The sequence below is a fragment of the Haliotis asinina genome, chromosome 7 (genome assembly GCF_037392515.1).
Source record: "Haliotis asinina isolate JCU_RB_2024 chromosome 7, JCU_Hal_asi_v2, whole genome shotgun sequence".
Classification (NCBI taxonomy): domain Eukaryota; kingdom Metazoa; phylum Mollusca; class Gastropoda; order Lepetellida; family Haliotidae; genus Haliotis; species Haliotis asinina.
The window spans coordinates 33027980-33604695 of NC_090286.1; the positions used below are offsets into that span (position 1 = coordinate 33027980).

General features: G+C 39.4%; 23 protein-coding genes and 1 pseudogene across 27 annotated transcripts in view; 11 read left to right on the top strand and 13 right to left on the bottom strand.

Moving 5' to 3' along the window:
* Window positions 1–3228: 3228 nt before the first annotated feature.
* LOC137292155 (putative ferric-chelate reductase 1) lies at window positions 3229–33298 on the bottom strand. 2 transcript variants are annotated; one of them, XM_067823702.1, is made up of 16 exons: window positions 33255–33298; window positions 18191–18419; window positions 17502–17662; window positions 16047–16138; window positions 15334–15439; window positions 14524–14724; window positions 13464–13571; window positions 12544–12709; window positions 12091–12213; window positions 11105–11220; window positions 10698–10784; window positions 10366–10434; window positions 9608–9707; window positions 9191–9337; window positions 8853–8923; window positions 3229–8257 (listed from the first exon to the last, which is right to left on the bottom strand). In XM_067823702.1, exons 2-16 carry the CDS (start codon window positions 18387–18389, stop codon window positions 8165–8167), a joined length of 1839 nt encoding a protein of 612 aa, XP_067679803.1. In that variant the 5' UTR covers window positions 18390–18419; window positions 33255–33298; the 3' UTR covers window positions 3229–8164. The 2 variants fall into 2 exon arrangements, with proteins under 2 accessions (XP_067679803.1, XP_067679804.1); XM_067823703.1 differs by lacking the exon at window positions 33255–33298 and adding an exon at window positions 29150–29388.
* Window positions 33299–47252: 13954 nt separating this feature from the next.
* Window positions 47253–52238, bottom strand: LOC137290704 (programmed cell death protein 2-like). Its single transcript, XM_067821789.1, has 4 exons — window positions 51687–52238; window positions 49178–49428; window positions 48518–48631; window positions 47253–48042 (listed from the first exon to the last, which is right to left on the bottom strand). The coding sequence occupies exons 1-4, from the start codon at window positions 52222–52224 to the stop codon at window positions 47875–47877; spliced, it is 1071 nt and encodes a 356-aa protein (XP_067677890.1). The 5' UTR covers window positions 52225–52238; the 3' UTR covers window positions 47253–47874.
* A 2073-nt stretch (window positions 52239–54311) lies between these two features.
* On the bottom strand, window positions 54312–60626 carry LOC137291001 (large ribosomal subunit protein mL55-like). Its single transcript, XM_067822237.1, has 3 exons — window positions 60595–60626; window positions 55804–55993; window positions 54312–54653 (listed from the first exon to the last, which is right to left on the bottom strand). The coding sequence occupies exons 1-3, from the start codon at window positions 60609–60611 to the stop codon at window positions 54507–54509; spliced, it is 354 nt and encodes a 117-aa protein (XP_067678338.1). The 5' UTR covers window positions 60612–60626; the 3' UTR covers window positions 54312–54506.
* A 15-nt stretch (window positions 60627–60641) lies between these two features.
* LOC137291002 (cystinosin-like) lies at window positions 60642–84151 on the top strand. Its single transcript, XM_067822238.1, has 9 exons — window positions 60642–60862; window positions 68735–68822; window positions 72416–72622; window positions 74870–75010; window positions 75830–75929; window positions 79234–79353; window positions 79855–80025; window positions 80432–80549; window positions 81573–84151. The coding sequence occupies exons 1-9, from the start codon at window positions 60814–60816 to the stop codon at window positions 81740–81742; spliced, it is 1164 nt and encodes a 387-aa protein (XP_067678339.1). The 5' UTR covers window positions 60642–60813; the 3' UTR covers window positions 81743–84151.
* Window positions 84152–87772: 3621 nt separating this feature from the next.
* LOC137290707 (cystinosin-like) lies at window positions 87773–97870 on the top strand. Of its 2 annotated transcripts, none has more exons than XM_067821793.1 (9): window positions 87773–87957; window positions 89028–89109; window positions 90900–91106; window positions 91844–91984; window positions 92649–92748; window positions 93250–93369; window positions 94086–94256; window positions 94853–94970; window positions 96161–97870. In XM_067821793.1, the coding sequence occupies exons 1-9, from the start codon at window positions 87882–87884 to the stop codon at window positions 96325–96327; spliced, it is 1182 nt and encodes a 393-aa protein (XP_067677894.1). In that variant the 5' UTR covers window positions 87773–87881; the 3' UTR covers window positions 96328–97870. The 2 variants fall into 2 exon arrangements, with proteins under 2 accessions (XP_067677894.1, XP_067677895.1); XM_067821794.1 differs by having other exon boundaries at window positions 87851–87957; window positions 88731–89109.
* Window positions 97871–98640: 770 nt separating this feature from the next.
* LOC137292156 (dnaJ homolog subfamily C member 21-like) lies at window positions 98641–121272 on the bottom strand. The gene is made up of 15 exons (XM_067823704.1): window positions 121050–121272; window positions 119942–120070; window positions 119674–119768; window positions 118309–118434; window positions 117757–117930; window positions 117087–117137; window positions 116349–116428; window positions 114169–114296; window positions 112856–112964; window positions 112153–112314; window positions 102779–102830; window positions 102277–102353; window positions 101039–101090; window positions 99824–100006; window positions 98641–99202 (listed from the first exon to the last, which is right to left on the bottom strand). The coding sequence occupies exons 1-15, from the start codon at window positions 121156–121158 to the stop codon at window positions 99044–99046; spliced, it is 1686 nt and encodes a 561-aa protein (XP_067679805.1). The 5' UTR covers window positions 121159–121272; the 3' UTR covers window positions 98641–99043.
* Window positions 121273–123102: 1830 nt separating this feature from the next.
* On the top strand, window positions 123103–166124 carry LOC137290441 (tyrosine-protein kinase Src42A-like). Its single transcript, XM_067821373.1, has 8 exons — window positions 123103–123699; window positions 135185–135306; window positions 142746–142909; window positions 155719–155887; window positions 157580–157738; window positions 158034–158212; window positions 159834–159990; window positions 161592–166124. Exons 1-8 carry the CDS (start codon window positions 123281–123283, stop codon window positions 161807–161809), a joined length of 1587 nt encoding a protein of 528 aa, XP_067677474.1. The 5' UTR covers window positions 123103–123280; the 3' UTR covers window positions 161810–166124.
* A 551-nt stretch (window positions 166125–166675) lies between these two features.
* LOC137290223 (something about silencing protein 10-like) lies at window positions 166676–185917 on the bottom strand. The gene is made up of 16 exons (XM_067820964.1): window positions 185831–185917; window positions 184757–184880; window positions 183149–183202; window positions 181332–181488; window positions 179646–179720; window positions 178678–178805; window positions 177788–177868; window positions 177509–177565; window positions 177228–177337; window positions 176843–176939; window positions 174314–174438; window positions 171540–171612; window positions 170701–170825; window positions 170232–170310; window positions 169230–169337; window positions 166676–167228 (listed from the first exon to the last, which is right to left on the bottom strand). Exons 1-16 carry the CDS (start codon window positions 185839–185841, stop codon window positions 167139–167141), a joined length of 1494 nt encoding a protein of 497 aa, XP_067677065.1. The 5' UTR covers window positions 185842–185917; the 3' UTR covers window positions 166676–167138.
* Window positions 185918–187230: 1313 nt separating this feature from the next.
* On the top strand, window positions 187231–203490 carry LOC137290540 (5'-AMP-activated protein kinase catalytic subunit alpha-2-like). The gene is made up of 16 exons (XM_067821566.1): window positions 187231–187342; window positions 190956–191097; window positions 191487–191580; window positions 192055–192199; window positions 192430–192517; window positions 193372–193441; window positions 194761–194809; window positions 195100–195205; window positions 195642–195747; window positions 196160–196274; window positions 196678–196739; window positions 197256–197295; window positions 197418–197516; window positions 197957–198027; window positions 198642–198707; window positions 199057–203490. The coding sequence occupies exons 1-16, from the start codon at window positions 187258–187260 to the stop codon at window positions 199270–199272; spliced, it is 1554 nt and encodes a 517-aa protein (XP_067677667.1). The 5' UTR covers window positions 187231–187257; the 3' UTR covers window positions 199273–203490.
* Window positions 203491–205017: 1527 nt separating this feature from the next.
* Window positions 205018–220341, bottom strand: LOC137291378 (sialin-like). Its single transcript, XM_067822698.1, has 9 exons — window positions 220214–220341; window positions 218651–218898; window positions 216696–216855; window positions 215912–216024; window positions 215238–215372; window positions 213515–213719; window positions 211344–211488; window positions 210698–210812; window positions 205018–209934 (listed from the first exon to the last, which is right to left on the bottom strand). Exons 2-9 carry the CDS (start codon window positions 218825–218827, stop codon window positions 209779–209781), a joined length of 1206 nt encoding a protein of 401 aa, XP_067678799.1. The 5' UTR covers window positions 218828–218898; window positions 220214–220341; the 3' UTR covers window positions 205018–209778.
* A 6462-nt stretch (window positions 220342–226803) lies between these two features.
* Window positions 226804–277817, bottom strand: LOC137290624 (glycine dehydrogenase (decarboxylating), mitochondrial-like). The gene is made up of 25 exons (XM_067821688.1): window positions 277497–277817; window positions 257565–257643; window positions 256058–256193; window positions 253127–253291; window positions 251672–251749; window positions 250648–250795; window positions 247191–247387; window positions 245847–245943; window positions 245284–245389; window positions 244674–244813; window positions 244288–244368; window positions 243063–243163; window positions 242475–242601; window positions 240852–240994; window positions 239918–239993; window positions 238457–238582; window positions 237875–237954; window positions 236519–236588; window positions 235410–235522; window positions 234011–234270; window positions 233034–233129; window positions 232734–232841; window positions 232089–232153; window positions 231438–231518; window positions 226804–231049 (listed from the first exon to the last, which is right to left on the bottom strand). Exons 1-25 carry the CDS (start codon window positions 277713–277715, stop codon window positions 230897–230899), a joined length of 3045 nt encoding a protein of 1014 aa, XP_067677789.1. The 5' UTR covers window positions 277716–277817; the 3' UTR covers window positions 226804–230896.
* On the top strand, window positions 258361–263202 carry LOC137291095 (uncharacterized). Its single transcript, XM_067822377.1, has one exon. The coding sequence runs from the start codon at window positions 258361–258363 to the stop codon at window positions 263200–263202; it is 4842 nt and encodes a 1613-aa protein (XP_067678478.1).
* Window positions 277818–287328: 9511 nt separating the features above from the next.
* LOC137290782 (E3 SUMO-protein ligase ZNF451-like) lies at window positions 287329–317782 on the bottom strand. 2 transcript variants are annotated; one of them, XM_067821904.1, is made up of 10 exons: window positions 317708–317782; window positions 314686–314748; window positions 313524–313649; window positions 295266–295392; window positions 294208–294521; window positions 293749–293923; window positions 292777–292994; window positions 290802–292135; window positions 290029–290128; window positions 287329–288518 (listed from the first exon to the last, which is right to left on the bottom strand). In XM_067821904.1, the coding sequence occupies exons 2-10, from the start codon at window positions 314737–314739 to the stop codon at window positions 288327–288329; spliced, it is 2640 nt and encodes an 879-aa protein (XP_067678005.1). In that variant the 5' UTR covers window positions 314740–314748; window positions 317708–317782; the 3' UTR covers window positions 287329–288326. The 2 variants fall into 2 exon arrangements, with proteins under 2 accessions (XP_067678005.1, XP_067678007.1); XM_067821906.1 differs by having other exon boundaries at window positions 317640–317781.
* Window positions 317783–319133: 1351 nt separating this feature from the next.
* Window positions 319134–330835, top strand: LOC137290666 (guanine nucleotide exchange factor C9orf72-like). Its single transcript, XM_067821745.1, has 9 exons — window positions 319134–319280; window positions 320610–321801; window positions 324115–324216; window positions 324768–324896; window positions 326665–326781; window positions 326941–327140; window positions 327317–327371; window positions 328962–329071; window positions 330032–330835. The coding sequence occupies exons 2-9, from the start codon at window positions 321250–321252 to the stop codon at window positions 330216–330218; spliced, it is 1452 nt and encodes a 483-aa protein (XP_067677846.1). The 5' UTR covers window positions 319134–319280; window positions 320610–321249; the 3' UTR covers window positions 330219–330835.
* Window positions 330836–347312: 16477 nt separating this feature from the next.
* On the top strand, window positions 347313–349498 carry LOC137291957 (uncharacterized). The gene is made up of 3 exons (XM_067823512.1): window positions 347313–347577; window positions 348527–348706; window positions 349383–349498. The coding sequence occupies exons 1-3, from the start codon at window positions 347313–347315 to the stop codon at window positions 349496–349498; spliced, it is 561 nt and encodes a 186-aa protein (XP_067679613.1).
* A 6112-nt stretch (window positions 349499–355610) lies between these two features.
* LOC137292200 (uncharacterized) lies at window positions 355611–373675 on the bottom strand (annotated as a pseudogene).
* A 6723-nt stretch (window positions 373676–380398) lies between these two features.
* LOC137292202 (uncharacterized) lies at window positions 380399–398593 on the bottom strand. The gene is made up of 28 exons (XM_067823765.1): window positions 398427–398593; window positions 397406–397462; window positions 397127–397287; window positions 396759–397007; window positions 396264–396615; window positions 395884–396139; window positions 395563–395728; window positions 395121–395450; window positions 394489–395013; window positions 394027–394370; window positions 393728–393910; window positions 393314–393575; window positions 393013–393160; window positions 392638–392895; window positions 392246–392518; window positions 391730–391970; window positions 391389–391602; window positions 384245–391267; window positions 383761–384099; window positions 383383–383542; window positions 383086–383270; window positions 382684–382955; window positions 382392–382539; window positions 382082–382202; window positions 381747–381973; window positions 381321–381620; window positions 381066–381128; window positions 380399–380774 (listed from the first exon to the last, which is right to left on the bottom strand). Exons 1-28 carry the CDS (start codon window positions 398479–398481, stop codon window positions 380715–380717), a joined length of 12972 nt encoding a protein of 4323 aa, XP_067679866.1. The 5' UTR covers window positions 398482–398593; the 3' UTR covers window positions 380399–380714.
* A 10725-nt stretch (window positions 398594–409318) lies between these two features.
* Window positions 409319–425746, top strand: LOC137290406 (deubiquitinase MYSM1-like). The gene is made up of 16 exons (XM_067821315.1): window positions 409319–409385; window positions 411061–411154; window positions 413205–413275; window positions 414917–415055; window positions 416094–416192; window positions 416591–417689; window positions 418388–418571; window positions 419120–419250; window positions 420211–420320; window positions 420835–420912; window positions 421039–421149; window positions 421619–421805; window positions 422201–422328; window positions 422591–422723; window positions 424624–424787; window positions 425394–425746. The coding sequence occupies exons 1-16, from the start codon at window positions 409333–409335 to the stop codon at window positions 425646–425648; spliced, it is 3036 nt and encodes a 1011-aa protein (XP_067677416.1). The 5' UTR covers window positions 409319–409332; the 3' UTR covers window positions 425649–425746.
* Window positions 425747–441547: 15801 nt separating this feature from the next.
* LOC137291084 (GDP-fucose protein O-fucosyltransferase 1-like) lies at window positions 441548–450861 on the bottom strand. The gene is made up of 8 exons (XM_067822369.1): window positions 450709–450861; window positions 450404–450498; window positions 449720–449897; window positions 449034–449133; window positions 444975–445170; window positions 444515–444639; window positions 443652–443757; window positions 441548–441814 (listed from the first exon to the last, which is right to left on the bottom strand). Exons 1-8 carry the CDS (start codon window positions 450833–450835, stop codon window positions 441653–441655), a joined length of 1089 nt encoding a protein of 362 aa, XP_067678470.1. The 5' UTR covers window positions 450836–450861; the 3' UTR covers window positions 441548–441652.
* A 1650-nt stretch (window positions 450862–452511) lies between these two features.
* LOC137290404 (uncharacterized) lies at window positions 452512–475811 on the top strand. The gene is made up of 28 exons (XM_067821313.1): window positions 452512–452630; window positions 458442–458498; window positions 459924–460084; window positions 460184–460432; window positions 461197–461545; window positions 461767–462022; window positions 462245–462410; window positions 462524–462853; window positions 463119–463640; window positions 463818–464161; window positions 464252–464434; window positions 464889–465150; window positions 465335–465482; window positions 465704–465961; window positions 466193–466468; window positions 467042–467282; window positions 467569–467785; window positions 468445–471342; window positions 471470–471808; window positions 472034–472172; window positions 472293–472477; window positions 472575–472846; window positions 473110–473257; window positions 473707–473827; window positions 474206–474432; window positions 474651–474923; window positions 475155–475193; window positions 475595–475811. Exons 1-27 carry the CDS (start codon window positions 452576–452578, stop codon window positions 475182–475184), a joined length of 8706 nt encoding a protein of 2901 aa, XP_067677414.1. The 5' UTR covers window positions 452512–452575; the 3' UTR covers window positions 475185–475193; window positions 475595–475811.
* A 2481-nt stretch (window positions 475812–478292) lies between these two features.
* Window positions 478293–498451, top strand: LOC137290405 (uncharacterized). The gene is made up of 28 exons (XM_067821314.1): window positions 478293–478440; window positions 480954–481010; window positions 481366–481526; window positions 481627–481875; window positions 482111–482459; window positions 482704–482959; window positions 483243–483408; window positions 483514–483843; window positions 483946–484467; window positions 484620–484963; window positions 485058–485240; window positions 485583–485844; window positions 486035–486182; window positions 486373–486630; window positions 486987–487259; window positions 487559–487799; window positions 488180–488396; window positions 488889–491759; window positions 493125–493463; window positions 493670–493808; window positions 493967–494151; window positions 494896–495164; window positions 495429–495576; window positions 495937–496057; window positions 496622–496854; window positions 497247–497519; window positions 497625–497664; window positions 498052–498451. The coding sequence occupies exons 1-27, from the start codon at window positions 478386–478388 to the stop codon at window positions 497652–497654; spliced, it is 8679 nt and encodes a 2892-aa protein (XP_067677415.1). The 5' UTR covers window positions 478293–478385; the 3' UTR covers window positions 497655–497664; window positions 498052–498451.
* A 3656-nt stretch (window positions 498452–502107) lies between these two features.
* On the top strand, window positions 502108–525779 carry LOC137290403 (uncharacterized). Its single transcript, XM_067821312.1, has 28 exons — window positions 502108–502224; window positions 504635–504691; window positions 505933–506093; window positions 506852–507100; window positions 507615–507963; window positions 508205–508460; window positions 508608–508773; window positions 508878–509207; window positions 509323–509844; window positions 509999–510342; window positions 510428–510610; window positions 510800–511061; window positions 511248–511395; window positions 512386–512640; window positions 513312–513584; window positions 513746–513986; window positions 514358–514574; window positions 514926–517823; window positions 517975–518313; window positions 520268–520406; window positions 520570–520754; window positions 521673–521944; window positions 522245–522392; window positions 522880–523000; window positions 523384–523616; window positions 523798–524070; window positions 524498–524545; window positions 524909–525779. Exons 1-27 carry the CDS (start codon window positions 502170–502172, stop codon window positions 524534–524536), a joined length of 8715 nt encoding a protein of 2904 aa, XP_067677413.1. The 5' UTR covers window positions 502108–502169; the 3' UTR covers window positions 524537–524545; window positions 524909–525779.
* Window positions 525780–549806: 24027 nt separating this feature from the next.
* LOC137291820 (uncharacterized) lies at window positions 549807–560532 on the bottom strand. 2 transcript variants are annotated; one of them, XM_067823354.1, is made up of 2 exons: window positions 560446–560532; window positions 549807–555571 (listed from the first exon to the last, which is right to left on the bottom strand). In XM_067823354.1, exon 2 carries the CDS (start codon window positions 555412–555414, stop codon window positions 551629–551631), a length of 3786 nt encoding a protein of 1261 aa, XP_067679455.1. In that variant the 5' UTR covers window positions 555415–555571; window positions 560446–560532; the 3' UTR covers window positions 549807–551628. The 2 variants fall into 2 exon arrangements, with proteins under 2 accessions (XP_067679455.1, XP_067679457.1); XM_067823356.1 differs by lacking the exon at window positions 560446–560532 and adding an exon at window positions 559471–559553.
* A 12041-nt stretch (window positions 560533–572573) lies between these two features.
* The window catches only part of LOC137290983 (protein draper-like), a 14122-nt gene continuing 9979 nt past the window's right edge, over window positions 572574–576716 (bottom strand). The window contains exons 6-7 of the mRNA XM_067822216.1: window positions 574680–574823; window positions 572574–573553 (exon numbers count right to left, since the gene is read on the bottom strand). Of these exons, the coding sequence (XP_067678317.1) occupies window positions 573024–573553; window positions 574680–574823 (674 nt within the window). The 3' untranslated portion in view covers window positions 572574–573023. The remainder of the gene's footprint in view (window positions 573554–574679; window positions 574824–576716) is intronic.

A 576716-nucleotide genomic window follows, 5' to 3' on the forward strand; every position in this document is an offset into this window, starting at 1 on the left:
CCGGTGCTGATGCTGTTGATCACTGGATTGTTTGGCCCAGACTTAATTATTCTCAAACCGCCGACATTTAGCTGGAATATTCCTTAGTGCGGCATGAAATAACAAACAAACAATGAAACTAGTCACCTGATCACTCCATCTGTTCGATTGCCTACCATGTCAAAGCATTTGCGAGCCCAGATTTCTCAATATTATTTGCATTTATAAATGAAGCTGATGTAAATCAATTTTCGAAGCAAATACTTTCTCATTGAATGTATTTAACATTTTCTCAGTAGTACCCTGTTCACAGAGGGCTTTAGCTATAAAAACCGTTTGAAAGATATAGATTGTCACTGACGGGGTCTAAGTACTAAATTGTATATACTTTGATGCCGGTGTTTTGCGTTACAAGCCCCTGCGCGCTTTCTGGATAAATTAATAATGTTGTCATTCTAAAGAAGCGCACATAAAATAATTACGACTCACGTTGTTTCACAGCATCACTGCAAATGAAATGTATTTTCTATAATTATGCTTTTTCAAATGCCCAACCTTTACCAAGTTTGGTTGTTTAGGCAGCTGCAGGTTTGTTGTTGTGTAACACCTCACTCTCCAATAATCTAGATTATAATCCAAGGTTTCTAAATGTTCGAGTTGGGACCAGACAGTTAAATGACTGATATCATGAATAACAGTTACCACCTGGGGACAAACTCTTGGCAGGATTTACTTCTGGTGTACAGGATTAAATGTTAGAGAGAGCGTTGTTCATATTGTTGGGTCATGTGGCTCATTAGATAAACGGCGTCTCGTCAACCAGTCCGAGGTGGCTTTCAAGCAAATAATTGAATTTACAAATCATGTGTTTCGTGCTAAGGGGGCTGTCGGTAGCCTCGTGATTGAAGCGTCCGCTCGTCACGTTGAAACCTGGGGTCGATTTCCCTCATGGGTACAATGTGTGAAGTCCATTCCTAATTTCCCCGGCAGTGACATTGCTGGGCTAATGCCCAAAACGGCGTAAAACAATTCTCACTCTGGCCCAGGCACACATGACATCGTTATTTGCCGAGATCAGCATAAAAGTCACTTAGGTCGGAGTTTTCGGTAGGCATTTCAGCTCCCGACATTTTGAGTGTAGTAAATATTGGCGCAAATCCATTACCACAGGAGAAGAGTAACATTCATTATTCATTCTGTCGAAATTTTACAGCCGCACGGAAGTCTCAGTGGTGTAATGTAGCGTAATTTGATGAGTAATGTTGGGTCTCATATGAATCGTGCAGGTACCTGGGACAATTCCACAAAGCGAGCCCAGTGCTAGGACTGTCGCGACTGTCATTAAACACACATTACACACAGGGAGTCCAGAATCTTTGCAGTAACACGGTTTGGCCATGAGTTCACCTAACTTCAGCCCCATGAATGAGTGAGTGAATATGGTTTTACTCCGCTTTTAGCAGTTTTCCAGCAATATCATGTCAGGGAACGCCAGAAATGGGCTTCACACATTGTGCCCATGTGGTGGGTACCAGCAAACCCTTTAACCACTAGGCTACCCCACAGCCCCATCATCCCTGTGAAATCAGTGATAGATTTGTCTTCATCAGTTGGTAACCCACCTGGGATGGTCAGACTCAGGATGTGTTTGCTGGTTTTATCTTACTCCAACTAAATAGCTATGTGTGCACTGACACTTAGTCCCTGAAATGAAGTAAAAGTGTAAAAGGTATATATCTTCTGTTTGTTTGTTGCACAGCACCAAATGCAATATTCGAGCTATATATCTATGCATAATAAGAGTTTGTTTGTTTGTTTGTTGCTTAAGGCTGCACTCAGCAATATCCCAGCTATATGGCGGATGTCTGTAAATAATCAAGTCTTGACCAGACAACTGATCAACATGAGCGTTGATGTACCAATTGAGATACAATGACATGTGTCAGTGAAGTCATTTAGTCTGACCATCGATCCTGATCTCATTGTAGTTCCTTCTTTATGACAAGCCAGGGTTACTGAAGACCAGTTCTACCCTGGATCTTCACGGGTGAGTGAGGGAGTGGGCATGTGTGCATGCATGTGCCAAGACAAATTCCGCTTTAAGAAAACCAAAGCTTCCTCTATCATTCTGGACTTGACTTCAATCCTCTGGGATGAGGGAGACGGATTGAGGTCCAAACTCATGACTTTAAGAGGTTGCCCTGACATAGCTGGAACAGTGTAAAAAAGCCAAGAAATGTTCAACACCTGGCTCCAGCAATTATCTGAGCTTGTGGTAAATGTTTCAAGCAGTGAAGGTCTCTATCTTAATAACGATTAAGAAAAAAGATAAGACCAGTGCTTTTATCACTTGATGATGTTTCTAAGCACTATAGAGTTGGCAATTGTTTTGAGTTTGGTTTTGCACTGCTTTTAGCAGTATTCCAGCAATATCACAGCAGGTGATAGGCTTCATCTATTATACCCATGTGGGGAATTAAACTGTAATATTTTACCGCCCCTTTAAGCCAGTGAGATGTTGTATCCTAATTCATGTAATTATAAAGCTTTCCTCAGCGTCTAAAATCCCATAACACTGGATATATGGGATATGACCAGTTGTCTACATCACATTCACAGTTCAGATCTGTTCAAATCTAACCTTCACTGACATCATGACCTTTGAACCCAGCTGAGCTCTACTACAGTCCCAGAATGGCCTGATACACAGGACAATAGAGCTAAGTAGGCTAAAGCATTACATAGCATTGGGGCTGCAGGGGTGCACAACCCCCTTTTGCAATGGAAGTTTATTAAATGACCATTGTAAACCAAAAGTCACTGTGTTCTCTAATCTGATTGGTTGAAAAACCTGATCAAATGGTCTTAGATTCCCGGAAAGTGCAAGACTATTTACTGACACCGACGCTGTCTGTTTCAAATGTATTCCCGTGCTTCAAATACTCAATAACACCCGGAAATTAGTCAACACATGATGTTTATGTCCTAACTAAAAATGAGTAAAAATGCAGAGCACGCTCCCTCTTCCTCAAGATGTTTGCATCCCCGCTTTTCTCAAAGGTATATCTGTCTCCTCATGGATGACATTCAACACAATTATCTGTGCAGGGAGCAGAGTATACAAAACAACCTAAGCTTTAAGATGGTCATGAGTCTATGTTAAGGTATTTGAGTTACAGTTACCTCGGCCCTGAGGTTGTTCTGTACATCAACACTGTTCTGGGAGAGAAATGAGCTACATGTACCAAGTACAATAAAAGTATATTTATTCACTCAAATAATAAAGTAGTAAGGATATTCTACAAGCCAAGGCCGAGTAACATGGTGTCCACAATGACACAGTGTACAATGCAGTACAAAGTCAGATAATCTAAATATGTAGTCTCAATATTGCATGGATAAATATTTGGTATAAGTCTCACATAATGCAGGATTGCCATCTGGACAGCAATACCATAATGTACAGATCTAACTTCCACTTTTGTCTTTAACATTTATAGTTTAAACTGTCATAAGAAGCAAGTTTATGCAAGAGACGGACAGATGGATGGAAAACTGACAGTCCAAGGCACCTAATCTAATCACCAGCATCTCAGAGTGAACATTTAAATGGATATCCTCTTTGTTACTGCATATTTGTATTGGACGTAAATGTATTAAAGAGCACCATTGTGAAAGAGATATAAAAGGCAACATAAGCATAAACACAAAAAATCATAATTACCTCACAGCATGTCAATAGAGAAAACATTATTATTTTATATTGTTCAGCAAAAGTTCACTCCACTTATACAATTACACACTACTGCTGATGAATCTAAAAAGAAGTTTAATAAATTTTACTGTAATTCTTATTCTTCCTGCTTGAAATCAGTAACAAAACAATTTAACTACAGCTAGAAAAGTGTCAAGATCATCACAACAGCGAAAAAATGCTACCTTACTTGAGACTTTATGCACTTAAGGATAGGGCATGCTAGGAAACATGATGTGTGATGTGGTCATCACTTTCTGGTAAAATCATGACGATAAAACAACAAAACTGAATGAACATGTGTTCCAGCAAAATAAACAAAACTACAGGTATCGGAAAGACATATGATACTGCAGCCAAACCTTCTAAATTTCAGTTCGAACTTGTTGTACTGACACTACACATACCTGTAGCATTGGAATCATTGTTGCATACTCATGATCATGTTCTGGGGTTTTTTTAAAATAAAAAATGTGCACCATACAGTACTGATACTAGGATGTTTCACTGAAATAGCACTCTGCGGCCAATACTGCGATCATATTAATGCATGTAATACCAACACTTCATCTACAGTGTGTTGCTTTTGTCCATCATTGGGAATAAAGATGGCTGCCAAAGAATAAAACATGTTAAGAGAATACTATTTTTGAATATCATTACCACAAGCATAACAATGACTAGGAACTGCTCGCTGAATGTCAGATGTTATCAGCAGTACAAATACATACTAATTCTGATATATAACTCATATATTCATTCTGTTTTGTTGCTTTACACCAGATTTTGTAGAAGAGCCTGAACATACAAGCCTCGGCACTGGCAATCTGCTGTGCGGGGAATTAAATAAATAACACTCAACATAACAATAATATACAACAGTATCGTACACAGACACTAACAATTTCCAGAAAAGGAGATTAAAAAGTTATGGACTAAATTTTCTACTTAAGTCACGGGTAAGTATCATAGGAAGTCATCATTGACTATACAAGGATGCCCTCTTCATTGAAAATATTTTCTATGGAAACTGGATCCTTTTTTGTCTAGTGGCTGTGAAAAATGGCGGCAGTTATAATCAATAAGAATAGTTACAAACATCACCCACTACCTTGTGATATTTCTCATTCCAAAATGAAAGTTTTCAGATTGATATATCCTTGTTTATTCACCAGTAATTATCAAACATATTTCAACACAGATATTTTACCAATTTTGCAAGTAACCCTCAAAGCTTTTAGATAACTTTGATGGTTAAGATTTAAAAATTAACAACAAAACGTTTGTAAAAATAGCCACATACTTGTAAAACCAATATATATTCGCATTCATATTTGTGAAAAGTTACATGCTAGCCTTACGTCAATATATACAATGTACAATGGCATGAACATGATACAAGGGAGATAATTACAACATAATCATCTATCTATATTACATGATTAACCCATTGACCGAGCAGGTAATGCCAGCTACATTGTCAGACCCAGATTCCATTCAGAGAGGCCTGGCTATCTCCATTTAAATTAAATAATGGCCAGAATCTACAACAATTATTTCCATATTATAAGCATGTGCCTATTAATTCTCAATATTCGAGCATCACACATTTTGTCTTGATCACATCACTTCAGCAGTGTCCTTGTGAGCATCCATCACTCAACATCTACCTTGGTATCATGGACACACCTTAGATCATGAATACCATATTTAAGTATTTCAATCTGAGAAAAATGCTAAATATTGAACACTCTCCCTAATGTTTCACAATACAAGCTGTGTAATATGAAACATTCATTTCAAACCTTGAAATGTAAAAAGCACCTAAATGCTATCAGGCCTAAAATGTACAATTCAAAAGGACAGGGCCCATGATAATGTTAAAAGTCACGAGCACGACATCTGCCACATGCCGCTGTTTGAACAAATATAACATCATACCACAGAGAGATGAACAGATGTCGAGTGGCTGGAGTGAGTGAGTGAGTTGGGATTTACATCGCTTTAAGCAATATTCAAGCAATATCACAGCGGTGAACACCAGAAATGGGCTTCACACAATGTACCCATTAGGGAATCAAACCCGATTCTTTGGCGTGATGTGCACATGCTTCCACCACTTGGCTGCCCCACTGCCTGTAGAGTAGCCTGAACTTCCCACGAATTTATTATAGGCTACAATCGCCAACATGATTTCCACCTTCTATCTAATTCTACTGCTGAAGCTGATATTTCCTGAGAATACAGAGGTGTCAGATTTTCACATCTCCAATATTCCTGTTCACTCGTCTACAGACCACACAAGACACTAAATTAGATTGATAAAATAAATATATAACAATTACATGAGTAAACACAAGACTATGTGACACATCATGACGTATTCCTCAGATCATTAAGACATGATAATTACTTTCTCAGTAATTGTTTCTTGTGGCTATGCTATGGTCCTTGGATCTCGGTTTTGTCTAAACAGGATCATCTGAATCTTGTACACAGGAATTTGTTTGTATCAACCAATCATATTCTTGCACTGGAATGTGAAGAAATTCATACCCTTCACTAATTCTCTCCCTTTGATAAACGTTCATAACATACCTTGAGCTGAACCAATAGCCCTTTTGCAATGAGGCACACTAAGTCATAGCTAAGTCATCAAAATCACACACAGAAAAAAAATTACATTTATAAATGTTTTTTGATGGTAAACTTTCATAATCATTACAGTAAAAAAAAGTAATTTTTCCAAACACTGCTGATCTGCCATTGTATGATGAATCCATGAATCCTGAGGGACTTTCTGTAGAATCATGGAGTCAAACTCATACACAGGATGACAAGTGAGTGCACTGACCACTAGGCTACTACACAGCCCCATTGGCACAACAAAAACACTTGTCTTCAGTTTTATAAAACAGTAAGTCTCAATGTGCCTCATTCACCTCCACAGCAATCCTATCAGTAAAATTGCAGCGGAACCTACCATAATAAAAATAATATCATTATGCTGATAACTACAATCCAGCTGAAGTGAATCTGGCATACATAGCACCATTACATGAGACATGTTAGCAGTACAACTAAGTTACTGGCACTCTGAAGATCACACAGTCGGATGCTCCTTTAAGAAATGTAACATCATGCTAAAGATGTCCCGAGATTCATGCATCCTGAATCTATTTCAACATGTCTCTAACACAATTCAAACACCTAGCCGTGCAGAAACAGAAAACATAAAAGTAAATGCATATAGAACAAACTAAAATGTTCCAAATTATAAAAGTTTAAGAACACTATGTAAAAACATATTCCACTGAACTCAAACAAGTTCCATGCAGAGTCTTCAAATATTACTCAACAACTTATGCAACGAAACCTACAGACTTCTTCAAACATGATCGTAATCATTCATTATGCAACAAAACTATTCTGCTACAGATAACAAATTTCCACGGATTTACAAGATCAGAATCTTCAAAAATGAGTAACAAAAGAAGTTACACAACCAAATCAAAGCTAATAATCTCCCTAGAAACAGAACAGCAATTTCATGCATCAGGCCTGTGCATGATGCCACACTGTGTTGAAAGCACAAAGCTTGATAGTTCTTGTGGAGGAGATTATCTTGAAACCTGTGCTCCTCATCACCGTGACAACAAGCCTACCAATGAAAACAAGCATGGAGCAACCCAACTGTGGAATATGACCACATCTAATCTATACAAGACACCCACTGTGTGTATCATTATGTTAAAAAAACTGCTCTGAGTGGAACTGAACACAGTTAATCATGCAGAAGTCAACAGACTGACTGTGCATACACTTTGTCACAATTTCAATGAAAATGGTTGTACTAATTAAGGAGACTGTCTTGTTTTGATTTTGCATTGCTGTAACCAGCTCTATGCTGGATTTCTTTGGTAGGCCTGACCAAATCTGAGATCAGTGAAGAGTGCTCCTTCCACATGGCACTGCAGTGCATATAATGTACATTGCTGGTGAGAGAAGCAGGTTTATCATGTGTTGCTCATATAACATAAGTCTTCTTACACACAGCATCACATTAATAAAAGACATTGTTCATTGCATTTGGATGCTTCAGATCTAGTGTTCCTGTTGTAAGGGAGACAACTCTTGCCTCTTTTCCGTTCTCAATATGTGGCAAACACTGTAAAATGTTCAGATCATATTCGATTGCCCATCTATCTAATGGAGACAATATTTGTGACATGAGGAGCAATTTGCTCAATATAAAATCCATAAGTAAGAAAATCATTGGTAGTGATTCCCTAACAACACTCTCGGAGATTTCAATTGTAATTCAAATCATTTTTCAAACGTCAAAGATAAAAAGGTCCTGTATGACATGAACTTATTCCCAGTGCCACATCTCAGTTTGTTCCGTCTCCACTTTTAACTGCAGTATTAAATCTAGCAGACTGCGATGATGATGATCATGATGATTGTGATGATACTTGTCACCGTCAGGTGGAGCCACAACAACGACCTCTTGAAGCGGCGGCCCTGTAATTGAAAAATGGCTACAACATCAGTACCCACAGTGGTTACATCATCATCCTCTACAGTGTCTACAACATCACCCTCTACAGTGTCTACATCACCCTCTACAGTGTCTACAACATCACCCTTTACAGTGTCTACATCACCCTCTACACTGTCTACAACATCACCCTCTACACTGTCTACAACATCACCCTCTACAGTGTCTAGTTCTAACAGCGGCTGCAACACACCTCCATTATCTATAAGACAGACAACACCACCATCTACAGTGCCTATAACATCATCTAGTGTCGACATCATCCTCAGTGCCGACATAATCATCTGCAGTGTTGACAACATATCTTCATTATCTAGAAGGTAAACAACGTCACCATCTACAGTGTCTACACCATCATTTACAGTGTCTAGAACATCATCTAGTGTCGACAATAATAACAGTGTTGACATAATCATCTGCAGTGTCGACAGCATATCTTGATTATCAAGAAGGTAAACAACATCACCTTCGGTGCCAACAACATCATCTACAGTGTCTACAACATCAGTACCTAGGTCCTACATACAGGTAAAGGGGCGACACATATATGGTACTTACAGCTGGTTCAGGCTCTTGGATGTAGTTTTTAGGGTTGTCTCTCTTCATTGCCTCGTATTTCTTCCTTCTCTCTGCAAATAATGGAGTGTGGGTCATTAAAATTAATCATGTTACAGTATACCACATGACTGGTTAAACTTTCATAATTTCAGACAATGCACTTATTTTGACAAAAAAGAACCCCAATACATAATCTTATGAAACAAGAATTCTGTACAAAAGCCCGTCTTCTAGAGAATAGTCTCAGTATATTGTCTGTTAATGAATTCACATCTTTCAAGACACTAACCCCCTCTAGCATGACCTCAATTTTCATACTGTCCAGTTTCTTTACTCACCCTTGTTCTTCTTGTGGGTGCAGCACTGGTGGACCTCAAGGGTGACCTCAATGATGAGATGGAAGATGACCCAGAACACCATGATCCAGGTAGCCCACCAGGGAATCATGGCCTTGCCGAAGTCCATCCCGATGAAGATGTTGGGAACTGCAACACAAGAACCAGGGGTTACAGCTTTGGAGAAACTATACAGCCAGGGACAGATAGTCGGTGAGTAGGTGAACATGGTTTGTCACTGATCTGAACAGTGTTTCAGCATCATGGCAAGAAGAAACCTCAAAGGATACCATTTCAGTGAAATACCTGAGCAAGGTGTTTGCAATCACAGCACAATACAATTTATTCAGTGATAACAGACCATTCTTCATAATCATAGTCTACCACAACAATATTCATCAACACAACACACAGACTTACTGGCAAGGATGTTGGCAATGGTTCCGAACGCCCAGTGGAACCAGTTGAAGACAGGTCGACAACTATTATCCTCCGACGGGCGGAACAGAGCAATGATTGGCTGCAAATAAACATACACATAAATAATATAACATAGACATGCTCTAAGTCAAACTACTTTGGTGCCCTTGTTAAGGGATTACTATGTTCTCAACTCTCTAGGGAAAATACAACACAAACTGCTTTTAAAGAAATAGTTAGGCAGTAAAGGTTCATCATTACTATCAAATTCTGCAGGGTACTCAGAGACGACTTTGGATGAAAGGCATTTGTGTATGGAGAAGGAGTGAATTTAATTTTATGTGACACTCAGAAATATTCCAGCTATATGCCAGAGTTCTGTACATAATAAAGTCTGGACTAAACAATCCAGTGATTAGCAGCATGAGCACTGATCTACGCATTTGGGAAACAATGACATGTGTCAACAAAGTCTGAGACACTGACCACTCATCTCATTAGTCATCTCTTAAGAAAAGTACGAAGTCGAATTCTAACCAGGATCTTTATGGACCTTGTACTTGTGTGTTGGAGAAATCATGAATGTGTGAGAAAAGCAGACTTCCCACTTGCATTCTTCATGTCCCCATATACGTTACCTGAGTCATGTCAAGGAGCACATACCACCACACAGTTTGTGTGTCAACTATGGCATAGTACTGCATCATTAATCTCTAAAACATACACCAATGAGATGTTATATGAGCATATATACTCACATTTATCAAAATACAGATGAATATAATTATTCCCAGAATAGGATGGGCCCTCTGAGGTAGGTCCGGTGTCTGAAGAACAAAAAGAACATTTATCATCATAATTATGAAAACAGTGTTTACAATACATCTGTGCTATATCATGCACATATGAAAAACCTTGAAGAGACACAAGTCTAGGGTAACTGGAACTATTCTTCCAAAGTGCTCCCAATGGAGACAAATAATGGGAACCTGGAAAGTATCCTGTTAGAGAGCTCCAAAAGGGAGACCATGAAAGTATATGGTAACCCATTGTTCCCTGGAACGTATGAATGATCTCAGCTTGTACTTACCAGACTCCAGCCACCTGCTTCCACAAAGATGAGGATGATAGCAATGATCACCACAAGGAAGGCCAAAGCCATCAGGTTGAAATGGACCTAAACAGACCAATGTAAACAAAGAGTTAATTTACACATTAAGTGAAAAACTTTTTTCTCTCTTTCCCTTGTGTTGACATCTTGGTTCCAAAAATGAAATATTTGTGGACATGTTACATCCTATGACCAGTAGAACATTGAAACAGGAAACTGTTAATGTATCTGGCATTAAATGATTTTTCTTTATATCAGCAGGTCTTCATTTGAGAGTAACAAAAATAGTTTATGAAATAGTACACATCCTCTCTCATTATTAGAATGATGATGAATATAGTATCAGGTCACCATGTTTAATCTAACTCAGTATTTTTTATACTGACCACAAACCAGTAGCGCTGTTCAAAGAACCTCTTGTTGGGCCACATCGGCTTGTAGTACTTGGTCATCAACAGAGCAATGGAGGAACAGAACACGAAGGCAAACAGCATCAGGCAGCCTGGAAAGGATGAGGGATGATATTGAAATGATATAACTCCACAAATCCTCATCAGCACTGCTAGACTATCTACATACTAGTGTCACATTACGGACAGTTACTGAAACATGTTAACCTATATATACAAAGTACATTGAAAGAACTGCAGTATCTAATAAGGAAATAATGTTATAAAAACATTTATAAATCCTGTAAGATTAGCGACACCAGAAATTCTTTCTAGTTCTGTAATTCTTATCATCAATGAAATGGTGGTTTTCTTCATCAATCACCATCTTCCAGAACAACTGTCTACAGGCATCATGGTGATATAAAAAAGACATCTGAAAATATTATAATGAATCATTATGGCTGGTTAAGCACAACTTTGAATATTATCACAGTTAAATCACAGCCTGAAGTGAGAAGGAAAGCCTGGAGTGATACAGATGAATTAAATGTATGCTTTTGTGTGCATAACATTTCTTAGACATTGACCACTTTTGAAAACCCACGATCACATTTTAAGTACTGTGAATACTTAAATATGAGAACAATCATGGTTTCAAACCCATAATCACAGGGTGCTTGCATGGCTAAAGGAAGTAACTCTGCTTAGCCATGAGCAGCAGATGTCTGCGTGGGCACAGGGTGCTTGCATGGCTAAGGGAAGTAACTCTGCTTAGCCATGAGCAGCAGATGTCTGCGTGGGCACAGGGTGCTTGCATGGCTAAAGGAAGTAACTCTGCTTAGCCATGAGCAGCAGATGTCTGCGTGGGCACAGGGTGCTTGCATGGCTAAGGGAAGTAACTCTGCTCAGCCAGGCACAGCAGATTTCTGAATGGGTGAACCCTGTCCCACTAATATCCAATGAAACATCTTGGCACTCACCATGGGCCTTGACCAGGGGATATCTGGCCCTGTCATGGACATCTGGCATAGTCTGGAGGGACACCCTGTAAGGGGAGACAACTGGCAGCTGATGTTCCAACAAGCCATGGCGAATTTTGTTTCCTGAAATCATTATTAGTTGCTGAGTTATAAAATTATCCTCATACCTCTTACCACAGGGTACACAAAACATGGCTATCTCTTCAGATGCAAACATCAAAATTTACAAATGTGACTTGCAAAGCACTAATAATAAGAAATTTATAAGTAGATTTTTTATTACCAAGGATACTAGGTATTTACAGTTCTTGAAAGATAGGTGCCATGTATTGTAGAACATCTAGACATATTATATGTTATCAGGCCTGAAACAATTCAGATATCATAACTATAACAACTTTTAAAAGAGGCAGTACAACCCATCCACCTGAACCACCTATGTAGATTATTTACCTTGTACAGCATTTCCTTTAGCCAGAATGATGTGCCATTTGTTGCCCGTGAGAGCAACAATTCGACGAGTACTGTCCTTGGTGTATTTCTTAATCTGGAAGCGACAGCGTATACGTCCGTTGAAATGAGAACCCTCCTGGAACACCACTGCCTTGTCGGTCAGATACTGCAACAAGTCAACATGGATGCACTTAACTCTAAACTGGCAATGAAGTCCTTGACATACAGACGTATAGTTCCACTGAAACTTGATTCACTTCCTGAACTTGAATGAATGTACTTCACATACAGATATCTTGAATTTGCAGCTTCATCTTTTATAGGCAGAGCCATGGACTCCAGCCAGCTGAAATAATTCTTGAAACTGCATGATTCTTTCAACAAACTTCAATGATTGTAATTCATAGAGAGACAATTTGTGGATTCCAACTGACAACCATCAGAAAACGGTTAAAACCCATCAGTTACCCAACTCCCTTTGTCTAAAAGAGAGTATGATTTACTTATTTTGCTCTTTGCTGCTCAACACTGCACATGGAAATAGTTGTGGTGTGTGACAGTGGTGTGTATAAACTCAAGTCTGCATGCCACAATCCACTGATTGACATCATGAGCATCGGTCAGTGAAACTGGAACGTGACATGCATGAACACCATCGAGACCTGATGAACCATCGCCTTCAGATGACTGTTTCTTCAAGTACAGATCTGAGCGGGGCTGAGAGGGTTAGGTGGCTGGCAATTAGGTGCTTGATTCTGGGGGTGTGGGTTCGAATCCTGGATGGGACTCAACCCAACAAAAGTACTACAATCTGTACTTTACTGAGAAAGTGCAATCCCAAATAAAAGGCGTTTTAAAGCAAAGATCAATTCTAGCCTGGATGGACTGATGACCAGCACCATGAGGGACTTGCAATTTACCTGTGGCAGCTTCCTGTTCTGCTTCTTGCCAGGTTCATTGTAGGACAGGGACACCTTCGTTTGGTGAGTCTCTGAGTTGTGTATACAGTCCATCACCATGTCATCACCCTGACAACAGAAACATCATCAGTGTCATACAATGGACTTGAAGTCCCTACTATAGAATCCAACTGACAACACTTTCTGGCAGTATCAAAAGCAGAAACATTGAGCATTGGACAGTGCACTCTTTTTCTTTAAAGTCATTTCCAAGACACATAAATGTTCAGTTTCGTTTACAGTATTCTAATCAAACATTTAATTAAAACTAAGGGTCTGGAAGCTGTTCAATGCAAGACCTAACTTAGATGCAGTTCAACGTATTATTCGAAAGAGCTAAAATATGTTTAAATCTTGTTCCAAGTGCTCCAGTGACAAAAAGACATTAGCTATCTACTGGGTATGGACACTGATGACTACCAGAGTCAAAGACAACCTAATGTTCATGCCACTTGGATATTACAAGTTCACCACTGAGTTTGCCAGTGCTCAATATGAACACTTCCTTAAAACCATGTAAATACCATGTATGTGTCATTGGAGATGGCTAAAGGCATACCATGTATGTGTTGTTAGGGAGACCCAAGGGCATACCATGTATATGTCATTAGAGAGAGCCAAGGGCATACCATGTATATGTCAAAGAGAGAGCCGAGAACATACCATTATGTGTTGTTAGGGAGACCCAAGGGCATACCATGTATATGTCATTAGAGAGAGCCAAGGGCATACCATTATGTGTTGTTAGGGAGACCCAAGGACATACCATTATGTGTTGTTAGAGACAGACAAGGACATACCATGTATGTGTCATTAGAGAAAGCCAAGGACATACCATGTATGTGTCATTAGAGACAAGGACATACCATGTATGTGTCATTAGAGACAAGGACATACCATGTATGTGTCATTAGAGACAAGGACATATCATGTATGTGTCATTAGAGACAAGGACATATCATGTATGTGTCATTAGAGACAAGGACATACCATGTATGTGTCATTAGAGACAAGGACATACCATGTATGTGTCATTAGAGAGAGCCAAGGAGACCCATCTGTCATCCAGACCATCTGTGCGGGCACCAATCTCGAACGTGATGTGGGTGCCATGATCCTCCCAGGTGGCGATGTATTCACAGTACAACTCCCAGCAGCCATGGGGGTAGCGATAGCAACCCTTCTGCTTGCCACAGTGAGCAGAGTTGATGGGATCAATGATCTGAAAAGGGCACAATAATGTGGGCTTGACGAACATTTTCATCAAGCGAGTGAGAGTGAGTTAGTGAGTACTCACTTTCACCAACACTGCAGAGTTCTGTTTGTTTTCATCTTGTTTATACTGAACAAATGACCATTTAAGCTATGTGACTTGTATCCATTGACATTACAGTGTAAATATGATACCCGAGTTCAATTTTGTGCTACAGAAATATGCTTAGCATTTATAAGTTAAATAACATTTCTTACTTATATTGCACTCTGCAATATTTCAGATATGTGAATATATTTTAAAATGAAGCCTTGACTCTACAATCCATTGACAGGAAGGGAGGTAACTGTGAATATGTACACAGTCCAGTCAGATGCTGTCTCTGACTCCATATGAAACCCCATAGTATCAAGACATAGAGGGAGGTAACTCTAGAATGTATATAAGACATTTTGTCTCATGTGGCACTTAAAAGCTCTAGTATCAGCAATGACAGAGTTCAAGAAGCACTCCAACTTCACTGTCATAATGTGACGGGGTGGTAAGATTTTTTATGAGGCACCTTGGTTCAACAGTCTTCACAAAGTTACAAGAAATCTGAACACTGAGCACACCTACCTGAGGCAGAGGTGGTTTGGTTGTAGGTGGATCAGCTTTAGGGTCGACAATCATCTCAGACTTTTCTGTGGCCCAGTATGTATCATCGTCAACAACAAATGTAGCTCTGTAACAATATCATATGGTAAAGAAGAATCAGCCTGGGCATAAGTTATTCAAAGTCATCATGATACACAACACCATTATCAACATCATCTTCTTCATCAACTTAAGACTCTCAAATTCAAATTTAATTCACATCATCATCATCATCATCATCATCATCAAATCTAATTTGCACCCCATTTCCTTTAGAAGCTGGCATGATGAACTAGAACCCTTTCATATGGACACACAACTTAATTATTGCAGTGGATGCATTTGTTGTGTTTCAATATATAATAGTTCCTGTTAATTCGAGCCGTGAAGGTCCAGGGTAGAACAGGCCCATGCTTGCCATAAAAGGCAACTATACTTGTAGTAAGAGGCAACTACTGGGATCAGGTGGTCAGGCTTGCTGACTTGGTCGACACATGTTATTGGTTCCCAACTGCATAGGTCAAGTTCATGCTGTTGATCACTGGAACATCTTGACCAGTCTCAATCAATATTTACAGACCGCCGTCATATAGCTGGAATATTGCTGAGGGCAGCATGAAACTAAACTCACTCCCTCACTCCTGTTAATTCACACAGACCAAGACATTTGGCAAGCTGAAGGTCAAAGTGTGTACCGGAATTCAAGATGTCCATATCTATCTGGGGAAGTCCATGCCAGTTTTACATTCCTCTTGGCATCAAGACTGGTGCTTCTCAGAGCTTCACCCTGAAATGAACCACATCCAACACTTCAGATTCATGTACACACAATGTTAACTTAAAAACTGTTCAAATGTGACTGTGGGTTAGGTGCTTGACTCACGTGAGGTGATTTGAATCCCTGATGGGTCTCTACCTAACTAAAGTACTAAAATGTACTAGAATCTGTACTTTACTGAGAAAGTGTTATCCCAAACATAACATGTTACACAAAATTCATTTTGAAAACACTTTGATCAGATGATTTATCAACATGATTTATTTTCAAAATCAGCCTGTCTGTAAATGTTTAACATTGTATGATGAATCATTATAATTTCTACAGATAAGAAAAGCAATAATTGGATAAATTATCTCAAAATGTATGTGTGTGTCTCCAGCCTGATTGATAAGCAACTGATACCTCCAGCATTACTGATAAACTTAGCAAGTCTGGACTCTGACTTAAAAGAATCAGGTAGTGAATCTATGTTAGGGCAGAGAAGCATGTTCTAGAACCCTTTCATGGACACAGCAATCCACAATTATTCAACGAAGATCTGGTAGGTTACTTGTGTTCAACTATAATTATGTTCAATATAAACTTAAGTTCACCCTCTAAATCCATGTAAATATATCCTACTGAGAACAATTCATAGAAAACTTGCATTTTGGAGTCTCTGCATTACCTCCAGTCATGACATGAACAACGGTGGTAGTCAAGAACAATAAGTTCTATTAATCTTTGAGCATTAAATATGAGTTATGAGAAGCTTAGATTTTCTATAGAGAGAGATCTCCAGATAAGTGACTGACATCACTGTGATAATTATTAAAGAATCAATTTTGTCAATCCATCAATTGATAAGTTTTCATCTCTGTTGAATTCTTCAAATGAAAGTGTAACTAAAAATGTTGTGGTTTTTATTCATCAAGCCATGTTGATAAGAAAATTGTATATAATAATAATTTAATAATAAAAATAATTTACTAATATAGCGCCTAGTATCCATCTGACTTGTTGCTCACTGGATGCTGTAATCAAAATCTGATTATTATTACCCCAGATAACCAATGCTGCCTCAAAGGTGCTCAAAGGTTATAGTCACATGACTTTACCTCACCAGGTACCTATTTTCTGCTGGGCTTCAAAGAGTGGCAACTTTTAACAAATTCACTTGCCCAAGGTGAGACCACATGTGTCAAGTCCTGAAAACACTCAGGAGTCTCAAGCTGCCAAACAAGGTCATCCATCCAAGGAGTGCCTGAGCTCGACGGTGCTTAACTTCAACAAATTTGTGACCTGAGCTCTACCCACAGGACCACTATGAAAGATACAACAGGCCTGTGGCCTCCTCAGTACTGAAGTAAAGACTGACTGATTGACTCACATCATCCTGGTTATTGAGGCAGTCTTTACCCACAGAGGTTCCATCTACTGCTGCCCACTTGCCCACTGCCTTCCGAGGCTGGTTCACGGACTTGTAATCTGTGGCCCAAGCCACAATCATGAAGGAGCGGAAATAGGTGTCTCCTTCACTAGTCAGATTAACTGGAAACAAATCATATTAATTCTGTGTTAATCTTGCAGTAATACACATGTATGTTGAATGTTCCAAACTGAGCACCAAAAGCAGGGGAACTGGAAAAAATAATTCCAACTTGCATGTTGTTAGAGGTTCTCAGGTATTTTAACATTGCAACTGTTACATATTAGTATTAATGCCTCATTTAGTTACTGAATCTGATATAATTCACCTCTAGAGAGAGTGACTGAAAACAAATTTTATACAATATATTTTTTTCTTTTTTTAAGGGGTGGCTGGGGTGGCCTAGTGATTAAAACTCTGGCTCTACCTGCTGATGACTGGGTTCGACTCCCTACAACGGTACAATGTGTGAAGCCCATTAATTGCAGGAACATTGCTAGAAGCAGCAAAAAACTCATTTACTTTCTTCACTTACAATTAGCTAGATTGACCATTTTATTTGATCATTGGTTTGGACTTTGCATAATACACATTTCCTGTATGTATTTCCTTTATTTTAAAAGCTGAGATAACCTAACAAATTAACCTACCTTTGATTTCTTCCAAGGGAGCGTAATAGGTCCTTGACACGATGATCTTGAAAGGTGAGGGCATCCTCTGTGGATCCACATTGTCTGGGACGTTGTTTGGAAGGAGTGTCTGACAGTTACAGCATGTTGTAGTGTCAAGGATAGGGTTATAGGCCAGCGCCATGGCGCACATTGCCACCAGCACTGCCGCACGCAACATCACGACAATCTACCTCTGCCTTGTTACAATCTGGAAATAAACATGAAAGTGTGAGCATGCTGTTTACAGTCAGTGGTGTTGGTAAAAAGGACAGGGAAACAAAACATGGTTTCTATACATCCATGAAGAGAAACAAATCAGGATCTTCCGAATGGCACATGATTGTCCAGAGAGACTATGAGGGCAAGTCTAATTTTGAACACACTCTTTATTTACCTGGCTGTTAGTTGGTTGTTTGTTTGGTGTTTAATGCCACCCTCAGCAATATTCCAGCTATATGTCACCAGACTTTAAATAATCAAATCTGGACCACACAATCCAGTGTTCAACATTTTGAAATCTGCTTAGCAAACAATTTTATGCACATGTGTATATCTGATCCATTTCCTAAGAAATGTCAAAGTTGCAAAAAAACACTTCTCAATGTGGTTGACAAGCATGATATTTCATAACTATTTTGTCTATAATTTTACTGAAACATGCATATTAGTCTAAAGAGATGATATTTAGTTTTCAAAACTAGTAAAACTAGAACTTATATACTTCTGAGTTCTTCATCTTGGACATGATAAGTTACAACTGTTACAGGGTGAGGAGGCAACTAGTTCAAAATGGCACAACCATGGACGTGAGCTTCCCCATTGAAAAGAACAGCCCATAACATAAATTCCATGAGGTAGTGGAGAGAAATTTTACGGATGTCACTTTCTGTAATATGAAACATGTCTCACAGTAATTAATGGAGCATTTGATCAGCCTGTTTATTTGTTTGCCTTACACCAGTGAAAGACTTTGACTTCTTCCTGCCTGCACCCTTTTCTAAAAATTCTTCTACTTGGATGTTCCCAAACAGTTTCTATGTCATATTATTATCATCATCATTTTTATAATGCTAAAACATAACTTAGGGTAACTGGAGTGTACTCTAGTAGCCCAGTCCCCTCATATGGGTACAATATGTGAAGTCCTTTCATGGTATCCGCTACTGTTAGTGTTATACACTGCTGGAACATTGCTACAAAGAAGATATCATTTCAGACTGATAACATTTTATGAAATGCACAACCCCATGGCACCAGACTATCTAAATGAAGACGTACCAGATAGAGTTGTCCAGCTAAGTAATCATTATAACAGAAACCGATCATACCTACAAATGTACAATGAAATCCCATCTGCATATCTGTTTCACACTGGTGCCACTAACTCACAATAAGTCATACACTACTTGACATCTACCAAGGACAAAACAGCCATCTTTAGTTAAAGGAGTGTACAAATGTAGAATATTAGATCACTACACACTGAAATTGAGTCACAAAAATACACAAGAACAAGCTCTTGAACAAAGATACTTGAAACACTGGGTGGAAATAGGCTCATGTTGATATCACAATAAAGCCAGACCAATTTTATTTCTTGTTTTACAGATCCGCCTGTCATATTTTTCCAAGAATAAGACAAAAATAGCAGTAGCTTTTCAGTTGCCAAATGAAATCTCAAAATGGGATTTTAGTGTAATCAACATGTCTACAGATGTAAATTAGGTCAGGATACAAGACAGTTAGTAGTAACAGTGAGCTTAATACTGTATACCCACAACCAATATGTGACTTTGTAAAGTGTTTGCTTGTTTGTTTCAGAGCAGTTACCTTGTATTATTTCATTCATCAGTCCACTAATGATTCATTCTAGGGTCTAAAGAAATGATCAAGATGTACAGTTCTCTACATTGTTACTTCATGGGACCCTTATTTTATCCGAATGGACCCTTAGAACTAAAAATACTTGGTGCTCCTCGGGGGTGCCATGTTTGTGAGTAAAACCCTGTCAAATCTGCCACAAATTGGGAGTCTGACAACAAGGGGATACCTTATGATCAAGATAACTTCTTTTATATTAATTTTACATCACCATCTTCAACATTTTTAATTGTCCTTTTAATGATTCTCATTGAAACTACGTTTCACTCAACACCGATCATGTTGACTACAACATACTTGTATGTTACAGAGGGTGGAGTTGAAGGGATACACAGAAATACTCCAGTTGTTCTAGAATGAGACATAGCTGCAAAATGTAGGAATACACAATGACCAAAATATCAGCTCAAGAAAATTCAACACTGTGGAATTTGAATATAGTCTTCAATACACAACAAGACTTATCTTGGTAGTCAAATGAATTCAATATTACCACACCTGCTGTAATCTCTCCATACTGAGTCATACCCTATAATTGCTGCTGAGACCCCCCTCCCCCTTGATGATTTGCAGCCATGGTGCACTGCCATCTCACCCACTCCATCAACTGGGGATGCTGGGGCATGTTGAAGCTATTATTAGCAGCAGCAGATTTCACACACATGTGGCTTTAGTGGTCATAAGGACAAACTTCCTCTAAATATTCCTGCTACAGCCTCATACCACACAACCACATCTTTTTTGCATTTAAACATGTTAAATACATCGTTTGACACATTTATGATGGTTTCCAGAGTGTAGTATTCCTGCAGATCAATGTGGGTAAGGTTATGGTGCTAGTCTGTTTCACAGTCCCTGAACCACATCATTTTGCCTCATGCCAAGCCTTCTCAGCAGTGCTAAAACCTTAAATGAAGAAGTCTAGATTTCCTCAGGTTCTGAATCTCTGGTCTTCCTGGAGCACCTTTTCAATTAAAATAGGTTTGTTCGTTAGGATCAAAATTATGTATATTCAGAGACTACGCCTTAGTCTAGTTATGGCATTTGTGTTGTGGGAGCCTAGAACAGCTGTGCACAGATAATGATGGTCAGTGGCTTTAACCATGATAGCCCATCAGTGTTAATGATGCATGTAGCCATGGTGATGTCTATCACCTGCTACACTTCATTTCACTGCTTTTTATCACAATCACACAATTCATCAAAGCACAAGACAAATTTCTGTCCAGTTGGTGAAATCAACAGGAGACCTTTCCTTCATAAAATGGTAGTTTGTAATATATAATTAACACATAATATTAATATATGATTAAGACATGACAATGTAGGTGCACCATTTCAGTTTCAGGTGTGCCATGAATTCATGGTCTTTTAAACTGAACTTCAAATCATTATACGACTTGAGTGAGGGAGCAAGCGAGTGAGCCAGTTCGTTTAGTTTTACGCCGCACTCAGCAATATTCCACCTATATGGTGGCAGTCTAAATAATTTCAGTCTGGACCAGACAATCCAGTGACCAACAACATGAGCATCGATCTGTGCAATTGGGGACCAATAACATGTGCCAACCCAATCAGTGAGTCTGACCACCTGATTCCTTTAGTCGCTTCTTACGACAAGCATGGATTGCTGAAGGTCTATTCTACCCCGTGACCTTCATGTATCATCATGATCATCACACACTCTACCAAGTTTACCTGATAATTACATTTTTTTTTATCCTAATATTTCAGAATACATGTAATATGTATTTCTAGACATTACTTTTCAGTTTGTATGCAAACGGATCAAGCACTGTGTGTACATCTACTATCTACTGGTGAAGGACTACATCAATATGGTGTACTCATATGTTATAAACTACTGAAAGATTGAATAAACATAGATATTTTTTGTTTGTACTTACTGGAGCACAATAAATTATTAAATATATGAGGCCAGTTGTTTGGCAGTCAGACAAGCAGGGATGAAAATATGTTTATGAATTTATTACAGCCTAGGGCAAATTGTCAAACTATTAAACACACAGTCTCATCCATCTACCTAGTCTGTCACTGCATTATTCTCCCTTCTTCCCAGCCCTTCTGCAATGCTAAAGCCCCAAATACAACATGTCTAAACTTCCTCAGTTTTAGAATGACACATCTCACTGAAGCTCCTTAATTTAAAATGAATTGGGTTTTTTTATCAAAATTAAATATACAATCTACCAGTGTCACAAATGAGATTATACTGTTCTTTGTCAAAAGGGTTTTAAATTCTAATGTTATTGATCTATAATGTAATTACTAATTGTTCTTGTTACAATATGGTTAAAATATTGCTGATGGTACAATAAATGTTAACTCACCCAAATTAGTTTTCAAATTTTGATAGGTAGTTGGGCTAGCTAAGTCTGAAAGTTCCTAAGCCACAAAATAATCAAACAGTATCTCAGGGAGTACATCCGCTACACAAGGTATATGTTAGTCAGCACTGATTCATTGCAGGTACTGGCTGCTTCACTGAACAGGAGTCTGGCATGTTTACACACTGAGACAGGATAGGCTAAAGTTTCACACTTGGTAAGACGTAGACTTGTTTCAAGTCCCTGCTGAATTTAACTCTGTGGTTGGACAGTAATCACAACAGCAAGTCAAGATAACAGCACAGGATTCTCGAAGGTCTCTTAGCGCTAACATAGTCCTAAGTGTCCTACATTAACTTAAAACTATGTTAGCATGAAGAGATCTTCAAAACTCTAGACCCAGGACAACAGTTGTCTATGGGACAGACATGTTCTTATTATGTCCGTAATCTGGACATTAGACTTAAACTATTAAATAATGCTTTGGGGACCCGTGGAAGTGTAGCTAAGACTGCACTGACTTTTTATATATTGCCAGTCAGGGCCCTTATTCTCAAAGCATTCGTAGCCCTAAGAATTCTTAACTTTGATCGTAGCCAATGTGTTAAGAATGGGCTTAAGAAGTTTGTAGCGCTATGAATGTTTCGAGAATAGCTAGCCAGACATCTAAGAACTCTGTATAGTATACTGGGTTTTTTAAAAACATATTTTAAGTCAACAAGATGGATGTCACTGAATTCTTGTAAGTTGTTATACATAGGGAACTAATGTTACAAGAACAAAGGCATTTACGAAACACCTTTGTGATACTTATTAACCACACATGGTACTCTGTGTTACTAATTTTAAGAAAGTACATCTGCAAAGATATTAACAATACTTCACAATTACAGGTTTTGGTCAAAGATGACTATATTTTAGATTATCACTGAAGCATAACTGTGCTTATATTTCATTTAATTATGTTTTGATAAATTGTCATCCAGCTTTATAGAAGCACAATAACCTTCACTACAGTCAGTCACACTATGTACATTGAGCACTAACTTTGTTGAAATAACCAAACCTAACAGTTACACATTCTACATCATCCTTCTATTCCATTCTTTAATCATGATTACGGCCATGTTATGCTAATCATGTTATGGCTGCACTATTCATCTTCTGGCCTGAAAACTATTTTTCTTCTAAAGTATGTATGACAAACATAACATCACTTAATCCCTGATTACTTGCATGAAACCTTCTTATTGTATATACATGTACATCCTCAAACTTAAAAGTAATAACAAAACCTCACTCAGTATATATATCCTCCGGAATGTCTCCACACAACAGAACACAAATGTGCCAATATTTCTGTAAGTAGAGTATTATACACAAACTCAGAACACTTTAATTACACTGAATTGCACTTCAATGTAACTTTGCATCAACAGCAAATTCCAAGAATTCTTCTCCATGGGGCATTCTGGCATATGGTAGGATTCTTGCAACTGTTCACCAACCTGTTTGTAGACCGATACACATTAAGGGAAGACAGGTTCACTGGCTGATAACCTAGCTGATACAGAGGCTCTAGACTAAGGCTTACGTGTCACTACATTAACATGGAACACAGCCCCCGTAAAATGAAGAAACTTGCCCATTTAGGGCCATTCCGAAGAGTTACGGTAAAGTCTGGTCACAGTGAAAACAACATGATTCGAGGATTGTGAGACTGACTACACAGCCCTAGTCTGTCCCACAGTCCATGAACCACCCCTCGCCCTCCCTGCAACCACCCCTCACCCTCCCTGCAACCACCCCTCACCCTCCCTGCAACCACCCCTCACCTTCACCTTCCCTGCAACCACACCTTGCCCTAACTGCAACCACTCCTCACCCTCACCCTCCCTGCAACCACCCCTCACCCTCGCCCTCCCTGCCACCACCCCTCACCCTCATCCTCCCTGTAACCACTCCTCGCCCTCCCTGCAACCACACCTCACCCTCCCTGCAACGCTATAGCCCTAAATGAAGAAAGTCTAGATTTCCTCTGGTTGAGGTTCTGAATCTGCCATCACTTGGGATCCTTTTCAGTTCAAAAGGAACTACTAGTTTCTATCACAATTATATATTCCAAGGCTAAGCTTTAAAGTAACAAGACTTTCTCAGTCCAACAAATTTGAAAGAGTTAGTTAACTATTCTTACACAACTGTACAATGATGCATTCTTGAATATTTTCTCATGATATATTCATCGGTGACTCTAGTATGTCTCACAGTCCCTAAACCACATTATTTCCCTAATGGCTGGCCCTCCCTTCTACGTTAAAGCCCTTCTTGTAAACAGTTCTAGATTTCCTCTAGTTCAAGTTCTGAATCTCCCATCACTCGGAATAATTCCAAACTAAATGGAATTACTAGTTTCTGTCAAAATGATAAACATTCAGAGACTAAGCATTAGTGTAACAGAGCCAAACCAAAGTCTTCTATTTGTGTCCAACTCATTTGAAACCCTTAAGTGGACTAAGTTTCACTAATGTACATAAAACATACTTGGACAATATTTCAAGTTACAATAACTGGTGAAGAAATATGTATCCCCTGAATCGAGTGATATATGTGTAGGATACCAAGCATATCTCTATTAGAAAACATATACCGTGCTGTAGCCTCACTTTTCACATTGAAGTTTGTCATTAAATTCACAAAACTGGCATGATTGAGTGAGTGAGTGGCATGAGTGAGTGAGTGAATGAGTGAGTGTACTGTAATGTCACTCCAGGCAATATTATATTTAAGCAACATCATGACGGGGGATACAAGAAATGGGCTTCGCAGTTTGTACCCATGAGGCAAAATGAATGCACACTTTAACCACTTGGCTAAAACTACTGCCCCTCGCATGAAGGTAACTGAGGTATTAGGACAACATGGGACTACTTTCAACAGTCTGGATTTACTGCCTTAAAGAGACATAAGCTGCACCAATTTGTCTGAAACTTGAGCTTGTAAGTTGTTTAGTGATTTATACCCAAAACCTCATTCAGTATTATTTACACTAACCAGGTTACTGATTTTCATACACATCTATGTGACAGTCTAGAATCAAGTTTTGTTTGTTCATGATTACCAAGGTTAACACAACATTAATTACAATATCTTCACACAAACTGGGATCAAGGCCCTGAGAATCCTTCTCACTGTTACTCATCAAGATGTCAATACCTAACTGTGAACATATTCTTGTGTCATACAGTGTTTACCCCGTGTTGCCTTCCATGTACCTTGTGTTACAATATGGCTGAAATATCCACCTTACCACTGATATAAGTTTTATTCAACAAGCAATTTCCTCCTGCTAATACTCCCAGTTATCTGACTGTACAATGATTGAGAGGAAATACCAGCTGTTTGTTGTGTTTCAAGGTAGGGTTGCCAGGCATGATGTCAGAATAGCTTGGATCGCCCAGCTGCTGAGACAAACCCGACAGACATGTTGAACCTGTCCCTGGGTCACTTCAAACAGGGATGGAGAATGCTCAAAGTCAGAGATGATGAGGTACATAGAAACAGGTCGGGGTCACTGCAGCGACTTACACGAGATAAAAGTATACAGGTGAATATTAAGGGATGATCTCAGAGGAGTGACATGCTTGCAGATGGCGCAGTGGAGGAAATGGGTGGTGGTATAATCATGTTAATGCTGTCAGTTGTATGATATATGTGTATTTGTGGAAAGGAGAGAGAGAGAGAGAAAGAGAGAGATTTGTATATTTCTGGAAAGAGAGAGAGACAGACTTGTATATTTCTGGAAAGAGAGGGCGAGAGAGAGAGAGAGAGAGAAAGAAAGAGAGAGAGAGAGAGAAAGACTTGTATATTTCTGGAAAGGGATACATTTTTTTCCACAAATTTCATTATTTTTACTTCTTCTTCTTAACTAAAGTTATTCAGTTTAACTTTGAATACAGATAGCATGACCAAAGTCTTAAAGAATAAATGCCAGATAATTCATGGCAAGTTTCATCAAAGGTCATGCAAATAGGTCAGGTTGGTATGACTTAACAGCTGACCCTATTAAACATGTTTGAATTACATTATTATATAATCCTTGATACCAAACTGCCATGCACTGTCCAACATATCCATAACATATCTCAAGTTATATACATCAGATAACATAACGCCCCTCCTCAGACTAGAAGCAGACATACCGTCTTGATCTAGACAAGTGCAACCTGTTTATACAAGTGACGTGATTGTGGGATGGGGCGCTAGGAGAGGAGGTGCACCCAATGCACACTGATCATGTCACCGAGCATGAAAAATGCATTTTTATGTAACGTATGTCAAACATTTAAGAAGAAACTTGTTACTGATCTTGTGTTTTATTTTCAGAGAATCAGGTTTCAAATCGTTTAGTGGGTTTGGTATATTTTTGAGCTTACTACTGTAGGCATCAAAATGTGTTTGGATCAATATGATATTTTCTCTTTGATTTGAACAAACTTTATCTACATCTCCATGTCTCTACAATGACTTCAACTGTCGTTATAATATAAGCTCTATATTTAATCATAATGAAATAAAATTAATCAGCAATATATTCTGTGAGTTGCCATGTCCATTGCACAACAATAAAAATGTGATTATGTTTTCCACTGACAAAAATCAATTAACATAACATCATAAAAAAATACGTACTTTTAAGACTTGTTAATTTTGTAGGTAATGACAGTCAGTCTGTCACTTAAATAATCTGTCTTAATTATCATAAACAAATCAACAAATCGCTGAAAGTGTTGCAAGTAGACACAGACACTCAAAACAGTGCAATACAAATATCAAAGAAAAGTACACACTTCTACACTTGTAGACAGCAGAGTAGGGTGGGAATCAAAACATGCTTCACATTTTCACACCTCAAAAAATATTTTTGTTTCATCAAATTTCAACATTTCCTTTTATTTATAGGATGAAAGGAAAACAAAACTTTGGAAGATGACAATATACTCTGCTTGGACTAGCACCATGAGCACAGGCTAATGTAATATGACTCCATCTCGTCCAGACTAAGGGCATATCTGCAGTGGCTAGTCACACTAGGCTTCCTGTGTGTTTCTTCTCACATATCTGTTTCACTTATCTATCCTTATCTTTCTATTTCATTTCTCACAAACCCCTACAACCTTAGCTGGTACATAGAGAGAGGGAGGGAGTGAGAGAGAGAAAAAAATAGAAAAAGAGAGGAGACAGAGTGACATAAAGACACAACTCTGTGTGTACATAGACTAACAGCTAGTCTCTGAAATGAATAGTCTGAAAATGAAGTCTCAGGGCTCCATTTCATTATATTATTTTTTTCACTATGAATATTTTTTCAGGAAAATATGTTCATTTCAGAGACTAGCTGTTAGTCTAAGAACGCAGGAAGTCACATCCTTTAAATCTCTTCATGATATAATGTTCTTTTGGAATCAAAAGAGTCATGTGAACATGAAAATTCTTGATTAATATAATTAAGTATCAGTTGACTCAGGGGTGCTTGTTTAAGATAAAATTCTGAACCACAAGTAAGTTCCTGGTTCATAATCAACAACTATCATGATGCCCACTATGATGGTTTGAGGTCAAGAATAAACCTATAGGAAATATGAAAGAAGAGAGTTCTATGGATATACACCTTCTTCAATATAATATGAGCAATGTTTCAGGGTTTGATAATAGTATTAGTAGCTACACTGAAACATCGGTCATATTAATATCAAAGAGGACCACACTCCTTGCTCATCACACTAACTCCTAAATGCCACTCAAAGAAGTTATATAGCAAATATTGCAAAAACCTTATTCTTAAATAACAAATACATAATGATCAGGTGAAAACTATCAGAATGTTAATTAATACAATTCCTCAAAACGAAATATTACTTTGACTGACCAATATTTGACTAAGTAAACATCAGAATCTATCTTATGGACACATGATGTGTATATGACTAATTAGAATGTGCCATTTTGTCATTCGTTACTCAGGATTCTTCATCAAAGGAGTGTAAATTCATACATGCTACTCAAAACACTGGCAAAGAACACCAGATTTTACATGGCCAATCTTCCAATACAGTCATTTGAAAAAGACCGAGTGCTATTTCAGTCCTATGCTACTACAAATCTCAACTCAGTCATAAAAAGAAACAATACAACCACTTGTTACAGTGATCACATTCCAATGATAATTCACCACACACATCAGAAAGACAAGTTTAATCTGTGTTAAATTAAACAGAAATCACAGGATAGCTGTGGGATACTGCCTCGAGTTATTCTGGCCCCTTAATAAAAGTGTAAAGTTCACACTGCAGTTGGGCTGACATTAGGCCATAGTTGGCATCAAGTATCCACATCTCACTTCCTGGCTTCACAGAACAAGTGTCAGACCTTTACAAAATGGAGAAGAGACAAGCTTATACTTACATTATACGCATCTCATCTACGTGTGTAATAGCCTGTGATCATGAAGCATACATGCACATCTAACATCTACTGATCCAATTCTGTTATGACTGGTTATATTTGGTTCAGTATCCCTATTTCCCTATTGAAGTAAATACCAAATTGACAGTACCACATCGGAAAGATCACATCATTAGGAGAGAATAACACTCCCAACTTTTCAAACAAACTCCAAGTGACCCAGTATTCCAGAATCAACATGACATACCTGGCTCAAATACTGGTATAATCCACACAATTATAATCAAACAGAGCAGTTCCTTCTGTTTCCAACTCAGCAGAAAGTTGCCTCCATTCTACTGCTCCAAGCAGATAGGATTTCACTGCCAAATATGGACCACGTGACCTACCAGGCTGTTTTTGACCTGCCTGATTCAGAGGGAAGCAGCGTGGGCTCGAAATAAACCGTCTCTGCAGCCCACAACATACACAGTAACAGCCAAGTGTAGCACTCCTGTCAGTGGGGTGTGTTTGTTTGGGAGCTCCGACCATCTGGAGATGCATGCAGTAGTGAGCAATCTTCAAAGGGTCTTGTGGATATGATAACCATGGACTTAGGAATGTGTTCTGGTGCACATGAACTAATAGATGGCACTTGTACCTACTGGGTTGTACATTCTGGTTTGCTGTGTTATCCTAATTACTATCAGGGGGATTTACTATTGTTACATTGTGTTGAACCCATCCCCCAGCCACACTTCACATAATCTTCAAATATATAACTTGTCAATCATAAAAACTTGCTCTTCATAATCCCTCTCCCCCCAACCCCTATACCCATCCATTCCCCCCCCCCCCCCGACCCCCCGACCCCCAATCCCCATCCCTACCTTTTCCTGATTTTGCCATGATGCATGTAACACGTAACTGACTCCCCAAAATGTTACCCTGACCCCCTCTCATGACATAAAGATTCATGATGACTCTTGCTTAACTTTTTATGCCCTCATGCAGAAAAACCTGCCAATCTAACTCCCCAAAACATGTTCATTACTCTCTCTCCTGAGACCCCTGAAGGTCCTGGGGTAGAACAGGTCTTCAGCAACCCATGCATGCCACAAAAGGCGACTATGCTTGTCGTGAAAGGCGACTAACAGGATCGAGTGGTCAGGCTCGCTGACTTGGTTGACACATGTCATCAGTTCCCAATTGCGCAGATCGATGGTCGTGTTGTTGATTACTGGATTGTCTGGTCCAGACTTGATTATTTACAGACTGCCACCACATAGCTGTAATATTGCTGAGTGTGGCGTAAAACTTAACTTACTCACACTCACTCACTCACTCTCTTGACACCTGATAACTCCTACGTTTTTTTTGCTTGGAGAAATCACTGCTTTCATAATCATTTACTCACTCATCTCATTTTCCTTGACAGTAGCATAACACAGTACTGGTTCCATAAAAGATTTTTTTTTAAAAAAATGTCAAAACCTGTTAAGTAATATTCTAAGAGACATACAAGAATGATCATAAACAAATCCAACCACACGCTCTTAAGACTGACATCAAGGAACTCATAAGCTCAGAAACAAATACACCCCAACTGGCATGCTTTGTTGGCAAACTTCATGGCTGGTTGAACCAGGTGAGACTGGGTCACTCTACTGCCCTTACCAGTCTCTGTCACCAAGAGCTGAGGCTCTCCCCTCAGGAATGACATTTCTAGAAAGCCGAGCACTGTCACTGTATGTGTAGCTGGGGGAGTCTGTGACAGTCTGATGCATGGCAAATAACATGGAATACAGTCAACAATAATGGATACCTGGCATTTGTGATAATGTCTGGGACATTATCTGAGATTATTTGATCTTGAAAAATGAACTGAATGACTACAAATAAGATGTAATGTTGCAAATACAGGTATAAGAATGTGGAATATCAGGCTGCTTCCTCATCCATATTATCTGTAGTAATATGAGTTATCTTAACTATATAGTTTACGAACATTTCATGGGTCAGTCCACTGTTGCACTAGTTTGCTATTTAGCCAAAAATAATCAGGAACAGACTCTGCCTCTTAGTTACTCCATGACTTGTGAAAATATAGAATGATTTTGAATTTTTTCTTTTTTTCACAATCTTATAATATTACATAAATTACTTGTCAAAACTAAGCTGCAATCTAGATGGATAAGACCAATAATGGATAAAACCAATATCAACCCCAAGGGAAATTCTCAAAATATGTAAAATAACAACATGTTCAAGTGCCTCACAAGACTGTCAAAATTGTCTTATGATCAGTGTACTATCCAAGATTTAACTTCCATATTCTGCTGTTGTGTAAACATACCCATGGAGTAAGTGAGGTGAGCTGGATGTAAATAATTGTAATGCCAGTTATTTTGTAATAACAGCATTTGAGGTATATTACCGTATAAAAATTGGAATGGCAGGAAGAAAGTCACAACTATTGAGGATGCAGGTGATATGCCAGTCTGGGATTCCCACCAGGGAAAGTGGACTTTCACACAGGGGATGTAACTTTGACTAATAATATCTAAGTCTAAAACCACAGATACCAAAGACTCACAGAGCCTGAACCATATCCTCCCATTTGGCCAACCATTACCGTAATGCTATGGCCTGTAACGCAGAAAAGCTTTCCACTGTTCTGTCAAACCATGTATGTTTAAAACATAAGTGTCAGTATGCTTGTTCTTTTTATCCCTGTTTCCTGACTGTGTTGGAAAATTTGTCTTCAAGATGAATGACAGCCATATTTTCAACTTTTCTCATAAAAATATTTCCATAATGATAATATTACTAAAAACACTTTGTTTCTATATTCATGAAAGAATACATGGCATCCTTCAACCACTTGGACACTCACCAGGCACTGACCAGTTTCTAGTAATTTGTATTCATATATGCACAATAAATACAAGATGTATCATACTAGACACTGTTACCTGAAAGGTATTCACACCAGTGCAAAAGGGGATAGTCCCTGTTGACATACACACACAGTGCCATATCTTATACTAAGACGCCTACATAGTTTTGAACATAACAGCACAATACATGTGTGACATAGGCTGTGCTAAGCAGCGTAATACTCTCACAACAGAATAGAGACGACCAACCTACATATATGCATGAATGAGCCATTGAAAGACAGGACAAGCCTCTTGCTAGACCTTTTCCTCTGGGGAAATACATACTTCCACACTTTGTTGTGGTATAGTTACATGATTTGGGGAAATGACTGAAATATTTGGAAATTAGTGTGTCCACATATATCCCAATGATTTCAAACCATGTTAACAGAAAACACTGCTATATAAAATGTATATGTATATATGAGCAAGCCTGCTCGTACTCACAAAACGTGTTGCATGGTCCTGGAATTTGACCTACTTTTTTTTTATCCAAGGATAGTGTTAAATTGAATGAAAATTTGTTTGTTCTTCACAGTTAATACTGTACATTGTATATGAGGTGAATGAGTCATGTTTAAATATATGGCTTTTAGTTTTTTTCATGTTTATATTCTCATGATGTAGTATTTAAACATGGCTTAAAAATAAGATCTGTACCACATATACACATGGCACTGTATGTTTCTTGGTTTCAGTATTGAATACAAGACACCTGTTCTTTAAAATCTAGTAACTATTATTCATCATTACTTTATCAGGCTATCAATGCATATTGTGTACATTGTGTTACTACATTCTGGGACTACAGAGCATAACCAATTTATACAATACCTCATCATCTCCCATCAGAAACAATGTTTCACAATATGTTGATGTTTAGGTATCTAAACTACACAGGAACTGTAAACATTGTAACACCAGGACACACTTTGAAACTAAGAACTTCTTACAATGTTATGACTGACAAAACAGCCGTGAGCTGTCTTACTGTGACACATCTGTAGTATGAAGTTGAACATAGCCTCATAGGGCAGGCAGTGTCTGTGCTGCAGGCACTTTGAATTTCTTTGTAAGGACGAAAGTGTTTTCCTCATGAAAAATCATTTGCTGGTTGTTGAACATAGTAATGCACCTAATAGGAAGAATCAACATAATAGGCACATATATTGATATATTCAAGTTGGGTTTTTTTCAGTTGCTGTCAATCTGATGGCTAGATTTTATTAGCGCCTCCACGCCAACGAACAGTAAAAATGTTAACAGTAGACGTCCGGACAACTGTCGACTAAAACACAAGTATTTCTGTTGAATGTCTGTCTTTTCAAGCTGTACCTCATGCAACACACAAAAGACTTATGTAATTATCATTATCGATATGTCACACCAAAATTACATGCATAATTCCATCGAGATCAGCCGATTATTTACCTGTTGTCCACTGCGTACAACTCCACAGAAACAAGGCACTAAGAAATACAGGGGCAGATAATTCATAACAAGATATGCGTACCACTAATATATTTTTATCAGTGTTCCGAACGAGATAGCCATCGTTTAGCATATTGTGTCGTCTGGGTGTCTTCAGTATATTGACAGTCTGGGCAGAGTATAGCTTGACAAGGTTCTTATAATATATTATATTTGTCAGTTTCCTCAGATGCAAAATATCTCAAAACATATGAATCAGAATATTCATCCGGTAAGGGCGTGTATCCCAACATTGGTTAGGCGTGTATCCTAACATTGGTTAGGCGTGTATCCCAACATTGGTTAGGCGTGTATCCAACATTGGTTAGGTGTATCTCCCAGCATTAGTTAGGCGTGTATCCAACATTGGTTAGGTGTGTATCCCAACATTGCTTAGGCGTGTATACGAACATTGGTTAGGTGTGTATCCCAACATTGCTTAGGCGTGTATACCAACATTGGTTAGGCTTGTATCCTAACACGTTGCTCTAACCAGGAGCAACAGTTAATGTTTCATTATCATGAAGGGGTTATCTGACAGATTCGTAGATCAAGTATTTGAGAATGTTCACCTTTTCAAGACTGGGATTTGCAAGAACCTCGATGAGAACTTCTTTAAGTAGCGCATGGAAGCTGATCTGATGCCTGCAGTTGTGCGATGTATTTATGATAAAGCGTGTCTTCCACTCCATTTCAAACGTACATTTCTATGTTTACAGATCTTTATAATTCAGTATACCTTCAGACTCGTGCAGAACCGGGTTAGAATTGATCTTCCGATAAGCCATGTTCGTCGTAAAAGGTAACTAGCGGGATCGGGTGATCAGGCTCGCTGACTTGGAAGGCACGTCATCGCATCCCAACGTCCTGTGTAGATCGATGCTCATGTCGTTGATCACTGGGTTTTCTGGTCCAGACTAGATTTTTTACAGGCCGCCGCCATATAGCTGGAATTTTGCTGCGTGTGGCAAAAGTGAGTGTGTTGTCTAAATATCGTGATTTTGAATTTCGCCATGTTTATTCTCATTACAATCATATATTATAAACTTGGATGATATGTTTTGGGTCGTCAGTTAACGAAATGTTGAGAGGTATTTGGCGACATGGTTTGGTAGTATACCATGTATCGAATTTGTTTGTATTTTCATATATATTTTTATCAGATCTACGCACTTGGAGTACGATGTGTCAGAAATCATGCCCAAAAGGTCCCTCAAGTCGACTCTGACGACAAGCATAGGCTATTGACCAATTCTAAATCTGATCTTCACGGGACCCACTGTTTGGTCTGGTCCAGAATCTTTGTTTTACGTCGCTCTACTATTACTTTTTGTTGGCTGTGCGAATACGCACGTCTTATGTATATCGTGAACTGTAATACCTATTTCACACTAATGTCTGTCTCCCTATCCCGCTGTCTTGGATAAATGTCAAATCTCTTCACCAGAGAAAGGAGTGTATGGAACATTATTGAGATTCACTTGAAGACAACAAATAAACGAATGAATAAGGTGAGTTTGCATTTTAGTTCTTTTCGGACATTTTGAAAAAAGTAATGAAAACATCTATGAGATCTGTGCAGCATGCACATAAATCCTCAGTCACCAGAGTCGATGAGTTAAACACACACGCCCTCCCTTTCTTGTTCTAGTGGGTTGTATTGCATGCTGCCTTCAAATGTATACTCCATTAACATCAATGTTTAATGTGAACCTACAAGAATACGTATGGCGCTGACGAACCAGAAACAAAACTGGGAAGAACTCAAATTCAAACCCACAGACATGGGTTCCTGGCATGACCAGTACGAAAGCCCAATGCTGCTACTTTTGTAGCATAAAATATTTTTTTCAAAGGCAGTTCTCGTTACTTCGATTATTTACTCGCTGCTTCGAGTATTTTCCCGTTATTTCACATATTTTACGTTCCTTCGATTATTTCTCGTTACTTCGAGAATTTTCTCGTTACTTCAAGTTTTTTTCAGAAACTTGAAATTTCGAGTATTTTCTCGTTATTCCAATTATTTTTTCGTTCCTTCGATTAATTTCTCGTTACTTCGAGTATTTTCTCGTCGCTTCGAGTTTCGGTCAAAAACTTGAAATTTCGAGTATTTACTCGTTGCTTCAAGTTTCGGTCAAAAACGTGAAATTTCGAGTGTTTTCTCGTTACTTCAAAACTTCTTTCAAAAACGTGAAATTTCGAGTATTTACTCGTTGCTTCGATTTTTTCCTTAATTTCTAAGTTTGATGAATTTAGCATGTATAGTTTAGGAGATCTGCTCCGAGCAAGATGACGTCCTCAAAGTCACAGCCCAACTCACGTGTCCATGGATACAACACACACAAAATAGATAAATAAAAATAAAAAATAAATAAAAAAATAAAATTCATATCTGGGTGTAACCATTAAATGGTACATCTATGGATCATGCTTGGTATATGTGCCAACTTTGATGAAGCTAGCATGTATAGTTTAAGAAAATCTGACATCTGACATCCTCATACCCACAGCCTAAGCCACATTTGGGTGGAAACCACAAAAGATTCATATGTGAGTTTAAACCCCAAATGGCAAACCTATCTATCATGCTTGATATGTGTACCAAGTCTGATGAAGGTATCACGAATAGTTTGGGAAATATGCTAACACATTTTATGGTTGTAGTCTAGGAGGAGGCAGCTGAAAACCTGATCTCGCAGTCTCCCCAGTACTGATTCGGTTTGACACTATTTTCATTTAGTGTGATGTCTTGGGCTCATGAAAAGGCATTTAATACTGTCCTATAGTGGTACCAGCTTTTTTTCACACACCATTTTACGTGGTGTGTGTCTGAACATTTTGGTTTGCCACCCAACAACATCTCAAAGTTAATCATGGACAGTTTTGCTACTATCTATCTGATCACTTTCACTTTGACTTTTGTGTATTGCTAAAGGATGTATATTTTTTTACACATTTTTGCTTTTGAAAATAATCAAAATGACCATCTTGAATTGTCTTGTGTTGTCCTGTGTTCTCGGCAGTTAGAATTACATACAAATTAAAACAGAATGTGTCCATTTACATCCAATGTCGATACTTTTGTTGTTTTGGACACTTGCCTCTTCTAGAGTGGTGGCTTGGGCACAAAACCAAAAATTTTGTATGGTCATGTCGTGGTAATATGTTTTACAGCTTATTCTTTGAGACAGGAGATTTTAGCGATTCTCCATCTTGTAATGGAAATGTGTGGTGGTGATTTATTTATGGAAAGTTTACATTATTCTTGTGACTAGAATCAGTTGTTTTTGTTTCCTGTTTTCTTCTAGAGTGACAGCATGTTATATGGAATTATTTCATATTATTCAGAATTCAATATGGCTACCAAGATGGCCGCCATTGTAGTTTTACTACTTGTACATAGCAGAGGACTAAGTTTTTGATATATAAAACAAACAATTCATTTGGTGTCACATGTTAACACAGTATAGAAAAAAACCCACTAAATTTCAATGTTATGGTTAATAAAAGCTTGACATTCCTAAAATATTTGATGAAATAAAATTATCCAAAGTAATAGCTGAGTGCGGCGTAAAACTAAACTAAACTCCAAAGTATTAGAAAACTATGCTTCACGGTCGATAACTGCGTCTAAGCTCTAGTTGTAGCTATTCAAATGGTGAAGGAATTTGATTGGCTGCAGATACTGTTTTAAAACATGCACTGCTCAATGTGATATTCTAGACTGTTGGATGTTGGTAGGAGCTTTTCATTTAATGTCTTGTCTAAAGACATGACTGGATTGTTTGGTACATACATTGAACTAAAAGTCTGTGCGATGTGATGTGGTAACGTTGATAGGCTTTTGCATTGTAAGTTCTGGTTTGTAGATATTATAATGCTCCCGTGTACTGATGTATTTGTGTTTTAATGTTGGGCTTGTTTCTTGGTATGTTTCTGTGTTTCCAGTGTTTAGTAGTGGGTGGCACTGTATGGCAAAAATCAAACACTCCCACACGGCGATAAAGTCGGGCACATCCCATTTCCATGGACAAAAACAGTTCTTCTCGAGTTCACAACTTTCAAAAACAAAACAACAAATCAAACAAGTACAATTGGACGAGCTGTGCGGAATATGTTTTTTAATGTCATCATTCCCAACATGGAACAGTAACACATCCTCCAACATTGCTGCAGCAGAATGTGTGTCTACGTTGTCCTTGTTCAAATTTGAGATTTGAACAAGGTCAAAGGTAAGAGAAGCCCGACACCTAAAACCAGAGATAAAAAAAACTTTTTTTTGAGAAAAGAAACCCCCCTGGAACCGTGTTCCCTCAACGTATGCAACGCTACCTATTCTACTGGAGGGTTTACAGTGGTAGACACGCAGAGTCACAAACATCCACATCCACATCCTGCTCCAGAAGAATCCTTGATCCACTTCTGTCCATGGAATGTCTTCTTGGCAGTCGTCCTGCCTCTGGGGGACTTCAGGGTCCATTTGCACCCCATGAAGATGGCAACCACGCTCCTGATAACAAAGGTAAACATATTTTACATTATGTGACTTGGCATTAGACGTCATTGTAAATAAGGAGGCATTTTATGTTTTCTTCAAAAGATCCTTGAAAAAACACACTTGCTTCCATGGGCGACGGTTCTACGAATAAAGGTAATAGTATTCTACATCATTTATACTTCCCACACAGATTATGGCTGCATGAGTGTTGGTTTTACACCGCTTTCAGCAATATTCCAGCTATATCACGGTGAGAAACAATAAATATAGGTTCCACACATCATTCCCATAAGGGAAATCGAATTAGGGTTGTTTGGAGCGTCATGAGCGAACGCTTTAACCATTCGGTTATTTGACGATTACCATAGATTTAAATGCAAAACAAATATGTCTTGACGTGAAAACAAAATTTAATCTAAATATAAAACTGAAATATTGAAATGCTTTACCAGCAGGTGGCCGCGCACTCGGCCAGTACACTGACTCTCAAAGTGACCATCCGGGACTTGCTTTGTCTCGAGCTACCTACTGAAGGACGGAATGGTGGGTTAACACTAAGTTATGCCATCTATAGATAGCATCGTACAGGGCATGCACGAAAGGGGTCCCTATCTACACTATCACCTGAATCTACCAGTCAAGTGCAGCCAGCATTGGGCCTACTGGGGATGCTGAAAAGATTGGGGCCACAGAGTGTGCCAACCCTGAACTAGCTGGGCTGCTGACTGTACAGTCAGGCCCTAGCACCGAACCTACTCCATGTACAGTCGGCGGGGGGCTACGCGGAGAGCGGACGTACTATGGAGCCACCAAGAGACAAAAGCTCATCCCATCGGTCCCTTGGAAAGCCAGTGTACTAAAGTCCAGGTGGAAGGGTTTAGAGACACAACACCAAATCCAAAATGTGCCAGGGTCCCTGCGTCTGAAAGAAATGAGTCATGCATAAGCATCAGGAATCACATTTCTCGCGTATGTAGATTGGTTGAACAACAGCGAGTAAGTGTGGTTGTATGCCGCTTTGGCAATATTCCCATGACGGGACTGAGAAGTGGGCGTGAGGCATAGTATTTAAGTGGGGATTAGAACACTGGCACTGAATATGCGCCATATGGCATGCCAACACTTGAGCAACTAGGCTACACTACCACTCAGATTACATGCAGAAACCAGTATCAACCTTTCCCATCTATATCTAAATAGCTGTATACTATGAGAGAATGAGTGTGCACAGTATATTAAACACATATTCATGAAGACGCATATTTTCTTCCAAATAGAAAGAAACACCTGCCTGTCTGGTCCACTGTCGCCCTTCAGAAGAATCCTTGAAGTCGTCCTACCTCTACAGGATTTCATGACTTTCTGTTACCTCGACGAATATTAAAACATCATTGTATGTCGGTGCTCAGACTCCAAGCGGGCTTCTGTCGTTCGCTTGGGTCGCTCGCTTAAAGTGTGCAGCTGGTAACGAAAGGGTAAACCAGCCACCTTGCGCAACCTAATCCCAGTCGCCAAACCCGAAACATAGGGTTAAAACTATTGAAAACACCTCAATCACAAGTGTTTGCATAGAGACATTTTTGGTGAGTTAGCTTGAGCCAAGTGAGGCCTGGTAATATTCTTTATTGAAACAAAACAAAACAAAAATTTCTTTCACCATTTACAGATTTATCAATGTAAGACATTATAATCAAAACATAATCAGCGGTTAATACAATACAGGTATGACGCATTGTAAATTTAAAATGACAAGTTAAACTTAAAGTGACATAGGTGTATAGATCATTAAAAAATGAATTAAAACAAACTGTCGTCCGTGGGTGGGAATGTTGTAAATTGTGATGTGCCTATCACTGCTCATCGCATTCGTGACTCACTCGTGTTATTCTGCAATTACAGTCTGTTTTCCGTGAAAACGTACCGATGAATGTCTCTTAAAGCAACAAAAAGTAAATCGAATAAAGTGAAACTAAGATTGCAAATTCTTATAATTTGACCTTGCCATTTGAACATGTCATTCTCAGAATTTTATTCAACTTAGGATGAAAGTTGTTTAACAAACGATCATAATTTCAGATTACTTTCTTCTGTTTCTTAATTTGTATTACAAGGGGGTACGCATATTAAATAAAACGCCGAGAAGACGTTGGGTTGGTCCACGTTAACGCTCATCACATACAGCACGTGCTCTTGTCTCACTGCTCTAGCTTACCCCCTTGCAATACAAACCAGTAATAACGATTTGAATCTACAATCGTTTGTTAAACAGCGTTTATCCTAATTTGAATAAAATTCTATGACTCAAATTTTCAATTGGCAAGGTAAAATTACGTGGATTCGAAATATTAACTTCACTATGTCTGGTTTACCTTTGGTTTAAAGTGAGAAATCATCTCCACATCGGACACCACCATACATGTACATGAGACACCACCATCACATTCACCAATACAATGTCATGGCGCACCACCACCGGCATTACATGGGACACCACCGCCATATGCACCACTACATATAGACACCACAGCCACCGACACAACATAGGATGCAACACAGCCACCACGAATTACGACACAGCTGCATCCACCACTACACCACTGGAACACCCAAGCCACATCTGTCACTGTATGCATGTCATCATCAAGATATGGTGCTATGGTGGACACTGAAGTGTTTTAGCCCATCATGGTCAGTGGTGGGTTTGTTCATCCTTTCCTTGTGCAAACTAGTTCTCAAGATCATAGAAAGACAAAGTAGGATCATACCTACTGAATGAATTAAATCTCTCGATATGGATGAATTTGATGTTAAAGGAATATGCATTTGATACCACAATATTGACACTTAAGTGATTTTACAAAATACATATGACATACTCCCAGTTTTGCGATATTCTAAGAAAACCAACAATATAACTTTACACACATGACGCGTTTTATTGACAACAGTGCATCTTTTTTATTCTTTATACCAAGCTTCAGAACCACTTCTTTTTTATTCTTCATAAGACGTTTCAGAGCTAATTCTTGCTCCTAGTCAGCTACTTTTCAGATATTAAGATGTTATATTTACTAGCCAGTGTTTAGAATACCTCTTGGATGCATTTTCAGCTACAAGTACTTTTGCTGAATCAGCTGTCACGTAGATACAAGTCATGGTGTGGATGCGTCTTCCAGTCATCGTACATTGGAGGTTAAATATTTGCGGATTTAGATCTGGTTTTACATAATCGTAGATTGTACATCTGTTTATTCAGATTTGTATGTAAATGATCGTAGATTGTACATTTATGGATAGAATCTTGTTTTGAATAATCGTACATTGCCTCCGCATGTATTAACATCTGGTTGTAGACAATAGAACATATGAATTAATACATGTATCAAATTCCTTAAAATTTAAAGATATTCTTGTGAACTTCCGATATTTTAATGACCTTTCATACGTCCTGTTTCAGGGAAGGACATATTCGGTAGACTGGGTCAACTGCACAAATTGAGGACATAATAATATAGGACTTCAGAAAACGTGAGAATCCTTGAGAATGTCTTTAAAACTAATATTTTGGGGGATCGAACCTACACTAATTGTCAAAACGCTTCACTCACTCAGCTATTCTGGACGTTGGGATTTGATGGCCGCGTTGAATGCGTAGACAATCAGTCTCTGACATTACACTGAAGTGTTTGGACCTGTTCCCAAAGTGTGTTAATAAGACGATGTCAGGTGTAATGAAGATCTGATTTGGGACGGTTTCATATTCAAACTCATCCTCGATATCTCCAGGGTCTACGGAACGTATACCCATTGTCCAATGTTCTACATGTTCTAAAATGGAACGAAGTGATAGCACGCCTTAAACAAGATTGCCACATGACGAACGGAATCGCCGTACTTCAAACTTAATGGGGATGTGTACAGACATAATATAGTTGGACATCAGTTGCAATACGTTTGTACACAGTTCCACCAGATCAACTCCGTTCCCAGACAGTCGAAACTCGACCGCATTATGTTCCTAGTTACTTTGGTATTCCGTGCAAATATACTCAAAAGCAAAAGAATTGTTCTTCAGAAGTTTGCAGTACATTTCTACTCGGTTCTGAAAGAGCGCAATAGATTTCACATCAAGTTCCACTCGTTCTGCGTTTATATAGGTCTCACACAGGTCTTACTATGTCAACACTGTGTGCATTACGATATGACACGGCATGGTATACAGACATGCGTTTTTAACATGTTCTCCATTTGGGATACAAATTTCTGTCTGTGAAACACGAACAAATTTGCAGCTTTCAAAACATGCTGAATGCTTATTTCCGGCATTTTTTGGAAGCAGAACAAGAGTACAATGGGCTGGTAGAGCAAGAAAGGAGAAAACGAACAAGAGCTTGTTGGGTGAGAAACTGGCTTTAACCTGAGAGGCCAACAGCTGTGGAACATTTCCTCAACCGACACAGGATCTCCGCCTTGATGATCATGAGTCTTACAATTTCTTGAGAATCACCCCACCCATGTTTGATAACATTACTGAATGCATCTTCCCTTCATTAAATAAGACGTCTTTCTTGGTTCACCCTCATTTGTCTGTGATGTCGATGTTGTCTTCTTGAAACTGATAACGGAAATACAAAATGGGCTGTGTACATACAGAAATCAAACCAGGACATGTCTGCTATTACCACTGCATACGCTAGAATGAAAGTGAGAATGTAGTGCAAAGGGGAAGAGGTGCCTGAATACGAACTTGTTGAGTTAAGAAAGTGTTAGAGCTGGGTAGTGCATGTTAAGAACGTAGTCTAATATTCAGAACCGATATAAACTGACTAAAGACGGGTTTGAACTGCTTGGAGACGTTGTTCACATGGTGTGAAGACGCATTTCTTCCCACTCTATACGTAATGCTAACAGTCTGGGGATTGGGTACAGATGAGGTAGACATACTGACAACTGTTTATGATCAAACGTGCATCAGAATTTATATAATCATTACACGTTCTATCCCGTTCAGTCTCTTTTTACAGTTATTGTTAAGACGGGTCAGGACGTCCTAAGAACTACAAATGTACCTTGGTGTACCTCGGGCCCACGAACTGGTGGTATGGCCAGATCAACAGAACTCCCATCGTTCGTTCGTATGTGCGACAAGAGTAGACTTGTTGAGAGGATCGATGATTTGTCCCAATGTCTTGGTAGTGGTGTGTTTTCGCCAACAATCTTGACTTCTTGTGCCGTTGACGATCATGTTTGATTCGCTCCCCTACATCGACCGACTCTTGCTTGGCATACCCGTCCCAAACAGCATCAACTATAATACAGCCAGTTCGATTCCGAATTTATCTCAATGCATATCAGCTAAGTCTCCAAATTTTGAAGCTGTTCCCCTCCTGCACATTTGCATGTTTGCCATTCCATTAACTATGTGAAGAGCCAGCATTCTCTCCTCTGCTAGAAGGCAATGAAGGACCAAACACTCCCTTATAAAGTACCTCTTACAAACCGCATTTGATGTTTTTTTCTTGATGTTCCATCTGAATGAGCCATTGTATAAGGAACACCAGAAATGTCAACGTGCTAATCAGGATTGATGGGAAAATCCACTCAGTCTTCCAAATTAATGGAATGTCTGTATCTTATGAACAATGCAAGTGGAGTTGTTGTCCCAAAGGATATTATTCACAGCTTCGTGCATGTTGAAGGGAACAAAAGGGTTACTATCATATGTAGTAAGCTGAACTCTTCCAAGACAAACTTTTGGTCACCTTTACATCGATTGAACCCTAAACTGAAAATCTCCTCTTCTACATTGATTCCAAAAACGTCTGTAAAGCCCAGGGATGAGAAGCTCCAAACAATAAATGGGTCACAATTTTGATGTTCAAAGAATATGTCTCAAAGAATAAGCTGTAAAACATTATATTACCACGACATGACCACACAGAATTACTTGTCAAGCCACCATGCTAGAAGAGGCAAGTGTCAAAAAACATCAAAAGTATCAACATTGAATGTAAATGGACACATTCGGTGTTAATTCTTATGTAAATTTAACTGCCGAGAACACAAGACAACATTCGACAATTCAAGATGATCATTCTGATTATTTTAAAAAGCATAAATATGTAAAAAAATGTACATTCTTTAGCAATACACAAAAGTCAAAATGAAAGTGATCAGACTGACAGTAGCATAACTGTCCATGATTAACTTTGAGATGTTGTCAGGCAGCACACCAAATGTCATGAAAATGCTCACTGACAACCATCACATAAAATGGCCTCTGAAAAAAAGCTGATACCACAATCTGAGAGTAGTACAGGCCTTTTCATACTAACTGAAAATAGTGTCATACCAAATCAGTACTGGGGAGGCTACGAAATCCTTTTTCCAGGCCTCTTTTGAGATTCTCCTCCTGGACTATTGGTTCCATAAGGCTTAATTAAGCTGTACCCTTGAAAACTGTGGTACGTGCCCAAATGAAAAAGACAACATTAGGTTTAGAAATGGTTATACGACCTCTGGCCATATGAAACTTTAAGTCTTACTGAAAATTTTCATGTAATATTTTCAAGAAAACTGCTTCTCGTAAAGGAAAGTGCTTACCATTACATGTTGTATGCGGAGACTGGTAGGAAACCAATTCATACTGATATTCAAACCAAAATTATATGCTTTTTGACCACATTGACTTCAGTCAAATCCTTATCTGTCATATGGTATCATTTCTTAGTTAATTCTCAGTTGCGGTTCACTCCCACAAGACAGACCTGCCGTGAGATAGACACAATGAATACACTAATTAGCTCAGCCATGCTCTCCACCCCTATTCAATTAATGAGCTCACTCAGAGTCAATACAGAATATACCGAGTACAGTGAGTTAGACCAGTTTGTACAATCTTGGAATTCAAGTAATACTCAGTATTGATCTAATACTCAATCAACAAAAGGATTTCATTTCACAATGTATGAAACTGCACTTATTCCAGTACCTCATCTTAAATTAGCCTTTCAAAGTAGATTTTCACTGACAAAATTTAGGACAACAAATCATAGGTTACCAATGGAAACAGGGCGCTGTCTGAATGTTTTGAAAGAAAACAGACTTTGTGAGTGAGTGAGTGAGATTGGTTTTACGCCGCTTTTAGCAATATTCCAGCAATATCACGGCGGGGGACACCAGAAAATGGGCCTCACACATTGTACCCATGAAACAGACTTTGTAATCTTTGTAGTCTAGCCATATGTATTAATTCAATGCCCACCACTTGTCGAACAATGAATGTAATTTTTAACAAAATATTTCTGTGTAAATCACTCTATCTGTACATGTATTTTTCTCATGAAATGTGATTTATCAACCATTCACTCTAAAATTATCCGAATATATGAAACACTCTGCCTTTTCAAATGATATCATGTAAATATTTTAATTATATTTATATATACTTGTATGTTCTTCGTTTCACCTTTTGTGTTTTTGAGAAAAGAATAAAAATCTTGTTCTGTTACCAGTCACTGCAGATTATAGTAACAACACATTCCCATCTCTGATAGTTTACTAGTAATTAGAGTGAAAAGTAGTTGAGAACTGAGTTGTTTGAAAAGTTGAGAATGTTCTCAATCACTTTATTTTGTACCTTTGATGCAAAAGATCTTAATACAAAATTCATAATTAATTACATGCATTAAAAAAGTATAGTTTATAATTACATATCTGGGCACACGCCATTATTATCAGCTTAATGAAGCCTTATGCAAACAACCATAAAGTGCGTTGTTTCAAGGAGTCTTTCGTGAGGTCTGCCTTATGGGAAGATACCATGGTTGCAAGGGTGCGCAACCTCCCTATTGTACTGAAATTTTGTTTTATGACCACTGAAACTCGGGTGGTGTAGGGTGTGTGTGTGACTATGAGGGTGTCATCTTGCTCAAAGCAGATCTCCTAAAATATACACGCTAAATTCATCAAACTTAGAAATTAAGAAAAAAATCGAAGGTACGAGTAAATACTCGAAATTTCAAGCTTTTGAAAGAAACTTTGAAGTAACGAGAGAACACTCGAAATTTCACGTTTTTGACTGAAACTTGAAGTGACGAGGAAATATTCGAACTGGCACGTTTTTGACTGAAACTTGAAGCAACGAGTAAATACTCGAAATGTCAAGTGCTTGAAAGAAACTTGAAGTAACGAGAAAATATTTGAAATTTCAGTTTTCGACTGAAACTCGAATCGATGAGAAAATACTCAAAGTAACGAGAAATTAATCTAAGGAACCAAAAAATAATTAAAATAACGAAAAAAATAGTCGAAATTTCAAGTTCTAGAAAGAAACTTGAAGTACCAAGAAAATATTCGAAGTAACGAGAAATTATTCGAAGCAATGAAAAAATATTTGAAATAACAGGAAAATGCTCCAAGCTACGAGAAAATTATTGAAATAACAAGAAAATACTCGAAGCAAGGAGTAAATAATCGAAAGTAACAAGAATTGCTTTGAAAAGTTATTTTATGCTACAAAAGTGGCAGCATTAACCTTTCGTAGTCCAAGGGACACAATTCTGCACTGACATTTTCTATGTCTTGGACAGCTGCATTGCTGTATTTAACTTTTCTTCATACAAATACTTGCATAAAAAGTAATCTGTAAAAGCAGGGAGCTGCCTGCCTGCCTGCCTAGCTCCATGAGTAATGCCACCTTTGCTCCAAGGCAGATCCTTGCCTGTCGGTAATGCAGGAGGTAAAATATCATTCAAACGTACCTTTGCATTCCAAAGAACAAAAACACAGTGAGTCCTAACTGAACAAGAATCAACAACAGCATGTTATCTGTGAGTGAGTGAGTGAGTATGGTTTTATACTGCTTTTAGCAACATTCCAACAATATCACGACAGGGGCTACCAGAAATGGGCTTCACACATTGTAACCATGTGGGGAATTGAACCTTCAGCATGTTGAGCCAATCCTTTAACCACTAAGCTACCCCACCGTCCCTATATCTGTTTAGACCAGCTCCTTAATATGAAGAGCTGTATATCCCGAGATTCTGTTCCTGGAGTTTGGCAGTGCACCTCTTGACATTCCAGCAATATGACTGAGGATGTAAAAACTGCGCTTCAAACATTTTATCATTCCAACTGGCTTCCACTGGAAGTATCACTATAGTGAGATTTGTTCAGAGACTGCTAAAATGAAACTGTATCAAGAAGCATTGCAAGCCTGACATGCTAGTCACTTTCAATGACAAACATGGGTACAGGGGTTCAAAATTGTTTTTCAAAGGCCACTTGCCATTGGGCAAGTCACGTGAAGAAAGTAACTTGTCCTCACTAATTCCCAACTTGCCCTGATTAGTATGACATAATCATGATGATGACATTATTATGAAAGAATAAATCATCATGGTGTTTGGTGTTAATGTTTACTGGGCTAGTTCTCGAAAAAGTGATAAATAACCAGGAAGGATAACCCCACTTTATTATCATTGCAATAACAGCTACATTTTGAAATGAAATCCAAGGTTATTTGCAGTTTGAAACTGTAAGCGGAAATTATCTAGTAGCTCCCCCTACCAAAAGTAAGATACCATTATCTGATTGCCCGAAATGAAAACTGACTTGTCCTAGGCATTGGGTGATGGGATATTTGAGCCCCTGTGGGAAGATCAACTAAACCTGGATCACCACATGTTCCACTGTATCAAATATAACCAAAGCTTCATTTAGGTAGTGACATACCTATGCAATCTGTTATTAGTAACTGTGCACAGAATTCATCTGGACACCTTATTTCAACATTTTCCATTGAATTGATGTTTGTGGGGCAGTCAAGTACATAACATAATTCATACATACCCTCTGAAACTGATGGCAGGTGATCTTTCTTGAAAGCCTGCCTCTGACAATATTGACAGTCATGCCATAGAGATGGTTCAGATTTTTGGAGTAGTTTGTCTCTATGGTAGGAGAAAGCAGATAACAACGAGATAACAATCTAATTAACAGGACCCATTTCAAATGGTATATTTATTAGTCTTTGTGTCAACTTCAGACAAGTCCAGGTGTGCAGTCTTGTCTGGTACATCAGCTCCCAGGACTACCCCTTGTAATGTCCTGTTTCCATAGAAACTCTGGCTGGTACTTGTTACCAATATCACAGCTTTCAGAACAGGTGTAGATGCACAATGTACCCCAGTCTATACTGTCCCCAACACTGTCTACCTTCAGGTACCCCAACAACTGTGGTAAGATCTGTAAAGGAAGTCAACAATGTCATTGTGATAGAGAAAGAAGAGATGGTGTTATGAATATTTACAGTTTGTGTGGGGGTTAGATATAATGCAGCTTTGAACAGTGTTCTAGTTTCATTACAAAGACAGCCCAGCTGACCTAGGTTACAAACTCAGAGTAATACACTAATCTGGAGCTAAATGTATCAAGGTTAAAGATCAGTGTCCTGATGGCAACACTGGGATGTGTGCACTGTCAAAATAAAATACATACAAAACAGAATTCCAGTGCTCAGTAGGTGAAAATTACTGAATCAAGTGAGTCATCAAGTAAGTTCCCAATTGCAAAAACAAACTGTGTTGCAAACATTTCTTGAGAACTCTTTGAAAACCAGTGATTCTTCATTTTTATAGATAGGTGAAAAGGTTCATCACTGGAATTCCATCCAGTATTTTGGTTAAATTAGGTGAACTGGGAAAAGGTTTAGCTGACTCACCTGGAACTCAAACTGTCTTGGTGCTCCACATGAGCAGGGCGGGATGTCACCCGGCTGGGGCTTGTGGCTGGAAGAGATCCACAGAGGTGTCCCACCCCGATCATACCGCAACACCTATACAAATATATGAATAAAAAGTCATTAGTCTTTGAGAAATATGAAATCATGATCACCTGGCTCTTTCACTGGTTGGGGAAGTGATGCCTGCAGTGAGGCCCAAAGAGATGCAGGTCACAGACATGTAGCACTTTAGCCATATCCACAAGCCTGGATATGGTGCTAACAAACATGTATTTGGTTGGTTAGTTGGTTGGTTAATGTCGCACTCATGCGTATTCCAATTATAGGGTGGCAGTCTGTCAATAACTGAGTCTGGACCAGATAATCCAGTGATCAACAGCATGAGCATCGATCAACACAACTGGGACACAATGACATGTGTCAGCCAAGTTTGACCAACCTATCCAAATTAGTTGCCTATTATGACAAGCGTTACTGAAGATCAGTCCTAACCCATGTCTTCATTGGTTCATGAGAATGATGGCTCTCTTCATAGCAAAAAAGCTTGTTCTCGTGTATGTTAGCAAACATCTTCTCCATAAAAACAGAAGCATAAATGCAGTGGAATACAAATTTTACGCTGTAGACAAAACCTTCTACCTGATCTGGATTTGCAGCAATTCTGGCCTTGAATTTGGCAAACTGCTTATCATCCTCCGTCTCTGACACGGCTGACTTCTCTAGCTCATCTTTATCCAGGCCAGATGCTCCAATGTCCTTGTTTCTGTTCAGCAGGTCTTGATATTCTCGCAACTTTTCTGTCTCTGACTTTTCTCTTGCTTGGGCATCCTGCTGAATCTCCTCCTCCATTACCAACTCAGCTTGTGGAAACAACAGGTTGGGGATTTCCACTGAAGACAAGAATTCATTCAGAACAAAACTCGCTCTCTTTGTCAATGTTGATGGACGCTGATATAAACTGACGGGAATATGGAGATGTCACCACGTGGTTGAACTAACCAAAGTTGACTTTTTGAGTAGTTGTTTGCAAATTTGGTAATGCTGGTTTTCTCTGGGTAAAATGTAAAGATAAAGGTGAAAACTGACAGTTATATTTTATGTTTTTGAGATGGAATTGTAGGTCAGTTCAGAGGTTAGTGATTGAGTGTTGGAAATATGGGTACTTTTAGACAAATTAAAGTCAGCGATTTTTATGGACTGAACTGTAATGTCATAGATTCATGACATAGGCAAGATGATTTTCATTAACTTCTGATCATTCATGAAATTTCATATCAAGACGCTAAGGGTCACATGACATCCCCAACATATATGGGTCTAGTGTTCCAAGAAGATTCATATTTGTAACATCTACAATGTAAAATACTTAGATTTTAACTCTCATAGCCTATCGCTTTTGTGATGTGTCAATGTGCCAGCAACTACGGAAGTACAAGTCAAGCTGTCTGCTACAGCCAGGGCCTAGACTTTCGAAGCTCTCTTACTAGTCTTAGCGCTAAGATTGTCATAAGTGCCATATATTAAAATTAACTTTTTAATTGACTCTCTTAGCACTAAGACTAGTAAGAGGGCTTCGAAACTCTAGCCCCTTGTGTTAGCAATAACTGGTATGTAGCGATAACTGGGTGCTGGCTAGTAGTAGGAGCAATTTTACACTATGTTCATCGATCGATTCGATGATATTATCACTAGGCAAACCTCAGTCAAAGTACCCTAAACCGTACCCTAAACCAAACCCTAACCCAAAGCCTAACCAAAAGTGAACATGCTTGCTTTCAAAGATGGCAGAATGTATCCACTATTCTGTAATCTTGCTGGATAGCCCAATCATGTAGGTGATGAACATACTGTAAAGTTGCACTGGCTAGTGACTAGTTATTGCCATTTTTAAGCGGTTTTTTTAACAGTTTGCTCCATTATTTCTCAACAGAGTGAAATAAAATTTGTCTTGATGATAGATCAGCTATTCACCGATGTTATCTGCTTGTTTACAGTTGCCGATCGTGTTTCTCCGAAACGCGGTCAACAGGAAGCCCGGTAGGGAATATCGTGCTTTCACAACAACTAACAAGACCAATTATCGCCATTTCTTAATTTTTTATGTTATTCACCTAATTTGACATAAACTTGATAATCAAACTATTGTGTTTCAAACCTTAACATACTGAAGAAATTTCATAATTGGAATTTGTTTTAAAAGGGATTTAAAAGAACAAAACTTGCTCTGACTGTGTAGGTCAATGGATGCTGATATAAGCTGATGGGAATATGGAGATGTCACCTCAGGGTTGAACTTATGAAAGTTGCCATTTTGAGTAGTAGTTTGCAATTTTGCAATGTTTGTTTAATCGGGGACAAAAGAAAAAATATAGGTGTTATATTTTGCCTGCATCATCTGCATGGTATCTGTCAAGTCCATAAAATGGAAACCAGTGATTGGTGAAGGTCCCAGGGTACAATAGGCCTTCAGCAACCCAAGCTTGCCACAAAAAGCGACTATGCTTGTCGTAGAGGCGACTAACGGGATTGGGTGGTCAGGCTTGCTGACTTGGTTGGCACATGTCATCAGTTCCCAATTGCACAGTTCGATGCTCATGTTGTTGATCTCTGGATTGTCTGGTCCAGACTCAATTATTTACAGACCGTTGCCATATAGCTGGAATATTGCTGCGTAAAAAATACATTTGAGGCGGCAGCGTAAAACTAAACTCACTCACTCAACTCACTCCATAAAACGGAGATGGAAATTTGGGTCAATTCAAAGTTAAGTGATTGAATGTTTGCATTATGGGTATGTTCAGAGAAATTAGAATCTGCACTTTTTATGATCTGAATTGTCAAGTCATAGCCTGGATGATTTTCATTTAATTCTCATCATTCATAAAATTCCATGTCAACACACTAATGGTCACGTGACATCCCCCGACATGTTTGGGTCTCGTCTTCCGAGGGATTCATATTTGTAATGTCTACAACGTAAAATACAGTAATTTTAACTCTTGTAACCTATCGTTTTTTTTGATGTTTCAATGTGTGAAATGCTACGGAAGTACATTTGTGTTGGCTATAATTGGTATGTGGCGATAACTGGTCGCTAGCCAGTACCAAGTAGTCTTACTCATGATGGATTGACTAATTATTATGTTACCTTCATCATCTTGTTCCTGACAACACCTTTTCTTGTGAGTGGCTTTCCAGTGCAGAGCTTGATGCTGCTTGCTACAGTAGGACACCTTATGACATTTCCCACACCTCTTGGGTGCACCTGATCCACACACGACACACAGTGCCAAGCCCACATTCCCCCATCCCTCGGGAACTACATCTGGGTTGTCTTCGTCTGGTGGTATCGGGCTAAAGAAATCATTTTCCCTGGCAAGCTGGGACCGCAATACAATAAAATTACCATTATGGTTCTCTTTACAGCAGCTTGGATTTCTACACAGAAAAATGAATATTGTTCGGTGAAATGCGTTAGATTGTTCTTCTCGGGGTGAATAAACTTGAAGTAAAAACACACATGGTGCGCCGCATGTCGGGCAAGACAATACCGGCGGTAGGTCCGACAGTGACAGCCACGCAGGTTTACCGCCAACTTTACTTGGAAAGAAACGACTTGTCAAAAGTCGTGGATCAAACTCCTCTGCGACAAAACCAAGATCCACATTTTTCATGGGCGCGGCCATGTTTGTAAGGGAAGTTACTCTTCCCAAAAGATGCCAATGGTGGTCAATGCACGGCCTTTCGCAAGTATTTTAGGTGCGCTTCCCTTATTATTGTTTTTCAGCATGCGTATCGTGGGACCTTCAAGTACTCATAATCTTGCAAATAAGTCGACTTAATGAAGTTATTCTGTAGCTATCTGAAGTGCTCTTCATCACTTCTAATTACCATTACCAAAGACTAGATTATGTGAATAGGGCATACTCTGTAAAACTGGAGGTAATCCAAAGCTGCTGGATAGAAATGAATAATACAAACATGACTTTGAAAATTCATAAACTTTGGAAAGTGGCTTATTATTTTGCCCTTTGAGAAGATTAGTCTCATTGGAATTTGTACTGGCCATGTTTCAGAAAGAAGTGAACCAGCTGTTGACTGGCAGATTCATAGCTCTAAAGGTTTGTTTGTAGCGCACGCGTCAGCAACTTCTGGAGAGTGTTGTGTTAAAATACAACTATTGTCGTATTCTGTTCTTTCAGTGACCTGTAACCAACTGACACTTTTCTGGTTTACTTTCTTCAGAGAAGGGTCAGTGTCACTTTTGGTAGCCGAGTTCACTTGTCACACCGAAAGCCTGGGTGCAATTGTCCTATTTGTTTGTTCATCCGTGTACAGTTGTCTTTTCTGGAGCAGAATTTAAAAACTGTTTAATATTTGGCACATAGATAGATCTGGTGGTGAACTGGTGCCTTTTTGTTAGTTTGGGATTTTTGGAAAAAAATATGCTTTGTGTTTCAATGGCAACAAGTTTGACTGAAACTGGTAACAATGTTCTTTTCATGAGCAGAAGGTTCAAGTATTCAGTTAGATGGGGGACAGATGTAGGGATATAGCGGGCCGAGACCTAGATTTTCGAGGCTCTCTTAGCGCTATGATAGTCATATGTGCCATACATTAACATTAACTTACAACCATCTCAGCGCAAAGAGAGCTTAAAAATCTAGGCCCTGGGGAGGATGTTAACATTGTGCTGTAACACTGTGGCAACATGAGCACTTGCATTGTGCTGCGGGAAGATCATTGCCATACGGTACAACGACTGGATTAACAATGTGGTCTCTGTACCTGAGACCCCTTAAAGTTCCTTGACAACCAGCGAGGGTGTTCGTGCAGCACACCTGACCCCGAATCGAACATCATGATGTATTGTACTGTGAAGCATTTTAGACAGCAGAAGGCCTCTATGATCCACCAAGGTATCATGAAAAGCATTTGTGTGGAGATCGTGTTATCTGACCTGCGCCTAATCTGGAAGTTTGAACATGTGAGAATGTTATTATCACTCACTTTATTGCTATTACTACTGGTCAAGGTAGTAGCCTATTGGTTAAAGCGTTAGCTCGTCATGTTGAAGACACAGGTTCGATTCCTCACATGGGTATAATGTGTAAAGTTTTTTAGTGTCCACCGCATAATTTTGCCGAAATATTGCTAAATGCAACACAAAACTAAACTCACTCACCATTACTACTGCTCATATCTTGCACCCAGTGAATATATCTGTCCCCCCTCCCTCGACACGTGTGTTGTTCCTATTACAGAATCTGAACACCATATTTGCCCGAATGTCCATTCTATCAAGATCGAAGAGCATGTCTGATACCATGTTTCAAATGTGCTTATCCCTCTAAAAACAAGTTAGTCCTACAGATTACATCCCCAAATAATAATGTTATAAACAATCTTGCTAAATATGTATTCTCAACTTAAAAAAAAATATATTTTGCATCCCACTGATATTCTGTTCACATCTCTGTATACATTCAGGCACAGATCCACAACAAGGTATCAGTGGTGACAGAGTCCAGATTCAACAGCAGATACGTACAGGTGCTGTTAATGATGATTCAACAGTTTTGATGATCAGTCTCAGTTAGACACCATTCATAATTAATGGTTAGTGGGGATTACGAGGATTTTAAGGGCAGGTCACTCATTTACTTTGTAGACGCTTCATCAAAATCACCATCAAGCTACATCCCTCACCCAACCCTAGACATACATCATGAACTGTCCTTTACTCAAAAAGCAGCTGACATAGAAGTGAAAGTCAAATGTTCATAAAGTTTTATTCCACAAATTGACTCTACATGAAGTATACCCATTACACAATTATTAGCAGTACAAATGTGGTCTTCATTTTCCCTTGCATAGATCTACACTGATTTCACACTTGTTTTCTTCGCCTGTACACTGTCACACACACACACAGACAGACAGACAGACAATCCATGGGGCACCTGTTTCACTTCTTCTTCCACAAGTGACTGTATCTGTCAGCATCAAAATCATCCTCTATCTCATCTTCTATCACCATTTTTTTCTTTGGCTTCCTCCTTTGCAGTCGCTTCCGTCGATCAGCTTCAGACAAAGTGTCTAGATCCAAAGGAAGCTTAAAACAAAGTGCATGTCACTGGTGAGAGAAAGATGATCAGCAATATTTCAGATGTTGCAAATCCATGTTAATGCAGAGACCATATAATAGATTTGATGGTCTCTGGTTAAAGTCAACGAACTAGAGATTAAAAACTGCCACTAAAATTTGCCATTATCTTTCCAGTGAATATGTGATGCCACATTCCAAAAGGTAATTTAGATGTGCCTTATGACTGATCATATTCTCTCTGGAAATCCTGACAAGGAATCAACACATTCCGACATACAAGGCATCACAACATAATCTTTTAATTTCTTTGTCTTTGGCATTTGTTTGTAAAATATTCTGGTTGGAAAAAACAAGCAATATAATTTCAGCAATTTCTATATCTTTAAAAGAACACTGTAACAACTTTAAATGATACTGAACAGAAGGCAACACATAAAGGTGATAAGTAGATGAAAAATTGACCTCACTCAACAAAACCATCTGAAAACTGGTGAAATAATATATCGAAATATCTGGCTAATATATGCTTTTATTACCCAGATGGGGAAACACAGCCAGTGTCATATATATTGCATGTGCACATGTCCACCTATCACTTTTGCCAAGCAACTATTGTTCTGTTAAACAACTGAATGTGATGTCAATGAAGTGGGCCTAACGTGTTTTACTTCGCAAATGTACATGAATAAAATGGATAATAAAGAAATTAACACACTTGAGCAAGTGGGTCATGAAACATGAAACCAGCGCAAATTTATGCATTGCCAAGACTCTCACTTGGATAACACAGAATTTCATACTTATTTCGTGGGAAATTGTATGACACACTTGTTCATGTAATAGTCTTGTTTATCTTACGGTAACCAAATTCATACAGGTAACATAAGACATATATAAGTACATCAAACTTAAACAGGTAATTCAAATTCTTTGAAGAATTACATCAAACCTGATGGGATCCCATCTTTCTCAATATGGAATTCATAAACATTTCTGATACAGAGAATCCCCCTTGAGTCACTGAAGCCTGGTGACTAATATGGAAAATGTGGCACCATTTATAAAAATTAAATCTACCAACATAAAGCAAAAAGTATTTGCAGTGATGTACACGTTATAAATCACTGTTCTGTGAAAAATGACACTATCTCAGTACCTTTATGATTCGCCTGGGTTCCGTGTATCTTATGGTTATTGTTGATCCGTCAGGCTGCACAACCATTGTTGGATATGTCCTGGCATAGTTAAACCTGTTGATCCGACATATCGCTGCCTTGTTAGAATTGGGTCTACTTGTATATACAAGCAGCTGCTTACAGCCCTTGCATAATACATCTCTTGATGACCTAAAAATACATGCAGTATAATTATAAAAATACACAAACATAACTATTAAATGTAACATGAACGCACACCACACACACAATTATCAAATGTAATATACTGACTTAACATAACTATCTAATGTACTCTAAATGGGGTGGGTGGGTTGAAAATGACTAAAGACCTCCTTAAAGTTACTGTTTTGCAGTGAGGGTTCAAACTACAATTTGAAAATTCCTACATATCCACAAAAATATACTGTACAATGTTTAATCTACTAGTCCATGACTTGTATAAATGGTTTCTTTCAAAAGGAATCTTAAAGCATCCATGGTCATGAATAATATAAAAGTCCTAGTCACATTAATCCACTTGATATTGACAAATATGATGTGCAATTTGAGAAAGGAAATGGCATAAGAGTGCTGAGTATTCATGATTTGTGTCAGTGTATGAAACTCCCAAACAAACAGGAACCCACCAGGCTGATAACTGAAAAGAGTTGCTGGCCGTGTGAACATTAGTCTGTCTCTCAGTCCCCAAACTACACTATTTTACCTACTTACTCCTAGGGCAAATGTGGAGATATCATGAAAATCAGGTAATATGATACATCCAGCCTTATCGGCCCATACTGCATATCTTACCATGATGAACACCAGCGCTTGTCACCACACATTAGACAATGTGATCAATTCTCAAGCAGTTTGTTTATGAACGTGGACACAGTTTCTACAGTGGACTGAACCCAGTTAGTTTTTAGTAACCTGATACCTCCTGTAGCTAGTTCCACTTCAACAAGAATTTTTGGAGGGGGGAGGTGTCATACTAATTACTGAATAACGGTTTACTGCTTAATGGGTTTATTTGTTACTATCAAAATTATACATATATTCGAAGACTAAGCCTTAGTCTATGTGAACATGTAACCAGCCCTGTATTACAAATAGGAAACTGAGGTGAGGTGTTAAAATACTGTTATCAAAGAATTACTTATAGTTCAGTAAACTTAAACACATGCAAAAGCAAATTTTACAAAGCATAACTTGGTGGTCCCGGCTGATTCATTTAGTGTCAATGCCATCTGAATGAAACAAACAGGCAAAGTTAGAATTGTCAGTATCTTTGGCAAGAATGGTCTCTACATGTCCTTCATGCAATTAGAACAGGGGATTTGTAACTCTCCTTGTGAAAAGTAAATATGTGTGACAGCAAATTTATCAAAAACAACTTGGTCACTGAGAGCATTCTTAGACCAATCACATTTAGAGTTTGATAAAAGGGTAGGCTGATCTGTTGAAGTTATGGTCTGATTGATCATAAACTAAACATACACACGTCGTCTAGCTACCACAGTTGTAAACTATTTTCAAAATATCACCTGTAGTCAATGACATGGTAAAATATATACCCAAAGAAAATGAATTGGGACACACAGCTGGCTACAAAATAAAGTTGCAACCATGCCATGTCACTAGCAAGCAGTGGGCCGCCAGACAGACGCTCTCATACACAGTTTGTGTGCATCATATCACTGCACATATAGATCTATGCACTGGAGTTTCACAAATATGTGTTTTCAGCAGCATGCAATAACCCTTTTTTGTTGTGCACTGCAATACCAGTTGTTATCTTGTAATTTTTAACCATGTTCAATGACACATTAAGCTTTGAAAACAAATGACTGAACACTTTCAGCAGCTGTACATATCATTGCATCAAAATATCTGTCAGTAGCACAAGTTGAGTGAGAATGGTTTTATGCCACTCTTAGCAATATTCCAGCAATATAACAACAGGGACCACCAGAAATGGGCACAAAGACTTGTATTCACAACTTGTAACCATGTGCAGAATCAAACACAGAATTTCTGAACCATAAGCAAATGATAACCTTTGTGAGCAAGTGCCTGCTTGCATGCCATTGTACCCACACAACAGGGAGCATAGCTCACACTATCAATCACACGTTTGACAGGTCAAAACTAGATTATTTACAGGCAATGTGAATTGCTGTACCTGTGTACTAGAAAGTATCACAAGGTATGATATCCCGAAATAATACAAATATTTTACAACAGTCATGCAGTGTTTGCCATTGATTACACAATGCTGTGTTTGCCCTTGGCATAAAACTTTAGGAGTTATTGTGACTTCCTGGTGTCTTGAGATGGAGACATGGACTTGAGTCAACTTCAGTTTAGAACTTTCATCAAGATATCAACTGCAATTGATTAATAACGACAAATCAAAAAACCAAGGCAAGGCAGGTCTGGTATTTAATCAGCCCTGAGCAATCAACTGGCAAACCTTTACTTTTAGAAGTTTAGATCATCTAAACTAAGGACCCAGTAACACTTGTCAACAATGACGAAAGCTTCTAAATTCACTGTGCACCTGTGATAATTTGTGTGTCTAATATGCAGGTTTTCTTGTCATAGAAAACACTTGACACATGACATGGAAAACTTTTTTCTGTCAACTGCAGATGGATGGAGTATTTTAAGGGGATATTGATGATACATAAATGAACCAAGATATGGAACTTATGTCAGTTGCAATTTATGATTTATGATAGTTGCATTTTGTTGTAGTATAAAACAGAATCATTTTAATCCATTTATATTATCATTGGGAATTCTTCAATGCAGGACAGACTAAACAAATCAAGTAAAAGTCTTTTTGTTGTATGCATGTATGTCGAAGATACATTACCATGATTTAACATGATCATTTTTGTAGGGACAGCGTACGCCTGGAACCGCGTACCACTGTGCCAAATTCTGTCGCGATGAGCACATCCCTAGGGAGCATTAAAGTTGCTCTGAGAACTACAAATATTAACTATGCCCCTCCTTCCTTCTGTAGCTACTTGGGGCGGTGGGGTAGCCTAGTGGTTAAAGTGTTCGCTCATCACGCCGAAGACCCGGATTCGAATCTCCACATGGGTACAATGTGTGAAGCCCATTTTCTGGTGTCGCCCGCCGTAATATTGCTGGAATATTGCTAAAAACTAAACTCAGTCACTCACTGTGTATCTACTCCTCCACTTAGGACCTATAGAGTAATAAATAAAATACATAAACTAATATTCTAAACCATAATCACACCTAGTATTGCTTCATTCAACTACAGTCTCCAGCCAGGGAGACTATATACAGGGGGAGAGGAAACTCCTTGAAACGCCCCTGAACATATGCCACAGCTCGACACGTTACCAGTGTAGCCACTGGCAGCAGCTTAGTATGTAAGATTGAGCCCGGTATATTTTCGACTGCTGATTAAATTCACTGAGTGTTGTGACAACTGAAATCCTACATGTAGAAGATAAGTTAACTATTGTGTCACTTCAGTTTAAGCCAAATAATTGTTATCAGTGTCAGTATTTGGACAGTAGATATGTAGTAAAGTTTTAAATCGGTATGATATAGCTCACTTGCTTCCATTCACGATTCACCATGAAGATAGACTAAATTGTGTTGATAAATACTTCTTTCACACATTTGTTTAATTTTTAGAAATGGAAACATACCTTTAGTTGAAAGGTATTTGCAAGTAATAGTGATAGTTTTATGACTTAAAAAAATGGTTAGGGTGTATTTGAGGTGTATGAAAAATATGACATATTGCCAATCTGTTCTGATCTGCCATTGAAATACTACACAAATTTGTTTGAGTGTTTCTAGCTATTGCTTCAAAACATCTTCCACATACACCTTTAATTCTTTTGAGGGGAATATACTATCGGGTGAAATGTGTTTCCAAGTAATAGTGATAGTTTCAGAATCTAAAAAAAATGTTTTGTGTATTTGAGATGTGTGAAAAATATGACATAACAATGATATGATGTGATCTGCCATTGAAAATACTACACTGCAATATTTGAGTGTTTCTAGTTGTTATTCTAAAACTAATTCTCATACACTTTTCATTCTTATGAGGGGAATAAACCATCAGGTAAAAGGTGTTTGCAAGTCATAGTGACAGTTTTATGATTATAGCATAATTGCTAGGGTTTATGTGATGTGTGTGAAAAATATGATACTAGTATATCACCGATCTGATCTGATCCGCCATTGATGCTTGTGATGCTTGAGTTCTATAACTTCCTTCTTTGTTGTTGATCTTATTATGTGACAAAACTGGAAAGGTGTTTACAACACATTGTGATAGTTTTAAACTTTTTGTTCTTGCGGGGTGTGTGACAGTGTCAGTTAACATATTGTAAATGTCAATGCCATTCCCCACATGCAGTAAGATATATGAATTGATAATTAATGTAAACAAAAATGTCTCAAAGCACAGATGATGTGAACACGTGTGTTGTAGCGATTCTTTTGCGTTCTTTAACATGTTATGGGAGGGATGGTCGTGGTGTATTATTTATTCTTCCATTCATTCACATTAGTTCCGCCAGCTAAACGTCGTGTTCCCCCATCCCAAATAATATCTGCAAATTATACTAAATTCTAACAAAACCTAACACAACAATTGCTGGACTATTACTTTCACAGTTTCAAACATTCCTATAGGCTATAAAGTATTTAGATGTTGCAGAATGATTTTAAAGCAAACATAACATGACATTAGATTATCTAATAAATCAAACTTCGAACCTCATTACCTCAGTAACGCAGACATTTTCAGTTTATTCAGAGTTACCCACCCTTTGATAATTCAGAGCGCCACCTACAAACATCAAGCTACACAAATCATGTGACTTCTTTTTTCACATGACAGCAAGGGATGAGCACGGCTGCTGCACATGACAGATATATTCAGCCAGATAACCAAAACACATACAGTATCACATCGTCGACAACCTGAATGAGGCGGAGTCAAAATGTCGGGCAGTAGGCTTTTAGTGTGGACAGTTTTTCTGGGTATTTTGAGTAAGTATTCAACTTCTCACCAGGCAACATTATTATGAAGATTTTGTCTTTCTGTAGATAATCACAGCATATTCAGTTCAGAAGACCAACAGTAGTCATGTCGGCGAATGGTAGGGAGAATCATTATTTGTAAAACGTACAAATATGATGTTTAATCTAAAATTTAAAACATTCACAAAATGTAGTTTTACGCAAATCCATATGCCAACTTTTGTTTTCATATTGTGCTATTGAAGACACAACACGTTAAATTCTTACTAACTTCATACTTCTAAATATTCTTAAAGACAAGTTCATGCGAGAAGTCAATGTGTCTGAATATTCGGATATTCTAATAAGTAGAAAATTATGTAATTTTTATTCAGACAGTGAGTAACAATATATTTCAGGGCTGAATACCTATATGGTGTTTGTCACTGAGTTAAAGAAAAAACCCAGATCTTTGTATATTGATTTCAGTCAGTGGTTGCTGTTACAAAGACAAAATATTTACTTTCCAATAAGGTCATTTTTCACTAACCTGGTAGTTTCAGTTCTTCACGAAAAGTAAATATGGCAAATGTTCGACAACAGAACTGTATGACAAAGTTTTTGTTCCTTGTGGAAGTAATTGAGCAGGTGTTGTATCTGTGTGTAAAACAAATATGTTTTGTGGTGGAGGTATTAAATCATCATACAAAGTTCTTCACTGGACAGTGAAGTAGTCGGCATTTCAAACTTACTGGGTTCCATATGTGTCCAAATGTTTTATTCATGAAGCTTTTTCCTTGTGTCTTCCAGTGATATGGCTTGAATATTGGTGATAAATCTGTGTAATCAGTACTCAAGGAACGGTTAAGTTTCGGATCAGTTAAGTTTCTAGGACAATGGCTGACCTGTCAAAAGTTGATAAAACCACAAAAATATCCAAGTGTGTCAATCAGACTCACTACAGTAATAATTAGGATACACACTGCAAAGTCTGAAAGTCTGTGGTGGCTGAGTGCTGACGTTTTGTGCTGGTGATTAGGTGCCTGAGTATGAGACTGTGTGGTTTCAAACCCCAAGTGGAACTCAGCCCAGTAAAGTATTAGAATCTGTACTTTACTGAGAAAGTGTGAACCCATATTGAATAAAAATCAGGCAAATTCAGAAATATTTCTATTCATTTCACTACAGTCTAGAGAAGTGTAAAGCAAATGCAAAAGTATCCTGTGCACAAATATCCTGTGCGAGAAAATCCTATAACCACTGGTACATCAATTTGTCTGAGTAATAGCTCAGCACAGTGAGTGAGTGATTTTATTTTATGCTGCACTCAGCAATATTCCAGGTATATGGCTGCGGTCTGTAAATAATCAAGTCTGGACCAGACAATCCAGTGATCAACAACATAAGCATTGATCTGCGCAATTGGAAACCTATGACATGTGTCAACCAAGTCAGTGAGCCTGACCAGCCAATCCGGTTAGTTGCATCTTACGACAAACATAGTCGCCTTTTATGGCAGACATGGGTTGCTGAAGGCCTGTTCTACCCCAGGACCTTCACGGGTCAGCTCAGCACAGAACATACTCAGTTAAGAATAGTGTACTAGCACTGTTTATATACTTCCTGTTCTTGGTGAAATGTTCCTCATGGAAAGTCCCTGTGAATTCTACAGCATTAGATTTCATTTCATGATTTATTGTGGTTTTCCTGATTTCAGTAAATTACACTGTTAGTGGAACAACAGTGTATAATAAGTCAAGGACACACAAAAATTGTATGTCCTGTGAAAACAAATCTTAAGAATGGAATCACGAAAAGGACATATTTCATCCCAAGGAAAGTGAGGAAGTACTGTTTTATGCAGCTTTTTGTGATAATGGAATATTGTGGAGAATGAAAAAAAACGCTTCACACATTAATAAAATAATCGATGTGGGAATCAATCCTGGATATTCCCCTGGCCAAGCGAACATTTACTCTGCTAAACTATGACAACACAAGGGATGAACAAACATATTATAATGTGTGTGGTCATTGTATCTGATTCGTTACCAAAATATTAGATCATATAATTTAAATAAATTATTAAACCTTGCTGTACACTCCACTCCACTACACCACACCACACAGTTTCTTTACTTTACACTTACAGGACTCGCCTTATAGGACTTTAATTTCAATTTTAGGAGTTCACTTGTCTCTAAATTTATTAAAACTCTTGAATAATTTAGAATGAGGTTTGGTTGCAGTCAGTAAGATGTTGTTATGGTCTCTGCTGTGTTGTACATGTATTTTGACTTGATGTGAACTGGTTTCATTTTTCGTTCATGAATGTAAGGATCATTTCGTGCTGAACTGATGTCATGTCACTGAAGCCTTAAACCAATTATCAGTCAATGATGTAACAGGTATGCAAGACAGGTGCGTTCCACTGTACTATGAAACCCTTGAGTGGTTTGACCTTGGTTAATTCAATCTCTGTGGAGCCAACTCAGTTGGGTGTGAACACAGTGAGGGGTGATTAAAGAGTCTCAGTTACGTAAAGCGACTATGCTTGTTGTAAAAGGCGACTAACGGAATCGGGTGGTCAGGCTTGCTGACTTACATGTCATCGGTTCCCAATTGCGCAGTTCAATGCTCATGTTGTTGATCACTGGATTGTCTGGTCCAGGCTCGATTATTTACAGACCGCCGCCATATAGCTGTAATATTCCTGAGTGCGGCATAAAACTAAACTCACTCACTCAGTTACATCGGTCGATGATCATGACAACAAACATTGGATTGTCTGGCTTGATGACTTGGTTGAAGAGTTCTCATCACACAACATGGATTGTTGCTCATGGTATCGATCACTGGATTGTCTGGGCCAGACCTAAATATTGACAGTCAACTATCGTATCTTGGTAGTATTGTTGAGCATCTGTACAACAAACAAACTTGTACAGTGTATAATACCTGGTGTATATACTGCCGATCCCAATCTGTCCTGGCAGAACATTTGACATTTGTCTCAGGATGATTATCTGTTACAGGTGAATCAGGGTAGATTAGATAACTGACTACGATAACAGTGCTGTACCTTCGGCAACGTGACTTGCACTAATGTGTAGTAATGGTGGTGGAGCAGACCTCTTTGTGACATTGACAAATTTTGTCACTGATTTCTGAAATATTTTGAGTGAGTGAGTGGTCAGTGACGTTATGTGTCATTTAGTGGAGAGGCCTGAGCAAGATGAATTGTCAAGTGGTGGAAGATGTCAGCTTGTTGAGAAGTAGTATGTGCAGCATAGGTCCGCTGGATGTGGGATTGAATCCCAACTTGATCTGTTTGTCATTTCTCAGTTGGTAGGGGACGAGGAGTAGCCCAGTGGTTAAAACTTCTGCTTGTCAGACTGAACATTCGGGTTTGATGACTCCCATGGGTACAAAGTGTAAGGCCCATTTCTGGTGTTTCCATCCATGTTATTGCTGAAGTATTGCTAATATCAGCGTAAGATTATACTTACGCTTTCACTCACTATCACATACATTCAGTGATGTGGATTAATGACACCTGTTACTGGTTATATGCCTGTTTTAGCAATATTGCAGCAATTTCATGGCAATGTACACCAGAAATTGGCTTCACACATTGTACCCATGTGACAATCAAGCTCATGTCTTGAGCATGATGATCGAACACTTTAAGTAACTACTAGGCTACCCCATGTCAGTGTTTTTGTCACTGAGTGTACGTGATAACTGAGATGTGCTGTGTCAGTGGGATGTTCTAGAACAGTGATATGGACTTCATATAAATGATAATCATCACATGGTGTTTGCAATAACTTGCAACTCATTTCAGAGTCAGTTATCTGGAAGTATTTTATCTGGATCAGATGTTTTTTCTCATGTGTAACATATGGAAAAAGGCTGAATAAGTGAGGAAGCCAGTCCAGAGCAATATATCGTGTTTGGGTTGCCATGGTTACTCTTTGTGTACAGCCTGGATTCTTTCTACAGTGCATGATAGTCAGCCTCTCAAAATATTCAGTCAGTCTATTCTGTTGGTGTTAAAGGCACATTATCACACCACACTTGTCAAACAATCAATATTGCTTTTCTCTCAATAATACCAACTAACAGCCCCCATCAAAGCTAGCGTATAATTCATTCTGAAAAAATTTCGTATTATGATTACAATATGACATTAAAAAGTTTGAATGAATTTATGCAACATTGCTTTAAATCAACTCTCATGCCTTCTACATAGGGGACTTTATTACAAGAGAACCCCATAGAGATATGTTCCCTGGAACACTCTTTAAGAGTAAATGAGGCCAGTTCGGCAAACACCAATTACATCGGGAGTAATCGTTTACATTTCATATACGTCAGGTGTTATCTCTTTAGAAGCTGTTTGCCTTGAAGTTTCAATTATCAATGTCAGGCAAGTTGTAAGGCATAAGAAGTCTTTTATTGTATCAATAGGAGGCTAAAGTGAGTTCACATGCTCCAATATATATACTAGTATTGTATACCAAAATATTGTCAAAAAACTGTGACATTGTACCTTTAATGAAGACAAATACTAGTAAATGACAAATGAAAACACTTGTTTACGATTATTACTGATCTGAAGTAAACTTAAAAGTGTCCATGAAATACAGCAAGCTTACGACATCTTCCTCTCATTTTACATGTTCAAAGTTGTAATGATAATGTAGCCTTTATTGCCATGGTTACAAAATTGTGAAGTTGTGAAAATGAGGAGAAGACATTTAGAAAATGGAAGCGATATTATTATTTTTTTATTGATTTTTTCACAATTGGGTTCTAGATGTATTTTGCCAGTACGTTTGTCCACTGATAACTGGCCAAAGTTCCATAGGAGTTTAACTTTGGTTAGAATTGGTCGTCAGCAACATATGTTTGTAGTTGAAGGATACTAATGAGAGTGAGTGGTCAGACACATCCCAGTTGTGTAGATCAATGCTCATGATGTTGATCACTGGAATGTCTGGTCCAGAATCGATTATTTACAAACCACCGTCATATAGCTGGAATATCGCGTTATGAATCAAATCAAAACAAAAACCAGAGTTTCACATACTGTAAATCACGAATTTTTTCGCGTCATGATATTTTTGCGAGTGGCACCCAAAAGACGTTTTTGCGTCACAATATTTTTGTGACTTGCCTAATTTTCAAAACATGGTTTAGTTTGACAGTTCCAAAGCTTACTTGCATCTGAAAGTTTTATCTGAAGTAAATCCAATCACATATTAAAGTTTGCCGCTAATCTTGAACACCATTTAGTGGAGTACTTCTGCATCTATGCAATTAGTGATGTTTTCCTAAAAACAACACTTGCTGCATAGGCCAGATAAGCATAAAACAGTTCGAAGGGATTAAATGGAATGACTCTAATGGCACTGATGAAGGACCAGTTTAGTCAGTGTCAGCGAAGCTGTTGATCTCCAGATAAGTGTCATGAAAGCTATCCACGCCCGCTGGATGGTCTCGGCCTTTCAGTCTCCAAGAAATGTGTGTTCTGTGGTTGGCGCCTGTCTAGAGTAATGGACGTACTGATTTAGTGACTTTTGTTCAGGTATCCATTGTTTGACATGTGACACGTGAGAACAAGTAATGCTAGTAATTAGCCATTCTTCATGTTTGTTGTCATTGCTTAATATGTGTATTGTCTAGATCTATTGTTAATTATATGAAGTGGTGAATAATAAAGTGAAGATAGGACAGGTTGTTTGCTGATTATTCATTGCATTCTACCAGCAAATTTCGTCATGATATTTTTGTGAGCTTAAGTCATTCGCAATTTTTACAAAAATATCATGCTCGCAAAAATTTAATGATTTACAGTAATTCTTGTGAATATGAGACATTGTTTTCCGTTGTGTGCGTATTCAGTTGTCATGGAAACAACTTTCTTTTTGAATCATAAACAGAATAACCACTGAAGTGATCAAATTAGTTTAGATATTTGAGAAAATAATAATAAAAAAAATCTGAAGCATTCATTATATTTACCGATTAATCCTGTATTTTAGCTGAAATTATGTATTCATGAATTTCTAGCACAGCTGTTTCACAATGTTTTCATTATACAGTATTATGACTGTTATGTTAATGTTTGCATATTTAGCAGATAAATTGTGATAAACTAAGAAACAACATTGTCTGAGCAGGCCATTGAACTATATGAAAGTATTATAATTTATTTAATGGTTTCATGTGTATTGTCATTTACTCGTCCACATTTGTTTATGGGGATATTTGATTTCACCTAATTGTAGTAACAGCATAGGTATTACTTGAGTAATCAGAATTAACAAGAATACTTCAAGTTTATGTCTGTTTTGGCCCTTGTGGAAAACCTGGCCTTTCATGTAAATTAGAAAGTTGCATGTGTAAAGGTTGTGTGTATCTTAACCATTTAACTTATCAAAACCATAGTTTTTTATGATAAAAAATAATGACATTAACTGCCCGAATATGTGTTTACACAGTAATCAATGCTGTCTAATCACAGGCAAACTGTAGCACAAATGGGGTTGCATATCAAAGTGGAAATGACCAGTTTTCATATGTGCGAGCGAAGCAAGCCAAGGTTGGCAACATACTTTCCTTGCTTCGGATCGAAAAATATTTTTCATCTGAAAATAAAATATCACCACCGTCAAAAGTACACTCCTCACTTGGTTGTGCTCTCAGATTTCCTACCCTATATTTGATAATTATGTGAAATATGTTTAATACAACATTTTAAGCGCCACTCGTGGTATTCAGATCATTCTTCGCCTCCATTACCGATGCCAGGTTCTGGTTGTACGGAGTGATGGAACAAAAAATGCAGAAATTAAAAAGTAATACCACATTTGCACTACAGTTTGCCTGTGATCTAATCCAGAGCTGGCAAGGAGTAGGCCAAACGTGTATCGTCACCAAATATCATGCGTTCAAACTACATGGTTGCCGACAAGGACAATTTAGTCTTCGTTCAGTATGGGTATACTTGTAGATGTAATTAGTGAGTTGACATGTTTCATTGTGTTTAACAATGTATATGAATGTGACAAAACTGGTTCACTGCTGGTTGGAGTGAACTAATAATGTCAGCTCTTTAATCTGGCATACTGTCTATGCCGGAGTATTTCATCAGTCCCAGTGAGTGCAGGTTTAGACAGCTTACACTGCATTATATTACAGTGTCATTATATTACAGTGGAAGCTGTCATAACCAGCAGCTGTCCAATACGGCAAGTTGCCAACACTGGCATAAAATCTCAGTCCTGTCCGTGGCTTGTATATTTGATGTATTATCATTTAGAAGCTGTTGTCCGATAGTTGTCATTTCGGCATGAAACAAGCTGCTCGAAAATGTGTTTTTAAAGTAATTAGCGCTGTCTAATCCAGCATGTGACAAGTTGTTGCCAGATGTGTATTGTCACCAATTAATCCTGCATTGAAACTGTATGGTTGCAGACAAAGACAATTTAGTCTTAGTTCAGTGTGGGTGTACTTTTACACGTAATTAGTGAGTAGTATCATCATGATCATAGTGTGCAGTAACTGAACGAACCATGTGATGCAACAACTTATAATAAGAGTGACAAAACTGGTTCAGTTCTAGTAGTAGGTAATACTGTCACCTCTACAATCCGGCACATTGTCTAAACTGGATTATTTTGTCAGTGCTGGTTCAGACAGCGTTCACTGTACTTCACATTTACATTTTCAACCCACAGGCTTGATACATGGTGAGTAAGTAAATGTTCTTCACATCATCAATATTTCAGCAACAGGTTTTAAACATGGTACACTGAATGGCTCTAAAGTCAGTATATGAAACCATTTTTTTCTGAGTCTGATGAGATTTTTTTGTTTCTTTCTGTTTTTCAGCTTTTGGAGGTGCAACAAAGTTGACATTCTCATCCTCATCCTTGTCTGTTGAAACACAAGCTTCCACCCAGATTGATCTCAAACTCGAGTGAGTAATCTCTTTATCATGCTCTATTTTGTACCAATGACTTAGTAAGCCTGCAGCCCATGAAGGTCCAGGCTAGCAGTGATCTTCAGTAACCCATGCTTGTGGGTATGAGGCGACGAAGAGGGAAGGTGGTCAAGCTCAGCGACTTAGTTGACAAATGTCATTGTATCCAAATTGTCTGATCCAGACTCGATTGTTTACAGACTGCTGCCAGTCAGTGCAAAATTAAACTCACTTACTAACCACTAAGGTTTATTTCACTGTTGTGACCTGCAGTTTCGTCGGATTTGTAATAATAGTAATGCTATCACCAGCCACAATTGATAGTATTACCAATAGGGGCAGTATTCCCAGTAATAAAACCAATATCTTTTTTGCTTTGTGTTGATTGGTTATTTCACACCAGTCATAATCAGATAATATTGCGAATAGGGCGGTATTCCCAGTAATAATACAAATATCATTTTTGCTTCATGTTGATTGGTTATTTCACACCAGTCATAATCAGATAATATTACGAACAGGGCAGTAATAATACTACTGGGTAATATGATTTTTCTTTATGATGATTCAATATTTTATATCAATGTTTCCATTGCAGAATTATTTGTGAAGTGCATGAACATCATGCTGTTGCAAATAATTAAGAATGACGTCATTGTCACCCGTTGTTCATTATGTCACAGATGGTGTATGTGACATCTTTACTTCAGTGGACTTCAGATGTCTTCACTGATAATCATGAAAAACTACTTGTTATGAAATAGATTCAGGGAATCCTCGCTTTTATGTATATAGTTCCTTCATTGTCCCAGATAATTGATTATCAGGAAATTATCCAGGGAAAATGGTTTTACTGGCTATTTAGTAGTTTTAGATTGAGTGAGTTGGCCATGTCGAACAGTATTCAGGAGATGTAGGTCAAAGTTTGTTTTTGGTTCGGTTCTTGTGGAACGCTTCACTCAGCAATATTCCAGCTCTGTGATGTCAGTCTTTAAATAATCAAGTCTAGACCAGACAATCCAGTGATCAACAGCATGAGCATCAATGCTGTTATTTGGGACACTATAACCAGTGTACGAAACTCCTTAAAAAAGCCCACAGGGATGTTGCCGGCCCTGTTAACATGTCACCAGCCCTGTATTAAAAATAGGAAACTGAGATATGGTGTTAAAATAATGTAATTAATGAATTTCTTGTAGTGAGGTAAACATAAACATGTGGAAAAGCAAATTTAATAAAATTATAACTTGGTGGTCACTGTTGATTCGTTTAGTGTCACTGCCATCTGAACCAGAAAAGCAGAAAAGAACGACATTATTCATTGGCTGAAAGCATTCTCTAGACCAGTCACATTTAGTGTTAGATAAATGGGTAGGTTGATCTTAGGAAGTTTCAGTTTGATTGATCATGAACTGTATCGACATCATCTAGCTACCACAATTGTAAACTATTTTCGAGATATATGTGCCGTAGTCAATGACATGGTCAAATATATAGCCTTGGAAAATGTATTGGCCGACAGGGTCGGTTGTAAAATAAAGTTGTAAGCCCACCTGAAACTAGTAAGCAGTGGGCCACCGGGCAGACGCTATTTCATACACTGCTATAACACATATCAACCAAGTCATAGAGTTTCAACACCTGTTCCTGTTAGTCGTCTGTTATGCATACACTGCTATAACACATATCAACCAAGTCATAGAGTTTCAACACCTGTTCCCATTAGTCGTCTGTTACGATAAGCACAGGTTACTGAAGATGAATTTTAACCCAGTTCTTCACAAAGACTCTAGAAACATTGTCAGGCTAAAGCAGTATTTGGTCATGAGATTCTGGAATGCTCAAAGGCATCAATTCTGTGCAGCAAACTGTAGAACCCTAGACATCAGGACTACCCACGTGTGAATAACCTTTAGAACCTTCAGTCTACAGACCCGTTCTATTCGGACACTTTACACAATTTCCATAGACGTGCATGTAAATTTAGTGTAGCATGAATAATTTTCATGAGTGTGCTTTTCGTAAGATCCAAGTCAAATTTTGCACATTTGTGAGGAATCATCTTACCTACAATCACATCATTTTTGTTTAATTTTCCGTTGCTTATTTATCAAATGGCAACAAGTTAATCAACATATGCACAGTGACGAGAACTTGTTTAACTTGGTGACCTGTGGGATTGTGCATTGTGGAACCACACATAAATTGATAAATGTGATCTCTTTTGTTCAATAGTGGTCGGAAACCTGAACTGAAATTATGTTTGCAGAGCAGAGATGATTTCACATCTGCCTGTCAAATTTTACAAAGATCCATCCTAAACTCGCTTCATGAAAATCATTTACTGTAAAATCATTTATTTTCGCGCGGCTTAATTTTCGCGGAAACAGAAAAATTGACTAATTCGCGCGGTTTAATTTTCGCGCATCGTCAAAGTACAGAAATCACGAGAGTATAACACAGGTAACAGTAAACTGTAAAGAAAACACTGACCCTAGCTGTCGTCCTGTCACCTGCCTAATTAGCTGGGGAAACATGGGCCTTCCGCTACGTTGAGACACGCAATGGAGCACTGAAGAATCCATGTTGAGATTTGCGTAAGAAATCATTGACCTATGTGACCTCGACCCGTGACGCGCTCGGCCAATCAGCTACTCAGAAAGCTCTGTGCACGTGTACCAGTATATTGTCAAACTACTACATGCGCAATGGATTATCCAGACCTACGACAACATATCCAAGAGGAAGGATTTAATCCATAGCAGATTTCGCCAAGCTGGACTTTCGGACTAATTCACTAGTAGCAGGTGACCTGACATTTTTTAATTTAGTAAAGTCGTGTGCATCGTGTCAGTCAGAGACACTGAAAATGACATGTGCTGAATCAACTATTTAATTATAATTTGTTTTTATGTATCTTTTTGTTTCACTGAGTCATGAATGAATGACGTGTACTTGTAGTCAAATTACTAGCAATACAAAACTAAAACTCAAAGCTCTTTGTTTGTTTTTATTTCCACAATTTATCATAATTATTCGCGGAGGTTTTATTTTCGCGGATAATTTTTTTGCACGAAAAGCGCGAAAATTAAACCCCCGCGAATAATAATGATTTTACAGTATGCTATGCTGAAATGATGTGCAAGTCTATGGGAATTACATCAAGTGTCTGAATATAAAAGGTACAGGTCTGTATATATTATGTATCATATCTAGTGCTGTTAATGTGGATGATATGATTATAGTGTGATCAGTGTTTCATTGAGGATATGTTTATTAGTTTTTGTGTTAGACTGCAATTCATTGGTGTGCTTGTGAGTCAAACAGACTGTAAGTGAATTATACCATTCAAAAAAAGTAGGGGATATTGGATTTACAATATTGATAAAAATGCAAAAGGTGAAGCCAAAAAGGAAACAGATGGTGAAGAGAAATTAAGGGAAACTGTTATAATTTATTTCATTCCTTTGGAAATGTTTCATCTGTATGGACATATATTACTTTTCCTCATATGCTTTGACGTTTGCTAGTGGTATGCCCTCCAAATGGAAAATCTTTTTTTAATAGTATATATACTTTGACTGTTTCAGCCACAAACTGAATGAGAGTGCCGTGGTTTATTTCACCTACCAGATTGGTGATGGTGACATAGAAACCACTGAGAAAACACAGCTGATTCAGCCTATTCCCAATGTGACCGTGACCACTGAAGTCACGAAGGTGACTGTCAATGTTACAGGTGTTAGTCCTGGTCACCTGAACCTGGGGGTCAACTCATCAGCTGAGGAACTGGAGGAGTATGTTACCATGGTTACATAACTAGTTAACAATATTATTGGCTTTTTCATCCCCCATCTGGCTCCCATGGTTACAGACTGTTTTTAATTTCCTTGTTTTATTGATTTATGGACCAGTCTTATATTACCGAAATGTTTCTAAGCTTAACCTTTATTTGATCAAATGATGAAATTACAGTGCACATACTTCTGGGTGTTAATATGAAAGACAATCATTGACATTTGATAAGACTGCCTTGAGTCTTTTGATAAATAGGTTGTTTAAAAATAATATTAAAACTTGTGCCTTTCAATTTGTAAATATTTAGAGGATGACCTGGATATACATTTATTGTGGTCAGATACAGAGGATACTTAATGACCTTCCATGTAGTACTGTTGTATGAAATTAGCTAATGATTTGGTATTAAAGGAACAAATTTGATACTAAATCTTTCACAAGTTTACTAAAAATGATATTTCACAGAAGCAAGTTTAGTATTCTGTTTATTTCTAGAAACTTAATTTATTGAAACTGCCTTCAATGTAATGACTCTCGTATAAATTTTCCACAGACAGAGCAAGGTCTTATACCATTGCAATAGAGGCATAAGCATTGCTTATCATATGTCGTGCAGTATTAAACTAGTGTAATATTGCCATAAATATATTACACTGTAGTATCTTCCAAGGGCATTATGACTTGACATGTCCTATGTGACATATCTATACATGACCAAGATTCTTAGAAAATTTTGGTACAGGCTTACTAATTTTAATCATAAACAGCAAGATCAGTTACCGAAAACCAACCCACACAGACTGGTAGCTTCACTATCCTTCCAACCATCCACCCCAAGTCAAAAAATGAATCATCTCCATCCTAGTACATCGAGCCTACAACATCTGCTCCATCAGGCAACACCTCACCACCGAAATCCAACACCTAAAACAAGTCTTCAAACAGTACAGCAACTACCCCAAACAGCTTGTGCAACAAGTCATACAGAACTTCATCAACAAAACACCAAAATCCACCCATCAACACCCGTTGTCATCAGCCTCCCATAAAATATGGCATTGTCAGCCACAAAGTCCAGAGAATCAAAAGAAAAGGCCAATATAGATGTGGTTTTCAAAAGAGATGACAACAGCATCATTAAAACCATCAAAGCCACAGGCTAACCACCAACCACCCAGAAACAACCACCACTGGGAAGAAGTTGCCATGTTCCATGTGATTGTGGACAGACCTATATAGATGAGACATCAAGACCTCTCAAAACCAAAACCAGACTCAAAAAGCATCAGACCTCGGTATCCTATCAGATCACAGCAAAGACAACCCCAACCACTGTATCCAGTCAACAGAACCCAAACCCTAACAACCAACATAAAAGACTTTAAGCTCAGGAAATTCCAACAAGACATATACATTTAGAGACCCAAGCCATCAATCAACCATGACCAAGGCTAAAACATATCCCCAGCATACTGTCAACTCATCAAAGATCCTCAGTAATGATAATCCACCCCTTTGTATACATCCTCATCATTGATACCCCTGCTTATGTATACCACAGTCTTTACTCTCCACTTGTGTATGTTTCAGGCTTCATTTGTTGTGCTTTTGTAAGCCCATGTGTTGTTACAGTGTCTGGCTTTGTATTCCTATTGTACTGTACAAACATCTCCTCCTACTTCTATATATGCTCCTCTATGCTGGTCATCACTTGCTTGATAACAGTGTTAGAACCTACACCAAAATGTCAATCTCATAGCAGTAAAGAAATTGTCCAGCCATATATTGTCATCCTTCCTTACTGCCCCAACTTCTAAAAGAAGATTAGTAGTTTTATTACTCTGGAGATAAGCAATCTCAAATGTTTTCATGATAGTTGCTATGCAAATTTAAACCCCTCCTCCACTGCCATGTTTTCTGTTAAAACTCAAACATGGATTGCCATGTAAATTGTGCAGCTTAATACTGTGTGCTTTGGGCATTCATGCGGATTACTTATCCCTAAGTGCTTAAGTTAGTCATGAGGCAGGTATTGCAGTGATTGGATCAAGGGTATTTAATATGGTATCAAATAATATTCAATAGAACAGGATGGTTTACATGAACTGCTTGGAAGAAAAATCAATATAATATTTCAAATGAGCCTCCTTAGATATATAGAATATTTTCTTAGATTTAGAAACTTCCTTATTTCCATTTTATTTTCATCTAAATTTTTACAGATTGACTCAATGTTCTTTTCACAGCCTTGATGATCAGTTTGTGCGAGTTGACATCATCCATAGTTCAGCCCTGTCTGTTATCAATGCTGTGATTGGCTGGATGTATTTTGTAGCTTGGTCAGTGTCTTTTTACCCACAAGTCTACTCTAATTTTAAAAGGAAGAGGTGAGTTATCCCCCTTTGGAAGATGTTTTGCATATCAGATGCCGGATTATGTATGTAACATGACATTCAAAACTTTTCAGTTAATTTTGTCACATCTGTAACAAATTAGACAAAATTCATAGCATTGCACATGAAAAATCTGAAAAAACTGTAATTTTGAATTCGTCTATATTAACAAATGGAATGAACACAAGTTCAAGAAATAAGTGGTTAATATTTTTTCACATTGTAATGTTGTATATTTTGATCAAATAATTGATTGTGGGTGACCCCTAAACCTTTGAACTCTAAAACTTTTGAACATGAAATATACTTGTGTCAGATGTTTTAACCTATATGACCATTGTAAACAGTACCAATATCTTGAGCAAGATCATAGTATTTATTTTGCTCTCTGTAAATACACTGTCACAATTCCACATTCCATTTTATTAGTACCAGATGGTTTATTTGATTTACTTCTGCATGAACAATTGACAAATTATCCACAGACTGTTGAGTGGGTGAACTCTGAGCAGCCATTGGCCACCCCATTTATCTCAAAGAGGGAGTAGTGGTTAATGTGTTGCTTTGTCATGCTGAAGACCCAGGTTTGATTCCCCACATGGGCACAATGTGTATTCCCTCATTTGTTTCCCTTTGCATATTGTATCATATCATATGGTGTCGCATATCATATCATATCATATCATATCATATCATATCATATCATATCATATCATATCATATCATATCATATCATATCATATCACATATAGCATAGCGTAGCATAGCATATTCAAGTAATGATTTTGATAAGCTGTTTGTCTTTTGTTGCAGTGTGGTTGGCCTAAACTTTGATTTCCTGTCCTACAATATCACTGGTTTCTTGGCATATGGTTTCTTCAATGTGGGCATGTTCTGGATTCCACTTGTGCAGGTGAGTCAACATTGACTTAAACAGTATTATATTTCCTGAAAGGCATGTAATATACATCAGACACTGATAAAATGCAGAAGGAAAACTGAGCAGCAGACAGGCTGCATCAGCGTATGTGAATGCTTCTCCTAAACATAACCTCATGAAGAATTTATAAATACATTTGTGGAAATAGAGAATTTCTAAGTACCACTTGTGTACCACACTTAATAGAAAACAGTTGGTATCATTTAAGAAAGTATAAACCAATTTGATTATCAAGTTGAGGCAACGTTAAAGATGTGAAGAACACCTGCCTCTTATGTGAAGCTTGTTTCTGTTTCTAAAGTCAAGTAGACTCAACAGTATTGCAGGGACAACACATAAAGTCATGCTATAATGCATGTCATTATAATTATGTTATAATATGATGCATGTCACAATGGTGAGCAGACATTATAGTGATTATCTGGTGTTGAGGTCACTGTATGATGGATATAACATGGCAAGGTCACTGTATGATGGATATAACATGGCAAGGTCACTGTATGATGGATATAACATGGCAAGGTCACTGTATGATGGATATAACATGGCAAGGTCACTGTATGATGGATATAACATGGCAAGGTCACTGTATGATGGATATAACATGGCAAGGTCACTGTATGATGGATATGATGTGATGTCACATTATGATGGATATAACATGGCAAGGTCACTGTATGATGGATATGATGTGATGTCACATTATGATGGATATAACATGGCAAGGTCACTGTATGATGGATATGATGTGATGTCACATTATGATGGATATAACATGGCAAGGTCACTGTATGATGGATATGATGTGATGTCACATTATGATGGATATAACATGGCAAGGTCATTGTATGATGGATATGATGTGATGTCACATTATGATGCTTATAACAATGATGAGATCACAAGGTGATAAAACATTGGTGATGTCACATTATGATGCATAAAACATTGATGAGGTCACATAATGATGGATGTAACATTGACAAGGTCACAAGATGGATATGACATTGGTGAGGTCACTGTATGATGGATATGATGTGATGTCACATTATGATGCTTATAACAATGATGAGGTCACAAGGTGATATAACATTGGTGATGTCACATTATGATGCATAAAACATTGATGAGGTCACATAATTATGGATATAACATTGGTGAGGTCACATTATGGTGGATAAAACATAGGTGAGGTCTAATTATGATACATATAACAATCGTGAGGCCATTACACATTGCATATCATGATACCCAGATCACAATGCTACACATATCACCATGGTGACACATTGATAGTGTGGTCACATTACAGGGCTGGAGAGTCTGTTTACCATATCTACTGTATATAAGTGTATGAATGTATGTGGTATCTGTATGTGCTGGAATCATAAAGTGGCATTAGTACAGGTATTTGTACTAACAGACACACAGACAAAATAATCTTTAAACCAGTTTGAAAACCCACCCACCCCTCTTCACAATAAAGCAATAACTTAAAGCTCACATGTAATGCAAAACACAACTTTGTAGATTCTAATACCTTTCAGTACAGAAACAAATTATCTAAAATGCAAATTCAACTTGAAAAATAATGCAGTGAAAGAAAGTCCATAAAATTGCAGTTCAAACGATTCACTAATATTCCCCGAGTGCTGTGGGAAAAAGTGGTTTCACCACCTGTGCTGTGCTGTGCTGTGCTGTGCTGTGCTGTGCTGTGCTGTGCTGTGCTGTGCTGTGCTGTGCTGTGCTGTGCTGTGCTGTGCTGTGCTGCGCTGCACCCATAGCGCATGTGCAGCGATTAGGTTCAATGGGAAGACGATTCGTACAATCATACAAACACAGCAAGTGATGCATGCAAGGATTATGCTAGGATATGGTGGAAGTAGGAGGACAAGAGTTGTTTCTTGTGATTGCAAGCATCTTGGGTCTGCAGTATTAAATATACACTGGTCTCATACATGCAGATTTGCAAACCAAGTTATCAAGAAAGTGTAGCATTAGAAATACTAATTTCATGGCCAAATATTGCTGAGCTTGAAAATTGAAATGTTTTAATACGTGATTATGGAAACATAGAAAAATAGGTTGAATGTGACAAGCTGTCTCTGTCACTGACAAAACTCAATTTCTGTTTTTTCATTCCTATGTGTCTACCACCTTGTCTGCTAATGACAATATACAATACACAACTTCAGTCACTGACCAAACATGCAGTTTGGACTTAACACCTATCAGGCTGTACACCATGAACAGAAAACATTGATTTATGGCAAACCTATCATGCTATACTTCTTAAACAGAAAACATTGATTTATGGCTGGTGCACCAGGGTTCTGTCTCTGTCACATTATGTAATTACACAGACAGGCAGGTGTGAAGCTTGTACACATGACATGTTATTTACATCTGTGGGTTGCAAACAACCTGCATCAGTTTTTCCTGGATGACTGGAAGGGGCAGAAAGTGGTGCAAACATCAGATTGTCAGCTTCACGTTCTGCCTTGAACTTGGACGAATGACAGTTTCCAGCCATGCAGTAGTTCACCATCTCAGTATTTGTTCATTGGATCAAACACAAATGCATGCATGTATTTACAAAATCCAACATCTCTATATACATTATTTATGGATAACAACCTCTTCTATTGTGTATGATGCAACAGTTCGGTATGGATTCATCTACAGTTGTCAAGCACAAGTGAAAACGGTATATGAATCCATACTGAAACGTTGCATCATATACAATAGAAGTTGTTATCCATCAAAAAATCTTACTTTCTTATTGCTCACCATACTTCTGAAATATCAATCACACAGATCATTTCTGTATACACACAATGAGCCTTCTGCTTGTCGGCAAATGAATGAGCCAATGAAAAGTCTTCGTTACACTTGAGTGCACCCCAACCCGCTCCGACCCGATTTGGTCTGCCAGGTTCTTCGTTTCAGGGGAAGTAAACCCAAGTACAAAATATTGCACTTTTTATTTGTAACTGTATGGTTATAATTTTGTTTATTTGTTTTTTCACAATCAGCAATGTGTATTGTTTGTCATGAATAAGTGATAATTGTGTTTTAATTATGCTTGTTTTTTCAGTTGTGTGTGACCTTTTACATGCTTAACAAATAATATTTTTGTTGATAAGAAATCTCAAGTTCTGCTGCAACTTAGAGAAGACATCTTAAGATTCTCTGTAAGGTTTTACATAGCACACCCAGGTACTGGTTTACTTCTCGTGGTTCTATGCTGAAAGAATTTGTGTTGTTTTGTTTTCAGAACCAGTATTTCCAAGAACATCCTCGCGGTGTCAATCCTGTACAGCTGAATGATGTCATATTTACATTACATGCAGTATTTGTCACATTGGTGACAATAGGACAGTGTTTTATATATGAGGTAAGGAGAGTCTAGCAGTTCCTGTTATGACAAGGGGACATAACTAGTACATTTACTGATCAGAATCATTTTCACAGAGCGATCGTAGCACAAAACCCATAGTTACTCAGTTAATTAACATAGACTTATGACAGTCACAGCAATGTAATCACTTTGTGGAATGATTACAGACCCATTCCAAGAAATGCAGATCTGTTTTCTTTATTTTTATAGGATATTTATGTAGCATGCATATACATGCAAGTAGTGCTTGATCAAGGTGCTTGTCAAGTTTTTAAATGGAAGGTTTAAACATGAACACTTACTTTTTAATGCGATTTAATTTTTTTCAAAAATTGCATTTCTTTTGCTGTTTAGTATATTTTGGAAGCTATTACACTCTATCTGGGTGTTGTTGTACCTAGCATAATTGGAAATGTTTGCTAAAACAACCGAGAATAAGCCCATGTTGTCGTCTATCATTTGTGAATGGAAACATTGAACTGTGTGCTGATATTTCAGAGAGGAGGTCAGAAGGTCTCTAAAGTGTGCATTGTGCTGTTGGCTTGCACCTGGTTGTTTGCATTCATAGCTCTGTTCGTGGCGGTTGGCAAAAAGATCACCTGGCTGGAATACCTGTACTACTTCTCTTACATCAAACTGGGAGTCACACTCATTAAATATATACCTCAGGTAATCATAAATACAGCCTGAAACTCTCCTATTAAGGCAGATTATAGGCAATTCTTGATGTGAGTGAATGTGCAGTGTTTATTCATGGGCCGATTGTGTGCCATTGTATTGTTGTTTATGCGTATCTGAGTGGTTATTTCACATGCTTCTTATATCTGTAACTTCTAAAATTTTGATTAAGTTTAAATTCTATGTGTGAGTGAATATTGTTTAATGCTGCATAAGCAATTTTGAAGTGAAAATTCTCTGAAGGCGTACAAGTGTAAATGTTGAGAACAAATATAATGTAGCATTGGTAATATTGTCATGGTTATCAAGCACAAACAGGAGCTTAATTTGTATAGGAGATAATGTTTTTAAATTGCTATTTTTTAAAATATCTAATGCCAACATTCTGTTGGTGTAGGCTTGGATGAACTTCAGAAGGAAGTCGACTTTAGGATGGAGCATTGGAAATGTCCTCCTGGATTTTACTGGGGGCTCCCTCAGTCTGCTACAGATGTTTCTGATTGCCTATAACAATGGTAAGTTCAGTTCACAGGTGGACACAGTATTAGATTGTAACAATGGTAAGTCCAGGGCACAGGTGGAGACAGTAGTGGAGATAGTATTAGCCTGTAACAAGGGTAAGTCCAGGGCACAGGTGGAGACAGTAGTAGCCTGTAACAATGGTGAGTCCAGGGCACAGGTGGAGACAGTAGTGGAGATAGTATTAGCCTGTAACAAGGGTAAGTCCAGGGCACAGGTGGAGACAGTAGTAGCCTGTAAGAATGGTGAGTCCAGGGCACAGGTGGAGACAGTAGTGGAGATAGTATTAGCCTGTAACAAGGGTAAGTCCAGGGCACAGGTGGAGACAGTAGTAGCCTGTAACAATGGTGAGTCCAGGGCACAGGTGGAGACAGTAGTGGAGATAGTATTAGCCTGTAACAAGGGTATGTCCAGGGCACAGGTGGAGACAGCAGTAGCCTGTAAGAATGGTAAGTCCAGGGCACAGGTGGAGACAGTAGTAGCCTGTAACAAGGGTAAGTCCAGGGCACAGGTGGAGATAGTATGAGCCTGTAACAAGGGTAAGTCCAGGGCACAGGTGGAAATAGTATTAGCCTGTAACAATGGTAAGTCCAGGGCACAGGTGGAGACAGTATTAGCCTGTAACAAGGGTAAGTCCAGGGCACAAGTGGAGACAGTATTATAGTGCACTAAGACATAATAGACATTCATATCACCAATCATTTGAAACTGTGGTGATGCTTTCAGGGAATTCTAGAAATGGTGATTAGAGGACTTCTCCAGTTATATTCACAGTACATCTAAATTGCATTCAAGATTTAGTGCATGTGCTATTAAAACATCTTTCTTTGGCTGGATAGTCATTCAACCATTTTAAATACTGTAAATATGTTGACAGCTAGTACCGATCCGTAGCTATTGAAATTGTTTGAATATTGCTAATAGTGACATAAAACAAAACTCACTTATATAATGTCACTGTAATGAATAACTCGTTTAAGTAAACGTTATGGTCTGGACGGATGATGTTATTCTTTCAGATGACTGGAGTTCAATTTTTGGTGACCCTACCAAATTTGGTCTTGGATTCTTCTCCATCCTGTTTGATGTCCTGTTCATGGTCCAGCACTACTGTCTGTACCGGGGACAGAACCCATACGAAGTTATTAATGAGAAGGACAGCAATGTCAATGACCCTAAAAATAGTTAATATGGTGAGGCGGCTATGGTAATTTTGTATGGTAATCCTTCAAGTTGCAGTCATCGCCACTGTGTAAGGCAACCATTGCCCCTGTATTAAGCAGTCACTGCAGTGTGTAAGGCAACCATTGCCCCTGTATAAAGCAGTCACTGCAGTGTGTAAGGCAACCATTACCCCTGTATTAAGCAGTCACTGCAGAGTGAAAGGCAACCATTGCCCAAGTATTAAGCAGGCAGTTCTTGCTATTTCATCAAACATTCATTGCTAATGTGTGAGGCATCCATGCCGGTCATTGCCAGTTTCGAAGACAGTCATTCACACTACAAGATTCAGTTATTGTCTACAGCATGTATGGCAGTCATTGCCAGTGTGGAACGCTGTCATGCCACTGGGTGAAAACAGTTATGGCAGTTGAGATTCTTGAGAGGCATTTAGATGTTGGTATTCTAATATACGACAAAATGTTATGGATGTCAACATATTCTTTATATTATACACGTTTCTGGGCTATTCCTTGACCCATCATCAAATGGACGAAGGGGCTAGGAATAGCCCAGAAACGTGAAAATAATAAAGAAGTTGACATCCGTACCATTTTGTCTTATATTACTTACAGCCATCATATGAGCAGTTCTTCAGTGTTGCCAGTGCAGTCGTTGCAAGTGCTTGGGGATGTCAGGACAGATGGCTGACTAGGGGATTAATTGCATAAGTGAGTGATTTATCAAAGATAATAGTATTAGATAATAACATAATGTCAGGTACATGTCATTTATCATGAAAGTGATGATGAGGATGGATGAGACAAGTGTCATTCTGAAAACAAAAGCAATATATCAGTATATTATGTTCTCTTACGCTTTAGTTGTTCTTTTCAGTGTGTTACCAAAGTAACTGCAATTCTTCAATAGACCACTTATTACCAGTGGATACAATTATTTGTTTCCTATTTTGCATTGAGAAACACATTATAATCCCTTAGCAAATGTTTCCTAACTTCATATGAAAAAGATATGATATCTCAACAGACCAACAATTGTCAGACATGTAACTGGTGTAAAAAGGAGAATGGTTAGACAAATATTCTAGTGATGAAAGGTAATCCTCAAAGTTCAAGGCTGTGCAACTGTGAATTACACACAGCAATTGTGTATTACAGTTCACCCTTTGGCTGTTCCATGTTGTCTGTAGATTGACTATTGGCTGTGGAGAGTTATGGCCCTTGGTTTAGAATCTGCTGACTGGTTTGAATCCCACATGTCTTTCATCATGTCGTTGCAGCTGTTAGGGCACTTGCTATAAAGCCACCTTTTGACATGTCCTCAGTGCCATATTGTCATTGTCATGTTAGTCATAACTGTTTTTTTTTTTATCAGTTACTGTAAATGGAAATTTGGTTTTATTTACAAGTCATGGTTATGTTGGAACTATTCGCATAGAACAGTGTCAGATGTTTTTTTGTCGATTCCCAATGACCAGCCATCCCAAACATGCTGTATGCATCCATTTTGCGTTCTGCTTCAAAAGTTCATACTTGAATGACAGTACCAGATAAGCAAGCAAAAATATTTCTTCATATGTAATTATCACTTTTTATACCTTTTAATAACAAACAAAGGTATAGCCTTTGTTTCATGTATTATCAATCATTTGTCAACAAATATTCTATTCACCTAGTGTTTGAATTCCATTCTTTTATTCACCCTGTAAAGTGCCAATTTTTACTTTAAGTAAAATTTTAAATACTCGTCATAATGTGCTTCTGTGTGCTTTTGTTTTAATGAATGTATAATTATGACTCTTACAGATCACGTTGTGAATATTTATTGATTTCATTTCATAGCCAGTGTTTCATGATTTGACAAGAGCTTCATGTTTTAAAGATTCAAAAATGATTTCTTTCTTAAATGCATTAATAGGGATGGTTATCATAATGTCATTTATAATGTTAATAAATCAGTTGATCAAGTATCTATATCCTGCTGCTCAACATTATTTATTCAATGTCCTTGTTATCTGCCTCTGTGATAACAGGCCTTTGCTTGTTCAAATACTACACAATGCTTTGATTTAAAATATGGAATCAACATAATGAGCATGCTGGGATTCCATAGGCCTTTAAAAAGAACTATCTCTGATTGAACATTGATAAAATTGTAAAGGTGTGTCAGATACATGGGTTTTTATTGATGATTCATATAGAATATATAAAAATGGACTTGTTTCCACTCATTCAGGGAGTGATCATATTGTACATAAAAGGTATCACAAGCTTGAATTGCTCACTTGAAACGTGTGAGGGTAATGTCAGTTGATCGTTGATATATGACACTCTGGGCGGAATATTAATACACATAGTCTCATTGTAATGAGATATTTGTGTGTTCAACAAGAAATAAATATTATCAGAACTTGTAATATTTCCTCTTTGTTAAATGTTGCGCATTGGAGTGTTGCCAATATACAGTACACCTGGTGCAAGTCACATGACTCCAGTACAGTGCAGCTGGTGCCAGTCATATGACACCACTAGACATTAGATTGTTTGATTTTCATTCACATGACAATAGTCATCACTTAAATACATGTATATAACTTTATAGAGAACTTCTACATCATTTATCTATACTAATTTATTCATATTTATTTATTTTCATAAAGTGACTTTTCAGTGTGAATTATCAAACTGTTTTCAAGTTAACAGTGTAAGATTCCACAATGAAATGTATGCTTTTGTATACAATTATAGACTGGGGATGAGGTTAATACCTGTTTTTGTTTCAAGGGTAAAAAAATAAAGAGATATTGACCGAATTCATCAGTGTATAATTGTTTTAATTATGTAATTGCCACAAAAAAGCTTCTAAAAACCAAAATGTCCATTTAGTTAAGAAAAGTATGATCAGCTGATCTGGTCACATAATACGAATACACAGTACAGTTGATGTGGTCACATGGTCACATGGCACCAACGCACAGTACAACTTATCTGGTAAAATGACACCAATACACAATACAGCTGATATAGTCACATGATACCAATACACAGTGCAGCTGATCTAGTTACATGACACCAATGCACAGAACAGCTGATATAGTCACATGACACCAATGCACAGTGCAGCTGATCTAGTTACATGACACCAATGCACAGAACAGCTGATATAGTCACATGACACCAATGCACACTACAGCTGATATGGTCACATGACACCTATGCACAGAACAGCTGATCTGGTCACATGATACTAAGTCACAGTACAGCTGATCTCGCTACATGGGATGAATACACAGTACAGCTAATCTGGCTACATGACACCAATACACAATACAGCTGATATGGTCACATGGCAACAATACACAGTACAGCTGATCGGGTAACATAATACTAATACACAGTACAGCTGATCTGGTGACATGATACCGATGCACAGTGCAGCTGATCTAGTTACATGACACCAATGCACAGTGCAGTTGACATGGTCACATGATGCCAATGCACAATGCAGCTGATCTGGTCACATGATATTAAGTCACAGTACAGCTGATCTCGTTACATGACATGAATACACAGTACAGCTGATCTGGCTACATGACAACAAAGCACAGTACAGCTGATCTGGTCACATGACAACAAAGCACAGTACAGCTGATCTGGTCACATGACAACAAAGCACAGTACAGCTGATCTGGTTACATGACACCAACGCACAGTACAGCTGATCTGGTCACATGACACCAATGCACAGTACAACTTATCTGGTAAAATGACACCAATACACAATACAGCTGATATGGTCACATGGCAACAATACACAGTACAGCTGATCTGGTCACATGATACCAATACACAGTGCAGCTGATCTAGTTACATGACACCAATGCACAGAACAGCTGATATAGTCACATGATACCAATGCACAGTGCAGCTGATCTGGTCACATGATATTAAGTCACAGTACAGCTGATCTCGCTACATGACATGAATACACAGCACAGCTGATCTGGTTACATGACACCAACACACAGTACAGCTGATCTGGTAACATGGCACCAACGCACAGTACAACTTATCTGGTAAAATGACACCAATACACAATACAGCTGATATGGTCACATGGCAACAATACACAGTACAGCTGATCGGGTAACATAATACTAATACACAGTACAGCTGATCTGGTCACATGATACCAATACACAGTGCAGCTGATCTAGTTACATGACACCAATGCACACTACAGCTGACATGGTCACATGACACCAATGCACAGTGCAGCTGATCTGGTCACATGACACCAATGCACAGTGCAGCTGATCTGGTCACATGATACTAAGTCACAGTACAGCTGATCTCATTACGTGGCATCAATACACAGTGCAGCTGATCTGGTCACATAATACGAATACACAGTACAGTTGATGTGGTCACATGGTCACATGGCACCAACGCACAGTACAACTTATCTGGTAAAATGACACCAATACACAATACAGCTGATATGGTCACATGGCACCAATACACAGTACAGCTGATCGGGTAACATAATACTAATACACAGTACAGCTGATCTGGTCACATGATACCAATACACAGTGCAGCTGATCTAGTTACATGACACCAATGCACACTACAGCTGATCTGGTCACATGACACCAATGCACAGTGCAGCTGATCTGGTCACATGATACTAAGTCACAGTACAGCTGATCTCGTTACATGGCATCAATACACAGTACAGCTGATCTGGCTACATGACAACAAAGCACAGTACAGCTGATCTGGTTACATGACACCAACGCACAGTACAGCTGATCTGGTCACATGGCACCAATGCACAGTACAGCTGATCTGGTCACATGGCACCAATGCACAGTACAACTTATCTGGTAAAATGACACCAATACACAATACAGTTGATATGGTCACATGACACCAATACACAGTACAGCTGATCTGGTCACATAATACTAATACACAGTACAACTGATCTGGTCACATGATACCAATACACAGTGCAGCTGATCTGGTCACATGATACCAATACACAGTGCAGCTGATCTGGTCACATAATACGAATACACAGTACAGTTGATGTGGTCACGTGGCACCAATACAAAGTGCAGCTGATCTGGTCATATATGTCAGCAGCATGTTAAAGGCACAACTGGTGCAGGTAACATGACAGTGCACATCCTCCATTCGTGGCATAATATACCCAGTCTATGACCAGAAAGGAGATTAAATACACTTGATAACTGCGGTTGTAAGCAATAAGAGAATGATAATTGTGATCATCTTGAATACTCCGAGTGCAAATTCTAACACACTCATCACAACACTAAATGGTAATGGCTTTGCTGGATCATCAGCTTCATACGCCAGTCAATATCAACTTGCTAACCAAGTCAGTAAATTAAACATGAGTTTATCAGTGTTTGGTATGGCTCCATATCATTGCACCCAGGCATAACAGGAATTTCTCAAGTTACTTCCGTGTGGAAACATGTCGTTAACGCTGCTTACTAGTTTCGCCAAACTCTTAAGACCTGCGTCACTAGGGCGTGGCTTTCCTCCCATCTAAACCTGTTACATCTTTCTAGAACTTCTATAGTACTGGAAGGGTCTCTACCTTGAAAAGAATCTTTTGATCCACTTTGCGACAATGTTATTCTATGGATTGCAGAGCCAATGTATGTGAAGATATTTGGGCTAGAATATGTATTTGTACACCTCGTCCAATATTGACAGGTCATTAACATCGGGGGACACCAGAAACAGGCTTTACATATTGTACCCATGTACAATCGAACCCAGCCCGTCGGCGAGATGACCAGACGCTTTAACCACAAGGCTACCCGACCATATCGCTTATGATTTCAGTCAGTGTACTGGCTGGCTTGATCATACTACGCGATTCTTTACTTCCCGACGCCTGACACATAAACGAACGACACATGAAATGAATACCAAAGACATTTCACGACTTGGTGCTTAAACGCCAGTGTGTCCCAACCTATCTCACTTCTGCGGTAGATAGTTTCAGTGACTGTATTGTCACGTTCCAATCGATTATGTATACGGTCATGTGCTTCGGTTTTGACTGACATTTTCACATCATCATATTATGTTGAATGAGCGTCGTCGATGTTCATGAAAAGCATGTTCATTTACAAGTTATTTATAAATTTGTTACTTATTGGGTTGATCACAGCGGTTTACGGTAAGTAGTACTGAACTTTACTAAAGTATATGTGTGCCGTATATCGCCTGTGACCTAGATATCATAAATAGCGTTATCGTAATACTTTTATTTGCTTAATCAAGGACAGAGTGTGATTGTGATGGCTATTATATTTCACATTTGTTTCGATTTATGCTTAAGGAAACTGTATATGTTCAGTATAAATCTTAACAAATGGTAAACAAATTGGGAACCCTCTGGCAACAACCCCCCTCCCCTCCCACCCCCACCGGAGCAACAATTTCAAAACCACTTTGTTCTCATTCGAGTTGAAAGAGCATTACGTCATGTGTACTCTGATCCTGTGACATGTCATTGCTGGAACAAATCGTTCGTTTTCAGTCTCCCTGCCATCATGATATTTCTGGAATATTGCTAAAAGCGGTATGCAACATCACTCACACACTCACTCACTCACTCCCTCACTCACTCACTCACACATAAATGTTGATGTTTACTCACTAACTGGTTCTTTCGTTATATCTTTCATTCATTCATTTGATAACGAGACATTTAATGGCTAACGCTTAAACGTTTTTGAAATGTGGGTAATTCTTCTCTCGCTAAATGGACTCCTTTGACGTTCTGGTTGTTCGGTTATCTCCAGTTATCATAGCTCGTTATCATATTCTGTCCTTTATCTGATTTGTATTTTTCACTCTGTGTTATCTGCTTATGGTTAAAATGGTATCTTTCAATCCTATATAAAGATGAGTAATTTTAGTTTTACGCCGCTTTTGGCAATATTCCAGCAATATCACGGCGGGAGACACCAGAAAGAAGGGGATTCAGGCATTGACGCCCATGTGGTGAATCGAAACCGGGTCTTCGGCCTGATGGGCGAATGTTTAAACCACTAGGCTATCTACAGCCCCGACGCACGACGACGCGAGGTGTCAAATCGGGTGAACTGACTTTTGTGAGACTGGACGCCGTCAACCCATTTTCAAAATAGTACCTGGAGATTTACCGTAAAGTCTGTAACAATTAACAGTATGCCAAATATGAAATGGAATCTCCAGAATTATGATGAATGTTAATCATTTCAGGACGTAATGTGACGGTGACCTTGACCCCTACAACCATTATGCTTCAAGGAGGCCACAGTAGTAATGCAAGTCTGTGTTTATCGTAAGTGCCAAGAGGGGGTGAATCGATATATTTTGTTCAGAAGACGTTAAGGAGCGTTCGACTGTTCTTTGACGTCTTTTGAATGGTAGGAAATAGTCCATGAGTTTAAAACAGCACGAAACAGTATTTCTAAAATCACGGCAAGAGTGGTGTTTACTTCCTCGGGTCAAAGTTGTAACAGTAGAATAAATCTCGGTTTGGAAACGATTAGAACTAACTTGATCTATGCATAACTAATAGGGCTTCATTTCAATAACAATGCAAATTTAAGTGAAATAACAGTGCAGCTAATCTTATGTACATCATATTCACCAAACGAAATACATGTACATTATTGACGTGTGTCATATATTAAATATTTGGATTATATTTAAAACTTACGAGTCGGTTAAAATACAACATGCAATACTGGCCGTCCTCATTTGTCCATATTGAAAATGCATAACAGCCATATCATCCCTTGGGTCGAAAATTCACATCAGCCTGTATAGTCCGGCTACTGAACCGTGAATGAATTCACGCAAACGTTCGAAATTTCAATAGGCGGAGCGTAGTATATTATATAGTTACGTCCCTTGGTGTGGTATTTGATAAAGATGACATTAAATGATATGGTAGTCTCGAGCTGATATAACTAGTGGCAGGGAAACAGCCATGTAATAACCTCTTATTATTACCGCGTATAACCCAAGCGGTCAGTGAGGCGCCAGAAGGTCAGTAGTCCAATGACTCATCCCATCGGGTACCCATTTTCTGCTGGGTGAACATGTACAATTTTGAACAAAGTCACTTGCCACGTGTCACATTTCACCAGGTCCTAAGTATTGATAAGTGTTATTGACTCCCAGTGTATATGTTATTAATCTTACTGTGAATTGAGGACGTTTGCATGTTTATTTGTGATGTTTGCCCTCATTACTTTTGCGAAATATTTATCTGTCCTTTGTTATACATTTTCGGCCGGACGCATGACCACAAGGACACTGATATTAACGTGGTCTTATGTAAACCGTACCGCTGATGCAAGAGCTTGGGGAATTCCAAACATTTGCATTTAAACGGGACAACTTGAATTAAAATAGTACCGACAGGATACTGACTCTCTGAAGTGAATCTTTCGTCGAATCTGAGTTTGTTTGTGGGCCCGACATTTTGTATCCTGGTGCCATGGTGTACTTCGTTATTTGTCGTGCTATATAACGTTGACCGTCGTGTGAACGTTTTATATCCAGACATGACCAGAAGTGCATTTACAAAATTTATAAAAGATAGTAAAAATCCTACTTTATGACTTGATTGTCAGTCCTAATTATAGCGAACAGAAAGCGAACGAAAATTATAATAAGAACAGAAACTTAATGTTAACCAAATATCAGATGTGAAAAACGAAAAAAAAATACCTTCCGAAATAATCGTCGTTGCAACAACAACAAAATATAAGGAAAACTAGTCTCACAGTCCGCCAACCGCATTACTTTCGCCATCAAACCAACCCTTCCTACAATGCTAAAGCTTAAACTGAGGCAAGTCTATATTTCCCCAGGTTCTGAATCTTCCATAACAATGGGCTCCTTTTCAAGGAATTATTTGTTTCTGTCAAAATTATGTTTATTCAGGGACTACGGCTTGTCTGGGAGAGGAACCAAATGGCAGGTATTTATTACAGAATCTGCATGATGACATGCATCCCTGACGGTAGGATGTTGTCAAAGCTATATGGTCAATTCCCAACTCTTAAACAAATGGATAACGGTTTGTGTGTAACTGATTGCCTTCTATTGTTGTCGCAGACAGTCCTTGTCAAAGACGGCCATTTTGCTGTTCACCTATGACACTGGAAAAGGAGTGTTCTTCTCAGATGACAGGGAGGTTATCGCCCCCCTTCATAACCTAACGCTAAGGAGGGGCACCCCGCTGTGCAGACATGTCAAGATCTCCGGGGTCAACCCTGGCCACGTCTTTGTCGGCGTCAACTCAACGTCACCGGAGTTTGACGAGTAAGAATTCTTGTGTTAAAAACGAGAATAAAGGGCAATGTTTCAAATGCAAATATCCCCTCAAAGAATTCTTTTAATATTTAACTTACATGAAGATTGTTAACTTATATCGTTTAAAGCCATGCCGGTTAGTTTCTCAAAGTGAAGTTCTTGTCAATATCGAAATGGTGACACGTTGTAATTATATACATGTATAATGGACAAAATAGTTTAGGGATGTTGGTATTTTTTTTATTGATATTTCATGAGATTGTCAATTAATAAGTAGATCATTATTCAGTATATTAACCTCAGCCATCCAGTGCATTTTATTTGTGTTGCAATTCAAATATCATCCTGGGGTTCCTTTCAAGAAGCAACTTTTACCAGGGTTAACCTTAACTCCCATTCTTTAACATTACTCTAAAGTTAGCGTAGTGACTTACGATCACCTTAGTGAAAGGAGGCCTTGGTAATCTTAACCGCCAAGATTAATTTGTCTTTAGCGCCAAATGGGGTTTTCTGAAGTTTGAAGTTCGCTACAATAATAGATTAAATTTTGAATGAGTGAAAAGAGGTACAAATACATATATATACGATAACTTATTGCAATATCTTTGCACAAGAACACCTCTAAAATAAAAAAGACCCCTTACAACATAAACGGTTGAAAGGACGTTCCATCCAGAAGCTTATGCTACGTGCAAATGGCCAAGTAACAAACGAAACTGTATTGAATGATGCATGTACTTCCGTAGCCTGTCATCACTTTACATCCGGGTGGATGCCATCAAGAGCTCCGTGCTGAATGTTGCCTCGGTTGTAATTGGCTGGATTTACTTCGTTGCCTGGACACTGGCGGGTTATCCGCAAGTCTTCACCAACTGGAGGAGGAAGAGGTAACCACCACGACAGAGTTAAAACTAAAAAATATGATTTATCAAAAAGATTCACATCTTATGGTTAACTTTGTTGTTGTATACATGTCGTTTCTTTGAGAATATGTCCTTTATTCTCATACCTTCTCATACTCGCTCATCAGCCACATAATCTACTCACTCCACTCTTAGATACTTCCACCATCCAAACTTCGTCCCCGATCGCTCACCTACTTACCAACCCACCTACCCGTTACATCTCTCCCTCACCCACTTACCAACCCACCTACCCGTTACATCTCTCCCTCACCCACTTACCAACCCACCTACCCATTACATCTCTCCCTCACCCACATACCAACCCACCTACCCGTTACATCCCTCCCTCACCCACATACCAAGAAATCCACCTATGCACTCATCAGCCCGTCCACCTGCACATATACTCACTCGAAACACACTCATCATTCTGCCTTCTACTCACCCACTCATCCAACCACACACTCATCAACCTTTTTCAGCTCACTCACCCAAAACCACAGAAAGCCGAACGTGAGTACTTCCGTGCCTTGCGCAGAAGACTCGTACCATCCACAGTTTCATTACTACAGGTAAATATGTTACAGAGCGCTCACAGCTATCACATTCTCAATGCAGAGTGGTAAATTCCTGCTATAATCTCCAGTGTCGTGGGCCTCAACTTTGACTTCATCAGCTACAACATGACCAGCTTCATCGCCTACACCCTCTACAACTGTGGGCTGTTCTGGATACCAACCATACAGGTACTCGTACACTTAGCTGATTTCAAGCCACAACAGACCCGTGAAGGTCCCGGGGTAGAACAGGCCTTCAGCATCCCATGCTTGCCATAAAAGAAGACTATGCTTGTCGTAAGAGGCAACTAACGGGATCGGGTGGTCAGGCTCGCTGACTTGGTTGACAATTGTCATCGGTTCGCAATTGCGCAGATCAATGCTCATGTTGCTGATCACTGGATTGTCTGGTCCAGACTCGATTATGTCCAGACCGCCGCCATATAATATTGCTGAGTGCGGCGTCAAACTAAACTCACTAACTCACTGCAAGCTACAACAGTGAACACCTATATCTACATTACACTCTGTATATAAGATGTACACTACATATACATAGATGCAATATTAGCGGTAAATGAAAGCCAAATGTATTATATATATTTACAGTATGTGTTCTTGTGCTTTTGATTATATTGCTGACTATGGTGGAAAACAACATTCACACTCTGCACTTTCTGTTCTCACCAGGCTGAATACTTCATGATCCACCCCCGTGGCATCAACCCAGTGCAGCTGAATGACGTATTCTTCGCCCTGCACGCCTTTGTCTTATCCTTGTTCATCGTCATCCAGTGCCTCATATATGACGTAAGTCCTGATGACTTCATGATCATCTAGTGCTTCATGTATGACGTACGTCCTGATGACTTCATGATCATCTAGTGCTTCATGTATGACGTACGTCCTGATGACTTCATGATCATCTAGTGCTTCATGTATGACGTACGTCCTGATGACTTCATGATCATCTAGTGCTTCATGTATGACGTACGTCCTGATGACTTCATGATCATCTAGTGCTTCATGTATGACGTACGTCCTGATGACTTCATGATCATCTAGTGCTTCATGTATGACGTACGTCCTGATGACTTCATGATCATCTAGTGCTTCATGTATGACGTACGTCCTGATGACTTCATGATCATCTAGTGCCTCATATATGACGTAAGTCCTGATGACTTCATGATCATCTAGTGCTTCATGTATGACGTACGTCCTGATGACGTGATGATCATCTCTTGCTTCATGTATGACGTACGTCCTGATGACGTGATGATCATCTCTTGCTTCATGCATGACGTAAATACTGTTAACCCTGTATTATCATCTTGTGCTTCTTTGACTTCTTATTGCGCATGGGCGATGGCGGGCGTAAAGGTCGAGATCTTGTCACTTCAGCACACACGCCACGATGAGCATGTGGGTACTGTTTAAAAAGGACTTGAGCCCAACTCACTCATGTTTCATTATCATGAAGTAATTACCCTGATAAATAGTATGATCATCTTCCTTTATTTCAGCGAGGAAGTCAAAAGGTATCGAAGGTGTGTTACGTCATACAAGGCCTCATCTACTTGTTCCTGGTCATCACACTGTTTGTAGCTGTGGCCGGCAAGATCACCTGGCTGACTTACCTGTACTACTTCTCCTACATCAAGCTGGGGATCACGCTCATCAAATACTCGCCACAGGTACACGACAGACAGATTCGTTTGTCTTGTAAGCCAACTACAAACAGAATGTCTTCTTGTATATGATCACAAAGTCAAATTTTACATCGATGGTTGTTCCTGTAGTATTGCAAGGTTAGCGGCCCGTTGTTCTGTGCGTACGTTTGATAATACAAGCAATCATTGTTTCTGATGATTTTATTATGAACTGAAAAGCATAGAGCCGAGCGTACCTGATAAGTCGCCACGGGTAGTTCTGTGACCATTGATGCCAAAGGTGATCCTATAGCTCCTGGTGCCATTCAGTAACAACAGTTCTATCAGTGATTTGTTGTATTTTCTTTCTTTTGCCTGCCTTTCCTTCCTCTAAGCTAACAAGTTATATCACCATTCTGTTACACATGTTCCTATAGGGTGGCTTGTTCTGCATCGAATTACATAGCACTAAAAATAACCGCCCACTTAAATTACAACCATATGCGAAAGAAAACTTATGGGCAGTTACTTATTGGAGAAAAGTTCTGGAACGATGTCATGGTAACCGGTGGGTCAAGGGTTATCAGTATAATTAATATATGGTACACAGAATAAGTCAAATACTGCTTTACCTTGTGCAGGCGTACATGATCTACAAGACCAAATCTATAGAAGGGTTCAGCATCATGGCTGTGACGTGCGACTTCACCGGGGGACTGTTCAGTGTTCTACAAATGTTTCTCCTCTCCATAAACAGCGGTACGTATCATCTTCGGTTCACATGGGTGTATTTATCAGTGAGTGAGTGATTGTGGCTAGAATTGGGATTCAGTAACCCATGCTTGTCGTAAGACTGCAGTGTGCACAATAGCCTCAGGTCGTCAAGCTCGAAGCTAGTAAACATCCAGTAGGGCTAGCAATTCTCCATAGTCCCGACTGGCTAGTGAATTTTCATGGGTCATATATTGTCAACATATTACTCTCCGACTTGTTAAGTAATAATATATATTAACATCTTGCAAGATTATGGCCTGATAAAATCATAATCACATTAGCAGCCAAAAGATGAAACCCGTGTCATGCTGACAACATCGTATTCTCATCTATTTTTGTAATCTTTTCACATTCAAAGATCGGGCTAGTGAATTATTTTTGGGGCTAGTAACTTTCAGGCATAGCTAGCCCGACTGATTAGCGGAATGTGGAAACTATTTCGCACACTTTGTTAGAAGCGACTGACGGGATCGGGTGACCAGCCTCGACGATCTGGGTCTCCTTTAACGAATCAACCTCTACTAAGGTTAACCTGAACTATTCTTTAAGACTGCACTAAGGTGTTCTTAGCGACTTACGATCACGTTAATGCTATGTGAAAGGAGACCCTGGCTGACAAATGTCATCGTACCCCAATTGCGTAGATTGCTGCCGTATCTGCTGATAACTTGATTGTCTGGTCCACACACGATTATGTACAAAGCGCTCCATAACGTTGGAATACTGCAGAGCGCGGCTTTAAAAAACAAACCCACCCACCAACGTAAACATTGGAAACGTTTTTCTGTATAATATGTGAAAGAATACACACAAAAATCAACCTGAAGGACTTCAGGTAGATGTTCTCCCAGTCACCTCTTTTACATGCAAATAGGTGTTCACTGCTAAAACATTTCCGTTCGAAGCTGATTAACCTTTTCTTTACATGTAGGTACACTAGTCTGTCAAGCCAAAATTTCTCTGTTTCTTGGCATACTGTTTGCAAAGGCGAACTACGAGTTGAAAATTCGTTCCTTAACATCCTTAGAGTTGATATTCCCAGCGTTAGAGACTGGGGCCATTTCAGGTGGGCTTGCGTTGTGGGGACCAAATTATGTATTTTAGCCTTCTCGCTTGATTGTAAGTAGCTGATTTTGTCTGTTCCAATCTGATGTTGAATTTCTACGTGTTGACAGATGACTGGGGTTCCATCATTGGCGACCCTACCAAGTTTGGCCTCGGTCTGTTCTCCATGATGTTCGACGTGGTGTTCCTCGTACAGAACTGCATGTACAAAAAGGTCGTCGTCGCCGACGACGATGAGGAGCGCACCCCCATTCTCATAAATGAGAAAAGTAGTTAAACTCTACGTATACTCTTCGCATGGGGAGGTGCGTTTTACACCATCGAGGTTCGAAGCAAATCTGTGATAAACTGAATGTAAAAATATGATGGTGCTTGTTGGGTGCAATATTACAACCATGTGATGTCAAGGGCCGTAGGTAGCCCGGGGGGCAGGGGACAGCTGTACCCCTAGAATTGTTTGACGTAATGTCTTAACACTCTTTTAACGTGATATGCCCCCCTCCCCTCCATTAAGAAAGGTTATCTACGTCCCTGATGACGCCTTGGAAATAACTGAGTTGTGACCAGCTAGAGAATCTACATCCTCGATAATCTGAAGGGTAGGCGTTCTCCAGTAATCGGAACGTATACCCTCGAGAAATCGAGGATGGACAATCTGGTGCTGGGAATTGGGAGCAACTATCCCTATATTTGGTTTACAATGACAAGTAGGCAATCACGTCAGCGATGCCGACCACCCACTGTTCTCCTCTTATGTCCAACACAGGTTTTCCATATCTTAGTAACTAGTGATCCTGTGAAAATCCAGGTTAGAATTCCAGTTAAACCCGTAAATCCATGCTTGTCGTAAGTGTTGACTGATCGGTGCTCAGATTCGCTGACCTGGTTGACACAAGCCATGGTATCCGAATTGGGTAGATCGATGCTCATGCTGTTTATCACTGACTGGTCTAGACTCAATTACTTACAGATTTTCTCAATAATTCTGGGAAAACTGTAACAGTAGTGAGCCCTTATATATGATGAGACAGAGATTCTCTGGTCATTGACAACCTTCCGTGGCTGATTACAGTGTGTTCTATTTCAATTCTAAATATTAAGCCCAACCCACATGACTGATGGATAGGTTCTTTCATTGCTGCTTTGCAATAAGTCTAATTCAGCTGAATGGCGGTGGTCATATATTCGGCACTAGATCACACAGTCCAGTGACTGACATCATGAGCATCATCTATACAATGTCAGAGATCCAGACCACCTACCCATTCAGTTGCCTTTACTTGTACAAGAATGGGTCATCTGATGACCAAATCTAGCCTGCATTATAATGGGTCATCTGATGACCAAATCTAGCCTGCATTATAATGGGTCAGAAAAGTATGTCAGTTAACACCTGCAAACATTGAATGTTCCATGTAGATGAAATTTCAAAATTAATGGAATAAATTCTAACATTTTCCCTTAATTTCTCTTCATCATCTGTTTCCTCCTTGGCTTCATCATTTGTATTTTATCAGTGCTGTACATCCAATATCCTCTACTTTTTTTGAATTGTATACTTCTTAAAGCTGCCTGTATGACCACACCTTCTTTCTTGATGAATTAGTTGGGACATTTTTAGAACTATGCACTAATGGTTCATTTTCATCATCTTAAAAGTTGATAGATATGCCTTTGTATTTAACATCCTTGAGAGGCATTTAGAAGTTTTATCTCATTATAATAAAGAAATCATTCATCCACATATTGTTATACACTTAAAGTACTTTGATTTGTAATGACATATTGTTGAAATAAATTTTGTTATAGCAAAATCAAAATTTGTTGAATTATGTATATTGCAAAAGCAAACTTTACTAGAGGATTCTTACATGCGGCCAATATAGTCAACATAACCATGTTCATAACACTGGCTTCATACAGCTGAATACAGCCCCACCCAGGCACCCACCTACAGATAGTTGCCCCCAACTGGAACCAGGTCTGTTCGCATGTTGTTTAATGCCACAGCAGGGATCTGTAAATAACTTAAATCTGGAAAAGGCAATCCGATGATCAACAGCATGAGCATCAATCTATGTAAGTGGGATAGGATGACGTGTAAATCGGTCTGACCAGAAAAAAGACATACTTTTGTTTGATAATTAAAACATATGCTTACTTACTTTCACTTCATAAGTAAATGCTTTCTCAGAAATTCCTGTTTCAAGAACTCAACAATCTCGTCTCTGAATAAACACTGAACAACACTGGTGGAATTTGACGTAATACTTTAGGATTCATTTTGTTTTGATCTTAAGGTGTTTTATAGTTCTTGCTAGAATTAAAGATTTTAGTATCATGATGTATACTACATCATACTGCAGCTTAAGTAGTGGACAATACTTTGTCAATATATCCTTGTGACAAAAACTTTAGTATCATGCACTCGTACGGACACAATACTGCATTAAAAACCATGACATATTATGATGATATTTAATGACTACAGGAACTGTGGCAATCTACAGTATACAAAGTGAGGGACTGTCTACAGCCTGACCTGAGTAAGGTGAACTGATTGTATTGGCAGATACGCCTGTATTCTTAATGAGTGAGTGAATAAGTTTATTTTTACACAGTTTGTAGCAATATTCCAGCAAGGTCAGCATGAGGACACCAGAAACAGACTTCATAAAGTGTACCCATGTGGGGAATTAACCCCGGTCTTCAGTGTGACAAGCAAACACTTGAACCACTAGGCTACCCCATCACTCCTATCTTCTTAATAAAAATATACAAACAATATTTTATCATAAAGTACCGTGAACTGTACGTAGTATGGTACTTAGTATAAAAATAAAGAGATTTTAAAGATACTCAAACAACAGTAAATAAAGGATTCCGTACCCTTCATAACTTAGTTACTATTTTCAGTTTCATATTCTTTATTCAGCAATGAATCATATACAGGCATCATACAATAAAATGACCTAAAATAAAACTGACTTTCGTCACCTTTTCCCCTTCTTCTTATTCTTCTTGCCACTAGGACGTTCTGTAGTTTCTTCCACCGAATCTGTAACTCGGAGTGCATGACCTTGTTCTTTGATGTGAATAAATAGTTTATTCCGCGTCGGAAACTGATTTCGGCACACATTGCACTTGAATACCTGAAACATACAGCAGCATGTTATACACCTAGAATGAGTGAGTGGGTGAGTGGGTGAGTGGGTGAGTGGGTGAGTTTGGGTTTATCCGGCTTTCAACAGTATGGAGTATGCAGTATGGCATGAAAGGCCAGAAACTGGCTTCACACATTTTACTCAAATGATGAGCAACTGCTAGAAACCACTAAGCTACCAAATCGTCCAGGTGATAATGAGTGAGTTAGTGAGTGAGTTTTACTCGTATTAGCATTATTCCAGTGAAATCATGCTGGTAATGCAATTTTGACAACTCTTGAAATTTCAACAACATGTGGTGTCAAACTTTAGTATGCCGTGTGAAGGCCGCTTAAGGTTTAATATTCACCTGAATTTATAAAGCATTCACATAATTAAGTCGCGAGTTAACCCAAAAAGGTTAAGTTCAAGGTAATATTCACCTATCTATATCTAGTATTCACTCTGTTGAGTTTAGTATTCACTTTTGGTTTTGTATTGCACTTTTCAGGAAAAGTATTTACCTGCTTAGATTTTACACTAGTATTCACCTGGTTAGGTCTAGTATCTAACTGGTCAGGTTCAAGATTGACTAAACTGAGTATTCACTCTGTTCAGATTACTATTCACCTCTTTAGGCTTAGTATTGCTGGATTTTTTGCTATCTGGCTTTGACTTTTCTGGAGGTGTGTTTTCTGTGACATCTCCATGGCAACTGTCCATGTGACTAGTTCCACCTGATGTGACATCACCAAGATCCTTCTCTCCAGCAGCTCCACCCCCATCTCCCTCCACTCTGCTACCTGTACACACCTACACAACAGAAAGCATGATGGGAATATTTTCAGAAACATGATGGCAACTCAAGTGCTATTTGTTTGTAGTTTAACATATAACCCAGTAATAATTCTGCTGTCTACATGGTTTTGTTGTACGCATTCATACATATTTTGATAAAGTTTTCAGTTGTAAGTCCCAAATCAAATAACATGTGTCTCCACACACAATATGTTAACTGATACACAAATCGCTTTCAAATAAAAAAGATGAGGTGAAATGGGGTTTCAGTACTTAAAAATATTCTGTTCATATGACAACATCCATGCATGTGTATGTGTGGCTACTTGTACTAGCCCAGGCTCAAGCTGGTTTTATAGAGCTGACTCACTGAGATCACTAGGCTATCTCGCTACCTTTTATGGAGATGGAAACAGTGAGTGAGTTTAGTTTTGCACCACACTCAAACAATATTCCAGCTGTATGGTGGCAGTCTGTAAATATTTCTGGAGTATGAACACGGATCTATGCCACTGGGAACTGATGACATTTGTCAACCAGGTCAGTAAGCCTGACCACCAGATCCCATCAGTCGCCTGTTATGACAAGCATTGGTTACTGAAGATCAAGTCCAACCTGTATCTTCACGGGTCTCGCCTCTTACAATAAAAATGGGTTAATGAAGATCAGTTGTAACCTGGATCTTCACGGGTGGAGATGGAAATAAGGGGGAAGGAATGGGGAAGGAGTGGTTCCATAAACCCACTCAAAAATAAAAGACACTGTTACAGCCAGACTTAACTCCAATATTTAAAAAGTTACTAAAATAATGACCTGCTTGCTTTAAATATAAACATGAAATCTGTCATGCTATCAGTAATGTCTCCCTCCAACATACCCCAAGCATGAGGCAGGCGACACTCCTCCCTAGCTCCAGGGGTCCTATTCTCACACAGATAGGGTTACCTCTACTGTGTAGGACACCCATCACCTGTCACCTGGCTGGGGAGACAATAGGGGCTTACTGTCAGTCTGCACACCTGGGACTATTCCCCTACAACAGCCTACCTGCGGTGTGTCATCACTAGGGTTCTCCTTGGCCGTGTGTTTCTGCGATGCGCTGCAGTCAAACAGAGAAATATGTCAACAATGTTGTATACAATGTGGATTTCAAACAGGGTTTGGTCGCTTTATAAAGGCAAGCAAACTGGGCTGAATATTTTGAATTACTAAACATGGGTTAGGAAATACCTGGATCATAAGAAGAAGAACAAGAAGACACAGTCATCAATATCCCCCGCATTACCTCCAATTTCAGTCGAAGTCAAGCATGTTGCCATGGAAATGCCAAAAATGTTTTATTCAGAATTCCAAATTAAAAGGCACCAGTACACCACTAGACCAATCTATGTGTCAAGTTTGGTGACAACATATTGATCGGTTTTAGAGTTCTGCCCTGGCAAAGATAAAAGTGCATGGACAGACGGGGTTCATTTTAATACCCCCCGCAAAACGTGTTGCAGGGGATAAAAAGTCATCCATATACCCAACAATGGCAAAATACTCTTCATGAACATGTCTACTAGTTATGATGATGTCACATGTTTTGATGTGTACATGTGTACAGCAAAGTGGAAAGAGAGTATTGAAAGGTTTGAAGTTCTGCTCCAGAAAGTAGCACTCCCACAAAATTCAGTCGAAGTCAAACTTGTTGCCATGGAAATGTACAAAAATATTTTATTGAGAAATCCAAAACTACCAAAAGGTACCAGTATACCACCAGACCTATTTATGTGCCAAGTTTGGTAAAGAAATATTGAGCACTTTCTAAGTACTGCTCCAGAAAATACATATGTGCACAGAGAAGCAGTGGCCATTTTAATACCAACCTAAAAAAACCTGCATTGCAGGGGATAAATATAGCATGTACACCAGTGCAAATAGAACTGCACATACATCTGTGAATGATTTACCTCACCTGAATGGCAATGTACTCAATTGACCTCATAGCTGAACATTGATGACATCAACAATACATTTTTTTTTAACTGGGGATGAGATCAATTTATGGATTTTTTTCTACAGGGACCACCAAATGACTATCAAGAATGAAAGAGTAATAAAGTAATTATTTCCCATGCTTCTGTGTCATAGATACTTTTCAAAATTGAGTAAGAATCTTATACATGTATTACCCTTCACTAGTCTGGAAAATATAATAATCCTGATATCCTTTTCATGAAATCAGTATGAAATATATACGTTGTGTATGCTTGCATAATGATCTCTATGTGGTTGCCTTTTACCTGTCTGGAGTATCTTCAGTGTCGATATCCACATCACCAAGTTTCTCTTCTAACTTTCCCACTTCATCTTCTTCTTCCTAAATTTCAATGTAAAGAAATACAATTATATATAACCATGTATTCATCCAAACCAAATCAGTTCACAGTTACTAATGTCAGCTGGTTTGCATTTTGTATAATTTGGAACTCAAACTGTCAAGTTTTAGTCAATGAAGCAACATCACAGGATCACGAGATCAAAAAAGTGAAAATTGGAGGGACATATGTCAAAACATATAAAGTGACCATCATTTCTGACACAGTTCATATTGGTTACAGCAAAAATGTAAGGTACGACTTCGCAAATACTTTTCAAGGTAATTTCATGAACGCAGACTGAATACCAGAAGCATTCAGTTCAGCACCAGAATGCAAAATTGTTACATCTGTGCTGCTCCTTGCTGATGACAGAAATATATTCCCAACACTCAATTTTAATTCCACATTAATGTTTTAGTCTCACCTCCTGCTGCTGTTTTTGTTGCTTCCTTTTCTTTTTCTGTTTCTTGGAGAGTCTGAAAAGAGACACATTTTGACTGTTGCGTGTACATGTGATTCCCCATTGCATTACTGAAAGAGTGAAGTGGACTTAATGTTGATTTCAATAGCATTCCCCTCATGACATGTCAGCTTGATTTGGAAGGAGAGGGTGAAGTGATTCTGGTCTAAGACATTTCCAACTTTCATACGCACTACGCTGACTTACTGAAACAGGACTTAAACTTGTATCCAGAGGCTTGCCAAGGGAAGCAACTCTGTACAAGGTATTGTGACACCTTAGATGACTGGGCCAGTGAAAATTGGGGGCTATCACCATTTACAATGAGTGGGTTAGTAAGTGCATTGTGTTTTAGTCAAGCAATATTTGGGCAGCCTATGAAAAGGTGGGTTTCATTTTCTTTTCATTGCAAGAGGTTTGAACAAATATGTCAATGCATGACGCAGAACTCACACACACATATATACACATTACACATGCACGCACGCATGTATCCACATTCTTCATCTCTTTTGACTTATGAAGAAGCAATGTTTCTTAGACTGTTTTTATGGTTATGTGTCTTCTCGAAAGAAAATAATGTCTCAGAAATCTAAAGGTATGCAAGTATTCAAACTTGCCATGAATGATGTAAACTTTTGGAAAACCATATTTCTCAAAGAAAGGTCTTAATCAGCAAAAGTAGCTTAACAAGTGATTGACAGGTCTGTTTTTAACACCAGGAAACATATCTGCCTACACTTCTGCTTACACATCTGTTCTACACTTCTACAGAGACTGGTCTTCCATCCAGACCTTGATGACAGACAACCAGTTTCAACATTTTCTATAGATCTTGCCTGTTCTTTAATACAATCACTTTCAATGATACATGTGAATCGTATGTCAGTGGATTGAATGTGTTAACACTCATGGCTGAAACATTATTCATATTTTCATTTTCAAGTAAATTACATTCTCAATTTATATGTAGTTGAGTCTACATTATGACATAACTATTAAAACATATGTAATAAAACTGCATAAATTCATCCAGATATCATCCAAATAAAAAGATTGTCAACACAATAAAAAATTGTTAAACCTTGCTTTAAAAAAATTCATTTCATTTCTGACTATTAAAGAGGACTAAAACACAACACTTAATTATCTTATGCACTCAATTCATATTTCCATAATAAAAAACAAAATATAAAAAAAATCTTTCTGAAACAGGAAAAATGTACTATTTTCAAAACAGGTGAATCTGAACATTTTGGACACTGACAGACAATAGCATATCAGGTTCCCTTTACAAGAGGCCACTCCTTCCAATGGCTGACAAATCAGTGTTGTCATGCCCGTCTGTCTATTTAGCAGACGACCTTTATACTTCAGCAGCATAACACCGTCAGCAGACGGTCAGACAGCATGATGGCTGGTATTCAGAGAAGGGAATTACTGTGTGCATGTGTCCTCATAGTGTTAGACATCTTTACTTGTGCACCTATAGCTGTGACTGATGAATTTAATGCGACTTCTTCATCTGTGATAGAAACTGCTGAAAAGACAAATATTTCGGTGAATGTGACTGATGGCACCTTGACGATGTTATCACCTGTAGAGACTAAACTTAATGATGCATTGGGTCAGATCCAAGTATCCAACCATCAGATTGACAGTATTCAAGAAAAGCTTTCTGCAATCTCTGATAGTGTGTTTCGTCACTGGGCAATATTTCAACGTGTGTATACTGAAATTGGTGAAATGTTGAACCTAGGAACATCAGAACCACGAATGATAGAAACAGTGACCTCTGGTACCAATTCTCAAACACAGAGCAGTGACCTTGGACCGAAGGACTGGATTCTGCACATTACCTCCAAGGACAAATCAGAAGACAATTCCACTGAGAATGGGAGTCAGGAAGTGTTCAATAAGCCACTGTCAGATCAAGGATTCAACAGAAATCATGCCAGAGATTCAGGAATGGTGATTCCAGGAGGTTCAAGACAGTTTGGTGAGATGTCTAGTCAGTCTGGAAATTCAAACAGCCGAAGGATGGGAGAGTGGCACATGTTGCCTGAAGACCCTGGTGAGTTACCCCATAGAATGTTTGAACCTCTTATTGTGGAAGAATTTGAAGTTGACTCGGCAGAAAATAACAGCACAGAAGTTTTGAGCAATGGCCAAGTTGTAGTTAATGCCGGTATTGCAGAATCAGGGGAAAATGATGATAACATCACATCGGTGGAAAGTGTTGACATGTCACATGAACAGTACTATTATGATGTTTATAACATTGGTTACAATGGTGGGCCAGGTTTTGGAGGAAGTCTTAGTAATGTTGGCTGGAATGGTCAGAACTCTGGAACTGGGCCTAACTGGAATGGTGGAACTGCAGGGATCAGAAATAATGGCCAAACTGGAAATAACGGAAGAAATTTGCATGCAAACTCTGGGTATGGTGGGCGTGAAGGAGTTGGATATCATGGCCAAGGTGGGATTAATGGAGGTAATATCATGTATACTGGACAAGGCTATGGAGGAATTGCCGGACACACTGGTGGTAATATGGGTCATAACAACCAAGGATATAGCAGCTGGGGACATTATGGACCAAATACTGGATATGGTGCCAATATTGGAAATACTGGTTTCAGAAACGGCGGTTTGGCAAGTAGTGGAACCACAGGTGGTAGTTTTGGAAACAATGGTGAAAATGGAGGCATTCAAGGAAATAGTGGTGTCAATCTTGGGAATAGTGGCAGTGATGCAGGAAATGGAGGGGGCAGTGGTGGCTATAATGGTGGCAAAGCTAGTGGCAATCTTGGAAATACTGGCAGCAATGCAGGAAATAAAGGTGGCAATGATGGAAACAGTGGTAGCAATGCTGGAAGAAACAGTGGCAATTTTGGAAATACCAGTGGTAATACAAGAAACAGTGGTGGTAATACACAACATACTAGCAACAGATACCTTGGTACAAACAGTGGAAATCCTGGCAACCCAGGCATGGAATCAGGTCAAGGTGGTAATGTGGGGACAGGGGTTGGTGGAAACACTCATAGCATCGGAGAGAATGGATCACAAGCTGGGGGCACTGGAGAAGGAAACAGTGGCATGCATAATGACAATGGTCAATGGATGCCCAACAACCCCGAAGGAATGTTTAATCCAGGTCAAGGTGGAAGAGGTCAAGGGTATTTTGGTCCAAGGGGCTACTATGGCAACGGTGAAAACAACCAATTCGAAAGTGAGAATGAATATGAAGCTGAATTTGAACCTGAACATGAAGAAGAAAGAGCATTCCCTGGAGGCTATCCTAACCCTCAGTTGTTTAATATGGGTAGAAGACCTGTGGCCAATGCTGGCAATTTGGGATCATGGAATCCAAATTTTGCTGGTTATGGTTATGCTTGGGGTCCAGGAAGAATGGGATGGCTGGGCTGGATGAGGCCTAGAGGACCATATGGTTGGGGATTACCAGGCAGAGGTGGTCAGTTCCCAGGCATGAACAGGGGACTTCCCGGTACACACTGGAATATGGGCAGTAGGTTGCCTGGACAAGGACCTGGACCAGGATATCATGGAGGCCAAGGAACAGAGATGGGAGGTGGACCACTGGTGAATGGTGGAAACGGGAATGATACTGGCACTACAGGTGAAGCTACAAATGAGACTATTGCTGAAGCAGAGAATACTGGCAATGGAACTACTGATGGTTTACTCGGAGAAACCAATCATACTGTTGCGAATGGGTTTGAAAAGGGAAATGAGACTAATGGTGATGGACAGAATGGCAGAAATGAGACAATTGATGAAATGTTTGGTATTGTGAATGAAACAGCTGAGGACATTTTGGCTGAGAGGAATGAAACAATTGAAGAATTTTTACAAAACCGAAATGAAACAATTGACGAAATGATAAGGGACCTGAATGAAACTCTGGAAGAAAGATTACAAGAGATCAATGAGACACTGCAACTGGAAGAGCTATTCCCCTACAATGGAACTTTCTTCAAAGAACCAGGAATCAACATGGGAGATGGCAATGAAACATATGAGGCAGGTGAGAATGAGTTTGAGAATGTTGACAATGATCTAAGTGGTACCAATGAAACTGACATTGAACCATATCGAGATAATGTGGTGACTGGTGAAAGTCAGTTTGAAAGGTACGTTGATGGCACAGGACTTTCTGCCAACTCTTCTACATCACACATGAGCAGCCCTATCATTCAGGCAGAATACATCCAACCAAACACCTCAAGCCCAATTAGCTCAACTGATCCAATCATACACTCTAACAAATCTAATACAAGTTTACAGGCAGCAGACACTGCAAATAATCCTTTACTGCAGCCTTCAAACAAGGGAGGTAATCCAGCTGTGCAAGGCAAAGCTGGAACTGATGCTGGGTCACTTTCAGCTGGAGGTGATACAGGTGACATTTTAATGTCGAGGAAGGGACATATTGCTGCACAGCAAGGTGGAGTTGGGAGTGATACTGTGAGAGTCCCAGACATCAAGACTCAAATGATTGGTAGCTACTACAGCATCCCTGTTGACAGATCGGCTGCTGGACTCCAAGAAAAGAAGGAGAGAATCTACAAAAAACACAAGGAGAAGGACAACCTGCGTCAGAGGAAGAGTGTGTCTAGCAGCCCGCACATAGCACTGGCAGACGGCCAGGACAAAGTTGACAACTTGATGCTGACTTCTCACTATGCTGATATCAGTCCAAAAGATCTGGAAACATACCGCAAAGTTGAAAACCATTATGATGAACTTGATCTAGATGTGCCAGAAGTTGATGCAACTTCCAAAAACACTGATCTTGACATGGATGGTGATATTTTTAATGAAAATAATGATGCTGATGAAATTATTAGAGAAAAGACAAGGTATAAGAGGCATGTAAACTTTCCTGGTCATGCACTGACCCATAGGCAGTTTCAATTTCACAAGGATAAACTGTACCATGTTCCAGGATCCCAAGCACCCCGAGGTGGACAGAAAGACAATCGCTATACTCATCCTGCTCCATTCAAGACTGACAGCGTGTCTACAAGACCAGAGCTTGCTCGTCTGGAGGTTGGAGACAGTTATGACTCAATGACCAGTGATGAAAGCAAAGGATTTGATTCAAGTCAAGGAATGACATCTGCTCTTTCAAAGGATTCTCTTCAGTTCGTCAGCAGGGATTCACGCTACTTAAGTAATGAGGTGGATTTGGACAGAAAAGATGCAAGGTCATCTCAAAGTTTCAGTGATTCCTTTGACCTTGATGCTTCCTCTGAGTTTGACCTTTCTGATGACTCTAGTTGGTGGTACCGAAATGGACATAACAAGCTCAAGGAAATTGATGATCAGATGAAATCGATCCGAAGCAAACTTAAAAATGTGATGAAGAAGTATGTGACCACTAACAAAGTTGGCACCATAAAAGCATTGATAGCTCCTAAAATCGATTTGTATCCCCAAATCAATGAAGTTTTAAAAGCTGTAGTTGAAAGTATCAACCCAAACAAAAATAGAAAATCCAAGAGTCATGAATGGAGAATACCAAAGTAATACCAGCTCCAAAAGTATGTTCTGAAAACCAAATATATACATAGAACAATTCTTCTGCACTTGTTCTATTTTTCATAGATAAAAAAATGAAAGGAAATAACTTGTAAATGCTGATATTGTCATATTTCACATGTTTGAATATGTGACATTACAATACTGTTTTTCTTAAATATACTATTCCGGGTAATAAGATAATAATGATTCTTTTCACCATGGGTAATCGGAACTTCGACAGCGTTTAAAAGGCTTAATTGTTTCCATCAACTTGTCATACGAGAAAAATGAAGTAAGTCAAACTGATCTCAAATTACCACCCTTGTGCATTCACAACACTCACACCAAATATACACCTGTAAAGTCTAAATGTCAATAGTCTAACTGTTTATATTGGTGTTTGAGATACTGACAGAAATTTTCAAACCAATCATAACAATAATATTAATGCACTATAAAATACATTTAATTGAAGATTTTCAAATATCATAATTTGGAACATTTATTTATATTGTTCATACATTTATTTGTTGACTAAAAATCACAGTAATCAATAACAGATCACAATCGATGTATAAGAGGTTACATGTACCATGTGCTATTTAACCCATTGTAACATGCTGTAGATATGCTATTTTCTAAGGAAATGATGATCAGTTTGAATTGAATGCTTTGTTTCATGTTACCATGTCATTTGCCTTCAGTAAATAGATTTATGTTTTAACAGGGATTTATCTTTGTTACCAAAAAGGGTCATTGGCAGCTAAACCTCCAAAGTATCACAACTATTTTCTTGAGTTTAAGGAATTGTACACTGCATTCTCTGCAACAGTAAAACAGCCCTCAAGTATTCTCCATCCTCATTACTGGTCCTTTTATAACTGAAATACATGTCACCTACACAAAACCATATAATTGCTAAACACTGGTTGTGACTGATACATGTACTACAAATATTGGAGAATCTGTAAATCAAGTAAAGGATTATTAATGTTACCGGTTTAAGATTCAGATCGGAATATCTCTGTCTTAGCAAGTTTAGGCCAGACCAATTTCATTTCTTGTTTTACAGATTTTTGTCCTCTGCAAACCTTCCAACCAAAGTAATATTCCAAATTATGAAGTGAAAATGGGAAAAAATACAACCTAAACAGTATTTTCTTGTTAGTTTACATTTTTAGCCTCTAAAAACATTAGGATTTTATAGCGGGAAAAATTAATTTCTATTTTTTTCTTATTCTTGAGAAAAAATTGCAGGTGGATCTGTAAACAAGAAATAAAATTGGTCTGGATTTAGATAAATCCCTATATATCAATATCTTAATCATAGAACAAACAAGTGTGATTAGAACCTGTATTTTAAGTATAGTATACTAGATAGAGCCAGTACCTTGAACATGATGTACTAGATAGAGTTAATATTAGCATGAGATAGTTACCTAACAAAGCAATAAGGGAAAATCAAGCAGAAACTACAATGTCTTCAGTAATACTAATATTCAACCAACGGGTGAGATTTTATGCTGCTTTTAGCAATATTCCAACAATAACACCATGGGGGATACGAGAAATGGGTTTCATACATTGTACCCAGTTGAGCAAATAAACATGGATATATGGCAAGATGAATGAATGCTTTAATTATCTGGCTACCACACCATCGTTAACATAAAGACAGACTCACATGGTCTTAAGAAAAAAATATTTTTTAACAAACATCAACAGTCATAATCTTGTTAACATCTTAACAGATCAGCATTTTCCAGCATGAATTAGGTACTTAGGATAGGTATTTAAGGCCTGCAATTATAATAACCCATGTTTCTCTTACTACTCAATGTTTGTCAAAGACCTCACATGACTATGTTAGGTTCATGCAACATATTATACCTAGGAATAACTACATATAAATAGAGCAGGTTTTCATCTACAAATTCCAAAAAGACTTGATGTTTTCTTTTTTCATTTTGGGGGCAGTGGGGTAGCCTAGTGGTTAAAGCATTCGCTTGTCACGCCAAAGACACGGGTTTGATCCCCACATGGGTACAATGTGTGAAGCCCATTTCTTGTGTCCCCAACCATGATAATACTGGTTTATTTCTAAAAACTGCGTAATACTAAACTCACACACTCACTATTTATTCAAACACTTTACCAACCAAAGTAGATAATAACACACACCCAACCAAATAACTTCATGCCAAATACCAGTGAGAACAGTAAGGAAATAGAGAAAAGGAAATGAAAAATTTTAGTAACAATGACTAAGAAACAATTTTTAAAGGGCTGCCTTCACTAAAAACTGTGTCAGTTTTTCATGTTGAAATGGGAAGCAAACTGATTTATTGATTACCTCACTGAGATTTTCTACCTGAATTAACACATTACATCTGTACCTCCATAACAAGTCAACAACATAAACTCAACATGGCATCATCCATGCTGTATATACCACCTTTATCCTACTTAATTATCTACTCCTTGCTGAGATGTATATAGAATAGTATTTTCTATGTGTAGATGGGATTTACCCTCTAATTCCTGCCTTTTTAGTATATAACAGAATATATATACTGTTAAAATTAAGTTGAGGACCACCTGATTCATTCATTCATTCTATCGTGCCATGACAGAAAAAATACAGAAATATGAAATATGAAACATGATGATTGATTAAATATACTTACGTGAATGATTTTGATGCCTTGCCAGAAGGACAGTAATAAGAGAGATTTTGCTGCCATGACAGAATAACTAAAGTAAGATGAAAGAGTCATGTGGTTCTTCACTATATTTGAGTAGGACACAGGCATGAGCCATTATGTCATTATTCCATTGCCTAGAGTCAACCTGAGAATCATCAACATACAACTTGTGAGAAAATACCAATCATGTTATATCTCCATAAATTCTACATCACTTCTTGTCACGTATGTCTTTCTATAAACAACTGTTTGTAATAAAAATATAGCTGAACTTCCTTTTGTTTTAATAATTTTATCACACTGTAGGGATTCAGTGATGGATGTTGATCATCCATTTGCAAATACATGTACATCAAAATACAGTACTTCAGAAACAAAGTAAGTTGATCATCCAGTGTCTTGGAATAAGTAACACTGAAAGGGCTGCTGTACCCTGCTAGCCTTCTGTTCACAGATACGAACCTTAGCAGACACTGTGATGCAGAAATAGCTTGTGGCTGCATGGTGAGGTGAGGTGAGGTGAGGTGAGGTGAGGTGAGGTGAGAATACTGCACCTTCATACTAATGTCCAAGTATACTTGTGTTTGCATGCTTGTTTCACAGTGCTAGTCCTCTGACATACCACGCCACATTTATATCATGACTTCCCCACACAGACATATTTCCTTGACTAAACCTACCAATCCTTGGTATTAATGACATCAATGCTGAGCAGCCACCAGGGAGACAAAAAGTAACATTTTTAATTCAACAGCCTCGGATTGAACCACTGACCACTCAGTTGACCTTGCTTGTTCTTGTGGATAACCCAGGAAAGATCCACTGCACTACTTTACTAGAGTTAAGCATGGATATAGGAACTACACAGGCCTCAGCACAAACCTGACTGGTTTCCAAATATTAGAAATTTCAACACATTTACCCACAGGAATGACAAGTCTTTATGGATGATTTGCTTGCAAATCAAAGTATCCATATCAAAATGTCGCAATCACACAATAAAGAAGTTGATCATCCAAAAAGACTTGGCATTCATCTTCCTTGCAACTTCTAGAATGCCTCTCAAACAGTTCCTTTACTCACTTCTGTTTACTGTCCTGAGTGTAACTGTCATTCAGATCAATGTCGTCTGCTACTGGTATCCCATCAGCCATCCCTCCCAGCTCTTCCTCTTCCTGTTCCATGTGTGCCTTCAGTATTGCTACAAGTTCCTTGTGCTTCTTGGACTTTTCATGATTTGCATATCTAGGACAGCAAGTAAGTCAAGTCTTGTAGCTTTATCATTTTTCAAAATGTTTTTAAGTGAAATGTCTGCAGTTCTTTTCAAAGGTGCAAAAGTTAACAGATCAACAGAATGACTACAACATGGCCTGACCTTCATACCAGCTAGAGTACAGGTGACACCAGAAATGGGCACACACATGGTACCTAGTGGGGAACTGAACCTCATCTATGGCGAAATAATAAAATGTAACATGCCAGCCAAGTCTGCCATTCAAATGTTTGCCAGACAGTTCCTGTCATCAGTGAGCAAGTGTATTATGGTAACATTTAAACATATGATACCTGTTCACCACAACAATGCCATGTCATTTACATAGCTCAAAGAGGTTTTCTCTTGCGTGTACTTCAGTGTAATTAGTTGGATATCAATTTTTAGCATTGTGTCCCTCAAACTCAGTTCACAATAAAGACATGGTTACAAATGGGCATGAGGTGTTTACAGAACTGATACATAATACACTAGGTGAGTAAAGATGAAAAGTTAAACAGGGAATAAACTTACGCCTTGTCACTTTTAAAAGCTTTATTGCAGGCTATACAGAACAGGTCGTCATAGTAATCCTCTTCTTCCTCTTCCTCCATGGGGAGATCATCACCTTCAGCAGGGACACCTTCAACATCAACATCAAAATCATCACCAGCATTAACAGGGACATCTTGCACAATATTATCCATTCTTCAAAATACAGACATGGACAAAGGGGGATAACTCTTGCAAAAATGTGTAATTTCACAGGGTATATATACTCTGTTATTTTAAACAAAGAATTTACATGTCAAATCTGTTTAAGGATATATAGATGTATTGTGGGGCATGGTGAGTGAGCTGACTGAGGCGCCAGGCTTGTCATACAATGCCGTGATCAAGACTACCTTTGACTGGGTCTCAGAATTTTGGAGTCAACTTTGTGTGCCGACTCTTTCAGTGTTGTCACAACCCCTTCAGTCTGCTTGGATCAAAATGATATCGAAGGATCAGATTTTAATTTCAAATCAGTTTATGATCCTCCCCCTTTAGGCTGTTTCTGCCATAGGACGGTGGGGTAGCCTAGTGGTTACAGTGTTCACTTGTCACGCAGAAGACCCAGGTTCAATTCCCCACATGGTAACAGTGTGTGAAGCAGCTTTTCTGGTGTCCGCTGCCGTGATATTGCTAGAATATTGATAAAAGTGGCATAAAACTAAACTCACTCACTGTTTCTGCCACAGTACTACTGTTACTTCACCCAGGTAAAAGTTTACATGGAGAATCATAACAAAATGATGATAGTTTAAATAACTTTTATATTTTTTAGACAAATGTGATAAAACTTATATCCACAGTTGGTCTGATGTTTGCTTTACATTCTGCATTGAAATGAATGTTTGATCATGAACCGATTTGGAGTTAGATTGTGATTCATTGGTATCATTTTGATCCAAATAGATTATCGTGTACAGAACACAACCGTGTGCACTTAAAAGAACTCAAAAATCCATTGGTAAATGACCAGATGGTAGCCACATGAATACCTGTGGAGGTACAAAGTAGCATTACCCTGTGTCATAGTACACCCAGCTGTGAATAGATACCTCATTAAGATGGGAAAGTCACATTAACTCAGTGCACCTAGTGGCTCCAACAGTTGTATGATCCCCAGGGAGTTGAGATTGATAATAAGAAGTGCTGTTTGAGAATGACATCCAATGATCGAAGGGAAAAACATCTTGTGAAGCACTTTTGAATTAGAATTAGTTCAAATACGGCACGATAGACATGTGGCATATATGTATACATTAAGCAATGACCTGTGTAAGAAGATGACCAGCACTAACCTTCCCCTCCCCCATCCTCATCTCGCTCCACTCCGAAGTGCTCGTCTACACTGGCCTCAAGTTGACGGAGGTCATCCTCCAGGGCCGACATGGCAGACCACCCTGTTTCCTTGTAGTTCTCCATCCGCCTTACAACAAATGTACAACAATTTATGTTGACTGGTTTCAGCTTAATGCCATTTTGAAAATTCAGTTATATCACATTGCTAGCTCAATGTGGGGTCAGGGTGGGAGGTAGGGTGGTGGAAGGGTGTTTTGTTTATTGTTTAATGTCACACTCAGCATTATTCCAGTTACATGATGGTGGTCAGTAAATGATGGAGTCTGGACCACACAATCCAGTGACTGACATGAGCAATATTACATCTACATGAAGGCAGTCTGTAAATCATTCAATCCAGTGATTAATATCATAAGCTTTGATCAAAACAATTGGGAGACAATGATAACCAAATTAGCCAAGCTGACCACCCATTACCCTTAGTTACATCTTACAACAAGCATGGATTGCTGAAGACCAATTCTGACATAACAGAGATCCCTGATGTCTGGGTCAACTGATTCACCAATCTGACCACCTGATTTCATTGAATTACTTCCACACACTGCTGTGGACAACTCTAACCCAGCATACCAATAGGAATGGGAACTATATTATTTATCATTAAAACCTACTTCTACCTCTCCTCGACTACGAATGGACTATATGAATCATGATTATAACCTACTTCTACCTCTCCTGCAATACGAATGGACTATATGATTCATCATTAAAACCTACTTCTTCCTCTCCTGCACTAGGGATGGGAACTATATAATTCTTTAATAAAACCTACTTCTTCCTCTCCTGCACTAGGAATAGGAACTATATAATTCTTTAGTAAAACCTACTTCTTCCTCTCCTCCACTGCAAATGGACTATATGATTCATCATTAAAACCTACTTCTTCCTCTCCTCCACTAGGAATGGACTATATGATTCATCATTAAAACCTACTTCTTCCTCTCCTGCACTAGGAATAGGAACTATATAATTCTTTAGTAAAACCTACTTCTTCCTCTCCTCCACTGCGAATGGACTATATGATTCATCATTAACACCTATTTCTTCCTCTCCTCCACTAGGAATGGACTATATGATTCATCATTAAAACCTACTTCTTCCTCTTCTCCACTGCAAATGGACTATATGATTCATCATTAAAACCTACTTCTTCCTCTCCTCCACTAGGAATGGACTATATGATTTCATCATTAAAACCTACTTCTTCCTCTCCTGCAATAGGAATAGGAAGTATATAATTCTTTATTAAAACCTACTTCTTCCTCTCCTCCACTAGGAATGGACTATATGATTCATCATTAAAACCTACTTCTTCCTCTCCTGCAATAGGAATAGGAAGTATATAATTCATCATTAAAACCTACTTCTTCCTCTCCTCCACTGCGAATGGACTATATGATTCATCATTAAACCTACTTCTACCTCTCCTGCAATAGGAATAGGAAGTATATAATTCTTTAGTAAAACCTCCTTCTTCCTCTCCTGCAATAGGAATAGGAAGTATATAATTCTTTATTAAAACCTACTTCTTCCTCTCCTCCACTAGGAATGGACTATATGATTCATCATTAAAACCTACTTCTTCCTCTCCTCCACTAGGAATGGACTATATGATTCATCATTAAAACCTACTTCTTCCTCTCCTACAATAGGAATAGGAAGTATATAATTCATCATTAAAACCTACTTCTTCCTCTCCTCCACTGCGAATGGACTATATGATTCATCATTAAACCTACTTCTACCTCTCCTGCAATAGGAATAGGAAGTATATAATTCTTTAGTAAAACCTACTTCTTCCTCTCCTGCAATAGGAATAGGAAGTATATAATTCTTTATTAAAACCTACTTCTTCCTCTCCTCCACTAGGAATGGACTATATGATTCATCATTAAAACCTACTTCTTCCTCTCCTCCACTAGGAATGGACTATATGATTCATCATTAAAACCTACTTCTTCCTCTCCTGCAATAGGAATAGGAAGTATATAATTCTTTATTAAAACCTATTTCTTCCTCTCCTCCACTAGGAATGGACTATATGATTCATCATTAAAACCTACTTCTTCCTCTCCTCCACTGCGAATGGACTATATGATTCATCATTAATACCTACTTCTTCCTCTCCTGCAGCTCTTTCTCCTGCTGTTCCTTAGTTTTGCGAGCTATTTCCTCCGCCCGCTCCTCCAGCCGTTTCTGTAGCAAGTGTCACACAAATGTCACAGTCATTTCAGTACAACATCATAGTTAGGACCATGTCTGTAACTTCTATTTGTCTATTTGAGCAGGTTCAGTGAAGAAATCTACAACAGACTTATTCCTTCCTTAAGAGGCATGAAGAAGTTGGAGTAGTAAGGAAGGATGACAATATACGGATGAACAACTTCTTTATTGCTATGAGAGCGACTTTTGGTAATAGTGTTAGAACCTACACCGAAACGTTGCTCTCATAGCAATAAAGAAGTTGGCCATCCAAATATTGTCTTCCTTCCAAACTTATTCCTACATCTTCAATATGAGTGAAAACTGCTACATTCAAGGTATACATTTTGGTGAAATGTTTCAACAAGGATGCCCTGTTTTTTTAATAATTGCTCATTTCCTGCTTGTGCCACTTATCATCATGCAGGCATTCCTGAGTCGAATGAACCGGTCTCCAAGGCAACACAACCAACTAATAATAAAGGTAAGAAACTTCTTATTCCCTACTGATGAAAGTTTGCACACAAAATCACTTAAAAACTCAGCTGTTTCAAGTTGTCAAACACAGTTTGAAATTTCAGTACAAACTTCTTTCAAGAAATTGGATCTTGGAGTAAGTTTCCTTGAGGTGTATTAAACTCAAGCTCATTACCCTGTGGGCTTGAACACGCTTGTCTCTCTTCCGTACATATGCCACCAGAGCCTGCAACAAAACTCATACTCTTAAACCCAGGGACGCAAATGTTGTTTAACATCCAAGAAAGCTCTTTTCAAACTTTGTTGAACAAATATACTGTCATGTGTCATGAAAATTAGGGTCCCTTTTTAAGAAAATGAGGTCCATTTTTAAGAAAATGAGAGTCTTTCCTATAAAAGATATTTCCCGAAATTTTCCTAATCCCCAACTTCAATACATTATGGTAAATCATCAAGAGAGTGAGTGAGTGAGTGAGTGAGTGAGTGAGTGAGTGAGTGAGTGAGTGAGTGAGTGAGTGAGTGAGTGAGTGAGTGAGTGAGTGAGTGAGTGAGTATTATTTTACGTAGCCTTTAGCAATGTACCAGCTCGAGTAGGGGAATCAGAAATGGGCTTCACACACTTTACCCATGTGGGGAATCAAACCTGGATCTTCAGTGTGATGAGCAACGCTTTCACTACCAGGCTACAGCACTGCCCCTACTTTTGAGTGAGTTTAATTTTGCATCACACTCAGTAATATTTCAACTATATGGCGGTATTACTCTTGAAGACTCTTTAGTTACTCTGCCCTAGTTTTCTCCATCCTAAATATCATGATGGTTTCAAATACATCTTCATTTCTCACTCTGATTTCTTCATTTCTTTCCTTCTTGGCTGCATCCCTCTGTTTTTTATTCTCTGCCTCCATCTTGCGTCGAGTCCACCTGTCTGGAGCCTCACGAGTATCATACTTCTCGACCCACACATAGGACTTGGCTGTACAGTACGAGGCCCAGAAACCATAGAAAGGCTGAACAATCTGGGAACATCCATTAAACAGGGATGGTTCACATAACAACACTACATGATGGCCGAAAAATGTTGAAACTTTAATGACCTGGCACATCAGATGACTACAAAAAACAAAAAAATATACATAATAAAGTATCTACTATACAACACCTAAGAAATGTACATGGCCATTTGGAAAAAGACATGCTTTTGACGATAAAACCAGTGGCCAAAGGGAGGTTACTCTATGAACATTTGCTTCAGAGAGTGTTTTGCCTGAGTTCCTGGTTCAAATACCCTTCTGTTTAGGATTGTTTCAGAAATATAGGAAAGATATTACAACATTTTACTGCAATTATCGAAATAATAGAGTAATCAAAAGTCAAGCAGTTGTCCCCACAAATACCTCATCATAGGAACTTTCCGAGTTGCCGAATTCTGGAATCTCGTAGTCGCTGTCCTTGTCTTCCATGAAGGGATAATCCTCCTCTGCCACAGTGTGGAACACCTTTCTGTACACTTCATAGAAGCCCTGCACAGGAGCACAGCAACAGGTATATTGAACTGTATAGTGGCAGGAGTGGAGATAAGCACAGTGAAAAGTACACAGAAGAACATAGTGACAGGTGTACAGAGGAGTGTATTGACTGGTTACAGAGTATAATGACAGGTGTATGGAGGAGTATAGTGACAGGTATATGGAGGAGTATAGTGACAGGTATATGGAGGAGTATAGTGGCAGGTGTATGGAGGAGTATAGTGACAGGTGTACAGAGGAGTATAGTGACAGGTATATGGAGGAGTATAGTGACAGGTGTATGGAGGAGTATAGTGACAGGTATATGGAGGAGTATAGTGACAGGTGTATGGAGGAGTATAGTGACAGGTGTATGGAGGAGTATAGTGACAGGTATATGGAGGAGTATAGTGACAGGTGTATGGAGGAGTATAGTGACAGGTGTATGGAGGAGTATAGTGACAGGTGTACAGAGGAGTATAGTGACAGGTGTACAGAGGAGTATAGTGACAGGTGTATGGAGGAGTATAGTGACAGGTGTACAGAGGAGTATAGTGACAGGTATATGGAGGAGTATAGTGACAGGTGTATGGAGGAGTATAGTGACAGGTGTACAGAGGAGTATAGTGACAGGTGTATGGAGGAGTATAGTGACAGGTATATGGAGGAGTAAAGTGACAGGTGTATGGAGGAGTATAGTGACAGGTGTACAGAGGAGTATAGTGATAGGCATACAGCGGAGTATAGTGGCAGTTATACAGAGGAGTACAGTGACAGAGATAGTGACAGGTACATGAAGGAATATAGTGACAAGTATACAGAGGAGTATAGTGAAAGGTAAAGGCAGGAGTACTGAGACAGAAGTAGAGATAAGTACATTGACAAATATAGGGACCTGTTGTGACAAGCACAGTAACAAGTGCAGACAGGTAATTTTCAAATATTGGTGATATGTACAGTGACTGGTGTAAGTACTGGGATATTGTGTACACATCATGAAAGTTGTATATGGTGAAAAGGCAGTTCTTAACTCAAATTTGATACGTCTCAGTATACTGGCCCTTGTCCTGCTCCACGCATTTGTTCTTAGCTATACCTTTCTGGCAAAGTACTTACCAAAGCATTTTATTTGACTGGACAATATTCCATGTACTGAATCATACACAAATATGATGAATAAAGCCTGTGACAGAATGCCTGCTGTCAGTGTATATCTAGAATGGCCTGGCATCTTCATCAAGTTACCATACTTACCTCAGGATCATCTCCAAATCCTTTGTAGCAGGCCGAGTTGAAGTACTGGAACACATCCAGGGAGTTGTCCTCATACTTGTCGCCTCGTCCTAAACCTGCAGCCAGACAATACACTTGTTCACACAGTGTGACTTCATTCTAATATAAACTAAGGCTGAAATCATTCAGTTTGCTTCACTGAAAAGGTGTACCTGACACCTTAATTTCAATGCTCGATAACCACTATCATCTGACATGAATATTTGTGTATATTATGTGTGTCCCTCACCTCCCCTGAGGATGGCCTCCCTGTGCTTATCGTACCACGCCCTCTCCTGGGAGTCACTGAGGACTTCATAGGCCTGCTGCACCAGTCGGAACTCCCTTGTAGCCTCCTCCACATTGTCAGGATTCTTGTCTGAAACACAAACAGGTCATACACAACACAGGCTATTAACATCACCAATACAGTATTTGATAACAATAAAGGACGGAAAAAGAAACTTCTTCAAGGTAAGTAACAAAAGATAAAATTTAAAGATGAAGTTATGAATCCTAAAAATCCTTTTAATTTATCTGGGGGAGAATTAGGTCATATGGTCTATACACAAAGTAACAGCAAGTTCAAATTCACATAAGTCATTATGTGTGTCATCCCCTAGCAATCTTCTGCATGAAACTCTCAACTAGTCACACAATCAATCAATGTTACGTCATGAAATATATATATATATATATATATATTCAGAATTGCAATGACTATGGATACTAGTGAGAAAATGATCGGCGAGAGTAAATGGGCTGGACACATCAGTGAATAGCTAATATAATGAAAGGTACAGTAATTTGTAAAGAGTGAGTGAGTGAGTTTAGTTTTACGCTGCACATTGCAATATTCCAGCCATATGGCGGCGGTCTGTAAAATAATCGAGTCTGGACCAGACAATCCAGTGATCAACAACATGAGCAGCGATCTACGCAACTGAAAACCGATGACATGTGTCAACCATGTCAGCGAGCCTGACCACCCAATCCCATTAATCGCCTCTTACGACAAGCATAGTTGCCGAATTTGTGAAGAAGTTAAAATATTTTGATAACTGTTGGGCAGCTAGGACCATATGTTTGCCTGATGGGTCTGAAGTTCAATATGTGAACAAATATTACACAGTGTTTTTATCTTATTTTCTGAAACAAAACGCTTATATTTTCAGTCATTATTTTTACAGTGAATTAAAAATCTGTTGAAATCGTAATTCGCTTAGCAATACAAAGGGATCGGACTATGGAAATTCATCTCGAACGTAATACCGTGTTCTGACGTTCAAAGAAACACTAAATTGACGAATGTTTACTGTAGTACTCAAAATATAAACAAATTTTCAAAATCTACGTACCTGGGTGATATTTCAGGGCCAATTTCCTGTACGCCTTCTTGAGATCCTCGTTATTTGCATCTCTAGGGACATTGAGAACCTCGTAATGACACCTTATAGACGATGACATTTTCCCCCATATGTTAGACGACCGTTACCTTCGGTTGTCAATCAATTATTTCGCACATTGCACAAGCACATGTTGTTTTGGTGGCACTCTTCTGTGAAGAAGTCGAGTTTGTATAATTAAAGGGAAGTAACTTTTACGTGACGTTTACGGTATTATGTCCCTTTGACCATTAGCTGTTTTGTGTTGTTGCTTACGGCATTACTAAACATCATGCAATGCTTGTTACTTCTAAAGTTATTGGATAATGGTTTCTGAACAATACATAGTCTGTGTCGATAAAAAGCTTTGTACTTAAGAGTGTTTCTCTTCAAAAAGCAATGTTGTATACCTTTTACATTTTACTGACGCGATGGCATAATGTAGGATACACATTATGGAAACAGCTGTTCCAACATACCACAACGACTTTTAGGTACGGATTCTTACAAATAAATACCTACAACGAATCGTCGTAATATTAGGGAAATCACTGTTAATAAACTGACTCTATGTCGTTATTTCTCGAACATGCAATTGCTGTCAGTGTCTAATTGAAATACACGCGTTTCAAAAGATGAGTAATGGTAATATTACAGCACAGTCACCGCTAGGGACACGTGTAACAAAGACTTACAGTTAATACAGGTGCAACAGTTTAACAGATCATTTATTATGAGACAGGTCATTGTATCTTTTTTAGATCTCATACATATCAACCACCCTTACCTACAAAAACCTTTCAAATAAAAAAGAAATGAAAACCGAAGCATTTTTTAATCTGTAGATAATGTTACCAGTGTATTGACAATGCGAGCGCACATTCACACCTGGTAAAAGTTACTATGAGTTTGTTAATTGTTGGTCTGGGACGCGTTATCGAGCGCATGCCATTTTGCAGCCGATTGATTGCAATATGCATGTGTTGATATCCGGTGGTTCCTTCACTTAACTGTGACATTTACAATAGGCCACCTGGCCATTACAAAGGATTTTGAGTGGAATTTACCGGTTACGCAAGAAGTGGTCGATATTCAACGCATGCCCAATTATTTTGTCAATTAACGTGAAACAAGTAGAGAAAATGTGCAGTGGAGGAAAGTCAGAAATCATTTCAGTCCATATAGGTACTGTCAGTGAAAGTATCTTCAAGAGAAACTAGATGTTGGGTTAAATGTATTAATTTTGACGAGAATGTTAAAAATATCCGTTAGCGTTATTTGGTCCATGAAAACTTAAGAAAAAATGTAATTATTATATCTTTCGCTCAACATACCGATATTTGTCATTTCCTTCATTAATAACAACTGAACATTGTAAGTTAGTTCTGTAATCATTGGATAATATCCATATTATGAAGTTGTAAATGGCTACATGCATAAACTATTCGCAAAATCATAATGAATTTCCATTGAAATATGAATACATAATTTCACTAAGGAAATTTAACCAAAATATTGTTTGTGCACATTTTGTAACTAAGGATATCGATCTCGACACTGCAGTATCATTTGCATTAACTCAATAACAAGCAACCAGTCTCAAGTTATCGGGTACATTAACAATTGAGATTACAGCTTGCGATGGCATGTCAATCAATAAAAATGAATCGAATGATTTTCAGGAAGAGCTCGATCTAATTTTGACCTGATTCGCATGTGACAGATGCGTTGATTGGATGATAGTGGTAATGATTTCAAGAGAAAGTTCCAAAGCTGACGACCAATCAAATTGCTCGACTCAAATTACATGGAGGGGACTGACTAACCCAGGGCGTATGAATCTCGCACTTTGCACCACTGTTTTGATTTGATTTATGTTCCTTTAATCTTCTCATTAGTAGTGCTAGTAAATAACTTTTACCAATATCAATAGTTCCACAGATCAAATGTTAAATATTCTCCTTTTCTAACACGATATGCACCTTCTTTGCGCCGAACCCTTCCCGGCGGAAGTACGTGTAAAGGTAGTTGTTCGGCGCCGGCTGAGATCATCACGAATATTTCTGAATAATGTCAATGAGATCGTCTCCCCTTGCGGATAAATTACGAGGATGGCATAGGACCACAACCGAGTGTAAGGGCTGAGAACGTCCATCATTTCACTAGGATTACTGTTTTCGTTTGGCTACACAATTTTATAAAAGATGGGAAATTGTTTCGGTGGTTCCGATCACTCCCCTGCACCCAGAACCAACAATGGAGGAGTGGAAACCCCTCAACGCACGAAACCAGCGTCGGAAAATGGTGCTGTGAGCGTGTCGAGCACTGGGGGATCAATTGTGACAAACGTAAACCAGTCAGCAGCATCTCCGATTGCACAGTCTCCAAAACATCAGTCAGAACAATCGTTAGGGGAGCCTCTCACCTCCAGTAAAATATTTGTTGCATTGTACGACTACGACGCAAGGACTGACGAGGATTTGAGTTTTAGGAAAGGAGAACACTTAGAAATTCTAGATGATACCCAAGGGGACTGGTGGAATGCTAGATCCAAGATTACTAAAAACAAGGGATATATACCGTCCAATTATGTGGCCAAGTTAAAGAGTTTAGAGTCAGAACCGTAAGTATATCATTTATTATCAGCGCCCCTGCAAAACTGAATGAGGTCAGATGAGATGTGTATATTAAAAGGGTGTGTTCAACAACAGCTATAGTCAGTCACGATGATAACCGTGCTGACTATTAGTATACCCTCGTAAATATCACAGAGTAAAGGTCAGTTAAGTATAAATGCCAATGGATAATAATTAATTTCTGTGTCATCTTGTTGGAAAATCCATCATGTTTATCACAGCCAAGTGACTGATGCTGTGGTGGTTGGTTGTTCACACCTTGGACAGATGGCATCTGACAGTATGACTGTCGTTAGCTAATGTATGTTTGTTATACAATGCTTATGCAGGTGCTATGACTCACTGTAATGTCATCTACTGCCCAGTAACTGAGAGTGTTACTGTTCATGAGGGTAAAACACAGATGTCTGTATTAATGTTGTGTCTAAAATTGCAGTCTAAAGCAGGGTGACAAAATAAATAATGGGCCCATAAAATTTCTTTCACATGACAATATTTCAGCTTACAGCCAGTCCCACAGGAGAGCAAGGGATGACAAATCATTATTGCTGACACCCATCACACTCACAGCTTATCTTTGTTGCATAATTATGTTAACAGTATTACTTATTGGTGGGATAAACTTTTATCCTTCACGTGTGTAAGTGAAGTCTGTGCTCATGGTAGATCATGTAAAGGCAACTTATTAACATGATAAGAAACAGTCTTTTGATGTTATCATGGTTGTTAGTGACAAATTTGAGCTGACTCTTTTTGTGACTGGTCCATGCAACGATGTATTGCCTGCATAAATAGTAAATGACATGGCAAAATTGGTCTGTTATCATTCTTTGGTGTTAGCAGGAACCCCATGAAACCTGGGTATTATATTTCAAAAGACACTTGCCTGCATCTCCCCTTAAATGTCCTTCTATTCAAATCATGTCACCAGAATATATATTCCTCAGCTGATAGGGATGAGTTTTAACATGTTTTTTCCAATTGAATCTGATGTTGTGATCCGAAAACTGTCATACATTCAGACCATAACTGACATGAGCCGTTCCTTAGCCATTATCAACATTCTGTATTTTCACTCCTGACAAGGATGTTTCTAGAGAATAAAAATGAAAAATAAGCCAGGTCTAACTTTTACATGAGGAGTGTTTGAAGAATAGGTTGACACTGAGTCTGATATTCCGAATTATGAATATTTTGTCAAGTTATACCAAGACACACTATGCACATCATTGTAATATTTTAGTTGCTTTAAGAAACATGTGACCTGAGGTCTATTTTTTAAGGAGAATGCAGCCTGAAAAGGAAGATAGTCGGAGACAGCTAGGTTGAACACTAAGGCAATCCTTTTCCTGCTTGACCGTTAGAAACAAGTCTGATTTGCTAAATTTCTGTTAATATTGTTTTTACTTAATTCAGAAATATTAACAGGGGAAGCATTTCATAATCAAACAAAACAACTGAACGCATCTCATGTGTGCCATTCATTTTGTTGATTATTGTAGTAAGTGATGCATGATATGTATAACCATAATACAGTAGTATTACTATGAATCAGTTTATTGTGTGTAAATATAATATAATATAATATAATATAAAGGTGACATAATAATTGTCTTGTTCATGACAAATACAACTTACAAGAAAAGGGTTCATGATGATTTTGCAAAAGTTTTCAACTGGCAGTCTGGGCTCATCTTATTCTGAATCTCCCATCTCCCAGGGGCTCATCTTCAGTTTAATTGGGTTTATTTCTTTCCATCAAAATTATATACATTCAAAGACAAAGCGTTAGTCTAGGTGTAGTAGGTTCCCAGCTGCGTACAGCTGCATGTCAGTTTATAAGGCTAACAAATTGAGTGGTCAGACTTCCAGTGGTGGCCAGATGCAATTTTGATTGTAACAGACATGATTATGTGCAGGCTGCCATCAAATAGCTGAAAATAGTGAAATATTGCCGAATCCAGCATTTAACTACAAACTGAAGACAAACAGGACACAGTAGGGCTCATACCATCTAAAACATTATAGTGAACTTAAATCTCTGAGTGCGTTTCTACAAAGAAGTGACAACAAGTACAGAGAGAAGTGTGACTAGTCCATGTAACAGTAGTAACCGTGGTGACATAAGTTCATAGTACTACACACTAGTACTGATGTAATCAACCCACACTTAGTAGATAACTCCCACTCCTTATTATAGAATTAGACATGCATAGTTGTGGGGGACAATGACAAACCCAGTCATGCTTACAGATTTCCTTCTGTTATGATGAAAATAGAACAGTTGACCCAAATCTCTCATATTTGGGTTGGTCACATTTACGATGTTTCGAATGACAGAAAAGGTGTGTCACCACTTTAAATAGAAGAAAGTGTGATGAGATTGAGGCATTTCTCAATATGATCAGGTATATATCAGAGGTGTTTAGATGTGTTTTTTAAGTGTTAAATCATATATTTTTAGAGAAGCATCGTCCAGGTAACATGAAATTAGTTATCTAGAAATGATTCACCTTATACACTCTTTTACCAAAATGTGTTAATTATTGAAATATAGGAGTTGATCGTCCATAAAGTTGTGTCGTCTCTATTCCAGCAACTTCTAGGATGCCACTCAAACAAATAATTACAGTGGAAACTGACAAAACTAGCATCTGTCCAATCCGGCCTGTTGTCAACACCTGCACAAAATCTCAGTCCCATCCGTGATGTGTACATTTCTCAGCTCTTCAATCTGCCACCATGTCTAAACCGGATTATTTCTTTAGTCCAAGTTCAGACAGCTTCCACTGTAGTTACCAAGTCTGTCTCGAAAGCCATATTTTTCCCCCACCGCGCCAAACTGTCTGCAGTGCAACAGCCCTAAGTGAAGCAAGTCTAGATTTCCCCACGTTCTGAGTCTCCCATCTCATTGGGGCTCTTTTTAAATTTAATTGGGTTTATTTATTATTACCAAAATTGTATATATTCTGATAATTCAGAGACTAAGTATTAGTCTATTAGTTACTCTTTAAATCAGAATACTTTAATTTGAATATCCTGACTAAGTCCTTATTTTGGAACTTCTGGTTAATTTTTTAGTGTGTGTTCATCCTTTGTCTTGCTGTTGAAAGTTGATCATGTTTATTGACTGAAAATATCTAGAAGTATAACAATGCAGCAAGGTTCCTATATGATATCTGGATGTCTACATGACAATATGGATCTGATACAAATTGTATCAAACACGTATGTTTTACAACTTGATACAAATAATTTCCTGATGTAGTACTTCTGTTTCAGAAGTTTGTATTTTCTCCCTTTTTACAGGTAAATCGCAACTGTGAATTTTTGTTTTCCAAATTTCAGAGAGCAAAGGTGGGATATAAGAAGGGAGAAAATACACTGGACAAAAATAGTTAGGGATATATGTAAATTTTCAAATCATTAGTAGTACTATATTGTTTTATTATCATACTGATAAGATATCAATCCTAACAATACCAATATCCCTAACTTATTTGTCCAGTATATGTTCAGGGGCATGGCAGTTCCTTGTAGTGATTTCCAACCTATAAATGCCAAAGAATCTGCATAAAGTGATTCTTGAGCAATTTGCCATTATTCAAGTTTCCACATCTATAATACTCGTCATGTAATCAGGAATCTGACACTCATGGTCAGTGAGGGAAATCTCTTCCATAATCTGAATAATGGCATTTTCAGAAGAGACTATTGGATATGTCTTATTATTACATGGTATGGGTATGGAGAAGTAATGGGAATTTCTCCCATATTAAAATTTTAATGGGATATTTTATATATCAAAGGGTAAAAATCCCCAAATCCATACATAAAGCAGTCCCTTTGTAATGAATGGTATGTTTTGGGATACAGGGGTTGTACACATATGTATTGCTGTATCTATAGACTACACATGAAATCTTTCTGAGGATTGTCAGGGAACATGATCAGTTCATTAGATTTTGAACTCAATGTATTTGAATGAATATGTTTGACTGTATTAGGATATGAGTATTGTTTTAAAAATCAGTCAGTTCTGCTTGAATGCTTCATCAGCATACTGCTTCCAGGCAGATTGTATTCAAGCAGAACTGTATTGGGATATGAGTATTGTTTTAAAAATCAATCAGTTCTGCTTGAATGCTTCATCAGCATACTGCTTCCAGGCAGATTGTCTTCAAGCAGAACTGTATTGGGATATGAGTATTGTTTTATAAATCAATCAGTTCTGCTTGAATGCTTCATCAGCATACTGCTTCCAGGCAGATTGTCTTCAAGCAGAACTGTATTGGGATATGAGTATTGTTTTAAAAATCAATCAGGTCTGCTTGAATGCTTCATCAGCATACTGCTTCCAGGCAGATTGTCTTCAAGCAGAACTGTATTGGGATATGAGTATTGTTTTATAAATCAATCAGGTCTGCTTGAATGCTTCATCAGCATACTGCTTCCAGGCAGATTGTCTTCAAGCAGAACTGTATTGGGATATGAGTATTGTTTTATAAATCAATCAGGTCTGCTTGAATGCTTCATCAGCATACTGCTTCCAGGCAGATTGTCTTCAAGCAGAACTGTATTGGGATATGAGTATTGTTTTAAAAATCAATCAGGTCTGCTTGAATGCTTCATCAGCATACTGCGTCTAGGCACATGCCCGTGTGAAATTGACGTGTTTGTGCATACCAAAATGATAAGAGATGTAGTAAGTGCAAAATTCTGTTCCATTCAAGAATAAAGGAATAAAACATCTTAATTAAGTATTGTGCTTAGAATATACTATAAACAAAGGAAAAAGGATTTGTTACTATCCTCTGAAGTAAAACCAAGTTTTTGTTGTATAGAAATAATTTTAACCGATATAGAAGTAAATTACAAGGTTGAAGACCAAGTTCCAGTTATTATGAGAGGACTGCATACAGAATTCTAAGAAATTACTGCAGTTTAAAAGATATTTGCTGCAGAAACATCGATGCTTAATATCAGCCTTTGAACATTGTTAAGTATCTGCTGCAAAGACAGGTCATCATTATGGAAGTGTCTATCAGTTCACTTTGATTGTGATCTATTGCTGTAGTTCAGTGTGCCTACAGTGTTCTGTCACACTTATCATCAATTATACATGAATACAGCAGATGGCGTTGAAGCTCTAGGGCCGTTTCTATTCTTAACTGGTATATGGTGTCAGACTTCATAGAAGTTTATTGCTGTTCTCATTAAATATGCTTAGTTACCATTATTTGCTTGAAGGATTTCCTTCATTGGATATTGTTCATCAAAGTTAAATCAGAAGCTGATTGAGAGTGAGTTTGCATTTGAAGGGAGATTGGATGAATTAAAACATGTGAAACTCAAGGGGTCTTGAACATGCTTGTATGGTTTATGATTCTTTATATAGTATATGGGCTGTCAGGACTCGATTTAGTACTTTGTTACTTTCACAAGTAAATTGCAAAATTAAAACGTGCTACCTGTTGTTATTAGTTTGTTTAGCTTGTACCAAGTGTAAGTAAAATTTTGAGTGGGTAAACTTCAGAATAATACATCTCAATAGTTCAGTAGCATATTTTTTTTACATATTGCAATAAAAGCAGTGCAACTGTAATTTTCCATCTTTGGGTGCACATGGTGCAAGTAGGTTAACACCCCTTAATTCAAGCCCTGGCTGCTATAACCTGATGTTATGACCCTAACTTACAAAACGGACAAGATTTGACGATGCTCAAGCATCATACTAGTGCCCCTAGTCCCATTTTACTGAAAACACTTTGTGAGTATGCACCAAAGTTAGCTGCATTTCACCTGATGGACCTCCAGTTCCAGCACGATGCATGTCAAATATTGATGTTTTAATGGTGTCTGTAGCAACAATTATCAGATGTGCATTTTTTCTGGAGATGTGCAGGATTTTCTATTCTGTTCATAATTATATTGAACAAACTTGTTTTACCTTGACAGTGTCAGTCAAGATCTTAAAATAGTGTTTGATTATGTTGACCACTATTTTGTCCCTGGTCTAAAGGAGAAGCACATTTAATCTGCATGTCTTCTTGTATCTCTGTTAGACACAAAGCTGGTGACAAAGCTGAACTTTATTGTAATTAATAATGCTGATTTTTTTTCTAATGGGAATAACAAAAGATATGTGAATACTGTGAGGTATCTTTGTTTCAACAGATCAGCTGTTAACCTTACCGTGTGTGTAACATCAGTAAGTAAGGGCCTAGATTTTCAAAGCTCTCTTAGCGCTAAGGTAGTCCTAAATTAATGATAATGCAAGGTACTTACAAATATCTTAGCGCTATGAGAGCTTCGAAAATCTAGACCCAGGAAAAAAACCTTAAAGCACCAAGCTCCAGGCCAACATATATTCAGATCTTGTGGTCTTTAAGAACATGAACTGGACTAAAGCAAGTTGAGTAGTTTTAGAGTTGGTCACTGTGGACAAAACAACTCTGCACATCCTGCAAAGGAGGAGCTGTCTGATCTTATTTCAGAGGGAACTGAAGAACCAAGCCATAGATGTTGAGATAATCTTCATCTTGAGATGACTCATCTTAAATTGTTAACACAAGCTCCATGTTCAGCCGGCTTTCAGTGGGAAATTGTGTGAAATCTGCTAAGCAGCTTGATCTAGGGTCGCATTATTTAAATGAATTAATTTTGGATTGACAGATTTCAAGCATGACAAAATAATTAGGTACTTATTGTGAAGACAAGTGTGGTTGTGAGATCTTAACCCTTGTCTATGGTTGAAATACTGCCGATGTGGCTTAAATTATCCTCACTCAACCCTTGCTATTAATGCAGTATGTTTATATGTTTATGTATGACAAACCTATCTATTCACATTGATGTTTCATAATTCTGAACACTTTGTTTACGCTAATTCTTTTAAAAGTCAAGTATATTCTTCATGTACATTCTGCATAAACATAATTAAGCAGGTGAAGGCATTGTGACATGTATTGCAGTCAAAGATCTGCTGTTTTCCTGGTTTCTGCTGACAAAAACGTATGGTAATGTAAATGCATTGGGTATTCTTCAAAAGCCTTGACATGTTAAATAATATGAAATTCAGTAGTATGCATTATTAAAATCCCCGTTGTGCTCAGTTTTAAGTATCCATTTAATGGCTAACACCACCTGTCCAAAGCCCCAGATCCAGTAGCAGTGGTTGTGATGATCAAAGGAGACAAGAGTCCATACATCAATATTTATATATACTTTGAAAGATGTCAAGAGACAAGTTTAGACTTATGCCAGCTCTAGGAAGTTCCAGTCCTAGTTGTGTCAACTGCTTGGCTTATTCTTGGTTTATAATACCATGAAAGAGAATGTTTGATCATGTTGATGAATATGTGAATAAATTACAAGTACAAAGCCAAACATCTAAACAGCATATCTAATATCCAGTATTAGCTGTATCACATTGCATGTACCGAGCACATAACGCAGGTATCTAATAATCCTCTTAGTTGATGTATATGGCAATATATAGCATGCCTTGTTGCCATAGTGTCTCATGCTGTTAAATGTATATTGTTGGAATGCGTGTGTTTAACTGATGATTAGCTACAGTTACTTTTGACAAGGATAATAATGTTCCATTTACAATGTGCATCACTATGTGTGATTTGCATCAGTTTTACAGCAATTGTTTTATCTCACAGGGCATTAGGACATTGAATTCTTGCAACTTTTCTGTCTGTATCCACTCATATTTGAAAGTAACTGGAGTCTTCAATACTGACTGCAGCTTTTAACATAATCACGAAACTTTGTACCCAATATGGTTTTTCTTATATAAGATTGAAATACTTATGTTTGGAAAGTGTATTGTGTACCAAATAAATAGTGCATAATGCTGATATGTTGATATGTATGTAGGTAGGATCCATTTTGTCTACAAAGTCATTCTACTGCTGGTGTAATTTTTTCTATGTAAATGATACAGGATGAAAATATGAATAAGTACAGGTGTGACTATATAGCATAACATATCTTTAGCTATTTTCAGTTATAATTAGGTGAATTGTGTTATGTTTAATATGGTTCCATCTTGACTTACTGTCTGGAACTGTCATATGTTTTGGATCACCAGCTTTATTCCTTGTAATGGTCAAGATCACAAATAATGTGGGTATACAATGCTTGATTTGCCTGCCATCTTATACTGAGCACAGGTGTGATGGGGTAGCAAAGTGGTTAAAGTGTTGACTCATCATGGAAATGCCCACATTTGAATCCTTACATGGGTATAGAGATTAAAGCCCAATCATGATGTTGGTGGAATATTGCAGAAATCACTACAATCACTCACTCACTCACTCACTGAGTATGATCACTTGTTGAAATCGGTCTCCATAGGGAAGAATGCAAAATTTGCTGCTACATTTCTACATGTGAACATCATTGTTAAAGCCTGGACTACTTTACTCTCAATTTCAAACACTGAGTTTGCAAATTTGTTGACTGAGGAAATGATAGTTTCCCTATAAAACCTGGTCCACAAGGACAGTACTGTTGCCTTGTGTAGGTTCAGTGGACAGAGTACACTGACAGTTGTAATGGGTCAACACACTCACTGTGGACAGGCGGTGACCAGGGACCCTGCTGTGTACATGCTTCCGTGTGGCTTTTCATCATGTGGCCACTACCTCAGTATCATATGTTATATTTGGGATTACACTAGACAGTTGTTGGATAGAGACAGTTATCTGGAGATCATTTTGGGTGTAATGGCCAGATGAGTAGTTAGGGTTTTGAAGTGTGATTTTGTGTTGGTATTGGTGTTCTGTTAGATTCTTGTATGAATTTTGGCCTTGGGTTTCAATGACTTTGTCTGAAATAGTTGCACTTGCCGCCTGAAGATTGGGATATTGTGTTTGGAATGAAAACCTGTTTTGATTTTGAAGATTTATTCTTAGGGTTAGTTGCTTTTCAGATGTAAGTCGTGGATTAGGAACAAAACGTGACTTGTGAGTTCCATGGACCCCAGATATTCTACAGTGAAATGATTTATTATTTTTGCCATGTAACAATGGTTACTTACAGTATTCTTGATCAGAGGAATATTTGTCTTCAGTGTTCAACATGTATGGGAAACTACCAACTGTCAGATGACAGTGACATGAAGTTTCTCAATTAAGCAGATATTTGTTGTAGCTCTTTCACAAAAGATTTGTTCGCTGTGTGATGTCTGTTCTTCCAAGTGGTTATTTTCAGAGATTTTGTGTTTTATATGTTGGTTTTAAATTGTGATGGTTGGGTCTCAATTATGCAGGGACTGGATTTATTGATTAGCTAGCTGTGGTGTTCTGTGTATCTTCAGTTGAAACTTGATATAATCGTATGGTTTTAGATTCAAGGAACAAACTGTGATATCCAATCGATATTTCAGGACTTGTTTTATCCATCCTAACAACCAGTATGGATTTGTTCTCAACCGTCAATATAGTTCTTCATTTGAGCCGATTTGATCTGTGCTTGCATTGAGCAATTTTGAGCTAAACACTACCTCCACAGTTCTTTTATTGAGTTTTAAACACCAGTTGCATGTCTGGCATCGGAGTATTGACCCTGTCCATAATCACCCATGTTAACTTCAGGCATATGTTTTATGTGAACATTAGACTTGACAAGATAATTCTCAGTCAGTGTAGAAATTAACTGTTGATAATAAACAGATTCAGTAGCAATGGTTATCGGTGGACTTGCTCATCAGTAGTCGAAGCAGCAAGTGCTTCTTCATTGAACCTCGACCAGGCTGTCTTGCATGGCGGTGATACTGGATACTGTTAGATGCTGTGGCAGTTGTTTTCATTTACTTGAGGCCATGTTCCATCTGGATGTGGTGCTTGCTGTGACATTTCCTTTGCTTGCCTGTGTCACTGATAAGAAATAACTGAACTGTTGACAGGGATTTGTCGTTAGGGATTCAGAAATATCAAATTTGTGGTAACATGTTTAGAATCTTCTGTAGAATTTTATTGAGGAACAGGTTCTTTCTTTGGTTTCGGGTCTCTACCATCTTTTCTAGCTGAACACATCACAGTATGTGCTCCAGTTAGTGCATCTGTTACCTTGTTTAAAGACTCCACCTATTACTTTGTTCATCCCGCCTTTCCTGTTCAGTGTTTGTATGAAAGGCAAACATGCATGTTGAGAGGCTCCATTGAGATCCGGTTTCAGTGTTGTGTTATACAGAGGACTGTTGTGAATTAAACTGGCCTCCATGAGATGGTAGCTGTATATATGAAGGTGATGTGATGCTTTCAGTGGATGATAATTCATTACAATTCACATAATGTGTTGGGGTTATGTTTCAGTTCCAGTATGAATGAAAGATTGGTTGTAAGGTTCTAATTTGCTGATAAAAGAGTATTTCAGGTGTATAGTGCTTGAGGTTTAACGGCTTGCGTTTGGTGTATGGTTGTGAGGTTTGTATCGAAGGCATATCTTGCAAAGTCAGTGGTAATGTACTTGAGTTCATTTTTCAAAAGTACTATGGAAAGGTTATGGAAAATTATTTATGGTTAATGAATTGACTTTTCAAGGTTATGTAGTATTTTCCAGACATGTTATACAGGGAAAATGACCAGATTTTCAGCTGTAGTTTACATTGATGAAATTCGGTGTGCCCTTGTTTGAGGCAGAAATGTTCTCTGAAGTATATCAAATGTATGAATTAGGTTGTGTTGAATAAGGCATGGCCTCAACAGTGGACTTTTATCGGGATTTTCATCTTTAATTTTTTGTCAGTGAAACACTTTGTGCACTTAGTAAGACAGAGGTATTCTCTGACGTGTATGTATATTGAATATATATGAGGCTGCATTGAATAAGCCATGCCTTGGACACTGGGTCGCATCAGGCCGAACCTGAAGCTGTGCTGTGGTGTCCAGACAGACAGGTAGAGGTATTCCCCTGTTTGTCCTTGCCATTCAAACGGAGACGTTGCAAATATTTGTGGCAATCGACTCCACTTGTCGCTGTTTACTAGTTGCTAGAAAGAATAATCGAAGCCTGTGCATCGTGTAGGTTTGTATGTAGTGCAAGGCAAACCTTTCGATGAACTTCAAATACCATACATACACGTGAATAGCTGTAGTTTTGTTTTACCAATGTCTTTGAAGTTTGTGTATGCATATCTCTATTTTCACGCAACTATGATTCATGAGGAGTATATGCCTTGTTTAATTAATGCTTTTTTGTCCCAAATGTTTGTGATGCGTTTAGGACGTTTGCTTGTTGACACGTTTCCAAAGAAAGGTGTTTTCGTCAACTATTGTCAAACATCATACGGTTTCAGTTTTTTAGTGGAAGGAAGTATGAAGAACTAACTGTCTCCTGTGAGATTAGTTGTGAATTTTGAAAGTAAAGATTGATTGAAAGGTTAGCATATTTAGGTCCTTGTCATAGTAACATATTTATATATCTATTTATTAATTGTTTTGTGTTTTTTTCCAGATGGTATTTCGGTAAAATCAAGCGAGTAGAAGCGGAAAAGAAGTTATTATCCCCAGAAAATGAACACGGGGCATATCTAATTCGTGACAGTGAAAGTAGAAGAAATGACTATTCATTATCAGGTAAGAATGTTTGATATTCTATTTGATAAAATATAATCATTCCTGCTACAGTACCATGAATGTCTGGGTTAAAATCATAGCTGGAATATTGCTGAGTGTGGCATAGAACTAAGTAAAACTACTTGGCTGTAGTCAGTGAGTCCCAAGCCAGGTGAATTACAAAGGAAAAAACATGTGGGTGCCATTCTTTTGTATTTTAACTTCAATGTATATCACATCTCTTAGACTTTCAACCCAGATCAGGCAGATGCCTAGAAATTCTTGGAATACATTCCAAATTGGATTGACATTACGTATTTGTGACAAACTCAAAGTTACATCATTGTCAAATTCACAGTTTATGCATGGTGCCTCATCAAAGTGAGATTTATAGCAGACTGTGATTCCAAATGGAATCTTAGACTCTGTCCAGTCCTTGGATGTTGGTTATGGCATGATATCCTATTTAACTTACATCCTCAGGGATAATGGAACATAAAAGAGTGCAGTTGCTGGATTAATTGTTAAAAGTAACCAAATACACAGTCTGGATAAGTAGAGAATTTCGGAAAAGCATACTTTTTATGGAGTTTGATAGTCTGTCTTCTGGACAGAGACTAAACTGGAAGATGCCTCTCCCTATGTGAAGAATGATGTTGTGACTTTATATTGCTGCATCAGTGCTTAACTCTATGCTGAAATTAAGACATGTTCAGGAGGAATATAGCAAATGCAATAAGTTTATTTCTGGTTTAAATGCCAGCCATTTTAATTGTCGGATTTATCTCATTGTGGTGACACTGGGCCAGGTTTTGATTATGCTGTGTTTGTGAACACAAATGTGCTCCATCTATTTAGCACAGATGAATATTTCATAACCATGCTAACAGCATACTAAATGTATTCATTGTACAGAATGATGCAAATACTTGGTTAGTTTATAGGATAGTAGTCCCACCATTTATACATCATGCACATACACTAGGTGGTGTGCTGTAGATGATGCTCACATGAAGAACATAGACCTGTAGAGTGTTATGGTCTTGCTCTATGGTGCCAATGTTTACCCTTCATGCAGACAGTGGAGTAGAAGTCAGTACTTGGCTGTAAACATGTCTTCATACAACACTGCTAGCTGTGTAGGAAGCTGCTGGGATAGAAATAAACAGGGCTTCATTATAGCAACAAATAGGCTTACATTTGACAGCTGTCTGGCACAGTGGTAGTAATATGTTTGTGGAGTATCCTACAGTTCAGTTTAAGACTCTATTTAGCAAGATTGTTTTAGAAACAGGGCTGTTTACTTCATTGAAGTTGCACAGATTTACTGTCAGTCAAGAAAGGGATAAAATGAAAAGTATGAAAGTAACAACCATACTGATTGCATTTTAGATATAGAGGTGGTGATAGCTTTTTAAATTCCAATTGTGTTATTGTAATCATTGTTGGCTCTGTTGTCATGGTTATTTGACAGTCATGTTTCGTCAAAACTCTTGTTTGTGAGGACTGGGTAAGTTAGAGAGTGGCTATTTTTAACAGCATGTGTCTAATTCAAGTCAAGATTGGATGCTGTAGGGGCAGTAGGATAGCCTAGCGGCTATAGAATTTGCTCTTCAGGTTTGAAGACCTGGGTTTGATTCCACACATGGGTACAATGTGTGAAACCATTTCTGGTGTTTCCTGCCTGTATATAAATTGCTGGAATATTGCTGAAAGTGGTGTAAAACCACACTCCACTCAGACTGGAATGTTTATTATGAATGTAAATATGACATAAAACAAGAGAAAGTAGGAGAGAAGATGTGTATAACACATGTTTTCCTGATCTTGATGATGAATGAAGGCGGTTTACTTGAATGATGAATTGTACACATCCACTGTTGGCAGGGAGATCAGCCAGAGTAGCCATCATGACCACTTGTTGGAACATTCACAGTATTCTGTAAAAGGATCATTGTGATGTGAGGACTTATGATCTCTCCTGTGTTCAGTCTTGTTAAACCTGAGCCTGTACTGAATTCCTCACTACATGTAGATTTCATGATTCGTCTGTGGAATGTTACCTCCATATTGTGTAGGTTCTGTGGCCCCCCCCCACCCCCCCCCGGGACAAGAAGTTGTCAAATATATCCACAGTAAACACCCATATTTAATCATTTACAATGAGAAGTGTCTGTTTTATTTCCTTTTACTGAAATCAGATGTCTTGCTGACATGATATTATCTCATGGTCACAGGTTCAATTCCTAGATGGTCCTTATTTTGTTAAAGAAAGCCAGTCTTTCTCCTGTCTCTAGTCTCTGAAAAATGTACATAATTTTCAGGCAAAATTATGTTCATAATTCATAATAAAATGGAACTCCGAGGTTTTCTTCATTTTCAGCAAATGTAATTTTGACTTGCCACATATTTTATACTTGCATGAGCAGGATTGGGTTATTTTTTCTGAGGTTAAGCTGACACACTCACTTACTCTGCAGCGTGCCTGCTCCTTGTGATGTCGTAGGAGGAAGTATGATCAACATCAATGCCATATCAGTGAGGACATGTTGTTTGAAGCCCAGACTGATCTTACGTTGGTGATAAGGTTCAGGAAAGACAAATTAACCGACTCAGTTCCAGTGGTGAAGGGTCATGTGTGTATGTGTGGTGTCGAAGAGCACCATATGACAAGCGTCAGTAGGTCTGTGGATGTTGATAAAGTTACAGAACTTTGTTTTATGCCTATGTATCACGGATTTGATGTTTTAGAGGCACTGAGAAATGGTGGACAAGAGACTCACAAAACAAACAGTAATGCGAGAGGGTGATGGAAAAAGCTGACAAACCTACAACTGATCATGATTAATGGCTTAGCCCATTTTGTGCAATACATATCAAGTAAAATTCAGTGTTTATGAAAAATGGTTCAGTCGAGATAAAATGGAATATGATTTTTTTCTGTATACTTTTATCCCCTTCGCTCAATATTGATGCTGAGAATATTTGCAGAGGGGAATGCTTTGAATAAAACCTTTTTGATTTAAGGTTTTGGTATTATGCAAATCAGAGCATTTTCTAATGAAAGAATTGTGATTCCGTAGCATTTGATGGGATGAATTACCAATATGTATGTTTCCATAAGTCCCAGAAGGAATACACCATGACTCTGTGCCAACTACTGTATTCTGAGAGGCTGCTCAAAGAAAAGGCAAGGTTTGCTTTGCATTGTTCTGATCAATATCTCTAATTTTTTTTATCCAGGTTGTAGGTAGTCTTTTCCTTTTCTGTTAAGTTATTTTTTAATCATGCAATTTAATTTACAAGAATTGACCTCAATATCATTATATATTTTGGTGCTCTGAGTTTTTGGTGCTCTGAGTCTCAGCAACATTTTGTTAATCATACCTCTATTTATAAATACAAGAAGAACTTGCATATTTTGAACATATTGTTGAAGCCTAACAGATTTGGTATTGTTTAATTCCCAGGCAGCTAAACCAGCAATCAGATTTTGGCCACACTGGAATTCATTGTTCCTATGTTCAATAATCAGAAAACCTTTTCAAAGAAACAATAACATTGTCAACAGAACATCATTGTTCTGAACCTGAAAAGTCCTTCAGTTTCCCTTTTTCCCACAGTTAAGTTGATTGAAGAAATGGAAATTTGGTTCTCTGGTTGAGCTTTTTATGGCACTAAGTTTAAAACTGTTTCTCATAGGGTTTGGGGCTTTATGTAATCTGCATTTTTGACCCTTTGAGCTTGAATGAAAATGTTGAAATCACGATAGGCTTCGGTTTGAAATAATTGTAAGGAGAGAAATGTTTAGGGCTTAGATTTGGAGGTATAGATTTACTTGTTGGTGTTCCCTGTCATGTGAACTTTGACAGTGGCTTACAATCCTGCTTGATACCTTATTCATTCTAGCCTTAAATATAGAAGCAATGACAGCCAAAATATAAATTGGCTTCCTTCAATGTGCCTGTATCTGCCAATATTGGGTTTGAATCCTGTATTTTTTAGTGTATAGCCTCTTCCTGTTTTTTGTCAAGAGTCATAACTTTTGTTGTCTGAAGCTAGTAACTGAATCTATTCTCTATCTCATCTGTGGTAGATTCTATTGTATAGCTGTCTAGCAGTTACTGAATCTATAGTATAGATTGATTTTAACTATAGTATAGAATCTGTTACGAACTAGATGATTACAGAATAGATTCAGTGACAGACTAGAAAACTATAGAATCGATGCAGTTACAGACTAAAAAACTATTGAGTAGAATCTGTTACTGAAGACAGGAGCTATAGAATAGATTCATTTACAGACTAGGTAACTATTGAATAGAGCCTGTTACTGAAGAATTGAACTAAAGAATAAATTCAGTTCCAAGGTAGATAACTGTAGAATATATTAAGTTACAAGCAAGATAACTATAGAATAGATTCAGTTACAGGCCAGGTAAGAATAGAATAGAATCTGTTACCAAATAAAAAGCTATGGAATAAAATTTGTTACAGATGAGAGACAAAGGCAGGATGTTTAAAAAAAACCCAACATTTTAGGTGCTTTTTGGCAAGGGCTTTTTCACACAAGAAAAGATACAGACAGACATTTGACAGCATCAAGGGAGGGAAAAACTGTCTGCATGACCCAACTCAGGAACTACATACCTCCACATCCTCAGGGTTTAGATACATCTGTCTTTCTGCCATTTTAGCTCCACATGACGAGAGATTTATGGGATTTTTGTTCTGTCTGCAGTTTCACTTGGTTGAGGACATTGAACTTCTTCAGCCCTGACCTAATAGTGGGAGAATCCTTGGTGGGACTAATGACATAGGAACGTTTTAATTCTTTGGTCTCAATGGGCATTTTACTAGCTCCATATCATGCTTAATGTGTTTTTCAATCAGTGGCCATCACTGACCCCTAGCTTAGTTATTTAGTGTGTTGTAATGGATGATACTTTACATCTAGATAGTTATGTCAAAGAATGATATGTCCACTGTTTCCTGTTTTGAGAAGATATTTATTGCATAGAATTCCATGAAGGAACAGTGTCAATATTCTATAAACTGCAAACATGATAAACTACATACAGATACCTTTCACATGTAAATGATGTACATTATAACAATTTCACAAATCATATGTTTGTAGGTCATATGTTTTCATGCAGTATATTGGGTGTACATATTACAAGGGTAGGTGTGAACTCCCAACATCTCACACTCTCTATACCTCCCCCCATCTACCTCTCCCGTCTAAGCATCTAGCATATCACGTATCCCACCTTGATATGCACCAAACGAGTGGGGCATCCTCTAGTGTGACGTACCAGCCTTGTTTTGCATTTTAGACTGTAGAATTTAGCATTTGAGTAAGAGCAATTTGCAATTACCAAGGCAACAAGTTCAGATCCTGACTATTTGAACAATGAACCTCCCGACCACGGATTGTGACAGTTCTGTTTTGCAAGGGACAGTCCCAGATTGTTTGATTTCTGCACTCTACTACTGCCATGAATTGCTCAGCCATATTTACTGGTGTTTCAAACAAAGTGAAGGCAAAGCTGCAACTTCTCAACTCAGTTATGTTTATTGGATTTTCTGTGCAGAATAGTTTTCAAGTGATTGATGTTTGTGATAAGAGCTGAGTAAACCAGACGTCTGATGGTCACTGTGTCTGTTGAATAGGAACAATGTATGATGAAAGTCCACTATGATAGACACTGAGAGCTGGGGCATTTGCTTGTGTTACTGACCACTTGTTTGTCTTGTCTGGACTTGATTACAGGCCAACTTTAGACTTCTGCCGACCCATTCACTGGATGATCTCAACAAAAGGCAAACAAGATAGATAGTGAGGTCTGGCTTAGACGAGAGTAGTTTGTTGTGTTACTGACCACTAGTTTGTCTGGTCTGGACTTGATTACAGGTCATCTTTAGTCAGACACTGTATTGCTGACTCACTGGATGATCTCAACAATAGGCAAACAAGATAGATAGTGGGGTCTGGCTCAGACGAGAGTAGTTTGTTGTGTTACTGACCACTAGTTTTTCTGGTCTGGACTTGATTACAGGTCATCTTTAGTCAGACACTGTATTGCTGACTCACTGGATGATCTCAACAAAAGACCATGGGGATAGACATTGTGGTCTGGCCGTGACTGGAGCTGTTTTTTATGTTACTGATCATCAGTTTGTCTGGTCTGGATGTCATTTTGCAGTTTGGCCTGAGTCAGACTTCTGTAATGCTGACTGACTCACTGTGTGATATCAAGCTATTCTTGTTTGCATCGATTGTCGCTGCCTTCCCATACAGTACATGTACAATGGTAGATATTGATTGTCTGCATCTATGCGTGTTCAGAGTATAGCAATGGATAAATAAAAAATGCCTATTGTATTTACGTAGACAGTGTCCGCACAACAAGAAAAGAATTTTGAAAAGGAAATCCTGTCTGATGTCTTTTAGTGGCATTTAGAAGTTATTATAATAACCAAGATATTTTATGGATTAATCTCCCTGAATCTTTTCCACACGTTTTAGGATCATTCCAGATCCCTTCATCAGGTGAACGTTGTGTGGAAAAGATTAAAGAAGATTAATCCATAAAATCCTGTCTGTTGTGTTGAAAAATGGCAAGAGAATGTCCATGTCAAATAAATATTCTGATCCTTTGAAATCTATTCTTTCCTTTTTGCTTGGTTTGTGTTACAGCCCCTATGTCGATAAATGTTCAGCATTTCAACCTTGCCAAAAATAGTAGGGCATATTGCCAATTCCACTCTGTTAAAAAGTCTCCCAGCGTCTGATAATTCTGAAAGCAATATCTAAATCAGTAAAATGTCATCATCAAGGCGCTTTAGCATCTACCATGAGAAAATACTGTTTTTAAGTTTAAATAATGGTTCAGAAGAATGTGTGATTGGTTTATGGTCAACAGTTCAAGTCTGTGGTAGCTGGAGAAATCAGACTTGTGGGCCTATACTTTAAGTTTGAAGTTATGGTTGTGGTTGGGTAGCTTAGTTGTGAAAGCGTGTCCGGAAGGTGGAAGGCCTGGGTCTGAGCCCCCACTACGTACAATGTGTGAAGCCCACTTCTGTTGTCCCCTTGCCATGATATTGCTGGGATATTTCTAAGAGCAGTGTAAGACCATACTCAGTCACCCATTCACTCTGTGTACTTCTGACATAGGTGTTACCGAAGTGTCCAAAAGGTTAAATTTCTACATATGAGTTGTGTGTGGCAATGACCTTTGTTTTACTCACTTTCAAACACAGTATTTACATTCGAAAAGGTGTATGCTGTATTCTGGCATACCTACTGCCTGAATAAAAATCATTGTTTCATGTTACACATGCTTCACTTTTGGGTGTGTATTTAATTTACTAACTTCAAGTTAGTCTGTGCTATTAAATAATTTCATGGAAAATGATCACCTGAACAGTGATTGCATCATCTGAATTCTTTTCAGTTCGGGATGGCGATACAGTAAAGCATTACAGAATTCGACAGCTGGATGAAGGTGGCTTCTTCATTGCTCGCCGTGTAACATTCAGATCTCTCTCTGAACTGGTCGACCATTACAGTTCGGATGCTGATGGCCTTTGTGTCAACCTTAGGAAACCATGCTCACAGGTTAGTCACAAGTTAGAAATTACTACAAAAGTTTCACTGTTCTGCAAAGATCATGAATGGTTACCATCTGCCATTTCACCATCAGCAGACGACAACTCTGCCATTTCATCATTGGCAGATGACAATGTGATCTGCAGAATATTGAAATTTGATGTGAAAGTGGATGACCACATGGAAATGTGGCCTGTTTTACTTATCTCAGATAAGCAAACTTTGGCTAATTTGGAACCCATTACAGCAACACTAGTGTGCTTCTTTGATTTCCAGATTTGGTTGGATGAGGTAACTGCATATATTCTTTGATGATATGACTCTTCCATTCCAACTTATGAGAAAAAAACATTCTCTGTTCCTGTTATGAAGATTAACATTGTCTGATCTCGCACCTGGATATATAGTTTAAAGGGATGGAAGTGTTTCTCTTTCTGCCTCAACAAATATCTGATGGTGTGCTTGCCTGTTTTCACTGCTCTTGTAGAACTTATGGCATATCCTAATGCCATTCAGATTGATTTTAAGAGTACATATATCATCATTCACAAGGAAATTGCATTTTAATCAATCACATTTATTCCCCATTTCTGTTGGAGTTTCTGCTTATACATGCGTCATGATTCACATAAAGAAGAATTACCAGAAGACAACATTACAGACATTTTGTTGGTGCTTATTTATTCAGTGATTGGTTCCTATTTTAGTTTAAAAATGCTTCCAACTGCATCAGTATTTTCCAATTTAAGCCAGGTTGTGGTATGATAATATTGATCAATGCATAAACATATTCCTTAAGTCACATTTATGACATGATTAAAAATAGAAAAATGCCTCTGTGGTATATGTGACTGTGCTTCTCGTAAGAAACGACAAACGGGATCAGGTGGTCATGCTTGCTGAGTTGGTTGACAAATGTCATCGGTTCCCAATTGTGCAGATTGATCTTATGTTGTTGGTCACTGGATTGTCTGGTCCAGACTCGATTATTTGCAGACGGCTGCCATATACCTGGAATATTGCTAAGTGCAGCGTAAAACTAAACTCACTCACTTGTATTAGAATGGATAAAAATCTACACATACTGCTGAAAAAATTCAGGGATTTCATTTTAGAAATGATGTAGGTATGGACTGCTTTGTTCATTCTTTTGTTCTTAGTGACTAGTTATGCAAATTAAGCACTGAAATTTTCTAAACAGCAGAGAAGTCCTGACTGGTTGCCAAGAAACTGAGATGAGTGGACTGTCCATTGTCTTGCTAGAAACAGTTTCCTCAACCCTTCAGCTATTTCTAATGATCATTATGCAGTGTTTGCTGTTAGTGTTATGAAGTAATAAATTTCAATGGGTATTTCTGTCTTCGACGGAAGTGACACAAGTCTTTGATTGTGCATACTGAACTTGAGATAAGTGTTTTTACCTCAAATCTGATTCTGTGAAAAGTAGACAGCATATTGTAAACAACTGCAAACAAATGCCTTGTCACCATATTGAGTTATTCCTTAGGTTACTTGGTGTGCATATATTTGTTTAGATGATGACAAAAAATGATCATGATAATATTTACCTTAATTCACTCCACAAGATTCAAATTCGACTCTTCCTTCAGACTTTGTGGCCTAAGTTCAAGATTGAACATTCAGCAGTGTGCCTTACAGACACTGAAACACATTTTTTCCCCAACTACTTAGCTCTATCTGCAATACTAAAGCCCTGAACGAAGCAAGTTTAGATTCCCTTAGGTTGAATTTCTCATCTCCCTGGGGCTCCTTTTCAATTGAAATGTGTGTAGTTGTTGCTATCAAAACTATGTATTCAGACCCGATGCATTAGTTTAAACATTCAGTTGCTTTTAGAAATACAAGTAAATCTAAAGTTGAGTTCAAGCTAGTAGTTGTTGTAGTTGTTTAATGTGAGGTCTGTATACCATCTACGGAATTGGATGTCCCTGAAGTGGACTTCAAATGCAATGTAATAATAGTACATGTATTGAACATGCCCTAATTTGCTGATAGTGTATTTCCATCAGGAAGTGCTCTAATGTCCATTGTTTGATAAGCTTCCAACCACAGTGGATAATGGGGAGCTGTCAGTAATTGGTGACTCAGTGTCTAATGATTCAACTACATTTTGGCATAAGCCACAGACATCATTATACTGACATTCAATAGAATCTTAGTTCTTCAAACTGAAACTTGAACGCAAAACATAGATACAGTGATATAAAACTGAAACAAAACACATTGTGTAGATACCCGTGAAGGTCCGGGGTAGAATAGGCCTTCTAGCAACCCATGCTTGCCATAAAAGGCCACTGGGCTTGTTGTAAGAAGCGACTATTGGGATTGGATGGTCATGCTCGCTGACTTGCTTAACACGTCATCGGTTCCCATTTGCGCAGAGCAATGCTCATGTTGTTGGTCACTGGATTGTCTGGTCCACACTTGATTATTTAGACGGCTGCCATATAGCTGGAATATTGCTGAGAGAGGAGTAAAACTAAGCTCACTCACATAGTGTAGATTAAAAGATTAAGCTGTTATTCTGTTGTACATTGCTTTTTGTCCGGTTTGTTGGACTTCTGGGGTTTATTAGATGAAATATGGTATTTGATAATTCTCTGTCCGATAACAACCACCTGACGCTTCAGCACTGTACAAGATAGGCAGTAGATAGTTGTCTTGTTGTGATTCACCCACAAGTACATGTAATATTATTTATTAAAAGGCATTCCTGAATAAATGTTCATATTCGTTAGTGCATATTCATAAAACATGTATTCGCCTTATAGTGTATGTGGGTGGTAGAGTATCACAATGGTGACAGCATCTGCTTGTGACGTTGAAGATCCAGGTTCGATTACCCACGTGGGTACAATGTGTGAAGCCTATTTCTGGGGTCCCCTGCTGTGATGTTGCTGGAATATTGCTGCTAGTGCTGTAAAACTCACTCACCCATGTTTCAGCTCTAGTAGACAGATGTCAGATATGCTCATCACATGTACAGCCCTCGCCCAATGTTACATACAATATAGACATGAAGAAGTGTTGTCTGCTGTGTGTACAACATGTAGGATGTAATTAGATCAGATCTTCGATAGCAAGACAATGTGATTAATCCGTCTTACAGTTGGCTGTAAGTACTACATTTGTAATACAACATTCATGTATCTGTACTGACCCCAGATATGCATGTTGAACAGCATCAGTGAACTTTACAGCTGGTGCCTTGTACCAGTTAATACTAGGGAGGTGCTCAAACACTGTCATGCACCAGGATTTAACTAGAATTCTAATCCAAGTCACCTTGGCAGACATATTTCAAAAGTAGCTGTTATTTTTCTTATAGGGATTCCTAAAATATGTTTCCATAGATTCGGAGGTATTTTTGTTTATACACAGTTTTCTCGGTGAAATATTAACATGAACAGGCTTTATGTGGCACACAAATATCTAACTCTAAAGAAATTATCCAAATATACATATCTCTAAACTGGTCCTTCAAGGGACCGTCATATTGCTTCCAAAGGCTCCTAAAACTAATAATTGCGAGTCGAGGAAAAGCCCTGTATGAATATTTTTAATTCCAATTTGGAAGATTTCACTCATATTTGTTCAAGGCTTAGTACCAATATTGGCCTGTGCAGATTTAAATAAACTCTAAGCACCAGTCAAAATTTGTAAAAAGTAAAGATTGAATTTTGGAAGAGAATACAGCGCTGGTGACCTAATTTACGGCCATCAGCTCAAATCTATGCTTATTTCTCACTTAAAAACCTCATGTACATACTGTGAAGATGCACACGTTTCACCAGGAAGGTTATTTGTACTCTCTGATTAGTCCTAGGAACTACAGGTCCTAAATCCTGTTTAAAAACTCCTTTCATCTGGCATAGTGGAGACTTGCATTAAGAGGAAGGGCATTGTGTTAAACCAATCAAATACAAGCCGATAGGTGTTGTGAAGAGTGAGTGAGTTGAGTTTTACGCCGCACTCAGCAATATTACAGCTATATGGCGGCGGTCTGTAAATAATCGAGTCTGGACCAGACAATCCAGTGATCAACAACATGAGCATCGATCTGCGCAATTGGGAACCGATGACATGCGTCAACCAAGTCAGCGAGCCTGGCCACCCGATCCCGTTAGTCGCCTCTTACGACAAGCTGAGTCGCCTTTTATGGCAAGCATGGGTTGCTGAAGGCCTATTCTACCCCGGGACCTTCACGGGTTTGTTGTGAAGAAAATGGTTCAGAGCTCATCTTCTGTTACTGCACTTAAAATTGTCACTGACTTCATTATGAATACAAAGGAATCCATGAGACAGGATTCTCCCAGTATCTCTATAAATAGACATGAGCAAATTTCATTCTCTATGCTGTCCCAGTGTGTACTGTAGACCCCCTCAATGTACCATAACCCACTTGACAAGCAAACAGTTTCTGAAGAGGAGACTGTTACTGACCAAGTTAAAAATTGATGTCTTTTCTTGATCTTTTGCAACATTTGGCCCAAGGGTATTTTGATATATTCTTAGTTCTTTAGTACTTACATTTTGTTAGGACAGTGGTGGTAAAATAGTTAGCTTTCTCGTTGACAATATGGAGACGTTTTTTAGTGGTGCAGATTAGTACTTCTTTTGATTTAAGTTTTAACTGCAGTATTACATAAACAAAACTCTCAAGCCACTTACGTGTTAGACAAGGGTACCTCTCTAATACATTCAGTAACTCAATTATATATGTAGGCTGCTAATATGCTGTATAACGAAATTTACAATTTTTCATTTATGCAAGTCTTGACTTAGACATCACTTACACAACTGCACTTATTTCTTTATTCTTTCCATGCCGCATTAATGATTTGGGACCTTCGTCACACAGTAAAATACTAATCTGATTGGCTTAGATACACAGAATAACTCTAAACTGGATTTTGCCTTCGCTTCATAAAAAGTCTCCCCATGATATGATATTTTCCATGCAAACGGCATGCACTGTGCAACATGGCACGAGTGGTTGCTGAGTATGTGCGCAAGACAACGAGTTAGTAATCTTCACAACTTAAAAGGCAAGGGTCGTCGTGACCCACAAAACTACATCATGTACATAGGTTATGTGTTTGAATGGGCATTAGTGTCAGACAGTGACAGTGTGCAAGTGATGTCACATTAATAAGCAATTGTGCACACGCCATCATGAAAGATTAGTCCTCTTGGGAATTTGCCAGGCTGCCATAATTCAGTTTGCAGAAAAATCAATAATATGACACTTGCTATTGGCATTGAAGATGTGATATTGGTAACTTTGGAGTTTTAGAAGGGATTGGAGCTTTGGGGGATCGGATCTACTGTTAGGTTTTATTGATTATGTTGTGTCTCGTCCTGAAATAAATCATTTATTGGTAGTTGAATTCAGAAAAGAGAAACAAGAAAAAACATTTGTAAATAGTTATTGTACATTCTCTGCATTTAGCTTTTACACTTAGTTTCAGTATCAATAATTACCAGTTAATCCATGACTTTGTTGGTTGTTTGAAGTAAACTTAGAAATATATTTACAATACTGTCTTGTCATTTTTAAACACAATTTCCATCCATTTTAGTAGGGGAGTTAATTTAAAACCTAGGGCTTATGCAAATGATAGTGCTTAAGAGACAGCATTACCCCTATGGTGTAGGGATACATTCAAAAGGTTTGGTGAATCGGTTCTTTAACTGCATCTGTATATGCTGATTACTGTATATATTGTATTTCAGTATAGTCATGTAACCTTATACTTTTCTGAAAGGACAAGGTGATTGCAGTGATAATTTAAGTTAAATATATAAAAATGTGAAGGTAATATACTAAATAGATAAAAGAAATATGAAATGATCCCGCTCGTGCCTCCCGCTTCCGTTTCTGCCACTGACAGATGTTTTGTTTTACCGGCAGACATTTTCGTGTTTTTGGTTTCATTTTGACCATTTCTTAGATCGATGTAGATTCCCAATTCCCATCAGTTGTCATGATAATCTTTGTTTAGCTTTCCTTGGTTAAGAATAAATATAATCATTGTGCAAATTACTGTAGAGCTATATGACTACCTTGCTGACAATGGTATTTCAACAGTTGATGTCACTGGATTTAACTGAGGAAGGACTAACAAGAAACACGGTTATCCACCAGAGCAAAGATTTTCTTGCCTTAGGTCATGTTATATATACATACATACCATTACTCTTTATTATAGACCCATACCCTCAGACCAGCAATAATACATGTTATTCACGGCTTCATGATTTCCATGTGTGATTCATCTTCCTTGAAGCAAATACTTTGGCAGGATTCATTCAGTGTATTTTCTCATGGCTAGGCTATTATGTTCCCTCCAAGTCTTCAGTCTTCAAGTGGAAATTAGACAGGGGTGAAATCGATTACCCTGTGTGTATTTCAGCTCTTTTGGGTGAGTCACGATTGTAAATAATGCAACACATAATAATTGTGGCTGGTAGCATGGGGTGTTGCGGACATTAAGTGGTGGATAGTGCCCATCTCTTGTTGCGCCACCAGCTGGATATTGTATGAATTATTCCCAATAATATTTGATATATTATCTGAATATTGGTTATGTTTTGTGATTTCCTTTTGATTTTTGATTTATGTATTTTATGAGTTGTTATGTGATAGCTTTGAGAATTTAATATTTTTGATAATGTTGGACAAACAATATTTGAGTTCTTGTTATGGACTCGGTGGTTGTTCCGAATCATTTCTGAACGTTACGAGAACTGTCAGGATTCTCATGTTTTGCAGTGACTCTTTGCCCACTCATGCATGCATTCACACACACATACACACACACACACTGGCACACACTCATGCACACACTCTGGCATGAACAAACGAACGAGCGTAGTGAAAATTATATCCCAGAGTTCCCTCCTGATAGCCTTTTAGAAACCAGAGAAATGCCATATGTGTTCAGTTTTTTATACCTGAGCACCTAGAATAATTATGTAGCTTGGGTGAGTCAGGGAGATCATGTTTCAGTTGTATCAGTGAATATAGAAGTAAAACATGCAACCCTTCAAACTGATGCGTTAATTATCACATTTTTGCTCATAAGGCCCACTGTTGAACATGATGAATACAATTTTATCAAATACAAATAAAGGACATTTTGTTTAGAATGTTTACTTTCATGTTCTGGCATAGAGCTGCAGTGGCCTTGACATACCAAAGATGGAAATTAATGAGCAGATTACAGGCGGGCTTTTTATGCTCTCACTTTGATTCAGCAGTAAAAATCTAGGGGAATGCATTCAAGTGCATCTTAATGGGAGGCCTGCAGTAAGCTACAATAGTTCTCGCAATCCTCATCAAATTTCTTTCCACTTGTCGTCCCGTCATCCGCTGACACTCGACCTGGCAAGTGCTTGTTTAGGGCATTTGCTACTGGTGTCACAAAAACCAGGAAGTCACTTAATGATTTCTTCCGAAATCAGTGCTTTCGGCTCTCTTGTCAGTGCTTTGAAAAAACAAAATCATAAATGCATTAATGAGATGCCTCTTTTGATTTTGTCTGTAATAGTGCTTGTTTCAAAATGAAAGATATTTTAAAAATAATTTCATATTCAACACATGGTCATGCAAGCTGCGACTTGGAAACAAGAGTGGTTGCAACAATGGATGAAAAAAGTGGAATGCAGATGCATTTCAGGACTCGTATTGATTTTCAGATTGTGAAAAAAGATTGAGCTGTGCACATGTCAGTAATGTTTCAGTTTTCATCATAAGAGTTAATGTTGTTGAAACAGGGAACACAGATGGCTGGGTTACAATTCACTGTGTTTCCCTAGGATAATCCAGAAACCTGTGTGCCAGGTTTGAATATCTGTGAGCCTAAGTTTGCCAATACTTGCAGGTTTCTCTCAAGTGGTGAATACTTGAGACCTGTCGATTTAAGAACATGAAACCTGCTTGCTCCCAGTGTTACCTGAGTCAACCTTGTTGCACCAAACAAAAAACAGGTTTAATATTAAATCTTATATAATGTTTGAGTTTTGATAATAACGGATTAGAACAGTTTCATAATTATAACCAAAGAAATCTAAAGCTATCTTATTTCCTTAACTTTCATGAACAGTCAGTCCTTCAGTCACTGTTCCTACAGTAGTCAGGCACTGTTCTAAGTCAGTTACTCATCATTCTGTTTTCAGCTGAAGAGTGTGGTCTTTGAATACAAAATGTTAACATGCACTGGGTGCAAGTTGATACACATATAGGGTTGCATTTAGCAGTTTTAGGTTGATCATAGTGCTATGATAGTTGTAAGTCTATGTTAATGTATGGGAGTTAGGATCATCTTAACGCTACAGTCGTTTTGAGGAATGGGGTCCAGATTCTGAATTGGCTGTTGGTGTTTTATTAAATGAGAAAATAGTGTTTAAATGAACAGAAAAAATGAACTCATAAGTTACATCAGTAGATGTGTAATGCGCCTCTTGTAATGAACTTGGTTTTGATATTCATCAGATTCTTAACGCCATATCAGGGCACCATTAAGACCCCAGTTAGAATTGGTCATCAGCAGCTCATGTGTGTCATGTCAGGTAATAGGAACAGGTGTTCAGTTTGGTGGATGAATGTTGTGATGTCATAATTACACAGATCAGTGCTCATGATGTCCATCACTGGATTGTCTGGTCCAATTCCAGTTATTTACATGGTCATATACTGTGTTGCCATGTGTGGCATACAACAAAACTGAACCATTCTCAAGTTTTGTTTGCAGTCATGCTAACATCACACTGACATACAAGCGTTTCCTTGTGTTCTGGATGCATAAATCAATAATGATATAAAAATCCTAGTCTGCATATTGCAGACCTGTTTCAACACAACTGACTGTTGTGCTTGAGAAAGTAAGTAACACCGGTTGTCATAGCTGCAAGCTGCCATTGAAAGTAAGAAGAGGGAAAACAATTCAAGGAAACTTCCTTTATGCAACTCGGGCTCCTGGGGTTGTAAGATTTAAAAATGGAAACATGTTTTTGTGTGTTTGTTAGAAGATGAGATTCAGGATAAGCTATGAGGCAGCCATCTGCTGCTGTATTTTTGTCAGGGAACAACTCAAGATTTTCAAATACTGTGACCTTTGCAGCAAAACAAATGGAAAAGAGGGAACAAAATGTAAAGTTCATTTCAACCTTCAAACATGTAAATGATTTACAGATTTTCTGCAGTTTTAGAGATGAAGGCAAAAGGACAATTTAGGCTGTGTTTAATTTTTAACAGCCTTTGCATTAATGAATATGATATGAAATCAGGATGTAGTAGAAATTTGTGAATAATTGAATAGGAACCTCATTGTCAATAAAACATCCTTGTATGCCAGCACTGTATTTCCTGTTATTGAACTAATGGCCACACTGACCATGAGGTTGGACTTTCAATACATTCAACATGCCCATGTTAATGTATATAACAAGGTTACCTGAGAACCTATAGCTTGCGTAAGAGGCGACTAATGGGATCGGGTGGTCAGACTCGCTGACTTGGTTGACACATGTCATCGGTTCCCAATTGCGCAGGTCGATGCTCATGTTGTTGATCACTGGATTGTCTGGTCCAGACTTGATTATTTACAGACCACCGCCATATAGCTGGAATATTGCTGAGTGCGGCATAAAACTAAACTCACTCACTCACTCACTCACCTATAGCTTGTATGAGCTCAGACATGATGGTTCATTATGGATTCATAATAAATTCACATGTGAGATTGAGATGGCCCCTTGGAGGTTTGACAAAGATGGCTGCACACTTGAAGAGTTCCAGGAGCCCAGCTGGTATATCCAGAGTTTAGCATGGGCAGTGTTCAGAGTGATGCAGTGCAGTCTACACCATCACATTAAAACATATTGGTGTCATCACTGCATATTATATTACACTCACAATTCCAGGTGTCAGCATCTGCAGCTCCGTAGCATTAACTTTGCTTTGGTTATACCTTAATTAAGGAGGAAAACAGTTTTCTTCTATTACTTGGGTTATTTTTGGTCTATTTTCTTGTCATTCTTCATGTATCTACTTTGCTACAGTTGGCCTTGACTTGTAAGCTGTTTCAGTTGTGATTGTGTTATTCCTTACAAGGCATGCATATCTGTGATCATAGGATCAGTTCACGATTTGCCTGTCAGACTAATGGGTTTCATCAAAACGGGAAATGTATAAATTGCATACAGTTCATGCCTCTTCCACAGCATGCTTACATTCAGAGAAGTTGCTGAAATACTGTTGAGAGAGTTAGGAAAGCATTAAACAAAACACACTCATATACAATAATGGTGTTGAAATGTTTTGTTTGTTTTCTGTCTTCAGTTCCAAGGCTGTTCAATCTTTGGGATGTTTTTTCTCTGATTGTGATCTTTGTTTGATTATGTTAAATTTTGTTTTTAAACTTCCTGCAGAGTTATGCATTAATGAGCTTAGTCAATAAATTCAACATTGTTTACAGTATTCTTAAATATACCCAGAATGGTATGCTCTGCCATTGCAATCAACAAGGACATGAATTGTCCTGTTTTCAACATGAGGGCTATTGGAACTGTATATCAAAGGGACATAACTCTTAGCATCACTGCAAGCTTTGGGTAAACACCTGCTATGTCTTTCAGATTTCAGCAGAACCATAAACCAATAACATTTTGAATGATTGATTTATGTTCTTAACAACAAAAGTATTTTTGGGGAGATTGTAAAGAAAAATAAGACATTGACTTAAACAGCCCTTGTCTTGACATTGCATGTAATTATGTAGCTGAAGCTGTGTAAAAGAGTTTGACCTTTATCTGAAGCAAGCTTGTTTGGCAGTAATGTTCGTTGATGATGAAGAGGTGAATCACTGTGAATAATAATGCATATTGTATTTACTAGATGGGTAATCATGGTATTATTGCTGTGAACATAGTCGGTGGATGTTGCATGTTGTTCCAGTGAACATGGTCAGTAATGGAGAACAATGTGCCTGGAAGGAATGAGAAAAAAATATATATTGATGGGTACTTCATGAGTACATGTCACATGTGGATGGTGAAATCTGGAATGTCTAAAAATACAAAACTGTATATCAAATTAATTGTTAATGAATAAAACAGTTGGTATGTCTATTGCCTATCTAGACTGTTTCCTGTATGAAATTAAAGCGTAATTCCCAAGCTAGCTGTAACAGCCGGTGCTATGGAAAATAAATCTTGATTAGAGAAAGTTGGCCTGCACCCATAACAACATGGCTGGGCATGAGTCCAGCTATTTAGTTTTTCGTGTGGTCTAGTGGTTAACACCTGGAGCTTTTCCCCTGTGAGTATCCAGGGTTTGAACTGGCCCCCAGCACCGTTTCCTGGCCATAAGAAGTGACCACATAGGTTGGCTGGTAAGTCAGAAATTTGGTAGATTGTGGTTCTCATATCCTGATGTATCGTCATGGATCTCTATCAATGACTGGATTGTTTGGATTTATTATTGGTGGTGAGGAGACCATGTGGTTAAGACATTTGCTTGTCAAGGCGAGACACGGGTTCATTTCCCCACAAGGGCAAGTGTGTTAAGCCCATTTCTGGTGTCCCCAGTTGTGATATCGCTGTAATATTGCTAAAAGCGACATAAAACTAGACTCGCCCAAGATAAGTATCTCTGTGTGGATATTGTTGGTTGTAGACCTTAACAATTTGTTCAGTCACCGTTTGTTCACGCACCTCGTTGAGCTCGAAGAATGGATCGGTTGGTTCAGAACCATGCGTATATACACACTATCTTGAAGGTGGAATAATGCTGATTGCAGCGTTAGACAACAACCAACAAAAACATGACAGAAATGTGCATCCTTCATACTCAGAACAAATACAAATAACTGAATTTTCCCTGAGGGAAACACAAACATTTCTTTTGCATCAAAATCTTTATAATGTATATAAGGGAAATGAAATTAAAATAATTATCAAAATGCAAGGCACAGTATTCACGCCTTTCATTACTTCACTTCACAGCCCAATTGTAATCGCATTCCTTTAGAATACTCACTCATATTCCCTGTGATGATCATGGATATTAATGTTTGGTGGTCCGTGAAGCATGAGTTTTGAAAATCAAAGTGAAAAACTGTTCAAGACTTTAGTGTCTGTACTTCCAGACGTTGTATTCAAGTCAAATTTTGTCATTTGAAAATAAATCCAGCTCATTAACATAATGCTGAAACACTTGACTGATGGATTAGCATGATTGGTCGTCTTGAACATAAAACCAGTGATGTGGTCATGATACGTGTGTTTGACATTCTGGATCAGTACATTTTATTTACAAATTGTTTGCTTCTTTTGCACCATGGATGGGTTGTTCAGAAACTGAAGATATGGGTTAGAATCGATCTTCAGTAATCCATGCTTGTCATAAGAGATGACTAATGTGAATGGGTGGTCAAGTTTGCTGACTTCGTTGACACGTCATCGCTTCCCAGTTGCATAGATCAATGCTCATGTTGTTGATCACTGGATTATCTGGTCCGAACTCAATTATTTGCAGACTGCCGCCATATGGTTTCAGTATTGCTGAGTGTGGCATAAAACTGAACACACTCACTCACTCACTCACTTGAAACTGTTTCAGTTATTCAGTTTGACTTTGATTTCTCTAAACAAACATATGCAATATTGAGAAATGATTTTGAGCAACAGGAGACATTAGCTTTTGTGAGAAATGAGCTTACTTCATGAATACACGACATGCTGGGACCTTGTGAATTGATGTAGTATTTCACCTCTAATGACTTTTGTTGCAGGTGGAGAAGCCCCAAACTGTTGGTCTGTCCTACAACACCAAGGACCAGTGGGAGATCCCCAAGAATTCCCTGAAACTAATCCGCAAGATCGGCCATGGCCAGTTCGGTGAGGTGTGGGAAGGCTTGTGGAACAACACCACTCCTGTTGCCATCAAGACACTCAAACCAGGTGGGTAGCAAGCACAGATGCACTTTCATTGAAAAATGTGAAGAATATATTTAAATTATTTGGGAATGTGTTTGTTTGTACCACTCTAGCTAAGTGTTTAATGAAAACCATTCACCAGTTGGTGAAATTGTATTGCTTGTCTTCATTATGATCTGTTTGCTTCAAGTAGGGCCTTCTCTGCCTCCTTGTATGGACAGATATCATTGTGCCTCTGGTGTATTAAATCACTGAAAGACGGAGACTTGTTGACTTCTGTTGTTAAATACCGTTACTCAGTTCTCAGTGGTCATTTTATGATTAACAATCAGATTTAATTTTTGATTTGTTTCTTGACCCACCATATCAAATAACGGCTTGTTTTATATTCTTGCTGACAAAATAGTAATGTGGCAGCCTAATAGAACATCTGAATTCCATGATCAGAAATATTAGTATTTGTTCTATTCATACTGTCATTATAAAAGGGGCAGTTGGGTAGCTTCGTGGTGGAAGCGTTTGCTCATCATGCCAAAACCCAGGTTTGATTCCCCTCATGTTTACAATACGTGAAATTCATTTCTAGTGTCTCCCACTGTGGCATTGCAGGACTATTGCCAAAAGTGGTGTAAGACCTTACTCATTACTCATGAAAATAAAGGGATAATAGTGCATAAGTCTAGGGCAGTGTAGTTGCTAAAAAACTGTATTGCAATGTGTAAAAAGTTTAAAAAGTATATGACAGAATATCAGTAAATTGTAATATTGTGCACTGTTAAGTGTTTTGACAGTGGTTTGTGAGAGTGGGGCCCAAACTAAAACTGATGGATCAGTTCATCTGTGTGTATTATTTTAAACACAAAGTCACATCTTAACATGTTCTCTTTGCTCCTTTGTGGGACCTTCACACCAGGAAGCACTTGTCTCTGTGATGTGACACCTCCGCCCATGCAGTGTTAGGTGTGCTACGTTTTACCTGGGTCAACCATGTCACCTAGTACTGAGTGGATTCATACCACACATAGGTGTCAAGACCATGTGTGTTGAACTCTTGTCATATGTCTGTGGTACAGTCTACCACCTACTGGACTGGCCCAGGATTTGGCCTTGACTTTATGAAGGTGCGGATCCTTATACAGTGTGAGGCTTCTGTAAATTATACTGTAAGGTTGATGATTACAAGAGGTGACTATCGAGGGAGAAACAACTATTCTGATAGTGATAGTATATTACAACATACTGTTGCGATAGTGATAGTCTATTTTGACTGTTTTGCAATGTATTTTTCTCTCCTTGAATTGTCTCATTTAAAGCCATTCCCAAATGAATGTATAGTTTAAGTGAAATAAAAACAAGCTGAAGTGGTCTCAGTCTCTTAATTAACAAGAAAATGTTAAATGCAGATCAAATGTATTTAAGAGGTTATGGAGGTGGATAACTCAAAATCAAAGTGAACAAATTTATCAATGGCTCTGCCCTGATTTGATGCTAAGCCACATCATGCTAAAAGTGGCGCTCGACATTATTGAGTACAAGGACTGGTCAGTTCAGAGTCAGTGTCTGAGGGGGGTATTCATGCTTAACTGCATCATGGTATCTCAGTGAGCTGGCACTTTGAAACTAGGTTAAGTCCTGGCTAGATGTCTTTGTGACACTGATTGTTATGTGAGGCACTGAATAACAGTAAAAACACTCATTGTTCATCCTGTGTTCCAGGCACCATGGACCCTAAGGACTTCTTGGCCGAGGCTCAGATCATGAAGAAACTTAGACACTCCAAACTGATCCAGCTGTATGCTGTGTGCACTCAGGATGAGCCCATCTACATCGTCACTGAGCTCATGAAGAATGGCAGCCTGCTAGAATACCTGCAGGGTAGGTGGAACCTGCTTCGTCTACTTGGAGCAGTGGGGTGTCCTAGTGGTTAAAGTGTTCACTTGTCACACTGAAGGCCTGGGTTTGATTCCCCACATTGGTAAATGTGCAAAGCCCATTTCTGGTGTCCACCACCGTGATATTGCTGTAACATTTCTAAAAGTGGTACAAAAGTCAACTCACTCAGTGATTGATTAAAGCAAGGTTTCTAATTGTTCTGTACTGTATGCAGCAATTAAATATTATGCAAACAAATATTGCATTTATATTAACACTGATCTGATTATGTTTCCAGGCAAGGGACGAGTGCTGAAGCTGCCCCAGCTCATTGATATTGCAGCCCAGATTGCCTGCGGCATGGCCTACCTGGAATCACAGAACTACATCCACAGAGATCTGGCAGCCAGGAACATCCTTGTTGGAGACTGCAACAACGTCAAAATTGCCGACTTTGGTCTGGCCAGAGTTATCAAGGTAAGTCCAGTAATTCATGACTTTCTGTAGGGTTTACTGTATTTTATAAATCATTAAGACGAGTTAATTTCCCTTACTAAGATTGAGGTTTCTCTGTTTTGTATGCGTGTGTAAAGATATGACAGACAGGATAACATGTGAACAATTCAGATAAGATGCAAGGATTTAAAGTGGGTAACAGGGTCCCAGTTGTCTCATGCACGTTTAAATACTTTCTCAAATATGTTCTTAGCTGCATCAGTTCCAAAATTTGCTTTTTGGTTTGTGATTTTTGTGAGCACCATTCCTTAGCTTCTTCTATGACTGGCATTTGGGGACATTGCTGCTCTTCAAGACCTAAATCTAATGAAGTTGTTGAAGTACAGCTGAATTTGCACTCACACATATTTTCTTCACTTTAACCGACAAACCTTTAACTGACACATCTTTTGAACCTTGACATCATGTATGTCTGAGATTGTAATATTCTAAAAAGTGTGGGTTTTTCATGTGAGTGAAGTGTTATGATATGGGTCTTGGGTACAAGTGAGGGTTCCAGTGAAATCACTTATGTGACTGGCGTGTTGGTGTGCTTAAGGGAATTAAGTCAGCAAAGAGTCTGAAGTCATGGGAAGCTAATCACAATTTCATTTACGAGGATGGAATAACATGGGTGGCCACAGAGAGTCGGTACTACCCTCATGGCTGAGGGCTAGAGCTGACCTGTGTTGGGAGTCTAGACCCTACTGATGGACAAATGGAGGTGGAGACTATTTAACTAAAATTGAAAAAATGCAAAGATTATGATTTGCTGACAAATACAAGCATGAGAGTAACCAACAAAATGGGGTGTGTCCTACCAGAACAACTTTAATGACCAGACAGAAGGAGTACTTAATCTTTTAATCCTATTCTATGTGGCATTAATCTTGTTGGCACATTTACTGGATGCTGGATTGCTTACTCTTTAACGACCCTTAACTGGTGTTTGCAGAATGTTGTTTTGCTGTAGGTGATGGCATGTTTACCTCATCAAAGCAGCTTATTAACCTGTCTAGACATAACCCTTGTCTTAGTGAATGGTTTGTCTCACAGTGGAGCTCTGATTACCTCAGGCTACTCTGTGAAATTGTGTGGTAATAACTTACACCTTTTTCAATAGAATGTCTATGAGATAAGTTTTACTACTTTTGGCAGGAGTCTTTGTCTAAGCTATTACTGAGACATGATGAAACTAATATTCTATATTTATATTTTCTTAATATTTGAATGCTAATGTATTGCTTGTACTGGTTACAAATAATAATGAATTTTGATATGAATTATCATTTCATGATAGAAGGAAACAGATGACCACTTTATGACTGATACATGATGAAACTAATATTCTATATTTATATTTTCTTAATATTTGAATGCTAAAGTATTGCTTGTACTGGTTACAGTTAATAATGAATTATGATATGAATTATTTCATGATAGAAAATAAACAGATGACCAATTTATGAAATCTTCCATCATCTACACACTAAAATTCTAGGAGAAAAAACATCCTGGAACAAATATATAGAGTTGCCATGAGATGAGTGTAGAGATTGAAGTGATGATGGTTATGATATAATATCATTGTGCCCTTCATCAGGAGGATGAGTATGAGGCTAGAGTCGGAGCTCGCTTCCCCATCAAGTGGACAGCACCTGAGGCCGCCAACTACAACAGGTTCACCATCAAGTCAGACGTCTGGTCCTTTGGCATCCTGCTTACTGAGATCGTCACGTATGGACGGGTGCCTTATCCAGGTATGACATTGTGCATTATTTCATCGATCACTCAGGTTCATAATTATTTATTGGACTTGCTTTGATATTGCATACTTTATTACTACAAATTTGAGTAAAAAATGTCTACAGACTTAGTTCAATTTTGAGACTTAGTTCAATTTGGACAAAGATGTTCAATAAATACAAGTTGAGTGTCTCAACTGGACGGACCCAAAACTAAAAACAGACTTCATAATGGTCAAAACATTAATGTAATGCAAAATATAGACACTGAACATTTAGTCTTTGTGATTTTCTTTCAAGGACTGGCATACTTTTGTAAGAATTACACATTAACAAATACCATTACTTCATATCCGCATAGCTGTTTCAGAGCATACACAGATAACAAGAGAAAGTAAAAAATGTCTACAGACATTTTTCAGATGTGTTTCTATCAAACTAGGAGGTGCCTGAGAAAACACTTTGACTTACCTGATGTCTGACACAATCAAAAAATTATGAATTAAGAAGAAATAGGGAAGGATCAGATTTTCACTTTGAAACAAATGTTTGACTGACTTGGTACATGCTTCCAGAGACATAACCAGGCTCTTGTTATCTGTGTATGCTCTGAAACAGCTATGCTGATATGAAGTAATGGTATTTGTTAATGTGTAATTCTTACAAAAGTATGCCAGTCCTTGAAAGAAAATCACAAAGACTAAATGTTCAGTGTCTATATTTTGCATTACATTAATGTTTTGACCATTATGAAGTCTGTTTTTAGTTTTGGGTCTGTCCAGTTGAGACACTCAACTTGTATTTATTGAACATCTTTGTCCAAATTGAACTAAGTCTCAAAATTAACAACTGAAATCACTTTGCATTGATGTCATGATTGTAACAAGTTGCGGTGGGGTAGCCTTATGATTAAAGCTTCCACTCATTGTGCTGAAAATCAGGTTTGATTCCCCACATGGATGCAAGCTGATGTCTTATGTCCCTGACTTGATATTGCTGGAATATTGCTAAAAGCACCAGACAACCATACTCACTCACTTAAACAGCTTTGTAATTGGGTCAGTGAAAGAGTGACTTTGTGAGAGAATGATTGTTGCATGTCCTTTAATGGGAACAGTATGTGAAGCCAAAGCTCATGGTCCCTGGCCAGGATATTTTGCATTATTAACATATAAGTATGGTCAGTATAGTTAGGCAAGACCTGTGGAGGTCCCAGGTAGAATAGGCCTTCAGCAACCCATGCTTGCCATGAAAGGCGACTATGCTTGTTGGAAGAGGTGGGGAGGCTCTCTGACTTGGCTCTGACATATGTCATCAGTTCCCAATTGTGCAGATCGATGCTCATGTTGTTGGTCACTGGATTGTTTGGTCCAGACTTGATTATTTACAGACTGCTGCCATATACCTGGAATATTGCTGATTGTGGCATAAAACTAAAATCACTCACTCACTCATAATTAGGCAAACAGGCAGGCCTAACAAATTTTATTTGAGCCATCTCCACCTTGAACATTTATGATGTTTTGCAGTTTAAGATGTTGTAAAACAAGTATCTAAGAGAAAGAAGTCTTTGCCCAAGCATTTTTATTACTGATGGAGTTGTTTGCTTTTTTCAGGGATGACAAATGCCGAGGTTCTGCATCAGGTGGAACATGGCTACCGTATGCCCTGCCCGCCTGGCTGCCCCAAGACATTGTACGATATCATGCTGGAGTGCTGGAGAAAGGACGAGCTCGAACGACCCACTTTCGAAACACTGCAGTGGAAACTGGAGGAGTTCTTCCCCCTGTCAGTCGACCCCTCTGAGTACAAGGAGGCATCGTATGTGCGATAAGATCACAAACTTCTATGGACCAAACTTAATCTCAAACCCGCTCAAATTTGTATGAGGCTTGACAGGACAATGCATTGTGGGATATATTCATCGTGTTGAAGCTTGTGATGTTGAACTACAGCAAGCAGTGCTCTAGGAAGTGGAAATGTTGGATGTTCTAGGTGTGGAACTGGACACAAAGATGGTGTAGTGATATTGTCTGTGAGTTAGTGCAGTGACAAGACATTGTTGACTTTCAATGGTGCTGAGAGAGACGATTGTACAATCAGTACTGTGTGCCGCTGCAGACACCCACACTAGCATCGCAGCGGTTTCCCATTGCGAAACCACAGTGGTTTCATGTGATGATTCACACTGCAATTCACATTGCACTGGTTTCCTACTGAACAATTGCAGAGAGAACTGTTTTAACTTGTTGTGACTTTGTGTCGTTTTGTCTTTTTAATTGAAATTTCTAGAACAAATCAGTAGTAATCACTTGTCAGAGACATACTGAGTGTGCTTTTAGTACTTAAGTGCTTTTACATGACTAGCAAACAGTTGTCGCCCCTTCTGATATAGGTCAATCACCTCTATGTCTCTATTATCATGTGACCCATCATGTGACTTTGTCCGGTCTTTCATGTTGTCCTGAGTGATAGTGATAATGGGAAATGCTGGAAAATGAGGGGGCATCTCCAAACTACAGACATGATGTTTCAGTAAACATTATAGTAATTCAAAGTTTCTTAAAGATTCATATTTTGTTTGCTTTAGTATTAAAAACCTAATGCAAATTTGTTATATAAAAGGTAGTTTTGATGACTAGTTGAATTGTTAAGAATGAAGATTTTATGGATTATCTTCATTCTTATGTATTTTCACTTCTAAATGACATTCAAAGAATTAGTTGAATTGTTAAGGATATTTTACCAATACGGGAATCTGATTTTGACATGCCCCCTCTACTGCTTGTACATAGAGTTGTAAGTTATAACCCTTTCACGTTGTTGTACTGCACACAATGCATGCAAACTACTGCTCCATTTTACCACTGTCTAGAATTTTCTCTTCAGAATTTGTGCTTCCTGGATATAAACCGTGAACATTAATCCAGATATTGGCAAATATTGCTGAGAGAATTGTAGTCATAATTATGATAAATGCAAACATAATATTCCTATTTTCACCTCTGTCTGCACTATTTTTCTACTGTGAAAACTCTAAGCCTACTTATGCATATATATGCCAACTCGGTATTATTCTCAACTCTTCTCTACAAAACAGTCAATTCAATTTTGATCCAAGCTAAAACATTTCAACAAATCTTCTTTTGTCTCCTTGGTTGTCTAAAATATTTTTCAGAATGAAATTCTAATCTTGATAAAAACAGAAATTCGCACAAGGAAAATCTCAAGAACATTCCACTTGAACCTATGCCATGCAATGTCTGAGTAGAAGGGTGCTCTGCCTTCATTCTTGTTCCAAAAGTTGTATTCCTAAATGTATGGAAGCACTATCAGGTAATACAGCAATGAAGCTCCCATATGCAACAGGGGCAGATAACTGCTACAGGGTAAGATTATAACTGTGGAATAACATTTCATGCTGATTCTGTACTTTTGATGATGTGTCTACGTTCCACTGTCCTTGTGTTTCCATGATGTCCAAACAGCTGCGTGTGGTGATGTTCCTGGCAAATTGTGATGTACTTCCTAGTCAAATTGCCTGGCTAGCTATTCTCGAAACGTTCGTAGCCCTACGAACTTCTTAAGCCCATTCTAAACACACTGGCTACAATCAAAGTTAAGAATTCTTAGGGCTACGAACGTTTCGAGAATAAGGGCCCTGCTCACTAATGAAACAACAATTCTTTTATACCATCTACTTGTACCACTAAGACAGTTTATTTCAGCTGACCTAGAAACTCAGCTATCTTTGGAGTTGAGGCATGCCTCTTCCTGAAATGGACTTCCATGAAGAAGATATATCTCAAACTTGAACTCTCCACTTCCCTTGAATAAGATGTGTTTTCTCTGAATGAGGATTTCCTTGACTAATACGTTGTCTCACTCTGAATGATGCTTTCCTTCAATAATAAGTCATGTCTCAATCTGAACGAGTCTGTCCTTGAGTAAGGTGTGTCTCCCACTGAATGAAGCTTTCTTTGAGTAAGGTATGTCTCCCACTGAATGAGGCTTTCTTTGAGTAAGGTGAGTTTTACATTGAACAAGACTTTCCTTGAGCAAGGTGTGTCTCATACTGAATGAGGCTTTCCTTGAATAAAGCATGTTTCATACTAAATGAGGCTTTACCTTGATAAGACTTATCTCATACTGAACACTTTCCTGGAAGGAATGACACTTTCCTTGAAGGTAAATCTCCAGCTCCATTATTTGGGCTCTCCTGAAATAGGTTGTCTCATTCTAAAAGGGAACTTTCCTTGATAGGGCATGTCTCGTACTGAATGGGGCTTTCCTTGATTAAGGTGTGCCTTATACCGAAATGGACTTTTCTGCTCTTGTCTTGTATTGAAAAGAGAGGTACTGTATGAAGTTTTCACTGAGTAAGATGTGTCTCATATTGATTGTGTCTCTCATTAGTGAATGACACTTCCCTTATCTGATGTGTCCTAGACTGAAAGGTGTTCTTGGGAAAGTCTTCTATTAAAAAAAGGACTTCCTTGAATGGAGTCATTTGATTCAATACTGAAAAGGAACTTTCTGATATATCCTTTCTTTTTCTGCACAAAACAAATTTAATGTTCCAGTGGAAAGATTACTTAAGGTAAATGAAAAACGATGCATCAACCCTAATCATTATTATACACAACTAGTTTGTAGGATTGGTTTCACAGGAAATGGAACATAGTCTTCAGTTTAAGTGGTATCACAACATAGTCTGTACAAGACACTCATGAGAGATGCTGTGATAGTGTGATGATGTGAACATGTACCATCCCAGTGATGCTAGTAATGTAGATACATACAGAGCAGATGCAGAAAAACTGAGAAGAGTCAGCAGCGACGTCAACAACACTCTGAAAAGATTTATGCACATCATTACATTGCCCAACATAATGTTTATGCAGCAAGAATTACCTGTTTCCTCAATCAAAAAAGACAAGTTTCTCATCCTGTTTACAAAGAATCAGAGATAATCAACTTGTATTGATAAGTGTTAACGTACAATCCGTTTCTGTTTAAGTTCCTGGTTTATTCTGCACATGACATTTAAGTTGAATCTTCAGTTTCCTGAAGTCCCTGTAACAGTGTTTGTATAGGGATCAGTGCTATCAGTGTTGGTAAACTTGCATGGATATAATGAAACAAAATCGTATGACCACCTTGAATTATCTGCACTGATTCAGAGGTCAACGAGGTCAGTTTTCATGGGGCTCCACAAGTGTTTCATGTTTATTTTAGATTTTGTTGACATTGTTTTATTGTTATTTTAACTTTGGGATGAGACAACAGATTGTGACTTCATTATATTGCTGCATTATTCCCTTTCATACTTTTATACTGATTTCCAAATTAGCAATGTTCAGTAATATGAAAGATTATCATGAACTATAGAATCAACTGTCTATATGCAAACAGTCTTCTTTCAATCGACTTCTGTACTCAAACACTTTGTGATCTTTTGCACACTTCCTCCTTGTTTCTTAATAAGCAAAAACTTTTAATAATTTGTTAAAAATGGCACTACTGTCTCTTCCGATGGCATTCTTTTATTGAAAAGTATTTTAAATGTGCACTGATGTTTCAATAATTTACAATTCTGAACACGATCCTGTCCAGTGCTGAAAGTAAATGGTATTTTCACATTCTCGAAGAACGTTTACAGTGTCATCATCTCGTCCAAGTTCGTATGTGAGGAAAACAAGAGGGATAAAAGAGGTTGTAAGTTTCTATGATGTAAATAACTGCAGTATATTATTGTCATATACAAATCCATTTAAGCTTCAACAACCTACTAACAACATAGAGTGGATGTGATTTGTTCAACCTGTATTATAACCAACTACATTAAACTGATGTCCCAGCAAAGAGGGACCTGAATGCATGGGAAATATCTGCAGGAACAAATCATAACTGGCTCTGAGACACACCAATGTGATGGGTGCTGTGCCCACCATGTATAGTTGTCTGTTTGTTACTGTGTTGATGTAGACGTCCTACTGCGGAACCAAGTGCAATCTCTGATCAGGTACACTGCTGCTGTTGCTGCCGTAGCCACCGATGCTTACTGTGTGGTGCGTCAGCCAGCTCTTGTACAGCTTGCTCTTATAGCAAGGTCAGTCTCTTTTTATGTAATAAAATGGCATTATGAACTTCTTGAGTTTTGTCTTCTGTCAGATCTGCTGTGTCAGTAGTATGAACGAAGTTTAACAACACACTTGGTGATACGATGGTAACTCTTTGTATCCTTCATTCACATGTAAAAGTGTCAGTCTGTGTATATTTGGGAAATGATCAAGTGTGGGTCGGGGCAGTGAGATAGCCTCCTGGTGAAAGCATTTGCTCGTTGCACTGAAGAACTGGGTTTGATTCCCCACTTGGGTACAATGTGTACAACACCATTTCTGGTGTCCCCTAATGATATATTGCTGGATTATTGTGAACAGCAGTATGATATTTTATTCACTCAGGTGGGTCAGGCAACCAAGTGATTAATGTACCATTAACAAGGACACTAATCCTCAGTAACCACCTATTAGAAACTTGTGGGTGTAGTAATAAGATTTTTTTTCCAGGTTTCTTCACAGGCCCTGTGATGCAAAAAATAGAGGAACACTTGCACTTTCATGCTGTCCCCCTATTTTTTTCCCCCAGTATATGTAAGTACACACAAATGCACATACATACAAACAAAACTCGCATATGCAACAAACTGATGACTCAAACTTACAATTTATTCTGACATTTTCCAAGGGCATGCCAAAGTTAACAAGAACACACAATCCTACTGAGGTCACTCGACATTTCAAGTTCCCTTCCATCCATGTGTAGCACTACCGTAATGCAGTAGTGATGTCTCCAACCTGAGTGTATGGAAAATGTAGAATATTTCCTAAGTGTGGTAAACTCTGTGCTGCTTTTAAGATCTAATGACTTCCATCTTCCAGCTGTGGGATCTGATCAGAAAAGGTCACATGAGCCTTTGTCAAAAGGCCTTCATTAAGCATGTCAGTCTCATGCGATCTCGTTTCCCAACTGAGAGTCACTACTTCGGTGAGACAAATGTTGATTCAGCAATCTTCTACACAATCTTCATAATCAAAATTGGTGTTTACGAGACATGCCATTTGACAGACTAAACCAAATGGAATTTAGGATGAGTCCGATCACTTGAGCTTGATGCCTCGTTTTATGCCAGCACGAATACCTGTCATCTCTCCCGCGTACCTAGTCATTTCCGTCCTAGGCTCACGTACCTGAAAATACATAGACAATAGACAGTTACTACTAGTTCATTGTTCCTGGATTTTTGTACAAGAAAACATGAAAAGTGGTGGACCACATACATAGTACACTCCAACAGACAACTGAAAGTTCATCTAGTATTTGAAGATCACAGTGCTTCAGACTTTCAAACAAGAGGACTTCAGTGTCATCAAGTGTTTGATAATAATAATAACAACAATGATTTTTGTGCCTAGAATCCAATGTGATTTGCTCTCAGGCGATACATTATTACCCTGATGGAGTGTAATTTCTAAGCTGCTGCTAAGCGCGACTGTATAGGTCTGTACATCCACTTTTCAGGTACCTATTTTAAACATCTCAGTGGATGAACCTTTAGGTGAGAGGCCAGCTTGCTAACCCTAACACAGTGCTCCACACATTGTTCACTATGCAACTTCTATTTTAAGTGTTCTTAGTAATATATTGCTGCACACAAGGTATTCTGTATTGGCTATGCTTCCATATGTATAGTTGTAAATGAAGCATTAATGAAGTGGTGAACAGGGCCAAGCCTGACTAGTATTAATAAACGCACAAACTACTGTGCTCATTTTTCATTTAATGGTATAGTTTGAGTATAAGGCGCTCTGATTCAGGCACATCACCTTTTCACAGCGCTATGTATAATGCTATCCCCAGTCATTGTACATGAAATGCTCACATTGCCAGCACAACCCCTCAGGTACCCATTTTACAGCTGGGTGATTTGTTCAACTTATTGCTGGTGATCAGATTTCTACCTTGGTTATTTTAGACTTGTTCTGACTGTCCTAAAATTCAGTACAGTATGTTTCCATTGCATGTTACATAGAGGCTTCCAAAATTACTTTTGAGTGTATACTTGGGAATATGTTCTCATCGAAAGCTGCATGAACTTGCAGTGTTTGAAGCATCAGCTGAGACCATTGAACTGATATCGCTGTTGAGGGGTTGCAACAGATGTATAACGTAGGCCACAAATTGCTTCTTTACATGCAATAATGTAAGGCCATAACCTGAGTTTGCTCCCTTTAGTCTGAATCGTATCATTTCAACGGAATACAACTTGCTAAAACAATGAACATACAGGACCCTAATGGGATATTATAAGTTGTTAACTGGTCCCGAGGGTGTTATGGTTTGATGTACCTCAATGTTTGTTTATGTTCCCTGAGCCCTTCAAGCAAACAACTATCAAGGATACAACAACACCTCAGTGTTAATTCTGAACTGTTTGAAGCATGGGTATCAGATCATACACTTCAGCCAACTTGTGTCAATCAAACAATTCGAATCTTGGATCTTGTTCGTTTTCAAGAAGGTATTGTCTGAGTAAAGTCAACGTGATGTAATTCCCCTTCTTAATATTCACAGGGACTACATTTGAACCTTTTATCAAAATATATTTAATGAAATGCGAGGCAAATCTTTTCATAGATATTGCTAGATTTTGCAGACGACAAATTTAGGATTATCTCTCTTCCACTGATTTGTATTTGCAAAACATTAGTAATTTCCATGCATAATGCATGATTCAATGTTATTCGAAATAATGAAGCTCTACCACAAAGTTCCGAATGAGTTGTCACTGGCAGCGGACAATGGAATGTACCTCACTGTAAGTTGTAACAGAAGAGCGCTTAGCCAATCAGAAAGCAACATTTATGTGTGAGGTAAAATAAATAGGTTTATTATGGTGAAAAATAACCAGTATCATATATCACTTATGCCAAGCAACCATTGTTTCTGTATTACATTGTCTGCAACATCATTAAACAAGCGAATGTGGCATCAATGAACAGGCCAGTCACAACAGGTCTGAAGCCTGTCAGGACGTGTTTGCTTAATAAAATATGAATGGATAAATGGGTAGGCTATAACACATCAGTAATGACTCCCTAATTAGGGGCTGGTTACATCTGGGTGGAAGTTCCATGTTTGCTCTATTAGACTTGAGCTCATACAGTGTTTGTATTTTCCCCATCACTCACCTGTCCCTTCCTGCGGACCTTGGCCTTCTCAAACTTCTTCCTGTGTTTGACCCTGGGGTTCCTCTGTTCTCTTTTCCTCTTTGGGGTCATGCCTTTGTTCTTGGCAATCTGGCAAACACGCAATCCAAGTTTAGAATGAGTACAGGAAACCTGTCAACTGACCTACCATCTTCTGCAAACAATTTACTTCTGTCGTCATTTCCATATACATTTTACAATAGCTGACCCTTTAAAATGAAAATTGGGAAATACGTTTCCAACCATTTTATCAAGGCTAATTACAATCACTTGGATCACTGCATTATTCAAATGTATTTAGGAGTTTATTCTAGAATAGAGTTAGAATAGGCTTCCAGCAAAAGTGAAAGAATTAATGGATCTAGCCATGAGATATTTCTTTATTGAGTATCATCAAACCATGATAGCAAAGGGGGTTGTATAAATTATCAATCACACTGCTTTTAGCAATATTCCAGCAATATCATGGCAGGGGACTCTAAATATCTTCACACGTTGTACCCATGTGGGGAATTGAGCCTTGTCTAGAAGTGCCACAGGCAAATGCCACCACTGCCCTTTATCAGAATCTGACTTGGTAGCTTGATTATCACATGCAAATATTACTATGAGTAACATTTAGGAAACAAAAATTGAAAACATTTTATCCTGTATCGGTATATTTTTTTATCACCTGAAACATCAGAGGTAGCTCTTCCTCCTTCAGATGAGTGAGTGAGTTTAGTTTTATGCTGCACTCAGCAATATTCCAGCTATATGGCAGCGGTCTGTAAATAATCGAGTCTGGACCAGACAATCCAGTGATCAACAACATGAGCATCGATGTGAGCAATTGTCAACCAAGTCAGCGACCCTGACCACCTGATCCCATTAGTCGCCTCTTACAACAAGCATAGTTGGCTTTTATGGCAAGCATGGGTTGCTCCGGGACTTTCATGGGTCTCCTTCAGATGAATGAAGAAACATGTTACACTGTACATATACCTGGTATGTTATTGCTCGCTTCCCCTCTTCCTCCTCCTCATCATTTGGCTCTGCTTGCTCCTTGACACCTTCCTCCAACCTGAATAGCCATTCATAGCCATACATCAGCATTCATAGAAATATCATATAGAAATATACAAAGCTTTTAGGGCTAATGTGTTGCAATATTTTCTACCATGATCAGCTGATCTGAGTTCCAATCCTGGATTCAGTCTGATTATGATCTTTGTATGCACTTGATGTTTCACTACAGTCATGAAACTGTTTTCTGTGAGTTATTTGCTAACAGAGTGAGGTCACACTAACCTTGCTTTAGATTTTCAAAGCTCTCTTAGCACTAAGATAGTCGTAAGTTAATATTAATGTATGGCACTTACAGTTATCTTGGAGCTAAGAGAGCTTCGAAAATCTAGACCCTTATCCTTAACGTTGTAAAATGGACAAAAAAAGGGCAATATACATGACTTACTCATCATCATCATCTTCATCATCGTCATCATCATCATACATGTTGCGACCTTTCTTCATCATATTGTAGTACTCCAGAGCATCCTTCTCGGCCTGGGTCTCAAACCTATCAGTCTGTTTCTTCACCTACAACACCATACAAACAGGTGTTTGTTGATGTAGTACTTACTACATAATGGGTCTCAAACCTATCAGTCTGTTTCTTCACCTACAACACCATACAAACAGGTGCTTGTTGATGTAGTACTTACTACATAATGAAAAAAAACAACATGCATGTATTACATAGTGTGCAGAAACTGTTCATTGCTCTCATCATGAACTTCATTTAAAGGAAACTTTGCATCTGAAGTTAGTCAACAAAGACAATAAATTTAATTAGAACTTCATCCAATTGTTTTAAAAACAGTGTGGGAATTTGATGTTCTAAATTTGATGTTATTAAACAAACTGATCAAGGTATCTGTGCGTACTGTGATAAATCTGGTTCATATGTAGTATGAACATTTGATAGGCAATGTATATAGTATACTTAAAATAAAGAAGGTAACAATTTTCATTGAATGCTGTTACCAAAACAATGTGAAGTGTTATTAGGAATCATGGAAGGGGGTTGAAAATCTTAAATACTGTAATTCAGACTAATCTGAGATGCACAGATAATCCAATTACTGAATGTAAGACAATAGGTGTTGAAATGCAGGTACAAGTTTGAGCTGGGAAGAATCCAAATTTACTCCTAAGGTAATCCACTCCCAATTACTCGACCCTACCAAGGTACCCGTTGCATGTCAGGTGCTGGGGAAACACATGTGTCCTTGAGATTAAGGTCAGGTTTACCTTTGCTGGTGGTTCAGTGTCTTTGCCTCTTGTCCTGTCCTTCAGTTTCCTTTTGAGTTTCTCAGCCTTCTTACTGAAATATCAGGAACATTCAGACCACAATAAGTCTCAGGTAGGATGTAAAGCACAGTTAAAGTTCTGTTTAGCTTTAGTTTGCAATTGTCCAGCTATACCTGATAAAGGTATACACAGAAATTTACCTGCGTCCTATAAGCATAAAAATTGACAATGAATGCAAGAAAATAGATTAGGGATGCAGAAAAAGTCCTAATACTTTTTTTCTAAAATGTTGATCATGTAAAAATAAGTTCACTGAAAACACTGAAAATCACAGTCTGCTACTAGCTGTGTTATGTTATCATTTGCAGTTTAATTACTGTGATGATCATGTGACAGGATGAAATATTTGTAAATATTCTGTGTTTTTATTCTTTAGTTTTAACTGAATTAAATATTCAGTTTAGCATATTTTTAAACACTATATACTTCACTCTCCAGTTTCTCTAAGCTTTCTCTCAGCTTACAATCACCCTGAGTACTGCCACACAATAGCCAGCCCAAGCACGCCACTCAGCGTCCCTTTGTCATAAACCTTGTCAGCTTACTAGCTGTCCCCTGTTTAAAGTTTGCTGTCTATTAGCAGTTGAGTTTTAACATTTCTACTGGTCACAAAGCACATTTGGATGATTTGATTCGGACATTTAGTTTGTTGGAGCTGTCGGCATCATTTCCAGAGGTTAGTCTCTTTCAATACTTTTTATGGTTGTACATATTAATGTCATGCGTACAGTCTATATATGCTTTGATAATTTGGCTGCTTTGTCATATTGTAGGTATGTAGTTTGTGATAATTAGTTGTTTTGCAGATTGCAATAAACCATGAGTTAAATTATTTAAAAATAGTAAATAATTCGGTAAGTGATATATATGTACATTGTGTAAATGCGTGATGCGTGAATGTGTATGTTATGTGTAAATGTATGAATGTATAATGTGTAAATGAAAGAATGCATGTAAGAATGAAGCAGGGTTTTACCAATAAATATATTTTAAGTGTTTCCCATTGATCAACAATTCCTAAACGTATTTGTTTGCATTGTTGTTGCTGCCATTCGATTAGTCTGCACAGTGTGTATATATGTTTCATTTATTTGTGCAGATGCAGCTGTATTGCTCGTGCAGCTGTTGTGTCTTTAAGTCAGCAGACCCAGGTCCACATACTTGGTGGGTTCAGTGTATTTAACGCATTATGTAATGATTACTTGATATATTCAATGTATGATATTAGTTTGTTTCTCCATGTGATATGATGTGTACATAGACATTTGTGTTCTATGTATGAATTAAAGTATACAAGTATGTGGAATCTGCTATCAATTAAGTGTGGAGGCAATGTGTATGAAATGGCTCAGCAACGATAATATTCTGTAAATGGTTATATATAGACACAGATTGTATTAATGACTGATATTATCTATCAGCATATACTTACGTTGTACCTAAAGGATGTTTTATTTGTTTCAGGGTTTTTTCTACATGAGTATAAATAAAGACCATATTGCGAACACCACCGTGTCTGTTCATATATTGAGACAGTTCCGGTTTCAATCATGATACACAATACAATAACAGTACTGCAACAATATCATAAATTAGTATTAATAGTAATATTTAAATATCTGGGATCCCCATTATGTAGTCCAGGACCCCTGAAATTTAAGAGTATGAGTCCCAAGGACCCTCAAATACAGAACTCAAGATAAATCCCTGTTTATTACTCACCCATTGAAGATATCACTGTTTAATAATTTTACGAAGTTATTACACATTGTGTAACAACATTGTGTAATGCTGTACATATGACGTCAAAGTGTTTTACAGTTATGACGTCACAATGCTAATACCTCTGTCACAATAGTATTAGACCTTGTTTGACTTGCCGAAAGCCAAGTGTCACCACACTCGTTGAATTCTTAGAAAAGAAGTACTTCGCTCGATATTATTTTGCTAATGTTGGGTGAGTAATAAAATACTAAGCTAATTCCTGTGTAACACCATATTTATGGAACTCGTGAATGGTATCGTTTAGTCTTCTCTTTATACATAATATACACTGGACCATAAAAATATATGATGGATATCATAAGCCACACTCTACAACATTGTAATCGTCAAAGTATGACCAAGCAAGTCAGTATAGTGAATGAGTGAGTGAGTGAGTGAATTAGTGAGTGAGGTGAGTTTAAGTCCATGCTCAGCAATATTCCAGCACCAGATATCAACAGCATGAGCATCAGTCTAAGTTGGGATGTCATGACATGTGTTAACCAATGCCTGTGATTCTGACCACCTGATCTCATTAGTCCCTGCCTATAACAAGTCTAGGTTACTGAAAATCAATTCGAACCCATATCTTCACGTGTGAGTGAGTTTAGTTTTACGCCGCACTCAGCAATATTCCATCTATATGACAGAGGTCTGTAAATAATCGAGTCTGGACCAGACAATCCAGTGATCAACAACATTAGCATCGATCTGCGCAGTTGGGAACCGATGACATGTGTCAACTAAGTCAGTGAGCCCGACCATCCGATCCTGTTAGTCACCTCTTACAACAAACATAGTTGCCTTTTATAGCAAGCAAGGGTTGCTGAAGGCCTAGTCTACCCTGGACCTTCACTGGGTCTCTTTACATGTAGTATAGCCAGTAATAGCTCCAAGGTGATAGCATTGTTTTATAATGACCAGCATCTCAAGTAGCAGTTTCAACTCACATGATCCCTGCTGTTTGTTCGCGGGGGTGTGTGAGGTCCACGTCCTCCCCATTCTTCAGTCGCTCCAGAATATCATCAATCTCAGGCTTCAGCTTGGAATCTAGAGGCTCCAACTGTTTCATCAGCTGTGAACAGGAAAATGATAAAGTGGAATTTGTTGAGTGCAGTGTCAGGCCACTAACCAAACCCTACAGGCATGGTACTGATAAACTTGCAATCCCAATCAGAGGGGAACTAGGGTTGGATTTGATTTCAGAAATAAGGGTGCAGCTCCCTCAAACAAATGGGCTACCCTACTCTTCATTGGGAAGAATAGACCTTGGCTTATGAGACTGAGATTGTGTAAGTGCTGCAGGTAGGTAGGTCCTACATGCTGCACCAGACTCCTTGTCTCAGGGTGCAACTGTGCTTGTACATGGGAGATTGTGTAGGTGTTACATGCTGCACCAGACTCCTTGTCTCAGGGTGCAACTGTGCTTGTACAAGGGAGATTGTGTAGGTCCTACATGCTGCACCAGACTCCTTGTCTCAGGGTGCAACTGTGCTTGTACAAGGGAGATTGTGTAGGTCCTATATGCTGCACCAGACTCCTTGTCTCAGGGTGCAACTGTGCTTGTACAAGGGAGCTTGTGTAGGTCCTATATGCTGCACCAGACTCCTTGTCTCAGGGTGCAACTGTGCCTGTACAAGGGAGATTGTGTAGGTCCTACATGCTGCACCAGACTCCTTGTCTCAGGGTGCAACTGTGCTTGTACAAGGGAGATTGTGTAGGTCCTACATGCTGCACCAGACTCCTTGTCTCAGGGTTCAACTGTGCTTGTACAAGGAAGATTGCGTAGGTCCTACATGCTGCACCAGACTCCTTGTCTCAGGGTGCAACTGTGCTTGTACAAGGGAGATTGTGTAGGAGTTACATGCTGCACCAGACTCCTTGTCTCAGGGTGCAACTGTGCTTGTACAAGGGAGATTGTGTAGGTCCTACATGCTGCACCAGACTCCTTGTCTCAGGGTGCAACTGGGCTTGTACAAGGGAGATTGTGTAGGTCCTACATGCTGCACCAGACTCCTTGTCTCAGGGTGCAACTGTGCTTGTACAAGGGAGATTGTGTAGGTCCTACATGCTGCACCAGACTCCTTGTCTCAGGGTTCAACTGTGCTTGTACAAGGGAGATTGTGTAGGTCCTACATGCTGCACCAGACTCCTTGTCTCAGGGTGCAACTGTGCTTGTACAAGGGAGATTGTGTAGGTCCTACATGCTGCACCAGACTCCTTGTCTCAGGGTGCAACTGTGCTTGTACAAGGGAGATTGTGTAGGTCCTACATGCTGCACCAGACTCCTTGTCTCAGGGTGCAACTGTGCTTGTACATGGGAGATTGTGTAGGTCCTACATGCTGCACCAGACTCCTTGTCTCAGGGTTCAACTGTGCCTGTACAAGGGAGATTGTGTAGGTCCTACATGCTTCACCAGACTCCTTGTCTCAGGGTGCAACTGTGCTTGTACAAGGGAGATTGTGTAGGTCCTACATGCTGCACCAGACTCCTTGTCTCAGGGTGCAACTGTGCTTGTACAAGGGAGATTGTGTAGGTGTTACATGCTGCACCAGACTCCTTGTCTCAGGGTGCAACTGTGCTTGTACAAGGGAGATTGTGTAGGTCCTACATGCTGCACCAGCCTATTTGTCTCAGGGTTCAACTGTGCTTGTACAAGGGAGATTGTGTAGGTCCTACATGCTGCACCAGACTCCTTGTCTCAGGGTGCAACTGTGCTTGTACAAGGGAGATTGTGTAGGTCCTACATGCTGCACCAGACTCCTTGTCTCAGGGTTCAACTGTGCTTGTACAAGGGAGATTGTGTAGGTCCTACATGCTGCACCAGACTCCTTGTCTCAGGGTGCAACTGTGCTTGTACAAGGGAGATTGTGTAGGTCCTACATGCTGCACCAGACTCCTTGTCTCAGGGTGCAACTGTGCCTGTACAAGGGAGATTGTGTAGGTCCTACATGCTGCACCAGACTCCTTGTCTCTGGGTGCAACTGTGCTTGTACAAGGGAGATTGTGTAGGTCCTACATGCTGCACCAGACTCCTTGTCTCAGGGTGCAACTGTGCTTGTACAAGGGAGATTGTGTAGGTCCTACATGCTGCACCAGACTCCTTGTCTCAGGGTGCAACTGTGCTTGTACAAGGGAGATTGTGTAGGTGTTACATGCTGCACCAGACTCCTTGTCTCAGGGTGCAACTGTGCTTGTACAAGGGAGATTGTGTAGGTCCTACATGCTGCACCAGACTCCTTGTCTCAGGGTTCAACTGTGCTTGTACAAGGGAGATTGTGTAGGTCCTACATGCTGCACCAGACTCCTTGTCTCAGGGTGCAACTGTGCTTGTACAAGGGAGATTGTGTAGGTCCTACATGCTGCACCATCATGATACACCTGGGCATATATACGAGTGAAGATTAGTCTCCTTTAATTCACTAGACTCGTGATGACAACATGGAAAGGGGCTTATTGAAGAGAATGTGTAACTCACGTTTCTGTACTGCACCAGTCTCTTGACAACTGGGTGGTTCTCGGCTGCAATGTGCTTTGCCTTCAGCATGAGGTAGAAGCTTACATTGATACAGTAACTGCAACATACACGATGAGCAAAAATCAATTACTATGGACTCATAATCAAATATTGAGTCCAAAGGTTAATTGTCTTTTGTTTAAATTTAGACTCAGCAGTGATCCTTTGTCAGTAAGGTCGAAGGTGATTCCTAAGCAAGAGTATGTCACCTCATTGCCAGGAAGTTACCACAACCAAAAATCCTCTTTGTCAGTAAGCCTATGAAAATATGTTGGCTGTTGCCATTTTTCATTCTGTCTGAGATTTGCATTTCAAACACATTAGCTCTTTACTGAGGGACACTTACTTCATATTGAGGTGAAATCTTGTCCTGACGTAATTAGCAGCACTGCCATGAAGTTTGCCTTCATTGACAAGGTTCAGCAATGGTTGGAAAATGTCTTTGACTTCTGTCATCTGAAGTCAGTAAAAGGAACAATATTAATCCAATTAAAAAAGCCTCATTCTTCTGTAGATTCATGAGAAGAAACTCTCTTCAATAAGTTCAAACTTCAGCCCTTATTTTCTTTAGTCTCAGCTGTGGACAACACTGCACATCATGTTTAAGTTCTTTACAATATTGCCCACCTTGCAGATATAGTCCTCGATGAGGGTCAAAAGTTCTGGAGATTCTTTCTTCAGGAGCTGTAGGAGGACATAGCACAAAGAAAATGATTGCAACTGTACACCTCATATCTTCAATACAGCATCATGGTTCATTGCAACAACACAACTTTGTTTAATCATCTGAGACGTCATAACACCCTGATGTGGCTCAAATAGCTTTAAATATTTGAGAACAAATCGGCAGTTCGTAAGGTGATGACATGAGTCACATCGTTTGTTATTATGGCTCATTTAACCTACCTCCAACTTTTCCCTTTTGGAGAGTTTGGTCAAATCTTTCATAACCTTGCCCTCCTCTTTCACTTCCTTCTTCTTTGTGGGCTAAATGGACAGAAATATTGATCCTTTAAACAACTAAAAGAAACACATGGATGATGTTGGGGGCGTGGTGGGTGAGCTGTCTAAAGCAACAGGCTACTAGTCCAGCGAGCTTGGAGGTGCCAGGATCGAGCCCACCTGTAACGGGGTGTAAAGAACCTTGGAGCCAACTTTGTGTGCAGACTCTTTCAGTGTTGTCACAACACCTTGTGAGCAGTATACAACCCTGTGCACTTAAAAGAACCCACGAATCTGTTGGTAGATGACCAGATGGTGGCCACACGAATACATGCAAAACACCTAGTAGTAGGTACAGCAACGTGCAGTAAACATGGACAAAGTACTGTGACCATCTGTCCCAGTCCACCTAGCTGTGAATGGGTACCTTGTAAGGATGGGAAAGCCACATTAACTCGATGGGCCTGGTAGGCTGCAAGAGTTGTATGCTCCCAAGGGAGCTGAGACTGAAAATACTATGTGCCGTTGTGATGGACATCCAATGATTGAGGGAAAAACAAAGCACCCTTGAGCAGTTGAACTAACTGGATATCGGCGCTTTACAAATATCTAGTTGTATTGTATGTTTAGAAATGATTTTGTCTGTTTGGCAATGCAGTGATCAACAGCATCGATCATAGATGTATGCAATAGGGATATGTCTTGTGTCCCCTAAGTCAGCAGTGAAACCACATGATCCTGTCAGTCAACTTTTATGACAAGCATGGTTTGCTGGAAAACACGGATCTTCATGTGTATGGATGTGATGGTACAGCTGTGTCATGTCACACTATCAATAAACCGCAACACCTTACCTTGACCTTAAAGGCGTCAAGTCCAAAGTCCTGGTCACTCATCTCCTCTGCCATTTTCCTCTGAAGAGCCAGGGCCTCCTTCTCCTCCATAGCAGCGTTTCCTGTCTCCTCATCTGACCCTGACAAATCTGGCAACCATCAGGAGACATTACTCATCAGAACATTCATGTTACATGGAGTCTTGTGTTCTTGTGTGAATTGGTAGACCATAAGCAGTTGCTCCACCAAAACACAATAACAAGACTGATAAACCAGTTGAACCAGAGAATCATAAGCATTTGCACAAACAGATGACATAATAACTACTTGCATAACCAAATCACAAACCTCAACACCTGACCAACGAATAATACAGCTAAAAATCCTGAACACTTGATTACACCCCAACACCTGGCAACTGGAGCACACCCAAACACCTGGCAACTGGAGTACACCCAAACACCTTAAAGCAGGAGTACACCCCAACACCTGGCAACTGGAGTACACCCAAACACCTTACAGTTGGAGTACACCCGAACACATGACAACTGGAGTACACCCAAACATCTGGCAACAGGAGTACACCCCAACACCTTACAGCTGGAGTACACCCTTCCACATGACAACTTGAGCATACCCAAACACCTGACAACTGGATTACCCCGTAACGCCTGACAACTGGATTACACCCACACAATCTAACAACTGGATTACCCTTTTACACCTGACAACTGGACCTATATTGAAACACCTGACAACCTTATTACACCCCAACATCACAGGCGCTCATGTCATTGGGAGGATTAAAGATTTTTTTAATGTGAAAATTATGAGGTGACTCCCGAGTGTACCCCACCCGCCTGCTTTGCCACCAGCTACTCTACCATCGCATGCAGTCGATTAAAACTTCATCTAAACATAATCATGGGTGACTGGCCTATCAATCAATCTCATGACACCTACCAGTTCTTAACATCCAAACAACTTACCAAACTTGTTATCAATGATGTCAGCATGGTAGAACCTGTTCCGCTTTGCTCCCCATGCCTTGCTGTCTGGAAGGCCTGTAAACAATACACACACATTAAGATGCACTGCTAATAATTCAATTATACCTTCATAATAGATAGGGCAAAAAAACAAAACAAAACATTTTAACTATTTTAATCACATGTGTTCATTGTATGTGAAACTAAGTTTGCTCTTGGAACTGAGCACATTATCATTTGCTTTGTCTGTAACAAATTCTTCACATGATGTGACGACTATCATGGTCCTTACTGTAAACATACTTTTTTGGTGCTTGGTGCAAATTTTGTGGTATCAGCAGTTTAGACTACATTGCGTGGCTAATTATTTGCACAATCAATATCTGTCAAAACAGAACATGTGACCAATTTCAGTGGAAGCCAAAACACGCCTTATTGTTTTCTCTAATTTGGCAATAGGATTTGGCTCATTAATTATTTTCAGGACATGATTTGGGAAATCCATTTCAGCAAACAGTTAAGTATGATTCTTTACGCTACTATCAGTTATCATTTTAAGATTCCTGTAGATTTCTGTCACCAAACTTGATGTGTTATGGTAACAACTTAGAGGCATGGGTAGAGTGAATGAAAGAAAGGTTTATTCACTGTGTATAAATTTTCTCGGTAAAATGTTTTGAGCGAAAAGCATGAAATAAAACTTGCAGTGTGTTAACACATTTACAATATTTTTAATTTTGCTTGTTTGGTTGTCGTCGTTCAACACAGCAGTGGGCAATATCCCAGTTATATGGTGGTGGTCCTACATACTCATGTCTGGACCAGACAATCTAGTGATTAACAGCATCAATTTATGCAACTGGGATATGATGACAAGGGTCTACCAATTGCACAACAGCGATCGTGACAACCCAGTCCCATTAGTTGCCTCTTTCAGCAAGGATGGATTGCTGAATATCAATTCAAGTCCAGATCTTCAAGGGTCAGTTTTCTATAACCTGGAACTTGTGCAACAAATTCTGGACATGTAGAACTGACAATTATGGTCCTTGATGGTTGGTTCTAGCAAATAATTATTGATTTATTCTGTCAATCAGGTGACACATGAGCATATTTTTACGAATTTTTGGAGCCTGTTTCGGAACACAAGACTACTTCTGATAACCAAATGAGTGTGTGGGTTGGGTTTCATGTTTTTAGTAATATGCCAGCAATATCTACAGAAATGGGCTTCCAAAACTGTGCTCATGTCAACTGTGACCAACTGATGCTATTCCGAGTTGAACGAAAAATTGTTTCATGCCCCTCTGAGAGGATCTGATATCAATGTATGAACACCAAAAATATTTAAAACAGGACTGATAGCTATTCCTGCTTAATTCCAATGGCATGGCTGTTTACTGAAGCACATGTGTATTACAGCTCTCAAAAGACTTAATCTGTTTTAGAGTCAGGATTATTTTTTTTAAACAAATGAATCCATCTGCAGTCTGATACAGATTCAATCATGACATCCATCAATAGGGGATGAGTCTTTTTTGAGTTTATGAAAAGGGGTGAGTGGTGATGATGCCTCCATGTGAGGACTTGAATCTTGAGCCTCTGGCATGTAATGCAAAGCCCTTAATCACTAGATTACAACAACACCCCTGAATCACTTGAAACAAGTCATTTAAGTGACCTCACCGTCATCTTCTCCCTCTTCCTCAAGGTCACTGTCCATCTTCTTCTGGATGTGATGCTGACGATAGCGACGGAGCTGGGTCTTGTACATTCGGATCTCATCATCGTCATCCTCAGAGCTCAGGAGCTCATCATCAGCAACAACATTCATGACCTCCTCCTACACATCAAATACAGAGCAGCTTCTCACTGAACATGCAAGAGCTGCACTAACAATATAATACTAAGTACTTTCATCTTCCTATCAGTATCAATACCTTGGATATTCTGTATCAGAGATACTACTCAACTCCAGAAAAGGAAACTGGTATACTTCTGAGTTCATAACATTACTGGCAAACATTATTCTATACTGTGAATAGTGACGTGGTAAGTGGGGTAAGTCAAGAAACAATATTGCTATCAACATTTGAGTAGCACATTTTGCATACAAGCAGACATGATGTACCAATATCCAAACAATGGCATATACCAGCCAAAAAGTCCAATCTTGATGGCACATTAAAACAAAAAATAAATAAATGAAAACTGAACTTGAAAGTAACACCTTCCTAACAATATTTTTCCATATTTACACAACTTTTTAAGATCCAACAAAACTTGATTCTGGTGTCATCACTGCAATAAACCATCCTATAAACTTGAGATACAGTCAAGGTATGATAAACATGCAAATCAACTTCTCCTCATTCGCTTTGAACATCCATGTAAAGTTAACATCTTTAAAAACTCTTGTCACACTTCACCAACCACAATAGTACACAAACACAGCTGCCAATTGTTTGACACTGTATCATGTGACACTGTATTGTGAGTGAGACAGGTTCAATATACAGTAAAACCCAGATAAGTGAAACTCCAAGGGACCATGACAAAAGTTGCTACTTATCCATATTATGGTGAGGTGGCTTCACTATATAGTAAAAGTCCAAGTGATGCCACTTAACCTCAGTTATATACATCACAAATATTTTACATATATACAACAAAACCTGTAATCAAAATGTCACATTGTTAGAATTTATTTCTATTAGTAAATTAATGGTTTTGGAGAGCATATTTCTCCAACCACTGCATCAGAATTCATGCTGTTGTATTATGGGGTATGTTATAACTAAATCACCGATAGATCAATGTGGAGGTGTGCACAGCTGATTACCATTTCCATCTTTGTGTACAAAAGGAATATGCATGGCATTCTTAATCCCTGCATTCAATACACAAAACCTAGTATAAACAAATTAGGACTGAAATGGTACATAATCTTGTCTTATGATGTTTAATTACAAATTTGATGTGTTCACTAGTATGGTAAGGTTGTTTTGAGATAACTCTATATAGTAGTGAGAGATCTTAATTACTGTTGAGTGAATCCACAATGACTGGTCAAAGTATTGCCACTTATTGGACGAAATTTCTGTTTCAAAATGTCTGAAGGGACCGATGGAAGGGTCCAACATGAAATAATAATGAATAATCAACACTATTGCTTGGATCGGAGAAAAGGTTAGTTTATCTAGGGTTGCCACTTATCAGGAGTTTACTTACTGGGGATTCACTGTATTTAAACGAAGTTTTTAAACTGACAACATACAAAACAAGTATAAGTAGTATAATAGACAATGGTGTTATGTCATAAGAGAATTATTACCATCATTTGTTTTCCTATCATATATTTAATATATTTGGAATAAGATATATGTATTTCAGCCAGATAACATAATGTTATTGCTAGTTTGTCATATTTATGACATAAAAATACACAATGCTTATAATCTCGATTTCTCGATAGTATAAAGGATATGGTGAACTTGACATACCTCTTCATCAGAGTCCTCCAAGTGACTTTCCTTATATCCCTCATCAAGGAGCACCTGTGATGGAAAAGAATGTACTGGAGGTGAGTGGACAGATCATGCCATGGCAAATGCACAACAGTCAGAGACTATGTTTGTGAGACCTCAAGGCTCTGACAAGGCCCTCAAAACATTGCAGTCAGCGGAAAAGATCTTTATGGACAAAACATTCTCTTCCTGTCCTCGACTATGGAACAAGGTATATGTCATTCATGTGATGTCAGATTCCACCATGTACCCACTGGTCTTCCAGATCGTCAGAGAGCAACCTATACCAGACTCTTCAACCTCCTCAATCAGCAAGTCTCTCCAGCATAACCATACAAACACTTTCTGGTTCACTGAACTGATTCAGAATACTGAATTTTTGGAGAGAGCAAAATTTGTGCAGATCCAGTTTGGAGCAGCTCCACCACCCAAGAAGGCTGTCTACAAAGCAAAAGAGTATCGCCTTGTCCAACTCAAGGAACAGCTTCAACACTGTGAGAAGACATCTCTTCAGTTCCTGGATGCAGTTGGTCCATTGATGACCAAGTGATGGATATGAAGTGACTGATGCACTATGAGTGATTGACAGCAAGATTGATGAAGACTATGACTGACTTTGAGAGTGATAAAGTGTGAGAGTGATAAAGTGTGACATTGAGTGTGATAAAGTGTATGAATGAAATTTCACTTGTAACAACTTGTAAATATCCTTGAAATATAAGATCACTTGATACACTGTCAAAATTCTTTACATGGGTGATATGATTTTCTTATTCAAGGGTACAGCCTCATAATCATGGATGCAACCAACCATAAAAATTGTTGTTTTAGCGGGTCTGCAATTTGGGTGGATGCAGATACTGATCAACAGCATCATTTTTGACACAACGAGGATATGATGACGTGTCAACCACGTCAGTGAGTCTGACCACTTGACCCTGTTAGTCGCCTCTTACAACATGGAAGGGATGCTCAAGACCAATTCTAACCCATGTCATACAAAATATGGGCTCCAAAACAGGTACCAAACATGTCTATGAAAAACTTAGGGATACAAAACTACTGCATCACTAAATGGCTTCTTACCATACAAACATATTATACAGACAAACCATTTGTCTGGTCATATTTTGAAACACTGTAGTGATTACAAATGCTCCCATTTGTCCTCTACTTGCCATTTGTTCATCTATAATCAAGTGAACATCTAGAGGGAGAAATCATTTTAACATTACAACTGTGTGTCAACTTATGCAACAAACATTACTTCTGCGATGGTACTTTCTAAATGTTCTGCATGTCTTGATGCAGTACTTGCCCTAGACATACAAATTTAGGAATCATCACTACTCCCTTGTGTCATGAGAGGGAGTGTTGTACATGTCCTTGGGAGTCAACTTCAGTTTGGAACTTTCATCAAGATATCAACTGTGATTGTTTAATGATGACCCACACAATCAACAATGAAGCAAGCTTCCATATTCACTGCATATTTGAGATGATTTGTACATCAAATATGCAGGTTTTCTGCATCAGTGCAAACATTCATTCCACTTTGAAGGTTACCTCATGTGATCAACTTACCTTATTTCTCCCTTCATGGAAGTCATCAATGTCGTCATGGTAGTAGTCTTGTGATTCAGGGTCTGGGTCATCATCTGAGGTGTACACATTCAGAGGCCTGCCCCCCTTACGTCCACTCTGGCCTCTGCATACGATTCAAAGATAATCAGTATTACAAATATTTAAAACTAGCTTGACGTTAGGTGTATAATATATCACAAAAAGGAAGAGATACCTACCCCTAATAATCCAATGTACTGTTGCTTCCAACTCCTAGCCATCAGGCCCCCCTAAGTAATTGAAGGAATTACAGCAAATTTGAAGGAATTGCATCTCAAATATAAACAAACGCAGCCCACTTGCTGGAGACTGGTGCTTCTTCCAACGACGCCATGTTTTGCTGCGTGAGTTTCCGCTCGCGACCGAAAAATCTCCGAAGATGGCCGATCGTGTTTCCAGTATTACCGACATTGCTTCCGATAGGGCCGATGTGTTTCTGTTATTACCGCTAAACTACCGATATCGCTGCAATTGTTTCGCGAGTGGGCTGTGTTTGTTTACATTTGAGATGCAATTCCTTCAAATTTGCTGTAATTCCTTCAATTACTTAGTGGGGCCTGGCCATGCACATGCTATAAATGAAGTCAATATCAATGTCCTGAGTCATTACAGCTGCTGGGGAGATTGTTAGCATGGGCACTTTCAGTACTTCTTGGGTCCTACTAAATATAACACTCTGGAGGTTTATACTAAATGACGCAGGTTTAAAGATCTATAAGCATAAATATATTAAATTCATAACGTATAAAAGTCATTAACACCGCACTTATTTAACAAAACTTTAACTCAAGGTCAACGTTTCACCAGAGATCTATTATATGGTCTCTGGTTTCACCGAACAAGGTTGCCAACCGTCGACTACTATCGTCAATCTTCATCACGAAAACAGGTGATTCTTCCGATCAAAAACCCAACGATATTGTTCACATGTGGCCCATGTATTCTAAGCAATTACTTGGAACAGGATTAATTTGGCTATCTAACGTAAAGTTATCGGAATCACTTGTTAACGTAAATATAGATATCTAGTTTTACCGTTTTCCCATATCTGTATCAATGCGATCCGATACCACACGTGCTTAAAATCAAATAGAGTCGTCTCCCTTGAACCTTAAACTGGTTCTCCTTGTTCGCAGTTTATAGTACATTTAGGACCCGATAGACAGGGCACGGTCGTTTCTTAAATCCCGTCTCCAGACATTGGATTTTGTACCCGAATTCTGTTTCAGATTTGACAGACAATGTATTATACGTGAAGAAAACTGGTTTTCTCTAAAGCGACATTTCTCCATTTGCAGACAGAAATTACCTCAGAATATGTCAAAAGCATGTCTTACAATTTTTGTTTTGTGTATATTCAGAGACGTACCATGCATACCGATGTACATCATTATTCAGGCAAAAACGGACACATTTTCGCATATCAGTGTTAATGACCGCATGAACAACCATATGTGCAATTTAAATGAATGGATGAGAGGACGTATTTGATTATAAGAATTGTACATGTGTAAAGGTTTTCCGCCAGTTAACTCATGTAGTAGTACTTACAGTATTTTAATAGGCAAACCAATGAAGATCCTGGTTAGAAACTTTCGGGGGCATCTTTCTCCATACGTGCAGAGGTATTTTTGCAAGATGTCACTTTCTCTTCATTTTCTCCTCTACCAAACGACCCATGAATATTTGAAGTTAATTATAGGTCTTCAGCAATCCATGCCTGCTTCAAAAGGAGACTATATATACCCATTGTCATAAGATGCGACTAACAGGATCGAGTGGTCAAGCTCGCTGATTTGGTTGACACATGTCAATCAACGATCTATTCCGTTGATCGTTGGATTGTCTGGTCCACACTCAACTATTTATAGATCGTCGCCAAATAGGCGATATAAAACTGCACTCACTCACTTCTCCATAAAACAAAAACACGTATTGTCCAAGAGAATATAAAGCCATATGTATTTGTACACTGCAACACAGTACTACTTGAAAACAATATGATATGAATGTAAGTTACACTTGTCTTCGTTTTCAGTTAATTCATGCGATTGGGGGAGAAATTAAGAATTTTTTTCTCTCGACACAATCAAACATTTACGTACAACACACTCGTAACAGTTCACGCAATGCACACATTTTATGAAAACATACCGCCTCACACTATACATCATAGTTTGGGAGGAAATTTGGGCAGAAATTTTATCGTCAAAAAATAATAGTTGTTAATCCCAACAAAATGACAATTAGATTAGTTTAAAAAAAACATTAAAGAACTAAGTAAACTCCGAATATGTATTAAGTTTGAGTGTTATATTTTGCTCTTTAGAATGTACCGTTAGAACTCCATAAAAAGCACGTGTTGTTGATGTTGACGTTTGAATATCCGGGTTCTGGTCGAGATGGACCAATGATAAGCTTCAGTCACTACATGACGTCATGTTTATGACAAGCTCTCCAACATGGCGGAGAAGGGTCCACAAGTGAAAATTGGGCATTACATTTTAGGTGAAACACTTGGTGTTGGCACCTTTGGCAAAGTAAAAAGTAAGTATTTGTTGCAAACTTTTCAATTCTTACCAATATGTTATCTGACAATTCCGTGCATCCATAGCCTTACTGGGACAAGTCGCGTGCGCCTAGATTTTGTAAACAGCCTTGACTCGCGAGATCTGTCGATCAATAACCTTGCGACTGCAATGACGAGAACATGTATACGGTTTCACGTGTGATGCATTTTTACGTTGGGATCCAAACCCCGACATTTGAATAATTTACAGCAATAATGTTAAAATACTGTTGACTGTCAAAATATTGCAGCCGAAGGAAACTTGTGACGTGTTAATTTATTTTGTGCTGATATGGGTAGCATGGCTTGTTTTGAGAAAAACAGGTTTATGTCGGGGTGTTGACATTGGGAAAAAACGTCCCCATGAAAAAACGTAATTACTGTGAACATGTTGTTGCGAAATAATGTCCACATACTGTATTGTAATAATGTTGTTTACCAATGCATTATAGTGTCATCAGTGCATAAATAGGCCACTGGTGTTAGTATTCCTCATGCAGATATGTTCTGTTTCGTGTAGATGTCCTGCAATATCATGGCCATATAACACATGTACATTTATCTGTAGTTATTGCACCATAGTTGCAACTGTTATGAAGTCCTGAATTTTGGAAGTTGTTTGCTTAAATGGCAAAGTGTTAATGTGGAAGCTATTTGTTGTGCACTGTAAGTTGCCAGTGTGATCCTGCTAGTGGCAGTATGTGTGATAATAGTGCCACATATTTGATTGGATTTAAGCTTGCAGTTTGGCAGTTCTATGAATGTGTAAAATAACAGCTAACAAAATTGATGAAAGTATGGTTTTGACAAGCTTTTTTTCGGTGGCAACAGTTTCTGTGTGCCAAACATAAAAATGTAGAAAGTCAGTTGACCCTCTGAATACAGGGCAAAGAATACAGAATATATCAGCAAATGAAATATATTGTAGCATCACACAGATTATGATCACTTAGTGTGAGTCATTTGAATAGTAACTGACCCGTGAAGGTCCCGGGGTAGAATAGGCCTTCAGCAGCCCATGCTTGCCATAAAAGGCGGTAGTCAGGCTTGCTGACTTGGTTGACACATGTCATCAGTTCCCAATTGGGCAGATCAATGCTCATGTTGTTGATCACTGGATTGTCTGGTCCAGACTTGATTATTTACAGACTGCTGCCATATAGCTGAAATATTGCTGAGTGCGGTGGAAACTTCACTCGCTCGCTCACTCACTCACTCACTCACTTGAATAGTATCTCTAACCCACCAGTTCAGCGTTTGAATTTTCATAATTTAGTATGCTGACTGCCCCTGCAATCGGTTCACATGTGAAATATGTCTGCACTTTGATAATTAAAAAAAATACCTGGTTTAGTTGGTTACAGGAGTTAAGCACCCTGACTTCTGGGTCAGGACAGTACCACATGATTACCTTAAGAATGATAACCTATCAGCCTTATGTTTAACATAAACAATAACTCAAATTTTCAGGGGGCGGTGGTGTAGCCTAGTGGTTTAAGTGCTTGTTCATCACACTTAGAGCCTGGGTGCAATCCCTCTCTCACCCTATGTGTGAAGCACATATTTGGCATCCCCTGTCATGATATTGGTGGAATATTGCTAAAACTAGGTTCACTCACTCAAATAAACAGAAAGGCTGAGTATATCTTCAGGTGATATGAGAATGCAAAACATCGTGCAGTGCATGATCATGAAGTGAATATTTAAAATATAGAAATCTGCGTGTTTTAGGCCTCTGCAATGTGTCCTGATGCATCCCATCTGTACTTTGTGGAATAACAGATAAATGTATGTTCAGAGAATATAAAGCCAACTCTGGTACAAATACCAAGTCACTGGCTGCTTTGTTCCCAACAAGTATGAAGATAGTATGTGTAACATATTTGGGATTACAGCTTGTTAGCAAAGTACAAATTTACACTGTTTTTAAGGATTATGACCACTAGGAATTGGGAGACACATGGTTTGATCATCAAGACGATAGCCTGTGTTTAGCCATATCCAGTTTTGTTACTGTAGATTAGAGTAACAGCCTGTTTGGCCATTTAATATTAACTATGTTTTCATTCACTTTAGGCATTGTGAGTTTTCTTTCAGTAAGACTTTCTTGTTCTTTATGAGAACAGTCGATATAAGGTTTTGCAAGCCAGTGAATCAATGCTTACAATAGTATATTACATACTAATTCATTTCAAACATCTATTCAACATAGAACTCATCTATTATGAATGTAAATGTCAGTTGTGTCAAAATACTTGTACATATTATGAAATACTGTCCTGCGGACGTGTTGCAATATTAGCATGATGTGTCACAACAAGGCCTTGTGCTATGTGTTATTGTATATAAATATTGCTTTTATATTAGTGGACACGAAAAAGAGTCTTCCATTTGTTTTGTTAGCCCCATAACTTTGGTTTTGTGCCTTGAAATGTATACCGTATATCAACATACTGGAGATGTTCAATAGAAATGTGTGAGAAAGCATGGATTAAAAAAATAATATCCCATAATCATAACAACTATCAACTAGACATTCATGTATAAGCCACACAGAATTCATGCTACAGCTGAGGAGAGTTGATATGAGGTTCACCATTGCAGTGAAAGAAATTAGCTAGTGACATCTTGATTACACAATGCCATTTAGAAAGTGGTCAGATGTGACATATATTACACAACGGATAACATTTTCATAGTAAAGTACAGATTCCAGTAGTTTTGTCAGTTTCAATCCCATCTGGGATTCAGTCTAAATAAACTTAGCCCCAGTGTTATTTGTTACACTACTACACTGGGTCTAACAAAGGCTGGCACTAGGAGTAGTAGGTCATGTCTGGTAACCTTTGAGCGATCTATGACTGTGCAGTCAAATGTGAGAGGGCTAAATGGATTTAACCAATCAGACAACGGCTACTGTTCAGGGTTTGGTGGGTCTTACAAAATACACTGTTCACTGACAATGAATGATCTCTCAACAAATGAAAATCTGCAGGTAACACTGATATGTGACATGCAGTATATGCTTTTTGGTTTCTGTTGACTTGGTTACCATTAGCTAATATTTTCAGTGTTTGTTTATTGACTTTTGTGGTGTTGTCAATGTGCATCACCTGGAAGCGATTGTTGGGAAAATAGCATTCATAATTGTTCAGGTACAAACCTTTGCATGGGTTAAAGTTGGGCAAGCTGTGCTCTGATTGGTCAATCTGAAAGGTTACCTGATGTGACCTCCTACTAGGTTTTCTTAGACCCAGCATAGGAGTGTAATGAATAACACTTTAGGACCCACACCCCGAGTCAGGTGCCTAACTGCTAGCACTCAAAGTACTTGAAGTTCCGGTGGCTGAGCAGGTTAGCGTCTGACTTCATGTGTTGGCAAATAGGTGCCTGACTCTGATTCTGATGGTGTGGGTTTGAATCCTGGAAGGGGAGTACCCAACAAAAGAACAAGCTTTGTTAATGTGAAAAGAAATAAATAAAAATAAATAACAACCGTGGTTCAATGTGGAATAGAGATAACATTTGAACATGAAGCACATCAACATAATCAAGAGATGTTTATCATGATGCTGTTTTTGTGTTTTCCAGTTGCCACTCATCATCTCACTGGTCACAAGGTAGCTGTGAAGATTTTAAACAGGCAGAAAATTAAAAGTCTTGATGTTGTTGGGAAAATCAGGAGAGAGATTCAGAATCTCAAACTCTTCAGACATCCTCATATAATCAAACTGTAAGTCCACAGAAAGTGATGTGCGGCATGGATTCAGATAGCTTCTTCCTGTAAGAGACCTGTGAAGATAGGGGTAGAAAAGGCCATCAGCAACCCATGTTTGTCATAAAAGGCGATTATGCTTGTCGTAAGAGGTGACCAAAGGGATCGGGTGATCAGGGTTGCTGACATGATTCACACGTCATCGGTTCTCAGTTGTGCAGATGGATGCTCATGCTGTTGATCACTTGATTGTCTACTCCAGACTCAATCATTTACTGTCCACCACTATATAGCTGGAATATTGCTAAGTGTGCCATCTCTATTGAATGCAAGAAATATTGATTTGATTTGAAATATGAATACAAATATCAGTGTAAGTCCATGATAGATTGTTTATGATTGCCCAGCTACCAGGTGATGAGCACCCCTACCGACATCTTCATGGTCATGGAATATGTGTCTGGCGGTGAACTGTTCGATTACATTGTCAAGCATGGCAGGGTAAGTTACACACTGTCATTGTTTGGATCAAGCAGTAAAAGTACTGTTGTTATAATCATGAATGGAGAGGACATAGCACTAATCATGTCTCTGTATTGAGCTTCAGTGGGCTTATTGAGGATTTCATAATATACAGGCAATCTTTGTATCAGTTTCCTTATGAATCTGACTCAGTACTAGCATTAATTAATTAAGTAATTAGCATTGCTAATTGTTCATCTTCGTTTGCTGCTTCCACTTTCCACTAAGCTGAGTTATGTCCCCTTGGCAGGAGCAGCCAGTTCTAGTCCCAAATCCAATATATTCACTGATCTGATTAAGCTAATTATCTTTCAGTTGATGTGAAATCACTAAATGTCTTGGACCTGAGTAAGTTTCAGTTTACATAACTGTTAGTCAAGTGACTGTGTAACTCATCTTAAGCTCTAAACAAAAGTTGAATGTACATGTATATGTATATGTGTTTTGCTTCAGCTGAAGGATGTAGAGGCAAGGAGGTTCTTCCAGCAGATTATATCTGGGGTGGACTACTGTCATCGCCACATGGTGGTGCACAGGGATCTCAAACCTGAAAACCTGCTGTTAGACCAGAACACTAATGTTAAGATAGCTGACTTCGGTAGGTAAAGTCATAGCAGAGAGGCTGGTTTCCTTAACATTTCTGGTCTTGCTAATTTTGCATGAAATTTGGTAGATATAGTTCATGTCAAATGTTCACTCAAATTCTTGTGAGGTTTTAAACATGTTCATATCGTAGAAGTATTCCTCTATTGTAATGAGTGTCCCTTACAAAGACTGACCTAGTTAAATATATTTCATCACATGAGGCAGTTATCTGTTTAATTGCAGGTTTGTCAAACATGATGCATGATGGAGAGTTTTTGCGGACAAGCTGTGGCTCTCCGAATTATGCTGCTCCTGAAGTTATCTCAGGAAAGTAAGTTGCATGAACCTTTTTAATTGTTTGCACTAAACTATTTGGCACGGCCTGTCTTCCACTTCACTGTGGCACTTTGTCTGGATGTTGTAGGCCCCCACATTGATTTTTCAGAAACATTGCTAAAAGAAACATAATACTATTCTCACTCCACAGGTCATTCTCATGTAGGCTCTGACGGATACAAAAAATCAGACTTGGGTACCTGGGGGATAAAACCTGACCCATACTCAAGTACCCAAAATTATAGCACAAATTATAGTGAGAGCTACGTGTGTCTGTTTTATGTAGTTTTCAATAGAATTTCACACAAGAATGCTGCACTTATAAGTTATGTCTGCATAGATTTGAGAACTGACATGAAATGTTTCCATAAAATATTTGGCGAAACACAAACCTAATATCATTGACATACTTAACTGGACCCGTGAAGGTTTGGGGTAGAATGGGCCTTCAGCAACCCTTGCTTGCCATAAAAGGCGACTATGCTTGCTGTAAGTGGCGGCTAATGGGATCGGGTGGTCAGGGTCGTGTGCTTGAGTCCTGGAATTTGGACACAGGTTCTACCTGACCTTTTGCCAGGTACTTGAATACCCGTCAGAGCCCTATTCTCATGTCTCTTTTTTTTTTCTGACACAAGTGTGTGCTCACCTGTTTTGGTCTGTCTGTATCATACTGATACTCAAGAGTTTAAATGGGTAAATGTCTTAAGACCTGCATAACTAAGGTCTGTACTATTCAAAGGAGCATTAAACCAAACTCATTCACTCGCATGCACGCATGCATGCACTCAATGCTGCATGTAAATGTATCAAACCTGTGGACATACCCCTGTATTATATCATTGATTCCAGGCTATATGCTGGTCCAGAGGTAGATATCTGGAGCTGTGGTGTTATCCTGTATGCCTTGCTGTGTGGAACAGTAAGTGCACTTATATGTATGAGTGAATATATACGTGTTGGAGTACCGTGTTTCAATTCATAATTCAGCCAGTACTATGATCATGGTAATATTGAATCAGTGTTTGACTGTTACAAGTGTACAATCATTGTATGTATATACACTCAGCATAGAAAATAACTATAACTTACACTGCCAATGATGCAGTTGTTTGTAATCAAGTTGGAAAAAATAATGTGATGACTCTGCAGTTTGATTAATTAATCTTGTTTACTTGGTGGAGGGGTCGCATGGTCGGTCTTCGGGGTGGGCTGTATGCATTTCAGGGGCCGCCACGCTGTCCGGGTGCGTGGTATGCGGTGTGAGTGTGTTTGGGCGGGAGGTTTGGGTGTTGGGGAGCTTTGGTTGTGTTCCATCTCTGCTGGCCTGTCAGGCATGATGGAGAGGGTGGGGTAAGATGCCAAAGGTACGGTTAGGAAATATACAAATTATAGTTTTCAAGTTTTCTTGCAAGGGATTAATCGGCAGAAAATATATTTTGTCCCGCCGCAACATGGAACAGGGGACTATGTATTCAGCATCATCTGTATGTCTGTCCATCAGTCCAATTTCTTGTTAGCGTGATATCTCATCAACTGTTGTACCCAATGTCTTCAATGTGACAACCTATTTTGGGGGATTATGCATGACCATTTGATTTGGGTGACCCTGACCTTATTTTCAAGGTCACCATGACTCTTTGACCACTCTTCAAATTCTTGTTAATGCGATATCTGATGAACTGTTGTACCCAATGTACAATCTTCAAATTTGGTGACAGTCTACATTTGGGAATTAGGCAGACACCAGTTGATTTGGGTGACTTTGACATTATGTTGCAATATGACCATGACACTGTCCCCTTTTTGAAATTGTATTAATGCAGTGTTCCATAATACATTGCAACCAATGTCCTCAGTTTTTTCGATGGCCTACATTGGGTGATTATCCAGACACCAGTCATTTCACACATCTTGTGTGTGAGCAAAAAGTGAAAAGTAGTGAATATCTTTCATTCTTTTTTAGCGGCAGGGGATATTTCCATGTTAGTGGCAAACACTTGTTTTATTAATTTATCTATTTTTTAAATAATAGACTGTTGATAACTTCAAGCAGTATTCAGTAATGTATTAGCGAGTGTTTGTGTGTGTCTGTTTGTAATTTGTAATGCCTCAAACAATCCAGATTAATGATGTAATAAATATACTATAAAGAGGTCAGTCAATTGGTAACCAGGGTTCGGACGTCTAAATGTAACAGGTTGTTATTTGGATTGAAAAGAATAGTCTTGTCTATTTCAGTTACCCTTTGATGATGAACACGTCCCTACATTATTCCGGAAGATCAAATGTAAGCAGAGAACGTTTTATATATAAGAGAGATCATAGCTAAAAACATGCATACATATACCTCTATTTACACTTACATTTATTGATTGAATGATAGAAATAGAGTTATTTTTTGTAACAATTTTTGTTAATCAAAGTGCCCACAAAAAAAGTGGTATGCATCTTAGACATGCATCATTTGGGCTTGCTTTCCATGTGAAACCTACAAAAAAAATATACCAAAAATAGTAAAATACTGACAAAAGCATTAAACACACCATCAAAAAATTCACTCATTTCTATAACTTTCAGCTGGTCTGTTTGCCATCCCTGAGTATCTCAGCAAGGATGTTGTGTCCCTATTGTGCCATATGCTTCAAGTTGACCCGCTCAAGAGAGCAACAATACAAGACATCAGGTTAGCTAATTTGTACATGGTTTACAGATAATTTATTAAGTGGAATGCTGATATAAGGGACATAACTCTTGCTAGCTGGCAAGTAGATCCTTCAATATTACACTCTGTGAATGCTAAGACATTTTGTACTTTGAGCATATTGGTATCAGCATTGGAGTAGCTACCCTTATGAAAAAAAACATACACATTATTGTTGCTAAAGAGGTTAGGCAAGTCATCAGCACGATGTTAAATGTAAAGCTTTGTAACCTATCAGGCTTACATGAAAGAGATTGGCTTGATAAGCATTTGGAGGGAGACGCAGGAATGAATCTTGAACTTGATACATTTTGAATGTTTAAAAACACAAGCATTTTCTCCTATCCTGTAGTGTTCGTGAATTACAGGCTTCTGTCAACAATAATTTCTTTATATGTAATATGTGAAATGAATTTAGGGATCATGAGTGGTTCAAGAAAGATCTGCCTGGGTACCTGTTTCCATCTCCTAATGACCAAGATGCCTCTATAGTGGACCTGGACGTCATCAGAGAAGTTTGTGATGTAAGTATGGGAGTACTAGTGTTAGCCTAGTTTGGTAGGCAACTGTAATCCATGTCATGCCAATAATTATCGCATGTTGTACCCTTGAAGAAGAGGATTGAATAAGTCTTCACAAACCCATGTTTGTTGTAAGAGGCAACTTATGGGATTACACTCGCTGTCCTGGTTGACACATATACCACTGTATCCTAATTCTGTAGATTGATGCTCATGATGTTGATCACTGGATTGTTTTGTTCAGATTTGATTACTTACAGAGCCAGATAGCAGAGGTGTTATTGAGTGTGACATTAAGCATCAAGCCAACAAAATTATCTGTTGTAGGTTTCTTTGTTTTTTCCCCCACATATCACATTATCGATGGCTCTGTGTTTGTAAAGACGCCTTTGAAACGCAACCTTTCATTCCACAGAAATTCAACGTCGATGAACTGGATGTTCAGAGGGCTATCTTGAGTGGAGATCCACATGACCAGCTGGCTATAGCCTACAATCTCATTATAGACAATCAGAGGTTTGCAGATGAAAGTAAGTCAGTCGCTGAAGCATGCATGCATGTCATGAGCAATATTTAGCTTGTAGTATTGTGATGATGAATGGAGTCAGAGGCATTCAGATGTATTATCAAAGTAGTGCAGTGAACTTTGTAAGCGGCTGAAGAATTTTTGTTTGAATGAGGTCAAGAAGATGTGACATTTTTATTTGTTCGAATGAGATCAAGAAAATGTGACATTCCTCTTGCATTTTTATCCCCTGTGCCTTTTGCTATTCGCAGATTATTTGCATTTTTATTTTTCTTGGTTTCCATGGAAAGGGAGGTTTGGCTTCATTTCCACAGGGATTTGTCATCTTCTGAAGAGGCGTGACATTCTTGTCATTTTTGCTGGTTTTAATCTGCCATTACATAGAATGTTTTGTTTACACTCCACAGCTTCCAAGACAGAGTTAAAAGAATTCTACCTTGCCTCTTCCCCACCTCCAGAGTCATTCTTGGTGAGTTGTTACATGATGCTGTCATATTCTTTGTATGGCTTTTTGAGATGACCTATATATTTATATAATCATAGAAGGATTATATAGAAAGAGACTTTGATGATTTGATTAACATTATTTCACTTTGTTGCTTTGAATGCAAGTTGGAAAGTAGTATGAAATATTTCTGATTTTTTTAGAGAATAAGAATTCACAAAATTCCTAATTTTGACCACAGTAGTTAGCCTCCCTGGGTGATATGAGTTAGAATCTTAATAAAGTCCCTGGTCTGAAGTGAGTCTGTTCGACAAAAATGTCTGAACTATGTGTCATCCTTCCATGATGACATATAATATATTGGACCCCTGTCTGCAACTGTTGATAAGTTTGGAGTAGGTTTATTGACAGCAGCAGTCATTCATTTATTCACTCAGTCCATCCTTACAGAACTGCAACATTGAGTTGCAGGAAGTAACTGTTGCCTGAATAACTTTTCATCCCAACACTAAAAGGCATTGTGTGGTCTATATATTCCAGGCTTCTAGTCCGATGAAACCTCACCCAGAACGAATGCCAGGTTGGTGACATTTTACTTCTTGTAATTGTCTAAATGTTGATGTAAATTATCAATGAGCATGATTTTATAGTTTTAACTGGTTTGTTAGCTTTAGACTGCACATCAGTTTGTATTAATTTCAGAAATAAAGGATGTAACCCACACATTAGATCCTGTCAAAAGTCCACCATCAGGACAGAGACCTGTACAGCCTGCACCAAAGAAAGCCAAGTGGCATCTGGGTATGTCTCATTACCTTAAGTATTACGGGAGAAGTGGAAGTTACATATGATGAACCAAGGCAGGTTTATTCCTTGTCTGTGTACACTGTCCAGTGAAGCTAATTCTTTTAATGTCATAATTAAGGGTTAAACTGTTCCCCAGTACCTAGTTGCTAGTCTCAAGTGGAGATGAAACTGGGAACATGTAGGGAATCCTGACTGGAGTTGTCCCTAAATGCTGCTGATAACGACTGTGTCAACAAACTCTCTCATAATTCAACAGTGGATGTTTGCCCATAAAACCAATCACTGGATAGTCTGGTTCAGACCCATTTAATTAAAAGCTGTGGTTGTTTAGGTTCAGTCTTATTGAGTGCATTTTAGAATATACACACATAATGTTACAACTAGCCTCAGCACAAGCACTGGTACTCACACATATTCTTTTGGATTTCTTTCAGGTATTCGGTCACAGAGCAAGCCACAAGATATTATGCATGAAGTCTTTAGAGCTATGAAATCACTCAACTTTGTGAGTTTTGTGCTTTCAGTTTACATACCTTATAGTTTCAATTATTTCCTCTCTGTGCAGTCATTTTAAAATGGAATATGATCCTGTATCTTTGAACATGAATCCTCTTGATAATAACCAGTTGTAACTGGTGTATAAGAGAAAAGAGATCTGTCTAGCATGCATCCTTCCCATAATTGTTCTGATCAAGATATGATAATTAGCATCTGCAGCATTTAGATAACACTGAAATTGACATTTTGTAGCACCTCCTATTAACAAAATTGTGCCTACTATCCTCTGTATATCTCTAGATGACACAGTACATACTGAGCCAAACAGGCTTCTTGTCTTGACTAACTGTTCCATTATGTACTGATGTCAAGTATCATCGGTCATTCTTCTAACTAATTGCTTTTCTGGCTAAATTTACCTGTTTCAGTGAATTCTTGTTTGAATTCTACTGACTTTAGCCTCAGAGTTCACTTATTCTCATTCTGAAAACAGTTTTAATGCAGTCTTATGTTTGAAAGACTGCTAGTTGATATGTTAACTCTTGCATTGAAATGGTATTGTATTGATGCTGCTCTATTACTAGGAGATCATAACATCTTGTCAAATAATTCTCTCAACAGGAATGGAAAATAGTCAACAATTATCATGTTCGTGTCAGGAAGAAGAACGAAATCTCTGGAAAGTTTGTAAGTCGAATGTTGAGAGTCAGCTGAATGAATTAAGGGAATATAATTATTGGAAGGTTAGGAATGGATATATGTGTAAGGGGTACTGACTGATAGTGAGGATGGATTCTTACAAATCAGCCAACTGATAATCTCTATCTGACCCTGATATTTAAGGGCACCCATCCTATTGAAGGAATATTGTATAGAGCATTGTTACACATTAAACAGCACAAAAGTATTATTCTAATTTAATGTGGATATAGGGACTGAGGGGTGCAGGAGTATTTCAAAGAGCAAAACTTATGTGATAGATTAAAATGAACATGGCTATTCCATTATAGTATTAAAATGATATATGTACTTTCAGACCAAGATGAGTCTACAGCTGTATCAGGTTGACCAGAAGAGCTTCCTGCTTGACTTCAAAAGTCTTTCTACAGTGCAAACTATGGATGCCATGGAACCTCAGGAGCAAATATCATATGACAGGATGGATGTTGACGAGGAAGGAGATGGACAGTGTCATCAGACACTTGAGTTTTTTGAGATGTGTGCCAATCTCATCACAGCACTTGCTCGATGAGTCACAAAGCAATCATCGTCAGTTCTTCATTGGATTGTATACTGTTTGTTCCTCCATCATCCATGAGTACATATGTTCATGAGGTGTACTTGCTGATCTAAACCACTGCATGAAGACGCAACCTGGTTTCAGAATCAGGGAACAGTCAGTGTGCAACCCATGGAGAGCATACCTTACATTGCTGAAACAGTATTGATTCTTACTTAATGAGCAACATGTGCCATTGAGTGCTGTATATATTGCTTCTACAAACAGCTTCTTGTCACTGATAGCTGGAATATTGCTGAGTGTGGTGTGAAACAAAACTCACCCACAAACTCACCTCTTCTCTCTAGATTTCTGAAAATGGGGATGTGGGGTGGCCAATTGTTAAATGGTTTGCTCGTCACTCCAAAGACAAGTGTTTAATTCTCTACTTGGGTTTCAAGGATCCCCTCTGTGATATTAATTGAACTTAGCTAAACGTGGTGTTCAACCATACTCACTCCCTTTGAAGATAGACGTATCACTACTCTTCTGCACGACAATCATATGTACTCATGGTTGACTAAGGAGCTTAGTGCATGTAGCTGATGAAGTATTGGAGATGCTGAACAACAGACATGGTGCACTGAGAATGGATAAGCTCAGGCTGAGAGTTGCTCAGTAGGTGTTGAGGTAGAAATGGCTGAAAATGAACTGAATTGATTGTTATACTCAGAAGAGATCTTTTCGCACAAATGAAATGGTAATGCTTAGCATGATATGACGTGTGCTTGATAATGTTTACATTATCATAGGCTGACAGACGAGTATGAGAAGTAAGGGCATGGAAAGAGTGTTGCTTGTTTGTCAGAGAGATGAGATGTTGACTGTTATTTAGAGACAAATTATTCAGTCAGTTGTGTGGAATTCACATGGAAACTATGTGACTTGTTTTCCAGAAAGACAAGGTGTTGAATGTATCTTAGAGACAAGTTGTGTATTCGATTGTATGAAGATCACAAAGCATAATCAGACATTGGAATTATTCTCCAAAACAGCATGATGAATACATCTGAAGCAGGGATTTGTCTTGGTCTATTTAAGTTTATGTAAACGGAATTGAGATGATGTGTCTTGAGGGAAACAGTTTTACTGAAGCAGTGCTAATAATTGCTCAAGCTTGTGGGGGTTTCCTTATGAAATTGATGAAAATCAACTACTGACACTCTGATCTTGTATATCTGACAAAATATAAGCTTAAGCATACTGTGAACTAGGGAAAATGATCTAAAATATTGAATAGTAGTAGTTTCTTCTTTGTGGCAGTATAATTTATTTGCGTCCTTCTCTGTATCAACTTCAAGGCAAAACCCTTACTGAGAACAACCATTTATTGTTGATTTGTTTTGAGATATTTATCAGGTTTTTAAAAATTTTAGGGCAGTTATAAGATGAATTAAAGCATGAAAAGAATCAAATTTGAGGATGAGGTTTACTGTTATTTGAACACTAAATGATTTTGTACATTTTACATTTAAGCAACTTCATGAAAGAAGCTCGAAACTGCATTTTGAACAGAAAGAATGAGAACTGATATTGTTCATATTGTTTAAGTGCAGTGTTTACTGCATAAGTTGTTCCTTGTTATTCTGAAAAAGTGCAGAGATTCAGTGTAGGTACTGTCAGTGATCTCACGGTCTTTGAGCAGGCAGCGAAACAGCTGTTTGTAGTGCCTTTTTGTACATGATCATCTCTATATGATTTTGTGTGACTAAGCTAGTAGATAACCCCAAGTATAGAATAGCTTGTAAGTTAATTGTCATAGTTGAGTCTTCCTTATTACTGTAGATATTCCCAAAATAAAACTGCCAATTGTGACAAGAAACTGATCAGATGGGGATTTCGTTTATGATGAATTTGGTTCTAACCATGGTAAATTTTAAGACATTTTGATGGTAGCTGTGTTAATATTAAGCATGCTTCATTGGTAAACTTCTGCAATTTTGCTTCTGCTATTTATGCAAAAACAAGACCTAAGGCTACTCTTTTATACATGTGTATTGTTTTATTTATGAAAAATATGTTTTGTTCTGTGTAACCATGTTTGTTTCAAATATTTTGTTACTGCATATTAAAATGCTGCTGCGAAAAGGTTTCTTATTTTTTGTTCATGTCTTCAAGAACAGGACAAAGCATTTGGAATGCTTATGCAAGCTTTGAAAGTAATAAGCGTGTACCTATGTGATAACAGATACATCAATTGGTGGGAGGTGTAGTGTAATGTCTCTGTTGATTTGAGAATGATTACCTTAAACTTGAAATGCTTCAAGTTTCAAAAACAAAATACAGAGGAAAATATGACAGCATATTATATTTACAGTAATGTCACCTGCGATTTTTTATTATGGGATAGACTTAGTGATAAAAACGCTACTGTCTGGCCTCCATAGCCGACAAGACAAGAAATTTGTAAGTTAGGATCTAAGTTATTGGAACTTTTGTTTCAAAAATCAGATTTGGTTATGTATTTGAATAAGAAACTTTTGCTTAATTATTCCAGGATAGTGTCTTGGTTTAAGTCCCAGATCACGGTTTAGGATAACAGTTCTACTGGGAGCATGTTCAAGTCATTGTTCAATGTGAGAAAAAATGTTATTGGCATTGGAGGGTGTATTTATTATACTAAGATGAAGGAGTAGGTCAACTGGTATTTTTCAGCTCAGCATTAGATGTGAGATGGGAAAATTCTACAGGAGTCCTAGAGTGTAAATGTGCTAAGGCTGATTTGATGACGGCTGTGATAGGAACTTCATAAATGGCATCCCTGTATAGTGTTTGTATGATAGCATTGTTGAGCAGAATATATTCTATGTGTCATCTACAAATTCTTAAATCCAGTAGTCCAGATATGCTTGTGTAAAGCAAACAATCTTTATAATGCTAGAGTTCCTCCATTATGCAGGTTTGGTGTGAAATACATTTGTTTGGTTGAAATTAGTTCTTGCATCCGAACTTCAGATATACGTTCATTTAAGTAGGTGATCTTCCTGTAACTCCAGTGCCTTTTGATGCAGTTGTGAAGGACAAGTTTGAAATTGAGTTATTAAAGTATCACTTCAGAATAGACAAGAATGTGATCTTAACTATTTTGTGAAAACAATTTTTGTAAAACTGAATTAATTTTCTGTTTATCCCCTGCAACATGTTTTGTGGAGGGATATTAAAATGCACTCTGTCTGTTGGTCCATCCATGCATGTCTTTTTCGGAGCAGAACTTCAAAACCGTTCACTATTTTTAAACCAAATTTGGCACATAGATAGATCTTATGGTGTACTGGTGCCTTTTGGTAGTTTGGGATTTTTTAATAAAATATATTTCCACATTTCCATGGCAACAAGTTTGACTTTGACTGAATTTGGTGACAGTGCTCTTTTCAGGAGAACTGCAAAACCTTTAATATTTCTTCCTCAAACTTGGCACATAGATAGGTCTGGTGGTGTACTGGTGCCTTTTGGTTGTTTTTGAATTCTGAATAAAATATATTTCTGCGTTTCCATGGCAACAATCCCGACTTTGACTGAATTTGGTGGCCGTGCTCTTTTCTGGAGCAGAACTGTAAAACATTTCAATATTTCTTCACCAAACGTGGCACATAGATTGATCTGGTGGTGTACTGGTGCCTCATGGTAGTTCTATTTGTTTTTAGAAAAAAATATTTCTCCTTCCACTTTGCCTAAACATTTAACATCATCAAAACTAGTACACATATTCCTGGGTGAACAGAGGCAATTTTGATAAGATTCACTTGTCTAGAGTGAGACCAGATGTACCACATGTGCTTCGTTGTGGGGCAGGACTCAAGTCCTAGAAACTCACAGGACTTGTATGTGGTCAATACATTTTATCATATAAAAAAAGCAAGATAAGATGACCAATATGCTTTTGTAAACTTGTCCATTTCCTGCAGGTGTCAAGTTTATGCTAATCAACAGATATACAATGTATAGGTTGTATGTTCTCTGTAATATGTTGATTGAAACACACACTTCTGTTGTTGACTTGTCTCTACTGCAGATACAATCAAGTTCTTGGTGGAAGAGCTAATGTGTTCTGGACCAGCTGGGTTTTGTGGTATTTGTATTTGATACATTGGGTATAACACTGTCAATGCTTCCTTGTGTGGAATCACTGTATTGTATAAATGCTTTGATATCAAGTGCTAGTTAGGATAACACAATAAAGTCTGAACTTGAGTTCTGTTGTCTGTTGTAACTAGTTACTGCATTCTCAAAACACACAAAAAAACAGGATTTGCAAATATATTTGTTACTTGTACCGAAATTGATTGGTTATAACTGCTCACCTGTGTCTTGACGTTTGAGTGGAATGCATTTGAAATGGAGTTTCACATTACATTCACATGTTGCATGCACTTTTGTGAGAATGCCTGACAGTTTTCTCATACCAGTCCACCGAGATGACACAACAGTTTAACATGAATACCCAGCTGTGACACTTCGTACTGCACAGGGCACACCATGCTTTTCTTATGGTATGTTTGTATCCTCTTTGATGAACTATTGTATTGAATTTCTGATCTATCTGATTAATATTTTCAAAACTTTGAAACAAGCTCTGTATTTTAACATGGCTGACAAATATCTTCATTCCGTATGTGCAAACTGACATTGGATTTCGCTGGTGCTTTTGCTTGAAATCAACATTCAATCAGAACTTGCAAGTGTTCTTAGTTATTTTTTAGATAAATACAGTAAAATGCTGCCCCTTGTTTCAATCCACATTTTGGCTACATCTGTTGAAGCATCTTGAGAATTCCCCACTATGACGTACAGATGTATCTTCCTACTGTGAATGATCACCTTTTCTTTCTCTATGTTTTTACAGGACCTTAAAGAATCTATGGAAAGCATAGAACAGTGTATGAAACTCCTAAAAAAAAGCCCAGGAAGCCCACCGGACTAATAACTGAGAAATGTTCCTGGTCCTGTGAACATGTAACCAGCCCTGTATTAAAAATAGGACGACTGAGGTAAGGTGTTATACCGTTATTAAACGGTTATCACTTATAGTGAGGTAAACTAAAAAAAAGGCTAAAAGCAAATTTTACAAAGCATAACTTGGTGGTCCCTGTTGATTTGTTTAGTGTTGCTGCCATCTGAATAAGATAGACAATGTTATAATGGTCAGTATATTTGGCTAGAATTGTCTTTACATGCTCTTCGTGCAGTGGCACAGGGGATTTGTATCTCTCTTTGTGAAAAGTAAACATGTGCTACAGCAAATTTCACTTGGTCACTGAAAGCAACTTGGTCACTGAAAACATTCCTTAGACCAATCACGTTTAGTAGGCTGATCAGTGGAGGTTAGAGTTTGACTGATCATGAACTATACATAAACACGTCTACTGCAATTGTAAACTATTCTCAATATCATCTGTAGTTAATGACATGGTAAAATATATACCCATGGAAAATGGATTGGCCCATAGGGCCGAATATGAAATAAAAATAAATAACAAGCAGCGGGTCACCGGCCAGACGCTATTTCATACATTGCATAGAATGGAAGTTAAGTACACTGAAAAACCAAGAATGTGTTTATACAGGTTGATAGGAGTTATCCCCACAATTTCTGTTATTTTCAGAAAAAAAACAAACATGAGGCTGAGAGTGGCTGACAGTTCACTATGTACCAAGAACACTAAACGCATAGTGGATACTAGTACCTTAAAAGAAATGGAAAACAGACCATGTAAAAAATCCATGTAAAAATTGTTTATTTTATCATCACTTGTCAAAAATAAACCTTTACACTGTTTGCACCTTCAAGTCATATTATTGTAAAATTATGATAAGCAAAATGGACATTGTTGGACCAGAATTAATTTAGCAACTGGATCACTCTAACACACATTTTATTGGGTAAGGAATATTTTGAATGTTCAAAATATTTCAGGAAAGAAATAAGTAGGTTTACTTTGGTTACGGAATACCAAAGCAAGAATCCAAGTCTTTGGAGCACAATTATCTTAACTAAATTTAATGAAAACTATGTAAACAGTTATGCTGCAGTAACTGCCTTTTTGGTATATGTTATTTTCATTTTCACTGTTAACAGCAACATTCCTGTTCCTGCTGGTTGTTAATTTACTTTGGACAAGCTATATCACTGTGATCCAGCAGTTAGACAAATCATGATCCAAACATCATAGTTATAAAATATCACATTGTAAAGTCTCCCCAAAGTTCATTATTTTGTTCTGATATATGTGGAGAAGTGAATATATCTTACATCATATGTACAGTTGAGTTGTATGAAATGTACAGGAAGAATCTACACTCACACAGAACTATGGAACACTCATGCAGACATAACATTGGAATCTCACTGGCAATACACAGAGCTATACGACAAACCGAGGCTTAAAACATACAGTAGTTCCTAGTACCCTGATTTCTTAAATCTCACCTTTCATCCTTTCTGTCTCTCAAATCTGAAATACTACTTCTCCAAACTAACAGAAGTTTAGTCTGCTCCTAAAAGGTCATTGCCTCCCTTCTTAACACCAGTGTCATTTATTTAGTTGAATACTGTATGTATATAGACAGATATATTGTCCACTACCTAGCTCTGTTTTCAAAATGAAGATGGCCTCAAACTCAAAGGTCGTAAACATAACATTGATGATTTCTACCATCAATGCTTACCTGGGTTCCTTTTGCTGCATATTCAATAATGATTATATATTGATTACAGGTACTCTGTAGTATGGACACATTTCTCATGCATTTGTAAGACAAGTGACATTACTTGTTTCATGTTCTATTTACTGAGTAATAATGAAGAGGTTAGCACATTTCGTATCATAATCAGAAGGGAATACACAAGGTTCATTCACTATACCTACATTGAGAATCAAACTTTTGTGCTTTAACTGTCCGGCAAATAGACCTTCTACTGAACTTTGAATGAAAATATTCTAAGTCAGCTGTTTTATTATTCAGGACACAAAAATGTTATAAGATATTAGGCTGTCTGTTGATTGGATGCATCCATTTCAATTAAAACAGAGTGCATTAGACCCATAACTAGACCTGAAAGTCATGTATGGGAGTTTGTGGCTGAATGGCTTTTGGGTCAAGTACATCCAAATCTGTGGACATACATGTTGATTTTAGCAAAAACTGCAGTGGAATTGACTATATGTTTATGACAAAACGACATCTCATGACAACCAGGATGAGATATGGCTCATATCAATCTGCTTCCTGTTTGATTCTTCTGCCCAACAGTGCAATGTTTTACTGTGCACATCACACATGCAAAATCAGCCTTGAGTATTTGCTGTATCAGTGTTTGGCAGCTGGAAGTCTATCACAGTGGTCCAGGAGGGAACATATATACAACAGGCAAAACACACAATCAGAAAGATGGCAAGCATGGTCAAAATTACCACTGAAATTAGATCTCTAAACATATCTCAACAGCAACCAGTGAGCTGGCAAACCTATTATAGAAATAATGCCATACAAAAAAGCCATTTACTTGATCATATACTGAAATGCAAAAAGAAACACAACTTAAAAAAAAACAAAAACTGAAATCTTGTAAAAGTAAGAGTCCATGTCTTCTATTTAGAAACTTGACAAAAGTCCACAGTTGCATTTCTTTTGTTGCTCAGTATGCATGCAAATTATAGCTAAGATGAATACTATATTTTTAAATCATGCCTGGTTATCATGTCAAGGCCACAATATATATTACTTCTTGGGATCCTCACCCAACAATATTTGGACAAAAAAATATTCCCACATCTTTTTGGTATTCCCATTTTCAAAACAAAATTCTTCAGAATGATCTTTAAGAAAACAATAATACACAATAACACAAAAACAATGCAAATCCATCATTTTTTGGTATGATATAGGACTATACTTTGATCTCTGTTTCAGCATTAAAAACCTTTGTAATTTAACTAAAGTTGTGAAGCAACAAACTTAGTTAGAATAACTAATAGTACAAACAATCTCCAATTTACTTTCATTAAACAAGTATATTCTGAACATGCCTAAGCTATTCTGCATATATCCATCTTGGAAAATCATTCTGTTTTTGATGTTGACATAATATTCCAATGTCTGATCAAAGATCTTCATTAAACATACCCAAATTGTCAGAGTCCATGCTCACGAAATACACTTGCAAGGATAAGTTAAAGCATGTAAAGGAAATAAAAAACTTGAGACATAGATAAATATAGCCAGCATGAGTATATTGGCCGATATGGAGGTCACCAAAAATAAGGACTGGAATGTCAAGGTCAAGGTCAAGGTGTGAGGGGGCGGAGCAGGGAGTATGCTGGTTTGTCACAGACTGGTCATACCCAATGATGCAAACACTTACGTTAGTCTAATGCAACAGAAAGGTTGTCCATATATTGGTAGCGTTTTTTTCATGGGCCTGATTTAAGTTGGTTGATTCTGAACACACACTGGTTTGTCAAGTAGGCTAAGACAGAGACTTACATTTAAATTAAAATAAACATCCAAAACATTTTATGTTTTGTTTCTTTGTAACCTTGTGAATTTGGACTTGTCATTATCATCCACACTTTGAAATATCCTCATGAACAATTCACATTACTTGTATGAATAGACACTCCAATCAGATTCTATAATAACAGCATCTGGAAACACAAGCTTTCACAATTAATTGGCAACATTTCATTTTGAATGACTGTTATCAAATCACATCATTAACAGTTTCAACTTGTCTTCAGAGACACTCATCACCAGAGCCATCTTTACCAGTGCTTTTTCTTGACCTACATATACCTAGTCAGCTCATCTCAAGTCTAAGTAAACTTATCCTCAGTACTTTTCGTTACACTCCACTACTGAGTCTAACAAAACCTTATGGGAGGTCACTTTGGGTAACCTTTCAGATTGACCAATCAGAACACAGCTTACCAAATCGTGAAAGTCGACATTCACACATACCTTTTGAACTTTTTATCTCGAAAAGGTTCATACCCGAACGATTCCGAATGTTATTTAGTGTACGCTTGCTTCTGGGTGATGCACACGGCGTACGTACAACCATGACAACGGTGAGTAAACAGTCGCTGAAAATGGTGGTTTTGACAATATTCAAGGATGTTATCTTGTAGAAATATTAGCTAATAGTAACCATGTCAACAGAAACCCCAAGCGATTTTTGTTTGTGGAGAGATCTGTGTCAGTGACCTGAATATATTAGTCCCTCCGATCCATTAAATAGTTAAATTTTAAATCTATTTAACCGTCTTGTATTTGACTGGACGGTCATTGGTTGCTCAAAGGTTACCTGACGCGACCTTCTACTAGGTTTTGTCAGACTCAGTGGTCAAGTGTAACGAAATATACAGAGAGTTTAATTAGACTGACTCATGTCACTTGCACTTACACAAAACATTCTTTCAATGCCCTTGCTAACACAAACATATATAGAACAGGTATGATTTTCAATACTTGTGGGCCAAGGGAAGCCAATAATATTGACAATATACACATGTCATGTCATAATGGCGGTACAATATCCAAGAACTAATTCACACATTTCATGATTGCAAAATATGAATCTATTGGGGAGAAGATGTTGATCAAGTAAAACCATCATGATATTTACATAGTTACACATCAGTCCCAGAGTCAAAACACCAATCAACACTCAGCACTCTATCATCTATATTGTAGTTTGGTAGTCTCACAGTGTGCAGTCCCAATCCCTCTTCATTGTAATTATACCATTTCATTTTAAACACACCTCTTCATTGTAAACATACCATTTCATTTTAAACACACCTCTTCATTGTAAACATACCATTTCATTTTTAAACATACCTCTTCATTGTAAATACATTAAAAGGCCTATCAAATGCATAGGATTACAATAATTTCCTAAAAACAATCTTAACTCAAGGTAGTTTTGTAGATTTCATTGAAAGATAATCACATGACTGAAAATAAGGCAAACCCAGCTCTGTCTTGCAATAATTAATATATTGTGCCACAAGCCTTTCTACAAGGCCAAATCATGTCAAGCAGGTACACGATATATAACACTACATGATCAAAAAGGGGAAACAGGACGAGTGTGTATTCCTAAGCACTGGTACACACAGTGATCTCAAACATTATAGTTATTGTGAAACATGTTAATTGTAATAATGTCAGATGTAGCTCTGTCATGGCCATTGTTAAAACAGAACCCTTTCCTAAAACCATGATGCCTTTGTATTTCCATAGCCTGAAAATAAAAACCAAACTTACTAAATATTTGTGACATTCTCCCACTCACATTAGTATCCGTAACATGTTTTGTGTGTGAAATCGGTGATTTAACACAAGTATCACAATATCACGCTCCAACGTGTTTCTTGCATACACACACATCTGCTTCTCACACAGTTGATTCTCCTCACATTCATTCTGTGTCTGTCTTTCTTGCAGTTCTCTCATCTGCCTTTCTCTCTCATCCTCTCATAGCACCTGACTTGCAGCACTCTGACTTAGATAAATTATAGCCCCAACAAAGTTGACTCCTGCAGCTATGATGAAGACAGGGAACCACCGTCCGTGAGACTGAGTCACCAGCTCGGCAGTGAGTGGACCGCAGGTGATCCCAGGAATTGTGGCCTGGAAATTAGAGAAGGAATCAAGATCAGTAAGGGTGTTGGGCATGGGGCAGACACCCTGATAGACTATCAGGGTGGACTGAGAACTCAAAACCAAAGCTAAGGGACTAACTGTATTACCAGTACACTGGTACACTCCAAAACACTTTTCAAATGATACATACTGCACTATTTTTCGTTACTTCCTATATGTTTAAATGAAAATCTATGAGACATTTCTCTTCATAATGAATTGATAAAATGCACATTTTATATGCATTAAATTGTATAAAAAAGAGAGAAGGTATATTTAGTTTGCTTATATCAGAAAACTATAATAATATTTATCTTCAGGGAATTAGTATGTTCCAAATAAGATCTGTAGATACAATCATAGTTACTACCACTTTTGTTTCTAGAATATTGCAATACATAGGCATACCTGTATCATAATATATTTCAAGACAATGTAATCACAAATAAACAGCTTTGACAATAATATTAGACCTGTTAAGATGTGGGTTAGAGTTAGTTTTTAGCAACCTATGCTCATCATACAATGAGACTAATGGGATTGGGTCAGGCTTGCCGACTTGGTTGACACATTTCATCTTAACCCAGTTACATAGATTGATGATCATGCTGTTGATCACTGAATTGTCTCTTCCACACTTGAATATTTACAGAATGCTGTCAAGTTAGTTTTATAACTGCTGAGTGCAGCATTAAAAAGCGAATAATGATCTAACAGTTAAATATGTGAAAGAGAGATAACATTTACTCACAAGGGTGTTGGAAATAGCGAATGTGATGCCTGCGTGATTGGGGGCCACTTCAGCATGGTTGCTGAGATGCCCCGAGGAATTGCATGCACTCAGGCCTAAAGATATGGAGACAAAACTGAAACAAAGTAGAGAACCTGTTGAGCCCCAACTAGTAAAAGAAACACACTTATAACAAATTGCTGGATACACAGTGAACTGCTGCTTAATGTACCATCTACTTGTTGAACATTGTCAGTGAGCAGTTTTGAATGAACAGTAATGTATTAGAGGTCTCTGCTACTGTAGTTTACTGTGAACTTTTGTGTTCATGAAAATAACAAAGTAATACTGAACATTATTATGATAAAAAGATAAAAATTGCAGTTAATGCTACATTCTTTATATGATGCCATTTATTAGTGTTGCTGAGGGTTTATTTATGCCTGTTTTCGCAATATATTAGTAGTGTTATGGTAATATGGGATCTCAATGACAGTGAGTGGGTAAGTCTTACTGGATAATTATAACGTTTCACAAAAAAAGAATATTCATGTCCTCATTGGATTTTTGCAATAGATATGTGTAGATTTATGATATTACATTGTATGAACATGTTTCAGCATACTTCTGAGTCAAGGAAAGATGAATATTGTTAAGGATTACTCACAACACAGCTAAAGGTAGGTTATTTACAGCACTGAAAAACAGGATAAATAAGCCGGGTCCAAGTAACCCAATACTGGTCATGAGGCGCCGCACGGACAACACTGTCCACTTGTGGGCGATGAGAGCATCGGCAAAATGCCCCGCCGCTGTAACGAAATGAGACAATGTGAGACAAACACAAACACAAACACAAACACTACGAGACCAACGCATAAAACACTACTACTGTTCAAAAGAGCCAATACCCACAAAAAACATACAGCATCACTCCCCCTGTCACCAAGTCAGTATTAGCAAATATCCCTAAATACAAGCATGAGTCCCAGACAGTGAGTGAGTGAGTCGGTCAGTTTAGCTTTACATCACTTTTAGCAATATTCCAGCAATATCATGGCAGGGTACAGCAGAAGTCACATGTTGTACCAATGTCGGGAATCGAACATGTGTTGGGATTAACCACTAGGCTACCCAAATGGAGAACCTTTTCTGGCCTCGAAGCTACACTTTGGGACAAACATTATGTTTCCTGCATCACTGCCATCAAGTCAGTATTGTTAGGACATTGCAAAATGAGATGAACACACAGTGTTTACCGCACCTCTCTTATGCAATCATGTAAAAATCAACCCCTCTCACAAGAGGAAAAAGGTGCATTACTGAAAAACTTATTGTGGCCAGGAAAGCCCAAACGGAGACAGCAAGGTTTACAAAGAACCAATTCTGGAAACACCTTTAAGTGACACAAAGGGCTTCAAGAATCTGTACTGGCCCAAAAGTCCACTTGGGGATCGCAAGGGCTACTGAGAACCTAGTCTGTTCTGCAAGCACCTTGGAGGCAGACCAAGGGCTAATGAGAATGTATTCTGGCAAGGAAGTCCGCTGAGGGATGCGATAGGCTACCAACAATATACTCTGGCCTTAGACGACCATATGGGCTTTACAGAAGCGTGAGCACCAGTAGGAGGCCCCCCTAAGTAATGGAAGGAATTACGGCAAATTTGAAGGAATTGCATCTCAAATGGAAACAAACACAGCCCACTCACGAAACAATTGCAGCGATATCGGTAGTTTAGCGGTAATAACAGAAACACAATGCCCCTATCGGTAACAATGTCGGTAATACTTGAAACAAGCTCGGCAATCCTCGAAGATTACTCGGCTCCGTTCCGTGATTTGTCGGGTGTGTCCTGAAACTCACACATCAAAACATGGCGTCACTGGAAGGAGCACCCGTCTCGTTGAGTTTTGTTTTTAGTTTCTACTGTTTTCATTTTTATAATTATCCATCTTTGACCACCCATGCTGAATGCGTTTAGGTGTGAGGTGTTGTCAGAGCAATAGAATATTTTTTAAGGAAAAGATTGTCACTGCAAAACAGCGTCATAAGTCGTGCCCCCGGAGGTTTCCTAACTTCAGACGTAAACAACCTCCGGGGGCATGACTTATGACGCTGTTTTGCAGTGATGCACTTTTCGAAAAAATAATAATCTATAGCTCCCAGCATTTCAAGTATTACTGACATTGTTTCCAATAGGGGCGTTGTGTTTCTGTTATTAATGCTAAACTACCGATATCGCTGCAATTGTTTCTTGAGTGGGCTGTGTTTGTTTACATTTGAGATGTAATTCCTTCAAATTTGCCTTAATTCCTTTCATTACTTAGGGGGGCCTGAGCAGGGACCTCAAGGTCTACTGAGAACCTATTCTTGTTTGCAGGCCCCACTGGGGGATAGCATGGGCTACTGAGAATATATTCTAGTCTGCAGGGAACACTACGGGATAGCATGGGCTACTGAAGACATGTTCTGGTCTGCAGGGACCACTAGAGGATAGCATGGGCTACTGAAGACATGTTCTGGTCTGCAGGGACCACTACGGGATAGCAAGGGCTACTGGGGACATGTTCTGGTCTGCAGGGAACACTACGGGATAGCATGGGCTACTGGGGACATGTTCTGGTCTGCAAGCCCCACTAGGGGATAGTATGGGGTACTGAGAACATATTCTGGGTTGCAGGGACCATTAGGGGATAGCATGGGGTACTGAGAACATGTTTTGGTCTGCATGCCCCATTGAGGAATAGCATGGGTTAATGAGATCTGCACGGCCAATATGGGCTTGAGTCACTATTCTGGTCTGCAAGCCCCAGTGGGATAAAGTAAGGTCTACGCACCTACTCCTACTAAAGAGTTCATGATGTAAGGCACTGCCGTGAACATGATGTGGCTCTGGTTGGCTCCCAGGTTGCGGGTCATGTACGTAGGCAACCACTGCATGATGATGTAGTTGGACCAGTTCATGCTGAAGTGAGCGATGTAGATAGACCACATGGGCCAGTGACAGATAAACTCCATCCAGCGCACATTTGTGTTGTTGACCTGAAACAATGTACACACAGCTACAGCTCATCACGTATCAGGTGAGCTGATTTTGTTATGACTTTGGATGGGGATACTGAAATAATTCATATTAAGGGACTGTTTATAATTTATGGCTATAGTTTGGCATTAAATGCATGTGGACCCATTTTCTTGTAAATAACACTTCATCCAATGATCCAATCGATCTCAAACTTTGCAAGTGGATGTTTTGTCAGAAAACCTAATCACATTGTAAATCACCAATTTTATGCATTTGTATAAAAGAATCTGTCTATGTAACTGTCAACAAAATAGACAGCAGCAGAAAGAGATCAGAGCTTGCAGAGGGAGGGTAAATGCACGTGCATTTCATGATAGTTACCTGTTCACTGCACAGTGATAGACCGTTTGGATCATTCACATCAACTACTTCTAGCTGTCATCATGAAAGCTTAATCAGATGATGCTAAATGCTTAATTAGAATGGTGTTTAAGTTTTTTAAGAAAGAGACCAAACGTAGCAAACCTATCTATGAGGTGTTGGATTACATGAACTTTACAACTTTTGCTTTTGGCATGACTTGTGCTAGAAATAAACCAACAACCAATAAACAAAAAATGAATCTGTGACACCTCTGTATACCTGTCACGTCCAGAGCTGCCCTACATTGACAAACGTTGACCTTTCTGACCCAACACTGCTGTTGTTACAGGTCATTGGCTCCCTCCCTCTGCGAGCTGTCATTTTGTTGACGGTTACATTGACAGATTCTTTCATACAAATGCATAAAATCGGTGATTTACAATGTGATTAGGTTGTCTTACAAAACACCCACTTGCAAAGTTTGAGATCAATTGGATCATTGGAGGAAAAGTTATTTACAAAAACCAGGTCCACGTGCATTTCTACAGGAGGGAATGTTGATGACTTTGAGGGTGTTGTCACCCATTTTGTCTGGGGAGGTTGGGGTGGCATCAGTTTTGTACACAAGTACTAGGGGTCACCAATGTCGTACTTTAAAATATTTTCAAGATATGCTTACAAATTATTGGAAGTGAGGTCACTGATTTTGCACATGACATGTAGGGGGATTCACAATAAATTTTAAGGGGTGGAGAAGGAGTCTTTTACATTGTATACACTTCTGCACAAAAATCATTATTTTAGAATAGATCTGTCTTGTTTCTGACAGACAAGAAGAAAATACACATTATCTAATCAATGAATCAAGGTTGTTTCAAAGGGTTCACACTGCTTCAGTTTCTTTGAAACTGACCTACAATCATTACGTATGCCTAAAGTAATATAATTATATTTTGTTAAGATACACAAAAATGTCTAAAAAAAGACACCATCCTTCCTCCTTCCATCATCTAACCAAATCTATGACTTAAACCACAAATCCAAATGTCCAGTCATGGAATTCTGTTCACTCTCATAAGATCAGCAAAAACAGCATCCCATGACACTAAAGATACCAAAACAGTGCTAAATGCCATGTGTGTGCTAACAGACGAATGTTTAGGTATTCTCACCTTAGGCGGCTCCACAAACTCTTCGTCTGCTGAGCCTCTGGCTTCTTTATATAGTAACAGCCAGATAAAGGCCCAGATGAAACCTAAAAACCCGAATAAGTAAAACATCCAGGGCCAGGTAAGATGAGGACACACCTGCAAGGAGCAAACAAAGGCTCGTTAGGAGACAGGCAGGACATTCATGTTCACTCCTAAGGTGTCTCAAGGGAGCATAACAAGGGTTATAACAAGGGTTCCTTAATGTACATAATTTTACGTTAACGAAAAGTTTAAGGCATTATTTTGGGGAAGACACAGTTTTTCTAAAAAATAACACACAATTACTCAGGTCACTAGTGACACAATAACCCTGGTCACTTGTGACACACACAATCAAATAGGTTACTGGTGGCACACAATCACCCTAAACACAGGATACACACAATTACCTATGTAACTAGTGACACAAAATCACCTTGGTCACTGGTGACACACAATCACCCAGGTCACAGTGAAACACAATCACCCAGGTCACAGGTGACTCACAATCACCCAGGTCACCAGTGACACACAATTACGCAGATCATTAGTGAACCACAATAACTCAAGTCACTGGTGACCCACAATCAGCTAGGTCACTGGTGACACAAAATCAATGTAACCTGAGGTAACGTGACACTATGCCTGAGACTCACCACTGCTGCAATGGTCCCGCCTATGGATCCACATGCTACAAGATAACCAAATGCCCTCGACCTCTCCTCACATGGTATTGCATGAGCAAAGATGTGGAAAATAGTTGGTAAACCTGAAATATATTCATCCACTTTTTTAATGTTATCACTAATATCTGGAACAAAACTATCTAGCTCCATATGTCTACATTAACACTGTTAAGCACGAGAATCATTTGTGCAAATGTTTAAGCAATGCAATGATGATGATGAAGTGGAAGGAGGTATTACCATCCCCTCTGCAGACATAAAGACATTAGGACACAGTTAATCCTCCTGTTGAAACCTGACAGCAGTGTGACATTATAAAAGGAGTGAGTGAGTGAGTGAGTGAGTTTAGTTTTACGCCGCACTCAACAATATTACAGCTATATGGCGGCAGTCTGTAAATAATCGAGTCTGGACCAGACAATCCAGTGATCAACAACATGAGTATCGATCTGCGCAATTGGGAACCGATGACATGTGTCAACCAAGTCAGCGAGCCTGACCACCCGATCCCGTTAGTCGCCTCTTACGACAAGCTGAGTCGCCTTTTATGGCAAGCATGGGTTGCTGAAGGCCTATTCTACCCCGGGACCTTCACGGGTCATTATAAAAGGACTAAAACATAATTAGTGAGGAATTATTCTCAGTGAATTAAACTTTACAGTCATGATAATTGTAAGCCAAAAATACCAAACAAACAAAAGCTAATAATACCAGGTGTAACAAACAATAATCATAACAGCCTGTATTGACTTACCTAATCCTTCTCCTAAACCGAGTATTACTCGGGACAAAATCAGGGCATATATTGAGTGAGCAAAAAACGGAACCATGAACGTTGACATTGACCACAATAGTACTGAGACAACCAGGATGGTCTTGCCACCATACTTTTTGGCTGCACTACCTCCCACCACCTGCAGGGAAAAGCAAGCACAGTCATTTGGATGGTTTCAGTTTCTAGTTTCATGTAACAGTTTGTTTATTGTTTAAACACAGAATTTAAAAAAAGCCACACAATAACCTTGCTATATGAAAGTGGCCTGTGAATAATTAAGTACATTATAATGCATAAAAATGTACTACATAGTGACTGACATTATGAACAACCATGTATGCACTCAGGATAGGAGTAAGTGCTAGTGAGCGAGTTTTACACCACATTTAGCATTATACCAGCGAGGGGACACCAGCAATGGGATTCACACATTGCACCCATGATGGGAATTCAACTGAGTCTTCAGTATGATGAGAAAATTTAAAGACAGGGTTCGTACGGAATTTTAAGACCAAAATATAAGGCTGTTTCAAGTCTTTTCTGTGCAATATTAATGTCAATAAGACAACCAATTATAAAAGTCAACAGAATGAAAATGATAACACTCTGTTTGACTAGAAGGTGTCTCCATGAATTGCTAAATCTATCACTTAAGAAAGAAGGTTAATAAATACTATAAGGCAAGATGTTCACACACAAAAAATGTACCCAAACACCTTGGTTCTCGGCTAACTTTAGTTACGTTCCTAAAACTGTATACCATTTTGATATGACTTGTGCCTGTTTACTGGCCTATGTTGTCCAGGGACTAGTGATGTCTTGGTCAGAAAACCAGCCCATGGTGTTGAATGGGTTAGCAGGCACAATCTTCACTTCAGGTTTGAAACTTAAGAATTTTTCAATGCTCTAAGTCTTTTTCAAGACTTTTTAACATAAAAATAGATTTTCAAGGCCTTTTAAGGCTAAGTGCCCAAATTCCAGGGTTTTTTTTCAAGATTGTACGAACCCTGCATTAACCATTAGACTATCCGACCATCCCTCCTCAGGGTAGGGTAACAGACAGTCCACAAGTCACAAAGCCTGACCCTCAGATTCATTTGGTTGCCATTTAAAACAGCAGAGATTGTTCAATACCTGTATTCACCCAGATTCCACACTGGGCTATTCTCCATAAGATCAAAACATATGTACATTTATGGTTATTTGACTTTCTCAAAGTTTCTTGCATAAGCATTTAGTTTCTAGAAAGAACCATACAAGAAGCTTAGAAATAGATAATAGATCTCTCTCATCTGCCTTTAATGTACAAATATTTGGAGAGCAATCACACATCTATATTTCTTTTCAACTTTACACGTTATGCTGACAATTGTTGCCTTTTTGAATACCAAGGTACATCTTGTCTAGACACAACTAACTTGGCTATGTTTGCAGGAGAGGTGCCTGATACTGCCATAATATACAAAGTGACATTGGTGCTATCAAATGTCATTAGTATCTCACTGACCCATCAATATCTGCTGTAGGCATGATGTAAGGGAAACAAAAGAAAGGGGACATAAGTACTGTAAGCAATGATCAGCATAAACTATTACCGTCTAGGGGTGAAACAGTATCGGTTTGTAATATCGTAACATAATCCAATCTGTTTTCTTTACTGTCATTTCTATCTTCTCATACTAATATGACAGGTTTTTTCATTCAAACTAACAAAGATTATGGTTATTTGTTTGCCATGTTATTAAACAATGTAAGGTCTGGCTCATGTCTTTTTCTGCATTATGATGATATCTCAGATACCGACCTGAAACGGACCGAACCGAAAGCCTTGTAGCCCAATATCTACTGTACCATGATAAGAGTGGACTGTTTCACCTCTGTTAGTGTCTACAAACATGTTGAGACATATTTGTGGATTGACAAAATACAATTACCTGGCTGCTCATGTAACCAACAGCAAATGAACTAAGAACCCATCCTTGTCCATGCAAATCCCACTTGAACTTGTCCGTCATCGGCACAATAGCAATGGGCATGATCACCCTGTCTGCAGAATTGATAAAGTTGGCTAGAGAGCACAATGCAATTGTCTTCGATGTTTTGGACAACATTTTGCCAGGGTTCGTGGACTGATGGTCGTGGTTGTGCTTACATTGATGGCACAAACTTATTTCAACATGAGCTGAAAATGAAAAAAGTTCATCCTGATGAACAATTATTTATAGGGACAGTATAAGCTGAAACACATTCCAATATTCCTTTTTCAAAATGGTCAGTTCTTGACCTCAGTACAAAGTACCATTGTCCCACGTGAGCTGTATTCATTTGCCTTAACTGACTAGAAAGATGCATTAAAATTGGCATACTTTATATCAATAGTTGGGTACTTTATCATGTTTATGAATTGTGCTGGTATATATTGGTTATGAAGAGATGAATATTTCATAGAGACAAACACAAAAAAGAAATTCATTGTCTGTATATGTTTTCAGCTGAAATGGTAGATTTTCTCTGAATTAATTATATATTTATAACTCTACTAGTTTGATTTCTAAGGCAAAATCTGTCATTGTGAATACATATTCATACTGATATGTGCAGCAGAGAGGCCTATGAAATATACAGACTATACAAATTCAGGGGTCCATAGATTCAATGACATCAGGGCCAAATCTCTGGGTCCTATCTAAATTCATGACTACTTATTATTTCAGTACCACAGTTTACATATTGGTAGAGTAGTTTCTCAGGGAAATACACTTATCTTGTGCATGTTGCAACAAATGGGAAATTAAGCTAAATCTTGATACTATCTTTTTAATATTGGCTGAAAATTAAGAAACCTTGAAAAAGTGGTGATCATTTTAGCCAGAAACATCTGGAACTAACAGTGAGAGTCTATGAGTGTATAGTATCAATTTTAATTGTACAGACTTTGGTTGTGTACATTAGTATGCTGAGACATCATTTAGTTGAAGGTAAGAAGTCAGTTCCACCTCAACAACCACCACTCTTGCACACAGAGGAACTTGGCATGTTGGATGTGAGAAAATTCCTGTGCAGATTTGCTTTGAGAATAACAACTCAGAAGATTATGAACATTTGTGATTGCTTGTATTTTGATATCCATATCTTGTAAATCCTGTGGTCCACAGAATCCCGTTCATGTCTTGTTGATACAGTATTCATCACTTTTTGTAAATCTGTATAATAATATTAACTGATACATGCTCAGGAACTAATTTCACTTGTTCGAGTCAATAATACCACAGGAGGTAAAATGTGACAGCTGACAAAAGGTGTAGCAGTTGTGGCCAGTACACTGATCAAGTCACTGTCACACTCACGTCAGCTGTTGCACTACGACTGTCAGATCAGTCCCAAATTTTGACGTGACAGAGTGGCATGTGTCTAGCCTTTCGAAAAGAAATTCTCCTCTGTAACAAAAACATGGTTACAATGTTAGAAGCGCATAATTAATGCCGTGTATGTGTTACCGTGTGCTCGTTACATCAAGTTGATCTAGACAAAATTACACGAAACGATGGGAAAGATGCATAAATATTTCGACGTGGCATCTGCCAAACTCCTCTGCCATGTTGTTACAATGGCCGCTTACTTCAATAATTATTAATTAAGTATTGCATTCCAGAAGTAAACAATGCATCATCCAATATAAGTTATTTTCGGTATTCCCTTAACATAAAAAGTTAATCTAACCTGCAGTTGCTAATACTTTACTACACTTTGAATTTGTTCATGTTGTAGGCGATGAAATCTAATACACGCTGTATTATTGGACAAATGGGAAGCTTTTGAACCAATAATATTTGCGCTAGTCACTTACTAGGGTCAAAGGTCACAATCAAGCACTTTCTTTGGAAAAGGTGTATTTACCACATTCGTGGTCTTTGACCTGGTTGTTGGTTGTTGTCGTATCTTCAGGGGAATCTTTAAACGTGCACAGTCTGGCACCGCCATGAAAAGATATGAATATGAAAACACAAGTGAAAATAAGGCTTAGGGTCATAATATTCGGCGAGAATTAAGGGGCGGGTCATAGGAGCAGATGCTGTATGTACGTACAAAATATAAGTTGCAAGCCAGTGTCATACAGCTGGGTAGTTCAGCTAGCTAAACGTCGTGTTCCTGTCAAGGCATATGCCGTCGGTGTGCCTTGGCAGGAACACGACGTTTAGCTAGCTGAACTAACAGCTGGGTTACAAACGACACTCGTCATGACTTATTATGTTCATGCCTAATTATGTTCATGACTTATTATGGGTTCTGACTTTATTTTCCAGTTTAAAACCCTTTCGCGTACAGTCATCACACGGGAGCCAAAAAACCATATTATAATCCCCCGGCATGTAATGCGGGGGGATATAGAGGACGCTTTGTCTGTCTGTCCGTCTGTCCATCCGTCATCATATTGTTTCCGAAGCATAACTCAGAAGCCGTTCAATATTTTTAGACCAAACTTGATAGATATAGTAATCTCAGCCTATAGTTGTGCCTTTTGCTATTTACAGATTTTTGGCATTTATATTTTTCCATGGAACATTTTGGTGTTAGTCTAATGGTGGGGCGGGCTTCGCTTCTGGAGTAAAACTCAAAAACCGTTCAATATTTTTCTGCAAAACTTGGTAGATATGTGTGACAGACCCCAAAGTGGTGCCTTTTGGTATTTACAGTTTTTTGTGATTTACATGTTTTTCTGATTATTATTTTCTCCATTTCTATGGAAATGTTTCGGACTTAGTTTCAAAATGGAGGGATGGGCATCGTTTCCGGAGCAGAACTAAAAAACCGTTGAATATTCTTCTGCACAACTTGGTAGATATATCAATCGGAACCTAAACTGGTGCATTTTGCTACTTACACAAATTACAGGTTTTTGTGATTTATTATTTTATCGGTTTCCATGGAAATGTTTCAGACTTACTCTCAAAAGTGAGAGGTGTGTTCTGTTTCCGGAACAGAACTCAAAAAACTTTTAAGTATCTGTCAGTAAAACTTGGTAGATATGTGTGGCAAATCCCAAAGTGGTGCCTTTTGCTAGTTACAGGTTTTTATGATGTATTATATTCTCAGTTCCATGAACACGTTGCTGACTTTGTTTCCAGAGCACAACTCGAGAACCATTTCATATCTTTCAAAAGATCTTGGCAGATATACGAGACAGATCTTGAAATGGTGACTTTTTCTGATTACAGATATATGGCATTTATATTCTTTTTACGAATTCCATGGAAACAAGTCAGACCTGGTCTAAAAACACAATAAGTAACTGTCGGATGAATTGTCCTTTCAAATATGTGGGGGCTGAGGGGATATGTCATCTTCTGATGACTCTTGTTTTTTTTTCTCTACTGTTACAGCATTATTTATGTGAATAATCCAGGCTATGGTGTTTCTGGAGTGATCAGAAGATTCAAATCTGATGCACTTTGGAGCGGTATTTTGTGTGACTGCAGTCAGCCTTGACAGCAGACTGAAGTCTCTTCACATTGCCCATCTGTAATCATACACTGTTGACCGGATACTTGTTCAGTGTCTACCAATGTGCAAATATTAACTTTGTTGCCTTTATGGGTGAATTTAGTTTCACATCACAATGAACAATGTTCCAGCAATATCACTGCAAGTGACTCCAGAAATGGGCTTCACACCATGTACCTATGAAGGGAATCAAACAAGTTTCTTCAGCATGACGAGCGAATAATTTAACCACTAGGCTGAACCACTGCCCTGTTGTCTCTGTGAATGAGTAGTATTTTCCAGAAGGTTGTCAGTATGAAGATGATCCTGTTAAGATAATGTCTAATATGGTGGAATGAACTAGGTATAGCCTACACAGGAGAGGTAATCCATGGCTCTATTTTGGTCCTGCTCAGCAGTGCTCACCCGGGTTTGATTCCCTGCCTGGACATGTGTGAAGCCCATTTCTACTGTCCCTAATTGTGATAGTGTAGGAATGTTGCTGAAAGCTGCGTAAACCTAACATTTTCAGATACGCCCCAGGTTCATCTCTCGTGTCAATATATTCAGATCCAAGTGATATTGTAAAGAGATCTATTGTTAGATATGTCATGGGTTTACCAGTCAGTGCAGTGTAAACATGTAATGTCATCCATAAGGAAGGCAAGTCTGGCAATGTGGCTTCTAGGATTGAAATGTGGTTAACTGAACGTGAAACATATGTCATATTTTGGATTTCACTTTCATGGTAAAGTACAAATTCTAATACTCCTTTGGGTTGAGTCCCATCTGGGATTTGAACCCACAGCCTCAGAGTCAGGTACCTAATCATCAGCACACAAAGTCAGCCGCCTAGTCCGCTCAGCCACCACGACTTTTATCTTGGGTGTACTTTACTAAGAAAGTGAAATCCCAAATATGACATATGTTGAATTTGACTACTTTCTAAAAGGCATTGTGTAATCAAAACTGAACCTTCTGAAAGGTCAGACTATAAATGGTTAATGTAATGCTATTCTTGATAATATCAAGGGTAAATGTTTATGGAAAACATACTAAAGATATGTAATTCACCAGGTCTTTTGTTACCATACAACAAGGCATGAGCATGGCTTGGAACTCATTAAATGTTTTCCGTATTCACCGGATGTAGCTGTCAGATTTTTGCCTGTTCCCAAACGGTCTGTAGTATGCAAAATGAAGACGTCACATCAGCTGTTAATGACACTTTACACTACCAGGAGGAGGCCCTCTGCATTCATGGGATCCTGACACAAGTTTGTGATCATTGCAGGACATTTTGTTGGAACATATTCAAAACCACAATTTGAAACCATTGCCGACAATTTACTTCCTCATAATCAGTCTCAGGACTTTTCTGACTCACTGGCTAATGCAAGTATATCTTTACTCCTGTATGCAGAAGACTGATGATATTTGTTGAAAAGTTGTTGAAAAGTAGGATTTAATGTTATATCAAGACTATTTCACTCAGAACATGAATGTGTGGATGCATGTATACTATAATGTATACCATTCAAGACTTCAGGGAACTTGTAGTGCTAGCACAAAGACAGCATACTCAACTTCAACATTTGATTTCTCATGTTGACCTTATCTTTTATCATTAGTGCTGAGAGCCATCCTAGGTAATGGGAAGTACCCTCTGTCATCATCTTTTGGTTTGTGCCACAGACTTTCTCTTTTCTTTCTATCCACTAAACCTGTGAAGATCTGGGTTAGAATTGGTCTACAGCAACACACGCTTGCCATAAGAGGCGGTAATGTGATGGGTTGGTTAGGTTTGCTGACTTTGTTGATCACTGGACTGTCTGGTCCAGATTTGATTATTTACAGACCATCACCATATAGCTGGAACATCACTGACTTCAGCAGAACCAAGTAAACCTTGAAGTGGTTAATTGAATTGTGTTCTTATGTAAATCTTCCCATGTGTATGCCAGAATTACTCAGTGGATCCAGATGGGTGACACAGGTGCACACAGCGTTCAGAATTAATGTCAGTTTTAATGCTTGAAGCAAGCTGAAAACACTTGGACCCAGAGCTTTTGTTTTCTGCAGGTCCTTATGGCCAACTCTGACATATCCCTATCTGAACGTTTTGATTCAGACTTTCAGAAGACTTGACATGAGTGTTGATTTTGTTGGAAATGAAGACTAGTCAGTCACTTGAGTTTATTAAACGCTCACACTGAGTTTGCTAGTTGTAACCTTTTTTCTTTTTTGTTTGCTGGGAATTACACATATTGTAGCTAAAGCAGAGGGCCTGCACAGACTGACGAGGACCCCAAACTCCTTATGGTTCAGGGCCCCTATTCTCGAAAGGATCCAAGCCCTAGGATATCCTAACTTTGATCCTAATGTCTAGACAAGGTGTCCTACCTTATTCTTGAAAGATATCCAAGCACTAGGACATCCTAACTTAGGACAAATACTAGGATAGGTTCTGACTTGTCCAAAGTCCAACTCAGTGGAAATAAACATGGTGTGGTACTTGTTTGTTCACCAATTTGGACGTTGTGAAACCTTAATTACAGCTGAATTTACAACAGCACGCAGTTTTCATGAGTTAAGAAGATTTTTTGAGTTTATATCATCAATTTATCAGTAGTTAATAAGACATACTTGTTGCAATACACATATTCTTTAGATCTACAAGTGAGATTCATAACTTTTCTATCCCTTTTTATTCACATCTCTCTTTTCTGTCACACTGCTCTGAAATGTCAATGTCAAGGCCATTTCATTAAGGGAAGTAACTTCTGTTTATTTCCTAAGTGGATTTTCACTTTGTGAGGAGATGCATAATGAAAGTTCAAGTCATGATAATCATTAAAAAAATCAAATGAAAATATTTTTTGTATGTCTTAATTCTCTTTGTGGCAGACTTTCAAAATGTGATGACAAATGTTATGTTTTACGTTAATAAATAAATTTGATGTGATAAAAATATCGAATATGTTAACATGTTACAATACCTAGATCTTACAAAAATATTTTAGATATATTTGAGTACAAGTTCACTGTTATTTTTATGGATACAAGGTATGAATTTTTATTTTAACTATAAATAATTACAATTTCCTCTAGATCAAGTAAGTCCACCAAAAGCTGAATTTCACCACTTTCCAACCTTTTACTTCGATTTCTAGCCTCACCATTTGTCTTCTTAACGAGAACGTAGCTGCCCTTACATATGTGTTTTTTATGCAATGAATAATGGGTAGTATTTAGGTGTATTTAGCTCGCTATCCTAGCTAGGATCTGTTACTGAACTTAGGACATGGATAAGATTGTTTCGAGAAGGAGTCTTATCTTAACAGTAGGATGTCATAACTCCTGCCCTAACCAGTTAGGATCTGTCTTTTCTGGGACCCTTTCGAGAATAGGCACCCTGGGTCCTTAGGGCCTGCAGGTTTTCAGGGTTAGGGCAGATACTGGATGCACACTTGTTTTCAGAAACCTTACATGTAACCTGCACCCTTCTTAAAGTCACTTGAGTTTGGGTGTTAAATAACCCTCCTAAAAATATCCTGCATCTGCTTCTACATAAACAGGTGAGGTGAAAAATGCTTTTATATCACATTTAAGGTTACTGCACTCATTTTGCAATATGCATTGTGCATGCGTCTGGTTTCAGTTGTCTGGACCTAGGTTTTACCATGCCAATGCCTGACACGTGCCATTTCACACACACTTACCAACCACTAGCCGATCAGTCGTATCCCTTTAATATCAAGCCCCTATCAGGGTACCAAAAACTAACTTCTTTTAGCACCCTCCTCAATTTTGCTGATGCTCGGTCCACTGCATCCTCGATATCTCCAGGGTATACGTTCCGATAAGTCTCCACTATACCCTGGACGCATCTACGGCGCTGCCAGATAAATTTATTACCTCCCTTGACTGTCTTTTGATCCAGTCAGGTGTCTACGCTGGGAAGTTGAGCAAACCAATCACAACTCAGTTTCGTTTTTTGAATTATCTAACCGATTATACTTGGCTACAGAAACCATGCAGAGGTTCTCTGGCAGAGGTAGGAGGCGTTCTTGCATATGTTGTTTTAAAGTTTCGGACCTGTCAATTTGTTTGTATGATTTCCCCAAAATCTGGGACGCACTGCGGGCAAACCTTCGCAGTTGCGACCGCTATGTTTGTTGACACTGGCAAGCTCTGTTATAACGGCCGCCTAGCTGATTGGCTACTATGAGAAGGCGGAGCCAACAAAGGGAGGTAATAAATTTATCTGGCAGAGCCGTAGATGCGTCCAGGGTATAGTGGAGACTTATGGGAACGTATACTCTGGAGATATCGAGGATGGGTCCACTGAGGGAGTTAATTAACTTACGCTGCTTTTCTCATTCACACAATATTTGACCACTTCAGCTTCTTGTTCTTGGTTAAAATCAGTTGTAAGTTTTTGTAGAATGTACAAACAAAAATCATACAGCATTCAAGACAGATCTTCATTCTTCAGCTGTTTCAGAGATAGGCCATGACACTGTGAAAGCACACCTACACAGAGTGGCAGAAATCCTTACACATTAATGTGTATCGTTTACTGAAAAACAATATAACCAATTCAGAAAAATTGTAGCTTCTATTTTCAAATCCGCAAAGTCCTATATACTTCTGACATTGTACAGTAATCACATATATACACAATAGTAGAAAACAACAATCATTGTAAAAAGAGGTATTTTATCATGTAAACACTACACTGTGCTAGTATAGGCACCAATATGGGAATATGTTCAAAATGGGATACTGACCAATTCACTTGACTAACATGGTAATAACACAGTGGAAGCTGTCAAAACTGGCATCTGTCCAATCCGGCAAGTTCTCAACACTGGCATAATATCTTCACCCCATCCATGGCTTGTACATTTACCATCAGCTCTACAATCCAGCACTTTGTCTAAATCATTTTATTTCTTCAGTCTCAGAGTGTTGGTTTAGACAGCTTCCACTGTATGCGTAACATGTATATATACACACACCTCAACAATTATCTACAATTCAAATGAATGAAATGGGCATGTCACTGACTACAGTCAAGTAATGAAACGCCCAGTCAATACCTTGTCTCATTCCCATCCTTAAGCTTGCCTGTCTTAGAGACTATAGCATACATCTATCTACATTAAAGATGGTTAATGTTTATTCTAGATGAAAAACATATCTAATACATCAGTAAGTATCTGTTAAAATTTAAAACATGCAGCTTAGATTTGAATTTGGTTCATTCATGCACATGCAGTATCAGATCTATGAAATCTTAAAGCAGCAAATTACAAATGTCTTTTTAAAGTATTCTGATATAAAGCTAAAACCCACTGCAAGGACTGAATCAGCAGTAAGGATGCTTTGATTGGGTGCTACACTTCAACTGGTCTCTTCACTACTCATTGTGGATTCAGGTTCATACATTTTTTTAACAGATTTGTGCAAGAAACTAAACAAAAAATGTTGGAAGACGTGGAAAAGTCTTGCTTAATCAATGTTGTATATTTTAAGTACTGGTAAAAACATTCAGAAAACTACAGAAATAAAATAATAAGAAGCTATATAAAAGATATATAGTTCATTATCTGTCAACATGTACATTCAAATTCCCAGTGATGAAGTTCCAAGAACCTTATGGCACATTTGTATATGTTGTGTTATATGTGGTTAATCCAGTCTAATCCATGCATGTTAGCTTCAAACGGGGCATATACATTGCATTTCATTTTAGAACAAAATATTACTAATTGTACAAAATGTTTTCACACTCACATATCTGATTTGATTACTGACACTTTTATGTACAATTGAATTAGTTGATTAAGAAACCTTTAAATAAAAACACTTCAATCCAAATTAAATAAACAACAATCATTATGCAGTATATGTCCACAAATCATAGTGGTTTTCACCAGTAAGGTCCATTTGCGACCTACTCGTGTTATTCCGGGAGAAGTTATTGTGGGTTTTTTTATTAATATTTTGCCTTAAGGTACAACAGATTAAGTATAATTTTAGATACATTATACATGACCTGCCTTGCATAATGATGACATGAAAACACAAACAATGTTTATTAATATTTCTCCAGCTTGTAATTCTTCTCACCGGATAAGGTAAGTAAATTATTACTTACTGTAATAAGCATGTGACAAAGGCAACTATACTTCCTAAATTTGTATGGAACAATACCTAACCATGATCATTAGCACAAACAACATGTGATTGAAAGTATAACATTTTAACAACAATAACATGAAATTAGATGAATCTGGGACTAGTATGGAAATAGAAAAGGTGTTTTGGTAGACATTATTGTGGGAAAAGTATGTACTTCTATTCCCTTAGGTCAGATCTTTTATTGGCAGTACCTTAATTTATATATAATCTCATCCAAGTCAGATGATATCATACATTATTCATTCTAGCATAAAGATCTAAGGACATCAAGGACACAAAATTCTAAGTAATATAGCCATTCTGACTAGTACATATTTTCTTTTTATATTTGAAAAGAAATAACATAATAGACGAGTTCTGAATGCAAAAGATAAATTCATACTATTCTAATGGTGCAGATATTTTCACATCTTGCTGTTCCTGACTGAAACTGCACCTACACCTAAACAGAACCATACTGAACCACAAAAGAGACACACATTTCCCAAAAACTGAAATCTCATAAAAGGCTTGAAAAATATCCAGATAGGTACTTTAGGTATAGGATGTTCTCCTTGGCTGAGGCCAAACTTTCCAAATTTGGGTTGTTAGAAAATGATGAGCAATTGTTTTAAGAGTGAGTGAGTGAGTTTAGTTTTATGCTGCTTTTAGCAATATTCCCGCAATATCACGGCGGGGGACACCAGAAAATGGGCTTCACACATTGTACCCATGTGGGGAATCCAACGTGCGTCTTCGGCGTGACGTTGTTTTAAGAAGGTAAAGGTCATCAGCTTTTGAACCTCCTCATCTTTCATGTGGCCTTAACAGTCAAAGTTCACTCAGGGTTCACGTAACATAACCTACTGTCAAGGTTTCCTGAGATCTCCATGTCAAGTGTTTTATTATGCAAAAGATCTGGGATTCACTGGCAAACAAGGATAAGTTGGATAACGCAGAAAATGCATTTATGACAAGTAGGCAGTGCAGGCAATGAGCAAACCCATTTGGTTTGTGAAAGGAAGAGCAGGAGTAGGCTAATACACATGCAGTGGATGACGAAATTGATTCTGTGAATAGGAGTTTGCTGAGACAGGTCACACGCTTCACTTGACCACAGACAACCTGGGGCACCTTTGCTCACAATGACAAGCGCCAGTGGTCAGCGCTCATATGGGTCAACTGTCAAGTAGATGTTCAAATTTTCCTTGTTTACCAGTACACTCCTGAATTTTTAAAATTTGTCTGTAGACTGTGTATAGTAGATCTTCCTTTGAGAACCAAAAGGCCATGAGAAAGACAGTGTTCAGTTAATGTTACTTAAACATGGATGTAGTCATTCCAAACGACACATGATGACAATCTGCTGTATCACAATGAAATGTAAAGATATATTGTACCTGCTCTGATGTACATCACGCTACAGGATGCAAAATATTGCATCCAATATGGATACAAATATACATGGGTGCTAAAAATGTACAGTGCAAATTTGTTTGGTTGTTTGAGAAAAAAATGAAACATTATAGACTGCATGTGACAAATAACTAACATTTCTGATCAGGTAGAAATACAAAATATGTTCTTCAGAAACAGATTTTCACCTGCCTGCCTCTAAATACCCACTGATAACAGGGTTAATGCTTCTGAGTATGTCACGAATGACGTCAGTAAAATGCTTGGAAACTAAGTAAAGCATCCCATGTTGACAGTCTGAATATATACTCCAATGCTATATATAACATTGCTGCTTTCAAAAACTAAAAACCTTCTTCCTGTTTATGTCAACTTCTTTGTTGCTTCTAAATGCCCCCCAAACGCTTGACTATCAATGTGTTTAGTGCTTGAAAAGTAATAATTGGCAGAATTAAATTCAGACCTAATTGTAATATACTGCATGATTTATTCAGTGGATGAAACAGAAGCAATAAAATGCTTTTCTTGTGGTCATATGCAACAGTTTTAATTCATGTCATTGACATTTATTGAGTCTAAGGCCAGGGAGTCAATACATGAATGAAAATAGAAAACAAATTAGTTTGCAATGGTTTGATGAAATTCCAATTAAACTGAAAAAACGATTATGTTAATAATGTTAAACAACTGAGTATGTTAAAAATGGAATGCCTTTACAAATTCCACAAAATGGAAGTGGTAACATGATTGAGCACTTATTTAAACAGTCAATAAAATCATCCCTGTTATTTCAAACACAAGGAGGTATTAGTGTACTACAATAAACAATGGATCTATATAACAAAATGAAACTGTCAAAGCTTTTTGAGATAACTGTCGTCATCGTCTCTGGTGCATCTTGTGTTTTGTCACCATCAATCACACAAACATTTCTGAAAACATCTTTCGTTGATACATTGATCTACCACCAGCTGCACGACAGAACAACATTCTTCATGTCTTATGAATACTTTTCCAAATGTGAACAAAATGTTTTAACCTTTTTCAGATAAATTTACTGAAAATGATGAGTCTTCTTAAAAGTTCACACTGGTTCAGTTTGCACGTCGTTGCACATTCTTTGAATCAGCATATGGTGATTCATATGCCTCCATGGGTGGACAAGTGCAGACCACGTTTTGGTCACCATATATGTCATCGATACGGCCAACGGTGGGCCAGAACTTGGTCTCCGGACGTACAAATTGCTGAAATGAGATATTTTCAATTAAATTTCAGCTTAATTAGCTGCAGTATTCCCAATATTTTGTTGAACTGGGTGACCATGTTTCAGACACTTTATTTTCTAAAATTACTCTCAATTAAACTCTCAGGGATTCTGAATGTCCAAAGAAATGTAGAGGTGACATGCTTAACAGCAGATGTGCCTCAATGTTATTTAGTAGGACCACAGCTAGCTAGATATGCATTCCTAAACAGACTTGTCTACAATGGGGACTTACTGTGAGGAAGGCAGCCTGTTCCTCGGGAGCTATTTAGAAGGACCATAGCAAGCTAATATCTGGCACTGCTTACAGTTGGTCACAAGACAGAAGTATGTCCCTGCAGAGACATCTTCAATGGGTGTGTACTTACTGCGGGGAAGGCGGCCTGTTCCCTGGTGTAGGGCCGGTCCCAGTTGGAGGACATCACATCAGCCTGAGTGTGAGGGGACATCTGAAGTAGACCAAACAATATTTGTCAATGACAATACTTCACAGGTTTGTTGTCCATTATCCTTGATACATATTGTCAACAAGTGGTGTAGAAATGTGCGTCTATTTAAGCCAAGCAAATGAATTGATACACTACTCATGTGTGCGAATGATATGCGAGTCCTAACACTGCTTGATGATAAAGTAGAGTAGATGCCACAAGGCAGTGACATTCAGAGAGTAATCTAAATTCTCAAAGTAGAGAGTACTCCCTAGATGATATTTCTAAAGCTGGAACCAGGCTGTGGCTCAGTTCTTTGATTTAAAGTAGCATCAACATAGCACATCATCTGATTATATTGATGGAAGAACATATTACAATGTATATAAAAAATGAAATTGTCCATATCATTGACAGGAAAGTGTTGGTTGTCCTAATTTAGCAATACTGGTGTAATTGATAGTACATGCAGTGATAATCAGCAAACCAAAATCATAAGTATTTGTCAGGCGTCAGAAGTAACTACATTGTATTTCCGATGTCACTAAGTGGAATCTGTGTCATTTATAGTGTGTAGATCTGGTGAAATACCTTCAGTGGGTTGATGTTCATGTCCAGTTTGCCAGTCTCGATGTCGTGAATTTCCTTCCTGATTGCTAAGAATGGAAAGAAGTAAACCATTTGTCATGTAGGCTTATCATCCGGCAGGATATCATGGTAGACAACAGCTACCTTCTCTTGACTAATAGCCATGAATATGACTTGATATACCTTGGCATCTGTTTGTATCCCAGAACTTGCATCATTTGCACAAATATGAAATGTTACGACAGTGATAAAAAATTCTTTGTTTTTTATCACTGGTGGATCAAGATTTTTTTAACAAATAATTCAAAGTAAAATTATCAAGTTGAATGCAAACCAGAAATTTCCGCCACATTCTTTTTAGTATAAAGCTATATGTGGATACTTAATACTGATTTAGGTAAGTACAATGTTAATAACTATTTCACAGAATATCTATATATTTTTTACTAATATATTAATATTCTTGGGGAAAAAATAATGCTAAATTTGGCAAAAGAATACTTATTTCTTCATCAGGGTTTAGCCATTTGGGCTAAATTAGGGTTGGCATCTCTGACTCTATGATGTGGGTAGCATGCCCTGTCCCTGTTTTTCATCTCATGGACCTTTCCACATTCTTCAGTTGAGTATGGCACACCATGTACTTACCAATGAGAGCATCACACAGCCGGTCCAGCTCGCCCTTGTCTTCAGACTCTGTGGGCTCAATCATCAGTGTCCCCGCAACTGGCCATGACATGGTGGGAGAGTGGAAGCCTGTGGGTTGTAGAGCAGTATTACTTGATAATCTCACAAGGCAAACATTTGATGATTAACTTCATCTACACAACATCTAGGCGAGAAATGATGAGATTGTCAAGTACAATGATTACAAATAAACATTTAAGTGTTTGACATATTACTTAAGATTGACTTGAGTGCCCCCTGCAATCCACTTTAGATACACACCATAGTCCTGAAGTCTCTTGGCTATGTCCACCACTTCTATGTTGGCATTCTTCTTGAATTCTCTGCAGTCAATGATGAATTCATGGGCAACAAAGCCTGAAAGGAAAATAGAAAAATCTGTACATAAAAGCAATATTGAATCTTAGCATCAGAAGCATTATACGTAAAATCAAAACATATTGTAACTTAATTAGGGAAACGTATTTCAAAACAATTATACATGTTGCATTCAAACTCATGACATTCTTGTATCAATGAATCCTGTATAATTATGCAGTCAGCAACATTAAAACTATATCACAACACAAACTCTGAAACTGACAAATATGTGACTGAAAGCTCAAATCTAACACAGAGATAATTGTCCATGTCGTTTTTATAGTGAGTGATCGAGTGATTGAGTTGAGTTTTATGCCACACTCAGCTATATTTCAACTGTATGGCGGCGGTCTGTAAATAATCAAGTATGGACCAGACAATCCAGTTATTAACAGCATGAGCATCAATGTACGGAAGTAGAATAAAATGACATGTGTAAACCAAGTTAGTGAGTCTGACCATCCACACCTGTTACTCACCTCATGCGACAAGCATGGGTTACTGAAGATAAATTCTAACCCAAAGCTTCACGTGCCGTTTTATACAGTCAACTAAGTCACACAGTGTGGTCATCCAACCTTCCTTACTTGGCTCTTACATCAATCATAGGTTATGCTGACATTATGCTATGATAATTCTGAATCCGCACAGAGTACCTTATGCAATCATGAAGTTTTATTTATTTTTTTATCATTTTATTTTAATCGTTTGTTTTAAATATATATTCTGTGGTATCAATACTCCTGCATTGCCTGTGACTATGCTTAGTTTTTACTACAGCTGTGAATGATCTTGTATTCATAGAGGAGTTATGACAAGCACAAATATCTGCATTCTGTTTATTATATATATCACAGAATCTGGCAAATTGAACCTACCTTCCTCATTCGTATACAGAGTCTTGTAATGGCCGTTCAGTCTCTTGCTCATGTAGTTTGCATTTAGGATGGCAATCTCTGAAGCATGACGCAGCCCCTCTGCCCCCATCATCTTGATGTAAGCCCACGAGATGGGGAGGATTGCACTGGAGCCAAAGGGGGCTGCTGATACCACTCCAAACGACTGTGCCTCTGGACCGGTTGTGCCGTATGGAGGAATTATAGGATGTGTGGGTAGGTATGGGGCAAGGTGCTTCTTCCTGGAAACAGGAATTGTGGTGTATCTTCTATTACCAGTATTATTATTGCATGAGTATTTATATTGCGCTATAGTTCATCCCATTTAGGTGTATGCTCAAAGCTCTTTGTTTTTCCCTTGATCACGGGATGTCCCCATGATACATCACATTTTCAAACTGGACTCATTGGAAGTAAACAAATCGTGCAGCCACTAGTCACACCAAGTTTGAACAAACCCGTAGAGGTAGCAGACTATTTGAATAGAGTCCTCCTTGTGGTACGTATAAGAACTAAAATGTCCATTTCTAATTCCTGCTTTAAAATACAGCTGTAACAATATTTGAATAAAATATTTACAAAACAAAAAATTTGTTTTGTTCGATCACTCCTACAGGGCCCCATGGACCTCTACAGGCAATAGTAGGTAACTCTAAGTCGCTTTATTGCTTATGTGTACTCCAAGGAGAATCTCTATGAAAAAGAATACAATCCTGTACTGATGAACACAACAACTGTAGTAGTTTATTTGGTATTATGACCACATGGATAAAGTGTTGTTAAATGTGATAATAACCAAAGTCGTGTGAGAGTTAATTATTGGCTTTATAAAAACTGAATCATTAAACTGATGTGAAGGATGGTCGATAATGCATCATTCAACCAATCAGATCAGGCCTTGATTCACATTCGTCATTTGAGCTATGATAGCTTGTAGAACTACAACTACTGTGTGGATCAGGACCCAGCTCTGTAGCTTAAATCTAATAATCTTATCTCATAAATCTGCAAACACCACCAGCACACTGCTCAATAAGGCGATATTGTACAGACTGTTATTAATTTTGAATCATAGTTCCATCTCCTATTCTTGCAGTGAACTCGTTTTCTGCCCCCATCATTGACACTTGCGGTAGTTTTCCTTCACTGACAGGTAACTAGGAAGTGGCCTTCGAGTGGTAATTCACCAGATGGATCTATCAGCTGCCAGATGCAGATGTTAGAGAAAAAATCTCTTCATTTACAAACAACAATCATTCATACCATAAGAATTGTTTTTTCAGGCGATATCCTAGGTGCTGCGAGAACAGGAAATGACTTCTTAACTGACAGTGATACAGACTTCAGGTCACTAACACAGACATAGAAGAATTCTACTCACACTCCGATGGGTCCCATTCCTGGTCCACCTCCTCCGTGGGGGATGCAAAAGGTCTTGTGAAGGTTAAGATGGGACACATCAGAGCCGTAGTCACCAGGACGACAGATACCAACCTAGAACATATTCCCCTGTGTTCACTGATAGTCAATATCACTACATATTGCATTTCATAAATACTATGGGGCGGTGGTGTAGACTAGTGGTTAAAGTATTTGCTCATCATGCCTAAGCCTAGGTTTGATTCCCTACATAGTGTCATTTCTGGTGTCCCCCTGCTGTGATATTACTGGAATATTGTTAAAAGTGGTGTAAAACCATACTCACTCACTCATAAATGTTATGAACATGCTTAACAGTGTTTTCCTGTGAAATTATGTTTTGTACACTGGAGCCAACAATATCACGGCTATTCCCACGCAGTCTGTAATAGTACAAATCAGACAAGTAAACCTGTGATAGATAATGTAAGTAAGAAGCTTGATGGGGCATGTTGATATAGCTGACAGCTACCTGATCCTGAGTAAAGCTGACTGTGATTCGATTCAATTTTCCATATTGGACCCATGATTCGATCATTTTCAGTTCAATTTTTTACACAAGTAAAACATCAGATTTCATTTAACTCTCTGACTCATATTTTTAGTCTGAAATCCATTGTCAACTTGGTGATGTCTACAAACAACAATTCTCATTGGATGATCACGTTTTACCTTATTTCAGTGTGCAAACCTGCTTGAGCTGGACCTATAATTATGTTCCGGCTGTGTGTTAATGATTTAAGTAGGTATTCAGATATTGAAATTGTGATAATGGTTATCAAAAATCAAAACTAATGAGTCAAATTCAGTGTTCAATGACTCGAACCAAATCATTGCAGCCATCCTCAGAAGTCATGGTCAAGCAGGGTAGTGGGGCACATGTTGAGCCCTACAGTCCCCTTAGACAGACAACAAAGGAGTGATGTAGCCAGAGAGCCCCCTCTGGAGACAGGTCTTTAGTAGTGGAGATGAAAATTATCCTGGGATCCGGTCAGGAATGAATACATATAGAATGGTTTTCTTCCCATCCAGCTGCATGTTTCAAAGCTGCACTGAAGATCGTTAAGTTACCTGTGCATTCATGTTGGCTCCATCCAGATACACCTGCCCCCCGTAGTGGTGGATCATGTCACAGATCATCCTGGAACAACAAGAACTTGTCATACAGGGAAACAGGTACCCATAATGTAGGCAGCTTGCCATACAGATAAACAGGTGTCCCTAGTAGGCAACTTGTCACACATGTAAACATGTATACTGTTTTAGGCAACCTGTCATACAGGTAATCAGGTGTCCCTAGTAGGCATCTTGTCATACAGGTAACAGAGTAGGCAACAGGTAATAAGACACCCTGGTCTTAGGTATCTTGTCATAAAGGTAATAGTGAGCCCTGTAGTAAGCAAATTGTCATATAGGTAAACAGGTACCCCTGCAATAGGCATCTTGTCATACATGTGTATAAGGCGTACAGGTAGGCAGGTGCTCCCATGGTTGGCAATTCATCTTATACAGGTATAAACAGGTGTTCCTGTCACTCAGGTAAATGCATACCAACATACTTGGCAACATGGGATAAGAAAGACGAATTTCACTCTTCAATATTCCTAATTACCAATCAGTTATATAACTATTCAACAGCACTGTTTTTCTGTGTCACTTTTGAAGCTTTGTTTGCGTGATTTACTTATTTGAGATGATTGGGCTGTAAGTCTGTAACAGTGTGCTAAACACTGCATGTAGACGAGACACCCAATTTATTAGCCTTGTACAATATACAATACAGAGTTTTTGTACAATATACAATACAGAGTTTGATACCTGTATCAATCTGGTCCCCAGTGGATTTAAGCATGCAAATGCACTGAATGTACCAAGTTGAAAAAGTCATTCTTATCCAAACAGGCTTTATTTCTGTACTTATTTGGCTGGTAAATATTTATAAGGTCACTAACAAATAATGATTCTGTCAATTTGCTCATAATTAGTTTGAATGTATCTTTCTAATAGTAACAACTAGTAATACAATTCTACAGAAGCTTTCATTTTTGACAAGAACAAAGAGTTGTGTCAGTGATGAGGTAAAACAGGGTTTAATGCTGTACTTAAGAATATTTGCACGCATCATCAGTGTATGTGTGGCTGCTTGTACCAGCCGAGGCTTAAGCTGGTGTCATAGTGCTAGCTCACTGAGATACCATGCCACATTTTAGTATGAATATCCCATTGGGACACATTATATTGACTCCGAGCCGACCATTCCTTGTTGAAACCATTAGTGCAGAGTGCCAGGCAAGGACCAACATGTACCATATTTTAACATCCTTTGGTATGACACGGCTGGGGACTGAACCAGTGACCTTCCGCTCCCCAGGTTATACTCTAACCTCTGCAACACAGAGGCAGTCAGTTGTGGTAGTGAGTTGTTACCTGATGTCCTTGTCGAAGACTCCATGTGTAGAGGGGTAAGTGATCATCAGACAAGCAAGGTGGTCAGTGTGCTTCGCAATCTGAAGTTAGTAGGCAAGTGTTTGATTTTAATGATGTGATAGTAGGATTTTTTTCTAAAAATATAATCAAGCTCCACGTTTACCTAATGATTTTAACATATGTCTACCTAAGAAGGCAAAACATTTGTGTGACTTTGTTTCCTGGAAACTTTGTGGAAAGAAATTGAATTTTCAAGGGTCTTACAGGCCCATACACCCTTCCAAAACACAGTGTGATGAATTTATTACCCTTAAGATCTTTTAAATAAGCATATTTTTAAACAACAACATTCAACGTTTGGCAGAATGAGATGCAACCTTTGTAGTGTGTCACATGACAGATTTGATGAGATGTTCGATTCATATAGCCTGGCAAATCCACCTACATGGTTTCATTTGCTTTGGCTTTTAACCAATCAGAATTCAACACATTTATCTCAAGGGTAATAATAATGAGTATGCACTAATTTAATGTATACAGGTATGCCCTGGGGTAATGCTACATGTTCCAGACAATACACACCATAGCATCCAAGTGCTTCATGTCCACATGTCCATCCTTGTCTACATTGATGGGCTGGATCTTCATGCCAGCCATTTGGGCACTGGCAGGGTTGGTGCCATGAGCTGACACTGGGATCAGGCAAACCTGGAACCACATGTTTACACACACTGATGACAGGTGAGTGCTTGTGAACTGCACAGTAAGGTGGTTACTGATCATCTTCACATTAAACAGTGATGGCTCAACTCTTCACAGTTCATGAAGCAACCATTACTAAGGTTAATCTGAACTCCCATTCTTCAAAACTGCACCAACGATACCTTAGTGATCACCTGAGAGCACCGTGAAAGGAGAGACTGGCAGACTTTCTGACCCCATCACTCACTCACTCACAATTGGTAAATACACATGTACTCGAACCTTGATCTGTGAGTATGGCATCAATCCCTGATTCTGTATACAATTACACATGTATACACAATAAACCAAGTCACTTAGTCATATGTTATGACCAGCATAGTGAGTGAGTGAGTGAGTGTGTTCAGTTTCATGCTACTTTTAACAATATTCTAGTAATATCATGACAGCAGACACCAGAAATGGGCATCGTACCCATGTGGGAATCAAACCTGGGTCTTCAGTGTGAGGGGCCACTGTTTTAACCACTAGGCTACCCCACTGCTTCCTACCTAGGATCCACACAGCATCCTTTATATTTGAGATATACCCTGCTGGTAACAGACTTGCATCCATGTTGTACCTATAATCCTGACAATACGTTGTCATCTGAATGACATTGACATTAGTCCTGCCAAGAGTCAGAGGGCTATTTATTCAACCACATTCAAAGTTTCCATTTTTTGTTTGCTCATGTATTGTTCAATGCTACACAGCAATATTCCAGCTATATGTAAGTGTTTTTGAAATAATAAGTCTGGACCACACAATCCAGTGACTGTCATCATGAGCATATATTCACATAACTGAGATGCGTTAAGATGCATCAACCATGTTAGCAAACCTGAATATTTAACCTGCTACTAGCCTCTTAGGCCACACTAATTATGTTTCTTGTTTTATGGATTTTTGTCTTCAGAAAACTTACGGTAGAAGGGAAAAAATATAAATCACCAGTCAAAGTAACAGACCTCTCAAATACTAAAAGTATTTTACTTTTGGCAGTTATAACGTGTATATGGGCCAAGAAGAATGACTACATTTTTGGCCAGTATAAATGATAAGCTTTTAGTTGTTGAAAAGGGAAAATTAATTTATACTTTTTTCTTATTCTTCATAGAATACAACCGTTGGACCCATAAAATACGAAACAAAATTGGTCTGGCTTTATGATAAGTTTGGGCTGTTGAGGACCAATTCCAACCCCAATTTTCAAACGGAATCATTTATCTGGAAACTTCCATCTTATGGTCATTCACATGTTGGAAACAAAAGCCATATGTTGCTGATCAGCACACTCACATTTCTCTGATCTTCTCCCTGGTCCTTCAAATAGGCCATTATAGCCCTCAGACCTGCATACTCTCCTTGTGCTCCGCTGGAACATACACCCAGTATTACACAATATCTTCAGCTTCAGTTCATGATTAACTAAGAAGGAACAAACAAACAAACAAACAAACAAACAAACAAACAAACAAACGAACAAACGTTTATTTATTTTGTTGTAAACCATACTTCTCATGTATGATATAGAAAAAAAAAAATATTTATCTACGAGATAATATTTGATCATTAATGATGTACCTAAAAAAATATACATCATCTGAAAGGAGCCTAAACCAAAACTAAATTTCACGAGCTGAGACAGGCTTGACTTGCTTCTACATTGAGCCTCAAGTAGTCCTCCTTTTCCAATATATTCCATAGGATTTAGTGAGTGAGTGAGTTTACATGAGTATTTCCCATGTGGGGATTTAAACCGAGGTCATTAGCATGACATGTGAACACTTTAACTATAAGGGTACCCCACCACCAGTGGAGGATCTAAGGAGACAGACTTTAGTGGGTAGTGTACCACTGCTGGTATATTCCAGTTCTATGCCTCCCTGTGGCTCTTTTACAATATGGGAGAATCAAATATATCTTGTACATAATTGGTCCCCACAAGATATGAAGGCAGTGCTAGATTTGGGTGAAATTTTGAATGGGTCCAAATTGATGAAAATAATGTTTCTGGACCACCTCTAATGTTAAATAGATGGGCAGATGTAAAACAGAGGGGGTCCTCACTGAATTTGATGAGTCAAAACACTCAAAAACCCTCTCTTGAGCCAACATTGTGAAGGGTACCTCTTTTACTTCTTCATCAAAAAATAAACATAAATATTACACATACAAATCTTCATGAATCTATTCATCAATTTATCACTTGCAGAATATTTGCAGGTAGTACCTGTTTGGTTGAAATGAAATCTTGTCATAACCTGTGATCTCACACAGATCAGCTTCAAGTTCCTCAAACATCTGTTGGTAGCCGAGAGTCTGCTCTTGGGGGACAAATGGGTGAATGCAGGCAAACTCCTTCCATGAACATGGCTAGAGGAGAAGAACAGCGTACAATAATGTCACATGAGCCTTACAAACTGGGTCACTTGTGTCTACTTTTCAGCAAGTTAAAATAATTATTTCTAACCCCGGACCTTCTGCAGAAATACCTGCATCTGTGTCAGACATGATACGTCATTTCTCCATTCTATAAAATGTTTGAATAGTGGAATTACTGCAGTAGTTTAAATGTAGAACTATTACAGCATGTATCAAGTGCTATTTTCACACTAACATATATATATTTACAGTTAGATTGTGAATTGTGAAAAGACTAAACATTTCAGTCATTTCGTGAAATCGCTAAGAGTGACAGCTGTTTTGTGACATTTTGTACCAACAAATTTTAAATCAATATACTTCAGTCATTTCATGAATACTCACTTAATAACTTAATCTTCAAAAGTAGATCACAACTGCAACAAATCATTTCCTGTCACTAATAGTTAGAACTGTTGTGGCAGCAACTATTGCACTTCAGTTTGGCTTTGAAGTATTTGCACCTGTTTGTTTGACACTTACTGTCCAGATCGGCCACACCCCACAAACCCCTGTCCAACACATATAGATGAAAAGAAATTTTATGAAATGACTGAAGTATATTGATTGTTGTTACACAAAATGACTTGAAATGGCTGACCCTCTTAGTCAGTTCACGAAGTGACTGATTTCACAATCTGACAGTAACATATATATATATATACTGACCTATACCATGTTTGAATAGGCTGGACCAGTGAAGATCAGGGTTAGAACTGATTTTCAGTAATCAGGTGGTCACGCTCACTAACTTGGTTGACATGTGTCACCAGTTTTTCGTGGTATAGATACATGCTCATGCTGTTGATCACTTGATTGTCTGGTCCAGACTTGATTATTTATATATAGTTGGGATATATATAGTTCCATATAGTTGGAATATTACTGTGTGAGGCATAAAAATAAAGAAAACACACTCACTTCAATAAGTTGCATTTGGCCAAATTCACTTTGAGTTACATCCCTTGGGCATGCCAGAAATTATGATTGTGAATTTGTATCTGCATTCTCTGGGATGTTTCTATGTTTGTAAGCACCACACTCCATCATCGGATTCACCAAAGTGGGAAATATCTGATACATGTACAACCTCAGGCCTTCTTCTCAGAGAAAGCTGTTATGTTGTGATGTAGATGGGCTACTATTCAAACTGTGACATTAACACCCATGAAGATCAGGGAAAGACTTGATCTTCAGTAATCCATGCCTTTCGTAAGAGGTGACTAATGATATCTGGAGTTCAGGCTCAATGACACGTGTCATTGTAGACCACTTGAACAGACTGAAGCTCATGCTCTTGATCACTGGATTGTTGATTATTTACAGAAAATATAGATGGAATATTGCCAAAGCAGGCTTTACATAACAACCAACTAACCAAACAAATAAGTTAACATTTAAGCCCCAGTCATGTACTGATGCCTACACTGACCATCATCTCTGTGGTGCTGTTGAGCTTCATGGTGCAGGACCCAAGGGGAATCATGGAGTGGACTAGCGACAGGTCTTTGTTCTCAAGCTGCTTCATGTAGCGCACAATGTTCGTCTCAGATTGATATCTGCCACAGAGGTGGTCATTTGTTTTTGATTTTATTTGAGACTGATGAAGTTGTCACTAACAAAAAGTCTTCTACATGCAACAAAACTGACAGAATTGACAGACTGGCTCTGATGATTTGTCTTATAATTTTGGAAAAAGGAATAAAAACGTAGTTTAACAAACCATCACTATGTTTAAAAAATTTTTTTCTATTTTTTACGACTGAATCTTTCAATCTCATTACATTTTGACCTTATTCTCAGTATCACTTAACAAAGATTCCTCAGGTCACCTCAGAACAAACTTTTAACTTTGACAGTCAATGAAATATACACTGTACCACTAGTAGTCATGCTTTCTTGAGCTACATGGTTACTGGCAACTTCTATTCCAGACTATATTTCGACAATTTTTTTTTAAGGAAGTCAGTTTAATTTAAGTGATTATATGGGCAAGTTTAGATCTGATTTTAACACCAACCTCTTGAAGACTGAGTGAGTGAGGAAGTCACTGGTCCTCCGGTGCTGGCTATTATGGAGACTGGTGTTAGGGTTGGTGCCAAGCTGGTCGCTTATCTCCTCCTGGAATCAGCGACAGAACTTTAACTGACTGAAAATTCATAATATGACAAATTTTTACAGAGATTCAGTTTTCTACTAGCAGTATTCGAAATACCTGTGTGCAAGACCACCTGAGACAGTTATTTTCAGCATGTACTGCCAGATTCTCAAATTCACCTGTCCAATGGTCAGGTTAAAATGGCGACATGCATCATTAATGAGATTTTATGGGCAGGTAAGTTTTGGTCAGGGCTGGCAAGTTATACATCTAACCAGTCCTGTTGTCTGGCTGAAATTTGTGAGGGTTTCATATCCTGCTTCTAGTTAACTTTCTGAAAAAGAAGGTATTACATATTTATTTTCAGTGTCTGTGATGCCAACCGTTTTAATGTATGCTCTCCAAAGAGTGTGTGCGTATGTGCGTGCAAGGGTGTGCGAGAGTGCATGTGTGTGTGCATGCGTGCGTACATAGTTCAAATAATTGCAGTAGACTTGGCTGCCTGAAAACACATGATTTCAGAAAACATAATCTGACAATGTATTTGTGAACAAACTTAAAAGTTAGTAGGCAAACTGTTTAAATCTGTACTTCACATTCATGTGAATATTTGCGCACTTGTTATTTGGTTTCTATCTCTATAAATGCATCAACATATTATTCATTCCTTTAAACAAATTTGTCAACAACATTAACTTAACCATGACAAAAACTGCAAACAAGAATACAAAATCAGTGATATTGTTCTATGCCCCATTCCACAATGCGATCATAGTGCTATGACAGTCATAAGTCTATGTCTAAATATGGGAGCTACGATCATCTTAGGGTTACAATCACTTTGTGGAACACGCCACAGGACAATAATGCAACAGAAATCCATCCCATTCCATTGCCAGCCAATCAGGAATCAGTAGTCAGTTGGTGTGTGTGGCCTAATATTCCTTAAATTTCAAATACCATGGAATCACTTTTTTGTGTTTCACATCAAGCAGACCTAGAAATTTATCATATTACACAATATTCAGGCAGGAAACTGAGATGAATTGAAGCCAGTTTACATCAAATTAATGGCAGTTCTCATGGATTTGATTTTTTATTTGAATCAAGTTTTCATTCTGGAACTCATGTGATAAAACATGCCTACCGCTGTCTTTGGTGAACCAACAACCTGCAGCAGGTCAGACAAGTCATCTCTCTCTACTGTCTCATCTAAAGACACGCCAACCTGGAACATCAAGACGTGATGATGATGATGATGATGAAGAAGAAGAAGTAGAAGAAGATGGGCAGTAGGTGGGTCATCAACTTTGTACACAGGTATGGGGGGTGGGGGGTGTCACAAATTTTGCTTGCACATAATTTTTAGGGAGGTCATATACATTGCATTTGCTTCTCTATAACGATCATCCTCATCCCTTGCAACCATAAATCACGAATGGTCCCTATGTTGTAAATTTCAAATTTTACTTATATGAGCTAAATACAAACATTGTACAAGCATTTCTGTAAATGTTTATCTTGTATACATACATGGCCATCGCTGTAGTAGCGAAGATTGATCTGTTTAGCTTCAGCTTGCTCACGGATATGATCCTGGCCACGCCCGGGTAGAAATTTGACAGTGTCAAAAAAATTCTCAGAGGAAAGAGCATGACCTGCCGACTTGATGCCTGAATTAAATGAGCTAGTTTAGACCATAACAAGACAGGATAGGGAAAGAAGAAACATTATACATGCAGCATCAGGGTACAAAACTCCCAAAAACTTCAGCCAGACCACAGGGCTGGTTACAAGTAAAAGTTGCTAGCCCTTACCAAAACTTACCTGCCCATAAAAATACTAATTTACCAAGAATGATTAAATCAAAACTTGCAAAATAATAATTGTTTAAATTTTAACCTGTGGAAGTCTCATAGGGTCAGGCAGGCAAGTATTTCAAACGCTGACAACATTCACAAAATTGGATGGGTGGGAAGGCAACCCAAACCAAATGTGATTGACATTACCAGCATGTTGTTTTTAATACTATGAACAAATTCACCGAGTAAGACATGCATAGTTTGCAGACACATATTCTTACCAAGGATGACCCTTGTAGTACAATATCATCTCAGTGACATATTGAGGATGCAGGCCTCACCTTCAGCCAGAATCAGAGCTCCATGATGCACTCTGCTTCCAATGTGTCGCAGTCCCTCTGCTCCATGGTAGACAGCATACATGGCAGACATATTGGCCAGAAGAGCCTGTACACGATAAAGAATTCACGGATGACAACATTCACTGTCATCTCAAATAATATTTTGTTTATTGGGAAAAAGTTATTTTTAGCACTTCTTGAACCCTGCGAAAGTGAAAAGCTTGAAAATGTAGCACAGCAGTTAGTGTATTCAACTACATTGTACCCAATGCATGTATTGTGGGTGATTGAACCCAGGTGTGACAAGCGGACACCTTAACCACTAGGCTGAACCTTGAGGTCTGTCACCCAAACAAACAAAATGTGAAAGTGGCTCAAGCTAGAAATATTTACCCAAAATTTGTGAAAGGTAATGAAAATTAAAACCAACATATTCCAGAAATAAAAGGTTCAGCAAACCCTGGCACTCAAATGGAAAGCAACTTTTATGTTTTAAATCAACCCTAATGCCCCTTATGTAAGCTTGACCTCGTGACTCTAGATTTGGCAGTAGGGTACACAACCTGTGCTGTGCAGATGTTGCTTGTGGCCTTGTCTCTCCTGATGTGCTGTTCTCGAGTCTGTAAGGCGAGTCTTAGAGCATCGCGGCCACTTGAGTCTCTGGGTGAATAAGGAACTGTATTCAGTGTGAATTACAATGAACAGAGAAAAAAGCCATTGACTTAATCCACTTGAGATTATACAGCTTCTGACATTGCCATTGTACATCTTTTCAACATGTTCTCTTGATATGTGTTTTTTCAGATTATCTTACAGTCTCTACACGACAATAAGTACTCGCCCACTGTATACCCCTAAATGAAGGAAATCTAGATTTTCCACAGCTTGAATTGGTCACCTCAGTTTCAACTCAAAAAGGAGTGTTTGCGGGACAGGTCTAATGTTTCAGTGGCCATCCATCAGTCTAGATCGAGTTTCAAAGCTTCAGAGATATGCAGTAATCTAGTGTTTTGGAGACTAAGCAATGGCCCAGTGTGTCAGAGATCATCTATTAGTCTAGTCTTTCAGAGACTACAAATCATCTTGTGTTTAAGAGACTAAGCATTAGTCTAGTGTTTTGGGGACTAAGGAATGATCTAGTGTCTTAAACGCCATCCATTAGGTTAGTGTTTCAGAGACTACAAACAGTCTTGTGTTTTAGTGGCCAACCATTAGTGTAGTGTCTCAGAGGCCTATTTGTCTGGTATTTCTGAAACTAAGCATCAGTCTGGTTTTTCTGAGACTCTGCATCAGTCTAGTCTTTCTGAGACTCTGCATCAGTCTAGTCTTTCTGAGACTCAGCATCAGTCTAGTCTTTCTGAGACTCAGCATCAGTCTAGTCTTTCTGAGACTCTGCATCAGTCTAGTCTTTCTGAGACTCAGCATCAGTCTAGTCTTTCTGAGACTCAGCATCAGTCTAGTCTTTCTGAGACTCTGCATCAGTCTAGTCTTTCTGAGACTCTGCATCAGTCTAGTCTTTCTGAGACTCTGCATCAGTCTAGTCTTTCAGTCTCAGCTTTAGTCTAGTCTTTCAGTCTCAGCATCAGTCTAGTCTTTCTGAGACTCTGCATCAGTCTAGTCTTTCTGAGACTCTGCATCAGTCTAGTCTTTCAGTCTCAGCTTCAGTCTAGTCTTTCAGTCTCAGCTTTAGTCTAGTCTTTCTGAGACTCTGCATCAGTCTAGTCTTTCTGAGACTCAGCATCAGTCTAGTCTTTCTGAGACTCAGCATCAGTCTAGTCTTTCTGAGACTCTGCATCAGTCTAGTCTTTCTGAGACTCTGCATCAGTCTAGTCTTTCAGTCTCAGCTTCAGTCTAGTCTTTCAGTCTCAGCTTTAGTCTAGTCTTTCCGAGACTACAAATGGTCTCACCTGGTGACTCCAATCATCCTGCCAGGCATCATCCTCATGAAAGACCCCTTACAGGCAAAGAAGCCAGCATGGGGTCCCCCATAACCTAGGGGGATGCCAAACCTCTGGGTGGTTCCCACAGCAATGTCCATCTCCAGCTCACCAGGGGGCCTCAGGATAGTGAGTGCCAGTAGGTCAGTAGCACACACCACCAGGGTCTGACAACAGATACACCTCCAGGCTAGGATACACCTCAGACTAACAGATCTTGCTGCATTCAAAACAAAACTGACAGGTGAACCAAGTGATCGTAATATATATAGTGTTCTTTCAAGTTATAGAATTATTCTTCAATCAGGGTAATAATCTGGGCCTAGATTTCCGAAGCTCTCTTAGCACTAAGACAGTCGTAACTAAATGTTAATGTATGGCATTTATGACTGTCTCAACGCTAAGGCTTCAACTAGCTTAAAAAATCTAGGCCCTGATTATACTGCATTGAGGCAAACCTCACCGTATTCCATGAACATGGTGTACTAATGTGGCTAAACCTTGCACCTCTGGTGGCTGTGTTATGAACAGATCATCACCTTAGATACTACCCATCAGAAGTCTAGACTCACATGAAGCACTCACTCTATGTTATGTATGCATACTGCATGCAAGTTAGGGATATTGGTATTTTTAGGATTGATATTTTAATCAGTGTGTGAATGAAGAAACATATCATTATTAATAACCTGAAATTTTACACATATCCCTAACTATTTTTGTCCAGTATATATATGTATGGTTACACTGACAATGTATTTCTCCACTTACTTACGGGAACCAACAGCAAACTTGGATCATGCATTAAACTGCTGAAAGCCATGCATGTGAACAGCTGCATTTTGTGTAAATGTTTTGCTAGGAATTCGCCAATGTTCACTGATTTTTAGCATTTACTGAACTCATGACAATACCTTTCAACTTTACGAATTTGTTTTACATCAGTTTATGTATCAACAATACCTTCAAAGAGTATGGAATATTTGGCAAGATATAGCTCAGAACAGTTGACCAATCTAAGTAAACTTAGTCTCAGTGTATTTCGTTACACTCCAGCACTAGGGTCTAACAAAACCTAGTAGAAGGTCGCGTCAGGTAACCTTTGAGCAACTTACAAAAGTCCAATCAAACGCGAGACGGTTAAATAGATTTAACCAATCAAACAACAGCTACTATTTAGGGATCGGAAGGACTTTCAAAATAATCAGGTTACCAACGCAGATCTCTCCACAAACAAAAATCTGTTTATAACACAGTTATTTGACCAACTGTATATACTCTTTGGGGGTTGTGTCGACATGGTTACCATCAGCCAATATTTCCACAAGATGACATCCTTGAATATTGTCAAAAACACTATTTTCAGGGGCTGTTTCCTCACCGTTGTAACGTGTGCCGTGTGCATCACTCGGAAGCGAGCATATGCTAAATAGCATTCGGAATCGTTCGGGTATGAACCTTTTTGAGATAAAAAGTTCAAAAGGTATGTGCGAATGTCCACTTTCGCGATTTGTAAGCTGTGTTCTGATTGGTCAATCTCAAAGGGTACCTGATGCAACCTTTCATAAGGTTTCGTTAGACTCAGTGGTGGAGTGTAACGAAATACACTGAGACTAGGTTTACTTAGACTGAACAACTTACTGAAGTAAGTTACTACATTCACACTTACGGAGTCTGAACTTGTGATGGGTAGTTTGTTTGGTTAGTTTGTGACAAAGTAATATTGTGTGCTTTTATGATGAACCAAAAACAGAATTACTCAAAACATCCATTCACTGAAAATGATTTGCTTGTTGCCTGTGTATCTTGCCATGTGGTTGCATCTGTTTACATCAGAGTGTTCTGTGCAAAGTGATAGGCAAATTAAAAAATGTCAAACAAAACATGCACACAATGATGACTGCAGATGATTCAGATAAAGGGGCACTGATCCAGAATGACTCATGTTTTTAGTACCAAAAGTTTTATTTTGTCTTCTAGCTGAGCAACACCTGCTTCCTCAGACTTGGCAGATTTTTTTAAACCCAATGAGACAAGAAAAATGGTACCATCACCTGCTGTTATTTGAAAATATCAGAAATATCTTGAAAAAAGTAGACTTTTTCAAATTTTCTGATTTGTGGATAGTGTGATGACTGATCTGCATTTTTCACCTCAGTATTTAATAATGTCACTTCATGATGTCTATTGACCCTGATATCAAAAACAAATTTAATTTATTTGAATCTGTTACCTGAACTGAACTGTTAACTGAAGTGCAGAAAGAGGAATTACTAGCTAAGTCAAAATAAAAAATCCAACATGAATTGATTAACTACTTTTATCTTGCAACAGATATGTCAAAAGATAGTGTTTGTGTTTGTAGATTTACTAATGTATACTAAATACACCCACATTCTGTTGTAGAGACAGTGCTTGTGTAAGCGCAATGTCCTTCCTTCCAAAGATTAACCAACAATAAATTTATTGTTCATTGTTGTCTAGCTAAATTATTGTTTGTTAATTTTTTTAAGAAGGATTCTTTGGAAGCTGCAGATGAAAGGCATATCATTCCTTTATGAGGACATTAATGGACAAGGTAATAGCTTTGTATTTATGGTATAACTATAGTTGGATATTTTGATATTTGGATCTTGTTTGTATTACTTTACTGTAGCATATATCCAAATCATACCACTTATATTTTTTTGCAGGGAAGCTCTTAATGCAAGACAGACATGATGCACGAAGTCACTGTTAGGGCATGTGTGTGTGAGTGAAATATCTAGATATTACAGTAATTTCATAAATGCACTAAATGACTTGTTAATGAGATTCCCAAGTGCATGAAAATACAATTTTAAATTAATCATGCCAGGATTATAGAGCAAAAATTTAAAGACGTAGATTGAGTTTGTTTCTATTCAGTCCCAACATTTTTCTGCCACAGACAGATGACATTAAACTTCAAAGTGCTTTCATTTTTAACATGATAAGTTAGCTTAGGTAACTTTAGTTTTTTTAAACAATACTCAAGGAATATCACAGCGTGGAGAGCCACCAGAAATGGTTTTCACACATGGTACCCATGTGGTAAATCGAACCTGGATCTGCAGCATGATTTGCCAACATCTAAACCACAAGGTTACACAACTCCTGATAATGAAGACAGAAATATTAATGGTTACTCCATGTGGGAGGAGCAGCAGAGATTGCAACCCAGTCAAGAATTCTGGGATATCACAAACATATCGCATGGGAAAATAGTAACAAAAGCAACAACCAGTCCTGGGGAATTGCTGTGGATCAGTGTCCCTTTAAAGCAGTTGACACATGAGCCATGGAGACAGGTGAAACAGTTTAAAAGAAAAGCAAACTGGACTAATATTGACACTTGTAAGAGAGTGTTTGGGAACCATCCATTATTTCACTGGGAGAATGGACATACCCCGTGAGCATGAGCAGTGGCAACGAGATGAGCATAGTCCTCAATGCTGCCATCTGTGTTGGGATATTGGATGAGGACACCACTGAAATCCTGCCCACTGAAGTTCATCTCTTGCCAGTTGCTTCGTACAATGTCAATTCCCAGAGCACTGTTAGAGAAACAGAAGTAGTGTGTTCAAAGAATGGTTTACTGGTTGTCATCAAAACAGCTGGTGTGATGATATTGTGGCAGCACTGGTCTCCTGTGGCTACTGGCTTTTGTGAAAGCAGTGGTTAATAGTGTGTGTGTGAGTGTGCCTGTATTTGTCAAGACCATGCCACAGTCAACATGGATACCCGTTTCACATACAGTACACTGAGTGAGCTGATTTGCCCTTGTTTCATTCCCTTAAGGCCAGACCAATTTTATTTCATACAAAACCAACAGGAGTTTTACAAAGGCATTGTTTTTCAAGTTCACACCTGCTAAGGTGCTCAAAGCACTGATTTCTAACACAAATTTAGTTAAATAATCCAGTTTAAAGTCAGAAAACGAATACCAGTGTTGTAATGTGACAAACCAGAGACCATATAATACTATTATATGGTCTCTGAACAAACTGTCTTGCAGAGTCAAAGTTTTGCTCCTGTATATCTTGATATTAGGGTTATATTTTTGAGTAAGGAAACTTAAAAAGTATTTTGTTCTTATACTTGGAAAAATTATGACAGGCGGATTTGTGAAACAAGAAATAAAATTGGTCTGACCCAATGCTGAAAGCCAGACATGTTTACAGTACCATATATTAATATGGTTTGTGATGACATGGTCAGGGATCAAACCCCAGACTCACTGCTCTCCAGGCAGATGCTGTGTCCATGGTACCACCTAAATGGTTGACGATATATGTGAGGCATTCTAAACCCATAACAGAGTTGCACATACATGCATTGGTGAGGTCAGGATTTATGACTGTAATAGAGCTCAAGATGCAGTTCACCGATTCAGTCTATAACTGCTATAATATTGTGTAATGACTACTCACTGTGCCCTGGTTTCCACAACTGCAATATTTTGGGGGTGACACTTGTTATCAATGTAGAAGCGTCTCCTCTTGTTTTGTCTGAAATACATTCAGTCTTTGAAAAATGTTCATGATATGACTGAATATGAACAGGCCCCATTCATCAATGTGTCCCTATTTAGCACTATGACTTCTGATATTCCAACATAACAGACTTTTGCATTCGATATAAGATCACAAAGAATTCAGATGGTAAGCCCAGTCACTTACAACAAAGCTGTACAAATCACATATGCCTTCAGTTGCTGAGACCTAACCAAGAAGACAACTTACCTGCAGCACATAGAAAATGTTTCAGCACCTGGTATGGTCTCATGGACATGGCTGTACTGCCCAGATGGGGAGCCCAGTCATGTCACATGCAACTCACCTGTAGCAGATGGACAGGACTCTCCTGCCTAGATTGGGAGCCCATATGGGAAGCTCAGTCATGTCACACACAACTAACCTGTAGCAAACAAATATGGTTCACCTGTCTAGATTGGAAGCCCAGCTGCAGAGCCCAGATTGGGAGCCTATATGACAAACTCAGACATGTCAAACATAACTCACCGGTAGCAGACAAACATGGTTCACCTGTCTAGAATGGGAGCCCATATGAAGAGCTCTGTCACAACTCACCTGTAGCAGATGGCTGTGAAATCTCCTACTCAGTCATGTCTCACACAACTCACCTGTAGCTGATGGACATGGCTTAACCTGCCCAGTCATGTCACACAGAAGTCACCTGTAGCAGTTGGACATGGCTTCACTTGCACAGTCATGTCTCACACAACTCACCTGTAAGAGACAGACATGGCTTAACCTGCCCAGTCATGTCTCACACAACTCACCTGTAGCAGATGTACATGGCTTAACCTGCCCCGTCATGTCATACAGAACTCATCTGTCGCAGATGGACATGGCTTAAACTGCCCAATCACATCACACAGAACTCACCTTTAGCAGATGGACATGACTTAACCTTCCCAGTCATGTCATACAGAACTCACCTGTCGCAGATAGACATGGCTTAACCTGCTCAATCACATCACACAAAACTCACCTGTCACAGATGGACATGGCTTAACCTGCTCAATCACATCACACAAAACTCACCTGTCACAGATGGACATGACTTAACCTGCCCAATCACATCACACAGAACTCACCTTTAGCAGATGTACATGGCTTAACCTGCCCCGTCATGTCATACAGAACTCACCTGTCGCAGATGGACATGGCTTAAACTGCCCAATCACATCACACAGAACTCACCTGTCACAGATGGACATGGCTTAAACTGCCCAATCACATCACACAGAACTCACCTTTAGCAGATGGACATGACTTAACCTTCCCAGTCATGTCATACAGAACTCACCTGTCGCAGATAGACATGGCTTAACCTGCTCAATCACATCACACAAAACTCACCTGTAGCAGACAGACATGGCTTCAGCTGCTGCTGTTGCCTCATCCAGGAGTGAAGCATTTGAGATGGGGAGTGCTGTCATGTCACACACCATGGTCTGGTAGTTGAGGAGACTCTCCAGACGGCCTTGTGCAAGCTCAGCCTGATACGGTGTGTACTGGGTCACCCTAGAAGAGGTACAGCAAACATGAGCTTGAACAACAGTCCACAGAGGATTCAAGAAATTGTGAAATATAATGGATCACATGAAAGCCTTAAGAGATAAGTAAGACCATGGATTAAACATATTTAGTTCCTCCTAGACTGCGTGAGTATGTGAATGTAGTTTCACTGCACACTCAGCAATATTCTAGTTATATGGCAGCGGTCTGCACATAATAACTTTCAGACCAGACAATCCAGTGATCAACAGCATGAGCATCAATCTACACAAATGGGAAACAATGACACATGTCAACCAAGTAAGCAACCTGACCACCCGATCCTATCAGTTGCCTCTCATGACAAGCATGGGTTACTGAAGACCAGTTCTAACCCATATTTTCACGGGTCAACTCCTAGACTGACATTTCGGTGAAGAGAATGTGCTCTCTAAGAACAGATGTTACATCAGGAGGAGAGGTCGGCAACACTTTTATGCCTGGTATCATCTGAAACTACATAACAGCATTGTTACAAATAGCTGTCAGACCATAACAGAGTAAACTACAGTCATAATGTTAAAAAGGGAACACTTATTTTAGTCCATAGTAACCTTCATACAGGACAAAAGTCACCTGGAAAAATGCCACCCAGGTTTAATGTCACCTGGGATAAATGCCACCTAGGTTTAATGCCACCTAGGACAAATACCATCTAGGGCAAATGCCACCTTGAATAAATGCCACCCAGGATAACTGCCACCCAGACAAATGTCACCTAGAAAAAGCCTCCATGGACATCACATTTTGACTCACATATACAGCAAGTTGCTGGAGAAAAACAAAAGTTCATATGTGAGTCAGTCTGTTACGAGTGTTTCTGTTTCAAACATTGTTTACTGTACTTTGTGTGATAACAGGGACTGACTATGTGATGCTCTTCAAACAGAATTGATCTTCTGTAGCCCATGCTTGTTATAAGAGGCCACTGACAAGGTTCAGTGGTCAGGCTTGCTGTCTTGATTGACGCATGACATTGGTTTCCACTGGCAGAGATCTGCTCATGCTGTTGATTGTCTGGTCCAGATTTGATTATTTGCAGACCATTTAACCGCAATATTTGTGAGTGCGATGTAAAATGGAACTCACTCTCTCTTAAATGGGAACCTGCATTCCTTCATAGCACACATTATCACTGAGCAATTCTGTAAAAAGAATAACTAACCCTGATATCGTGAATTGTGTTGATACCACCACCAACTCCTAAGATAACTTTTTTTTATGAGATGAATATGTACTGGTCAAAAATGGTTAAATAGTAAATTTTGAAATAATGAATAATGATGGATTTATTCATTGACATACTGAAAAAATTTCAATCAAAAACATACCAATATCCGTAACTTACATTGTCCGGCAATTTTGTGAATATACAGAAGCTAAAAGTTTCAGGTTAATTCAAAATGGAGTACACATGACCTGCATACTCGGAAATGTATGATTATACCTAGTACAGCTATACCAGCCTACATACTGAGTGACCTTTCTCTCATGCCTTGAAGTTTATCTACCAATCCAGATAAGGTACAAAAGTCATGGAAAATTAATAAACTGATCACCACTATAAGAGAATATATACTAAATAAGATGATTAACTATTGGTAACATGTTTGCAACAGTTACTTAATAATCCATGACATACAAGGAAGGAAAGGACATTTCTTGTGCAACAAGGTTAATCTCATAATACATGTATCAGTATATCATATACTTGTACAAAGCTGCATATGGAATAAAACCAGGGCAGTTTCTTTTCTTATCATAGAATTTACACAGCATTTGTGACTACTCTCATTTATTTACACATTTGGTAACATTAAAACTATGATTTAACTGACAAAATACTTTTCCCAACTTAACTTTGTAATATAATTCTGATTTTAAGTTCTAGTCTTTTCTTCACACAAATCAATGCCTTTCACTAAACTTGGCTCCTTTTTGCTTACACACAGTTATGTTTTCTCAGGAAGCATGTAAAGCCAGAAAATAAAATGTTTTTTTTTTGCCATATTTTAAAATGGTAGCAGTGTCCCACACATCATCAACCTTCAGAACAGCATCCTGTTGTGTCTGCTCAGAGATAGGTCAGTTGGGTAGCCTTATTGTGTGCGTTGCAAGCCAAAAATCACTTAGTGTAAGCAAATGAATCGCTTATTCTGGGCTTGCAACAGCTCGAAGCATTTATCGCTCTTCCCAAAATGGCAGAGCGATTACCGTTTGCTCATCTGGCAATATAAAGAATGTATTTGGAGAGACTCGATGATTGTTGATGACGACATTGACCTGTGAACAAACTGAGGATGCTGGGAAGTAAGCTTTTTTTTGACAGTTTGGCAGCCAAACAATTTAGTTCAGCCTTCAAAGTCAAATTTTCTTAAGCCACCATATTGGTTTGAGAACGAAGTGACCTCATCCAGCGACTGCTGCGATTGCAAGCGGCTGAATGTTAGCACTCCGTTGTCAGGTGAATCGCTGTTCATTGCATGCAAGTGATTGATTGTTTGCAAGACCTGTGTTCAGTTCCCCATGTGGGTTTAATGTATGAAGCCAATTTAGAGTGTCCTGTGCTGTGATATTGCTGATGTACTTCCAAAAGGGGCTTAAACCCATACTCACTCACTCAAATATAGGCAGACATTAAAATAAGACTGAGATGTCACGGCAACAACTTTGCACTCTACAGATTACAAGTGGTCAGTAACAGGTAATTGTACTGAGATGAGGTCCACTGACCAGCCAGGGTTCTCGAAGATGTTCCTCAGTATGGTGTAGGGTGTGTATGTGTTGTAGTAGCCCACGCCGATGTAGCTGCGCCACAGCTGATTCTCCTCTGCCATCTTCGTCAGTCTCACAATCAGCTCATGTTCACCTGTTGGGTTAATGTCATGGACAGCCATCAGTTATGTATAGGAGAAAACACAACTCCGAGGTTTTGGTAGACGATGTAAAACCAGAGGGGGAGGTGTTTCCCAACCCTGATGGTTTTACATTGTCTACCAAAACCGTGGTGTTTTGTCTAACATATATACAGTCAATGATGGGTAATTAAAATGTAGATGATCATTTAATGAAGCTACATAACAATAACTGAAGCGCACGTAAAACCAATTTAATGACGGTAACTATAAGTAGATAATTTAATCCCTCCTCCTTTGTCGGCCCGGTGGCCATGTGGTAGAGTGCCTGCCTACAGATGAGAGAACTGTTCCAATCCCGCTTGGGAAAACCTTTGTATTGTGAGTTTAATCTTGAACGATAATTTTCAATTGATTTACTGATATCATTACTGAAGTATCATTTGAATATTGACGTTCATATAAAGTTAGGAAAAGTAAACCCTGGTAAGTGGTCTTACTAATGAAAAGTAAAACCTGTCCCTCCAAAACAAGAACCTCAAATGCAGTTATTCTGTGAAAACAAGAGATGACCTTATATATAATGAGAAGCACGCTTTAGGTTTATATATATAGTACCTCCTCCAAGGATGTACCGACAAAGATTTAATATGCTGTCATACTGATATCATATCAAACGATACATGCATACACATGTTAGTGGGGCTGATATACTAATTGAGTAATTATACATGTTAGTGTGATGATATAAATGCTAGTTGGCAGATATTATGAGGTATTAGCTGGGTAGATATACATGCTAGATGGGTTGGTATACATGTTAGTGTGGATGATATACATGCTGGTGGGCCTGATACTCATGTTAGCGGGCGGATATGAATACTCGTGAGCTGTTGGTATTAGTGGGAAAAATAAACATGCTAGTTGTGCTGATATACATGCTAGTGGGCTGATATACATGTTTGTTGGGGCACTATACAGGCTAGTAGGGCTGATATAGATTCTAATTGACATACATGCTAATGGGCTGATATACATGCTGGTGGGCTGATACACACACTAGTTGGAGCAAAATACATGCAATCTTGGCTGATATTGATGCTATTTGGGGCAATATACATGCTAACGTGGGACTGACATACAGGCTAGTGGGGATGGGATGGGTAACTTGGTCACTACTTATAAATAACAAGCAGGATTTACCTACATATGATACTATCCACTCAGTTGGGTGATATGGGGTAATGACAAATTATTATGATAAATATTTATTCAATTTTTTACTGAGAATCATACATCATCCACAACTGAAAGCATCACGTTATCCTGTACTAATAAACATTTTTATCTTTCTATGCATTACTCAGTCTTATGCATGTACATACCAAGTTCCTCTTCAAGCTTGAGGTCTCTGTTGAGGCGGATATTTTCTGGAACTGTCTTGCTGATAAGCTCTTCCATAGACTGGAAACAACAGTCATACATTCATTCATTCCATTCCAAGTTTCATACTATATGTGTTTTATTTGTTGTTAACGAGACGACTAACAGGAATGGGTGGTGAGACTCACTGACATGGTTGACACATGTCATCAGTTCCCAATTGTGTAGATTGATGCTCATGCTGTTGATCACTGTATTGGTACTGGTACAGACTTGATTATTTACAGACCGCTGCCATATAGCTGGAATATTGCTGTGTTGTGTAAAACTAAATTCACCCACTATTTGTTAAGTACCGATCTAAGTGGTCATGTGAGGTACATAAAATGAGTGAGTGAGTGAGTTTTTATGCTCCTTTTTAGCAATATTCCACCAATATCATAGCTGGGTCACCTGTAATGACTAAGATGTGTTGCTAAGGCACCAATCCTACCCTAAATTCTCAAGCGCCAATATTAGTAGTGGTTGGCAGTTATGATGTCCGCGGTTGCTCCCCTTTCCCCTGTTCTGTATTATGTCCGCCTGATTAAACACGTGTGTTCCGGTGTGAAGGTATCGGTATGATATTGGTCTAACTGGCGTGGTGGCAGCGTGGATACGTATTCACCCTTCTGTAAAGTCAGAATTTTCTGGTTAAGACCCATTCAAGACGAAACCGTAGCGTCACGCTCTCACTGGTGTCAATGTCGCAATTGATCTGGATAGGCACACATTAGTATCGTTCAGCGTGTTGTCATAATGGCACAAACACACAGGGCTCCAAAACAATGGATCCTTACCAAAAATGAAACCATTAATTCTTTCGAAGGTTGGAAACAAAACTTACTGTACACATTGTCCACAGATGCAGCGTTTTCCCCATTATTAGAAGCGGGTGTAACTTGGCTGAAGAAATCTCGTGCCAACCCGAACAGGGGTTTTACAAATGATGGAGAAAATGTCGCTGTCGCTCAACGCAAAACAGCAGTACAAAAAGTCACTACTTTAGAACTTATGCTCGGCCAAATCGCAAACTACTGCCCTGTCATATCGAGAAACACCATAGTGAAAAATTCTACCTCTTTACCGTACATATGGCAGTCAATTCGCCTCCATTTTGGTTTTCAATCAACCGGGGGTCATTTTCTTGACTTTGATGACATTCATTTGGGAGTAGATGAGAGACCGGAGGATTTGTATCAACGCCTGACAGCTTTCATAGAGGACAATTTACTTCTACGTGACTCAGGCATTACTCACCATGGCGAGGCGATTGCCGAGGACGAAGAAGCCTCTCCTACCGTAGAAAACCTAATAGTGCTTACTTGGTTGCGATTGTTACACAAAGACCTCCCCCGTTTAGTGAAACAGAGATATGGGACGGAGTTACGTTCACGCACATTAGCGTCAATCAAACCCGAAATTTCTCAGGCCTTAGACTCCTTACTAGATGAGATACGTACATCAGAGGATGTGAAAGTAATGCGCTCTCAGACATCCACTCGTAACCAGTACACAAAACATTCGTCCACGACTCAGCGGTTCAAATCTTGTCCACTTTGTACAGCAGCAAAGCGCGCTAGTGTGAATCACTTCCTAAGTGAGTGCAAATTCTTGCCCGACCGAGATCGCAAGTATATCATGAAAGCACGGCAAATTGCACACATTTTGGACGACGTGCCCTCCAGTGACGAGGAAAATACATGTCATGATACAGATGCACCTATTGCTAATGACCCTAGTAGTACTACTACATCGGCAAGACAGGTCCATGTCGAGGAATCGCCATACATGGACGCTTTCTATCACCACATTTGCGTTCGCCTCAGTCTTGACTCCGGTGCTACCGGCAACATGATCTCTGCCGATACTGCCAGGTATCTAGGTACCCCCATCAATAGGAGTACTCAGTCTGCAAGACAAGCTGATGGTACTTCAAAGCTGAAAATAGTCGGTGAAACAAAGTTCACTGTCCACAGAGATAACAGAGAGTTTTGTTTTGAGGGTCTGGTTGTAGAGTCTCTTGATGTCGGAATACTCGCCGGTATACCCTTTTTGTCACAAAACGACATTACAATACGCCCTGCACTCAAGCTTATCATTTTTTCGGATAACACTAGCATTTGTTACAAGTCTGATGAGAACCCAGACATACACACGGTGAGAAGAGCCGTCGTAGTGAGAGCTCCTGAAAATGCAACAACCATATGGCCAGGTGAATACCTGGAGGTTTCCGTGCCCGTGGAATACAAACATGAACACTTTGTTGCAGTTGAACCCCGTGAAGACACTAGACGTTCCTGTTCATCACTATCCAACTTGTGGCCCCCCCCTAGCATTTTGCCATGTTTGTCCGGTCGTGTAAGGATACTGAATATGTCCGATCACCCTCAGACTCTGAGGAAAAACGAACATTTTTGCTCTGTACGTGGAGTCACGACGACAGATTCATATGACACCGTCCAGCCCAACACACCAGCTACTAACTCATCACACCATGCCACTGGATTTTGCTCTGACAGTGTACAAGTCGATCCACATGACATACTCCCAGAGGACGTTTCATACAAGTTTCGTCAACTTATCTGCCAATATGATGAAGTATTTCAGCCAATTGCGAAAGGATACAATGGAGCATCAGGCCCATTCCAGGCTACAGTCAATATGGGACCTGTACTACCTCCCCAACGGAAGGGACGGTTGCCGCAATATTCAAGAGGTCGTCTCGTAGAGTTACAGCAAATGTTTGATGATCTAGAGTCAAAGGGAGTATTCAAACGCCCTGAAGATGTGGGAGTGAACGTGGAATACTTAAACCCGTCTTTCTTGGTCAAGAAACCATCTGGTGGATTCCGTCTGGTAACATCCTTTGGAGATGTGGGACGCTACAGCAAACCTCAGCCGTCATTGCTTCCGGATGTGGACTCTACTTTGCGACAAATTAGTCAATGGAAGTATCTAGTCACCACAGACCTATCCAGTGCATTCTATCAAATACCCCTATCGAGAAACTCTATGAAATATTGTGGAGTGGCAACACCATTTGGAGGTGTCAGGGTATACGTACGATCAGCCATGGGAATGCCGGGCAGTGAGACTGCTTTGGAGGAACTCATGTGTCGGGTACTTGGCGACCTCATTGCAAAAGGAATAGTGGCAAAGCTCGCTGACGATCTGTATTGTGGCGGATCTACACCTGAAGAGCTTTTGGACAACTGGAAGTCGGTTCTACAAGCCCTCCAGAAGAACAACTTAAAGCTTTCCCCCAAGAAAACATTCATTGCTCCACGATCAGTCACCATCCTTGGATGGAAGTGGCAAGATGGATGTATTCAAGCAAGTCCCCATCGAATCGCAACCCTATCTTCTTGCAGTCTCCCCAAAACTGTCTCTGGCCTCAGGTCATTCATTGGAGCTTACAAGGTCTTGTCTCGCGTTCTCCCCCAATGTGCACCCACAATAGGTCCTCTTGATGCTCTTACCGCAGGACGACAGTCGGGTGATAAGATAGATTGGACGACTGATCAAGTTGAAACCTTTCAGTCAGCTCAGAAGTCATTAGCCATGAACAAGACAATCACCCTCCCATGCTCAGATGATGTATTGTGGATTGTGACAGATGGAGCCCTGAGAAAGCCTGGTATTGGTGCCACAATGTACGTGGTCAGGAATGGCAAGACAAAACTGGCAGGCTTCTTCAGTGCCAAGCTGAAACCGCGACAAGTTTCATGGATACCTTGTGAAATAGAGGCATTATCGATTGCTGCTGCGATTCGGCATTTCAGTCCTTATTTGATCCAGTCTCGTCACAAGTCTCATGTGCTGACAGACAGCAAGCCATGTGTCCTTGCCTTTCGAAAGTTATGTCGAGGGGAGTTCTCAACCAGCCCGAGAGTGTCAACTTTCTTATCTGTCGTGAGCCAGTATCAAGCTACTATCGATCACCTTGCAGGTGCATCCAATGTCCCGTCTGATTTTGCCAGCAGAAACGCTCCAGATTGCTCAGATCAGTCTTGTCAGATATGCTCTTTTATTGACTCCATGGAAGAATCCGTTGTAAGGAGTACCTCTGTCGAAGACATTGTGTCCGGAAAAGTACGACTACCCTTCATGACTCGCACCACATGGCGTTCCTTACAAAGTGAGTGTGGTGATCTAAGACGTACCCATGCGCATCTGCTACAGGGTACACGTCCTTCCAAGAAACTGACCAATATCAAAGACATCAAACGCTACCTCGCTGTTGCTACAATTGCAAAAGACGGACTGTTGGTTGTCAGGTATGCTGATCCCCTGCAACCTCCAAGAGAATGCATCATTATTCCCCGCCAGATTGTCGACGGAATCATAACTGCCTTGCATCTCAAGCTCAACCATCCCTCTGCTTACCAACTGAAAAAGATCCTTCATAGGTACTTCTATGCTCTTGATTTTGACAAGACAATTGAACGCATCTCTTCAACATGTCACCAGTGCGCTGCCCTCAAACAAGCACCTGTAGTGACCTTAGAACAGTCCACTTCTGAGCCACCAGAAGTAGTTGGAGTTTCATACGCAGCTGATGTGATGCGTCGTGAGCGTCAGATGATCTTTGTCCTGAGGGAATGTGTGTCATCATTTACCCTTGCATGTCTCATTGAGGATGAGAAGGCTTGCACATTGCGTGATGCTCTCGTTCGCTTATGTGTCGGAATGTGTCCCCTAGATGGACCAAGATGCGTAGTCCGTGTTGATCCAGCTCCAGGATTTCTTGCCTTACACAATGACCCCTTGCTGTCGAAACACAGAATGACACTTGAAATTGGTCGCGTCAAAAATGTCAACAAAAACCCAGTAGCTGAAAGAGCTATTCAAGAACTAGAGTTAGAAATTCTGAGAACCGATCCATCAAGGGGTGCCATCTCTTCCACGGCCCTAGCAGAAGCAGTCGCCTCATTGAACTCGCGCATTCGTCACGGCGGGCTTTCGGCTCGTGAGATTTGGACTCAACGAGATCAATTTTCTCACCAGCAATTCCCCATGTCAGACAGAGCATTGATATCCTCTCAACACGATTCTCGCTTGAAGAACCATCCCCACAGTGTCAAAGCCAAAAGTGACAACGGCGTGTTTCCATTACCTCCTGTGTTAAAAGTTGGGGACATTGTCTACTTGAAGTCTGATAGAAACAAGGCGTGTTCTCGTTCAAGATATCTCGTCTCCAATATTGATGGCCCATGGTGCGATGTGCGTAAATTTGTTGGAGTACAGCTACGCGACACAGCATACCGTATTCACTCCTCAGATTGCTATCTTGTTCCACCTACACTTCAAGAGCCGCAGGTCACTCAGGAAGAAGACCGAGAGGAGCCTAGTGTACCTGTTGTTACTGATACAGATCTGGAGGTTAATATGAACCCCACAGTGATCCATCACCCAGTGATTCCCAGTGAAATTGATCCCCTGTTTAGCCATGACCTTCCACCAAGCTCGGAACCTCCTTCAGAGATAGTACAGCCTCCAGAGCCTCTTCCAGACACTGACCCTGCACAGACGTGTAGTCGTCCTAAGCGCAACAGGAAGAGTCCATCTTACCTTCAGGATTTTGTGTTGGATCTTTGAGTTTTGTGTTTTCAATTGGGGCAGAATAATCCCCAAGAACCAGAGGGTAGTCTGTCCTATGATGGCTCTTTACTAGTTTTTGTATTTGTGTTCACATTGTGTTAGTTGCTCAAGTGTGCATTACTTGGACCCATTGAGTATGCAAAGGGACTAAATAATCCCCACATTACTGACGTTTGTTTATCCAGTGTTGGTTCCTTTAAACTGTTCTAGCTCTTGTTGTTTCATACCAGTGACACTTGTTATAACAGTGAAGTCAATGACTTTTAATCATTCCTTACAACTTCGCGTTAAACAGCAGTTATATGTTGTATCTGTTAAGGGTGACCCAACTCCTATCTTTAAGAGAAAAAAAGGTGGTCACGCCAATATTAGTAGTGGTTGGCAGTTATGATGTCCGCGGTTGCTCCCCTTTCCCCTGTTCTGTATTATGTCCGCCTGATTAAACACGTGTGTTCCGGTGTGAAGGTATCGGTATGATATTGGTCTAACTGGCGAAGGGTCTGTAGGTAAGCCTTCATGAGCATGAAATGGAGAGCTGTCAAATACAACTACTTAATTTATTCAGTTTCCGTGCACAAATGGTTAACTAATTTGGATTTTATGTCTTAATTAATTTTGTGTCCTATATGTATGGATTCTGCTTCTAATAGGAATGGATCTTGTGTTTTTCAATGATGAATTTTGTGTCTTATATGAATGGATTCTGCTTCTAATAGGAATGGATGAAGTGTTTTAGAACAATTAATTTTTGTCTTATATGAATTGATTCTACTGTTAATATGAATGGATACTGTGCTTTACAACAGTGAAATTTGTGTCTTATATGAACAGATTCTGCATCTAGTATGAATGGATCTAAGGTCTTATATGCGTAGATCTTGTGACTTATAACAATCATTATGTCTAATATCATGGGACTTTGGTAATTTACTCTTACAGGAATTGTGTGGGAAAGTAGATCAGGGAGAGTGACTCAGCTGAATTGCAGGTCCTGCTATATGGGTCATCTCTTGTATGCCTGTCCCACATTTTGCTCAAAGCAGGCAATGCCATTGAGGCCTATGCAAGAACAAGATTCAAAAGACCATGTGACTTGAGCCTGATTAAGCATGTCACTGTGCCATGATGGCATAGACAAACACTCAGGCCTTTAAACTGATTTTCGGAAACACTTTTATTTATAAACAGATTGATTATTACTTACTGACAATATGAAGAGCGTTCATTCTCTAAATTAGTATATAATCATGGAAACAAATAAGGGTACACACAAAGTACAAGTGTTCCTTTATTTTTGTCCAGGTTTCTTCACAAGGTATGGCACAGTGGGTGAAACTTTGGAAATACTTTCCATGAGTATATATGTATGCTTGGAATGATACTGACACTTTCCAATAGTTAACCGAATCATTGTTTTCACATGCCGCAAAAACAGACAGTTCCAGTATACATCAACCTTGGATAACTTTTGAATATTTTGTTGGACAAAAGATCTATTGAGTGATCGGTTGCATTTGCAGGCAATTACTCATAATGGGTTTCATTTAAGCTTTCACTCATGACAATTCATCGGTGTTATCAGAATCAGCTTTATGAATATTTTAACATGACATTCACATTACCATGATCTAACTCTTTGTAATGGAATTCAAGCAAATTCAGTTGTCTGCTTGACAGGTGGTTGGAAGTTATTTTGATATAAATTATTTTCAAACTGAAACATAAGCCAGTACTGATGCTAATATTGTTAATATTTATACACATTTGTAATACTTCATAATCAACTGCTGATATCATTATGATTTTATTCATTGCAATTGCAAAGGACATTGACACCATTTGGTCCCCGATGGTCTGTTTCTTGTTCAAGTAGTGAAGGTACAGAAGCTCACCTTCATAAGGATTTCATTGAGTGAGTATGTTTTATGCTGCTTTTAGCAATATTCCAGCAACACAACACCGTGGGACGTGTAAATAACATATTTTAGGGTTGGTCTGTAAATGAAATAGAATACAGAACTGAACCTAGCGCTAGAAGTTGAGTGGGAACTAACAATTATCATATTGTTGCAAACAATTGCTTAATGTATAATAATTTAAAGGGATGATGTAGGTTTTGTTTCTGTTTCAATTATCTGTACAGGACATGCTTTATTATTTGCCTTTTTTGTCAGAAATATGATCATCATTATCTTCAAGCCTTGATATGTTGAACTGATCTGTCATTGGTAAAGGGGAAACACTGTCACTCATAAGCCAATGTTTTAGGATAAATACAGTAAGCATTAAAATATCAACCCTAAAAAACAATGAATACATCTGGATGCTTTGCAGTGTACCTATGACTTCCCCCTCATTTTCTCCAGTCACCATCTTCACAGAATCTGCAGGATCTAGTAGCCTTTGAAAATTTGGTTGAGTGTGTTCACAATGGAAGACTGGCCTTGTACATATCATACAGACAGGAAGGAAACAGAAGAAAAGTTCCGGAACATTGTTGTATAGCTATACAGCATTGTCATTATGCACAGTCTGAGAGCACTGTTGTGTGGCTGTATAGCATTACCACAAAGTCCAGTGTCCTAGAGCACTGTTGTGTCACTATACAGCATTAGCAGAAAGTGATACATTCATGACGCTTTGTAGCTATACACCAAGAACACTGTACCAAATACACTTGTAACATACAAGACCATGGTGTAATGTTTGGAGTGATTGGGGTGACCTAGAGTCTAAGAAACAACATGAGATGCAAGGACCGTTGAAGATTCCTATGGAACCTATACTGCTCTATATCCTCATGGGGATAATAAATACTTGCATGAACAGAAAAGGGTGAAGGAATCACAAAGCACAAACGACATCAGTTCCCACATGCCATATCTGCTTGACAGTCAACCATAAACACATCATGCCAGATTAGGAAGTGATGTGGTAGTTCTGTTCTGGAGTGAGGTTACCTGTCATAGCTGTTTCGTCAGTTTATAGTCTAGCTCTTTAGTTTATATATCCAGTATGTTTATTCATGGAGTTATGTCTGTAAGGCTGAAGGTGACATGATATCTGGTTCTGGTGGTGTGTGTGTGGTCTTGCGCATAGATCTCAGGTCACAGATCAGTTAAAGTTAACATGCAGAAAATAGGTAGCCAGTGGGATATGTCATGTGACTATTAACCTTCAGCACCTCAGAGGCAGTTTGGGTTCTCGGGATAACAATAATCAGATTGTTTCTTATACATATCAACAGTGACTTGTCAGTGCTTTGAGCATTGCATGGTGGAAGTCAGCGCTATATAAATACTCTTAAAAATATAAAATTCTGAACGTGCTGTGACTCATAGTTGAAAAGCAGGTAAGTTCAAATTTCAGCTGTTAGTAAATGGATAGGCTAGAGTTATTCATGTGCAGTGAGCAGTCGCATACATTCAAATGTTGCGAACCATGCAGTATTCTGCCCACACTTTCATACACTGATGCAAAATCAAATATATTCAATTAAATAAGGCCAGACCAATTTTATTTCTAGTTTTAAGGATTTTATGAAGTGCACTTGGGGCAAAAATCCCAAACGAAACAAACAAGACTTTTGGTTTTCGCAAGTTTACATTTTGGGTCTAAAAAAACATCTGAAACATTTTATTGTTTGAGCAGGGAAAGTCAATTTTTTTTCTATTTTAAAAAAAATATGACCGGCGGATCCATAAAACAAGAAAACAAATTGGTCTGGCCAAACCATGTATGATCATATATTAGTATGCAAATGAAACTAACATGCTTGTACTCCTGGCATGCCACATTAATTGTTTCATCTGGCAATGTGTTACCTGTGATACAGATAGGAAAATATTTAAATCAACAAAATACATACTGACACAAAGTATTTCTTTAACAAACCATATGATACAATGTACCATCTATTATCTCAGAAATATGGATCAAATTACTATTTCAGCATTTAATAATCAATTCCAAACTTTGACTGAGATAAAAATGATTCTGATTCCTAATTATTTGAAAAGCCATGAAGAACCAGTCTTTGCATGGTACCGAGTGAGTGAGTGAGTGAGTGAGTGAGCGAGCAAGTTTAGTTTATTGCTGCACTCAGCAATATATCAGCCACAGTGATCTGTTAATAACTGAGGTTTGACCAGATAGTCCAGTGATTAATAGCATGAGCACTGACCTACACAATTTGGATATGATGACATATGTCAACCAAGTTAGCATGAGCTACTGAAGATCAGTTCTAATCTACAGATACAAGCCATACATTCTACTCAACACTGAGAGCTGAGACTTTCCAAATATTCAGACTTCCTCCAATTGTAACAATATCATAACATGACAAAACGCACAGAAATAATAAGTTCAAGATCACAGTACCACATGTATTTAACAAATTCTGTTCAGTCTTTCACCTAATGATCAATAGGGCCTATAAGTAGGTCACAGCACTTCCTGAGACCTTAGTACTTCCAGTGACCTATGTGTCATACCTTTTTGAATGATAATGTGCATGGTTGTCAGCTGACATAATGGAACTGATAATCCTTGCAAGCATAACAAATTTCTGATGTAACCATGTCCAAATCAGCCAATTACTACAGCTGTCAACAGCTGTGACAGCCATGCATGGTTTTATACTTAGTCTGGTCTAATACTCTGCCTGTCACACAATTTTAAACCAACACTGGTTCTTGAATATACACTTGTCACTGAAAATCTGGCTCCAAAAGTAAGCTCTACCCTGTCTCACATATCACAAGCTGGCATGTGCAAAGAGAGCAACGAACCGGCTTAGTACTAGAAGTAGAACAGCACAAGACTTACATGCCCTTTTGATTCACCATGACGATTTGATAACAAATTTTATAATGTTTCATGTTAGAATGTCGAGTTTTGAATGGTTCACATGATAAAATACCACGTAGACCTGTCACAATCTGCGAACAGGGAGTACAAAGTTGTATCATCCTGCCACGCCTCGGTGACCACACGAAGTGAGAAAAGCATGCATTGCCAAACTTTTACTAATGTGCGCTGCAAAGAACAGCCATGTGATCTCACATAAATAAAAACAAGTCAATTCGATGCATATTGTTTTCTTCTGTGGATTTAGTCAAAACATTTTAAATACGTTATAACATTGTGTCAAGGGAAATATGGGGTTTTATCAGTCCCTCCGGTAAGTGAAATACAACCTTACAAGGGACTAATAAAAGACAGTAATAATTCATGTGATATGTGACTTGGAGAATTTCTTATCAACATACTCTGATTCTAGATCATTGCTCACAATATCAATCACTTGATTATCTGGTCCAGACTTTCGTGGCTGCCATAATGCATGTGGGTGCAGTATTAATGATAAACAAATAAAACATTCAGCATTTTGCAATCTTTAAGAACAATAACTAAAATAAAAGTTCAGTAATTATTATCTCTCCTTTCACCTACTCAAAGTACAAGTAAACCCCCAAATCTATTACCTACCTGCAGAAAGCATGGACATCACATGAAATAAGTACTACTGACCTTGACAATCCTTACTATGACATCATATGACAAGAATCCCAGAATCTCAACTACTCCAAAATCCTAAATTATTTGATTATCTTTTACTCATTTTCAAAGGTTTCATATTGTCTTAAAGTATTATGTGTGAATTTTATCCAATACAAAGAACAAACAAATCTCATTATACATAAAATATTATATTATTAAGCCCTGCAGCCCACTTTAATACTGAGATCATGGAGAAAATAAAATGGCTAAAAGTTCTCAGTATCCTTTTTAAATATTTCAATATTTTATGTATGCTGACACCCCTACCTTCTTAAAATCATCATCACCACCCCTTGCCATAAGTTATGATCAGTTCCTAATATCTATGGTTTGAGGGGAAATAAAACAAACCTTCAGGTGCTTCAAAATTCCAATAAATATATATGAGATAAACGATACACTACATTAAAGTATACATGGAACCATATGTTATAAAACAAAAGACATGCTAACAGCTGTTCCACTTCCATCATTCCATCTGAATGCGTTCCAAACATTACAATTTACTTAACAGTTGTACTACACAATTAAAACTATCATAGCAGAATGAAAATGCTATAAACCCTTGTGTGTAAACTATAAATACAACATTCATAACATATAGAATTCAACTAGTTTTGACAGCCAGATGCAATACACTGCAACAGGATGTGGTAACATTTAGTGAGAGCAGGGAGTCAGTGTGGTCAACATTGCTGTTAGATATATTCCCACAAACCACAGTAAAGGACACAAAATCTGGGCTCTGAACATCGTTGAGAGTCAAACCCAGACCTTAGTTGTGACGAGTGAATCATTTAATTTCAAGGCTACCCAACCATCCCTTGATGTTAAAGTGAGTGAGTGTGGTTTTATGCCACCTTTAGCAATATCAGAGCAATATCATGGCCGGGCACACCAGAAATGGGCTTCACAGATGTTACCCACATTGGAATCGAATTCGTGTCTTCAGCGCAATCAGTGAACCCATTAACCTTTAGGTTACCCCACCACCCATCCAAAACATTAGACACTTAATGAGAGATTGAATATTTTACTACTCTCACAAAATCAAGCACCTGCAATTGGTAACAGGTATGTGAATTTAAAATGTGGCACCCCAGTGATATGAGTGTCTGGAAAATCCAGACATGCTTCCAGGGATAAATATGTTAAAGTTGTTCATGAATAGCAGACTGCTAGTCTAGAATAAGAAAACAGTTCTTTCAATTTTGTCCAACTAATGAGTTTAAAGCCCTAAGTATTTTAAATCAACTCTTAAAATCCCCTTGTTGTATATCACTACTTCACTGTTCACTGCATTATGAACCCCACCCTCCAAAATGAGTGAGTGAGTGAACTTTGCTTTACGTAGCTTGTAGCAGTTTTCCAGCAATATTATGGTTGGTGACACACCAGAAATGGACTTCATACATTGTACCTACGTGGGGAATCAAACCCAGGTCTTCAGTGTGACGAATGAATGATGTCACAACTAGGCTATGTCACTGCCTCTCAGAAAATTGAAAGAAAATCTAATTCCTTCTACTGGCAGAGGACTTATAAAATGTACTAGAAAGACTTTTTCTTAACTTCTTCAGAGATGTATATATGACTTATCTCATGGAACAAAATAATTTCAGCATCAGTCGTCTGTTCACAGGTACCTTTCGTCTTCTAACATTGGCATTAATTGATTAGAAGATTATATAGAGATGTGATACAGTCTTTATCTCAAGCCCACCACTAGTACATTAGCACCAACAGAATTACATTCATCTATCTAAAAATCTATCTATCTATCCAAAAACACTAATTATCATCATTACACTAATTCCTTTGATAATCACATTTTTCTCTTTTCTCATCAAAATACAAAATTAAAACATTCAATTTTCCAAAGATATCTTTCATGCTCTAAAGCACTGAAAGTTGATTCAAATGTTACACACAGGTTTGCTTTCTTTATCAAACAATTTAACAGTTAATTGATAAAGTCCTACACTTCAAAACTTCCCATGTCTTGTGATGCAATGTTATCTTAACTACATGGAGAAGAGACAGGTGCCGAGATACTAAATCAATATGATTTATGGGTCATGAGTCTCATTCCTGGTTGGCCTCATTTTATTCCTTCCTATTGTATAGCTGAGTTTGATAAGGTCACATATGAAAGGTCATGCTGGAACTTTTTTGTCAATCATAAAAAATGATGAAACTTTCCATTAATATTCACAGTTTATTCAACTAACAAGTATGTCACAGATGCATTTTTTTTGGAATGTGTACAATGTGTGAGGCCAATTTCTAGTGCCCCCTGAGGTGATATTGCTGGAATATTGCCAAAAGTAATGTAAAACTCACTCGAATTTATTTTGCATTCCATACCCATAATACACTGTTGTGTGACACACATTACTTCTAACTGCCATAAACTGTCATAATACATGTAACAAACAGATGGGGGTCTCATGGTCGATGTTTGTAAGGGTCTCAATCCTGTTTAAAATTTGATTGAAGACAAAAGATTTAACATGGCAAAATGATTTTAAATTATTTGGACTAAGCCAGACTTCCAGTTGGATGTGGAAGCTTTACCATTACTATCCTTAGTTAGGGGGATAGGGTGTCCTCTTAGAGGGAGTGAGAAGCACAATCTGAGATTGACCAAAACATTGGAACCATAAAACATGCCATAATAATGTCTGGCATACAATACAGTGCTCAGACATATGCCTTCTCTTATTCTATAGATGACTTGGGCTGTTTATATTCCAGAAATGGGCTTCAGATATTGCACCCACGTGGGGAAATGAACCAGCGTCATTGGTGTGATGAGCAACATCTTTAACCACTAAGCTACCCTTATATACCTGCAAAAAAAAAATCACTAATTCGTAGGACATTATTTATCAAATTTTTTAACCACACATCTCATTTTTTGCCAGAAATGGGCTTGACACATTGTACCTATGCAGGAAATTTAACCCATGTCCTCGGTGTGATGAGCAAAAATTGAAACCACCACTCCACCCTACAATAAAAAAATCACTTTTTAGGATATCATTTATTGATATTCTTAAGACACAACTCACCTTTAACCAACATTCTATGGTATCCTAAAAGACCTTATGTATTGGCCTTTTAGAAGCCTATCAAACATGTCACTGTGACACTGTGTGTGAGTTAGTGTTACATTCAAAATGGCTTGTAAACAGGTTTACATGACATTTAATGTTGTGAATTGATATTAATGCATCAGAGAAAATAAGAATCCTTTAACAAAGGACCCAAAGCAAGTTTAAATGATTTAAGCTTCATCAATTTACAGACATGCGACATTTAATTTCAGCCAAACTTGTATTCATAAAACTATATTTGCATCATGTAAATTTTTGGTACATATTTTTTAGGATTTAATCCTTCGTATCCTCATCAACATGTCTGTTTGTATCAATATGTGGGAATGGGGTTTGGTTCTGACATCTGAGCCACCGAAATTAGTGTTCAGTGATTCATCTCTTGCACACCTATGATAAAGTGTATGAATGTAAGACATTTAGGCATCAGGGTCCTCATCCACTGAGCATTCATAGCCTTGCAGAGTATTTATTACAGCTCCATAGGTCTTCCTAGGGTTAGACCACATAAAAATATTCTTGTTTTTCATCACTTAGATGTGTGAAAAATTCAAATTCATTTTGAGAGTTAAAGATGAGTTTTCTCTAGTGTAAAAAATAAAAAAAGTCTTAGGTTTGGGTCAAATTTTGGGTCTGGATAGTAATGACAGAAACAAAAACATTTTTATATGTGGCCTTACAGGATGTTCAGCTTGACCTGAGCAAATCTACATATGCATGACCCGGGAGGTCATATGACACAAACTGCAGGTCAAGTTAACATCATTAAACAGGGAAGCAGAGAATGATATTATGTTGTGTTCTTGCGAGGCATGAATATATCGGAAATATTAAACTACTTTTCAAGAAAGTTAAGACATTGCTAACGATTTCTTGACACTGAGATGTCAAACGGCGATCTTGCCTCGGCTGGTAGTAGTAGTAGTAGTAGTAGTAGTAGTAGCAGCAGCAGCAGCAGCAGCAGTAGTGGGGTATTTATATAGTGCTAATTCCACAACACATGGCCATGCTCATGGCGCTTCCCGAGGGTAACAGAACAATATACAGGGATTGAGATCCTGGCAGCCAAGGGGAAGGATCCTGCACCAAAAGTTGTAACTTGGAACAGTCAGCAGAAAAGGTTCAGAATAGCGTAGAGTCCTTACTGAAGCATAATGGGATAAAAGATCCAGAAGACATGAAGGTCTTGTGTTGTAAAAAGATTGATAGGTGAGGTACAATATCTTGAAATCGATCCTTTCATGTATGCAGAGCCAGTGTAAAGAGTTCAGAATTGGTGAGATGTTGAAGCAGGGACTTGGACTGATGATTCTTGTAGCCTTATTTTGTATTTTCTGAAGCCTGGGATGAACTGATGCCAAAAAAGTTATAAGCTGTTACATTAGTTCAGACACGACAGAATGAGAGTTTGAACAGTGAGAGCTGTTGCCTCTATGGTAAGGAGTCTGCGAATACTGCCTATATTCTTGAGATGAAAATGACATGTTCGCATGAGTTGACTGACTTGTTTTCCCATGTTAAGTTGAGGATCCAAAGAGACAGTCATCAGAAAAGGCAAGAATTGAATAGATGACTGTCCTATAGCTATATCTGAGATTATGACTATGATGTCTGACAGGGGTGGAGATGACATGGCTTCAGTTTTATCATCATTCAATTTCAGCATGTTTGCCAACAGATTGTGTACTGACAGACATGCCTCTAAATTGCTCTTGCACTGTAGCTGACATTCTGGAGATGACTGACAACTGTCAAAGAGAGTCATCAGCGTAGAAATGGTACACTACATCATACAGTGAGAAGAGGATGGGCTCCAGTACTGATCCCTAGGGGACTCCACATGTAAGAGTATGACTTGATGACACTGATGATGCCATAAGAACCGACTGAGTTCTGTCTGAGAGATATTATGTTATCCAGTCAAGAACAGTATCTTTCAAGCCATATACATTCATCAGACACTGAAGTAGGATCATGTGGTCAATTGTGTAGAAGGCTGGTGAAAAATCAAGGAGTACAAGTACAGCAGAATGTCCATTGTCATCTGATGATTTGACAGAATTGAGTACACAGTTGAGGGCAGTTTTTGTACTGTGAGCTGGTCTGTAGGTAGATTGGTGACTGTTGATTAAGTCATGTTTGAGGAGACAGACAGAGAGTTGTGGTTTAACCACTTTCCCAAGATTTTGGAAATGAACATCAAGGTTAAGACAGGGCTATAATTCTTCAAATTTTCAAAGTTAAGTGAAGGTTTCTTGATTAGAGGTTCAACCAAAGCATGCTTGAAGCAGAATGGGACACATCCACATGACAACCTCAGGTTAATAATCTTTGTGATGATTGGCAAAATGATGTCAAGTATATCCATTATGAATTATATGGGAACAGGATCGAGTCTGCAGGAAGTTGGTCTAGATGAGTGTACAATCTTTTCTACTTCAGCTTCTGTTACAGGGTTGAATTAACCCTATTTGAGGCCAGTTGTCTCACTTAAAATATCAGAATTTGGGTATCAAGTGTATATGCCCTCTTGAATTCTGGTGATTTTCTCATTGAAGAGCTTGTTGAAGTTCTCAGCCAATGACTTCTCATCTCCATGTGGAAGTATGACCGCTGATGATTTCCCAAGGAGGTTTTCCAGAGAACTATGACCACGGTTAGGACTATCTGCATGTTTCAAAATTGCCTCATTCACATATTCAGACATGTTGACAGTCAACCCACAAAGGTGCAGCCCTTCATAGTAACAGACCCAACCAGTTGTACTGGGTCACGCAATACATTAGTATTCACTTGATCAAGTCAAGCTGAACAAGCTGTAGCAATGTTGTGACTGAATGGATCATGGGCTCCTTTCACAAAGCAGCCTTTACTAATGTTAACCTTAACTCCCTTTCACTAAGTTTACCTAAGTCTAGTGCCGACTTAAATCTAAGGTAACCTTGGTGCAATGTTAATGAATAGGCGTTATGGTTAACCTTAGTAAAAGTTGCTTTGTGAAAGGAGCCCCAGGCTCCTGGGTTTGTCCGCACCAGACCAGGGCTAGTGGGTTTCACCAATGTTGATAATGGCTAACATCTACATCACTCTACGTTTTCCTCACATGAAGCTGGCACACAGTGATATAACTAATGTATTAAGACATGATTTGTCTCAGTGAACTGGGGTGGTGGGGTAGCCTAGTGGTTATAGTCTTTGCTTGTCACATTGAGGAGTACATTTCAATGCCCCACATGTACAATGTGTGAAGTCCATTTCTGGGATCCCTTGCTCTGATATTGCTGGAATATTGCTGAAAGTGGTGTAAAATAGAGCTCACTCATTCCCTAAGTGCATGGAACTCTAAAACCTCAGACACTTCAGTCACTAAGATGGGAATGATGCGCTGTGATCCGTTTGATTTCAATTTTAAAAACAAAACTGCATCACACTGTAACCACCCAATCCCATTTTATGTAAAGGATAAAACTTGAATCCGAGGTCTTGTTAAGAGTTGTTAATACTAAGAGCACAAGGGACAGAGCTTGTAAAACCGAGGTCTAACAAGCTCTGTCCCTGCTGTTCGAATATTTTGTCCGCCTTATGAACCATCACGAATGTAAAACACAAGTACATACTATTTTCAATAGTGTACATGTACTGAGCAGAACAATATTGATGGAATGGATAAAACATGACGGAACAACTGGATGTCAACTGGGATGAGATGCCTGGCACCAAACACCAGACATGCTCCACTATCTGTGTCTTGAAGGTGCACTGCCTGCAACATCCATCATGTGAGGAACACATGGTTCATACTAACACACAATCTCATTATTCACAGCGATCCTTCATAGCCTTGTGGATAAAGCCATTAAGCCAGTGAGTGAAGGGTTGCAGGTTCAAATCCAGTTATCGTCACTACATACAGGAAGTATTCAATAATGTGATATTTTACGATCAGTGATAGCAAGACAAAGTTGTATCAGTCATTAATAAAGGTCCTTTCAAAACCTCATATCAGGTTAAATAATGACCGTATAAGAAACTAGGTTATGAAATGATCGAAATTTACCATGATGTGAGGTTTGGAAATGTACTTTAAAGCCTAGGTTTTGAAATGACCTGTGGAAATTCACTTCCACTTTACCTACTTTACTACAGACAAAATCAGAGATAGGTTTATAGACTTGTTTTTGTGTGACATGCAGAATTTTTCTGTCTGTGATCAGGCAGTCACACGAATGAGTGACCCCCTCTCATGTAGTCACTTGTACACGTAATGAGAGATCGTTTGCGTACACAATACGTCTTCTACTGATAATGGTTGTTAAACAAACTTGGCCCACTGAGATCTACTGTGTGTGAAATACATGGATTGCAATGATAGACACTTATCAGATTGTTGTCTGCTTGTTTACTGCTGCATTTAATCATATCTGCATCAGTAAAAATGTTACTGGTATTATATATACCCCTGTCACTTGTACAATGTCTGTTAATTGTTGAATGATCAAACTATGTCTGGATCAGGTAAGCCAGGTACTAATGTCATAAATATCCCTGTCTGTTTAATGTTCCAAGTAATGTCTGGATCTGGTAAACCAGTGACTAATGTCATCAGGTAAGCCAGTGACTAATGTCATCAGGTAAACCAGGGACTAATGTTGTTCATATCGCTGTCTGTTTAAAGCTGCAAGTAATGCCTGGATCTGCTAAACCAGTCAAGTCACCAAGTCAAGTCAAGTCACCTCACATAAGTTGCTGGAGATCTAATCTGAAATTCTGCACCATGAAAGGGCAATGAAAACAACAAAACTGTGATGAGTGAGTGGTGTTTTATTTGTTGTTATTTCGGACCAGAAAATATCTGAAATGAGATTCTAAAACTGTTCAGATATATTTGGACCCCACCCAATATACCACTCCACTTACTAATGGGATATTTTCAACTTTCAATGACAAACAAAACTGACTTGTTTGTCAAGTGTTTACTTCAGATGTGTGACATGACAGATCATTCTTATCAAAAGTTTAGTAGCAATATGAAGGTGTATTCTAAGTGTTGCAGGCAAGACTATTTACATAGTTGCAACAGTGAAACACACATATGCCTAAACTCCATTATTTAAGAGTTGATGGTACTGACAACAACAGTCACTAGAGCCTGAAAACTCTCTTGCCCATTACAACAAAGTGCATTGTGATTGTTGTTGTTGTTTAGCTGAGCAAAACACTTGATAATTCGGTCTGCTACAAAGCTCCCTGCTCAAATTACATAAGGGCGGGCATAATAGGATACACTCTGTGCCCTCCTTCTCCTGTGGTAAACACTATTCATTGAGCACACGGCACTGAAAAACCAGTGGAAACTGGTTATTGCGTCTTATCACTTTGTATGACATAGCTGACTGTGTGCTAACCATTGAGAACATAGTCATACACAAGACCCGAGCAGCATTCGATACTACGCATATCCCACTTATAACATGATACGAAAATATATGATATAATTTTTTTATGCTGTACGAAGTTGTGCGTCACAGAATCGTTATTCAGTGGTGATTATGACAACATATTACACAAGTGTTACATTTGTGTAATAAATATGAAAAATGTACTTACTTGAACACCCAAGGCATTCAACATTGCTTCCTTTTCCGCCTCGACTGGCCCAATGTGGCGTTCAGCAAAAGTGTCATGTTTGGGGAATAGTTTATCAAAATTTGTTGTATCTGATGAGTAGTTCTTTTGAATGACGAAACTCACACTTCCGTTGTCAATGATTGCCTGTTGTCGCGTAAATCTTGAAATGACACTCACAACACGACCAGCTCGATACATCGTGCCAGAATCTAGCGCCGATAGAAATCGTTTCGGTGGCTGAGCAAACTTGGGACAATTGTTCACTGAAGGCTGATGGTGTACGCGACAATCACGCTTGTAAGCAAATGGCCTTGACAGGGCATACGCGGATGTTTTGTTCCAAATTCCAGCCAATCATCACCCTCGACAGAGCTCTGCCCCTTTTGGTAATCCAAGGATGGTCTTACCGTCCATATTCGGAAGGTATTGAATATTCAATAGCTGAGAACCGACAGGGGGCATAATTTATATATCATTTCCGAGACTTGTTTTTTCTTCTTACAGGCAGACTGACTGCCAACGTTGTGTTTTTACAACTGTATTTGACAGGTTTTATTTGTATGAAATGTATTAGCAACTCAAAATTTTACTTTGAACGCTGCTAGCGCCAAGTCGCCAAGTAAACATCCAACACCCCTCGACGTCTTACCGGCTCTTTACAACCACGTGCATTTGTTTACATTTCAAACCATTCAGCCTCGACTCAGTGAGAGACGCATTATCTTTGATGAGAGAGAGAGAGAGAGAGAGAGAGAGAGAGAGAGAGAGAGAGAGAGAGAGAGAGAGAGAGAGAGAGAGAGAGAGAGAGAGAGAGAGAGAGAGAGAGAGAGAGAGAGAGAGAGAAAACATTGCGATATTTGTGAACGGCGTTATCCACACAGCTTATGTGACTTGAAAAAATCCATTAGAGCATAAACAGTTATTGCCACTTCACTGTGACGATCACGTGGTAACCACGACTTGAGCACACTGCTTACCGGCACTGAACAGAGTGATACTTCTGTGAGAATTGTGAGCCGGTGCGAAATGCTGAGACAACGACCGTGACTTGTCAGACACGTGAGTTACGATCAGTAGCAAATCAAGACACGACAAAGAAAGCTGCAAGTATAAGTAGGGGCGAAATTAATAAGTGAGACGTCAGAAGTGGCATGCTTTGAAAAGGTTGTGGATATTAAAATGTATTGGGGAAATTGGTGGTTAAACACGTGGTTAAAGCGTTCACCCGTCATACCGAAGACCCGGTTTCACAAGAGGCCCATGTCTGGTGTCCTCATGAAATGATATCGCTAAAGATCTTCCTTTAAACGTTTATTCCCTGATGTCATTAAACACTCCAAAAACTAACCAAACTGCACAAACTAGGTCAGTTTGACTTTTCTTCATTTATGCATATCAAAAGATTATTTTCCGATTTTAAGGCCAGACGATATAAATTTTAAAATTGCATGTAATAAATGAGACAATTAGTAAGAACAGGTGTATGGGCAATGATTTTATCGTACAAGCACCAGCTCTGTGGCAGGATGAGGGTGGGAAAGAGGAACACGCAACAAACAAATATTCGGAAGGACTGGCGCAAAGAATATCCATGCATTCGGAGACAGTGAGTTGGTTTAATTTTACACAGCTTTTGGCAAAATTCCGGCAATATCACGGCGGGGAACAGCAGAAATTGGCTTCACACATTGTACCCATGTGGGAAATCGAACCACCGTTTTTGGCATTAACCGCCTTAACCACTCCGCTACTCCATCGCCCCATATTCGAACAGGACAAAAAAAATATAACAACATGCAATATAATTGTAATAAAGCAAAATGCTTATTCTTTATAGTGTATTTTCACATTGCTATGCTGTAAAATGAGGTTGGATGTCGTGTTCAAGATATTTTCACTTATGATAAGACCATACACGTATGTGTGATGATTGCAGTTTGTATGTATCTGACTTCTGTTGGTTTATACCGCTGCAGCCCCGCTGCAGATACCATACTGCGCTTTAACATAGCATCGTATCTAAGACACATACACGGACCAGCTCTTGTGGTATCCCCTAATGCCAAGCGTTAGGGTGAGTCAGTGAGTTTAGTTTTACGCCGTACACGGCACTATTCCAGCTATATGGCGGCGGTCTGTAAATAATCGAGTTTGGACCAGACAATCCAGTGGTCAACAATGTGAGCATCGATCTGCACAATTAGGAATCGATGACATGTGTCATTCAAGTCCGCGAGCCTGACCACCCGATCCCTCTTACGACAAGCTGAGTCGCCTTTTATGGCAAACACGTCCAAGCGTTAGACAGGGCAGGGGTAATCTACAACAATCTATGTATATTCTCCCTGGTCAGGTTAACAACAAGTACCGTAGTTCGGTATGACGCAACCAAGAGGCGTCACCGGTCTTTCCCATTCGATCAGACTCTCCACGTCATGGAGGCGGGAACATTGGAAGAACAGAACACGATGATTGAGAAGGAGGATAAAGTCGTAGTAAATATTTGCTTACGAGCCAAGTCAGCAGTTAAACTTGAAAAAAAAGGCATCTAGAAGCTGACATGATTAAGAGGATCGCCTCTTTTATGGAAACACTTCTTTATTGGAAGGGGCTGTTTCGTAGCCAGTGGTCACGCCGATGACCCGTGATCGATTTTCCAGTTGGGTCAAGTCAAACCCACTCTTAACTGAAACAGATGCGACGTTTCCCTGTAGATTCTAACGGTGTTATCAAGATCACATAACGGCGTTAGGATTTACACCGGAACGCCGCATCTATTTCAGTGAAGGTGTCTGCATAAAAAGTGTTCTTCAAATCAGATGTGGTCATGTAATTTGAAACTTTCGACTGACAAGTCAGAATAGAGAATTTTTCAAAGTCACGTAACAATATGTAATTTATCAGTCCGCAAGGTGCGTTCACCTTCCATCTTTAGTTCAAATCATGGTATAGCCGTCATCCATGTTGGGTGAAAATGGAAGGTTTGTTTGGCACTTACATATTTTCGCTGCTGACAATTTTGTTTTAGCTTAATCCGATTTTGAAGAATGTCCTTTCATCAAATGATGCTGGTTTTGTTAATCTTTGTAGTCACCTTATCGTTATCTACATATTCAAATATGTCACCCAGCTGTTGATTGCAACCGTACGAGCACCTGCACCGAAGTAAAGAATTCGCAATCCGGTCAAATTCAAACACCACAATTGACATAGAAATGGTGCGAAACAAAGGATCTGCTTCATGGGTTAGTATTCCTCGGTTAGTTCAGTTCTCTCCTTATGTGTATACTTCCGTGTTCACTTGTGTTTAAGCACCGTTGTACTCCCGTCCGTTCCGTTCTCTCCAGAAGGGCAAACACGGGAATGAGTCGGGAATTAAACGGATCAAACGAATTGAAACGGCGGAGAAAACGGCATGGTCAGCAGTTAAATCGGGCAGGTCGGCCGGTATTTGAACTGTTCAAAAACCGGCCGACCTGGTCCAGTTCTTGGGTTGAACGTGATGAAGGACAGGAACAGAACGGATTGAACGGGAATGGGATGGGAACGGAACGGATGAAACGGAATTCCGATTTCAGCCCGACTCATGTCCGTTCCACCCGTTCCGTCCCCGTTGTGACAGTTTTGCTCCCCGTTTCATCCGATTCAGAACCCGTTTGTCAGCCGATCTTTGTTTTGACAACGATTTCCGGACGTGTCAGCCGTTCTGCACCCCGTCCCCTACGTTTTACAGCCCGTTCAAATTTTCCTTTGATGTCTGCTGCTCCCGTGTCATCCGTCTCTTCCGTTTTAGACACGTTTCCTGCCCCTTCCTACCTAGCGTTCCCTATAAAAAAGGCCGCAATGCCAGACCAAACCAATCCGACTGCGACTTTCACAACTATATCACCCATCGAGAAATTTTCAACCATGCCTAGGAAAGGATAGACTGCAAAGGGAAGTGGCAAGGTAGGGCCCTTCCAAGGCTCTCCACCCCAGTAGAAGACAAGGAGACCACGAGGGAGGAAACACCCACTGAGGAGGTGAATTCAGGACCAGAGGTACCCACAGCAGAGCCTGGATCAGGAGAGGAGGAGCAGCGCCCACAGAAAAAGCAGCGGGTTGTGGCAAGGCTGACACCGGAGGAGGAGGAAATGGTCGAATTTATTTCCTCGAATGAATGCCTCTTCAACAAGAAGCTTAAGGCCTGGACCCAGAGGCAAGTGAAGGACCGGCTATGGACTCAGCAAGCTAAGAAGATGGGGCGACCAGTAACAGAGCTGAAGACATGGTATGAGAGCATCTGAACTGAGTGGGCCGCCTGCGGAGGACCAAGTCCGGCCAGGGGGAATCAGAGCTCAGTGACAGGGACTGGTGGGTGGTGAACTCGTTTCAGTTCCTCTTTCCCCACATTGTGGTGGTCCCCCATCACAACGTTGTGTCGATGGCAAAGAAGGCGGCCACATCATCATCATCATCATCATCATCATCATCATCAGCAGCAGCAGCAGCAGCAGCAGCAGCAGCCAGTCTTTCTGGAGAGGGGTACGTGGGTTTACCGTTGGACTTGGGAGTCAGAACCGGACATTCTGAGTCAGCCTATCCCATCCGTTTCCAGTCGTTGTCAGACCTCGACACCTTCCGCAGCCGACATCCGGGTGCAAGATCATGAAGCCCTCACTAAAGTGACAGACCTGCTAACCCATCATCTGAAGCCCAGGAAGGAGGAGCCGACAGAGAGGGAGCTGTTCTGCAGCTGGCTGGGGAAACAGCTGCAGGATCTTCCCCAGGAGTCCTATGAGGGGATTCAGCGCAATTTCACCATGATCATCTGGCAGGAGTGGGACATGATCCGGAACAGGCCATCCACGAGCACAGCACCAACCCCCACCAACTCCAGACCCCAGGTCAACACTGATATGTCACCTGTGTCTCATAACATGCAGCCGTTCCAACCACCAGGCACCCAGTCCAACGTGCCACAGCAGGGACTAAGCACCTGGTCGGGGTGGTAGCCCCATTCCATCCAATGGCCGTGGACGGCTGTTGGACCCAAGGTGTGAGTTTGGGGATCGCATGATGCACAGTGGGTCCAACAGCAGATGCCGCCCTAGCAGCAGTCAACCACTAACCAGCCACAGCAACAGCTCCCGCTGGCCCCTCAACTCCACACACTGCAGCCCCTCCAGACCTCCTCGAGTCCTCCACTGGGGACATCTCCGTCCAGCTACAACCAGCCAAGAGCCACAACCAGCCAAGAGCCCCTAGCAGCCCATCCAAAGCACAGGCCAGTACACCGGCTCCAGCTCAGGACTCTTCCTCTGCAGCTTCACTTCTGCAGCATTGCGCGCCACTACTGCTCCCAGGAAGAACTGAACACCCCTGAGCCCATGAAGAACACAAGAAGGTCCTTTTCAGGACCAACACATTTCTAAAAGGATAACTTTGAAAGCAATGATATGAGATAAATAAATAAATAAAAAAAAAATCACAGCCCAAAACAAAACACACAAAAAAACAACATTGCCACACACTAACTGTATCCTAAACCTTTTTATTCCCTCAAACGATATTAGTAATAATTGACTAAGGAATTTCATCCGAATGCCCGTACTTTCCTTACCTTTAGAATATGTAACTCTGGATGTCTCTAATGGCAACTGAGTAATGATGGATTATTGAAACCAACAACACAAGACTCAAGTACAAACAACAAAACTTTATTATTATTAAGAACAACCGAAACAAGGACATATATACAAAAACAACACAAGTGGTCTTATTATCGAAGTACATGTACTCTATATCTTTTCGGGGCCAACACAGTGTGTCTGCTCAAGTACATACAGAAACTTTATTCCCTGCTTGGAATTATTCTCTATTGCGCTATCATTCTTTGCTGCCATGACACAAAACCAGCCTCACTATTGAAGTAAAGTTTTAGGTACTCTCGCTGTTTTTTTGCCAACACAGTATCTCTATTTGGTCCAACCACAGATGTTATGTCGTGCATATACGCATGTTGTCTCCAGGCTCCGGGCACAGTACTGTGGTCTTCTTCCTCCTTGTTGAAGTTATTGTCATGGGCACTAGGGTACCTCTCCCTCATGATGTGTAGACACACAGCCGCCTCCATAATACCCCTTACCACATCTGGTGTCTGCTGCATAGTTGTTAGAAGTATTCTCCACCTGTTTGCCAACATTCTGAAAGCATTCTCAACTACCCTCCTTGCTCTTGATATTCGGTAGTTGTAGACTAATTCTTCATCACTCAAGCCCCTGCTGGAATAGGGCTTCATAAGGTGTTCTGTCAGAGCAAAGGCATCTTCCCCCAGCATGTAATAAGGGCATGTCCCGCTCACCTTTAGGCAAGGGGTCTGGGTCAGGCAGACAGTCAGTCCCCTTCTCAATGCATTCTTTTAACTCTGATGCATTGTAGATCTGGGCATCTGACATATACCCATAACCACCCACATTTATCCACATTTGTAGTTTGCATCCCTCAGGGCTAGCAGAATGATGGAGAAGAACCCCTTGTAATTGTGGTACAAGCTGCCAGAGCTCGGAGGTTTTCTTATGGCAACATGCTTGCCATCAAGTGCTCCTACAGCATGTGGTAGATTCCACTTCATCTCAAAGTCTACACTTATCTCCTTCTATTCTTCTTTGGCGACAGGACATGGAATAATATCATGCTTGTAACTGTTCACTATGGCTTGGTACACTGCAGGAATGAACTTGCATATTGTATGGCGTGACACCCTTAAGTCATAGGATAGGGTGGCATAGCCATCTCCTGTTGCAAGGTGTCTCATTGTAACTGCTCATGCAAGCTTCAGTCCAGGTTCAAGACACTTTCGAAAGTTATTGTCATGTTTGCTTATTGCGGGCATTACTTTCACAAGGATTTCGTCAACCATTTGAGCAGGTATTCTCATGTAGTTGAAGAATGAACTGCTGTCTTCAAACCGGAGTTCTTCAAAGAGATTCTTATAGTGTAAATATTGCAGTCTCCTTTCGGGTTCCAACCAGGATTGAACCCATACTGAAGGCCTCTTGCTTTTCTTCTTACCAGCCATGTCATGCCATACAATATGTGGAATAGGGGTATACGCAACAGCAATACTTTCCAGTGTCCAGCAATATCACGGAGGGAGACAACAAACATGGGGGAATCGAACCCGGGTATTTATGTTCATCACAGACGGATGTTGTTTAGGGCACCTTGTTCTTACAGTTCAGACCCTTGGATTCAACTGAACCTTTACCAAAAGAAATACTATCAATGAACTTATAGGTATGGGTCACATTGTCATCAGTGAGGAAGTCGTAACCATTTAACCATTATATCTAATTTTAATCTTGCTAAGCTTCTCTAAGGTTTTGTTTTGTTTGTTTGTTTGTAGTATACCACTGCACTCAGCAATATTTACAGCTATCTGTTAACAATCATGCCTGGACCAGACAGTCCAGTGATCGACAGCATGAGCATCAATCTACCTAGTTGGGATATGATGGCATGTGTCAATCAAGGCTTTCATGACCGAATTCTAACCTGGACCTTCATGGGTTTGAGTTTCCTTCATCACGCCACTGATCCCTAACAGTCTAACATATACACTCTATTTAGATCAAAACATACTGATAAAAGATATATTCTGACCAAGAAAAACAAAGCATTAATTATGAAGAACAACAGCAAAGATTACTATCTCCAAAATATCCCTAGGAATGCCAAAACCATTGTTCTTAAGGAAGACGTTATTGCAGTCTGTGAAATAACCACTGAACAAATACATAGATACTGTATTGATTAAGCCTGCCACAAGTGTTTTTCATGACATTACGCTTATGGTATCTCCTTTCTTGTCTTCAGATAATGAACAGGGAGTGTTATCATTATTATGTATAGATACATTAGTTTCAGTTGGACTAACTGCTTCATTGTATTGAAGCAGCTGGCTCAGACTGCAGTCGTCTGATGGCTGCAAGACTGGAATTCAGTCCAGAAATGAAGTTATCTTATCCAAGATAAGCTATAAAACAAGAAAAATACATAACCAAAAGTGAAACATGAACAATGCTCAGTTCCAGTGTCTGAAAAAAATATATTTTCAAACTAGAACAAAAAGCTATTAAAATTAAAAAAGAGCCAAATTTATTGGAAAAGGGAACTGATCCAGAGCAATTTCCATGGACTGGTTGTTACTTTTGTTATTGTTTTTCTCACATGAGTACTGGATGATATCCCAGGATTCATAACTGGTTCGTGACCTCTGCTGTGCCACCTGCATGCACCATTTCTGCCCAGTCCCCGTGTCACCAGGTGCTGACCAGCTTGCAGCTTGGTTTCATAATTAGACTGTTGGCAAGAAAAATAAATTGCGCTGGATCAGTGGCTCTTTAAGGTTTCACCTTACAGAATGAGCTGAGAAAAGGTACAATTCAGAAACTCTGAGACTGGCTAAATTTCAAGAGAAGAGTGAGTGAGTGAGTGAGTTTGGTTTTAGCAATATTCCAGCAATATCACGGCGGGGGACACCAGAAAATGGGCCTCACACATTGTACCCATGTGGGGAATCGAACCCGGGTCTTAGGCGTGACGAGCGAACGCTTTACCCACAAGGCTACCCCACCGCCCCTTCAAGAGAAGAGGCATACAGATATGCTAAATAATTCCTGAGTTTGACTCCTTCTAATTATTTCTCTAAGATCTGGGAACTGGAGTTGGTGTTCAGATATCCCAGCAAGTAAATATGGTCAGGCCATCCCTCCCTACATCTTTTCAATGGGATGAGAGTGAATGTGAGTGGATTTAAGTTCAATGTGTTGAAGGTGGAAAAAAAGACCCAATTATCTCTTACTTAGTGGTTAGAGAGCTTGCTTGTAAAACTGAAGCTCCGGGTTTGATTCTCCACATGAGTACAATATGTGAAGCCCATTTCTGGTGTCCTCCACCCTGATATTGCTGGTATATTGTTAAAAAAAGTGGAGTAAAACTAAACTCAATCTCTTGCTTTTTGGAAGAGCTGACTGAAGAGGACCATGTGATCAAACTACTTGGATATGTGAGAGTGACTGAATGGGATGACATGGACAATCATTTATTGTCATTAAGTCCCCGGCTTCCAGGTCTAGTGAGTGAGATTACTTTTATCTGCACTAAGCAATATTCCAGCTCATTGGCAGTAGTCTGTAAATAACCGAGTCTAGACCAGACAATCAAGTGCTCAACATATCAACATGAACATCAATCTAGGCCACTGGGATATAATGACAAGTGTTAATCAAGTCACCGAGATTGACCACCTGATCCTGTTCGTCGCCTCTTAGGACCAGCATAGTTGCCTTTCATGGCAAACATGGATTGCTGAAGACCTATGCTTACCTGGATCTTCACAGGTCTTCCAGGTCTAGAGACAAATATGTGATTGAGTATGTATTTTACACCACTTTTCGATATATTCCAGTAATGTCACAGTAAGGGACACCAGAATTGCAGAAATGAGCTTCCCACTGTGTACCCATATTTGAATCAAAACTAGGCACTCTAGACTGATTACATGAGTGAGTGAGTGGGTAGGGTCTGTGGGGGGAAGAGTGAGTGAGTGAGTGAGTTTGTGAGTTATATAAACTAACCACTGTTTTAAACAAATGAGTCACTTCCTCAGGATTGTCACAAGTCTCAAACTAATGTACTTGCGGCTACCACCTATTCTCATGTCTAACAACAGATCTGGATGTTTTGGAACCTACTGATTCCAGGAATACTCACTGAAGGTTCCAAGAGAAGTCTGTACTCAATGTATCAAGTCATACACAAGAAAAGATGTGAAAAAAAAATAACATTTAATGCATTTTTTTAGTAACAAGTTCAGAAAATGTTGGTCCTGACTGTCACAGGACAAGATGTAACACACAACATGTTCATTGTATTCATCTGTCAATATATAAACACAAAGCTAACACCACATCTCAAATCAGACGCTTAGTTCTGACTCGAAATATGAATAATAAAGAATGTACCTGCATGTTTTGTTTTAAAAAAAAAGAAGCAAAATATCATTTTCAGACATACTTAACAAACGTTTTGTTTTTACTGAACTACTCAGCTTTTTGACAGTTCCATCTGTAAGACAAACATTACCTTTATTTCGGAAAACTGAATTTGTTTGAGAGACAACTTAAAAATAATGATGTGCCATAGTGACACACGTTCTGATATAAAAAGGATCAGGATTGCTGAACCAAGATCACTACATGAGATCACTACTTCAGATTCAAAAGACCCGTGAAGGTCCCGGGGTAGAATAGGCCTTCAGCAACCCATGCTTGCCATAAAAGGCGACTCAGCTTGTCGTAAGAGGCGACTAACGGGATCGGGTGGTCAGGCTTGCTGACTTGGTTGACACATGTCATCGGTTCCCAATTGCGCAGATCAATGCTCATGTTGTTGATCACTGGATTGTCTGGTCCAGACTCGATTATTTAAAGACCGCCGCCATATAGCTGTAATATTGCTGAGTGCGGCGTAAAACTAAACTCACTCACTCACTCAGATTCAAAAACCCATAACCAACTCATCACAGCTTGGGAAGAGAACACAATGCTGCACCAACCAGAGAGGCTCCTCAGATCACTGGACTACATGTCACACTCACACTTTGGCATGGACAGTCCAAGGTCTATGATAAGGAATGTGAATCCATTCACTGGTCACAGATTGGCATTTTTTTTAATCTAGAGGGTCATTGGAACACAGATCAGGGTGTTCATTATCACATAATCAATAGTGCCAGTCTACTCGGACACTTTCCCACAAATATTGTTAGTTATTGGCCACGCTGACAATCATGGTGTACAGTACTTCGTTGTCATGCTGTTCAGCATTGTGAGGGTCAATGACAACCATCCTTCGTGATGACATCTTCATCTGTCTTTCAACCTCCAAGAAACCCTTATCCCCTGACAGTATTGTGAATGGTATGTGCTTTGGTAGTCGCTCGTCCATCTTCCCTACCTGTGAATTTATGGAAACAAGATAGAATGTCTACTTCATGGACATATCATCTGATAACTTTTCTCAATTAGCTTTAAAATTGTTCAAATCTTTGAAGAGCATTTAGAAGTGGCATACATAAGAAAAGCAAGCTTTATGGATGTCATAAGCTTTGTGATTAACATGTTTTGGATGGAAGAAGCAAGCATACACTTCGAAATGTTGGTGATGAAGATGTAAGCATACATTCTGAAATGTAGCTGATGAAGGAGGTATCATATACTCAAAAACATTGTGCTATTCACAATAAAGCAGTTGACATCAATAAATCTTGCTGTTCTCTTGAAATGCCCCCTTTTTAAAATTTTATTTTCTATTTTTTTTTTTTGTGGAGTGGGGTGGGATTTTTTCAGCTTTATGCATATCATGGGTGTATCAGGACCATCTTAAAGCCAGGCTGAAATATCTACTCCACATGATAGCAAAAACTAGAGAAGCATTTCCAAAAGGTGAAAATCCTACAGTGACCACATTATCTATATACAGCAAAGGTCAAAGCTAAAATTTCATTATTTACCACAAACACTTCCGCTCCCAACATATCTCAGTATGTATTACAATATAAGTACCACATCTGCAATACATTGCAACACAATTTATATGCCACATCCAGCCACGATTTGCAGTTTATATCACTATTGCTAAGAAAATGATTTCTTTTTGGTATGACCCTGAAACTGTTTCCCCTCCATTTAAGTTATCTTCATGTATGTATCAACTTACAAAGTTAAAAAGTACCCTCAAACCCTATCCCAGTAATGTGTGGTTATGTCAGATTAAAAGAATTCTAAATAACTCTGGCTTAACCTATGTTTTTGAAAACCCTAGTTCTGTGTCCAGACACTGGCTTGTCTCAGTTGTTGAATCAACACTAAAAGATCAAATTATATAAACATTGTACTTCGATAATGTTAGACAAACCTATATTAAAGACTAACAGTAAATAGCCAAATCTCATAAATCATAAAACCTTTTGTCCACCTGTAAGTACTCTATCATAAAATCATTATTAAACAGTAAACAGACTGTAAATGAAACTGTTAAACTGTACCATATTTACCCAACTGATCACATACTGCATATTAAATATTCATACTGAAAACTCTTCCTGTACCGTCGATGGCGGCTTGTTGGAATAAAGAGATTGAAACTGAAATTGATAATACTCTGTCATGACAAAAATGAAATATAGCATGTATACATAGTATAGTAATATCCCGTAATATCCGGCCAGTTTGATTTTAGCAGCATTCCAGCCACACCACTGGAAGGGACACCAGAAATAGGCTTCAGACACTATACCAATGTGGGGAATGCTTTACCATTAGGCTACCCCACCAACCCTCGCAATATGAGAAAATGGCATGTCACTAACGTGTAACACGAAAGATGGATGGTCTTTAACCTTTCTTGAGTAGTACGCTTTATTCCAACATTTGTGCAGGTTTTAACAAGGACTGAAGATACTCACTGTGAGACATATTGCGAAATCTGCTGCATCCTTACTCGTACCACACTGCTCATGGATGTGTAGACAGTGGTTTTTCACCAGTCCCTTGTATATCATATTCCTTCAGAAACAGAAACAGTGATAAAGCAGCAGCCCAACACAAAAATCCTTTATCATGGAGGCAGGTAAAATATGATATCCTCTAACACTGTTGTGAGCAGTGAAGAAATAGAGAATTCTGAACCACACAATCCAGTGATTCTCCTTATGAACAATAATGAATGTATGATGGCAAGCTTGAGAAATGTGCCCCCTTTCCAAACTTGTGAACCGTGCATCCTCTCCAAAATGAGCTTCTAGTGTCAGTGAGATGAAGTGAACAACTGTTCAAAGCAAAGAGAACTCTGAAAAAATTGCTCAAAGCAATGAGAATTCGGATATATGGCAATGTTATTATTTAGAAGGTGTGCAACAAGTGAGATAGATTTGTGTCTGCGCTAAACACTTCTTTAATGCAAGCATTCGTATGATTGACACATGATTTAGGCTCATTTGACTGTCCATTTGATTTGCTTACTGAAGACATGATAACTACTATATATCATACAGGCAGTGAAACCCGAGAAACTCCAATGATGATATAATTCTGGACCAACCTTACAAACCAACTCCTAACAAAGGGTAACAAGATTGATGTATCTTACTGACACTTTTTGAAGTTGTTTGTTGAAGACTTGTTTTGCTGTGCTACAAATAGAACTGAAAAAATAATTATCTATAAGCCAAAAACTTACTTGTTTGGTGGAACCCATCGCTGCTTCCCTCCATAGAAACCCCATACAAAGCTCTTCTCTGGCAGATTGCGAGGAAGTTTCTTGAAGAAACCACCCCAATTGTCCAGATCTACAAACAGAACCAGATTCATCTCTTCCAAATTCTTAGGATACGCTTCAAAAGATCTGGAAGGGTTGACAGCATTAGGTCTGTTTGTTGGTGCCTGAGATTTGGATGTATCTGCCTGAGACCTTCGTCCATCACCAATGGTTGACTGCTTGGTTGATGACTGAGGACAGACCACTTGGCCTTGTTCACGAAATGTTAACAGATGAACAGGGTCAGTCTTGACAGGATGGTCTGATGAAGATGAAGATGTTGATGATGAGCTGGACTGACCTTGCCTGACTGGCAAGTTACAAGTGAATGGAGAGAGCCATTTAGTTGAAGCACCTGAGGGTTTGCTAGACGAGTGTTCCGTACGAGCTAATGAGGCAACATAATCTGCTGAAAGCTTTTCTTTCAAAGCAGCCTGCTGAGATGACTGAAGATGTTCTACTTTTGATAAACAAGATTGTTGCTCATTTGGTTTCAGTTTATCGTTCCCATTGTTGTCTTTGCAGAACATGGTATAATTTTCAACCGAAATTTCACATTCATTTTTCTCACTGGTCAAAATTGTTCTTTTTCGTTTCTTTGAATTTCTTCTTTTCTTTGAATTTTTTCTTTTCTTTGAACTTTTAGCATTTGATGATGACTTTGCATTCATTTTACGCCTTTTACATGCTGATGCAGTCAGGTTTAAGAACTCATCCTCACTGGAACTGGATATATCAATTACAAAGGACCTCTTTCTCCCACTACCAAGAACAGAATCACTTTCTTCTGAAGATGTTGATGCAAGATGTCCAGTATCAGCACCTTCAGGAGTAGAAGATACATACGTACTAAGATGAATGTCCACATCTGCTGTCACAGAAGCAGAATCATGATGCGGAGTTTCCTCATCACCTGAAGAAGAAGATCCCGATGCAATGGAATGAATTTCCACATGTCCTTGAGAAGTTCCTGCCAGTCCTGAAGTAGAAGGTTCTGGTTGAGAAGGTGGGGGTCCCTGACTAATTTGATGAGTTACACCTGGTCCTTCTGCAGACAATGTCTGCCCACTAGGATTCATTTGCAGGGTATGGCCACAACGAAGTACAAACTCATTGAAGGATTTACAGCTGAGGTTGATGCTGACTCCCTGCATGCCAGTTGTACAATTGTGGATACCATCAGGTGGTGGGGTATGTAGGATCTGTAGACAGGTATCACAGGTACTGTCCCCAAGGTATTCCGCAAATATTTCTGCCTGTAAACAGGTTTTGTGAGAATGGTTAATATGACATTTGTTAAGGAATACTTAATATCAGATTTGTAGGGAGGCAACAGATTGAGAGAGAGAGAGAGAGAGAGAGAGAGAGAGAGAGAGAGAGAGCAAAGAGGGAAAATAGGAGATTGTGTTAAGTGGAAAAGAAGTGAAAAGAAACAAAACATCATAAAGGTTTGTGTAACTACTTTGAGAAGTATTTGGAAGTTGTAGTACTAAGGTGGGATAACAATTTATGAATGAACAACTTCTTTACCACAGTATTAGCAATCTTTCAGTGTAGGTTCTAAGACTTATTAGAGTTGTGATACACCGAAACAACCTAACCACTAAAGACATATTCACTGAAACATTGCTCCAGTTGTAATATTAAAGCTGTTCATCTACAGTGGAAGCTGTCAAAACCGGCATCTGTCCGATCTGCCAAGTTGTCAACACCAGCATAAAATCTCAGTCTCGCCCATGACTTGTTCATTTATTATCAGCTCTACAAACTGGATTATTTCTTCAGTTCCGATGAGTGCCAATTTAGACAGCTTCTACTGTATATATTCTTATCCTTCCATAGTTTTGTCAAATATATCTATAATTAATATGTATACAATTGACTGAAATGTTCTTACCAGGTTACTAGAAGCTGATGATGTGAACATGTGCATTTCCTCTGTCTCTCGCTGGTGCTGTTCTAGCTCCTGCTGACTTTCCACCACCACCTGACATTCCACACAGGTCAAGGTGAAGGTTGGACACCTGGCCTTCACCTTCTGGATGAAGTCCAATGCCAATTCTTGTGTCACTGGTACAGTCCTTGGACATGATGATGGATTGCTGTTGAGGTCATCTGGAAATATCAGGTTTTTTATCATTTAATGGATTGATACTGATATTAGTGATAAGGGAGAAAAGCCTAGTGTTTACCACTTAATTGAATGAATGGTGAAACCCAGGAGTGCCAATATTGTGTTGTTAAACCCTAGAATCAATTGGGATGAACTAAGATATTACCTAGTGATTATCTATTACTGGCATGTCTAAGGGTACAAGTCAAGAACAGCAAACTGTTGACTGTTTGACCCTCAATGACTGGATCATCTACACCCCCATAGTTTGACATATCTGAGAGAGGTGGATGCAAGAAGCAAGGCTGAAGCAGCACTATTGGCAATGTGAGCTTGAGCAGCCTTAGGGTAGTTCTAGGTTGTGTTTGGGATAGTTTGGGTAGAACTTGGATGGGCTTGTGGCAGAAGTGGGTTCAAAGTGTCCTTTGAGTGACTTGAGATTTAAGCTGAGAGTGTAAATGGTCAAAATGAAGTGGCAACATGTATGGTGTGGCTAGCACATTCGTACGAGAGGTAAAGGTATCTATTTGACTGGGTGAACAAAATAGCTCAAAGAACATCACCACATTTGCAAAATTTTGCAGCAAGCCTGGATCCACTTGCACAAACCTCCCTCAGTGCTACGACAGCTGTTAACCTATGTTATTATATGAGAGTTGCGTTTGCTTTGTGCAAGTGGAAAAATCCCCTCTTGACTTGAACACCACTGTCTATCCAAACTCTTCCCAGAATGACTGGGAGTCATTATAGTCTCACCACTGAAAGGGTAGGCCACCTCGAAGTGGTGGAGCTCCTCCATGTGGTTGTGACAGCGCATCTTCTCCGGGAAGAAGAGCAGGCACTGTGGACACATGTAGGCACACACTGGCAGCGGGGAGGAGAGACTCAGATGGTCTGACATCACCATGTGCTCTTGACATTCGATCTTTCGCTGAAAACAGTAATGGAGTCCTAATCATATGGTCAAGGTTTTTGCATTATAGACACAAAACCTGATTCTCTTAAGCAGATTATGGAGGGTACACCAGTACCGTGAATACTGGAAAACCTTTAAAAATGACTTTTTTTCTGTTAGCAATCAAGTTAGAGCCATACAATCCAGCGAGTGACGTCCAAGTCTGACCCACGAAACTGACTCATACAAGAGGCATATGTTGCTGTGCATCCTTTCTTACAAAGCATCATCACATGGTTCTTATTCATGGAAATATTCACCTGGAAACTTTCTCCACACTTTGGGCACAAAAACCCCAGAGGATGATGTGGCAGGCAGCCATTGGGCATCTGCAGCAGGGGATTGCAGGGGGAATGTTCAAAATCACGTTCATGCATTTCATGATCCTGCTGACTTGTGAACTTGACTTGACATCCAATGATTGAACAAGTTTCCGAGTAGTCATTGGCATTGTTGGAGGTATTCAGTGATGGAGGTGATGCAAGTCGCTGGGAACGCCTATTACTCCTGTCTACAGTTTCAATTTGTTGCAGCACTTGACGCTGGCGCGCAGTCATCAGCGGTCGCTGTCTACCTGAAATAGAATTAAGAAAATAGTCAATTCATGTAGTGAGTGAGTTTAACTTAATGTCACTTTAAACAGTACTTCAGCCAGAAAACAACTTGTAAGTTTGATGTGGAGCAAGGTATGAAGTTGTGCAGATCTTCAAACCAAGAACATAACTGATGTGAGTCTTGGATTCAAAGACATGATCACAGGTTTCAGGAATACTTTTGTTTTTTGTTGCTGAATGTCACACTAAACAATATTCAAGTCATATGATACCCATCTAAATAATGAAGCTTTGTATCTTCACAGATCTCCACAAAGGAGTTTTTGCATTAAGTCAAGTTCAAGATGGTCTTACAAAACCTTCAGACAGATATGGACAAATTATTTTATCATTTGAAGAAAATTTCTTTTCACTAACTAAAACTTTCCCAAGCCAGCTCTTGTTCATCTGCACTTGATAAGAAATGAGAATAATTGAACATCTAAACAAACACCCAACAACAGAGGCTAAAGGCCATCCATGAATTGGAGCAGAGGGTGAATGATACAAAAAGAGAGGGCCAAAAACTTTGTTTATACTGCATTTCCACTCAACTGTCGTTCATGAGAGAGGCTGTGCAAACCATGAGATAGAATTCACTTTTCTTATTATGAATGAGGGAAACGAACATGTAGACAAACACACAAACACAAGACCAAACTCAAAAATATGTCTGTTGAATTCAAACTGTGGGACTAACACAGAATAATGTGTGTAGAACTCACCGTTTCTCTTGGCCCAGGATTCAGCCACATGCCGTGCTTGTTGTAGCTCATATGGAGACGACGCACTGAGCTTTAGATACAAGGAGTGAGCTTTCTCAGCTTCTTGTCTGTTCCTCATACGATTGATCTGTAGAAAAAAAATGCATAATCATCGGGGCTTCCATGAAAACACTATGAGGAGTTGAATACGATATGTATCACAAATACAGGGTAATGAATACTGACTATATGTTTACCATCAAGGAAATTAAATAACAAACATATCATTTACCTGCTTAGGTTGAAACATTTGATGTTATATTCTTATGAAAGTGTTGGGAAAATGAGTTTTTTTATGGCATGGCTTGCATACATTCAGCTGCAATGGGTATCTCACCATGAGTGAGTGAGTGAGTGAGTGAGTGAGAGAGTCTAGTTTTACCCTGCACTCAGCAATATTCCAGCTATATGGTGTCGGTCTGTGAATGATAAAGTCTAGACCAGACAATCCAGTGATCAAAAGCATGAGCACCAATCAGATTGTATACGTGACGTCACCAGTGTAGCAGATAACTGATCATCATGAAATCTTGTTCAAACAGTGATACCCTTGCTAGCATTTAGGCTTGTCTGTAACCATGCTGTTTGGCAAGCACATGTCTAGATCAGTAAAGTGTGCGAAAAAACAAATTGTCTTCAAGATAGATGGGTCGGAATTTTTCCACCGAAGATAATACCGTCATCTCTTGTGATCAGAGGTGTAGTTTGCAGTGGTATGTTGCAGTCATCTCGAAGAATCTTCATGACATATTCATCGTTGAGAATTCCCTGCTTCTTCCAGTTGTGTTGAAGAAATTCACCCACTGGAGACGGTTGTATGGAAAACTCCAGTCGTTTCAACCCTGATCTTCAATGTTTCCCTCATGGACGCTTCGGTATTAAACTTATTTCTCGTTCTCTGGACTCTGGAGAACTTGGACTTGTTAGTGTAGCGCTGACTTGTCTGCTTGAGCACTGCTGTCAAGGTGTCGATGGACTTGATCATCATGACTTCTCTAAAGTCTTGGGCAATCATCCTTGCTACCTCTTCAGTCTTGTTGAGGGAGTAGATTCAGTCCTGCAGTAGTTGAGACGAGGTGTTCGGACGTAAGCTGCTGATTCTTCTTCTGAGTGACGAAAGTTGACCGGAACATTCACTCTTCCTCGTTCACAGGATTGCTGAACTTGAGATGAGAGTCTAAATCGAGTCCATCTAAATGTCATCTATCTTGTAAGATCGTTGCGGGGACTGCTGATGATCTTGTATGCCTTGTCTTCATCTGATGCTCTGATGGAGGGCTCCACATGGTGAAGAGGGAAGCGATGAGCGTTGAAAGGTGGCATATGTTGTTGTTGAAACTTGGATGGTGAGACTAAGTCCAGAACATTCATGATCCACGATGTGACTTCTGTGTCCGAAAAAAGGGCTTCCTCCGGAGATGAAGATCGGTAGTATCTGTCTTCATCCATCCATGAGTGCAACACATTCAGTGGATGTCGATGATCCTTCTTATGTGAGTCCAGGTCTGAAGGGGATGACGAGTGCTGACGGCGCCTGCGACAAGCTGGGGAGACTGATGAAGATCTTCTTCATTGACAAGTAGACCTGTGAGCCCACTCACCCATGCTGGCTCACTCACTTGTCCGGGCAGTTGCACTCACGTGAGCAGTAGTATAGGGAATGATAGTCCGAAAACACTTTTCAAAAAACCCCTCTAAAAAGCCTCATTTACTAAATGAGGCTTTGGTGGGACCATTAGCTCTTGCTATTATTGCCCCATCACGTTTACCGTGACTTGGCAGGCGGTAACACTGTGCCGTACGGTACGATCAATAATTCTTCTCTTACAAACCCCCTACCCGGCCCACCCCTCAAGTAGTATAAGTTAGGTTCGTCGGCTTTCATATCCACTTTATCTATGTTGTAAGTTTTGACCGACCATATAGGATCGGTGGCTCGCTTACGGCTATCACCCTCGTGTTCCCCAGGCTGGTACAGATACCTCACTAGGGCCCTATCCGGTATCTGTTTCTCCTTCCCACGCAATGGAGCGGCCGACTCTGCAACTGTTGATTTTAGTTTGATAGCGTCTGCCGGTTTCTTACCGGTGAGACGGGTGACTTCATGGTTGATTGCCGACACCACCTCGGGTAACCTCGTGACCCATTCGGTCGATCGTTTTCCAGGGGTGGTCATCTCCCTAGCATACTGATGGCCGAACAAGCGCTCAGCCAAAGTCCTATTAAATCTCTCAACTATAGCTTGGCTGCGATGGGCTCCAACCGTGCCACGCCTGACCTTCGTATCGTGTTTGGCTAGCAGTTGTGACACAGCACCCATGAACTCCCGTCCGGGGTCAACTTGCAGCTCTGTTGGCCACGTCAGCGGGCTGCGTTTGTATATACGTTCAAATCCTCTGGCTACCTGGGCCGAATCTTTCGTGGTCAAGGGTTCGGCTTCCTTGTAACGACTGGCTACGTCCACTACGGTTAAGGCATACTTGTACCTCTTATCGTGGGGTAGGAACAGTAGGTCTGCCTGGTGAATGCTATTAGGTATGTTAATACCGAACCTCCTTCTAGGCACGTAGCGTGGTGCAGGCAAATAGATCTGCCACAGGGCTTGTTTTTCAAGCCACGCTTTGGCTTCCTCCGGGGGTACTCGCGCTAGTTTAGCTAGCTTATCTACTGCGCTAGCTCCTTTCCAGTACCCACGCGGGCTGTAGTAAATAGACTCAAATTTTTTCATGTCCATACGCGTATGTGTTTATCCCATCAATAGCTATCCAACGTTTCGTGTCCATAGGCGATAGGGACGTCTTGTTTATAGTCAGTCCGTATATCTTGTGCCCATCACTTCTAAGTGTGTTCATTTTATGTCTAAAGGTACGGGTCTTGAACAGGGCTTCCTTGAATCTGGCGTGTTTGATGTGTTGTTTCACCACATACTTCTTAACCCCCTTAGCCTTCCGGATCTCGCTATTGTCGGCTTTCAGTATGGAGTACATCTTAGGCCTCAAACCTATGTACTCGGCTATAGGCGTGCCAGCACACTCGTCCTTCATCTTACCTAGGACCTTTTTATTTACCGTACTGTGCATGGCATGGGTCTTAGGGTAGTCGCTGGTGTCGTATAAATCGATGTGTTTTTTCATGTCCTCGTACACGTCCTCGGTTCGAATCTCCATCAGCAGGGAATCCGTGTCAGTGTACAGCACTTCGCACCTGTCGCCGTATTGTTTCTTGAGCTCGTTGTAGTAAAAGTCGTACATCAGGTGTTTGGATAAATCTAGGATGCTCATCCCCACGTAAACAGGTCGGTTGAATTTTATGTGGCTTTTCTTCATGTGTAGGGCAGCCAGGTCGTCTGTGAATATCTTGCTACGGTTGAATGCCGGACTGGCTATCAATTTCCTGAGCTTGTCTTCCTCACTAGATCTAACCAGCTTCACGGTCACGCGTTTCCTCAGGTTCTCCATAGTCTTACCAAACACCGAGTTGTTCATGAGCTTGTAGAGATTTTTCTCGAAATCACTGGTGGCTTTTTTTCGTAGGTCTGTGTTCATTCTGATGTAGGGCTCCATCCATGGGCTCTGGTCGAACATGAGCACCCTGTGTATTTTGGCCAGCCTCATACCCAACGACAGGTACAGCTGTAGGTTGCGATAGTGAACGATGTACTTGGTCTTATTCATTAAGTTAGGCACGAGTTTTTCAACGTCTGTCACACGACCACCTGACAAGTTATGTTGGTACTCAGACATCCAGTCTGGGTTAACCCTCATACGTTCGGGTGCAAGGGGATAGCTGTTGTGCGATGCGTGTAATGCCTTGGGATACTCTAAGTCAACCTCGAGGATATAACCTTTGTTCGAATCTGGTGCAATACTCATAACATCAACGTGGGGTACCCATTCGAATCCCCCTGTAGGTAGATACTGGCTCATGGCCCAGCCGTACAGGTTATTTGCGTCGAGGTAGAGAATGTGATTGGTTGGTTTGTTAGGATCGTAACCTTTCACGTATTGATTGTTTGCTTTCGCGTATCGTTTGGATGCCATGGAAATCCCACCTCGCAAACCTTTCTCAATGAATAGGTGCATGTCGTAATCTGTGAGCAATTCTAAATTAACTCCGGTCTTTTTAAGCAAGGCGTCCCACGACAGACCTGGGCTGGTGTAATACCATGCGGGGTCGAGTTTATACTGCTTGAAACATGTCCGCCGAAACGTCTCGAACACGTCGGCTAACAGCAGTACATCTGTCCTCAAGTACAGGTCGTGATAATCACCCAGGTTCTTACAACCCAGTTTATTCCATACGTTAGTCGCGTGCGAGTAATCATCTCGTGAGACGGACGCCTCATTCAGCTTGCTATAAAAGCAGTCAATAGGGGGTAGTCTGGTCTCGGTGAACTTGGTCCAACTATCCATGTACTCATAGGGGTACACACCCTTCCTCATAAGCAGGGGTCTAGTCTCGACGTCTGTGTATCGATCGGTGATAGGGAAGGTATTGTTAGCCTTGACCAGACTGTCGAGTGACGACAGGAGGAATTGAAACGAGTCAATGAACCTAAGTCCGTTTAAGCTGAAGGAGATGTATCTCTCCATGTTGTTGGGGATGCACGATATATTACCATCGATTTTCGCGATGGCCTGCATGATCAAGTGTGAGTCGTACCCTCTCAAGTTGTGAAAGACAACGGGGATGTTTATTGTCTTAGGGTTGATTTTAAGCTTGAGGTTGCACGCGCTGTGAGCGGCGCCTCTATACTTACCAGTTATGTGACAGTGATCTCTCACCGAATCACCGTTAAGCGGTGAGTCACACACGTGACAGTTAGTGCTACTAGTGTGAGCTAGCCTGTCGGCTCTGGTCATACGCATGGGAGCGATTTTATACAATGCATTCCTAATAATTTTTTCTTCCTCCTGCAAGCACTTTAGAAACCTTTCAGCCGCGTCAGGACCCCTATACACTACCGGAGCTTTCGTTTCCCCGTCACAACGGACGACGATGTATCCAAAACCGCAGGCTATATGCTCTTGTGTCTTGTGGGTGAAACTCCCACCACTAGGGGGTGTGGGGGATGATTCCCCTACCACCAAGGCTTCGAAGTCGGCGTATATGATATAAGGCACAGACATTTGATTCTTGTGATTGTCGAATTTTAGGATATTTTCACCTTCCTTAGGCATGTCGACTCGTATGGCCGTCTGCCCCACACCTTGGCAATCCTCCCGGTGGGATTCTAATAAATCGGCCCGACTGAAACCGTGTAGGCATCGTACACAAAAGTGTTTTTCCCCAACGTGTTTCGACTGGTCGTGCAACAACCGGCTGAGATTTTTTATCCACGTGTAGTGATACGTTTCACCTCGCTTGATCATGAATAAATTAATAACTTGGCGATCCTTCACCGGGCTGACCCTGTGTACTATTGTTGTGTTACCTTCGTGTCCAAAGACATTTATAGCCAGATTATTCTGTTTTTCTACTTTAGTGATCTGGGATATTGGGGTGGGTTCATCTATACCATCCCAGTTGAGCCCATCGTCCTGTGGATAATTAGAAGGCCTGTTCGGATTAGTGGCAGCTGGAAATAAGGCTGACCTGATAGCTAACCTCAGGCAATCGTTTCCTCTATTCTTAACGTTTACTATGGCTTGTTTGTTCTTATAGTAGGGAGGCAAGGCTAGGTATGACCCACCTCTGAACGGCACGTAGTTAGCTATATCTAGATAGACGTTATCGATTTTATCTACAGCCCACCCGGACCCCATGTGCGTGTAGCGTTCTAGGTATTCTCGTATCTGCTGAAAACTATTATCGATTGATGCGTCAATGGTCTCTGTATGTGTGACGACCTCTTGTTGACCTCGGAAGTAAGGTTGAACATACTCAGTGACCCCTGTGGTGCCCTCCTTATCGAGCGACATTTTCACCGTGATCTGAAACTTGATACTTCCTAGGTTATTTAGTTCCTGGTTGACCTTATCAGCTATCAGAGGCTTGATATCTGTAATGTCTATGTTTCTATCGACGAGCATGCGCCAACCTCTCAAATAGTTGCCTACAGCGCGCTCAGTGCGAACGAACTGCAGGTCAACAGCTCTATTCTGTTGTAATAATTCTACGAGCTGTGGTTTCCTCATACGGGAATACCCGCCTAAACCCAAATCGTGTGCCTCGGTTTTCAGTTGTTTTACAGTGGGAGGTTTTGCTACGGGGGCATGTGATAACAATGCGGTTAACCCGGCTCTCCCCAGGTGTGAATAACCCGTGTGTCCAAGCTGTTTCGCTTGAGCTTTTAACTGTTTTACCGTAGGAGGGACTTCTAAACCTAGTAATCTCAACAATGCTGGCTTCCGCATTCTAGAATACCCGATCACACCTCTCTGCTTTGCGACCCGCTTGAGCTCGCGCACAGTAGACATCGTGTTTACACCTAAGAAAACTAATGTCTAATTGGTTCACAGTAAGGGGAGGTAACTCTTAAGTGGCTATCTTGAGCAGTCGCCTACGTTCTTTTATGTAGCCTTTTTTATTCTCGTATATGAGTTGATGTCTGACTACGTTCGCTCCGTGAGCTTTACATAAACAGTAGTGCCCTTTAACCCCGATACCACACACAGAACACGTGTAGTTAGGACTTCCCATATGGAAACAACAGAACCCCTGATTCCTGCATTTCCTACCACAGGCCTCGGTCTTCCCCATAAGTATATATTCGCATCGGTATGGAGCGGGTCTCATGTTTACTTATATAAGTATTTTAGTTTAATTGCTTAGCAACCAACGCAGTAGCTGCTATACCCAACACTATGAAGCCCAGTTCACGATTCATTTGCCCCTTGGATGGTGTGTAGTACTGAGCGAGTGTGGGTTTATTGAGCGGTTCCAATTGTTTACCAGTTAGTAGATAGTATTCTTTCATTGCTTCATCAACATCGTTGAATGTTTGAACGGCATGGTTTTCACGCTTGAGTTGTTCGTTAATAAAATCGATCCTCTGGAGGCGTTTTTTAACGTACTCGTCCTGTGCTCTTTGTAATTTCTCAGTAGCGAGATCGTGTCGCTTCCTTTCTTCCTGTATTTCAGCCGCGTGATCATCTCGTAGTTTCGAGAAGAGGAAATTACTCCCGGAAAATGCCAGGGCATTCACTAACGCCCCACCGACCATCATAGCTATCGTGGCCATCCCTATATTTATTTCATTATATTATCAGGTATGATCCCTTGTTTTACTAGGATGTCTTTTGTGGCCATCGCCATACCAAGGTTCATTATGAGCATACCCATATCCTGCAGGTTGAAATCTAGCTTGATAGTTGGTTGTTTAAGCACCATTTTAGTCAACCGAGCGTACCCTACTGCTAGACTGGCTACCACTGTGGCGTGGTATGCGTCGTTGACGAACGTTTTCCCCTCAGACATTATGTATATGATATAAAATATTTTAAATTATAACATGATATGCGGGTCGACGGTGGGGGTACCCCCCACTGTGGGGGTTACCACCTCAGGTACCACCTCACGGTGAGGGTTTCCCTCACGTGTATATAACCACGAGATAGCCAAGGCAGCAGTTACACCTACAGCCAACAACAGTCGGGTTGGGTTGGTCACTTTATGTTGGTTACACCACCGTTTTTTACCGGCAGCTACTCTCTTAGGATTCTTCTGTCTGGTTACTGTTGAAGTGGTCTCCACCGTCACCTCGGGACTCACTGTTTGGGGTGTGGGGGGTACCACCACTGGGGTTTCCTGTGCAGCATCCATCTATACTATTATTATTATTCTTTCTCTCAAATTGGCAATGTTTTGCCGTGATAATCGCCGCCGTCACTGGAGCCAACAACATACCATATTTGTGGTACAGCCCGCAGCTGATAGAGCTCACGGCGTGTTCGATAAAAGGGTCTTTCTCGAGGTCTTCCCACAGGTAAAGTCGGCGCTCTGGTGGAATGGGAAGGAATTGTGATACAATACCGGTGTATATCTGGGTCATAGCCGATCCTATTGTTTTTGTCATTTCTGCTCCGAGCCGGGACTCGTATCTAGCGTACAGCTTATCGATTTCTTCGGCTGACATTTTGTTAATTTTATCCGGAGTGTAGTCTCCAAAGTAATGTTTGGCTTTGCCGCCAACAGCCAACGCCACCAGTTTCTCTCGCTTGTCATCAGTGGGGCCTGCGGGCGGCGTGGGGGAACCCTCCAACGACAATTGTTCGAGCAATTCCTCACACTCCATCTTATAATATAACAAGTAAGATTTAGTTTTAACTATATAATACCCGATGCAGACAAAACACAGAGAAATGAAGGTTAAGTTGCACACGACAAATACTTCAAATATCATAGCTATATGCTTAGCTTTGCTTAGCTTTGCTTAGCTTTGCTTAGCTTTGCATAGCTTTAGCTTAGCTTTGCTTAGCAAACTATATATGCTACTGGTTGGTCGGTCTTTAGAACGAGCTTAGCGTGTTTAGTTTCAGCGAGCTGTTTCTTCACCCGTTCCCGTTCTAATTTACTCATCACATCGTTCTCTCTCAAACACTCCTCAAACGAATCCCTGTCCTTACAGTGAAATAAGGCCACCCATCGCGTCTGCTCCCTGAGGTCTTTCAACACCGAGTTGAACTTCTGCGTTAGCACCCAGACGCTGTGATTTGCATGCCGGCCGGAGAAGGCCAGGTACGATAGCATGTCTCTCTTTTTTGTTATCTCGCGATTAGCGCTGCAGTCGTCCAGTATAAACAGCGTCGGTTCCCCTTTAAATTTCTCGTGAAGAGCTTTCAACCAGTCCTGCAGGCGTGTTCCAGGGTCGATTTTGTGTACGTCAGGGTCCGTCATTACCCAAGGTCGCGCGTACGTTTTATTCATGCCCAGAGTAGGGCACATGATAACGATGTTATCGAACACATCCTTGTAGTAACCCTCCAACATATCCAACACGAAAACGGTCTTCCCACAGCCAGTCTGCCCGCATATGATAGCGCAGTGTGGGTCAGTGGGTAGTTGTGGGTACCCCTGGGGGGTGTGGGGGTCTCCCCCATCAGTAGATGGCTTGCACAAATCTCCCATTGTCTATATTAAGTTGCGCGTCCATAATAACGTACAGATATAATTTCAACTTACCAGCGGTTTGAGCCTTCTTAGTAATCTGGATAGTTATCCCTTCGCTACCGTTATCTATACGGCGCCCGCTACCGTGCAGTTTATCATCATCCGTGGATCGCATGTCCAACCATAGGGCGTACTTGGTGGTCAGGTATTCACCGATCTGCACGGAGCCGAGGTCCAGGTCCTTTGTTATGTAATCCCCCACTGGTAGCTTTTTTATCTCATCCCACTGCTGGTGTGGTCTCATACCATGACTGAACAGCTGGTTGGGCACGCCCTCGATGGTAACTTCCACCTTTTCAATCTCGGGGTTGAAAAACTTCTCGCTGTCCCTCCGGAATGGATCATAATCCTCCACGGGGACGACCAGGATACCTTTCATCGATCGCGCCGGCACGTTCAGGTTGATATTCCACACAGTGTCGCTCTTATCTCGCACGACTGATCTATGCCTCAGTACGCGATCGTACAGGATAGCCATCTTCCCAGAGTACTGGCTTCGAACCTGCCTGGCCAGCTCCGGGCTAGTGACCATGTCGAACTCCAGAGAGATGTTGTCTATGGCATAACTGGCCTCATCACCGTTCGGCGTACGCACTACTTTGCTATAGTCGTTAAACGTGAGCTCGTATTCGAGCCTATCACCCAGCGCGGCCTGGTAAAACGGCGCGTGTCCCGTGAGCAACTCGAAGTCGAGCGGCACGCAGAATCGATTCCCGTATGCTAGAGCGATGGCCTTTTCACCGTCCGATAGCTTGTCTTGCTGGTCTGTCGTGAAGACGTATCCTATGCGCGCCCGGGTTGATTTGCTGATACCCTGGTACACATCATTGACTCGTTCTCTCTCGCTTTTCCAGAGATCCTTGTAGCAGTGAAACACGTCGCTGTCGTCGATGCTCAGCACCTCGTTACCGCTGATCTTGACGGTCGTTTTCTTGATGATAGCTCGGCCCACGTTCCGCACTAGCTCGCGTTTGTCGTTGTCGGAGGTCAACGTGATATTGAACGCCAGTCGAACAGTGCCTGGTACAATGAGGTCATTCTCACCAAGGTTTGGAAATCTAACCAGCAGAGTTTGATTCTGGTCTATCTTGCTGGGGTTGTTGGTGATGGTCACCGACTGTCGCACGGCTCTGGCACCTAATGGCTCTCTCAATTTTCTGAAAGGATCTAATTTTCTACCGTACATTGTTATATAAATGAAATATATTTTTAATACTAATGGATGAAGACATACCTATGGATGATATGTGGGACGATAGTGCCCAGGCATTCAATGATGACCAGGAGACCTCATTCTCGCAAGGTGACGAGCTCCTTAAAGGCGCCGTCGACGATTATTACAACGCAGTTGAAAATAAATCCAAACTCAAGCCGTTGGGAAGGAACTATTCCGATTTTACCCTCAGCAATGGCACGCTGCGTTTGAAGTCTCGCCCGGAGATCGATCTCATGAATAAACGCACTAGAGAACCGCTTGCTTTATCAACATTGGCCGGTAAACATGGAAGTCAGTTGGTCCAAGATGAACTAGGTTTCATAGATTACGGTGGCGCGCGACCTAAGCAGTATCCTCCGAAGTTAGTTCAAGGTCTGGAAGGCATCAGGGACGCCACATCAGATCAAAACATGACTTATGATATTAAAAAGGTGTTGGCCGACTACGAGAACGAGCCCTTCCCGGGGCTCGAATTTACCGTTCGGGAACTGAGGGGGTTGGACCTGTTGATGCAAACCATTCGTGGTCAGCTCTGGAAAAGCACAGCCAAAATGAGTGAGATAGAAGCCCACATCGCCTATGAAAAGAAAAAACTCGGTGAAACTGAGGACGAGTCTATGAAAGCCACCATTGAGGAACGAATACGTAATTTGGAAGATGAAAGGCAGACCTGGTTGGAGACAGCGTCCGGCTACAAAGAAAAGCTTAGATCCCAGGTCAGCCGTATACGGGAAACCATCAATCAAGTCCTCCACCGAGACACCACGTTAGCAGACAGGATTCGGATATTGTTCCGGGAGCAAGGGATCACCATCGCCAGCATTCTGACTGCATTGGGTTTTATCATATCAACCCTGGTGGTGTCACTAACAGGAGGTACCCCTGTTGGGTCTACAGGAGGCGGCGGAACTCCAAGTGGCGGTGGTGGTGTTAAAGACTGGATTAAAAAACTCGGGGAAGGCCTAGCTAAACTAGCTGGTAAAGCCGCTGAAGCCCTTCCCGGCATCCTGGGTAGCATCGTCTCGTGGTTGTTGAGCGCTCTGTCTAAAACTGCCATGTGGCTCAGTCAAAACCTGTGGGCAGCCATCGTCACCGTGGCGGGTCTGGTGTACGTAGCGGCTAAGAAATCTTTAACCAAATAAGTCCCAAAGTTACCCCACCAACCACTAAGGCTGTTTTATTATCAATATGCTGCTGATAGGAGTCCTGCATATGAGGGGCCACCTCCTGTGGTGTTGGTTGAACTTTAGACTCCGGAGGTGGCGCCACTATACCCTTTTCACGTGGTGGGATGTGTGGGATATAGGGGGTGTTAATATCAGAGTTGATACCCAACTTTTGATCCTTCGTGGCTATAACTATTTTGTTGTTATAACCCACCACTTTTTTTATTCTCAGTTGCATATCACTCGGAGCCATGTACAACCCCACGCCGAACACGTAATTGACTTTCGATCTGGCGTATTCTAACACGTTTTGGTAACGGTCGATGGCCCTCGGGAGATCAACTGGAGAATTGATAGCATCCTCAACGTTGGAAACGAATTGTGTCTGAGCGTCGTAAGCAGTTCCCTTACCGAGGATGTTGGAACGCGTCATCGACTGCGCACCCAACAGCGCCCACACGTACGTTCGAATCGAGTCGTTCAAGCGTATTGTACCAGCACGAGTGAATCCTTTCGATGTTTTTGAGATCATTTTAGTCCAGGCTGTGGCTGCATCAGGACTGGTTTGCTTTATACAGCTGACATGGATCTTTTCATTCGTTGTGGGGCCTGTAAATGTATGCCGGTTTGGGTTGTATGAACCATCTTTAGAACCGGCATAATATTTTCCGGACCTGTAGAAGTACACGAGAACTATACCGAGACCATGGTTCACACCAGGAAGGCGAAAGTCTTTATTCGTTGGAATCTCAAACTCCCCACAAACACGTTCATAAGCGCGTCTATCATAGGGGTTATTCGTCATACTCCACGCTTTATCTTGGGGAAGAGGAGCACTTATTTCCTTCAATATTCGTCTCGTTTGATAATAAATATGAAACAAAATAACCGCCTTACTCAGTTCGTCTATACCGTAGTCTGATTTCACACCCGACCCTGTCGTCGCACACCACACAGCAAAGTTGAGTTGGTTCTGCCAAAACTGCATTGGGTTTTGATTCCAGTTTACCACCGCCTGCGCGTTATTAACGGACACGACATACTTTTCAAAGATATCAATGAAGGTTGTTTTAAACCCCGTACCATCTGCATTCACCACGATTTTCAAGTGTGCTAAATCCATATTATAATTTATAATTCATATATTATAATATGTACATAACACTTCCAGGAATAACGAGCGGTGAGGCCGTTCAGCTGACGCACGAGATCGATAACACGTCAGGTCAACTCGAAGTCGCACTCTGCGATATCACATACCTACCGCAATGGACTAACATTAATATCAGCAACAATAAGCTGTTCGTCAGTGGAACTCGCAGCCAGATAACTGACGGCTACTACAGCGTGTGCTCTCTAAACGACGAGGTCTTCAAACCCCTGGGGGCCGAACTCAAGATGAACGACTCAAACGGTACAGTGGTGTTAATCAACAATGGAATAAACCCTTTGAGGCTCGGCCGACCATTAGCAAGGATACTCGGTATGTCTCCTGACGAGATAAAACCAACAACAACCGTCACAGGCACTAAGTTACCCGACCTAGTACCGTACCGAGAGCTATACATTCATCTCAGTCAGGTGAGCACAACGTACAACATTCAAGGAGGTCACCCTTCCACTATACTGAGAGCAGTGCCGGTTAAAACTGAGAAATTCAACGACGGTAGAACTGAGTCATTTTCACCACGGCAGTATAAGAGATTAACCCAGGGCAACATACCTGAGCTGACAATATCGGTGTTAGATATAAATCATAATCCTGTAAATATAGGATACCTCAGCTTAACGCTTCACGTAACATGACCAGCGCACAAGGGCCCGGAGTGAAAAAATGCGTCAATATCGGGATCTCCGACCTCGGAGACACACGCGGTTTCGACGCTCCCGGAGTAGATGGTAAAACGTACGCCTTGCAACTGAAAAACAACATTTACAAACGCGTTGAAGTCTCCTCCGGTGGAGCCCTAAGTGATATGATAGATACCACAGGAGCAACAGTCAACACTAAGTACGCCCTCGTCAACACCGGTGATGACAACTGGAGAATATACCCATCGTTCGGGGGTAAACTGTTCGACTTGGACGATGTTGAGCGCACTACCGTCGTCAAAAACCGGCCATATAGGCTCGTCTTCACCGAAGATGACAAGTGGGTGTTGTTACCCGATTACGAAACCTGGTTTCTTAATATTGATCTCTTCTCCCCCTACGTGTTCACTGATAACAAAGACCACTACCTAAACAAAGTCGTGAACAATGGAACCCTGCTCGTGGCTTACGTTCCAACTCAGAGACGTAGCGTAGTCATCAGCCAAATCAACAATTCACCACTCCACATACTATCAAGTAAACCGAACATACAAAACGTGGCATTACAGTTGGTGACTGAATTCGAAGGCGTGGACAAATTATTAGATGGTATACCATCAAACGTAACACTGGCCATCAAAGTCTACCTAGGGGAACCATCGGGGGATGACGTCGAGATCGTGAAAGGGGTCAAACTAGGGTGGGAAAGACGACACAAGGATCAAGTTTGCCACGTTTACGTGCGGGTTGGTGTCGGCTCCAACACCAGTCTGCAGGGTGTCAACGTGACCGTGGAAAACAAAATATCACTAACTAAGATCTTCCTACCTAACAACATACACTTTATTGGTATGAAGTTCCTCCCTATACTAGTACCAAAAAACCAGTTGGAAATTATACCATAATATTATAACAATGACCAATTATCATCCCAACACTACGCTTAACGACCTAGGAGATACTGAGGGGTTCGATGAGCCTGGTGAGGAAGATGAATTTTATATCCTACACTTCAAAGACAACGTGTACAGACGAGTGTCGTTATCAAACTTAAAAGAGCCTAGATGGTTGATCAACTTAACATTAGCCTCACCTTATATCACACTAAAAGAAGATGATCTTATCACTAAGATTAGAAACAACGGTGACTGGATCGGGGAGTTCATTCCGGATGGTGGTGTAGCAGTCATAGTAGGGTTTGGTAATATAAAAAATGGGTTAAGGTCTGTTGGGTCAATCAATAAATTAACATTTAACACTAATATACCTTTCCCGGGCAGTATTGAGCTATCATACTACCCTTTAACAATCATCATAGAAGTCTTCTTTACGAGTGGTGGCACCATGAGAGTAACCCAAATTTTACCCGGGTTGATAATAAGATGGGATTACAAACACCTATCCAAATATTGCCGTATTATTATACAACGAGGATACCAACCGGACCCTATAAACCACTTAACAAGCCTCAGTGGGGTTTCTATTGAAATAATAGGAGAGACTATTAAACTCTCACCTATTACCCTGACTATTGGTATAAACCTTCTAAGCCTTAAATACATTAATAGAAAGTTAACTGAAACCCAATTAAAATATCTTTCAAAATATATATTATAGGATGGGTCTGTACCCAGTCGTAGAGGAAGTAGCTAAGACGCTGGAAACCGTAGATGGGTTCCGCTTGAGGCAGTTATGTGATGTGAAACGCCAACTAGAACAAGACCGTGACACGCGGAAAGCACTATGTAAAAAGTACCATAGAGCTTTCAATATCGTGGATGGGGCTGACACTACCCTTATGGCAACCAGCATGGGACTAGGGGCGGCAGGCGTTGGGTTGTTAACCACCATCGTGGCTGCACCTATAGTGTTAGGTATTGAAATAACGGCTGGGGTGACAGGGTTGGTAGGGTTGGCTCTTAAGTTAGTATCACGCAGACTTAATCGTAAGGCATTGAAACACGACGAGATCAGGGTTCTGGCCGAAGCAAAGCTGAACACAGTGAGTGAGCGAATTTCCACGGCACTCTCTGACAGTAAGATCTCAGAAGAGGAGTTTCGTTCAATCCTATCTGAACTCACAAAATATAATGGAATGAAACAAGATATTCGGTCCAAGTCTCGTAAGTCTGCTATCAGCGAGGATGAGAAAAAAAAGTACATAGAACAGGGGATACAAAAAGCCCAACAAGCCTTTATTACGAACACCAAAGAGATCATAGGCGGTTCACGTTAAACTGTTTCATCGAGGTAAACGTGACATAGGGGCGATAGCCGTAAGCGAGCCACCGATCCTATATGGTCGGTCAAAACTTACAACATAGATAAAGTGGATATGAAAGCCGACGAACCTAACTTATACTACTTGAGGGGTGGGCCGGGTAGGGGGTTTGTAAGAGAAGAATTATTGATCGTACCGTACGGCACAGTGTTACCGCCTGCCAAGTCACGGTAAACGTGATGGGGCAATAATAGCAAGAGCTAATGGTCCCACCAAAGCCTCATTTAGTAAATGAGGCTTTTTAGAGGGGTTTTTTGAAAAGTGTTTTCGGACTATCATTCCCTATACTACTTGAGCACACTTGCCCGTGTGGGTGCACTCACTCGACGTAGGTGGATCTCTCTCTGGATTGCAACGGGATGATAAGGACTAAGGTGATGATCCTAAGGTGATGAGCAGGTGCGTGCATACGCCTCCTCTTCATCCTCTGGAGTGAGTGCAGATCTACTTAAGTGCTCACATGGCGCAGCAGTCGAAAAACGTTCTTCTTCAACATGACTTCCAAACTCATGTTGTATGAAGGCGGCTGCGTCGAACGACTGCGTTGAGTGCAGTCACGGCTGACTTGTAGAGGTGTCTGCTGTGATGACTGAGGCTGCTGACGAAGTATGTATTGTCTGACGACCCAGAGTGTTGACGATGCAGTCGTGGTCGATCCAGGAGCAGATGTCGATGTAGTTGAAGATTGTTGTCTCCGTTCTTCTTCAACATGACCTTATCAAGCTCATGTTGGATGCAGGCATCTACATTGAACAGCTGCGTTGAGTGCATTGACAGCTGCATCGTAGATATATCTGCCGCGATGACAAAGGCTGCTGCCAAAGTCTATCTTGTCTGACGATCCAGGGCGGTGACGGTGCAGTCATGGCCGATCTAGGAGCAGCTGTCAACGTAGTTGAAGACTGTAGTCTTTGTTCTTCTTTAATATGACCTTTCCAAGCTCATGTTGCATCAACGGCGGCTCCTCGTAGATATGTCGTTCCTGTAGAGGGACGAACTCGTCACCACAGGACTTCTTCATCAAGAATGTTGATTCTGCGATGACTTCATTGCAAATGACAATGGTGATCTAGGCTTCTTAGGCTGCGACGGCCCCGTTCCCAATGAAGTACTCTTCTGTGGTCTAGGGGATGACTCGCTGGACCCAAGGTATAACCCCAGGGACACGCTTGACTGATAACTGGAACGAAATTCAACAATTAATGAAAAAAAACGGTTACCCGAAGCTAAATCACCCAATTAGACATGCCTAATGAAAGTCAATGTTGCCTGTCCCTTGCATGCCTGTGAAAAGAACAAATTTCTACAATAATTTCTGAAACAGATATATTTCTGTAAAATTCACAGCAAATACTGGAAGAACATAAGGGCTTACACACCGGAGAAACTAAAAGCAGGTCAATCGCTGACAGCCGTAATTTACACTGTAAACACGATTTCATCAACTGAGACTAAGTCTCGGTTGACAAAATACATGCTATATCAACACACACTAATCACAAAAAAAAAACAAATTGTGATACATATACATAAACCAAATACTGCATACGACATAAATATAGTTAAAGGACCGAAATAATTGAAAAACTTATCGCCATAGTGGAGAGGGCGATAAGGAGAGAGTGAAGAGCTTGGCAGGTCCCATGACTGCGTGGGAAAGGGGAGGCTATATGTGGATGAGTGTATTTTACGTCTCCTTCTTTTAGAAGGGAACTTCAAGGGATTTCAGGTGTTTCAGTAGAAGGCGTCAGGGAAGAGGAGATAAGGAACAAGCATGAGTCAGGATAAGCATAAAATTTTATTGAGAAAATTACATTATAGCGATGATAATATGTGGAACAGTCCAAATGAAGAGCTACAAAAGCTAACAAATTCACTAGCCACACTTCATTAGGTATAACAGATAGCACAGTCATTGGATGCACAATAATTCACTTTAAAGAGCAGCTACTTTTTGGCATGCAATAAATCTGTGATTGTTGCTTTTAATCATAGATGCACTCTCACCATGTTTATAGGTTTTTACTACCGTATTTATGCTCATTAGTTTACTACAGTTTAAATATAAAATCTGCATCACTTCCTGCTTAGGTAAATGTCACGCTGATATTTATATAATATTATCCACAGAATTATAACATAATCTCATTCTGCCACATCAGTTCCCAAATTTTGTAGATTGATGCTCATGCTTTTAATCACTGGATTGTGGACTGAAACTGTGTACGGGAAGAGGAGATAAGCAATAAGCATGAGTCAGGATAAGGAAAAATAAAATATTTGTAATATAAATAGTATAGGGATATGACCAGAAGCATCAATGAGGACAGAGAGCTTGACCAACCAGAACTGTTAATTGCCCCTTATCACATGCATGGGCTGCTGTAGACAAATTCTAACCCCCGATTTTCACATGTACAATATAGCACACATAACTATCAGTCACGTAATGGGATTTAAAACAAGAACCTTCTGATCCGCAGTCTGACACTTGTCCACAATACCTGTGGGATTAATCCTAGCGGCATAATAAAAAATTAAGGATGAGATCTACAAGATGACTCTACACACTACTACAAATACTTTGGAATATGATGGCAATATCTACTATATACATGAAGCTGACATCTTACTCGTTCCTCTCTTTCTCTCCTGTTCTGTTCAAACCTGCCAGCCACAGATTCCAGCAGGGCAAATCTTGGTGATGGTGCATCAAGACTGTCATCCTTTCTGGAGTTCCTATTCATAGGGCTTTGGATCTGGAACAAATATACTGACAATATTTAGTCTGGGCATTCTATAGAAAGTATTTGGGGAAACACAAACCTTGGGACGGTCAGTGAATGAATGAGAGTGAGTGAGTGGGTGAGACGAGAGTGGGGATTACTCTGCAATATTAAAAGAGTGACACAGTGTGAGACAACAGCTACAAATTTCATAGATTCTGTACTCATGAGAAATAACCACTCCATTCCAAGACTACCTACACAGAACCATCGTATACAAATAACAAATGAAACTTGCATTTAAAGAGGTTGGATATCTTTAATGTATGCGATGGGAGCTTGTCTCTGTTTATGTTTTGCAGTTATTTCCCTTTATATTGCTTCTAATCATACTCAATACTTGGGACACACATGAGCATTTACCCTGAGGTAAACCTGGGCAAGAGTTATCTCCCCTTATCATTTTTTCAGAAGTTAATTAATTTGTCAAATCCTACATACTGCCTTGAAAAATGCATTTTTTGAGTACAATTGATATTTATACTTATCTTGACTCATGCTTATTATACTTATCTCCTTCTTCTATGCAAATGAGAGTGGAACACTTGAATCCCTTATAGATCCCTTGAAGAAGATGTAAAAGTTCACTCACCCTGAAGTTGCCTAACTTGAACTCTTTCGCACCAAAACATTCAATGACTTACCATTTTGATTTTCCTGCTTCCTTTCAAATCAATACTGAAATATTGTTATAAAAAACATGTACCGAATAATAAAAGTGAACAATTTACTTTCTAGAGAACCTTTATTGAGATATTACTTTCAGTGGACAGTGCCACTTGCCAAACAAATGCTGTGGTGACTTGCTATTTTTATTACATAATGAGATTTGGGACACATTTTTCTACAAAAACATACCAAATTCAGCAATTTCTTGGCATTTTGATATTTTGCATCCAACCTCCTTAAAGAAGAGATATCACGTGAGATGACCATGCAAGTTCTCCAGATGTCATGGTCATATTACAATGAACAAGTTATTTATGTTAATACACAATATGCTTTGTACCATCTCACTATCTGTCACATCAATGATCTCCACAGAGCTGTCACATGATGTCATTCTTCAATTCTGAAATAAGGAATAGAACTGAACAGTTCACTGTTATGCTTTACCAAATGTTATAATCACACTATTCACAGGCAGTGATACAGCAATGATTTCATAATTGATGTCAGTATCTTACTTGTTTATGGATGAGTAAACATTAAAAACAATGGTGTACATTCCACACGTATTCAAATTAGAGTTATGTTTTTCTAGTTTTATGAGAAAGGCTAGATCTACTTAATGAGTGCTGGACATTTCCCCATCCTGATGTTTCCCCACACCTGTTTTGTAACCAGCAGGACAATTCCCCACAACCATCACAGATAATGAACATACAAGAGCTGAGATTGTACATATATTGTATTAATTAAGTTAAGTTGTTGAATGGATTTCATTGCAGGCTATGTCAGTGGTTACAGAACCTGTACATTCAAGGCCCTCCTGCTGGAACACTTAAAACTCATACAAGTTCTTCTCTCGAAATGGGATTTTATGCCGGTTAGGACAGCGTCCACTGTGATTACACGATGCCATTTAGAAAGTGGTCAAATGCAACATGTCACATTTGGGATTTCACTTTCTTAGTAAATGGCATCGAGTAATCATAGCTTTCGGCCGTGGGAGCCATGCCAATTTACACTTATCAGAGGGGTACACAAAGTATGCAGTCTAGACTACCAGTTGTCCGACTTTCATTTGTGGAAGGCGCGGTGGCTGAGTGGGCTAGGCGGCTGACTTTGTGTGCTGGTGATTAGGTGCCTGACTCTGAGGGTGCGGGTTCGAATCCCGGATGGGACTCAACCAAAAAAGTACTAGAATTTGTACTTTACTAAGAAAGTGAAATCCCAAATATGACATTGTATTTGATAGAATATTTATACATTATTGTAATCTTGATTTAACATGGAGAGGGTAATGTAATGTAATAATACAGTTTTATGATCAGTGGGGAATTGTCATACTGGTTAAAAAACAGGTGTGGGGAAATGTCATGATGGAGAAATATCATGTGGAGGATGGTTCCAGTGGGGAATTGTCCTAATGGGGAACTGTCTGTATACTTTACCTAACTGAGGTTTGAAAACACCCTCAGGTTTATTATAATGAAACTATTTGTGGTCTTGTGTTAATATTTTATTTAAGACTTCACATTATAGATGTGATCACTAACAAGTCTGGACCTTTTGTTGAAAGTATTGGAGGAAAAATAAACCTTGGGGAAGTATGTGAGTAAATGAGAAGGAGTGATTGGGTTTAAGAGTGAGACAGGTGTTTACTCTACAATATTACAAGACTTGTACAGAGTCAGATTTCCCTAGGCATTAGCAGACTGGCTCTTTCTGAGTTAGCAATCAAAGTATCATTGGTAGGTGTTCAGAGAAAACCACATCTAGGGATAATCTTCATTCTCCCTACGAAAATGAATACTTTTCTTGACTGTAACAAGTAGATTTAGGAGCAACTATTCTGGTACATATACTTTGTCCTATCATCAAACCCAATTTTCTCTAATAATCGAGATCAGAAGAATTCACCTACAGTCAGTGAGCAAAAGTGAGTGCACAACAATAGTTGCACAGTGTCGGTCCACAACTTTTGAAGATTTAATCTGGTGTCGCGTTTTGGCAAATCTGCAAACATCACTATGAAATGTTGTGTGCTTTTTTCTTTGTGGTGTGTAAATAATAGTGAGTATATTTTTGCATTTATTTCCCTTTGTTTACCTTCAGTGTATCGTCTGCTTGAAGATGCCATCTTATGGCTGTCAACTTACCCCTCATCAGAAAGATGTTATCATTACCTTATCACAGCATGGTAAATAAGTTACAAAATTGCAGATTTACTTGATATTAATCCAAGAACTGTACAAAAATGTATCAAACATTATAATCAAGTTAGATTGAACAAAAAGAGACCAAGAAGCAGAAGACGGAGAAAATTGTCCCCGTGGAGTGATATACACATTTTTGTCTCGTTAAAAGAAATCGGCAGAGTAGTGTGAATGACATTACAATGACATTTAATGCACTATCAACTTGTCTACTTGAACTGTTTGCAGATGATTGTTCACTGAGGGCTACATGTGGCGGAAAGTATCAAAGAAAATCACAATATCACCGGTCAACAGGGAACATCGACTATGATTTTGTTGCACTAAACTGCATTGGATTGGCAAAAAATTATATTTAGTGATGAGACACAAGTAGTGATTGGCATCAACAGGAAAGTGTTCATCTGGCGCAAAAGCAATGAACGGTTACTACCTGAATGTTTAGGGGTTCAAACAGACCATGACAGAATGGTGATGTCGGCTATGTTTGGGGGGTGCCTCACATTTGGTGGAACACTGCCATATGTGGATGGAAATATGAACACTAACAAATATATAAATGTTCTGGTTTAAAATCGCTGGCCTGTCATCACCCAGCACTTTACAAACCGACCCAGGATATATTCAGGAAGACAATGCTCCCTGTCATGTGTCTGCAAGGGCCAATCAGTGGAAAACAGACAATGTTATCAGAACAATTCCACGGCCAGACTTAAACATTTTAGAAAATGTCTGGAAAGTGTTAAGATATTGACTGATGAGGAGAGTGCAAGACGTCAAGAACAAAGATGACCTCATACGCACTGTCGGGGAAATCTGGAGACTTTTCTCTTGTCTGTGTAAGAAGCCTTTGTCACAGTCTACCAGCCCGAATCGGACATGTTTTGAGAGTAAGAGGTCATATCACCAAGTACTGAAAGTTTTGTGAAAGTATTTTTTTTATTTGAACTCAAAGTTATGATCTTTCTTGGTTGTGTTTTGAGTAAGCTACTTGGCGAGTGTGAACTCAGTTTTGGCCACTGACTGTAGGCTGCTTTGCACGTTTCTCGGCTTTTAATTAAGTATAGACATGACAAATCACCTTGGTGTTGTTCAAATAAAAGGACTTAATGAAACATATGCACTAAATAGTTTTCTGTCAGTACTGACATAATTTCTTTCCATCTGCTACCAATATTTCTGATCGATCAACGTTCCCGGTTCCACTAAAATCAGGACAATTTCAGTATTTTCAAAAACCACAACCCGCTAAAACGAAATACGAAAGGCGGGCAAGTACACTCGCAACAACTGTAAATTTATTTTTCCATGATTTTGCTTTGGTATTGAAGGAAACGTTTTTCTGTATAAAATGAGACCACCCTAAACCAAATGACCGAACGCTAATAGCTAATCGGTCCTTAAATTTTTCGTCAGAGTTGAACCGCCATGAAGCACTCACACTTTCGGTGTTTCGCTGCCTCTTATTAAAGTGGGTAACCCATACCCACGTTTTGAGGATCCATAACAATGTGTCATCACTAAACGTCTCTGACAAACACGCTCCATTTTGCCTTGTCACCATTTCAACAATCTACACATTTTGCTTAGTACAAGACATTTGAAATGGACGTGCAGCTTCTTTAATATTTACACACGATGAGGGTGCAAGTATTAGCCTAGAAACGTCGGGTTCAGATAAAGAGGAAGTTGCACATCCGCATCAAGTGTCTTTTCATTACCCTAACAGCTTTTAAGTGCCTATGAAACATCTGACATCTTGTGTACTCATAACATTCCTTAACTTCACTCCACATTTCAAACATTCATTCATTATAAAACACACTCATCCGCCCACGCACGCAAGCAAGCAAACGTCACGCCATGTGCCGTTTTGCTGTGGTGACGTTTTATCCCGTCTATCTTGGTGTCAGTATCTGAAATATAATGAGCCTAGCCGCATAGAAGATGATTAAGTCATGACATACCCATCACTGTGTAACTGTAGTCACACATTATACGTATCGGTTATCACCTGCAAGTACGACACCTGTGTATATAAATTTTACCTGGTCCAGGTTGTCATCTGCTGTCGCTGTTCTGCACTCCTTGCTGTCGCGAGCGTACGTAATATGTTGAAGGATGACTGTGCCATTTCGCATTTTTCATTGCGATTTAGACAGTTGTTTAGGTGCGATTATGTACGAGCTATGCAACATTTATATAAAATACTGAAAACAACCCGGGTATGGACTTTGTTAGAATTTATCTATGATTGATCGTGTACAATGGATTTTGTAGTTATTGTTTATTTTATTCTTTCGTATTATTCTTTCAATTCTTGTGATAATAGAGCAGATACAAAAATACACATTCACTTTTGAAAAGACTTGAAAATTTATTTCCATTCTTTAAACCTAGATCATAGCATTTTTCTAAAGGTTATTGTTATTATTAAGCACATTGCACATATCAGATTCAAGTACATGACACATAATATCTGAATCACTAGCATTTCGAATTTCAGTACAATCTCAGTTTTAACCCGGGGTAGTCCGAATCACAACTAAAATATTGTTTTCCTATAGAGAGAGTTACTTCCGGTAAGATTCAGTGGGTGTCTGCAACAGTAACAGTCTCTAGTCTGCACGTACCAGGTTAATTCAGTGTTCTGTTCGTTGTAGTGCTAGTTTCGTGCCATATTGTGCAGACATTCGAAGACGCTCTATTGTGCTTGTGCGAGGTAAATGACGCAATAATTGATCACCCTGTAAAGTATGTTAGGAAGTTATTCACTGAGCAAATCTGCCAGTTGAAGAGACACGAGGAAGTACAAATATTAACAATATCGTAATATCCTGCAAACGTATCCAGAGATGAGGTTTGGCACGGGTTAGCTGGATGTCTATTCATGTTTGAAACCTTAGATTTGTCGTATGTGAAGCCTAGTTCAGCTAGCTAAACGTCGTGTTCCTGTCAGGGCATACACCGTGTGAACTATGTGAAACCATGTAAGATTGACCAAACATTAAGTGGGTGTCATAAAAAGTGAGCTTGAATTGATGAGGACATCCCTTTGCTGCACTTCCTATACTCATGTTACAGGTTTTGGATACCAAAGGAGCGTTTACTTTTTTTCTTGCTGTTCATATTAACTACTATAAAACATCTCAATAACTTTTAAAAGAAACTTTACCTTAATCATAGGCGAACACCCCTTGATATGCACTGAGAAAGAGAAATTTTGATAACATCACTATCTTCAAACGTGTCCAAAAATTTAATCCTATGATACCTTTGGCAGAAATTAGTCATTATCAAACACAACATTATGGATAATTATTGTTAAGTCTTAACCTCTTTCTTTGTCAAAAAAGAAATGGGGTTTGTGCTCTTTACTTTGTTCCCTTTTTTTATTTCAATTTGCTCAATGTACAAGGTATAAGCTGTAACTTAAGCAAAGCAAATGAGTTATTGTGGATTATTTAAACAATGCTTTACAACATGCACTATCACTAGGGTCTTGTTTATCAAGTGATCAAAAATGGATTGTTAGTTTTGCTTGTTTGCTGAGGATCTCTATTTGTTAGATGGTTCTTGAAGTATAATAGGAACTCTATAGATTTTCTGGAAATGTCCTCAGGTTAACTTGTTAAAATATGTGAGGTTGCTGACCATAAAGATTGAAATGTGTGTGCTATCAGAAAGTGGTCAAAAAGAAGATACAAAGGGGTAGAGTTGGGGGTTAACATAAAATAATTCTGAAGGAACTAACCCTATGGATAGAAAAGTAGGTGAAATAACTTGAACAAAAGCTCCTGGTACCAATTCCAGATCTAAATTGCAGTCTTGCGATTAATGTGTTACCACTTTTCATGCTATTTTTATACTGTGTAGATGGTGTATACTACATCAGACATGCAATTATAGATTTAACAAACCCATCTTTCAAGCTTAAAGGAGAAAAATTAATGATATGGTGATGTTCAGAAATTCAGAGACGACATAGATTTCATGCCACTAAAATGTTTGCTGAATAATGATGAAATGTCCATGTTGTATCTATTTGCAGGTGAATAAAGCTCTGACAAAATACCTCTCCCTTAGCATGCTTAGAGGCATCACAAGCTAAAATGGTATACAACCCTTAACAGCACTTTTATCCGAAAGTGCTTCAGGAAATTTAATCCATCACAGTATGCAGAGTTAGTGCTGCATAGGACTGATGAGCCTCAAACACATGCTGAAGAAGCTTTCAACTTTTCCAATGAGGGAAGACTGGGGTTCACAAGTAGTCAACAGGGAGGCTCTAGTTTTTTTGTGTATCAACTATGCATTCTTCTCTGTGGTGGTCCTCACCTTCGTCCTCTTCATGATTGTCCTTACACACACGTCCTCTACGGATGATGATTTGTTGACGTCAATTGCGATAATGGCCACCTGCTTCATCCTGATAGATTTAATTGTTGCCAATTTCCTTGTGCATACCATGCAAATGAATATGGAAATAAAGGTTTTGCTATGATGGCACATGTTCGTCACATATTCATCAAAAGAAAGTTCCCTACATGATCCTAATCAAATCATTGAAGCCTCTTCTTCATACACCTGAAATGCATGATGTCACTACTTACGGACATTTATGAATGTGAACATTTACTTCTGTGCCAGAAAATTTGATTCCTTTAGAGTGACATTAGAGACTTTGAATCATGGCAACAGGAAAAGGTCCACCCAAATTAAAGCTGACTGGAAGCAACATGAGTTCTGGAGTGGTGCAGGTACCTTCATCTACAGATAGTGAACTGACTGGGGATTTTGAGCTCCCAACAACTCCACTGAGTCCCAGTTCAGCTTTCTCTACTGCAAAGATTGTCAAGATATCTCAGAGTTACATTGATGCGATGCTACTTTGCCACTGGGACAATATTCTTGGTCCACGCCTTGAGCATGTGTGGTATGTTGAAGGACTTTCCAAACCACATAACAACACGCTGCGTCATATATGCTCCCAGGTTTTGAGCGGCGAAATCTGCCGTGACGTCTCCTGTAGCCAGATAGACTACAAGTTCTATGATATGCCTGACAAGTCTATTGTTGTGCCAGCTTTCATATTTTCTGCCCAGACAGATCATGGCTTGGGGATGCACGCCATAGCTTTTGTTGTTCCGAACTCTGAACTTAGTACATACTTAAAGCATCATGGACTTATACATTGCTGGATGACAAGACTCATCGGCAAGTTTAGGATGTTTCTGAACAAGGTAAGATATTGTATGCATGTTGTAGTTTACATGATTCCAAATCTGGGAAATGTAAGGCAATAGTTGTTACCTTTGCAGCTTGGGTACACAGTTGAGTTGAATACAAAGATTACATCAACCTGCAGCAGGTTCAATTCCACCTTATGTCCGATACGTACTTATATGTATTTTATCATTATTTTTGCCTGAATAATTTGCTCACACAAAACGTTACACCATGACACAACTGTTCACGTGCATGATATTTGCACATGATTTTCAGCAATTGGATGTATGATCCTCATGAAATTTAGCTGCGTAAAGTTCAGTCTAAGTAAACTCAGTCTCAGTGTTATTTGTTACACTCCACCACTGAATCTAAAAATCCCTAGTAGGAGGTCGCATCAGGTAACCCTTGAGCTACCAAAGACAGTCCAATCAAACGGGAGACGGTTAAATAGATTTAACCAATCAGACAACGGCTACTACTCAGGGTTCGGAGGGACTTACAAAATATTCAGGTCACTGACACAGATCTCTCCACAAACAAAAATCCTCATAGAACACAGTTATTTGACCTGCAGTATATACGCTGTGTGTTTCTGTTGACATGGTTGCCATTAGTTAATATTTCCGCAAGTTGACATCCTTGAATATTGCCAAAACCACTATTTTCAGTGACTGTTTATTCACTGTTGTCATGGTTGTAAAGTGAGCCGTGTGCATCACCCGGAAGTGATCATACGCTAAATAGCATTCAGAATCGTTCGGGTACGAACCTTTTTGAGATGAACGTTCAAAAGGATTGTGCGAATGTCCACTTTCGTGATTTGGTAAGCTGTGTTCTGTTTGGTCCATCTCATAGGTTACCTGATGCGACCTCCCATAACAGGCCCCCCTAAGTAATTGAAGGAATTACAGCAAATTTGAAGGAATTGCATCTCAAATGTAAACAAACGCAGCCCACTCGCGAAACAATTGCAGCGATATCGGTAATTTAGCGGTAATAACAGAAATACATCGGCCCTATCGGAAGCAATGTCGGTAATACTGGAAACACGATCGGCCATCTTCGGAGATTTTTCGGTCGCGAGCGGAAACTCACGCAGCAAAACATGGCGTCGTTGGAAGAAGCACCCGTCTCGGTGAGATTTGTTTTTAGTTCCTACTATTACATTTTCATACTTATCCATCTTTGACCACCCGTGTTGAATGCGTTTAGGTATGAAGTGTTGTCGGGGCAATAGCTTATGTTTTTAGGAAAAGATTGTCACTGCAGAAGAGTGTCACAAGTCATGCCCCTGGAGATTGTTTACATCTGAACATCGAAGTCGTGCCGATGATTACGAACATCATGAACGTGCGCCATGAAGACGTTTATGAGCCATAATTTTTCTTGCTACGAAGTGCAATTGACAAATTTAAACACATTTTACAAAAAAAAAATGATGTTATATCTGGCGCACGTTCGTAATCATCGGCACGACTTCGATGTTCAGATGTAAACAAACTACAGGGGCATGACTTGTGACGCTCTCCTAGAGTGACAATCTTTTCCTAAAAACATAAGCTATTGCCCCGACAACAGCTGATACCTAAACGCATTCAACACGGGTGGTCAAAGATGGATAAGTATGAAAATGTAATAGTAGAAACTAAAAACAAATCTCACCGAGACGGGTGCTTTTTCCAACGACGCCATGTTTTGCTGCGTGAGTTTCCGCTCGCGACCGAAAAATCTCCGAAGATGGCCGATCGTGTTTCCAGTATTACCGACATTGCTTCCGATAGGGCCGATGTATTTCTGTTATTACCGCTAAATTACCGATATCGCTGCAATTGTTTCGCGAGTGGGCTGCGTTTGTTTACATTTGAGATGCAATTCCTTCAAATTTGCTGTAATTCCTTCAATTACTTAGGGGGGCCTGCATAAGGTTTTGTTAGACTCAGTAGTGCAGTGTGATGAACAGTATTGAGGCTAAGTTTACTTAGACTGCATAAAGTTTTGCTGTTGGTTCCCCCAAGTTAGTGGAGCTGGGCAGCTGATTGTGTATGAAAATGTTCCTATGTTTTGTATAGTTAATAGTTTTGAAAATTTTCTTCCGTCACCTGTATGTTTCACTGTATACATTTTCTTGACAGAAATTAAAAGGCATGATCAATAATAATTCCTTTCTACACTTCTTTCTTTCGGCAGTTGCCTTGATTCATGAGAGAGAACTCTGCAGTACTCTATCATGTCTATAGTGCACGTTCCTGAGAAAGATAACCAACAGTTCCGAAGATAATTTCATGTCAGCTAATGAATTGATATCATGTTTACTTGTCTAACAGAACCAGTGTGAAAATGGACTTAATGAATTGACAGAGTGGCTTCAAAACTGTCTGGAGATGTTGTCTTCACTTCAAGAATTTGGTTTGCTAGCAACTGTCCAGGTTTGTAATGGGCTGACTGACTGAGTCTAGTTTTATGCTAGACTGAGTCTACGTTTTAGCAGTATTTCAGCAACATCAGGACAGGGGACACAGAAATGGGCTTCACACATTGTACCATTGTGGGAAATTGAATCTAGTCCCTGGGCGTGACAAGCACATGCTTTTACTGCTAGGCTACCCCTCCGCCCTTGTTATGGAAAATACCTAGTTTAGTGATGTATATAATTTATAAATATGGAGACTTTTCCAAATTGAAGTAAATGAAAGCCATGTGCAATCTTTTGAATGAACTGTGTAAGATGCGATGAATCGTCGCATTTGCTAGTATTTGGAAATTTATGTAGTAGTTGATGACCCTGCATTGACCTTCACCTTTTTCAGATAGTGGTACCTGTTAAATAACTCAGTCACCATTTCAAAATCTCTGCTCCCATTTACACTTAATCACTATTTCATGATATAATGTGCTAAAAGTGTAAATGTGGAAGATTTGAGCGAGATGCAGACTTTCCTTGTTGTCCACGACTCAGATTGTTTGGTTTGAATTTCAGCTCAGAGATACAGCATTTTGCCCCTCCCATAACCTGGAGCCAACATTCTTACGTCGAGCTATTGCATCCCATCTTATGACATTTGGTCGGAGTCTAGTCATAGGCAAATTGCCTGAGAGAGTTAACCTGGTGAGTATATTTATGTTTGCTAGAGTGACTCCAGTGACTACATTTATGTTGCCTGTGTTAACCTGATGGGTATATGTTTATTGCCTGAGTTAACCTGGTGAGTATCTGTTTGCTGCCTGAGTTAAGCTGGTGAGTATATGTGTGTTGCAAGAGTTAACCTGATGAGTGTAAAGATGTTGCAAGAGTTAACCTGATGAGTGTAAAGATGTTGCAAGAGTTAACCTGATGGGTATAAGTTTGTTGCCTGAGTTAACCTGGTGAGTATCTGTTTGCTGCCTGAGTTAAGCTGGTGAGTATATGTGTGTTGCAAGAGTTAACCTGATGAGTGTAAAGATGTTGCAAGAGTTAACCTGATGAGTGTAAAGATGTTGCAAGAGTTAACCTGATGGGTATAAGTTTGTTGCCTGAGTTAACCTGGTGAGTATCTGTTTGCTGCCTGAGTTAAGCTGGTGAGTATATGTGTGTTGCAAGAGTTAACCTGATGAGTGTAAAGATGTTGCAAGAGTTAACCTGATGAGTGTAAAGATGTTGCAAGAGTTAACCTGATGGGTATAAGTTTGTTGCCTGAGTTAACCTGGTGAGTATCTGTTTGCTGCCTGAGTTAAGCTGGTGTGTATATGTGTGTTGCAAGAGTTAACCTGATGAGTATAAGGATGTGAGTATATATACATTGTTAGAAAGAGTTAATATTAATAATAGCTTCCATTAGTAAAACTAAATCTCTCAGTACAATGACTGTCTGCTTTTCATACCTAGTTCACCATACTTTCAAACATTATATTTGGTTCAGTTCCCATCATGTTTTTGAAGACAACATTTTGTTGATTGTTGGTAAGGCTCAGAGACTTGGTTGACTGTCTGTCATTGTACTCCTAATGGCATAATAAAAGATATTATCTTACCTCATTGCATTGCAATACACCCCACTGCCAATAGCAACTCATTTGGTACTTTGTGGTATTTACTTTATTTATCATGAATAACATTAAATGATGCATGAAACACAGAAATTACTGATTTTTTGTACATGGAAATCTTTGGAAGGGAGATAACACTAAATCTGTTTTTCTTGTATTGTCTGCAAAATCTAGCCATGGCTACAAAAACATTAGACTCTCTTTCCAATAAATAAATTTTGACAAGACATTAAAATGTAACCTGGCTATTATTAATAGGGGGAATTACATCGTGGCGGCTTTACTGAGACAATACCTCTGGAAAAAACAAGATGCAATATTTGAATTATTTGATTCACACTGGCTGGCTGAAGGGTACAATGTAATAACCATGCTTCAAACAATTCAAAATTAACTTTGAGGTGTCCAGTAAGATAAATATGTTCTTCGGGCTCAGGGAATATAAACAAACATTGAGGATACCTCAACCCCTGGTACCCTTGTGACCAGTGAACAAGTTATAAAAACCACTGGTTGTCATGGTGCGGACCATACTCGTGAATGTCTGGGTTAGAATCAGTCTGACACAACCCATGCTAAGAGGTGACTACGTGGGTGAGGGTGATCAGACTCACTGACTTAGTTGATGCATGTCATTGTATTCCAATATATGCACATGATGCTGATCACTGGATTGTTTGGACCAAACTTGATTATTCACAGACGGCCGTCCTATAGCAGGAATAATGCAAGAAAGCAACATTAAACGTCAAACCAACCAACCAACCTGGGTTTAACCTGATTCACTTGTCACTGGAACTTAAGCTCTGTTTAGATGACCCACTGTGAGTGTTTCTGTGTATGTGTTTCAGGTCATTCACACCCTGTCTATGTTCAACAGCGAGTGTGAGAGAGCCGTGTCACGGCGGGTCATCTACCCCAATCTCTGGGCTTACCATCATGACCTGGCACTGCAGGGTAGTCTCAAGGTAGAGGCATGAGTTATCTCCCTTCGTCCTGTGCTCTAGACTTAGTTAAATACGTCAGTGATCGAATTTTTTGTTTTATTGGTACATTTTGAAAATTTTTAACATGCAAGCGGAGAAATATAATGGGTGGTGTCACTCATCAATTGGTTTATTCTTCAGTCAGCAAACGGTTCATTCAATCTACCAATGAGGGAAATGCTGTGTGGACAGTACCCCTCTAGCATCATTGATGTCCAGAACCGGGATGTCAAACAGTCCCCGCACTGCCAGGAACACATCATCCGACACTATGAGACAATAAAGAATGAGCTCATCTGCCTTCATTATGAACATTCTAGTGGTCAGGACTTTAATGCAGGGTAAGTCACTCACTCCAGAGCGAAACTTTAACAATAGTTTTTCTGATATATTTTTATGTTATTTGCCGAAATTAGTTAAGGTTAACATAGTCAAGGTTACCTCGTGAAATGAGCCCCTGGATAATAATGACTGTGACGTCATTAATCACTGTGATGATGATCTTTGTGTTTACCAGTGTTCTACAAACAGCAGACTATCCGGAGTCCCTTGTTCAAAATCTCCTAAATGAGGTGAGATTTTTATTATTACTTGTCATAATTGCAATTCAATGTCCAGAAGTAGTGATGGGCAATTCATACAGTGAACACATCATCAAGCTAACTGGATTGGGCCTTTGCCAAATTTCACGATATAGATTCATTAATGTAGTAGTCATTTGTTTTGCTCACTTGTCAATGTTCACATGCCACATGAGAATACCTCTGTGCTGACATTTTTATAGCAGTCAGCTTGCACCATTCATACAAAGAAAGCGGTCAAATGTACCGTGCATTATTCGAAATTAGCTTTCATAGTAAAGTATAAAGTACCCTCAAAGTCATGCGGCTAACCCGCTCAGTTGCTGTGGTCTTCACAACAATTGAAGTTGGATAACTGGTAGTATAGACTGCGGACATTCTGTACCCTGCTGATAAGGGTGAATTGGCATGACTGAATTTGTAAATGTACAGTACAGGTTGATTGATTTGAAAATTGGGCATAATCCCTCAAACTTCCATTAAAAATATTAACTGTTATTAACTGTAGAAAGCAAACATATTCTCAATCACACTGAGCGCAATTATGTCATGGAATTTATTGCCCTATGGTGCCCTACTTTCCTGAATCAATTTAAAACCATGATAAACCCATAAAAAATTTGCAATTATTTTCATTTAAACTTTTGGGACTAATTTTTCTCAAATCATCCATTGTCGCCTCAAGCTGGGCTGTATTGATGTTAATGCATTTTGATCTTGATGTAATCAACATATATCAGAAAATCAAACTCTGCAACTATCAAAATTTAACAACTGTGTATTTTTATATTCAAGGATACGATACTAAAACTACTTTATAGTGTATCAGCACATTGAATAATTTGACATTGTAGACTTATTACACCAGTTCATTTCTAGAAGTAACTGCTTCCAGTGATTATCACCTCTACATAAACATATATTCAATGTAAGACAAGTTTTATATAACCTGATTTTCTGTGGCAGCTCATTTCGTTTCTAGACATAACCAACACCATTTTGAATGTATTTATTATTCAATTATTTATCAGTTATTATTCTTTTGTTTTCAAATTATTCCAGTTGTGTATCCAGCTATTGGAACAATGTACATGAGTGGCATTTATTTGAACCACTAGGAATTTTTGCCTATCCAGGCGTCTGCTTTGACGAAATAGAAAAATGTGTTTAAACCAAAACATCCAAATTTCCAAAGTTTCAGTGACTTGTTTGTGTCGCTTGTGCTGCCCATAGTTAATAATGTCATACAACACAATACATTCTTATGTCACTTACTACTAGTGTATATGGTATATCGTATAATTCAGTAAGTGAGTATACTTGAACTCTTTGACAAGTAAGGCCTATGTAATTAGCTGAATAGGTATGAACCTGGTACAGCTATAATTGTTTATAAGGGTTGGTGGAACATTCTACCCGATGGATGGGAGAGAGCTAGTAATTAACAAACTATGTACCGGAACAGTATGTGTATTGGACAGGTAGTCAAACTGGGAGTAGTCATAATGGGTTTGAACCCAAAGATCTGACTGCATTGTCCATGGGGCTTCAGGTACTGATTTTCCTGACTCTATGTTGCAGATCTCTAAGCTGCCTGCTGTGTGTGGAGTGAGGGAGGCTCACATAGCCCAGTTCATAAGGCTACTGCAACGAAAGGCTCTTAGCCTCATCAGATATGTGGAAACTGAGACGTGAGTATACGTATAGGTATTTGCCTGGTATATGTTGAATATTGCAGCAATACTTAATATAGATTGGAGGTTATGCTTAAAGGTAGAAAGGTCATGTCGGTGTTATTTTGCACAGCTTATCAACAACCACCTGCTTCTAGTTTGATATGATGTAGATATTTTTCAGAAAGGTTGGGTTTTAGATATGTAATGATGATATATGTGGGACATGAGAGGGGAATTATTTATAAGGAGAGAATTGATATGTATTGCTGGGTGCATAGTAAGTTTTCATACAACAGTATAATACTAGGTATGCATTTCAGTATCAGTATAAAAGATGGTACAATAGCTGTAACACTTACTGGTATTACTAATTTAATGACTTCAATATCTTGACAGCCAGATGTTAATTGTAATTAATCTTTCAAAATTATTAATAGAAATAGTTGCAGCAAACATGCATCTACAACAAGCATTTCCTTTTGAACCTGCTCTGAAATATTTATGGTTGTAATTCCACCTGATCTGATCTAATTAAGTGTATTGCAGCAGGTACTGTTTCATAACCTTCCCACATCATTTCACTCCTACTGTTTGCACTTTGATACAAGATTGCCTTTATTTATGATACCATTATATGAAAAGAAGTCCTGCTATGTTTCATATTTTTCATGACCCGTAAAGATCTGGGGTAGAATAGCTCTCAGTTTGCCACAAAAGGCAACTATGCTTGTTGTAAGAGGCGACTAACAGGATCGGGTTGTCAGGCTCGCTGACATGGTTGGCACATGTCATGAGTTCCCAGAACAATGCTCTTGCTGTTGCTCTTGCTGGATTGTCTGGTCCAGACTTGGTTATTTACAGACCACCGCCATACAACTGGAATATTGCTGAGTTTGGCATAAAAGTAAACTCACTCACTCCCTCTTACTTCTCACTGTGTATTTTTCTCTGTAATTCCAGCATTTTCCCTTTCAGTAACAGAGGTTCAGTCCATCCAAGAGGATTGAAGAAGCTTAAGACTGACTTTAACCTAGCCCTGGAGGGCGATTTCAGAATAGTTATTGCAACAGCTGAGAAGCTGAAGCCAGGATTTTACCACCTGCTTCTTGGGGAGAGAAAATATGACGTAGAACATCTTCCAAATATGACAGACATTTTGTAGCCGGGGATCTCGGACTGATGAGCCTCAGTGATGAGCTCATGTTTCCATACTTCCCACAAAAAGTTGTGAGGAAGTAATGCATTCACAGCTCATGGACAGCACTTGGTTAGAAGACACAAAGAAACATATCTACCGTGATCTACCAGCTGTTTGTTTGACATCGAATAGGGCTGGGCGATATCAACAAGTGGCCCTTAACCAAGGATTCCAAACAGTATTGTAAGTCAGGATCAGAGTTTTGTTGAGTATCTAATGTCAAAATTAAGCTTTGAAGACTTATATTATGTATCATACATTTGAGCTTTTGTGTTTATATCACAATCTCAAAGAAGAAATATGTCCAATTGATGTGGTGATGTCACCCACAGATGCTACATATACTCAGTGATGCTGTCATGTTTGCATGTAGAGCCATCCCTGACTGTGAATAACTAATGATCCAAATAATACACAGTACAAAATGTTAGAGATGTACTTCGATGTTACTTTGATCCAATAGCTCTCACATTTCAGCCATAAATAAACTCAGAATGACTCATAAAATTGGAAAGGAAATGTGGCATTAAGAATATCTGTGATGAATTAAGATGTTTCCCAAACCGATAAAGTGGACATCCTATGTTTTTGTTTTCATAACTGCTGCTTGTTTGGTCACACTGAGTGGTGCTTCAGTTGCATGTCACAACATGGACTTGATGATCTGAGTACTAGCCTTGTCTGCGTTTCTCACATTCATTTCACACTCATTCCATGGAGAGATGTCAGTGTGGTGTTAAAGCCAACTCACTCATTCCATGAAGTGATATCAGTGTGGTGTTACAGCCAACTCACTGATTTCTTGGAGTGATATTGGTATGGTGTTTACCTCACTTATTCGGTAGAGTGATATCGGTGTGGTGTTTACCTCAGTGATTCCATGGAGTGATATCAGTGTGGTGTTTACCTCACTGATTCCATGGCATGATATCAGTGTGTAGTTTACCTCACTGATTCCATGGAGTGATGTTGGTATGGCGTTAAATGCAACTCACCCACTCATTCCATGGAGTGATATCAGTGTGATGTTTACCTCACTGATTCCATGGAGTGATATCAGTGTGGTGTTTACCTCACTGATTCCATGGAGTGATGTTGGTGTGGTGTTAAATGCAACTCACCCACTGATTCCATGGAGTGATATCAGTGTGGTGTTTACCTCACTGATTCCATGGCATGATATCAGTGTGGTATTTACCTCACTGTTTCCATGGAGTGATATCAATGCAGTGTTAAACCCAATTTGCACATTCCATGGAGTGATATCAGTGTAGTGAAGTGTTAATCCAACTCACTCATTTGAATGGGGGTGAACCATATGTCCAGCAGACAGGCCTCACACATTGATGTGTCATTCTGTTGGTATTCAAATCATTGTTTATAACTTGTAAGAGAAGGAGGGAATGTCTTTAAGCAGCTTTTGATGTAAAATGTTTTGATGCAAGTTGATACCATCTTAGTACTCCAAGGCTTGCCAAATTTATCTGAGATATATCAATTGGTAATGAATATCTGATATCAAATGAGACAAGGGTGTGATTCTATTTATCATCCAAAATAATTTTTTTTATACTTTTTCAGTTTGTTAATAGCCAGTGTTTGGACAGGAGGTATATAATCAGCTTCAGTGGCAGGATTAATTGCCTGTGGTCTCATGAAAACACCCATTGTTGCTGAGCCTGAGCTTATTTTGAGTCGTATACAGTGTGACTTTCAGACATTCAACAATTAAATATCTTCAATTTAATTAATAATGATTACATAATGGTCAGGTTGTAGCAATCAGAACTATTCTTTGGATGAAGCTGTACGCAGCTGTTGCCATTATCACAGACAGGTAATTCTTAGGGGAGAGGTGTTATTCTATGTCTTTCACATCTTTTACTTGGATTGTTGTATCTAAGGAAAGGTCTGATAACAGTGTCAGGCAGGTTTGGTTCCATCACATGCCTGTTGGTTTCAGCTTAATTGTTTCAGTGTTTTTCAGGGGTATTCTGAGAGGGATGTAATTGATGGAGGCGGTCTCACAGTTTTGAAATCCTACCTTTAATGTGTCTTAATGATACGCACAAGTATTACTGCAGGAACTAGAAGGTGTTTTGTATGCATATTTATAGTACATTTGGTTCAAAATAGGACTGATCAGTTGCAGTCTATCTCTAAAAGTAATATGCATAAAACGCTTAATGAAATACTAACCATAATCAGTGGCAGGATTAATTGCCTGTGGTCTCATGAAAACACCCATTGTTGCTGAGCCTGAGCTTATTTTGAGTCGTATACAGTGTGACTTTCAGACATTCAACAATTAAATATCTTCAATTTAATTAATAATGATTACATAATGGTCAGGTTGTAGCAATCAGAACTATTCTTTGGATGAAGCTGTACGCAGCTGTTGCCATTATCACAGACAGGTATTTCTTAGGGGAGAGGTGTTATTCTATGTCTTTCACATCTTTTACTTGGATTGTTGTATCTAAGGAAAGGTCTGATAACAGTGTCAGGCAGGTTTGGTTCCATCACATGCCTGTTGGTTTCAGCTTAATTGTTTCAGCGTTTTTCAGGGGTATTCTGAGAGGGATGTAATTGATGGAGGCGGTCTCACAGTTTTGAAATCCTACCTTTAATGTGTCTTAATGATACGCACAAGTATTACTGCAGGAACTAGAAGGTGTTTTGTATGCATATTTATAGTACATTTGGATCAAAATAGGACTGATCAGTTGCAGTCTATCTCTAAAAGTAATATGCATAAAACGCTCAATGAAATACTAACCATAATCAAAATATCGGACCATCTCTGTGATTTTACTGCAGAATTTATGTCTTAAGAATAAAAGAAGTTGTTTAACAAACCGTCTTTAAAATGTTGACATGGTTCACTATTTGTTACAAGGGAGGAGTGCGGAAAAGGGAACAGCCATGTGTTCAAGAAGCATGTTCACAAGTGCTGATAAAGTTATTGATTCACTAACCTGTGCTGTGCCATCTCCATCATTTCTCCCACACCTCCCTGGTAACACATAGTGAACTGTGTCTTATATCTTAATGATAGTTTGTTAAACAACATTTTGATATTTAGGGATTAAATTCTGCAAAAATCTCACAGAGTTGGTCTGATGTTTAGTTTGTATGTTTTGTATGTTTATTAGTTTTCAAGTTAGAATGCAATTCATCGGTCCACTTTTGAGTCAAAGGGACTGTAGAGGGATCCATCTGTTATGTTCAAAAAGGAGTTTGGTTGTGGTCAGTGCATCATGCACCCATTTGTTTTAAGACCAATAATATGCTGTGATATAATTATATAATAGTACAAGTCATGTGACTATGGGGGCCAGTTTGTATACTACTAAGGGTGTTGAGAATAATATGGTGATAACATAGCTGCATAAGTATTGATGTGATGATATGAATTTTGGGCTTTAAAGACTCACCGTTATGCCTCACATAACTACTTGCTGCTGATGCAAACCATCATCTTCACACCCTCCGTTTATCTTCATTTGCATTATGAGTGCATTGCATATAGCAGTAGGATTATTTCATGATAGTAATGTTTTATTTTGTTTTATTTGTATGTTTTCCATATTTTGTTATCAAAAGTGGGTGTGTTTAGAGGACATTTGTTATTGCTTTTTTATAAAATTGATTTTGTATTTGAAGAGTAAGACTCACTTTGTTAATAGTGCATACATACTTGTCGATGTGTGTGGAATTTGAAAAGTGGGATACTGTCTTAGTATGATTAGAAACAAAGTTACCAAATTTTGACAGCTTTTGTCAGTGAATGTTTACCAAAAAGCTCTTGATTTGCATTTGAAATGATGAAAGATGAGTGTCAGCATTGTTCCACTTCTATAATGTACCTACTTGTGTGCAAGCTAAACTGAATTAATGTTGGCTTTATGGTTCTCACACACTGAAAACCAATGGAGGGTTTTACCATGGAAACCCCATTCAGACTCTGAGTAACTTTTTTTCGTTAATCCCTGTAATCCTTCTCCTTCGTAGGTTTGGTGATGTAGCCTAATCATTAAAGCATGCTGAGGAGCCAGATTCAATTCCCCACATGTGTGAAGCCCATTTTCTGGTGTCCCTACTGTGATTTTGCTGCAGTATTGCTGAAACAAATGTGGCATAAAACCATACTCACTCATTTCTCCCTCATAAGGAATTTGTTCTAGTGCTTTGAATTATTTAATGGCCAGGAATAAGGTAATGGCCACATAAATATACAAGTGTTCAAGTACGTATTCTGAATTCTTTGCTGATTTTTGGTAATATTCACATAAGGTCTTCATATAGTTAACCTGAGATTTTAGTGTCAACCAAAGTCTTGACATCAGTATGTAATCCCACAGGACATTCTTTCATTCAGTTTGCACAAATTTATGCGAATATGATTACAATTTACTAAGCAGATGCTACATTTTGCTGATAACATGGAGCTATTTAGTAGAGACTGACCAACCTGCTTGTGAAATTCTGTTGCACATGATTTGCAAAACGTAGCATCTTATTAGCAAATTGTAAATATCTCAACATAAGTTTATGCAAATTAATCCCATACTGTCATCACCGATAATAATTGCTTATTGATGATGCAACATATCACTAAGATCATTATGGTGATGCACACATTCTGTCTACCACATTCCAGAAATGTTGGCCACAGTATTGTCCATTTTTCAGATGCCAGGTGATGTCAACATGTATTCTGAGCCAGGTAGACATCACGTTACAGAGATGTCATTACACAGTCACCAGTTAGGGACTTTTCACCTGTCACCTCTGGATGCAAACATGGGCCTACTTTGTCTCCTTGTATCTGCCATGTCTATGAAATAGTTGACTGTATTGGTAGACACACAGCGTTCAATCCTCTTTGTTCCTCAGACTAATAGTTTTTGTTATTGAAGATGACCCAGTGTTATATTTACTTGCTTACAGATATGAAAAAGTTCATTCAAATTATTGTTTCAGTGATTAATAGAATTCAGTTTTGATTTAACCCGGGCACTGTAAACATCTGGCAAAGAGAACAAGCTTTCCTTGCATGAAGTACATATAGTATTCCCAGAAATTATTGAGAATCATGTTGCGTCATGTAACTCATTACGTTTATTAACTTCTGGCGTTTTACTTACATAAACATGTTAAAACATCATCCTTTTACAGTCTCAGTCTTGTTTTAGTACTTTGTTAGACTTCCTCGCTCAGCAATGCATGCCTGAATACGCCTAGGCACACTACCCATCAAAGTTTGTAGGTAATCGTGTGACAGGGTATCCCAATATTGGACCACCTCGGCCTTCATATCTTCAATATTTCTCAGTCCCTTTTGGTTTATTCTGTCCTTCATGACTCCCCACACATTCTCAATTGGGTTTAGGTCTGGGCTGTAACTGGGCCAGTCTAAAACTTGAACATTTTCGCCCGACAACCACTGTTTTGTGTAGCGCGCAGTGTGTTTTGGGTCATTATCATGCTGGAAAATCCAATCATCTTCATACAATGTTTGTGCTGTCGGAAGAAGGTGACCAGTTAGAATGTCAACGTATCTTTCTTTTGTCAAGTTTCCCGTGAAAACACACAATGGCGTCACTCCGCGAGCCGATATGCCACCCCGCATGTGAAACTTCGGGCTATGTTTTGGTCGCTGGTAGATAGGTTTGACAGTATCTTTGGTCCAAATTTTCACACAATTAGGGAAAAGCCAAACAGAACTTTCATCCGAAAAGAAAACTTTATCCCAATCTTGATTTTCATGAGCCCGACACCAGTTTAAACGTTTTTCCTTTTGTGCATCTTTCATCAACGGCGAACTCCACGTTTTTTCACCCAATTAAGTCTCTGTAATTCCTGCCTAACTGTTTCATTGCATGCCTGAGGACTTCCCCTGCTAATCATTTCATTTCTGATGTTCTCAACACTTTTCAACTTGCCCCTACTCACAATATGCCCAAGTCTTCGGCGATCCAGAACACTGAATTTTCTAGGCCGACCTGCCCCTGCTTTGTGCTCTATCCCGGTTCCTGTTTGAATATTCTTCAAAGTTCTGTATACTGTAGACAGAGGGATACCATGTCTACAAGCTAAAACTTTAGCATCAGCCTCACCCCTTTCAAAATCATCTAGAATGAGCTTTCTTTTCTCTCTTGCTGTAAATTCTGCCATGTCAACACAGGAAGCCGTCTGCTCAGACAAGGGAGATAACTCTTGATGTAATGAGATGCCTTCTAAGCCTTCAAGAGTTGTCTCCCTTATTTAGTATGCTTAGTGCATAGTGAAAGCCCTTTTTCCAATCTTAGCATCATTAGAAAAAAAACCCAAAGATTTTCTCAATAATTTCTGGGAACACTGTGTGCATTCATGTTACTATGGTTACTGTCAAAACAGAATACATCCTGCATATCAGACCCAAAAAACTTGAGCTACACGTATTTACTTGCCTTTCTGTTTCAAACTGCGAAAGTGTAAGGACCAGAGCCCTGTTCCTCAAAGCGATTGTAGCACCAAGATGATTGTAACTCCCATACTTTAACATAGACTTACAACTGTCGTAGCACCAAGATGATTGTAACTCCCATACTTTAACATAGACTTACAACTGTCGTGGCACCAAGATGATTGTAACTCCCATACTTTAACATAGACTTACAACTGTCGTGGCACCAAGATGATTGTAACTCCCATACTTTAACATAGACTTACAACTGTCGTGGCACCAAGATGATTGTAACTCCCATACTTTAACATAGACTTACAACTGTCGTGGCACCAAGATGATTGTAACTCCCATACTTTAACATAGACTTACAACTGTCGTGGCACCAAGATGATTGTAACTCCCATACTTTAACATAGACTTACAACTGTCGTAGCACCATACTTTAACATAGACTTACAACTGTCGTAGCTTTATGGTCGCTTTGTTGAATGGGGCCCTGTGATTGGATAGTGGAGTGTCAGTCAACCATGACCCTTAAAAAACATGATTTGTTGGGAATCCAATGTTGTCGTCAGAAGCATGCCAGGAAACCGAAATGTCTGACTAAACACAGCCAGAAAACATGCATCCAGTAAGAATGACATCAGTTATAGAAGGTACCAACTGTAAGTACAAACTTGTCCAAAGAAAGTTTCGAGTTGGCTGTTAATGATGGGTTATTTGTATGAAGTTGATATTTGGCCATATTTGTTTTGTATCAGCTTGTGGACCTGTGTTAGTTGTATCGATACTGACTATTCCAGTACTGATGCTGACTGTGATAAGTTGCTTGTAGTGATTGCCTGTCCTGGGTATGGCTGTTATATGGTGAAAAAAAGGATGTATATTGCACATATTTTAAATGAAATAAAATATTCCAACGTGTATGTTTTTTTTAACTATGTATATTTTATTAGTGTGAAATTTTTAGAATAAGCTGATGAATACATTGAGTGAGTGAGTGACTGAGTGAGTTTAGTTTTACACCATACTCAGTAATATTCCAGATATATGGCTGCAGTCTGTATATAATCAAGTGTGGAACAGACAGTTCACTGATCAACATCATGAACATCGTTCTATGCAACTGGGACCCGATGACTTGTCAAAACGATCAGCGAACCTGACCAAATGGTCCCTCCCACCTTATGACAAACATAGGCTACGAGGGTTGGCTGAAAAGTTCTAAGCCTCACTGTGAAAAAAAGTTACAAAGTCCACGTTTGTAATTTATTTTTCTACATAGTCCCCATCCAAGTTCACACACTTTTGCCAGCGATGCTGCAAGGCCCGAATCCCGGTCAGGAAGAAATCTTCTTCAGCTACCCTAAAAAAATCAGTCACAGCGGAAATGACGTCATCATTACTTGCAAAATGGCGACTGGCGAGTTCCTTTTTCATTTTGGGGAACAGGTGGAAGTCAGAAGGAGCCAAATCAGGTGAATAAGGAGGATGGTCAATGAGTTCAAAGCCACAATCGCGGATTGTTGACATGGCCACCACCGATTTGTGAACAGGTCTTGGTGGAAGAGGACACCTTTAGCGATCATCCGTCGTCGTTTGGCTTTGATTGCTTCTCGCAACTGGTTCAGTAGATCAGCATGGTATCTGCCGTTGATAGTTTGACCTTTTTCAAGGTAATCAATGAGCAGAATACCCCTGGAATCCCAAAAGACTGATGCCATCACCTTTCCAGCTGAAGGAACAGACTTGGCTTTCTTCGGAGCATGTGAATCAGGATGCTTCCACTGTTTTGACTGTAGTTTTGTTTCTGGTTGAAAGTGATGTATCCAGGTCTCATCCATGGTTACAAATCGTGCCACAAAATCATCGGGATCTGCTTCAAAACGACGCAAATTGTCAAGGGACGTCTGGAACCTGACACGTTTCTGTTCTGCTGTCAAGAGCTTTGGCACCCATCTTGCAGAAACTTTAGTCATTCCTAATTCGTTGGTGATAATATGCTCAACCCTCTCATGAGAGATGCCCACTACACTAGCAATATGTCGAGTAGTCAATCGTCGACCATCCATCAACATATCGAGCACTCGCGTGATGTTTTCTGGAGTGGTTGCTGTTGAAGGCCTTCCTGAGCGTGGGTCATCATCAAGGCTTTGTCTTCCACGCTTAAATTCTGCAGCCCACTTCTTTACTGTGGAAAATGAAGGAGCATCATCTCCTAGAGTGGAGACCATGTCAGCATGTATCTGTGTTGGGGACATCCCTTTCTTTTGCAAGTACTTGATGACTGCCCTGTATTCAGTTTTGTCCATTTCTGATGATTTCAGAGGGTAGGTTTACCAAAAGAGCTGTAGTTGAGATAAAACTATTAGTACGTTTGTAGTTCTTGTGTCTATGATTCACTAAATGATTGTCCTCATTGGTGGCAAACACCTGTCTCTACCTGGTGGGGAAAAACTACTCAGGCTGAGAACTTTTCAGCCAACCCTCGTAGCTTCATGGGTCCTGGTGAATAGTTGATGTTGATGTTGATGTTGATGTTGATGTTGATGTTGATGTTGATGGTGACCACGATGATGATGGTGACCACGGTGGTGATGATGGTGATGTGATGGAAATTTGTCAGTTTGAAGACTTCCTTTCAGTTCTGCATATTGGTGTCCAGTGTAAAGCTCATGTCCCGAGCCATGATATTATGGTAGATGTTATGGTAGATGTTATGGTAGAAGTTTGATTTTATCATGGAAGGACATGTGGACAATGCTCACTTCTTCTTCCACTATTTTGTGATAGAGCAGATATGCAAATCACAGCAATTTTGATGGAATCAAGATGTTTTAACAAAATTCATCTAATACAATTGTGCCCATTAAAAATCTCATAAAAATGGCAAACCAGCAGCAGTATTAATATCTACACATACGCCAACAGATATACGAAATTAATTGATATTGTGCAGACACACAGACAGACACACAGGTATATGTACGTTGCTAAATGGTAAGTATGAAGCCCATTTTAAGCCGATCTCACCTGGACACTCTGAGGATCGCACAATGTTGATTGATCTGTTTGCCAATGAACTGTTTGCTGTAAGTATAAGGAGGAAAGTCATAAATCTTAAATCAATGTACCTCTGGACAACCACTGTGTTCCTAAACCTGAAATCCAGTGTGGTGGTTTTCACTGGGATAGATATCGCCAGGACCTGTATTGCTTGTTGGATCCAAATGACGCGACTGGTTGGGTAACATTGTCATAGCGTCGGACTGTGGTCACAGTTTGATCTGAATGATTTGTCAAGCACATGCCAACCGTCTGTTTGTTGTTTAACGCTGCACGACAGCTTATTCCACCTACATGACTGTGGTCTCTGAATAATAATCGAGTCTGGACTGGACAATCCAGTAATTAGTATTATGAGCATCATAAATGGGATGCAATACTCACCCCGACCATCCGATCCACTTAAGGCATCTTCCGACCAGCCAAGCCTACTTGGCATATTCATACTCGGAATCCCACCCGGTAGGTGGAGGTATTTCTGGGGGAAAGGTCACATACAACGGACAGCAGATATGCACATGTCCCCCTTCCGTCTGTGACCAGTCGAACCCTAGCACTTAGTGCCCTTGTATAAAACAGCCTGCGCTAAGACTACCTTAAGTCAATGTTAAGGTATGGGAGCTATGCCCATCTTAGCGCCAAGATCGCTTTGTATATTGCATATTTTGCAGATAACCAAAACTTCAACATTAACTTTAAACAACTTTAATCATGAAATCGTATTTCAAACGACAAGAAGTCATGGACATACTGAGTTGCGTCCCCCCGACAGAAATCTATTGTCAAGGGTTCGAAACCCGGTTTCCGAGATAATGTTTGTTGGCTTATCAGCATCGCATCAGTGCCTATGAGGCTCACCAAAGTGGTAAACGTTTGGGACTTGTAGGTCGTCGGGACCCTCTCCGACATCAAGCTGAAGTAACGGACATAACGTCACAAGAAGCATTAACAACAACCCACACGCTTGAAAACCCGTGAAGGTCTTCAGCAACCCATGCTTGTCGTTAGTGTTGATCGGGTGGTCAGGCTCGCTGACATATGTCATCGTATTTCAGTTGTATAAGTCAATGCTTATGATGTCAATTTCTATATTGACTGTTTCAAATTTTTTATGACTTTATTCCTGAATAAGACAAAATTCCAGCAAACAAACAATCACACGCTTGGAAAGATATATTTATAGAAGACAGGAACGTTGTACGTAATTCTTTCCTACGCCCAAAGGTTTCAGCTTTTGAATATATTTAGATGTGATAAATAGGCCATATAGCAGAGACGCTAATGATGTACACTTTTTTACTGGAAGGCGTGCGATGTTTCAGGGTATAGACCTCCTGGGTCAGGTGAATGTTTCTCCTTTAGTACGCCCTTTTATCTTTAGTGTCATTGAAAAAGTGAGCGTCATTTAGTGCAATGCGATATAGATAAAATGATTTATCAGCCTTCCAGTTCAACCTGACGGGTGCGCACAGTGAGTCATGAAAATTGTGTAGTGGGTGACGTTACCGTTGCAATACAGCATGGACAAATGGATTTGTTTGTGAACAAATGAGACAGTTTAATACTCTGCAGTATTGTCTGTCTTGGTGACTGGCTGAGATGTATCCGTCAAACGCAATCAAGACTCGGGATGAGCCTATTACAAATGGTTGATCACTCATGGCAAGGCATGTATGCATCATGGTGGATTAGAGAGAGAAAGACACGACCACATATGCTCCTAAGAGTGGCTATAGCTTGGAGCTCATCACCTAGGCCGCTAACTTCAGAATTACTCCAGACTTTCCATTTTGTTTACGGCCTCTTCTCGATGACTTTGCTTCTGACACTCTTCGTGACACTCACCACCAGATCTTTCTTTCTGCCAGTCTCCGAAACCATCTCCTCTTTCCTCTTCCTCCTGTTTGTCCTCTTTGCCAGTCTTTCCACCCTCTCCACTTCCTTCGCCCCTCTTTTCATTTTCTCCACTGTCCTCGCCGCACGTCTCATTTTCTCCACTGTACTCGCCTCCACTCCCCATTCTATGCATTGACTTCGCCAACACTCCCCTCCACTGTCCTTGACTCACCTCCCCCCAACTCTCATCCACTGTCTTCGCCCCACACTTTTCATCGTCTCCATTGTCTTTGTCTCACTCTCCTCATTTTCTCCGCCCCACTCTTCTCATTCTCTCCATTGTCCTTGCTCCGTTGTTCTTCTCCGTCATCGCCCCACTCTCCTCATCCTCTCCATTGTCTTCGTCCCACTCTCCTCATCCTCTTCATTATCATCGTCCCATTCTCATCATCTTTTCCACTGCCTATACCTCTCTCCTGCCCTTCTCTCTTACAATCGCCTGTCTCCTCGTCGCATCCCTTATCCTTGCCTTACATAAGGTAACTTTATAAATCCACAGATACCATAGGGGTAGCCGAGTGGTTAAAACGTTCGCTCGTCGCCCAAAAGACCCCGGTTTAGATTCAGAACATAGTCATTGTGATATGATATTGCTGGAATATTGCTAAAATCAATCACTCCTTTCTCATCTTAAGTCTTGTCTATCGACGTCCCCTTTCTTCTTGCCTCTTTCCTCCTCGTTTTCTCTCTTGTCCTCGCCTCTCCCCTCCATTTTTCTCTCATTGTATATAATACAATGTCCCCCCCCCCCCCTCCTTTGTACTTTCGTTTCTCCCAGTTTTGTCTTTCGAAACACGCATCTTCCCGCCATTGCCTTTCCAGTACTTGCCGGTCTCCTCCCTTTTCTTGTCGCCCCGTCTTCTCTTTTGATACACATGCTCCCGCATCATTGTCCCCTCATCTTCCTCCTTTGTAATAACCCTCGTGGGATAGTTGTATCTAGAACAACAAATCAGGTTACGTTACAGACCAATGCCATTTATAACTGTGTGAAATAACAGCGTTATTCACCCTTATCATCGAGAGTGTGACAAATTGGCAGAAGGCGGCGTTTGTTTCCTCATAAATAAGTCTGAGCAGATAGGTTGTCTTATCATGAACCATTTAAACTCCCTACCTGACATGAGGATATTGCTATATATGTGTCTGCCTTGCGTCACAGGTGATTTGTAACACTTCTGTCATGTGATACAAGCGTGTTGTACAAATGTTCAGTTTACCAAAGTTAGGTGTAGAATTTAGAATGACGAATATACGATACTGACCCATTAATCAGCGGCCATGCTGTTTTTTCTGAAACAAAGCTGTCAGTCGTCATTGTCGGTATCTTACACCCCGGCTTAATCTGTCAAGGTCTGGTCAAATCAAACGGATATTCTAGTTATGTGATTAGAATCGAACCTATTTCAAGATCACGGTGAAAGGGCTGTTTTGTGAGTCTGCAATTCAAGGCATCATAACGGGACTTGCATATACACACCTACAGACTGATAACCTGTTGGAGGCGCCGAATGAGATGGTTTAGGCCGCATTCAGCAACCTAAACCAATCGAACCCGGGTCTTCGAACTAACGAGCTAACGCTTTAACCACTAAGATACTCCAACTATGTAAAGCATGAAACCTGACAAAGTGATGTAAAGTATATAAAATGGCATACTGATGAAACGGATGAAAAATGACAAAGTGATGTAAAAGGTGAAACATGAAAAAGTGATGTAACGGGTGAAACATGACAAAGTGATGTAAAAAGTGAAACATGAAAAAGTAATATAACGGGTGAAGCATGACATGGACTGATGAATCCTTACAAAGTGATGTGAAGGATGAAACATGACAGAAGGATGTAAAGGATGAAACATGACAGAAGGATGTAAAGGATGAAACATGACAGAAGGATGTAAAGGAAAATATGTGACAAAATTATTGAAAGCATGAAAAATGACAAACGGATGAACAGGATGGATGTGGTATAGCTTAGTGGTTAAAGCGTTAGCTCGTCAGAAGGAAAGTGATGTAAAGGATGGAACATGATAAAATTACGTAAAGGATGAAACATTACAAAGTAATATAGAGGCTGAAGTTTGAGGAAGTGATGTAACGGGTGAAACATGACAAAGTGATGTAACGGGTGAAACATGACAAAGTGATGTAACGGGTGAAACATGACAAATTGATGTAACGGGTGAAACATGACAAAGTGATGTGTGAAACATGACATGGAATATGATCGAGTTCCGGATGGATCGTGGCAGTTCCTGTTATATATATACTTTTAGCAATGTGTGTGTGTGTGTGTGTGTGTGTGTGTGTGTGTGTGTGTGTGTGTGTGTGTGTGTGTATGTGTGTATCACACAGTGAAATACACATAGGTGTGTGTGTATATTTAGTTTTACGCAATATTCCAGCTATATGGCGGGGATCTGTAAATAATCGAGACAATCCAGTGATTAACAGCATGAACATCGATCTGCGCAACTGGGAACCGATGACACGTGTCAACCAAGCCAGCGAGCTGACCCCCTGGGCCCTTTAGTCGCCTCTTACGAAAAGCGCAGTCGCCTTTTATGGCAAGAATGGGATGCTGAAGGCCTATTCTACCCCGGACCGTCACGGGTATAAAGCAACAAGTCCGTCACAGAAGATTCATAGGGAATTAAACAATTAATGATGTAAACATGACGAAGTGATACTAAGGATGAAACATGACAAAGGTATGTAAAGGATGAAACATGACGAAGTGATGCAAAGGATGAAACATGACGAAGTGATACTAAGGATGAAACATGACGAAGTGATACTAAGGATGAAACATGACGAAGTGATGCAAAGGATGAAACATGACGAAGTGATACTAAGGATGAAACATGACGAAGTGATACTAAGGATGAAACATGACGAAGTGATACTAAGGATGAAACATGACGAAGTGATACTAAGGATGAAACATGACGAAGTGATACTAAGGATGAAACATGACGAAGTGATACTAAGGATGAAACATGACGAAGTGATGCAAAGGATGAAACATGACGAAGTGATACTAAGGATGAAACATGACGAAGTGATACTAAGGATGAAACATGACGAAGTGATACTAAGGATGAAACATGACGAAGTGATACTAAGGATGAAACATGACGAAGTGATACTAAGGATGAAACATGACGAAGTGATACTAAGGATGAAACATGACGAAGTGATGCAAAGGATGAAACATGACGAAGTGATACTAAGGATGAAACATGACGAAGTGATACTAAGGATGAAACATGACAAAGGTATGTAAAGGATGAAACATGACGAAGTGATACTAAGGATGAAACATGACGAAGTGATACTAAGGATGAAACATGACGAAGTGATACTAAGGATGAAACATGACGAAGTGATACTAAGGATGAAACATGACGAAGTGATACTAAGGATGAAACATGACGAAGTGATACTAAGGATGAAACATGACAAAGGTATGTAAAGGATGAAACATGACGAAGTGATACTAAGGATGAAACATGACGAAGTGATACTAAGGATGAAACATGACGAAGTGATACTAAGGATGAAACATGACGAAGTGATACTAAGGATGAAACATGACGAAGTGATACTAAGGATGAAACATGACGAAGTGATACTAAGGATGAAACATGACGAAGTGATACTAAGGATGAAACATGACGAAGTGATACTAAGGATGAAACATGACGAAGTGATACTAAGGATGAAACATGACGAAGTGATACTAAGGATGAAACATGACGAAGTGATACTAAGGATGAAACATGACGAAGTGATACTAAGGATGAAACATGACGAAGTGATACTAAGGATGAAACATGACGAAGTGATACTAAGGATGAAACATGACGAAGTGATACTAAGGATGAAACATGACGAAGTGATACTAAGGATGAAACATGACGAAGTGATACTAAGGATGAAACATGACGAAGTGATACTAAGGATGAAACATGACGAAGTGATACTAAGGATGAAACATGACGAAGTGATGCAAAGGATGAAGTCTGACAAAATGATGTAATGGTTTTCCAGTAGCTGCAAAACGATAAGTGATGGATGATTGTAGACCAAGATACACGTGTTAAGTGCAATGACAAATCCATACGCCCGTTAAATGGGATTTTAAACTGGGTCTTTTCGACGTCTATAGGTCAAGTTACTGGTCATCACTCTGTCATGATAGACGTTTTTGACGACATTCGCTAACGTACCTTCCTCTGGAAAGTGCCCCCTCCATCTACCTTTATTTCACTTCGCTGAGATTCGTTTGACTCCAAACTGGATTGGACGGTTGTTGTTTGCGGCTCGTATTACGACACAGTATAAGGTAGATAGCCACTGGGTCAAGGGTATGTATCATAATGGATATTGCATTCATATCATACATTTGACAATGGTAATATATTTTTATTGTTATGCAAAGATGTCATAATTTTATCGCCAGCACCTGCATTATTTTTAAGTATACGATGACTGATTGTCGTTTTCCTTAAGCAAAGTTTCTTCCGCAGAAAATCTAAAGTCTACAATGCACCCAAGATCCATTTTGTAGTGTCTCGGCGTGTAGAGCCTTTACGTGCATTTCCTTGAAATATCTCACGTTAAAGACGTGTCTAAATAATGACGTTATCTAAATATTAATGATTTCGAGAAAAATGCTTTGCATTAACCTCTTCAGATACAAATAGCAATAGCAAGTAATTATATATATGGCTGTATCGGTGTTTTGTAATATGATACGTCTCCATGACAAGTCAGACTTTCTCTTCATATTTTAAAGTGATCAAAACTGGCCCACATTGATTTCTTATCATTCGCCAAACTACATAAAACTCGTGTACAGTGCATTTTTACTGATTAAATCGATCTACTGACCACTCATGTCACTATTGGAATAGTAAATTTAAATTGAAAAGAAAGACGCCTGGCCTTAGATAATTTGAAACATGCGATAGGGTAATAATTCGTTCCGTTTCTTATTTCCTTATCTTATGTAACCAAGAATCTCTCTGTCTACCTCTCAGCTGATACTGATGGCGAGGAACTTCGTGATTTGAATGACATTTTGGACAGCCATTTAACCTAGCAATTACGTGATCAGTCGCGTAGAAAGCACATTTTTTCGTGTAAGTCCTATAGGTTGCAAATCTTTATATTTGGATAGTATTGAGGGTTTGCACAACCTTTTTCACAACAATCATACGCAAGCCCGGGCTTTTTCATAATGGTATCTACGCCTCTAGTGATGACATTTCCCTCGACACGTGTATTACAAGAATATTGAGTTTAAGCGCATCCTGTATAAAGAAAGGTTGTAGGGAAGGCATGAAAAACATCCGACAATGGAAGAAAGACGTGTAACTTGTCTAACGATCGCAGTATGCTCTGAACGAAAGCTAATCTCTCCGCCGGGCTTGTCACTCCCGCGATAAACAGCCGAACAAATCATTGCTTTCTTTCAACTGAGAAACCACGTCAGATATTTGTCATCAGTAAATTTACATGAGAATTAACTAAACATGCATTGGCTACAACCAACCCGACCCTTTTCTGTGCACACCAAACGTTTGTCAAAGAGTGTCGCTCAGTCAGTTTTATAGTTCCCCACAACGTGAGACGATGTGTTCCCCATGGGTGTCGTTACCTTATATCTTCACCCTGGTGTTTCTTCTCCCCCACCCCGGGGCTCTGGGGTGCGACCCAAGCTTTCAGATGTCAGTTCAGGATAAAGTGACGTACTCTAAGATTGTAGCACAGGGCTCCATTGTTAAACACTATCCCGTCACGTCAAATCCGGGACATTTCGTAGCAGAGCTGAAGATTCAGTGTGTATTCAAAGACATGGGAACGAGGCTACCTGGAGCTCTGAATATTACCAATGGCGGTACGTTTTTTTCATTGTTTTTATCGTTCTACGCCGAGTTCTGGTGGGTGACCATCAGTGATAGACCCGAGGCGTTTTTTGTCAAACAGTCACAGAGCTTGACATACCCACGAATTTGTTTTCGCAAACGTTTACACAAAGAAAAAAAATGCTGAACTGTCTTAACAACGCTTTTAATAAAACTTCACCATGTAGGCATATAGGTACAAGTCGGCGTGGACAATGTACCTCTCACCACTTACCCTTCACCCTCTCCACCCAGCACATGATATTCCTTCGGTGTAATTGAGCGGTTATTCACCTTAAATGTAGCGAACAGAATCGTTTTTATAAAATTGATGTTAAATGTATTTAGTGACGAAACATTGTATTTATCCTAAAAAAATTATGATTGATATCTCAGTCAGTGAAGTGACACGATGGTTTTGGTGTTCTTTGCAATCATTAAAACAATGACGCTTTTTCACATAATAACATAACATGACAAGAAAACATAATGATTGTGCTTTCCTAACAAAATTAAAAAATAAACATTTTGTCGTGTCGGTCGATAAGGTGAACATGTTTTTTGACTGCATGTCGTCAGTCCCAAACGGCGTGGTCTCGTGAAGATCCGGCTTAGAATTGATCTTCAGTAGCCCATGCTTGTCGTAAGAGGCGACTTACAGGATCAGGTTGTCAGGCTCCCTGACTAGGTTGACACATGTCATGGGTTCCCAATTGCGTTAATCGATGCTCATGCTGTTGATCACTGGACAGTCTGGTCCAGATTCGATTAATTACAGTTTGCTCCCATACAGCTGAAATATTGCTGGGGGCGGCGTTAAAGAACCATCCAACCAACTCTCTGTATTTCTTAAAGTTAACATTGCAAGCGATGCTTATTTGATATAATTACTAACTCTGCTATGCTGGGTGGCTGAGTAACCTCCATTGACATTTGTTTCAGGGCCTAATCCTGGGAAATGTTTTGATTCTTTGTTGACGATTGGAGAGGATTATGTTGTATTTCTTCGCATCCCAGGGACGCAGTATGAAGCTCACACTTTGGAGGTCAAGGTCAAGGACACCGCCTATAATGACGTTACGTCAGCGTGTGGAATGAAGGCTACAGACCTGTATCCTGAAGGTTTCTCATTCTTGTTAATGTTATTTTTAGGAGCTCGGGGTGTTTGTAGTCCAGAACTGTTTGAACATATGTCAGCGGGTAACGGTTTTGTGCGGTTCCCATTTTAAATTAATTTTTACAGAATCCACCGATAAGCCAGACAGTTTATTCCACTTACGCAGAACGATGTTCTTACCGTACGTTTTCAGTGTTTGACTCTACAGATACTGTTCGGATGGCAATCTCGCTCTTAATTTTGTTTCTGGTTTTGTTTCTCATCATAATCTTTAAATTCAACACCCGATTAGTTTTGGTGTTTAGACTGCGTTAAAATCATAACATGACACATGGATTTATGACTGGAGGCCGACTAGAGGCCAAATTTGGGGCCAAGTCGGCAGCAAATGTCTATAACAATCCTGACATATGAATCAAAGAAATAATAAAAAAAATTCATGGTCTCTTGGTATTAACTATTGTTATGGCTTTACGGCGGCATTTCTGCAATAAGACTAATATAGGAGGAAAAACTATAATGTCTTTTTTATAAGATTAATAGTGCAGTGATTGCAAAAATTAAAGGATAATGTTAAAGATTTGCCCTCGTTCTGATATACCCTTACAACATACAGATCAGTTACTGTTCCTGTCCTACACATCCAAGAACAGTAACAAAATCATTGCCACTATTTTCTAGGTCTCACGGAAGCCACGGCATCTCACAAGTGCCCGGACATCAAGAGTGTGCCATGTCCCACCACGACGCCATATGTCGCAACACATCGAACCAAACATCCCCCACCACGTAAGTGACATACGTCCACATGTATTTAGTGCTACACTGAAGCCACATTAACTCTATATGCCTAAAAGGCAGCAAGAGTTGCACGATCCCCTGGGAGTTGAGACTGAAAATACCATCTTCATTCGTGATGGACATCCAATGATCGAGTGAAAAACAAAGCTCCTCTGAGCAGCTGAACTGGATATTGTCATAATAATGAGCCGCTAGTCGCGAACACGTGGTAGTTAAGATGGAGACTACGGTACCACGTGTAATCTGGAACCTTTCATTTCCAGCAGTAACGACATTTCCAATTCCAAGAAGCATCGAATGGCAGCACAATGTAGTATAAAAAGTAAAAAGTGTCACGTTTTCCACCATGTTTATTGAAACGAATGGTTCTTGAAAAAACGGGGTACCCTATTGTCTCTTGTTCACAGATGAGTACAATCATCCACGTATAGGTGTTCAGTCTGCCTGTTTCGTAGAGTGTTTGTTGTAATTTACAAACAACCCTGTGCTTCTTTTCTAAAAAGCCACACACAGATAACGGTGACGGTAGGGATAAACAGTGACAAACTGATAATGGGGATGAATAGGGATCAACTGATGATAATGAATAATAGTGATAAACTGGTGATAACGAATGAATGGTGGTGAACTGGTGATAAACGGATGAATAGTGGTGAACTGGTTATACCGGACAAATACTAGGAGTGAGAAAATGATGATATGGAGTAAATAGTGACAAATGGATGATGGGGATGAACAGTGACAAACTGATAACAGGAATGAACAGTGACAAACTAATGTTACAAACCTCCAGTGACGTCACTCTATTGCTCTCGGGTGGGGGTGGGGGGTGGGGGGGGGGGGGGGGGGGGATGAGTACACTTTTTTTCACAACATCACTCATATCTGATACAATCTCGCTTGTTTTGAAGATTGTCACAACTTTTTCTTGCCGTCACTAAATATGATCGTAAAATATGACATTGATGACAACCAAAGACGGCGGTTTTATTCCCTTGGCTACGAAGTGTGAAGAATGAGGTGTTAACCGTGTGTTTTGCAAGATGGGATTAGTGCGGGCATGGTTAGAGCGTCTGCTGCCAGTCTCATCCCAGTTGATTTCGTCAGTGAATGCCAGATATTGAAATTATTTCTATAGTATATACAGTCAGGCCGCTGTTAGTCCGGACCTCGATAATCCGATTCCTACGATATCCGAACAATAACTAGCTGTAACCAATCTTGTTTACTATGTAAACTCATAATGGTGTTCATAATTTTATTAGGGATAAATAGTGACAACTTGATGATATGGGATTAATGGGGACACACTGACGATATGGGATGAAGGATTACAGAGTGCTCATATAGATGAAACAGTGATGGTAGTGTTGAATTGTGAGAAATTAATGGTATAGACGTTGAAACACACGGCGGGTGATGCAGCGTTTCTGAGAGAGAGTGTGTAAATGTGTGTGTGTGTGTGTGTGTGTATGTGTGTATGTGTGTGTGTGTGTGTGTGTGTGTGTGTGTGTGTGTGTGTGTGTGTGTGTGAATACACCTTGATGAGATGGTACCAGGTAGAAGGGACGAAGTAACCACAGCCTGTCTTAAATAAGCCTGAATTTGTGGTGGGAGCAATGAAAGTTAATCATTTTATTATATCGATGACAAATGTGTAAATGACTTTCCTGTCACATTTCCAGGTAAAACAACAACGGCATCGTCAGTTCACAGAAGCACCAAACATTCGACGCTAGTTAGTCCAAAAGTAACAAAACATGTTACTATGAAGACAGTGACCACCTCAACTACGAGAAGTAATGGTTCTCGAAACACCGGGCCGTTAAACGTACAAACTGTGATTCTGTTGTTTATGTTTGTGTTTATCTGTTCTCGTGTGTAAATAGGTACAATAAGGAGATACAGAGACGGTCGATCCCAAGCGAAGGGATCACTGTAATTAATGCTCACAATGTCAGTTGTAACGTATTACCGAATGTGTTTCTCGGAATACGACAATGGACATATTTTGAGCAATGAAAGTCTACCACAGTACCTAATCCACGTCTTCCAATAGGCATCACATATCGTTAGTGTACTGTATTAGAGACAAGTCGTTTCCTTCCTTACTTTACAAGGGAGATAAGTGGTTTCAGGGTACTGAGGATCGTTGCTCTAGAGCTGCCTCCCTTCATCTTTCTTTGGTGGTCGTCGGTTTGAATCCCAGATTTCCCCCTATTCTTGTCCTGTGGTAAATTCAAGCGACTTCTTAGAGTTTGTACTATGTTGCAACGCTGAGCTGACAGGACATGATACTGTCAAAGTGGTATAACTCACATACTTCTTTCATTTCGAGGATGACTAAGACAGGATTTTGTAATGCCATGTTTTAAGACGGGTACATGATTGCCATTACGTTTGTATTGTAAAGGTTTCTGCATTGTAGAGCGTTTTCTGATAACACCGAAGACCGGTTAAGATTCCTCACACATGTACAGTGTTTGAAACCCATTTCTCGTGTCCCCAGCAGTATAACTGATGGAGTATTGCTAAAAGCGGCGTAAAACTAGAGTCATTCACTATTACAAGGGCAGGCAGATGAGGAGGTAGAATAGCGTAATTGGTGATTGTGGGGTTGAAATTGAAACCGACATCAAGGCATAGACATTCTCTTTGCAGAGATGTGACTGCTGGGCACTCTAGAAATCAACCATTGTGTGTTCCAATTCCGATTTCCCACGATTCTGTTTCAGGTTTCCCTGCACCAAACCAACCCGTGAAGATCCGGGTAGAATAGGTCTTCAGCAACCCATGCTTGCCACAAAAGGCGACTATGCTAAGAAACGATTAATGGGATCCGGTGGTCACGCCCGCTGACTTGGTTGACACGTCATCGGTTCCCATTTGAACGGATCGATGCTCATTCTGTTGATCATTGGATTCAATTATTTACAGACCGCCGCTATATGGCTGGAATATTGCCCAGTGCGGCGTAAAAGTAAACTCACCCACTCACTCACTCTGCATCAAACCCATGCTCATGGGTTCCACCAAAATCAATACTCCGTGAGATCTGCATGCCTTCGGGGTTTCCTCCCTCATTAAGCTGATACACCGTCATGTAATTTGGAATGCTGATCAAAACGGTATTTTACCCAACAGAGTCAAAACACTTTGTTGACGCTAAGCGTCGGTCCTATCGTTTGCAAGAGGGAAGTGTGAGAGCAGTTTTTTTTTCAGAGGCAGAAATGTGGTTGACTATGTGGTTACATGGCGGAGGACGTGACACACATGACTTACCACTTGAAGGAAGTTTATTCCTTGTAAATGCAGTATATATCGTATAGCACTGTGTAATGATTGTCAACTATTACGTAACACGTACAACATCTTGCCAACAAAGAAAAGAATATTAATAGTCTGTCCTTTGTTTGTCGTTTATCGCTGTTTTAAAACTGATTCTTTGACGATCTACAGAATTGCTATACGATGACTTGCCAACCTGACCACTCGATCCCGTTCGCCTTCTCTTACGAGGAGCATTGGTTATTGAAGACCAATTCTGACACAGACCTTCACGGGCCTGTTGTAAATAATTGTGTCTGAACCAGACAATCCAGTACCCAATTCCGATACTATGACTTGTTAGACAAGTCAGCCAACCTGACCACTCAATCCCGTTAGCGTTCTCTTACGAGGAGCATTGGTCACTGAAGACCAATTCTGACACAGACCTGCACGGGTCTGTTGTAAATAATTGTGTCTGAATTAGACAATCCAGTACACAATTCCGATACTATGACTGGATTTGTTGTAATTAACTCAGCCTGAACCAGACAATCTAGCGAATGATACGATGTGTTAGACAAGTCCTCTTACGACAAGCATTCGAAACTTAACTGATCACACACCAAAAGCCAATTTGTAAAAACAATTGTCTTTTGTTCGTTCAAGTTTTGTTCCGAAAACAAGAACTAGGTTGCGTAATTTATAAAGATTGTAATATTGAAATATCTTTGCACAGATGTCATCTAGCTGAAATGCACTCAAATTTGGTAATACTCTGTCATCGTTTGTCGTCTGGGAAGGGGATAAAATGTCATGTTGCAGTGCAATGTTAAGGAAAAAGAAACAGTCCTGGGTCAAAACCAAACAAGGACCTGGACGGCGAGGAGAAGGCTGTTGGCTTGAATGGACATAAGACATGCAGATATACATGCAGACACTCAAATACAAACACACAATATGCAACATATCCAAGCTATGTGGTCAGTAAAAATCTTGACCAATATCCAGTGGTTGACATAATGGGCATAGATCATACGATGACATGAACCAAGAAGATCCACAAGATGCCGTTAGTGACCTTTTATGACAAAAATGGATTGCTGAAGATCAGGTCTTCACTCTGTAACGTAAACTTGACACTTCTAACAGCAGAGATTTTTTTAAGAATGTGGAAAAAAGATTTTCCTATGTTCTTCCAACACACAAAATATTCATTTAAAACTAACTTGTTTGAGTGGCATTCTAGAAGTATAGAGGTATAGAGGTTGGTATAGAGAGGACACAACTTTATGGGTGATCATCTCCTTTACTTAAACAACTGAGACGTTTCGGTATATGTTCGTAAACCGTTTTCAAGCATATGCCACAGCAGAAATCCAACTTGGCTTCTGCCTAATTTACTTCCTTTCACCACTCATCTCATTTTGTTTTATCATCATCACGTCACTGTAGCCCATCATGATGCTTTGCTTCCCCACATTTTATATTGTTATTGTATTATCTTACCTTGTATACAAGTTGGTGTACCCCAGCATCCCCCCATATGCTTCAACCCGGTATAAGAAACTTTGCCGAAACATCACAATTGTTAGAATAAAGAAGTTGATCATCCATAAAGTTGTGCCATGTCATTTAAAAGTGACCATAATACCAGAAGATTCTGTCAGTAGAAACATCTGTTCTTTAATGTAAGTGTGTAGAGGAATTGCGAACCACATCCTAACACGACTGAAACAATTCCTGGCTACCAATGGTAAATATTGAGTACATTTTAATATTAAAAGTTCACAGGTCGTCGTCAAGGGGAGACGTGTGTCAGGGATAGTTTCCAACTGTGATATATCGTAAGGCATTGTGTTCTTTTTTTTGACTATTGTGAGACGTGTTGCGAGATAGTGCCTTCCTTAGTCTCGTGGGACTTTATAGAAATGAAGAAAACTGATGTACAAAAGAAAGCATACATATCGCTCTTTGGGATTATTTTCTTGAAAGCAAACGTGTTTGAAAAGTGTTTTGATTGTGAGCTACGAGTGTAAAAAACACATGTTCGCATGTGCTGTGAATGGAATATGAATATCCTGATTTTATTGATCCGCACGTGTATTTTAGGCGCCAACAGTACAAAACACCTTCATTCGTCTAAATTCCCAAAATCACCAGGTGCGAGAAAGAGACTATGGAAAGATGGGAGTCTTCGAACAGCCACATTACCAGAACGTTTGGCTGCACAAGCCAGACCTTGGGTCAGACTACAGAGATGAGTCAACCAGACTGGCCGGATATCTGACAGTAGTAATCAGCCAACAAGGATACCTAGTAAGAAAAGTGGTCATGACCTATCAGTGTTCGGATCCCGAGGTTGGCAAATTTGCCTGGTATCAAGATACAAAGATCCATACTGTCTCAATCCATTCAGCTGTAAAATTGGTACCCATGAGGATGTGCTTGCAATGTGAGTGTTTTGTTCATTGTGCCTAATAGGCATCATGGCTGTATGGTCCCAAGGGAGTTAAAAAGTTAACGAAAAGGATGACCGTGTCCTATGACCGGGGATAGTAATGTACTTGTCAGCAGATAATGTGCCAGGATAAGATCGCCATACTATCACTATTACATTGTACCACGATGCTCACAGCGCCGCGTCACTACGTCGACAGGTTCGACCATTTCGAGACATGAACCCGATTTGATTACATCAAACAGTTGTCATATCATTAACAGATGACCAGAGGATACCATGCCAGCGAGATACCACGCCAGACCAATGAAACGTCAACAATCCGATACATCCATCACAGAAAGTAACGATATAATACCACAAAATACAACAAGAAACACTTTGAATGCAAATATTTATTCTTGGACTGGGAAGGAATTTGTTACATGCTACTTTGCTTTCTTATGTGGAACATGTACTCAACAAAAGACACCAAACATTCAACATAATGGAAATGTTTGTTTACAAGCAACCATAGCAAACATAGCAGACATATTTTGCAGTTTCTGTACTAAATATTCAAATAGTTTGCACTGTATCGTTGATCAGTACAATTTACAAGTAACATTAATCTTACATAAAGAGGTTGGTACTATAAATTGTCAATAAATAAGCTCAGATCGTTTCTATGTAAGGGGGTCAATGGGTGTTGGAAGGTTGTGGTCTTAGAGAGGGATGGCGTTGTACTTTCTCTCGGGACGTCTCTGAAGAGCATTTGGCAAGGCCTGCAATAGATGGAAGTATTGAAGAGACTTGTGTAAGATGTTTCATTGTACGTAACATATTTTTAGTGATCTGATGTCAATCACTACATTATTGATTTGTGGATATCATTATTTTGTTTCACAAAATCAACTTCGGACTTCTTGATTAATTCGTGGCTTTCTCACATGTGGGAGAGTGATATAGCTTTTATACAAAATGACAAAACAAACGGGATAATTGAAAATGCAGTTGAAGAAATGAAAAAAAAGAGCTGCAAAGTTCAAGGTACTTCCAATGTACTTACTTTCATTTCACGATTAATCCTCGTTGTAGCATTGGGTGTTCGCCACAATGATGTTGGCATGTACTGAAAATGGTCAAAGAAACATGTGCTGCAACAAAATAGTCAAAGAATGGCCAGGTTCAAGAATGAATAAAACGTTCATGTCAAAGTTATATCCCCGGGTATGTATACGAACCAAATATTTGGTAATACACATCATATTTTAACATACTTCAAGAAATTGAGTCTGTGTACACATAAGTTAAGTAACTTACTTTCTGGTAGGTTGCCTTGTCTGGAATGTATGTGTTGATTGCAGTCTTTGCCCTTTGGACATACGTCTGAATTTCTGGAAGTGTGTCCAGAGATTGAAGTGGGATAGGCAGGTATAAGTCCATCTGGATCTCTCCATGTTCAGGATCCCAAACTGTGACCTTGGACTTTTCCAGGAAGACCAGTTGTTCCCTGTACTTCAGAACCTCCTCCTCAATCATCTCCTTGATGATCTCGTAGATGCTGTGCAGGTGCTGTTTGAGGTTCTCCTCTACTTGCCAGTAGTTGTATGCCCACACACCCTGTAAACCATCGATAGTTCATTTATGCTGTTGAAATCGCCAGTTGTTTTGCCAGATTTGTAAACTGAAAAGCTCTATTGCCTTGCACTACACTGAATCAATCTTCGAAATAAGATTTGGACTGACCTCTTGGTAAGCACCATTGGTGAGGGAAAGCAGATGTTGGAGGTCGTCCCTCTTCATGATGTCTCCCAGACGGGAGGTCATCATCTTTTGTGTGTGCTCTACAATTGCGCTGTACTTGCTGGGGATGTTAAGACCTTGTACTTTGTTGGTGATGGCACTGAGGTATTGCTGGTAGGTGTCAGCCAGCTGAAGTCTGATGGTCGCCAATCGAGGATGGTTCTTCAGCTCTGTGAGAGATGCAGTATAATGTGAAAAATGAATTTTCATGATGGTTGTAATTTGTACATAGATTTCGAAACAAAGCTCAAATGTTTATAGTGAGTTGAAATAGATTACCTGTAATCGAATTCTGCAGGTTGTTGTAATGATGATAATAAGTGTTCCTCATACTCTGCAGCTTTTCATCCAGTCCAGAGATCATTACCACGGTCATGCCAACAAGCTCATCCACACCACGCTACAGTGAAAATATAATATTTTAAATAGAACATATCAATGCCAGAAAGTAATATCTCGATGATCTGTTGAAACACATCTGTTCTTTTTAAAAAGGATAGAGCCACGAAACCCATTTGAATGGATCGTGGAAAATAGGACATTACAACAAGGAACTGGTGAAAAAGGTAAGCTTTTAAGGGACACAAACCTTAAAGTTGGTCAGGGTTTCAGCAACGATGGCCTGATATTTTTGTCCGATGGGAAAGTTTGTCATCTCCTGCATATATTCCGCCAGTTTCTGATTTGTGGAAGCAAACACTTCCTTTGTTGAAGTCACAAGGTCTTTGTATGCTTCGCTGAAGGAAAGAAGTTTACTCAAGGTAATCAAGGTGTGAATAGTCTTTTTCACGATGTTGTTAGCTTTAAAGAATGTTATATTCTTATATATGCCCATAAAATGATCCCAGTATAGATATAAACGAAATCACTAGTAGACTTACAATGCCTGACTGAAGTAATCTCCCATGGCAGCAATGTAGAAGTCATTTCGGTTGTACATGCGCCTGATATCCCTCCTGATAGAATCCAGCTGTCTCTCGATGGAAGCCATCTCTGATTCCAACATGGTTAGGTAAGGAGAGAGTTCTTCTTTGGCGGCCTGTGCAATTCGGTGGTACTTGCCGGACAATTCCTGTCCCACAGACTCGTATACAGAGTGGAAAATGGACTTGCTATCTTGCCCATATGTCTCCACCGTCTTGGTCAAGTATCCCTTTAAAAATGCAAGAGTACTCATTTATGAAAATGACATCTTAAATGTGGAAAGTTTTCTTGTGACGCGTTTTGATTTCCATACATTTCAGTAAGTACAGTAATTACATATATTCTCCAGCATTTAATACCTGAATATCAGCGATCATCCGTGGCCTCCAGGATATCCTGGTATGGAGAAGACGGGATGTGTTAAGTCTGAGGGCAACAAGACTGTCAGAGAGTCGACGAGAATTATCCTGATGATAAACCTCAGCCTGCATGGCGCTTGAATTGACGTATCTGGCATTCATGTTCAGTGTCTTTCCAGAGTTGTCTGAAGTAGAATATGTTTTTTTGCAGTCATATTTCCGCATTGAAAAAAATCTGATGAAATGTTCATCATATATAAATAATTTTCCAAAGAAGGAGGATGTTGTAGAACCTACCTAGATCATAGTTAGTTTGGAAGTCGACCATTCTCCTTTCGGTGTCAACAGTAAGGTGTGCTTGGACAATCTTGTCTCCATACAAGTTCCTGACTTTCAGCTTGAAAGGACTTTCCTCCATCTCGCCAGAGAGGTCCAGGTTCTTGATTGGGGTCTCCATCTATAAAAGCAGGAACTATATTATAGTGGTCAGACAAATACTTTGATACCATCTTTGTCATGAGAATGTCATTATTACTTCATATTTACATTTGATTATAATATAAACGTTATCACAAATGACATATATATTGAGACATCATATTATTCATAGGATTCTACTAGTTAATGAGTTTAAGCTTTGACAAATTGTTCACCGAACAATAAGACATTCTTACCTGCAGCTGTATCTGCTTCCTCACTTTGTTGATCTCGCCTCTGAGGGCAAAGTTTTGTCTTTCCCTTCTGGCTGTTAGGTAGGTGATTCCACTTCCAGCAGATACTTTCTCGCTGGAGCTTCCGATGTGGGATGTAAGTTTGACGTCCACAACTGTATATGGGTGACTTATGCCAACCATAAAACTGTAGTTGGTGTTACCCCATCCGTAGGAAATGTCATCCAGTCGAGATGTAAGTGTAAGGGTCTTTCGGGAGTCACTGGAGTAGGACAGTTGTGTTTTGCCATTGAAGACTGTTCTGCCATCATTCAGCAGCATTTCGGTGTCGATCTGGATGTTCTGAAGATCATTGACAACACTTATATTTTTATCCTTATTGTGTCTATAGAGAATTAATGTGCATTATTCATCATGGCAATTGCCTTGGTAATAAACTCAAAATATCATGTTGACATAAAGTTTACTGTAAGTAAGGTGTTCCTACCTTGCCGATAGAAGGAAGTCTGAGAGACAGATCAGCTTGCTTGTTGTTGTCACCAGGTGTGAAGACAGCTTTCATACCAATCTTCTTTGTGTCATCTCTGTCTGCATCCCAGGAGAAGGCTCCATCCAAAGTTTTGCTTGCACCTGTGTGACCCATCCATCTGGAGACTTCTCAGAGGGGATCCCACTTTGAAGGTGCCATCATACATCTTACTGTAACGGCGGCTACGGTCCTTAACATCCACATCATAGAACAGTTTGTGTCCTGCATCTTCATTCCAGATGAACTCTCCACGACTCTTTGCTTGCAGTTGTGAACTGAGGACATTTCCAATGATGCCAACAGTGCGGGTGGGATGAATAAACTTCAGTGTCAGGTCTTTGTTCAACATGGACTGTCTGCTCCTGTCCGTCAGTGTGGTCTGGATTCTGATGTTGCTCTCGGGCTCATCTCTGTCCCAGTTGACAAACATCTCTCCATCGATGTTCTCATCAGCTATTTCCCCGGAAAGAGTCAGCTGCATTGGCCTTGGCTTCCTCATTGTAAATGTTCCCTGCTCCCTTGAACCTCGGGAGATCTCCATGTCCATATCCAGAATATTGTCACCATTGTAATCGGCTTCCAGCTTCTCTGTATATTTATCCGATCCTTGATGATGTTCAAACCTAAGAGCAGTCAACTTGACAACTTCAAAAGGTGTAACCAGGGTCAAATCTGTTGTCAGTTCTTTCTCACTGTACAGATCAAGGAATTGGTAGGATCCATCAAAAGCTATTCTGTCTGTAGGACTCCATGTAGCCTCAATGTGAGATTGGTATTTCTGGTTTCTGTTGGTGTTGTGGAAAGCCAACTTGATGTTATCTGAAAGAGATATTAAACCTTCCATTTCTGACAGGGATGTGTAGCCGAAAGACGCTTCACCTGTGTGAGTACCAGTCATTGGAGTTTGTATTGTGGCTGTGGACCTGAACTTCCGTAGTTCACCTGCATGTGTCAAAGAGATTTCAGCAGAATCCAAGTTGTCAAATGGTGTTGCGATCCGTGCAACTGCTGTGTAGGGCGTGGCAGACATGTCAATAGTTGACTCAAGACCAAAGTGATTGCCATTTCCTGCATTCAGTTTGCTTTCTAGATTGTATCTATCAGTTCCATGCTCAAATGATGTGGATGCAGAGAGAACCTCATATTGTCTGAACGGTGTAGTCAGTTTGACTTCCAAGTCATATTTTGGCGAAATCGTTGCATGGAGTTCTCCTGTAACTTTCTGTCCTTGTGCATACTGTACAGCAGCATTGCAGTTGATTCCATTAGTTGTTGCAGCATGATCAATCTCAGCCTTGGTGAACTCGTAGCCTTGGAAAGGTGTAGTAATTTCTAAGCTACTTTCTAAACGATCAATGTCATGATTAAAATGGTTGAGTTTTGCAGTGATCTTTCTCCTGTCCATGAACTGAACCATACTCTGGGAAGCAAAACGAGTCCATGTGCCAGAATGGTCAAAAGAGAAGCCAAGGTTTCTGTATGGCCTGAATGGTGTTACGATTTTGAGTTGACCATGGATGTCATCCAGTGCACTGAATTCGGCTTTCATACTTGCTTTCCTGTTGTTGTAATCACCATTGATGCTCATCTTCATATTATTAAGTTGTCCTTCTTTGTGGAATTTGATATTTCCTGTCTGTCCGAGTCCTGCCAGATTGAAGTTAAATCCTGAGCTGATATCAATATCTCCATTTCTAAGCCGGAAGGATGAGTCAGACGAGATGGAACCACCAGTGCCCATGCTGGCTGAAATCTGATTTTTGAAGTTGGTTGGTCTGCCACTGAAATCTACACGTGCAACAATATCTTCTGTGTATGGATTTCTAACAGTTAAGTCTGTCAAGAGTCGCCTTGAGCTGAAGACATTGTTGAGAGATGCTTCTAATGTTGCCTCTCTGATTCCAATGGATCCTTTAGCTTTGAGATTATTGATATCCCCTTCCTTACTGTAAGCTACCCTCATGCTCTCCAAGCCTTCAATGTTGCTGACTACATTCAAGTTACCGCTGACAGAGGTACCAGTCTGGCAATCCAAATCTGCAGTGAGTGTCTTCCCAATAGCTTGCAGTTCCAGGTGACTCCTGCAGTTGCTAATAGGCCCATCGTGAGTGAAGACGATTCTGCTATTGTCGAAGCTTCTGAAAGGAGTTCTAAGTGTAGCACTTATGTCTATTGTTGGGGCCATCATGCCATTTACAGTCATCAGTACTTTTTGACGCTGACCATAGTTGACATCCATGGTGGAGCTTAGACGACCATTCTCGAGTGAATGTTTGTACTCTGCAGATTGGCTTTCATATCCTTGGAAAGGTGTTTTAAGTTCTGTGCTCGCTTGAATATGTGTCAGTCCAGATTTTAAGAAGTCCACTTTGCCTTCAATAACTTTTCCATCCATGTAGCGAAGATTTCCTTCAGTGTTAAATCGGGAAAGCGACCCTGAGTGCTGAATAAAGCCTCCTACATTTCTGAAGTTCTGGAAAGGACTTCTGATTGTCACGGATGCCATGATTCTGTTCTTCACACTTGCACTGACATCTACTTCAAGTGTAGAATCCTTAATGTTAAGAAGTGCTGTAGATTTCAGATCAGTGAGATCTCCTTCCACTCCAATGGAACCTTTCATACTTTCATAACCAGGAATGTTTGTTGTGATAATGAGATCCCCCTTTGTTGATCCCATGTTTGCAAAGTTGGTCTGTGCAGTTAGCCTGGTCTTGGCAAACTCAAGTTCTGCATTGTTTTTCAGATTTCTAAGAGTGCCAGTGGAAGTGAAGATTGCTCTGCTAAGTTCGAAGTCCTTGAAGGGAGTTTTGATCACAGCATTTACATTGATATCTCTAGCTGTTTCTGCAGAGATGTCTGATGTAATTCTCTGTCCGTTGCCATAGGTGACTGCTGAGTTGGATTTAAAGTAATTAGTCCTGGAATCATGTCCATATTCGACAGTCATCATTTCATATGAAGTGAAGGGTGTCTTCAGCTGAGCACTTGTTTTCATTTGCCTATATCCATTACTGAAGAACTTGACTTTGCTCTCAATTGTTTTGCCATCCATGTATCGGAACAATCCTTCGCTGTTAAAATCATTCCAGTTGCCCGTGTGTTCAATGACAATAGCTGTGTCTCTAAAGTCTGTGAAGGGGGTTCTTAGAGAAAGGCTTCCTCTGATATCTTGTGCAATTCTACCTGTGATATCGGCTTGAATGGTGGAATCCTTCAGGGAAGCTGAAGCAGTACCTCTAAAGTTGTCAGTACTTCCCTCCTTGTTGAGAGATGCCTTGACCACTTCCATACCCTCGATATTAGAGATGATGGAGAGACTGGCTCTGGTGGACATTCCGTGTTCAAATGATGAATCTGCAGTGACTGTATTGCCCAGAAGTTCCATTTCGGCATGACTTGTGCAGCTGGCCATTGGCCCAGAATGAGTAAACACAAGTTTATTGTTTTGGAATCTGCCGTAGGGTGTTTGAACAGCTAGTTCAAAGCTGATCTTAGGTGATGTTTGGATGCTGAGGTCAGATGTAATTCGTTGTCCACGTCCATAGAGAACGAGAGCATTGGATGTCATTTGAGTGTCAGCCAATGAATGGCGGTATTTGAAAAGGGGCGATTCAAATCCCAGGAAGGGAGTCTTGATTTCTGCTTTGGTATCAATATGAGCCAGGCCAGATTGCCAGAAAGTCAGGGTGCCCTCCAAAGACTTGTCATCCATGTACCTAATGGTGCATTGACTTGTAAACCTCTGCATGTTTCCAGAATGTTGGAAAGAGAGTCCAACATCTTTGTAGTCTTCAAATGGCGTCTGCATGGTGAGAGATCCTTCATATTTGCCATCAGTCTTAAGTATGAAGGAAACATCAACTTGTTCATTGTCCAGAATTCCAGTTGCTTTGGCGTTGATGTCATTAATGTAGCCTTCTTTGTGAAGCTTGAGGCCAATGTTTCTGCTCCTCCAATCCCTTGTGTAGGCCAAGTTGGTAGATAGATCTATCAATGGATATCTGAGAGTGAATGCTGATTCTGAGTTGAAGGAGTGCCGTGATCCAACAGCTCCAGATACCTTAGTTGAGAAGCTTCTTAGCTGACCATCATGATCTATGCCAAATTTGATGTTATCTGAAAAGGGGGATTTGATGAGAAGTGTTGTGTCCAGGCGTCCATTGGTAAATCTGTTCTGGCCAGAGATGTCAATTGTTTGATCTCTTGCGTAGGTGATGATGATACCACCCCTTATGTTATTCCAAAAGCCACGTTTGTTAAATGAAACTTTAGTTTCTTCCATGCCAGTAAATGGTGTCTTAAGTGTGAATGTTCCAGTTGATCTAAAGCCATGACGGAAATCAAGGTCCACTTCTCCAGTTTTCCTTGTCATTTGAATTTCCCCATGACTCTTGAAATCCTCCCAACTGCCCTCATGTCTGACAGATAGCTTGTTGATTTCATAACCATGGAAAGGTGTGGTGATGACAAGACTGCCATCATATCCCTTAGCCCAGTTCAGTTTCAGATCGCCAGCCAGGTTGCTGTCAGAGGCAAACGTAACCTCAGCATGTGTTTGCAGAGAGCGTCTTCTTAGAGCATGCTTTAGGGACGCACTCATGTGTTCCATGTTTTCAAATGGAGTCTTGATGGTGACGTCCATGATGATGGGGGTTCCAAATGCATAGACAGCATCAAGGCTAACACTTTTCCGTGGATAGTATTCTGTTTCAATGTGTGAGCGCCTCCCCTTGCCTGTAAGTTCACTGCTGGCAAACACCTGGAGGTACTGATAGTTATGGAATGGGGTATCTATCCTCATCTTTCCATTCATATCGTCGAGGTTCCAGTTCAAGATCCCTGCAAAGTTTCCCAAGACAGGAGTGATGGCAAAGTTAGCTTTGCTCATGAAGTTTCTCCTGCCACCATTGTATGAAAGTCCTGCTTCAAACGATTTGTAGTCATCAAAAGGCGTTTTCAGTGTTGCCCGGTAATTGTTCAGGGTGTCAGGATTGACGTGTGCTTCAAATTCAAAGGCCTTTCTGATGTCATAGCTGAAACTTCCTCTGGATATCAAATCAGATCCTTCCCTCTTGTGAGATGCCTTTAAGACAATATCTCTGAAGTTTTCAAAAGGACTTGTCATCCGTAGATTTGTTTCAACATTCTCTTTGGATGGTGCAGCAAAGGAACCATCAAATGACAATTTGTTATATGGAGACCATTCTAATTCAGCATGTCCAGAAAGTGGATAAGTAAGATAGTGAGCATTTATCTTTCCCTTAAGGTTGGTCACAGGTGATGCGAGTGTAAAGTCAGACTCTGTTTGCCCATCAGATCTAATGTAGTTGATTCCTGCTGATCCAATAATATTCTCTCCTTGCTTGATGTTGGACGAGTGGCGGATAAAACCTCTTCCGTGTTCATGGTCAAGGTTGATGTCAAGACTGCGGATTGGTTTCCATGGAGTTTCAATGGTTACTCCTCCCAAGGCCTTTGTTCTGGTGTTTGAAGCATGGTTTCCAAAAACGTTGACAAAGATGCGTCGGCCCCTGCCCCACTCTGTTGTCACTGTACTTTTCACGTCGTTGTGAGTATTCCTGTGTTGCCAGTTGTGGGTGACCCGGTAGCTTGGAGAGGACAGTGTGAGCTTACCAGTGTTTTGGAACTGCCATCCAGATCTTGCATGGTCCATATCCAAATCATAGATGTATTGATCACCATTGAAATCCAGGGCAATGTCAGTGACAAACTTTCTGAAATCATCATTGTGAGAAAGACGTAGATTAACAGCTCGCATTCCCTTGAAGTTGGACTTGAAAGTGACAGTACCCTCAACGTCCCGTTTCTGGTCAGTGCATCGGTTCTCTCCAGTCATAATGAGCTTGGCATTCTTTCCCTCTAAACTTCCCTTCATGATGGTGTTAAGAGAAGTTGTCACTCTGTGATCTATTTCGGTGCTGAACCTTCTATATCCTTTGAAAGGGGACGTACCTGTGATAGTCAGGTCAAGGTTACGGACAGAGAAGGGTTTCTTCATACTGACCGCAGAAGAGATCTGATTTTTCTTTCCACCCCAGGAGATTTGCATTGAAGAGCCATATTTCTTGTCATTGTTGTCACTGCTGGCCTGGGCCATTAGATCCTCAAATCCTGCAAACGGTGTCTTCACTTTGACGGAACCATCAAGTGACTGACCATTTCGTGTTTGGACCCTTTTGAAGGATGTGTCTACTTTGACCTTCTTGTTAGTGTCCCAAGACAAATCAGCACGTGTAGTGTACTGTTTGCCACTTGCATGCTTAATATTGAACTCCACATCTCTGGTTGGGTATTTTATTGCAACAGTCGAAGCAAAGTTGCCAGGTGACCTGAGATTGAGTTTTCCTGTGAGGAGGAATCTCCTGGAAATATCCTTGTCAGCATCCCACTTAGCATCAGCAGAGCCCTCGTATGTGATACCTCGCCTTCCACCTTCGACCTGGAGAATGACATGTCTTGTGGGGTATGTAATGTCCATGCTCCACTTGGCAGTTGGCGTCTTGGTGTATTTATAGCCCGTGTTGACTGCATAAACCTCACCAGCGTAATCGGCCTGTGCAGAAAGCTTGACATCCTTGTTGTCCAGGTTAGTGGAAGCAGTCAGTTGGATTGGCTGGATGTAATGTAGGTTGATGTTAGATTTCAGCTGGTGGGCTGCATCTCTCTGTCGTTTGTAGGTTGTCAGCATAGTAGATTTTTCTTTGTCCATGAAGAAGGTCATGGAGTGTGTGTAGTCTTTCTTGGACTGGATTAGATCCGTCTTGAGATGTAGTTCTTTCCCTGGATAGGAAAGTCTTGCTTCACCCATGAGATTCAGTGTCTTCTTTCCACTGTTTCTCAGATTGAGAGCAGCATCAACTGTATTTCCTTTGCCATAGGCAAATGTCATGTTGGAATTCAGATAACGACTGTCTTGCATATGCTTTCCTTTGAGGCTCAGTTTCACATCCTGAAAGAATAATGAATGCAACCATAAAGTAAAAATGACGAAATCGTTATGCAGGTGGTGAATATGTGTCGCCTATGAGAATGATATAATCTGCCATTATTTGTACGATCAAATGGCTCACCAGTGGTCCCACAGTAGTTTTCATTGTGTAGTCAATCTTGGTTTTGGACCCAATGTCATGGTTAACAAGAGCATAGCCTGTGATCTGGCGGGAGGAATCCTTGGATTTAGGTCCATATCGGAATGTTGCACCAGCTTCTGTATGTTTCTTGTTGTGAGAGAAATCAAGATCCGTGAAGAAATTGACCTCAGGGAATCTCTTGTCCTCGAAGTTTCTGTAAACAAAAGCATCATCCTGTGTACACAAACGATACCTGATTTGACAAAGAAGCATTTGCAACAATTAGGGTTGTGATGCCGGTTCAGTGAATATAAATTTGATGTGTGATTGTTTACTTACGTGTTAAGCTGGTAGTTCCAGAGGGATTTGGTGCTGCGATCAGTGTATTTAGAGCTGAATGTGATCTTGTCCTTTTTGATACTTCGAATCTTAGGCAGATTGTAGTCGAGAGTTAGAAAGGTGCTGACTGTGCTCGTCTTGGTCTGTACATTGCCACTCAGCTTGGTGACCAGGAAACGGGAAGAAAGTGTTACACTACCGCTGTACTTGTTCTTAGTACCGCCAGTCTTCTTGATGTCACCTGATTTGGACATACATTGGAATTGAAATACATTTATAAGTGATATGATGGTTACTTAAAAAAATATTTATGACTGGTTAATATGTTGTCATTTGAAATAATTTCCAATAACAAAGTGACAAGTCATTGATACATAAGGTTACCTGGTGATGAGTGAATTTCTTCTATCAACGTGTTTCTTCACTAGGTAATATTGCAAAATGTAAACACTCTCCGATTTCTGAACATGTGATGCGAAATAGTTATTGTAAACATTCCTCACTTAGGTTTCTTACATTTAAGAGTGATTGGCTTGTCCAAGACCTTGTGGACATCCAGAGATACACTTCCCTTGAGTGATTTGCCCTCTTTATAGTCTCCTGATCCAGAGAGTGAGACGAGTTCCAGTTTGGGGGTCTTGACTGTTAAAGTTGGGATGACTTTGATGATGGACTTCTTCCTACCACTGTTCTGGTACACCAAACCAGCTTCAAGAAAGTAGTCCTGCTTTGGAGCAAGGCTGAAGGTACCCATCACACTCTTTTCAATTTTCGAGTTCAGTAAGGCAGCTGCAAGAGTAATTTTAGGTAAAAAAACCCCATGAAACATGGCCTTTGGTTGTGGTGCTTTATATAGATTGAGCCAATGGTTCTGGAGGAAGATTGTCTGTTTTGAAAAGTGTACTTACATCTAAAGCTGATTGCATTTGGTGTTACTCCATTGAGGGTTAACTCAACACTAGCTCTCTTAAGTGCTTCAGCCTCTACTGTTCCACTAAGTAGGATGATTTTGACTCCGGGGCGCCTGATCTCCAGGCGGGGCATGTAGGTCACAAATGTCTTTACTTTCTTGATACCAACTTCACTGATGATGCCATATTCTCTTGATTCATCAACAATCAGGTTACCTCTCATGCCGATCTTCTTACTTTCATACGCCATCGATCCTGTAAAGTGACATGAATAATTTTACTTTCAATCCTAGTATGTTATGACAAGACGTTATGTTTCTTGAAATACTGTAGCAACAAACAGGCAGAAAAAAACCCATCTAAGTAGCCCACCTTTGAATGCTGCCTTCTTCCATGGGGACGCCAGATTGATTTCAAGGTCTTTTGCTTTCTTATTTAGAAGAAAGTCGAAAGCCAAAGATCGATCAGTCCTGGATCCAGGTGTGTTCAGAGCTATCTGAGCCACAGTGGAATACTGATTCTGGAAAAGAAAAGAAAAAGAATCGGAAATTGCTCCGTCAGTGAATTCAATATTTCATAAACATACATACTTAAAACTGCAAACTCAGAAACGACAATGATTGATGCATATGAGCATTTCTAAAATGTAACTGTATGAATCTATGCACTGACCGTTGATTGTTTAGCCATGAGTTTGTAGCCAGCGTGTGTGTCCCTCTTGTAAAGAACAAGACTCTGAGAGAAGGGTCCTGTGAAGGGGAAGTATGGAGCATCATCTACCATGGAAGCATTAGACCACTGGAATTCATTACAGATCTCAAGACCAGTGATGGTGGCAAGTCTGGTGCCTGTGCACAGTTCCAGCCTCTTTCGGTTGTCTGTGACCAAGTCTTGTTTCCTCTCCTGATCACCATGAATGCTGAAGAACTCTGTGCTGTAGGAAAGAAAATATTAATCTTTATGAATATCATGTTTTGATTAATTGTTGAAGTGTTGAGAATGGAGAATCATGAACTGACAACAGCACACTCACTCTTTATTATATACATGCATGCATTGGTAAGAAGGGCCTGAAAGTTTGCTTACTTGACATCAAGGATTTCCATTTTCTTTTGTGGAAAGTCAATGTCTGCACTAAGAATCTTTCCTCGGCTGAGTTCTACACGTCCTTTCAATGCAGTGCTGGAATGCCAGGTGTTGACAACTCGAAGGCCAGTTTTGGTGACAAAGGCATCCATACTCATTGTGCCAACAATCTTGATAGCTCCACTGGAAAAGGTCATAGGTCCACATTCAGTCTATTTGATAATATCAAATATATATACGTGGAATGTGTGATCACATTAGTGTTTTTGCTGAAAAGGAATTGATTACTGAAAATGTACCTTGGCTTGATGTGTCCATCAATGAGGAGACTGCTTGGTGAAGTTGTCATTTTACGGAGGTCCACTTGACCAGAGGCCTGAAGATCGATGGTGGCTGTTCCGTTTACAGTGAGATTGAGGGGGAGACCAGAGCTGGTAGGAATAATCATGCTACTGTCCAGGATCATCATACTCTGAGTGAAGGAGTAGTCCTGCTTCTTGGACATCTTGATAAGGAAGTCCAGGAAGTTGAAGTTCTTGATCGATGCCAAGGGATCTACGCCCTTGAAATGGTCATAGTACATTTCATTGCCAAAGATCCTCATGTATAAGCCTCCTCTCAGGTGATCAAGGTTAACAGTACTCTGAAACATGCATCAGATCGGAGTTTGACATTCATACATACAAGTTTGTTTACACATAGGTGTGTGTACGAGTGTGTATCCAAAGCGAAACAAGAGATTGCTTTATATGTGAAAGTACCTTTGGTTTCCTAGCTGCCTTTCCTCCAAAGTAGCTGTATGGGCCAAGATAGGTCTCAATGAGATATTCCACTCCTTCAATACGTCCACCAAGCTCAAACAGATTGAGAGAATTCCCAAAGAGATCCACTGTCATGTTGAGCATAGCAGAACGAGGAACGAAGGAATTATCTGAAAAGATGACATTACTCTCGAGCATAGCGCCAGTGTTGAACTTCTCTAGGAAGAGTGAGCCTTCATAGTTGCGTGAATACTTGAGTGTTGAGAGGTCGAAATTCTTTCCAAGGGTTTTATCCTGGAGGATTCGTCTGATGGTCTGCTTCTGTGGACCGGATGTTTCCATCAGGTTTGTAAGATGAGACCAGACAAATGATCCGACTTGATTAACTTCCTTATCAGACTCAAGAGAAGCTTGGATTCTCCTGAAGACATCTTCAGATGGACACTGCATTACAGCTAGGTAGGCAGCAATTCTCAGTTCGGGATCCTCATCGAAATCTTGATAGATTGTCATAACTTCACTTCTCTGGAATGAACACATGTTCAAACATTACAGTTGTATTAGATATGATATGACATTTCAATGAAACATGGTAGGTCTGATTGAGTTTTGGAACAATTTCTATAACTTACATCGGCAGTACAGGGAAGTCTTCTGTAGGCCTGGATGGCAGCTACTCGGACCTCCATGGGGTTGGCTTGTCTGTTGAAGCAGCTGTTGAGTGTAGTGGTGAGTCTGTCCAGATGGCCTGCATTTCCGAGAGCACGAAGTGCCACAAGACTAGTCTCCAGATTAGAATCTCTGATGTAGCAGCCATAGCCAATGGTCTTCTCCATGGCGGAGATGATATTTGTGATTGTGTATTCCCCAGAACAATCTTCATGATGGTTGCAATAATTGTTGACCATAGTGGAGATTGGAAGCATGGCAACCTTGCTGTACTGAGGGGTATCAAGAAGTACCTGCAAATATATGGATTGATAGTTACTTTATAGCTCAACATGGGATGGTCTGTTTCACTGCTTTTATGGAGGGTGAACACGATATCATTGTATTTTTATGATGTCGCTATAAGCTCACCTTTACTTCCTGCAACATCTCCATAGTTGGGTAGGGGATGAGAGACAGGGATGTGATCCACATGGTTGCCTGAGCTCCAGTGACTTGTCTTTTCAGCAGAATATCTTTCAAGAACGTAACAGATGCACTTGTGCTGACCATTGGAATAGTGTCCAGGAAGAACTTCCTAGAATGGAACCAAATACCAAATGTAGATATATAAATGTTTATGAAAGATGATATTGATTTTGATAAGATCTTAAGATTTTCATCCAAGTCACATATGTGTACATGATAATAGAATATGGGTTATGATAGTGATACAGAATTGTTTATACTAACTTGACCCTCTCTATGTTGTCAGTGCAGATAGCTCCAGAGTTAACTTGCTCATAGACCCTTCTTATGTCATCGACATTGAGGTTTTTGATGATGTAGACTAGCTCAGAGAACAAGCGTGGAGTGTCGGGGCGGATATCTTCTCGTGTATTCTGACAGATTTCTCGCAGTTTACTTTCAGCATCTCTCATTGGTTGGTCTTTGTTTCCTGGACCATAGGCGTGTTCAAACATAAGTCCTGCCCGATTCCGAATGTAATCTGAAGCACGAAAATCAGACAGAAAGACATTTACAAACTTGTATTTGAGATGATGATGCTAATGAGGGATTGTTATATTCAGTTATACTCGTGCCTTAGACAATGAGATCTTTGACCTGCTCACCTCGTCTTGTGGTAACACCAGATCTCTGAGTCTTGTAGTTGAGTCTCTGAAGGACTTTGGTGGTGGCACCGCTGGTGGCCCTTGAGAAGGGCCTGAATGTGTGTGTCTCTCGGATGAGCGCACTCTTGAGGAGTCCGTTCTTGTCCAGTTCCTGTTCACATTCGTGTGTACTCTTCATGAGAGGCAGAGACTGAATCTCTGAAGGAACTCGGTACTGCATACCATGCACCGAGCTGTGATAGCCATTACGATCGGTGCAGCCAAGGAGATCCTTGCTCTTCTTAATAGTTGTAGAGTACCAGCCACGTGATGCCACCGTGTAGTCCGTATTGCACTCGCCTGTGACGTCATTCTGGAGAGACATAAGATTGACTTTATGCATGTATGGAAGACAAATATCCATCTTGATGTCTTCGGGTCAAATACAACTAACAAGGACGTTATGAAGATGTATCCAAATACGTATGTTGTATACAAAGATACATCTTGTTTTACCTCTTTCACTCTCTGATTCTTTTCCAGGATGTCCATACTGTTTTGGACAGCAGTGAGAAGACCTCTTTTGATGTTGAGAGCCCATGTGGTTTCACTCTCAGTGGGACACAGATCCTCTATCACGCCATCTTGGAAAGAGAAGCGGAGGGGCGACCTTTCCAGATTCCTTCTGAACTCCCCTGACTCATCAGCATACTTCATTGGTGTAGAGGTTGAAGGATCAGACTGGTATACCTTCACGTCACGCAGCTGAAACAGGTGTTACTAAAATGTCACAACAGTAAAACGTTTCATAGGTTGGCAAGTCCCTTATTTTTTTTCCATGGTGTATTAGACATTGCCCCATTAAATATATGAAGGGTTACTTACCCTAAGAGCCATGTCGCACTTAGACAGGACCTCAATATCAGCTGTTGCCCGGATACCAAGAGTTGCTTGATCACTGGATGCTCCTTCCATGGATGCTTGTGTCTGAACATTGTACTCGAATTCATAGGTAGTTCCAGGGACGTAGTTGAATTTGCTCGTGTCTGATACAGAAAATGTACAAAATACATATGATAATTAAAATAGTATATTTGTATATATCATAGATATTTGAATGAAGACAGCATCAACACCCACTCTAATTTGAGGCACTTTACTCACCTCGGCATCGTCTGGCGCAGGATGTTGTCTCGTCACGTGACTGGTAGGTTATTGGCCCTAGGATAAAACATCAACTTTAGTCACACAGTGTTGTCACTTTTGATATCTTGTAACGTCCACTTTTTATGTATTTTTTTTTGCATTTCCTATATTGTTGTGAAGTTGGTCATATTGGAAATGTAAGAATACGAATGAAATAAGAATGATTCATTTTAGTAACATTGGGTAGTGAAAGAAGACAAATGAAGAAGGTAGCCTATAATTGAATAAAAGGCTACCTTTTCATTTATCCTATTTCCCTATACCCAGATTTCAACTTTAGGCCTTATACTAATGGGTATGCCAGTGGACTAATGCCCGGAACGTGATCTTAGGTAGCTGTTAAAAATGTTTGGAAAACAATCCGTTATCTTCGCATGACAATTATTTATGTTACAGACGACTTTGTCTAGTTATACTCTTATGGAAATTACGAGGCAGCTTCAGTCATCCTACAGTCTTAAATAGTGTTGCCATAAATGTGTAAATGTGTACAGCTCATTTTCAAACATCGTATACGCCTGCCTGGATATCTCTACACTCGGACTTTGATATGTAGTTTATCTATGCTTGTGCAATTAGCCTTGTCCTAAAGATGCAAATGTTAAAATCAACAAAGCATTGTTGTGATTTGTATGAAATATTGTGATAACCGTCACAACAACCCCTTAACGTTCATGTTATTGGATGAAGCAGTTCCTGTAGTCCCAAAAGGGACCGCACTCTACTTCATCAACTGCAACATGTAACAACAAAAATAATTTAACTACATCTGTCTTGGTGTGTATGTATTTCGTGGGGTACCGTGAATTCAGAGCAATAATAGCAGAATTGCACACATAAACACAGGTGACGTGTCCGTCAGCTCAATGCTTCTGTCAAGGAGGTGCTATGGACCCTGATCCTTACCTGTACAAACATACTTGGCATAATACTAATTGTTATATAGTTACAGTGTAATGGCTTACCTGCCAGAGCACTTGCTAGCAGAGCTAACAGCGTAAAGGCTGTTGTTGAATACATTGTGTTGGGTTCTTGTGGGGAGACCCTTCCCGCAGTCTTCTTGCTATATGGTGGCTGCTGGCTTGACACCTGAGGTGTAATGGAACGTGTGTCACAGCGCTCGTCGTGGTTTCTGAAGCCAGTGCACTCTGATTAGCATTATATACAGGTATCAGAAGTGGGTTGGTCAAAGGTGAAACCTGTTGCAGATGCTGACAGGCGGAATCAGTGACTTTTGACCACGGCGTAGTTGTCAGGCGGAGATAATCTATATACAGTAATCTATATATAAACAGTTTATATAATTAGATCAGTAAGCATTCCAAACACTCCAGATTACATGTCCTTAGTTGAGGCATCTGTATCAAGCTGTGCAGTCCATTTTGAAAATATAGAATGTTCGTGTATGTTTAAAATATAACAACAGAAATGTTTTCGTGTAAGCGCTTTCTTCAAATTAAATTCTCAAAGGGGCACCGTGTAGTCAGGGGAGAATGTAAATATTATCTGTTGTGTAAGTTTACTTATAAAATGGCCGTTAGGTACTGGTGTAAAACATGAAATGTGCCTGATATGAAATGTGAGAAAATATGCTGAGAGATGTGAGTTTTAGATTGTGTCAACTGTGAAATTAACCGTATGGCTAAAATTACAAGCATGCATTGCATGTATGATTTTGTCACCGGGAAGAATGATGTGTCAACATGTCTGTGTCGAAGTTGGATACAGACTTAGGCTATATTATGGACATGACTGACGTGCATCAGTCCAAGGCAGCTCTAGATATTCATCCTACGACTCTTTCAAATAATCCTTTGACTTAGACGTGTGTATCAAAGAAGCTATATTTTCAAAGTTCAGGGCTGCTTTTACTCACCTATGATGTTTCTACTTATCGAATTGAAACGGATTGATATATTTATGAACCTCAATGTAAGCTTATATGCAAACAACTGTATATTAAATAGTATTACCATTAGTTTTACATGTACCGTTAAGTAAAATTTAAGATAATGATACATGCCAGAGAAATTCTATTATCATCCTTGTTCAAATGAAATTAACATGTTTTTGTCGAACTTATTGTAACATAATCGAATCAAGTGTAATTTGCGTATGTTGAACATATATCTCCCTCAGAGTCCACTGTGAATAAAGAATGGGTCTGTAGCCTCCACTACAAGTTAACAAAGATGGAATAGTCAATCACAATATGTTAAACACAGGCCTGGAACATGAAACAAGGAATTTAAGACGAAAGCATAAAGTGAGCTTTTGGCTTTAGAAACAGCGCTGCAATCAGCAACATTACCGTTTTGGGGAAACGGACAACAAAGAATCTGTTCTATATTTCAGAAACCTGTCTGGTCTATTGTGTGGGTACATAAAATAAACCAAGCCACCGGTACTGACTACCACCTGCTACACAGACTCGCCTATCACAACAGACAAGAGTACAATGTCATTCTTAAGGCTGTGCAGGAGTCAAAGCTGAAAACAGGATGTTTGTACGCCAGATGCAAGCATCTTGGCATTCGGTTTACTTTTCTTTGTTTAATTGCCGTTCATGTAGAACACGATAATGTTTTTCCTCTTTACGTTGAAATGTATGAATAAGTAAAATCATCGATGGTAGTGAAATGCGATGACAGATGACACTATCCAACATTTACATTTGCTGCGGTTAACCTTCCATGTTGATAACGATTGTTCCAGATAGACACTGTTATCAGTGATCCGGATACACGCCAGTGGCATAATGGTTTATTTCACAAGTTACATCAGCTGGACATCCAGGGAAACGTCTGGAAACAACAGCACTGCAGTTATACAAAATAGATATGTTTATGTAAGTTATAAAAATGAAAACCCCGAAAAAAACATGCTGTTGAGCAGGGTGTTAGTAAATACGGATTTACAGCGACTTGGTTCTGCTTAGAGACAGGGCCCACTTGTCCAAAGCAATCTTAGCGCTACGACTATCTTACGCCTATGTTGAAGAATGGGAGTTTTACGATCGCTTTGTGCAAGATCCTAGTAATGACCTACGTGAGTTCTCCGATTATATTGCTTGCCCTCGATACTGTACATGCATATGACAATAAATGGTACCTGACTTGCAATCCTGCAAGATGTAAAGTCATCATTTTTACTAAAATTAAAAGTAAAGTTACAATCGTAGACTACATGATTGGCAATGAAATCATTGCATCAGCAGATTCCACTACTTATGGCGGTATACTTCTCACCTGTGATGTAACATGTAAAGGCCAAATTGAAAGATGTTGTCAGAACGCAAGTCAGAGTTTTAAATATGCTTACAGGCTTGGGCTTAAATAACATTGACCAAAATCCAGCTGCCAGTGTTAAACTAAGAATGGTTCTGAAAACCAGTTTTTATGTCTGTGAACTATTGTTTGACATTAAAGGAACACAGATCCAGAGCAATTTCCGTGGGCTGGTTATTGCTTTTGTTAATGTTTTTACCCCATGAGCACCCGAATGATATCCCAGAATTCGTGACTGCTGCGCTCCTCAAGCTCTATGCCATGTGCCTTCTTACAGACTAATATGTGAACAAGTGATACATCGTTTCAGGTTCTCCAAACTGGTGTAAAGTCTCATTTGTTATCCAAGATAGTAACTCTGGCGACTAATTATATGATCTCCACTATTTTGTAAAAGTAGTAATTTAGTTCATAAGAAGCAATCAATCAACGTACTGGCTTTAAAGGAAGGGTGTTGTTTTTTCCTCAAGCAGTTTACGACTGGGTATATTCAATATAGATTAGTAATTCTACAGACATAAACTCTACCTTCTGACAAATTCGATGTGGAAGATAAGAGTGATTAATCAATCAGCTTTGAAAAACGTATGGGCCGACACTGTTTTGAGGATACGAACAGAACTTCATTCTTACATAAGAAATTCATATAAGCATTTGTCTGTGTAATTATAAATAAATAAATAAATAAATAAATAAATAAATAAATAAATAAATAAATAAATAAATAAATAAATAAATAAATAAATAAATAAATAAATAAATAAATAAATAAATAAATACTAGTAAATAAAGAGAGCTTACAGAACAGAACTTCATTGTTACATAAGAAATTCATATAAGCATTTGCTGTGTAATTACAAAGAAACAAACAAACAAACAAATAGAGCTAGGGCTTACACATGATGTTTGCTATGGAAGTTGGGGCAACCTTCAATGCTATCTAAACATAAACCTTGGCAACCTATTGAAGTTCTTTGCTGGGTACCTGCAGACATGATATATGACGGTATTCTCAAATAACGGCCTAAGATGTGCAAACACCCCACTGTATGCCCCACTGTTTAGGTTGAAGGCATTCTGCCAAGATGTACAGTAGAACAGTCCCCGTACCCGCCATTATCGAGGCAGCAGACGCTGATCAGCTGGTAGCTTGGTTTCGTAATTAGGCCGTTGGCGAGAAATATAAATCGCTCTGATCAGTGGATGTTTAAAGGACAGCAACACTGTTTGCCTGAAAACACATATCGGTACTTTGCAGACACTGTGCAGGGACTAGATAAGAGATCTTCATCTGAATCTTCTGTTGCAAAATTAGGATTGTGGCCCACTAGCGGTGTCAATCTAACAAAACTGCTCTTGCATGGATAATACGTCCCGAAAATCGACTATTTGTGAATATCGTCAGTCTGTCTTGTGCAAGCACATGGATATGAAAAGCAAATGTGGCGTATCACAACACCACATATTTCAGGACTGTCTGGTTATATGCCAGTTCATACATCACTGACATATCACATACATTGAGGTTAGCATTTTATACCCTGAACACAGAGCAGCCTTGCTTGATCTACTTGATGGTGAAACGTACGTAAATTTTCAATTACTGGAAGACAAGGAAATGCTGTCAACATTCTAAAACACAAATACACAGTTCACACGATCAGCAGTCCGTGACACATACAGCGTTGGAAAATCACCCAAGATCCATCATGTTACGATAACTTACATTTTCACTTCCTGGTATTTCAGTACTTTACAGTCCCTATCATGGTAATCTACTTTCTGCTGTTGGCGATCTATATAGCCAGTTTTTATATTGTGTTGTCTGAATAGTGCTATTAGGTTTTACTGTCGACGCTAGTTTTAATTCTAATTGTGCTCTTCTAGTTCTTTTACTGTCCTTCGACAGGTATATATAATATACATATATTCCATTTCAATCTTAAATATGTTCTCGTCACGATATGGCTGAAATATTGCCGATGTGACATTAAATATCAACTCACTCACTCACTCACTCACTCACTCACTCAGTACTTTACGCGTGGGAATGTCAACACCAGTCTTTCACAGATGAAAACGTCTCTGTGTGCCACATGCTTCACTGACTGATCTTGTAGACATAGCATACACTACATTGGGCCTGTAGATTTCATTTGCAAGATATGTCTATAATCTGAAACCATATCTTCAGTTTGTGTTGTAATGCCTACCTGTGTGTACAAGAGCCGTCATCATATTTCTGTGTATATCAAATATGACACCGTCCTGTATGTAAATAGTACCATGTAGTATTTTTGACTGAGTTCACGCACCCATATCTTTCTGGTTAATTTCTGAAGAAAATAAAATCTCTCTCTCTCTCCCTCTCTCTCTTTCCTTCTCTCTCTCTCTCTGCCTCTGCCTCTCTCTGCCTCTCTCTCTCTCTAATTGTGACACGAGCTTTCACAGTCAGTAATTACAATGACAAACGATTACTTTGATAACAGACGTCGATCTCATTGACTAATTATGAGGGCTACAACTGGGCCGTTGCATCAGAATAGCTTTGCTTTGAAATCGTGATCAAAGCGTCTGTTACCATCCCTTAAAAGCATGTGTTCGATATTCTTTTTCGATTTGAACTGACATTCACTATTATGTTTCATTCCGTTAAATGCCATATGCTACATATTAGGTAAGTCTTCCGTTTTAACAAAGTAATTCCTACAACCCTTTGTAGATTTTTACTGTTATAGAGGAAGACGATCTTGGCTTTATATGTTTAGTCTTGTTTGAATGAGTTATGTTTCATAAGGCCTGGTTGAATGCTGTGGATATATTTGTTTTGTTTGCTTTAGATGCCTTGTTCTTTTGTACTGGGCTGTTCATTTCTGGAAATTTATAGGGGTATTTTTGTTCAACAATGATTTTATAACAAAACTACTCAAATGTCGCCCTGACCGTATGGGAATTTGATTATAGTTGATGCAACGATTGAAGGAACAATAAATCTATTGCCAAATATTTATGGTCCCTTCATGGACAGTTCCATTTCTTTTAGTAATCTCTTTAAAATATTCAAGGAAAATTGCAGCGATTAGAATCTAGTCATCAGATCTGATAAACTAGTGCAACATAATCCAGTCTTTTGCCAGAAATAAGCTTTTGGAATATATGGAACACTCTGACTTGACTCTTGACATTTTCAGAGAATAAAGGACGGAAGTAAAGAAAACAGCAAGAACATTTTAAAACTGAAATCTCCGACTTAGAAAATATCGTGTTAGAAGAATTTCAAACTCCTAATCACTCAACACTCACTGAATTAACCATATGTATCATGAGTGATGCTTTACGTCGGATTGATCAGTATTGCAACGGCGATATTATCACGGCGTGGACGACCAGCAACATGCCTCATACATTTTACCCACACATTGCAGGGAATCGATCTTTGGCGTGACGAGCAAACGCTTTGACCACACGGCGACCCGTCCATCACCCTTTAAACATACTTAGAAAATAGAACAAGTTCCAGAAGGATACAAAGGTGTAGGATATCATTCATCGTAACATGATCATTGAAGAACAAAAGAAGCGTTAAGAACAACTGCATGTGTATATGAATTTCTACAAAATAAGGCATCGGCTTTGAAGCATTTACTGTTAACAACAAACGACGGAAGTCAGTGACACACGTTTTACAAAAATAGAAACGTCACAGAACAAAACAAGTGACGTCACTATTAAGAGGAAGGACTTTCGACCTTGATCAACCGCCATGTTTGTTCAATGCTCAACAACGTTAGATGTCCAGTCGATGTTTTCATTGCTGTGTGTTGCAATTTATGGTACAATTGTTCTTGTTGGCAAGGGCATGAAAGTGCATAACCTCACATATATATGTGACCAATGTGAGACAGAAACATCGTCAATGGTAAACCCAAGTTCAAACGAGCCGTAGGTACTTAACGTCACCTAACAACGGAATAGGTAACGACCCGTCACATCAACCATTTTGCGGGCATTATGAAGTTAAATTTCTGATAATGATAATTCTGTCTATCTCAGTTATAGTGTGTCTCCTTAGACATTGCGTTTGTTGAACGTGATACTTTGTCCTGTTGTGAGGGGGTCTGTTATTGTGTATCCTTTGAAGTTGTGTTCACTGAACATGACACTTTCTTCTCGTCAGACTCGGTGTTATTGTGCATCTTTAGACATTGTGATTACAATGTGCTTGTAAAAGGTAATACTTTGTGTTCTTGTGAGAAGGTTGAGTACAACAATGCACTGCATGCCTCAAGTAGTTGGTGTCAGTTTTGATGGCATCAAACAGTTGTCATATCATGAACAGATGACCAGAGGATACCATGCCAGCGAGATACCACGAAAGAGCAATGAAACGTCAACAATCCGAGGCATCCATCACAGAAAGTAACGATATAACACTACAAAATACAACAAGAAACACTTTGAATGCAAATATTTATTCTTGGACTGGGAAGCAATTTGTTACATGCTACTTTGTTTTCTTATGTGTAACATGCACTGAACAAAAGACACCAGACATTCAACATAATGGAAGTGTTTGTTTACAAGCAACCATAGCAGACAAAACTTTCAGTTTAGGTATTAAATATTCAAATAGTTTGCCCAGTATTGTTGTTCAGTACATTTTACAAGTTACTTTAATCTTACATATAAAAGGTTGGTACTATAAATTGTCAATAAATAGGCCTAGATCATTTTTCCGTAAGGGGGTCAATGGGTGTTGGAAGGTTGTGGACTTAGAGACGGATGGCGTTGTACTCTCTGTCGAGACGTCTCTGAGGAGCGTTTGGCAAGGCCTGCAAAAGATGGAAGCATTGAAAAGATTTATGTAAGATGTTTCATTGTACTTAACATATTTTAGTGACTTGCTTTCAATCACTACATTATTGATTTGTGGATATCACGAATTTGTTTCACAGATTCAACTTTAGGACTTCTTAATTAATTCGTTCCTTTTTCACATGTGGAGGAGTGATATAGCTTTTATACAGAATGACAAAACAAACGGGATAATTGAAAATGCAGTTGAAGAACACGGAAAAGAGGTGCAGAGTTAAGGTACTTCATGAACATATTGAGCTACTTACTTTCATTTCACGATTGATCCTCGTTGTAGCATTGGGTGTCCGCCACAGTGATGTTGGCATGTACTGAAAATGGTCAAAGAAACATGTGTTGTAACAAGATAGTCAAAGAATGGCCAGGTTCAAGAATGAATAAAACATTCATGTGAAAGTTATATCCCCGGGTATGTATACAAACCAAATATTTGGTAATACTCAACATTTTTAAAATATACTTCAAGAAATTAAGTTTGTGTCCACATAAGTTAAGTAACTTACTCTCTGGTAGGTTGCCTTGTCTGGAATGTATGTGTTGATTGCAGTCTTTGCCCTTTGGACATACGTCTGAATTTCTGGAAGTGTGTCCAGAGATTGAAGTGGGATAGGCAGGTATAAGTCCATCTGGATCTCTCCATGTTCAGGATCCCAAACTGTGACCTTGGACTTTTCCAGGGAGACCAGTTGTTCCCTGTACTTCTGAACCTCCTCCTCAATCATCTCCTTGATGATCTCGTAGATGCTGTGCAGGTGCTGTTTGAGGTTCTCCTCTACTTGCCAGTAGTTGTATGCCCACACACCCTGTAAACCATAGATAGTTCATTTATGCTGTTGAAATCGCCCATTGTTTTGCCAGATTTGTAAATTGACAAGCTATATTGCCTTGCACTACACTGAATCAATCTTCGAAATAAGATTTGGACTGACCTCTTGGTAAGCACCGTTGGTGAGGGAAAGCAGATGTTGGAGGTCGTCCCTCTTCATGATGTCTCCCAGACGGGAGGTCATCATCTTTTGTGTGTGCTCTACAATTGCGCTATACTTGCTGGGGATGTTAAGGTCCTGCACTTTGTTGGTGATGGCACTGAGGTATTGCTGGTAGGTGTCAGCCAGCTGAAGTCTGATGGTCGCCAATCGAGGATGGTTCTTCAGCTCTGTGAGAGATGCAGTATAATGTAAAAATGAATTTTCATGATGGTTGTAATTTGTACATAGATTTCGAAACAAAACTCAAATGTTTATAGTGAGTTGAAATAGATTACCTGTAATCGAATTCTGCAGGTTGTTGTAATGATGATAATAAGTTTTCCTCATACTCTGCAGCTTTTCATCCAGTCCAGAGATCATTACCACGGTCATGCCAACAAGCTCATCCACACCACGCTACAGTGAAAATATAATATTTTAAATAGAACATATCAATGCCAGAAAGTAATATCTCGATGATCGTTTGAAACACATCTATTCTTTTTAAAAAGGATAGAGCCACGATACCTGTTTGAATGGACCGTGGAAAATAGGACATTACAACAAGGAGCTGGTGAAAAAGGTAAGCTTTTAAGGGAAACAAACCTTAAAGTTGGTAAGGGTTTCAGCAACGATGGCCTGATATTTTTGTCCGATGGGGAAGTTTGTCATCTCCTGCATATATTCCGCCAGTTTCTGATTTGTGGAAGCAAACACTTCCTTTGTTGAAGTCACAAGGTCTTTGTATGCTTCGCTGAAGGAAAGAAGTTTACTCAAGGTAATCAAGGTGTGAATAGTCTTTTTCACGATGTTGTTAGCTTTAAAGAATGTTATATTCTTATATATGCCCATAAAATGATCCCAGTATAGATATAAACGAAATCACTAGTAGACTTACAATGCCTGACTGAAGTGATCTCCCATGGCAGCAATGTAGAAGTCATTTCGGTTGTACATGCGCCTGATATCCCTCCTGATAGAATCCAGCTGTCTCTCGATGGAAACCATCTCTGATTCCAACATGGTTAGGTAAGGAGAGAGTTCTTCTTTGGCGGCCTGTGCAATTCGGTGGTACTTGCCGGACAATTCCTGTCCCACAGACTCGTATACAGAGTGGAAAATGGACTTGCTATCTTGCCCATATGTCTCCACCGTCTTGGTCAAGTATCCCTTTAAAAATGCAAGAGTACTCATTTATGAAAATGACATCTTAAATGTGGAAAGTTTTCTTGTGACGTGTTTTGATTTCCATACATTTCAGTAAGTACAATAATTACATATATTCTTCAGCATTTAATACCTGAATATCAGCGATCATCCGTGGCCTCCAGGATATCCTGGTATGGAGAAGACGGGATGTGTTAAGTCTGAGGGCAACAAGACTGTCAGAGAGTCGACGAGAATTATCCTGATGATAAACCTCAGCCTGCATGGCGCTTGAATTGACGTATCTGGCATTCATGTTCAGTGTCTTTCCAGAGTTGTCTGAAGTAGAATATGTTTTTTTGCAGTCATATTTCCGCAATGAAAAAAATCTGATGAAATGTTCATCATATATAAATAATTTTCCAAAGAAGGAGGATGTTGTAGAACCTACCTAGATCATAGTTAGTTTGGAAGTCGACCATTCTCCTTTCGGTGTCAACAGTAAGGTGTGCTTGGACAATCTGGTCTCCATACAAGTTCCTGACTTTCAGCTTGAAAGGACTTTCCTCCATCTCGCCAGAGAGGTCCAGGTTCTTGATTGGGGTCTCCATCTATAAAAGCAGGAACTATATTACTTGTCGTCAGACAAATACTTTGATACCATCTTTGTCATGAGAATGTCATTATTACTTCATATTTACATTTGATTATAATATAAACGTTATCACAAATGACATATATCTTGAGACATCATACTATTCATAGGATTCTACTAGTTAATGAGTTTAAGCTTTGACAAATTGTTCACCGAACAATAAGACATTCTTACCTGCAGTTGTATCTGCTTCCTCAGTTTGTTGATCTCGCCTCTGAGGGCAAAGTTTTGTCTTTCCCTTCTGGCTGTTAGGTAGGTGATTCCACTTCCAGCAGATACTTTCTCGCTGGAGCTTCCGATGTGGGATGTAAGTTTGACGTCCACATCTGTATATGGGTGACTTATGCCAACCATAAAACTGTAGTTGGTGTTACCCCATCCGTAGGAAATGTCATCCAGTCGAGATGTAAGTGTAAGGGTCTTTCGGGAGTCACTGGAGTAGGACAGTTGTGTTTTGCCATTGAAGACTGTTCTGCCATCATTCAGCAGCATTTCGGTGTCGATCTGGATGTTCTGAAGATCATTGACAACACTTATATTTTTATCCTTATTGTGTCTATAGAGAATTAATGTGCATTATTCATCATGGCAATTGCCTTGGTAATAAACTCAAAATATCATGTTGACATAAAGTTTACTGTAAGTAAGGTGTTCCTACCTTGCCGATAGAAGGAAGTCTGAGAGACAGATCAGCTTGCTTGTTGTTGTCACCAGGTGTGAAGACAGCTTTCATACCAATCTTCTTTGTGTCATCTCTGTCTGCATCCCAGGAGAAGGCTCCATCCAAAGTTTTGCTTGCACCTGTGTGACTGTAAGACCCATCCATCTGGAGACTTCTCAGAGGGGATCCCACTTTGAAGGTGCCATCATACATCTTACTGTAACGGCGGCTACGGTCCTTAACATCCACATCATAGAACAGTTTGTGTCCTGCATCTTCATTCCAGATGAACTCTCCACGACTCTTTGTTTGCAGTTGTGAACTGAGGACATTTCCAATGATGCCAACAGTGCGGGTGGGATGAATAAACTTCAGTGTCAGGTCTTTGTTCAACATGGACTGTCTGCTCCTGTCCGTCAGTGTGGTCTGGATTCTGATGTTGCTCTCGGGCTCATCTCTGTCCCAGTTGACAAACATCTCTCCATCGATGTTCTCATCAGCTATTTCCCCGGAAAGAGTCAGCTGCATTGGCCTTGGCTTCCTCATTGTAAATGTTCCCTGCTCCCTTGAACCTCGGGAGATCTCCATGTCCATATCCAGAATATTGTCACCATTGTAATCGGCTTCTAGCTTCTCTGTATATTTATCCGATCCTTGATGATGTTCAAACCTAAGAGCAGTCAACTTGACAACTTCAAAAGGTGTAACCAGGGTCAAATCTGTTGTCAGTTCTTTCTCACTGTACAGATCAAGGAATTGGTAGGATCCATCAAAAGCTATTCTGTCTGTAGGACTCCATGTAGCCTCAATGTGAGATTGGTATTTCTGGTTTCTGTTGGTGTTGTGTAAAGCCAACTTGATGTTATCTGAAAGAGATATTAAACCTTCCATTTCTGACAGGGATGTGTAGCCGAAAGACGCTTCACCTGTGTGAGTACCAGTCATTGGAGTTTGTATTGTGGCTGTGGACCTGAACTTCCGTAGTTCACCTGCATGTGTCAAAGAGATTTCAGCAGAATCCAAGTTGTCAAATGGTGTTGCGATCCGTGCAACTGCTGTGTAGGGCGTGGCAGACATGTCAATAGTTGACTCAAGACCAAAGTGATTGCCATTTCCTGCATTCAGTTTGCTTTCTAGATTGTATCTATCAGTTCCATGCTCAAATGATGTGGATGCAGAGAGAACCTTATATTGACTGAACGGTGTAGTCAGTTTGACTTCCAAGTCATATTTTGGCGAAATTGTTGCATGGAGTTCTCCTGTAACTTTCTGTCCTTGTGCATACTGTACAGCAGCATTGCAGTTGATTCCATTAGTTGTTGCAGCATGATCAATCTCAGCCTTGGTGAACTCGTAGCCTTGGAAAGGTGTAGTAATTTCTAAGCTACTTTCTAGACGATCAATGTCATGATTAAAATGGGTGAGTTTTGCAGTGATCTTTCTCCTGTCCATGAACTGAACCATACTCTGGGAAGCAAAACGAGTCCATGTGCCAGAATGGTCAAAAGAGAAGCCAAGGTTTCTGTATGGCCTGAATGGTGTTACGATTTTGAGTTGACCATGGATGTCATCCAGTGCACTGAATTCGGCTTTCATACTTGCTTTCCTGTTGTTGTAATCACCATTGATGCTCATCTTCATATTATTAAGTTGTCCTTCTTTGTGGAATTTGATATTTCCTGTCTGTCCGAGTCCTGCCAGATTGAAGTTAAATCCTGAGCTGATATCAATATCTCCATTTCTAAGCCGGAAGGATGAGTCAGACGAGATGGAACCACCAGTGCCCATGCTGGCTGAAATCTGATTTTTGAAGTTGGTTGGTCTGCCACTGAAATCTACACGTGCAGCAATATCTTCTGTGTATGGATTTCTAACAGTTAAGTCTGTCAAGAGTCGCCTTGAGCTGAAGACATTGTTGAGAGATGCTTCTAATGTTGCCTCTCTGATTCCAATGGATCCTTTAGCTTTGAGATTATTGATATCCCCTTCCTTACTGTAAGCTACCCTCATGCTCTCCAAGCCTTCAATGTTGCTGACTACATTCAAGTTACCGCTGACAGAGGTACCAGTCTGGCAATCCAAATCTGCAGTGAGTGTCTTCCCAATGGCTTGCAGTTCCAGGTGACTCCTGCAGTTGCCAATAGGCCCATCGTGAGTGAAGACGATTCTGCTATTGTCGAAGCTTCTGAAAGGAGTTCTAAGTGTAGCACTTATGTCTATTGTTGGGGCCATCATGCCATTTACAGTCATCAGTACTTTTTGACGCTGACCATAGTTGACATCCATGGTGGAGCTTAGACGACCATTCTCGAGTGAATGTTTGTACTCTGCAGATTGGCTTTCATATCCTTGGAAAGGTGTTTTAAGTTCTGTGCTCGCTTGAATATGTGTCAGTCCAGATTTTAAGAAGTCCACTTTGCCTTCAATAACTTTTCCATCCATGTAGCGAAGATTTCCTTCAGTGTTAAATCGGGAAAGCGACCCTGAGTGCTGAATAAAGCCTCCTACATTTCTGAAGTTCTGGAAAGGACTTCTGATTGTCACGGATGCCATGATTCTGTTCTTCACACTTGCACTGACATCTACTTCAAGTGTAGAATCCTTAATGTTAAGAAGTGCTGTAGATTTCAGATCAGTGAGATCCCCTTCCACTCCAATGGAACCTTTCATACTTTCATAACCAGGAATGTTTGTTGTGATAATGAGATCCCCTTTTGTTGATCCCATGTTTGCAAAGTTGGTCTGTGCAGTTAGCCTGGTCTTGGCAAACTCAAGTTCTGCATTGTTTTTCAGATTTCTAAGAGTGCCAGTGGAAGTGAAGATTGCTCTGCTAAGTTCGAAGTCCTTGAAGGGAGTTTTGATCACAGCATTTACATTGATATCTCTAGCTGTTTCTGCAGAGATGTCTGATGTAATTCTCTGTCCGTTGCCATAGGTGACTGCTGAGTTGGATTTAAAGTAATTACTCCTGGAATCATGTCCATATTCGACAGTCATCATTTCATATGAAGTGAAGGGTGTCTTCAGCTGAGCACTTGTTTTCATCTGCCTATATCCATTACTAAAGAACTTGACTTTGCTCTCAATTGTTTTGCCATCCATGTATCGGAACAATCCTTCGCTGTTAAAATCATTCCAGTTGCCCGTGTGTTCAATGACAATAGCTGTGTCTCTAAAGTCTGTGAAGGGGGTTCTTAGAGAAAGGCTTCCTCTGATATCTTGTGCAATTCTACCTGTGATATCGGCTTGAATGGTGGAATCCTTCAGGGAAGCTGAAGCAGTACCTCTAAAGTTGTCAGTACTTCCCTCCTTGTTGAGAGATGCCTTGACCACTTCCATACCCTCGATATTAGAGATGATGGAGAGACTGGCTCTGGTGGACATTCCGTGTTCAAATGATGAATCTGCAGTGACTGTATTGCCCAGAAGTTCCATTTCGGCATGACTTGTGCAGCTGGCAATTGGCCCAGAATGAGTAAACACAAGTTTATTGTTTTGGAATCTGTCGTAGGGTGTTTGAACAGCTAGTTCAAAGCTGATCTTAGGTGATGTTTGGATGCTGAGGTCAGATGTTATTCGTTGTCCACGTCCATAGAGAACGAGAGCATTGGATGTCACTTGAGTGTCAGCCAATGAATGGCGGTATTTGAAAAGGGGCGATTCAAATCCCAGGAAGGGAGTCTTGATTTCTGCTTTGGTATCAATATGAGCCAGGCCAGATTGCCAGAAAGTCAGGGTGCCCTCCAAAGACTTGTCATCCATGTACCTAATGGTGCCTTGACTTGTAAACCTCTGCATGTTTCCAGAATATTGGAAAGAGAGTCCAACATCTTTGTAGTCTTCAAATGGCGTCTGCATGGTGAGAGATCCTTCATATTTGCCATCAGTCTTAAGTATGAAGGAAACATCAACTTGTTCATTGTCCAGAATTCCAGTTGCTTTGGCGTTCATGTCATTAATGTAGCCTTCTTTGTGAAGCTTGAGGCCAATGTTTCTGCTCCTCCAATCCCTTGTGTAGGCCAAGTTGGTAGATAGATCTATCAATGGATATCTGAGAGTGAATGCTGATTCTGAGTTGAAGGAGTGTCGTGATCCAACAGCTCCAGATACCTTAGTTGAGAATCTTCTTAGCTGACCATCATGATCTATGCCAAATTTGATGTTATCTGAAAAGGGGGATTTGATGAGAAGTGTTGTGTCCAGGCGTCCATTGGTAAATCTGTTCTGGCCAGAGATGTCAATTGTTTGATCTCTTGCGTAGGTGATGATGATACCACCCCTTATGTTATTCCAAAAGCCACGTTTGTTAAATGAAACCTTAGTTTCTTCCATGCCAGTAAATGGTGTCTTAAGTGTGAATGTTCCAGTTGATCTAAAGCCATGACGGAAATCAAGGTCCACTTCTCCAGTTTTCCTTGTCATTTGAATTTCCCCATGACTCTTGAAATCCTCCCAACTGCCCTCATGTCTGACAGATAGCTTGTTGATTTCATAACCATGGAAAGGTGTGGTGATGACAAGACTGCCATCATATCCCTTAGCCCAGTTCAGTTTGAGATCGCCAGCCAGGTTGCTGTCAGAGGCAAACGTAACCTCAGCATGTGTTTGCAGAGAGCGTCTTCTTAGAGCATGCTTTAGGGACGCACTCATGTGTTCCATGTTTTCAAATGGAGTCTTGATGGTGACGTCCATGATGATGGGGGTTCCAAATGCATAGACAGCATCAAGGCTAACACTTTTCCGTGGATAGTATTCTGTTTCAATGTGTGAGCGCCTCCCCTTGCCTGTAAGTTCACTGCTGGCGAACACCTGGAGGTACTGATAGTTATGGAATGGGGTATCTATCCTCATCTTTCCATTCATATCGTCGAGGTTCCAGTTCAAGATCCCTGCAAAGTTTCCCAAGACAGGAGTGATGGCAAAGTTAGCTTTGCTCATGAAGTTTCTCCTGCCACCATTGTATGAAAGTCCTGCTTCAAACGATTTGTAGTCATCAAAAGGCGTTTTCAGTGTTGCCCGGTAATTGTTCAGGGTGTCAGGATTGACGTGTGCTTCAAATTCAAAGGCCTTTCTGATGTCATAGCTGAAACTTCCTCTGGATATCAAATCAGATCCTTCCCTCTTGTGAGATGCCTTTAAGACAATATCTCTGAAGTTTTCAAAAGGACTTGTCATCCGTAGATTTGTTTCAATATTCTCTTTGGATGGTGCAGCAAAGGAACCATCAAATGACAATTTGTTATATGGAGACCATTCTAATTCAGCATGTCCAGAAAGTGGATAAGTAAGATAGTGAGCATTTATCTTTCCCTTAAGGTTGGTCACAGGTGATGCGAGTGTAAAGTCAGACTCTGTTTGCCCATCAGATCTAATGTAGTTGATTCCTGCTGATCCAATAATATTCTCTCCTTGCTTGATGTTGGACGAGTGGCGGATAAAACCTCTTCCGTGTTCATGGTCAAGGTTGATGTCAAGACTGCGGATTGGTTTCCATGGAGTTTCAATGGTTACTCCTCCCAAGGCCTTTGTTCTGGTGTTTGAAGCATGGTTTCCAAAAACGTTGACAAAGATGCGTCGGCCCCTGCCCCACTCTGTTGTCACTGTACTTTTCACGTCGTTGTGAGTATTCCTGTGTTGCCAGTTGTGGGTGACCCGGTAGCTTGGAGAGGACAGTGTGAGCTTACCAGTGTTTTGGAACTGCCATCCAGATCTTGCATGGTCCATATCCAAATCATAGATGTATTGATCACCATTGAAATCCAGGGCAATGTCAGTGACAAACTTTCTGAAATCATCATTGTGAGAAAGACGTAGATTAACAGCTCGCATTCCCTTGAAGTTGGACTTGAAAGTGACAGTACCCCCAACGTCCCGTTTCTGGTCAGTGCATCGGTTCTCTCCAGTCATAATGAGCTTGGCATTCTTTCCCTCTAAACTTCCCTTCATGATGGTGTTAAGAGAAGTTGTCACTCTGTGATCTATTTCGGTGCTGAACCTTCTATATCCTTTGAAAGGGGACGTACCTGTGATAGTCAGGTCAAGGTTACGGACAGAGAAGGGTTTCTTCATACTGACCGCAGAAGAGATCTGATTTTTCTTTCCACCCCAGGAGATTTGCATTGAAGAGCCATATTTCTTGTCATTGTTGTCACTGCTGGCCTGGGCCATTAGATCCTCAAATCCTGCAAACGGTGTCTTCACTTTGACAGAACCATCAAGTGACTGACCATTTCGTGTTTGGACCCTTTTGAAGGATGTGTCTACTTTGACCTTCTTGTTAGTGTCCCAAGACAAATCAGCACGTGTAGTGTACTGTTTGCCACTTGCATGCTTAATATTGAACTCCACATCTCTGGTTGGGTATTTTATTGCAACAGTCGAAGCAAAGTTGCCAGGTGACCTGAGATTGAGTTTTCCTGTGAGGAGGAATCTCCTGGAAATATCCTTGTCAGCATCCCACTTAGCATCAGCAGAGCCCTCGTATGTGATACCTCGCCTTCCACCTTCGACCTGGAGAATGACATGTCTTGTGGGGTATGTAATGTCCATGCTCCACTTGGCAGTTGGCGTCTTGGTGTATTTATAGCCCGTGTTGATTGCATAAACCTCACCAGCGTAATCGGCCTGTGCAGAAAGCTTGACATCCTTGTTGTCCAGGTTAGTGGAAGCAGTCAGTTGGATTGGCTGGATGTAATGTAGGTTGATGTTAGATTTCAGCTGGTGGGCTGCATCTCTCTGTCGTTTGTAGGTTGTCAGCATAGTAGATTTTTCTTTGTCCATGAAGAAGGTCATGGAGTGTGTGTAGTCTTTCTTGGACTGGATTAGATCCGTCTTGAGATGTAGTTCTTTCCCTGGATAGGAAAGTCTTGCTTCACCCATGAGATTCAGTGTCTTCTTTCCACTATTTCTCAGATTGAGAGCAGCATCAACTGTATTTCCTTTGCCATAGGCAAATGTCATGTTGGAATTCAGATTACGACTGTCTTGCATATGCTTTCCTTTGAGGCTCAGTTTCACATCCTGAAAGAATAATGAATGCAACCATAAAGTAAAAATGACGAAATCGTTATGCAGGTGGTGAATATGTGTTGCCTATGAGAATGATATAATCTGCCATTATTTGTACGATCAAATGGCTCACCAGTGGTCCCACAGTAGTTTTCATTGTGTAGTCAATCTTGGTTTTGGACCCAACGTCATGGTTAACAAGAGCATAGCCTGTGATCTGGCGGGAGGAATCCTTGGATTTAGGTCCATATCGGAATGTTGCACCAGCTTCTGTATGTTTCTTGTTGTGAGAGAAATCAAGATCCGTGAAGAAATTGACCTCAGGGAATCTCTTGTCCTCGAAGTTTCTGTAAACAAAAGCATCATCCTGTGTACACACACACGAGACCTGATTTGACAAAGAAGCATTTGCAACAATTAGGGTTGTGATGCCGGTTCAGTGAATATAAATTTGATGTGTGATTGTTTACTTACGTGTTAAGCTGGTAGTTCCAGAGGGATTTGGTGCTGCGATCAGTGTATTTAGAGCTGAATGTGATCTTGTCCTTTTTGATACTTCGAATCTTAGGCAGATTGTAGTCGAGAGTTAGAAAGGTGCTGACTGTGCTCGTCTTGGTCTGTACATTGCCACTCAGCTTGGTGACCAGGAAACGGGAAGAAAGTGTTACACTACCGCTGTACTTGTTCTTAGTACCGCCAGTCTTCTTGATGTCACCTGATTTGGACATACATTGGAATTGAAATACATTTATAAGTGATATGATGGTTACTTAAAAAAATATTTGTGACTGGTTAATATGTTGTCATTTGAAATAATTTCCAATAACAAAGTGACAAGTCATTGGTACATAAGGTTACCTGGTGATGAGTGAATTTCTTCTATCAACGTGTTTCTTCACTAGGTAATATTGCAAAATGTAAACACTCTCCGATTTCTGAACATGTGATGCGAAATAGTTATTGTAAACATTCCTCACTTAGGTTTCTTACATTTAAGAGTGATTGGCTTGTCCAAGACCTTGTGCACATCCAGAGATACACTTCCCTTGAGTGATTTGCCCTCTTTATAGTCTCCTGATCCAGAGAGTGAGACGAGTTCCAGTTTGGGGGTCTTGACTGTTAAAGTTGGGATGACTTTGATGATGGACTTCTTCCTGCCACTGTTCTGGTACACCAAACCAGCTTCAAGAAAGTAGTCCTGCTTTGGAGCAAGGCTGAAGGTACCCATCACACTCTTTTCAATTTTCGAGTTCAGTAAGGCAGCTGCAAGAGTAATTTTAGGTAAAAAAACCCCATGAAACATGGCCTTTGGTTGTGGTGCTTTATATAGATTGAGCCAATGGTTCTGGAGGAAGATTGTCTGTTTTGAAAAGTGTACTTACATCTAAAGCTGATTGCATTTGGTGTTACTCCATTGAGGGTTAACTCAACACTAGCTCTCTTAAGTGCTTCAGCCTCTACTGTTCCACTAAGTAGGATGACTTTGACTCCGGGGCGCCTGATCTCCAGGCGGGGCATGTAGGTCACAAATGTCTTTACTTTCTTGATACCAACTTCACTGATGATGCCATATTCTCTTGATTCATCAACAATCAGGTTACCTCTCATGCCGATCTTCTTACTTTCATACGCCATCGATCCTGTAAAGTGACATGAATAATTTTACTTTCAATCTTAGTATGTTATGACAAGACGTTATGTTTCTTGAAATACTGTAGCAACAAACAGGCAGAAAAAAACCCATCTAAGTAACCCACCTTTGAATGCTGCCTTCTTCCATGGGGACGCCAGATTGATTTCAAGGTCTTTTGCTTTCTTATTAAGAAGAAAATCGAAAGCCAAAGATCGATCAGTCCTGGATCCAGGTGTGTTCAGAGCTATCTGAGCCACAGTGGAATACTGATTCTGGAAAAGAAAAGAAAAAGAATCGGAAAATGCTCCGTCAGTGAATTCAATATTTCATAAACATACATACTTTACAACTGCAAACTCAGAAACGACAATGATTGATGCATATGAGCATTTCTAAAATGTAACTGTATGAATCTATGCACTGACCGTTGATTGTTTAGCCATGAGTTTGTAGCCAGTGTGTGTGTCCCTTTTGTAAAGAACAAGACTCTGAGAGAAGGGTCCTGTGAAGGGGAAGTATGGAGCATCATCTACCATGGAAGCATTAGACCACTGGAATTCATTACAGATCTCAAGACCAGTGATGGTGGCAAGTCTGGTGCCTGTGCACAGTTCCAGCCTCTTTCGGTTGTCTGTGACCAAGTCTTGTTTCCTCTCCTGATCACCATGAATGCTGAAGAACTCTGTGCTGTAGGAAAGAAAATATGAATCTTTATGAATATCATGTTTTGATTAATTGTTGAAGTGTTGAGAATGGAGAATCATGAACTGACAACAGCACACTCACTCTTTATTATATACATGCATGCATTTGTAAGAAGAGCCTGAAAGTTTGCTTACTTGACATCAAGGATTTCCATTTTCTTTTGTGGAAAGTCAATGTCTGCACTAAGAATCTTTCCTCGGCTGAGTTCTACACGTCCTTTCAATGCAGTGCTGGAATGCCAGGTGTTGACAACTCGAAGGCCAGTTTTGGTGACAAAGGCATCCATACTCATTGTGCCAACAATCTTGATAGCTCCACTGGAAAAGGTCATAGGTCCACATTCAGTCTATTTGATAATATCAAATATATACACGTGGAATGTGTGATCACATTAGTGTTTTTGCTGAAAAGGAATTGATTACTGAAAATGTACCTTGGCTTGATGTGTCCATCAATGAGGAGACTGCTTGGTGAAGTTGTCATTTTACGGAGGTCCACTTGACCAGAGGCCTGAAGATCGATGGTGGCTGTTCCGTTTACAGTGAGATTGAGGGGGAGACCAGAGCTGGTAGGAATAATCATGCTACTGTCCAGGATCATCATACTCTGAGTGAAGGAGTAATCCTGTTTCTTGGACATCTTGATAAGGAAGTCCAGGAAGTTGAAGTTCTTGATCGATGCCAAGGGATCTACGCCTTTGAAATGGTCATAGTACATTTCATTGCCAAAGATCCTCATGTATAAGTCTCCTCTCAGGTGATCAAGGTTGACAGTACTCTGAAACAAGCATCAGATCGGAGTTTGACATTCATACATACAAGTTTGTTTACACATTGGTGGGTGTACGAGTGTGTATCCAAAGCGAAACAAGAGATTGCTTTAAATGTGAAAGTACCTTTGGTTTCCTAGCTGCCTTTCCTCCAAAGTAGCTGTATGGGCCAAGATAGGTCTCAATGAGATATTCCACTCCTTCAATACGTCCACCAAGCTCAAACAGATTGAGAGAATTCCCAAAGAGATCCACTGTCATGTTGAGCATGGCAGAACGAGGAACGAAGGAATTATCTGAAAAGATGACATTACTCTCGAGCATAGCGCCAGTGTTGAACTTCTCTAGGAAGAGTGAGCCTTCATAGTTGCGTGAATACTTGAGTGTTGAGAGGTCGAAATTCTTTCCAAGGGTTTTATCCTGGAGGATTCGTCTGATGGTCTGCTTCTGTGGACTGGATGTTTCCATCAGGTTTGTAAGATGAGACCAGACAAATGATCCGACTTGATTAACTTCCTTATCAGACTCAAGAGAAGCTTGGATTCTCCTGAAGATATCTTCAGATGGACACTGCATTACAGCTAGGTAGGCAGCAATTCTCAGTTCGGGATCCTCATCGAAATCTTGGTAGATTGTCATAACTTCACTTCTCTGGAATGAACACATGTTCAAACATTACAGTTGTATTAGATATGATATGACATTTCAATGAAACATGGTAGGTCTGATTGAGTTTTCGAACAATTTCTATAACTTACATCGGCAGTACAGGGAAGCCTTCTGTAGGCCTGGATGGCAGCTACTCGGACCTCCATGGGGTTGGCTTGTCTGTTGAAGCAGCTGTTGAGTGTAGTGGTGAGTCTGTCCAGATGGCCTGCATTTCCGAGAGCACGCAGTGCCACAAGACTAGTCTCCAGATTAGAATCTCTGATGTAGCAGCCATAGCCAATGGTCTTCTCCATGGCGGAGATGATATTTGTGATTGTGTATTCCCCAGAACAATCTTCATGATGGTTGCAATATTTGTTGACCATAGTGGAGATTGGAAGCATGGCAACCTTGCTGTACTGAGGGGTATCAAGAAGTGCCTGCAAATATATGGATTGAGAGTTACTTTATAGCTCAGCATGGGGTGGTCTGTTTCACTGCTTTTATGGAGGGTGAATACGATATCATTGTATTATGTCGCTATAAGCTCACCTTTACTTCCTGCAACATCTCCATAGTTGGGTAGGGGATGAGAGACAGAGATGTGATCCACATGGTTGCCTGAGCTCCAGTGACTTGTCTTTTCAGCAGAATATCTTTCAAGAACGTAACAGATGCACTTGTGCTGACCATTGGAATAGTGTCCAGGAAGAACTTCCTAGAATGGAACCAGATACCAAATGTAGATATATAAATGTTTATGAAAGATAAAATTGATTTTGATAAGATTTTAAGATTTTCATCCAAGTCACATTTGTGCACATGATAATAGAATATGGGTTATGATAGTGATACAGAATTGTTTATACTAACTTGACCCTCTCTGTGTTTTCAGTGCAGATAGCTCCAGAGTTAACTTGCTCATAGACCCTTCTTATGTCATCGACATTGAGGTTTTTGATGATGTAGACTAGCTCAGAGAACAAGCGTGGAGTGTCGGGGCGGATATCTTCTCGTGTATTCTGACAGATTTCTCGCAGTTTACTTTCAGCATCTCTCATTGGTTGGTCTTTGTTTCCTGGACCATAGGCGTGTTCAAACATAAGTCCTGCCCGATTCCGAATGTAATCTGAAGCACGAAAATCAGACAGAAAGACATTTACAAACTTGTATTTGAGATGATGATGCTAATGAGGGATTGTTATATTCAGTTATACTAGTGCCTTAGACAATGAGACCTTTGAACTGCTCACCTCGTCTTGTGGTAACACCAGATCTCTGAGTCTTGTAGTTGAGTCTCTGAAGGACTTTGGTGGTGGCACCGCTGGTGGCCCTTGAGAAGGGCCTGAATGTGTGTGTCTCTCGGATGAGCGCACTCTTGAGGAGTCCATTCTTGTCCAGTTCCTGTTCACATTCGTGTGTACTCTTCATGAGGGGCAGAGACTGAATCTCTGAAGGAACTCGGTACTGCATACCATGGACTGAGCTGTGATAGCCATTACGATCGGTGCAGCCAAGGAGATCCTTGCTCTTCTTAATAGTTGTAGAGTACCAGCCACGTGATGCCACCGTGTAGTCCGTATTGCACTCGCCTGTGACGTCATTCTGGAGAGACATAAGATTGACTTTATGCATGTATGGAAGACAAATATCCATCTTGATGTCTTCGTGTCAAATACAAATAACAAGGACGTTATGAAGATGTATCCAAATACGTGTGTTGTATACAAAGATACATCTTGTTTTACCTCTTTCACTCTCTGATTCTTTTCCAGGTTGTCCATACTGTTTTGGACAGCAGTGAGAAGACCTCTTTTGATGTTGAGAGCCCATGTGGTTTCACTCTCAGTGGGACACAGATCCTCTATCACGCCATCTTGGAAAGAGAAGCGGAGAGGCGACCTTTCCAGATTCCTTCTGAACTCCCCTGACTCATCAGCATACTTCATTGGTGTAGAGGTTGAAGGATCAGACTGGTATACCTTCACGTCACGCAGCTGAAACAGGTGTTACTAAAATGTCACAACAGTAACACGTTTCATAGGTTGGCAAGTCCCTTATTTTTATCCATGGTGTATTAGACATTGCCCCATTAAATATATGAAGGGTTACCTACCCTAAGAGCCATGTCGCACTTAGACAGGACCTCAATATCAGCTGTTGCCCGGATACCAAGAGTTGCTTGATCACTGGATGCTCCTTCCATGGATGTATGTGTCTGAACATTGTACTCGAATTCATAGGTAGTTCCAGGGACGTAGTTGAATTTGCTCGTGTCTGATACAGAAAATGTACAAAATACATATGATAAGGAAAATAGTATATTTGTATATATCATAGATATTTGAATGAAGGCAGCATCAACACCCACTCTAATTTGAGGCACTTTACTCACCTCGGCATCGTCTGGCGCAGGATGTTGTCTCGTCACGTGACTGGTAGGTTATTGGCCCTAGAATAAAAACATCAACTTTAGTCACACAGTGTTGTCACTTTTGATATCTTGTAACGTCCACTTTTTATGTAATTATTTTGCGTTTCCTATATTGTTGTAGAGTTGGTCATATTGGAAATGAAGGAATACCAATGACATAAGAATGATTCATTTTAGTAAGATTGGGTAGTGAAATAGGAAAAATGAAGAAGGTAGCCAAAATTGAATAAAAGGCTACCTTTTCATTTATCCTATTTCCCTATACCCGGATTTCAACTTTAGGCCTTATACTAATGCTTATGCCAGTGGGCTAATGCCAGGAGCTGTTAAAAATGTTTGGAAAACAATCCGTTATCTTCGCATGACAATTATTTATGTTACAGACGACTTTATGTAGTTATACTGTTATGGAAATTACGAGGCAGCTTCAGTTATCCTACAGACTTAAACTGTGTTGCCATAAATGTGTACAGCTCATTTTCAAACATCGTACACGCCTGCCTGGGAATTTGATATGTAGTTTATCTATGCTTGTGTAATTAGCCTTGTTCTAAAGATGCAATGTTAAAATCAACAAAGTATTGCTCTGTAGGAAATCATGTGATAACTGCCACAACAACCCCTTAACGTTCATATTATTGGTTGAAGCAGTTCCTGTAGTCCCAAAAGGGACCGCATTCTACTTCATCAACTGCAAAATGTAGCAACAAAACCATTTTAACTACATCTGTCTTGGTGTATATGTATTTCGTGGGGTATCGTGAATTCAGAGTAATAATAGCAGAATTACACACATAAACACTGGTGACGTGTCCGTCAGCTCAATGCTTCTGTCAAGAAGGTGCTATTACCAGAAAAATGACCCTGATCTTTCCTCGGACACACAAAATAACATGTAGGACATGAAAATACCTATATACTGTATGTATCTCTTGTGGTCACTGTAACAGTTTAGTTATACAATTAGAGTGTAATGACTTACCTGCCAGAGCACTTGCTAGCAGAGCTAACAGCGTAAAGGCTGTTGTTGAATACATTGTGTTGGGTTCTTGTGGGAGACCCTTCCCGCAGTCGTCTTGCTATATGGTGGCTGCTTGCTTGACACCGTGAAGTGTAATGGAACGTGTGTCACAGCGTTCGTCGTGGTTTCTGAAGCCAATGCTCTTTGCAGGGTATTATATACAGGTATCAGAAGTGGGTTGGTCAAAGGTGACATCTATTACAGGCGTTGATGAGAGCTATCAGTGGACTTTCATCCATGCTGAACCTGACAGATTGCCGATACAGCAACCCATGTTCTGTACATCGCATATACTGCTAATTAGAACACAGGTTTGGGGCATGCAATCACGACTGCATGGCCCTGACTTCAACTAGTATTTAATTAGAAGCTCAGGGGGCTGGGACTTTGGAGTGTGTTATCACTGTGACTGTAGATTGCACCAGAAGTTGAAGTATGTTATCATGGTATATTGAATTTGAAACCTACGTAGTGCAAAGTTAATTAGTTCAAGAGCAGTGAAGCACTGGTACTAGAGCAAAGAGCAGTACGTGTTTGTGAGCATTTAAGAAGTGTCCTACATACTCTGATTTATGTAATGATTTATATAACAATAAGGCTATTTAACATTATTTTTCTTGCTTAAAACTTAACAGTTACTGCCTATATTGATGATCATAATGATAAATGATCAAGGAAAATGATTATTAGAAACTTCTTTTGAATAGGTCCATATATAACCTGTGACGCATACAAGCCAACAAACTTGACAATATTTCAATGAAATCATATCACGGAATAGTATTTCACTTTTTACACAGATGTGAAATTGACAAGATCACGGAACACATGACAAATATTGCGGAACTCGCGTTTAAAATGTCACGTGTGCATGCTTAGTACCAAGACGGCCCACTCCGGTTCGGTGCTTCAGGCTTGAACCATGCGAAGTATTTATTTATTTATTTATTTATTTATTTATTTATTTATTTATTTATTTATTTATTTATTTATTTATTTATTTATTTATTTATTTATTTATTTATTTATTTATTTATTTATCTATTTATTTATTCAACAGAAAATAATGATTATAATTGAAAGTGATTTTGTAAGTAGGCTTTCACTAAATCACATACACATTGTTCTCACATTCTGCTGTGACATGTAAATGCCCTGACTGACATGACTTCGGTTGACATTTTTAATATTAATTGTAGCCTGTTTGCAGTGAAAGCGTACCGATGAATTCCACTTTTAAAGAAAGAGCAAAACGAAAAAAGTGAAATTAAGATTACGAATTCTCATAATTTTACCTTGTCAACTAAACATTAAATCTCAGCTTATTATTAAACTTAGGATAAAACCTGTTTAACAAAAGATCATAATTTCAAATCACTATAATCGGTTTGTATTACAACGGGTATGCGCATTACATGAAACACCGTGTACAAGTAGGGTTGGTGGAAGCAAATCAAGTACCGCACGTGCATTTGTTTCACTGTTTCAACTGCTGCTCTTATCTTAATACAAACCAATAATAGAGATTTGAATCCACGATCGGTTGCTACAGATCTTTTATCCTAAGTTGAATAATATTCTGAGATTTAAATGTTCAATCTTCAAAAAGATAAGGAATGAAGATACATGGCTTGTATCAAATACATTGTCTTGTGCATGGGTTGTTGCTCCGAGATATCGTCTGTGGTCTTATTTGTTTTAAATGTGTCTTATATATTTGTAGTGAACTGAATCCCGTTTTGTTAATATTGTACGCTGCATCCCAAAGGATTCTTTTTGTGATAGTCGTCATGCTCACCTGAACGCATCAGGTGGTCAAGCTGCGTGACTTGATTGCGTGTTACTAGAACCTAATTACGTGTTACTGTAGCCTTATGCGCAATGTAGAGCATACAAGTAATATTGGTTTGGTTTGTTTTACAAGCCCACGCGATACAGTCTTAAAATATACTTTTTAAAGCCAGGAAACGAGGTAGAATAGTCCCCGATTAGTCGACCGTACCAAATGTACTGCAAGAGGTGAGAGACAGAAGGCTATAACAGATGCGACATATAACGGGATTGTTGATCACAGGTAGGCTGTAGTCATACCTCTTGTGACATAGTTCATAGCTCTCTCCCTCTCTCCCCTTCTCTCTCTCTGTGTATATATCACACATACACACAGCAGCAAACTGGAAAAACAAAGGAACACTTGTGCTTTGATCATGTGATCCCTTAGTTTATCCATCAGTATGTATTACCTACAAATACAGGGCAGAATCCCTCACATGCACACACATGCATGGACGCACGCAAGTGCGCAGACTCCCTGTTTCAACAGAAATCCCCTCTCTCTCTCTGTGTGTGTGTTTCTCATCCTTATTGGGTACTTAACTCTTCCAAATATGTAGATATAAATACATCTCAATTGACTTGAAGTTTTATGTGATTGTCATATTGCCAAACATTTGGCAGCCATTTCTAAATACTCAACATGAAAGTCATGTGACTAATAGAGTAACCCCGGACAGTGGCTTCGGCTATAACAGTATATGTTTATATTAGCATCGCTTACCAACGGCTAATGTTTTAGAGTTTGTGCGCCACGACGAATCATACGCAAGCCAGTTTAGGCGACGTCATTTGAGTAAATTACACAAAGTATTATAGATCGATTGGGTTTTAAGTGATACTTATGCGTTTTAATGGAGTAAATGTGATTTGTATTGAGTAAAATGCGCAAATTCGCGCCTTATCTGGAGCTCTGGTTATATCCATACACATCCATACACATGCACGCATTGTAAACTAAAGTGCCACGCAATCGATTCAACTATCCTGGCCGACGTTTGAATGATACACAATACATGTGCTCAGCATGGTTTGGGTATGTTCATAAAGGTATAATCTCCATTTGGGCTCTATTGGTGATTATGTTTCTATTAAAGGTGATTATAAATGACATAATTCGTACTTTGCGATATATTGTGAGCCTTGTTTATCACTACGATACCTTTGCCTTGAGTCTGGATTAGCCCATTTCCACGTTAAACAATCATAGCTGTAGTTTGAAACTTCAGTCATTTTAGGAATATCTCAATGAACTCAGGTTACAAGTTGCCTGATTCACTAATTTAATAAAGTGTGTATTTATTAATTAATACAAATATTATGCAGTTGTTATATTGCAAATTATACCACTAGGCAAAACATGATCACTCGTTGAATTAATACCTTGCCTAGTTTGAGAATGTAACTAAACTTGCATTACCAACATAATTCTATAGGACACAAGGTGGTAGACACTCATTTACATCACGCAACAGTATATTTTAATTTCATGTCGTTTTAGTTGTAAGAAGTGTATAGATAAATCTGTAGGTAATTTTGTGCTGTTACTAGGAAATTATAGTGCATGAATATAGGTTCCAGAATATAGAAGTTCCAGGCGATGCTTGTGGGTCCTCACTTACTTTCTGGGATCGGCATACGTTCATTGCGCTTTTGATTTTTTTCTAATTTCTATTAAATGACCATCAGCATTTGATTTTTTTCTAACTTTTTCTAAATGACCAACAGCATTTGATTTTTTCTAATTTCTTCTAAATGACCAACAGCATTGTATTGTAGACTAGTAGAAAACATCAGGTGCGCTTACATCGAGTGTAATTAGCACGAGTCGTATTAGACTTGCATAGTTTGTGTTCAGTATCATATCAATAACAGTTTGATGTTATTGGTGCTGTCTGGGGCGAATAGGTCAGGTCACAATGAGAGTCCAGGAAGTCATGGCACCGTTGACCGCTGGAATCAACAGGACCTGATAACATTAACGGTGGAAAGTTTGCGTAATTTAATCTAAACATTGAGTACATGTATGTAGCCTCGGACTTTATCACATCGCGTCTATGTTTATTGATATTTCCAGTAGAAAACTACTGACAAACGTTTCAATAAATCGAAATGAAGTCGTTTAATTACAACGTCACAATATATCATACTGCACGGCGGTATGTGAGATTTAAACTAAAGCTTATCCATTTTAATGAAGGCAGACTTGTACGATTATAGAAACTTCATTTCTTAATTCGTATTTGTAACTTCCTGGTTGACACGGTCAATGCAGGCACCTGTAGTCATATCCAAACATCTCAATTAAAGTTTCCCTTTGGGCGGTAACATCTGTATTTTATTTTTCCAGCTGGAACTAGCTGAAACATGTACCTTCGTGGTAGGCATTATGACGTCAGAGTTGTTTTAGGCTTTATGGCTATAATATATTCCCAAAAGTTAGATCAGTGGAGTTACATAATTTAGTGTCATTTAGAACATATAGCGTCGACAAAGGTGGAAATTTATGAGGTGAAGCTTTCACTTGTTTTTTCAACGCAGCAGCCGTGTCCTCTTTTTTGAATTGTTAATTCATGTTTGTGTTTTAAACAGGCAAACGATTTGGATCACTTCAGTTCGGGCATTACTCCCACACAAAGCTGTCACCTCGTGATGTAATTAAAATTCCATAATTTAAAGTAAGTGTAACACCGTCCAGCATTCGTTAAACTCGCACGTTTACTTTCAAAAAGAAAGCGGTGGGGAAGCTTAGTGGTTGCAGCGTCCGCTCGTCACGCCAAAGACCCGGTTCGATTCCCGACATGGGCACAATGTGTGAAGCCCATTCCATGTGTCCTCCGCTGTGAAACTACTGGAATATTACTAAAAGAGTCGTAAAACATAACTCACTCCGCCACCGTGGGTATCATAAGCACTGGCAACCAGGGTGTGTCAAAGTTTAATTAACCTGCATTGTGTCATTATCTCGAGTAACCACTAGTTAATTTCTCTTTGCTTGTCTTTTTCACAAAGTACGTTATCTGATTTAACTTTGGGCCTGGTTTTGACTAGGGAAGCCAGTGATCGAAAGATCATTTCTGGTGACCTCCACCGTAATATTGCTGGAATAATGCTAAAATCAGTGAAAAACTAGGCTCACCCGTGATGTTACACAATGGAAGTCCCAAAGTGGTGTAGTTTTTAGGCAGTCATCCATTCAAGGAACGCCACATATGTGAGTATGACGTAAACCTAGACACATAAACAGCGATTCAAACCCAAAATCTGAACGGCAAACCTGAGGCGAATTGGAGTACTTGCCTACCTGTATTCCCCTCGATATAACGATGTCTTGGAGAAGGACTTAGTCGAAACCATGTTTAACTTCTCAAACCGTGGTTATGAGACACAACGTGTCACTATCTAGACTAAAGCGTAATATTATAATTTTGATCATAAAAAAAACAAAACAAAGCAAATAAAAAACAAAACAACCCCCCCCCCAAACCCCCCACCCCCCAAAAAAACAAACAAACAAAAAACAAAAACAAAAACAAAAACAAAAACAAAAACATAAACAAAACAAAAACAAAAAAACCCCCCAAAAACAAGCCCCCCTAAAAAAACAAACAAAAACAACCAACCAAGCAAAAAAAAAAAAAATACAAAAACCCAAAAAACCCAACCAAACAAAACAAAACAAAACAAAACACAAAAACAACAAACATTTAATTTAACAATTAAATTTAAATTGAAAAAGAGCTCATAGTCTATCATACAGACCATGATAACAAAAATAGGATAAGATGCAATTCTGCTTTTCCAATTTCTGAAAATGAAGAAAGTCTCTTGGTTTCTTTTTATTATATGATTATTTTATGAACATTCTTTTCTGTAAAATATGATCGTTTCGGGTACTAGATAATGAGATCGGAGATTCAGAACCTGAAGAAATCTAGACTTGCTTTTGGGGGGGCTTCAGTATTGCATTGATGGCTCAGGAATATAATGTGGTTCAGGTACTGTGAGACAGGCTAGTCACTATTCTGCTCTTGTCCTGGGTACACACGTAACATGAAACGGCAAATTCTGATCACGTTTAAACAGATAGTGGCGATATCAGAACATCATCACAGATAACAGAAGTAAATGTCCATTGAAGACCCCCACCGCTTCCGTAAACTGGAATATGGAACTGATATGATATCTGCTTCATGTTATCCGTGCCAGTGTCTTTGACCTCGAGGACACAGGTTCATATATTAGTAGGTTCGTGAATAAGGTTGTAGGTATACACGTTGTAGGAGAAATTACCTGTCAACAATCAGCATTATTATATTTCATAATTATTTCATGCTTAACCAACAAAAAAACAAATATTTACTCTTGGTGCGTGTGTGTGTGTGTGAGTGTGTGTGTGTGTGTGTGAGAGAGAGAGAGAGAGAGAGTGCGTGTGTGTGTGTGCGCGCGTGCGCGCGTGCGTGCGTGCGTGCGTGCGTGTATCTGTCTCCGGGGAGACCAGAGCTGGTAGGAATAATCATGCTAGTGTCCAGGATCATCATACTCTGAGTGAAGGAGTAGTCCTGCTTCTTGGACATCTTGATAAGGAAGTCCAGGAAGTTGAAGTTCTTGATCGATGCCAAGGGATCTACGCCTTTGAAATGGTCATAGTACATTTCATTGCCAAAGATCCTCATGTATAAGTCTCCTCTCAGGTGATCAAGGTTGACAGTACTCTGAAGCAAGCATCAAATCTAGGTTGAAATACATACATTCAAGCAGCCATAAAGGTTCTTAACACAAAGAGGTGTAGCTGTGTGAGTGAGTGAGTGAGTGAGTGAGTGAGTGAGTGACTGACTGACTGACTGACTGACTGATATCCTCCCCTGTATTTTCCGGCATAATATTTAGATCAATAACATTGTGAGAACGCAGACAGTTAATACACATGCTTAGTAAAGGCACTTGAATCTGTTATCGACACTTTCCATTGGTGGTTTAAACAATTTCGGTACTTGTTAACTTTGGGTGTTTCGTTTTTTCCCCAAACAGAACCGTCTCAAAAGTGTCTCCTTAATGAGATCCATTGATATCTCCTTAATGAGATCGACTGTACTCGTGGTTCTCGTCTAATGGAGATATGCATTCTCTAAAATTAGACTGTGATATATCATTTAGTGGAATCTAAGCAATATTCCATCAATGTCACTCCGGTGTGGGAAAGCGAACCCAGGTCTTATGGGTGATGGGCGAATGTCTTTTCTACATGGCCTCCCTCCGATGTGAGAGAGGTGCTGCGGTTCTTTATGTTCTTTGGCTTGTCAGTTCGTGCTTGGGTTATTACAGTCCGTACATAGAATTTATCTGTGTTATCTTTAATTGTCACGTGTAACGGTACATTTGAACTGTGTGGACCACGTACTCATCACATACTGACTGGTGTATTGCAGGTCATCTTAATATGTTTCAGTGTGTTTAGCTACATTTATATTGAAAGTGATCCCCTAGACATGAGGTCAGAAACTGTAACCTAAACATTGTGAAATTTTATATTTCCTTAATTCAGGTCTTGTGCGTGAGAGAATAGGCCCGACGAAAGGGAAAATATCACGGTTCGGGGACCTTGAGACTACCTATCATGACTGCTCATGCGAGTAGATTTCCGCTCAGACAAAATAAAGCACGTGTCATGTTGTCATAATACAGAAGCCAAGACAGCCGGTTTGACATCACGTGATCAACACTTGATCAAGTGACGATGCTACACATTTTCGTAGTAAGTGAGTGAGTTTAGTTTATTCAGAAAATAGTCCAGCTTTATAGCGGCGGTCTGTAAATATTCGAGTCTGGACCAGACAATACAGTGATCAACACTATGAGCATCGATCTACGCAACTCACAAACAGACATCAAAGATAGGTGTATACTTTCCTTTGCCAGCAGTTCAAATGCTCTGTAGACTTTCCTGGTAGACTAGAAACGGTACGCTTAGAGACAGGAAGAATGAGTATCCCAGCATTTAAAATTATTTATTAATTTTGAAACAGGATGGTTTGCATTAAGAATTAGACAGACAGAATTAACCTTGAACATACTACAGAACAGAGTCGCAGATTATGTGGTTTATCCAGGCCAGAAATCACACTTTTATGACTATATCCTACTGCACAGACTTAACCTTTCAATCTCCGGGAGTATTTCACGTATTCCATAATAGTAGGAATGAGTTCATTGAAATTACTGAGACAAAAACAGTGAGTGAGTGAGTTTAGTTTTACACTGCACTCAGCAATATTCCAGCTATATGGCGGTGTTCTGTAAATAATCGAGTCTGGACCAAACAATCCAGTGAGCAACAACATGAGCATCGATCTGTGCAATTGGGAACCGGTGGCATGTGTCAATCGAGTCAGCGAGCCTGACCACCCGATCCCGTTAGTCGCCTCTTACGACAAGCACAGTCGCCTTTCATGGCAAGCATGGGTTGCTGAAGGCCTATTCTATCCCGGGACCTTCACGAGTCGAGACAAAAACAAAACAAGCCAGTAAAGATAACGCTGTGCCTTAATTTCACCAGGCAGCAAATTAAAAGCAAGCATTTCCATAATCTGAAAACTGACTTGTTCTTTATTGTGGTTTAGAAATGGAAATTGTGTCACTGAAAGTCATTATCATATCAGAAAAATTGTACTGTTTGCCAGTTGTGGGATAAGACATGCCTTTAAAAGCTGTATACAATATTGATAGTATGTGACCCTGTTGATTGCACATGTAGCTATATTGATCCTTGTATACTTTGAAAAGAAAATGAAAACGCATGTTCTTATTTTTCCTATTTCTGAAGATTGTCAAGAAAGCTATGTATATCAACTACAAACTGTATTCGACTTAAAGTTGACTATGAACACAAGATATAGAATGCGCATGTTCTAGGAAACATATGATAATATGACTACTATGGTTTATGTATAACTAATTATTTGTTTGTATAAACAACAATTTTAAACTGTTACATAAGTGCCAGTGGATGTACTATTAAATATTTATTGATAATTAATTTTGAAATTTTGAAATAATCTGAAGTTTATCTGTAACTGCTCATCATACAGACCAGAGGCCAAAGGTCACAAGATAGTGTGTGGAATATTAACGGCTCAGACAGAGTTTTATATCAAAAGGCCTAATCTGTCTCACAGTCCTTGAACGGCATCATTATACTACTGCCTAGCCCTCTTTGCAGTGCTAAATAAACAAATGTGGCAAGTCTAGATTTTCTCAGGTTCAGGAATCTCCAAACTCTTTGAGGCTCATTTTCCATTTCTATGGCTTTATTTGTTACTATCAGTATTATATTCAGGGACTAAAGCGTCATAGTCTACCACAGGTGTATTGATCAGCATCTGATCTAAATGAGTCTATACATACAGCTTAGAAATAGCTACAACTAAATCACGTCTAAAAACATCTCTTGGCATATCACTCTTTTTTTATTAAGCGACGTTTGGTTTGATCTATCAGTGCATTGCTACCTTTGATAACATCGTGGTAAATATAATTCATACGTAAGGCCTGTTCAGGAATGTTGGCAGCACTAGATTGCAAACGCCATAACTGGTAGGATACGCTATCTGGTCCTAATCTGTCTGATATGTACAGTATTCATATATATGGATATAACATAATTTAGTTATCGCTCGGTTGACAGTTCCCGATTGTTCCTACAGTCTTATTTGGGCAAATTACGCATTTTAGTTTCTATTTCAAGATCACGTGTCCACACTCTCTCAGACAAAGTGAACTAAAGTACTGTCGGAAATAGAAAAAAAGGATGTTTTTACATGTTTATCCGTACAGTTTATGTAGTTGACTAGCGAAAATGTGAGATATGTGTTATAGTAAGTTCGCCCTAACTACAATTCCAGTGGTAGGGAGGCAGGAAACGCGAAAAAGGGACTTTACTGAGGAGAGATTAGTGTAGAAATGAGCAATGTGGATTTTTTCAAAGCGTCTTATTTGGAACACACAACTGCTTAAACTTTATGCAAATTAGTGTGCAGTGATATTTTAGATGCCCATTTTGAAATTAGACTTGGGTTCATTGTAAACGATACGTGAAAAAATAATAATTTTCATGCTGAAACCATTATAATGATGTAGTCACCATGGCGTCTCACTATCACTATAGAAAGAAACAGGGAGGTGGGGTCGTCTCAAAATCAAAATCAGAACGGACGAAGCAGACGATGGTTGGAGTCGGGTTGGGGGACAGAGATATCAGCTATGCTATGATAATCCCATTGGGGAATTAAAGCAGGGAAGTACAAAGCATATCCTAACATATATAACAATATTCAGTCCTGTCGATCTTCGGGTGGTCATGCCACCTATATAGTTTGAGGCACTGAATACGATGCTTTTCTGTGGGTATCCGATATCCTATACTCTTTTACATATCATAACATAAACACAATGAAAGAAAGACGCATAAGATGTCAGTCAGTAGATGAGACATTCAGCAATCAGAACACATGAAAAAGCACAAGATATCTTTGAGTTGACCCCTCGTGCCAGTAGGCAGCGCATGCATTTCATGCCAGGTGTCCGTAGTCATACCTGGCTGAGCGACCTAATTGCCACCTATAGTCTGATCTAATAACACGTCACAATTTAATTCTGGACTCACAAAAGTCCAGAAACTCTCCGCACTGTAGCCACTCTCCCACACGGGATTTGGCAAAGATAAATATGCAGCTGTTATGAATATGTGCTACGGATGAAAAAATGAAAATAGTTTTTTGTCGAAAGCTCAAAATTTAAACTCGCTCACTGTGCCCATGGGCGAGAGTGTTTAATTTCGTCCAGAATAAATGTTTTGGAGGCTGTAAATGAATGAAAAAAAATGTTACTAAGTATCATGACCGCCGGACAAACTCTATTTCCTTTACTGGACTTAAATCAGCAATTTGTCTCCTATCTGACGCAAGGGAGGCAAATGGTGCTAAGACAAAAACTAAGAAAAATGCAAGGGAGGTAACGCTTCTGCCCTATATCCAAAATGGCGGACGATGGAGAAATTGACATCGAAGGAGAGTTTGATTTTAAGCTGGAGTAAGTAAATATTATGGTGATATTATTGAAACACAGACAGATAAATACTTCGGCATGAAAGAGTGATATTCTGCAAGGTGTGATGAAAACATATGCACAGCTGCAGAAGAATTCGCGTGTCAAATTTAGATGAAATATTTTAAGTCAACAAATCAGGCAGATAAAACTAAAACTAGTAAAGGACGGATTTTTTTTAAGGTTTTCACTTATGGTGCATGACTGGATGTGACTGTTGAGGCCGATCCCCTGAAACCATAGATATTTTAGTTAAATGTCCCATCGGACTTAGGTTTTAGAGTACGGTACGAGTAAAAGTGTAAATATACATTACAGAGAATCGTTATGATTTATTGCTGGGGTCCTATTGCTGTAATGATATTATTAATAACACGATGACGACAAGACATGTCCCTGTTTGTTAATAAAGTTGTTACATATGAAACCACCCTGTAACATTGTACTGAAAATTTGTTGTACCCTGTGGAGCTCTTGATTTTGACATATCAAGATTTCAAAGCAAAGCAAATTACATGGGGCTATGTTTTCAAATTCAAAGATATTGAAACTAAATTATTACTTGTCCTTATCATGATCATTATAACTGGTGGATTGTCAGACTGAAACCTTTGCATGTTTGAATGACATGTTCTTGAGAATCAAAACATTTAAGAGTCTGCTGTGCAAACAATCATCAAAACAACCAATGCACCACAGTAATCATGGTAATTCCCTTAATTTCCTGGGCCTGCCTAGATCCAGGTTAGAACTGGTCTTGAGCAACTCATGCATGTTGTAACTGACTTGGTTCACACACATCATATTCCATTTATTCAGAGTGATGCTCATGCTGTTGATCATTAAATTTCCTGGCCCTGACTTGATTATTTATAGACTGCCATGGTACAGCTGGAATATTACTGAGTATAGCCTTAAACAATAAATAAGCAAAATCCCATTCCTGATTTAAATTCCTTGAAATGTTTCCTGTTTTGCATGGACATATTTTGAATCAAAGTGCATGATGTGTAGCCACATGAGAAGATAAATTCTTGACATTCTGATTCTAGGAAATGTGTATCTATTTTAGAAAGTTACAATGCACGGACGCTTATGAATAAATACTGCATTGCTTTACAGTACTGATAGAATCACTTTTGATCATGTTTATTGCTTGTGTTACAGTCAAGTTGTAGAACTTTCAGCTGATCATGATAATGGACAAGTAGTGTACTGAGAGTACTTCTAAGTTATCACATACTATTCACATGTCCAGTTATCAGATATTGTAAGTACTGTTACCTAACAAATAGTTCTTTGTTATTGCCTGTGTCCTCTGCCACAAGGGTTGGTGGGGTAGACAAGTGGTTAAGGTGTTCGCCTGTCACACGGAAGACCCATGTTCGATTCTTGACAAGGGTACAACATGTGAAGCCCATTTTGTAGTGTTCCCAGCAGTGATATTGTTGGAAATTGGAATATTGCTGAAAGAGTTGTAAAAATAAACTCACTCACTCATTCACCCACAGCCATAAAGTTTTCTTGGAATAGCTTGATTGTGCAGGCCTGGTCTTTTTCATTACTGTTAAGAAATTGGTTGGTCAGTTACTATGACTAAAAACTATGTTGTAAAAAATTATTGATAAAATGATTTTGAATACACTGAACATTTTTTCAGAGTTGAAGATGGATTCTATGATGCCAATGAACTGCCCTCTAAGAGTGCAAACCTGCTTCCAGAGTTTACCAACCCTCCCTGGATGCTGGAACAGGTAAACTGTTGTCATGCAATTATGTTGGGTAACAACAGAGAATAACTTTGATCTCATTACAGTCGTGCCCCATTTATCCAAACCGCAGATATCCAGAAAACTTGCCTTCCAAACGTAAATTCCGTAAAACGAATTCACAACGTTGTATAATTACTCACCTATCCGAAAACCCGGTTTCCGTAACCGTACGGCCATTTTCACATACAAAACACCAAATTACGTGCATTTTTTGTCTTGTATATCTGAATGGCTGAGCACCTGTATGTTTACACATGCGATTCCCGAGGGCCTTACGTGCCGTAACATGAAAGAAGTCAGCAGTCTTTAAAGCGTGAGAAGACTAATTACCTCTGAGTAAATTTAGACACTGAGTTAATTTTGAGGCGTGTCAATTTGTGGGTCACTATGTTTAATTAATGAGGATGATCAAGCAAGCCTGGACAGTTGTGAGTGAAAAGACAATTTCTAACTGCTTTCATCATGTGGATATTATCCAATCAAATGAGGACACATAAGAAGACATGGCCTTGTCGGAACTTTGCGATGTACTACGTTCCTATGCACAAGTTGCAACTGTGACTGTTACTGTCGATGACCTTGTGAATGTCGACAGTGATGAACTGACTGGCAAAAGTCCTCTCGCTTTTCTACACAGCCAGTGCAAAAAGCTATGACTGATTTCTTCAAGCGAGCATAACTACATGAACAGGTATGAGACATTTCATGCATGCACTGATATTTGTTTATGTGTAGCCAATAGAGATTATGTCTGATGCCTACTATGTTCGTTTCTCTGTACGTTTCTTTGTACATATGGCCCGTGGTTCAGATATCCAAACATTCACTTATCAGGACAATTTCAATAAAAACACAAGTGTTCTGATAAACGGGGCATGACTGTATTTTACATATATTTCATATCATATATTCAACATGCACAAAGAATAAATGTTGTCATTTCTATTTCTGATTTCTGGAGTAGCAATTTCCTAACACCTGTTATTTTGTATATATAGTGTAGTTCTTTAGAAAATATTAGGGAGAGCTGAAGGTCCCTTACTCTATCCTCAACCTCAGCATACCAAAAGATATTAAAATATGGTACTTGTTGGTCGCTGCCTGGTGCTCAGTATTTATGGGTACTTAAGTATTGGTTGGATCGGAGTCAGTATAATGTGTCTGAGTGGGGTATTCATGCTTAACTACGGCATGGTATCTCAGTGAACTAGCACTAGAATAAAATCAGCTGAAGTGTGGGCTAATAAGAGCAGCCACACATGCACATGCATGCACATGCATGCACATAGTCATACGACGTTAAGCCTGTTTCACCTGACCTAAAAACTATTTGTATGACACATCGTAATTTGTCAGTTAAAACATTAACACTACATTCTCTCCATTAAGCAGCTGCATAGCTGTAATCAATATCTAGGGGACATTTAATGTTTACATTGTCTGTTCATTTTGCCAAACATATAACTGCTTAAATAAAGTGTATATCTAACAAAACTCATATTCTGTTCACTTTTGTCATCCAAGACTGATTTAGAAAATGCATCACAGTGTTTTGCAGACTACTGTGTTGTCAATGTCATCGACTTCCATGGTGTCAAAGGAAATAACTATATAGTTCCTAATGGACTCCAGTACAGTGGCACATGTAAAATCACTTACCCTGATATTTTTCCAACTATACCGACCATGTTTCATGTTGATTTTCCAAAGAAACAACATAATTAACATTTGAATGTCATCTGGACTCTGGCACTGTGTGAAATAGGGGAGATAACCTGACACAAATCATTCTCTAGTTAATATTTAGTCAAAGTGTTTGGCAAAAATTGGCCTAAAACAGTATAACCAATCCTTTTCCAAATTTTCTACCATTTTGTTCATTGATTTTGGAGGGAAGTCATTTTTGTGAATGGATATCTGTGTAGGTTTTTGGTTAAACAGTACAAATAATTGCAAAACCTGTATTAAAAATTGTACCAAATAGAACAAAACACAGGAATATATTATTATGTATGCTCTTTTCATGTTCAAGGGATGGACAATGGACAGCTACATGGATGAAAAGTCAAAGGCCACCATAGAAAGAATGCTGATGGAAGAACAGTATCCTTATGTTCATATATGCAGTGGAAACTGTCAAAACCAGCAGCTGTCCAGTCAGGCAACTTGTCTGCACCAGCATAAAATCTCAATCCTGTCCGTGGCTAGTACATTTATCATTATTCAAGAGCTCTGCAATCTGGAATCTGTCATTTCTGAATCTCTGCATGAAATGAATACTGGTATGTGTTTGTATAGTAATCACCACTGTCTAATCTGGTGCGTGGCAAGGAGTTAGCCAGGTATCTACCACCAGTTACTTCTGCGTTGTAACGACATGGCTACCAACAAAGATAAATTAACCTTGGTTCAGTATGGGTATACTTGTACACATAATTTGTGAATACTGTCATTCAGGAAGGGTGTTAAATAATTGATTTGTATTGTGTATGTGTGAAGTAATTGTGCAAACCATAAGATACAACAATGTATAAAAGCAAGGATTGGGAAAGGCGGATTTTGCATTTTGCGCATTAGCAAAAAGAATAGCCTATTAAAATTCTGAAGTTTACTATTGATACAAGGGAAGTGGCCCATTCTAAATTCAGAAAGTGGCTGATAATCCTGACAAAGGACCTTTGTCAGTGTTCTCTATTTTAATCCCTGATATATGAGAGACAGAATTGGTTCTGTTGTATGCGTAGGTCAGCTCTACAGTCTGGCACATTGACTTAACCGTATTCATTCATCAGTTTCGGTGAGTGCTGGTTTAGGCAGCTTTCACTGTTTATGATAAGAGCTGGTAAGAGTACAGATCTGTACATCGGTTGAAAATGTGGGTTAGAACTGGTATTGAACAACGCATACTGTTTGTAAGATGAAATTCAGTGATATATATCTCCTGTGATTTATGTCTTCATTATATTGTGGTAGAAACATTTGACCCATTTGTCACAATAGCTTCCATTTTTACTGATATAGTGGAACAAAAACATGTTAAACAATGTTTATCGCAAACACACATATAATGATTTGTTGAACATGCCAAACTTTTATTTGAAATAGATGTGTGGAACTATGGTTATAACAAGACATAATTACTTGTCCCTTTGTGTTTGAAATCACTTGATTCTGTTTTTCGTAATGTTAACAGAACTGACCAAAAGAAATCAGCTTTCTTATTTGGGCATGAGATAATTTAACACAACCATGTCATACTGTCTTAGAAAATTACCAATTATGCGTAGGATAATTATACCAACTGTGCATTTTTAAATGTTAGATACGCTAAACGTTCAAAACATATTCATTTGGAATATATTTATGAAAATCGCTTGTGTGATGAAAATGATTACTATCAAGTTGTACTGTTAGTACAGGATGATTTTGATTAGGTATGACATAAGGCAGTACATACCTGCTGAGTAAGCTCACTCTACATTCACAATACCCACACCAAACAGTTACATTGGGTATTGTGCCTGCATAAGCTAAATGTTATCTGCATCTTTGCACTATAAGTGATAATGCATTTTGTTTGAGTAGAAATTGTTCATAGTGGACATAAAACATGTATGCAAAAACAGGATTGCACTTTCCTTTTAAATATATATTTATTGTATTTTGTATTCCTATCAGTATAACAGAGCCTCACTCTGAGGCATTAATTCTTTTTTGACAAGCTTTCCTTGACCACTTCCCAAGACAATACCTCAATGGCCGATCTAAGTCAAAGATGGTTTCATCTGACAAGTCTCCGTCTTCCAGTCCGACAAAACCCAAGTCGAACTCTGCCAAACGTCCCTGGAATGAGGAAGAGAAACAGCTTTTTCTCAGTGGGCTGGTAATGATTTCTGTCTTGTGCCCCAGCATTCATGTCTTATGCCTTATGAATGATGTATTATGCCTGATGAATTAAGTCTTATACCTAATGTAGTCCTTACCACTGGACGATGTGATACAGCCCATCTTTAATCTTTGATACCTCCTTATTCATCACGCAGTTAAAACAAAGATGATAGATATGCTCTGGTTTCCATCACTTTGATAATTATTCTATGGGATGTGTAATAGATGGGGTCTTGTGGCAGTACACTAGATGTGAAGGCACTGTTACATGAACAAAGGGCAAGTTTCTCACATGTCCATTATTTCCTGTAATGTCACATGCCTTCAGACTGGGAACATGTCAAATAATCATACTTCATAAAGGTATGTTTCGGCGAAACTATTTCTCATTTGTCTCAACATTGTTATACAGACTCATCCATGACGTTCCAGGGTAGAATAGGCCTCAAGCAACCCATGCTTGCCATAAAAGGCGACTAATGGGATTGGGTGGTCAGGCTCACTGACGTGGTTGACACATGTCCTCAGTTCCCTATTGCGCAGATTGATGCTCATGCTATTGATCACTGGATTGTCAGGTCCAGACTTGATTATTTGCAGACTGCGCCATATGTCTGGAATATTGCTGAGAGTGGCGTAAAGCTAAACTCACTCACTCAGTCACTCACTCTAAAGACTAAGTAACCAATGACCAAAGGGTTAGTCAACATGAAATAGCTCTGATATAAAAGTGTATTCTGAGATAATACAAGTTACCTCTATGACAAACTTTTATGTGACAGGAACCTTGAACTGTACAATACGTTTGTGTACCTTTGCTGCATCATGTGGAAATGTCTTGATATGGGTTTTTATCCAAAGGTAATCATAGCGGGTTAACTCCCTAGCTTGGAGACGATGACCTGAACATTTACACCTTCTCAGTGATAAATGATTGAAGCCTTATAATGGTTGCATTGCAAGTGATAGATTTTCAACCCAAGAGTCTGTGTGGGCAAAACATGGATCACCCCATTTTTGTTTTGTTTTCCAGGATTTGTATGGTAGAAGTTGGACTCGCATCTCTGAAATCATTCCCACTCGGACAAGTCTGCAAGTGAAGAACTATGCCCAGCAGTACTTCAAGAATCTGGTATGTTCTGAATAGTCATCAATTCATCCCCATTTACAATTTTATTCAAAATCATATTATGATAGGAATAACAGCAGTTTGGCCTGTATTTACAAGTTATTTGATGCCTGTAACCTGTGCTGTGCTACATTATTGACTGCTCTGGAGATTGTAAGACAGCCTGTTCTTCAGCAAGTCATGTGTAGGTGGTATGGGGGAACTGTGATGGGAACAGGCTGTTAAGTTCATGTGTGTATCTTCTTGACTTGCTTATGTACAGGATGAGTAGTTGTTGCTGAAGTACTGGTAACATTGACATAAAACAACGTTCACTCTCACATAATTGTCATGTGTTGTTCTGCTGACTCGGCACATTATTCTGTTGATTCTGCACATCCCACTCTGCTGACTGTTTTTAGGCCAAGAAGGCTGATGCTGCCTCTGCTGTTGTTTCATCTACATCTCGAGATCTTCCCCTTGGCTCAACGCAACTGACCTCTCATCTCAGCCAGTCAGCTGACCCTCTGGCAAATGTCCTTGCTTCCGTCACAACTGCCCAGCCCACAGTCACATCCTTCTCTAGTTCAGCTAATCAGAACAGAAAGACTTCTCTGTCTAAGCAGTCCAAAAACAAAAAGAAAAGTCAAAATTCCACCAAAGCAGACTCTCAAATAGAACAAGGCCAAGGCATAAGCAATGGTCTTGATGGTGTTTTGCCATCTGCAAATACAATTGTTGGTATTTCTGGTCTACAGGATCTGCAGTGTGGTTCCTACACAGGGAATGTGGACACAAGTGAACTGTCTCCCAGTGTTAATCTGTCTGGAGTAGGGTTCTTGTCTGGGAGTAAGGAATTAGGTTTTGACAGCTCAGTTGGGACATTGATCCATATCGCTTCTGGGCTGGACACTTTGGCTGCTGTTGTTGAGAGTGATTTTAGTGCAAGTGATCTCCAGACTCTCACAACAGTCACAGCTGATGGATCAGAAGTTGTTCAGTCCGACATTCTTGCTTCTGTTGTCCAACAACCTGAAGGTAAAGATGATGCTCAGCAGAAGGAAACTGGCACTTCTCCGGATGAAAGTGGTAACTTAAACTCAAATTCAGTTGACGAAGAAGAAGATGTGGATATTGATATTGAAAATGATGACGATATTGACAACCCTATACTGTTAGGAAGGTCAGCTTCACCTAGCTCTGTGTATGAGAAGTTGTTACGATCAGCTAATGTTACGCCAACAGAACTAGGCGATGGTGAACAGTCTGATGAAGGGGACACTGATGCTGATGTTGCCGCAGCTGATGGAGACAGTGTTACTCAGGGGAGATCTGATAAATTAGAAGGTGCTATGGCAGAGAGTGCCACTGAATGTTTTATGGATAATAAGCAGTATGCCCAGATCAGTGCTAATGGAACAGCGGAATATATTCAGCATGAACTGCCCATGGAATACTGTGAGAGTAGTGAAGAAGGAACTGTTCTACAGGATGTGCCAAAAATTGAAGAGAAAGTTATAGGTTTGTAGAATGCAGATTTAACAGTTTTCATGGGGATGAGAACATGATATTGTTTTGTTTTCTTTTACGAATGACTTTCTAAAATCCAGGTTAGAGTTCAGCAACCCATGGTTCAGCAACCCATGCTTGTAAGAAGCGGCAAACAGGATCGGGTCCTCAGGCTCGCTGTCAGGGTCGACACATTATTAGCATGATTCTATCTCAGCTGAGTAGAGCAATGCTCATGATGTTCACATCTGGGTTGTCTGGTCCAGACTGTTGCCGTAACTTAATTATTAGGGCATGCAGCATCAAGCAACAAACACCACAGGTGTGTGTTTTGTCTTCAGTGTTGTGTTTTCAAACAGGGGAGATAACTGTACTGGGTCTCCTTTCTGTTCTCTCTGAGAATGTGAAAATGCAAAAGTGTGATATTGTGCCACATCAACCAAACGATATGTTGTGATGGGAGCAGGTTATGATTAGATGCATGTTGGTGTGATCAGTAATGCAATATTTTTTATGTGTTTTCATCCTTTAAATCAAATGTTATAATGTTTGGCTGTTCCCACATGTGTTAAAGATCAAATTTACAAGGTGCCTGAGCACAAATGTAGATTTTGTATTGTTTTAAGCTGTTGATTATTATGATTATTGTCATTTGTCTGTTGACTGATCATGCTGTGAAGCAGACAGTTATCTTCAATCATCTCTTTCAGTCAATGGTATCACAACATCAGCTGGAGAAGTGATAGAATTTCCAATCCCAGAGGAGGAGAGGATATTAGAACCCAATGACATCACAGAGGAAGAAAGGAAGATTCACTCTGAATTCTTTGATGGTCGACAATCTAAAACTCCAGAGAGATATTTGAAGATAAGGAACCATATTATTGATTGCTGGTAAATATTCAGGGTACCTTTTACCTTTACCTTTCTCTTAGGACACTAATCCTGACCGTCCATACCACAGAAGGTTTACAGTGATTCACCCAGACCTCGATTCAATTCAGTCATCATTATTAGACCCTCATTTAGATCATTTTCAGTTTGAATCGATTCGTCATACAGCTAAAAACATCACATTTCATTTATTGATTTAACTCTCAGAGTTAGCTTTTTTAACATGAAATCCATCATCAACTTGACTGTGCCTTCTAACAACAGTTCATTTTTATTCAAAACTGCTTGATTTCAAGTCAAATTTATGTTCTGGCTGTGGGGAATTGATTTAAATGGGTATTCAAGTATCAAATCGAAAAATAGTGGTAATGGTTATTGAAACTGAAAACTAAAGCATCAGATTAGAGTTTTTAATGAATCGAACCAAATCATTGCAGCCCTATTTCACCCAAGTGGATCAAGAAATTGGCTCATTCCTAGGTCAGTCATAATCACTGATCATCCTGTCATAGATACAAATACACTGATTGAGTTATTTCATCTTTCAGGAAAAAGTGCAAACCCAACTTCCTTAATAAGACTTCCGTGCGGACTGGCTTGAAGAACTGTGGTGATGTCAACTGTATAGGCAGGATACACTGCTTCCTTGAGTGTACTGGCACCATCAACTTTGGCTGTGGTAGGAATCTGTGAATGCATATCTACATATGAGTACTTGTGGCTATCTTGGGTGGCACAAAGAACTGTGATCTCTGCAGATCTTTTGCTAATTGGTTGGTTTGTTGTTGTAACACCACATTCAGCAATATTCCAGCTATATGACGGAGGTCTTTAAGTGATTACCAGTAAGTCTGGATCAACAATCCAGTGATCAACAGTATGAGTACTGATCCATGCAATTGGGATGCAATGACATGTGTCAACCTTGTCAGTGAGCCCCAACACCTGATCCCTTTAGTTGTCTCTTAAGACAACCCCGAGTTGCTGAAGAACAGTTCTAACCCAGATCTTTCTGGCTACCTCTTGCTGATCAGAAGACCAGAGTCAATGTGTCGTGGGCCATGACTTGAGTTACTGAGTGTCACTGATGGCAGAGATTGTTTCTCCTGTCTCATCAGCATTGCCAGGCCTCTGCAATATACCTAATGTGATGTATTCTGTGTGCAGCTGCAATGAGCAAGCACATCTCACTAACTAGTAGTTCAATCTGACATTAATCATTTCAATCGCTCTTTTAAGAATGATTTTAAAAGCTGGTGCCAGTAATCTTTCTTTGTGACTGAAAGTTACTTTGTCCTACATGGTTTATTATGTTAACCAGTTTAAAATGCATCAGTGTACTAAAACAACCTGGAAAAAAATTGTAGTGAGTTCCATTTTTTTAGACCTTCAGAAAGCCATACCAATTTTCCAAATGGCCGTCATTTGCAAGATGGCCACCAATACTTTTGAAAAGGGTTGGATTTTGCCTATTTTTCCATCGATAATTCCATTCAATATATCAAATGAAAGATGTTTTGATTAGCTTTGAAAAAAGGTCTCCAGAAATATTCATCTTTTTCCTATTTTCATATATGACTCCTTAAGGAAGGAAAGAGGTAAAGATGTTTAATTTTGTAATGGTTGAATTCTCTTTCAGAACAAGCATGTTACAACAACCCTGGAAAGATACAGACAAGTGGGACCAAGTTAAAACATACTGGAAGAGATGGCTGGATGGCTATTGCATCAGATAAACTAGACTCCATGGTGTGTTGTGTAATAAGTGTAACACTCTTATAGGATGTCTGTTTTTTAGGTATTGATTGAAATGAAATACTAATTGTCTCCATTGATCTTATGTCCAATTCTAATCTCAAGAGTTTTCTGTTATGTGGATCCATTGGTAGAATAGGTCTTCAGCAACCCATGCTTGCCACGAAAGGCAACTATGCCTGTTGTAAGAGGCGACTAATGGAATCGCGTGATCAGACTCGCTGACTTGGTTGAGACGTCATGGGCTCCCAGTTGTGCAGATCAATGCTCGTGCTGTTGGTCACTGGATTGTCTGGTCCAGACTCAATATTTAAAGACTGTTGGAATATTGCTGAGAGTGGCCTAAAACTCAACTCTTTTACTCTGTTATATGTTGTGTTTACTTATTTTTACAAGTAAATAATAGTATGACTGACGACCTATTGAAGTTTGCCATTTTGTTGAGTAACATTCATCAAAGTAAATTTTGTAAATAAATATGGAATATGTCTTCTTGTCTTGTAAACAGAGACCAAGAAAGAGACGAATCCGAGACTCGTCTGGTCACTGGGTGGATGAAAAAGAATTGGAAGGAAAAACTATTGAAGTAAGTGACCTGAGAGAATCTAAGCAAGCAGTGTTAAAAACTGCGACTTGGCTGTGTTTTGTCTCAAATATATGTTGAATGTTTTAGCATTCAGGATATTTGTCTGTATTGTATCTTCTGTTACAGCACAAGACTGGTCCTGGAGAAGAACGTAAGGCCAAAGTTGCCAAGATGATGAAAGTGTCGTATGATCCCTTTAAACTGATACCATGCCAGTCCTTCACTGCAGATCGACCAGTAAGTTTGCAGATTGTGTAGATCATGAGCATTTCAATCATTTGTCCTTGATCTTGCTGGTGAAAAGCCTTGCAGATGGATTAAATCCTCAAGAGCACTATACCACAATATAGTTTCCATATCCTTTCCACTAGGACACTGATTTTTGCATGTGACATAACACAATTCAGTTCCACTTTTCATCTGTTGATCTCACCATGCAGTTTCTCACTCTTACACTGGACACTGACACCAAAACAATATGGCATCCTCTCGCTCACTTGTCTCAGTTCACCATGGCTGTATGAACCCCAGGGAGTTGAAAAAGTGTTGGAAAGTATGATAGTGTCCTATGACTGGGGATAGTAATGTACGTAGCTCCATAAGCAGGCAGTGTTCCTAGATATGAATGCCACACAAAGGGACTATTATTTCTCATTATAGTGTTGAAACCATTTAGAGTATGTGTAATCTGTTCTGCATGTTCCAGGCCCCATTCAAAGTGTCCATGACCAACACAGCAGTGGCAGTTATGGATGTCCATGCACACATATCCAAGACAGAGGTGATTGGGATGCTGGGTGGTCAGTACCACGGTGACCTAGGTGTACTGGATATCAGGATGGCAGTGCCCTGCAACAGCCTCAGTACAGGGATGCAGTGCGAGATGGACCCGGGTGGGTTTATGAGAGCTGTAGTCTGTTGCCCCAAAATAAAGTACCACTGGGAAAAAACCTGATCTGTCCACTCTGTCTGTTTTGTTACTTCTTAAGACAACTGGTTACACTGGACGTATTACAAGCTGGAGTCTTTATGGAGGATACTTATCAAATTGATTTAATTATAATGATATCTACAGAAACTGATCTAGGTCTTACTTTGCTTTCATTTTTTTTGTTTTTACATGTTGATATAATATTTAAATGTAAACTGAAGTTACAGTCTGGCCTTGTAATATTATTGACTTAAGCTTTAAGCAGCAATCAGACTTGACAGGATATGGTCCATATCATCACAATTATTGTTGATCTGGCTCTGTGAGTTATATGTACATTTGTTTCTTTCTCGCCAGTCTCCCAGACTCAAGCAAGCGAGCAGATCTCGGCTGCAGGCCTGATTGTTGTGGGATGGTATCATTCACATCCCACATTTGCCCCAAACCCTTCTGTCAGGGATATTGAAACACAGCTCAAGTTTCAGGTAGTGATGTAGTGTTTACATATTTGTTTATTGCAGTCATATATTGAGAATGATGGGAGCAACATTGAATAAGAACAATAAAAATCCTGTACTTGGTAAATTGTTGTGAACAGAGTTCTCTCACTCTGGCTTGAGAGACCAGGATCCCTTACAGCTACTCATGCTTGTCACAAATGCCGCTAAGATCTTAGTGTGTCATCTTACTCTTATGCAGGAACAAAGTTTGCTATGGATTTTGTCAGTTGTGAATTTTGTCTTTCAGGATTGGTTTGCCAAAGGTGGCAGCCATTTTGTTGGAGTGATTGTGAGCCCATACAACAAACTGAACCCAGGGGTGATATCGGAGGTCCAGTGTCTCACCATTGGGAGTGAAATGTCTCCAGAATACCACTGCAGTGAGTGTATCTTCTATGGCTGTATGGAAATCAAGCATGAATGCCATCAAATGCTTTTCATGATCCTGAAAAGTAAACTTTTAGCGTTTTCCTTGTCTTGCTGGCAAAAAACAGCCGTGTCTTTAGGTCAAAGGCAGACTTACTGAAAAAACTAAGCTGATAATTACGGATAATGATTATCGTCACTTCACTGAAGATCCTGGTTACAATTGATTGTCAACAACAAATATCGTATGTGTTTGTTAGAGGCAGTAGTATTTGGTAATCTGGTTCATCAGATTGGTTTTGGCTGTTATTTACAGATGTCATTTAGTTTGTTTTTAGAGTAAGTGAATTTGAATTGTTATGAATAAACATATGTCAAGTGACTGATGTAGGCATGCTACTTATGCAGAAAATTAAAACAACGTGAAGCTTTGTTTTCAGTCTTAGTGTTATGGGGACTGTTGGTAGTCCAAACAGTTGTGCTAGGGTTTGGTTTTAAACTTGTGGAATAAATGACAGTCTTACAAAATGCAATACTGTATTCAAGAGTGGTCTTTTTGTACAAATTTTGGTCTTTTCATCATCTATTACGTCATCATTCTCTTGGTGGTCAGTTAATGAATTTAGAACAGGTATAATTAGTGGTAACAACACTCAACAAAGGTTACTCAACAAAGGTTCTCATTTGGCATTTCTCCTGTCTGGAGTAAATACTCAACATTATAAATTAAGGTCTGTAGTAGCAAATGTATTGTATGTTATGTAATATGTGCATGTAAGTGATGCAAGAGGGTTTATCAGCTGAGTTACAAAAACAAACACCGATCATAGGATTAACCGATAACACACCAATTGATCAATTACTTTTATCTTCTACAGCGGATTTGTCAAAAGGCAGTGTGTGTAGATGTACTAATCTATACTGACTACACCCTGTCATGAAGTGCGAGTGTAAATCCTCCCTCCTTTCAAAGAATTAACTACCATTATGTTGATTGATTGATTGCTCATTATTGGTTAACTAAATTACTAAAATGGAGAACGTCATACAGTTAGTTGCCAGGTGTGCTATCTTGGGTGACCAATGAGCGGTTTATCAGGTTTTCACCAATTTGAAAGACGTGAAACGATGTGTTACTTTTTCGCAAATGAGACTGTTGTAAGAAACATGACACAGAGCAGGATTATTTACCAGCTTCAGATGAATGGAATATCGTTCCTTTATGTGGATATTGATGGATACATTCCTGAAGAAGGTAGCAGCCTGACATTGTTGCTATAAAATTAGTCTGTTTTACATTCATTATTTGCATTTTGTTTTAATTTATTTGTTGTAGCATTCAGCAGAATCTATGACAGGAAACACATACTAGATCGCGTGTGTGAAATAGTGTGTGTGAAATAGGATCCACATTGGCAGTCTATACAATGTTTAAATGTTACAGTCATGTTAGAAATTTACTATAAGCATAAGCAGACCATGTGTTCTTTTATTAATTTTCAAAATCATACAAATATGACAATAAAGTTATTAGGGTTATGAGACAAAATATAGTTTTTTACCATTTCTACCACTGGCAGATCCTTCAGAGTGTTTCATTTGTTTTAATAATACATTTGTAATGAAGTAAAAATGACTTCACCCTATTTGATCTGTCTATAATTAAACTCTCAATTGCGCATACAGACTGCGCAGCAGAGATCACGAACCAGTCAAGAATTCTGGGATATCATCTGGGTACTCACGGGAGAAAAACAATAACAAAGGTTTAAGCCAGTCCATGGAAATTGCTCCGCATCAGTGCCCCTTTAACAATAACATATCTTTTCAAAAAGTAGAGCAACTGTAAAAAATGCAACAAGAGGAAAAATTGTTAAAAACAAATAACAGATTGTATGTGTGTGTTTGTTGCAGACTTGCCCTATGAGTTTGACTACAGCATGACTTATGACAGCTGCACTGACGGTGACCTCGTCGGGCCTCTCATAGCTCTTGCAGACAAGTACTCTTCCAATGTGAACAGGGTCTACTTGTCCAGACAGTTCCGGGTAGCTCTTGGCATTTCCTGTCTCACAAAGGTTGGTATACAGTTTGAAGTGTTGTGGAATTGACCCAGACATATTCACTTCCACTCATGGATAGAGTATTTCCTGTGCACAAATACTTGTAAAAAGCAGGACATGGATTATAAAAAATCTATAGTAAAAATGTCTCTGGTGTGCATGTGCAGGTTGAAGGTTTGTATATTAGATTTATCCTGATTATTATATTGTGGATCTGACAGCATTAAAGGGGTTGAGTGTTTTGCCAATCTCAGTCAAATCAGATCTCTTTCCTCAATATGATATGTAATAGCCTGAAATTCTGAAGATTTTCCCAGTCATTAAAAATGAATGTTTTTAATCAGAGAAATTCATATGCGGATACATTTCAAGGCAGCATAAATACCACTCACTCACTCTAAGCTGATACACCATAGCTGATAGTATAAAATCATGTGTTACAATGGGAACACTGTTTATAGCAGCACAACTGAACTCATGCTCTCAAATAGGTGTGACAGTGCTTGTTTACCTGTCACCGTTTGAAATGCTGGGCAGCAGTAAATTGAACATTTTCACTCCCTTTGTAATCATAATGGTGTCTACATCATTGTAAGATCTAAACTATTTCTCTTCGTGCAGATGGTCCAGTCTGTTCGTCACCATCTGCTTCCTCCTAGCAACAGCCAAGAACACAATGCCCGATATGACTCGGTGATACAACTGCTGGAAGACACATTCCTCAAACTCTGCTCCATGGACTCTAAATATAACCTGCATGACAACACCGCCCTCGGGGACTTCGATGAACACTCCGTGCCAGACATCCACATCGATGATGAAGACCTTGACACTCTTGTTCCTGCTAATTCTCAGTTGCCACTGATTGACACGTGACCAAGGCTAAGCCTCGTAATGTCTAATCAACAGAATGTTTGCTCGTTTGAGACTATGTGTTTTGAGAGATGTGATTTTGTTTTTCATAGGTTTGAAATTGTTTGAGGTCAGCGTGGTACTTACACAATGATGTAGAATGAGTCTTTTGTTTAAGAATTATTGTTATCATGGTTATTTTTTCTTACAATTTTCTTTTTAAGAGAAAACTGTGTTTCCATTGTTTAAAAGTCAGGGGGATATCTGAATAGTTGCAATATTTGCTCGTCATGCTGTTAGACCAGGTTCTGTTCCATACATGGGGACAGTGTATTGAACTAATTTCTAGTGTCTTTGGGCTTTGAAAAATTGATGAAAACAACCTAAAACCAAGCTCACTCACATATATGGAGTAGTTTTGTTTTGCTCCTTGGAGTAAGAATTATATTGTAACCTAAGGTCTTTGTGACAATCATGGCCAGACATATCTACATTGTCAATTGGACATGCAATGAGTCATGTGAAACATGTGGCTTTGGCAGATATCTCTCAGTCTTTAGCAAACTTTACATGTGATTCATAATGGTTAATTGCAGTTAAGCATGTACATCTGATTTTCACATAATTAACACAGAAAGGTGTGTATGTGAACTTGTCTGTCTTCATATTTGCTTGACATGGCTAGCCTCAGATGTGTATTTATATATGTTGAATGTGTTGTAGGCAGTTGTCCATACGAATGCAGACCCGGTGTTTTTGAGGTGTTGTTTGCTGGATGTGTTTTGGAGGGACTGATTGTTGTTTGGGTGTTTCTTAGCTTGAGTGGACAATTGGTCCACATTCTGATTGCATTTGTAAACCCAGTTATGGATGCTCATGAATTGCACAAATGTTGTTTTTGGCAGGACATGTTTGAGATTTGAGACAGTTATGTTAACTGTAAGTATATAGATAATTGTTAATCTGTAAGAGCATTTACTTTTTGGCATAACACATTTGTTGTATGAAACACAGTGCTTCTGTAGGAGCCACTTACTAAGCAGGACCTAGGCTTCCTAAGATCTCCTAGTGTAAAGGTGGTTGTCCATGCCATACATCAACAATAACTTACGACTGGCTTAAGAGAAATCTGGGCTTTAGTCTGAAACTTTTCAAAGTGGTGCTAAGCTTGAAACTTTACACTTGTCAATAGTGTCATTTTCAGAAATCACAGCAGTTTACAATTTGCAGCATTTAATACCATGTTTCCATAAATAATGATATATAAATTTTGTCACAAATTTCCTTTCTAGTCTATCAAATAAAACCACATTTAAAATAACCATGGCATTTCTTGGCATTTACACATTTGTGAATAACTTATTCAATTATGACATGATTGTCCTTTTTGTAGTTATGAGTTAATTCACTGGAAAATTCTTGAATTGTTTCAGTCCATGTTTACCGCAACATATGGTCTAGTAGAATTCTGGTGTATTAATAGCTTTGCTTGAGCTTGCAGTATAGATAGTCTCTAACTACTTGATGTGTACAGTGAAAGACTTAGATCAAAATCTGTATGAATTAGAGCTGTGACACCAGCATGTGCTTTTGCCTCTATGTCAGCCATATTGATTTGATATAGTTTACTTAAAGATTTGCTTTGTCATTGTAGGTTGGAGTGAAAACATGAATTAGTGTGTGAATTTACCAAAGTCTGTATCTGAATATTTTTATATTTTGAGTGAAAAACGTATGGGTCATTTAGTTTACAATGATACAAGTATATCTTTTTAGAATGTGAAGAACTGTATACCAACAATTTTGTCCGTATTTATAAACTTACAGCATTTGGAGACCATTATGTTATTGATAATGAACTTGGTGTCACAATGCATTGGACATACAATGAGGTCGATGTCTAGAAAATGCGTTTAGAAAGCTCTATATATCATTGTGATGTCGATTAGGTAAAACCAGTTGTGTCATGACATTTAATGAAGGATTGAAAGACTACTTGTTTTTTATTGTATGAGTTATTACAAACAAACAATACAGACATGGCTGAAATATATTGGCAACAATATCATTGATATATTTAAGATCATAGTTCATTTGGGCTTTGTATTCTATATGGTTCACCCAAACACATAAGTTATGGTGAAGAGGTAGACTTACTATTATAAGACAAGTTATGATAAATAAGTTATTACTGTTATGCTTTCATAGGGTAAACACTATGTTTTAGGACCATCACTCCTTGCTCCTGTAATCCAACATTCATTCCTAATATATACTCTTAAAAAAAGTAGGTGATCTTCATTTTTTTTCTATTTACGATTAAAAATATACAGGAGATTTATCAGAGTCAATCAATATTGATGTCATATTATTGAATGTATTGAGAGTGCATCATCATTTGCACTTCCTTACAACCATAATTCTTTGAAATGTAGTCGCTTTTGAAAGATGATTGGCATAGGGCATGTAACTTGCAGTTTTCATTTTAAAACCAAACAGTAACAAAAGTGTGATGCAAGATGAGTGTCAAAATTAATGTTCTAAGTGATTTTCGACCTTGAAAAAACGTCCAAATCAAGAATAGGACCCCATGCACATGTATGGGGCTACTGCGTTGGGCACATGCATATCATGCGTTGTGTTTAGGGGTGGTAATAGAGAGAAATAGTGGTGCGTTAATAAGATATCTGTCTTTGAAACGTTTGTGAACATTTACACTTCCTATCCAAATTGACAGTTCAGTATGCCCTACTTCCTTGGAAGAGTATATGATAATACTGAACACATAATAATGGTCTGTATTTATTGGTTTGGACCACACTTGTAATTTATTGTTTCATTGAACACCTTTTTCTATGTTATGAGGGCTTGACTTGGTTGACAGATGTCATTGCTTCCCAATTACGTAGATCGATGTGCATACTGTTGATCACTTGATTGTCTGGTCAAGACTTGATTATTTACAGACCATGTAGTTGGAATACTGCTGAGTGCAGCTCACTCACTCATTCTGCGTCATTAGGCTGGAGGATATTGTTCTGTAAGGTTGGATTGGACATGTTTCTCTTAAAAATAAACTTGAAATAGATACTTTGCCAAAGATTGTTAGTCTTAAAAATAAACTTGAAATAAATATTTTGCCAAAGATACAAACAGGTATAATTTTGATATAAAATATGTTTGAAATGTATTGTGAATGCTCAGTTAGAATAGGAAATAGAGTCTAACATTGTGGTCTTTAATTCTCAATCCTCCAAAGGTATTCTTAACAAACTTCAATTGTCCAAATATTTAAAGATTACATTTCTTGCAATTGATGGCAGGTCTAGTAGGCATAATATATTTAATTTTTTTGATAAGACAGTTGATCCATGCAGATTTTTGTGGATACCATTTACTACTGCACCTTTGCTGTGTACTATAGAAATAATGTCGAAAAATTTCATATTTCATGACATTAATGTTGTGCCCAGATTTACAAGTAAAGTCAGTCATTATTTGATTCTATGTTCCCATTATGTGAGCCGTTTTGATTACCCTGTCTGAGATGCCCTAATTGTCTGTCTACAGTTGTGTACTTTGAGCGTTCCAGAATCCTATGGTCAAGTGTTTTGAATTCAGTTTCTCTCTGGTATGTGTGTAGGTTTTACCAGTGTCTGCACAGGTCTTGTACCTGCATACAGCATTCGAAATTAATGTCGGTCCTCAGGACCAAAGCCAACTGAAAACCACTTGGACCCACAGTTTTTGTTTTCTGCTGGTCCTTATGGCCTTGTTTGTTGGGAATTACTTATACTGTAGCTAAAATATAGGGCCCACACATTCTGATCAGGACCCACAAATGTGTATAGTTCTGGGTCCTAAGGGTCTGCAGCTTTTCAGGATTATTTGCTAACACTGCCTGCACCTCTTCCCTCACAGGCTGAGATGTCACACAGTAAAACAGACATACTGTTTAAATTGGCACTAATTAACAGACTTTAAGGTGAAGGTCATAAGGATGCTCTTCTTCAGCATGTTCTGTGCATGTCATGAATCAAAGAAGTGATATGCAGATATACTACGAAACCTTTGATTGGGACCCAGACATTCATCAACCACTACAGGCTCAAATTATGGCTTAAGTGGGACATTTCAAGAAATATGTTAAATATCTCTAACTTGAGTTACAAGGCAAGTAGTATTCATTGATATGATTGATTAGGATCCATACATTCTTCATAAACTGCTACAGACACTAATTTTGGCTTAAGTGGGATATTTCAAGAAATACACTATTAAATATTCCTAACTGGAGTTACCAGGCGAGTAGTATTAAGTGATATGATCAGTCAGTCAATCAACTTCCATTATATCACAGGTAGAGATGGAACTGATTTTCTATATATATGTTTACTGAGATTAATATATATGTTGCAGATATTTTTGGCATTGTGAGATGACAGAAACGTTATACTGACATATTTTGTTATGTTATGTTAGTCCAGAGCCAAGTGTAGGAGTGTTGGCAATATTCAAAATGTGTCATAATAGCCTGTAAGTCAAGAGGGGACACACAAACCAGTGGTTGATATTGTGACAACATCCCAGACTGTTGGGCAAATCAGCCTCCTAAGGAATGCAAGAGTCTGGGAACCAATTTTGTCCCAGTGAAATTATGAAAGCACTGTAATTGGCCAGATTGAGTTGCTTCAGCCTCATCCCAGACTGTGAAGGCCATTCTCCTCTTGTGATATTGATGGAATATTGCTTGTAATGGAAAATGACATCCACTATCTTGGAAGTCAGAATATGGCAACATGTATTGCTGTGTGTATTGCTTCAGTTGCATGAAATAATGCATCAGTTTTGTTGGGATGAGTGAGTAAAAGGAATTTAGGTAGAAATGGTTTAAAATTATACTCTGATATAAATATGAAACAAGTTATTCACAGTTTTAACATACCAAATATAAAGGAAGTTTATTCCAAGGGCAAACTTCTATAATATATCAAGAAAATCGGTTGTTTTGGTAGCTGGTGGTGTTTGTGAGTGAATAGCTTGTATGAGGATTGTTAAAACAAAGGAGTGCAATAACTGTAGTAGTTATCCCATCAGACCAATCTTAACATCTTCAGTCAGAAATGCTGCATTTCTTGACAGATTAAATTGGTTTTCGTGTGGGCTGAGTACTCTAGAAACATGTACTTATAGACACAGCATCAGGAAATAGCTCAGCACAATATATCTCAGGATGTCAGATAGACATTGTGAACCAGGAAGGAACAAAAGTGATGTGACCTTGACATTTGCAGGGAGACAAATGACCTGTTGCAAGTAATGTTAAGATGGTATTGAATTTGTTGGGGACTTTGTGAAATTCAGAACAACAATCGTCGCTAAAACATTTTTGTTTTTTATCTAAGGAAGTATGGTCACCTTGGGATATAATATATAAATTAATTGGATTAGGTAACATGACTTATGCCAAACGTTACTTCATGGATGTGTTTCCTTCACTTCTGCACATAGACTGCAAAAGTCAAGGACAGAGAAGTGTTTTACAGCTTTCTGTATGTTTTATCCAAAGTTGACACATTTTTCTGAATGTTTTCATCATCAAAGCAATACAAATTTGGCAGATCCCTACTGCAGGTGTGTATTATTGTGGGAATACAACCTGAATATTTGGCACATTGTTACTGTTAGTGGTTCTCACACAGCTTCAACTGTCATTATCCCTATATTTTTCATGTTATTTATGTTGCTCTACACAACAATATTGCATTTGGAAATAAATGCTCAACACTCAGTATGTTATTGTCTGTATGTTGGTTATTGTTTGATGCTGCCTTGTTCTGTATGATGATTATTTGTCGAGTCTTGACCAATACATTAATTAGCATCGATCAGTGCCCATGATGTTATGTGTGACATGCATCAACCATGTTAGTCTGATCACCATATCAGGTTTGTTGTTACTTACAGCAAACACAGGCCTGACAATTCTAATGTTGAACAGTTCCAGCCTCTTTTTCAGCTAACTCTAACTTGTTTTCATGGAAACAGGGAAAATCAAATTCCTATATAACGAAAGTCATCACTTCAGTCCTTGGTTAATTATGGATGAAAAATCATTCATGGTCTTAAAGTTGTGCCCTGGAATTACCATCAACCCAACTCCTTTTGAAAAGAAGTTCAAATTGTTGACACGGAAATTGGGAAAATGGCAATGCCAAATATCTCTAAACAGCAAAAGGCATTTCTTTCGGTTCTGTTTGATCACAGGCAAACTGCAGCGCAAATGGGCTGTACAGCATAGAGAAAATGACAAGTCTTCTTTACATGCCAGGGAAGCGAGCAAAGGTTGGCAACATACTTTTCTTGCTACTGTTCGACAAATATTTTTCATGTCTAAATAAAATATCACCACCGTCAAATGTATAGACCCATTTCTTCACTCGGTTGTGCTCTCAACTTTCCAAACCCATGTTGAACAATTACTCACAAGAGATATTTTTTATTCAAAATCTTAAGCACATCTCATGGTAGATCAGACCGTTCTTTGCCTCCATTCCCCCCTTCCAGCTTCCAGGTAAACGGAGTGAAGGAACAGGAAGGTATTATTCTATATGGAATACTTATAGTTACCTGCCCTGCTTCATTCACCCATTATGCCTGAAGCGTTTTCTTGTAGAATAAATGTTACGAAAATTCTAACAGTAGCGACGACAGATAAGACAAATAAACTCCAACAATTCATGATAAAATTAGGCAATATGGTATTTCTTTTGAATTTCTGCTTATTCATGTTCCGTCACTCTGTTCAAATGGAAGCTGGCAGGGGTAATGGAGGCAAAGAACGATCTCAATACCATGAGTGGCTCTTAAAACGTTGATTAAAACATATTTCACATGAGTAATTACTAAACATGGGGTAAGAAATGTGAGAGCACAGCCAAGTGAGGAAGTGGGAGTGTACCCCATTTGCGCTACACTTTGCCTGTGGTTTGATGCATCTGCCATTTTTGTTGAAATAGTTTCGGAAACAAAAAATGATTTTTTGACAAGACTATTTTGACTATATTCTCCCCCTATTATATGCTGGGTGATAACAATCTGAAAACACAACAGGACACAATTTAATTTAAAAATATTTTTATTTGATATGTTTTAGGTGCAAAATGGCAAAAAATATCTGAACTAAACTTTGGCTGATTGCATGAACACATACAAGAAACAGCTTGTCTTCAACAACACTGGATAAAGCAGTGAAAACAAGCACACAGACTAGCCAGCACCAGCAGCAGCAAGAAGGCATAGTCATAAACTAACATTAACCAACATCACATACTAAACCTACATGTAATGCAGGAATAAAATACAAAAATCATCACAAAGCGCCATAACATTCATTTGTGCATGGCTTGCATATTTCAGTCATTGGTAGCTTAAAGTTGGTTCTAAGTCTAATGTGTATATGGTGGCATATGCTTTCTACTTTGGACAAACCCATGATGATAGGCATGATAAATAGGTAGAACCTTGTACTCCAACACACATGCAACAGATCATGTCACAAGCGAGGGACAACTCTCGACAGCAGGACAGAGAATCTATGACATTTATGTCTGCTCTTTGGGGCTGAAGTATTCCTGTTCTTTTTCATTAGTTTTCATAGTATTAAATACCTCTATAATTCAGACCCTGTTAGTGTGGAAACTTGCGATTCTGACAGCAATAAATGCCCTTTAAAGACCTGAGCAATTGTCAGTTCCCAAAAGTGACATTACATTGTATTAGTGTCTTGCTACTTCAGGAATGGCACTGTCTAGACTGATTAGGTTCATCTATAAGCACATTCTCCTCAGCCACCATATACTTAACCCTTTAAATATTCCTTCTCACTCTCTGTCACTGTCACTGTCTGTCACTGAGATGAGATCAATGAGGTACCCTTATAAAGTACAATGTACTTTATTTTTGATAAGGACTATCAAAGTGACTAGGGACAAAAAAATAATATGTTTAGTTTACATTTTCACAGACAGATAAATCTCTTTGTCCCTATAAGTTGAATTAAATACAATAACTTGATGAATATTGCTAAAACACTACATAAATACTTCATTGCTTCTCAGCTTTGTACTGTATACAGTATATTGCTATATTACTGCTTGCATCCACATGTGTGTCCCTCTTACACTGAACAGAAAACACACGGTTAACCAATGGATGGATAAACTAAGTAATAAGCTAATTAAATAAATAATTGAATCAATGATTTACACAACTGCATGTTGTCTCTTGCCAAGTGCTCTTTGGATCCCTGAGGTTATTCTGGCATACAACACTACAATTGACATTCACTGTCCTCACAATGATGATTGGGCTGTTACGACATACTCTGGGCAAAATAAATTAAGGATATCAGTATTTTTATGATTGATACTTTATAAATGTGTTAATGAATAGATAGATTATTGTTCATAAATTCAAAATTTTCCTATATCCCTGACTAATTTTGTATATATGGTAAGTAGGTACATATTAGGAACAATAGACATTGTTTTTCTTCTTCCTTACCCAAGAACAGACAGTTGCTTTCAAGCACCTGGCACACAAAACTCAGGGCAGTGCTTTTACTGAGTTAATGTTTGAGAGTGACAATTGACTCAGCGCTCTGAATGATGTGTGGAACAGGGTCCTGAGGCAAATTTATGAAATGGTTGGTCCCCAATGCAACCAACAGTAATATGACCAAGTGACTTTACTTTCTACTGCACTCAGCAATATTCCAGCTCTATGGTGGTGGTCTGTAAAAGACTGAGTTTGGACCAGACAATCCAGTGATCAAAGGGCATGAGCATCAATCTCTGCAAATGAGTTAGTGAGTCTGAGTTACTGAGTCTGACCAACTGATCCCATTAGTCACCTCTTATGACAAGCATGGGTTATTAAGGATCAATTTAATTATTCTAACGCACCTCTTCGTGGGTCCAATAATAAGTAATGCAATCAGTCACTAGTTTGCTTGGCCCCTACTAGTTGGAACATTAATGTAATCAAAGTGCAAAATAGTTTTTCAGAAGAAGTCCTCCTTGGAGTACATATAGCATGAAAATGTCCTTTTTAAAATGTCTATGACAGGGCCTCTTACCTGGCCCCTTACTGCCAAGAGCAGGCAACTCTCGCTGTCTACCCTGTACCTTACTTTTCATGGTGTCGTTTGCTTGAAGGGTCGCATGCCCATTCACAGATACAGCTCTTTGCCTATGCTTTGATTGAAAAAGAGTGAAAAAGGGTCGAATTCTGTATGTATGGTTCCTATTTTATTTTGGGGTGGTGGGGTAGCCTAGTTGCTAAAGCGTTCACTCGTCATGCTGAAGACCCGGATTCAATTCCCCACATGGGTACAATGTGTGAGACCCATTTTCTGGTGTCCCCCGTCGTGATATCGCTGGAATATTGCTAAAAGCAGCGTAAAACCAAACTCACTCACTCCCTTTTTATTGCACGGTTGTTATTTGGAATCTTTTTATCAGTCTTTTCATTCATGATATGTTGTAATTTTGCATGGTGTCTCCTATTACCAGCCATGTGGTTGGCAAGAAGGTGGTCAGATTTGGGCACAAAAGCCTCCTTCAAAAAAAGGCAAAAAAAAAAGACAATAAGAAGAAGAGTCCTTCTTCATCTTCTACATCTGGTAGGGGATGCAGCTAAACTAGCGAAGGGTTCATCTGTACCCCCTCCTGCTGTTGCTTCAATGTCTACAGCACCTCCTCCTTCAAATGTTCCCATTTCAAAATCTTTAACATTTGAACTAATATCTACTTTGTTACAGCAACAAATGGCTTCTGTGCATACCCTCATCTCAGACACGATGTCCGGGTCTCTGTCAGATCAGCATCCATGTGGATGCTGGGATATGTTTGGTTTCAGGTTCTGGGTCGCTTGTATCGTGCCAATCTGCTTGAGCCTCTTTCCCTCTCTCGACTGATCCCTGAAGCTCTCTCTCGATACAGAGACCACACTGCTGGGAGATAGGCTCGGGGTAGTAGTTAGCTCTGCTAGCTCTGACTCATCTGAGTTCAGGCTTCCTGGGGAAGCAATTGCCTCATCCAAAGTGGCGGATACTCAGTTGCATATTGTTCCATCGTTCTAGGTCCTTGGTTTGCCAAATGATGTCAGCAGTAATGGGACTTTGTTGTCTTTGGCTCTCTGTTGCATGGTATTTGCCCACTACACAACAGGCACTGATGGTGCTCCCCTTCAGGATGGGGTCTACCCACTTTCCTGGCGCAAAGACAGTAGTCGGCTCCGAAGGTGTCCACTTAACTCATGCTAATCCCAGTGCAAGTGGGCAGGTGTACCTAGACGATTGGCTCCTTTATGCACTTGCTGCTCACTTGAGTCGAGATGTGTGTATGTGGGGAGGGGGTGTGTTAATGTGGGTGTGCGTGTGTGTGGTGGTGGTGGAGAAGAGGCGTTCTGGGCAACCTATCAGTCTCAAGCCTGTGGTCACAGAGCAAGGCACACCTGCACATCAATGTGTTTGAATAGAGAACTGTCCGGATAGTGTTCAAATGCTTTCAGGAGAGGGTTCAGGCTTCTCTGTTTGAGATCTGACTATGATGGAAAAAATGGAACAGCCATAAGTTATTTGAGGACTACAGGTATGAATGATTGGCCACTACAAATATATTTCTCATGTTATGACCATTTTTGAGTTTTGTAAATGACAGTACAATTAATTAAAATATTTAAATAGTTTTCAATGTATCATTGAAATGAATTTTTTCACAGAGAAATATCGGGTAATTAGATTGTGTGATTAATCACATTACATTTTGCTTTCAGGCTGTTCTATGAAATAAACAACCTCACAGATGATAGCCAGCTTTGCCTCTACAGGGTTGAGGTCAAACCGACCCAGAGGAATAGGACCTATCTCAATCCAAGCTGTTACCAGCTTTCTACTGTCATGGACAAGGTTGAGGGAAGAAGAGCAATATTTATGCTATGGAGGGGGTAGAGACACAGACCCTCCAAAAAAATGGACAAAATGACCACTAACCCTGGAGAAAACAGCCTCTGTGCCTGAAGAAAATGGCCAACATAGGTGCACCATATCAAAGGAGGCATTATTTATCCTAAATAAAACAAATTTACTTCATTAAGGATAAGCTTTTAAAAATTGTTTTGGTTATTTATTAATGTATTATCCAAATTCATGATTATCATAAATACTGAAATTGTACAACAATATTTCAATGCAGTTTCCATGACCAAAAAGGAATTTAATTATTAAAAAGTTAACATACTTTAAATCTGAAACATTACAGCAGGTTATTCGTGCTGAGATGAAGACTGACCATCTTATTGCCTGACACAACCTGCCCACTGCCTTACCAGATCACCTTGGTCCTGCCTTTGCTGATGTTGTCAGTGATTCTAAATTCATGCATGCTGAATGGAGATATTGCACCTCACTTCCGGACCAGTCTGATGTGGCCACATTTTCCAGTGTCCATGGTCCCTAGAGGGAGTCATCATTCACGTTGATGGGAGACTATTGATAATAGATCCCAAATTATCCTCATTGAATCTAGAAACATTCAGTACTATCCAGACTTTCAAGAACAATCTTCTCTCCAAAAATACAACTACTTTAAGGTACTTCAGCTGACCAGATCTTAAGTTTGCTCCATTTAATAAGAGAGTGTGTCTGAAGATCAGGTCAGCTGTAGCACTGCAAAAGAAAACAATGGAAAAGTTGCTGAAGCCTGAAGAATATTCCAAGACAGACATTGGGTTGCCTCCAGACCCTCTTAGTCACATTTAGGGCTGATGACACTTATAATAATTGGCCTACTGAATTGTAATTAATCTCATGCCTGAAGGTCACACAGATGGAGTGTAATATGATTATTTCTCACACTGAATTTGCCAAAAGGGAAACCAGTATCTATTTAGCAAGCAAGTGAAACACTAATGAGAATGGAGAGAAGAAAGGACCCATAAGTTTAATAAATTTGAAAGTGGAAAACCACACATGGTTGCAGAAGAAGAGAGAGGTGAGACAGGATAAGTTTAAAAAATTTGTTAATGGTAGTCTGTGAACCATCAAAAGCTGATGGTTATGTGAATTGGTTGTCTATATGCTGGATGTGTTACAATAAATGCAACTCAGATAGCATCTTCAGGAACAAGCCTAATGATGCGCCATTCTGAGAATTATAAGTGTCTGCAGGAACCTAAAGGCTCCTGTGGACGCCTGACTGGAAGGTACTCAGGAAAACAATTAATTTCCTCAGCCATAAAAAGAAATCTTATGTCATTCTGTTGATCAGGTATTATACTGAACAAGTGTAACTTTGACAAAGAAGTTCAGACAGAGCCTGACAAAGGGGAATAACTCCCCTTTCCTCATACAGGATACAGACACTGACAAAGATTAAAAAAATTGGCAACGACAGCCTATGCTTTGTCTAATTACATTGTGTACATTATTATTAAGTTATTTGGATTATGGACAGGGATGATTATGTAATAATCAGTCTCATAGTTTCATATTACATATTTTTTCACTTTAATTGTAGTTACTTAATACAGAATGCCTTTTTTTCAAGAACATGTTACATTGATGTTTTTCATAATGCATCATTTCCTGTAAAGTGTCCTGCTTTATGATAACAAGGCTCATGGAAAAAACAGAGACATGATCTCGGCATGAAATATAACCCACCATCTAACATGACTAAATTAAAGCCACATGGGTAAACCCCAAAATTTAGCAAATGAAGAACACAGAGACACTATGGCTATGGTCACCTAAATGTGTTCAGCTCTGAGTCAAATGAAATCACGCAGATTATGAATCAGGCGGTCGATGGTGAGGCCCTCATTGCCAATGCCAATTATGAGATGAGCATACATAGGCGTGACCTTATTTGTCAAGATGTAAAACCAGAAATAAATCTCTGTGTGCCCATGGCATGACAGAGTGAAACTTTCTGTTTGGGGACTGCCTCAATGAGGATATACAGGAACTTTCAGAGATAACTAAGCTTATGGACAGAGTTGGCCACTGGTCCTTCACCCCAACTGGATTGTGGAGCCAGTCATGGTGGTTTCAGATTCTGTGAACTTGGTGGTTGTTTGTTAGACCAACCCTCAGGCTGTCAGTCTTACAACAACTTCAATACCCGACATTCAGGCCCCAGTCTCAGAACAACCAGGGAGCTCCATTAAGGGGGTAAGAGATGGTGGTGACTGTTTTTCAGACCAGATCTCAGGGTGTCAGTCTTACAACAAGTGCCTACTTCAATACACCCCATTCCCCGGTCTCAGAACAACCAGGGGACTCCATTCAAAAGGTAAGTGATGGTGGTGGCTGTTTTTCAGACCAGATCTCAGGGTGTCAGTCTTACAACAAGTGCCTACTTCAATACACGACATTCAGGCCCCAGTCTCAGAACAACCACGGGGTTCCATTGATGGGGTAAGTCATGGTTTCAGGAGTGGGACAGCTTCATGGGACTGGTTTTCCTATTACTAGTGGACAAAAAGAATTCATCTAATGAATGGAACATTTGACATTTGATGAAGACATTCTCCAGATTGTAAGAGGATGTAAGATTGACTTTTTAGATCTAACATGGCAGAAATTCTATCTAGGAAACCAAGTTAAATGCTACAAAAGGTGCATATGAAAATGTCAAGACCATGCTGGAGAAAAGGTGTCATAGAAGCAGTTCCTTCTATATGAGCACTGTGTTTCTAGTGATCAGACAGTACTGATAGACTCATCCTGTATTTAAAAAAACCCTGAACTATTATGTTGAAAAACTCAAGACGGAACATGATAAATCAGCTCTTTGTCTAATTTCTCCCAGCTGTTTTATGGGGTCTATTGACTTAAAAGGAGTCAATTACTCCATCAGTATTGCAGGGAATGAAACCCGGTCCTTGTTGTGACGAGTGATTGCTTGGGGCTACCCCACCACCCCATGCACACATGGAGTTTATGATCAAACTGATCAGTCCCTCATCAACACCCATCTGTTTCTGTAGGGACCAGTGCGAAAAATGTTCCAATAAACCAGGGGAACATATGTAACACTTTCTGTAAGAAGAGACAACAACTAGTTTAACCACTTTGAATACAGATGTTGATGTTCACATTTCTAATCTGCAATCGTTTCAGCTATGATTTTCGGTTAGTGGGGGAAGGTGAAAAGAGAACCAAGAAATATGATCTGGAGGTACTTTCAGAACTCTAGGCTGATGTGAATGCTGAAGGTACTTTCACAACATGAAACTGATGTGAATGCTGAAGGTACTTTCACAACATAAGACTGATGTGAATGCTGAAGGTACTTTCAAAACATAAGACTGATGTGAATGCAAGGTTTTAGAAAGATGTTGGAATAAGATCTGGAAACAAGATGAGGCAGCAGATGGAAAAGATGGAACACTTCAAATTATTGTGGAGTTTGTGAGAATCTGCATACTTCCTTTCAAAGCACAAGAATGTCAACTGTAGTAACTGTATGCAAGACAAGCACAAAAATAATAACTATATGAAAACTTGAACCTTAATAACCAATCATAAAAGTAGAGGGTGACACAACAAGTTAGTGACAGTATTTTTGGCCTAGGGTTTCTCAAACTGCTATTTTTTATTTGCCAACACCTCCATGTCAATTGTGAAATTATAATCTTTTCCAAGGAAAACTATTATTTTTGATGGAGGTAATTAGAAATTGATTTTACAATTTGCCAAACATAATGACCGAAAGCGTTGGAAATTAGTGGACATTCTTACTTTACCGTCTATGTTTTGTATATATATCAGATAACATAAACACTGATCACCCTCCTGTCTACGGGGATGAGAATGGGTAGGAGTGAAAAGAGGAAAAGGAACTGGGGGTCTTTCCCCTTGGATTTAGACAATTCACAATAATGATCCCTACACAATCAAATCCATGGCAAATTCTCAACCCGGTGTCTAATACCTATTTAACCATCAGCATATTGTAAACAAATATTTGGCCACACATCAGGAAAATAGCTGCATATTATTTTCCCAAAAAAGGATTTAAGTACATAAGAGTGGTTACCATACCTATTGCACACTTCATCACATTATACAATCTCATTACTGTCACTTCTTAGTTCTCCCTATGACTTAACAAAGACTGAGGACATGGCATTACAGGTTACATTAAAAGGATTTGTCACACAACCAGTCACAGCACCAAATATCGGTTCACTAAGGTGGCAGTTGGAACATGTTGTCTAGTCATGTGACCTCTAGCATTCAGCGCACAGCCACAGTGTATTCTGAATGACAGTTAGTGGTTTCACCACAGATTTCCATTCAAATCATCATCTATATATTTGCTTCAGTGGAAAAATACTAAGCTCTGCAAATGTAGGCCGTGTGCTGGGCATTCCAGAAATCCATTTTTCAGTTTTTAAATAAATTGCAAATTTTGTCAGACTATTTTCCCCCCAAAAGCATTTCCTACTTTGAAACCAATGGTGTTTTTTACAAACACAAGATACTGTCTGATTGGTTATTGATTCAGTTTGGGCAAAGTTCGTAAATGACCTGTAATGTGGTGCCCTGACATCTTTGGTCTGCTATAGCGAAAACTAGGATGTGACCAATTGACATACAATACAGGGGCAAATACAGTTTTATGAGAAAAGGCTGGGGTGGTATCAATGGTTATTTCATGAACAAAAAGTTTAAACTTTAAAACATAAGACACCCCCACCCCCTTGCTATGGGAATGTCACACACAACATTATGGGTATGATAACAATAATAATGCGATAATAATTTACCATTGGACAGTATCCCTTTAAAACAAAAAACACAGGACTCATAACAATCTGATTCATTCTCAAAGCAAAAGCGCACACAATAGCCATTCACCTTAAATATGATGCCAAGACAAAAATACAGGTCTTGGTAAATAGAATAAATCATGTAAATGTAAAGATAGAAAAATATGTCAGACTTTTGACAAATTCTATGAATAACCCCAGAAATATGTTGGTTTCTTGGTCACTTTTCTTTCTCGTGCAACAAAGGCAGTAAATGAAGAGACACAGTTTCCAATAAAATGGTCAGCCATACCTAAAATGGCAAGGTCAACCTGAGGTAGCCATGGGTCGAGGTAAAATATCTGCACCTGTAAATATACAAGATGGTCACCATGATTGCCACTGTTCTAGCTTGTTCAGGTTTACATCTGGAGTGGGGTGGGGTGGGGTGGGGTGGTGCGGTGCGGTGCGGTGCGGTGCGGTGCGGTGCGGTGCGGTGCGGTGCGGTGCGGTGTGGAGTGGGGAGGGGAGGGGAGGTGCGGGGAGGAGAAGAAAGGAGAGGTGAGTTGGGTATGTGACACGTGTGGAAATGGAACACAGAGTTGAACACCACATTTATGATTACAGTCTTGATAACACCTGCAACCAACGGACATTCCAAGCCACAGTTACCATGGATACAGTCAAAGACATAATACTGCATGTAAAGCTGAACAGTCCTTGTTTTCAGCCCCTAAACCCCAGAGCCTGGGTAAGTAACATTTTCCACCATCTTTTGGTCAAAGAGGATTTTACCCTTAACGTTCTGGTCTACTGCATACGCACTATATATTTGGCCAAAGACAGGGTGCTGTTTTTCTTGACATGACACAACATTACTACACACCTCAATACATGGATTGATTCAATAACTAGCCTTTGTCTTGGTATAGGGCATGTTATGAACAATTTCACAAAGTTTAAGTGAAGAAAGTTGCTTTGAGTAAGCGAGTTAAGTTTTATGCCACACTCAGCGTGAATCAGACAATCCAGTGATCAACAGCATGAGCATCAATCTGCACGATAGGGAACCGATGATATGTGTCAACCAAGTCAGTAGGTCTAACCACCCAATCCCATTAGTTGCCTCTTACGACACTCATAGTTGTCAGAAAGGTCAACATGTAGGTCAGCTCTACACATGACAGGTATGCAGAGGTGTCACAGGTTCATTTCTAGCAAATAGCCGGCAAAAGACATCTCTGATGACCCTTATGTCGAGAGAATCTTCATCTTATAAATCGGTTTGCTACGTTTGCTCTCTTTTCAAGAAAAATTAACACCTTTCGAATTCAACGTTTAGCATCGTCTGAATAAGCTTTCATGATGACAGCTAGAAGTAGTCAATGTGAATGATCCAAACGGTCTATCACTGTGCAGTGAACAGGTAACTGACCCGTGAAGGTCCCGGGGTAGAATAGGCCTTCAGCAACCCATGCTTGCCATAAAAGGTGACTATGCTTGTCGTAAGAGGCGACTAACGGGATCGGAAGGTCAGACCAGCTGACTTGGTTGACACATGTCATCGGTTCCCCATTGCGCAGATCGATGCTCATGTTGTTGATCACTGGATTGTCTGGTCCAGACTCGATTATTTACAGACCGTCGCCATACAGCTGGAATATTGCTAAGTGCGACGTAAAACTAAACTCACTCACTCACTGAACAGGTAACTATCATGAACTGCATGTGCAAATACCTTTCTGACCCAATACTGCCGCTGTTACAGGCCAGTGGCTCCCTCCCTCTGCAAGTTGTCAGCGTTCTGCTGTTTATTTTGTTGACAGTTACATAGACAGATTCTTTCATACAAATACATAAAATCTGTGATTTACAATCTGATTAGGTTGTCCGACAAAACATCCACTTGCAAAGTTTGAGATCCATGGGATCATTGGACGAAGAGCTATTTACAAAAAACGGCCCCACATGCATTTCATGCCAAACTATAGTGGCACTTAGAGTTCCAGAAGGACAAATGAATACAGCAATCAACACACTAGCCTTTTGTGCATGGATTACAGTACTATAATACTAATAAAAATAGGTATAGAAAATCCAGAATGACAGCATATACTGAAATTCTGCATATGACCATGACAGTACCACTGTCACATCCAGAATCTAACATATGTTATAGTACAGTTAAGTCAATGGCAAGCTTACCTGGAGGTCTTTCAAGTGTTCCTTTAACTGTTGCAGCATTGGGTTTCTATCTGTGGCCACGAAGACAACCCTGGCTTGGGATGACAAAACGACCTCCCTGGTTAACCTGTGGAGAGCAACACCTTATGTATGATACTCAACTTTTGACAAGGATAATAAGAGTGAGTGAGCGAGAGTATTATTTTTTTGCCAAATCACTGGAATCGAACCCATATCTTTGGCACAGGGCAAGTGACTTTAATAAAGAAACTTGTCCTGACTAATTTTCCTTTTGCCCTGATGTAATTACAAAAGAATAAATCAACATGGTATTTGATGTTTATATTTACTAAACTATTTATCAAAAAGTGACAATAGCAAAGAAAGATAACTCTATATTATAATCATTGCAAAATATAGTTTCTACATTTTGAGCAGATAGGAAATGAAATCCAAGTATATTTGCAGTGTGAAACCATAAGTAGAAATTATCTTGTAGCCCATGGACAAGTAAGATACCATTATTTGATTGCCTTAAATGAAAACTGACTTGTCCCAGGTGTTGGGTAATCAAATTTTTTAACCCCTGCAGCTGAAGTAATCAACTTTCATATTTGGCAACAAACTTCCTGTGATAGGTCAATTGATGTCTGAGTAACTAAACAGCATTTTGGTCACACACTACAAATTAAAACTATCTGCCTATGAAATGTAAACATATCATTTTAAAGAGGATCATGCAGGTAAATTCTATATTGGCTGGCACATGGACAATACTCATTTGGATTGCACATGGCCCAGTGGGTATTAGCTGATGCCTATAGCCTAGAGAGCGGAATGCTGATTGAGCATTGGGACTGGTGCAGATCATTAGATGTTGCTACCTTAGAACTTCTTTATCTGGAGGCAGACACATCTCACGGGTGACTTTTCCTTTCCCTGTGTAGCCCAAACACTGTGGAGAAGCCATGAAGGCTGACCGACCTTCTGCATGTACACAGGCATTCTCCTGCAATCAGGCACCTTTGGTTTAAAGGCACATTCTATTACAGTGATACAGCATTTTTATAGCAGCTTTCAAGGCTAAATATCCTGCTCAAGGCAGTTAATATTGAGTCTTGCTTTGCATGAAAAAGATACACTTTCGGAAACACATGCTTTGATCATTCATCTGGTAGTTCAGAGGTAGAAATTAATGGGAAACACTTCCTACCCCAAATTAAATTAATAGAAAGAGCCTGAAAATCCTGAAATGTAACCAGATATGACCCTGACATTACCAAACTAACTTGGGCTGGGATGGTAGAGAGAGTTTTGACTGCATTGAAACATATTTACACTCACCCAATCTTGACCATTTCTCATGTGCAGACCAACATAAGCCTCCCCAGGAAAAGTCTTGTTGATATAATCCAAGGCTTCTAGTTTCATCTTCTCTGACCACTGAAGGTATTTCTGTAGATGCACATGCTCCTCTTTGACAGGGAAGGAAGCTGGGGCTCCCTTGAAGGCCATCACTGGGTACTTGCTGGCTGGATAACTACAGAGATGGTAAACATCACTGTCTGACTGGTTGCATAGACTATTTGACATCTACAGTAGCAATCAGTTAGAATCATTAGGCCAGACCAATTTTATTGTTTTATGGATTTGTTGGTTGTGTCTTTTCAAGAATAGAACAAACAAACAAACATGTATTTTTCTGAATAAAATTGATATTTTAGACTTACTCTCACTCATGCTTAATTGCTTATCTCCTCTTCCTGGCGAAGGTAGTGGAACACCTGAAATCCCTTGAAGTTCCCTTCGAAAAGAGGTGGACGTAAAATTCACACTCACCCTTCAGTTACCTCTCCTCCCACACACATGGTCAGCTGATCGCCATGACACTCACTGTCTCCTGTGATCGCCCAACACGAGAATATGAGAATTCAACGTGTCTGTGAGTGGTGACTGGGAGTGCTTTCATCATGAGTCAGGATAAGTATAAAATATCAATTTTATTCAGAAAATTACATATTTTTCCTTATCCTGACTCACGTGTAATTGCTTACAGAATCCAACGAAAAACGCGGTGGATCAGACCATACTGGATTCTGCTGGCTGTACAAAATTATGTCCAGTAATTTCCCCTCTTAACGGGAACTTGTAATGGTGATAATTCGGTCCTGTCCTTTCTAATATTCATTGTAAATTCTGGAGGGATCACATCCAATGGAACTTGTCTTCTGTAGACTACTTCGTTGACTGGCATGTGATGACATCAAAAGTAACTAGCGTCCTGCTAGTTTCTGATGTAACTAAATGTCAAGATATAGCAATTGAGACTAGCTGCGACCCCTCTTCGTGTACAAGTATCGTCATTACAAGTACAGGGTCATAATCACTCATGCTAGTCTGTTTCACCATTATACTCCGCAGAGTGTCTGACTTCTACAAGTCACATGATAAATCAGGTGAGTTAAATCAGTGCCTTTGAGGAACTGTTAGTTGCTGAGCAACAAGAGGCCCAAACTGATAAATGCCAGAGACGTTTTTCGTGGCTATGTCTCGTAGGTAGTGGCTGGCAGTCAACATAGTTGAAGATTATAGTCTTCGCTCTTCTTCAACATGACCTTACCAAGCTCATGTTGGATGAAGGCGTCTGTGTCGAAATGGTTGCATTGAGCATAAACCACCAGAGACACACCGTGAGCCATGATGTGACTTCCGAAAATTGTCAGAAAATAGGGCTTCCTCTAGTGACATATCACGATGGTGTCTAACTTCGTTCTTCCTAGAGTAAGACGAATTCATAGATGACCGACGATCTCGACTATGTGATTCTAAGTCCTGAGTTGAGAATGACTGCATACAGTGTCTTCTATGAATAGGGGAGACTGAAGGAGACCTTCTCTGTTGACGGGTCCATCCACGAGTGCACTCACGCGAGCATGTGACGTCACTCACACAAGTATAACTACTCCTGTGAGTGCACTCACTCGGCGTGGGTGTATCCTTCTCTGTACTGTGACCCAATGACTTCGTTGACGAGTGTGGTCATCTTTCCTCTTCCAACTGTCGCTCTTAATCTGCGTTGTGAATTGTTGCATGAAGGCGTCTGCATCGAATGTATACGGTGCGTGCATTGACAACTGTGTTAAAGAGTTGTCTACGATGTCCAAGGATGCAGTCGATATTTGCGATGTCTGTTGTAGATGAAAAGGGTTCGATCTAGTTGCTGATGTCCGTTGACTGATGACTTTACTCTGTATCATCAATGGAGACTCATAAAAAAATTGACGTTCTTCTTAGGGGACGATCTCTTCCCCCGAACGATTTTTACATCAAAGAGGGATGATTCTGTGATGATCTTACCGATGAAGACTTCGATGACTTGGATTTCTTGGGCTGTGACGGCCCTGCCTCAACAGACAGACTCTTCTGAGTCTTGGGAGGGGACTTGCCCAACCCTATACACAACCTCGGAGATACAGCTGGCATATCGCTGGAGAGAATCTCAGTATCAATATTTGAACGGTTACCCGATTTTATTTCACCAGATTTAGACATGGCTAATGTGAGCAGGCATTGCTTTTTCTGAAGGTGATGGAGCAAATTTTATGGATGATCAACTTCTTTATTTTCACATTTCACGAATGTTTAGTGGTCTGGATGTTTCCCCAATGTAGTTGCTGCCACAGTTGCAGCTGATGTTGTATACCACACCCTTAGGCTCTTGTTTTGTTGTGGGATGTTTCCTACCATTTGCCCTGATGATGGTTTTGATGGGTGTGGCTGTGGTGAAGTATGTGTCGATGCCTGCTTTACGTGCCTGAGATGATTTACTTCAGGTTTAGGGGAAAGGCACGTCTTTACCAAACTCAACAACTACCCTACTAAACTTGTCGACCGCATCATCAACTCCATTATCAACCCCACACATAAACCAAAAACCACTAAATCTGACCCAGTTCCTGTTCGCATCTCACTCCTTACATTGGCAAAACATCACACCACATTAGCCGTCTACTCAAGCAACAAGCAGGCATCAACACATACTTCACCACAGCCACACCCATCAAAACCATCATCAGGGCAAATGGTAGGAAACATTCCACAACAAAACAAGAGCCTAAGGGTGTGGTATACAACATCAGCTGCAACTGTGGCAGCAACTACATTCGGCAAACATCCAGACCACTAAACATTCGCATCAAAGAACACAAGACATCAACAAACAAAGCAGACAAAAACTCAGCCATTTTGGAACACATTACCAAATTTCCTGACCACAAAATCAATTGGGACACTATCAAAACACTCTCCAGCAACAAACATGAGTACAAGCAGAGAAAATTGGCAGAAGCTATTCACATCCGCAGACACAACCCTTCTATAAACAAGGATCAGGGTATATTTCTACCTAACCAATTCGACACTTTAATCAAGAAATATTAATCTCTGGCTTCCGTGACTAATCCTCTATTAACTGGTCTCCTCAAAGCTGTAATCCCCAACCCCCACCCCTGGCTTCACTCAAATTACTGATTATGTCAACAACTCAAGTTATATCCTTTGATGTTTTTGTTATCTCATCTCCTCAATTATGTTGTTGTTATTGTTAATCTCCTCAGCAATATCTCATGTACCTGTATATAAACTGTTACACCTTGTCCTCCCATATGCTTGAAAACAGTATAAAAGTCCATAACGAAACGTCGCTGTTGTGAAAATAAAGAAGTTGATCATCCATAAAATTTGCTCTGGCACCTTCAGCTCAGCAACTTCTAAAATGCCTCTAAAACAGTTTATTGCTTTTTCTATCTCAAGTATGTCTGTGAACAGACCGTAAATATAATAAGAATTCTGCTTCAGACAAATTAATACAAAATTTACGAGTATGAGCAGAACATAAAGGTTTACACGCCAGGCATAGGGAGAGAGTGAGTATCATGGCGGTCAGCTGACCATGTGGGCGGGAGAAGAGGTATTCATAAGTGAGTGTGAATTTTACGTCCACTTCTTTTAAAAGGGAACTTCAAGGGATTTCAGGTGTTCCACTTCCTTCGTCAGGAAGAGGAGATAAGCAATTTAGCATGAGTCAGGATAAGCAAAAATAAAAAAAATTAAAGTGTATTTTCCCTATCAAAACCTAAAATTCTAATGCTTTTATTGGCCAAAAATGTAAATTTGCAAGAATTTTTTAAGACAGTTTTTGATTCTAGACTTCATAAACTGCACCATGTAAAATACTTTTATGAATCTAAAAGGAATACTACCTTGACTGGTGATCTTTTCAGTATGTTTTTCCTCCTGCCTCTACGTTTTCTGAGGACAAAAATCTGTATATCAAGAATCAGAAATAAAACTGGTCTGACCCTACTTCTGAACTAAGAGATGTTACTGCCTAGTGATACTGACCTGTCAATCCAGCTCTGTGTGTAGTCGTACCCAATGTTGTAGATCACATAATCAACAAAGTCAACATTTAATCCATCCCAAAAAGGCCCAAATGGATTCCCTGATGGAGAAAGAATTGATAACATCACCACTGGTCTGTTTTACAAGTTATTCCATACTTAACAATCAATAATTTCAGTTCCTGCATCAATAACTCAATACCCAGTGTTCATCTTATTTTGATGACTGTGAGCCATCATGATTATACTACGGCATTAATAATATTGTCAGAAATCACTGTTTACAGTGTATGAGTCAGTTTAGCTTTGCGCCTCACTCAGCAAAGTGGTCAACAGCATGAGCATCAATTGATTGGGATACGATAACATGTACCAACCAAGTCAGCAAGCCTGGCCACGTGAACCTCTTACGACAAAGCATGGGTTACTGAAGATCAATTATAACTCGGATATTTACAGATCTAGATGATAGAGATGTGGAATGAATAACATTTAATGTTACTATTAGCATGTTTGTCAACACTCTAGCATAAATAATTTCACACACTACATCAGTGCTATGAAAATGGGGAATCAAAAGTTCAAACCTCAGTCCTTTTATATACGTTCAGCATGATTAGTGAATACCTTAAGCCATATACTATTCTACCACCGCTGAATAGAGTGGGGTAGCATCAATTTCCTCACCTTCTTTCATCTTGCAAACCTGGTCTTTGTCACTGGACAGCATCCAACACCAGCCATGCCTCTTCTCCGGTGGCCAGTGTGTTGGAGCGAGGTCCGCCATAAAGTCCTCGGCCAGAATAACATGGTGATACTCTTCCAAAGGGCCTACTTTGAACCATTCATCAAAGGGGATGTTTTTCTGAAAACAACATGAAAATGTTTCAACTTAATAGTTGTCAACAGGCAGGAACCCTACACACATGACAGACCACAGATCACAGTCCGAGGACAACCTGACAATGATAAGGGAGGCAACTCTCTGTCATAACTGGTAAGCATGAGACATGATAAAGGTGGGCACCTTTTTATCATGAGGATGATGATCTGGGTGACGCAATAACACATGTAGGGCTATGACTGTTGTATGTCTATGATATAATATGCATGATACGGCACAGTATGTGAAATAAAAATAAATGCACAATGAATGATATGTAAAATGTGATCAAAATATATGTTATGTGCTCTTTGACCTTAGTGTCACATTAACAAATAATTAAATGGAAATGTTACACTCTTGACTGCTTTCCCTAGGTGGGGCTGGGTGGAGTGCGGAGGGGGATTTTGTGTGTGACCATTTTGTCCTACCCTGCACTTTTGGGGGGGATTTTGTCTGGGGGGAATTTTGCCCGGTTACTGACTTACATATGTTCTCCACGGTGGCAACACAAGTGTCCTGTCCAAGCTCTTTGCAAAGGCCAGTGCACCTAGAAAGTGGTCTGCCTGATTACCAAATCTACCTGCACAATACAAACGTTGAAGTCAGTGTTAATGGTGAAAACTATTTATGAAATAGTTTCATGTTGATTCTGTAAGAAAAAAATCTTTATAGATTATCAGGCAACACCTTAAACCAGAGACCATATAATACAGACACGGCCCTCTATTATATGGTCTCTGGTCCCACGATGTAACAATGCTGTCTCCATGGTACATCATTTGAAACTTACCCATGCACGGGCAATACAAAATATATCCTCTTGGGTCCCATTTTACTTCAGCAGTCAGACCTTGCAGAACACTCAGCAAAATACAAACATATTCAGTGAAGACATGGTATCTTAGTTTTATGTTCATTATTTCTCGTGTCTTATTGTATCCAATTGTCTTTGTGGACGTGACATGTGATCAAAGTTTTTCTTTACTTTGGACACTTCCCTTCCTGTAAAAACCGGACAAGTCAGCGAAGTTAAAGACTGGTTTCCTCCCTTTGAGCGCTTGCGCTGCCTGCCGCGCTACAGCAGAAGGCGAAGAGAGTGTACCAGTCTAGATGACGGGATCGCGTATCTACGAGTCAGGGAAGCATTCGTAAATGATTTTTGTTTTAAAATGCCGAAAAGTGAAAATGCATGTTATAGCGTGTGAATGTCAACAGACAGCTCACGTGCACATGACATCTCACACAACGTAACAGCGTGATCGCAAAGCAAAGGTTTGTTGGGTCAGTGTTGGTGTATTGTTGGCTGGTTGACCAACGGTTTGACGACATTAGTCCAACGTCATCTTGACGCTTGTGTTTAAAGAGAAGCATGGCGTTTCAAGCGAGTGTTTTCGGTTTTTTCCACCAGCAAATCTTTTCTGCTCTTCTTTTGAGGTAACGTGCAGTAGACATCAGATCGTGAAGGGTCCTGAGTGGGGAAGCACAATTCATTGCTTTTCACATTTGCACGAGGGATTCTATATGGTCACTTAAGAAACTTTCAGGCTTTCAGCAACCCATGCTTGCCATAAAAGGCGACTAACGGAATCTGGTGGTCAGGCTCTATGAGCTGGTTGACACATGCCACCGGTTCCCAATTGCGCAGATCGATTCTCATGATCACTGGATTGTCTGGTCCAGACTCGATTATTTCGATAAACCACCGCCATACAGCTGGAATATTGCTGAGAGTGGCGTAAAACTAAACTCACTCATTCAATCATGCCATCGATGACTAGACCTGATAACTATAATATGTATCAAAATTGCTGAATAATGAACAGCCAGTGAGGAGACTTGTGGTTCAAACTCAGAAAGGGTTTGTGTGACCGGTGAAGAATTATCCACGATGTATTAGTAAAGTCTGTTCCCACCTCAACTTTCTTCTTCAGGTTCAAATAAAAGTTACAAAATACTTCGTACTCATACCTATCGTGTACCTCTTGTTTTAAGGCCAAACGAATACAATTTAATTCAAATGAACATATCCTGCGATATCACGACAAACAAACAAACAAACAAACAAACAAACTTTAGGTAGAGCAGTGTGGCAATTATGCTCTTTTTCATCATGAGTTATGAGAGGGTATATTTTTACATACTTAAAGTTGGTGTATGTGTGTGTGCGAGAGAGAGAGAGAGAGAGAGAGAGAGAGAGAGGGGGAGAGGGAGAGGGAGAGAGAGAGAGAGTTTATGTATACGTGTGAGAATCAGTGGGTGAGTGAACATGTGAACTTATGCTGTCGTTTCAACAAGTTACCACGTCTCTTGTGAACGGAACGTCCCTGTATTTAGTAAATGGCAGATTGTTTCAGGGTGTCTTAGACTAGGGAATACACGTCCTCACAGCGTTGGCTTGGAGATATGGTACCGCTGCGCTAACCAAGTGTAATAAACTTTGGTCTGTAAACAACCTACTTAGAGTTTGGTTTAGCTATTGTGTTCATTTCCACTCGATCTCCACCATAAGTATCAACGCTTGTGAACATATTGACAGGTCAAGTGTCTGCAGCATATGTGTCATCATTGACGCTGATACTTACACACTACACTCAACAGACAACATTTTCATTTGTGCAATAGCGGGCCATGCATCTGTAGCCACACTGGCATTGACAATGCTTATCAGAAAGGTCTGCATTCTGGTGACCCTCCTCACAGGGACACTTGCAGGTAGGTAGTTCTAAATCTTTTGCCTTCACTTTGTACATTGAACTATATATACACCTGGGGAAAAGCTAAGCACTCCCCGTAATATTTACTAAACTGTATGTTTCGACTAACATCAGTCATATGCATGTACAATGAGTGAGTTCATTTAGTTTCATTCGCTTTTAACAACATTCCTGCAGGGTATCTCCCAAAACTGCGTGCCAAAACTTCTACAAAAGTCAAGGCAAAATTATGCACGTACCTATGGGCATAATGGAACAGCCTGAGGGTGGAATTATCGAGGGAGTAGTTGGGAGTAGAGGATCACAGGATTAAAACAGTTTCAGTAGTAACATTTCTTTCTGAGTAAGATGAAAGAGTTACATGTGTATACAGTAACAACATAAGCCAAGCTTACTAATTCAGTGGAGACATTCAACAGTTATGATTTTAATTATTTAATATAAATTAATTCGCTAAAATAATCTTCAGTCAGAAATGCAGCTGATATGACAAATAGATTCTTCTCACTTTATAAGAGATTGAAGCTGTAACATATTACCTGTGTCAAACTGTACTATGAATATGCAAAATGGCTGGTATAAGAAAGGCAGAGTTTGCCACCTCGCAGAAAGGAACCCTACAAGGCTTGCTAGACGGTCATGTTGTCCAGCAAGCGTGCATACACTGGAAGTGTGTAAAGTTCAGATGCAAAGAAGACTGTCAACGTCTGGCGATTTTGTTCGGAATATCACGGACCACAACCATGCTCGAAGAAGACAGCACGAAAATAAGCTTTCGTCAGCAGAGAGACAGAGAAGAGACTGTCCAGATGTTATTCAGGGAGACCGAGAATCGACCGATGAGACTGAAGGACAAGTTGCTACCTGCCAGAAAACACCACAGGAATTTCTTGCTGTCGGCCACCTCCTAACACTTGCCAAATGACATTAAAACTATGAGACATTATGTTGTGACATTTCAAATTGCTGACGTTATACTACACACACGACAATACTATGTATATATAGAATATTGATATGGTACATGCTATGATATGTATATGCCATTAAACATCATGCACCTACACTTTTATTCAACTTGATCTTTAAACCTAATTTTGCCTAGCTAGTCGGACTAGTCCATCCAGTTCACTTGAGGTAAGGGACAGGGGATTAGCTATGCACTGAACCATGCATTTTGTTGTTTTAGACTGTAGAAGGTTTGGCATGTAGAAAGTTTGGCATGTAGAGGGTTTGGCCGGACACCTTCTTGCACAATATAACGACCTGGTACCTCAGAAATCGGCTTCACAAACTGTCGCCATGTGGGGAAACAAACCCGTGTCTTCGGCTTGACGAACAAAAGTTTTAAATACTAGGCTACCCCATCGCCCCTGAACTCACAATAAGTTGGTAAAGGTGCACGTTTCTTTTCTGTACGATCATGCCTTGTTTACAAGAAAACACGAAACATACAGTTTCCAATGACGTTCTATTAGTTGCTATGGTACAATACACAACTCATCATTTTTGGCTCAAAATGATACCTGCTACACATATGGGCTAGAGAGGGGATTGGTCAACAGGGCGTCTATGTGATGAGACAAAAACGTTGATTTGTAACCTGGGAATATTGGTACAGGGTACAATGTGTGAAGCCCATTCCCGGTGTCCTCTGCCTTGAAACCTGATATTGCTGGAATATAGCTAAAAGCTACGTACAATCCAAGGTACTCACTCTACGCCACCAACCCCCAGCCAGCATACCTCCATTAATAAAACAATGATTTAGCGTCAGTTACATAGTTCCAAGAATAAAACAATGAGGGAGCATCAATTACATCTCTCCACGAATAGAAACGTGATTGGGTGTCAGTTACAGCGCTTCAAGCATTAAACTTTGACTTAGGGTCATTTGCTTAGCTCCATCAACATGCCACTGATTGAGTGCCAGTTACATAGTTCCATGAATAAAACGATGACTGAGTGCCAGTTACATAGTTCCATGAATAAAACGATGACTGAGTGCCAGTTACATAGTTCCATGAATAAAACGATGACTGAGTGCCAGTTACATAGTTCCATGAATAAAACGATGATTGAGTGCCAGTTACATAGCTCCAGGAATAAAACGATGATTGATTGTCAGTTACACAGTTCCATGAATAAAACGATGACTGAGTGTCAGTTACATAGCTCCATGAATAAAACGATGACTGAGTGTCAGTTACATAGTTCCATGAATAAAACGATGACTGAGTGCCAGTTACATAGTTCCATGAATAAAACGATGACTGAGAGTTAGTTAAACAGCTTCAGGAATAATACAATGATTGAGCGTCAGTTACATAGTTCCATGAATAAAACGATGATTGAGTGTCAGTTACATAGTTCCATGAATAAAACGATGATTGATTGTCAGTTACACAGTTCCATGAATAAAACGATGACTGAGTGTCAGTTACATAGCTCCATGAATAAAACGATGACTGAGTGTCAGTTACATAGTTCCATGAATAAAACGATGACTGAGTGCCAGTTACATAGTTCCATGAATAAAACGATGACTGAGTGCCAGTTACATAGCTCCATGAATAAAACGATGACTGAGTGCCAGTTACACAGTTCCATGAATAAAACGATGACTGAATAAAACGATGACTGAGTGCCAGTTACATAGCTCCATGAATAAAACGATGACTGAGAGCCAGTTACATAGTTCCATGAATAAAACGATGACTGAGTGCCAGTTACATAGTTCCATGAATAAAACGATGACTGAGTGCCAGTTACATAGTTCCATGAATAAAACGATGACTGAATAAAACGATGACTGAGTGCCAGTTACATAGCTCCATGAATAAAACGATGACTGAGTGCCAGTTACATAGTTCCATGAATAAAACGATGACTGAGTGCCAGTTACATAGCTCCATGAATAAAACGATGACTGAGTGCCAGTTACATAGTTCCATGAATAAAACGATGACTGAATAAAACGATGACTGAGTTCCAGTAACATAGCTCCATGAATAAAACGATGACTGAGTGCCAGTTACATAGTTCCATGAATAAAACGATGTTTGAGTGCCAGTTACATAGCTCCATGAATAAAACGATGACTGAGTGCCAGTTACATAGTTCCATGAATAAAACGATGTTTGAGTGCCAGTTACATAGTTCCATGAATAAAACGATGACTGAGTGCCAGTTACATAGTTCCATGAATAAAACGATGACTGAATAAAACGATGACTGAGTTCCAGTTACATAGCTCCATGAATAAAACGATGACTGAGAGCCAGTTACATAGTTCCATGAATTAAACGATGACTGAGTGCCAGTTACATAGTTCCATGAATAAAACGATGACTGAGTGCCAGTTACATAGTTCCATGAATAAAACGATGACTGAGTGTCAGTTACATAGTTCCATGAATAAAACGATGACTGAGTGCCAGTTACATAGTTCCATGAATAAAACGACGATTGAGTGCCAGTTACATAGCTCCAGGAATAAAACGATGACTGAGTGCCAGTTACATAGTTTCATGAATAAAACGATGACTGAATAAAACGATGACTGAGTGCCAGTTACATAGCTCCATGAATAAAACGATGACTGAGTTCCAGTTACATAGTTCCATGAATAAAACGATGTTTGAGTGCCAGTTACATAGTTCCATGAATTAAACGATGACGGAGTGCCAGTTACATAGTTCCATGAATAAAACGATGACTGAGTGCCAGTTACATAGTTCCATGAATAAAACGATGACTGAGTGTCAGTTAAACAGCTTCAATAATAATACAATGATTGAGTGTCAGTTAAACAGCTTAGAGAATAATACAATGACTGAGTGTCAGTTGAACAGCTTCAGGAATAATACAATGATTGAGTGTCAGTTAAACAGCTTCAAGAATAATACAATGATTGAGTGTCAGTTAAACAGCTTCAGGAATAATACAGTGATTGAGTGTCAGTTACATAGCTTCATGAATAATACAATGATTCAGTGTCAGTTACATAACTTCAGGAATAATGCAATGATTGAGTGTCAGTTAAACAGCTTCAGGAATAATGCAATGATTGAGTGTCAGTTAAACAGCTTAGGGAATAATACAGTGATTGAGTGTCAGTTAAACAGCTTCAAGAACAATACAATGATTGAGTGTCAGTTACATAGCTTCATGAAAAATACAAGGATTTAGTGCCACCTTCATGAAGAAAAACATAATAATGTAGTGACAGTTATAGCACCTCAAAAATAAAACTATGATTAAATGTCAGTTAAATAGCTCCACGTATAAAACAATGATTGAGTTTTAGTTAGACACAATGATGTAAAGTGATATAACATCATGAATAAAACAGCGATTTAGTATCAGTTACATAACTTTATGAATAAAATGGTGATTGAGTGTCGGTTACATAGCTTCATGAATATACCGATGATTGAGTGCATGGCCCTATTGCTGAAACAGTGAAGTTCATGAATAAAACAATGACTAAGCGTCAGTTACAAAACTCCACGAATGAAACAATGATTTAGTGTCAGTTACATAGCTTCATGAAAAATACAAGGATTTAAAACATAATAACTTAGTGACAGTTACATCACCTCATAAATGAAACAATGATTAAATGTCAGTTAAATAGCTCCATGTATAAAACAATGATTGAGTTTTAGTTACATAGCTCCATGAATATATCTATGATTCACTGCCAGTTACATGGCTTTGTGAATAAAACAATAATTGAGGGTCCGTTACATAGCTCCATGACTAGGACAACGATTGAAAATCAGCTACAAAACTCCACGAAAAATGTACGATTGAGCAAATAAATGATGATTGAATAAAACGAGGATTCAGCGACAGTTGCATAGCTCCATGAAAAACCGAAACAAACAATGATTGAGCGACAGTTATATTGGCCTATGAATGCAATGGTTCTGTTAATCTGGGCTTACTCCTATTGTCGCAGGACTTCGGCCTGGATCATAATACTGCGTCTTGGTTATGCAAGGTTATGCTTTACATGTGTATTCCACTATGGTTGGATGGGATCACCTGTTTGCCCCCAAATTTAGAGAAAGATGCCCTTGATCAGGCAGTGATTTACTTATGCTCATGTGTAAATTATGTGAAGTTATATTGGTAAGGAACAGCATGCGTATGTCCTGTTCTATGAGGGCAACATGAGATATGTCTTCATGGTCCTTGATTCCATTTTACTGACACAAAGCAACCCCGTATTTGACACAATGTCATCTACATGATAACCGCCATTGAGGCATTGTAAGTTGTTCACTGAACACGAGGAGGACATGTTTCTTTGTCGTACCTCACAAACAAGTGTTTCCTGATTAACTGAGCGCTCTTCTATTATTTTCAACGTACAACGCTTACAAACGAGGGACATATTCACTGAGAATGCCGAACTGTGGGAATTCATTTGGTACATTGAGTTAATACTTCTTCATCTCGAATAATTGAGTCATGTATGATGTATGGTAGTTACCGATGTTTGCCGAATGGAAATCGACGGAAGGGGGTTAACTATAAAATTGTTTTTCTTGCATAACTCTTGTACCATTATAATTATGCCGCACCCATTCTTCAAACAGTTTAAAATTAACATTGAGGCGTTCTATAAGCTTAATCAGTCGTTCACTGGTCCCTCGGACTTCATGTACCCTCTATATTCTTTCATGTGTTTATGTACGCTTTTCAACGATAACAGCATCACATCAATATGGTATGTCCTTCTCGAAATGAGAATAAGCATGGGTAAATTCCAGTTAATGACATATATCTTTGATTGAAGATCTGGACACCGGTCAGCGAGCAGCAGGACCCAGGAAATGTGCCAGAGCATGCAAAGGTGAGTTTTACGCCAATTCTTTAGACCGCCCAACTGTCACTCTGAAATATTGACGAAAACTTGATATAACCTTTCAAAAATAATGCTTGAAATGTTTTTTAAATATATACCTTCATGAACGTTGATAATATCAAATTTGTTGCGTTAGCGTATATGATTCATAGGAATACAGAAATATGTACATATATGATTTGTATGATTAATGTGTATTATGAGTGCGAATGAATATATTCATTTTGTCCATATTTACATTTCTTGTGTCGTAATTTAAATTGCATTATGCTTTCTTTTATGTAAAAAGACTTCACTTTTGAGTAATAAAGTGTTATCTTATCTTGTATACGCACCGATACGGTATCAACGCCGATTCCCGAAAACGTTAAAAACCCATTTTTTTATAAACTATTCGGGCATCGTTCACAGTTTGTGTCGACTAACGGTGCCTCACTGCCACAAAGTATCCCCAGATACACACTCTTTAGGGCCATGCAACATTAATAATTATATGTGTAACTGACGAGGACGACACGTGTTCCTTGTTCCATTAGCGGGACACTGACATAAAGTTCTAAACTGACGGGCAAAAGAAACTTTCCCCTAGTACAATTTGACAGCTTTAAGAAAACGACAAGAACAAAGTGAAATGTGAATGTTGTAATTTGTTAAGCAATGACACTGGCACATGTTCAGTACAAAAAAATTCAGCCTTAACAGAAACTGTGACTTATTTTGGTCGACATGGGGTCTAACTCTTGTCGACCACTGCACCCTCAGATGACGATGTATGTCGGTCAGCAGCGTTCCTCGGTACGGTCGGTAGGCCCTGATACCATGGGCACGCAGTCTTCTTGTTACTGTCCGTCGACTGACTGGGTGACCGAGAGGAGTTGTCGCTGATGACGTCACCGCCAGGAAGCGGTTTCTCAGGTGCAATAGCCCCAGATGGTGATCTTCCTGCGCAGTTGTCACCCTTGGCCTGCCTGTCCTGGGTCTGTCTGAGGTCTGGCCAGTCTGTTGATAACGCCGACGAAGGTTCCTGACGGTAACGTTCTTGCAACGTCACCCGTAGTGGCGCCTATCTGCAGCATTCTGATGACCTTTTCTGGCTCTTCTGGAGTTAACCTTGGCATTGTTAAGTGATTTTTCTGTTGACGTGCGATCTGTTTGGTGGTTTTATACCGTACATGCACCTGCCTTGTACCCTTACATGCACAAGACGTGCATTTTGTTGTTTTTCGTCCAAAGTGGTATAGAGTTGCGTTTGGGCGCTGTTGTTTGTGGGAATCAAACTCATATTTGAGGCAATAACGATAGAACAATTTGTATTTGATACTCATTTTATATATTGAAATTACGATACATTGTGCAACAGAAAGATTCATTTGCCCGTCAGGATGTATATTTAGCCGCCCTTTCTATCGCCAGACACATCCAAGTTCAAATACGTACCCGGGACGACGTATGAATACGTGTACAACGTTCAGACCCAGACGTCCATGACGGGAACTTCAAGTGACCAGGCGTCTCTTGGCATCCAGGCCAATGCTGACATCGAGGTGCTATCCAAGTGTGAGATGGTTCTAAGGGTAGGTAAATTGTACACAGTAAGTTTGTATTATAACATGAATTATTACACGAGTTTAAGCTGCCAGTAAGTAACATTATTGTGCGTGTCTTCTCTGCAGCTACAAGATGTCAAAGTGTCCCGATCTGATACCTCTCCTTCGAAACGATTGGAAAATGCTGACGAAAGTGGGGAATTCAAGAGGAATCTGGAACGATCTCCACTTCGCTTCTCTTTCCAAGATGGCGTGATAGAGGAACTGTGTCCCGAGGATGGTGAAACCACGTGGGCTCTCAACATCAAGAGAGGACTTCTCACTGCTGTCCAGAACAGTATGGACCACCTGGATAGAGACCAGAGCGTCCTTGAAGTAAATATATAGACCAAATAATAATGTGATGCTCTTTTACAAGGGTTCCAGTGACAAACAGATTTTCATAGCCTGAACAGTGATATATGTATCAGACCCGTAAAGATCCGGGTTAGAACTGATGGATACTCATGCTGTTGATCACTGGACTTGCTGGCCCAGACTCGATTATTACAGACCCCTTTGACCCCTTAACGTCAAATGCCAGACACATGTCATCGGTTCCCAATTGCGCAGATCGATGTTCATGTTGTTGACTGGATTGTATGGTCCAAACTCGATTATTTACAGACCGCTGCCTGATAGCTGGAATATTGCTGAGTGCGGCGTAAAACTAAACTCACTCACTCTCTCACTTTGACGTTACGTTGTTACAACGGTATTCTGTGGACTCCCGTTGACGCAGCGTTGTTGCGCTAAGTCATTTCTACGTTGCCACAGTGTTGAAGCAATTATTCCTAACGCATTTTACGTTGTCTTAACGTTCTGTTTAGTACTAATAATCAAATATATTTTTCGAGTAGTGAACAGCAAATGAAAACAAAGCCGATATTCAATTCAATATTATTCGTCAATTTGCATGTTGTGTTGGTGTTGGCTGTAGCTGAATAGTGAAGAAATAATCTCAAAGTGAAATGTTTTAAAGAAGAATATCGTGGCAGTGTTGTAACATTGTGAGGAGCCCTAAGCGTAACGTCTCCTCAATGTATAATTACAAGAACGTTGCTATTACCAACTTTTGACATAAGGTTGTGTACTTACAGCGAGATGTCACGGGTGAATGCCATACTGACTATAAAGTCATTCCTGGATGGTTTTCTTCCACAATTAAAAAGACAAAAGATCTCCTTGGCTGCACTGATCGTACTGGTTATCACAGCTCCATCCATGGTATGCAGTACCGAGTTCCTTCAGAGATTCAGTCTCTGCCCCTCATGATGAGTACACACGAATGTGAACAAGAACTTGACACGTATGGACTCCTCAAGAGTGCGCTCATCCGGGAGACCCACATATTCAGGCCTTTCTCAAGGGAAACCAGCGGTGCCACCACCAAAGTCCTTCAGAGCCTCAACTACAAGAGTCAGAGATCAGGTGTTACCACCAGACAAGGTGATCAACATCCTGATGTTAGCTTTGTTGATCAAATGATATCTATATTGTACTACATCAGCGGTGGCAAACTGTCTCGATTATCTGCTGAAACAACTTCCATTAGGTGCGAAAGGCAAATAAATGTGACAGTTAAACCACATTAATATAGAATACATGTATTAAGATTTGCCAAAATATTCCTAATTATTTTACGTAATTGTCATACTTACGCGTTCTAGGCAAAATTCGGAATCGAGCAGGAATAACGTTTGAACACTCGTACGGCCTAAGGAACAAAGTCCAACCAATGAGAGATGCTGAGATGAAACTGCAAGAGATCTGTCAGAATACAAATGATGGCATCCGTCTCGACACTCCACGCTTGTTCTCCGAACTTGTCTACATCATCAAAAACCTGCGTTTTGATGACATCAAAAGTATCTACGAGCAAGTTAAATCTGCGTCTGTCTGCACCGATAACAGTGGAAGACTTAAGTTAGTACTCCCTTCCTTATTTCACAATACGTATATGTCCCTCATTATTTGCAACTGTCACAATAATGAAATAGATTTATAAATGTTTTTTCTTAATCGATAAGCACAATACAGTTCATAGTTCTCAACAAATATACTCATCACACTCTTGGGTTGAGTTCCCTGTATCCACCAGAATACAAACCTTCTTGCTTAATAGCTTTCACTCTCTACTGTTTCAAGGAATATCTTCCTGGACTCTATCCCTATGGCCAGTACAAGTGCATCTGTTAGGTTCTTGAAAGACATTCTGCTGAAAAGAGAAGTCACTGGCGCTCAGGCAACCATGTGGATCACATCCCTGTCTCTCATCCCCTACCCGACACTGGAAATGTTGCAGGAAGTAAAGGTGAGCTTAAAACATCACAAAAAGACAGTCGTGGTATCCACCCTCCATAAAAGCAGTGGAATAGACCATCCCATCATAAGCTATACACCAACACTGAATGCATACATTTGTAGGTACTTCTTGACACCCCTCAGTACAGCAGGGCTGTGATGCTTCCAGTCTCCACTATGGTCAACAATTATTGCAACCATCATGAAGATTGTTCTGTGGAATCCCCAATCGGAAACATCATCTCTACCATCGAGAAAATTATTGGTTACGGCTGCTATATCAGAGCTTCTAATCTGGAGACTAGTCTTGTGGCACTTCGTGCTCTCGGAAATGCAGGCCATCTGGACAGACTGACCACTACACTCAGCAGCTGCTTTAACAGACAAGTCAACCCCATGGAGGTCCGAGTAGCTGCCATCCAGGCCTACAGAAGACTGCCCTGTACTGCCGATGTAAGTTATGATGTATGATCACAGCATTTCTTGCTCATTCCAAATGATTACGCCGTGAGGCGTGCAGACCTCACACTTAACCCAGTTCGGTCGAGGTTGACGAGAATGAGGCAGTACCTTTGCGTAATTCGCGGATTGGGCAATTCTGTATACTACGCACGGCATATACAAAATTGTCTAAAGAATAGAATATCTATAACACTTATGTATCCTGATACATTAGATAACCATGTAGTGATCAGTACATCCTTGTGTTTCATTTTAGAGAAGTAAAGTAATGGTCATCTTCCAAGATTCCGATGAGGATCCAGAGCTGAGAATCGAAGCCTACTTGGCTGTAATGCAGTGTCCATCTGAAGAAACCTTCAGTAGAATCAAAGGTTCTCTCGACTCTGAGAAAGCTGCGCAAGTTGGATCCTTTGTCTGGTCTCATCTTACCAACTTGATGGAAACATCCAGTCCACAGAAGCAGAAGATCAGACGAATCCTTGAAGACAAAACCTTTGGAAGGAATTTTGATCTCTCAAGACTGAAACATTCACGCAATTACGAAGGCTCTGTGTTCATGGAGAAGTTCAACACTGGTGCCATGTTCGAAAGTAATATCATCTTTTCAGATAACTCTGCCATTCCTCGTTCGGCGGTGTTCAACATGACCGTTGATCTATTTGGTAACTCTCTCAACATCTTTGAAATTGGTGGGCGTGTGGAAGGACTGGGGTATCTGATTAAAAAATACCTCAATCAGTACACCGTCTTCAGAGACTGGCTCCCCACAAAAGAGATGGTATGTATATGAAAAGAATGTTCTAAAGATAACCATTACCTGGGGTATATTTGATCATTAAAATATCATGAAATTAACAGCATACTTTTTATATAATATAGTTTTCCAAATTGTTTCTGGTGTGATGTTAGATGGTAATTAGCCCCTCTCTCATTATTAAATGTTTTTGAATTGTAGGTTTCCGACAATATTACTGACTTGAAAGGCGATATGTACATGAAGATCTTTGGGAATGAAATGTACTATGATCACTTCAGCGGTGTAGATCCCTTTGCTTCTGTCAAGAACTTCAACTTATTGGACTTCCTTGTTAAGACGTTTAAGAAGCAGGATTACTCCTTCACTCAGAGCATGATGATCCTGGACAGTAGCATGATCATCCCTACCAGCTCCGGTCTCCCCCTCACCCTCAACGTGAACGGAACAGCTAGCATTGACCTTCAGGCATCTGGTCAAGTAGATCTTCAAAATATTTTGACTTCTCCGAGTAGTCTCCTCATTGATGGACTCCTGAAACCAAGGTATGTGATAAATGAAATCCTTTTCATTACTGCAAAGGTGTCTGAAATTATTCTAAAGATGCACTTCTTTGTTTTGATGACTTTTTCCAGTGGATCTATAAAGATTACTGGCACTATGACTGTGGATGCCTTTGTCACCAAGACCGGCCTTCGAGTTGTCAACACGTGGCATTCCAGCACTGCATTGAAAGGGCGTGTAGAACTCAGCCGAGGAAAGATTCTTAGGGCAGACATTGACTTTCCACAACAGAAAATGGAAATCCTGGATGTGAGGTAGTGACATATGTTACCTGAAGTAGACAACAGAAAATGACATTCATTATTCATTTATTCTTGTAGTTCATGTCCAGGGGGTTGCTTGGATGGAGATATGGAGATTTAAACAGTTCAAGTGAATGTGTGCGTGCGTGCGTGCGTGCGTGCGTGCGTGCGTGCGTGCGTGCGTGCGTGCGTGCGTGCGTGCGTGTATATATATATATATATACTGTGGGGAGCAAAACCCACCACAATCATACTATAGAGTTCACTGAAATCATTTAATATCAATATAAATATATTTTTAGATACATCAAAACCTTGCATGAATTCATACATTTTTTACCAAGAAACAGCCAAATGTCACTTGGAATTACCTTAATATAAACATGGACATGAACATTTCAGTAATTCACGCAGTCATTCAACACCTATTTTCTAGCAGATTACTATGTCCATCCAAATTCTACAGCACAGAGTTCTTCAGCATTCATGGTGATCAGGAAAAGAAACAAGACTTGGTCATAGACAACCGAAAGAGGCTGGAACTGTGCACAGGCACCAGACTTGCCACCATCACTGGTCTTGAGCTCTGTAATGAATTCCAGTGGCCTAGTACTTCCATGGCAGACGATGCTCCATATTTTCCCTTCACAGGGCCCTTCTCTCAAAGCCTTGTTCTTCACAAGAGGGACGCACACGCTGGTTACAGGTTCTTTGCGAAACGAACTGGGGTATGTTAAATGATCTAGAATCTTTTTTACATTTCAATCTAGCAAACAGCAGCGCAGTCGAACCAATCAATATGACGTGTGTCTAAAAGCCCTTCATGGCAGCTTCAACAGCTGGTGGCAAGGTTACAGACAAAATTAAACTATTTGATACACAAAACGGTTTGTTTGAATGTAATCTTTACAGAATAAGCAGAACACGTTTGTCCACTTCAACATGAACACACCTGGATCCAGAACTGACCGCACCATCGACGTATCAGTTTCTTTAAAGAAGAAAACCAAAGAATTTGAGATGGAAGCATTGACACCTTGGAAACAAGCAACCCTTAAAGGCAATTTCATTTTTACATCGATTAATATTATATCAAATCATTTTATCATGATCTTGCTCAGACTTTCTCTGTCATTATTTAGCAAATATTTACAATTTCTCGCTATGTGATGACGTGAATCTTCATCAATGCTTTCCAAAGCCTAGTTTTTTTACAAGTAGATATAGTTAAAGAACAAATATTGAATTACTTATGGTTATGGTTTCTGCATTGTATCACAGGCTCAATAACGTCTGAGAAGACAAATATTGGCTTAAAAGGCCAGCTGACTCTTGACAGGTCATCAGAATATATTGTCATCAGTGAAGTCGGCATTAAGAGAAAAAAGTCAACTGTAACCTACAGGCCCCGACTCGAGATCAGGCGTCCAAGAGGAAAGGTCATCCAGCTGACTGGAACAGTGGAGACTGAAGTAAACAAGAAAGCGAGTGTGGAGGTAGCGCTCAAAGGGGTAACAACACATCCAGTGAAATTGAAATGTAAGTAGAACCTGTAAAAGTATCATTCCTTCCTTGGTATGCTAAGATTTCAATAAAACAAACAATAGCAAATAAACACCTCACCTACTCCCAAACAACCAAACAATTAATAAAAGGCCAAAGGAATACGACCCAAAAACACAAGGAACAAGAATCTGTTCTACAGTATATTCTCCAAAATATTCACAGGTTTATATCTACTGCTACTAATACACCAGTTTCATGTTGCAGCCTATATAGTGAACTCCGAAACTGAGAAGAGTTTAAAGGGTACCTTCAGTCTCGCCCCAGAGCAGGACTACGTTCTCGAGGCCGGTTACGTATACCAGGAGACTGGCAAGAAGAAGAAGTCAATCATCAAGGCCATACCGACATTGATGGTGAAGACCCCAAGACGTGAGCTGGTCTCACTCAAGGGCGCATGGGAATATAAGGAGAGCAAATCACTTCAAGGGAGCACCACTGTCGATGTTCATAACCTTCTGAGCAAGCCAATTACCTTTCAGTGTAAGCAACTACATCAAATGTCAAATTATTTTAATATATAATAAGTACATATCAAAACAGGAGACCTTGCAAAGATAAAATGAACATCGGAGTAAGGTATTTGGGATATTCAGTGAGTGAGTGAGTTTAGTTTTACGCCGCACTCAGCAATATTCCAGCTATATGAGGGTGGTCAGTGAATGATCGAGTCTGGACCAGACAATCCAGTGACCAACAACATGAGCATCGATCTTAGCAAATGGGAACCGATGACATCTGTCAACCAAGTCAGCGACCCTGACCGCCCGATCCCGTTAGTCGCCTCTTACGACAAGCATAGTCGCCTTTTATGGCAAGCATGGGTTACTGAAGGCCTATTCTACACCGGGACCTTCACGGGGTTTGGGATATTCAGCAGCTCCAACAAATATTTAGACTTGTGAATTTATCGCTTATACAACTCTTAATGGTTTTTGGAAAGTATTGTATAGTGCATATTTTTCTAGGCTAAGTGTGTAATAAATGCCTTCCAAATACGTAAACACTATGCATATATTCATTTTGTCAAAGTGTGAAATGAGATTTTTTGAACAGGTGATATACACCAAACATCTGGTAAAAAGACAAAACGTTCAGCAAAACTTACAGTCAGATCTGAATTCTTGGATGCCAAAGTCACAGGCAATGTGGAAAGTACGAAGAAAACAGTTAATTCCACAATCATTCTGGAGTATACACTTCCCAAAGCGTACAGAATCTGGAACAACAAACATATAATCAGATCAAAGCTGACGGATTACGACACGAAAACCCGTTTGAAGTCTAAGTTCCATATGTAAGTGAAAGCATATGAATACTTTCTAACTAACCCATAAGAATGTGCTGAATGTGGCCTTTGTCAGGGACACTTTTTAAACTTTGCTTCCATTGATAACAAGTTATTTGTTGTCAGTGGATTCCTTTCATGTGTAATTTGAAATGGACTGTTTGTCATGATGGTTGCACGTTGTTCTCGGCATATGCCGCTTGTATTTCTAGCCCCCACAGGAATATTTACATGCAAGCAAGGGGTCAACGTGCATTGTGAAAGTCTTAACTGGTATGCATTCTATTTGACCCAGGTATTATACAAACCAGGAGAGCCCACATCTGAACGTGTTTCTGAAAGGTGACTTCTCCCACAGCCCGAGACATACCGAAGCAGATGTCACAATTAAGTATGGGGTCAAGGGTTTAAACCGTGCAAGACACATTACCGGATCCGTTTCGGTAGATCACCATGTAAACAAACGGGCAGTTAAAGTCAAATATAAACTGAAGACTGAGATTGGTCCGATGGTAAGACATCTTATTGTTGCTCAATGATTATCATAGATATTCAGTTATTTAAAATTGATTGGATAAATATAATACATAAACACTTAGACTGAAGCTGGATTGTTTGGTACACGGCTGTGAAAAGCATCGCCAATTTGCCAAGATCGCTAAGAGGAAAGGATTTAAAGGAATCTTCAGAATTCCTAGTCTGTTTCGTTGCTTGATGTAATTTCTTGAAGTTATTATGTTTTGGTTGTCATTGTAGAACGGGGTCCCGTTTCACAAAGCTCTCGTGAGCCTCGTAACTCGGAAATTTTCTCGGAGCATCCTGCCTCCTATGTCACAGTAATGTTACGAGAAGAGATACGAGACTTAGGCTTAGGCTTACGAGAGCTTTGTGAAACCGGGCCCTGGATTGTAAAAGTTCCATGCCTACCGAGTATCAATGGTTGTTGGGTCTTTTAGCCAATAACATCACGGCATAACCCTTTTACACAGCTCAGAACTTTCACATCGTAACCGTCGAGTACCGTATGATATTTTCTAAAAGTGCAGTACATCAATTTCATATTGAAAGTGAACAATATAATTTCTGTTTTAGTGTCCCCACTATGAGTATGTTGAAACATATTTATAAAATTTTATGGCTTCTTGTTGAGTCAAAATACATTGCATTTCAGGATGTCAGTTTCGACATTCAAGGTAAATACAGTGGAAATTCGAGCACAATAGGATCTGAACTCGCTGCAAACTACAGAAAACATAAAGCATCTACTTCATTTGTGTGTGGTTTCATCACAAATCCAAACGAGACTACAGCGCTTGTTGAAATCAAGACACCACATCAGCGGCTAAAATATCTACATGCTGAAGTACGACTTGATCATGAGAAAAAGGTGGCTTTTTCAGTTGGATCGTTTTCCTCGGGACCTAACGGAAATAATATGTCATATACAATCGAGATATCATCAAATACAAGTAACGGGTTTGCACTGACTGCCGACGGAGTATTCTCATCTCAATCCAACAGTGACAGGAAGATTACATGGCGTTTGTACCATGCTGGAGGTATTTTCAATTTTAAGACAGTAGGAAGTGTATCGTACGATGAGACTAAACACATGAAAGGGGCAATTTCCTTTCTATTCAACGACCTAGCTCACGTCGATTTCGAGATGGATATGATAACACCATTTGAAGGATTTGAAAACAAAACTGTTAAGTATCAGCATTCCTTTAGTAAAAAGGAAACTGCTTTGATTGCTGAAGTCACAAATGGTTTCAGCGAAAGAGTCATGTTCAGCTTAAGTTTCATCAAATCGACAAATGTCCAACTAGAAATGTGTTTGAAGACTCCATCAAGAAACAATGCGCTGTCTTTTACTTATACTGGTCCTTTGGACAACTGTGAAGCGAAAACTGAAATCCAAATGCATGGCTATTCTAACTTAGTGCAGATTGTCTACAAACGTGGACATACAGTTAGCGTGCTTGTATCATCAAGTAGCAAGAGTTCAGATCTGCTTAAGGTGTTTTTGAACTATGAACTAACCGCAACAATGCTTAACACCAGTGCTTTATACACATTCGAAGGTTCAACCTATGAAGGCGTCGCTTTTGGGGTCAAAGAGAAAGACAGAACAGAGATAGTTTTGAAATTGAGAACGCCTTTCCAAGATTTTCGTGAAACAGGACTCTGGTACCAACAATACAAATTTTGGGAACACTTTTATGTAGCTCTCCGTTACAAGGACACCAAAAAAATATCATTCAGCGTTATCAACAACGTGACACATGGAAAATCTGGGTTTATTCCGAATTCAGTATTAAGTTTAACTGAACTGAATACACCATTTAGAAACTGGGAAATATTATCGTTTAGATTTGATGGACTTTTCGAACATCGTCAATTCCATTTAAATACTACATTCACATATGCAAACCACAAGAAGATTATCATAGACTCTATCTGGATTACAAAAGATCCAGGTGAACGATGGACGATAACATTTTTCGTGAAAACACCATTTGAAAAATATAGAACAAGTACGGTGGTATTTGGTGGTCTTAAAAAAGATTCATATTTCAATGGTACGCTGGACATTAGAATTGATGAAATGGTGATTACACTCTATTCAACCATGAAGAGAAACTACAAGGAGGGGAATATTACCTTGCACACTAATTTCCAAGGTTATGAATTAATGGTAGGAACCTTTATTATCACAAATGTCCATCGGTTATACAATGCCACAAGTACGTTTCACATAAATAATGAAACAGTAAGGACAGAGTATGTAATAGACAGAAGGCACAATTACCATTCACATCTGACAATTTGGACCCCTGCTGAGAACTTCACAAATATTGGATTCACATATGACTACAGCAAACATGATCGTGTTTCTGTTGGTGAATTTAATATTCGCTACAGAGACAACAAAACCATTACAATTATGACTTCATTTTATCCCCGCGTCAATGGAACCAGAAAAACGAAAACTGAACTGATAACTCCAATTACTGGTTATGAGAGGCAACACATTCTCTTTAGTCATCGTTCGAAGCATTACAAGACATTTAACGAAACCGTAACGTTTGTAACCAGTAAGGGCGAACAACTGACTCTAGTGTTTGATTGTGTTCTCTATTCATTTGTTGACATGAACCTGTCCTTCAGATCTAAGGAAAATGACAGCAGAGATCTTTTAAATCTTTCCTTTAGAAGCCCGTCTGTTGACAATGTTACCGTCAAAGGTGAAACAAAAGTATCTTTGGGAGGCTTTGAAAATTACGTATTTGATTATCATCATTTTATCGATGATGGAAGTGTGGAGGGTGCACTGAATTTAGAAAGAAACGGGACAAAATTCATCGCTACTAATGTTTATAGTACCTTCAGCACAAACGAATTCCACGGAAGTGTTCATGTTGACTTAGATGTTGATAATTTTCGCAACATTAGTGTCGTGGTCTCAAAAGAAGGAGCCATAGAAAATCTGAATGCAAAATGTTTATTATCGGTTGATGCATCAACATATAAAGTGTCACTCACACACGTTCACATTCCTGGTAAATTACGAACGCTTGGTGGAAAACTGATTCTCAACTGGGACAGAAACAATCCTGATAGCAATCTTCAAGTCCAAGCAAAGCTAATGGACAGGAGTAGACAGTCCTTACTGAACAAGAGCCTGACGCTGAAGTTTATTCATCCCAACCGCACTGTTGGTATCATTGGAAATGTCCTCATTTCACATCTGCAAACAAAGAGTCGTGGAGAGTTCATCTGGAATGAAGATGCAGGGTACAATTTTTTCTATGATGTGGATGTTAAGGACCGTAGCCGCCGTTACAGCAAAATGTATGATGGCACCTTCAAAGTGGGATCCCCTCTGAGAAGTCTCCAAATGGATGGATCTTACACAAAAACAGGTGCAAGCAAAACTTTGGATGGCGCCTTCTCCTGGGATGCAGACAGAGATGGCACAAAGAAGATTGGCGTGAAAGCTGTTTTCACACCTGGTGACAAGAACAAGCAAGCTGATCTGTCTCTCAGACTTCCTTCTATTGGCAAGGTAGGAACCCAACACAATACTTACTTTAGGCATTTAATGTAAACACGATGCTTTGAATTGATTAATAGGAGCATATATCATAGTATTCTGTAACCACAATTAACAGATTTCTATCAATAATCTTCAGAACATCAAGGTCGAAACTGGATTGCTGCTAAATGACGGCAGCTCAGTCTTCAACGGCAGAATACAACTATCCTACTCTGAAGACGACAGAAAAACCATCACCATTACATCTAGCGTGGATGACATTTCTTCTGGCCATGGTAAAAACAAGTACAATTTTGTGGCTGGCATAAATCACCCATACACAGATGTGGACGTCAAACTTACATCCCACATCGGTAAATCCCGTGAGCAAGTATCTGCTGGATTAGAAATGACCTATTTGACAGCCATGAGAGAGAGGAGAAACTTTGCTCTCGAAGGACAGTTCAACAGAGCCATCCAAATGATGCACCTAAAAGTAAGTAAATTAATGTTTCTAGAAAACACTCATGTTTGACCCATGTTAACAGATATAGATAATACCATAAATTTACACAGGGGATACAGAGCACTAAAGAGTCAAGTAACAAATGGCAGTCATATTAGATTATGTTCGAATTAAACGCCACAGCGTAAGGTGCAGCTGAATAAACCCGCACACATATATGTACCCACGTTACTTGTAACGCAAGGTTTGTTGTAGATGCACAGTCCAATAAAGGAGTTCGAAGCCACTGCTGACATGGGAGAGAAACCGTTCGAATTAGTGGTAAACAACAGGACATTGACTACTGTTCTGACGCCTTGGAAAGAGCTGGAGTTTGAAACAGATTTTTATCTAGGTAATACCCATTCATTTCTGGAATAATTACAGGTTCAATATGTCATTCGTACCTTATACATATGACCAAATATCAAACTGATTTTGTATGAACTGTATAATTGTGGTCATTCAATGACAGGTAACCCTGGAAAGATGCTTCACGTGAATGCCAGATACATCAACTCCAGCGCCATGCAGGCAGAGGTTTATCATCAGGAGATTTCCCGTGCTATATCTGACAGTCTTCTTGCCCTCAGGCTCAACACATCCCGTCTTCTCCATACCAGGATATATTGGAGACCAAAGATGGTCACTGATGTTCAGGTATGTATGGTTTAGAATTGTTACATGACTGGACAAATGGCAAATCCCATACTTATGAACGCAGTATTTCACCAAGAATGATGTCTTTGTTTTATAGGCGTACTTGTCCAGGAGCGTGGAAAATTACAGTGAAAACACAAAGGCCACTTTCTACACTGTGTATGAGTCTGTAGGAGAGGAATTGTCAGGCAAATACCATCGGATTGCACAAGCCATCACGGAGGAACTGTCCTTTTATTTAAACCTGATTGTGTCAGAAGCGGCTATCGTAGAGAACCAACTGGACTCTATCAGGGCGGATATCAGGCGCATGTACAAACGTAATGACTTCTACCTAGCTGACATAGGAAACTATCTTGAATCGGCAGAGTAAGTACATGTTCAGTTTACAATTTCACATAGTGATTGGCATTAAACAATGCTTTGTCTTCACCCCCTTAGGCTCCGTCCAACTATACTGGTTGCCTTCAAAACTGGGATGATGGTCAAGCTCATTTAATAGATTGATTGCAGGTCTTTGCCCAATCAGCGTGGATTGCGAAATCATTCGGTTCAGGTGCAGAGATTTAGGAATCACCGCCATATAACCGAATATAAGCATAAAATAATGCCTGTATTGTTTACATTTGCAGGAAGCTATACATGTATTTTCTGAAGCCTCTTTTGAGAAGATGTATTAGATGGAGCACATCTATGAGAGAACATCTACAGAATGCCAACGACTTGAACATTAAAGAGGTCTATGAGGCCCTGTTGTATGACTGGGTTCTCCGTGCAAAGGTATCTTGCAGAAATGTGTTTGTGCAAATGAATTCTGTCTTTCATCCAACGAAAGTGACTTTTTGAGACATGGCATTTTGTCCATACGTCATATTATTACTGACAGTCCCGACCATGTAACGATTTTCATATCGATTGCTCGTTTTGGTAAATGTAAATTGTGTGAAGTTGATCGTAAAACAACAGCTAATTCAACTGAAGGTCACCTGATCTACCCTCACACGTACACGGATGCGGATGATTTGATATGTGTCGATTAAACTGTGTTCCTCCCTTATGAGTTATTTCTGATCGACTTTGTTAAACATCTAAAGCACACCTTTAACAGTCTATGTTTGGTACATACTCCCAAAAATATAGCGTTTGTTATCTCATTATTAACACTTTATGTTCCTCATCAATGCCACATTATTCTGAATATAGTACACCATATCTTTCACATTTTTCAGGAGAAATTAGAGGCAACCGTAGAAGATGTCGTAGAGATGATCTCAAGTTTAGATGACATGATCGAGAAAATGTGGGACGCCTATCAGCACCATTATAACATCGTGCAGAGGAAAGCCACTGGTAAAATGTCATACAATACTGTCACAATGGGATTGCCATTTGTGGCGTCACAGTTTTTGAATATTAGATACACTGTTTCTGCAAATGAGGTTTGGGATGTCAATGTTCACTCAAGCATGGATATAAAATACAGGTAATAGATGCTAAAGGTGATTTTCAGATATGACGTTATTATATATGGTCTCTAACTCAGTGGCTCCAAGAGCGCGACTTAACAGACACGGTAATGGTGAAAAGATTGATGTGGTTCTAAGTGATATGGCAACTGTAACCCTCATGCGACAATTGCAGGCTTATATTGTACAAAGATGTTTTTAAAAAAATAATTTAAAAAAATCCCCAAACAACTGACTTACATTGAATTATGTATATTTGTAGCTACAGTTGACACGATCATGGATCTCCCAAACATCGTAGACAGCAAACTTGAGATATCTAATTCCATATCTCCATACACGGACCGCCTCGCCGGTGCTGCCATTGGGACGTACGGCAGCTTCAAGGACATGCTCATGAATTCGGGAAACATGATTAGTTCATATCTGGTTGATGCTGAGCAACGAAGGGAGCTAGAGATGCTGTTCACTAATAGTATATATCAAGATGTAAGTCGTTCTACAACCTGGAAATTTCTCGTTCAGTTGAAAACGTGCTTGTTCGATAACCTATAATTCATTAAAACAATATTTTAGCTATTATTTGTGGTATACCCATTTTGTGATCCAGATTCACGACTGTAATGGTGTCAGAGAGGTATTGTTTTGGGTATTTCTTGTGTGTTGAGATCACTGGATTTCATTATTGTGCATTGTGTTTTGCGAAGGGCGCAACAAGCCTTGAGGGGCACCTGCAGAAGATCCCAAACCTAGTCAAGCATGGGGTGATGAACTACACGCGTGATGCTCTCACAATGTATGGCCCTAAGACCACTGTCTGGGACCCAGAACATGGAGAGATCCAGATAGAATTAAGCCTACCAATACCCCTTAAGTCTCTGGACACATTACCCGATGTCCAGCCATACGTCCACAAGGCAAAAACAACCATCAATGAGTACATCCCAGCCAAGACTACTCTGAAGAGATTGTACAAGAAGGTACTTTTAATCATTGATGCTATGATTTATATTCTCTACCCTTATCATAAATACTAATCACCTCCAAATTCTAATAGAAGAGGGTCTTCCCGGAGTCTCTCTCCCCGCGTCTGTCTACATCTCCTCCTCCCCAACCCCTCTTTCTTGATAGCTTGCATATTGCATGCAGTACAAGGTTACATCACTTCTTCGCGTTGTACAAGATGACGATGATTTTATATAAACTTTCAGTGGCGGTCTAACAGAACGAAGAGAGCTTGAAAGTTTCTTGTAAGTATATTACTGAAGCTGTTTATTAATCGGCTCAGTCAACAGTGTTTAAGTGACAAGACTAAATTACTTACTTCAATAGGTTGTCATGTTTTAAATTGTCCTTCAAAATGTATGGAATGTCAAACAGTGCTGCCGACACCTGTCCACTGTTTCGGTTCTACAATAGTTGTGGGGGCAATTTCTGATATCAAAAATATTTTGTACAAACAATGTAATTGTTTGGTTAGAGGAGCATTTGTTGTACAAGTCATATTGTGACAGGGATCTGCTGACTTGAATGTCTCAAACATGAACAAACTCTTTAACCTGTCCGTTTCCACTGAAACCTATTTAACATATAACACTTGGCTACAAAAGGTGGATCACTATTTAATGTTTCTATATTCTTTCGCTTTCAGACCAGTGAAAAGACAGAGAACTGAGCTGTACATTTGCTTTCTGAAGCCTATATTGCTTAAAGCATTCTATATCCTAAATAATCCCATGGCAGTCACAATGCATTTTGCATTATTCGGCCTTTACCATAACCACAAGCGTTTATTTGTAGTCAGGACGAAATAATGTCGATCCCAGGGGAAATATTCAATCTAATAAAGGCTTCTCATCACATACCAACTATACATTTATGTCTTGACTGAAGTAATCATCATGAATATATGGGATCCAGGGTTTGGAAGCTTGTGTGAATTTCCACCACAAGTATTTCTGTAGATGTAAATGCTCCGCTGGGGAAGGAAGCTGCGGCTCCTTCGAAGGCCATCACTGGGTACTGCTACGATAACTACATAGACGGAAAAGTAATTTACCACCGTGATCTATTTTTGTTTCTTGGATACTAGGATCGGACAGGCTCGAATCTAGAATTGTTTACCAGACTGGATCTCACTGGTCGCCAAAGTCTTGCTGCCGAATACTTAAAATCAATTTTGTAACAACCAGGTTAACATTCGCCCTCCGTGGGCAATGACGATGGTATAGCAAAAAGCGTTTGTTAGGCAAACATTTGAAACGAACTTACGAAAAAACATAACTCTTATTTATACACACATGCATTAATGATACACTTACTACCTTTTTCAAATGAATACACCGTCTTGAATATTCTTCCAATGTCAAATTTTGCATATCTTATTGGTAACTGTAACTGTCACTTTGGTTAAAGTAAGAACAAACCTGACTTGTACGAGTACTTGGAATGGAAAGGAATACCCAGAAACGTGAATATCATCAAGGCCTGACAGCATGGTCACTATGACTGCACCAACAATCTGATTAACACAGATTGTTATGATAGTATGAACAGGCGGCCACACTGGGGGCTTTATCATGTTCAAAAGGCTACCCTAACCCATGAATATTCTGAAGGACTTAACATTTCCCTCGCCTTCCGTCATCTTTCAAGCTTGGTCCGTGTCAATGGATGGTATCAAACATCAGCCCTGCGTCTTCTCCGGTCACTGCCATCTCACTTACACAAAGTACGTGATCTGTGCTCCGTTGTTTAAATCAATCTTATTTCTTAAGGTCAACCTTATCTCTAAGATTACAACCTTAGACCTTTACTAAGGTTACTCTCCGTTGCACGAATCTACCTTAACTAAGGTTAAACTTAAGTTAAGGTTGATACCTAAGGTTGGTCCGGCCCAACCTTAGCGTCTCTAAGGTTGGGAAGGGAATATGGCGGCTGCTTTTATACAACGAGATTGAGAGAAGTTTGCAGAAGCAGAGAGCGTACAGGGACAGAGTGAGTCAACTGGACACGCCGAATTCACGTGGTAACTAGGGACGCTTCCGTTGCTCCTCCGCTGAAGGGTTCAGCCTTAGTTGATGTTACGGCTAAGGTTGGAGTCCCTAAGGTTGCCCTAAGGTTGTTTTGTGCAACGGGCGTATTTATTTCTTAAGGTGATCGTAACTCTAACCTTAGTGTTTAAGATTGATCTTAGCTAAGGTTGTTTCGAACACTAACTCTGAACAACTAGTTTTCCAGTTAATGGAGTTCCTAGTGACTGATTGGGGTAGATCGCTTACTTTGTGTGCTGGTGATTTGGTGCCTCATGTGGTGTGGGTTCGAAGAGATCTAAACACCCAAAACAAGTTGGAAAGTGTACAGTGATCTACTTGATCGGCACATATGTTTCAGTATAGATTCTTATATCGTTATCAAGCAAGAGAAGAGATAAGAACACCGAAGAACCTAGACCCAAAGTCGCATCATATTATACTGAAGTTGTCACCCATAAAGTGTGATACCTGTCTTACTTTCTACTTTGTGTTTTGCTGCGAGAAAGTGTTACCCAAAAAGTGTTACCAAACAGACTTAAAACATTAGGCATCGAACCCGGATCACTGGCACCACCAGCAGCCTCATTCACAATAAGCCAGGCTTCGAATACTCATGGTCAGTGGAGTGAAAAAAAAGAAAAAACTTAAACCAACAAACGGCATATGACTGCCGAAACAATTTCACAAACACTTGTATATGAATTTGCAAAGTAAATATATAATAGCGTCAAATGTGCCGATGAGTACGGTTCTGAATAAGTTTGCACACCGTTCACACACATGTTCGTGGAAAAGAAACAAATCTCATACCGCCTTCACACTTGAGGTGGAGTGACCCGAAATGCTGTCGGAATGAACATTTCTGGAGATTTCTGAAAATTCGAACTGAATTTTAAGACCTTACTGCACTCCGAATGCATTCCAACTATTCAGGTCAAGTCTTGTAACATGTCAGAACTTTTTGAACATGTTTGAAGCTTTCGAGGTACATTCAGTGTGGAAAAAGATCGAACGGCATATGAGGTGCATTCGAACTGCATTCTAAATATTCGTATTCTAAGTATTCTTACTGCTTTCGAACTGTATTCTAAGCATTCTGAATAAGGCTGATTCTCCTTGATTCCTGTCAATTCGAAATAAGTGTGAAGGGGCCGATGACGTATTTTGACAAACACTAGCCAGACAGATCTGGTCCACTTTGGTCCATATACAACGTACACAACGAGTTTCGTGTAGGTATTGTGTTACTTCGACCTGTTATCTTCGTCATATTTATCTAAATATCAACAGGTCAAGTGTGCCTGTATCATATGTGTCTCCATCACCGTTGATCACAGCACACCACGAACAAGACTTTCAATCTTACACAGCGCACCATGCATCTGTAGCGCCATATTGGTCTGGACGATGCTTCTCGAAAAGCTTTTTGTTCTGGCAATAACCTTCACAGGGGCACTGGCTGGTAGGTGTTTTGTTTTGTCAAGACTTTGCACATTTATAATAAATATTACAGCCATCGCAAATTCATCGACTGAGGCCTTAAGAACTATATATCGAGGTAGGGAAGGTGTACACTGGTGACTAAAATTGAAACTAACACAAACTGGGTATTTGATAGTTAGGGATGAGCAATTTTGTACAAATACGCGAGTTTGGGGGTCAGTAATTTCATACATGACATGCATGGGTTTCGCTTACTTTGTAAATTCTAGCATGCTGTGGGAAGGGATGGGGTGGACTCTTTCCCACTGTACATGCTGTACCATAAATATCAGCCTGCATTTCAATCGGGGAAACACTAGTAAACATGTTACGGTATACTCTCGATCCTTTTAATTTTGGATGTGTCGAATTCACGGTTGTATCGAATTCACCTCCCGACCTCTTGGAATTCCCTCTATTTATATAGCTGAGAAAAGACACTTCACATATGCTACTTAGTGTCCAGTACCTTTCACGTGTAACAAAGTGTGTAGTTAGTGGAAATTCGGTTTATAAATAGACACTAAAACAGGTTTTAACGTACGATCCGTGCACCGTCCTTGCGGTACAACTGGGTTAGTACGAATTTGACAGAGACTAGCCATCTATAATTAAGTTGGGTGATGGGCATTATTCCAGCCATTTAGTGACGAGATCCAGTTTGCATTTATTACCATTTTAAGTCCATGGTCCAATAGAGTTTTGTTTAAAAACATATATTATCATTTCTCGACCATTTCAAACAGGAAATGCCATAGCGCCAAATGCAAAAGCAAGCAATTCGTTGTACATCTGTATTTGACGTTGTACAGTACAACATGTGCTCTCCTCTCGCATTTATTGAAAGAAGGAACTGACAGAACATATCACTAGGCAACCTGCCTGACTGCTGTACAAATATGGTTGTCAGCTCTGGAACATTCTGGGGTTGAAGTCTCATGACAGGAAGACATTTTTCAAGAGCATCCATATGTGCTCGGTGTGATTGAAGTCAGGTGATCTCATTTATCCGTTCTACGACGTCGGAATTTTCCAATGAAAACCGTGGTGTGTGGTGAAGAGGATAATGTAAAACGGCTCCTGTAGAAAAGCAGAAAAGTTCGAATGGCGATGTATTTACATATGGTTGAATACATCTAGTTCATGTACGTCTTGGATTTGCCAAAATACTGTTGAAACGGCCAATGACTCAAGTTAAATGTTATAAAATTTGCTTACAATTTATGGTGAAATATGAACGTGGGAACTCTTACATTAGACACCGCCACGTCATCACTGAACGGCACTGAGTTTTATTCAAAGAGTGTTCAAAGAACGGGCTACGCATCGAGACACAAGAACTACACATCTGTACCTTATAATGACGCTGGCAGACGTTATCGTTGTTATTTATTATTGGATATTTATATGGCACACATATCCATGCAACTATTGCTTGCCCAAGGCGCTTGTATTTGTTTCCCTCGATCACTGGATGTCCGTGTCAGCGTCACATCGTATTATCAATCTCAACTCCCTCGGGAGTATGCAACTCTTGCTGCCACTAGGCGCACCGAGTTTAGTGTGGCTCTGTGATCCTAACGAGGCATCCAATTCACAGCTGGGTGGACTGGGACACAGTACTTTGTCCAAGTTTACTGTAGGTTGCTGTACATGCAACTAGGTGTGTGCATGTATTCCTGTGGCCACCATCTAGTCATATACTAACGGATTCGTGGGTTCTTTTAAGTGCACAGGGTTCTGTAGTGCACACTAGGGGTTGTGACAACACGGAAAGAGTCTACACACAAAGCTGACTCCAGGGTTTTTACACCCGGTCACAGGTGGGTTCTATCCCGTCACCTCAACCTCGCTGGATCACCAGCCCGGCTCTTTAGCCAGCTCGCCCACCGCGCACCCAACTTTATCAGATGGCACAAGGGACATCATATTGCAACTGAAATAAGCCATGGCGTGTTTATCATGGAAATAGAACTATTTGGCGAAAGTGCACAATTTATATCGATTTAATACAAAAATGAACCAGTCACTTGTGATATCTGTACTATTGTGGCTTTGAGACTACAAGATTAAAAAGGTTTTATGTCGAAAATGCATCATAAATATTTATAATTCACCTGCCCTCAGCTTATGATTATTTGTGTCAGTTACACGACTAGTAATGGGATGACTCGGAGTGTCAGTTAATCATCCCCACTGATAAAACAGCGTTTGTCTGCTGTAACATTTTATGTACACATGAATGAATGGCGGGTTTCACAATAGTCTAGCACTACAATATTAAAGGACACTAACATGTTTTTACACAGACACAGGAAATACGTTTTTAGTTACTAGATCCATCTCTTATCGCTTACTAGTATATACATTTTATGAATTGAACCTAAACGTAATCTGCATTAAAAAAATTGTTCGTTGTCAAATATTCAATTGATTTTCGAAGTAAGAGTAAGTTCCTTTTAATGAAGTGTCGCCATAAATGTTTGTTTGAAGGTCCAGTCACCAATCAGCGAACAACAGGGTCCCAGAAATGTGCCAGAATATGTACAGGTGGGTTGGATGGCTCTCTTTTAGCGAGCACATCCAGGGACCCCAGCTTGAAATTCATTAAACAGATAAGACAGGAAACCCATAGAGAGACCGATAAGACATCAATAAGACGTCGATTAATGAAAAATGAAGAGTTCATAATCCTTCTTTACTGTACTCTCAAAGTCGCCTGGAAATGTTGTAACGTAGCTTCAATAGATTTTGAATCTATTTGCAAAAGTCGCTGAAACATTTTTCGTTAATTTAATTTTCAATAGCTGGACATAATAATGTCTTAATGTTGATTTCATGATAATGATTCGTACGGGCAGGTTGAAATACAGACAATAGATCCATCAACACTTTCTTTCGCCAGAAAAATCCACGTTCAAATACGTCCCCGGGACGACGTATGCGTTTGAATACACCGTTCAGACCCAGACGTCCATGACGGGAACTTCAAGTGACCATGCATCTCTTGGCATCCAGGCCACTGCTGACATCGAGGTGCTGTCAAAGTGTGAGATGGTTCTAAGAGTAGGTAAATTGTACACAGTAAGTTTGTATTATAACATGATTTATTACACGACTTCAAAGCTCTCAGTAAGGAACATTATTGTGCGTGTCTTCTCTGCAGCTACAAGATGTCAAAGTGTCCCGATCTGATACCTCTCCTTCGAAACGATTGGAAAATGCTGACGAAAGTGGGGAATTCAAGAGGAATCTGGAACGATCTCCACTTCGCTTCTCTTTCCAAGATGGCGTGATAGAGGAACTGTGTCCCGAGGATGGTGAAACCACGTGGGCTCTCAACATCAAGAGAGGACTACTCACTGCTGTCCAGAACAGTATGGACCACCTGGATAGAGACCATAGCGTATCTGAAGTAAATATATAGACTAAATGATAATGTGATGCTGTTTAACACAGATTTCCAGTGGCAAACAGATTCTCATGACAAGAACTCTGACAAATGTATTACTGATAAGACACATTATGAAAGTTTACACAGATGTGCATGAAAACATCAATATTTCAAACTATTTCCTTATTGTGTCAATATAATCGCTTGATAGTTGCGATAACTGTCTGTAGCGGTGGCTTGGCAATTCTGCTTATAGAGAGATGTCACCGGAGAATGCCATACTGACTACAAAGTCATTCCTGGATGGTTTTCTTACACAATTAAAAAGACTAAAGATCTCCTTGGCTGCACTGATCGTACTGGTTATCACGGCTTCGTCCATGGTATGCAGTACCGGGTTCCTTCAGAGATCCAGTCGCTGCCCCTCATGAAGAGTACACACGAATGTGAGCAGGAGCTGGACAAAAATGGACTCCTCAAGAGTGCGCTCATCCGAGAGACCCACACATTCAGGCCATTCTCAAGGGCCACCAGCGGTGCCACCACCAAAGTCCTTCAGAGACTCAACTACAAGAGTCAGAGATCTGGTGTTACAACAAGACAAGGTGAGCACAACCTTGCTGTTGGCATCTACAGAGCAAACAATAGATAAGATAATAATATAATTTACAAATAAATAAGACGTCAGGAATAGAAAATATATCTGCTGAAAGAAGAGTACAAGGTGCAAAAGGCAAATAGTAGTGGAGATTATATTACAATTATAGAGACCTAAACATACATAGACTATCGACTTCCAAAATTGTGCCCATTGTTTTACAAACTTAATTTTTTAAATATGTGTTTCAGATCACATTCTGCATCGATCAGGAATAACGTTTGAACATGCCTACGATCGAGGAAACAAAGTCCAACCTATGAGAGATGCTGAGAATAAACTGCGACAGCTCTGTCAGAATACACACAGTGACATCCGCCCCGACACTCCGCGCTTGTTCTCTGAACTTGTCTACATCATCAAAAACCTACGTTTTGATGATATCAAAAGTATCTACGAGCTAGCTAAGACTGGGTCCATCTGCACTGATAACAGCGAGAGAGTTAGGTTGGTACTACCTTTAGTTTTGTATCCACAATATTAGTGACTCCAATATGATAATTATGAAAAAGGTATCTTAATCGGAGAGCACAATACCTGAATATATACGACCACAGTCATATCATTGGTCTTAAATAAAGTCTTAAATGACTTCTGTTCTTGCTTGTTTCCAGGAATATTTTTCTGGACTCTATCCCGATGTAGTATCTTAATAGAGAACGACAATACCATATATACCCATACTCTTGGGTAGGGTTCAACTGATCTATATATTCTTGAATGTTTCCAGGAATATCTTCCTAGACTCTATTCCGATGGCGAGCACAAGTGCATCGGTTATGTTTTTGACAGACATTCTGCTGAAAAGAGAAGTCACTGGAGCTCAGGCAACCATGTGGATTGCATCCCTGTCTCTCATCCACTACCCGACATTGGAGATGTTGCAGGAAGTAAAGGTGAGCATACAACCACATCACAAAACTACAGTGATAGTATTCTCCCTCAATAAAAGGAAGAAAAGAGATCGTCTTATGAGTCATATACAGTCTCTGTACTTGTAGGCACTTCTTGACACCCCTCAGTATAGCAAGGCTGCCATGCTTCCAATCTCCACTATGGTCAACAACTATTGCAACCATCATGAAGACTGTTCTGTAGAAACCACAATCACAAATATCTTCTCTACAATGGAGAGGACCATTGGTTATGGTTGCAACGTCAGAGCTTCTAATCTGGAGATGAGTCTTCTTGCACTTCGTGCTCTCGGAAATGCAGGCCATCTGGACAGACTGACCTCAACACTCAGCAGCTGCTTTAACAGACAAGCCAACCCCATGGAGGTCCGAGTAGCTGCCATCCAGGCCTACAGAAGACTGCCCTGTACTGCCGATGTAAGTTATGGAAATCCGTACAAAATTCACTCAAGAATTTGTTACATTTGGGTATGTTTGATGACCATATAATGTCCAGCACATCTTTGTGTTTCATTCCAGAGAAGTAAAGTAATGGCCATTTACCAAAATTCAGATGAGGATGCCGAACTGAGAATCGCAGCCTACTTGACTGTAATGCAGTGTCCATCTGAAGAAATCGTCAGTAGAATCAAGGTTGTTTTCATGTCTGAGAAGGCGGAGCAAGTTGGATCCTTCGTCTGGTCACATCTTACTAACCTGATGGAAACATCCAGTCCACAGAAGCAGAGCATCAGACGAATCTTCGAGGAAATAACCCTTGGTAGACATTTCGACCTATCAACACTCAGGTATTCCCGCAACTATGAAAGCTCTCTATTCCTAGAGAAGTACAACACTGGTGCCATGCTCGAGAGCAATGTCATCTTTTCAGATAAGGCTGCTATTCCTCGTTCTGCAATGATGAACATGACAGTTGATCTCTTCGGTAGTTCTCTCAATCTGTTTGAAGTGGGTGGACGTGCAGAAGGAGTGGAGTATTTGATTGAAAAATACTTAAGTCAATACACCTTCTTCAGAGACTGGCTGCCCAAAAATGATGTGGTAGGTAAATGATAAGAATGGTCGCAGAGATATTTCATTATTGAGTATTAAAATGTATCATTATATATTTCATCGCAATGTATTGCTGGTATAAAGCTGATTGCTAATTCGCCCTATCCCGTCCCCCCTCATGATTTATTTGTTTTTTGTAGGGTTTCAACAATGTTTCTGACTTGAAACTTGATATGTACATGAGGATCTTTGGGAATGAAATGTACAATGGCCATTTCAAAGGCGTAGACCCCATTGCCTCTGTCAAGAACTTCAACTTCCTGAACTTCCTTACCAAGATGTCAAAGAAGCAGGACTACTCCTTCACTCAGAGTATGATGATCCTGGACAGTAGCATGATTATCCCTACCAGCTGTGGTCTCCCCCTTACTCTCAGTGTGAACGGTTCAGCAAGCATTGATCTTCAGGCATCTGGCCAAATTGATCTCCGAAACATTTTCACTTCTTCAAGAAGTTTCCTCATTGATGGAATATTGAAGCCAAGGTACTTGATCACTGACATTTTGTTTCTTGCAAATGTGTGTGAAAAACTCGTTTACATGAATCTTGCACTTATGTCTTCTGATGATGTGTTCCAGTGGATCTATAAAGATTACAGGCACTATGAGCATGGATGCCATCGTCACCAAAACTGGCCTCAGAGTTGTCAACACTTGGCATTCCAGTACTGCATTGAAAGGGCATGTAGAACTCAGACGTGGAAAGATTCTTAGTGCAGAAGTTCATCTTCCTCAACAGACAATGGAAATCCTGGATGTGAGGTAGTAACATCTATTATCGGAAGTAGATAACGGAAAATATCATTCATTATAACACGTGTGTCATGAACATTTAAGCACATTTATCATATTAGAGGACCGCCAAGTATCTGGTTATTAGAATGGTACTGAGAACGGTGCCACACTGGGGAGAACACAACCTGCCGTTGTCATAAGACCATTACTATAAATATAATTTAGAAAATATGTTAGATACATTTTTACAGTTTCTTTGTGAACTGAAAGATATTTTGATGATTTTAAATGAAAATTATAAATTAAATTTCAGGCATTCAAAATATAATTGTATCATTCTGTAGAGATGAATATCTTTCTATTCTACAGCACAGAGTTCTTCAGCATTCATGGTGATCATGAGAAGAAAGAAGACTTGGTCACAGGCAACAGAAAGAAACTTAAATTGTGCACAGGAGCAAGAGCTGCCATCATCACTGGCCTTGAACTCTGTAATGAATTCCAGTGGCCTAGTGCGTCAATGGTAGATGATGCTCCATATTTCCCCTTTACAGGGCCCTTCTCTCAAAGCCTTGTTCTTCATAAAAGGGACAGGCACACTGGGTACACAATCATGGCAAAACAATCAGGGGTAGGTATATATTGGTATTAATCTATGTGCATTCTGTACTTAAATGAATGCATAAAAGATAAAAACGATGATGTGCGTCTAAAAAGCTGCATAACCCAACAATGGATGCTGAGGACTCAAAGATAATAGGTTGATAATTTTTCATATTGTTTGATATGCTAAACTGTCGGTTCGTATTGTATGTTTGCAGACTAAGCAGAACACGTTTGTGCAATTCAATCTGAACACACCTGGATCCAGGACTGACCGCACCATTGACGTGCGGCTTTCTTTAAGGAGGAAAACCAAACAATTTGAGATGGAAGCTCTAACTCCCTGGAAGAAAGCTACTATTAAAGGCAATTTAGTTTTACAATAAATGTAATTTTAATCATTGTATAGCACAGAATTCAATACTTCTGACCCCTTAATTTTTCCGTGTGCTATGAACTTACATGATGACGATCACCGACTTTGACAATACTAAATACGGATATCGGCGTGAAAAGGTTTGAATGTATTTTTTATGATCGATATATCCTATCACAGGTTCAATGACTTCGGAGAAGAAAAACATTGCCCTGAAACTCCAGTTGACTGTTGATAAATCATCAGAATATATATTAATCAGTGAAGTTGGCATAAAGAGAAAAAGGTCAATGATAATGTACATGCCCAGACTGGAGATCAGGCGTCCAAGAGTAAAGGTCATCCAACTGACTGGAACAGTAGAGACTGAAACAAACAAGAAAGCCAGTGTTGAGCTAACACTCAAAGGATTAACAACAGATGCAGTGAGCTTGAAATGCAAGTGGTATCTTCATCATAATTTTCAATACTAAAGATAACAAACAGCAGTGCACACCCCTCCACCATCCCACCGCCCTTGCACCACGTCACCCTACCCACCCCCCTCCCCGTCCCCCCCACCCCCCAAACAACCAAACACCATAACATACATAAAATTATCAACAAACACATCCACCGACCAAATAATATGAATCACCTACAACAAATGTCTTACACCATCTCAAAATAGAACTTAGAATATGTTCCCCAGACATTCTATTGTGATGCTTTATGCTCGCTCAAGCACATCCGTACTAAAGGACACGATCTACCACTACAATATGGCTTAGTAATACACCAGTTTCATGTTGCAGCCTATCTGATGAACTCTGAAACTGAGAAGAGTCTAAAGGGTACCTTCAGTCTCGCCCCAGAGCAGGACTACGTTCTCGAGGCCGGTTATGTATACCAGGAGACTGGCAAGAAGAAGCCAATCATCAAGGCCATACCGACATTGATGGTGAAGACCCCAAAGCGTGAGCTGGTGTCACTCAAGGGGGAATGGGAATATAAGCAGAGCAAATTACTTCAGGGAAGCGTCACTTTCGATGTCCACAAAGTTCTGAGCAAGCCAATTACTCTTCAGTGTAAGTATTATGAGCACTTGTCAAATCATTGTAAGATGTTATCATTTATCAGAACAGAAAAAACTTGCTATTGATAATATGCCTCAGGATATTTGGGGTATTCGACAACACAAACAAAACATTAAAGACATGAATTTGTATTTCATACAACAGAAACGTGATGGTATTTTGAAACGACTTCATAGTTTACTTACAAGGCAAAATATGTACTAATCCCTTCAGGATATGTCAACATTATGTATATACATTGGAGTTAGAGTACAAATTTGTAGAAGTGTAAAATGAGCTTTTTTAAACAGATGATATGTTCCAAATACTTGGTAAAAAGGCGAAACACTCGGCAAAGGTTATTGTCCGATCTGAGTTCCTGGATGCCAAAGTCATTGGCAGTGTGGAAAGGATGAAGAAAACAAGTAACCCCAGAGTCATCCTGGAGTACACATTTCCCAAAGCCTACAGAAGCTGGAGCAACAAACATACAATCAGGTCAAAGCTGACAGATCACAAGACGAAAAGCCACTGGAAGTATATGTTCAATATGTAAGTAAAAGCGTAGTGATACTTTCTAACTAACTCACTGAGAATGTCCTGGATTTGAACGTTGCTACAGATTTTAGATATTGCTTTGAAAAACCCATTTATAAAGTGGTTTATGGCATATGTGGATTTAACAGGTTGCAGATTGCTATGTGCATCAAACATGGTGTAAAATCAAATGGACTGCATGGTCAAGATCGATGGTGGTTCTATGAATCACTTGGTTTTCTTGCCCAGACAGGAATATTTACATGCCAGGATGAGCTCTTTCTTCGAATATATATGTGAGCTGTGATGCAAAGACAAAATGTAATGTACACAGGCCCTGTTGTACAAATATTTTGCACGGAGGTTTTATCTGTTTTGTTTTTCTTCTGACACAGGGACTATAAAAACCAGGAGCGCCCGCATCTGAACTTGTTTCTGAAAGGTGACTTCTCCCACGGCACGAGGCATACAAAAGCTGATGTCATAATAAAGAATGGGGTCAGGGCAGGCAATCTTGCAAGACACATCAAAGGATCCGCGTTGATAGACCACCATGTGAACAAACAGACAGTCAATGTCACATACAAGCTGAAGACTGAGATTAGTCCAATGGTAAGGCATCTTATGGTTCATCAATAATCGGTACACTTAGCGTGCTAAATGAAAATGTTGGAACGAAAATGATTCACACACATTTAGACTCAAAATGCGCCCTTGTAGCAGAAATATAGTCAAATTGTTCCAGTCAAACCAGTCTTCAAACACATTCTCGAATAGCTGCATTTCTATTTTGTCTATAGCCTTGCTTCCTCTTTCAAGCATCGACTGAAGCTAGATCGGACTGTCAGTGTAGATGTGGATGGATTGTAATAGCTCTGTCTGCTACCACTGGTTGTAGAACCATATATATAAAGGCACCATTCAAACACCGTCTAGACCCTTAGACTTCTGCATGTTATTTATATTGACCTCTTTCATACTGAAAATAATAGAAATTACCTGTGCGCCATTAGTCTCTTTTAACTAAGATAATATCTCCCTTAGGAGCATGCTTATTTTCATTACATGTTAAAGTGCATTGTGTCACAGTGCATTTCATTTCAGGGTGTAATTGTCGACATTCAAGGTAAACATAATGGAAACTCTCGCAAAATAGGATCTGAAATCACTGCAAACTACAGAAAAGATATAGTTCTTACTTCATTTGAGTCAAAATTCTCCAGAAGCACAAAGGAGACCACAGCACTTGTCAAGACAAAACTTCACCCTCTAAAATATCTAAATGCTGAAGTGTGGTTTGATCATGAAACAAAGGTAGCTTCTTCAGGTGGGTCATTTTCCTCGGGACCGAAGGGAAATCGGATTTCTTATGCAATGGCGTTTAAGATGTCATCAGATACACATAACGGAGTAGAACTGTCGGCCAATGGAGGGTTGACTTTTCGCTTAAATAGTGACCATGTTGGAGGTATTGTCAATTTTAAGACGAACGGAAGTCTGTCATATGATGAGAGTAAACATATAAAAGGTGAAATTACATTCTTATTCAATGACCTGGCTCATGTGAAATTTGATGGCGATATCACAACACCTTTTAAAGGATTTGAAAACAACACTGTAAAGTATCAACACTCGTTTAGTAAATCTGAATCTGCTTTGTCTGCTGAAATCACAAATGGTTTCAGAAGGAAGGCTACGTGTATGTTCAGTTTCAGTCTTGTCAACTCCACGAACACCAGACTAGCAATGTCACTGAAGACTCCACCAGGAAACAGTGTAATGTCTTTTACCTATACTGGTCACTTAATGAACTGTGAAGGCAAAACAGAAATCCAAATGCTTGGTTATACCCATTCAGTGCATATTGTCAACATACATGGACATAAAATCAAGGTTGTATTAACATCTAGTAACAGGAGTGTGCAGGTACTTAAAGCACTTTTCAACTTTGAACTAACCCCAACAATGCTGAATACCAGTGCTTTATACGCATTTGAAGGTTCCACCTATGAAGGAATGGTTGTTGGCGTCAAAGAGGGATACAGAACAGAGATGGTTTTAAAATTGAGAACACCGTTCCAAGATTTTCGTGAAACAGGGCTTTTGTACAAACATTACAAAGATTGGAGAAATCAATATGGAGCCGTTCGCTACATGGATGACAAAGAAATAACATTCAACATTACCAACTACAGAAAATACAAAGGATATTTGGCCATATTTCCGGACTCTATGTTAAGTTTCATAGAACTTAGGACACCATTTATAAACTGGGAAATATTGTCTTTCAAATTTGAAAAACGTGCTACGCATTGTGGCAAAGGCTATATGAGTACCGCTATCATGTATGGAAGCCACAAGAAAATTGCAATAGATTGTTATGCGATTGACAAAGATCCAGTTGGTCCATCGGTAACATTCGTCATAAACACTCCATTTGAAAACTATGAAACAAGTACGGTGGTTATTAATTGTCTCAGAGAGGGGTTGTATGTCAAAGGAAACATGAGCATTAACATTTCCGACATGGTAATCACGCTGTATTACACAGGCACAATTCACTATAAAGAGGGAAATCTAACTTTGCACACTAATTTTCATGGTTATGAATTAATGGAAGGGGCCTACATTATTACGAATGTCAATCGGCTATACAACGCCACAAGTATATTTCACTTAAATAATGAAACAGTAAGGACAGAGTTTGTAACAGAACCGAGGAATGGTTTTCACTCACATCTGACGATCTGGACTCCTGTTGAGAACTTCACAAACATTGGGTTCACATATGATCACAACCTTTACGATTATGTGTCAGAGTTACATGTTCGCTACAAAATCAATGAAGTCATTACATATAGACTTACATATTATCCCCGCATAAATGGCAGCCACTCATATAAAGGCGAACTGATAACCCCAATTACTGGTTATGAGAGACAACACATTCTCTATACTGATCGCTCGAAGGATCGCAAGACCTTTAACAAAGAAATAACATTTGTAACCAGTGAAGGGGAACAGCTGTCTCTAAGTTCAGAATATACTTTGCCGTCATTTGTTTACGTGAATTTATTTCACAAATCTAAACAAACTGAGGGCCAGGACATTGTAAAACTGTTATTCAGTAGTCCGTCTGTGGAAAATGTTACTGTCAATGTTGAGACAAAAGTATTTTTGGAAAGATTTGGAAACTGTGTTTTGGATTACCATCACTTTATTGACGCTGAAAGTCTTAAGGGCGCTCTGAAGTTAGAAAGAATGGGGACCAAATACATTGCTACTAATGTTCATAGTATGCACAGCCCAAACAAATTTCGTGGAAGTGTAAGCATTTACTCAGGTGTACTGCGCAACATTACAGTTGCGGTCTCGAAAGAAGGACCCTTAAAAAATATGAGAGCAAAGGGTTTAGTATCACTTGATGAATCAACATATGAAACATTGCTCTCACATGTTGAAGTTCCTGGAAGACTGCGGAAAGTTAGTGGAGAAATGACTCTTAAATGGGACAGGAAACATCCTGGCAGCAACCTTCAAGTCCAAGCAAAATTGATGGACAGGAGAACACAGTATCTCTTGTACAGAGACCTGACACTGAAGCTAATGAATCCCACACGTACTCTTGGTATCATCGGAAATCTCCTCAGCTCAGACCGCCAAACAAAGACTCGTGGAGAATTCATCTTGAATGGAGCGTATGGACACTCATTTTTCTATGATTTGGATGTTAAGGACCATAGCCGTCGTTACACTAAAATGTATGATGGCACCTTTAAAGTTGGATCCCACCTGAGAAGTCTCCAAGTGGATGGGTCTTACATTCAGACAGGCCCAAGAAAAATCTTGGATGGAGCCTTCTACTGGGATGCAGACAGAGATGACAAAAAGAAGATGGGCATGAAAGCAGAGCGCATATGTGGCGACAGAAACAAGCAGGCGTATCTCTCTCTCAGACTTCCTTCTATTGGCAAGGTAGGAACCGAATACAGTCCTGACTTTGGAATATACTGTAAACATTTTTTTAGTTTTTAAAATATTTTATTGCACTTTACAATAGCGCATACTCATTATAATTCATGACAACTAACGAAAACGTAAAGTACTTAAAAACGTGTCGATATTTGAATTTATGGAGGCTGCATATTTAGGTTTTTTTAGCTCCCTTTGGATTTCTTTGAATTCAGGCTCTTTCTTTTGTGATGTTCTGGTGAATTTATAATGTTTTGTCAGTAATGTGATGATGATAAGTGGGTTATTATTCCTTTCAGTAAAACCAAGACAACTGTATTTCTACATATATTTATATCTACCAGGGCTTTTGATAGCAGCCACTTTGTCAAATCATTCCAACGGAGCGTATATAATGGCATTCTCAGTACAAATGGAATATAGATTCCTTTTCTGTTGAACAATAGCTGCTTATATCGCTTCCAACATTTCCCATTTATAAAGGCTAGATTATGTGGGTGGCATATTGTGCAAAATCTGATACTGGAACCAATGAAACTTGGTAGAATCTGAAGCACTAATGAATGATAGCTTATGTGATCTCTGTCGTTGACATCATGGGATAAAATATGTTCCATTTTTTCGAAATTTTGATTTTTTCATTGATGCTTTTGTAGAAATATTGCGAACTTTTATGAGTTTTCAGTTGATGAGCAGTATGAAATGATAGTAAAGGATATGCAATTTTGTTAATTTTTACAAGAATTTTGTTTCCTACTATACGGTTTAACAGACGGCATACTAGTAACGCCTAAATAATCTAAGTAGTTTATGACCATGGAATTTAGATTACAAAAGTCTCTGTAGGAGTAAAATTGTCCTTTCTTCAATAAAGTCGTTTATGTATCTTACACCCATTTTGTTCAATGTTTCTGTAAAGATTATGTTATTCCCCACAAGTATGTTATCATTAAACCAATCATTGAGGCTTAATATCAGTATTAGTTAAAGTAGTTTTGTTCAAACCCTTCACGAACAACCACCAACCTTGTATTAGCTCTTTGTAAAACGAATTACTTGTGTTGAAAGGAGATCTACGTTTTGTTGTTTACTCATCTTATCATATGCAGTATGATTTTTGTCACAAGGGTTTATTTAGAAAGAACGGGAGTTTCCACTTAACGTATGTGGTAGACGCACGTCGTAACATTTACTGAGAGTATTTAGTCTCTCTTATTTTAGGGTATTTTATTCCCCTATCGGCCTTTTCACTGCTAATGTAAACGTTATGTTTTGATCTCATTACCTAGAGAAATATGTCATGACAAACAGTACGTATCACATAAAAATAATTATTTCTTGTAGTGTATTTGTTGTTGAAATCTTCAGAACATCAAGGTCGACACGGGGTTGCTGCTGAATGACGGCAGGTCTGTCTTCGATGGAAAAACACAATTGTCCTACTCTGAGGACGAGCGAAAAATCATCCTCTTCACGTATAGCGTGGGTGACATTTCCTCCGGCTTTGATAACATCAAGTACCGTTTTGTGGTTGGCATAAGTCACCCATACACAGACGTGGACATCAAACTTACATCCCACATCGGTAGTTCCAGCGAGCAAGTATCTGCTGGATTAGAAATGACCTATCTGACAGGCATGAGAGAGAGGAGAAATTTTGCTCTCGAAGGACAGATCGACATGACAGTGCAAAAGTTAGAACTTAAGGTGAGTCCTCTATGCTGTCTTTGTGAAAATGAAACTTATGATGACTCTTGCTGGCATATGCATAGTAATTTGCGAAACCAGAAAGAACAGACAGCATAAAGAACCCATAGAAAGTACTTTACCAATGCACACACAGGACACTGAGACTGCTGTAGAGGATGTACCTTGATAAATACCCAGAGGTACATACATAAGGTTTGTTGTAGATACACTCCCCAATTAAGGATCTGGAAGCGTCTGCTGAAATGAGAGAAAGTCATTTTGAAGTAGTGATCAACAACAGGTCATTGACGGCTGTGCTGCTACCATTTGAGGCGGTCGGGTTTGAAACACATCTTGATCCAGGTAATACCTAATTCTTGACTACCTACATATTTGTTATATCCATTCTCATAGTGACATCCAGATATTAACTAGTGTCTGTGTGCAAATGTGAAACTGGTTGTGAATGAGCTGTATGACCGAGGTCGTTCCCTCACCCACCCCTCACCTTGTATGAACAGATCATCCTGGAAAGATACTTCATGTGAATGCCAGATACGTCAACTCCAGTGCCACAACGGCTGAGGTTTATCATCTGGAGAATTCCCATCGTATATTTGACAGTCTTGTTGCTCTCCGACTAAACACATCCCATCTTCTCCATACCAGGATATCCTGGAGGCCACAGATGATCGCAGATTTACAGGTATCTTATACGTATAAGAACGTTTTCAGTGTCAATAGCAATCACTGAAGTCGGCTTGCCATGAAATATGAAACTGAATACTTCTTTCTTGCTGCCCAGGATCAGTCTATCCCAATGTACCTGTAAAAGTAAATATTAACATGAAATGTCGAGAACGTTTTGACAGGCATTCTAGAATGTAAGCAATAGGAATGACAGCTCTATATGGATGATCAACTTCTTTACTGCATAATAGCGACCCTTTTTGTACTGATACTTATGCCGTATTCAGACACGATGTGAATGAGTACACATTCATAAAAATGAAATGTGTCGCATGCATCCCAAGTACACGATGCCCTCGTTTTGGCACCTGCTGATTTCTTGACGTACATCAGGAGAGTGTCCGGGTTTTCCATCAGGAGCACAGCCCTTCTGACACCCTGTGTAATGCTGTAGGCTGCGGTGTTGGGAAATCTACATAGGCAGCTTGTGCTGGGTAAAGTCCAATCCGATGTCTGGGTTGCATCTAGAGGGGACGAGGACCTTGAACTGAAGATGAGCCTTACCAGTCTGACTGCCAGGATAACCTGAACTCGCCCAGTTGCATTTTCATCTTAATCTGTAAATAATAACATTCAAAATGTCCATAGTGTCCTGTTTGATCTAAAACACCCCAAGGCGTTTGAAGCGCTATTAGCGCATTTTGAATGTTACATACATGCGTATGCATAATATCATCAATAAGAATGCTTTTATTTATAGGTCTACTTGACTAGGAAGATGGAGAGGTACGGACGAAATGCAAAGGCCACTTTCGACTCTGTGTACAGGACAGTTGGTAAGGAATTGTCAGGCAAATACCACCAAATTGCACGAGTCATCAGTGAGGAACTGCCTCCCTACATAAACCTGTTTGTGATAGAAGCGGCGATCATAGCGAACCAACTGGACACTATCTGGATGGATATCAGGAGCATGTACAAACGCAATGACTTCTATCTGGCCGACATAACATACTATCCTGATACAGAGTAAGTACATAAATAATTAAGAAATGCTCGCAACAACCGTCCCTTTCAACCTCGCTGCTCCCAACTTTCCCCAAAGCAACATATGTTGTAAACGGCGACCAAACGTGATCTGATGTTCAAGCTCAGTAGCTCGATTGAGTGTCGTTTGAGACTACGAGCACTGGAATATTTTGTCCCGATTCGGTTACTTAAAGGTCTCTGACATATATTAGCTGCCGTGGAAATACACAGCCAACAAGACCAACATGTATTTATCTTTTGCAGGAAGCTATACAAACATCTTGTGAAGACTCAATTGGGAAGACTGATTCGAGGCAGTAAATCTATGAGAGAACTTCTACAGAATGCCAACGATTTGAACGTGACAAAGATCTATGAGGACTTGTTAAATGACTGGGTTGTTCTCGCAAAGGTATCCTGCAGAAATGTGTTCGTGAAACGTCTTTCATACATGATGTCTGTGTCAAGAATTTATGTAAATTTTCGAAAGTGGATTTGAAAATTTACTTCTTCTGCACATCAGCTATTCTGCCCTTATATATCACGGTTGAGGGGATGGAATGGGGACATCAATGGTCGATGAAGTTTGGTCCCTACCTAAGGGGTCATTTCATAAGGGGTCATGTATGCCTAATTCATTTTATCCGGTTAATAAACAGTGTGCGTTGAAAGATTACATCATATTTTCACACTGTTGACCTAGAATTTTTACGTTCGGTTCCCTTTTCTTTTCTTTCCTAAAGCACATTAAACGTGGTTTGTCTATTTTCAGGAGAAAGTAGACACAGCAGTAGAAGATGTCGTAGAGATGATCTCAAGTTTAGATGACAAGATAGAGAAAATGTGGGACTCCTATCAGCACCATTATAACATTGTGCAGAGGAAAGCTACTGGTAAAATGTCATACAATACTGTCATAATTCGGTATCCTTTTCCAACCTCAAACATTTCGTATTTGAGAGGCAAAAGTTGTGCAAAGGAAGTTTGGGACAATGGAATTTCATTATAATTACATCAAATAGAGCTGGGAACATAAATGTAATCGACGCGAACGATGATACTTCAGACAAGATGTCTTTACCCAAGGTTGCTCGAAATAGTATCAGTGGTTTAATGACTGTGATTTAACAGACCGATGCAGAAAAGGTTGCAGCTGATTGAGGTGATTTAGCATGTGCAACTCTCAGTAACTGCCGACTTCTATGAAAAGATTCATTGATGTGTGAAATCAAGCATGGATTTAAATCACAGAGGGAATCGACGAGAACAATGATTTTCAGACAAGTGCCTAGATGGCTAGGTAACAGACACGGTAATGCTGAAAAGACTGATATGGTGATTTGGCAACTGCAACTATCATGCCGCCATTGCAGTCTTCTGCTCACTGCAGTCAGATGTTTATGACAATAAACCACAACATTGACTTACGGTGTATATTTACGAATGTATACTTACAGCAACGGTTGACACGATCTTGGACCTCCCAAACATCGCAGATAGCAAGCTCGAGATATCTAATTCCATCACTCCATACATGCACCGCCTCTACAACACTACATTCAGGACATACGACAGCTTCAAGGACATGCTCATGAATTTGGGAGACGTGATCAGTTCACGCCTGATTGATGCTGAACAACGGAGCGATCTACAGATGCTAGTCTCTATTACAAACAATATATATCAAGACGTGAGTGTTTTCATGATGATGTAAAGAGTGTGCTTGTTCGGTGACTGTATAATTCAGTACAAACAACCTGTCTTTTGTTAAGCATAGTGATATTGATATTTTGTGACCCAGATTCATTATTGTAATGGTATGTAAATGGTATTTTGATGCATATAGTTTTTGAAGGAAAACCATGTTATATGGATTGGCAGCTTCTTTATTGCAATGAGAGCGACGTTTCTGTGTAGGTACTAACACCTACCCCTAAAATGACTTTCAAAGAAGGTATATAGTTTTGGTGTATTTGACTAGGAAACCGTCATTCTTTATCACCGACTTGTACTTAGAATGTCTCATGAGACGTCATAATGAGTAATCGTACATTTTGCCTTACTAATTTTGTTGTTACAAAGGGTGGGACCATCTTCAAGGAACACCTGCAGAAGATTCCAAACCTAGTCAAGCAGGAGGTGAAGAACTACACGCGTGATGCTCTCACAATGTATGGCCCCAAGATCACTGTCTGGGACCCAGAACATGGAGAGATCCAGATAGAATTAAGCCTACCAATACCCCTTAAGTCTCTGGACACATTACCCGATGTCCAGCCATACGTTCAAAAGGCAACAACAGCGATCAACGAGTACATCCCAGACAAGACATCTCTCAGAAGATTGTACAAGAAGGTGCGTCAATGTCTTGATGAAAAGTTACAACGGTTTATTTTATTTTATCTACCTTAATGTTGTTGTGCATGATCACGTTGATACCTATTTTATATACCATTTCAGTGGTGGTCTAACAGGACGAAAGCAGCTTGAAAGTGACCATGTAAGTATATTGCCGAAGTTCTAAGTGGACTTTGTCGACAGTATTTCACACTGATCAACATAATTTATTTGATTGTCAGGTTGCAATTTGACTTTCATATTTCATGGAACGTGTGACTGTGATATCCCCACCTGACCACCATTTCATTTCTGCAATGGTTTAGATAGAAGTGCTCCATTAAGGGGGTAATTTTCTATTCCATGACACTTCTGTGGTTAGAAAATGTCATCGTTTAGCAAGACGAGGATTTGTTGTATAAACCATATTGTCACACTCTAATCACACTTAAGCAGGAAGCGCGTTCGTTTCAGATAAAGGCAGTTCAATAAGATACGTCTTGGTTAAAGACGATCCGAGATATAACGTCTTAAATTTTTTGTGTTTCAGACCGGCGAGCAGACAAGGAACTGACATGTATACTGTAATACTTGATTTTATTGCCATTCATCTGTAATTTGTTCACTGAAAATATTCTTTAGTGTCAGTTGTGTATGATACCATATTATAAAGGCTTGTAACGCTTACCGTGACTTGAAGTATATTTTCGTAACGATGACACAATGCTTAGTGCCAAAGGCAAATTTTTGAAGTATATTGCAGTAATTATCATTCGAGCTAGTTGTGAACAAAGTAATCTTATATATTATTGAACTGTCTGATTTTAAACTGTTGCATCGGCTATGAAACTTGCAATGACGTTTATCACTAAAAGCGTGTATATACACTCACTAACATATAATGATGATTTTAGGTGTAATATTTCACGTAATAAAGACTTATCACGCTTGATAAGATTTATCGCATTTTTCTTAAGGCAAATATTTTCTCTTCACCATGTATTGACCATGGAACTAATGCAGTTATAGATTGACTGAAGCAAGAATAATCAATATCTGACCAAGGCTTGGAGGATACGTTGAATTCTCACAACCACATTATAGCTCACTTTGGCACACCAAATATATCACTTGTGAACCAAAGTTAAGGTATAAGGTGATTTTTGCTGTAACATTCCAAAGTCATATGTTCCATTTGACTACTAAAGGGATTTCTCGTGTACACCACATGCCCCTCTTTGAGATAAAAGGAAGGAAACTGCCGAGCCGAGAGCGATAGAGTTCAATTGATTTCTTTTTCCACATGATGTAATTGGCTTTGCCACCTAAGAGGAATGCATCTCAGTATTGAGATAATTATTTTAACTTATCAATTTGAACAGGGATTGAGAAAAGTTCAGATACTGGCCATCTGGTCCAAGTCACTGTCATTCTGTAACATCAGTCCAGCATTAACCTACATGTCCACTTCAGCATTATACGGATCCAGCATTGGGCTACATACCCGTCTCAGTATTATCTGACTTACTTGTGGTTATTTCCCCGATCCAACAATGACCCACATATCCATGGCACTATATAATCTTTATCCAGCATTGATCTACATGCCCATGTCAGTGGTATCCTGATCCAACATTGATTCAACATGGATCAAATTGTTGATGCCAGTATACTCCAGATTCAACCTTGACCGCCCTATTCTTGTGAATATTTTCCTGATCCAGCCTTCACCAATGTGTCCATATGCATTATCCTGATCCAACATTGATCTACATGTCTATATGAGTATTATCCTGATCGAACAAGGGTCTACACGTACATTTGGGTGTCCTCCTGATACAGCATTGACCTACATGTCTATATGAGTATTATCCTGATCGAACAAGGGTCTACACGTCCATTTGGGTGTCCTCCTGATACAGCATTGACCTACATGTCTATATGAGTATTATCCTGATCGAACAAGGACCTACACGTCCATTTGGGTGTTCTCCTGATACAGCATTGACCTACATGTCTATATGAGTATTATCCTGATCGAACAAGGGTCTACACGTCCATTTGGGTGTCCTCCTGATACAGCATTGACCTACATGTCTATATGAGTATTATCCTGATCGAACAAGGGTCTACACGTACATTTGGGTGTCCTCCTGATACAGCATTGACCTACATGTCTATATGAGTATTATCCTGATCGAACAAGGGCCTACACGTCCATTTGGGTGTTCTCCTGATACAGCATTGACCTACATGTCTATATGACTATTATCCTGATCGAACAAGGGCCTACACGTCCATTTGGGTGTCCTCCTGTTACAGCATTGACCTACATGTCTATATGAGTATTATCCTGATCGAACAAGGGCCTACACGTACATTTGGGTGTCCTCCTGATACAGCATTGACCTACATGTCTATATGAGTATTATCCTGATCGAACAAGGGTCTACACGTACATTTGGGTGTCCTCCTGATGCAGCATTGACCTACATGTCTATATGAGTATTATCCTGATCGAACAAGGGCCTACACGTCCATTTGGGTGTCCTCCTGATACAGCATTGACCTACATGTCTATATGAGTATTATCCTGATCGAACAAGGGTCTACACGTCCATTTGGGTGTCCTCCTGATACAGCATTGACCTACATGTCTATATGAGTATTATCCTGATCGAACAAGGGTCTACACGTACATTTGGGTGTCCTCCTGATACAGCATTGACCTACATGTCTATATGAGTATTATCCTGATCGAACAAGGGCCTACACGTCCATTTGGGTGTTCTCCTGATACAGCATTGACCTACATGTCTATATGACTATTATCCTGATCGAACAAGGGCCTACACGTCCATTTGGGTGTCCTCCTGTTACAGCATTGACCTACATGTCTATATGAGTATTATCCTGATCGAACAAGGGCCTACACGTACATTTGGGTGTCCTCCTGATACAGCATTGACCTACATGTCTATATGAGTATTATCCTGATCGAACAAGGGTCTACACGTACATTTGGGTGTCCTCCTGATACAGCATTGACCTACATGTCTATATGAGTATTATCCTGATCGAACAAGGGCCTACACGTCCATTTGGGTGTTCTCCTGATACAGCATTGACCTACATGTCTATATGAGTATTATCCTGATCGAACAAGGGCCTACACGTCCATTTGGGTGTCCTCCTGTTACAGCATTGACCTACATGTCTATATGAGTATTATCCTGATCGAACAAGGGCCTACACGTACATTTGGGTGTCCTCCTGATACAGCATTGACCTACATGTCTATATGAGTATTATCCTGATCGAACAAGGGTCTACACGTACATTTGGGTGTCCTCCTGATGCAGCATTGACCTACATGTCTATATGAGTATTATCCTGATCGAACAAGGGCCTACACGTCCATTTGGGTGTCCTCCTGATACAGCATTGACCTACATGTCTATATGAGTATTATCCTGATCGAACAAGGGTCTACACGTCCATTTGGGTGTCCTCCTGATACAGCATTGACCTACATGTCTATATGAGTATTATCCTGATCGAACAAGGGTCTACACGTACATTTGGGTGTCCTCCTGATACAGCATTGACCTACATGTCTATATGAGTATTATCCTGATCGAACAAGGGCCTACACGTCCATTTGGGTGTTCTCCTGATACAGCATTGACCTACATGTCTATATGAGTATTATCCTGATCGAACAAGGGCCTACACGTCCATTTGGGTGTCCTCCTGATACAGCATTGACCTACATGTCTATATGAGTATTATCCTGATCGAACAAGGGCCTACACGTACATTTGGGTGTCCTCCTGATACAGCATTGACCTACATGTCTATATGAGTATTATCCTGATCGAACAAGGGTCTACACGTCCATTTGGGTGTCCTCCTGATACAGCATTGACCTACATGTCTATATGAGTATTATCCTGATCGAACAAGGACCTACACGTCCATTTGGGTGTCCTCCTGATACAGCATTGATCTACATGTACATGTCAGTGTTATGCTGATCCAACCTTCACCTAACTGTCAATGTACGTATTCTCCTGATCGAACATTCACCTACATGCCCATTTGGTTATTCTCCTGATCCGACATAGATGTACGTGTCCATGCCAGTATTATCCTGACCCGGCACTGGCATGGCCACGTTATTAAGACGATGAACATCTTTAAATTGAAACTTGCTATAAGGAACACATAGTGCGCATGAGAAAACATTACACAGGGTCGCTTATAGAAATTATACATGGCTATATTTTTCGAGATCAAGTTCAGATCTTAAGAAACCTATCAATGATATACAATCAGTTATGTATATATAATCTAAGCTTCTCTGTCGTGTAAAAGATATCTGAAACTTAAGCTACAAAGTGACCTTCGGCCTGTATGTTTGGTGCTCTCTTTACATACATATTAGCATACATGCAATAAGAAAACAAAGATAACAGCGGTTACTATTGTGTTCGTTTCCACCTGTCTATCTTCATCATAATTATCTACACATATATACATATCAGGAGGTCAAGTGTGCCACTATCAAGTATACCTTCATTGACTTTGATAAATTCACATTGCACCAAACACCTCCATTCGTATAATAGCGAGCCATGCATCTGTAGAACCATAGTGGTCTTAGCAATGCTTCTCAGAGAGGTCTGCGTTCTGGTGACTCTCCTCACGGGGACACTGGCCGGTAGGTTGGCACGACTGTATATTTTTCAATACTTTTTGCGTTCCTCGTATACATCACTGGACAGTGCGGCGTTAAACAACGAACGCTCCAACCTTCTTAAACATCTCACACCTAGTAAACATTGTGTGTCGTAACTGCGTACAGAATTGGAGAGAGAGAGAGAGAGAGAGAGAGAGAGAGAGAGAGAGAGAGAGAGAGAGAGAGAGCCGCAACAGCAACCTTCTCATATTACCTTTAACGTTGTCAGGCCAAGTATGACTCTTCTTCCACGACGAGTGTCGCACAGTCAAGATTACTTTTTCTCAGTCAATCCCTCCAAACTATTTCTTCAATAGACGACGGGGTATATTTGTTCCCGCTTTCAAAACGTGGCGATTCATCTCGGTGGATGGGAAAGGCCGCATCACTTGACATTTTTAATAGGTTCAAGCCTGCCTTGATCTGACTTTGAGCACACGTTCCAGTTCATCCTTTTGATTCTTTAAAAAAACTCTATCTGATCATGAAGTCATGTTTGTTGTAATCGAAAACATGCATCCACTACAGATCGTGATGCTGCACTACAGACCGGTTGATCAACCTTCTACCACTCATTTTCATTGTTTTAACGTCAGCTGCATCTGTGCTGTCTGTCAAATAGTGTTTCTAACAAACTGAGTGGCAACTATCGCACAAAACAATCCCCATATATACATATCTCTATCGATGTTTGCTTTATAGCACACAGCTTCCCGTCTCCATGGCCTTTCACAAATATCCACGGCTTTGTAGGAATCATGAGAATAACCGCAAATCCAAACAATGAATTTGCTGTAACATCTTGACGTTTTAGGGTGCATTTCTGTCTTATAACAGTCTTGGGTATGTCAAATTCCCAGTTGCATCGAATTAACAAACGACTAACCTGTGAATTATTTCTGTTCTCATCATTACTTATACCCTTGTACTTGGAACTGGATATGTCGAATTACTGCTGTCTCATTTTAGTGCCCCATGTATACAAGTTAAATTACTTCATGACTCGAACAGGTTATATATGAATATACAGATTAAACGGTGTTTGGGGTATTATGATTCCCCGGTTTGCCGAAATGTATATCTTTCTCAGTAGGCTCACGCTTAAGATAAGTCATGCCAAAGACAAAATGCTTGAGGGAGCGGTGAGGTAGCCATGTGGTTCCTCGCGCTGAAGTTTCGGGTTTGATTCCCAACACAGGTATAAGCTGTCAAGTTCATTTCTGGTGTCCCCGCTGTGATAATCCTCGGTTGTTGCTAAATGCGGCGTAAAACAATACTCACTCACACTTTAACGCTATCAAGCAGTGAAAACGCATCGGTATATAGCATCGGTTACAGTCACAACTATATAGCTGATAGTATCACTGCATGTACACGTGCATGCAGTGAGGTACAGTTAGTAATCTTCGTCAGTAGAGTTAATAATAAGTCCATATGAAAAATGATTAAAAGATTGATGCAAATAAAACAATATTTGGGCTACCGTTTCTTACCTCTGTGAATAAAATGAATGCTAAGTGCATCGGTTACTTAGTTGAATGAATAAAATAATGATTAATGTTACAATTACTCAGCTCCTTTAGGACAACAATAATTGTGGGTGAGAGTTATTCGTGAAAAGAATAAATATTATGAATGTCCGTTACACAGCTGCAGAAATGTAACAATGATTTTGTAGAACAGATACATAGCTTCATGGATGAAAGAGTAATTATTTCTGTAAGATTACTTCGCATCATGAATAGAAAGAGTATTATGTTTATCAGTTATAGAGCTGTTTGTTTGTATCTCTTCAGGCAGGTCCTCTTGGTGAAATCATGTTGGGTACAAATGGTAATATGTGTTCTCATGCTCCATGTTGACAATGATTAGTATTTGACTGACAGATAGGGGTCCTTGCAATTGCATTACCAGTGTAGTTAAACATCGCTTGTCACGGGATACATTCACACCAAGGTCAAATGTTTGATAACACTTTGTCAACATGATAACAGCTATGATACACACAAAGGTATCATTATCAGCATTCAACTCACCAACAGCAATCTACGTTGTAACCATTACTGTGCACAAGGGACGGGCTTGACAGATTTGCTGATTCCTCGCAATTTGAAATACCATGGCAGAATTCCATTATATACTCACAAATCTATAGTACATGTAGATAATGCTTGGTACATTTCTGACTTTGTTAAATTAAAATTTGTAAAATTATTTGTGTATCATGTTTTTCAGCAACGTATACTTACATGTTTGGACAATTATTTGAATCTTTTAAAAAGCAAACTGTAATCTGCCAAACATAAAAATAAAGGATTAAGGATAAAATTGCTTGTCGAAGTAAAAGTAAGTTCCAGCTGATTAATACTGACAAATATATGTTTGCCTGAAGGCCCAATCACCAGTCAGCGAGCTACAGGATCCAGGAAATGTGCCAGGGTATGCACAGGTAAGTTAAGTTGTTCTCCTTTCGGATGAACAAGAACTACTGAAAGTAGAACATTAAGAGGAAATACGACAGTAAAACACAGACGATTCGCGAGAAAGCACAATCTTTGGTATCCATACCATTCCGAAATGGTGTAATTGGGTAAAATTCATGATCCCAGTTGGCATCCCAAATGTAAATAATGAAGTATGAACCAGACAATCCAGTGATCAAGACTGTGAGTAGCGATCTATTACTTGGTTTCACATTAATGTTTTTACTCTCTGTGTGCATACGCAGGGCGTGTGAAAATATCCATTGGTGTATTTCCGGTATGGGCGTATGCTTTACCAACTGTGTAAACCCACTCTACAGAAAACAAAAATCAAAACAAATGCGTATTTTATGTCGAACGCTAGTATTCTCAGTTCATGTATGAAACAAAGACATGAATTAGTTAAATAAATAGCTTAATTTATGTGAAAAAGCTTTCATATAAACATATCTCATTACCACCTCCTTTCTGCACACTCTCTCCTCACAACAAAAAAACCCACAAGATTGTTATGCAGTTGCAACCAAAGCAGGAATCAATCAATGATTGAAAAGCATATGCAAATAGATGTATGTACTCAGCTGTGAACAGTTGCCACAAGCAAATTATCTTCATGACAGCTTTTATTTAGAGTGTATTTACACTATCAGTAAAGCATACGACGAAATCGGAAATATAGCAGAGTCGAAAATTAATGTGATACTAACGAATGCAATGACACATGTTCATCTTTCATGATGTATCCTAGTAGGTCGTTACATTTCTTTTTCTGATTTCTTAAAAAAAAACTTTCCTGGAAATGTCAAATGAAATTGGGCCTAATGGCGAGTTCAAGGTTACTTTATTCACATGTGCAGCCACGCGCGTATGGGGTGTGCCAGCTCGTAGGTTGTTTGTCAGCAATATTTCAGCTGTATGGCGGCCGTCTGCAAATAATCAGTTCTGGACCAGATAATCCAGTGATCAACAGCATGGTCATCGATCTACGTAACTGGGATCCAGTGACCTTCCTACCCTCTTGCGCCAAGCATGGGTTCTAGTGCTCTCCCATTGAAATATAACGAGACATGCATCCCCGACCTCGATATACTGACTGTGACAACAGAACCATAATTATGACTAAAAATTGTAACATGAGTAGTTAATTCGTAACATTTTATAAAATAACCACCTGTGTCCTTCAAGTCATTGAGCTATCTATCGCCAGACACATCCAAGTTCAAATACGTCCCCGGGACGACGTATGAGTACGAGTACAACGTTCAGACCCAGACGTCCATGGCGGGAGCTTCAAGTGACCAGGCACTGCTTGGTATCCGGGCAACTGCATACATCGAGGTGCTGTCGAAGTGCGAAATGGCTCTCAAGGTAAGTAGCGCGGGCTGAAGGGGTCATTGTCACGAATACGAATCCTGGTACGCTTCATTACACTGAAATATACCCTCGCAAAAATCAGAATACAGAACAGTACTTGGTACTTTGAACAGCGGGCGAGTCCATATTGCACTTGTGGTTTCATCTCCCTGAGTGCATGGCTGATGTGCATGGCAGATGTTGCTGTGCATGTAGAATCTACGAGTACTGTATGCACTTCGGTGAAAATGTGTTCACATAGCTTGATGATATCCCTCCAAAACATACCCGTGAAGAATTGGTCGTCAACAACCCATACTTGTCGTGGGAGGCGACTAACGGGATCACGTGGTCAGGCTCGCTGACTTGGTTGACACCTAGATCGATGGTCATGCTGTTGATCACTGTATTGTCTGGTCCAGAGGTGATTATATTCAGACCGTCACCGTACAGCTGGAATACTGATGAGTGCGACGTTAATCAACAAACTAACGCCAACCCTCCAATACATCGATATGATCTACAAAAGAAACAAAAGAAAATGGTTCATGTTCAGGTCCAAGGACCCGGTGCATTGCACAAAGCAGAGTGCTCACAAAAGATTAATTTTCGGCAATTACGTGTTATATTGGTTACGTCTCAGTACATAGAAAGGTATCTTTGGTACATTTCAGTAGTATCTGTGTCCCATTAGGGTGAACTGATTTCATGTACTGTATATATTTTGCTCGAGTTCAAATCACAAGCAACATTGCTATGTGTTCTATCGACAGTTACATGATGTCAAAATCTACCGTTCCGACCCCTCTTCTTCGAATCGAATGAAAAATGCTGACGAAAGTGGGGAATTCAAGAGGAATATGGAACGATCTCCACTTCGCTTCTCTTTCCAAGATGGCGTGATAGAGGAACTCTGTCCAGCTGAGGGTGAAACCACGTGGGCTCTCAACACCAAGAGAGGTCTTCTCACTGCTCTCCAGAACAGTATGGACAACCTGGATAGAGACCAGAGCGTCTTTGAAGTAAATATATAGACTAAATGATAATCTGATGCTGTTGGATGCTGTTTTTGGTTTACAAAATAGATTCCCATGACAGGATGGCCTAGATGTAAAACCGATTTAATAATCTTATAATGTGTGTGAATTTCTGATAAGAAAATACTCATATCTGCAACCCGTGAAGGTCCGGGGTAGAATAGGCCTCCAGCGACACATGCTTGCCATTAAACGGTCGTAAGAGGCAACTAACGGGATCGGGTGGTCAGACTCTCTGACTTAGTTGATACATGCCATCGGTTCCCAATTGCGCAGATCGATGCTCATGCTGTTGATCACTGGATTGTCTGGGTCAGATTTACAGACCGTCGCCATATAGCTTGAATATTGCTGAGTGCTGTGTAAAACTAAGCTCACTCACTCACATCTGCATTGTTTGAAACTATCCATTTTCCTTGTATCAGCATAACTCTTAACATTTGAACTTACAACGATAACACCACAAGTGTGTTTCAATGGATTTCAATTTCACTTACAGAGAGATGTCACCGGAGAATGTCATACTGACTACAAAGCCATCCCGGGATGGTTTTCTTCCACTGTTAAAAAAACAAAAGATCTCCTTGGCTGCACTGATCGCAGTGGCTATCACAGCTCAGTCCATGGCATGCAATACAGAGTTCCTTCAGAGATCCAGTCACTGCCCCTCATGAAGAGTACACACCAGTGTGAACAGGAACTGGACAAGAATGGACTCCTCAAGAGTGCGCTCATCCGAGAGACCCACACATTCAGGCCCTTCTCAAGGGCCACCAGCGGTGCCACCACCAAAGTTCTTCAGAGACTCAACTACAAGAGTCAGAGATCTGGTGTTACCACAAGACAAGGTGATCGCAACCCTTCTCTTAGCATCTACAGGGCAAACAATAGTTAAGATAACCATATATATCACAAATATATAAGACTTGAACGCTAGAATACAACGTGTCACGATTATCTACTGAGACAATTTGCTCTACGTTTCATAGATGAATAGTAATAGAAAAATCATATCATAATTATAAAGACCAAAAAATGCATTATCAAGTTCCAATGGCTACAAGCTTAATTCTTTAATACATCTTTCAGATTACATTCTGAATCGCAAAGGACTTGTGTTTGAACATGCCTACGGACAAGGAAACAAAGTCCAACTAATGAGAGATGCTGAGAGTAAACTGCAAGAGATCTGTCAGAGTACACATAGTGACATCCGCCCCGACACTCCACGCTTGTACTCTGAGCTTGTCTACATCATCAAAAACCTGCATTTTGATGACATCAAAAGTATCTATGAGCAAGTTAAATCAGGATCTACCTGCACTGATAACAAGGAGAGAGTGAAGTTAGTACTGCCTTTGATTTTTCATTCACAATATTAGTGTATCTTAGTGTAGTATCTTAATAGAGAACGAAAATACCATATATGCCCATACTCATACCACTACTCTTGGGTAGGGTTCAACTGATATATATTCTTGCTTGTTTCCAGGAATATCTTCCTAGACTCTATTCCAATGGCGAGCACAAGTGCATCTGTTATGTTCTTGACAGACATTCTGCTGAAAAGAGAAGTCACTGGAGCTCAGGCAACCATGTGGATTACATCCCTGTCTCTCATCCCCTACCCGACATTGGAGATGTTGCAGGAAGTGAAGGTGAGCATACAGCCACATCACAAAACTACAGTGATGGTATTCCCTTCAATAAAAGGAAGAAAAGAGATCATCTTATGAGTCATATACAGTCTCTGTACTTGTAGGCACTTCTTGACACCCCTTTGTACAGCAAGGCTTCCATGCTTCCAATCTCCACTATGGTCAACAATTATTGCAACCATCATGAAGATTGTTCTTTGGAATCCGCAATCACAAAGATCATCTCCGCCATGGAGAAGACCATTGGCTATGGCTGCTACATCAGAGATTCTAATCTTGAGACTACCCTGGTGGCACTTCGTGCTCTCGGAAATGCAGGCCATCTGGACAGACTGACCTCAACACTCAGCAGCTGCTTTAACAGACAAGCCAACCCCATGGAGGTCCGAGTTGCTGCCATCCAGGCATACAGAAGACTGCCCTGTAGTGCCGATGTAAGTTACAGAAATCTATACAAAATGCACTCCAGACTAGGATATTCGTTACATGCAGATATCATCATATGTTTGATAATCGTATAATGTCACAGACATCCACGTGTCTTTCCAGAGAAATAAAGTAATGGCCACATACCAAGAGTCCGATGAGGATCCCGAACTGAGAATTGCTGCCTACTTGGCTGTAATGCAGTGTCCATCTGAAGAAATCGTCAGTAGAATCAAGGTTGTTTTCATGTCTGAGAAGGCGGAGCAAGTTGGATCCTTCGTCTGGTCACATCTTACTAACCTGATGGAAACATCCAGTCCACAGAAGCAGAGCATCAGACGAATCCTCGAGGAAATAACCCTTGGTAGACATTTCGACCTATCAACACTCAAGTATTCCCGCAACTATGAAAGCTCTCTATTCCTAGAGAAGTACAACACTGGTGCCATGCTCGAGAGCAATGTCATCTTTTCAGATAAGTCTGCTATTCCTCGTTCTGCAATGGTGAACATGACAGTTGATCTCTTCGGTAGTTCTCTCAATCTCTTAGAAGTGGGTGGACGTGCAGAAGGAGTGGAGTATTTGATTGAAAAATACTTAAGTCAACACACCTTCTTCAGCGATTGGCTGTCGAAAAATGATGTGGTAGGTACATGATAACAATTGTAGAAATATTTCATTGTTGACAATGTGATATAGATGTATCATTATATATTCCATCGTAATGTGTTGCCATTATGAAGTTGGTTGCTAATTTGCTCTATCCCTTCCGCTCTCAGGATTTATATGTTTTTTGTAGGCTTCCGACAATGTTTCTGACTTGAAACTTGATATGTACATGAGGATCTTTGGGAATGAAATGTACAATGGCCATTTCAAAGGCGTAGACCCCATTGCCTCTGTCAAGAACTTCAACTTCCTGGACTTCCTTACCAAGATGTCAAAGAAGCAGGACTACTCCTTTACTCACAGTGTGATGCTCCTGGACAGTAGCATGATTATCCCTACCAGCTCTGGTCTCCCCCTTACTCTCAGTGTGAACGGTTCAGCAAGCATTGATCTTCAGGCATCTGGCCAAGTTGATCTCCGAAACAGTTTGACTTCTCCAAGAAGTTTCCTCATTGGTGGAATATTGAAGCCAAGGTACGTGATCTCTGAGTTCTTGATAATGTGTGTGAAACTCGTTTCACATGAATCTTGCACTTATGCAATGATGATTTTTTTTCAGTGGATCTATAAAGATTACAGGCACTATGAGCATGGATGCCATCGTCACCAAAACTGGCCTCAGAGTTGTCAACACTTGGCATTCCAGTACTGCATTGAAGGGGCATGTAGAACTCAGACGTGGAAAGATTCTTAGTGTAGACATCGATCTTCCACAAAAGAAGATGGAAATCTTGGATGTGAGGTAGTAACATCTGTTAACTGAAACAGATAACATAAATATAGTTCATCATCACACGTATGTCTTGAACATCTAAACATATGTATTTATTTTTTGCTGTTCAGAGGTTTGCCAGTTTTCTGGTCAATAGTATTGTTCTAAATATAATGCTATTGTTCTGTACAGATTAATAATTTCTTTTATATTCTACAGCACAGAGTTCTTCAGCATTCATGGTAATCTGGCGAGGAAACAAGACTTGGTCACAGGTAACAGAAAGAAGTTGGAACTGTGCACAGGTACCCGTCTTTCCACCATCACTGGCCTTGAACTCTGTAATGAATTCCAGTGGCCTAGTGCGTCCATGGTGGAAGAATCTCCATATTTCCCATTTACAGGACCCTTCTCGCAAAGCCTTGTTCTTCACAAGAGAGACAGTCACACTGGATACATGATCATGGCCAAACATTCAGGGGTTGGTGTATATTGGTATTAATCTACTCTCTATACTTCAATGAATGCATCACAAACAGATAATGTGCGTCCAAAGAGACTGTATGGACGGACCAACAACGGGTGCTGGGGGGCTCAAACATGATTGATGGGTAACGTCGTATCGTGTTTGATAAGCTAAACCCTTTGTAATATTGTATGTTTACAGAATAAGCAGAACACGGTTTTCCAGGTGAACCTAAACACACCTGGATCCACAATTGACCGAACCATTGATGTATCAGTTTCTTTCAAGAGCAAAACCCAAGAATTTAAGATGGAGGCATTGACGCCCTGGAAAAAAGCAACACTTGAAGGCAGGTTGATTTTTACATCGAATAATATTATCATACTAAAGCATCATGATTTTGAGTTTCCATGTGCTATGAACATTGAAGATGACATTAATCTCCATCTCCTTTGAGACAGTTGCCAATAATACAAATTAAAGTTTGGCGAGAAAAGAGGTGAGTGTGTTGTACTATACCACAGTTTTTAATGACCACTGAGAGGAATAATACTGAAAGGCCAGTCAACTGTTGATAATCATAAGAATACATTGTCAGAACATATTCTGAGTCTGATTAACCTCAATGAATGATATTGTTAAATGTATCATGAGTTAGTGTAGACTTCAGTAGTTGTAATTTTTACCCCACTTTCTCCCCCAAGACAAAATGCACACACACGCTGGCAAGCACGCGCGAACACGAGCGCAAATCAAATCAAACCAAAGCAACAACAACCCAAACAGCAGATAAACACAAAACACCCACAACCACCCATAAAAGAACAAACCTAAAAAAACCCCCAAACCCCACCACAACAACAGCAGCAGCAGCAGCAGCAGCAGCAACAACAACAACAAACCCAAGCCATAAAACAAAACAACAAACAAGAACAAAATATAAAACAGCAAAATATACCCACCTAATTTCTCAAAAATGATTTGAGAAATGAAATGTTGGAAAGGATATGTAATATTACACCAATATCTGATTTTGTTGATTTCTGGGAAAATGATGATGATGTAATAATTGCTGACTTGCTTGGTGGATCTTGTACAACACTTGGCAAGTTAAATTTGACCGAGTGGGAAAATGTAATGTTATTAGTGGCTGATTTTATGTCTATCTGCCACTCTAAAATATCTGCACAATTAACTGTTTATTGATTCATTGTATATTTACATTTGCAAAATGTTGTAATATGTAATAATCTTCATACACTTGGAGGAAATAAAGATAATCAATCAATGACCTGAAATTGATTGACTGTATGCTTATTATATATTTATTATGCCTTAGGTTCAATGACTTCTATGAAGAAAAATATTGGCTTGAAAGGCCAGCTGACTGTTGATACATCAAAATATATATTCATCAGTGAAGTGGATATAAAGAGAAAAAAGACAACTGTAACCTACACGCCTCGACTCGAGATCAGGCGTCCAAATGCAGAAGTCATCCAACTGTCTGGAACGGTAGAGATTGAAGTGAACAAGAAAGCCAGTGTGGAGTTAACACTCAAAGGGGTAACAACACATCCAATGAACTTGAAATGTAAGTGGTATCTTTACCATTACATTTCAACACAATACAACACACAACCCCAGACCTCCCACCCATGACATTGTTCTTAAAGTATCGGGAAATGCCTACTCCAGTTTTGGTTACAGACACAGTACCAATTGTGACTCGACATTACATGAAAGAACTCTTCGTTGTGACTTATATTCGTACGCGGACTGAACAAAGTGGAAACAATGGGGAGAGCTTGGGAAGGGATATAGCTCTCTTGCGTCATTACACTTCCAATCATTGGCGCTATAACTAAGATCACACAAACCCACAGAAACAATCAACCAAATACAATAAAAATAATAAAATACCAAAGCACCACACCATGACATGAAGATCCGGGTTCTGTAAGCCATGCTTGTTGTAAGAGGCTACTAATAGGAATGGGTGGTCTGGTTCGCTGACTTGGTTGACACATGTCGTCAGTTCCCAATTAAGGAGATCGATGTCACATTGTCTTTCCCAGACTTGATTACTTATGGTCTGCGTCCATACAGTTGGAATATTGCTGAGTGCAGCATAAAACAACACTCACTCTGTCACCATAATAAAATTTACAAAATACATTCTCTCCTGATGTTTTATCCTCCTGCAGTAAGGTCTCAGTCTACAATTACAACAAGTAATTATTAATGTTAATATTCATGTTGCAGCGTATTTGGTGAACTCTGAAACTGAGAAGAGTCTAAAAGGTACTTTCAGTCTCACCCCAGAGCAAGACTACGTTCTTGAGGCCGGTTATGTTTACCAGGAGACTGGGAAGAGGAAGCCAGTCATCAAGGTCATCCCGGCATTGATGGTAAAGACCCCAAAACGTGAGCTGATCTCACTCAGTGGGGAATGGGAATATAAAGAGAGCAAATCACTCCAGGGAAGCGTCATTTTCGATGTTCACAAACTTCTGAGCAAGCCAATTACTTTTCAATGTAAGTATCATGGCCACTTATGAAATCATAGTTTGATGTTATCATTTACACATCAGAACAGAAAATGCTTCTGTAAATAATATGCATCGGAGAATGTTATTTGGAATATTCAGCAGTCCCAACAAAACATTAAACACATGAATTTGTATTTGATACAACAGGTGATATGTACCAAATATATGGCAAAAAGGCGAAACACTCGGCAAAGGTCATCGTCAGATCTGAGTTCTTGGATGCCAAAGTCACTGGCAGTATGGAAAGTACAAAGAAAACAGTTAACCCCACAGTCACCCTGGAGTACACACTTCCCAAAGCCTACAGACGCTGGAGCAACAAACATACAATAAGGACAAAGCTGACAGATCGCCAGACGAAAACCCACTTGAAGTCAAAGTTTCAAATGTAAGTGAAAGCCCAGGAATACTTTGGACGTTGTTACAGCAACTTTTTAAATATACCCTTTGAGGAATCAAATTTAGGCGTAACTTATAAAGTGTCATCTGTTATCTTTGGATTCAACAATCTATTCTGTATGGTAAACGTAGTGTAATCCCAAATGGAAAGGACGTTCAAGATCGATGGAGGTGCATTGATCGAAATCTGAACTACCTGTTTTCCTAGTCCAGACAGGAATGCTTACACTCAAGGAAGACATATTTCTTGAATACATATGTGGATTGTGGTGCATAGACTAAATATTATATACATAGTTTCCATGGTAGAAATACTTTGCCTGAAAAGTTCAGCTGGTATGTGTCTTTGTTCTGACATAGGGACTACAAGAACCAGGAGCGCCCGCATCTGAACGTGTTTCTGAAAGGTGACTACTCCAACAGCAAAAGGCATACCAAAGTGGATGTCGCAGTAAAGTATGGGGTCAAAGTTGGAAATCCTGCGAGACACATCAAAGGATCTGCACTGATAGACCACGTTGTGAACAAACGGGCAGTCAGTGTCAAATACAAACTGAAGACTGAGATTGATCCAGTGGTAAGATCAATTATTATTCCAGTTAGTCAGTTAGAGTTGATTGGATCAAAATTACACAGAGATACTACGTTTTAGAATGAAATTGTGCTTTTTCGTACACCCCTTTAAAAATATCGCCAAATTGTGCCAATCAAGGAAATATTCTTATGCAAAGATCCTTCAAAGAATCTTCAGTTTTTATATTCCAGTAGTTGTATTTCTATGGTCTTAATTCTTTGCGCACTGTTGATGCTATTTTAATGAATATAATTTCCTCATTATGGGTATGTTGAATTTTACTAGTCAAAGCATATACATTTTGCGAGACTTTCTGAAGATAATTAAGTTGTAAAACAATATATTTAATTTCAGGATGTCAGTTTTGACATTCAAGGTAAATACAATGGAAACTCGCGCACTGTGGGATCTGAATTCGCTGCAAACTACAGGAGACACACGGTAGCTACTTCGGTTGCGTGTGGGTTCACCACAAACACAAAACAGACTACAGGAATTGTTGAAATCAAGACACCACTTCGACAACATAGATTTCTAAATGCTGAAGTAAGTCTAGATCATGTTACGAAGGTGGCTTCTTTAGTTGGATCATTTTCCTCGGGACCAAAAGGAAATCAGATGTCATATGCAATCGATTTTAAGATGCCATCGAAAACACATAACGGATTGGAATTGTCTGCCGACGGAGTATTGTCATCTCCATCCATCAGTGACAGGAGGTTTGAATTGCATTTTGACCATGTTGGAGGTTTTGTCAATTTTAAGACGAAAGGAAGTCTCTTATATGCGAAGAATAAAAGCATACAAGGAGCTATTTCATTTTCATACAAAGACCTGGCTCATGTGAAATTTGATGGCGATATCACAACACCTTTTGAAGGATTTGAAAACAACACTGCAAAGTATCAACACTCGTTTGGTAAATCCGAATCTGCTTTGTCTGCTGAAATCACAAATGGTTTCAGAAGAAAGGCTACTTGTATGTTCAGTTTCAGCCTTGTCAACTCTACGAACACCAGACTAGCAATGTCACTGAAGACTCCATCAAGAAACAACGTGTTGTCTTTTACATATAATGGCCCTATGAAGAACTGTGACGGAAAAACAGAAATCCAAATGCTTGGTTATACCCATTCAGTGCATTTTGTCTACATACACGGGCACAAAATTAAAGTTGTATTAACATCTAGTAACAGGAGAATGCAGGTACTCAAAGTGTCTTTCAACTTAGAACTGACAGCTACCATGCTGAATAGCAGTGCTTTATACACATTCGAAGGATCTACCTTTGAAGGTATGGTTGTTGGCGTCAAAGAGGAAGGCAGAACCAAAATGGTTTTGAAATTAAAAACACCTTTCCAAAATTTTCGTGAAACAGGACTTTGGTACCAACATTCAAAACGTTGGAGGAATGATTATGCAGCTCTCCGTTACATGGACGGCAGAGAAATAACGTTGAACATCACTAACAACAGAAAATACGGACCATCTGGTCGGTCCTCGAATTTTATTTTGATAGAACTCAGGACTCCATTTGAAAATTTTGACATATTTTCATTTAGGTTTTATGGGCTTTATGTACCTGGTAGATTATATGGAAATACTACATTGATGTATGGAAACCACAACAAAATTACCATCGATACTGTTGGGACTCTAACAGATCCAGTTGGCCCTTCAGTGACATTCCTGATAAAAACACCATTTGAAAAATGTAAAACAAGCAAGATTGTACTTAGTGGTAATAGGGGATCATATATCAACGGGAAATTGTACATTGGTATTGACGAAATAGTAATTACACTGTATGCTACCATTAAAAGGAACTACAAAGTAGGGAACATGACTTTGCACACCAATTTCCAAGGTTATGAATCAATGGAAGGAACCTATAACATTTCATTCAGTAGTCGCATATTTAACGCCAGTAGTACGTTTGGCATAAATAATGAAACGCTAGGGACAGAATTTATAATAGACGAAAGGGATGGGGTGCACTCACACCTGACAATCTGGACACCTGCGGACAACTTCACAAACATTGGGTTTACATTTGATCGTGGCCTTCAAAAAGGAAATGAAGTTCATGAACTTAATATTCGCTACAAAGACGACGAAGTAATTACTTTTAGAATTACTATCTTTCCACGTGTAAATGGAAGCGAATCATGGAAAGTGGAACTGATTACTCCAATTACTGGTTATAAAGAACAGCATGTTTTTTTCACTGGACGTTCTCAGGGTCACAAAACTTTTAACATTAGGACAACGCTCGTAACCAGCCAAGGGGAGCAAGTGACTTTAAGTTCGGATTGTGTTTTGTATTCATTTCTTGACATAGATTTATTGTACAAATCTAAAGAAATTGGTATCAGAGATCTTGTAAAATTTTCTTTTAGAAGTCCGTCTGTACAAAATGTTACAGTCAAAGTTGAGACAAAAGCGCCTTTAGTGGTGCTTGGAAATTGTGTTTTAGATTACCATCACTTTATTGATGATGAAAGTGTTAAGGGTGCTCTGCAGTTAAAAACAAATGGGACGAAATACATTGATACCAACGTTAATGGTATACTCAGCACAAACAAATTCCACGGAAGTGTGAGCATTAACTCTGATGTTCATGATTTCGGCAACATTACTGTTGTGCTTTCAAAAGATGGAGCCTTCAAAAACGTGACAGCTAAAGGTTTATTACTGATTCATGAATCGACATATAGCACCTCACTTACACATGTGTATATTCCTGGACAACTACGAAATGTTGGTGGGCAAATGATTCTCAACTGGGACAGAAACAATCCTGACAGCAATCTTCAAGTCCAAGCAAAGCTAGTGGACAGAAGGAGACAGTCCCTGCTGAACAAGGACCTGACTTTGAAGCTTATTCATCCCACCCGCACTGTTGGTATCATTGGAAATGTCCTCAGTTCACATCTGCAAACAAAGAGTCGTGGAGAATTCATCTGGAATGAAGATGTAGGACACAAACTTTTCTTTGATGTGGACGTTAAGGACCGCGGTAGCCGTTACAGCAAGATGTATGATGGCACCTTCAAAGTGGGATCCCCTCTGAGAAGTCTCCAGATGGATGGATCTTACAGCCAGACAGGTGCAAGCAAAACTCTGGATGGTGCCTTCTCCTGGGATGCAGACAAAGATGGCACAAAGAAGATCGGTATGAAAGCTGTCTTCACACCTGGTGATAAGAACAAGCAGGCTGAGCTCTCGCTCAGATTTCCTTCTATCGGCAAGGTAGGAACCAAACGCGTTACTTCCCTTTGATTTGTTATGAAGACGTGGTCCTTTATTCCCCTTACTAGTAAAGAATATCTAAGTGAATACTGCACATTTGTCCATGATGATATTTGAATTTATCGTATTGTAAGTTTTGTATGATCTTCAGAACATCAAAGTCAACACAGGATTGCTGCTAAATGATGACAGGACTGTCTTCAATGGAAAAACACAACTATCATTCTCTGACGACGACCGGAAAACGATCACCCTCACATATAGCATGGGTGACACTTCCTCTGGCAACGGTGACACCAGGTACAGTCTTGTGTTTGGCATAAGCCATCCACACACTGATGTGGACGTAAAACTTACATCCCACATCGGTAGTTCCAGCGAACAGGCATCTGCTGGAATAGAAATGATCTACCTGACAGCCAGTAGGGAGACACAGAACTTTGCACTCAAGGGACAATTCTACACGGGAAGGCAAATAATGAAACTGAAAGTGAGTACTGTAGGCTCGTTCTTGGTCTGTTGTTTGTAAAAATGAACGAAATGATGACTCTTGTTCATAGATTTATATACTGAACTTCTTAAGAAACACATTACCGGAATATAATGTGAAAACTCTGATAAATGAAGAAACTGAAATTGCCCATCAATATGGAAACACAAGAGAAAGCAAACCAAACATTCGTTGTCAAGTGCATTCAGAAATCAACCTTTATAACATTGACGGTGTCTCAACCCAAATGTCACATGCGCTCAGTACGTGCACACAGTCAATGTCAGTTACGGGTATGTTCATGCTGTTTTTAGCAGTACGAAGTTGTGAAAAAACCTGTTGAAAAGTGGGAAGACTGTCTGATTTGCCATCTTGTAGGGAATGACGGTCGTTTTCAGGACATCTGTTGTACACGTTTGAACTGGAAATCGACTATGACAAATGTTCATATTGTTAAGGTTAGTTAATTGCGTGACAAAAGTTATAAGAAACACTCGTTGAACAAGCAAAATATACCACAGAAAAGTCTAAAATATTCAATAATATATTGAGCAAACAATGAGCAAGTTACAATGAATCACAATACAAATTTCTAGTACATCACAAGTCTACGGTAGTGGGTCACAAATATTTAATATTAACTCACCAGAATCTTGGTATTACAGTTGGGATCAGACAGTTTACGAAGCCAGTGATCAGGCACGAAGGGTCAATCTTGAATGTAGATGGTGATAGGCAGAGACACACAACCGTAATACCTAGTGTCAGTCCGTGTGGGCCGTCAACACAACAACCAGCTATATATGCACTCACACAGTTTGGAGAATATTCCAGCAAAACGTAGCAGCATCAGCATTCATTTAGAACTTTCTCGAACAGGAAGTATACAGTAGATTGCCAAGGGCAGGTAATTGGAGCTCTATCAAAAAGACCTGCCCCTTGAAATATTATTGCAGTTGAACGTATGTGATAATAAAAGTTACCCATAATACACACTCAAAACTCTAAACATTGTGACCCAGTGATAACTATCACTTCATCAGTCTTAATACAGATAATTACAGAAAATACGCTCAGGTAACAACTTGTATCCTGTATGGCTATCAATCAAACTCAAAATCATAAAATTCAGTAGGTGAATGCAACAAACGGCGTTACGTTCTCCACTTCGACACTTGAGTCTAATGCTTCCATCCGCATGATTGGAAGAAATTCTGGAGTCACCAGTAAAGAGAACACTATGCACACGCCGTCCATGCTGATTTAACTGCCGTCATACTGTCTTATGACCGATGATGTACCTTCGACCACAAATGGCAGTTTCTGTTCTGGAGGCTGACTTGAACCTGTTCCTTAAATGTGAGAGAATGATGTGACGATCTCAGAGCGGAGTCGTGACGCATAGGTGTAATGGGTGTGGTCGATCACGTCTTGTGCCAGTTTGCCACGGGTGCTGTGATAACCAGACGATTTTGGTTGTGACGATTAAATCTGCAGGCCACTTTACCTGAAGACAAAACAGCTCTATTACTCTCAGCAGTTCTAACCGTGGCATTATGTGAAGTCAACAATTTAGTGCTGTTCAAAATGTCGTTGTTTGTTTGGTTTTCAGTTGTATGTTTGGCCTACTATGTATTCATTTTCAAGCAATTTGCATGAGAAAATGTGATTTTCAGAAAGTGGTGGGCCAGGTGATCACTGATGCACTTGCTTCTCTGTGTGCATCCTGTTTATCTTCCATAGCCAGATTACATCAAGGACTGTTTAGGCTCAAGTTTGCTTTGCGTTCACCATTATCAATGATAAAGGGATGATGCTTTTCTAATGTAGTTCAGTATAATAACTGAAACCACACAAAGCACACAACACTAAAGACCCACTGTTGCTATACAAGATGCACTTGAATAAATATGCGTAGGTACATATAATGCTTGTAATGCAATGTTTGCTGTAGATGCAATGCCCACTTAAGAATCTGGAAGCTTCTGCTGAAATGGGAACGAATCCTTTCAAAGTAGTGATCAACAACAGGACACTGAGCACAATACTGACATCTTGGAAGGCGATGGAGTTTGCAACGTGTTTTGATATAGGTAGTAAGTATTTATTTCTAGAATACATGTACCTAAAAACTGATTCTTATTACGTCCATTAGTTACATCTATATGCGTACAGATAGTTTGGTTTCTGGTTGCCAGTCAGTTGCATAAATAACCTCATGCTCTCATTCACATTTGACACAATATCGATGAACAGATAACCCTGGAAGGCTGCTTTACTTGGATGCCAGATACATCAACTCAAGTGCCATGCAGGCTGAGGTTTATCGTCAAGAGAATTCTCGTCGTATATCTGACAGTCTGCTTGCCCTCAGACTCAACACATCCCGTCTTCTCCATACTAGGATATCCTGGAGGGATCAGATGATCTCTGACGTCCAGGTACCTAAAACACTTGAATTCTTTAAGGTCGTGAAAAAAAGAAACACATAGGCGATTTATATTTTTTAAAATGTATTTTTTACCTATTGTTTTCAAACAGTCGTCAAAATGGGTAATAAAAGTGTTGATAACATGAACCTACACAATTACACAAGTAAAAAGGTCGATTTAAAAAATGTTAATATATAATATGAGATTTCTTACAAGGACGAAAAGGGATTTGCCACAACGCAACAAAAATCACCTTCCAGTTTGTGCAGCAAAGAGCATTCACTGTCTGGCAATACAAATCCAGATGACTTTCAGAAAATGGCATTAGTTTTAAAGGAGTTTCAAGGTCAAATCACTACGTCGCGTCTTGACTCTGCGAGACGGAACATCGCCACTGAAAGAATGCATACAGGATATTACCAATCTTCTGCTGCCAGGCGTGTGAATGTTCGTCTGAAGAAGATATTATGGCTTTCAGCTCGTTGCAATCAAACAGGTATAACAAATGAACGTCCTCATACAGACAGACATCGAGTTACCAGTGAAGTTCAAGATCGGTACATCCGGGTACTACCGTTACGCGACCGTGCTGCCATTGGTGAGAGCAGCCAGGGTGCCCGGACTGTACGGAACAGGTTGAAAGAGATTGGTCTGAGAGCCATAAAAACCCGACGACGGAGACGTGCTACGTCGTTACCTTTGCGTTCACCGTCTCCGCTATCTAAAAGTATCCACTAGCTGTATAGACATTACCTTCCTCTAAACTGGTGTAAAAATTCATGCATTAAAGTCTATTTGTGGACGTGGTGTACATGTTTAAAAATACACCATTTTTGCAACAGATTTCTCGTCCATACATACAAATTACAAATTTGTACATATACAAATTCAGCATATCGCTCAAAAAGATGCTTTTTTCATTTATAGACGTACTTGACTAGGAAGATGGAGAGGTTCGGACAAAATGCAAAGGTCATTTTGGACTCTGTATACAAGTCTGTTGGAGAGGAATTGTCAGGCAAATACCACCAGTTTGCACTAGCCGCCAGGGAAGAACTGCCTCCCTACTTAAGCTTGTTTATATCAGAAATGACTATCATAGAGAAGCAGTTGGACTCTGTCAGGACGGAAATCCGGCGCATGTACAAACGCAATGACTTCTATCTGGCCGATATAGGATACTATTCTGAGTCGGCAGAGTAAGTTCCTAAACAACTTAGAATTTCACTTAATAATTGGCATTATTCCTCACGAATCTGTTTTGCTATCTCTGTGGGGATTCCATGTATGAACAGGCCCCCAGCAACCTATACTTGATGTAAGAGTCGACCAAAATGGACCTGACGTTCAAACGCAGTGACACCATCTTTTGTACATGGATCCCGAGAGTCATTTGTTCAGAACATTGAATATCTTGTCCAAATTCGGTCATTGATGTATATTGCCCTATGCTTTTAAAAAAAAACCCAAACAAACCAACATGTGTTTGTCTTTTGCAGGAAGCTGTACACACATCTTGTGAAAACTATTTTGGGAAGATTGATTCGAGGCGGTAAATCTATGAGAAAACATCTACGAAATGCCAACGAATTGAACATGAAAGAGGTCTATGATGACCTGCTGCATGACTGGGTTGTCCTTGCAAAGGTATCCAGCAGACAAGTGTTTGTGCAACGTCATAAACACTATCTTTTATCAAATGAGTTCACATAACAGTTTGAGGTGTGGCTCATAGTCAACACATAGTCTTGGTTCAAACAGTCCCTACCGTAGAGGTTCGCGTTGTTAATTTTGGAATTGATGTCTATGTCAAGGATGTAATGTGAGTTTTCGACGGCGGATTGCATAGCAACTTTACTATTGAACACAAACTAATATACCCTAATACATTATGTCAAATTATGGTGGCGTGTGGATGACTTTAGTTTAGGCACGTACAAGGTCTCGACCTATGGGGTTATTACATATGCTTGGGGCTAATGTTTCATATGCATGATATGTCATACTGACCACAGATTTCAAGTTTACTTCATTGATTTGCAAAATATTTACGAAATTACAGGCGTAAAGTTTCTTCCGTACGTCAATTTATTAACACTACTCCACACCCTAAAATACATTATACATTTTTCAGGAGAAAGTAGACACAGCAGTAGACGGTGTCGTAGATATGATTTCACGTTTGGATGAGATGGTCGAGAAAATGTGGGACACCTATCAGCGCCAGTATGACATTGTACAGCGGAAAGCTACTGGTAAAAAATACTGTGACAGTTCGGCATCAACAGACTCCTGCAATACTAGGTTTATCAATACTTTATTGCTCTAAGTGTCAAATCAGATGTGGGTGAAACGTTAGAAATAGGTAGCGCGGACGATGATGTCACAAAAGACGCCCTTGTCAGTTGCTTGAAATGATCGCAGAAGAACAACAGGCATTATCTAACATTAACCTTTTGGATTTAAACGACACCGACTGTCGGATAAGGGGCGCCATACTGCAGAACGGGTTGCATTCACTACACGTAATTTGGCAATGACAACCAGCACGCTACCTAAGTCGTATTCTGCTCAGTGTAGAAACATTATATTCATACCTGAAACTGTATTGACTAACGAACATGTGTACGTATTTTAGTGACAGTTGACACAATCTTGGACCTTCCAAACATCGTAGATAGAAAGCTCGAGATATCTAATGCCATATCTCCATACATGCACCGCCTCGCCAGAACCACAGTCAGAACATACGACAGCTTCAAGGATATGCTCATGAATTCGGGAGATATGATTAGCTCACATCTTATTGATGCTGAACAACGAAGCAATCTACAGATGCTGGTCTCTATTACAAACAATATATATGAAGAAGTAAGTAGTTTTTTTATGATTATTTAACCCCTAGAGCAGTTAAAGAGGTGTTGTCCATGTTCAGTACCCCTCAGAACAAACAACATAGTATAACTTATGTTTGTGGATGTCTTGTTCAGATTCACTACTGGGTTGTATTATTTACATTTTGCCACACTGATATTGTTTGTGTCATACAAAGGGAGGAACCATCTTTGAGGAACATCTGCAGAGGATCCCAGAACTAGTCAAGCATGGGGTGATGAACTACACGCGTGATGCTCTCACAATCTATGGCCCCAAGATCACTGTCTGGGACCCAGAACACGGAGAGATCCAGATAGAATTAAACCTACCAATACCCCTTAAATCTCTGGACACATTACCCGATGTCCAGCCATACCTTCGAAAGGTAACAACAACGATCAACGAGTACATCCCAGACAAGACATCTCTCAAGAAATTGTACAGGAAGGTACGTCCAGTTATTGATGCTGTTCTCTGGGTGGATAGGGCAGCTGTCCAGTGACTGGGGTTTCGTGGTATGCATGTGTACAAAGATGCGTCTTACTGAAACGACTGAAGCATTTCCTCTCTGTCTGGTCCCGTGAAGACGAATCTCTCGCGCTGACGTGGTTAACACATCTCACCTCAGATTGATGCTGTTAATAACTGATTGCCCGGTCCAGACTCGAGTATTCACAAACCGCCCCCTCATCGATGGGATATTGCTGAGTGTGGCATTAAACAACAAGCAATCAAATAACTTTCAGTAGAAGCAGTGCTGTTTGCACGTCAGACTGATTTCTGTCAAAATCGGAAAGTAAACGTGTTGCATTTGTGTAAATGATTTAGTATTGCTTCAAAGCACACATTAACAGTTATTTCATACAAACTTTCAGTATTCGACATGGAGGTCTAACAAGACGAAAGGAGTTTGAACGTTTTCTGTAAGTATATTGCATATGTGTGAGTGAAGTTGAGGTCACTACACATTCAGTTTCAAAGCTTAGGTCGTTAATTCATTTGCTAGGTCTCTGTAGTATTTCACAGTATATGACCACAATTTGATGTCTACAATGTTTTAGATATAATTTTTGTGTCAAGAGACAATTTCGGAAGTATTTATGGAAGCAGTTTGATCGTTTAGCTAGACGAGAACTTCTTGTGGAAACCATTTTGTGAGATAGGTCTACTCACGAAAGACAGACCCAAATAACACACTGATAAGCGTATTCGTTCTGTCGAAATCATGATGATTTTATTGTAGAGGTTCTTTCGAAGTTCAACAGTGATATTCGTCTTTATTTCAGCTCAGTGGACAGACAAAGAAATGAACGGTTATTTACTATAATCTGTTAATGTGCTTATCACTCTAAGCAGCTATTCAAAATGACCCTATATTGCAATTATTATAATACTGATTCCTTCTAGACACTCCAGTGCTATTTACCCAACACAAAACAGACACGACAGTTTTTTAACTATCAGAAGTGTCATTTTCAAATCAGAATGAATAATTGATGATGTCGGGGGCTAGCGGCAAGATTCGCATATAAGTGCACGTATGAATAATTCATCTGTCATCTGTATCCTTTCGGTTTTGATTGTCAGGAACAACTGCGACTGTGTAAAATTTGAGACTGAGAGATAATCCTTATTGCCTGCACTAGACGTGTGTGCATAATTTTACTTTTTTCTTTATAAACAAAGAAACTCTTAAAGCACGCTTTATTGATTTCAATCTTAACATGTGTGTCTTGAATGAATATACACAATAATATGCGATATTTGCTTTTATTGCGATTCACATGAATTTGTTTACTGCGAATTATCTGTAGTACGTATTATATAATCCTTTATGTTGTAACGCATAGCATGTTCAACAAGACAACAAGTATAATGCTGCTGACACCTATCATCATGCTTAATAAGAAAAAGAAAAGTACAGGGCAAGTAATACCATTCTTATTAGTTCCAGACACGTCTGTCTTAATCAGTTACGTTATGTATGTTAGAATGTGTATAAATTGTAAAATACCAAATTATTACAAAATTAATAGAAACTTTTTGTCATGGTATCCCTTGCATTTCCGACTTTATCTTAAGCATGTGTTTTCAAGTGCTATGAAATTATTGTGGCTAAAGGTGTAATATTTAATGTAATAAAGGCTTATCACACTTGACAGGATTTAAGGCATATTTTAATGATAAAACGTTACACTTCACCATGCATCGACCTATGCACATACGTGGTTACTGAAGACAGTCAGATATATGCGGGATCCTTATATGGGGAATGTACATTCAGTTCAAACGCATTCTGTGAGTCAGTCCATACATAGTCGTGTGTTGTTGCATCATGTTACGTCATCTTGTTGCCTTTAGGCATCATGTATGTACATGCCCGCGACAATGTCGCTGTGAGCATTTCCTTAATAAGGACAATACAGAAGGCCTGACAATGCACGCCCACGTCTGGAAGCTCTTGATTTTAAAGACGTTGCTGGCGGTATAAAATGAGGCTGTTAAACTGCACAGTTATGTCCCTTAGGTAATAGTAACGGTAACAGTCCGCTGTTGTGGCGCTCATATCCAGACACAGTGTCTGTTCATGGCGCTAGCTAAATTTCTATCCCCGGTCAATAGGACACTATTGTAGTTTCCGATACTTTTTCAACTCACTGGGTATCACAAAGCTATGCTGCCTGTTAGGCGCAATCAGCTAGTAGGCACTCACATCGCCAACATATCATCTTAAATACCCATTCTACAGCTGTGTGACCTTAGTCAATGTGGATCTAAGGATCTTTGGTTAGAAGAACATAGGTTGCTACATCGGGGATTGAACAAATGGGTAAACGTCTTTACAATTGACTCACCTTTAAGTTCGTGAGTGAGAATGGTTTTACGTCGCTTTTAGCAATATTCCAGGAATATACCACAAACAGGCGTCACACATTGTACCCATATGCGGAATCGAACTCGGGTCTTCGGTGTGACGACCGAACGCTTTAACCACTTTGCTACCCAATCGCCACTCTCACCGGTAAGATCTGTATCTCAAAGGACCTATGTGTTATGTTATATTGGAATTAGCTTATGCAATTAGAATTCAGCACAAATCCGGAGTTACAGACAATTCACTGAAATATACTGGACAAAAATAGCGATATATGTAAGTTTTGAAATTATAATAAGGATCTATCTACTCATTGACACACTGATAAAATATCAGTCATTACAATACCAATATCCTAATAAAGCATAGATTCATGCACCATGTCAGATATATGCAGAGAGCTCTCACAGAACCGTAACCAAAAGAATACGGGATGGACCAAGGAGTTCTCACATATCGTCATTACATTCGTTTAAATCCGTTTTCGCATATACAGAACGTACAAGAGTGTTCGTAGCGTGTAGTCGGTAACAGTTTGTTCCAAAGTCAACTCACTCCCGAAACCCTATCTACAGTTCTCGGCTACTTACCGAGTGATTTTATATCCGCTTGTGTACACATGAAGTATTGATGGTTTAGACACATACTCTTGTCTTATTTTTTTTCTGAATAGCGTTACCTCCCGTCCCGTCATGCACTATGATTGCGACGTCCCACTGACAAGCGTTGACTTCCGCCTTGAATTGACGAATGTCAATAAATGCGAGTTCCATCAATGTAACCTCGTAAAATCGAATTCCATGTGTTCTTGTAGACTAAGTATGCTAATCCATTGTACTTGCCATTGGTTGTCTCTAAGTGCGGATGAACTCATATTTAATGGTCAATTGTTTTCACTCTAATGTTGTTTTGACACAGTATGATACAATGTCCTAACGCCATCATTCACATGACTCACACTAATGTGACGTAAAACACCCGATGACGTCATAATGCCATGACATCACTGCAGTGAAAATCTAATGGCAGCACCGTGCACGTGTTAGAGACATGAACATTTTTCATTGAAACCTAATGAGGAATGATTTATTGTGATAACAGGAATCTTACCCACGTGTCTTCTGATATCAAATATATCAACACCCGTTGGTGAAACTAAAAAGTTGTAACTTTATCAACGCTAAGGTGAGATTATCAATATCTCACAAAAGTACAATGTTCAAAGGCGAAAGTATCCAAATCAGTTTAGCACAGAAGAACATATAAACATATAAACACCCATATATTTTTCTCGGTAAATGTGAAAATTAACGTGGTTATAAAGATAAAGCTCATGTAATGGTTTGGCTTACATTTCCCATCAGTTGTGAAACGCGTTTCACTTCATTGTCCTGACACAACTTACAACTGTGACCTTTAAGTCATGAAACACATTAATCTCAGTGGAGGGGGGAGGAGGAAGAGAGAAATCATTAATCTTCTTCTTCATTGGTCCTGGATTGTGAATCAGTGTAAAAATATTTCCGTTTTCAGAATGCGGTGCACCGGTATAACAATACAAAATAAGTGTGACATGAATAATTAAGTTCTTATGTAGAGAGCGATGATGGTTCCCATTTATCGGCCTGACCCAAGATTTAACCATCGTAAATCCCATTCATGCCCGGAAATAGTTCCGATAGGTATGTGTTGTTTGCCTGTTTACTTGATAGCACACTTTCGGACTCTCCTGCGTATTTTTATTCTGTCTAAATACTCTTGAAGTAGACGTATACTTTAATGAGATTTTTAATAATATGTATGCATTCAAATAATAGACGACATGTTCATATCTGACAGTGTTTCATCGCCACAATCAGCAACATTCAACTATGCTACGTGCACCTGTAAATAATGGAGTCCAGGTTTTTTGAAGACCAGTGATCAACATTGTGAGCGCGCCGTCAATGTCTCGAAATTAATTGAATCACCGAGCCTCACGAACCGTTCCATAAAATAGCAGTTTACAACAAGCATACTACGTTACACGGAACCTGTCTAAACCTGAATGTCTCAAGAGGGACATTTAGACAAGGTCCGTTTCATCACGCGGAATGAAGTAAAATGTATACAACGTTTTGATTACAATGCGTCGTGTTGTACATTGAAAACATGGTAGGTGTGCTCATCCTGTCCTCTGGCTCAAGGGTCATGTAGGGTAAGAATGATCGCAACACAACCGCAGGCCCTATTTGAGCTTAAAATGTAATGTAAATTGCGAGGCAAGTTCCTTTCATGTACATGGAACAGAAGACACAAGAGCGTACGTTATCCAACTCACCGGATCCGACCATAGTTCAAAGGGACGTGGAACCTTATACCAGGTGTCTAAATATAGCTCAAATCTAAATATAGAGCACACCACTGGTTAATACTGAATGTTAACAGGTACAATGTGTGACACATGGGACATTTTTACACCATGAATAACACCGAATAACATAGATGCATGACATATTTCAAACATGTTCACTTATGCATCCATATTCATTGTATGCCAATCACATGTCACAGGGATCGCACTAAGAACTAGCTGGATTATCCCCAAGGGAGATGAGTAACTAAAACTTTCATACATTTCCTGTGTATTCATCAACTTCGAAACAGACATGTTCATTGCGACGAATGGAGTTTTTTCCAAGTGACTTCCCTTCCCAAAGAACGTGCTTTCTGATTCATGAACATGAACCGATGAATTACCTTTTCAAGACTCTGTACGTAACTTGCCTAAATTCTATTTTTGTGCGTTGCAAGTTCTGTAGTTCTGTTTTAGGAGTCAACTTTTAGTTTATATGAGAGAATAGATTATATGATATTGTGGAATTTTACGTTGACTGATTATGTCTCGCAAAGTAACAACTGTTCACAGATTACGCCTTTCATCTAGCTTGTTAGTATTATAAAAGAATGAATGGAGATTATCTTATTGCAGCACTTTGTTTGTACTAATGCAGTTTGTGGATGTTGTTGTGTGACTGGTGGGTCGGCAGAAAAAATGGATGGCTACTTTTCACCGGTGATAGTGAATTTCAACTCAGAATCTAGATTTGTCAGCATTGTTGTATTGTGAACAAAATGCTATACATCTTGGTCCATCTTGGCCAGCCTTGATATTAACTGCCATATTATTCAAATCATACTCACCCGTCTCCAAAATGAAAAAAAAAACCCCAACAACCAACAACCCAGCTTCATTCAGCACTTGCACGCCTTCAACACTGACTGACTGACTGACTGACTGACACACTCCACTCACTGGTTCACTCAATTTCCTTAAAGGGAAAAGAAACCATTTCATACCACGTCGGGAAGCTATATTTGTTGATGTCGTGGGTGGTGGAGTTGAGGGAGTATAGTATGTGATGCTCGCGGATGCAGTTACGGCGTGTTGACCTCCCCTGGTGCAGTCATCAAGGAGTAAACATTGTAATGTCATAAGCAATGTCATCCTGTTGACTGTCGGAGAATGACACAGATAAGTCATCTCGAAACAGACGTGTTTATTTGACTGTATCCTTGATGCTATCTCTGTACAGAAAGTGTATCTCGGTCGATGGATCAGGCTTCCCGAACCGGATGTTTATGGCTTAACTAAGCATGAAAACCTCTCCATTACTGGTTGACAATGACTTTGTTCTCTGTAACGATTTGTACTGTATTGCCCTTTCCAAATAGAGTGATTTTGTAATGCTATACTTTCCTGCACATGCAACAGTGAGGAGTGAGCGAGGTGGGTTTTACGCCGCTTTTAGCAATATTCCAGCAATATAAAGGAGGCTGACACCAGAAATCGGCTTCACATATTGTACCCGTCTTAGGAAACGAACCCGTGTCTTCGGCGTGACGAGCGAACGCGTTAAGCACTAGGCTACCACACTGTCCCGCATATGCGAAAGTGAGTGTGGAATTGCGTTTTCAGCAATACCACAGGTTGGGAACAGTTTTAGAACACAGGTATGGGAAACGTATATATTATTGGGGAATCAAACGTTGGTCTTGACCCTACTTACAGATTCGATTATTTACAGACCGAAGCCATATAGCTGGAATATTTATAAGATGCGCACACTTTGTCACTATCATATATAGTATGTACTGCACAAGTGATTCATAAATAGATGGATGTGGGAAGGGTTTGTTGCTTGTAGTCAACTTAACTGATAAATAGTACCGAGAGTTTGATGACACTTTTTCACGTAAATATATACGAAAGGTTACCCTTCAAGATGCAAACCGATACATAGGTGAGTGAGTGAATATCCCATCCATATGTAAATAATCGAATTTGGACCAGACAATCCAGTGATCGACAACGCGAACATCAATCTGCTCAATTGGGATCCAATACCATTGTCAACCAGGTCAGCGATCTTGACCACCCGATAGTCACCTCTTACGTCAAGCATAGGTTACTAAAAACAATTCTAACTCGGAGTCAATACACAGGTAAGCAGACAGTTATGAAAGGATTTAACCTTCCTATGATAAGTTCTTGCAAACGTTAGTGAGTTGGGTTTATCACCGACTTGAATAACATGTAAGTTATAGCGCATCGTATCGGTTCTGTGTGTCAAAACAGCCCTATCTGATATGAGCAACTGAACTGACACACAAAGGATTAGAACCACGGTACAGAGAATCCCGGGAAACCTAAGCAACGCAGTTGTGTTCCCTTTTCTGTGACTGTAAACATCAATTCCTTTTTAGGAGTACCATTACATTATGGTATGTTTGCTCTCTATGAGTTATTCTGTGTCACATAAGGCTCGTTTGAACACGTCCGCAGCGGCGGCCTGATATTGGTTGATGTAATAACGATCAGTAGGTGGGATCTTCCAATCTCTGAACAGACAAGTAGTTCGAAAACAACGATATGGAATGTTTCGGTTGGATGGTTTGTTCTTTAACGACAAACTCTGCAATATTTTAACTATAGTGAGCGAGTGAGTGAGTTTACTTTTACGCCGCATTCAACAATATTCCAGCTATACGGCGGCGGTCTGTAAATAATCGAGTCTGAACCAGACAATCCAGTGATCAACAACATGAGCATCGATCTGCGCAACTGGGAACCGATGACAAGTTTCAACAAAGTCAGCGAGCCTGACCACCCGATCCCGTTAGTTGCCTCTTACGACAAGCATAGTCGCCTTTTATGGCAAGCATGGGTTGCTGAATGCCTATTCTACCCCGGGACGTTCACGGGTCTATTCTAGTTATATGGCGGTGATCTAGCCTAAACTGACAATCTAGCGATCAGCATCATGAGCATCGATCTATGCAATAGGATACAATGACATGTGTCAAACAAGTCAGCGAGTCTGACCACCCAATCCTCTAACGACCAGCGTGGGTTACGAAGACAAGTTGTATTCAGAATCCTCAAGGCTTAAATATCAAATGAAATTTTGAATAAAATCTATTAAAGAAATTAATCAAATAATTTATGACTTAACATGAGTCAAGGTATAAAAGAAACTTTTTATAACGAGATAGTGTTTTGTGCTCATGGTAATGTCTTTGCGATGGGGAAGGTAAAAGAGTATAATGGTCATCACCTTTACATGGCTGTTTTGTTTTTGAGAGAAAAAAGTACTTACAAATTGATAGTCAGTATAATGAAAGCAATATTTTCAGGATATTATAGTATTCTGCACGTGGGCGATATTCATAATATTGCCCAACGTACAGATACACATTCACATGCAAAAGGGATTGCAGTTATATATCAACATGCATTGTATGACTGGGGTATATTCATTAGATTGCCCCATGTACAGATTTACTTCGACATGCACAAGTGAGTGCATGTATACATGTACATCAATATGCACAACATGACTTGTAATATTCATTTCAGCAACGAGGGCAAATAAAGCGTTGTGTACATGTTTGCTTGTGACTGCTTGCACTCATATGTGGTCAACTGTTATGCACATGATATAACTCTCTGCACATTAAAACACACATTTGCATAATGGGAATACGTTAACATAGTGCCTCTTTTCTGAATATGCACGTTGCGCACACATGCAGCAATGCACTGTACAGGTTGCATGCATAGTAATAACAAAAAACACCATCAAACAATATAATAAAAATGAGAAAAACAACAACGGCACAAACAACGGTATACGAAACGATTGATGTCAGATATCATTTGACCCTCAAAAACAAGCGTCAAACCTGAATATTTCGTGCAATATATTTTCAGGCAAAGAGCTACTGACTTTATGGCAAACTTTGCTCTTTGATATCACCATAACCCTGGAGACATAGGCTTTTGTTGAGGCGTCTTTGATCCATGGGAATATGTAGATCTTTTGTCACCTGAGATCAGGTACCTGTTAGGAAAATGTCACCACGCCCAGACTACTAAATATGTTTCATATGTCATAACAAGATGTTATGCCCCGCCAAGTGGGATATTTTCGCATGTAGCTTACAAGGTGAGGAGTAATGTGAAAAAGGATTTTAACCTTTGGCACATCTCGCCACAATATGCTGAATCAACATAACATTAAATAAAGACTAAAGAATCATCAGCAGCAACACATATCAGCAAGAGGAACGAAATACATTTTGTATGGGGAGAACGCATAGAATAAGAGCGACTTTCTTCATACAAAAAGATTTTACAGATTTTGAATGAACATTATCCAAAGTAAAGAGGAATATACTAATCAATCATAATTTTAAAGGTCACAAGCAAAGTAACACACAACTTTTGCCGATTCTGATACCTTTTGGTATGCACTTATGGAAACAAATCATCAAACGTGCCAATTCAGCCTACAAAGTTGGAAAAACGCGATGAAAAAAAGCCCGCCAAATCGGAGTTCAAACGATTCTCTAATTTTCCCCCAGCGCTGGGGAAAAAGTGGTTTCAACAGCTATATATGCGCAGTAAATAGGTTCACTGAGCTTGAAACAGTATGTATGCCCGGAGCATGAGGTCGTGAGCAGTAGTCTAATCTTGGTTGTGTACACAAACAAGTAAGTAATCTACTCGTTACATAAAAAAAACCCCTCAAACCATGTTGATCGTGATAAGCAGACTCTATCACAGAGAAAACTGGTTTATTGACACCTATATGTCTGTCTGCTTGTCCGCTAATGACAATATGCAATGCTCAACGTCAATCATTGACCACGTGCATTTGAAATTAACGCCTATTGGGCCTATAAGCCATAATCAAAGAGCCGACTGATAGTCTCGGCATATGGCCAATGAAAAGGCTTCGTCACACTTGAGAGCACACCCGCGGACTCCGACTGGGTTCGGTATCGAGGCTACTTCGTTTTAGGGAGGTAAACCCAAGTACAAAATATTGCACTTTTGATCTGCGATTATACGCTTATAATTTGGTTTATTTGTTTTTTTCAGCAATGCATTTTATATATCATGAGTAAGAAATAATTGTGTTTTAATTATGTTTGCTTTTTTGGGTTGCATATGACCTTTAATCATCAATGCATTTTATATAATTATCATGAATAAGTGATAACAGCGTTTTAATTATGCTTGATGTTTTGGTTGCGTATGACTTTAAAAAAAAAGCATTCGAATATTGTCGAACCCATGGCCACACCCTCAGAGTCGCACTATTGTAATCAAACATCATTGTGCATATGTTAAAAGCGCAATGCGTAAAACGTTCTCAACCTCTAAGGGTTCTACAAATATTTGAACTATTAATATGTAATGACTCAATTCAAGACGCGTTTTCGTGTGACGCCGTGGCTTGCGCTTTTTTCAACTCTCACATGCCAACTGATGGTGCGCTGCGTTCCTAGTCTTGCTGTCAAAATGCATGTCACCTTCAGAAATCACATTGAAATTTTGTGTTAAATCGTGAATATTGTCTCTCAAATTTAAGATAATAGGAGTTATGATAATAATAGAACATGTACTCAAAGAAAATGTAGATCGTTTGTTATATTCAACGTACATATCTAAGTTAGCCTTTGTCATCTGAAGACACCTGGATTCAGTGTGCGAAACAGTTTCCAAATTTTATTAGTCAGTCGGGGAAGCTGTGATGGAAAGCTATTAGCCCACAAAATAATTCAGGAGCCAGAAATTTGAATGCAAAAACTAAGCAGCAGATTACAGAAACAGGTGAGAATAAGATATTGTCGACATGACAAAGGTTTCACCATTAAGCTGCTAAAATGAAAACGATTTTTATCAGGCTATACTTGTGCATGATTTAAGAGTATACTGTGATTTAAGAAGTAGGAGAGAATGAGAATTTTACAAAATGACCCCACGAAACTTCACAATCCCGTCGGGCCAGAGACTGCAGAGATTTACTGGCCCTAAAGGACGTTTACTAGCCATGGCCTAGCGGACCAGTGGACATTTCGCACACGGCCTGGAATTTTTATTAAAGCGGCGCTAAAACAACTCATTCACTTACATATCGTTGGTGGTTAACCGATTCTTTTCAGAGTCTAACGGATTACTGGTGATCCTATGTCACTCTTCAGACAGGCCACTGAGATAGGTGGACATTACGCAACCACTGCCATGCTCTACTGACCAAGCACCTGGACATCCTGCTGGGTCAGTTCCTGTTCAATGACCCCGAGTGTCGATACATTATGCATATGGTAACTGTACGGTCATGGAACATCTACAGCAATCCAGGTATAACAGTGTCGGTTGTTGTTTATGGATTGTCCGCCATTTGTGGGCTCATTGTTATCACAGTGCGCATGCGCAGGGCGTGCAAAAATATCCACTGACCTATTTCCTATTTGGTCCGTATGCTTTACCAAGGTGTATTCAAAGATAGATATATGACGATAATCAGAAAAGTAATTGTGTTTGTTCCATCTTCAGTTAATTTTGGTACATATCCTATAATTATAAGTGCCAATAGACAAGGAACTGATCCCCACTGTCCCTTTAGAGTAAAGTGTATGGAGCTTTTCAATATACTTGACACAACTTGACACTATTTAATTCTCTCTGTCCCTTTTCGCGTTTATCCTTCAAATATACGTGGCAGTATAGGACCCTTTGAGTTCACTGTGTAGAGTCCTTTAATATACTTGACACCATATAGGGATCTATTTTTCTCTGCCGCTTTTTCGTATTTATCATTCAAATTTACGTGACCGCATTGAAACCTTTTGAGTTGGGTCTATATAGAGTGTGAGTTAAGTGTATAGTGCCTTTTAATATAAGTGACACTATATATAGATCTATTTCTCTGTCCTCTTTTTATATTTATCATTCAAATGCACATGGCAACATTGGATCTTTTTGAGTTAGCTGTGCATATTCGTTAAATACACCTAGGGTGATTTAGGGAATATAATTCCAACTGTCGTATATACAACCTTCAAGTATACGTGGCAGTATAAGACCATTTTGACTTAACTGTGTATCTCTTAAAACATACATAGCTCTATTCGGAACTAATTCTCATCGAGTCAATAGCAGATAACATACCACTCCATACATACCATGAATTTATCCAGGTAACATATTAAACTCAAAACGAGTAAAGCTCAAGTCTGAGTTAAGGATGTCTGAGTCACATAACCTAACCAAAATATTTACTAGGAGACGAGTCTAATAGACTTCTCTGTTAAGTCCGTCTGAGGCACATACTTCAGCAGAACCGTGTGTGGCCAACGTCTATTACAGGCAACTATGTGCATGTGCACACACGGATGGTGCATTATTGTTTCCCTCCGTCTGAGGCACATACTTCAGCAGAACCGTGTGTGGCCAACGTCTATTACAGGAAACTATGTGTATGTGCACACACGGATGGTGCATTATTGTCTCCCTCCGTCGGAGGCACATACTTCAGCAGAACCGTGTGTGGCCAACGTCTATTACAGGCAACTATGTGTATGTACACACACGGATGGTGCATTATTGTCTCCCTCCGTCTGAGGCACATACTTCAGCAGAACCGTGTGTGGCCAACGTCTATTACAGGCAACTATGTGTATGTGCACACACGGATGGTGCATTATTGTCTCCCTCCGTCTGAGGCACATACTTCAGCAGAACCGTGTGTGGCCAACGTCTATTACAGGAAACTATGTGTATGTGCACACACGGATGGTGCATTATTGTCTCCCTCCGTCGGAGGCACATACTTCAGCAGAACCGTGTGTGGCCAACGTCTATTACAGGCAACTATGTGTATGTGCACACACGGATGGTGCATTATTGTCTCCCTCCGTCGGAGGCACATACTTCAGCAGAACCGTGTGTGGCCAACGTCTATTACAGGCAACTATGTGTATGTGCACACACGGATGGTGCATTATTGTCTGCCTCCGTCTGAGGCACATACTTCAGCAGAACCGTGTGTGGCCAACGTCTATTACAGGAAACTATGTGTATGTGCACACACGGATGGTGCATTATTGTCTCCCTCCGTCGGAGGCACATACTTCAGCAGAACCGTGTGTGGCCAACGTCTATTACAGGCAACTATGTGCATGTGCACACACGGATGGTGCATTATTGTCTCCCTCCGTCTGAGGCACATACTTCAGCAGAACCGTGTGTGGCCAACGTCTATTACAGGCAACTATGTGTATGTGCACACACGGATGGTGCATTATTGTCTCCCTCCGTCTGAGGCACATACTTCAGCAGAACCGTGTGTGGCCAACGTCTATTACAGGCAACTATGTGCATGTGCACACACGGATGGTGCATTATTGTCTCCCTCTATATTCGTTCTTGTTTGTGTAAAACCCTTACGTATCATATGTCATCATCATTTCGGCAATAGGGGTAAGAATATGTGTAAGCACTGCAGGATCCATGATATAAGCTTAATTAAGCCTAATGATAGTTGAACATGTAGCTGTCAGAGAGCCATGTTCTCGTTCATCTTCATCGTGACTGCCTGTCACTATGTCCGCTGCTTGACCAACTGACCGCTCGTTATCAATGTAACTCAAAGTAACTTCAGTGGTGGCCATTGAATAATAAAGACAATACAATGGTTTCTTTGCTGTGGTCACAAGGCTAGAAGGTCACAGATGGACCTACCTGTTATGGAATTTCCTGGAGGTCAGTGGTTAATGCATTGTTCGTATGCATAACAAGCATCTATTTTTAGCCGAAGGCTCTATTTTTATACGTGCATAATGATATATCTGTATGTCTTGTACACACGTTTTTCTTCCTTATACGGATTCGTATGCATGAATATACAAGTGAAGTTAATTGTTTTAATTGTTTCTGTCAATATCCAATGCATTCCAGTTTTGCAGACAACCGTCTCCATCGATTATTAGTTGCAGGTTTACTGTTTCAATCTGTGACAATTATATACAGCTCTGGATCACGCCTTTTGGATACTTTGGGAGGACATGCACGCTGATATGAACACCACGCCTCCGTTATGACAGCAGATAATATATAGAATCACGAATCTAATTAACACCGCCAAGGTCACGCGTGATTTCAACAACGAACCAATGACGTAGGTTTCATACTTTTTAATGGTATATGTCTTATTAACTGTATATGAATATATTTGATACACAATAATCAAAGGTAAAAAATACGAACGACATTTACGGAACATACAACAAAACAGCACGATGATATGTAATTATGGTCAAATGTACATAGTACACACGAGTGTCATCTTAAAGTGCCATTATACTAAAATGCCCATATGAAAAATGTTACAGTAGCACTTTCATTAATGCTGAAACACATTGTAAATATTTACACAACAGCACTGAAGTACATTCTCTCCGGAAATAACTGGCCTTGTTACATTCATGAATATTCACAATGCTGAGACTTACCATGAAACAACTGAACACAGTACACAGACACAAATGTTTGAAAACATGTCAATGGGTTTCTGGATCAACATGTCCATTGCATATTGTTCGTTCACGGTACTCAAATCCCGCTAACATCTTGACTTTAGAGGTAAATTGTCAAACGCAACATTGCACAGTTTAAGTGGAGTTCGCTTCTCATGGGACAGTATCACAAGATTCATGGTCTTATTGGAGACTGGTCACCTCCTGGCCATTGCTCTGTGAGAGTCCCCTATTCTGTCCACAGGTGAGAACTCGATGGGAGCCAGCGGCATCAGATCTGATGGGAACAGGTTCGATGTTCCGAGCAATGTGTTAGTATCAGTGCTTGGTGAATGGTTCTCACAAACGTATTCACATGTCTGTGCCAGGAATATACATTTGTCTTTGTTACATATGTTCTGCATTAACTCGCATGGGTTCAGGCAAACCCCCGGGGTGCCTGACTTGGGGAATATGACATCAACGTTCTTGCCATTGATTCCGCTCCGTGTCGGGAGACATGTGACGCTGCCCATAAATAAACTGCACAGAGTGATCAGCATGAGTAACAACAGCTTGGTAGAAAATCCACAATCCATCCTGAAGGTTGACGGAAGAAGCTTGGCGTTCAAAGGGACTTCAATGAAATAATGACATAAAAAATCTCTTAATATATTCACTAGTGACAAGAATGTCTATACAACAGCACGACTGTAACTGATCACAACTGTCAGTAAATGCAGTCCCACGACTGCAAATTGATTAAAAATGCAACCACGTGAAGAAATCACACTGGATCTCGGTGTCAGTGAATACACCCAGGGTTCAGACAAGTATTGTCAGTATTCCTCCAGCCTCTGCAGTGAAATCTTTACTTTTCTGTCAACACCGCGCTCCGCTGTCTTATATATGACGTGCGAGTGACAATGTCTGATGCGTCTATCCCATCATATGTCTATTCATATCGCCCTGAACCAGGAACTGTTGGACGAACTCTCCCGCCCTGACGCATGCCTACATCCAATAATGCCCATCCGTCGCTCGTTACTCATGCAGTTTATACAACTGCTATACCGGCGTGTAAGCAAGCCGACACGCTGTCGCGTGGCCTCACGGTGGCCTTGGGGCAACCTGTCTGCAAGGCTGATTCAATGGGAGCGCTGTAGATTCTTGTTTACTGTAAATATTTTACACGCCTAGAAATGGTTTCTTTTGTCACTGTAAGCCTCACCATCGGAATGAGTAATACATAAGACTAACTTCACATCGGAACACCTTGCTTCCGTTCATATGTATGACGGTTATTTATCTGTTATGTCTGGGGTGAAGAATAGGTTTACGTTGGTCTGTGTACTGAATTATCTCTGTAGATTTTAAATGCGACGACTTACATACCATCATGAGACAACAGTAAAGGACACGCATGCTGCTGTAAGAAGCAACATGTACACAATACATTTGTAAGGAGTGTACGTACCATTTACAAGAACTCTGATGCCCTGTATTATCATCATACGTTTCCGGTTTCAACGTAATCAAGTGCACTCAGTCTGGAACGTCAGACAGCTCTTCATATGAAATTCTTATGAGAGTGGGAAATCAATTCAGAATTTCTAATTAATGATTACTTAATATTTGTAATTATTCTTTACTACAAGAAAGAAATTCCTATCATTACGAAATAAAATGCGTAAAGTCCATTTCTGGCGTCCCCTCTTGTGATATTGCTGAAATGCTTGCTATAATAAAGCTAGACTCACTCTCATTGATTATTCCACTGAATTCACAGAATAGATTCAACTCTGTTCACTATTGTTTTCAGTTCAGCTTATTGTTTTCAATATCACGTGCCTCATATTACACAAATGCACGTCTTACCATTATGTTACTTTGCACATGCAGCAACGAAATGTATTACATTGTATTTCCAGGTGGAACAGGCGAACTAGGTTTGACGTCTTTGACAATCAGTTATAGATATCACTGTACTAAGGCTATACAGATTACGAGACATCATCTTTTTTGACTGAAAAACCAAATAGCAGCATAGACGTGGCGCAGGGTTGCAAAGGTATATTGACATCATAGTTACTTGTTTCTATACTGGGCGTACATTGCCTATTTCATGCATTAAAATATGTTAAAGTATGCCAGAAGGAAAAGCCTATGGTTTTATCATCGTGACTAACAGCTTTGATACCCTTGTCCGGGTGCTATCGTTTTCCTTGGTGAAATGAATCATGAAACTGACTCATTCGTAATATCTCAAATATTCAATCAGTGCATGATATCCTGTTTACAAGTGAAGTCGGACTTTATCTTGCTGATAAAGAGAAGGCATTCCTTTAATGTCTGAATTATGAATTTTATTTTACTGCACGTACAAACGTATCACGTGGTATTTATGACAAGATGAGACAAACACTGATATTGACATTCTGATAAACGAACATTTAGACATTTAGACATGTCACAGACAGCAAACCCAAATTTTAAAAGCATGCTAACGGCAGGTTTTTGACAGCAATGCTTCTGAGTGATATATGATTGCAGTTCTATATGGTAAACAAGCCATGTATATTTCTTTTGATATTTGACATATTAAAATGATCTGTCTTAATAAAAATATACCTATTGTCATAATGGTTATGTGAATGCTTTTACAGACGCGGATTAGAACAGAGTTTCTAATTATAAAACAAATACGATAATGGATGAGATTAGATTTATATTTTTAAGGGTTTTAGGCCGTATCTAATAAATATATTTTATGCCATCCTCCGACGTCACTTTGCGTCATTAAAATGCAATCACAACACACTTCAAACAGTACGGTAGATTCTGGCTGACATATGTGACGACCTCTTTGAACCCACTGTGACGGTGCATGTCATTCATCAAGACTATATTTTGCTTCAATTTCAGTTGGTTCAATGTTAGGAAAACCTTTTTTTAAGAATTGACAATTCAGTTAAACATTTCAGTTTGCCATTGAATCGCGAATGTAACTATGAATGCACGCTTTCGTTTAGAAAGTGGTCATATGTAAAACACGTGTTATATTTAGGAGATAAAGCCATTCTGTTTTCATTTTTGCGGTCCTTTATCTGTTGATTTACGACCGATAAATCTTTCATTTAAAGCCGAACGCGTAAGCTAGAATTGGAGTTACACTTTCTAAGTAAAGGCAGAGTGTAGTACTTATTTGGTTTAAGTGCTCTCCACATTCGAATCTACCTTGTGAGTGAGGAACCAAAACAATCTTTAAGCCAAAGAAATAAGGTATTTAACGCCCTCTGACGTGAAATGATGTACTCTATCAAATATATGTAATCCCAGACAAGAAATAGGTTACACACCAATGTAACTGCTACGAATGTTTATAAAAGTATCTGAGCAAAGCAATATGTACTTGTATATGAAGTGTATAAATTTGCAAAAGAATATGAACCTGTGGATTTTGGAACTATTGTTTCTCGCTTTCCACCCCAGATATTTTCTGCTCAGCATCATTCTGAATGATGTATCTAACTCACCGCAAAACAAACATGACAGTTAAAAATGTAAAATTAGTTGTGATCAGTTTCTTGGTCCATTGCAAGGGTCACTCAGTGTTTGCTTTTTAATTTCTACAGTAGATGAAAATACGGAATCATAATTCCTTGTTTACAAGCTGTTAACCTAACTCTCTGAGGTCAAGCAGCGGTCAACATTCTTACGTGTATATATTTCATGTGTAAAAGACAGGTCAAGATGTTATTATGAATAGTTGTCATTAAAATGACAAATAAATGCCATTACACACCAAGTCATGCACCGACGTGATGTCCACGTTTAAAGATTCATACGACAGTTGTCACAGAAATTCAACGAAACGGTCACGATCGGGATCATGCTGTTGGACAGTTGCACATACATGTATATTATCCATCACTCGGTACAGGATATATGACAGGAAAGCCCTGATAATGTATTCATACTGCGAGGTGATGAAGGGTTCAGTGGATTATAAGTGTTCGTGGGAAACGTTCAAGGCTAAAAGGTTAGAGTAGCGATGGTCAACTAACCAGTCATCGCTAACGCTGAGCTATAAGAGAACTGCTTCTGAATCTTTTCAGGGGTTTTCGTTTTAATACAGGTCTTTTCCAGTGTATATTAAGGTTATAAAATATTTTAAACGTAAAACATCCATAAAATATTAATACATTGCAACCATGTGGGGAATCGAATCCGGGTCTTCGGCGTGACGAGCGAACGATATAACCACTAGGCTATCGAGCCCCCGTTAGTCATAAGTGTTGCGCAGTCACATTTATCACAATCCAGCGTTCGTAGATCATTGGTATGCGTATTGTGCAAAATAACAGTTTGTTACTTATTCCAAAATTTCAGGTTTTCAGTGAGGTACTGTTCAACACTTATGTCTCATTGCGCTTTCCTTCATCAGTGGTCCTCTCACGTAATTTTATCACAATTTTTCTTTGCAAGTTCAGCTAAATGTGTCTCGGTATGGAGTATGTTCTAGCGTTGAGGTTTTGAATTTTAATGCAAAGGAGGCGCATCGTTATGACCAGAAGTAGTGTACGAAGCAGCGTAAAGTAGAATTCACCCCCCTCACCATTATTTTGAACCAGTTCTTCCAATGAATAAGTTCCGGGAATCGTCTGGTGTAAAATAAACCTCAGCGGGCGTAAGACAAGATGTTTCCAGCGTTGATTTTGTTTACGATTGATACGGGATAACATGGGTTATCGACGTGTTACTATAGGCCTTCTTTTTCAGCTCCGGTTTATTGTTTTATTTTTATAGTTATAAAAGTAATGTGGGAACTTTGTGATGTAATGTGGTGCCCCTAAGAGAGTCCGTTTTAAAGTAATAAAAATATTGAATATACGCATGTTGTATAACACCGATATCATCATTTTAGAATAGCTGTAATTATTTCTCCATGCCTCAAACGGTCACATGGGAAATTAGGTTCAGTCTCAGTTAATGGACAAAATAGATTCTAATAGGCTTAATTAGGCTTGAACGCGGGGAAAATCACCTATTTACAAGAGAGAGAGAGAGAGAGAGAGAAAGAGAGAGAGAGAGACAGAGAGAGAGAGACGCAAACCAAAACAAATAACAACAAAACTCAATGTTTTTGATATGGTTTTAGTGCGATATTTTCAAAGTCACGGGCCCAAAAAGTATAAATAACAATTACACTGTATGTTGCAAATTCATTAATTCATTAATTAGAACTCATTCCATTGTCATGAAAACAACATGCCAAAAGCAGAGCCCATACTACTGTTTCCAATGTATTATAATCGTTTGTATAAGAATCACTATTTACTAGGGATGATGTTGCGCGTTTTAGAAAGGGGACCTTATTCTGTCACACTGGTCACCATCACAAACACATGAAAAGGCATGCCAATTCTTCAGCTGAAAGTAATGACACTTGAACATATTGCACAAGTGATGTACCATGTTTATTCCAGATGCAATAAACTGGAAATATCGTTTACAAATTTAGATGAATATTTAGTTATTTTGGCACAAGAGAACGGGATTCTTTTCTGAGATTGTAATATCTCTCTCGTGTGCAGACTTTTATAACGCTTAAGAATATGCTTAATAATTCAGGAAAAATAATAATAATAGCGGTTTCTCAGTAATACAGTAATACGCCATAAGAGTAAATGTTGCCATGTTGTGTTCCAATTTCATAAGGAGGCACATATAGTGACAAGCTGTCAAATTTGTGTACTCTAGCACACCTAGTTGATTTTGTTTACTATTGCTTAGCAACAAGCATCGTTATGGATCTTCAATTCCAGCTACGTTAGTTGAGTTTTAAGAACACATTTTCTTTTTTTCAGTTAACTGTCATTATAAAGATCAAATTTCACTTTATCTGTAAAACAGTAAATTATGCGATACAGACGTTGTATTGATTATCACATCAAAATATAGCGTTCTCTACTTTGAAAACTTTACTTTATACAACATAACACACTTTCATGTACATGTGCTGTGTCAGTTTAATCAAATATTGATTATACGTTACAAAATACGATATTACAAGTGCCTACAGATCTTTTAAATATACCTCATCGTGAAAGTTATAGAGTCCAGGAGCTATATAGACGGGCAGAAATATTAATTCAAATGTTGAGGATAGTGTTTCGGTTTAGTGAAAATAATGTTTTGAAGACATTCCGTGTTTTGTTACAGTGTCACTTACACGATCATTTCAAAATAGTTATAAATATATATCATACGTTTCACGATGCATAACAGAGAGCGGTAATTATAATATTTATCCGTGTGTCGAACGTCCACACTGGAAATTCGTTCAGTCTGAATTAACTTACAAAAGGGTTAAACGCGGAGGAAAATAAACAAATAAATAACTGAAAATCAGAGACCATCATGACTACGACTATTTACAAGAAAGTGTAAACAAGTCCTACATAAAACTACGAAAATCGTGATCTTTTTCTCCAACTCCTGCAGCAAACCTAAGAGCATTTTGTTACTTTCGCATTCCTGGCAACCACGAAAAAACATTTCTAAAGTGAGAATGTTTTAAATAAAATTGTGGGGAGTGAGGCAATAATTCTATATGAGAAGTCTGAGTGACTATATCATTCAGAAATGCCTCAAACCACTGATTCATGTTACAATCAAAATGAAATATGTGACATATACTGGGCATATCCACCAGTCCTGTCTCAACGTACGCACGATCTGTACGTCACATGTCCAAGGAAGACCAATCAAACGTTGCGGAAGTCCAACACTGCCACACCCGTCATTAAGTGAAGAAATAATACTGTCATCATTACAACAAATAAACAAGAAGATAAGAGTGGTTGACAATATAATTACAGTGCCTGATGGGGACACTGACACTTGTAAACCTCGGATCATATACGTGTCCGGATAACACACCATAACGTTACCATGAACTTTGACCAAAGTATTACTTATGGTTGAGCCAGCTTTTATATGACCACGGCACCTCCTTTTCTGAGTAATAGTTCAACTTGATTGATTCTGGCATTTAAGTCATTCTTTGTACCGCGCAGACATTCACTATGTTGTCTTTTTCTTTTTATGCTTTAAAAATGTTAAATTAGATTTTATGCTTTAAAAATGTTAAATTAGATTCACGAGTTTGTTCTCTTGATACAATTTATGGTGAAATATAGTCAAATGATTGACCATTCCATTACCATGGCTCTACATCTGTGCCAAATATAGAGCAATGGCTCTTTGTGATAGCAAGACACATTTAGACGGCATCAAGAGGAACTGTTTGCCAAATGGTTTGAGTTCAGATTATCTATACTTCAACGCCATGTGAACATCGTGGTTATCATTAGTTATTCTGATCACGGTATTTTTGTAATTGTTACATTTTTTGACAAAGTAACTGCATTAAAATGGTGTCATTCGTATGAACATAAAGACGAAAATTCAACAAACCACATCACAAACAAACAATTAAAACTCTTCAAAGTTTAAGAATGAAAGTGTCGTTCCATCAACCGAAAATGTTTTAGTTTACGTATCATTCGTGCATTAACCAACTAAATATAACGAAAATGTTTTAGTTAACGTATCATTCATGCATTAACCAACTAAATAGAACAACAAAACCTGATTTTATTGTCATGAAAAACCAAAAGCAAAAAGCAAAACCAGTTTTACTATTTTGAAAACATAATAGAACCAGCCACCAGTAGCAAAAGCAAATTATCTTGCGGAGCTTCCATCATTTTTCACAAATAGTACTGCAACTTAATGTTCAGATTTGAGGACCTTTGTTCACAACCACTGGTCAGATCTGGCTTGCAGTAACGTAGACGTGTTTGTGCGTTCCCTTGCTTGGTAAACGTCGCTCTTCTTTGCATTAAAGTCCTTGGAAATTACGAGTGAATGTTGGTAGATGCCGCTGTGTGTGGCAAACCTTCTCCAAACTTAGAACATATTTTTAAAAATTTCTTTTTCATACAGCATATTTCCGAAGTTGATATTGTTAGGATATTACCAGCTCACTCTTTTGCGAACGACCTACAAGTAAGCGCTTTCAATTTGATATTTTCTTTTCTTACAGCTGCCACTTTAGAACCTTGATCAAATAATTTTGGTAAGTCAAATTTTCCTTATTCGTTCTCATGCGACAGAAACAAGCAGTAGTCTGCTCCAGATAAATATGCAACTGACAACAATGGATACGGCTTTAAAAAGAGCCCCATTGTCCCTCACTGACTGTAGGCAACAGGATAGATTGATAAAGGACTTTTATGTCAGCTTCCAACACTTGGTGTGTAATAACAAAGCGCGTTATCTGTGAAGTCAACGTTCCTGATTCTGGATACGAGATGTTGAATACGTAGTTTCACCGGCATGTAATTGTCACAGGAATCCTGCTCGTTTGTAAATGTCCTACTTACGTATAGTGAAAATCCATATAGTGCAATGGCGAAGTTTCCATTGGAGAGACATATCACTGTTACAAGTGAGTGAGTGATAAAGGGTATAAACAACAGTTCTTGCAACATCACGACGGGAGTAACCGATAATGAGCTATGTGGAAAATCGGACAGCTGAAGAGCGAACGCGTTAACCAACAGACCACTACCCCTCACAATGGTGAGAACTTTTCCTTCCATTACTTCAATTATTTGCAGTAATGTGTATTATTCTCAGTCACATCGTTTCATGCTGACGATAGGTTGACACAGATGTGAGAAATTCTCGACAGGTGGAATTGCGCGGTGAATACGAAACAAGCAGATTTAAGAACAATCCTCCTGAAGTATGTCCGTCTTACAGCCACCAACGACATAGTCTTGTCGCCCTTCACCGTCCATCTGGCGATCTGTGTTACACCCATTTTTATAGCCTGTATTAAGTATTCAGCATTATATAAACTTCACCAAGGCTTAACGTTTCCATTCAACGGTTGGCATTTGGTGGTCAAAGGCCGGATGTTTCAGCACCATGTGTACCACCACGTGGGGGCGGGGAGTGGAGTGGAGGAGCCGAATCTGGAAAGGGGAGACCTGTCTTGCACCAATGGGATTAAACACAGGTCTATTTTTACGACAGCACCCTGCAGGCAGAAATGATCATATCTTCACAGGAATTGGGGTCGTGTGAACGTTTGTACCAGCAAAACAGCATCTAAATTCCAAGTAGACTGCAAGACCAGCACATATCGTGCTAATCGACAAGTAATATTATTCATTCAAAATAACAATAGTCTATGAGACTGCTGATGTGGTTATTGGGTGCATTGGAAATCTTACATCCTGAGTGCAGAGAACTGCAGTACAATCTGCATGGTTGCGATGTGGTCTTGGTTCGAATCCCCCGATTATGATTTTAGGTGTGCCTTCGCCACAACCGTGAAGACTGTTCAGAACCACGTTGAACCTAACTCATTCACTACCATCAATGGTAAAAAATGGTGCATTTTCTTCGATAATACCGGAATTATTCTATCAAAGTTGTATCCTTTATGTTGAACCAATTAATAAGATGAGTTAGCTGAAGCATAAACGCACCTTTGTTGACCTACGGGTGGTGTGAATGTTTAGTGAGCATGTGTATGTGTGTTCTCTTTTTGTGTGTGGTAATACTTCCCAATTCGTCAAACGCGACCATCTGCATATATATCTTACAATACATTGGTGTCGCCAGATATTCAATGAAATGGTCATTATGGACATATATATATCTTACCTGACACATGAGTGCCGCTTTCTGATTGGCTAAGCGCTATTCTATTATTTTCAATGTACCCCGCTTACAGGCGATATATTATTTTCAATATACACCGCTGGGAATTCCGAACTCTTCTGGTGCTTCATGGCAGTACTTCTTTGTCTCGAATAACATTGAATCATGCATGAAGCATGGAAATTGCAGATGTTTTGCGATTGAAAATCGATGGAAGGGGAATAACTCTAAATCTGTTTACCTTGTGTCGTCTGCAAAATGGCGATTCGCCTCGCATTCAACAGAAGTGCTTCAAACAGTTGAAAATTAAGATTCAGGTGTTCGGTAAGATAAATACAAACCTCGAGGGAACATGAGCCTATGGTCCCCTCGTGACCAGCGGACAACTGATAATATATACCTCTTACAAGCGAGGTACATGGCTATGTACCCCGCTGCCAATGGCAACTCATTCGGTACTTCGCGTTAGTACTCCTTTACCTCGAAAGACATTGAATCACGCATGTTGCACGGGAATTTCGGATGTTTTACGAATGCAGATCGATGTAAGGAAGACGTACACTCCAAATTTGTTTTTTTTTTGTGTCGTCTGCAAAATCTATCGAAGGCTACAAAAAGGTTTGCTTCGCATTCTAAAAAATAAATTTTGACAAAACGTTCAAAGGCAGTCGCTGTGAATACTAGGAAGGGAATGACATTGCGGCAACATTACTATGGATTGGGTATAACCACAGTTTAACATGCGTGATAACACGAATTATATGTAAAAAGGAAGACCTGGACACATATTTGTCATGGTGTTGTTTATAATCAATGTTAGTGTCGGTCAAAAGGAGTGAGTTTAGTTTTAGGCCGCTTTTAGCCATATTCCAGCAATATCATGGCGGGGAATATATATGGGAAATCGAAACCGGGTCTTCACCGTGACGAGCGAATACTTTAACCACTGGGCTACCCAACCGGATAGGTAAATAGGAAAGATAAGTGAATACTAAAATAGCGCGCCCACGCACACACGAATACGTGCATTTACGTAAACTTTGGTCAGGTTGCACCCGACCCGTGAATATTAACCAATGAAAACAACTCATAAATCAGTGTTAACATATACAGGTACTTGCTATGTATTAACTATTCTATGAACTATACTCCTAATCCGAGTTAAATACCGGTATGTTTTACATTCAACACATACATATAGACATGGCTGTGCGATGATGTACTGAAGCACTTCTAACTTCTTTCAACGAATTGAAACTATATGTCAAGAAGACAGTTCTGTGTCATATATTTACGTGCATCACGACTCCGCTAAAAATAATAGTTGTTTTCTTCTGTAATGGATGTGACTAGCAAACTTAACACATACACATGACTCACTCCTTTAGTGATCCACTGCCTGCAGCTAAAAGCACGTTTTTCAGCTCGAGGCAATGTCCACGATTCGGCTTTGTTATGTGTGTTGAGCACGTATATAGTTTAACATGTTCGAAGAGTTCAGTCGCTTTTATTCACAGATGTGTTGTCTGACGAAGAACCCGCACGTAGCTTGTAAAAGACTATGTTTTGCAATATTTCGAATTTTCTGCATTCAATATAGCATGAAAGCGGCAGGTTATGAGTTTTCTTCCATGAAAACATTCCAGTTCAAACAACCACACTTCTCGTGTTTCTCTTCAAAACAGGTTGTCGGCATTGACGACAAAACACGGTTTCTTGAATAACAGATCAATAAATAGAGTTATTTTATTGGATAATTCACATATTTAATTTATATACAAATGAATTCGAAAGAATGTTATCCACATACCAGTGTTACATACAGACATACGGCACTGTTCACCAAGTAGCTATCCACTGGGTATTGTATTATGATTTACCACTCACTTACCGAACTTACTTTACCGAACTTACAAGACCTGAAGAATTACTGAAAATATCTTTTACCATATTTACTAACACTAATGATTTTTTTCCAAAGGCGCCTCTATTTAGCGGGAGCCATCAAGTTCAAGAACACCAACTCGATACGGATGCTCTGGATCGTCAGTTGAAAGCAATCCCCAGGCCCGTTTTGGACCACGGATGCACCCTTATAGTTACCATGACTGAATCTGAGGAAGCTGAATAACAAGAGTAACGATTTACCTTCTTCTATTTGGCGATGCTAACTTCAAAAAATGCCCCCACTCCAATCCCGGATGTACACACTCACCCGTTGAACACAGTTTCGCTTGCCTGGGGCTTATTTAATTTTGTAAACGAAGTCGTATCATGCTCAATGGAGTTTCTGTAAGCTTGACCTCTGTTCACTTTCACATAACAACCAGCAGAACATCTGCCTTAAGGTAGAAGAAATGGGTTGGGCTTAGCGCTGGGATTGAGGCGCTAGTTAACTGCGAAAAAAGCTTTCGCCAAAGTTACAAACGCCACTGTTAATGTTAATAATTTTAAAAGAGTATATGTTTTGTACAAGAACAGCATGTTGGTATGATGAGTTAGACACCTGTAATCTTAAGAAAGATTAGCAATGACGTCAGTTAAATGGAATCCTTGTGAGTATGCATTTATTGCCTAATAATTTTATTAGAGTCCTGTTTAAGTTTCATATAAATATGTCATAATTACCTGAATACAATGCACACATCAATAGGACTTAAAGTAGCCCGAAATCTTTAAACTCTGGTCAAAATAGTCTTCAGGCAATTAGCAGAAAGCATCACGAAGACAATTGTAACGAATAAGAGTTGCATGAATAAACAAGTTGTCAAACTACCCATCGTACCATCGTTTCCTTTCTCTTATGATTGTCTAAAGAAAACACAAGACACATAATAGTAACTTACAGATGACAACAGACAGTCTTTAATATAAGCATAATCGTTACTTTAGGTCTTTTGAATAAATATCTCAATAAGATATATGAACTCTGTTTAATACGTTCATATCAAGATGACTTTCATTTTTTCATGATATATATTGTTTATTGATCTCATCACCGGCACAAATATGATATTTATATACAAGTGGTGCAGGCGCAGTCCATCTCCTAATATGTTATAATACTACACAACTGATGTATACTGAGGGTCACGAAACAAAAGAGATCTTGTAAATATTGTGTAAGCATATTTGGACAGTATGATACTTGGCAAAATATTGTGCAGTTTGATGAAGTCAGCTTGTTGGCTCTCCGTTAAGACATCGAAATATGCTATGTCATGAAAATATAAATATGTTTTCATTGTATTCAGAGACACTGAGAGATGCTGCTACCACTTGAAGAAAGCATCTCGTATTTAAAACACATGGATTGAATGGTTAACTGTGTAATACAACACTAGGTCTCTAAGGCGCATTGTTGTGTCCTTTAACATCACATATTACACAGAAGATTTTGGGTACAGACGCCAGTTTACTACCATTAGCATGTAACTTGCGTTCAGCTCATCCACCAATTCTTTGCAAGAACAAAACATGTCAGAATCACAAAACGAAATGTTTAATTTGCATGCTTCCGTTATTTGTCATTTTTGTCACTTAAGATCCTCCTGAATCATGTATATGGTCGTCTTTGCTTACACGTAAACCTGGTTTGGCATTTTGTTTTTCCTTCTTTTGTTGGCCAGAGTCTGAATGTTTATTTACACTAGACTCCCCTTTTTGTCCTTTAGTGGAATCTGGCACTTCCTTTTCGTCATTTCCCGGCTGGTTTTGTGGCATAAACGATGCCTGTCTTATCAGTGATCGCAACTGATGACCCAATATCTCCAACTGTGCCGCTTGTTCTGCCCTCCTCTTCATTGCATCCTCAGAATGCTTCTCAGACTTCTTTGAACTCTCCTTTCCATTCTGAACTGACCATTCCTTCCGTGAACTTCCTTCTGTCGATTCTGGTTTCTTGTCATCCGAGTATTCAGATGTTTTGTTTTTGCTTTCTTGCTCCGATGAGTTGTTCTTTGAATTGCCGTCTGTGTTTTGATCCTTCCCATCCTTGCCTGATGCCTTTGGCTCTGAAGCTTTCTTAAGAGATACAATATCCTGTAGCTCTCTGGTCACTGACTTTGACTGTTGCATAAGATCTCGTATATCTCTCTGCGTCTCCAACCCAAGCCAGTCAGGAAAGATGCCAGCAAGTGGGTCTACTCTTGTAATAGCACCGAGAGGTGGTGTCGTTCCCTCGCTGGAATCGGCATCTTGTTTCGTCCCCGACGCACCTCTCTTTCTAGCAGTTCCAGTATTGCCAGCAGAGGCAGCAATGATACCTATGTTTTGAGATGGACCAATATTTAACAAAGGTGGGGTAAACGCAGATAAACTTGGAATAGGAACAGGCTGACTCTGCAAATGTACAGGAATCCCTCCGCTAGTCATCACAGGTAGTTTAAAATTTGAAGAAGCTTCCATGGTATCGATTAGTTGTCCAAACACCTGATCAAATGAAGATGCTGTTACTTTCGTTTTGTTTCCATTAGTGTTTTCTCCATTATTGCTGTTATTTCCATTAGGGGTTTGGCCAATACCCTTGCCATTGCTATCAAAATTTCCTGTTGCTTGACCATTAATACCGTCTTCCGTGCCGTTACCAATGTTACTGTGACCATTATCACTTGTAGCATTTTTAGTTTTCTTACCGTTACCATTCGAATCATGTCCATTGTCAGTGCTGCCACTACCCGTATCAGTGCCATTTGTGACACTTGGCACACTATGCCCCTTTTCTCCTTCAGCGATCATTTTGTCTGTTACATTTTTAGCATTGTTTACAAAGGGCACGAGGGTATGTCCATTTTTAACGTCTTTTGAGTTTACATTATCAGCATTTAAAGAATGCCCATTGTCACCTTTTACAGGATGCCCATTGTCACCTTTTACAGAATGCCCATTGTCACCTTTTACAGAATGCCCATTGTCACCATTGGAAGATCGACCATTGTCACCTTTTACAGAATGCCCATTGTCACCATTGGAAGATCGACCATTGTCACCTTTTACAGAATGCCCATTGTCACCATTGGAAGATCGATCATTGTCACCTTTTACAGAATGCCCATTGCCACCATTAGAAAGACCTTTATCACCGTTTGGTGAATGGCCACTTGGTTTAGTACTATTCGTTTGTTCATTATAAAATGCACTACCGAGACCCATTGGAGCCGTTAGTTTTCCTGCCATTGCTGTTGGTACAAGTTCTGGAAGAGTTGATAGAAATCTATTACTCCAGTTATTTATAGCATGTTGAAATCCCAACACACTGCCAAGTGCAGATGGCGATATCTCTGTTGCACGTTGGTGATATGTGCCTGGGGTAGTTGTTGTTGCAGGGGATGGTTGTGTTGTCTTTCGCTTAACGGCGGCTTTGGTTGTGTAGGTCGGTGGCTTAGACGTACTTGCAGATGTTGGGTTAGCAGTTGTTGTAATTATGGTTGATACTGGAGACGTGGTTGGATCAGATTTATGCCTAACGGTTACTGCAGAAGAAGCTGTTGACGATTCTCCTGTAATTCGACCTGAAGAGGCGGTAAAACTGGCAGTTGACAGTTTGGCTGCTCGAGTTGTACCATTTGGTTGTTGTGGAGTCGAAGTTGATTGTGCTTGATATTCTACTGCATTCATCTCAGTTGAACCTGCTCTTAAATCTGTTGTTCCTCTTGATGGTTTTGTGGTTTTAGGACTTGTGGTCATCGTCGAAGCTGTAAATGAACCTGTGTGTGTCTTTCCAGTCGCAGGCGTTGGTGTTGCAGTTGTTTGCGTTGCAGTTACGGCTGTTGTCTTTTGTTTGGGTTGTGTCTCCTGATTTGTCTTTACATCCGCAGGTGTTGAAGTTTCAGTCGTATTTGATTGTGCTGTTTGTCCCGATGATACTGATGATGGCACTAACGATGTGGTGCTTGTATCATGTCCAACGCTAGATGAGGGCTCCGTGGACATTTGTGAAGTTACAGAGTCTGGTTTTATAATGGTGGACACAGTGTTGTGTGTTGTTGGAGTTGATTGTGGAGATATCTTATTGGAGGCAGTTGCTGTTGCTGCTGCTGCTGCTGCTGCTGTTGCTGGAATATCTGTTACTGTAGACTTTGTATCGTTTGTTCTTGGAGTTGATTGTGTAGATATCATAGTGGAGGCAGTTGCTGTTGCTGACATATCTGTTACTGCAGACTTTGTATCGTTTGTCGTTGGTTCCTTCAAAGTTAAGATTGGCGTGGCTGCAGTTGATACCAGAGAGACCGGAGACGACGATGGTGAAGTAGTTGGTGCTGTCGACACTTTGGGGTCTGTCGTTGTATTCGTTGTTGAACTATTGTCTTTGTTATGAGATGCTGCTTCGGTTGTGGTAGGGACAGAAGATACATCACTGAACACATTTCTAGCAGAGACTTCAGCAAGGAGGTTTTCGGGAGTCGTGGTTAGTGTTTCTGTAGCGGCAGAGACTCTTTGAGTTGGTTGCATGGACGAAATAACACCATAGAACTCCTTGACTGTAGGCCTTTCAGTTGTTGTAGATTCACTTTGCGCACTACTTTGAGTTACCTCCTTGTACGTTGGTTTTATCTGACCCACAAGTGCAGCTCGTGAACCTATTGTGGATTCTTTGTTAGAGACTGACATTGTAATGGCATCTAGAGTAGAACTGTCACGCCGTGAGGTAGCTATGTCTTTTGTTGTTGTGGATGATATGAACATGTCTGAGGTCAGTGGTGCCGCTGTAGTAGACTTAGCAAGACGTGTGCTTGTGCTAACACTTGGCGTTGCACTATTGTAGTCCTTTGACGATATAATTCCTATCGTAGTTTTAGCGTCTGCTTGCGTAGAAGCCATTTGTGTTGTTGTTGAAACCGAAGGGGTCGTTGTAGTTGTTGGTGTGGTAGGGGTCTGGGCAGATGTTCTCGCACTTGTGGCCTTTGACGTAAAGGAAAACAGAGCAAGATCCAAGAAGTCCAATGAATCAATTGCATCTATGATTTTTCCATTTCCGTTTCCATTTCCATTTCCATTGCCGTTTCCATTACCGTGGCCATTTCCATTGCCATTTGATTGTTGGGACGGTACAACTGTCTCACAAAAACTACCTCCATAACCATCAGGGCAAATACATATGTAGGTACAACCTTTTGACTTACATGTCCCTGTATTGCACACATTACTGAAAAGGCTGCAGGCATCACTTAATCCCCGGTCGGAACAACCTCCGTTGGTGTCAACTACGGGCGGACTCGGTTCGTTGTCCGGCCATATTGAATCAATTCTTGTTGCAGGGGGTGCAGCTCGGAAAACATCCACTGCACAAATCAGTATAACAACCTTTGAATAAAGGCGATAGACCATGTTTGAATGTGTTACCCCGTAAATAAATCAAGGTCTAGTATCAATATTAGCTTCTATCACATCCAGTAGAATCACTCCGAAGACCTTCTGAGCAGCTCAAGGCATTTTTCCGAGTCATCTCATACGAACTCCATACCAGGTCTCTATGATCCTTTGCCTGAAAAATAAAACAAATAAAAAATGGGAGTGATATTTTTTCATTAACAATAAGATTTGTGTTGAAAAACCGGTGCTCTGTCATTCTACAAGACGTTTTCTCCAGCTTTACATATTTTACTGACATGTATGTCAGACAATGTTAATTACGAAATGAATACAATGGGTCCTTGTGGCTTTCAAGCTCGCTCTTTAATGACACTCCTAGGATTATTTCGAGGTTTCCTGTCTGTTATATGCAACGTATCAATCACACTGCATCATAAATGTCAACTACGGTCATGTGTAAATATGATAGACCGTATTTTTAGCTGATTGTTACTAAACTTACACCGGGCGTGCGAAAATAGATAGAACGTAGCGATGTGTTTATACCCATTCTTTCTTTGTACCTACTGTCAATTATTCGTTAGATTTAGTGACAAATTTGTCATTTTTCATATTTATCAAGGTGTGGCTTCTTCATGAATAATTAATTTCTTCTTTATCTAAGGATACCTATGAATTTATGTTCAGACGAGATTTACCTTTATATGAAGGCGACACGGTCAGTATGAAACACATTTCTCTCCCGAGGAAACACGAAACGATGTGATAAAACAGCGTTCAACGTGTCTCTTTATTATGACAATCCTTCACGATGACAAATGACAAATCTATTTGTTAAAACAATGCAAACCATGTGCCCTCTCATTGAATATGTTGAATACATAATGACGATAAAACACTTCATATTTATTTGATATAAAAATGTCTTTTGTTTGTTTGTTTTTTTTTGCTTGTTTCCTATTTAACACAGTATTCTGGAATTTTAAGCTACATAACGGCTGGCTGTAAAAAGTAGAGTCTGGAGCAGACAATCCAGTGACTGATATCATGAGCTCCGACCTACCTAGTTGGGATACTATGACATGCATCAACCAAGGGTCAGGGAGCCTGAACACACGATCCTCACTATCCCATTATACGACAAGCATGGGTTACTGAGTCTTCACGGCTGTAACAAATCTCTGTTTACGTCTGAGTAATGTGTACGACTATATCACAATAAGAGTCTAAGAACGGCTTACCTTTAGTACAGTTACAGACACACTTAGTTTATTTGTCATAATATCTCCGGAATGAATGTTCTCTTATTCAAAAGAAACGACCTGTCCTTACGGCTAACATTGTCAGATTATTTGATATCAGATAAGGTGAGACTTCCATTATGTCAATGTACTCTTCTGTATCAATCATTAGCCTGGGGCGGCTGGGTGCTAAAGCATACACGCCTCGCGGGAACACCGCATGAAAACAATTCTTGATGTTCTTTACGGTAATATTGATGAAATATCAACAAACAGATGTGTATGGCTATTACAACGAATTTCCAATCATGATTGGTTCCCCATAACATTGTCAGATTATTTGATATCACATAAGGCAGGCGAAGACTTCCATTATGCCAATGTACTCTTCTGTATCCATCCTTAGCCTGGGGCGGTTGGGTAGTTAAGGCGTATACGTCTCACAAGAACACCACGTGGAGAGAATTCTTCAGGTCTTTCACGGTAATATTGATGAAATGTCAAGAAATGGATGCATTAGCTATTACACTGACTACGCTGACATCTCCATTCATGCTTGATTCCTCATGTAGTGTAATGTGTGAAGCAATAATCTTGCCATTATATAACCTGTGTGTGGCCCAAAGCGGAGTAAAACCATAGTCGTTTGCTTAAATGACCCAGGTGTCATTATTACTTATTCACCATCAAACCAGGTATGCCCTAGTTGTGGGTCGTAGTTCGTACTGGCATAAGCATGTTTATATTAACACACAATATAAAGCGTTCAACTTGCGTGAACATGTATCATACTAGACAGAAGGTTTACATGCTTGCTCCTAGCATCCTTTACGCATTTTATCACGTTTACATTTCTTATAACACAAATGTTGTAAACAGAGGTGGAGTCTAGGTCAGTTGACAATGAATCTAAAGCACATTTGCAAGGTCTCCAGGAAGACATACATAATGACAAGAATTACAGCTGCTGCAATCACAGAATTACCTACAATATATGTCCAAATGTTCAATATACGTCCAAACGTGGAGATGTATTTATAATTTATATTTTTACATATCTTATGTTGAATTGCTTTGAAATTTAATATCAATATTGGTTTTAAATGATAAAGTAATAAGTTAAACTTTAAATTCCAGTACCACAGAAATCACATCCACCTACAGGAACAGTCATTTTGCTTTAGTCGTCAAGTGGTTTTGAAGAATCACAAGGCTCAAAATGATATACGAGTTAAACCCGTTATATGTTATGAACACAAGGCACACTAGTAATTGCTAGACTATTTTGAATCACATATTTACCTCATATTTACAATGTGTAGACAAAATGACAGACTCGGGCAAATCAATTGATAGGTCTTCGTTACGAACATACTTTGTCCATTTTCCCTCCAAAGAACGCGATCTGACCAAATCATTGAGCTCTCATAGGAACTATTTTTAAAAAACGTCATATTCTTGTCCAACGGAGCCATTTGTTTGATTAAAAATTCCATAAGCATTGCGTCAATATGTTACTCACTAAATACATGAGGTTATTACTATAAACACATAAAACCCGGCTATAGGTTATGGTGTAAAACGATCAATACAAAACGTTCAGTATTTCATGATAAATGGCAGACTTGTTGTAGACCGAAACCTCACTTTATGCAATAATGTTTTATAACACGGTGACAACTTGCCTTGAGGTGTCTCGCATCTTATGTCATCAATGAACGAGTAGACAATTAGGCTATCAATCAATACAGTGATAGGTCGTCCAGGAGCAAGACAGATAAGTAGATGATTATGCTGTCAAGGAGTCATACGAAGTACCCATGTGTAAACTCGCTTATGAACTGTCGCACTTCACAACTAACATGTTCGGCAGTTATGTACATATAAGCTAACTTTACACATGAATGCATAGCCGAGCGATTCATGTCGTGAAAGATAACAGTTAAATTTAACACCTATTAAGAACACGCAAACGTAGGATGAATCAATGAACTGAGGTATAACGTAGGTAACCCGCGAAAATGTTATCGTTTATTTCATCGTTCATTCTTTAAACGGCATATTTATAAACCGCAGTGGACTGATTAGAAAGGCCGGTTCGGTTATTTAGAAACAAGCCTCGGTTTTAGTATTTAAATGATATTAATCTTCCTTTTTTATGGAGGAAAAACGGTTGTGTAAATTCGGTTAACAATATTAGAATGTGGCTGATATTTGTATGACGATCCCTCTGATGCTTCAGCGGTGGAAAAGTCAGTTTTGCAGCTTACTGACTGACTCATAAAGCACCATGTGTAGTAATAACATCACACAAGAAAGGTAATTTCGATGAAGTGAATACAAGTTTCTGAATTTTCATAGTTACGTTAAGTTAACGCAATATTGGAGGGCGTCGTATGTAGTCCTTAGACACCTATTGATATGTAAGAGCATGTAGACTATTTACAGACTGCAGATCTACCTGTACATTGGACGTATACCATATGATGGAAATGGAACGGATTTATCATGTAAAATACTTCCATGTAGAATATTATGAAAATGCCATGATGGAATGACATACCTGTAATGACCTGGCCTCCTCATTTAAGTGACACTTGGAGTGTCACAGCAGGCACACATTTCCTGCATGTGCCTCAAGCAACTGTATCCTGGTACGAAGTGCAACCTACAGCCCCTTACAAGTTGAAGACGTGGAAACAACATGACCTGTTCATAATCCCTAACACCTTTCATTTTCAATACAGAACATAAGTAGGATTAACATGTCGTGACAGGTCCTAAAGTTAATCTACATAAATTAAACATACAGCCTGAAAACTGTAAATACCTTCTTTCTTGAAACCGGTCAGAGGCAGCGCTTGTGCTTGAAGATGAAGAATGTTCTAAGAGATGATGGTATACATACACCATAAACCGAGTTTATCCGTCCACACCCAGTGCCTGAATAGTGTTTCTCAGGCGACAGGAACATCAGTGGCTACTGCGGTGTCTATGACCTGACGTCAAGTAATAAATCTAGTCTCGCTCTCTGCTCTAAATTTCACCTGACAGGTGGAATTGTGTTCGCTGCTAACACGCATGACGTCATCGCTTAACAAAATGCTTTCATTGCGTAATAGCGTCGGTTGCGACTTGATGGTGAGCATTATGTCTGTTTACAAACCCTCAGCTACAATCACGGCAACACCTGAGATTAGTTTAGTCTTGAATTATGCGTCCAACATGACATTTATTTTTTCGTTTCATTTTGATGCCTGTTGTCATTTGTAATAAATAGTTGCCAACATTTTTGCGTGTACAAGTGTCTAAAGGTCTCAAATAATTGATTAGTATTCTCTACTACTACTACTACTACTACTACTACTACTACTGCTGCTGCTGCTGCTGCTGCTATTACTACTATTAAAACTGATACTACAATCTCTACCACTACTAGTATACCTTTGCTACTAGTACGTCCGTCCGTCCGTAAGTACGTACGTACGCACGCACGCACGCACGCACGTAAGTATGTATGTATGTATGTATGTATGTATGTATGTATGTATGTATGTATGTATGTATGTATGTATGTATGTACGTACGTACGGAGTGTATCAGGATGGAACAAAGTTAAACTTGAACAATCAATATAATCATAATACCTATGCTTGACACATCGCATTTATGCTTTAGTCTCCACCTTCCAGCGCACAGCAACATCAGTCAGACTCATCAAAACTCTAAACCACTGACAGAAAGAAATAATGTTCTTAATGGGTTAATCGTTCCTACACACCAGATAAACAACTGGAAAACCTACCAGGATCAACACTGCTGCTAGTCCTTCTCTCATAACGTCTAGTCGCTAGCCGACGTCGTAAACCTTTCACATCTGCAGTATTTCTGCAACTGTGGCGCACGTCGGTATGACAGGTGTTGGCAGCCAGTCTACAAGCCTCCGTTATAGGATGTGCACACTCGTGGGGTCATAGTGTACGTGTCGTCACAATATCTACAGGCCTTGAGGGCGTGGATGTAGTTGGGACATACTTTCATGGATTTCTGAATGATATATTAATTGCTTTGTTAATTGTTAGTGTTACTCACTCACTCATTCATTCTTATCATCCTTGAATACACGCGGTGTTACTGGTTATACAAGCAGCCCGTTAACGAATGGCAATGCAACCAGGATCTCGCACACCTCAAGGGGCTAATGTGTTACAAATGCATATGAAAAAGGGAAATGTCCGTTAATTGTCTTTACTTCTTGTACCGGACTGTTGGTACTGGATGTTTAATTGAACATTTACGTTGTACATGGTGTAATTATGGTGCGGCTTTGGTGAGAGGATCTCTGTTAAACTCCTTTCGCTGGCCTGTACTGTTGAAATGATACGAATACACTGATGCAAAGAAAAGCATAGGCATGGACCATTACTCTGAATGTGTCGTTGAAATTGCGAAAACGACTTCAAAATAAGTTGTTCGGCGCAAATGCACAGCAATTATCATTTTTTTTTCACTTAAATGATGTTCTATATGTTTACTCGACAAACCTTCATTACATATATGTCCCCACGACTCACTATACTGACTCACAAAATCACGGCTGTATGCACATGTAGATCCCTATGACTCACTAAATCACGCTTGTATGTACATGTAGATCCCTATGACTCACTAAATCACGCTTGTATGTACATGTAGATCCGTATGACTCACTAAATCACGGTTGTATGTACATGCAGATCCCTATGACTCAATAAACCGTGATTGTATGCACATGTAGATCCCCATGACTCACTAAATCACGGTTGTATGTACATGTAGATCCCTATGACTCACTAAATCACGCTTGTATGTACATGTAGATCCGTATGACTCACTAAACCGTGATTGTGTGTACATGTAGATCTCCATGACTCACTAAATCACGGTTGTATGTACATGCAGATCCCTATGACTCAATAAACCGTGATTGTATGCACATGTAGATCCCCATGACTCACTAAATCACGGTTGTATGTACATGTAGATCCCTACGTCTCACTAAATCACGGTTTTATGCACATGTAGATCCCCATGACTCACTAAATCACGGTTGTATGTACATGTAGATACCTATAACTCACAACCACTACTGTAGGTAGAATCACAGCTACATGTACATGCAGTGCCCCTTGATTCAATAAACTACGTCTGTATGTGCATGTAGACCCATAAGACTCACTAAACCACGACTGTATGAACATGCAGGGACCCTTGACTCTCGGTTGTCTGTACCCCTTCATGATTAGGATTACACGTATAATAATAGATCCCTTTTTCATATTTAAGATGAATATCATGTACATCAAGGTTCCCTTCTCATAATCAGGTTTCCTTTCATGAATGATTAGGATTACACGTAGAATAATGTATCCCCTTTTCATTTTTAAGATGAATATTATGTACATCAAGGTCCCCTTCTCATGTTTTCCTCTGTGATAGAGGAATAGTGCTAAAAGCCGCGAATCTAAACTCACTCACTCGCAATGAGACTTAATTACATGTGTCATATTTACTGATGCTCCATATGGTTCCTTCTTACCTTTAAGATTACATTGACATAATCCAATTAACTTAAGTCGATTGCTTTGTAGGCCTTTGCTACTGGTATGGTTCCATTACGTGGATCGTCATTACTGTTGTATTGAACGCCCTTTGTAGACGACATCCGCCATATAGCTGGAATATTGTTGAGTGCACTCATTCACTTAATCACTCACTCTTTGTAGATTCTCATTACTGGCACAGCTTGGTTACATGTTTTTGTTACATGCATTGAACTGTTTTGAGGTTGCACGTAAGGTATGCAGTCAGTACACTCTAAACTCAGTTTACATGCAGATCCCAATTAATCACTAAATTGAGGTACATGTAGGTACTCAGTACTTCCTAACTACGGCTGGATGCAAATCCTCAGTTATCAACCCGTGAAGGTCCCGGGGTAGAATAGGCCTTCATCAACCCATGCTTGCCACAAAAGGCGACTATGCTTGTCGTAAGAGGCGACTAACGGGATCGGATGGTCAGACTCGCTGACTTGGTTGGCACATGTCATCGGTTCCCAATTGCGCAGATCGATGCTCATGTTGCCGATCACTGGATTGTCTGGTCCAGACTCGATTATTTACAGACCGCCGCCATATAGCTGGAATATTGCTGAGTGCGGCGTAAAAATAAACTCACTCACTCCTCAGTTATCACGAAACCTTAGGCCTCAATACTATGACGCTGCATTGTGTTTTGGTAACTCTGTCAAGAGAGGTAGCCTTGTGGTAAAAGAGTTCGCTCTTCTCGCCGAAGCCCCAGGTTCGATTCTCATATGGATACAATGTGTAAAGCCCATCTCTGGTGTCCCCCGACGTGGTATTGCTGGAATATGTGCTAAGAGCGACGTTAACCCCAAATCACTCACTCACTCGCTATCTCTATCAGGAATGCATCAATGTTTCATCGTGTATTATCGTCGCATCATGATTCCTGATTGCGGAACAAAACAGCATCCACCTCCTCACACACTAAACGTGTAAATCCAGGAGTTGTGGGGTCACGCTGTGAGAGAAGACTTACCTCACTATTGGCTTAGTCAAGCCTATTTTTTATGACGCCATTTTTCATTTTGTGGTATTACAACTACATAGTGTAGGTCCAAGGTAATTGCTAATCCTTTATGTCCTTAAGACATAAACACTGTATAATTACCGTAGGTGTGGGCATGAGAACATTGTCCGGGCTAGACGGCTGACCTCACGCCTCCCGTTCCGACAGAAGCAGTATATTTGTATGATGTACGTCACTGCCATCTCAGCAAGGGCGACAAGTCTGTAGGTGTGGCACGCGACACAGGCCACACATGTCCCTTGTTATGGCTTTTGTGGACTTGAGAGGGGATGACTACTTAAAGAATACCGAATTATGTCACAGCAGAATATGTTTTGAATTTTACCCATCCCGGCGGTGAGGGATGGGATATGAAACTGGGAATGACTGATGAACAGGGTGGAATTGTGTGACGATGTGGTAGGGATTCTTAACCGTTCAAGTATAATGGGTGTAGCATATGATTTCACGGGATTGAATATGCTTTATATGGAGAAGCTTGTACAGTGTGAATTACCCCTCCCCTCCCTTCCCCTCACACACACACCTACACTCTTAAAATTCGTGTTCAATATACATGACATCCAATGCCTTTGATGTACAAATTCAATGAGCTCCGTTCACATAATTTTACCCTCTGAATATTTATTCTATTTACAAAATTTTGACCTCGACAATATTTTCACAGATTTTCACCATTTAATGAACTCATGAACAATCTTTTCAACATTACGAATTTATTTTACAATACATCAATTGATGTGGAAACAGTACCTTCAAACAGAATGGAATATTTTGCAAAATCTAGTTTGGAACTGTTGACTGAAGTAAGTGGCTACATTTACACTTGTGAGTCTAAACTTTTGATGGATAGTATATTTGTGACTGTTTGTTATTCAGATTCACTGTCCGGGTCCGGAAACAGGATCCCCCGACACGTTTCATCCTGTTTTTGTTGTTGAACCTGTAGACGTAGAGGTAGATTCTATCGTGTACACGTACTAACGCCTCCAGGATTCACATTCATTTCCTAAAAAGAGTAAATATTACATATTTCCTGATTCCATTACTTGGTGTGATTTCGTTGATATTAGCTCTTTTATGTAAACGAATATTCGAAGTACAACAGATCTGCATGTAAAAAGCTGAGGCTGGGCTAGCATATCGGCGATTGATAGAATGAGCAAGCACCTATATTGTCGAGATTGGATGGCACTCCTCATTTCTGTCAGTGAATACTTGGTACAATTTAATGAGCAGATAGCAATGTACAGCAATGCTCTCCGTTTATAACTAAAATACTTATCTGCTCTGAACTTATCGAACTGTTTTAATGACCCAGGCCAGTTGTATACTAATAAATACTATGTCGGACGTAGCTTATGACGAACTTAAGTCAGTGGTTTGCTTTATGCCCATTTCAGTTACCTCTGACAACTGGAGCAAGTAGATGTCAAATCGCAGAACAGAGAACATACGTTTGCTCGCCATGGGTAGGGCATGAGTAGATTTGCGCCTCGGAGTCTTCGACATGTCGAGGTATATCCAAGAAACTGTCGGTATGTAACACTATATTGACACACATTACGTTTTCGTGACGCACCAGTGTGGGTCATGACGTACCAGTGTGGTTCATGACGCAGGTTGAACCATAGCCAATTCCATACATTTTGTTGGGTGGTTGAGGACGTGCAACAAACTGGGAAGAAAGCTTGAAGGAATGATAATATCTTGCAGGGCCGCTAAAATAACACACGACGTGTATGGTGTCGAAAACCCTCTATCACATCGAACCTGTTTTGGAACCCACTTAAGATTAAAAACAAAACACTACAGCAAAACAAACAAACACACACACACAAACCACAAAAAGAAACATAACAACCCTCCCCCACCACAACAAAACAAAAAATAACAACAACGCAAAATAAAAAACAAACAAACAAAAAACAAAACAAACAAGAAAAAAAACCCAACAACGCTTCGCTAAAGTTATCATATTACGTTTTTACGCAAATTACTTGGAAGGGTACCCCTAATAAACTCTATCAAATGTCATATGTCAACATTCCACTCGAAGGAATCGAAGGAAGAATTTTTAACCTATGCGTGTGATGTTGGCGATGAATTTCATGACACTTTACTCTGCCCTTTATACAAACATCATTGGGAAACTTACATCCCAAACCATCATGTCAAAACACATTGTTTTCACGTTTGTTTAACGGATTTTTACTTGTAAACGAAATTGTACTATCATGTAAACTGAACAAATTTCCATGTAAACCATTCCTTTATCATGTGTATTCTTAACCGTTTGTTTGTACTTCTTATGCCTGGTATTCCAGATTTGGCGTTATGAAAGTTCTGTTCAGCATTGTGAGGAAAATGTATTTCCCAAGGTCTGAGTAGACAACGTTGATCTAGAAATGAAAAGAATGCAAGTCGTTTTCCTTATATTCCTTTAAAAATGAATAATTGAGAATTGGCAGATTTCGGGGAAACAAATAACAGAGTTCTATTACATAACTAAAATGCTGATTGCAAACTAATTTCAGGCTCCCTCATTTGCTTATTCTCATGGTAAATTATATTTCGTGAATATTATGAAAAGCTCTCTCCTACCCGAAGGGTACATTTTTTAGCCTTAGGTGCAGACGAATCACTGTGGCGATACACTCTTTCCGTCATATTGTCCTGTCATCAAGTGATAGGAAAGAGAGACAAAACAATTGATGCATGGCCACAAAACAAAGGGGTCTTGGTCAAAAGCAGATTCTTTAAATACTATGCAGAAGAGAATGTCGCATTTTGTTTCATAAGAAACATCAAAACAGGTCAACATCGCAACATTCAAAACCATACGGCAATCTGGCAAATGTTGTTCAAAAACAAAACACATGTCTTGTTTTCGTTGTTTTGGTTCTTGAACTCAGAGTGAAAACAGATTGTAACAACTGGTTTGTTCGTTGACAATCCAGGCTGTAACAGGCGACTGAACGGATTGGCTGCTAAATTCTGTATGCTCCACAGAAAATACTAACTTATTGTTTAAGGTAGCTCTTGTGTTGTACTACATACTTAGGGTGAGAGAAAAAAAAGTACATTGTTAACGAATGTTTAGGGATTTATTGATGTTCCGACAATTCGCGCATTTACAGTTTGAGCATAAGTATTACTGTTTTACACATATATAGTATTGGCCTCAGGACCTCTTACACAAATAAGAATTCGGTCTGTCTAAGTACGTCTTTGTATCTTCGTTCCTTCTTTGCGCTAAGTTGGGATTGCGGGCCATTCCTCTGTTGTTCCGCCCGGCCTTCATGGATTTAGTAAAAATTTTGAATCACTGTTAAAAGGTTATGATACCAGGTGTTTGCGAAAGGGTGGGCGTATGCTGTCCCTCCGATGGAATATTTTATGTACGCTTGTATGGAATAATGTAACACAAGTAACATCTAGGATTACACATTGAAGTACACCAGTGCTGCTTGGTCATTGCAAATCTGTCCGTTACCTTTCAGTATTGCAGACTTTCCCTGAGAAATGTCAGTCACTATTACTAACATAAAGTATTACTTATTACCGAAATAGAACAAACACAACTTTACAGTTCAATGTTTATTTTGATTTCCCCTCAGTAACTGCCGTTAGTTGACCTTCACACTCACAGTAAGAGAAATGTTAAGTTGTTTCAAAGGCATTTAGAAGTTGGAGGAATCAAACTAAAAGTGCTTTATGGTTCAACTTCTTTATTATACAAGGTCACAACTTTTCGAGACAGATTCTGGTCTCTTCTTCAGGTGAAGTGAGGGTAAAACTAAAGGGTTGCAGTATATATACACATAACAGTAGACTGATAACAATGGGTAACAAGATATACAGGATTCTATTAATTGATGTACAGGCTTCAACTTATGTACAAGCTTCAACTTATGTACAATAAGTTGAAGCCTATACATCTATCAATCGAAGCCTGTTTTACCCTCACTTCACCTGAAGAAGAGACCAGAATCTGTCTCGAAACGTTGTGACCTTGTATAATAAAGAAGTTGAACCATAAAGCACTTTTTGTAAGAGAAATGTTATTTTTACTATAGTCAGTCTCATTAAAGTCCGTAATAGAACACGTGGTCGTACTCGCTGACCCAGAAACTGAAGTTTGACATCGCAGAAGAGAACTCAGCTTCCTTTTGTGATCCGAGATGGTACGCTTGTAACTCCTAACTGAGTTTGGCCGGTGTCAAGTTACCTCGCATATCCATTGCTCAGCACGAGCCTCAAACAAACGAGTGGCGTCTGTGGTGCGCAGTGAGTAGTTCGTGGACAGATACTCGGACTTTCTCCTATTCCTAAAGTACCGATTCCAGTACTTTTGCTGGGTTGAGTACCATCCGATATTCGAATCCACACTTTCAAAGTAGCTGGTGCGTTCACTGAATAGAACCTAATGCCTAAAGTACGTATGTGTACTTTTTCGAGGGAAAAGGTTCCAATTTGTGAGGACAAATCGATTTGAACGACCTTCATGAATATATTTAATGACTTTGTTTGGTACTAATTAATAACTGGGTGGTATATTACGTTTCTGGTTTTCGTAAAACCGAACACGTTCGTGACAAGCAAGTCAAACCATGTGTGAATTTGACATTTTTTTATAACTACGTAGACACTGACATATACAGACACTATTGTTTCTTTAAAGAGGGAGCACATGTATTTGTTTGTTCTATACTTTACGTTGTCATGGAAAATACTGATACTGTACGGATGTAGCGGAATAAATTGGAAGGGAGATAACTCGTGAAACACTCGCAACTTGGCTGAATTAAAGTGCTTGTTGTTCAGGTAACCCGCTTCTTTTATTTTATGTTTGGGGGCTAAAACTTGACCCCCCCCTTCATCGTTACCGTTTATTTGCTGTTGTTTCCAGTTAGTTTCTCTTGGCGCCTATAATTACATGTCTTTTCTGTCATTTTCCTATTATTTTCTGTCGTTACTTATTTTCCGTGAAAATGAAATGGTAATAGATGATATGTTTCCTGTAATCATATTGCCCAAAATATTTTATCATGTTTATAAACAGACAGTGTAATAATCATATCTGATTGTATTAGGTGAAGTAGCCCATAATATAAAGATAACGTGTAATATTTCATGCCCTACTTGGGTGTGCAATAAACACTGTTTCTCCCATCATAAGCCATCTATATTAAAAGGAGACTATGTTCGTGTTAAGACTGGCACATCTCTGGTGGACATGATCACAGTATACAGCCATGCTAAACAGCCAATGTCGAAACGCTTCAACCACTGCGACTGTCAGCACCAGTAGGTGGGGTCCTGTAACAGTGAATGATCATGACGGCCTGAACACGAAGCGGGAGTTATCTAGCTAACCACTTAAACGATTAGACAACAGGGTTTTACAATTTCTTTCCAACACAGTGTATTGCGAAGGTTCGATTCACTCTGGACAATCTTATGAAAGAAACAAGAAAGCTTAAATAACAAAAAGCTTCAACCACTGCAACATTCAGCAGCAATAGGTGGAATCTGCCACTCTAAACAATCAATGCTTTATATGTAGAGTCCCCTGGGTCTTAGATCCTTCCAGGTCATTTATCAACATCTAACATTCTCATTCATACAATCACTCTGTATAATACTTCGTGACACTATACAAGCATTAATTTATTATTACTCATGGCTGTGTACTATCTAATGGCTTTTGAGTGTGTGTGTGTGTGTTGGGGTGGGGGTGGGGGGGTGTACCTGGAATTCATATCACCGAGTTTCACACAACTTTAGTTCGAGGCTTGTGTCGTGTAGATATCTCAGTTTCATATTCGTGATGATTCAGGGCATTTATCAAGTTTCAAACTTCAAACTCTATTGTTCACATTTATCAGCACAATATTTCCCATGAGAGTCATTTTATGACTTTTGAGTGTGTGTGTTGGGGTGGGGGGTGGGGGGGGAGGTGTACCTGGAATTTATATCACCGAGTTTCACACAACTTTCGTTCGAGGTTTGTGTCGTGTAGATATCTCAGTTTCATATTCGTGATGATTCAGGGCATTTATCAAGTTTCAAACTTCAAACTCTATTGTTCACATTTATCAGCACAATATTTCCCATGAGAGTCATTTTATGACTTTTGAGTGTGTGTGTTGGGGGGGGGGGGGGGGGGCGTGCACCTGGAATTCATATCACCGAGTTTCACACAACTTTAGTTCGAGGTTTGTGTCGTGTAGATATCTCAGTTTCATATTCGTGATGATTCAGGGCATTTATCAAGTTTCAAACTTCAAACTCTATTGTTCACATTTATCAGCACAATATTTCCCATGAGAGTCATTTTATGACTTTTGAGTGTGTGTGTTGGGGGGGTGGGGGGGGGCGTGTACCTGGAATTTATATCACCGAGTTTCACACAACTTCCGTTCGAGGTTTGTGTCGTGTAGATATCTCAGTTTCATATTCGTGATGATTCAGGGCATTTATCAAGTTTCAAACTTCAAACTCTATTGTTCACATTTATCAGCACAATATTTCCCATGAGAGTCATTTTATGACTTTTGAGTGTGTGTGTTGGGGGGGTGGGGGGGGGGCGTGTACCTGGAATTTATATCACCGAGTTTCACACAACTTCCGTTCGAGGTTTGTGTCGTGTAGATATCTCAGTTTCATATTCGTGATGATTCAGGGCATTTATCAAGTTTCAAACTTCAAACTCTATTGTTCACATTTATCAGCACAATATTTCCCATGAGAGTCATTTTATGACTTTTGAGTGTGTGTGTTGGGGGGGTGGGGGGGGGCGTGTACCTGGAATTTATATCACCGAGTTTCACACAACTTCCGTTCGAGGTTTGTGTCGTGTAGATATCTCAGTTTCATATTCGTGATGATTCAGGGCATTTATCAAGTTTCAAACTTCAAACTCTATTGTTCACATTTATCAGCACAATATTTCCCATGAGAGTCATTTTATGACTTTTGAGTGTGTGTGTTGGGGGGGTGGGGGGGGGCGTGTACCTGGAATTTATATCACCGAGTTTCACACAACTTCCGTTCGAGGTTTGTGTCGTGTAGATATCTCAGTTTCATATTCGTGATGATTCAGGGCATTTATCAAGTTTCAAACTTCAAACTCTATTGTTCACATTTATCAGCACAATATTTCCCATGAGAGTCATTTTATGACTTTTGAGTGTGTGTGTTGGGGGGTGGGGGGGGTGGGGGGGGGAGGTGCACCTGGAATTCATATCACCGAGTTTCACACAACTTTCGTTCGAGGTTTGTGTCGTGTAGATATCTCAGTTTCATATTCGTGATGATTCAGGGCATTTATCAAGTTTCAAACTTCAAACTCTATTGTTCACATTTATCAGCACAATATTTCCCATGAGAGTCATTTTATGACTTTTGAGTGTGTGTGTTGGGGGGGTGGGGGGGGGCGTGTACCTGGAATTTATATCACCGAGTTTCACACAACTTCCGTTCGAGGTTTGTGTCGTGTAGATATCTCAGTTTCATATTCGTGATGATTCAGGGCATTTATCAAGTTTCAAACTTCAAACTCTATTGTTCACATTTATCAGCACAATATTTCCCATGAGAGTCATTTTATGACTTTTGAGTGTGTGTGTTGGGGTGGGGGGTGGGGGGGGAGGTGTACCTGGAATTTATATCACCGAGTTTCACACAACTTTCGTTCGAGGTTTGTGTCGTGTAGATATCTCAGTTTCATATTCGTGATGATTCAGGGCATTTATCAAGTTTCAAACTTCAAACTCTATTGTTCACATTTATCAGCACAATATTTCCCATGAGAGTCATTTTATGACTTTTGAGTGTGTGTGTTGGGGTGGGGGGTGGGGGGGGAGGTGTACCTGGAATTCATATCACCGAGTTTCACACAACTTTAGTTCGAGGCTTGTGTCGTGTAGATATCTCAGTTTCATATTCGTGATGATTCAGGGCATTTATCAAGTTTCAAACTTCAAACTCTATTGTTCACATTTATCAGCACAATATTTCCCATGAGAGTCATTTTATGACTTTTGAGTGTGTGTGTTGGGGTGGGGTGGGGGGGGGGTGGGGTGGGGGGGGTGGGGGGGGTGGGGTGGGGGTGGGTGTACCTGGAATTCATATCACCGAGTTTCACACAACTTTAGTTCGAGGTTTGTGTCGTGTAGATATCTCAGTTTCATATTCGTGATGATTCAGGGCATTTATCAAGTTTCAAACTTCAAACTCTATTGTTCACATTTATCAGCACAATATTTCCCATGAGAGTCATTTTATGACTTTTGAGTGGAGCTCATGTCCAGATTAGAAAATGCCTTTGTATGTAATTCTCTTTCATTTCACTTGTTTATTGAGGTGAACACTTGTTTTACCTTTGCATATATGTTTTCTAAGTGTTATCGGTAGCGCAGGATATGCTTTTCGCGAGCACCTAGTATAATCACTAACTGGTAGCGTTTTATAGCCACATGATGGTCGTAATTGTACGAATGACTCTGACTCGGAGATGTATCACGGTATGGAAGCGTGAGTAAGCGAGTGTGTGTTTACACCAAGCAATATTTCAACCATGTTGTGGGGGTCTGTAAAGAGTCGAATCTGGACCAGACAATCCTGTGACCAACAGTATGAGTATAGATCTACGCAAATGGAATACCATGACATGTGTCAGGCAAGTCAATGGAATACCATGACATGTGTCAGGCAAGTCAATGGAATACCATGACATGTGTCAGGCAAGTCAACGAGACTGACCATCCGATCGCGTTAGTCGTCCCTTACGACAAACATGGGTGACTTAAGATAATTTCGTTTCTAACCCGGATCTTCGCGCGTCCGGTATGAAAAAAAGTTTCTGAGCGTTTATTATATTGAACGAGTCTTTGAAGGGCATTTAAATGTGGAATGCATAGGAAAAGCAGGATTTATGGATGTCAACTTCTTCGTTGTGAATAACACGTTTCGGGGCGTATGCTTGTTCCTTCATTGACCTTGTGAAGGAGCAAACATACGCTCCGAAACGTCGTGTGGTATTCACAATAAAGACACCAACACATAAAACCACCGACGTTTTCCAACATAAACACCGCTAAAAGACGTCTGGCCGCACGATGAGAATATACTTTGGAAACAAACGTTACCATGATCTTGTTTTGAGGAAGATGTAATCCAAAAAGGGAAAACAAAACAACCCGATAAAATATGACTAGGTTGACTAGATTTATTAACCAGGGACTTTGGCTACATGGTTCTGTTTCACTGCTTCAGATTTAGAGGTACTTTCAGTGTTTGAATTGTTGTGATAGTGCCAATAAGTATATTGTTTGAGGTTTTATTGTGTGTTCATGCATTTATATACATTTGTGTATGTGTGTTTGTGTGTTTGCGTGTTTGTTTGCGTGTGTGTATGTTTTTGTGCTTGCGGGTGCACGCATATACGTCCATACGTAGTACACTATTATAGTCAAGCACGTGCTGTGTTGCTGGTTTACGTTATGTAGAGATAAACACGTTATCAGACATGAACTACACACATAGAGATTAAACGTCTTTCATAACATTAACAAGAACGATGAACTTCACGGTTTTGCCCCAAGGATCACATATCTCGAAAACAACACAAAAAGCTGTCACGATACTCGTATGCACAATAAATAAATAAATTACCGGTGTTATACCAGCAGGACGTCGATATTTACGTCACTGTTGTAATTATCACATGTCCAAAATGCCATTTCGGACTACATGAGAGTGCGTACAATCGCTCATATCAATGGTATCAAATATACTGGAATCCACACCATGAAACGAATTGCTCTCGCGACCAAAATCAGACCACGGACCAGACTGCGTTTCTGGAATCATATCTAACGGTTCAGAAGAGACGTCAGTACTTTGATCATTTGATGCCACACCGCTCTTTCTGGAACTTCTTGATCTCCTTTTGGGCATTGACAATTCAACCCTTTTCCAGAATTTGTCAACTTTTTTTTCATTTCTGTCCCTTGGCCATTCAATATACGTTATAGAATCCAATATGGTGCAAAGCGTTTCGTCCATATACACCCGGTCCTTCGTAATGTCCTGAAGTACTATTGGTATTATTCTCTGCTTCCTTTTCAGCATTTCGTGTTGCGCTCTCTGGTACTCGAACCTGCAGAACTCACTCTGGATGTAACTGGGCGTCAGTATCATGATCGTCCGGCGGCTGTTCTCTACTGCTTCGATAATGTTATTAGCGATGGCTGAAGAAGAAATGTTGAACTGTATTAGTGAAATAATACACATGCATGATTATTTGATAAAGAAGTACACTTCTTTTTATTGTTGATGACGTTATTTGTGAAAAGGTTGGAGGTCGTGAAACGATATTTTAATAATGTTCCCTATTTATTAGTATTTAAAAAATACACTACAATGTTTGGATTTTTTGTTAGTTGTGGTGGCGGTCTGTAAATAAATGTCAGGGCCAGAACATCCAGTGATCAACAGCATCAGCATAGACCTACGCAATAGGAATACGATGATATACAATGGTGTTATCAGAGAATTAGTAGGAATGGAACAGTTGCATTACTCCTGAATGTTCGGCAATGGCCTCGTAAGGTGTTATAACCTACTTATATATATATGTCTCACATAGCTTTATCCATAACTCTAGAACATTCTTCATCAGCTAATCAACACGAAACAATATTAATGTGTGATGATATGTGAGAAAGTGAATTACGTATGACCTATAGAACACAGTGTGAAGGTGGCAAATGACAGAATATGATGATAACAGTTTATAAAGTAGTATTTCGGTATTCAAACCGATCACCAGATCCTGGTGCGGATAGCTGGCGTAACTCTGCGCGGATTGACATTCGGAAACCTAAACCACAGTTTCGTAAAGCCCCTTTAAACGCATTAATTAACATATTAGAGGTATTGCTATGTCATTAGAGAGATGGTGTATTGGTCAAGTGATTCTAATGAAGTCAGTATGACAAATATTAATGTTACACTTTATTTGGTCTATATATCACCATTCATTGTGGAAATAAGGAGAACAGAGTTGTATATGAATGTGAAAAGTTAGCTTGTGACCTTTGTTCACCGGACTAGCAATAGGACAAAACAGGATGCGGATGTACATATTCAGGATATACCGACATGTGTTTTCATAGCTTCGTCAGATCGTCATTTTTTGTATGTGACGATCGTTATCCTAAAAACATTGCACTAAATTCTATAGACCAAGAAAATTATTTATCGCATATTTAATATATCGCATATGCACGTAAAACATCAAGACCAATGACACTGACTGTTTAGGTTAGACAGACTCAAACATGCATGCATCATCATTCACATAATTGTACTTACTCTCTCCCGGCATAAAGTCTCTAAAGTGTAGACAAAGTTTAAAATTGAGATTCTTCTCCAGTTTAGGATACAGTGTGTGGACCACAAAATCCTCATCCAGCTTTGTTGATTTGTAGGACACAAATGCATCAAAGAGTTTATCATCTGTAATTGAAAATTGACTATTTTGATTGAAGTGGGATGAAATCGTAATTAATTCAAACACAACTTTGAAACGTTTTAGCTAATGATGAATTTCATAGATACTTTTCAGTCGCTACACAAGAAGTTCATTTTCTCTATAAGTATTTGTTAATCATGTAAGATACTATGACAAGTCATCCGACTCCGTATGGCAAAATAATTCACGAAATGTATGACAGACGTACAAGAAAAAAATCTGCATTTAGTCAGCTTTAGGATACTTTAGGATATCTCCCATGTACATGTTGAATATTGTTTCTATAATCCACAACAGCGAACTAAACGCCAGATTCACCAACATTTGTCAACTGTGCTATGAAAGGATGCTGCTGTGACATTTCAGCTGTACTTCACTTTGATATTCCGTCATTTTACTGCAAGTACTCGTTCACATCCTTTAAGTAACAGACTCTTACCTCTAAAACACATTAATGGAATAACATTTTGTGGCTATATCTTGAAACCATTTTCCTAACAATGGTTTATTATTAAATCAATTTGAGGAATTGTTAACTTTGCCTCTGTCAACTAAGCTTTGCATGTGTAGGTAGTGTAGTCGTTGTAACGTTGCATAAAGTGTAGTTCCAGTTGTGTTTTCCTTTCTTGTGAAGTAGCATGAATATGAATACACTAAAGACATGCACGTTCATCCTGTTAGAACAATGAATTTGGCCTTTATATTTATGACACGGATCACATTGTGTCTTTAAATGCAGATTTCAGTAACAATAATAATTAATGATTATTGTAACAAAATGATGACTTAGCATGAATTATCCGGCTTCAAGTCTCTTTCGAGTTTATCACTTGAAGTACACCGCCATAATGTATTTACTACCTCATTTGCGTCAAACTAGACACATTAAACGACCCATCATAACACAAGATTAACTTTGAACATAAAATCTCGTTTATGATGACGGGCCCTTGAACTTCCAAGGCATGTGTCTTTGCACAATAAGAATGTGGGTGCGAAATTAACGACTGCACGTATCATAGTTTATTGTCGTCCGTCGAATGAAGCCACACATCCCCAAACCAGTGACACATTCTATGTTACGTTAATGGTCAGCCTTATCCGCAGTCTGAATATACCTGTCACAAGACTGCACACTCAGGGCTACCGGCAAGCATATCTTGCATATGCATTGCAAATGAGGAAACTCGGCCTATTGGTGGAAGGACCCGGACGTCATGTAAGTGCCGTCACGAGACACTGGCCTATTGAGTTGTTTCAGGAAACGAATTGCTAGAAGGCCCTTCCTCTTTCCCTCTTTAATATGGCTAGCTCATGGTTGACAAAAATCGGATCACTTGAAAAACTTATATATTTATACATACTTTATTGTTCAATTATAATCCACCATATTCAATAACCACTGATAGTGTAACTGACTTCAATTTGCATTACATGATAATTGATCTTGCCTCACAGATAAATGTCGTGTTCTGGTTGGCTTTGACCTCTTCTGCTATTTTTAATCTACCCCTTTTAAAAGCGAATCTCATTTTCTGTGTTGATTAAATGGGAATACAGAACTCATATGTTACTTCGTGGTAATAATTCTTTATCGCGAATAACGTCGAGTCAGGCCTATTGTTCAGAAATTACCGATGTTTTATGAAACAAATGGATGGCAGGGAGATTACTCTAAATGTAATGTTTTCTCTTGTTGCCTGCAAAATCCACCAATGGCTACAAAAAGTTGTGTGTCCGCGCTTCAAAGAATTCAAAATACACATTGAGGTGTTCGGTAAGGTAAATACGATCTTCGACGACTCCGGTTACATAAACAAACATCGAGAGTACATCAACCCATGTTCCCCTCGTGACCAGCGAACAACTTATAACAT

Coding starts and splice junctions, on each gene's coding strand:
- LOC137291095 (XM_067822377.1), top strand. CDS start 258,361: ATGGCACAAACACACAGGGCTCCAAAACAATGGATCCTTACCAAAAAT.
- LOC137291084 (XM_067822369.1), bottom strand. CDS start 450,835: ATGAACATAAAACTAAGATACCATGTCTTCACTGAATATGTTTGTATT. Junction 450,499..450,708: donor TTTGTATTGCCCGTGCATGG/GTAAGTTTCAAA, acceptor TGTATTGTGCAG/GTAGATTTGGTAATCAGGCA. Junction 443,758..444,514: donor CCAGATAAAGAAGTTCTAAG/GTAGCAACATCT, acceptor TGCTCTCCACAG/GTTAACCAGGGAGGTCGTTT.
- LOC137290223 (XM_067820964.1), bottom strand. Junction 177,869..178,677: donor TTGACGCCTTTAAGGTCAAG/GTAAGGTGTTGC, acceptor CTGTCCATTTAG/CCCACAAAGAAGAAGGAAGT. Junction 176,940..177,227: donor AGATTTCACCTCAATATGAA/GTAAGTGTCCCT, acceptor TGTATGTTGCAG/TTACTGTATCAATGTAAGCT.
- LOC137290405 (XM_067821314.1), top strand. CDS start 478,386: ATGCTTCTCGAAAAGCTTTTTGTTCTGGCAATAACCTTCACAGGGGCA. Junction 481,527..481,626: donor AGTGTGAGATGGTTCTAAGA/GTAGGTAAATTG, acceptor TCTTCTCTGCAG/CTACAAGATGTCAAAGTGTC. Junction 485,845..486,034: donor TCATGGCAAAACAATCAGGG/GTAGGTATATAT, acceptor GTATGTTTGCAG/ACTAAGCAGAACACGTTTGT.
- LOC137290404 (XM_067821313.1), top strand. CDS start 452,576: ATGCTTATCAGAAAGGTCTGCATTCTGGTGACCCTCCTCACAGGGACA. Junction 464,162..464,251: donor GATGGACTCCTGAAACCAAG/GTATGTGATAAA, acceptor GACTTTTTCCAG/TGGATCTATAAAGATTACTG. Junction 472,173..472,292: donor TGAAACAGATTTTTATCTAG/GTAATACCCATT, acceptor ATTCAATGACAG/GTAACCCTGGAAAGATGCTT.
- LOC137290707 (XM_067821793.1), top strand. CDS start 87,882: ATGTTCATGAAAAGCATGTTCATTTACAAGTTATTTATAAATTTGTTA. Junction 87,958..89,027: donor GTTGATCACAGCGGTTTACG/GTAAGTAGTACT, acceptor TAATCATTTCAG/GACGTAATGTGACGGTGACC. Junction 91,985..92,648: donor ACCAACTGGAGGAGGAAGAG/GTAACCACCACG, acceptor TATAATCTCCAG/TGTCGTGGGCCTCAACTTTG.
- LOC137292156 (XM_067823704.1), bottom strand. CDS start 121,158: ATGTCATCGTCTATAAGGTGTCATTACGAGGTTCTCAATGTCCCTAGA. Junction 119,769..119,941: donor GGAGGCCATCCTCAGGGGAG/GTGAGGGACACA, acceptor GTCTGGCTGCAG/GTTTAGGACGAGGCGACAAG. Junction 112,965..114,168: donor TGAGGATGGGGGAGGGGAAG/GTTAGTGCTGGT, acceptor TTGATGTTGAAG/GTGTCCCTGCTGAAGGTGAT.
- LOC137290540 (XM_067821566.1), top strand. CDS start 187,258: ATGGCGGAGAAGGGTCCACAAGTGAAAATTGGGCATTACATTTTAGGT. Junction 194,810..195,099: donor ATTATTCCGGAAGATCAAAT/GTAAGCAGAGAA, acceptor TATAACTTTCAG/CTGGTCTGTTTGCCATCCCT. Junction 198,028..198,641: donor CTATGAAATCACTCAACTTT/GTGAGTTTTGTG, acceptor TTCTCTCAACAG/GAATGGAAAATAGTCAACAA.
- LOC137291378 (XM_067822698.1), bottom strand. CDS start 218,827: ATGTTGTCCAAAACATCGAAGACAATTGCATTGTGCTCTCTAGCCAAC. Junction 215,373..215,911: donor GCGGGACCATTGCAGCAGTG/GTGAGTCTCAGG, acceptor TGCTCCTTGCAG/GTGTGTCCTCATCTTACCTG. Junction 213,720..215,237: donor AGTTTGTGGAGCCGCCTAAG/GTGAGAATACCT, acceptor ACATTGTTTCAG/GTCAACAACACAAATGTGCG.
- LOC137291002 (XM_067822238.1), top strand. CDS start 60,814: ATGTCGGGCAGTAGGCTTTTAGTGTGGACAGTTTTTCTGGGTATTTTG. Junction 60,863..68,734: donor AGTTTTTCTGGGTATTTTGA/GTAAGTATTCAA, acceptor TCTGTTTTTCAG/CTTTTGGAGGTGCAACAAAG. Junction 79,354..79,854: donor GACAGTGTTTTATATATGAG/GTAAGGAGAGTC, acceptor CTGATATTTCAG/AGAGGAGGTCAGAAGGTCTC.
- LOC137290441 (XM_067821373.1), top strand. CDS start 123,281: ATGGGAAATTGTTTCGGTGGTTCCGATCACTCCCCTGCACCCAGAACC. Junction 155,888..157,579: donor CATCAAGACACTCAAACCAG/GTGGGTAGCAAG, acceptor CCTGTGTTCCAG/GCACCATGGACCCTAAGGAC. Junction 158,213..159,833: donor GTCTGGCCAGAGTTATCAAG/GTAAGTCCAGTA, acceptor GCCCTTCATCAG/GAGGATGAGTATGAGGCTAG.
- LOC137290782 (XM_067821904.1), bottom strand. CDS start 314,739: ATGACATCATGTGACAGCTCTGTGGAGATCATTGATGTGACAGATAGT. Junction 295,393..313,523: donor GGAGAGAAAGAGAGGAACGA/GTAAGATGTCAG, acceptor TTTTTTCTACAG/ATCAATCGTATGAGGAACAG. Junction 288,519..290,028: donor ATTTCGCAATATGTCTCACA/GTGAGTATCTTC, acceptor ATAAATTCACAG/GTAGGGAAGATGGACGAGCG.
- LOC137290624 (XM_067821688.1), bottom strand. CDS start 277,715: ATGTATCGAGCTGGTCGTGTTGTGAGTGTCATTTCAAGATTTACGCGA. Junction 253,292..256,057: donor ATCTTCGAGAACCCTGGCTG/GTCAGTGGACCT, acceptor TACCTCTTCTAG/GGTGACCCAGTACACACCGT. Junction 240,995..242,474: donor ACAGCACCACAGAGATGATG/GTCAGTGTAGGC, acceptor CTTCTCCTCTAG/CCATGTTCATGGAAGGAGTT.
- LOC137291001 (XM_067822237.1), bottom strand. Junction 54,654..55,803: donor AACCCAGGCGAATCATAAAG/GTACTGAGATAG, acceptor CTTTGTTTTAAG/CTTCCTTTGGATCTAGACAC.
- LOC137291957 (XM_067823512.1), top strand. CDS start 347,313: ATGTGTTCCCCATGGGTGTCGTTACCTTATATCTTCACCCTGGTGTTT. Junction 347,578..348,526: donor TCTGAATATTACCAATGGCG/GTACGTTTTTTT, acceptor CATTTGTTTCAG/GGCCTAATCCTGGGAAATGT. Junction 348,707..349,382: donor TACAGACCTGTATCCTGAAG/GTTTCTCATTCT, acceptor ACTATTTTCTAG/GTCTCACGGAAGCCACGGCA.
- LOC137290704 (XM_067821789.1), bottom strand. CDS start 52,224: ATGGCCGCGCCCATGAAAAATGTGGATCTTGGTTTTGTCGCAGAGGAG. Junction 49,429..51,686: donor TCAGGAACAAGATGATGAAG/GTAACATAATAA, acceptor TCTTGTCTTCAG/TGGAAATCCCCAACCTGTTG. Junction 48,043..48,517: donor CAAGACAGTTTGAGTTCCAG/GTGAGTCAGCTA, acceptor CTTCCTTTACAG/ATCTTACCACAGTTGTTGGG.
- LOC137290666 (XM_067821745.1), top strand. CDS start 321,250: ATGGCAACAGGAAAAGGTCCACCCAAATTAAAGCTGACTGGAAGCAAC. Junction 324,897..326,664: donor TGCCTGAGAGAGTTAACCTG/GTGAGTATATTT, acceptor TATGTGTTTCAG/GTCATTCACACCCTGTCTAT. Junction 327,372..328,961: donor TTCAAAATCTCCTAAATGAG/GTGAGATTTTTA, acceptor TCTATGTTGCAG/ATCTCTAAGCTGCCTGCTGT.
- LOC137290406 (XM_067821315.1), top strand. CDS start 409,333: ATGGCGGACGATGGAGAAATTGACATCGAAGGAGAGTTTGATTTTAAG. Junction 415,056..416,093: donor AGCTTTTTCTCAGTGGGCTG/GTAATGATTTCT, acceptor TTTGTTTTCCAG/GATTTGTATGGTAGAAGTTG. Junction 420,913..421,038: donor TGGAAGGAAAAACTATTGAA/GTAAGTGACCTG, acceptor CTTCTGTTACAG/CACAAGACTGGTCCTGGAGA.
- LOC137290403 (XM_067821312.1), top strand. CDS start 502,170: ATGCTTCTCAGAGAGGTCTGCGTTCTGGTGACTCTCCTCACGGGGACA. Junction 511,396..512,385: donor GAAAAAAGCAACACTTGAAG/GCAGGTTGATTT, acceptor ATTATGCCTTAG/GTTCAATGACTTCTATGAAG. Junction 513,987..514,357: donor TTGAAGTCAAAGTTTCAAAT/GTAAGTGAAAGC, acceptor GTTCTGACATAG/GGACTACAAGAACCAGGAGC.
- LOC137292202 (XM_067823765.1), bottom strand. CDS start 398,481: ATGTATTCAACAACAGCCTTTACGCTGTTAGCTCTGCTAGCAAGTGCT. Junction 397,008..397,126: donor AGTGCGACATGGCTCTTAGG/GTAGGTAACCCT, acceptor CACCTGTTTCAG/CTGCGTGACGTGAAGGTATA. Junction 380,775..381,065: donor GGATCAATCGTGAAATGAAA/GTAAGTAGCTCA, acceptor CATCTTTTGCAG/GCCTTGCCAAACGCTCCTCA.
- LOC137292155 (XM_067823702.1), bottom strand. CDS start 18,389: ATGTTGCGTGCGGCAGTGCTGGTGGCAATGTGCGCCATGGCGCTGGCC. Junction 12,710..13,463: donor AGAACAGGAAGCTGCCACAG/GTAAATTGCAAG, acceptor GACTTGTTGCAG/TATCTGACCGACAAGGCAGT. Junction 9,708..10,365: donor TCATCTGTATTTTGATAAAT/GTGAGTATATAT, acceptor GTTTATTTGCAG/CCAATCATTGCTCTGTTCCG.
- LOC137291820 (XM_067823354.1), bottom strand. CDS start 555,414: ATGGTCTATCGCCTTTATTCAAAGGTTGTTATACTGATTTGTGCAGTG.